This window comes from Symsagittifera roscoffensis, chromosome 4, assembly GCF_963678635.1.
Source record: "Symsagittifera roscoffensis chromosome 4, txSymRosc1.1, whole genome shotgun sequence".
Classification (NCBI taxonomy): Eukaryota; Metazoa; Xenacoelomorpha; order Acoela; family Convolutidae; genus Symsagittifera; species Symsagittifera roscoffensis.
In genome coordinates, this window is record NC_087065.1 from 73,718,869 (window position 1) to 74,215,761 (window position 496,893).

At 37.8% G+C, this 496,893-nt stretch overlaps 13 protein-coding genes across 14 annotated transcripts; 3 read left to right on the forward strand and 10 right to left on the reverse strand.

Annotated features, from left to right (window-relative positions):
* Positions 1-38,025: 38,025 nt before the first annotated feature.
* On the reverse strand, positions 38,026-60,248 carry LOC134844536 (gamma-interferon-inducible lysosomal thiol reductase-like). Its single transcript, XM_063861261.1, has 6 exons — positions 60,096-60,248; positions 59,683-59,874; positions 58,990-59,070; positions 40,092-40,343; positions 39,095-39,175; positions 38,026-38,305 (listed from the first exon to the last, which is right to left on the reverse strand). Exons 1-6 carry the CDS (start codon positions 60,138-60,140, stop codon positions 38,276-38,278), a joined length of 681 nt encoding a protein of 226 aa, XP_063717331.1. The 5' UTR covers positions 60,141-60,248; the 3' UTR covers positions 38,026-38,275.
* Positions 60,249-69,081: 8,833 nt separating this feature from the next.
* On the reverse strand, positions 69,082-76,626 carry LOC134843676 (uncharacterized). Its single transcript, XM_063859887.1, has 5 exons — positions 76,353-76,626; positions 72,686-72,893; positions 71,671-71,772; positions 70,465-70,568; positions 69,082-69,464 (listed from the first exon to the last, which is right to left on the reverse strand). Exons 1-5 carry the CDS (start codon positions 76,375-76,377, stop codon positions 69,262-69,264), a joined length of 642 nt encoding a protein of 213 aa, XP_063715957.1. The 5' UTR covers positions 76,378-76,626; the 3' UTR covers positions 69,082-69,261.
* A 59,791-nt stretch (positions 76,627-136,417) lies between these two features.
* LOC134844167 (protein ENL-like) lies at positions 136,418-142,281 on the reverse strand. Its single transcript, XM_063860719.1, has 7 exons — positions 141,589-142,281; positions 140,999-141,048; positions 140,766-140,912; positions 140,433-140,506; positions 138,830-138,914; positions 137,061-137,257; positions 136,418-136,604 (listed from the first exon to the last, which is right to left on the reverse strand). Exons 1-7 carry the CDS (start codon positions 142,277-142,279, stop codon positions 136,508-136,510), a joined length of 1,341 nt encoding a protein of 446 aa, XP_063716789.1. The 5' UTR covers positions 142,280-142,281; the 3' UTR covers positions 136,418-136,507.
* Positions 142,282-147,329: 5,048 nt separating this feature from the next.
* Positions 147,330-148,303, reverse strand: LOC134844168 (triosephosphate isomerase A-like). Its single transcript, XM_063860720.1, has one exon. The coding sequence runs from the start codon at positions 148,296-148,298 to the stop codon at positions 147,555-147,557; it is 744 nt and encodes a 247-aa protein (XP_063716790.1). The 5' UTR covers positions 148,299-148,303; the 3' UTR covers positions 147,330-147,554.
* Positions 148,304-148,895: 592 nt separating this feature from the next.
* On the reverse strand, positions 148,896-158,798 carry LOC134843710 (dynein axonemal assembly factor 10-like). The gene is made up of 6 exons (XM_063859949.1): positions 158,577-158,798; positions 158,166-158,266; positions 153,635-153,870; positions 153,127-153,242; positions 152,550-152,782; positions 148,896-149,692 (listed from the first exon to the last, which is right to left on the reverse strand). The coding sequence occupies exons 1-6, from the start codon at positions 158,793-158,795 to the stop codon at positions 149,485-149,487; spliced, it is 1,113 nt and encodes a 370-aa protein (XP_063716019.1). The 5' UTR covers positions 158,796-158,798; the 3' UTR covers positions 148,896-149,484.
* A 34,620-nt stretch (positions 158,799-193,418) lies between these two features.
* Positions 193,419-194,568, reverse strand: LOC134844232 (U3 small nucleolar ribonucleoprotein protein IMP4-like). The gene has a single exon (XM_063860817.1). It carries the CDS (start codon positions 194,403-194,405, stop codon positions 193,497-193,499), a length of 909 nt encoding a protein of 302 aa, XP_063716887.1. The 5' UTR covers positions 194,406-194,568; the 3' UTR covers positions 193,419-193,496.
* A 12,634-nt stretch (positions 194,569-207,202) lies between these two features.
* Positions 207,203-209,133, reverse strand: LOC134844467 (androgen-dependent TFPI-regulating protein-like). The gene is made up of 2 exons (XM_063861164.1): positions 208,773-209,133; positions 207,203-208,369 (listed from the first exon to the last, which is right to left on the reverse strand). Exons 1-2 carry the CDS (start codon positions 209,091-209,093, stop codon positions 208,007-208,009), a joined length of 684 nt encoding a protein of 227 aa, XP_063717234.1. The 5' UTR covers positions 209,094-209,133; the 3' UTR covers positions 207,203-208,006.
* An 8,652-nt stretch (positions 209,134-217,785) lies between these two features.
* Positions 217,786-378,189, reverse strand: LOC134843687 (calnexin-like). Its single transcript, XM_063859910.1, has 9 exons — positions 378,186-378,189; positions 252,321-252,458; positions 247,726-248,045; positions 223,162-223,518; positions 222,895-223,005; positions 222,512-222,666; positions 221,885-222,345; positions 221,439-221,738; positions 217,786-218,753 (listed from the first exon to the last, which is right to left on the reverse strand). Exons 2-9 carry the CDS (start codon positions 252,447-252,449, stop codon positions 218,688-218,690), a joined length of 1,899 nt encoding a protein of 632 aa, XP_063715980.1. The 5' UTR covers positions 252,450-252,458; positions 378,186-378,189; the 3' UTR covers positions 217,786-218,687.
* LOC134843688 (deoxyhypusine hydroxylase-like) lies at positions 217,821-451,524 on the forward strand. Its single transcript, XM_063859912.1, has 4 exons — positions 217,821-217,831; positions 449,652-449,717; positions 450,101-450,689; positions 451,225-451,524. Exons 2-4 carry the CDS (start codon positions 449,676-449,678, stop codon positions 451,488-451,490), a joined length of 897 nt encoding a protein of 298 aa, XP_063715982.1. The 5' UTR covers positions 217,821-217,831; positions 449,652-449,675; the 3' UTR covers positions 451,491-451,524.
* LOC134844012 (probable ubiquitin-conjugating enzyme E2 W-B) lies at positions 253,228-258,573 on the reverse strand. The gene is made up of 2 exons (XM_063860457.1): positions 258,193-258,573; positions 253,228-253,703 (listed from the first exon to the last, which is right to left on the reverse strand). Exons 1-2 carry the CDS (start codon positions 258,444-258,446, stop codon positions 253,505-253,507), a joined length of 453 nt encoding a protein of 150 aa, XP_063716527.1. The 5' UTR covers positions 258,447-258,573; the 3' UTR covers positions 253,228-253,504.
* Positions 261,943-279,120, reverse strand: LOC134843834 (uncharacterized). 2 transcript variants are annotated; one of them, XM_063860126.1, is made up of 14 exons: positions 278,194-279,120; positions 277,573-277,593; positions 276,661-277,318; positions 275,226-275,739; positions 271,568-271,846; positions 270,895-270,961; positions 270,418-270,617; positions 269,692-270,104; positions 267,871-267,966; positions 266,958-267,106; positions 266,263-266,721; positions 265,705-265,813; positions 263,863-264,132; positions 261,943-263,386 (listed from the first exon to the last, which is right to left on the reverse strand). In XM_063860126.1, the coding sequence occupies exons 1-14, from the start codon at positions 278,421-278,423 to the stop codon at positions 262,847-262,849; spliced, it is 4,005 nt and encodes a 1,334-aa protein (XP_063716196.1). In that variant the 5' UTR covers positions 278,424-279,120; the 3' UTR covers positions 261,943-262,846. The 2 variants fall into 2 exon arrangements, with proteins under 2 accessions (XP_063716196.1, XP_063716197.1); XM_063860127.1 differs by lacking the exon at positions 277,573-277,593 and having other exon boundaries at positions 278,194-279,119.
* Positions 409,168-411,576, forward strand: LOC134844314 (uncharacterized). Its single transcript, XM_063860946.1, has 2 exons — positions 409,168-409,795; positions 410,457-411,576. The coding sequence occupies exons 1-2, from the start codon at positions 409,300-409,302 to the stop codon at positions 411,437-411,439; spliced, it is 1,479 nt and encodes a 492-aa protein (XP_063717016.1). The 5' UTR covers positions 409,168-409,299; the 3' UTR covers positions 411,440-411,576.
* A 22,616-nt stretch (positions 451,525-474,140) lies between the features above and the next one.
* On the forward strand, positions 474,141-482,063 carry LOC134843879 (MFS-type transporter SLC18B1-like). Its single transcript, XM_063860201.1, has 5 exons — positions 474,141-474,685; positions 475,265-475,613; positions 476,364-476,683; positions 481,067-481,327; positions 481,657-482,063. Exons 1-5 carry the CDS (start codon positions 474,379-474,381, stop codon positions 481,860-481,862), a joined length of 1,443 nt encoding a protein of 480 aa, XP_063716271.1. The 5' UTR covers positions 474,141-474,378; the 3' UTR covers positions 481,863-482,063.
* Positions 482,064-496,893: the final 14,830 nt, after the last annotated feature.

Consider the following 496,893-nt stretch of genomic DNA (forward strand, 5'->3'; position numbering starts at 1 on the left):
TTCAAGTCACTTGTAAGACTTCGTCCAGAATAGAAAAATTCAGTGAAATGACTTCAACAGAACCAAAGGTTTTTTTGGTTATTTTGGCAAACTATTTTCATCTGCTTAAAATGTTTTTTGAATTTTCTTACCATGTTGTTCAGATTTGATGGCTTTTTTAGCCAATCAGATTCAACCACAATAATTTAAGTTCAAGATGTAGAAGTACTGTTTTTTGTACCTTGGTCGTTAAGGAAGAGTCGGAACGTTTCAGGCTTTGACTCGAACGATACGAGCAGTCTTGTTTTCATATCTTATGAAATGTTTGTTTCAGAGATATTCTATTAGCTTAGCAACTATATTTGTTCAAAATTTCTGTTGGATTTTTTTTGGACAGAAATTATTTTCTGAACAACATCAAATAAAGCAGACTGATTGCAGTGGGCTAGGAAAGAAGGTTATTACTTTAAGTTTAAATGTGTGAATTAAATATTTTTTGATTACTAAAAAAAGTAGCTCATTTAAAAAATGCAAATCTTTTTGTGAATTGCAAACTTTGTTGAAAGATTTGTATGGTTTAAAACTTCAAATCGCCGCTAGGAAGGAAGAAGAAAATCTGGAAAAATTGGTCTTATTCCATTCCGTAACTATGACAAGAAAAAGCGACCATGTACAAGATGAAAATTGTTACTTTTTCTGTTACATTCAGTCAAAGTCATTTATGAAAGGAGCGATGTATTTTTCCGTAGAATTGCAAATGCAGAATTTTCCGTAGGTTTCCTTTTTTTGTAGAATTGGAAATGCGCTTTTTTTGGGAAAATTTATCCGAAAAGTTTGCAGGGTCGTTTTCTGAAATATTGTATAATTTCAAAAAAAACTGCGAATTAAAACTAAAAGGAAATGAATACTTCCAATATTGAGTTTTGGTTGAAGGAAACTAATACGCAGAAAAAAAATGGGAAACTTGAAAAGACGAAACCGCCGAGTAGATTTAATTTGATGCGTCCAAAGTAAGAAACAAACTTATAGGTAAATTGGCTTCAATTGCGCTTGAAGTATCAGATTTTAAAAATGTTATCTAAGCCGCACGAGGGTGCGTAAGATATTTTTATTGTTTTGGATAGATAAACTTTGTCATAAAATGACTTGCTGGTTGCTTACTTTTTTAAGTACTTAAAACGCATAGTTAAATGTACTGACCGTATGACCGCATTAGCTAAAATAGAACTTAATGTTTTTGATTGAGGAAAATAAAGAAGCATTACCAATCGATTCAACTTGAATCAAAAAATAAAAAAAAGAAAAATCTATTATGCTACAAGTTAAGTAAATCTTTTTTTTCAAACTCATTCCATTTTTATGCATAAATTTTTGGTCCGACTTTTTTTATCATTCGGTTAAACTCTAAAAACTAGTTTTTGTTTGAGCAGCGTGGGTTAAAAAAATCTCGATGTTTTGAGTTTTGCTACTAAGCTTGGCCTTAAAAACGATGATTAGCAGCATATTCAGAGAGAACTTCTCAACTTTTATGCTATAGAGTTGGGAGACCTCCGTAAAAACACTATTAGAATGGGAGTCAGGCTTATTCAAAAACAATTTTCATGCTCCTGTGGAGTTTTCCGAAGGTGAAATACCTATTTCATAGTTCATTTTCAAGCCTCGATAAAATGGGTGTCATGGTTTTTTAACGACAATTTTTTGCTCCCAACTGAAAATGCTTGAGAACTTTCTGAAGTTGAAACACTAGTTTCTTTTTGACAATTAAGCTAGCATAAAATGGGTGTCATGTTTTTCAGGGGCAGTTTTTATACTCTTATTTCAAATGGTTCAAGAATTTTTTGAAGGTGAAATACTAGTTTCATTGTCCAGCTTCATGTTACCATAAGTGGGTGTCAGACTTCTTAGTTTTCATGATCTTATTTTTAAAATGCTCGTGACTATTTCTGCAGGTTAAATGATAAATTTCATCGTTCATACTCAAGCCACCATAGAACCTGAGTCAGGTGTTTTCAACAGCAGTTTTTGTGCTCCTAACTAAAAATCCTAGAAAAGTTTACTGAGGGTGAAATACTAATTTCATCGCAAAGATTAAGTTACCATAGAATGGGTGTCAGCTTTTTTAGCGGCAATTTTTATGATCCTATTTCAATACTTGGTAAAATACTTATTTCATAGATCATAATTAAAACACCATAGAACGGGAGTCAGATGTGTACAACGGCAGTTTTTGTGCTCCTAACTTAAAATGTTTGTGTGAGTTTTTCCGAAGGTGTTTTTGCTTTAAGCTGTTTTTTCAACAGCTGTATTCATGCTCCTTTTTTGTAGATGAATTTTTATTCCTGTCGAAATTGAGAAAAAACTAACCTGAGGTATACTAGCTCAGTGTGATGCACGAATTGTAGAGGAATTCATTGAAACAGGTGGTCGACCAGCTTAAGTTGCTAGTCGCCTTCAATCAGAACGCAGTAAGTGCATGAAAGATGAAATTTTGTGGAAAAACTCTTACGAAGTGTTGACGGATGCCTCTAAAAAACTCGGTAGTCAACTCAAAATTGATCAAGAAAACTACGGTTGATACATACTTGTGTATATACGGACAGCAACATTGAAAAGTAAAACTGTTCTCACCGATGATCCGAAAGGTTTTTCTGCGGCTTATTGCAAATGATGCTCGTGATCTTTCAATAATTCGTAAAATCAGTGACGCTTCGCAATTGTTTTTGATGCTGGGACCTGTTAAGTTCAATAACTCTGACTGCGAACCCAACTGTGAGTACAAATTCTCGAGTTTGGATACTTTTGTCGTACGAATCCAAGTCTTAAAGCCTATACGAACCAATGAAAAAATTTTTGTTAAATATGGTCTTGAATTTTTGACGTTTCCGAATGTAAATGTCCAACATGCGTAGAGACTAACAGAAGACGCTCCATTTGAAGCGAGTTTGATTAACTTGTCTCCATCTGCCTCAAAATATGACACTGACTGTCAAACCCAACAAGTAGAAAAAAAAGAATTTTCTCAAAAAGCTATAGAGCCTGAGATTGAAATAAATGCAGAAACACTCAAACTTAATAGTGGCAAAAAATGCCGGAGGCTTACAATTAAAAAAAAACTCAAGCAGTATAACGAGTTGGTTGGATCTTTTGTCATGTACAGTGCGTTACGTAGCATTAGTTCCACATCAGTTCCTGTCTAGGAAGGCCCAAATAAAGAGCTGTTTCATTCTCGCGATTGCGGAAACAAGCTGGGGGAGCCCGAAAAAAACCAAAACAAAAAGAAATTTTGGAGTCGGAGTTTTCGATTTCAGACGAACTCAGTTTCCTCCAAGTTTTCGACGTCAAGTCACCAGTTCTCCGCTTCCCCAAGCTGAAATACTTTGTCTTCCGTCAAACGAATTAGATTTTTGAAAATTCTTATATTGTACCTAACGAAAAAATCGTGTTCCAATGGAGCATTCCTTTTAATACGAACTCAACTTGTAGCAAAAACAACGTTGCAATTTGAATTCGATCATATGCAAGTTTTTTTTAAACTGTCAGATACCGCAATATATGATCTCTGTCAGTTATTGAACTATGTTCTGCCTCAGCCAAAAATGCTCAATTCTGGTTACAATTTGATAAGCAATGCGAAGAAGCACTTAGAAGATCTTACATCTAAGTCAGACCTTGATAAGTCGTGCAATAACTTTTATATTCTGAAATTAGACTTTCTGTTGAAGGAAATTGTCTCGAGAAAAACCAAATGAAACTTAAAATGTAAATCAAGAAATGTAAATGTCTACTGTGATTTTCCAGTTAGTAAGTTATCAGAAAACGAAACAGAAAAGTTTTGAAGTTAAGAGTTGTTCTTTTAGTGGCCGATCTCCTGGCTAAGCCAGATATTTTGAACATGTACCACCATAATGGCTTCTATGGTTTACTTATTGTACCCATCCGGGTTTTACTATGGGGCGCAGTCACTGCTACTACCCAACCAAAATTAAAACTAGAGGAGATGTTCGTAAAATGGAATTCAGAATCCATGAAACGGAATTGAACGAAATCTATGTGCAAGAAGCTGAACATCAGGCGAGAATCCGGAATTCAAAATTAAATGTCGTTGGCTGCAAAAGAAGGAGTGCTTTTTCCGTTCTAATTGAAAGTAACTATTGTTTTGTGGGCTCTCAGTTTTTCTTAACTAGTAATTGTTATGAATATATCGATTTTCAAAATCTTTCAATTCATACTGATTTGTTCAGTTTAAATTAGATCGTTTTGCTAGCTGTTCATTAGAAGACTGTTTTGTCTGAAACGTTTTTTTTCTTCGGTTTTTAGGTCTGCCGTTGGATGCAACAGTGGATAATATGCACTGTGTTTTGTTGGGTGTCTTTACTGGTCTCCTGTCACGACTCTACAAAGAAATTTCGAAAAAGAACCAAAAAAGGTCGATCAAATGTGTGACTCTTGTCAGCTCAGAGAGAGTTAGTTGTACCAAGTTCGCTTCAAAGCAAACAAGTATTTTAAATTTCTTTTCTTTTTTTCACCAATCCTTTTTCATGAAAAACTTCCGTCCGACCCTTTGGTGTGTGAAAATTAGCTAAAGTTTTCTTTCGGAGTTTGACTTCTGCTCAAATCCAGTGGAGGTGATCATGTTGATCTTGCTGAGACGCTGCTTTAAAGTTTTTCTGACAAAACAGTGAACGTTCTTAATTCCGTTAAGTGCGAGGCTATCAACATGGACAGCTTGCGTCATTTAGGTGATCATTTAGAAGTTTTGGTGCTTTGTTTGTTTACTCTGCGATGGCGTTAGGAAAAATGGCTTCTGATAGCCATGACTTCAATCAATTAATTTGCCGTAGATATCTAGAACTTCGATATTTGCTAAACGCTGAATTAGAATCAGACAGCATTGTTTTTTTTGTACACAGAAATGGTCAGTAAAAAATCTGAAATGGATCGAGAAGTTATTTAATAGAGATGTAATTGAATCAAAATTAGTCCAAGCAGCAAGTATTCTATACAAAAATTGCAAAATTTTCTCAATCTGCTTCGAGGTAGCTATGCTCTTCGACTCAACTTGCTGTGCGAGAAATTCTGCGGTGCCAAATATTTACGCTTCGCTAATGGATTGCGGGGTAAAAACGAATGAACAGATTCAGTACTTCGTGGCGTTCAGTGATAGCGAATTGAAATTTCCTTTCAAAAAAATTTTTGATGTCATATCAGAATATCTGTGATACTCCCGAGCTAAGGTTGAAGTAATTCCTCCAGGTGGAAACAGCATCAAAAACTGAATTAATAGACATCAGTATCTTCAAAAAACAAGCATGCATAAAAATGTCTACTGAAAGTTGTCTTGCCGTTCTTCCTCGTTTTCTTGATGCATAAAGAAAACGAGGAAAAACGAGGAAACGAGGAAGATCTCTAGTAGCTTGGTGAAACAATTTAATTTTCTAATCTACTATAATGATTTTCATCTTAATTAAATCTAATTTGATTGAGCATGTTGCTTCGGAAGCAGTAACTATTTGCAAAAAAATCTTTCAATTGACTCCATTCTTTTCATTTGAGTTGAGTGTTTCCATGAAAGTTGACTGTTCTCATTTTAAACTTTTTAAAAATGTGATATGGTTTTTGACCTAATTGAAACAACTTTAAATTTTATGATTTTTAAATTCTTGAAGTAATACTTCAAGCTCTTGTTTGAAAAGAAAAGAGATCTTCTTTAAGTCGACCTTCTAATTTAAACCTATTTAAAATTATGCTGCTGTTTATCCCTTCAAATTGTGTTTTTGAATCTTTTGCAATCAAAAATTCCAGATTCATTGCTGAATCAATTGTTAAATTTGAGTTCCCTTCAATGCTGAAAAATTTTTCGTAACAATTTTTCCCTCTCCGCATTTTCTTGGAACAAAAAAAAAAAACTCAATATGATTATACCACAACAAGTCTTTCTCTTTTTTGAACTTAAACTCCCCTACCAGTCGAAGTGTAACATAGTTTTTTGACTAACACAAACACCATGTGCAGGATCTATAAGAATTTGATTATTTTTTACTGTCACATCTAATATATTTGTTGCAGCCTTGAAGTACTGACTTCAGCGGTTTTTTGAAAAAAAACACCTTTTAAGGTAAAGATTCAATTATAAAACTTTTTTAAAGCCAAGCGTCATTACAAACCTAATTATAATTATGCTGTCGTTCATCGCCCCAAGTTATTTTTTGAAAATCTTTTGCAATCAATGAAATTTGAGGTTAATTGCTAAATCAATTGACAATTTTGAGTTAATTTTCAATGCTAAAAGTTTACTTCATCATAGTTTTTCCCTCTCTGCTTCTTTTGGAGGAAACAATAAAATTGAATATGATTAAATTACAACAAGGCTTTCATTTTTTGAAGTCAAACAACTCCACCAGTCGAAGTATAACATAGTTTGCTAACTAACACAAATGACAAGTGCAGGATGTATAAGGTTTTGACTACGTTTTATTTTCCCATCAAATATAAATTTTTTAGCCTTGAAAAACTAACTTCAGCGCTCCTTTGAAAAAGGACTTTTTAAAGTCAAGCTTCAAGTCTAAACCTCTTCGTATTACGCTGCCGTTATCTCTCAAAGTTTTTTTTCGAAATTTTTGCATTAAGTGAATAACTAGTTTCATTGCCAAATCAATTCACATATTTGAGTTACTTTTAAATGCTGAAAAGCTTGCTTCATTGCAGCTTTTCCTTCTCTGCATTTTGTTTTGAAATTATAAGATTTTACCAGTCGAAATGTAGGATAGTCTGTTAACTGACACAAACGCCAAGTGAGGGATGTATAAGGTTTTGAATATGTTTTACTGTCCAATCATTTGTATTTTTTTCAATTTTTCTAAGAAAACTTGAAGCTTCACTACTACTAAACTAACATGGTTTGTTGACTACCACCAACACCAAAGGCAGGTTGTATCCTTTTTTCTCACTTGTTTTTTGCATGAAATGCTTTTAACATTATTTTTAGCCTTGAATTACTAATTTTGGCGATGCTTCGAACAAATCAGATGTTCAAATAGCGCTAAAAAAAGGATACCTTACAGATTGTGATTTAAATTTATAAAAGTAATCATATCTTTTTTTTTACAGTTGAATATCTTGTTCATTGGGAACAGTAATTTGCGGAATGCAAAAAAAGTTCTGGATACAAATCGATGATTAATTCCTTTCATTTAAGTTGCCATTTGATTCAAATTGATTGGTTTACATTTTATATTAATGTTTACATATTAATTGACAGGCAAGTCGGAGGAGGGGATTGCTCCCAACTTAAAATCCTAGAAAAGTTTACTGAGGGTGAAATACTAATTTCATCGTTCAAGATTAAGTTACCATAGAATGGGTGTCGGATTTTTTAGCGGCAATTTTTATGATCCTATTTCAAAATACTTGTGAAGTTTTCTGATGGTAAAATACTTATTTCATAGATCATAATCAAAAAACCATAGAATGGGAGTCAGATGTATACAACGGCAGTTTTTGTGCTCCTGACTTAAAATGTTTGTGTGAGTTTTTCCGAAGGTGTTTTTGCTTTAAGCTGTTTTTTCAACAGCTGTATTTATGCTCCTTTTTTGTAGATGAATTGTAATGACTGTCGAAATTGAGAAAAAAAGTAACCTGAGGTATATTAGCTCAGTGTGATGCACGAATTGTAAAGGAATTTATTGAAACAGGTGGTCGACCAGCTTAAGTTGCTAGTCGCCTTCAATCAGAACGCAGTAAGCGCATTAAAGATGAAATTTTGTGGAAAAACTGTTACGAAGTTTTGACGGATGCCTCTAAAAAACTCGGTAGTCAACTCAAAATCGATCAAGATAACTACGGTTGATACAGACTTGCGTATATACGGACAGCAACATTGAAAAACAAAAATGTTCTCACCGATGATCCGAAAGGTGTTCTGTGGCCTATTGAAAATGATGCTAGTGATCTTTCAATAATTCGTAAAATTAGTGACGCTTCGCAATTGTTTTTGATGCTGGGAATTGTTCAATAACTCTGACTGCGAACCCAACTGTGAGTACAAATTCTCGAGTTTGGATACTTTTGTCGTTCGAATCCAAGTCTTAAAGCCTATACGAACCAATGAAAAAAATTTTGTTAAATATGGTCTTGAATTTTTGACGTTTCCGAATGTAAATGTCCAACATGCGTAGAGACTAACAGAAGACGCTCCATTTGAAGCGAGTTTGATTAACTTGTCTCCATCTGCCCCAAAATATGACACTGACTGGCAAACCCAACAAGTAGAAAAAAAGAATTTTCTCAAAAAGCTATAGAGCCTGAGATTGAAATAAATGCAGAAACACTCAAACTTAATAGTGGCAAAAAAATGCCGGAGGCTTACAATTAAATAAAAACTCAAGCAGTATAACGAGTTAGTTGGATCTTTTGTCATGTACAGTGCGTTACGTAGCATTAGTTCCACATCAGTTCCTGTCTAGGAAGGTCCAAATAAAGAGCTGTTTCTATCTCGCGATTGCGGAAACAAGCTGGGGGAGCCCGAAAGAACCAAAACGAAAAGAAATATTGGAGTCGGAGTTTTCGATTTCAGACGAACTCAGTTTCCTCCAAGATTTCGACGTCAAGTCACCAGTTCTCCGCTTCCCCAAGCTGAAATACTTTGTCTTCCGACAAACGAATTAGATTTTTATATTGTACCTAACGAAAAAACCTTGTTCCAATGGAGCATTCCTTTTAATACGAACTCAACTTGTAGCAAAAACAACGTTGCAATTTTAATTCGATCATATGCATTTTTTTATAAACTGTCAGATAACGCAATATATGATCTCTGTCAGTTATTGAACTATGTTCTGCCTCAGCCAAAAATGCTCAATTCTGGTTACATTTTGATAAGCAATGCGAAGAAGTACTTAGAAGATCTTACATCTAAGTCAGACCTTGATAAGTCATGCAATAACTTTTATATTCTGAAATTAGACTTTCTGTTGAAGGAAATTGTCTCGAGAAATATCAAACGAAACTTAAAATATAAATCAAGAAATGTAAATGGTTACTATGATTTTCCAGTATGTAAGTTATCAGAATCAAGTGGCTCCGATGAAATAATTTTAGATCTAGTTCTTTCAACAGATGGAGCAACTTTTGTAAACTCAAACCCCGGCCACCAAATGTACCCAATTTGGCTCGGGGTACTACAGTTGCCTCCAAGGTTACCAATGGTGAAGAAAAATATTGCACTAGCTGGTTTGTTGTTAGGAAAAAGAAATATTCTGTGGCATAAAAATTTGGCAAGGTTGAAGTAGTATGTGATCGCAAAGTGTTTGAGAGTTTGCCAAACGAAACAGAAAAGTTTTGAACTTAAGAGTTGTTCTTTTAGTGGCCGATCTCATGGCTAAGCCAGATATTTTGAACATGTACCACCATAATGGCTTCTATGATTTACTTATTGTACCCATCCGGGTTTTACTATAGGGCGCAGTCACTGCTACTACCCAACCAAAATTAAAGCCAGAGGAGTTGTTCGTTAATTGGAATTCAGAATCCATGAAACGGAATTGAACGAAATCTATGTGCAAGAAGTTGAACATCAGGCGAGAATCCGGAATTCAAAATTAAATGTCGTTGGCTGCAAAAGAAGAAGTGCTTTTTCCGTTCTCATTGAAAGTAATTATTATAGTGGGCTCTCAGTTTTTCCTAACTAGTAATTGTTATGAATATATCGATTTACAAAATCTTTCAATTCATACTCATTTGTTCAGTTTAAATTAGATCGTTTTGCTAGCTGTTCATTAGAAGACTGTTTTGTCTGAAACGTTTTTTTTTTCATGGTTTTTTAGGTCTGCCGTTGGCTGCAACAGTGGATAATATGCACTTTGTTTTGTTGGGTGTCTTTGCTGGTCTCCTGTCACGACTCTACAAAGTAATTTCGAAAAAGAACCAAAAAAGGTCAATCAAATGTGTGACTCTTTTCAGCTCAGAGAGAGTTAGTTGTACCAAGTTTGCTTCAAAGCAAACGAGTATTTTAAATATCTTTTCTTTTTTTCACCAATCCTTTTTCATGAAAAACTTCCGTCCGACCCTTTGGTGTGTGAAAATTAGCTAAAGCTTTCTTTCGGAGTTTGACTTCTGCTCAAATCCAGTGGAGGTGATCATGTTGATCTTGCTGAGAAGCTGCTTTAAAGTTTTTCTGACAATGCAGTGAACGGTCTTAATTCCGTTAAGTGCGAGGCTATCAACATCCACAGTTTGCGTCATTTAGGTGATCATATTAGAAGTTTTGGTGCATTGTTTGTTTACTCTGCGATGGCGTTTGAATCAGCGCACTCATTTTTAGGAAAAATGGCTTCCTATAGCCATGACTTCAATCAATTAATTTGCCATAGATTTCTACAACTTCGATATTTGCTAAACGCTGAACTAGAATCAGACAGCATTGTTTTTTTGTACATAGAAATGGTCAGTAAAAAATCTGAAATGGATCGAGAAGTTATTTAATGGAGATGTAATTGAATCAACATTAGTCCAAGCAGCAAGTATTCTATACAAAAATTGCAAAATTTTCTCAATATGCTTCGAGGCAGCTATGCTCTTCGACTCAGCTTGCTGTGCGAGAAATTCTGCGGTGCCAAATATTTACGCTTCGCTTATGGATTGCGGGGTAAAAACGAATGAACAGATTCAGTACTTCGTGGCGTTCAGTGATAGCGAATTGAAATTTCCTTTCAATAAAATTTTTGATGTCATATCAGAATATCTGTGATACTCCCGAGCTAAGGTTGAAGTATTTCCTCCAGGTGGAAACAGCATCAAAAACTGAATTAGTAGACATCAGTATCTTCAAAAAACAAGCATGCATAAAAATGTCTACTGAAAGTTGTCTTGCCGTTCTTCCTCGTTTTCTTGATGCATAAAGAAAACGAGGAAAAACGAGGAAACGAGGAAGATCTCTAGTAGCTTGGTGAAACAATATAATCTCCTAATCTACTATAATGATTTTCATCTTAATTAAATCTAATTTGATTGAGTTTGTTGCTTCGGAAGCAGTAACTATTTGCAAAAAAAATCTTTCAATTGTTTCCATTCTTTTCATTTGTGTTGAGTGTTTCCATGAAAGTTGACTGTTCTCATTTTAAACTTTTTAAAAAGGTGATATGGTTTTTGTCCTAATTGAAACAACTTTAAATTGTAAGATTTTTAAATTCTTGAAGTAATACTTCAAGTTCTTGTTTGAAAAAAAAGAGATCTGTTTTAGGTCGACCTTCTAATTTAAACCTATTTATAATTATGCTGCTTTTTATTCCTTGAAGTTGTGTTTTTGAATCTTTTGCAATCGAAAATTCCAGATTCATTGCTGAATCAATTGTTAAATTTGAGTTCTCTTCAATGCTGAAAAATTGTTCGTAACAATTTCTCCCTCTCCGCATTTTCTTGGAACAAACAAAAAACTCAATATGATTTTAGCACAACAAGTCTTTCTATTTTTTGAACACTTAAACTCCTCTACCAGTCGAAGTGTAACATAGTTTTTTGACTAACACAAACACCATGTGCAGGATCTATAAGAATTTCATTATTTTTTACTGTCACATCTAATATATTTGTTGCAGCCTCGAAGTACTGACTTCAGCGGTTTTTTGGAAAAAAAAACATCTTTTTAGGTAAAGATTCAATTATAAACCTTTTTTAAAGCCAAGCGTCATTACAAACCTAATTATAATTATGCTGTCGTTCATCACTCCAAGTTAATTTTTAAAAGTCTTTTGCAATCAATGAAATTTGAGGTTAATTGCTAAATCAATTGACAATTTTGAGTTACTTTTCAATGCTAAAAGTTTACTTCATCATAGTTTTTCCCTCTCTGCTTCTTTTGGAAGAAACAATAAAATTGAATATGATTAAATTACAACAAGGCTTTCATTTTTGAAGTCAAACACCTCCACCAGTCGAAGTATAACATAGTTTGCTAAATAACAGAAATGACAAGTGCAGGTTGTATAAGGTTTTGACTACGTTTTATTTTCCCATCAAATATGCATTTTTAGCCTTGAAAAACTAACTTCAGCGCTCCTTTGAAAAAAGGACTTTTTAAAGTCAAGCTTCAAGTCTAAACCTCTTCGTATTACGCTGCCGTTATCTCTCCAAGTTTTTTTTCAAAATTTTTGCATTTAGTGAATAACTAGTTTCATTGCCAAATCAGTTCACATATTTGAGTTACTTTTAAATGCTGAAAAGCTTGCTTCATTGCAGCTTTTCCCTCTCTGCATTTTTTTTTTGAAATTATAAGATTTTACCAGTCAAAGTGTAAGATAGTCTGTTAACTAACACAAACGCCAAGTGAGGGATGTATAAGGTTTTGAATATGTTTTACTGTCCCATCAACTATATTTTTTTCAATTTTTCTAAGAAATCTTGAAGTTTCACTACTACTAAACTAACATGGTTTGTTGACTACCACTAACACCAGAGGCAAATTGTATCCTTTTTTCTCACTTGTTTTTTGCATGAAATGCTTTTAACATTATTTTTAGCCTTGAATTACTAATTTTGGCGATGCTTTGAACAAATCAGATGTTCAAAAAAGCGCTAAAAAAGGATACCTTACAGATTGTTGTTTAAATTTATAAAAGTAATCATATCTTTTTTTTTACAGTTGAATATCTTTTTCATTGGGAACAGTACTTTGCGGAATGCAAAAAAAAGTTCTGGATACAAATCGATGATTAATTCCTTTCTTTTAAGTTGCCATTTGATTCAAATTGATTGGTTAGGCAATCGTGAAACAAATTTTTTGCTTAGTCCAACCTACGATGGCGTTGGAGGCCGAGGGATTTGGCATCTAAGATTTATAGTATCAGTTGCGAACAATTATAGTCACGTCTTCGTAAGGTGCGGAAGTTATTACCTAAAGGGATCCAATCGTCAACAAATCCTACTCTATTATCAGCAGATTGTTGATACACTGAACGGAAATATTGTTGTCCGGCTTGTTCCTTGCTTAGACTATAACGTCGAAAAAGTTTTATAAATGAGCCCGCACATTCTGCTGCCGAGAGGCATTGAGCATTTAGCCAGGCTTTGCCTGAGTCTGTGTGCTGAGTATTTTGGCAATCTTTATTTGATTAAATTTATTTGTTAAACAGAATTCAAATTTTTCACAGACCTCTTTTCTTTTTTTGAACTAAGTTAGATAAAGACTTTTTAAGAACTCGTTGTTGAGTTATACAAACTGGCGCCTTACTCAAAAGTTATGCCTGAGTTTTCATAATAAGTAGCTTTAGGAGACTGGGGAGTCAGCTGGGGTTAGGGGTGGAGCGGTTTTTGGGTTTGGGGAGTGTTACTGTGACGTGGGAGTCGGTTGGGGTGTGCTGTTAGTTGTGGATTCTTACTGTGACAGGGGGTCGGTTGGAGGGCGGAGGGGATGTTACTGTGACGGAGACGTTGGTAGAGGGAAGCGTGTTTTTGGTTAGGTGAGTTTGGTTTTTTATCCGTTATTTTTTTCCATCCCAAGCCCCAATCGAAAGTAAACCTCACCCATAGCCGAATCCCCGTCACAGTAGCGTTATTAGGCCCGGGGAGTTGCTGGGGGCGTGGTGTCGCCGCACCCCCAACCGACTTCCACCCCGTCACTGTATAGCCCTCCCCTAACTGACACCCCCAGCCGACTCACCGTCACAGTAGCGTTACTGAAACAGAGAAAAAAGTGGAGGGGAATGGGGTGTCGTTTTGGTTGGGGGAGGTGCGTAACTTTACCGGGGGTCAGTTGAGGGGGCATTAATTAGAAATGGGACAATGGGCCGTTTGATGGGGGGGGGGCTGGGGCGTTACTATAGGAGGTCAGTTGGTTGTCACCCCGTCTCTAACCGACTCGAACCCCGTCACAGTATCCTGCTCCCCAACCGAACCCTCCGTAACAGTAGCGTCACTGAGACCGGGGAGTTGTTGGCGGGGAGGCGGTGGTGTTATCGCGCCGCCCTCCCCAACCGACACCTCCCCGTCATTGTATAGCCATCAACTAACTGACCCCACCAGCGGACTCCCCTGTCACAGTAGCGTTACCGAGACAGGCGAGTCGGAGGTGGGGATCGTGATGTCGGTTTGGTTGGGGGAGGAGCGTAACTGGACCAGGGATCGGTTGGGGCTTCGTGAAGGTAACAACGGGTCGTTTTTTTTGGGGGGGGGGGGGGCGTCAAGGTAACAATGGGTCGTTTTCGGGGGGGGGGGGGGGGGCGCGTTTTTGTGGTTGTCGCCCCCATCCCCAACCGACTCCAACCCCGTCACAGTATACCCTCCCCCCAACCTACAACACCGTCACAGTTGCGTTACTGAGACCGGAGAATTGCTGGGGAGGGGACCTGTTGTCTTTCCCCTCCCCCTTTCCAACCGACTCCCACCCCGTCATTCTATAGCCATCGCTATACTGAACCCCCCAGCCGACGACTCCCCTGTCATAGTAGCGTTACTGAGACAGGGTAGTCGATGGAGGGAAGCGTGAAGTCGGTTTGGTAGGGGAAGTTGGGTAACCGACTCAAACCCCGTCACATTATACCTCCCTCCAGCCGACACCTCCGTCACAGTAGCGTTACTGAGACAGGGGAGTCGGTCGGTGGAGGAGAGCGTGATGTCGGTTGGGGGGGGAGGCGTTTGATCGGGGGAGTTTTGTTGTCGGTTTGGGGGTTTCGTGTGGGTGGGATAACTGACAGGAGGTACGTTGGGGGCGTGTTTGGTTTGGGGGGGGGGGGGGGGGTAATTCTGTGTATCAATTTGTTTTGTTATGTTTATGTTGCAGTTTTCCTTCTTCGTCTGCACCAACATCCTGCTCCAAGCACCCAACTCTCCGTTCACCCTCTTCACCTGCTCACAACTACTGCTCAAGTCACCCATCTCTTCGGTCATCCTCTTCACCTGCACGAAACTACTCCTCTTCGGTCACCCTCTTCACCTGCACCAAACTTCTGCCCGAGGCACAGAACAAGAGACGGATCAGGAGAGCATTATAGAACAACAGAACAACGTTGAACAACATTTGAGTGGTTACTGGTTAATTGAACAACATTGAACAACATATGAGTCGTTAATGATAAAAATTACTTAATGACTATTGATTAAGTCTTCAACTCGCTTTAAATGTAACTATATTGAATATGCTATCATTAGATTCTTTGATTATTGATTTTTATAATTAATTTTTTCACCAACTTTTTTGAAAGAGTCAGGAATTCTAACGCCCTCTAATCGATTATAAATGGTTTTCTGCATGATCTATAATCAATTATAATAGATTATAAGAGGTTATATCTCTTGGAAATTATCACGATTATTTTCAATTATAATAGATTATAATCTCTTGGAAAATATCACGATTATAATCGATTATAAATCCTTCAAAGACCTTATTTTGGTAATTAGAATCAATTTTAATTCTGAAAAAATCATCACAATATTCTGTTATAATCGATTACTTACGCCTAAACTTGGTTGCGGGCACCGAAATTTAACTGTTGTCTGCAAACAATTTTAATCTCTCTCACTTTCGTCTATTTTCGTATAATTGCAGTTTTGCAAAATCGTCCAATTTTGTTTTAAGTGGCTCCGTCTAATTTGCTTGTCGTCTAATTTCTCAACCCCCGCCAAATATTGATATCCTACCAGACAACGTGGCTCAAGGTAGTGAAAGGACACGAGAACGGGGAAACTTTTTCTAACAGCAATTGACTCAAGATAAACTTACAGCCAACCACTCCAATACTGAACGACGAAAACAGGAAACAACGCAACTTCAACATGATAGGCGGCACAACAACAGAGACATATCAATTTCAAACCGGATCCTATTGTGTGATAAAAAAATGACTGCCGGGTATTGAAACACAAAAGATCTGGTTTCAATAGGATGCAAAATACATTCGTGTATCTACACAACATTTGGAAAACAAAAAATTCAAGAAACAAAATCATAGCAAAAAAATCTAAAGTATTAGGAGAAGAAATTTCAAAAAACTGTCAAAAGTACAGCAATTTCGTTACACAAATCCAACTTTGGATGCAGAGCTGTATAATAGCTAGGATTCGTTGTTAATTTTACGCAGACCAAACCGGAAAAAAAAAGAAAAAAGAGGCAAAAAAACTGGACATCGCAAAATTGTATAAAAATTTAAAACCATTCATTGGTTCAAATAACCACTTAGAAAAATTATCTCGAATGTGGCCGCACTGATAATTCCTTTTACGCCAAAACCAAACGCAGAAAATGAACGTTTAGACAGTTGGTCAAAACCAGCAAGAAGTTTCTGAAAAAATAGAAGAAGATAACCTGCTCAAAAACTAGAAATAATTGTAGTTAAATGGGTGATAGACGATAGAACACTTCATTTAATACATTATAGAACGGTTTTCCTAATTATCGCCAAGCACCATGCTTTCATCAGCGCAATAAAGAAGGGTGCAAGACAAAAAGGGATTCAATAGCACTTGACACAGTGTATATCTAGATTATTGCCAATCATCTTTAAAAAAAATAATTTCCGGGGAGCAAAATGGGGTTATGAAGGACAATTTAAAAATCTTTTTAATTGAAAAACCAATAACCCCGCAGCGGGGACGATGATTTTGCTTTCGTGGCATTCGGAAACTTCTTTCAGTCCTGGAAGTTTTGAATTGCCTTAAATTGTACTAATTAGCCAATCGTTCGATTAGCTCACACGTTCGATTAGGTCATATGCTCTCAAAAAAACATCAAAAAGAAAATCCAATAACGATTGCGAAATAAAACGCACAAAAACCAATCTTGCAGTAAGTTCTTTCATTGCAACAGCAGCACTGCTATGAAGTCAGCCAAAACAAACAAAACGGCCACACGTAGAAATACTCATTGTCTCTTAGCATCAGATTAGAAAAAAATATCTCAAATAAATACGAAACAAGAAAAAACATATCTTAATTAGAGGGAAAAGACAGTACATTGAATGTCTACAAGAAACAGGAGAATTTGGTAAACAAAAAAAAAGAAGTAGCAAAAGCGAGCAAAGCAGACAAATACAGTGAATCTCATTGCAACAGATCAAGAAAGGGCACGTATCTTAAGAGCACATAAATAAAAACAAGATTGCTCGTATCAGGGCGAAGCCCTGAATGTTCCGACTGCCTTTTAAGTTGAGCAGCAGTAATAACATTAAAGAAATTAAATGAAATAAAACAAAATGAAAATTTTTTTTTCTAAAATTTAAAGTTTTTTTGAAATCATCCCCCACACGCTATATAAAGTACAAAAGGATAGATTTCGCTCCTTGTAACAAACCAAGTATGGCAATTAAGCTTCGTTCAACCAATTTGGAACGATTTATAAGACGGATTAAATGTCCGCTTACGCGCTATTAGCGCGAATTATATCGCGCTTTAATTGTCCCAAATTGGTCAAAATGGCCAAAATGGCAATCTTTTAACCCTCATAACTTTACGACAGGTGAAATATCTTTTCAAATTTAAGCTCAAGACAACAATACCTTTTGAATGATATAAAAAAATTCCGTCAAAATGGCTAGTTAAAAAGTCGAAATTTGTCTGAAGAAAAAAAAACCCACCCCGAGCACAAATATTCCGTTACTTTCGTATCGAAAACCGGAACAATAAATCCAAAACCAAAGATCAAAAAATAAGTTTTTGTTTGCTAAGGATCTCCATTTTTATGAACTAGTGAAAACTGTGTCTAAAATTCTCAGATGTGGAAGCCCTATTCAAATTATGGACGCGTAATGAAGTGAACTAATGCGCAGTACAGCAAGAAGACTACCAACAAGAGTACACAAAAATTCGATTGTTGATAGACTGAGAATCTTATTGACATTATCCTATATTATCATCCCAATTTTCTTAAAACATAAAAATATGCTCCTCCCACAAATTAAGTTTATTCAATCATAAATTTTTAGACTGCTACATCCTGGGTAACAAAGACCCTTCGAGAAATATTTTCTATTAGATAAGTAAGATCCACACATTTTGTTTTTTTTTAGTAAAATTTTCTTTTCTCGTTTTTTGGCAAAAACCAATATAAATTGAAATCTAAGAAGTCACATGATATAAAATCAAATATTGAGAATTTATCTTTCACCCAGAATCGAAAACTTACCAAAAGATTTTCCTCTCTGAGACACCTGCAATTGGACCTGTAGGTCAAATGGTGATCTCCTAGGCAGTAAAAATGTTGGCGTGGTTGGTGAATCTATTAACTACCCACAAGGAAATTGCCTGAAAACTATTTTTTTTATTAAAGTGCAGAGATTTACACACGCTTTAATTACTCTTCCAACATGACAATTGAAGCAAATCAAATTGTTGTCCCAAATATAACTTCAACTTAACACATGGACGCAGGGTAAAAAAAACTGAGAGTATGACGACAAAGTGATCATTCCAACGAGGATGAGGTAGAACGCACTGCACGCAGTACAAGTAATACATTCTGGACAAACGGGCATGCTAGATAAACCGGATCTGGTTTCCAAGAATCCATGAGAAAAATTATCTCAGAGGAGTGCAGAGAAAAAGTGAAAACATTATCAACTGAAAAACCAACTAAGATTGAGAACCGCTGCTATGCTACGGTTCCTATGGTCGAAACAAATGAGGAAAACAATAGCTTCAAACTTTTGTTCGCTCTATTAGACGAACATCAAGCAACTGATTTAGAAAAGCGAATTATCCAAGTCACAAAAAAGAAACTAACGTTTTTAAAAATCGGCCCAAAAACACATCATACAAACTAGCATCCGACGTTGCAGATTTGATAAAAATCACTTGGAACCAAACCGCAAGCAAAAAAAAACTTACACAATTCCAATCGCGTACGAAGACACACCACTAGTAAAGATAGCAATGACTAGTAGAACCAAAAACTTGCCAAGGGATAACTTGAACCTAGCAAGTTTAGATCAAGAAAATACTAAAAATCATCACTCAAACCAGAGCAGATTAGCGAAACTCGATAAGATACGAAAAGATGCAAAAAGTTGAGACAACAACTGTAAATAAGTTCAGAAGATGAATATTAGGTTTCTGGGAGACGCTAAAACAATAACGACTAAACAAGTACAAAAACTTGAACAAGTAACTCGAAAAACAATAAAAAACAGCAAGAAAACAAACGGATCTTAGAACGTGCATACTTAAATTTTCAAAGAGTCATCACATACGTCGTGGATAGAAAGCGAAAATATACAGGCTAGACAAATCCGAAAAAGAAAAAATGGCTTCGCATTTGTAACGTAAAATTTTTAAAAAATAAGTGGACGCACTTCCGCTAAATCATTGACGAGTCGCAAGATAACAGTGTAAGCCCAAAACATATACAACAGGAAAGAAAAACATTCCACCAAACTAATAAACTACAACCAAAAAAATTATCCAAAAGCAGGATTGTGAAAAAAGGAAATCTAGTGAAAGCGATTCAACCGAGTCAGAACCAGACAAACGAAAACCAAAACATGCGTAGCTGTCATGCAAGAGATATAGGGAGATGGAGCAAGGACAACAGCGATGTGGCAGACTTGGTCACGCCAGCAGCATCCAAGACACAAATGAGAAAAGCATTGTTGAAAACTTTCTAAGAGCAATTGGAACCAGTTCAAAACAACTATTTATTATATACTTTGATATTATCACTGTAAAATATTTATAGCTAACCGCAATCATGATCCATTAGTAAAACTAACGATAAACTGTAAATCTGAAATTTTATTCGGCCGAAAGTAAGATAGCGTGACGAACAGACGTTGTACCTTATCCGAAGTGACTATATGAGAAGGCCACCTCGGATCCTAAATCACGAGGACGAAAGTGCAGGCCAACCAATAGAAAACGACTAAGATGAAGGCGAAGAGAAAACAAAAGCAAAAACAAAGTGAGGGTAATTTAAAAAAATATGACAATTTTGAGTGTCATACCTAAGGTTGTGCAGTTACTAGAAATTAAAATTCGTTTACTAGTAAGTTACTAGTAAGTTACCACTTTTTTACTAGTAAGTTACTTTTACTTACTAGTAAGTTTCAAAAACTCAGAATCTGCTTGAAACTACCGAAATTGAAGACTATTCATTTTACACAAACTCAAAATCCGCTAAAAAATCATTATGATCAATATTATCAAGTGAAGCAGCGTTGCTTTATATGAAAACATGTTTATCTGCTCTTTCGACTGATAATTGAGCCTCATTTTTTTTTCAAAAATTTCATTTTGGTTCAACTTACTAGTAATAAGCCTTATTTTGCTTACTAGTAAGTTACTATTACTTTTACTAGCAACTTACCTACTAGTAAGTAAGTCCGCACAACCCTAGTCATACCTTAAGTTTAAATTTTTGACTGTCAGCGCCCTAAATATTTTGATATGAGCATTTTTTTTTTTTTGCAGTGAGTTATAAAGTATGTCGATGTACTGAACTCCGTGTCGAAACTGGACTTTGTTACAAATGTAGAAACCTAATTTAAGTTGACCTGTACAGTTTATGTTCACGCAGCTAGCGAACAAAGAAGCTAGCAGAGAAATTGGTAGTTTTGATCAAAAACTGTATTCTTATTATAGTTACGGTTACGTTCAAGATTCATACGTTTTCTTGTTAGAGCATGATTTCTCACATGTTAACACGCAGAGCTGGCCTTGTACTTTCTTCGCTATTGAGTACGGATCTACAACATGGCACCTAAAACTAACTAAACCAACGAAGTATTAATAAATTTAGCACCATGTAACTAATCCCCCTTCGCCATCGTTAAATAGTGGGAAACAGTTATCAAGGTCCATAAAGTCTTTCAAACAAAGCCTGCATAACAGAGTTTCATGGAGAACAGTCCATCACGAATATACGTGTTCTGTAATGAAAATTTCGCTCAACAAACTCCTCTTTTTTAGCATTTTTGTGGTTTTTTTTTCTGAAACTAATGCAGTCCATAATCAAGGTCCATAAAGTCTTTCAAACAAAGCATGCATAACAGAGTTTCATGGAGAACAATCCATCACGAATATGCGTGTTCTCTAATGAAAATTTCGCTCAACAAACTCCGCTTTTTTAGCTTTTTTGGGGGGGTTTTTTTCTGAAACTAATGCAGTCCATAATCAAGGTCCATAAAGTTTTTCAAACAAAGCATGCATAACAGAGTTTCATGGAGAACAATCCATCACGAATACAGTGCTGATTTAAATTAACCGGACAAAACGCAATAAACTTGAAATTTAAAATCCGTTTTTCTCAAATTGCGTTCAGTTTAGGTGAAAATTTATGAAGACAAAACTTGCTTAAAATTTTAGCAGAATTAATATGGTGTAATTTATTTTGCGAAATTCGGGCCCGAAATTTTCCCCCAAAAATGGGTCATTTTGGCTTTTTTTAGTTGATCAAATATTACGCCGAAAATACCCAGTCGATCACAGACATAATTATATCAAAGTGAGCCCCTTACGTAGCCCAACAAACTTTAAAAAGGGTATAATCTCCAAAATATTGCATAGGTTAATTTATTTTTGTTTGAAAATGAAATTACTACTCATCGGAATTTACTTATTGATTGAGTCACGCTTGGAAAATTGTTTTACGTTGACATAATTCAATTAAACTTGGCATTTTGAACTAGCTAACTGTTATCTGTTATCAACAATCAGCATTCATAGAAACATTAATATGTATGAATGCACTTCTGTAAAATGTTAGAGCATTTCAAAATTTTTCCTGAAAAAAATACAAAAAAACCATCACGACCTGAACTACATTTATCGACTCTTAGAAAAAATTCTTACCCCATTGAAATTGACCCAGGCGTTCCTTCGTAATCACTATTTGCAAGTGTTTTATTCTGCATCTGAATAAACGCAGTCTCTCCATCCTTTCCCGCCAAACACTCCATTATGGCGTCATAATCTGCCTCTGAAAAGGTGGAACAGAAGTTCCATGCATAGTATGCTCCCCCAGTGAAGTCAGAATAGCCCATAGTGCATAAGATGAGGTCCACTAATTGGTCAAAGTTAGTAGATGTGGTCACAGCGCACGCCTAGCGCGAACAAAAAACAAAGAATCTAACCTCGAATCTATTCCCATTTGATACGGCGGGGGTGAGGGGGGGGGGGGGTGTATTTGAATCCTTCAAGGCAGAGAACCGAATTCGCGAAAATTAGCCCTTTTGAAATATGATGGATACGTCGCTTTGATTGTCCTTACAAGTCAAATAATGTGCGCTCTTGTTCACATTCCGCACATCATTTGAAATTTTCTAAATTAATAGTTATTTTGCGTGTTATATTGGTATACATATGATCTTACGATGCCAAGTATGGCAAAACATCTGTTGATAACAGATAACAGTTAGCTAGTTCAAAATGCCAAGTTTAATTGAATTATGTCAACGTAAAACAATTTTCCAAGCGTGACTCAATCAATAAGTAAATTCCGATGAGTAGTAATTTCATTTTCAAACAAAAATAAATTAACTTACGCAATATTTTGGAGATTATACCCTCTTTAAAGTTTGTTGGGCTACGTAAGGGGCTCACTTTGATATAATTATGTCTGTGATCGACTGGGTATTTTCGGCGTAATATTTGATCAACTAAAAAAAGCCAAAATGACCCATTTTTGGCGGAAAATTTCGGGCCCGAATTTCGCAAAATAAATTACACCATATTAATTCTGCTAAAATTTTAAGCAAGTTTTGTCTTCATTAGTTTTCACCTAAACTCAACCCAATTTGAGAAAAACGGATTTTAAATTTCAAGTTTAACGCGTTTTGTCCGGTTAATTTAAATCAGCACTGTATACGTGTTCTCTAATGATTTTTTCTCTGAAACTAATGCAGTTGTAAAAAAATCTGCTTTTCTACGTCTGCAAGAACTAACACGACGGCTCTGCTGCTCACCAGCCAAAATTAGAAATTTCTTGAAATCTGGACTAAAAAAAGTTAAAGTTAAATTACTTTAAATGATTTAGGGTATATTAAAATTAAGGTAAAAAATACCCTAACATTATCTTAACTTTACCTGAAAAAAATTGTTAAAGTAAACTTTACCCTAACTGAATTGAGGTAAATTAAGTAAAATGCAAAAATTAACTTAGCTGAAAAGTTTAAGATTGATTTTAACTAAACAGGAAAAAGGGAAAGAAAGATAAAAATTAAATTATCTCCCCAAAAGAATAAAAAGGACAAAAACAGTTTGTTTTTAACTTTAGATGCAAGCAACTTACATCAGACAAAACAACAAAAAACCAGAAGTTCATTTATGCGCTCAAAAACAAGTCAAAAAAATTACCTTAAAGCACCTTAGAACTTCAGGCAAATTTACCTTTAAACAAATTAAGCTGAAAACAATTTTACCTTTACAAATTAACGTTAAGGTATATTTGCCTTAGTTTTTACCACTAAAAATAAAAAAAGTTAAGATAAATTAACCTGAATTGTTAAGGTAAAATAACTTTAATTCTCTTCATTTTTAAGGTGTTTTTACCGTAACACTTCAGATTAAATTACTTTAAGTTTTATACTTTTTAGGTAATATTTTCAGGTAAATTAATTTTAATGTTAAAATAAATATAAGTAAAATATTTACTTTAAAATATTTACTTTAATTTTTAAGGTAATTTTTTTTTCAAATAGCTGTAAGGTATTTTCAAGGCTGATTTATTATAACTTTTAAGGTAGTTTAAATTGTTTTTAAGGTAAATTTGCTTAAAGGGTTTATGGGTGCAAGAAATATTTCCGATATTCTCGAAGATTCTTCAAAGATTCTTTTTTCGAAGGCTCTTCAAGATATTAAGAAATCAAAGAAATTTACTAGTTTTTTTTTTTTAAAAATTGATACTAAATTTTTAGATAGACACACTAATTAGCACATAGGAACCACCAGCAACAACATATGAACCAAAGACCACAGAATTTTTTAAAAACTAGTTTTTTTACACTATTTGTGCTATACATTTCTTCGATATTTTTTTGTTCCATCCTTTCCAGATTGTAAGCTCTTACTTTCTCCTAATTTTTTATTTTTGTAAGATTGAAATAACACACACTAAAATGGTTTTTTAACGAAATGTGTTTTAAACTAATTCAATTTTTTCAAAGCTTCAGGTATAACAACTCAACAACACGTCCTGTTGGAAATTTCTGTCTCTAAACAACGTTAGCAATCACAATTTTTCGCTGAAGTTATTGTCAGGTTTTTCAAACTGATTGAAGGTAGCTAAATATCGAACTAATCTCGGCAGTTGTTTGATGATTGTTATTATTTAGAAGTTTTAGTAGTTTTGTGAGCTGAAACATTTCTTGGTATATTTTGAAGGGATTCTATGGCAGTTTATATTTGTTGGTGCTATAATTGTGATAGTTTCTGTAGGTTTTTGAGATTTTGTGATACAGATTAATTTTTTCTAATAGTTCCTAGTCGCAAAACTTCATCTTTGTTGCTCATGCTTTTAGATTCGATTGTTTTTAATGCTTCATTGTCTTCAAGATTTTTGAATTTTTTTTAATGATTTTTACAAATTTTCCAAAAATTCTTGGTCAATCTTGCCAAAGTAGAAAAAAAATTTCCTTCATTTTTTGAAAGTTCTTCAAGATTAGACGAGGATCGCAAAGATTGTTGGGCATGGCGATCATTCCACTCAGGAGCGGATTTAGGGGGGCACGGGGAGAGGAAGCGGATTCCTTTAGCCCACCCCCTAAGGGATTTGAACCCCTGCCGACCCAAAGGGTCCCCGTTTTCTGCTATTTTGGGATATCATATTTTCCAATTACGATAACAACCGCGTGCTATAACTAAAAATAATTTTGTTTTCATACATCCGGGTGAGAATTTTTTTTAATTCAAGTTTTCAATTGGTTCAATCATTTTAAACTTTGAAAAAGCCAAGAACGGTAACTTATACAAAAACATTAAAATATGATTTTTTTTCCAAATTCAAACTGTGCATTCTGTGCATTGTAAGTGGATTCCGCAACAAGCCAAAATCAGATTTGTCGTGGAATCCGCAACTTTGCTACTTTTCTTTGATCTTCTTCGTTGTTTTGGATTCCACAAACAAATACCCAAAACACTCTACCGCTCAAAATTGCTCCAAAAATAGGCGATTTTGCGGAATCCGCAACCGTACTTGCGGAATTTAGAACAGTTTGTGGAATCCACAAACAAATAATAAGACATTTGTATACTTAAACTGAGCTGTTGCGGATTCCGCAACTGTAAGCGGAATCCGCAACGTGTAAGTGGAATCCGCAAATTGTAAGTGAAATCCGCATTTTGTTTGCGAATTCCGTTTACATATATGTTTATGTGTAATATTGCGATTAAAGTTATATCTTTTAATTACTAATCACCAGTTGAAATACCAAACGTTTGGTCTCAATTCCCGCTCTAGCTTTTAATTGTTCATATGCAAGTTCAGTAATGAATAAAATTCTGAATCTACTTACAGTTTGCGGAATCCGCTTACATTTGCAGATTCCGCTTACATTTTGTGGAATCCGCTTACAGTTGGGGAATCCAGAACAACTAGCTATATTCGCTTTTTGCGGAATCCGCGGCACAACAAATGTGCCGACAAAATTTACGTTACAGGTATTTGTACGTGGAATCCACGGAAGTTTTGTAAGTGGAATCCACTGACATTTTGGAACATGTTTAAAGGTTTGTCTATGGATTCCAGGATCATACAGACACAAAATTGTGCGATTATTCAGTGCACAGTTTGGCCTCGTAATGTTGATTTTTTTGTTTTTGCAATTTGCTCTCATCTTGTGGAAAAATTGCTACAAAATCATTTGAAGTTTCCATCAACTGGTTTGCAAAAAAATTTGAAAAAATATCATTATGGCAAAAATGCTTCTCATGCAATTTTCATAGATGGAAATTGTCTAATAATTAATAATTATTTCCAAAAAAATTTATTTCATTTTTTTTTGTCACCAGCCTGTTCAACTGTTCTCAAAAATCCGCAGAAATAGTTAAACTTTTTTCCTTTTGTTTTTCGAAAATGTATGAAAATTGTATGACAAGCATTTTCTCCATACACTTGATGTATGGAATAGTATCATAAGGATTTTTGTTATATGGAATAGTATGATAAGCATTTTAGGTGTAAGAAGGTCAACCCGGGCACGAGTAATTTGAAAACCAGATTATTGTTCTGACTTTTTAACAATATATTTCCAGTATTTACTTATTTCATGTTCGACATTTCTCAAAATTCCTGCTTTATACGCTAACTTGTTCACAATATCATAATAAACAATAACCTGCAAAAGATTTCAATCTGATCCTCTTTTATTGATCAGGCAAATCATCTGACCTTACTTTTATTGCATTTATTGTAAGGGCCCCTTAAGGTAACATAGAGTTACCTCATTTTTTAGGCTTGGTTAAGACAGACAATAAAACTTTAATTTAAACTATCATTACCCATGCAGCTCTAGTGCGGTTATTGAAAGTACATCAATATGTCAAATACAAATTTAGACAAAAATAATGCAGTTATTGAAACCATTCTCCATCAATACTAACATAGGAGAGCTTAGTCTTAGTTAAATCAAATAAGTTATAGTTACAGGACCTCAGTGGTCCACAATTGGCGATTTGCTTTCAAAAAGCTAGATCACTTTAGATAGTAACAAGGTTAGCAACTTGCTGATCAAAAAACACAGAAATTCTCACTGAAAAAATTAAAAATTGAAAAAATTGAATTTTTTTCCCGAAATTTTTTCATAATTTTCCAATTTTCTTGTTTTTTTTAAAGTAAATAACGTTAAAAGTACTACTGCTAGTGTGATCAAAGCCCTGAAAATTGGAAAAATTCAGACCAATTTTCCCGAGTTGGAGGGCCACCTTTTTTGGAATTCAAGTCATGACCATTACAGGTTTTCCTTCACGTTGTCAAACTCGGGGAAAACACACTCTACGCCATAGACACTTCGGCCATAGACACTTCGGCCACAGACACTTCGCTTCACATCGTGGATCGTCGGAACAATGATGCGCAATTTTATATCTTCTGAAAAATCTCTCAGCCGGATGAATTGGCAATGAATTTATCATGTTCTATATGAAATACTTCCAATGAATTTTGATCGCGCAATTCAAATGAAGCATACATTAGGTAGCATTAATTTTGCCACCATAAATTGAATATTCTTTCAATATCCTTAGTCGATTTAGGGGGGGGGGTTAGAGTTTTTATAAACTAACTTTTAATATAGCCAAGTTAGTATAGCCAATAAGTTCGTTCAAAATAACCGTATTACTAAAGAGAATTGGATTAAAGTAATAATACCTAGATAGTAATTAATACATAGATAGTAATTAATAGCATACAAATGCAATCCCACTTTGTTCTTTTTTGGTTCTTTTGGTTTCTTTGATCGTTTCAACAAAATTTTAACCTGATTAAAAACTTTTTTTGGGCTACAGAAACCTACACACACCAAATTGTGTGCCTATCCCTTGCACAGTTTGTCCTTGTAATGGCGCGTGCTGTCTCTGATCATTAGTGAAATTTCAGACCAACAATATTCTGGCAATTTTGGGTCATCATAATAACAAGCTTTTTTAAATTACTTTTTAACTAAAATCAAAGTCTGGGCTGATCGTGCATCAAAACTCATCCCTGATTCAGCATTACTACATAATAGCTTAATTTGAAATTTTGAATAATAAAAAAAGTCTTTGCAAATTAAGCACTGCATCTTTCTTAGCTCAGGGAATTTTGTCAAAAATTCGTAAGCAATCTGTTTAAAGCTTGTCAAATTCAATTTTGAGCAACAATTTTTTGTAAACGTTTCGTAAATCGAGCATAAACAATTCTAGAGAATTTCTCTCGTTTTTAATTTTTTTTAAAATGTACGTTTTTATTTTAAAAAACAAACAAGAACCCTGAAGTTTCCGGCAGCCTTTTAAGACTTATGTAGCAGTAATAACATTAAAAAAAATAAATGTAATTAAAAAAAAAATTAAAAAAAATCTAAAATTTGAATTTTTTTTGAAAATCATCCCCCACGGGCCATATAAAGTACAAAAGAATAGAATTCGCGCCTTGTAACAAATCAATTATGGCAAATAAGCTTCTTTTTATCAATTTGGAACGATTTCTAAGACGGATTAAATCTCAGCTTACGCGTTAATAGCGCGAAATTTATCGCGCGTTTATTGTTCCAAATTGGCCGAATTGGCAGTCTTTAAACGCCATAACTTTACGGAAAACAATCACAGGTGAAATATTTTTTCAAATTTAAGCTCAAAACAAGAATATTTTTTGAAAGATATTTAAAAAATGTGTCAAAAATGGTTAGTTCAAAGTCGAAAATTGTCTGAAGAAAAAAAAACCAACCCCGAGCAGAATTATTCCGTTACTTTCGTATCGAAAGTCGGAACACTAAATAATAGTTAACGGACCTCAGTGGTCCACAATTGGCGATTGGCTTTCAAAAAGCTAGATCACTTTAGATATAGCAAGGTTAGCCGCTCGCTGATCAAAAACACAAAATTTCTGACTTCAATGGTCTTCTTAAAAAATCGAAAATAAGGGAAGAAAATTTGAAATTGAAAAATTAAAACCTGTTTTTAAAAAATTTTGTTTTTTTTCCATATTGCTTGTTAATTTTTAAAGAAAATAACGTTCAAAGTACTGTTAACATGAGCTGAATGTCATCAAAACTGAGACTATTGCAAGCTTTCTTTTGTCTTAGCGTTTTCAAACTAGGGGAAAACACACTTACGCCATGGACACTTCGGTCATAGACAGTTCGGCTATAGACACTTTGGCCATAGACACTTCGCTTCACGTTCGCTTCTCGGAACAATAATGCACATTTTTATATCCACTGAAAAATCTCTCAGCCGGATTATTTGGCAGTGAATGTATCATATTCTATATGAAATACTTGCAATGCATTTTGAACGCGCAATTCAGTTGAAGCATACATTAGGTATAATTTATTTTACCACAGAAAATTAACCATTCTTTCAAATCCCTAATCGATTTAGGAGGGGGCGGGGGTAAAGTTTTTATAAACTAACTTTTAGTATAGCCTAGGTTTGTTCAAAATTAACCGTATCACTAAAAAAAATGAATTTAACTAATAATCTAGGTAATTAGTAGCATAAAAATGCGATTCCACTTTGTTCTTTTTTTGTTTTTTTGGTTTCTTTGATTGTTTCGACAAAATTTTAACATGATTAAAAACGTTATCTGGGCTACAGAAACCTGCGCACACCAACATGTGCGCCTATCCATCGTACAGTTTGCCCTTGTAATGGTGCGTGCTTGTAATGGTACGTGCTATATTCTGCATGCTGTAATGGTGCGAACTATATTCTGATGATTTTGGGTTATAATAACCAGATTTTTAACGAAATTCGAAGTCTGGACTAGTCTTGCATCAAAATTCATCTCTGATTCAGCATTACTACATGATAGCTTCATTTGAAGTGTTGAATGATATATAAGTCCTTGCTAATTAAGCACTGCATCTTTCTTAGCACAGTGAATTTCGTCAAAAATTCGTGAAAAATTTGTTTAAAGCTTGTCAAATTCAATTCTATGCAACAATTTTTGTAAATTTTCGGTTAGCCGAGCAGAAACTATTTTAGAGAATTTTTTCATCTTTTTTTTAGTTTTTTAAAAATGTATGTTTTTATTTTAAAAAACAAAAAACAATTTTTTTTCATCAGACGAGCTATAGACGTTCTCGCAAGAAGCTAGGAAAATTTCAATTCAGTGGAAGTATGTCTCCTTCTTTTGTCTGAAAGCATGTCTGCCAGTGAAAGTATGTCTGAGGTACAATTAACATGTTCGTAATTATTGTTCCAACTACAGAAAATGGACATCAAAGTGTGGGGACCGATCGTTCAGCAGACCAATCTTTTAGCATAAAAAAAGAAAACTGAGTCTTTTAGCAGACTTTGATTGACAGGCAATTAGCTGGGGGCTGGGGCGCCAGTAAGTCTGGGTTGAGCATCATTATTTCACGCTTTGTAAACAAAACTTGAATTCAATTTAGCAACTTCCAAACTTAATCTCAGTTAATTCTAAATGAACTTCTCAAAAATTCAAGGCAAAAATTTGGGAGAAAACCTATTAAGCAATGATTTTCTGTTCAAAAAAAACCGGAAAAAAGGATTTGGTCAATATTACAAATTTATTGAGTTGGATCTACACTTTCGTTTGATTTACAGAAAAACATTATTATAAATTTGCCTTCTAGCCATAATCATTTACCGCCCCAAGATGAATTAGCTGATCAAAAATTTTGCAAAAAAAATTAAGAAAAAGCTTGAAACCGATCCTACCACGAACCTGAAAAACCTGTATCAAAACGAATTGCAAGATTTTTCTAACGAATTGCTGAACGAGGACGAAAAAGAAAATTTTTCGCCCTCAATTTACAAAAAGTCTGTCAAGTTATGACCCAGAATAAAAATTTTGCCTAAATCTCCTAAACTTTTCGCGGATATCAGAATTGATCCACCATCGTCTATGACATTGAGTAAAAGACTATTCTTATTATATCAAGAAAGCAAAAATTTGATTTTTGCGACCAACTTTGATCTAAAATTTTTGGCTTTACCAAAAAACTGTCTTGCTGATGGAACTTTTAAGACGGCTCCACCTCCATTTCACCAAATTTACACCATATTTGGGTCATTTTATGTTCAACTTGTTACTTCCGTTTATTTTTGTCTTATATGCCTTGATAAATATGCTGTGAATTCATAAAACTCAAAAACCTGCCTTTTTGAGCTTTTTTTATCTGAATAAACAATGAGGCTTTTTGATTGGTCGATTTTAAAGAGTGCTAAAAAACCGGTCTTCTAAAAAACCGGTCTGCTAAGATCCCTAGCACCTTAAAGTGTGTTTCAGTTTGTTTCCCCACGCAAAATCAGAAACCACAAATAATTGTTAGATTGAGATGAATTAATTTTGGTATAAAATAGTAGTTTTTCCAGTTTTTTCAGTCGTTATTTGAATAAAAGTTCAAAAATTTTTTGGCAAATTCTCAGTGTATAAGATGAATGTTTCGAAGCTTTTGCCTTTTATGTAATTTTGAGCAAGTAAAAAACCTTGTAAGTAGTAAAAAACTTGATTCTCTTCCATAAAAAATTCGAAGCTTTAATTAGCACATCCTTGCAATATAAATTTTCATTTAGAAAAACTGCTTTTTTGAAGAAAAAAAATTATTTTGTTATGAATGTTTTTTTAAATTCATTTTAGTGTTTTCTCATCACACCAAACAATTACAAAACAAGTAAAAGATATGTTATTTTAGGTCAGAACTTTCTATAGACGTTCTCGCAAGAAGCTAGGAAAATTTCAATTCAATGGAAGTATGTCTGCTTCTTTTGTCTGAAAGCATGTCTGCCAGTGAAAGTGTGTCTGAGGTACAATCAACATGTTCGTAATTATTGTTCCAACTACATAAAATGGACATCAAAGTGTGGGGACCGATCGTTCAGCAGACCAATCTTTTAGCATAAAAAATGAAAACTGAGTCTTTTAGCAGACTTTGATTGACAGGCAATTCGCTGGGGGCTGGGGCGCCAGTAAGTCTGGGTTGAGCATCATTATTTCACGCTTTGTAAACAAAACTTGAATTCAATTTAGCAACTTCCAAACTTAATCTCAGTTAATTCTAAATGAACTTCTCAAAAATTCAAGGCAAAAATTTGGGAGAAAACCTATTAAGCAATGATTTTCAAAAATTTTCAAAAAAAATCGGAAAAAAGGATTTGGTCAATATTACAAATTTATTGAGTTGGATCTACACTTTCGTTTGATTTACAGAAAAACATTATTATAATTTTGCTTTCTAGCCATAATCATTTACCGCCCCAAGATGAATTAGCTGATCAAAAATTTTGCAAAAAAATTAAGAAAAAGCTTGAAACCGATCCTACCACGAACCTGAAAAACCTGTATCAAAACGAATTGCAAGATTTTTCTAACGAATTGTTGAACGAGGACGAAAAAGAAAATTTTTCGCCCTCAATTTACAAAAAGTCTGTCAAGTTATGACCCAGAATAAAAATTTTGCCAAAATCTCCTAAACTTTTCGCGGATATCAGAATTGATCCACCATCGTCTATGACATTGAGTAAAAGACTATTCTTATTATATCAAGAAAGCAAAAATTTGATTTTTGCGACCAACTTTGATCTAAAATTTTTGGCTTTACCAAAAAACTGTCTTGCTGATGGAACTTTTAAGACGGCTCCACCTCCATTTCACCAAATTTACACCATATTTGGGTCATTTTATGTTCAACTTGTTACTTCCGTTTATTTTTGTCTTATATGCCTTGATAAATATGCTGTGAATTCATAAAACTCAAAAACCTGCCTTTTTGAGCTTTTTTTATCTGAATAAATAATGAGGCTTTTTGATTGGTCGATTTTAAAGAGTGCTAAAAAACCGGTCTTCTAAAAAACCGGTCTGCTAAGATCCCTAGCACCTTAAAGTGTGTTTCAGTTTGTTTCCCCACGCAAAATCAAAAACCACAAATAATTGTTAGATTGAGATGAATTAATTTTGGTATAAAATAGTAGTTTTTCCAGTTTTTTCAGTCGTTATTTGAATGAAAGTTCAAAAGTTTTTTGGCAAATTCTCAGTGTATAAGATGAATGTTTCGAAGCTTTTGCCTTTTATGTAATTTTGAGCAAGTAAAAAACCTTGTAAGTAGTAAAAAACTTGATTCTCTTCCATAAAAAATTCGAAGCTTTAATTAGCACATCCTTGCAATATAAATTTCCATTTAGAAAAACTGCTTTTTTGAAGAAAAAAAATTATTTTGTTATGAATGTTTTTTTAAATTCATTTTAGTGTTTTCTCATTACACCAAACAATTACAAAACAAGTAAAAGATATGTTATATTAGGTCGGAACTTTCTATAGACGTTCTCGCAAGAAGCTAGGAAAATTTCAATTCAATGGAAGTATGTCTGCTTCTTTTGTCTGAAAGCATGTCTGCCAGTGAAAGTATGTCTGAGGTACAATCAACATGTTCGTAATTATTGTTCCAACTACAGAAAATGGACATCAAAGTGTGGGGACCGATCGTTCAGCAGACCAATCTTTTAGCATAAAAAATGAAAACTGAGTCTTTTAGCAGACTTTGATTGACAGGCAATTAGCTGGGGGCTGGGGCGCCAGTAAGTCTGGGTTGAGCATCATTATTTCACGCTTTGTAAACAAAACTTGAATTCAATTTAGCAACTTCCAAACTTAATCTCAGTTAATTCTAAATGAGCTTCTCAACAATTCAAGGCAAAAATTTGGGAGAAAACCTATTAAGCAATGATTTTCTGTTCAAAAAAAATCGGAAAAAAGGATTTGGTCAATATTACAAATTTATTGAGTTGGATCTACACTTTCGTTTGATTTACAGAAAAACATTATTATAATTTTGCCTTCTAGCCATAATCATTTACCGCCCCAAGATGAATTAGCTGATCAAAAATTTTGCAAAAAAATTAAGAAAAAGCTTGAAACCGATCCTACCACGAACCTGAAAAACCTGTATCAAAACGAATTGCAAGATTTTTCTAACGAATTGCTGAACGAGGACGAAAAAGAAAATTTTTCGCCCTCAATTTACAAAAAGTCTGTCAAGTTATGACCCAGAATAAAAATTTTGCCAAAATCTCCTAAACTTTTCGCGGATATCAGAATTGATCCACCATCGTCTATGACATTGAGTAAAAGACTATTCTTATTATATCAAGAAAGCAAAAATTTGATTTTTGCGACCAACTTTGATCTAAAATTTTTGGCTTTACCAAAAAACTGTCTTGCTGATGGAACTTTTAAGACGGCTCCACCTCCATTTCACCAAATTTACACCATATTTGGGTCATTTTATGTTCAACTTGTTACTTCCGTTTATTTTTGTCTTATATGCCTTGATAAAACTCATAATACATAAAACTCAAAAACCTGCCTTTTTGAGCTTTTTTTATCTGAATAAATAATGAGGCTTTTTGATTGGTCGATTTTAAAGAGTGCTAAAAAACCGGTCTTCTAAAAAACCGGTCTGCTAAGATCCCTAGCACCTTAAAGTGTGTTTCAGTTTGTTTCCCCACGCAAAATCAGAAACCACAAATAATTGTTAGATTGAGATGAATTAATTTTGGTATAAAATAGTAGTTTTTTCAGTTTTTTCAGTCGTTATTTGAATGAAAGTTCAAAAGTTTTTTGGCAAATTCTCAGTGTATAAGGTGAATGTTTCGAAGCTTTTGCCTTTTATGTAATTTTGAGCAAGTAAAAAACCTTGTAAGTAGTAAAAAACTTGATTCTCTTCCATAAAAAATTCGAAGTTTTAATTAGCACATCCTTGCAATATAAATTTCCATTTGGAAAAACTGCTTTTTTGAAGAAAAAAAATTATTTTGTTATGAATGTTTTTTTAAATTCATTTTAGTGTTTTCTCATCACACACCAAACAATTACAAAACAAGTAAAAGATTTGTTATTTTAGGTCGGAACTTTTTGTGTTACGAGCAGAACAACCATTTACTCTTGTTTATTAATGTTTAATTGATGAACTCTAATAATTTAATATGAGTGAAGACTAAAAAGATTCTTAATTAAGAATGAAGACCAAAAAAGTTTCTAGAAAAATTTAAAAATTGCATTTGAGTGAAGACTAAAAAGATTCTTGTTTAAGAATGAAGACTAAAAAAGTTTCTAAAAAAATTTAAAAAATGCATATGAGTGAGACTAAAAAGATTCTTGTTTAAGAATGAAGACTAAAAAAGTTTCTAAAAAAATTTAAAAATGCAGTTTCGGTACAAACAAGGGCAAGCAAAGAAGTGATTCAAAAACCCGTTTTTTTTAGTAGCTAAAAAAACTTAGAGTGCATTTTATCAGGAAAAGCGTCAGGAGTAAATTAGCGTTTTTTTCTAAAAAGAAAGAATTAGCTGAAGCTCAGAAAATGATGAGGTGTAAGTTGTTAGTTAAAAACTCGATTCAGAAAAGTCTAAGAATTCGAGCCATAAAAGATAAGTTCATATAAAACAAAGGTTTCGCACCTGTAAAATTTGATCAGGGATGATTTCGAACACACATTAGTAGCTTCAAGTAACATTACTTAATTTTTGCTAAATTAGTTAGCACTGTATCAATTTGATTTTCAAGTTTCTGTTTTTTTGGTCAATTTGTATACCAAGATAATCATAAAACAGATGCGCTTTTGAGAGCACATTTATGTTATCAGACATAAATTTAGCCAAACTTGCATGCACGACTTTTCGGTTCATTTATTGTTCCGACCAGTGAAAATGGGGACGAACTTTGTACTCGGGTGTGTTTTAGTTTTTTTCCTTTTGGTTTTCCACGCAAAACCAGCTACCATGAATAATTATCAGACTCAGTTGAATGGTATATCAGATTAAAGCCCTTTCAGTCGTGATTTGAACGAGTAATTTTGAAGAAGTTTTGCCAGTGATGAGAATAACCGGTTTGAAATTTTTGATTTTTTGTCTTAATTCGAGCAAATAAAGCAAGCGAGCAGGCTTACAACAAATTAATTTAAAAAAATTGAAATTTAAGCCGTAAAAATTTAACTTTGAGAAAATTATATTAATTTTGGAGTTCTGTAGCTCCAATGCGAGAACCAAAAAAAATTGCATTAAACGAAAAAAAATTGAAATCCTTTGAATTTTTTATTTTTGTTTTTTGTCAATTTTCTGAAAAAAATTGTGGCTTGTTTGCTTATTTACTCAGAATATCAATTTGTCTGAAATACAGTTTCATATCAGACTTTTTATATCACCCCACGCAGAAAAACTGATTTAAAAAAAAAAGCTTTATACTGTACTTTTTATAACGATCATGGTCGGAACATTCTGTGCTACTTGCACAGAACCGGCTATCCTTGTTAGCTATTTTATTTTATCTCACTAAATTTAAAAATTATCTATTTCTATTGTATCGTCTACAAACAAAAGAAAACATTTTTGTGGATGATATCAAATCATTAAAAGAACATTTAAATAAAGCAGGAAAAAAACAGGACAGCCAAGTTTTAAGGTAAGCCCTTAATAGATTAGAAAAGTTTTGGATTTTTTTCCTGAGAGCACAAGTTGCTGCTTTGGGCAAGAAACGATACTGCAGAAATATATGATTATTTAATTGGTAGACTAAAACTTAATTGCTAACAAATGATTCAAAAAGTCGTACAAGAAGTTTGGCTGAGTTTTTGTGGAATACTCACATTTCCAATTTGTTTTGATAATATACTGCAGTCCGCTGATTCAAAAAATTTTCCCAACTGAAAGACGTGAACATTCAAACTGTTATTCTTCTTCAGTCATTCTTACGAAATACAAACTGTTTCTTGTCAAAACGGTTGTTTTTACGAGCAAATTTTGACAAAAGTTTAAATATAATATTCTCACAATGTTGCCTAATGCTGATATCAGTTTGGTTGGTTCAAATTGATTTTCAGGGTTCGGCTTTGTTTTTTTTTATATGCAATGAATATTTTTCTGCTTTTTTCAAAAAAGACTGGCAAAATTTCACGCCTGAATCACTGGCTTAAAAATAAGCCCAATGATTAGTCAAAACTGATGCAGCATTTTGCCATTTTTTGAGATTTCAACCATTACTACTTTGTTACTCAGATATGTAATGTTTTGTAACACTTTAAAAGAGCCTAAACATGTGCTTTTCTTTGATTGTTCCGACTTTCGAAGAAAGTGAAAAATCTATAAGCTCGAGGTAGCTTTTTTCTTCAGACCACTTTTACAGAACTCTGGTCTTTCGGGGTATCGCTCTCTTAATCTGCAAATGGCCAGCCGAGTGTGCACACCATTAAAGTAATCTGCTTATTTTATCAGCCCGCTCTACAAAATTGTTCCAAAACGAATTGAGGCAGCTATTTGGTTTTATTGACTCCATGCGCGACTCAAATTGAAATACTTAATTTTTGATATTATCAGTCTAAAAATCATAGCTTTGCCAATATTTAATTTGCTAAACACAATCCGAGACCAATTAAAAGGCAGTCGGTTAAGTGCATCAATTATAGACTTTACGTTGCCTGATGCGCACTTACTCATTGACCAAAGTAGTTTTGGTTGATTTCGATATTTGTTAATTTTCCGTAATTGGGCGTTCAATCAGAAGCTCATTGTGAAAGTTTTGATTGTAGGAGTCAAAGAGCAGTATTGGTTTTTCAATTGTTTTCAGCAATACGTCGTCTTTGTCTCAGCAAAACGTCGCAAAAATTACAATAAGCAATGGGTAAAATTTTTATCACTCAGACAGTTAAGTTTTTGATTTAGGCTGCAAAATAACTCAGAGTTTTTTAATCATTGAAACATTGCTGAAAAATTGCTGAAACAGCTGATATCCTTTCGAAAAAGTTAGTTAAAAGGGTTCAATAGTTGGAACAAAATATATGAACCATTTTGTCAATATATTATACCGAGGCGAAAAAAAAGTGTATGCGACCTGGTTCCACTCCTCACAAAAACTCCTTATACAACAGTTTTTTTACACTGACAATATAAAAAAAGCTTGTCAAGCATTTTTCAAACCATTCGTCAAAAAATTTCTAAAAATGTTTAAAACATTTTTTTTCTGTTCAGCGGTTTTGAAGCTGTCTGATCATTGGAAATTTTCAAAATTTTTGGATGAAAAAAAGTTTGTTGCATAAACATCGTATGATACGCACTTTTCATTAAAAATCTTAAATTGAGGTAAAAACTTGTTTCTTTCTTTTTTGGTCGCAAACAGGCTACTGTGCTCTGGAAGAAAGTGTTTTTGTATCGCCACCATTATTTTTTTTTTGCTTTAATATGCTAAGATTAACTAGATTTATAGAAAAACAGAACACCAAGAGTTCTGTACGTAATTCTGGGCAAAAAGGATAAATTATTTTAAATGGCAAATCACCAAATCAAATGCAGCTGAACTTTGTGATTGTTGCTTTATCTTTGGATTTTCTTGTATAAAAAAATCTGGTTTTTGAGTTTTAGGACGAAACACATTATTTTATAGCTGAACGCAGAACATTTGCAAACTTTTCTTTATGAAAAATTGAGTCATGCAAAATTCATGTATAGCAAACTACTTATCTAACAATTTTCATACATGAAAAATGGGCATCATAGTGGTTTCAAACAAATTTCTGTTCATATGAATTTGTACGAAGATGTAGGATATAAAATTTTTTTTAAATGAAAAATTATGATTAGAATTTTTGTTTTCATCGACCAAATAGAGTATATTGGAGATTTCCTGCGCGAGATTTGTATACGGTTCATTTTGTATCATCAGCTTCTGTGTGCTCCTTCATTGAGTGCAAACTGTGGGCCAGTAGCTCTAGCAAATAAAATTGACTGTACTATATTTTGAGATACAATTTTTGCTTTTAGGAAGTGCGGTCAGATTCTGGCGAGAGGTTCTCTTGTAAAAATAGGATATTTATTTGCTATGTGAAAAGGTTTTGAGTACCAGTTACTTAATTTGACAGTACTTCTGCTAAGGACAGTATAACTAAATCTACTTTTTCAACTATATAAGAGCACGGGATCTCTTGAAGTGCTTAAAGACTCCCCTCTATTAACAACTTTCTTACATTTTAAAGCTACTGCTTACCTGTTTCAGATATGCTGGGGCTAGATTGCTGATTTATTTTGAAAAAAAATCCCTAATTGTAGTACTAAATACTAATCAGTAGCGAATTTAGGGGTGACCCCCTGACTACCCAAAGGGTCCCCCCTTGGTACTACTTTTAGACCTCCATTTTTGGCTGGCTGACCCTTAAATTTTTCAAAGGGGGCCTATATACTATTTTTGAAGGGGAAGCGCGCGCCCAAAAAAAAACAATTTTTTGGTCGAAACTGACCTAAAAAAATTCCTAAAAACTGTTCAAAAAGTGCATAAAACTGGCCTGCTTTTTCAAAATTTTACCTGCGGCGGAAAAAAATTGGCCAAAATAAGTTCTTTTCAGTAATTTGGGAGAACTCGAAAATCGATTCGGTCGACCTAAAAAAAGTTGACAAATCTTTAGAAAGCCCGCCCCCATTTCCCTCAAGATAATCCTAGATCTGCCCCTGTTATGAAGTTAGGTCGATAAAATCAATCCAAGTAATTTGAATAATGATTTACCTGATCGACAGAGTGGCAGACAGTCTTGATAAAGGTGGCTTTGTCTTTTGTTATTGAAGACTGAACACCACTCGAACTGTCCTGCAAATAATAATGGTAATTAAATTTTCTTCCTACCAATTTTTCTAATTAATAAAATAGTTTGTGGATACATTTGGCAACAAAACTAAGCGAAGCGACGACAAGTGATTGGGATATCAATCAGAACTTCAAACACTGGCTGACTCTAATGATACCAATTTTTTTTCTCCAACTTTTGCGAGAAAACAGGGGAGGAATCATATTTTAGAAAAGACAGCCGCAATATTTTTAAAGCATTTTATTAGATACTTCAATGTTTAAAATACAGACGTTGATTAAAGCAAAAAAATTTGCGCAAGCAAGCAATTTTAAAAATTGATTTCAAGAAAATGAAAAAAAAAACAACACTGTTTTGACGACATTTAGAAAGTACTTTCGATTTTCCAAGAAAGCTCTTACAAGACTGAAATTGACTCCGTTATATTAATTCAGTCGAGATCATCAAAAGAATCTAATCTATCATCATGAAGTGATTGGAACAAAAAGTGTTAAGTGCATTAAGATAGATAATCATTATGTGTTTTTATAAATATTTTGAAGGAATTTTTTAAATACCAAATATAGCCAGCAGACAGTTGGAAAAAAGTCAATGAACGCAAAGAAACGGAAAAAAAAATTGAACGTTTGAACTTCAAACAAAAAAATGAATGGCCTTACAAATGCTTTTAAATTAACCCAATTTGAGCAAACTAATTAGTAGGAAAATTTTCATTCAGCTGGGAAATATATAAATTAAATTCCACTTTCGAAACTAGTAATCGATCACGTTTTTTCACGAAGCATTCATAGAAACATTAATATGTATGAATGCACTTCTGTAAAATGTTAGAGCATTTCAAAATTTTTCCTGAAAAAAAATACAAAAAAACCATCACGACCTGAACTACATTTATCGACTCTTAGAAAAACTTCTTACCCCATTGAAATTGACCCAAGGCGTTCCTTCGTAATCACTATTTGCAAGTGTTTTATTCTGCATCTGGATAAACGCAGTCTCTCCATCCTTTCCCGCCAAACACTCCATTATGGCGTCATAATCTGCCCCTGAAAAGGTGGAACAGAAGTTCCATGCATAGTATGCTCCCCCAGTGAAGTCAGAATAGCCCATAGTGCATAAGATGAGGTCCACTAATTGGTCATAGTTAGTAGATGTGGTCACAGCGCACGCCTAGCGCGAACAAAAAACAAAGAATCTAACCTCGAATCTGTTCCCCATTTGATACGGCGGGGGTGAGGGAGGGGGGGGGGGGGTGGTGGTGTATTTGAATCCTTCAAGGCAAAGAACCGAATTCGCGAAAATTAGCCCTTTTGAAATAAGATAGATACGTCGCTTTGATTGTCCTTACAAGTCAAATAATGTGCGCTCTTGTTCACATTTCGCACATCATTTGAAATTTTCTAACTTAATAGTTATTTTGCGTGTTATATTGGTATACATATGATCTTACGATGCCAAGTATGGCAAAACATCTGTTGATAACAGATAACAGTTAGCTAGTTCAAAATGCCAAGTTTCATTGAATTATGTCAACGTAAAACAATTTTCCAAGCGTGACTCAATCAATAAGTAAATTCCGATGAGTAGTAATTTAATCTCACAAAGTTATTTCTAAGAGTGACGATAGAGGTCAACCAAGAGTGACAGACAATACCAAGTTCAGCACCTGCCAATAGATTAATTAGCACCATATTTGACAACTGATTGACGGATAGAACTTAGAATCTCATGAACTGAATTAGCACTGTACGACACTCCCCCTTCAATAATGAAAACTATAAATGACTGAAAAATACTGTATGCTGTTGATTGTAAAGTTAATGAAAAATGACGAAATTACTGACTGATGATTTTTTTAAAGATTAATGAACTAGTGTAATATAACATTGGTTTTAACAACTAATAGATCACCAAGCGGCGATAAAACAAATTGAGTTTTGGGCCAATGCTGGTCAACCCTCTCCCTGGGCTCAGGGTAAGTTTTTTTTCGATTATTTTCCCTCCGCTCGATCATGTTTCGTTGTAATGCAATCGATCATTACGCCGCCCATTTTAGTCACTGTTGTTCTTTTTCGTCCGCTTTTCCTCGACTCCGTGTCCTCCTGACTATCCTCTTTGCTGCTGTAGGAAACTAGTCTTGCTTTCCGTGGTGCTCTTTTCTTCTTATCCGTGGGTGCCGGCATTTTCTGTTCCCGTGGAGTTGGTATATCTGTTTCGCCGCCTAGTGCGGGGATCGTGTCCTCATCGCTTCCCGTGTCTGGTACTGTGATATTAGTTTTGTCGCTCGGTTTAGATCTCGATTCTAGTTGTGCCTGTTCGCCTGTTGCCGCTGGTTCTGTCGAAGTTTTCTGTGGCTGTGACGGTCCCGCTTGAGTGACCACTGTTGTGGGTTTCTTTACCGATATGATTGGTAAGTAGTCGCTTTTCCCCGAATCCGACCCGCTGTTTTCAAATTGTCGTCCGATTTGTCTCCGTTGCTGCTGTTTCCCGGCGTTGGTTTTCCCCTTGGCTCGCTCCTTCCTTTCTTTCAGGGTCGGTGGCGCTTGGTATGATACAAAAGTCTTTGGCTTTTTCTTTATTGCCACACCCGATTTCCTAAGCACAACCCCGTTTTTTACTCTTAACGTATGCGCACTCCGGGATTTTATTTTAGAATAGATTTTTCTATACCTTTTCAAGTTTTGGCTTCCGGTCCGCTGGTACAAAGTTTCAGAGTTCCTGCTTGCTTTGAGTGTCCCGCCGCTTTAATGATGGATGGTTCATCATCCTGGTTTCCGGCCTGCTCATCCGTTAAGCGATGCGCATGGCTCCGGTGCTTTATATCGAATGCCAAATCAGACCTTACCTCCCAGTTCGTCTGAGTAGGATGCGGCATGACCCCCACAGTCGGGTCAACTTCATCTAAACAAGCATTCTTTGTTTTTAGTACTCGATACCAATCCAGGTTTTGAAGAGAGATTTTTTTGAAAGATTTCTTAGCACCGTATTTGCCTCTCGACCGTGATGTGCCTCGAATGGCGAATTTTTATTACCGCTCGAATGGCGGTGATTTTATTATTTCGATCCCTTCCACATTGCTGAAAGCCCTGACTTCATTCGACATAAAACTTGTTCCTTGCTGCACGTGGATCTTCCGGGGTACGCCATGGTTCACTATATATGTTTTTCAAAATTTCATGATCTTATCTGACCGGTTGTTTCCACAGACCATCGCTGATGGTCACCGTGAAATACGATCAAATGCCCCTAACACAAACTTTTGAGACTCGTTTAAATAGATAATAGGGCCCCAGAAATCAAACTAGACCAATTCGTTTGGTTCTTTTGGTTCAGAAACGCTTCCAAGTTGGTTTTTATTTAAGAGGGGTTTCAAGTTCTTACCGGCGGCAGTACATTCTGGACAATTTTCCGCACTTCAGGCGATTGAACGGTAAATCTAGGGTTACCAGACGTCTTTGGCGGCGTCAAACATGTTTGATTTTCCGTGATGAAATGCGTGAATCCTGTTATTGATCGCGGTTTGGAGGTTCATCGGTATAACCAGCTTTTCGTTCATCCACACAACATTTTTCTTCACGTAGAAATTAATCTTGAATTGAGAGTAATAGCGGTTCATGGCTGACACTTTTTCGTGATTTTTGGGGTCCCTTGTTATGATTAATTCTCTAATTGCACTAAGTTGAGGATCGGAAACATAATTTGACTCTGTGAATTGTAAATTAAATAACTCAGGAAGTGAAGTGATCTTGCTAACTATCTTGTAACCGCGGGGTACAATTGACATACACACTGTATTCGGATCCACCGGTGGGATTGTTTCGCCTTTAAATGCTGATGGTAACGATAAAGTAGTGTTTGTTTTAATTGATCTAGTTTTTTTGTAATGGCTTCTAAATGTAAACTCGATGGTAATTCTTCTTTTTCGTCACTGCTATTGCCTAAACTTGGATGTTATTTTTAAAATTTTTCCCATTTTTTCATACTTCGGTTCATTTTGAGGTGAATGTTTGAATGTGAATATAGATTTAAACGATTTTCTTCCAATTGAATAATAGCACCGACTAAATTCTCGCGTATATTGCGTAGCCGTTAGTTTGAGCCATGTGTTTCATTTTAATTGGTTAATTATCGTTCGCATGCTTTCACGCCCTCTACTGGCTGAAAGCGTGACAAATTTCCAATCTATTTAATGATTGTTGGTTATGTGCTTTGATCTTTCGTTCCTGGGATGTATGATTGTATACTTCGTGTCCCCTGGATGCGTTACTTTGAACAAACCCGAGATTAGTACGTATTGAAATTCTCTTTGCAACTCTGAATATGTTATCGTACGTACTAATTGGTGTAGCTTCTTTACTTGGATGATGTGATAAGTAGTCCGCCAGTCCTACTTTTGCTCCTGGTTTATGTTCCACGTTAAAATCGAATGGAATGAGTCGGTCCAACCAACGCGTTACCATGGTCTTGTTTTTCTTATTATTGCCATTTAAGATGGAAATTAACGCTTTATGGTCTGTTACTACCACAAATTTCCTTCCCAGTATGTAATTTAAGAAATACTCAGCCCTCACACTACTGCCAACCTTTTTAATTCATTCGTCGAATATTTTTATCAGCGTCGTTCAGATATCTTGAGGCAAATGAAATCGGTCTCCACCCCTTCGGTCCGAATTGTTTGGGTACCGCGCCTAAACCGTTATGACTCGCGTCGCACACAAATCGTATATCTTTGTGAATGTCGAAACGCCGCAATTCCACAATATTGGAAACTTGTTTCTTTAAAATTTCAAATGCGCATTGACATTCCGGCGTCCAAATGTAATCATTCCTTTTACTTAATAGCGGCCGTAATGGCGCAGAAGATTCGGCCAACGCTGGCAAATACTTGTGGAGACTGTGTATTGACCCCATAAACGACTTCAATTGCGTTAGGGTCCGCAGCGATTTCAGCGCTTCTATTGGTTCCGTTTTCCGCACTGATGGTGTAATTTCTGTTGGTGTTTTTTTGTGGCCTAGCCAGTCACATTCACGTTCTGCGAATTTGCATTTTGTTAGTTTTAACGACATACTCTCCTTGTCCAGTTTTTTTCAGGATTTTCTCAAGCGTTGCTATGTGATCGACCTCGGTTCCCCTGGTTACTACCAAAACGTCGTCAATGAAAACATGCGCTTGCGGAAATTCGGACAGGATACAATCCATTGCGCGCTGGAATTCGGCCGGCATCCTGGTAAGACTATAGAATCCGGTCTTGAACCTGTACGTACCCGTTGACCGACCTCCGATAAGAGAAAAATAACATTGTACACTTGTCTCCGCATTTAAGGGTAACTGATCATATGCGTACGTTAGATCCATTGTTGTACAAAATATATCCCCCGGTTTCTTCTCGCTTTTCCCCACGGTGTCCATTAATTCTTCGATATTTGGCATTTTGTATTTAGTTTTATGCACTTGTTTATTTAGCTCCCTCGACTCGAGCGCTAGTTTTACCGAACCGTCTTTTTTCACTGTTATTACGATTGGCGACACAAAGTATTTATCCGAACATTCTTCCAGTTTCTCAATATGACTTTGTTTCAGTAGTTTGTCAATTTCCGGATCCATTTTTCATGCAATGTAATTGGGACCTGTCGACCCTTCTGGTGTTAGATTCTCAAAAATTTCTGCTTGCACTTTATAATTTCTTATCTTCCCTAATTGAAAACTGCTTACTGAAGTAAGTTTGCCATGAGTCCAATTCCTCATCTTGCCGCGATTCCTCCGTTGGCTCCTCGTCAATTGACATGATCTGGTCCCCTGTCGTTTGTTGCACCAACTGTAGTCCCAACTGAGGCATCAAGTCTCTTTCTATTATAGATGGGCGGTTTTCTCCGATGACCCTTATCCTCGCGTTTATTCTCCATCGATTTGATTCCAAAGTGACAGCTATTGTTACAATCAGTTTTAACGGGTTATTTCCATTATCCCGAAATGCATTATCCTCGTTCGACAGCGCATCTAGTTTTAGTCCCGAATCTCCAAGAGTTCATCGTGATTCCCTGATGGTGAAGATAGATATTGCGGACCTACTGTTGATCCAAACTTGACTAGTTTTCCTGTTTATCCGAATCGGCAGTTGTGCCCCAGCAACTTTTAGCTCGGTGAATCTTTGATGCTTTACGGCCATCACCATGTAGTCCCCATCCGAACTGCTCGAGTCCCACGAATGTACCACTGGTTTATTCCTTCTCACCCATCCGATAGAACTTGCGTGCTGGGATTCTTCCTCGTCTTCCAGATCCCCTGGATGTGGGTTGTCGTCATTTTCACGAATCTTTCCCACTGCTCCTCGTCCTCGCCGATTTACACGCTTCTACCTGCAGTTACGTTCAAAATGTCCTAATTCACGGCAAAAATTGCAGGTGGCTCCTTTCGCTGGACATTTGTCCATATGTTCTCGCGTAAAATTCGGTTGGTCGCAGTTATAGCATCAATTGTTTTGGGTCATATCCCCCCCCCGGTTCGAACCTCGTCCATGGTACGTGCCTCTGCCCCGTTGACGACCATTTCGGAATCCTCCTCGTATAATTCCGACCGGTTCGGACTTGGTTTATATCGCTATGATATTTGTTCTGATTCCAATCGATTCATTCCGTCGACTTCCCCTGGCAAAGCGGTGATTTGGGTTTCAGTAGGGCTTGCTGCGAAGTAGTAGTTTTTCGGGTTGATTGTGTGTTTTGCCACCATTCCCCATTGAAATCTGTTCATCAAGAACTCCCATAACATTGGCGGTTCAATGCATTTCGATGGCCAGAATCCGGTGATACCAAGTAGATTTTTCCCCAACTTGAGACTGCTGGCTGCGACATGTTGAAAACGTGGTTCAATCAAAAAAAATTTCCGATGAGTAGTAACTTAATCTCACAAAGTTATAGCTAAGAGTGACGACAGAGGTCAACCAAGAGTGACAGACAATGCCAAGTTCAGCACCTGCCAATAGACTAATTAGCACCATATTTGACAACTGATTGACGGATAGAACTTAGACTCCCATGAATTGAATTAGCACTGTACGACACGTGTTAAATTGGTATACATATGATCTTACGATGCCAAATATGACAAAACATATGTTGATAACAGATAACAGCTAGCTTGTTGAAAATGCCAAGTTTCATTGAATTATGTCTACGTAAAACAGTTTTCCAAGCTTGAAAATCAAACTTGGGGAAAAATTTGAGATGTTGACGTACAAAATAAAGAAAAACTCAAATGTCAACGTCCTACATACCGCACAAACAATATTCCCCACTACCACCGGCGAAACTTAACAAGTGTATTTTTGTTCACATGGCCTGATTGCTTCAAAAATTGTCATGCAGTTTGTTAAAGCCAAGTCAAACATACTTGGTCACCAGAATTAACCTTCCAAAGCCCCTCGTTACACCTTAAAATGCCTGTTATTTTTTTGTGATAAAATAAAAAAACAATAAAATTTACTTAAAAAATTTTGTATGTTATACTGGGTAAACACATGATCTCACGATATCACGTATGAGAAAAAATCTGTCCAAAGTAGCTAGGTTTTTCAATATGCCAAGTCTCGTTAAGTTATGTAAACGTAAAACAGTTTCCCCAAACTGATGAAATTCAAATGCAGGGGAAACTTTGAGACGTCAACAAAAAACATAAAACTGAACCCTTTAAAGTTCAACGTCCTATATGTTGCACTAACTCTTTTTTCCCCATGGCCACCTGCCAAATTGTTCAAGTAATTTTTGCTCACATGGTCTGATTGCTTCAAAAATTGCGCTGCGGATTGTTAAAGCCAAGAAAACTGTGAAAAATGCACGTTCAATACCTTAAATTCACTGAATCTAGATTGACTGTTTTAGTCGTAACGGTTAGCAACAATAACTCAAAACATCAAAACATACACCGACTTAACTAAGATTAGCAGGTACTTAATCAATTGTTAGCCGCACCAAACACATGGCCAAAACCAATGGCGCCAAACAACATAATATAGTTAAGGACTAGTAATAAAATATATATGACATTCCCTCAACGATCATTTTTTAAACAAACGTTTTAAAAATTATCTGAGGGATAAATGTTTGAGTTTTAGACCCGCAGTGGTCCACCCTCTCCCTGGGCATAAAATTTAAGTTTAAATAGTTTTGTTTTCATTTCCCTTCACCCCATCTTCCAAATCTTGTCCTCCTGCTTAGATTGTGTCCCGCTCTCTGTCTTCCTCTCCTTTGGTTGTTCTCACTTTGAATATGCTGTCTATCATAACACCGCCGAATTTGGATACCGCCGTTCGCTTTCTGGTACTTTTCCTTGATCCTGTCCCATCTTGGATTCTGATTCCTGGCTAGAATACGATACAAGCCGTAGACGTCGCCCTCGCTCCCCTTTCTTCTTTGCTTGTTCTTCCGGCTGTCCTTTGTTTCTCACATTCAGCCCACTTCTCCCTTGTTCAGTGTTCATGGTTTGGACTTCAGTGTCCACTCCCTTGGACGTTGGCACGCCGCTTCCTTCGGATAAATTTGGATTTTCCGCTAAGCCCTCTGCATCTTTCGACACCTTTGGTGCACTCAATTCCACGGCCCGATCGGATGCAACTGTTGTTTGCCCTGCGTATCGTGAAATCGTTATTGGCTCGTACTCCGAATCCGAGTCTGCTTCCTCCGCAGAATCCCGAGTTTGTGATATTTCTCGCGTTCTAATTTCGGCTGTACTTTGTGTACTTGTCCCCGCCGCCTGTTCGTTTTGAGGTTGTTTTAATTCCGCCCGACGTTTCAGTGCACTCATAGCGGGAGGTGGTAGTGTGATTTGGATCGCACTTTTCTGCGCGTTGGGCTTGAGGCCTTTCACAGCAACTCCACTTTTCCTAAGTACAGAGCCATTTGCTAAGGTTAGAGTATGCTTAGATTCGCTAACTCCTTTCTGATTTATGGGTCTATACCTTTTATTACTGTCCTTTAGTCGTTGGAGCAATAGCTCCGTCCGCTTGCTTGGCTGCTTGGGCTTGCCCCCCATAGTTTGTTTCACGTCAACCATTGGTGTTCCATCCGCCGCTGAAACTAGTTGCTCTTGTGCCAGTCGTCTAGGGTGGCTCATGTGTTCGACGTCATACTCAACGTCAGACCGTTCTTCCCAATCAGTTGCCATAGGTTGGGGAATCTTCTGATTTCGTGGGTTCGTCGAATCTAAATAGGCAAATTTTTGTTTCAACACTCTGTCCCAATTGAGATTTTGCAAGGTCGGCTTTTTCGTGAGATTTCGAAGGACCGTATTTGCGTCCCTGCCGTGATGAGCTTCAAACGGCGATATCTTAAGTGTAGCATTCGGAGCAAATCTCAGGGCACTCAACGCTCGTTCTATCATTGATTCTAAATTTCCGCTATCTTTTTCTTTTGCGTAAGTTAAAACAAAATTTTTCAGGCTGCCAATTGTACGCTCGACACATCCGGTAGCACGGTGGTCATTCACGGGTGAATATATTATTTCTATTCCTTCGGAATTGCAAAATGATTTAACCGCCTTCGATGTAAAACTCGATCCTTGGTCCATAAAAATTTTCCTAGGGACACCATGTTGAGATATGTATTGCTTAATAAACCTAAGGACCTTCTCGCTTTTATTATTCCCGCAGATCATTGCGGAGGGCCAGCGTGAGAATCGATCAACCGCTACCAAAACGTATTTACTCGATTCATTTAGATATCTAATCGGGCCCCAAAAATCTAGCTGTAGGCATTCATTTGGCTCCCGTGGTTCATAGACTTTCCCAATGTCACTTTTAGCGCATAATGGTTTAAGGCTTTAACCTGCATCCGTGCATTCCTTGCATCCATCCGCAGCTGCAACTAAACTCCGGTGGAGATAGGGGAACCAGACGTGCCTTGCTGCATCGAACATGTTCGAGCGCCCGTGGTGAAAAAAATGGATTCGGTTAACCACTGCATTCCTGAGTGGTATGGGGATGACGAGTCGTTAGTCTATCCACAGGCAATTCTCCCGCACATGGAAATCGTGTGCGTGCTGTCCGAGGTAGGCACTCATTACTCTGACCTTCTTCTCCAACTCCGGGTCCTTACTTTCCACCCATTCTTTTATCGCCCGCATCTGAGGGTCCCCTTTATAATTCGCCTCGATTAGTTTAAGGTTGAACAATTCCGGCAATGCACTGCTTTTTCGGGCGATCTTACAGTCCCGGGGAATCACCGACATAATCACATTTCCTCCCGCTGGATATGCCGCTGGAAATAATTCGCCTCCGAATGCCGAAAGAATGGAAATTACCGTGTTGCATCGGATGTCCCTAGTATTTTTTGTCTCCGCCTCCAGTCGTGCATCTACTATCTCCACCTCACTTCTACGGCCGCTCGTAATCTCTGGGTGTTTTAACAATAATTTATTTAACTTCTTTAAGTTTATTGATGTCATTGTAGAAGTATTTGTTTGAGTAAAAAGAGAATTACTGTTTACAGTGGAATTAATATCAGACTCACGTAGTTTGCATTCCGTAATTGATTTCACAATTTTCGCGCCTTCACGGTCATTGCACTTAGCTATACGTTTTACTGGCTTCTGATTGGTTGGCCGACGGTCACGCGTTTTGACGCCCTCTTCTGATGGAGATTTAATTCGATTATTTCAAACTTGTATATCTTTAGCTGAAACAATTGATTCCTTTGGTGCTTTGATAATCCCTTTATTGGTATTAATGTAACCGAGTGAATTGGTAATTGAATGCAGTTTAGTAACCGTGAAAGTGTTATCATAGAGACTAACTCTTGTTGCTTCCCCCACCGGATGCCTTGATAGATAATCCGCCAGGCCAATTTTAGCCCCCGGCATATGTTCAATGACAAAATCAAAGGGTATAACTCGATCAATCCAACGAGTCAACCGACTGAACATAGTTTTGTTTTTCTTATTATTTCCATTCAATAATGATACTAAAGCCTTGTGATCTGTCACTACAGTAAATTTCCGCCCGAAAATGTAATTTCTGAAATATTCGGAGCCCCAAACTACGGCCAGCATTTCTAGCTCATTTGTCGAATATTTCTTTTCGGCCGCATTTAGAAAACGAGACGCAAATGATATAGGGCGCCAACCCTCGGCGCCTAATTGTTCGAGTACAGACCCCAACCCAATATGGCTCGCGTTGCACACGATTCGAATGTCTTTATGCACATCGAAATGCTTAAATTCGACTATGTTCGCAACTTACTTTTTAAGCGATTCAAACGCTGTTTGGCAGTCAGTTGTCCATACGAATTCGTTTTTCTTACTAAGTAATGGACGTAAGGGCGCCGAAGTTTCAGCCAACGCAGGTAAAATTTGTGAAGGCTATGGATTGACCCCATGAACGACTTCAATTGTGAGAGCGTCCTCGGGGCGGCTAATTTGTCAATCGGATCTGTTTTCCGCACCATTGGTGTAATCCTTGATTTTGTAATTCGGTGGCCTAACCATTCGCAAGTATTTTTCGCAAATTGACATTTTTCTAGTTTCAAAGCCATATTTTCTTTATCTAGTTTCGCTAAAATCTTCTCCACAAGGGCAATATGTTCAATCTTGGTACCTTTTGAAATTACTAAGATATCATCAATGAAAGCATGTGCACAAGGAAGTTCAGCCAAAATAGCATCCATGACACGTTGAAATTCCGCCGGCATGGTTGTCAATCCATAGAATCCTGTCTTGAAGCGATATGTACCGGTGGAACTGCCTCCCACCAAAGAAAAATCACAATGTTTGCTAGTATTTTCATTCAAAGGAAATTGTCCGTATGCGTACGTGAGATCCATCGTTGTAAAAAAAACATCCCCTTGTTTACGTTCGCTGATCGATTGTCCTACAATGTCCATTAGTTCTTCAATATTGGGCATTTGATATTTATTTTTATGTACTTGCTTGTTCAATTCTCTCGATTCTAGTGCAAGTTTTACCGAACCATCCTTTTTCACTGTGATGACGATCGGTGAGACAAAATATTTATCTGAACATTCTTCCAATTTTTGAATGTGACCCTGTCCCAAAAGTTTGTCAATTTCCTTATCAACTTTTTCTTGTAATGTTATGGGCACTCGCCTACCCTTTTGTTGACTTGGAGTTAAATTATTGAAGAATTCGGCCTGCACTTTGTAATTACGGATACGCCCTACCCTGCGAAAAAGATGGTGAAATTGCTTACGAAAATGTTTCTGTCAATCGTCCAAGTCATTGTCCGTCTCCACAGTTCCTTCCTGTGAATGTATGCTGTTTACCCCTTTTCGTCGGTGGTGCTTGGACCAACATCAGTCCTAGTGCTGGCATTAAATCCCTGCCGATAGTAGACGGTCTGCACCCTCCGATGACGTTGATATCCGCCGAGCTAGTCCATCCGTTGGAAGGAAGCGTGACTTGCATCTTCCCCAGGAATTTCAACGGGTTGTTGCCGTAGTCGCAAAACTGGTCGTCTTTCGGATCCAGCGGTTTCAAATGTACGTTAGCTATACCCAGGGTACGTTACCCAATGGTAAAGATAGATATTGGCGAGCCACTATCAATCCAGGCTTGAGTTGCCGTACCATTGATCTTTAATGCTAGCTTTGCCCCCGCGACTCTCAATTCTTCTTCCTCCTTCCGCCGGATTGACATAACTACATACTACGTTGAACTATCCGAATCCCAACCATGTGCCGGTGCCTTTGAATCGGTTACCCATCCAACGGAACTTCCGTAGTTGGATACACTCTCCTCCGGATAATCTTGCTCAATCCCGCCATCGGTGCCGTCCTCATTTATCATGCCCACTCGACCCCTATTCGTTGATCGACGTCCTCTACAAGTGCGCTCGTAATGCCCATTTTTCTTGCAAAAATTGCAGGTTGCATTTCTTGCTGGACACTTTGGAATGTGATCCGGGGTAAAACCACTCTGGTCACAATTATAGCACTTGCGATCTGCTCCTCCACGACCCCTTGTGCCTCCTCTGCCAAATCCACGTCCACCTCTTTGAAATGGTCGGCGATAACCTCCTCTGATTGCGCTTATTGGCTCCGCTTTAATTTGTAATGACCCCACTGGTGCTGCGGTAAGTCCCCCACCGAATGCTTTATACAATTTGGCGTACTTGTCACCCCGCTCGTATGACAAAGCAATTCGAAAGACCTCATCTGGCGTCTTAGTTGAACGACATAGTTCCGTTTGGGCCTCCTTATTGGACATATTAACTATAAATACGTCACGTAACACGCGTCGTTCCAGTGCCCCCAAGGAGCATCTAGCGGCTAGTCCACACAACACGGAATGAAACTCTTCCAACGTTTCCCCGTCACGTTGTTTTCGAGAGAGTAGCTGGTACGTTTCGAACGTTTCGTTTCTTTCCTTCCTGAAGACACTCTCAAATTCATCCAAAACCCGAGGATATCGGGTAGTCGCCAGGTCCAAATGGGGTTTTCGGTTATGTAATTCGTCCTTTCCACGTTCCCCCAAGCACAAGTAAAGGTTAGAGATTAATGTCTGCTCCGCTTCCAAACGATTTTTCCCACTCACCTCCTCTGGCAGGTCTGTAATTTGCGCCGCGGTTAGCGTCCGATCAAAATAGAATGCCGTCGGATTGAATGAGTGTTTTGCTATTACACCCCATGTAAAACGTGTAATCCAATGCTCCCACAGCATCGGTGCTTCCGTACATTTACTCGGCCAAAATGCCGTAATTCCCACTGGATTTTTTCCTGATCCCGCGCTTTGTCCTGCTTGCTGCGCCATGTGAAAAATGCACGTTCAATATCTTAATTTCACTGAATCTAGACTGACTGTTTTAGTCGTAACGGTTAGCAACAATAACTCAAAACATACACCGACTTAACTAAGATTAGCAGGTACTTAATCAATTGTTAGCCGCACCAAACACATGGCCAAAACCAATGGCGCCAAACAACATAATATAGTTAAGGACTAGTAATAATATATATATGACAAAACTTTACATAGTCTTCATAATTTATAATAAAACACGGTTTTTTTAAGCAAACTCAGAAATCAATCGAAAATAATTTTCGGCGAATGAGTTGTCGGCGAATGAGGAAAGAAAGACTGAACCGCTTTTGTTGAGTAAGAAAAATTTGTAGCGTATGGAGAAAAAAAATTAGGACTCGAAATGGTTTTGGGTAAAAAAAAATCAAACTTGCTTTGAACTTTGTATTAAATCTTTAATTGCAGCAATTACCCCGACCAGCCATTTCAAACTGGATCAGCTAGCTCGTATTGGTTTCAACGTTTAACATCGATAAAAAAATAGTTTTTAAAAAAATGCGAGCTAAAAAAAATGCTAAAAACGTAGTACATTAACATTTGAAGAGCACCAGTTCGAGCGAATACCGAAGGCAATTCAGTGTGTTCAGAATGCCGCTAACAATTAACTAAACAGATTTTTTCATCCATTTCGAAATTTTAAATTTATGGGGCTTATAATTTAGAAGATTGTGCTATCTGTGACAAACTTTTGCAAGGTTGAGAAGAACCATAAAATCAAGTTTCTCGAAAATAGAAAAGATTATTCCATATTTATCCATATGTCTTCCATCTTTCAGCATCGGCGGTTAATTCATAGTGATCAATCACTACTGAAATGAAATTGCCTCTTTCTGCTTAGTTGGTTAAATGGATTACAAATTTTTCAAATGCAATTTTTCTTCTTCGGGTTTTTTGCAATTGGTAACTTTAAGTATAGTGTTCAACTTTCAGTGTTCAACTTTCACATAAATTGCTCCTGCATGAGTCCTAACATAAACTGCGTACCATTCAGCAATTGTTCAAATTGGTTGCTTAGTGTACCATACAATAAAACCCGATGTCATGGCAGAAAAGTATCTCAGGAAAATTTTTGTTAAAAATATGTTTTGTTTAGAAGAAAGTATTGGAATAAAGATGTTTTCGAGAGAAATTACTTTCAGAGAGACCAGTTTAAGCCAACCAAATAGTGGTTTCAAACAAAATCTTTTTATAGCCAGCGGCTTCTTTTTTCAAATATTGAAACTTATTGTTCCGACTTTCGATACGAAAGTAACGGAATATTTGTGCTCGGGTGGGTTTTTTTTTCTTCAGACAAATTTCGACTTTTTAACTAGCCATTTTTGACAAAAATTTTTTGAATCATTCAAAAACTATTGTTGTCCTGAGCTTAAATTTGAGAAGATATTTCACCTGTGACCATTTTTTGTAAAGTTATGGGGGTTTAAAGATTGCCATTTTGGCCAATTTGTGACAATTAACGCGCGATATATTTCGCGCTATTAACGCGTAAGCCGAGATTTAATCCGTCTAAGAAATCGTTTCAAATTGGTTTAACGAAGCTTATTTACCATAATTGATTTGTTACAAGGAGCGAAATCTATCCTATTGTACTTTATATGGCGTGTGGGAGGATGTTTTTAATTTAAAAAACTTCAAATTTTAGAGAAAAAAAATTTCCATTTTATTTTATTACATTTAATTTTTTTTTTGTCTTATTACTGCTCCATAAACCTCAAAAGGCAGTCGGAACATTCAGGGCTTCGCCCTGATACGAGTAGTCTTGTTGTTCCGACTTTCGATACGAAAGTAACGGAATATTTGTGCTCGGGGTGGGTTTTTTTTCTTCAGACAAATTTCGACTTTTTAACTAGCCAAATTTGACGGAATTTTTCTTTTATATCATTCGAAAGGTATTGTTGTCCGAGCTCAAATTTGAAAAGATATTTCACCTGTGATCTTTTTTCGTAAAGTTATGGGGATTTAAAGATTGCCATTTTGGCCAATTTGGGACAATTAACGCCTAAGCGGAGATTTAATCGGTCTTAGAAATCGTTCCAAATTGGTTTAACGAAGCTTATTTGCCATAATTGAATTGTTACAAGTAGCGAAATCTATCCTTTTGTACTTTATAAGGCGTGTGGGGGGATAGTTTTTATTTTAAAAATTTCAAATTTAAAAAAAAATTTCATTTTGTTTTATTACTTTGAACTTTTTAATGTTATTACTGCTCCATAAACCTTAATAGGCAGTCGGAACATTCAGGGCTTCGCCCTGATACGAGCAGTCTTGTTTAATTTATGATCATTTTCAGTAAAACTTAAGGGCTAGAAAGTTAACCAATTCGACCAAACTTTGAAAAAGTTTACGCGCTTTTCAAACATATATATATATATATATATATATATATATATATATATATATATATATATATATGAGATTGTAAGACCGAACTATCATTACGTGCCGTACTATCCTCATAACAAAGTTTTTCGAAATTGATCTGAGGGTGGAAACCCAGATAAAATCGTCTAAAAATCCTGCGAAATACAATTAAAAAATCAAACAAAAGTCTAGTATAATTAAATTTTTTGGGCGTTGTTAGTTAAAAATTTCAATCGGTATGTGAGTAACAGTCTGACTATGGAAACCAACAACCCGCGATTGATTATTGAATAGTGTACGTTTGATGATAAAATATATTAGGTGTGGTTGAGAAGATATTTTCTGCTGTGTCAGGTAAAAATGCATTTGTTCTGTAATGATTTGAACAATGTTTTCGAAAATCCCTGAAATTGTTTAGTTTTTTAAATTAGGTCGTCTCATATATCTTGCCTTCTAGAATCAGCAATTTTTATTTTTTTATTTTTCAGCGAAATAATGGGTTTGAGAAAACAATAATCATATATAAGCGTCATATATAAGCGCGTTTACCTTAAAAAAGGGTTATTTTGGCTTTTTAATCGATCAAAAATTACGCTGAAACTACCAAGTTAATTTATGAGAAAATTGTGCCAAAAGAAGCCTCTTACACAGGCCAGCAATATTCTAGAGAAATTAAATTTTCAAAAATTTACGTAACATGTTTTAAATTTGTTTTTAGCAACAGATTTTGTTTTTATATTGTAAAAATGAATCTTACACGCACAGGCCAATAGAATCTTAGAAGGGTCAAAATCCCAAAAACTTATATACGAGAATATATTTTTGGTTCATAACCAAAAAAAGGTCATTTTAAACAAAATTTCAAACTTTGTTCATTTTGTCCAGATAATTTAAATCAGCACTATACTTGTTTTCAAAATTTATAATTTGTGTATGAATATTTGAAGGGCTCTCTGAACATTCAAGACGTTGTCCTGATACGAGCAGAAGTTCAATGTTAATTACGAGATGACGTAATTGAATGAAAGCCCAAGGCTACATAATTGATTATTTTAATGTTCACTTCATTTCATTGTTTCAACAGAAAAAAAAATAAATTATAGTTTTTAAATTTCAATTGTAAAAGTATAAAGCTAAGACTTTCATCATCCTAGCCCACCAAATAGACTAAACTAAATTCTACGGGTCTATTGTTTATTTTATTGGATTTGAACGTTGATAAATTCTCAGGACAATATAACGAGATAGCCAAGTTTTTGACTGATGCATTTTCTTTTAAGTTCAAAGATTGCAAATTAGAGGTTGTTAATCACTTATTGTTTTTTTAATCTGTTCCCTAAAAATATGGCCGCATAAATCTAAAACATGAGCGCATAATCTATAAACTATCAATGGACATTAATTTGGCATATTAAAGTTGAACCCATATTGAAAATAACTTCAAAGATTGTCGACAAATTATAGCAGTTTTTAATCAAATTTCAAAGTAACCAACTTTTTTGGTGTTCTCATAGAATTTAATCATCGTTCTTTTTTGACGCGCTTACAAACAGATTGAAAAAATAAGACTTTTCGCAGTACGAAATTACGTTTTTAATTTCATTCACTTAATGCAAAAACTGCAAAAACAAACGTAACAGTCACTGACTTTCATGTTCACACTTCCTTCCATTTTTTCACAAAAAAAGTGACCAATTTGTGACTAATTTTTAGACCGTGCTATGTTCACGACATCTTTTCAGGATCAAGCTAAAATCTTCCAACCCTTGATTTAATTTGTATTTTGCTGCGTTGAAACTGCTCGTTTCTGGTTGGCTTCGTGTCTCTTTTTCCTGCCCCCCCCCCCCCACCTCGCGTGATCATCGATTTTATGGTGTAACTAGTGGGTTTACAAGTTAAAATATGAAGAACAAATATGTTTGTCATAGATAGCTAAGTTATTCTGCATGACAATTTTCAAATTAATCGGATAACGCAAAAAAAATATATTTTTTTTTAGAAAATCTCAGGCGGTGGAAAAGGAAAAAGAGCCGGCTTCGTTTCTGGTTACTACTTAGAGTTAGGCCCCACTTCGAACCAAGTTGACAAGTTTGCAAAAAAACGATAAAGTTGTAGGTATATGTGATAGGTGGTAGGTGGGCCAAAAAACCGAAAAATAAATTATCATTTCAACAAGCCAAAATTCAAAATTGTTACGGACCATAACAGATTAACCATGTTCCGACCATTTGAAAAACGGGGAGAATCTTATATTCGGATGTGTATTAGTTTTTTTGTTTTTACACAAAATCAGCTATCACAAATAATCATCAGTGAACGTTGAGTGATATATCAAATTAAAACTTTTGAGTCATGATTAGAACGACAAAAAAAATTCCGATAAAACCTTCCCAGTGTCGAGAAAAACCGGTCTGAAATTTTTGATTTTTCCATTAAATTCGATCGAATAAATCGAGCGAGCAGGCTTGCAATAGCTTATTTTGATGGCTTAAAAGCTTATAATAGCTTATATAAAGCCGTGAAATTTTAGTTTTAGTTAGTTTTTATAGTAAAGTTAGTTTTTATAGTATTTTAGTGCCTTTTTGGAATCAAACAATTCAAAAAACACTAAAAAACACCAATAAAGTTAGTTTTTATAGTATTTTAGTGCCTTTTTGGAATCAAACAATTCAAAAAACACTAAAAAATCAAAATTTTTTTTGATTTTCTTGTGTAACACTACAAAAATTTGCGCATTTTACAATGACTGTCCAGTATGCTTACGTTCTAGTTTTTTTGCTCAGATTCTTTCATCATACCACACCAAACAAACGACACTCAGTTGAAAAAAAATGCATTTTTTTAAGACTGTGATCGGACGACTCTGTGTTTTTTGCTCACTAACCGGCTACCCTTGTTGTTGTTATGCAATTGTTACGTCATTCTGATGTAATATCCGTAATTCTGATTTACCATCGGGTTTAAGGTGTGGTGGTTAGTAGATATGGCTGCTTGTGGAATATCCGCCGTGTGATAATTGATAATTTGGAAAAAATCTTCAGCTGGATATCAGATTGATAAGAGAAACGACATGAAATGATTGATATAATTGTGACTTCATTAATCACCGAGACATAAAATTTTTGTGCTGAATTGGAGAAAATTGTGCTGAAATATTTGTACCAAGTTTCTTATGAGGCCAAACTGTTCACTGGATAGGCGCATAAATTGGTGTTTATATGTCTCTGGAATCAAGAGAAATCTTTAAACATGTTGAAACTTTGTCGGAACAATCAAAGAAATCGAAAGAACAAATGACGAACAAATAGAGCGTCCTTGTTGTTGAATACGCTTACAATTCACAAATTACACAGTTTGGCCGTGTACTAATTTTTAGAATTTTTCATGAATTTTTTTTGTTCGTATTTATTTTTCGAAAAAAAATTTTGTCGGTTATGCCTAACTCATTAATGTACAACGTTCTATTACAATTTTCCTCTCAAAGCGCAAATATTAGTGCAAAAAACGACACTGATTTGAAGAAAAAAGGAAACATTTTTTTCCTGTTTTTTATGGATGTGGCCGGAACATTCTATGACACTTGCACAGCAAATGGCACTTCTTGTCGCCAGTTAGAGAACGCGTTTTTAATAAATTTAGACACCGAGTACACACCATGAATATACCGGAAGCACACTCCTCGATTCCATGCTGACAAGAGAACCCATATCTGTCGTACTCGGCCCAATACTCACTCTAAAACAGATTTGATTAATTGCAGGAAAAACTTGGTTGAAAAACATGAAAAACTTTAAAAAAAACCTGATTGAAAAAGTTTCAAATATTCGAAACAGTTTTAACTTTTGGCGCGCCCAGAACTTTTTTTTACAAGCGATAAAATAAAGTGCATTTTGGTTATTTTCTTTTTTTTATAGGTCAGTCACTTTAACTCAGTGGTCTGAGCTAAACGACCCCATTCTACCACGATATTTTGAGTCCATGTCAACCTTTTGAGTGATTTGACGTTTTAGAGAATTTTTCGAATTTTAAACCCATAAAATTGTAACCTCTTTGGAAATTAGTATTTTCTGTCGACGTTAGATACGCGCTTTATTCTGATTTTAATTGCTAAAAATATAACCATACTGATGAATATATATGACGCCCCCCCCCCCCATCTCAGGGATTTCATCCGTGATTACAAAATTTGATCAAAAATACGGTATTTTTAGTGACTTAGGAGAGCTCAGAGCTCAGAAATACAATTTGGTCATCAACACGAATAAAAAAATTTGCAAAAAGTTAACTGAGACGCAGAAAATTGTAGAAAGATAGGGTCGTCCAAGCAAGCATGAAAAAGAAAGAAACCTTTGCGTTTCCGAAGGGCACAAACTCCAACTTCAGAATATTCTGCACTTCGTAGTAAGCTGGTCTAAGAACTTCTGAGAAAAAATGGTCACAGGGGGGACACCCTGCCTCAAAGTAGATTATCAGGGAAGAGGAGTTACTGCTGTCAGTTGACGATGATGTGACTCTGAGTTCAGGAGTTGCGCCGACATCCTAGAAGCAACAATCCGGAATCGAACAAACCCGAAATGAAAATGGAACCTTAAGCTAATGCTCAAAGTGTTAATTTGAAGCTAATTACATTATCATCAAAACCATTTAAAATCAGACTATAGGCTTCTTTTTCAACCGGCATGAATCTTCAGAAAAACTAAGTAATGGTTAACACTTATCAAAAAACTCATTATGAAACGAAACTCATCATAAAAGCATACCTGATGAAAGATCGAAATACTAAAGAACAAAATCGCAAAAATCATGGCAAGCAGTTGATTTAAGAAATCAGAAAAGTAGAGAAATGTACTAAATACTGCATAGATTTATTTGTAGATTGATCGATATCAAAATTGACAAACGAATCCTTTGAGATAACGTAAGTACAAAAGCAGTCAACTGCTTTAAGAAAGCTCCTACCATAAGTTAAAACATGGTCATAAGGTCGTAAAGCTCGTTTAGATTTCATGCGTCGGGTCCAATAACTAGCCTTTCGTTAAAAGAAAAGACTGTCCATGAACACGATAACTCCATGGCATCCTTAAGTTTTATTAAACCTTTTGCAAGCGTTCAATTAGGGGCGGGCTTAGAACCACCCTGAGAGTCCCCTTTGGTAATATTTTATGACATCCATTTTAAGTCAAGCAAACCTGAAAGTCAATCAAACCTAACTTTGAAGGCAGTTCGCGCTGAAAGACGCAATTTTTTGGTCAACACTTTCCAAAAAAAAGGAAACGTGGCGCAGAAAGTTAAAATCATAGTTAAAATCATTATCGTCAAAATCATAATCGTCAAAAATTTTATAATTGATTAAAAATTTCAGAAAGCGGTATAACATTGATAGGGAAAAAAGAACTTCGCAAATTTTTAGTGAGAATGGCATAAATAGGGAAAATGGAACTTCGCAATTTTAAAGGAAGAAAAAAACTTCGGAATTGAAATGAAAAGAATAATTAGTCATAGTTTTTTAAAATCAGAAAGTGAAATCTGGGCTTACCCGTTCCCCTCTCTCCCATTCACATGTTCAGTAGTAACTTGATTGTACATATAAGTGTAACCCGAACTTGTTAACTTTTTGATGTTTTTCAATTCACCGGGGAAAAATTTGTTAAAGTTGTTATTCCCGAATTCCTCAACGAACAAACCAGAAACGTCCTTGGTAGATCATTATATATCGATATTAAAGCTTTTCCCGGGTCTCGGTCCGCGACTTATTTTTTGACTTTGTCGGTCGTGCCGAATGTTAATTCTGCGACCAAAAATTCATTGCCTGGAGAGGGTCTTAAGTCGCGGAAGAAGTCTAAAAATAATAAAAATACAGAATCTTGGTCGCAATGGTCGAAAAATTAGTCGAAGCATGGTCAAAAAATTAGCATCCTTCGGAATTTGAGGATCCGACCTCGTGTCGACGGGGTCTGAACCTACCATGCTAGACATTATCCATTCTCGCACTGAACGTTTGTAATTTGAACTCTATTTAGATCAAGCTGTTACTTTCGCGCAGTCACAATTGGGTTCAAATATGTGCCCGCATTGTAGAAAAATTAGTCGTGTGAGTCAGTAAAACATCACATGGACTAATTAAAGCAAAGCAGACACAAAGCTGGCCTCTCTTTTCTCGTTTTTTTTCTTTGTGATTTTTTTAACCAAAGATTTGATTTTCTAACCAGTATGTTTGACGGGAGTTTTCTTACATCATCTCAAAGCTACTGATGTCTGGAGATTCAAACTAAAAATTTTCCTCTGTGATCAATTTAATGAAATTCTGGGGGTTTGAATTTAGCTAATGTATAATGATTGATTCCGATACATTCACTAAATAAAAATGCAGGCGGCGAAATCATCCTGCTTAGAAATCGCTGCAAATTAAATTGAGGCAAGCTATTTGGTTTAATTAAAAAGTGGCTTTATGTAACATATTCAGTTTGTACTTTCAATAATCAGTTCGTACTTTCAAAACCAAAAAAAAATCGGAAACCAAAATTTAAACTGTTTTCATTTCTTTCTTGATTGCACTATTTTTTTCAATCAAAACCTACTCCATAGATAATTAAAAAGTCTCTGTAACATTTAAGGCGTAGCTCTGATATGATCAGGTTCTTACTCATTAGGCTGCACTTAATTACTTTCACCGCATTTTATTTGCTTAGTCAATCTTAGAGAAGAATTTAAATGTTGCAGAATTATTTCATTAAAGACAAAAAACATTTTGTAATTAGAAATTGTAAATTCCAATACATTTTTTGATGAAAAAATTCAATTTATTTATTGCAAAAATGCAAAAGAGATTTAATGTTAGGAAGCCCTGGGTATCTCAAGAGACCTCAAGCTTGTTAATTTAATTGAATACAGGAGGTTAAAAACATTCAAAAAAGTTCGGTTACGAATAAAAAAAAACTAATTTTCAGTTGAAAGCAACTTTGATCTGTTTTTCAAAACTGACAAAACCAATATAATCAAAAAAAATAAAGTTTTGCTCAGGATCAATAAATTAGTCAGCTGCCTTTTGCGCCAAGTTTTTGCCTTTAAAATTTTTTTTATCATGAAAAATGGCCTCTAATCCCGAGAAAATTTATCGTGCTTAAGCATTCTGCTTTATACACGGTTGCTATTCGTATTTTTTTGATCTCAGGTGGTAACTACTCGCGACAGAAACATTCTAATGGTTGAACACACGCTAAATAGAAATTATGTTAAGAAAAGCAAAATCAATCTTGCTTTAAGTTTTGAGGAAAAAGTTTCGACTATTCTATCCCAATTTGCCCATTCAGCTAAAATAGGACGCCTATTTTAGCATAATCCCACCAAAACTAACTTTTTTTTACTACTAGATCAATCTAAACATATTTCTACAACTGATATAATTATTTGAAGTTTATTTGTTTTTTTTTGTGAGATTTAGCATCTAATGAAAGCATTTATTGCATGCTAGTATGAACTTAAAGAAATTTCCCGAACAAAACTATTTCTGCGAAGAAAAGTTTTTGCGCAAATAAAGCACTTAATCAACTAAGCAAAGGCGACTTGATCTTTTCCTAGATTTCTTCTGCAATCCAATAGAGCCAACTTGGCGTTCATAAGCCAGTTGATAATCTAAATGAGACGGAAATATCAAACTAATCGAAACAGAAGCTTGTATTTTCGATTACGTTCTTTACCGTTCCTTGGAAACCTCTCTCATAATATTAATGCATAACTACTTGTTATTATATTAATGATTCCAGTTTGTTATATGATCTTTCCCGATTGAGTTGCTCGTATTATACTTCGACTTTGAAAGTCGAGCAAGTGCAGTTTTGTGACTGAGATTCTGTGTCGAGAAGCAGTTTTGAGTCAAGCAGATAGTCGAAACGTAACCGATTGTGCCCGAAAATTTCAAAACATATCAAGCATAGTCAAAAAATTTTGACTAAATCGAGCATAGTCAAAACGTAGGCCGAGCATGCCTTAAATTTTCAAAATTGTTAGTTTTGTCAATCATAAGAACAAAATTATGTACCAATAATCGAAAATACGGACGGATATCTACTTGAATTGTGTTTACTGATTTACCAGTTTCTTAGTCACGCCGGTTGAAGCGAATTTGAGGTGGATAGAATAACTTTTTTCTGTTTAACGAAAAAAACGAGACGGTCGAAACAAAATTGTTTCTGGTCGAGAACGTTGAAACACATCAATGAGGGCCGAGCAAATAAACTTTCCAAAAGTTTCGGACGAGAGAGTTGAGAAAGCCGAAATATATCGAAGTTTGGTCCAGACCTTCGAAACATATTTGAAGTGGGTCGAAAAAAGTCCAAACATACCGAGTCGAGACGGTCGAATTATATAGATTTTTGGTCGAGAAAGTCGAAACGTACGTCGAGGACTTCGGCCCGGGGTGAATTTTTGAAGCCTCGGTAATTCATAGATGTTCCAAAAAAGCGCGGGTCTAGTAGTTTTCAAAAGGCTGGCCGCTTCATTCTAAATTGAATCCAAAGTCAAAATCTATTGGCTATTGTTATCACATTAGACCTGAGAAGACGTTCGAAAAGTGTTGGCGTCAAATTCTGTCTTTTTTCATGAGTTAAAGCCCTGCAAGGTAGGCGAACGAGTAATATTTTCACACTTATTCGAAAACGAGAACTATATTTTGTCGCGACTTCATTTAATTGCCCTAATAGGACTAAGAAACTGAAAAAGAGTAAGCAACCAGCATAAGCAAAAGTCAAACTACATTTATAAATTGTTCATTTGCTCAAAAATTTCAACAAACCAGTTCTTTCATTTTTAAATTTTGAGTCAGCGGAATTTTAGTTTTTTGTTTATTATTGTTTCCATGCACTTGGGCTAGTTAACACCGCGCAAAAAAAAACAATCAGTAGAAAAAAACAGTAAAAGTAAAAAAAGGTTCTGACCTAGGGGTATTTATTATCACGGGATTGTGTTTGGAAACACACTCACACACTCAACTTATTAGAAAATCAAATAGGACGCCAAAATGTCTGAATTTCGATAATTTTATGGAAAATGTTTTTCATACTGTTCCTATGAATAAAAATACCGTTCGAAAAAAAACTTGATTATAACTTTTTGTACTAGATTGTGTGGCTATAAAGTGTAATTAACCTTGAAGCCACACAATTGAGTACAATTGAATATAATCTAGTTTTTCCTTGAAAAATAAACCAATCGTATTCAATTTAAAACCAATTCTAATTGTTTTTAACCAAAAAATACTCGGTAATGTTGGATTGTAAAATTGCGAAAAACAGTCAAGTTAAATTCCAATTTTATTCACTTGTAATCGAATATAGTTAAAATCTATAGAGCCCGACCTTTGTAGTCATTAATTGTTGGTTATTATTCATAGTTAATCCATTATAATGGCAAAAAATTCACCGTAGAAGCGAAAAAGCTTACGTGACGGAAAAACTTGACTTTCCAGAAAAAAAGGCTCGCCAAAACTTTTTTATATCAGCCAAAGGCTATTGTTGGCCTGAGTTTAAAAAAATTCTACATTAACCAATTTTGTAGAAAAAGGGGGTTCAAAGATAGCCAAATTGGCCAATTTAGGTAAATTACCGCGTGATATACCTCTTGCTATTAACGTGTAAGCTGAGATTTAGTCCGTCTTAGAAGTTGTTCTATTTATTTGATCTAATTAATACTTAGCTATATCATAAATGAGTTACTTTGTACTTGGTAAAGCGTGTGCGAGGATGCTTTTTGAAATTCATATTAGAAAATTTCATCAATTTTTCTAAAACAAACACTACTCCATAGGATTTAAAAGGCATGCTCGCAACATTCAGGACTGCACCCGAAAATAAGTAGTCTTGTTTCGTTTATGGAATCGATACGTAAATTTACGACCTCAATTCTCTCGACACCTCCATTTCCTAAACTTTCCAAAGAAACAATTAGCGTTTGTAACGCATTTATTAATACAAAAAGAATTTAGACTCATATAGACTCATTTAGACTAGAATCATATGGAAAACAGGTAGTCACTTTTATTTCAGAAAACAAAAACTTGAATCGACAATTAGAAAGAAAATTCTGTAACGTCTCCGAAGCTGTGTTAAGTTCATCAATGAAAAACCTAACAATAGCACCTATAGCGTTCGCGTTATCACTTTGGAACTCTTAAACATAAAAACACTACATAAATGACTTGGACTGCTTGATTGCTTTGCGCAGTCGAATATTTAAAACAATAATCATACAAATAAAGTTTCAAATTGAAAAATTGAACGTCATGTTTCAGTTAAAGCTGTACAAGAATGTTTGAAACCCAAATCAGTACAGTCTAATCGACAGATTACTAATATCAAATTTGATATTTAACAGTCAAAACTAAACTGCAACAAAACTGCTCGTATCAAGGCGAAGCCCTGAATGTTCCGACTGCCTTTTAAGGTCTATGAAGCAGAAATATGATGAAAAAATTAAATATAAAAAAATGAAAAAAAAATTGAGATTTTTTGTGAAAATCATCTCCCCACACGCCATATAAAGTACAAAGTGATAAATTTAACTTCTAGTAACAAATCAATTATGGCAATTAAGCTTCTTTCAACCAATTTGAAACGATTTCTAAGACGGATTAAATCTACGCTTACGCGTTAATTGTCCCGAATTGTCCAAAATGCCAATCTTAAACCCCCATAACTTTACGAAAAATGATCACAGGTGAAAAATCTTTTCTAACTAAAGCTTGGGACAACAATACTTTTCGAATTATGTTGAAAAATTCCGTCAAAAATGGCTAGTTAAAAAGTCGAAATTTGTCGGAAGAAAAAAAAACCCACCCCGAGCACAAATATTCCGTTACTTTCCTATCAAAAGTCGGAACAAAAATGAAAGTTCGACTATTTTTATACACAGCAAGCAACAAGCTCGGAAGCCCTGCATACTTCGACTGCCTTTCAAGGTTTATGGAACAGTGTTTGCTTTAACAAAATTGATGGAATTTTCAAAACAAGTCGAAAAAAAATCTAAGAAGTTTTGAAGGGTTTTTAAGATTTTTTTTCTAAAAATCATCCACTGCACGCCATAAAGAGTATAAAGTGACAAATTTCACTCCTACTAACGTAGTATTTATGACAAATAGCCTGCTTCAACCATTTCGGAACGATTTCTAAGACAGATTAAATCTCCGATCGCGCATTAATTTTCCCAAATTGGCCAAATTAGCAGTCTTCAAATTCCAAGCCAATTAACAATCCCCATAATTTTACGAAAAGTGATCACTGGTTAAATATCTTTTTCAATATTAGTTCAAGACAAAAATGCATTTTGTTTGTTGTAAAAAGAATTCTTTCAAATACTGCAAATCATCGCGAACACAACTGTTCCGTCATTTTTTTTCGAAAGTCGTAACAAAAATGATCACAGTTGAAAAATATTGTTAACTTTGAGCTCAAAACCGCAAGAAATTTTGAATGATGTACAATAATTCTGTCAAAATTTGCTTGTTAAATATCGAAATTTGTTTGGACAAAAAAACTACCCCAAACACAAATCTTCTGTCACTGTCTTCGAAAGTGGGAACAGTAAGTTCGAATCATTAGTAGAAACAATTAGCGTTTGTAACGCATTTATTAATACAAAAAGAATTTAGACTCATATAGACTCATATAGACTAGAATCATATGGAAAACAGGTAATCACTTTTATTTCAGAAAACAAAAACTTGAATCGACAATTAGAAAGAAATTTCTGTAACGTCTCCGAAGCTGTGTTAAGTTCATCAATGAAAAACCTAACAATAGCACCTATAGCGTTCGCGTTATCACTTTGGAACTCTTAAACATAAAAACACTTCATAAATTACTTAGACTGCTTGATTGCTTTGCGCAGTCGAATATTTAAAACAATAATCATTCAAATAAAGTTTCAAATTGAAAAATTGAACGTCATGTTTCAGTTAAAGCTGTACAAGAATGTTTGAAACCCAAATCAGTACAGTCTAATCGACAGATTACTAATATCAAATTTGATATTTAACAGTCAAAACTAAACTGCAACAAGACTGCTCGTATCAAGGCGAAGCCCTGAATGTTCCGACTGCCTTTTAAGGTCTATGAAGCAGAAATATGATGAAAAAATTAAATATAAAAAAATGAAAAAAAAAAATTGAGATTTTTTGTGAAAATCATCTCCCCACACGCCATATAAAGTACAAAGTGATAAACTTAGCTTCTAGTAACAAATCAATTATGGCAATTAAGCTTCTTTCAACCAATTTGAAACGATTTCTAAGACGGAATAAATCTACGCTTACGCGTTAATAGCGCGAAATATATCGCGCGTTAATTGTCCCGAATTGTCCAAAATGCCAATCTTTAAACCCCCATAACTTTACGAAAAATGATCACAGGTGAAAAATCTTTTCTAACTAAAGCTTGGGACAACAATACTTTTCGAATTATGTTAAAAAATTCCGTCAAAAATGGCTAGTTAAAAAGTCGAAATTTGTCGGAAAAAAAAACCCACCCCGAGCACAAATATTCCGTTACTTTCCTATCAAAAGTCGGAACAAAAATGAAAGTTCGACTATTTTTTATACACAGCAAGCAACAAGCTCGGAAGCCCTGCATACTTCGACTGCCTTTCAAGGTTTATGGAACAGTGTTTGCTTTAACAAAATTGATGGAATTTTCAAAACAAATCGAAAAAAAATCTAAGAAGTTTTGAAGGGTTTTTAAGATTTTTTTTCTAAAAATCATCCACTGCACGCCATAAAGAGTATAAAGTGACAAATTTCACTCCTACTAACGTAGTATTTATGACAAATAGCCTGCTTCAACCATTTCGGAACGATTTCTAAGACAGATTAAATCTCCGATCGCGCATTAATTTTCCCAAATTGGCCAAATTAGCAGTCTTCAAATTCCAAGCCAATTAACAATCCCCATAATTTTACGAAAAGTGATCACTGGTTAAATATCTTTTTCAATATTAGTTCAAGACAAAAATGCATTTTGTTTGTTGTAAAAAGAATTCTTTCAAATACTGCAAATCATCGCGAACACAACTGTTCCGTCATTTTTTTTCGAAAGTCGTAACAAAAATGATCACAGTTGAAAAATATTGTTAACTTTGAGCTCAAAACCGCAAGAAATTTTGAATGATGTACAATAATTCTGTCAAAATTTGCTTGTTAAATATCGAAATTTGTTTGGACAAAAAAACTACCCCAAACACAAATCTTCTGTCACTGTCTTCGAAAGTGGGAACAATAAGTTCGAATCATTAACTGAATTTTTTAAAATATAAGTCTTAATATTCAATTCTATTTACAGAACTTTCTTCGGCACATCAGCAATAAATTTGTGCCAGTTTATTCAAAATCATTACACTCATCTTGTGTAGTTTTTTGAGGCAATTGATAACAATTTACTCACGGGTGAAAAGGTAAAAAGTTCAATTTTTTTAAGATAATAGGATTGCCTGGCTAAGCTGTTAAACCAAAAAAGAACCATAAAGTTGGTGCAAGTCTGGAGAGGTCTCGGTAAAAACCAAGTGTAAGAGAGGGATCCCAAATCACTCTAATTTTAAGCGAATACGGTAATTATTTATTCAATATCAGCCTGTTGGTCGTTTTAAAACTTTCTCCCAAGAGTAATTAACCTGCATGACTTGCGCATACTTATTCGATACTCTTTAATTGACATCATCAAAGCACTAAATTGAACAATTTTAAGGCACTCTTATTACATTTGAGAACCGGTTATTTTCATGGGACCTCCCTATGATTTTTTTTACCATGACATCATTTTAAAAAATGCAGGACTAAATGTGAGTAATTTGTTGCCAATGAAGCCTAAGTATATGGTTATCGTTTGCCAATTTGCTCTCAATAAATTGAACCATCCAAGCTGTTTGCTGACACTTTCATTACATTTAGGCTCTCAAATCCACCATGCCCATTGTATTTTCTTCATCAGATGATTTAGTCGTCCTCATCTGACCGCTGTATCCAGGGGGAGCTGGCTGTCCGTACCCTACAGCGGTTTGAGGGTAAGCGGCGTTATATGGAAGATATCTGGCCATAGCCCCACCGACACCTCCCTGCCATTGCGCCAGTGCATCTTGCGTCTTCTTGTCTGAATATGTAAAATAACTCAACTTTTATTCAGCCTAATTATAATGATGTATCACTGCTATAACTTAATTTAGGGGGAGTATCGGAAAAATTTAAGCAAGACAGCTCTCGCACCCAGGGGTGTTCAGTTATCGATATAGATTATATTGCAGTTTCAAAATAGATTATCGATATTTTTGAGCTGACAAAATAAATAATCTAAATAATCTTTGGAATATTTCGAACAAAAATAGATTATTGTTGAAAATTTTATTTTTCAAACCAAATCGGATACAACTTTAATATCCCAGAGTTGCTTGTTTACAAAAAGGAACAATTGAGCTTCAAGGTTGACAGGCTCGAGTTTTTTACGGTAGTCGTCAAAAATCATGAACTGGCAGCACTTGATGCACTCGTTAGTTATGCAAACAATCTGAAACGACGTTATTTTGGTTGAATGTGTCACTCCTTTCCGTAAATAGGCCCACATTCATTGGCTACGAATCCCAAGACAATAATCGAGGCAACAAGTCACAATTATTGTTAGTCAACAATAGATTATTGTAATGTTTAGCTCCAAAAAATAGATTATCGATATATATTTATTGACAATAATCTTGTATACAATAATCTTTTGAACACCCCTGCTCGCACCAAGGTGACTGCTTTTTAAAACCCTGGATGTTTCTTCTGAATTTGACTTATTCTTTTTTTGAAGTAAGTTTGAAATGTAATTTAACAAATAGTCTTTTTTCAAATGTTATTAGTTTTTATAAATTGAGTTCAGAGAGAATTTGTTGATATCACTTAATTTGCCACAAATTGGACTGAGTATTTCAGCGCAAACGGTTTTACTAGTACTACATGACTGAAGCAACGCATTAAAATGCGCACATTTTCGCTCAATTTTTTTCCATGTCAACTTTTTTAGACCAAACCGTAGAAGAGTTAAAAAAAGTGTTAGTTGAAAATTATTCGATGTCATCCTTGCAATTGTCTAAGAATGGATTGCAGTATCTAACTTTGCTTCCTGACGCAGCAGAAGACGACAGCTGCAGTAGCGACAATGGCGCCGCAGCACACGCATGGAAGGATGATCACAATCAGGAAGAACCAGAACACATCCCTGCAATAAAAATTCAACCCAGCATTTTGTTTTTCAGGGCAAAACCCCAATTGTTCCATTCAACTGTCTTTAAATGAATCCAATTTTGCTTTTTGACTCAAATTATTCGATACATTGTTTTGATTTTGCTCCCTACCAATCCCATGAAGCTCCATTGGAAGTTTTAACCCCCCCCCCCATCATTAAGGAAAGTAATCACAGGTGAATTATCTGAATAAGTATGTAGTGCAAGTCAATGATATCTTTCAATTGGTTGACAATTGAAAAAATATCAGCCAAAAGCTACAACATAAAAAATATGAAAATGGCACGAATGAAAAACAGCGCCGCGAAGGAAAAAATTATAATGTGAGATCCTTTGCTTTCCAATACATTCTTCGTTGTCGGAATGAAAAAAAAAACACTGCGCTAAAACTATTTAGAATTATAGCTTTTTAACAATTCTTCACCCCAAATTAAATTTTCAGATGATAACCTAGAAAAACTTAAATTAATTGTTTGCGTCAAAAAATTTATCTGGCCGTTTTTCGTTTCTCAATTTTAAATAATCCTTAGATAACTGAAGGCGTTTTTTTAAAAAGTTTTCATGAGTTTTTTATGAGGATTTTTTTTACGATCAAAGAATATTTTGCGTCCATTATCAAATGTCCATAATTAAAAGAGAATGATTCCAAACAAAAGAGGCTCCAGCAAAGCATTGAGTACAAAAACTCCACATCCACTACCCGAGTTGATACGGTCAAAACATTTATCAACCGTATGGCTCAACCAAACTCGACCAGTGTCGGCAGCGGACATTGTTTGGTTCAGAAATTCGATAGTGGGCATATTTTGATTCGAAAAGTCGAGATAGGAAAAACAGTCGGACCAAAGCGTCAATACATAATTTGACCACCTCAACTCGAGCAAGTTAGATTACCGGCCAAAAACGTAATAGAAAATGATTTTATGATTTAGGCTTAATTTGATAGCAAGGAAATGTCTCACTAGTGTTTTTGAACGTTGTTTCGATCGCTTCGGTGGTTTTGAGCGCCGCCAGCAGGTGGAAAAAAATTCAAGCAAAACTGATACGGAAAAAAAAGATCGTAGAGGCCATACTAACATCGAGCAAAACTGGGCGCAGTTGTTGTTGCTGCAGCAAACATGTTCTTTGCTATGAAAGCGACAATCCCAGTCCTTATCGCACCATGATTGTCCATTACGCCTAAATAAAAAACTTTGCAAAAGTTTTCACCTGAAATTTAAAATTAAGAACTGTTTCTTTTGAAGAAAGAATTGGTGTTAATACCCTACACCAGCCCATAAGAAAAGCGCTGAGCAAAAAAATATTCTAGAGATTTTTTTAATCAAAATGAACGGAACTTGGTTGGCTCTGCATATTTAAAAAAATAGGTAGTTAGATGTGGTAAGGTACCATAAAACAAAAAACAGAAAAAAAACGAAAAAAAAACTCTTTTTTACCTCACACTATGTAATAATGTTAGCTAATTGTCGTATTTTACCCTAAGCTCCAAAAAACCAAAATGACAATTACAAAAAAATCAGATTAATTTTCAGCTAAAGACATTCAATTTTTTAAATGATCAATTTTTTTTAAAGTTTTGTTCAAAATGGCTCATTAAATAGGAACTCTGCCAGGAAGTTTTAGATAAAAAATCTTTGAAAACCAGGCCTAGATGCCTGCTAAATACCCTTTCAGCAAATCCAAAAAAAAAATTACGAAGTTTTCTGATAATTGTTTAGTCGCCACAAAGTTATTTTCAGACTCAATTTACCAGTGAGCCTCTTCGACATTTCAATGATTGTGTTTTGATTTTTTTTGCACCTCAAATCAACACGCAACTTATATCAATTATCAATATATCACAAAAATTGAAAGAAGCCCAATCACAACATCTACGAACTGGAAAAATATATTTTTTGAAGAAATATCAAATCAAGTTTTGCATAACAGACAAATAATTTTTTATTTGCAATATAATGAAAAAAATATTGCATAGCAGACATAGCAAACTTTTTTGAAAAAAAAATATATATATATATTACATAACAGACATACATTTTTTCTCACACTACATTGTTTTATCTCACAATTTTCAAAGATATTGTAAAAGTACCCGCTGCCATAGCCCCGACGACCATAGTCTCTGTCCCAGTTGTCAAAGCGCCGACGACCATAGTCTCTGTTCAAGTTGTAGTAGTCCCAAGGACCGTAGTCGCCCTCCCAGTAGTCGTAGTCCCATTCTTCCCGGAAAGGACCACCAGCGCCAACCAAACTGAGATGCACAATCAACGCAAAGGCCACAAAGCTCAAAACTCGCAGAGCTAGGACATGAAAATATCAAATTTAGTTCGAAATTTCAAAAACTGGAGAGAAAGTTTTCAGCTAATTTGTCTTTGAAATTTCAAAAAATGGAGAGAACGTTATCAGCTAATTTGTCTTTGAAAAGCGTGAAAATTTTAATAGAGATTTGGCAAGATCAATGCTAACAGCCAGGGGTGGATTTAGGGGGGGAGCAGACACTTTTTTTTCAGGGATTCGACCTCTTGACGACCCAAAGGGTCCCCTTTTTGTACTATTTTGAAATATTCATTTTTGATGACGGACCCTAAAAGTTTTCTAAAGTCCCTTTCAGCTCCAATATATACTATTTTTGAGAAGGGAGCGCCTGTTTTTGGCCTGTTTTTTTTCAAAATTTTGCACAGAAAAGTTATTCAGAACAGGACTTTTTAGTGCTTTAGGAGAGTTCAAAAAATAAATTTGTTCGACCTAAAAAGTTCGTCAAAACTATCAAAAATTTCTTGAAAATCCACCCCCCTCGAGAAAATCCTAGATCCGCCCCTACTAACAGCTACTAAGCTGTAAAAATGGATAAGATCTTTTAATTTGATTTTTATATTGTTGTATATTAGCTGTTTCGATTTTTTTTAAAAACCCAAAACTTAATAGACGAAGATCGGGATGAAAAAAAAAACCTTTTTTTTCGGGTTTTGATTGCAGTCGGACAATTCTTTGGCCACGTTTTCTCGGCCGAAAAACAAAAAAGGGCTTAAGTGCTATTTTACGACAATAAATTTTTTCAAGCGATTTATAAACAATTATATTGTTTTTTTAGTTTTTTGCTTAATAGCTTTTCTTTGTCAAAATATGATTTTGCCACAATTTTGACATGAAGCCATCAGATTGAATGATTATATTTGTTTTATAAGATTATGTTGCGTTGGAATAGATTTCTTACGTTTGGTCTTCGTGGATTTTCTTTTTTTCAGAAACTGTTCAATTATTCTATAAAAAAATACAAAAAAATTCTTTTTAAATTGTTTCTACCGATAAATCAGCGTGAGCTCTCGATTAAAAATCTATAAAATACTGGCTCATTCATGTGTTTTTTTCAAAAATCCATCTAAAACACGCTGGCAATCGACTCAGAAACACTTGATATTTTAAATGATTTTACACAGGATTTTGACCAAAAAACACGTGAGCAATCGAATGAAAAGTTTTTTATACAAAAAATATAAATCATGCTTTTTTATACGAAGATTCAACAAAAATTACGCTAACAATTGACTGAAGAATCTCAGTTTAAAAAAACGTTTTGAAGTTTTACTCAGAAACTCATGCAATTTAACATGTATACTCATAATAAAATACGTGAACATATGTTCTCGTAAGTACAACTAAACAAAATGTCATAAAATCTATAATAAAAAAAATCAAGCAAAACTAACTAAACAATTCAAGTAAAAACACAAGTAATGCAACATTTTACTCGTGGTTTTGAATGAATAGAATACTTGAGAGCTCAGTGTTCTTCTTGAAAATTTGACTAGCTCTCAAGCTATTTTTTCACGAGACATTTTTTCAAGTGATAATACGCGAAACTTTTTGAGAGTATAGATTTCTTTTTTGGAATACTTTAATTTTGGTCTTTGATCCATATTTGGTGTTTTCAAATTTTTGCTTCCTTACAGAAATTATTTTTTCTTCACCCAAACGTTTCAAACTTCAAAAAAGGAACTAGTTCTTTCATCAGCTGTGGTGTTTTCTCAAGGTCAATTGATGTACAAAATTCAAAATTGTGGACCAATTGTTGTCCCCAAAAATTGGGTGACAAAAGTTTTCCAACAAAAAAGAGTCTAGAGTTTTCAAACATTGATACGAGTAACCTTGTTTTGTTAAAGTACTAATTAAATAGTTTTGAATATTTTGAAACAAAACTAATTATTTTTATTTGCGATTAGTTTATGCAAAATTATGAGCGTCCGCTGGCTGCCAAAAAAGTTGTCAATTTTAAACTTTTCAAAAGCGCGTTTACCAGATTTTTTTTACACCTCTCGAATGCCAAAAAATGTTGCCACTCGACTGGAGTCTAGCTAATTTATTCAAAAAACGCGTTTTTTATTATTTAGTATTTTACATTGTTTTTGGGAGATTTAAACGCCTAAAGAAAGTCACATTGTTTTTTCAACTAATTTTCTGGAAATCTCATGAAAAACTTCACACGAAGGAAAGCTTGAAACCTTTATAACACGCTGAAGGGCATTCTGGAGTATTGTTTTGGATCGGTGCTAGGTAGAAAGTTTTTTCTGAAGATTTTGTTGAGATCGATGTTAATGATAACTTACCTAAAAATTGGTAGTATTTGTAGTTGTTACCAGTGAGAAAAATATGCAAAAAACAAGATATGTAATTAGGGATAAATACTTTTTTTTGTTCACGTGTTCCCATTTTGGTAACTTTACCAAAAAAACACGCGACATATATAGCATCGTAATCATGGTTAAACTCATATGATAATCAAGAGACAGCAATAAATATAGAATTAGTTCTGAACCAATTTATTACGCGTCAACAGATCGGATAAATTTATACATTTATTTTTTTAAAGTTTCATACAAAGAAATTTAACTTTGATGATTTCTCAGATCATCACAAGTAACCAATCCTTTCAACACAAGACTTTTGTTGATATTTGAATGAAAGAATGAATTTGGAAAATCTCCTGCTCTCATAAAAATCTAATTTAAACCCATGTTATACCAGTGATGACAATTGGAAGCGCAAATTCAACTGAGAACAACTTTTGATTGTAAGCACACAAATTGCAGCGTGTTCAAAATCTGAAGTAATTTTGGAGAACGCTAGTAGTTGAAACTTGTCACGGCTCCTTCGTTTAAAAATCGCTGATGATTTTGGCATTGTATTGCTTATTTGTTCCTTTATCAGTTTATAAAACAAATTTAAACTGTTCCCAAAAAAGTTTTATATTCATGCAATCTGGGAAATCAACCAAACTTTTTTCATTAAATGAAAAAATAAACTTTAAACTTATAACATGCTTTTTGGGTATCTTTTTTGGTAATTTTTCTCTCTCTGGGGGGGGGGGGGGGTGTTGGCAGATGGCAGAAGAAGATATGAGTTCAAGATTGCATGATTGATTAATTTTTAAATCCACCTTGCTAATATTTAAAAAGCCAATAACTAAAGAGAACCAAGGCCTATAATTTGCTACAAATCATCAGAAACAGTTGTTAATTTATATTTGTAAATATGAATATTTGGTGTAAACAAAAAATATTTGCCGATATGTTTTTGCATAGTAAAAACTGGCTTTTGGACACAATATTAAAACAGAAACCCTAATCTCTTCTTTGCAAGTTTTAAAAGTGGCATACTATTTGTTTTTGTACATAGAGAAATAGAGTTGTTTTTATTCTATAATTCATTAGGCGTAAATTTACCGTTGTATTTTCGAAATATTGAAATTATGAAAAAAATACCTGCTCTCCAAGACATTTGAATCATTTTGAGAGGAAAATAAATCAATAAAAGGCTTAATCAGAGAAACTAATTTCTGATTAAACTAACTTCCTAGTTTTTAGAAAACTTGTTCGGTTTCTGCCGCACGAATATTTTTCATCAAGTTAAACTAAGTTTTGTTTCTGGACGCAAAATTATGAAAGTGGTTTTCAGCATTTGCCAACAAATTACGGCTTTAATTTGTTCAGTTTTTTAAATGGTATTAAATATTTTTTCACATACAATTGATAATGTATGTTTTTCTTGGTCACAGTTTGATACACCTGCTTGATTTAAATAGACGAAGCTCAACATTCTTTTGTAAAGTACTTTTCAAAGTTTATTCATAAGAACTTGACAACACTGCTAAAATAACTGTTTTGGTATGCATAAAAGTATTTGATAATGTAAAAAAAACAACACAATGAGAGCTCACAATTGATTCATGATTTTTTAAAAGTATTTTGAAGATTCGTTTCGGTTCAATCATATCAGAGGTGGTTTTTAAAAAATGTTCCTACAAATTTTCTAAATTACACTAAATTTTCTAAATTAATATTTTAAATATTTGCGAGATTCTGTTTTTTCTCTGGTCTATATTTCATATAAACTCCAAAAACCAAAACAATCAAAAATAAATAATGCATCCGAATTTTGTTAATTTTTGTAGTTTTTGTGAAAAGTTTATTTAGAATCTTCTGGTTTTAACCGCTAAAGTTGAAAATTGCAGTAAATGGTCCGATTTGATCAGAGAACAACAATGCTTGTATAAGGTCGAAGCTATAAAAATTCTGGCTGCATTTCAAGCTATTCAGGTAACTGATGTTGTTATAGCAAAAAAATAATTAATATACATTTTTTTGAAAATCGGCCCTCCGCTGGCTTTAAATTCTACGGCAATAACTTACAAATGTTCACTCCAAATTTGACCTAAATTACTATTGATGATATAGCCACCTTACCAAAAGCATGTTATTCAAAAATTAGCAAGTTGCACAGCAGCGTAAGTCAAAAATCCATACTTTTGTTAAAATCAAATTTTTAGTTTACTGCTTCTCAAATTCTAGAGCCCAATTTGAACATGATGAAAATCACAGGGCTGTTACATTTAGATTTTAACATGTTTGGCTACTTCAGTTTTTTGAAAATTCACCAGTTGAAACTACAAAGCAAAGGCCCCCAACTTCTGGTCTTGCCATCAAAAGAGTGGTAAGCTACAAAACTTTTTTATCCGAAGACATGTTAAGGCTATTAAATATTGTTCGATGGTTTTCAACACTGATAAAAGCTTTATTGCGTAAATAATAGAAGATTGAGCAGGGGCGGATCTAGGATTTTCTCGAGGGGGGGGGGGCGGATTTTCAAAAAAAAATCGAAAATTTTGACGACCTTTTTTTTTTAGGTCGACCAAATTGATTTTTCGAGCTCTCCCAAAGCACTGTTTTGCCCCTATTTCGGCTAAATTTTGTGCGCCGCAGGCAAATTTTTGAAAAAAAAAACAGTCAAAAAAGCCGTTTTTGGGCACTTTTTGAAAAATTTTGACAAAAAATCGCGTTTTTTTTTTGGCGCGCGCTCCCCCTCAAAGTTAGTATATATTGGCGCCCAAGGCGCCTTTAGAAAAATTTTAGGTTCGGTCGGCCAAAAATGGATTTCTGAAAAAGTGTCAAAGGGGGGACCCTTTGGGTCGGCAGGGGGTCGAATCCCTGAGGGGGGGGGGGCGTCCGCCCCCCCGCCCCTTCCCTAAATCCGCCCCTGAGATTGAGTATATTGAATTTCATCAGAACTCATTTGTTCGAGAGCTGGCTAGCGACTAAAGCCCAATCGTTAGCTGTTACATTTCTTTCGGTCTATATATGGTGCCCGGATAACATTCTGGGCAAGCAGTACTGAAATAATACGATCAACCAAATCGCTGTTAGTCGAACATATGGGTCATTCTACTTGTTGCTAAGACTTTCCTATTCTTACTCAAAATATATTTAATTTTTGATCCACTCGTAAATATCTTCATTATTTCTAATGTACAAATTTGTAGGCACAAAAAATATCATCATTTTAAGATTATTATATATTGACAAAAAATTAAGAACAGTATGATTTTTAACAGGTTGGATTTTATTTTTTCAGCTGAAGTATTATTGACAATGATGAGATTTGTTCAAGTCCAATTAGTTGGTAATGGCCTGAGGGCTAGGAGGAGCTGAGATTTGAGATTTAAAAGGCTCGTATAAGCGAAAGAGAGAGAGAGAGCGCGCTGAGCAAGTTGTGACTGTTGTTTTGATAAAAAGAGAAAGACGACAAGCGAATGAATTTGGTACGTTTTTGCTTCTCTTTTTTAATTTGAGGTTTCATATTAACCAGATTCCAACTGTTTGTTAATTCGCATAATCTTGTTTAATAACTCTTGCTTTTTGCATTTTTGATGATATTTTGGTTAAGTAACATTGGTTAAGTAACTTTATCAATTTCTTTCATATTCGCATTAAAAATTTATGGTAATATAACCAAATGATTGCTTGTTGACGTAATCTGTCTGCATTCATGCTGATATTTTACAAAAATAAGTAACTTTATCAATTTCTTTCATATTCGCATGAAAAATTTATGGTAATATAACCAAATGATTGCTTGTTGACGTAATCTGTCTGCATTCATGCTGATATTTTACAAAAATATGCCAAAGTTGGAAAAAAAAGAGTTTCTGAACTTGATTCAGAACCATAATACCACGGGGAGGCGACTGTTTGACCTAATTTAACCAACGGTGTCTAGTTACACGTCCTTTAGACAACATAGCCTGCTTCATTTCATATTTGATTGAGTTTTGAGCAAACTTTATTTGCCGCGGAAACAAATTTCAAAAAAAAAGAAAAAGTGTTAATTTGAATAATGCCTGCACTGATAAAGATGGATTGAGATCCTTTTAGTATGAAAAAATAGGTGGATTAAATTGAAATTGATTTTGAAATCGTTTTTAAAAAGTGCATTGATCAAACTATAAAATTAAGATCAGTTTTATATCAATATAAAATTCAACTGAAATCGAGTCGAAACCATTTTTGTCATTGCGGGTAACTATGATTAAAAATCGGTTGCTTGCAAATTTTTTCTGTCAAATTGGGTTGGCTTCAAAAAATAACCTATGATGTAACAAATAAGAAAATTTTACGCCCCACTTCCAGATAAATTTTCCACACCAGCGTTTAGTTTTGGTTTAATTTGCTAAATGCTGCGTTCAAAAAGCTCAATTTTGGTTGGCTGAAACTCCTACGTGGAACCAATTTACTTTCCGTCCACCTAAATTGCTTTGGATGGAAAAAGGATGTCAGTTTGGTACCAAAGAGTTATGTGTGAAATAACTTGCATCCGATTGGGTCTGATTTGGGTCCCATCAAACTGCCTTAACACTTTGAATTTTTTATGTGCAGGTTAAATTTTCATTTTACAGGTTGGACATTTGGCAAAAACTAAATAAAAATGCTATGATTGGTAGCTTCTTTCTTCATATACGCCCACAATAATAAAATATCGCGCTGAAAATAATTTTAGTTTAGAACACAGAAGGTCACCATTATTTTGAATGAGGCCAAAAGTTATCATTTTTAATTTCGATCACTCAAATTTGTTCCGAGAAAGAAGAATAGCATATTTTAAAAAATTGCCAACCTTGTTTGAAAAAGATCTACGAATTTTAGAGCCAAATTTATTGAGGACAGATTTTAAAAAAAAAATTGATCTAGATTCAGATTTATATGGCACTTCGAGATGATCCTACATTCAACCCATAGCACTTTTTTCTGCTTTCAAGGCAGCTGATTTTACGAGAAAAAAGACTATCAAAGTTTTTATTTTTGGCAATAACACAATAACACAGGGTGACCGGAAAAAAACTCTAGGCATACAACCAAGGTGCGAATTTAAGGGAGTGGGCAGGTGATGGACGTATGCGCTCGTTTTCCCCTTACCAGTCCCCTCCTCAGGTGTTCGACCCACCCACCATCCAGACAAACCCCTTTTGGTACCATTTTTTCTGAATTCCATCTAATGCTGGCCAGCTCAAAATTCGTTTATTGACGCATTAGGCTCCAATACATGGTAAAATTGGGATGGGAATACTGACCGAAAAAAAAATTGTCAAAAATTCGGCCACTTAAAGTTTCGAATGAAACCCTTGATCCGTTCCTGATACAGTGCAAAACATCTATAAAAATTTTTGAAACTTACGAGATGCGCTCGTGCTTATATCAAAACTCTCGCGTCAAAAATTAGCGTGCGGTAGTTGAGAACCAAAAAGACGTCTCATAATAGTAGCTCGTATCACTGCAAAGCTTTTGGTCTCGAATAGCTTTTGTTAAACTAAAAATTGACAAAACATTAATTTTCGGCTGTTAGCATCAAATTGTAAATTTTAAAAATTGGTGGTGTCCCTGGTGATGGAGGGGCTGAATGTTTGAAATTTACTTTCACTTATTTTCAGCCAATCAGAACTGAGTTTTCAAAAATCTCGAAGAAATTGCAAAGGTCTCAAAGAAGAAGAATAAATACAGGCAATTAATTATAAATTAAGAAGATGAATGAGTTTTCAAGCATTGCGAAAATATATCGAAGCGTAGCATTAGAAAAACCAGAAACCGATTTTTGAAAAAAATATATATTTAAAAAATTATTCTTTATCCGCAGAAATTGTGCCGCTACAGATAATTCTTTGTTAATAAAAACCTCGGATGTGTGCAAAACTTGATTAGCAAATCGGACCGTGTAACGATTCTGATTAGTTGAAAGTTTGCGCTCATGATGCGTTTCCTCCATCATGAGAACACTGCCTTAAAGTTTGAGTCGTGCATGGGATTAATTTGACCACTTAGCTTATTGCCTCAATTCAATTTGGAACACTTTTCAGCCACAACTTTAATTTGGAACAATTTGTAGTGCGGAATAATTAGCCACAAGTATGATATAAAACGATCAGTCTACACTGACTTGTTGCAGGATACCATAAAGGTGTGCACAACCGTCTGGGAGCATGCAGACGCGAAGAAGGTTTCGGTCTGAAATTGGTCTGGGTGAAAAAACCACCCCGAGTTTATTTATTCTTCACTTTCTTAAAAAATCGGAACAATAATCGTTTTGTCATCTTTTTATGAAGGTTTTTCGTTCGTCGCCGTCAATTAGGAGTTAAATTAGGCGAAGCAATCTGAGATAAATGAGTTTTTTTTTCGGAAAAGTTTGAGCAATTGGTTTGCGTTATAGACAAACAAAAATTGAACTTTACTTGCATTGGGCTTATAAACTATAAAACAAATCGAACACGAAAGACTTCAAAAGAAGCTAGATTTAAACCATTATACTAGCTATCATTACAGTTTTGACATTCAACACCTAACGCGCAATTATTGACTTTTTTCAAACAATTCATCAGAAAAAATCATCGTTACCTTATTTATAAATGGTTTTTCCCGCCAGTTCTGAAAACTTATCTGCAAAGATTTAGCCAATCAAGATAAAATATAGATCTACTTAACAATTAGTCCTCCTCTCAAGAAAGGGGAAAAATGTTAAGCTGATTAAGTTGAATTTCCATTACAACGCTCCTGTGCTAATTTACTACTTTTATTTATAGGAGTAGCGATTTTTTAGTAGATACCAGAAGGGGGTAGTAATTTTTAAGTAGATCTTAAAATATAAGTTGGAAAACGTAATATGCCAAGAAAATTAAAACAAATCGAGCAACAATTGAAGATAATTGAACAAACCATTCCCCGGGTCGAGATGTTCGATTTATACTTCGGTTTTCTCGATCAAAAATTGGTATGTTTCGACCGTCTAGACCAAGTTTTGTATGTCTCGACTTCTCGACCAACTTTTCTCGACCTGTAAAATACAAAATTCCTACCTCAAATATGTCTTAACCTGAATCTCTCCATTTTACTTTTTTCTTCAGAAATCTGGACTGAAACTGTTGCTGTAAAAACTGATATTTGAAAATTTTTGGTAAGTTAATTTTTTCTTACCGCAAGAATCCTTAGATTTCCAAAACTCAAAGAGTTCCCCCTAAAAATTCTAGTTTTGCGGCTAGCAAATTTCCTCAATTGATTGTTGCGGGTTGCAACTTTCTGAAGTCTTTTCTTAGCAATTTTTTTTCTCGATTTCTAATTTAAATTTGACTGAATTCTTGAAATTTAAACAAAACAAAATAGGTTGTGCTTGACCTGTGTTTCTCGACCAAAATCGGTTATGTTTTGGCTTTTTGATCGAATTACAATTGCTTCTCGTCCGCGGAATTTCAGTCGCAAAACTGCACTTGCTCGATTTTCAAACTCGAAGCATACGTCGAGCACCTCCACCCGGTTCAGCATCAACTGAAAAAATTTTCGGTCCAAAGCAAACTCATCGAGCCCTGACGAGGACGCTCTACAATAAAAAACCGTCAACTACACGCAAATGACAGAACAATCAGTCGCCACTAGGGACCAGAAATTCAAACTGGGCAAAAAAAACAGCCCAAAAGGGTAAAACAGTCGCGTAAATTAACTGATAACTCAACGGGTAGTAGACATACCATCAGACAGAACACGAGCGCTCTTGCCTCTGCATTCGGGAAGCCAGTTCGTCATTTTATCAAGAATACGCAGCACTTTTTCAATCGCAGCTTCCACGATGCAATAAAAAAAACTTATAAGCAAACCCAAAGGGACCCAAAAGGTAGCCAAATAGAAGGTACGTATGGCATTACTAAAACAATATAAGTGTCACCGAACCAGGGAAAGAAAGTTCAACGCGGTTCCAGAGTAATCCCAACATGGCGGAAAGCGATGTCCTTGACTTGGTACATCTCACAAATCAGCCAGCAGTGGAGAAAAAGAAAACCAGAAGACGAAGAAAAGACTAGAAGAGGGATAATAAAGATAGATTGCTCGCTTGCCGATTATGTAATAGATTTCAGTTGGCACAAGCGGATAGCACACAGTATAAAGACTTGTGAGACAAAAGACGTATTAAGTTTGAGAAAAAGAAGTCGAGAAGTTGCAGAAAACAATGAGTTTTTCTGCAACTTCCCGAAGGTCAACAAAGCGAGGTCGCATAAGCCGCATGATGAATGATTCCAACAAAATAACAGCGAGTGTCCTTTCGGACCCGACTTAAAGAAAGAAAATCGTTCAAGCTAGAAATAACAGCGCGGGCAAGAGAAACAGTAAACCTCAATCCAGGGCCGTGCGTGAGGGTAAAAACAGAACGATAAAGGAAAACTAAGAAAACGGAGGAATAGGCGACAATTGAAACGAAATGAGCAAAACAATACAAAAGCAGAAGAGAGTACAGTTTTATCATTATTGGAGAACCTCAAAAAGATTTCCAAGAAAGAAAAACAGAGCTCGACAAAGAAATCAGAGAAATCTCAATGATACCCGAAAAACGAACAAGACAAAAAAAGAGTAATTTGAAAGGGTGAAGAACACAATTAAACAGCCACAATTCATTCCGAAAACTCTGGAATCATCCCTAAGAAAAGAAATCAAATATAATTCAAACAGCGAGCTATAGATGTCCAAATATGAACAAATATATAGTATCGGTGAATCAACCGGTCGGCAAACATGACTCGACAGCCTTTGGGGGAATAAAAAAAGGATATATGAACAACTTATGGCAAGAATTTCAAATTGTGACATCCTGATAAAAGGAGGCGAACAAACTTCAAGTTTTGGAATTGAGGCGCACGGAAGTAATGAATATGTGTTTCAAACGACTTTCGCACTCCCACGAACAAGCAATGTACCGACCGTCTATTCAGTTTTCAACTTCAATTGGATAACTTTTCCTCCAGTTCAATATTAGAGGAACTTGGTTCAATCAATCAGTAAAAAGCTACCAATTATTTGAACTCATTGTGAACATAAAACAATGACACAGACACGCTAAAAAAGTATCAAATCCGAGAATGAGTGGAGCATATCAGATCACAAAACAGTGAAAATAAAAATTAAAACAAGCATCCGATACTAATCATAATAAAAATTGTAGTTCCTGCGAATCGCAGAGGAGCTATCAGTAGGCCTTAACAGTCCTGTCGAGGATAGTCCAAGTGTATTATCTCCCCACATTCCAGACAGTGTTGTTTTGCTGAGCGAAGCTGTTTTTTGCGACTCAAGGCCGTTTTTTTGCGTCCAGAACTTTTACGTGGTACCACTATTGCAGCCAAATTTGGTCAGGTTGTGGTAGACCTGAAGCTAGAGTTCCAGTGAGAGCTTGTCCTCACACACTATCATTGCCATGGCATGGGATCGAACACACGATCTGACGATTTCAAAGTGAACGCCTTACCACTGTGCTAAGTGCCTCATTAATACTCTAGAAAAACAGAAAAACCCAAGCCTTAAGGTAACAGAAAAAGAACACGTTTTTTATCTTAAGAAAAGATTTGCGGAACTTACTGACAACTAACACAAAAACAGCCAAATTCACACGAGCAGTCGAAATAATATGCGAAGCAACTGATAACAGTCGAAAACTAGGGGCAGGCGCCACGCAAAGTCAGGGTTCTTGGATGTTTATTGTTTGCACATAATAAGTGACTGTGATATAATTAGTGTTGAAAAAAAAGGTTTTAACTAATTGTCTCACAGCGGGGTTCGAACACCAGACATATCGGTCCTGAGTCTAACGCTCTAACTAACTGCGCAACGTTGCTTTTTGTTTAGGCGGAAGCGAAAATATTGTTTAATAAACGATTTCAGTCATATGTTTAGTAAAACTGAGAAGATTATATGACATTTTTTGATTTATTTTCACTTTCCAGTCCATTGACTGGAACACACTGAAACATCAACTTTATTTTAACATGTTAAGCATTTCAGTACGCTTAATTTTTCACAACACATTTTAACCGGAATGATAGTAAGGCTAAGACCTGGAAACGAACCTTCAACCAACGGAGACCAAACAGTGGACAGAACCGCTAGACCACAAACGACGAAATTGATGTTGAATTTCGACGTTATCAGTGAAATTGAACGACAAATGTGATGTCTTATCAGTGTCATTGGGCGTATGTATGTAAGCATGTGTGTATTTATGTATACTTGTATGTACGTATGTGTGTATGTATGTATGTATGTTTGTATGTATGTATGGATTAAAGTAAGTTTGTATGTATGTGTGTATGTAGGCATAAAAATATGTTTGTCTGTGTACTTATGTAGGTACGTTTGTATGTTGTGTGTATGTATGTATGTATGTATGTATGAATGTATGTATTTATGTCTTTTTTTGCATATTGTATGAATCTGTGTATGTATGTGAAATGTATGTCTTGATTGATGTATCTATGGACGTATATAAAATATAGCTAACAATGAAGATTTTCTTTTCTGTTTCTTCAAAAAACTATAACGATTTATGTTGATATATGACAATGACGAATGTTTAATAGTGATTTTATTACCATGGCCTCATCAGCTTCCATTTTATGAAACTTTTCTACATTTTAAGAAAACTTTCTTGTTTCGATTGTTTCTGAGAATATTCAATTCGGGTAGACAAAAAAGCAGAAACGTTCGAGGTTTTTCTTTGAAAAAGAAATTAATTGAACGATTTGAGTCGGGATATGAATGTTTGATGAAGTAATGATTTCAATTCGATAGTTTCAACTGAACATACTCATTAACTTTGACAGCTATGAACGGGAATGTGTTCGAAAAAAAATTATTTAATAGACCAGTTATGACCCACTAAACTATCGTCTCGTGATAAATGCTACAAGCTGCGTTTGGCAGTGAATGAAACTGAAGAAACAATTGCTGTGGTTTAGCGAGATGCTATTTGAAGTAATTCTTTCTTATAGGATAGCTTTGAGGAACCGGAGTCAACCCGGCCTCTCTTCTGTCGTCCCACTATGGGATATTAAACTTTTTATCTGGGTTTATTGGAAGGATAGGAAAAACATTTAATGATACGAAGGAACGGTCTGGGAATCGAACTAGGGCTACCTGCTTCCAAGTCCTGTGCAGATTCGCTTGTGGTAACACAGATATCTAATAGACACTACTTTTTGCCAACCAATCATCTGAGGTCTTAGAAAGCATGGATGGAAAAAGACAAGAGTTGAAATCTGAGTGTTTTCTGTAATGTTCATAGATTTTGTGCGTTGAGTTAAAAGTATTTTTTCATGAGGGAATTGAAACAAAGAGAAACAAAAATTTTGATCTATTGGAGTCACTGCCTTGGCGGTGGCCAACGGGTCATTCCTCTGTCTCTCAGTGTATATGACGGATTGTGTCAGATCCGTATGAACCTCCTCCGCTAGTCGGTCAGGGGGACGTGTCTGGCAAGCCAGATTGGGAACCCCAAACCCAAAGACCTTCTCGCCATGTCTTTACATGATCCCAGAGTGTCGGACTTTTCACTTTTGATCAACTAGCTCCAGAGACCAGCTTCAGATGCCCCGCCAAAGACATCATCGACTAGTATCGTATTTGGTTTCGGTGATGTTGAGAATGCGTTGGAAGGTAGCGAAACAATGACAGAAAAAAACCGGCTAATAGTTAAAACGTCCAAAATATTATGCATTGGATTAAATGCATACGTTAGATGAAAAAATTGACATCTCAATGAGGGATAAACATGAAATTTATTAAGTTAATTGTACTGATTTAACTATCGCTATGAGTAAATGAAATGCTTATTCTCTTGTGTTAATTCAACAGCTGTTTAGTGCAGTGGTAGTGGAGTGCGCTGGCAATCCTGGGGTTATAGGATTAATCCTCGACCTGAGCCAAAAAATAAAAAGTTTTTAATCTCCTTTCAAATCTATAGGCCCTTAAAAATCGAAGCCACAACCGCTTACGTTCGAACACTAGTTTTCATTTGAATTATTTTCGTCAAGTTTGAATGTGCCTGTGCTTTTTCTTTTTTACTTTGTCCTTCATTTTTTGCCTTTTTTCATCTTTATGCATGTGTTTGCAATAACTTTGAATATTAGCGTTTCGAAAATTATCGAAAAAAAAATGTCCGATTAAGGAGCAGTTAGTGTAATGGTAACACAAAAAACTTCCAACACGATGAAGTGAAAAACAATCCTTGGGAGGCTTTAGAATAGATTGATTAATTGTTCATACAATTCTCTTCAGAAGCACAAAATGCAAGAATAAACACAAGAGAAAAACAATTGCCGAAAATGTTGTAAAAATTTTTCCTTGCCCAATGATTTGGTAGCAATATCGCTCCTAAACGAGATCAAATAATTCGTTATTGGTTTTTCAAAACATAATTTGTCTGTTCAATGCAGCCTTGCCTTCAAAGGGTGTGGGGCTGATTTGATGAAAATGATTTGATTTCCGACTTTTCAATGCGTATTAAATAGTAATGAATTCGGCTGGTAGGGTTTTTTGAGTTAGACAGTTGTAGTGGCTGTTTTGCTCGAGCCCCTGCGGGGACGCAAAACAGCCGTGATGACTTTGAGCAAAAAGCGGTGAGCTTGTCAATGATTGTTCCTTTATGGTGGAAAGCGGATATGTATTGTAAAAACAAGTTCACCGAACACTTTAAATTGTCAAAAAGTGCGGTGATGACGATTTTTATAGCTGACACAGAAAAATTAGTGAGAGAGATAACATAAAGCCTAATCACTACACATGATAAACTTCAAATCACTTTTCAACAAAGTACTGCATTATTACAAAGGTCGATGGCTTCTTTTTTTTATGGAGAATAAAACATAAACGAGCATTGATACACATAAACACAAAAGTCGATGGGTAGAAGTTTCATGACGAGCAACCATATACGGAAGAAGTTGAGGAGTGAAGAGGTTTTGACAGTGAGAAGAGAATTAGAGGAACCTGACAACACAAACCTTTTTACTTCCCTCAACTATCTTTTACCAGAGAGGTACATATTAGTGAATTTCAAATAGACTACCTTCTAAAAGTCAAGGGCTCCACGAGTGCCGCTTGGAACTGCTGATCCTTGACGAGGATTTGGCTGGGAGACTGCTGGGACAGTACTTCCTTCCTGAGGTCTCTCTTGTTGTACATTTCCATCAGCGTTAAGGGCAACATGTGCTGCATATTTTCTCACATCCGTTTCGTTGCCGTTCACCTTCAATTGAACGACGTGGATGGAGTGTGCCTCTGTGCACATGTCTCCCTCGTTCTTTGATGGCTTGTACCATCCCAGCAGTCTGAAGCCCGGGGCTTCGTTATACTCAGTAATTTTAGCGTTGACAGATGCTTTGAAATTAAAGGCATTGTAAACAGCCGAATTTGACTCTATTTTTTGAGGCTCAGTGGCAAATATGGCAAGAGCACGAACGCTCTGCATTTCAATGACTTGCTTGGATGTCCGCTGTCCACCTGCTTCTTGCCAAGAGACTCTTGCTCGCAAGGCATTGGAGCCTAGCCCACTTTTTTCCAGGCAAAGGCAGGTTCTCTCTTTACCCGGCGTCGATAAATTTCCATCACACAAGTTACCACAGCAAGCACTCGGTGCAATGGCAACCCGTGTGAGTTTGAGGTCATTCGTTGTAACCGCAAACCACTTCATTGCAGTTTCGTGCTCCACGTCAAAACTGAGTGGGGTTTCAATGAAGTGGCTTTCGGCAGTTGGCACAAGCGGCTCCTCAGTATCTAGCAGCAAGTTCTCACTCTGCAGTGTCCCTTTGAGATCGACATTCAACATGTGCAGAGTGGTTCCAGGCCTGATATTGTTGAAATATCGCAGAAGAATTCTCGACTGCTCAGGCGTAGCAGTAAAGAGGGCGCAGACTGTGGAGGATCCAGGGACCCCAAAAGTAAAAACCGATCGTATTTGTCCTGCTGCTGCAGGGACGATTTGGCAGAAGGGCCAATGCCTCTCCATTGCTTAAAGCGAACAGGCTCGCCACTTCGTCGTCCGTGTAGAAATGTCAGCAGAAGTTTTTTCTCGTCCGCGTCATCCCCTTGCGCAATATCTGTGAGGGTCACGACCTCGAAATGATTTCCAAAGGCTTGCTGAGCCTCAGTAAGGTTTAGTCGTGGTGTCAGTACAGGCATAATTTGAACTGAAATAAATCAGACAACTTTTAAAACAACCAAAAAATGAACTAAATGAGCTGAGGCAAGAGTTCAAAGAAAAATGGAAAAAAAAATTGGGCGACTGAAAGGAAGGAGTGCACTTCACAGTTGATCTTTAGGAGAGAACAAACACGTTTTATCTAGTCTACGATCAGTTTAAAGAAGACAACAACAATATTTCAATTTCAAGATTGTTGAATTAGTGAACCGCATTAAATGGCGCGGATACCAGTAAACACATAACAACAAAATAATAATTGAAGTATGATGAATTAATGAACCACATTGAATGGCGCGGATACCATTAAACAAATAACAACAAAATAATATTTAAGGTTTGATGAATTAATGAACCGCATTGAATGGCGCGGATACCAGTAAACAAATAACAACATTTTAAAAATGTTTGTTTTTTTGAATTATTGAACCGCATTGAATGGCGCGGATACCAGTAAACACATAACAACAAAATAATAATTTAAGTTTGACGAATTAATGAACCGCATTGAATGGCGCGGATACCAGTAAACAAATAGCAACATTATAAAAATGTTTGTTTGTTGAATTAATGAACCGCATTGAATGGCGCGGATACCAGTAAACAAATAAGAACAATAAAATAATTTAAGTTTGCTGAATTAATGAACCGCATTGAATGGCGCGGATACCATTGACGACTGAAGCGAATTTCTGTACTTCCCGATTGAAAATGAGGCAAAATTGATGTACTAAGTCAATGTCGTTCATTTCTCTGTTTGCTGTTGTTAGAGAGTTTTGCACCGCCTCAAGAAGGGCTAGTCGTTCGCATTTGTTCGTTTCGGGGTTGTCAGAGAAACCAGTGGCAAATTGAAGGACACCCCACGGTTGAAGCTGAGGGAGGGCTGTTTCGGCAGAACCTTTACCAGTGTTGTGGTCGTACAAACTTTGCCGAAGATTTTCTGACTGGTCAGTAAATATGAGGGGTGGCTGCCTCGTGCTGATCAACAGAAACACGTAACCGTTGGCTGTTGAAGGCAGCTGGATCCGTCTTGCTCGAAACGGCGACAACTGAAACGCAGGCAGCTCTACATGTTCCCTGTTGGCGGACGTTTCGGTCAGTCGTTGTATGTACTCGTCCCAGGGACTCTTTTGTTTCAACAGGGACTCTATTGCGTTAACAGTTGTCTCAGCATCGCCGATGAAAGTTATATCGCCCAGTTTCTTAACTCTGCTGAACAGCACATATATTTGTGGTCGCTCCCATAACGCATACTCATTCTCGAGCAAGGAAATTTTAGTTAGAAGTTGAGGAAGCTCACCGCCCATAGACTTATGTATCGTCATTGCCACAAAGTTTTTCACAGGATATTGCTTTCTGTGACATGGCGTGCCGAAAAATGAGTGGTTAAAGCCATCACTTTGACTGAGTCGTAAGCATCTCCAACCTTGCGTCAAATAGTCACTGTGCGAAGTATCTATCGGTGGCAGTTGATTAGTACCGGGAGGAGCCAGCAGCACATTGATTGTATTGTCGTCATTTGCGGAAGAGAAAACAGCCAATTGCCCCTGGCTAAACTGATCATCAGCATTATTGGACGTCATTCGTAGGAGAGCGCCGGGAAATAAAAAGAGAGTGCTGGGCTCCCAACAGTGCTGATCGAGGAACTTGGAGACTTTTGCACTGGCCCTGTCCCACAAACCGGCATTGCTACGGCGAACTTCATCTAGTGCAGATACTTCATCAACGAGTGTGCCAGAAGCCCTTATCAGAGACACTTTGTTGAGAACAGCTTTACGTTCTGCGGAACGTTTACCGCAAACTCGTATTACAGTAGATGGCACATTCGTCTCATCACACACATATTGGCAGGAGTTTCGGATTTTGTCCTTAATGTAGCGCATATCTTCAGTGCTGATGTCTGTAGCTGTAATTAACTTAAGGAAGTGGCGATCTTCATCGTTGTTCATTCGTATGCACTGACAAAAGTGATACAATTTTACTTCTGTTAGCATCCGGGGCGATATCCAAACCGAAGATCCTGAGGGTGGTGCACACTGATTTGGATCTCCGCTGGGCACGACAATAACTCCGCCAAAAGGGTAGCTGTTTTTTTTTACATGTTGCAAGATTGCATCGATGATTGCAATGTTTTCCGCTGAGATGAGTCCAACCTCGTCAAAGTTCATAAAATCGAGGCTCTCCAGAAAGGCCACTTTGTGTGGATTTTTATACAGTTTTTCCAGGCTCATAGCTACTAGAGTGCCCAATGGTTTCGAATCAACTGGAAGTGCAAAAACCTCATGAATATGGGTACCTCCCAAAATTTGAGCCCTCTCATTGGCAAGACAGGTCACAAGGATGCTTAAACCACGACAAGCAGCATATAAGGTAGCGTGAGAAGCTATCGTTGTTTTTCCGGAACCAGGAAAGCCGACATAGAAACGATTTTTCTCATTATAGGGACAGTTACTTGCGTATCTGTCGACAACAGAAACAATATCCCTCACTGCTGTCTTTTGCTCTTGTGTGTAATAAGTAAGATGATTCAAAGGCGTCCACGAAACAGGGTCATCTATGGAGGCATTAGCTATTTCGTCAATTGTAGGCAATTGAAGATTGCGTGCTGTGGAAAATAGTTCTTCAAAGAGTCTTGACCGTGCATTATAATGACGTAGCTCCATTTCTTGTGTCCTTTCATTCTGCAGATTGGTGTACAAACAGTGAGGAACGGAGATGGGTTGTACGTCTGTTTGCAAAATATTAAAGGCTTCAAAGCTGGCGAGAAAATTTCGGTCATGCGAGAGGTGTGATCCAGGCACAAACATCCCAAGTTCCACAATGTACTGCTTCGTTAAACGCAAGATATCCTCATCCGTGGGAGTAGGTGAACTCAGAAGAGCTGCCGCACGGTATGCTTCAACAAGGGAATTGCAACTGAACAAATCGAGCTCAGTGATGTAGGATCCCTTAATCAGAAGAAAATTGACCAGGAACCGTGTGGCATGCGGTGGTGGAACATTCGGGAAAACAACCACAGCTTCTGATTTGATGTTATCATCTACGTATCGCTGGCGACGAAATGTGACTTGCCGAAGACACATGCTTATCTTATCTCGCACATATGGCAGAACTTCTACATCTCGGCAATCGTAGCACAAAGTAATAAACGATTCAACAGCACAGGAACGTAGCATGACCTTTTGACCTACTGCGTTGTACCAGTGCTGGGTAAAGGGAACAGACTGTGTCGGATGACACGTAACCTTGAAGTGAAGAAAGAATGTGAAGTACGTTTCGATCGAAACAATCCACGTCAACTCGGGCGGCCGCACACCAAAAAGGCTAACTTTGTCGATGGAGAAAACACTCTGAAGACATTGTTCAGCGACAATTATTTGATTTTCAGTGAACTTGTAGTAGACTGATAAGTCACTGTTTTGTCTTGATGTAATAAAAGCAGTCACAGTGGCATTGCTGTTCCTGAATCGGCTGCTCTGTGTCTTTATGATCCCACCGCGGTGCTCTAAGGGAAGCGCGCATACGTGAATTGAGTCATACGACGTATGGACGTAGGGGAGCTCGAGAATTGTCCACAAACACTCATTGGCAGCAACAAGTCGAAAATTTTCCGAGGCCTCCGCGTCCTTCCCAGCAGCGAGTCGTGCTCCCGAGATCTTGATATTGGCCATTTTCTTAACACTGACATTAACGGTGGAATCAGTTGACCCGGCTACAGTCACAGTTGCTCGCTCCTCCACTCCTGCTGCATATTTAGCGAGATATGCTGCTGACATGACTCTGTCACAAAGCAGACAATTCATATTCCCCCTGACCATTGCAAAAATTTTTGCGTTAACGGGAGAAAACAATTCGCCGCCGTCAGCGTCATAATTGAATGAGCCAGCAGAGGCTTCATTCATGGCTCGAAAGACAGTCTGATGGCCCTGGATTTTTTCTGCGAGGTCAAGTTTTTCCAACAGACGCCAGTACTCTTGTGAGTGAGGACGATCCACTTCTTTAAAATATGTTTCCTCACAGGCTCGATAGACTTTGAAACGGCATATTGAGTCGCCTGTGGCTGCACGCTTCTTGTGACATCGGAAGTTACTTGATGAACAACTATGCGTTAGTAAATGGGAAGCTTCCTTCAAAAGATGCTCGAAATCTTTAAGATCTGCGACAACTGAATGGGAACTATTCAGCTCTACCTTGAGCTCATAAAAAAGCCGTGTTGAAGAACCGCATATCTTTGTTTTCATTTCGATTGCGTGATTGCTTTCCTCTGTCCACAGCACAATGTGCAGATGAGGTGCATTTCCTTTGGTTGTTTGGAATTCATATCTTGCAAACATCCTTGTAACGGTTCCCAAAGGTTTTTCGGGAGAGAACTGAATGTACTGCAACAAAAAGTTGCTGCTTCGCTCCCACATCTGCAAGTAAAGTGACATGGCGCCTTCTTTAACGTTTCTCATCTCGTCAGCCGGCATATGCTTTGTATGCTCCTGGATGATGTCAAATAATGGCTTCACTCCAAACATGGCCGACTGGTTCAAAGTAAAAGTGAGCAGAATGGAGCTGTTTTAAGTTCGGAAAGCCGCACTGAGCTCATTAACAAGCCGTCGCCCATCTTCTTCTTCCAGCTTCATGCGCACTCTGTCATGGGAGAAATCTCCAACATTGGCCAACTCCGGCAGTCCTCGACTAATAACGAATCGCACGTCTTGATGATTCAGCTGGTGGTTGAGGTAGGTGTCAAAATAAAGAAGCAACATATGAGGATCGACGGATGTAAGCAGTGATCCATTGACCAATCTTGTTTGAATATGATCAATGATTCCCGCGAAGTTGAAGGAGCTGTTGAATTTGTTGTCGCCAAGAAGTATCGATGGAACAGCGCCAATTAGTGCATTACCCATGAACTTCGAGAACACGGAAGGACGAACCATGGCCTCTGGGTATCGAAGTACATTAGACGTTTGTGGCACAGACGCAACATATTTTTGGATACGACGCCACTGACCGTTTGCAAAAGTAATAGGACAGCGACTGCGGTGCAAGATGTTGCCGACACTATTAAGCAACACACATGAACCAATTGCACTCGATGATTTGCCCTTTGAAGACCACACAGGTTTTGCTCCACTATCGGTGTTGTCATTATACTCATTAATCTCTATTCCTGCAGCAGTTGGACCCTCGAAGTATGGGTTTTGTTCATCAAAAGGGCAAATGTCATCTGACGGGAAAGTTGTGATTGTAGTTTGAGCTGTTATGTTTGACGATATATCTGCTGTATTTTGACGGGAAGTAGGCAACCGTTTACCAGGAATGGCTGACAAGGAGATTGGGTTGACTATAGTTCGAAAGTGTTTTCGGCAAACAGCAGTTTGACACTCGGGAAAGTGACATCGCCATGCTGATTTGTTTTTACACGCGACGTCGAATTGACATATGAAATCATTTCCAGGACTATCTAGACAGAGAATGCGATTGTGATCAGAACAAGAGATCAAGTTTTGACCATTTATGGATTTAATGAGATCGCTATTGGCAGATTGTACGATGTCAGTTTGAATACGTTCATAAAGAAGTATTCGCCAGTCGTTATTCATCTGTTCAAATTGACTTTCAATGAAGCCGACAGGGGAAGAAGAGAAACTTTCAAATGAAATTCAGGACCATATATTGCAGAACTTGCTGCAAAAAAAATTTGAGTTCCTTATTTGAACGAAAATTAAACGGAAATGAACTCCTCCAATAGACAGAATGAGCTGTGGTTGAGAACGCGCTGTAAACAAGTTATCGGAAGCAGTTACATGAATGAAGTTGATGAAGGGCAAGTTCTGAGAAGGCACATCAATTTCAGAAGAATGGCGGACGTTGCTGATTTGAAATCCACGAAAAGACATGCACATTTCCGTGAAATTATGAAACGTAAGGTGAGATTGCACATTTGACAACTCTTGATGGGATCTCTTCTCCTTCACAGTAGGAAGCACTATGTGGCGTCGGAAGCACTTCAAAAGTCTGGTGAGCAGGTCATGCGTGAGAGAAGGTGTTGTTAACAAGCTGTACATGAACATGACGTTGTTGCAACAGAAAAAAAATAAATAAGATGTTGCCAAATTAGGCGTTTTGACAAAAATGAGATGTTCAGGTTCGTTTCGTGACATCGGCTTAACACAAGGTAAAAATAGTCGACTTGACTCATTAATTAAATTTTGCTGAAGCAAATTATTTTCATTGCTTTCATGTTGTAGATCAGCATGGCGTCTCATGGTCTCCATTAACTGCAAGAAGCATACGCTTTCCAAAGGAATTGCATTTCCACCCCACTGCATGTCATTGTTCTCATCCATTGTAGGCGATTTATTGACACGCTCCATGATTTGGTGAACGTATTCTTGTGACACCTTGCCCTCCAATGCCAAGTTGTTCAGCGTAGCAACGGCGTCTGGTCGATGTTGCAGATAGTGATTTTCATGGGAACATTGGATGGCATTGTAATTATCAAACCGTCGCTCTTCTGTCAGAAAACATGTAGAGGCTCCTTGATATGATCCTGAGAGTGGATACATCTTGTAAGAAGATGTTGATGAGTTCTCCGAGAAAGGTAGACAATGGTGAGATGCAAGGACAGCAGGTGCAAATTTATCGGATCCGGAAGAAAACATTCGACCAAACGGACTTCGTGGGGGATGGATAATGTTCAAATGTAGTTTATCTTTGTGACGATGGCAGACAAGAACGGTCAGTTCAAACTGTTGGACAGCAACCGATGCTTGAATAGACAGAGAGAAAAAGGTGTCGGGGATTTCGTAATCACTTCGTTTGGCGACGAAATGTCGTTGGGCATCAGCGTCAAATGATTTGAAAGTTGGATATAAAAGTTGCAAGTAATGCTTGAATGAAATTAATGAACACTTTTCAGGAAAGCTCCAACATCCAACAGGGCATTTCACACAAGGGAAGAAATGTTGATTCAACTTCTTCATCATGTCATCTCCCCGCCAAAAGAGTTGGAACGATTGAATATCGTCGATTGCTGCTGTGGCATCTGCAAAAACTGAGGGAACTACTAAAGTCGCCGCCAACATAAAGCATCGATTTTGAAGCGCTGCTAAATGATACCAGGATAGACGTAAGGTATCTGGTAAATGGTTCCAAATAGTAGCCGAGTCCTGTTCGTCCATACTGAGAAAATACCATATAACACTGGGCCAGGCGTATTTGAATAGAGGTTTCGAAAGTTGAAACAAGTCGTGCTGTTTATTTCGAAACACGTTACAATGCATGCAGAGCAAAATGCTGATGCTATTGACTGTTTTTGACCCATAACGTCGGCGCTGAACAAACTGCGTTGACACGGACGTCAACAAAATTGGAAATTGATGTGTAGAGCAACGGAAACAGCTGTGGCAGTATTCATCGGTGGCTTTGACGTGGTGGAGGTAGGTTGTATCTTCAGTAATGATGCCAGTTGCAACATTTTCAAGAAGCGATGATCGTCCATCATTCATTTGCACTTCATTGTTGGCAACATGAACGATTGTTCGTCTTGTAAACCTTCCGTTGACACGAGGCATGTCAGCGCACAGTCTACGCTTCCTTCGCGGAGGCATTGGTGTTTGACAAAAAAGCACCTGAAAAAGGAAATGAAAGTCAACATTGTATAATAAAGAAAAACGAAGATCATTTTCTGATTGAGGGGTATAGAGTAGAGCAATGAATTGACTTAGGTGTACAACTACTGAGATGGATGGCCGAAACACATTGGTTGTTCGTAATCCAAAACAAGGAATGGAAAGTGAGTGCAAACCGAAGTTGACACCCAAAAATGTAACAAAATTAGTTTGTATGCTGATTTGAACAGCCGCAGTGTGAGTATTTGCCATAATTCCAACAGGCCATTGAACTGTAAGATAAGAAAAAGTAAAAACTTCAAAAGTGAGCTTCCGCATTACTAGAACGAACACGGATATCGAAGTATTTGGAACTAAATGAACGTTGAAAACAGATGAAAACAAAAACAGGAAAAAAATCCTTACTGACAGTCATTGGAGAAACTAAGTTGCGCTGACGAGGAAGGCTATTAATGTTTGTGAGTATTGCAGAAGTAAAAAGTATTAAACAGTACGTTACAAAAACTCATATGAAAAGGAATTGTTATGGAATTGTTATGGAGGTTCAAATTTTTAAAGAGAATACCGAACAGGACAGAGTGATCATAGTAAACCTGCTAAAAAAATGTATGCTTTCCGGGAGCTGCAGATTTCGTCAAATGTCTGAACTTTATGGGCTGAACATGACGCCTCCCGTGAATAATAAATATTTCGACCCTCATGTCTTCAGTATCCTCTCCTGCAGCCTCGTCTTGAAACTTGATGTCAATGAAGTCTGCATGAACAGCTGCGTGAACTTGCTCATATTTGAGTCGCGGACATAGTAAAGGAAAATTGAATGTTGAAAACATGTGTAATATTTGGTTAAAGTGGGAAGCTAGTTAAGTAGTGAGCAAAAACAGTCAAGTTTTACATACAATTTATTTTTAAATCCTGTAGGTATATGATGTTCGGCAAGTTTCCTCGATTGAGGAGTGAGAAAAAGCAGCCACATACAGTAGTGAGGCTATCTATGTGTTACAAACAAGAATTAAAAAAAAATTGGCGACGTTTCATATGAAATTTTAAACAAATCGAAATGGAGCGGAGTTTGTATGTTAAACAATACAGTTAACGGTTATTTCAAGATCATTTCCTTCACTATCCAACGAAAATCATTTTTTGGTCTTCGATATCTGCTGCCGTCCCGCTCGAAACAATTTGGTGAAATGAATTGAGTACAATGAAAGACACAGAACAAACAAAAAAATAAGAGAAACGAAAAGTTAACGTATAATCCAATAAACATAGTTTCTGGCATTAAACATGATGACGCCATCTAGCGGCAGTTAAGTTTGAACAGCATAACAACTGAGACTGGTGAAAGTAGTTTGTTCTTTTTCTCTCACGTCAAGTTGCAATAACTTAGACAATGATGCTTGCAATCAACAAAGATATGATGGTGCAATTGGTAAGGCAGTAGCCTCCTGAACTGCAGTTCAACAGTTCGAATCCCGCAGTCGCCGGAATATAGAAAATTTTTATAAAACCAAATAATAACCTGGAGAATAGACAAATAAGTATCCTGTATTTCTTTTAGAAAGGTTCGCAAAATGAATGATAATTTTATGATTCATTCCTGTTCATTAGCACCTTGTCCTCTACCATGACTGTTCTTTCAAAGATAGTCCTTGCATTTGAAAAGTAGTTCTCACATTTTTCTGAAGAGAATAAAAAAGTGTCCAATGAGTCGAAGCTTAAACTGTACGATCCTACCATAGTCTCGAACTGCCGACTGTTGGTGTTCTGGTCAGTTGTTTTATCACTGAGCTACGATTGGAACCTTTACACTGACAATTTGCTACAAAAAGGAAAACTATTTGAAATGTAATCAACACACTCATGAACATGATGAAAGGCAGAAATTTGTTAAAATTTTGTTGTCCTGAACCATCAGCTATCACCCTCATGTTTTGCTAAAGGCACTGTAATTCTCTTGTCTTTATCTTTTCAACTTCAATTGGTTTGAACATTTTCTTCCTCAATAAATTATTTTATCACTAGGGGCCCTCATCCAGACTGTTTTCACTATCTTGTCACTGTCGGAAACCTGGGAAGTATTTGAGCTATTACATTTGGAAACATTTTTTGAAAAAGTAAAACCGAGGAGTAAATGAAAAAAAAAACTATCTTTTTTTCATAGAACGACTTTCCTGATACTTTCCTGCTACCTGGCAGTTGCCATTTCTAATTGCTAGCACCCAAAAATAATTGAATTGTTTTTAAACGAGATTTTAAAAAAAATTTCAAATCGATCATAGCAAAAAAATGAAAAAATCAGTTTTATACCTCAATCCGAGGCTCCATTTGCAAACTGTGGTTTATTAACCAAATTTTTTTCCCTCCACTATGGTTGCTGCCTATCCATTGACCGTTTGGTACAAAATTCAAGGCAACAATGTTGAACTGTTTTGACACAGAAGCGAAAAAGGGACAGATGGGAAAAAATAGGAAAAAAATAATTTTCCTCTAATCGTTATCTACCGTCCAAATTTTGTACTCACAGCCTTCAGCTTGTAAAATAAGCGATCCCAGCGAAGACCGCATGTCTTTATCTTTTTTATTTCAAAAGATATGACGTTTTTAGTTTTTCTTTTCATATCACATGAAAAAAATCAATAAAATTTTTTCGTCTCCGCAGGGGCTCGAACGAGGAACCCCACGCTTGGAAGTGCTGTGCACATCCTCCAGACCATCAGACCGTTCATGCAATCGAAAATAAAATTTTCATGTTTTAACTTAATTAATTCCATTTTTCCCAGAAAAAAGTGGGATTTCTCCCAGGGAAGTGAATGGAAAAAGAATTGGAAAAATATCGTCTGCTCTACTTCCCGAGCAAGTCACAATGGAAAAAACCCGAGGAAAAAATAGCGGTATGTTTGCGAGATCGCATTTTTTATCCGTCAAATGCATAACGTTAAACGCTCGCGGCTGCTCGCTATGGGCTGTTGGAACTCGCGCGCTAGCGCGCGCTCGTATGGAGGGGTGGCGGAAAAACGCCGACCACCCAGTCGGTTGTTGAAAAGAGGCTGACCTTAGAGAGCTAGCTTCAAAAATGATCAATAAAGAAGCAAAAAATATCACAATCTTCGATTGATTGCTGGACGCCAGCTTTGGCATCTAAAAAGAATTCAAACGCTCAGGAACCTCAAAAAAACCATCAAAAATTCCCAATTTTTTAACTTCAAACAAAATAATAGGATACAATTTCAATGAAAAGAATTGTTATTTCGGATTTTTAATGAAAAGAAAACTTACTTCACTCCCTACTTTTTGTTGCCTCAGCATTTTAAAACCACTACATTCTGAAATTATTTCTATAACTTAAAAGGTTTTAATCAAAAAAAGAAAAAAAGAACTTTCTTCAAAGAGGACTTCGTTAATTATCAAAGAAAAAAGCGAGAAAGATTTTTGCCATTTAAAGCCAGACAACTTCGCGCTACTAAATTAGCGTAAATTACAGAAATGACCCTGCCAACAATTCGGAATGTTAAAATGATTCAAACCAGAAACAAGCAATCTTTCAATGAACAAGAAAAAATAAATTTTTGTAAGCTGCCCACTACTTTCCACATAGTAGACTGGTCTCCGCTCAAATAATATTAGTTTCATCTTTTGACAGCATTTGTTGTCCTAGCATTCCTATCTCGCTGGTTCCATAAAAATTCACAATTTGGCGACATAATTTCTAATTACGTAGAGCCAAAGAGTTAGACACAACTCGTCTTTGTTCATTTTTTTTTGGTTTTTAAACAGCTTTTCTCGCATACATTCCAAAATTGAAAAAAAAGACATGGGAAGGCAGCATTTTTCAGGCCAACGCCAAATCGTGATTTCTTTTGTAGTTCACTTTGCGGCCCATTTCTTTGATTTTTCTCATGTAACACAGTGGGAGATGGAATACACCACCCGATAAATGCGCTCCGGGGAACTGTTTTTGGAAAAACTGAAAAGCAGCTTGCTCAAAATCAAACAATTGCTTGAATATAGCTGATAGAGCATTTTGGGAGTAATTTTAAATGTTTCATCGGCTAGCCAGAAAAATGATTTTTCCAAACGCTCTCTGTCTGCATTTCGAGGTCAACGCACAAAATGATTCTTTCGTGACCACGTGACTCACTGTCAACCCAAAAATTTTTTTAAAACAATTCAGTACTCCCGAAACTTTTTGAAACGGAAAAAATCAATTTTTATTGGTAAAAAAAGCACTGGCAACTGCGACAGTTGGCGTGAATTTCTCGCTGAGTTTTAAAAAATGCTGATAACGTTTTGAGCTTCTGTTTTTCCCGCTGAACTGTCATGGTTGTGCCCTCCACGCGTCTCAATCAAGTCGTTGTTTTTTAAAATCCTGTTTCTGGTTAATTTATTTTTCGCTCGAAATAAAATTCGTTGCGCGTCGCTATAAGAACTGGCTCGTTTTTAGATGAACTTGCGCAGACTCCATCATATTTTGCGTTGACTTCAGTATCAACTTTGGTGTGATAAAAGTTGAGATGAAGGGTTCATACATCATCATTTTTGGTGTCAAATTTTAAAATAGGAGTTAGTTTGTTGTGGATTTAAATTGTTTGGTAGTGAAATGACTAAGTAGTAAAACGTACGGTGTTAAATTGGCTGGTATTTAATTGTAGGACACTTTTTGAAATTGATTTTTTTTTACTCGGCAACAAGATTCTGAATGAATGAGGGAGAAGTCAGGAGAATGCAACAATGGTTTGACAAACGGTTTAGATGCGTATAGTACAAGACGCTTTCTTAAAATAATAGAAGAAAATTTCGTAAAAATGCCGGTTATACAAAACAAACCAGCAATTAATACGTTCCAAACAGAACATAGTCCCTCAAAAGTATAAGAGAGATTGTTAGAATGGAACATACACGACCTACTAAAATTGCCATACATACTAGATTGGATACTTCTTCTAGAAACATCAAAGAATCAGAGTATAAGCAGCCTGACGAAACTGCAGTTATGGAGGAAAACTTTTAGCGTAGCATGTATGTTCCCGTCAAAATTGATCACCAAAAGCATTGCGTTACAAGAAAGAGAATCAGAAAAGAAAAAAATGTATTTTTTTCAAAAACTATATGTTGAAAAGCAATTTGAAAAAATAACCTGAAAAATTTCGATTTCGATTAAGGGGTGGCAATTATATCAAAAAGTTCCGGTTCATTACCCATTGAGCGGAAAATAAACTGAATTATATAAAATTTTGTGCTGAAAATTTCACTTTTTTATTAAATGTCTCATTTCATAACTAAAAATTAAATAAATAAGAGAATCATAATCATAATCATAATCATACTAATAACAAGGATAGCCGGTTACTGTGAAATTAGCACAGAATGTTCAGACCATAGTCTTTAGAAAACTACGATTTAGAAAACTTTTTCTTCAAATTTGTGTAGTTTTTTCTGCTTGGTGTGATAAAAAGATCTGACGTAAAATACAGTTTAGGCATATTAGACAGTCATAGTAATATAGATGAACTGGACAAAAAGTGTTCTGAAAAAATCAAAAGAAAATGTTTGATTTTTCTACCTTTTCGGTGGTAAAAAAAATTTGAAAACTAATATTACCAGAACTTTAAGGCCTTGAATTGAAAATTCATAGATTATCCTTCTATAAAAAGACTGTTTGCTTGCTTTTTTCGTTCGAATTAAGACAAAAATCAAAAATTTCAACCGATTTTTCTTTCTCGAGACTGGAAAAAAATTTTGGATATTTTTAAATGTTTTTCGAATCACGACTGAAAGGGCTTTAATATGATATATAACTCAACCCAGTCCGATGATTACTTTTGTTACTTGATTTTGCGGGGAAAACCAAAAGAAAAAAGAAATTAAAACACACCCGAATAAAAAGTTCCTCCTCATTTTCAGCGGTCGGAACAATAATAATAATAAACTGTTTCTAAGCGAATATCTACTGAAAAAGGTAAGACGCGTTTGTGTTGAGGAAATCTTTTTTCTGTTCTTTTAAATGGGGTTAAAATCAGATTTGGCGGGGTAGTTTAAAAAAAGCGGGAAAATTTCCAGAAAAAAAGAAGACCAAGTTCGGAAAATGGGTTTTTCCTAAACCAAACCTGCTTTTCTACGAAAAATAGGCAGTAACTGTTTAAACAAGGAAGGTCTCACAACCATGTTCTCTCTTTTGAATCGTTAACCTCAGAATTGGCAAGGCAGTATTTGAGAAAAATTAAATGTTTCCAAATAACCATCGAAATATCAAAGACTTGACTTTTCCTACGAAAAAGTTGACGCAGCTGCTTTTGCAGGATAATTTTTCACAGGTTGTTGTTTACCAGAGGGTTTCTTATACACGAAGATTTCCATCTTCATTTTTTTTCGCTCGAACTTTAAATCTCAGATTTGGCAGGGTAGTTTTCGAGAAAAGTGAAATTTACGAAAATTGCAAAAACGGTGTAAATTTCAAAAAAAAGGATATTACAATGTTCATATAAAATTTAATGAGCTGCAGCTTCTGCTTAAAAAATTTCGCATCTTTTTCCTTCATTTGAATCATCAATCTTAGAGATGGTGCGGTAGTTTTTGAGAAAACAAAAATAAGGTTCCAAAACGGTCCCAAACATAAACAAACATGACTTTTGCGAATGCAAGAGTTTTTTCTGCATAAATAAGAGCGTAGGTGTTTATGCAGCTAAGAATCCTAAAATTTATGATTTTGAGTGAACCATTATTCTTGATATTGGCCCGGTAATTTTTGCCAACAGTCAACAAGCTTCCAAAAAACCATCAGCAGTTCGAAATTTGACTTTTCTGAGGTTCCATATTTTTTCACTCTAAAAATTTCGATTGACAATTTGAAACCTAACTTGGATTTACAGTTTTTGAGAAAACTTGGAACAGTTCCAAAAATCAACAAACTTTCAAACTTTCAGCTGAGTTCTCACACAAAACTATATGTGAGATCTCAGCTACCTGTTCGTTTCCCTGAAAATTCAACCTCAAGTTTGGCGTGGTAGTCTGAGCAAAAAATCCATGAAAATGATTGAAACAACCCCCACCTTTGAAACTTTAAAGGCCAATGAAAAGGCAGCAAGGTAAAAAAGAGACAAGAAAAATATCTAGACATAATGTAGTTGCCTGTCTTTTCTTTGGGGGAAAGATTGTAAAAATGGGTGGTTATTTGCTGAGAATTTCAAAAAAAAATTGTAACAAAAAAATTCTAACAAAAACACTTCCAAAGAAGCTCAAAAATAACAAAAATAAAAAATAACCAAAAAACTTCCAAAGCGTCTCAACAATAACAAAAATAAAAAATGAACTTACTTACATTTTCATAATTGCTAATTTTGTCAAGAAGACCTTAATTTTTACCCTGGAACTACGCAATATGAGTTGACTCAGCCTCATATGAAACCTTAACCAAAACCGTTTAATAAAAAAACGTACTTTTAAAAATAAACAGTTGTCAAAATTGTACTTGGTAAATTGACAATTTCCAGAACTTTCATTTTTGATGCAAAAATTTTAAATACAAATAAAACCCATACATTGCGAAGTAAGCCGATAAAAAAAACAGTACCATATAATAAAAACTCCCAGTGGCAGATTTCGGGGGGCTCTTCAGGGATTCGACCCCCTTACCAACCAAAGGATCCCCCTTTGGTTTTAAATTTTGAAGCCCATTATCTGCAGACAAATCTTAAAATTTTATTAAGGCGCCGTCGGCTTACTAAGTATACTTATTTTGAAGGGGAACGCGCGCCAAAAAAAAACGCGAAAACCAATTTTGTCGGCCTAGGAAAAAAAGGTCGACAACATTTTCGAATTTTTTTTTGAAAATCCGCACCCGCCCTCAAGAAAATCCATGATCCGCCAGTGGTTTATTTGAAAAAACTAATTACAGTCGGAAACGGTGAACACCCATTCAGAATCTAAATAGAAATAAATGTAAATGAATTTTCAAGAAATTGAGCAAATGTCTTGAAAATTACTATTTTAATATTTTGATCATTCTCTAAACAAAAGATTTACCGGAAAAAAGGCCAAGATTCCAATTACAAAACCCTTGCTTATAGTTAGGGTAACCGAACGGAAGTTTTGAGACAGGCAGAAACTATTTCAAGCCCGAAGAAAGCATCGAATCCCCTCATGAGATGACAGGAAACTACGCAAGCAATTTTTTCTATGCCAAAAACTCGGGAAAAAAATTTAGCCGCAAACAGCCAGACAAACACAAAATTGTTTTCGAAAAATAACCTGGACAGTAAGCGCACAAAAACTGAGATAAAAATAAACTTAGAAAATGCAATTTTGAAAACGTTTTCAGACGGGTTTTATTCAAGGTTAATTTTTTTTGTGGAAATGTTACTTTGTTTGTAAAAGCTTTGTAAACTAGAATACCTTGCTTAATAAAATAGTCTTTCAGTCTAGCCTTGAATAATTTTGGTCAATCCACTTAAGGAACTATTTCAGCCTTAAAATCAGTAAGTTCTAGTTGAAAGTAGTCAGGATAGTAGTTTAATGCCTATTGAGTTAGGACCGATGTGGTTAACTCATAGAGTAATTTCGGATAGGGTACACCGTCTGCTCGTCACGCTATCTTATTTTCGGCCGGATAGATTCGTGCAACTTCTTAGTCTAATACCGATCCTAATCTTACTCTTATACTATCTAGTCTCAGGTTGTTTAACTAGTCTCTGCTAGGCTCAATAGATCTAGGGTATACTGGTTTATTGCGGCTGCTGAAGTTCTTTTGGAGAGGCAACTAAATTCTAAGTTAAATTCAAATCTCTCTGGTGCTGAAATTACAAGTTTTTTCAGCACTTACAAATAAGTGGGTTGTTAGTTAGATGGATCATGATTGGTTAATATTAAATACTTTACAGTGGTAAAATATCTAATTTATCCAATCATAAAATGTAGTTTAAATCAGGTTCCACCCATCCGGGTTTTACAGAGTTTTTTAGAATAGTCTTTCTGCAATTCAAAGGATGGATGATGGACGTTGGTATTTGGCGAACATCATATTTCTTCTGGGTTCTCTTGTTAGAGAAGTTCCAGGTTCAATCGCTGTGTCTTCTCATGACAACGACTGGGTTTTCGCAACAAACTCAAATCTGATTTCAGAATGGTTGGCTATGACAGGTTTTTCTGTTCCATGTTGAGAACTTCTTTTGGGTTGACCTTGTCTGGGAATGGCGTGGAGATTGTGCGTGGAGGGGATGCCTGGTTACTCGGATCTGTGCGTATACTTGAACATCGAGGTGGTCATTGTTCTAGTTCAATGAAGTCCTTTTCTGCGAGGTCAAGTCGTACTCTAAATCCTTTGAGTTGTGATTGTGGGCGGCATATTGATTGTGGTTGGCCATTCTTTTTCGAGTGTAGTGGGTTCATTTTGTCTTTGGATGTTCGTCTTTGGTGTTGTATGCTAATCTATATACTGCAAGGTGTAATTTACATTTTATAAAATTTTTATTAGTTTGGTGTTTTAATTATGATTTTGGTTAGTTGTTTTCACAAAAGCTTTTTGTTTTAGTTCGGTTATTTTGAAGAGTTACTCACCCTTGAGTACCTCTTATTAAAAATAGAAGTGTGGTCACAAAGCGTGGATGTAGCGCGGTGGGTTGGGCCGGCTATAGAGCATGCTCAGGACGTCCTCTCTGGTGGGTTAGGCCAGGAGTGGGAGTATGATTTCGTGCGGTTTCTGTGAGAGGTCCTGTTATGTGATAACTTTTTATGTTGGGTTTATTGTGGTTTTTCTTATGTTTCGTTGGTTGTGTCCTTTTTTCAAAAATCAAATTGTTTTTGGTATGGGTTTGTCTTTTGACTTTTTTGTGTTTTATTATTTCTTTCTTAGACTTTATAATAGTCTTCAAAAGAATAAATTATCCAGTTTTAAACTGGGTTAATCCGGTTTGGGTACCGTTGGTTTCCTTTTCTTAGTCATGCTGTTATTCTCTGTGTTGTAGTGTTTAGTAAGCTGCATTGGTTAGTTTTGTTTAGTATATAATTCCTTTCCAACCGGGTTAAAGGAAAGATTGAAACTTGTTATCGTGTGTTAGAGTTGTTGAGTGTGAAAGCTTGAAACTTAAATTCATTATTTAAACAATTCTTCGTGGGCGACCTGTGCGAGTTTGGATAGAATTCTTGTGCGAGTGAATGGAAATATTAAAAGGTTAGTACTGCATTTTCGTCTTATCAATTTACTACATAGAATTTCAATTTTACTGCTAGTTTTGGGGAAAAATTAAGTTACAAATTTTCATCATTATTAGAATTATTGCTTTTAGGGAAATAATTTATAAATTAATTTTCTACATTTGTATGAACTTTATTTAATTTAGCTGGTGCAAAAGATTATTAGAGTTTTGAACAATTTGAAGAAGTTTTCTATTTTTTATTTTTCTTTTGTGTATTTTGCAGATAATCGTGAGATGAAGACTAAAAATCGAAATGATACATGGATAAAGAATGGTTAGTGTTTAAATTGAATTTATTAGTAAAGAATATATAGAATTTATACTTACCTGTTAGTCGTCGGGGAAAAAACCGTGGGGGAAGATGTCGTGTATTATGTCGGAGTTAGTTAGTAATTTTGCTAGTATGCGAATGATGTTTTTAGTTTGAAGCAGTGGCCAAAGCAATTGAAGTGCTTTAATGGTTTTTAGTTCTTCAGTGCCAACTGCAAAATCATAAGGTGTGTTTTGGATGAGATTATATAATTTGTGATTGTATTTAGTGTTGTGGATGAATTCTTATATTGGGATTTCTATAGGTTGAACAAATTCATGTGGGATAAGGAAGGGTCTGGATTCTTCTGCGTTGAAGGTCTTTGTGATGGGACAAAAAATATACATTTGGGTTATGGGATCATAATTGCGAAGAATACCGTGAAGGTTAGTATCTTTGATGCAATATGTGAAGTTAAGAAAAAATGGTGAAGTGTATTTAGAGTTAATAAATTGAAAACGGTGGTGTGGTTGTCTTGATGGAGTGTGTAGATCAAAGTGATATTGTATGAATCGATAATATGTATATGTGTGGGTTTGTTTAGTGCGTAACATAATATCGTGTGAGCAGTGCAAATCTCGTTCGTGTGGTGCAAGGAAATGAAAGGTTAGTGAAAATAATTGAAATTTTTCTTTAAAACTTTCGTAAGCTTGTGTGTCGGTTAGTGCTTCAGAAATGATGTGATCGAATTTGCGATCAAATATGTTGAGTGTAAATACATATGGTGTTTTTATAAAGAATTTTTCTGTGATTTGTGGGTAAGCAAAACGGTCATCATCTAAAAATTGGTCTTGGTTAGCTCGGATGATGTTGTGATCGTAATATTCTAGCGTATATTCGTTAGCTCGGGGTGCAGTGTATGTTTTTAGTGACTTTTTGTATCCTATATAAGTAAATGTCTATGTGTTAGTGGTGTAGTGAGTCGATATAGCATATCTTTATTTCTTTCTATATCGATGTGAGTATTAGATAAAGGTAGGCAAAGGGGGTTAGTAAAATGATAATATGATGTCCAATGAAGTGTAGGCATTAAAACTTGTTCATCTACAAAACTACGTGTGTCGTTAGTGTTGTTAGGAGTGTTCAAAGTATATTGTGGAAATGAAGGTAGGGTAATTGCTAAAAAATCTTTCGTGTTAGTGTGATTTGGATGATTAATATATTCACGGGCTGTTCCTGGTTTTGTTGGAAATGGATGGTTCGGGAATTTTCTTTTGAAAGTGCGATAAGCTCTATTAGTGCTATTTGACGATTCGGTGGATGTGGATGATGGTGCCAATGATGCGGTATAAGCTGAAGAGGGTGTAGGGGTAGGTGGGTTTGATGATTCTATTGTGGATGAAATCTTATTTATAGTGGGGTTTTCAAGGTGGAAGGGTTGTTGTTGTAGGGTGATGAAATTATCTAGTTCCTGGGAGATTTGGGGAGTATCTGGAGAATTGGATGATCGGTCTCAATGAAATGAAGAGTAGGTTGGGGTGACTTGTGAAGCATAAGAGGGTGTAGAAATGGATGGAAGTGGGTTATTTGACGGGATTGGTTGAAAAGGGGGTTTTGAAAAAACTGAGGAGTTGGTTTGAAAATTATTGGATAGAGATGGTTCAGAGTCTGCAAATTCATCAGGGGTTTCAATATTTGGGTTATTAAGTTGTGAAATGGAGTATAAAACTGAGATATATGAGTTAGTGTCTGAATTCATGCCTGATGTTACATTATTGGCTGGGAAATCGGGTGGCGGGAAAGCAAAAAGTGGAATTATTGTAATTGGAGTGTTGAGGTTGGTTGGTTGGGTGGGAATTTGAGCGGTGTAGGGATCCAAGTTGTCGGCTCATCGTGGGCTAAAAAAATTACTATTTTGAGACTGAAAAGCGGTGGTATGGGGTTGTTCTATAATTTGTTCATATGTATTTTCATCTAGTGGATGGTGTGTCATTATATGTTGAATGGGACTTTGTGATATGGTTGGTCGAAAATTTGGATTATGTGTTATTGCTAAATTTCGAAAATTTCGTGAGACTAGTGATAATGGATGGTTATGTGGTAGGGGTGGTAACTGTGGTGCTGTAGGCGATATTTCTACATTGTTATGTTCTTCGTCGTATGTGTTTTGTCTTGTTGCTATTTTTGTGTTGTATTCTTTTATTTGTGCGTCTAAAAGAATTTTGTTTATTGATGATGAAAAAATTCCAAAAAATCCTGCAAATAGTATGCGTGCTACACTTGCTTGTCTATTTACTTGTGTGTGTATAGCGCATGTATTATAGATTCCTTTTAAAAGTGAAAAAAGAAATCCTATAAAGTTAAACATTGCGTATAAAATAGTCAATTTTTCTAAGATGTAGTAGGGCCATCCTAGAAAATCGAGAATTTCATTTTTTAGTGTAACAAAGCTAAAAATATTTATAGGTGAAATATCTTGTGGTCTATATTTTTCAACGTTTAGATATATATAGTCTTTAATGTCTTTAAAATATCCGCTATAATCTTGTGTATAAATGTCTGCGAATCCTGCGGTTTCGGCAAGTTTGCGTAAGTTCTGGTCAATTGATTGTCTTTGTATAGTGTCCATTTGTGTTAATAATTCTTGGAATTGTTGTGTTCTAATGTGATGTTGTATATCGGATTTTGAGTATATTCCAATTGACTGTAGGTCAATATTTGGGTTTCGAGCAATAGCTCGAATGCTTTCAGGTGAAAATTTTTTGAGTGATTGCATTAATGTGGGATATGGGGTAAGAAGGTAATATTTATCTTCATCAGGGTTTAGTTGAACTATATTGTGGCTATTTTCTGATCCACATGGGACTGCGGTATCCCAGAAATAGGTTCGTCTTGAAAGTGTGTCAACGAAATGTACTTTATTCTTATAAAAGATAGGGATTCTTTTATAGCATCGTTTATCTTCAAAAACATATAGTGGTGATACTTTTTTGGTACAGGTATAAAACCATAAAATGTTTCCTTCGTAGTCTAAAAAATTTGATCTATTGCCTGATAGTAAATATCCTGCGTAGGGTATTTTTAATACTGCTAGTGCAAGTGATTGTAGGATTTGTGTCCTTTCTAATTCGCATAGTTGGTGAAGTGTTTCTAATTCAGAGAGTGACATTTCTTGAAAAATTCGGCTAATTGTGTAGTCTAATTTCATATCTAGGTGAATATCATAATGGATATTACCGAAATATGTACTATTCATTAGTGATAGTTCTTGTAAACGTGTGCTTCTAGTGTCATGTGGTTTTAGATGTCCACCAGGTTGACTTTTACTTTTTTGAAAATCAACTGGTATATATGATGTTCCTTCGTTTATAGGGTGACTTGTGGCGTATGGGTCGAATTTTACTTTTCCGGTGATCATGTCGAATCTTTTTTCGTATTCAACTAATATCTCGGAGTATTGTGTTTTGTGAAGTGGATTTCTGTATTTACATGCAAGTTCTGTTTCTTGATATATTTGAAAACGTGTCAATTTGTTTTCTATATTGTGTATATTTCTAAAATTAGAACTTTGTTTTCGTGATGGATGGACTTGTTCATATGGAATTGATTGTATAAAATAATTTTCGTGAAATTTTATCATACGAGCGTGTATTTTTGCTACTTGAAATGTTGTACATGTGTCTTCGGGGAACCAAACAATTGTTGCTTGTGTTCGTGTTGTAGGGTCACAATAGCCTTGATCGTTTTTACAGGGTAATCTAATTCCTTGATAGATCATTGTGTTGTCAGATAAATCGCGTGTGAGTTGTATTTTTTCGAGTTGTATTTTCCAATCGAAAAACATGATTTCTTGATATCCTTTGTTTTTCGTGTCTGCTTTGCAGTTTGATGGGTCATTTATACCAATGTGTGGTATCCAGTGTTTATCGTGTATGTCATAAGTTAATCTTCCGTGTGCGCCGTTGTATGGGTATTTTTCATCTAATTTTATATGTCCTTGATATCTTTCAAGTTCTGCTTGATGTACAGAATCTGCAAAAACTTGGAAATATACTAATTTTCTATCTGTGTTTTTATTTCTTGTGATGTTTAGTCTTAGTAACTCGTTTTTACAATCTTCGGGATTGAGATGTAAAAGTCGTTCGATATTACTCTGGTAGAATGATTCGTGGTCAAGTCGGTTTTTATTTCCATTTGAGACTTGTGAACAATGTACTTTCTTTTCAGAAAATGTTGCTGTGAATTTATATCCTGTGACTGTTGTTGCTCGGGCTTTTGAATAAAGTGTCGCTATTACATTTGTTGTTTCTATAGCTTGTGGTTCTGTTTCGCATTGTGATACTTGATTTATTGCATACTTGTGTAGTGTTTTTTGTTCAATTTCTTCACAATCGTAATGTGTTACTAATAAATCTTGGGGTCCTGTGCGGGGGGAAGGGTTTACATTCTGATTGGAGATTACTAGAAAAAAGAGTTGGAGAAAGATTAATATTTTTAGAATATACATGTGTATGATAATCCTGAGTATGGGTTATAAAATGTGATGTAACCAATTGTCTTTTTGGTATATCTGTCGTATTTGTATATTACTTCAGTTGCTATAAATGGTGGTGGTAGTGATTGAGCTGTTATATTTGGTGGGTTTAATGGGTAGGGATGTTGAGTAATGTTGTTTAGTTTAACCGTGATTTCAAATTTTAATTGCAGACTATTTTGTTGGAGTATTTGGATGTTGTGATCACGAATGTCTTCGTGAATGTCTTGTCTATATTGTAGTCTATTTAGTGCCCAGTTGTGGAGTCGGTTACTTTCTGGGTGTTGTCCAAATAATGGTGGAGGTGCTGTGAATGTATTCCAGTCTAGTCTTAAAGGAATATTTGTTGATGATTGTTCTCGGTACCTAGCGTCGAGGTTATTTGGGAAATTTAAGTTAAAAGGTGGTGGTGAAATATTGCTTATTGATGGTGTTGATGGTAGTGATAATGTTTCTGGTAGTGATGAGGATGTTGTTGTATCCGTAGGAATATCTATTGGATCATTGATTAAATTTGGTTCACCTTGTGTGAATGAATGTGTTGTCCAATATGGTAGTCGTGATGTTTGGTTTGTGGGGTTAAAGGGGTTTTCACGAATTTGTTCAGATGTTGGTGTTGAACCTAAGTAATCTGAGGGTAGGCTTGAGGTGCTACGTTGTGAAAGAAGCGTAGGGGTTTCTGGTAATATACCAATGGGGTTTTCTGGAGTACTTTGGGAGGGGATTGAGGTATATCAAAATGAACTCGGGGAGTTTGAAAATTTCTGTTTCGTCGAGGATGTATAATTTGTCTATTTATTTCGACTGTATTTTGGTTTTGACTAGGATTTCGTATTCTACTTAATTCTTGTGGTAGTGTTGGGTATAAGTTATATGTTGGTTCGCTTAGAGGTGCTTGTCGTTGAACTGGTTCTAGTGGTTCAGATAAGCGAGCGTGTCGTTCTTCAAAAGTATATGGGTTATCTTGAAAGGAAATTCGTGTGGATGTTTGGGGGTTTTGGGTAGTTGAAGATGGTGTTGGGTTATCTTGGAATGATGTCGGTGAAGACTGACTGAGTGATTGTTGGTTAGCAATTTTTGATGGTCTTTTATTTATTCTTTTAGTGGAAAAATTTATATTTATTATAGTATTCTTCTAGAAAAAGAACTAGGGCGAATGTGATGATTGCTTTCTTTATACATTTGCATATTGTCAAGATGAGGGATGATAGAAATGTTATAAAAATTACAAACAGTAAAAAAATATCTGTTCTACTAAAAATGGTTCGTATCATTTAGATAAGTTTTGTGAATCGTACCTGTGGATATAGTCAATAGCTTTTGAAAGCTGGAGGTATAGTTCAAATATGGAATAGAAAATTAAAAAAATATTGCAAAAAATGATTAAGATTATTACAAAAGCTTCAAAGGTATCAAAAAAAAATATGAATAAAAGTTTAAATATTGTTAAAAAGTTTATGAAAATGTTGAGTATTAAGTTGACTGGTCGAGAGAAGAGCATTTAAGAAATGGCTTCTCGATCGAATATTTTTTGTTGTTTGAGGCAATTTTCAAGTGTGGTCGGATTATTTATTGGTTTTTTGACAAGTGGGTTGAGTTTTGTGAAAAATTGTTGGGGCGAATTTTATGGTAATCGGGAGGTCTTCTTTGTCTTTATTTTTATTTGTCAAGTGATCTGGGGTATTTTTGAGATTTTTATACTTTAGGCTAATTAAAATGGTCATTCTTTTACTTTAGGCTAAATTAACATATTTGTTTGGGGGGTATTTGAGATCGGATTTGGGGAAATATTGTTGATCTTTGGGTTATTAGATAAGGGAAGGTTATGATATTATGGTGATATTTATTTTAGTTGTCAAGTTGGAGTGGTTTGCTTATTTTTGACCTGGAGGTCGCAAAGTTATAGTTATAGATATGCCTGGAGTTTATTATCGTTCGTCTAGTTGGTTCGTGTTAGAGTTAGAGAAGGTGACGGATTGGATGAATCCTATTGGCTAATTTTGAACTAGAATCGTTGCTTGTTTGTCAGCATGTTATTTTGAAAAATGAAAGTTCAAAATATTTCAGAGGTGCAAAGATTATGAAATATAAAATTAAAGCTGTTTTTGAAATTCGACTTTCTTTAATATTTTAGATTGTGGGATGAATGTTTTATAGTTTTTACGTGGTTGATTTCTAAGTCGTGATGACTCTCTATGTTCTGATTTGTCGATTTGTTCTTGGGGTATTATTTTTTCTGTCGATTTTCTATTTTTTCTTTCTTTTTGAGGTTTATTTTGATCTAGCTTTTTTGTATTGTTTTTTGTTGTGGTTGATTTTTTATTTTGATTTTCGAGATGAATGTCATGTTGTTCCTTTGTTTTATTCTCCGTATGTGGGTTATTTTGAATAACTTTTAAATCTGTGAAAGAATATAATTGAGTTAGTTCGCGTAGTGCGTATTCTTTTGGGTAATAAGGTAATAGATTGTTTCGATGTTGAACAAATTCTTTTTTGTCTGAGTCGGTGATTTTATATGTGACATCAGTGGGTTTGGCAATTATTTGGTATGGTCCTTTACGAAGGGTTTGTAATTTTTTAGAAATTCCTTTGTGAGTGTTAAAATTGGGTATTAAAACAAATGTTCCAATTTTTAAATCGGAGGCTGGTGTAAAGCGTGAATTTATTTGTTCATTAATGTTTTGCCTTTGTAACAACTTTTTTGTTACTTTTTGGTAAATTTTATTGTGTTTTTTATCTCTGTTTAAAATCCATTCGGTGTGTGTACCGGAGGCTAATTTAAGAATTTGTGGGTGATGAAAATGATCTTCATCGTGTGTATGTAAAGGTAAGTTATAACAAATTGAGTCTTTATTCGGTTGACAATAACTTTGTGCATTTTTATGAGAGTTTGCTGTAAACATAATTGGTTTGCGTGGCTTTTGATTAAAAACCATTTCATATGGTGACATTCCTAGAGTTGTCGTGATTTGTGAATTATATGCTAAGGGAAATAGTTTTACATCTGCTGACCATTCGGTGTATTTTGTATCATTTCCATTGATGATACATCTAAGATATTCTTGTAGTGAACGGTTCATACCTTCGACTAAGCCGTTTGTCCAAGGTGCGTGAGATGTACGTGGTTTGTGTTCGATGTTATATAAATGGCATAGTGTGATGATTTCATTATTTATGAATTCTGTACCGTTATCTGTAACTAAAATTTCTGGTAGTCCGAATTTGGCTATCCAGTGTTCATAGAGTGTTGTGTAAGCGTAATAAGCGTTACAATGTGGTACTGGGTTAAGTGCTACATAATGTGTAAACGCGTCAACAATTACCATAATGTAGGAGTTTCCTTCGTATGAGGGTGAAATTGGTCCTTTTGTATCAAATGAAATACGGTGGTTAAATTACAAACTTTGTCCTTTAAAATCTTGTTTTTGTGCTATTTGTTTTTGATTTGGATAAGGTTTATTTAGCTGACATACTATACAATCATTGCATAGTACTTTTATCCAAATTGGTGCATTTGGAAAATAAAGTTTTGTATGAAATTTGAATATGTTTTCTCTGATCCAGAGTGTCCTTTAATGTTTTGTGTATGTGAAATATTAAAAGCTATAAGAATCATACTTAGAGGGAGACAGGGAGCTGTAGATTCATTTAATTGGTATTCTAGAAGGTCTGTGTTTTCGTTAATTGTTGTATTATTGAATTTTCGAAAATATCGGAGGAGTGTTTTATTTCCTAAAATAGTTGTATCTGCCTTGACGGGTTTAGTTTTATATTTGTGCCATGATTTTAGTTGTCTAATTACTGGGTCAAGATTTTGATATTGTTTCAGAGTATTAATTGTAATTTTATCTGTTGGGGGGAGAAAAATGTTTTCTATTTCTAATTTAGATAAAGGAATTGTATCAAGTGGGTCATGGAGGTCAAAAACTTGATTTATTGTGTATTTTGAATCGTTTGTTTGTGGTCCTGATAAATTTATTTTATCAGTTAGATTTTCTTTTTCAATTAATGGAAAAAGGTCTTTTTTATGCGGGTGTTGTTTTACTCTTTTTTGTTGGGTGTTATTTTTTATCCATTGTGAGTATGGAATTGGTTTGAAAGTTGATGTTCCTAGTAGATCAACTTCGTAGTGGTTATTTTGGCAATCTAAATAAAGTGGGAAGTGTTGTAGATTGTTTATCTGTGATTGTTCAACGTCAGTTTTTATTGCATATTTGCATTCTAGTCGGGGTGATGTTTCGTTTTCTGCAAGGTAGAATTTTATATTTTTGGGTATTTCTACTGTAGTTTTACGTGTAAGTAATTCAGGTGGTGTATTTCGACTTAAAGTGTCTGGTAATGCAAGATTCTTTCCTGCTGTCCAAACTATATGTAAGTTTGGGAATTTCATTAGAATTAGTTGAAATCTATAAACTCGGTGATTTGGATTAGATTTTTGTGTAAAGAGAAAAATGATTGGTTTGTGATCTGTGAATAGAACTGTTGGATGTTTTGATCCAAGTATCAGAAATTCATATTCTGTAAGTGTATATATTATGGCTGTACATTCTCTCATTAGAGTTGAGAGTCGTAGCTCTGCTTGAGTGAATAATCGAGAATTTGCTGATATAAGATTCATTTTGTTTGTGCCATTGTGTGATTGTAATAATGCTGCGCCGATGCCAAAATTTGAAGCATCGCACATTGCATAGAATGGTTGATTTGGATCTGGAATTGTATTCGAAATTTCTTCAGTTAGGAGTTTTTTAATTTCTTCAAATCGTGCTTGATGTTCTGTGTTCCATTCAAAATTATTTTGTTGTCTAAGTATATTATAGAATGGTCTTAGGTATAATTGCATTTTATAGACATATTTGCTTAAAAAATTTAACATTCCAAGGAATTCTTGGATTTTCTTTTTGTTTGTTGGTGGTTGGAGCTTTTGAATAGCATCAATGCGTGATTTTAATGGAGTGATTGTTTTTCTTTCTATATTATGTCCTAAGAATTTAACTCGTGTTAAAAAGAAGTGTGATTTATCGGGGGCGGCCTTCAGATTTTCGTTCTGAAGTATTTTGTGATAGTGTTCTAAAACATTGAACATTTCTTCTTTTGTCTGTGATTGCATAAAAACATCGTCTAAATAGGTGATTGCGTTTTTCTTGAGTATAAGTGGTCGAAAAATTTTGCTCATAAAAGCTGAAAATGCTGCTGGTCCTATGGATATTCCATAGAATAGGCGGTTGAATTCATATTGCTGATTTCCAATAACAAATTGTGTTAAGCGTCGCGATTGTTCATCTAGTGGCATTTGATTGTATGCACTATTCATATCTGCGGTTGTGAAGTATTTTCCATTTATTTTTGTTAAAATAACTTGTATTGGTTCAATAGGCCAATTGCATTTTGATTCGTCTATTAGTGAATTAAGGTATCTGGCGTCTAGAACTATTTTTAATGATTCTCCTTTTGCTAGGATTATAACAGGGTTGATAAATGTGTTACCTTTTGGTTGTTCTTCTTTGTTTACCGGTGAGATAATATTGTATTGTTCTAAAATATCGAGAAATCTGTTTACTTTATCATGTAAGTGAATTGGTACTTTACTTGCTCTTTGTTTTTTGAAAACTGCGTCAGGTTTTAATGGGAGATGTAGTGATGAGCTGATTTTGCCAACATCAAATTTAGATGTTGCATAGACTGATGAGTATTTTATTAGCTGTTTGGCTAATTTTTGAAATTCGTCTTGTGTTATTTGTGAATGTTGGAAGTTAAACATCGTTAAAAATTTCTGTTGATTCTCTGTATAGTTATTTATGTTGAATGTAGGTTTGAAATATGGGGTTTTTGTGAAATAATCTGTATTTCTTTTTTCATTACTTATTATATTATTTATGGATAATTCTTCATTAAGAATTGTGGATGGACAAATATCTAATAATTGGAGTATATTATTTACGCGGTATGCTTTTTCGTGTATTGGTGATATCGTAGCGTTGGTTTCGGAATAGCCTAAAAGTCCTAAAGGTAATGTTACTTGATAGGGTGTATTGTTGTATACATGTAGAGAAATAATATCTGAATTCGAGTTTTTCAAATATTTTATGGATGAAATTGTGATTTTGAAAAACTTATGGATAGGTTTGAATTCAAAATCTGACATATAGAGTTGCTGTTTATTTTGTTTTTTATCATATTGGTGAACTTGCTTTATTGAAAAATTATATATGTTTCCTGATAGTGGTTTCAGGTGTTTTCTTTGTTGATTATATATCGGAAAAGTTTTGAAAAGAATGGTGGTTGTTTATTTAATCTTTGAAAAAATGTTAGGGATGTGTCTTTTGTTTTTGTGTATTTATCTTTGATTAGTATTTTACTATTTAAAATGTTGATTGTTGGTATATATTTAGAGATAAATGGTATTCCAATAATATTGTGTTTAATATCCGTGATATGGAATATTTGTTTAAATGGTTTATTTAAAATTTTATTTTGCTCTATTGTTCTTGTGGGGAGAAGAAATAATTGGATTTTTCCATAGTTTACCAATGTTGATCCTTGTGCTGTTGCTAGTTTACTAGATGTTTCAAGAGGCGTTATTTTTGGGTGTAATGATTTTATCTCATTCCATGTGGGAATGTTTATTATGTTTGATTCTGCTCCTGAATCAATTAAAAAATCAACTTCAAGATCTGGTGGTTGAAATTCTTTGTTTCTTGGACTTTCTAAAAGAAATGGTATTGTCCAAATTTTTTCTTTGGGTTGTATATTTTCTTTGGGTTTTCTTTTTGTATATTTTGGTAGATGTGATTTGTATTCAAGCATTTTGTTTTGTCATTTTCATTGGATTGATTTGTAGTGTTGATTTCGTTAGTTTCTTGTGCTGTTTGTGTGGAATGGATGGGTTCAATATAATAATTGTGAAGGAGTTCTAATTGATTTTCATATATATGTGATGAAAAAGGTTGTTCATATATAATAGGTTCGTAGTCATTTTCGACTGCTATCATATTTATGGAGATAGTGTTTTCTCTATCACTTTCTGAATCTGATGATTCACAGTTTATTTGATTTAGTTGTAGCTCGTTATTTCCTGTGTTATCAATACCTGGGGGGTCTGATGTCGTTTCTGGATTTGATTGTACTTGATTAATATTTCTTTGATGTTTAGGTGTACTACTTCTGTGGCGATTATTATAATTATTATAATGGTTATTATTCCTGTGTGGTGATTGGGAATAATTTCTATAACGATTATTATAACTTGAATGTCGATTTTGTGAATTATTTCGTGATCTGTTTTGATAATTATCGTTTGATCTGTTATAGTTTGATCTGTTATAGTTTGATCTGTTATATGAGATATTCCTTGATCGATTGTTCGGATAATTCTGATTTCGGTTGTTTGAATAACTTCTATTTCTATTATTGGAGTAGTTTCTATTTCTATTGTATGAGGAGTTTCGTGACTGATTGTTTGGATAGTAATTATTTCTTGGTTGGGAATTAGATCTAGAAACAAATTGTGTTGTATTCGAATTTGATCTGGAGTAGTGATTTCGACTATTTGGTCTATTATAATGATTTTGTGACGAATTTTGTGTATTTCTTCGTTCTGGTGATCTTCCTCTATAACTTGAGTTATATTGTGATTGAGTTCTCGTGTAATTGGTATTGTTCGGAAGTGGTTTTCCTGAACTGTTGTTGCTGTATACACTTTTGTTCGGTAGATTTTGATCTTTTTTCATGTACTGATAGAATGATTTATTCGGTTCTTTATATTTTTGAGGTTTGTTTTGATTGTCCTGTTGTTTTTGTCTAAATTCAGAAATACTATGTCCGTATCGTCGGCAATAATTACACCATTTTTTGAAAGGTGGTTTGCCTTTAAAGTTTGGGTGTTTTTCATAAATATTGAGTATTTCAGTGATTTTTTCAACGAGGTCTGTATCTGAATCCTGTATGTTATTGATATTTGTGGTATTTGTTTCAATTTGGTTAACATATTGTAATTTCAGATTTTCTGTTTCTTCAAGTTTTATTGTGATTTCCGCTTGCTCTAGTTTGTCTACTAGTTTTCGAAAATCTAAATCGCGCTCTCGAATTGAGGAGGGATGGGATGCTCTCTTTTTTATTGCTATTTTCCTTAATTGAGGTGTTAAGGTCATCATTAAGATTTCTGTCATTTTTGTGTTTTTATAGTCGTGTGTATTTAACGAATATGCTTTTCGGACTAGTGTTTCGATACGTACTGCTAATAAAACTCTTTGTTGTTGTTTGTTTCTTTCGGAGTCAAACATTTTTGAAAATTCTTGTGTAAATCTTTTCCAATTTGATTTTATTTCTATAGGCAATACTGAAAACCATTTTTGGGCTGCGCCGTCTAAAGTTGTCTGTATCAACGCTGTGCGTCGATGTATCCAATTTTGATGTAGTGGCGTATTAATTGGTTCAGGTCCTATATTTAAAATTAAATTTGCTGTTACTGCATTTAAATAATCTTCTACAGAATATTCAGGGTCTGTTCCTGTGAATACCATTAGTGGTTTGTTTGATGTTATTGATGATCCACCCATAAGGTATGGATTCATTGTCATTTGTAATGATTCTGCGGCATTTGGCATTTGTGAGAAATTTGAGAGTTGATTCTTTGTTATTTCGTGTTGTTGAAGGTAATATGGAAGTGGTATTTCATTTTGCATTTGTGTTGGTTGATACGAGTGTGTAATCATTGGGTTTTGTGGCTGAATTGGTTGAAAAGATTGTGTATTAATTGGGTTTTGCATTTGTATTGGTTGTTGATTTTGTGTATCTGTTGGGTGTGGGGAAAAAATTCTATGATATGTATACGGTTTCTGCACTCCTTGTCCACGATATTCTTGAGTGTATGGTGCAAATATATCTGGTTGTAAATAATCATCATCAGAGGATAAATAATCCGTTTGATGAGATGCTTGCTTTTTATTTTTATTCTGTTGAAAGAATGGGTAATTTTCACTACGATCCTGTGGAGGATGTGAATTAGTTTGAAAATTTACTGAATTGGTTGTTGCCATTGGGTTGTCCCAATATCGAGATCTTACCTGATTATTATTTTTTTTTCGGGGGGGATAGTTTGTTTTTGATGAATGTGTGTAATTATAATTGTGTTCTGCAAAGTTGTTTCTTGTGAACGTTCTGCGTGTTTTTGACGGTATTGTCATGGGTCTATATGTTTGATAATCCATTTGTGAATATTTTGGAGCAACCGAAGGTTTAACGGTTGATTGTAAGGTTACCTGTGCTAGTGAAGTGTTTGTATTTCTTGGTGTTGTTAAATTTGGACGTATTGGTGAAATACTTTGTTGTGTAGTTGTTGTTTCGACAATTTCTTCATTTATGAAGTGTGATGGTGTTTGAATATCTTGTTGAGTGAGATTCCTAGTTCCATTAAGGTTTTCATTGTGTATGACGGTCGAATTTAAACTGTTGTTTCGCGTATCAGGTAAAAATGTATTGTAGTTTAATGGTGTTGCATCAATGGATAATGGTATTACTCTTACATAATCTCTTGTATAAGATATAGTACTTATTGCTTGACTTGTATTGATTGTGGGATATTTATAAAAGCATAATGAGACCATTCGGGGTCCCAAACGTAGTCTGACTGTTCTGTGATGGCGGTATCATCGTTTGAATTTTGAGGTCTGAAATTTTTTCTTGCTTGTGAAATTAAATCTATATTATGTGTGAAATAATCTATTATAAACCATGCCAAAATTTTTTGTAAGTCATGTTTTGTATGTTGTGAAACATCGTCTTTAGTGAAATTTTCTTTAATTATATGTAGAAAAGTTGAAAATAGTGTGATTTCATGTCGTACCCTTATATGTTTAGATGTCTCTGTCGGTGAGACACTTGGGATTGGAATTTCGTTTTCTAATATTGAGATATAACTATATATTATGGCAAAAACTTCATTAGTGAATATGGAGTTTGCTCTTTGTGAGTTATGATATTGTATGCTTTTTATGTATTCTGAGAATACTTTTGAAAATTCTAAATCAAGGTCGTCTGTTTGAATTACATATTTGCGGTGATTCGGGTTTGGTGAGCTGAATTCTATGGTGTAGATTCCGTATTGTTGTGTCAAATTACATATATCTTTCAGATAGTGATCAATAATTTGTCTTTTGATCTTTAAATCTGGGAACTCTGCTTTACATGGGCTGATTCCGGGTTCAAATAAATTTAGTAGTAAATTCTTGCAAAGTATATGCTGTCCTCTATCATTGAGTGCATCTACGAGGAAGGGGAAGATATCGTCATCATCTGGACTATCTTCACTTGGAGTGTGTGTTTGGCTCATTTTTTCGTTTAATGACTGTTAATAGGTAATTATCAATGTGTCTAATTGGTTGATTCCAGTTATATAAGTGTACTGGTTTGTGTTTATATTGCTTTTTTAATCGTCTTTTTCCTCTTTTTGATGAATTCGAAGTTGTTTCTGAGTCGGAAAAATATAATTGATCGTGAATGGGGCAATTTTTATCTATAGATTCTTTTAATTTATAAAGTTCGTCTAAATTGCTGGCTTCTGATTCTGAAAATGCGTTTCTATTTTTGGAAAATCTTTTTCGTGTTATTTGTCTTTGTTTGTTTATTATTTTTCTTTTTAGTGTTTGTCGTTTTGTTCTAATATATCCAACTGTTTGTGTATGAGGTGTGATTACAAGGTCGTATTTTTTGTTGTCTATTTCACAGTTGTGTAAAACGATTGTTTGTTTGTTTCCTAGATTTTTAAATGACATAAGGTTTAGGATGACGGATGCAAAAAGTTGTTAGATGATTTCTATTTTCTTAAATTGTTAGTCCTTACGATTTTTTGGTTAGCTTAACCTGGGTCTATTTGTTCAGGGTTGGAGAGAAAAGTATATCGATTCCGAAGAATGATTTTTACTTTCTCGTGGCTAGTATAAGTTAAGGTGTTAACTTACTTAATCTTACTTAAGGGTAGTGATTGTGTTCAAGGGTTGGAGAATAGTAAATCGATCCACAAGGTTCAGGTATAATTAGAACGCGAGTAGTTCGTTAGATACTATTTTAAACTTACTAAGTCTAAGATTTATCCTGGGTCTTGATAAGAGGAGGGTTCAAGTGAAGGATGAATATCCGAAGTTCTTCACTGTTTATCCTAATTTGAATGATTAGTTTTGTTCAAAAAATTTCTATTAGTCTTGGGTTTTTTGAAAGGGTTGGATAGCGAATCGACGCTAAGTGGGTGGGGGAGAACAAAATTATTCTTTTTGATCCAAGGATAGGCCTTGATGATCAGGTTTTGTAAATTTAATTATATAGAAAATTAATTAAGATCCAAGGATAAGCCTTGATGATCTGATTTTAAGATTAAGTGAGTTTAAGTTTAAAATGGTTTAAATTTATTTAAGAAAATATTTAGTGTTTTTATGATGTTAGTGAGCTTATGATTGCTGTTATGTTTTAGGTGATGAAGCTGGGACAACTGATGATTTTATGATTACTAACAGTTTATTGTCATGCTACTAATTTTTATTTTGATTTTCAATAAATATTTTCCAAACATAGTTTATATAATACTGCAGAATTTTAGGAAAACGATCTGAGATCTTTTTATCAATCGTTATTGTATATTAATAGTTTTGTTTAGCGCCTGTGATGATTATGAAGATTGACTTCAAGATTTTATGTTTGCAAATGAAAATCTAAATTCATTGCTAATAAAATTCTAAATATAAAAGTATGTGTTGGCTTTTGCCGTACTATCATATAACTATTTGGTAAGTTTCTACTTTGTCGTATGTCGTCTCTGGTTCGAGGTCTTCTTCCAATTCCGGGTAGTTCTCTTATCGTTCGGAATATTGGCTTTGATCTATTGAGTCTTAGAGACATTTCGATTAAATTATCGTCGTGTAACATTTTAAAAATGTTTTGTCTAAATTCTAATCTATATTTGGTTAATTCTAAGCTATTAAGGTCTTGTTCGAGAATTATGGTCGCACCAGATGAGTTAGGACCGATGTGGTTAACTCATAGAGTAATTTCGGATAGGGTACACCGTCTGCTCGTCACGCTATCTTATTTTCGGCCGGATAGATTCGTGCAACTTCTTAGTCTAATACCGATCCTAATCTTACTCTTATACTATCTAGTCTCAGGTTGTTTAACTAGTCTCTGCTAGGCTCAATAGATCTAGGGTATACTGGTTTATTGCGGCTGCTGAAGTTCTTTTGGAGAGGCAACTAAATTCTAAGTTAAATTCAAATCTCTCTGGTGCTGAAATTACAAGTAATTTCAGCACTTACAAATAAGTGGGTTGTTAGTTAGATGGATCATGATTGGTTAATATTAAATACTTTACAGTGGTAAAATATCTAATTTATCCAATCATAAAATGTAGTTTAAATCAGGTTCCACTATCGCCAATCGAGATTATTCTCTTTATAAATTAACCTAAAAAAACGTGTCTTGCAATTTAATGAGGTTGAATTTCCTAATTATAATTTAGCTTTCAATTTCTGACTTTTCACCCGTTTGATTTAATTGATTGTCCTACTGATTATCTGTCTTTTACTTTTACTATTCTAGAAATGAAACAAAACTCGAAAAAGAAAAAGTCTCAACTTCATACTTGACTAACTCATTTAAAAACTAGGTACCAAATATTGTATCATCAAGATTATATCATTACAAGGCCAAGCTGTGAACTGGTAGGCTAGCCCGCACCGGAATTTCATGGATAAAAATTGATTAAAATGGAAAAATGTTGTCTGATATATTGTCAGTATAATCCATTATTGTTGCAAATTGGACCATAAAAATTATTACTTCCATGAAAACACTTCCATGATAATTGGTTTAGGGAGAGTAAATAAAGATCAGCAAAAAAACGAGAAAGGAAAAAAATGTATTGAAGAACAAAGTAAAAGCATGAAATTGAAAACAAGATAAGTATTTTTCATGCCAAATCAAATCTAGTTTCATCTATAATGTGCATCAAACCAAAAGCAACTTTTAAGTTTTGAATATGCTGCATTGTGTTTGAAAATTTTAGTAAAAATTGAAGAAAAAAAAAATAGAATTATTATTATTCATTATAACTGATTATAATCAATTAAATTGGATTTTTTTATTGAAAAAAAAAACAAAAAACAAAATTTAATCAATTTTAAACTGATAATAATCAGTTACTTTGAAAATTGTAGAGATTGACAACAAAAACCTAATATAATCGATTATTATTCAAAAAACTCCAGTATGGACGGAAGGGATTTTAGCAGACCGGTTTTTTAGCAGACCGGTTTTCAGCAAACTTGAAATTTCATTGAGAATGAACTGAGAAACAGTTTGAAAATTGTTACAATGAGTGCAAATTTTGTTGACAAAGCGTGAGATAATTGATGCCTTAACCCCAGACTATTTGTATAAAATTGATGGCCCAGCCCCAGACTACGTGCATGTCAATTAAAGTCTGCTAAGAGCCACATCTTTCAGCTTTTTTGCTAAAAATTTGGTCTGCTAAGCGATCAGTCCCGTTTACTGAATAGGTAAAAAATTTGGTTGATAAACGAAAAAAGTGTAGATTTCTGGAATCCAGAGACAAGTGATCAAACATTGTAAAATTTTGTCCAAACGATGAAAGAAAAGTAAAAAAAAAACAAGAAGAAAGAGGGCGTCCTTGATGCAGACCCGTACCCAACAAAAGCTTCTAATCTCAAAGCTTCAAAAGCAATTCGCAAAACACACAATTAGGCCTCGTAATGTTTCTAAACAAAAAATTTTAGAATTGATGAAATTTAAATAGAATAGACTCGCAAGTTCAAACTATAGTATCTTTTCGCTCTTCAATTTTTGCTATTTTCTTCTGGCTGTAATCAGATGTTGACGCAAGCGCAGAAAGTTTCATAGACGCTATTGATTGTACTAAAATACTGACACAAATTAAAACTGAGCCAACTGAAGAAAGTAGCGAAGGATCCTTTTCCAGCCAAACCACTTGCAAGATATAACATATGGCGATGCTGAAAAACACCGATCAAATACCATAAGCAACTCTACCAGAATTAATTGATTGTTTTCTCTTTTTACTGAGTATCGTATAACCATTTATTTTGCTGTTACTTCATCACCATCCGTTTTAAACTTTTGTTGTTCCGAGATTCATAACGAAAGTAACGGACTATTTGTGCTCGAGAGGTTAAAAAAAATTTTTAGATACCTTTCGAAAAGAATTGTTGTCTTGAGCTTAAATTGCAAAACTTATTTCACCTGTAATCTTTTTTTGTAACTTATGGAGGTTTAAAAGTGGCCATTTCGGCCAATTTGGGACAATTAACGCGCGATATACTTCGCACTATTTACGCGTAAGCGAAGACTTAATCCGTCTTAGAAATCGTTCCAAATTGGCTGAAAGAAGCTTATTTGCCAAAATTGATTTGTTACAAAAAGCATAATCTATCATTTTGTACTTTATATGGCGTGTGGCAATAATTTTCACAAAAAATTTCAAATACAAAAATCCTTTTATTTTATCATGATTACATTTAATTTTTTCAAATTATTACTGCTCTATAGACCTTAAAAGGTAGTCGGAACAATCAGGGCTTCACAGGTGAAATATCTTTTTAAATTTAAACTCAGGACAACAATAGTTTTCGATACGAGCAGTCTTTTTGTTCCGACTTTCGTAACGAAAGTAACGGAATGTTTGTGCTCGGGTGGGTTTTTTTTTTCTTCAGACAAATTTCGACTTTTTAACTAGCCATTTTTGACGGAATTTTTTGATATCATTCGAAAGCTATTGTGGTCTTGAGCTTAAATTGGAAAAAATATTTCACCTGTGATAATTTTTTGTAAAGTTATGAGGGTTTAAAGACTGCCATTTTGACCCATTTGGGACAATTAACGCGCGATACAATTCGCGCTATTAACACGTAAGCTGAGAATTAATCCGTCTTGAAAAGCGCTCCAATTGGTTCAAGGAAGCTTTTTGCCTTGATTTATTGGTTACTAGGAGCAAAATCTATCATGTTGTACTTAATAAGGCGTGTGGGTGGATGTTTTTTTACGAAAAAACCCAATTTTTTAAAAATTTTATATTATTTTATTACATTTAAGTTTTTCATGTTATTACTACTCCATCGACCTTAAAAGGCAGTCCGAACATTCAGGGCTTCGCCCTGATACGAGCAGTCTTGTTTTTCTTTTAAAACGGCAGTTTTTATGTCTTGTTCATCAACAATTCACTGTTTTAAAAACCGATGTCGCTTGCTGAAAAAATGCCATTTTTGGCCGGAGTACAACGAAAAAACAAAATTTTTTGTGAGAGTCCGCCCCCTCTGTTTTGAAAAATAGTTTTGATTTGATCTAATCCCACCAAAAACTTGATTTTAGAAGTGGTCACATATTGTATTCAATCGGCACCTGAGTGTTTTCCACAAGCAGCTAAGAGCCGGCGAAATGAGTTTGGACGCAAATACACTCAAGTAAGAAGGAGCAACGTAAAAACAACTTCCACAAAGCACAAGGATCCAGTCTAGTATCGAAAAACAGACCGTTGGCTTTTCCCAGTCTTGAAATATTCCGGGTAGGGGATAAATGCAACAACCCACGTAATATGACGAAATCTGGGTATAACAGTTAGACTCTGGATATTTTCTGACCAAAACGTAAAATAGACCTATGAACGATCCGGAAAGTGTTGAAAGTCCTATTCCGACAATTTGCATGTAGTAGCCAAATCCTCGGTTAATTTCACTTTCGGCTAAGCTAACTAGTATTAAGCCTAGTAAGCCGATAGCAGCTGATACAAGACTGCAATAGTGAGGGCATACTTTTAGCAGAACGGCTTCCCAGAATAATCCGGCGAGGAATGATGAAAAATATGCACAGGCTGTTGCGTCCCCTGCTGCGACAAAATCCAGGGCTAAAATGAAGAGAACATTGCTAACTCCTCCACATATAAGCCCCTTAGTTATAGTTATGACAAGAGATGACAAATTTGTTGCCGCTTTTTGGGTTGTATCGATAGATAAGCCGACAAATCCGGATAAGAAGCCGACAAATCCGGTGGTTAATATTCAGAACTGGCTACCTATTCTGGACTGTTGGAAAAACGGTCCACAAAGTGCAATGAAAAAGGCGGCAACCAGCGAAAGGCTAACACCAATTAATTGATCACGCTGGTTAAAGCAGATCATTTTTTAAAATCACAGTTCAAGTATATCGAAATGAATAAAAGTGAAAAATAGTGGAGTGCGGTCAAAAAGTAGACAACCTTTATTTCGTACCAGTCAAAATTTAGACAAATACTATATTGGCCAATCAGAATTGAGAAAAGAAAGCAAACTCGGGAAATAATTAATTAATAATTTTTGTTCCGACATTCGAAGAAAGTGAGGATTTTTTTTAAGTTTGCTTCTTGTTCTTGATTCTGATTGGTTAATGAAATAGTTGTCTATTTTACGACTAGTCTACTTTCTGGCTTGTCTACTTTTTGCTAACAAACCAAAAATAGTTTAGTGACAATAATGGAATGGAAGGCTGAAGTTCTTTGTTTTATCGAAAGTTTTCAAGTTTTGAAGTTGCACAAGGGTAACTTTTGAACGCTATACCAATTTCACCTCATAAAAGTCACGCAGCGGAGATAAAAATATCAAACGTGGTCACAAACACTGTAGATCAAAGTCAGCATCAACAGCAGGAGTGAGTTCAGCGAATTCAAGTTTCTTTTATTCAACAGATCAAATAAAAGTACATAAAGTGAACAATCTCCCTCTTAATCAAATTTAGGAGATATCGTTGCCCGGGTTGATGTTTGCGATTTATGTTTCATATTTTGACCGAAAATCCATAGTCGAGAAGGCCATATATTCGATGGCCATATGTTCCCTGAATGTTCCGACTGTGCCTTTAATCCATGACTGTCCCTTAATTCATATCGAATAGGTTTTGGGAAAAAACTTAGAAGTAACTAGGAAAATTAAACAAATTAATATGAACTAAATTAACTATCCATCGAACTATGGTGGTAACAAATTTCCGAACTGTAGATATGAACAAAACACTGCTCGTATCAGGGCGAAGCCCTGAAAGTTCCGACTGCCTTTTGAGGTCTACGGAGCAGTAATAACATTTAAAAAATAAATATAATAAAATAAAATGAAAATTTTTTCCCTAAAATTTGAAATTTTTTGTGAAAATCATTCCTCTATTTGCCATATAAAGGATAGATTTCGATCCTTTCATACAAATAAGTTAAGGGATATAAGCTTCTTTCAACCAATTTCGAACGATTTCTAAGACGGATTAAATCTCCGCTAACGCGTTGATAGCGCGAAATTTATCGCGCGTGAATTGTCCCAAATTGGCCAAAATGGCAATCTTTAAACCCCCATAACTTTACAAAAAATGATCACAGGTGAAATATCTTTTCAAATTTAAGCTCTCTTTTCAATTTAAATGTGTCGCCATTTAAGCTCTTTTTCAAATTTAAAGTGTTGCCATCAGAGTGTATGATTCCAAACCAAAATCAGAGCCATTTAGTGGCGCGAAATGGCGACGCGTGCGTAATGCGCCCACTTTTATATGAACCAATCTAAATGCTCCGCATCTCTCACCTGAATAGTTACAACAGTGCTTGTTTTTCAGGGTAAAAACCTGAATATTTCGTCTGCCTCTCAACTAGTCTCAAACTGTTTCAGATGAATGAAATTTTGACACAGAAGCCAAGCGGAGCTTCGCATCACTTTCGATACAAAAACGTATGCGTATGATTACCAGCAAATGGAAAGACAAACAGAAAATTGAAAAAAAAACTTAAAGTTTTTCTGTCAAATTTTTTTTATAAAACTTGCAAGGGACAAAAATGCCTTAAACAAAAATTATTTGCACCATTAAAAGCTTTACAAAGAACATTCAAAATGCTTAAAAAACCGAACTTTTCTGCGGGGCCTAAGCCGACAAAAATTATCATACACGAAAGTATAGATTATTTGATCATTTCACTTTCGACAAAAAACGTCTCACGCATGGGTATCACCACTGCTCTAAATGCAGAAAACAATTTTCAAATTTTTTTAACGAACAGGATAAAAATCGAAAAAAGAGGCAACACATCTTGGAGCTCAATTACTTGTCCAAAACCGGAATACGCTTTATCGTATATTATGGCAATATGATTCGTACGAAATTCATACGACCAGTTAGCCTCAATTCATTTTGGAACAATTTTTTTGAGCGGGATAATTCGCCACGCATAAATAATTCGCGTTAGGTTTTCAGGATTATGGATGAAAGCTTCAAAGTTCTCGTAAATTAGTCCAAAGGATGACCAAATTTTCAACTTTCAAACTCCCATAACTTTACAAAAAAAGATGGGAGAGGTAAAATTTGATGTGAGTCAACATAAAAATTGAGGCTAAAAAAATGTTAAAACCCGATTTTAACGCCGAAAATTGACTGAATAAAAAACCACACCAAGCACAAACGTTCCATTTTCTTCGTAAGTCGGAAAAATAACAAACTTAAATTGTTAAAAATTGAGTAATATACGAAGTATATATTGACTAATTACGAGTTTTCCAAATGCTGCCAAAAAGACTATAAATAGAGGCGAATAGTCTTGATTTTGGCGGAAAAGGTTTAATCTAAGACAGGCAAAATTTTAGATACTGAAGAAATTTAAAAAAGCGTGCCAGACGGAAAGCAAATACGGTTAGAAAATTTGTCTAGAAATGGATGAGTGACAGGATGAAATGATCAAGTTATCCAAATGATTAAAAAGTTAACCACAACCTCACAATTCTTACAGTTCTTATGCAGCATCCAATCACAATTTTTTTCCCAAGTATAATTACCTGTTGCGAGTAGATTGTGGCCAATATGAGCGTAAGTTGAATTTTACGAAATCAGAGTGTTCAATCAGAAGTTTTTCTGCCAGAACTGACAGGTAAAATGCTCCTAGTGACCTTAAAAGATGCAACATAAGCTGTCAAGCTCTACCATTGGGTTTCTAGCGCTACGAAAAAAATGAAGAAAGAAACATCACTGCGCAGCTCTTGGCAAATGTTTCTACAAATATTGAGATTTGGCTCAATTAAAACCATAGAGTGGCTAATAAGACCTACCATTTAGAACAGCAGTGTAGGATCGGTGATCCTAACACTTTTCTACAAACTCTAATTTCGTCTGGGAGTTTACCTTGAGAAATGCATGCAGTGTAGTGACGAATCAATAAGATCAATAAGATGAGTAGTGAAGTTAACAAACAGTGAAGTCCAAAATAGTTGAATCTTCAAAGATATAGTCCCTCCTATGGCAGAAAATGCAGGGGAAGTAAAATCTGCAAACACCCCCCCCCCCAAATGCGAACTACAGTGGCTAGGCTTATGAAACTCATAGGACGGATACTAGAGATGATATGACCCAGGCATGCAAAAACCCAGACCATTCGGACCCCCCGGCCCTAAGTGATAACGGTTCCCGGAAGTGCAAATGGCCCTATTAGAACTTGGTAACTAGCGGTTGGAATGGAGCCAAAATATAGTATGTTATAGACCTAATTAAGGGAAGCTTAAGTTTAGAAACCCAGACCCCTTGGATCCCTACTTCCGGTTTTATGCCCTATGCAAATAGACCTCACCCCGAATTCAGGGAGTCGTTTCTCGGACCCCACTGAACGCAGGAAGCTAAAACTTTGAGATGGCATAGGTAGCAACGAAGTACATCTTGTGTTATAATTTGAACCAAATCCAGCGGCTGAACCGGAATTTATTAACACTTTGGAAAACCACCCCTTAAACCGGAAGTAGGCAATTTACGCAAAATAATGAGCGAGGGCAGATTGATTTTATGGCGGCATACTACAACTCACCCCCGGAAAAAGACCCCTCGTGATTAAAACCCCTCTGGCGACTCTTTCCGGTGTTAATAGCCTCTCCCCGGGAAAAGTAATTATGGACCTTAGAAATGGGATAACTTGGAAAGTATTAACGGGATATTGATTAAACTTGAAGGTAGGACCCCTATGGGATTTTAAACCCGAATATGGAAGATTGACCCCGGGTGACCCCGAGATGACCTCAAATTGACCTTTAGGCGTTTATGACCAAATTTGTATGGAAAACCTCGGGATTAACACCGGAAAGAGGCGTATTCAATCGACCCCAACCCTTGGGAAGGAGAATCGGTCACCTTACTAATTTTTGGGAGTGAACTTACCTATTGGGGAATAATTGAGAAGCCGAAAAAGGTATAGCTTAGACTTTGCATAATTGAATTAGTGGAATCATTTGTAGTGAACTTGGCAAACATCGGGTTCAACTTAGTTTGGCGAGTGCGCTATTAATAGAGTAGCAATACGGGTAAAAGAAAAGTAGTCCCAGGGGGAATTGACAGAACTGAAGCATAGCATGAGAAGTAGGAGTCCTAAATAACATGAATGAACGGGACATTTACTTAGCTCCCCGGAGGTGACTTTTTGGCACAATTCGACCCCTAATAAGTGAATTACGTTCCCCTGATAGCTAGAAGGTCGGGATTAGAATAGAGTATAGATCGGAATTTTAGATGCTTAGGATGAGTTAGCGACCCATAAAAAGGGTCTTCCCCTACGCCTGGGAAGTTGGAACGTTAATGGGATAATTAAATAAAAACCTTGGGAAGATTGGTTAATCAAACATAACTCGGTTTGGAGGTGAAAGTGGACTTGATATTTGCACAACTTAGTTAGAGATTCCTATAATGAACTTGGAACTTAATACTAGTGGCATCAGGGGAAGAATTCAGTCAAGACCTTGCGAAATGGGTACCAAAGTAAATGTCAGGACTTGTAGGGACGACATAACTCTAACTATAACTAAAGCTCAAATAGACAAATATAATAGAGAATAACAAGCAGCCTACCCTTAGGCAGAACAGTGATAACTACTATTGAGAGCAGTTGGTTCTCGGTCAGAGTTAGAGAATACTGTGAATTACTAGAGAGAGTAGTCGGTTCTCGTTAGCTAAAGAAGAACAATTGTGCTGTGAGAGCGAACGTTTGGTTCTCAGTTAGTTAGAGAATCAGGAATTGCGAGGTAAAGAGATCAGTCAAAGTACTTCAAAGGAATAGTGATCCTTAGCGACACTATTAATTTTAGTAGGTCGGACTGAGTGATTGAGCGGAATTACTGTGGGTAATTCAATAATTAAGAGTTTCTAGAAAAGAGACAATTGTTGGCTAAGTTATTTGGAACGCAAATTGCAATTAGGCAATTGTACCGATTGATCGCGGACCCTTTCCTTTTGATTAGATTACTAGATTATATTTGGGCCGCCTAGACCCTTCTGTATTTGGGCCAATACTTATTTGAATTTAATTACTACTGAAAATTCGTGTGATTGGCGAGAGTGAACGAGACAGCCGCAAGAGAAGTATAGAGAGGGGCAAGTAACAGAATACAGGACAGAGTAGTTGCCACCAACTTAACCCTTTCGGGATTGTGGATAGTGGTGAATGTCGGTCGCCCCGCTCAATTCACTACCAAAGAGACCACTTTGCGGTGCCGTTAAGTTAGAAAGTGAGAACGGACCTAGAGAAGCAATCCCTGAAAGCTACAAGCAGTAAGAAAATAAATAGCAAGATTGGATATTTCAGCAAATGGCGTGATTGGTGATTGGAGGCCTTCAGCAAATGGCGATCTGGTCCTAGTCTCAAATATCTTTTTTCATAGCAACGTTTTTAGAGAATTCTTTAAATGCAGTGAATGACTTGCACAGGTTTTTCTGCTTTTCGAAAAATGTTTGTTGGCAATTTTTCAATATTGTTAAAAGAAAACATCAAAAATATGGATCAATAGTCCCCCACCACAGGTTTTTTTGAAGGCTGTAGATAACGAATTAGGTAAAAGAGGCTAGGAAACTATACAAGCACACAAGAGAGTAGGCGGTCTTCCCATCCGTACTCTTTTTTGAAAATCGGTTAAAAAACTAAATTTTATTAAAACTTTTGCAAAGAGACTCAAACAAAATGGAAACAAAAACACTTTCATTTTCATAATGCATAGTTTTTTATCAAATAAGAATTCTGATCAAGCATGTCACGCAGGAAATTTGAATTTTAAATCAGTAACGGAGCAAAACTTCCGATGAGGAAACAAGCCGGCAATCTTTGAGCAGACACCAAATGAGCCGAAAATTAAAAAAAAAAATACTTTTTTAAATAAGAACCATTAAAAGTTCCAACTGCCTCCTGAATCAACAATCAAGATGATGACATGATCATTGCTTTGAGTACAAAAAACCGTGATGTGGCAACTAAGTCGACCAAATTTGAGCAGAAAAATGGAAGACCGACAAATAATTTTTACCTGAAAATTTTTTTTCAATTGCATAAGTTCTGAAAAAAATAGGTTTTGTTGGGATTCGAACCCAGAAAAGGATGAAAACGCCCCAGCGTTGCTTCTACGCCAAATACAACGGAATGTGGAAATGTTTAAGATTCAATAAAAAAAGCAAGTTGAAATTTTGTAAAAGTTTGTTACAGGAAAAAAAGTCTAAAGTCTAGTTCCCGATTACAAGACACTTGCTTTCGCAAATGTACAAAAATCAATTCACTGACAAAACTTAGAAAATAAATTTTAAATTTTTTTTCCTGATTTTTGAATGGGATCATTGGTGGTGTTAGTAGACCATGCTTCTAAGCGAGTACAAATTTTTTGCTGAAGGTGCGCAGTACTGACATGAAAGACCACTATTTTTTCTTGACTCATAGTAATTTTTTCCTTTTTGACTCATCCAGATTTCAGATTCGATAAGAAAGTGTTATTTTAATTTCAATTGTCATTGATTATTTTTAAAACACATTGTCGTCTTAATCTGGCAATTCAAATTTTGAAATCCCACGCAACAAATCAAAATCTCTGCAAAAATTAATCAAAACCACTTATCGAAGAGATAAAGGATAATCAATCAAGCTGATTAGCTCTTTAAAGGAGGTCGATTGCTGTTCAGTTGTCTAAAACTACGTTTAAAAAAAACGATAAGAAAACTAAGAAAACTTACAATGAAGAAACTTAGAATTTGATTTTGTTAATTTTTCATGCAAATCCTAGTCAATTTGGTTAAAATAGTTGGGGAACTTTAATTTTAATTTCCACTACCACTTCAACAGATAAACGAGTATCGCTGCAAAATATCTGTTGGTTTTAAGGGGTTTCGGTCTGACAGCAAGTGAGCCTATTGCCATGCATATGTAAAAGACCGCAGTTGGCGCGATCGCTCGTTCAAATTTTGTTTACTCAAATTATGTCTCCAATTAGCGTTCAGTTTTTCATATCTTCAATTACGCGAAGGAAATTGTCAATTCCCTCAAATTAAATGATTTTTAAAAATTAATTGAAAACTTGTACTTTAGTTATATTTCGACAAAGAACACCTATTTAAAACAGTTATCACATGCTATTTGGCCCACATGCTTGTCGATACTGACAGAATTTCTTTTTTTGTTCCGACCATTTGGAAAATGTGGGAAAATTTTGTTTTCGTGCGTTCAAATTTTTTTCTACGCAAAATCAGGTATCACAAAGAATCACCTGAATGCGTCGAGTGATATACCAATTTCAAGCCCTCTCAGTCGTGATTCGAACGACATTTCAAAACGTGTTCCCAGTATCGAGAAACACTGATTCAAAAGTTTTAATTTCTATTTCAGTTTCGAGCGAATAAAGCGAGCGAACAGGGTTAAGATTTTTTACCGCCATTTTGGGAACCAAAAACTTTAAAAAAAAACTGAAATTATTTGTATTTCAAGCCATTTTTTTTACAAAAGTTTTTTTCCATTTTGCCTATATTACTATGACTGTCAAGTATGCCTGAATTATAGATTAACACCACATCCTTTTACCACACCACGCAGAAAAAAAACTTAATTTGAAAAAAAAATTCTAGTTTTTTTTCAGACAATGGTCGGAACATTCTGGGATACTTGCACAGTAACCGGCTATCCTTGTTTGTTTTTGTAAATGTCTTTTCAACATTTGTTCGCGCTGATAGTATGAATTGTGTAAATCATTGTTAAATAAATACTTATACCTCTTGAGAAATAAATCTTCTTCAGGGGCTAGATCTCTTATGAAGTTGCTGTATAAATTTCGGTGCGTATTTGATCGAAACATGCTCGGTTAACCGAAAGCAAAACTGAGATGTGCCATTAGGTCTCATTTCCACAATTAAAACCGTTCACTTCAATTATCACTGTTTAGATCCAAATCATTTGTGATTTTAGACCCGGTTTTCAATAAGTCGCCGTTAATTCCGAAAAAACTGACTAGATTCAGTGACACTTTTAAAATCTATTTTACAAAATATTATATTAGCAAGGAAAAATCAGAAATGAATATTTAAATAGGAAACTCAATTTCTAATTAAGCGATCAAAAATTATTAAAAAATTAAAAAACATCACATGACTTTTAAAAATTAGCACCAATCACGATAATTGAGTTTCTTCAGTTTTTTTCTCACTGAGGGGGTAACTGTTCCTCCTCTGAGAACTTATGCATGGAGGCGACTACTGCAGACATTTGGCGTAATTTTTCAATGCCGGCCAGCATGTTTCTGAAACACACACATCCACTTTCAATATACTGGAATAAATATGGGTGGTTTCATTATATTGGGATGACGAAGAGACTTCCAACCTTCTCCCAACTTGAGAAAAATGGATCAACAAGTATAGTTTTTGTTTCTCTGGAAATTTAAAAGACAAATTCCACTTTCGAAACTAAAAATCCGTTCACGTTTTTTCGCGCCATTTGCAGGTTCGTATTTGGAGAATGCTATTTACGTCACTTTCAGCAGATGAATTTCAATTGAACTCAGAAAGTGCATATATACCTAAGTGCATTCATAAATGCATGAATATGTATGAAAGCACATCTGTAGTTATTAGACCATTTTAAGACTTTTTCCTGAAAAAAAAACAAAAAAATTAGCAAGACCTATATAAGAGTGTTCACTGCGTTCATTACTCTTAAAAAGTACTATAGTAGTTCTAAAATGAAAACGGCTGACTTCATTTGTGTTTCTCCCTCGGCGGCGATGAGATTGAGGTGCTGCGACACTGCCTGTCCTCTTTCTACCATCTCTTGGGGCACCTCCACCACCACCGGTCCACTTCGCCTCACCCTGCTACTCTTCTCCTCCAACCTGAACACCTCAGTCTCCAACTCCTTAACGCGCTGCACTGCACTTGTGTAGTTCTTCTCCACCTGAAACAAAAAAAAATTGGGATCTTGTTAACTATTCCCCCCCCCCCCCCCCCCCTATTTCGATTTTCAGAAATTCAACTCTTTAGCTGTCACATTTTCAATAGCTCAAGACAATTTTCAGAAAATATATTTTATAAAAATTTTTTATGTAGGTACTATATAAATAGTCCCTAATACAAATACGAATACATAATACGAATAATACATGCATAGGGGAAAATAGTTCAAAAAAGGGCCAAAAATTGTCATAGATGGTCGGGGAAAGTGTCGATCAACTCGAGGTACATCAGAAAACGACTGATATTTTGCTAACATTTTCAGTTTCGAAGAAAACATATATCGCCTTAATTAAAACTACGTGAATTTTAGAGTCTGGTGTGATTGACATTTTGATTTTAAAAAGAAGTCAATTTGTTGCACTTAGCAAAAAAAAAAAAAAAACGGCAGAATGGAGCTTCAAAATGCAGGAAACAATAAAACTGAAACAGGCTTTGAAAATAAGCGTTGAGAAAAAGACTAGGCCGACACCATGATTCGATCACTTGCTAGAATACGCGACCATTACCATTGCTTTGGCTATTGCTCCATAGGCACTGGCCTATTAGCACGTGTGTCGATTAGCATGTACATGCAAAAGATTGCTAACGAATTCGAGACTTTTTTTATACTCAGATGTGCAATTTTGAACAGCATGGCGCTTCCCCGAATATATGTTGGGCGAACATTTCCTGTTGTAATTTTTGTAATTCACAGAAAAGTTGGAAGGCATATTTTCTACTTAATCTGAGTCAACAATAATTAAATCAATTACTCAATATCTTCTTGCCGTCTTATGTAGTTAACACAAATTCGCATTGATTGAAAACGCATTCAATCAAACTGGCAAAAAGAATTTGAGCAGTATATATATTGAAATTGAAAGGACAAGTTTTGAGAAAAAATGATCTCGTAATACAACAATCGTTTGCTGCGTAAAACTGCTGGGTCAACAAGAAAATTCAGCTGGGAAACCAAAAAATTTTTCCGGGAACTTGGAAGTGAAAAAATTTTCCACCATTTGCACTAATGATATTGGAGAACGTAACCTCCCTTCCTTTGTTAAATGAATGAGAAAGAGAAAAAAATCGAAAATCAAATATCTAAAACTTAAATTCGAGCGGGAACAACCTTTTCTCCTCAGCACACATGAAAGAACTCGCTTAGTTCTATAACAATTGATTTAAAAAATCATATGCCATCCATTAAAGGTTCAAAAATGATGCAGAAAGAGTTCTAAAAATCGTGAAATGAATAAGTCTATCTAATATATTTAAAAATAGTCAAATTTCGCATCAATTTGTAGAACAAGTGCCTGGTTTTTTTAATTCGGCTAAAAAGACTGTCGGCTTGATGTTCGGAAACCTAAACCTAATCAGAGTAATCAAAAGATCAAAAAGTGCAGCAAGAGTGGCACTGTTTCTCAATTGAGCCTTAAATCAGATCAGATCAACTCAAATAAACTTAACGATACTAAAACATACGAACACCGTAACACGTAAGAGGACATTGAATCAAAAGACGTAAGCGAAGTACCTGACGCAAGTGTTTGTCCAGTGCTCCTGACTCCTCCTTTTCACGAACTCGAATCAGTTTCAACTCGCTTTCTAATTCGGTTATTCTAAACCAACAAATTAAAAGTCATTCAGCAGAAGAGGTAACTGAAGGTACCATAAACAAGACAGGTATTATGGCATTATTTGCTTTTTTCATCCCAGTTTAAATTACAACAAAGCTCCTGAAAGGGTCAAGTGTGGCACCATATTAAAACTGTTACAGCTATGATTTTGATTTAAAAAAAAAATTGACTCGGTTTTGAGGAAAACTGGCTCGAATTTTCCTGTATTTCAGACTAACTGACTCGACATTGCGATATGACAAAACGAGAGATTGCTTTTTCGAATTTCATTTCATCAAACTTTGTGGTTGGATCATTATGCGCTTGATTTTTTTCTATTTCTGAACCTTTTGGATTTTTTATTAAATTTCCTTTATTCAATCGTTGTGACCGGAACATTAAGAGCTTGTGATAAAAGACTTGCCATACAACACAAACATAGCATTGCAAGATAGTCGATTGAAAATGAATCGGAGCCAATGAGTCAGAAAAAAATACTGGAGATACCAAAAAAAATTCATACGTTCGTCCAATGATACTCAGTTTGAGAAAATTAATAAGCATTCGGAATCATTTACTGAGCCGAAAATAAGCCAAAAATACTTGTGTAAACGCCGGTCAAACCGACAACAAAATCGATGTCATCGAGCTTTTTGAGCCACTAAGTTTTGAAACTTTATAATGTTTTTACATCCAAAACAGTAAAATCTGTCTTTTTTAAACGCTGCAATAAAGAGTGACTAATCCCGCCGACGTAAATTTGCAATTGAGTTTTTGAATTTACAACAAGCACAATTTTCAATTACAGTTACAATTTCTTAAATCCGAAGAAAAATCGATGCTTTAGAAGGTACGCCGACAAAAACAATCAGACAAACAATATACCGACAATTAAGTTTTTTTTAGAAAAAAAATCAATTTCCACGCATATCAATAAAAAAATTCCGACCGAGAATCGAGCCCCAGTTCGAGTGCAACCCATGCTTAAAAACTGAACCAATGGGGAATTGGCCTGGTAGTGATTGAAACTTCAAAAACATAGCCAACAAACAGTTCGGAAGGTGTCAATGAACGCAAGCAAAAAATGAAAGAAATGTTTTTTTTTTTTGAGAAAAAGTTCAGCTTTCACTTTTCGATGACAAACGTACAGAGACCGAAACGCTTTTTGAAAATCAACAGCAATTTTAGAAAACACGATCAATATGTGACTTTTCCAGAGAATTAGTTAACGTTATTCGCCCCATTTTTGCTTTCATAATTAGACTGCATTATTTGCCTTGCTTTTACAAATAAACTTGAAAAAAATCAGAAGTCAAACGGCAAAAAAAAATCAAATTTGGTGGGAACTTTATGACTTTTTCCTGAAAAAAAAGCTAAATTAAATCAGGACAACCTATATAAGTGTAGGTACTACGTTCATTGGCACTTGATAAAGCAAAACTAATTTCTTATCAGCACGTCGACATTTTGAAATCTGCGCGTATCAAACAGATTTGTATGAAAAAAATTTGATTAGATTACCGTCTGTTCCGGTTCGTGAGCAGATGTTCCTTGTGATCAATCTCATCTCGAAGCCGAGTGTTTTCTCTCACTAACTACAACAGGCAAATAGACAACTAGATCATTGGACTACACGAAGATCAACAAAATCGCAGGCAACAGTTCTCAGATAACATAGTTAGCATCTATATCATGATTTAGAACTTGTACGAAGAGAGGCGGTTTCAGGCCATTGCCGGACTACAGTCTCATATCCATTTACCACAACTAAGCGCACGGTTTGCCCACTGTTCTTAAGATTACAACATTGTGAAGGAATTCAAACATCTGCTTAAAAGATCGATGAGTCAGTACCTGTTTGACGTCAATTGAGCTCAAGTCCAGCGAATCCAGTGATGACTCACTACTCGCACGTAGCTGATCTAATTGTCTCTGCATTCCACTGTCGGCATGTGAGTCCTTTGGCACACTGACCGTTGAAGAGGTTTGTTCAAGCGGATCCTACAGCAAACCAGGAATTGAAAAACCTTAAAATGTTAGATTTTTAGCTATTAGAAGGGCTTGAAGTTCAATTAGAAGAAACTTACCTTTGCTACTTTGGCAACGTAGTTCTTGAATGAGAAGGGATTTTCAGCAGCTGAAATAATGAAAAAAATCAACACTTCAGGAAGTGGATCTCTAACTATTTCTCCAACTTTGGTACCTAGAAAAAGAATCCGCCCTCCGAAGAGTAATTTAACGATTCAGTATATGCGAATGGTTTACCAAGTAACGAGTATCACCTTTTTCCAAAAATGAAAGATGGCAGATAGCTGAAAAGCTCTCAGGTCATTCCGTTTTTTCAGGAGAGCGTTACCGAAGTTCCCGATTGCCTGTGGTCAAAACTTTTTGGTTCCTTCTAGTCTAAATTAACCAAATAATTTTAAAAAGTTCTGTGTTGATGAAAGAACGGTTGAAATTTTTCGCGTCTTATAGTAAAGTCATTGTCAAAATTCAAGCTAGCCCCTTAACCCAGCCAAACATTCAAAGACGCGCGCACCCACGCAAACAAGAAAAAACGACAAACAAAATATAATGTTCTTTTTTTTGAAAAGAACATTCTATGCTACTCACACATCAACCTGATACTCTTGATAAAGATTCAAAATGTAACCTTTTCTCCTTCATCCAAGCGTACCTTGTTTCTGAAGACGACGCTTTTCCTTTTCCTTAACATTTTCATCTTCACTGCTTTCACTGAGATCCAAATCATTCGAAGTACGAGCAGTTTTAGGTTTAGTACTAACTACAAATGTCCCATCCATCGCTAACGATGAACTACCTTTCTCATTATTGCACTCTTTTTGATTTTTTGAAGTACCGCCGGCAAAAGGAACTTCCTCTGGGGGTTGAAAAGACACTGTTTGTTCACGAGGCGGGGGAGGCAGCGGAGGTGGAGAGGGAAGAGAAGGCAGAGGAATTTCGATCTCCACTTTCTTCTTTCGAGTAGCACCACGTTTAGCCTTCGAAGACTCTTTCGGTTTATATTCAGCTTCAACTGGCACCGCGTCTTCATTAAATATATCAGCTTCATTGTTTTCGAGGTCGGTTATCTGGGATAAGACTTCGCTACTTTTCGGATCCTTTTCAGCTAACTTGTTCGCACGTTTTCGGACAGGAACCTTACTCTTTTTGAGGGGCTGCTTCTTAGAAGTTTCATCATTTTCCTCCTCGTCGTCAGCGTATTTGGGAACTTGCTTGGGCTTTCTTCTGGTCCTAGTTGAATCTACGGACACGTTTTCATTGCTGTTGTGACTCGAAGGTGTTTCACTGTCTTCAGGCTCCAACTCTTTTTTGGCTGCGCGTCTGGAACTAGTCTTTGTGGGCATCACAATCTGAATAAACACAAAAAAATTTGAAAAGTAGTTTTAAAACTACTGAAGATACAGAAATAATTATTTTTAAAGAATTATTTTAAGAATACATATCACATAAAATACCGCATAGAAGCAATGCTATTTGAAAATGAAAACAAATAAAAACTAACGGATTTGGTGATTTATGATCTAATAAGCATCTTTCAAACTAAAAATTTACTTAAAGGATTAGATGTTTAAAGCGTTTCTATATTTGAGCTGAGTGTCGGTATCTTCGAACAATATTTAAAAATTTCGGTCAACGAAAAAATGAATGATTTCAAAGCTCTTTAAAATTCAACACAGAGGCGAAACTCCACTTCGCATACACAAGCAAAAGTATGACCGATAACACTACTGGGAATGAGTAAACCTTTGAGTCTACAAAATTTATTAAATGACGCACGCCAATTATGAGTCTACATAATTGCTAAGTGGCGCAAGCCAATTATGAGACATTAGCAGTACCTGTCAATTTAAAAAAAAAAGAATTTACCAACAAACGCTTCAATTTATAGAGCGGACGCATTTTAACTAGTATATGAAAAAGTTCATTAAAATAATCCGACCCTGCCCAGGTTCGAACCCTCTTATTTTGTTGCGGGCCTCCTTCCCTCCCTCTACGCTACAGATCCATGATACCTTGAAGCTAAAGTGCTATTTGTAATATAATAGTCTGTTAATATCATTGGCATTGGCTGTACTTAATAGATGGTTTTTGATCAAAATGAACACTTTCAAAATGAACACATTTTGTCGCAACAATATTTGCGACTTAAGTTGGAAAAAAAGCTTTGCTTCTGTAATAATCATTTATGGTTGACAATTTTACCTTTATGTTTTCATAAAATTGACGCAATTTTAACTAGCTTGAACGATAGTTTAACATTCCAAACCGATTGGAAAGCTAAGAAATCCATCCATCGTTGAAACTAAAAAATGGTTGATCCGATCATTTAATGAAGTTACACGATAAAACGTAGTTCAGCTGACTCATTGGGTTCTGAACTGAAACATCTGATGGGGTCAGGTCGAGTGTCGTATTTTATTTGCAGTGAAATACAGACAATTTGTAATCCAAACTGACTTAAATTGTAATCCAAAACATAGCCAATCGAAGATTGAAAAAGGGTAATGAGCTTTCAAAGAAAAAAATAGATGGCCTATAAGCTCTTTGAATTTCTTGAACGATTTATGATTAACGCTTTTTTAATATCATCAACACAACTTGAGAAAACTGGATCAACAGGCAAAGTTTATACTCCGGTGGAAATCTAAAAATTAAATTCCACTTTCGAAACTAGAAATTGTTCATGTTTTTTCGCGCCATTTCCACGTTCTTATAAACACATTAATATAAATTCACATCTGTAGTTATTAGAGCACTTTAAGACTTTTTGCAGAAACAAAAAATCACCAAGACGTATATAAAAGTCTTCACTACGCTGATTACTCTTAATTAAGATAACAACTCAAGTCACTTTGCCTAACAAATTATGTCTGCATGTCACTACAAAATGATATGACACTCGACCCCATTAAAGGTTTCAGTTCGGAACCCAACGAATCAGCTGCACAATTGTTTATCTTGTAACTTTATTCCATGTTCGGATTGAAATTGACAGCAAAATTTATGGTAAGCTTTATTCATTAAAAAAATATATATTCGTTAAATTGACATATTTCAGAAAGAAATGCAGCAAAATTTAGTATTTACTCGACTTCAGGCCAACAATAGCGATCTTAACTTGAATGGTCACGTAACCATAAGAGACTAATTTGAGTTAACAGGTGATATAATTTAACGATAACTTTCACATCCTTAAAAATTTTCAAAAAAATGCCACGTTTTTCAACAAAGGCGAAACGAAGCTTCGCAACACTTGCAGAAAATATATACCACAACAAACAATTCAAAATCAAGTACTTGTCCGTTAACAAATAACATGATTGTGAAAATTTTAGTTGTAGTTACGTGCAGAACTAATCTGAAAAACTAAAAAAGATAAGTTTTCCAATTGAGGTTTTTGAGTTTTCAAGAAGCTAGGGTTTTCCGGTTTGCATAAAAGTACAGGTGCTATGGAAACTAACCGACAAAAATAGGCAGAAACATTGTTTTCTGCAGCTGAAAACTTTTAAATTTGCACAAAGAAAGAGATCCTTCCTGGATCCAAATCCTAGACTTTTGTAGATCCAGGAATCTTCATTGGCTTCAGGCTAAACATGCATCATAGAACTTTCGTTGAACTGCTTATGAACCAAGCTATCCAATGATAAGTGATTCTACTAAGCAAGCTAATCACGAGGAAAAACGTTTGTGCTCCAATTTGATAACGCTTGCTACTTGCAACAAAAAATCTATTTCCAACTCAACTCGGGAAGTCTAGTTTAAACATAAGGAGTCAAATTTAGAAAACTTTTACTTAAAAACACCAAATTAAAAAATTAGAATTAAAAAAACGAAAATGAGCGTGAGCCTATCATATGCTCCAAGTTCCAGGCAATCGTTGACACTATTAATTATTAGAAAAAAAAAACTTAAAACGAAACTAAGTCGACAAACTCTGAAAAGAGGAACACAAAACCAAAATGAAATGTGATTTTATTGCAACACTATCAATTTCTGGATAGCACACTTAATGTATTAGAAGTAAAATAGCATTAATCAAATAAAACCGGAAATTTAGCAAACGAAAACCCCAAAAACATAACTAACAGACTTTTCAACTGTCTGTTAGCTATGTTTTTGGATTTAGGGTTAGCTTTAGCATGAGATAAAAATGAAAGAAAAATGAAAAACCAAATTTCAAAAAATGAATGCAAAAATTACAAACAACTGCCACAAAAAAGAATATACAGAAAATCTGAAAAAAAACACTGACAGTATGAACATAGCCAACTGACAGTTGGAAAAGAGTAATGAACGAAAGGAAACTGAAAAAAAATCCGATTGGTTTTAAAAAAATCTTCAACTTTTGAATTTTGAAGAAAAAAAATAGATGGCCTTTAAGCTCTTTGAATTTGTAGAACAATTTATGATGAAAACTTTTTTTGCTAAAATTAACCCAATTTGATAAGACTGGATCAATAAGTGAAACTTTTTTAGCTGGGAAATCTAACTGTTAACTTCCATTTTCGAAATTAGAAGTCGATAACGTTTTTCGTGACCTTTACACTTTTGCTGTTCGATAGTGGGGTTTGCTTTCCTTTTAACAATGGAAATACACTGAACTTAAAAAGAAATCACAGGTCATCTTAACTGAGCGTGAACAAATTTTAAGACTTTTTCCTCAAAAAAAAACCAAAAAAAACAGCAAGACCGAGCGTACTCACTACGTTCATTACTATTAAAAATAACCCAAATATTTCAAGTTTCATAAAACATGAAACTTATACCCAACGGTAAGATAGCTGGATCATGACAAAAAGGAAACATTTTAAAAGTACGCCCGTAAAGAACCACATTCCTGGATCTCGGGCAAAACTTGCCGCCACATTCCTTTGAAGACAAAACAGTAGAGACGAATATACCAAAAAAAATCTGGATATTTATCAACATTTTTTGGCATATTGAGACAATACGATTAACCATCATCGTGAATCAAAATTGCTCAATACAAAAACAGACCGAACTAATTAAAAGTAATATTAGTTCCCCGAACTTTTAGGACAAAAAAATCAGAAAATATGCATCCGAAAAAACTGAAAATTTCAGAAATCATGCATCCGAAATGCAAAAAAAAAAACTTCTGACAGAATATTTCAAAAAATCTCCTTTTTATAACAGCATTTTGGCGCCTATGAAAACCAGAGAACCATGAATTGTATTAACCCTCATGAAAATGAAGAAAAAATAATCAAATCTAGCAAAAAATTTGAAATAAAATACCCGGCAAGTAGCCGACAAATTTTGGGTCAAAATCAACGTCGACAAAAAAAATTATATCTTAAAATTCTTCAGCTGTACCACAATTATCACTTCAGTAGTTCCAAGCCAGCTCTTGAACTACAGCTGTTAGACGTGAAAAAAATTTAGTACCCGATTGCAATACCCTTACTTGACGCAAGGGTTAACGACGACGAAAAAAAATGAACAGACATTTGTTCACGATCTTTGCATTTACAGAAAGACCAGCCTTGGAAAAAAAATTGCATCAAATTCTTAACCAGGACAACAACATTGCTTCTCCGTAAAGAGCTGCACAGCTCGTATGTTCGTCCTTTCACTCCTGGATAAACTGCAAATCACGGCAACTGCACTACGCTGTTGATTAATCTGCTAGATTGTATTTTTTCAACAGACAGGCAGCTAAGCCGACGGAAATCTTAAGTAAAGTCATGGCGCCGCAAAATTTTTACTAAGAAAGGTAGCCAGTTGCTGTCCAAGTTGCGAAAAAGCTCCACCCAACCAAAAGTCAAACAGCGAAAAAAAATTAATTTTAGCTTGGACAAACTTTAAGACTTTTCCTAAAAACACGAAATAAAAATTATCACGACCTATAAAAGAGTCTGAAGTACGTTTTTCTACTCTTGAGCAAAAAGAAGTAATTTTTCTCACAGTAAGCCAAAAACTGTTTTGTCACATTCACTATCCTTCTTTCCGCGGGTAAACGTGATCAAAAAGCGCTATAAAAATCAGTCTTAAGAAATTATCTTATCAAAACTACAAGACCTATAAGGTGATTACACTGCGATCAGAATCAGTTCAAATCAAATAAACAGATAGCCACCGGAAATTTGAATAACCGGTAAGGAACATGAAAACTTATCTAAATTTATTTTTTCCCAATTTTCATATAGAAGTCACGCCTTTTACCCGCCATTTGCGCTAAATGAAGGAACACTTTCTTAAGGTTTACATATGATTCACGGCTGAGAACTCAAAGGGCATGCCCTAAATCAGTGAAAATTAGCTTCTATCAGTACCAAATTATATATGTTTTTATTGAGTTCGAAGGCATCTATTTTCTGTGGCTTTTCTGTCATCTAAAACTTCCCGTAGATCCGAGAATTGAAAGTCAAAGAGTCTTTGATATAGTTATATTTTTCAAACATCTAGTTCAGCAAATATTAGTTAACAATTTCAGATTTATCTCATCTAAAGAAATGATTTCAGCAAGTCAAGTCAATTATAGCCTAAGTCGATCAAGTTGTGTACGAATTAGTTACATTCAGCTTTGTTGTGCAAAGTCATGAGACGAAAACATACATCTCATCAAGTTATTCGTGAGCTAATCAGTCCGATTATTTAATTTCGTGCGTTAATAATTTCGACAAATTCTGGTTTCAAGGAGGCGCCTCCGACTAAAAACCCGTCAATGTCTGGCTTCTTTGCCAGATCCTTGCAATTTCCTCCCGACACCGAGCCTCCGTAGATTATCCGGATAGAGTCCGCGACCTCTTTTGAAACTTCAGCTGCCATCCATGCTCTCAACTGCTGGTGAACTTCTTGCGCTTGATCCGGTGATGCTGTTTTGCCAGTTCCGATAGCCCAAACTGGCTCATAAGCGATTACCACTTTAGACCAATCAGAGATTGCCTTTTTAATGGCAGTTAGTTGACGCACATTCACTGCTTCAGTTTGGCCAGCCTCTCGCTCCTCTAGTTTCTCTCCAATACACGCGATAACAGTCAGACCGTTCTCCAAAGCATGCGCACATTTCTCCGCGATCAACTCGTCTGTTTCTCCGAATACATGACGACGCTCACTGTGCCCCAAAATGACATGAGTCACACCTAGATCCTTGAGCATTGCGGGGCTAATGTCACCAGTGAACGCGCCCTTTTCCACCTTGTAGCAGTTCTGGGCTGATACGAAGACGGCAGCATCTAGCTTGGATCTGGTGTACTCCAGGTAGCATTGAGGAGGAGCGCAAACTGTTTCCACGCTCTCGTTTTTATTGCTGTTGAGACGCTCAATGATGGTATCAATGGCGGCCTTGTTGCCGTTCATTTTCCAGTTTCCACCAACGAAGAACTTTCGAGAAGACATTTTAGCTCACTGAAATTGGAGGTAAAATTTAGATAGCTACATCCACGTGTCACAAAATCAAGATGCAAAAAATATCGGCAACAATCAGTTGAAAAAGAGTCAACGAACGCAAGTTAACAAAACAAAAATACGACTTGTTTTTTTTGAAAAAATCTCAGCTTTCGAATTTCAAAGAAAAAAATTAATGACCTCAAAGCTCTTTGACAGTAGAAATGACCCAAATTGAAAAATTCAAATTTAAAAAAAAACGAAACTAGAAGTCGATCACGTTTTTCGTGACCTTTTACACTTTGCTTATCAATAGTGGGGTTAGCCTTCGTTTGAACAAAGTAAATGATCTCAAAAAAAGAAATCCAAGTCATACCGCGGAAAAGCAAATTTGAGCGTTAACAATTTTGAAGACTTTTCCTGAAAAAATAATGAAAAAAATCATTACGCCCTATAAAAGAGTCTGATAATTAAAAAAATTCGCACATAATTGGTATTTTTCAACGGATATTAGATCGAAAATCACTTTCAATTTCAAAACAATGAAAGGACTGAAAAAACTTTCGACTCGGAACGACAAATCTTCAGAATTAATTTTTAAATATCTATCATATTTACAAATGAACAACGCGTTTATTTACATCTGCAAAAAGACGAAGTACAATTGATATGATAAACATGAAAATGAACAATAAGACGTGGCAGACATTAAATTGCAAATTAAGTTAAGCAAAATGTCAAGTCTGCAGTAATCAATATTAAATTTTTTTATACAGACTATCTAACAGCTTACAAATCAGCGCTAAGACAATTTTCACAATGATATGGTAGAATCGACTAAAAATGTTCTAGCAAACTGTCAATGGTTCCAAAAGCTGAAACAGACACACCACCACGAACAAGTCCAATGATACAAGTTCAATGATACAAAGCTTCATCCAATAATGTCAACAAGACATCACTTCACTTATTTCAACATCCACATACTTTGCGTCCATTCAACTCGAAGGGTCGTCACTCTTTTCAGACACGTGCCATAATAAATTGCAACGAAGTCGGATTGACTGAATTAATTAACATTTCGAGACAAACAAACTTCTTTAAAACCAAAATAAAAAAACTTTTCTGAATTATGTAATGCGATCTAAATTCTTAATTAATTCTGTCTATCCAAACGTTTTGCAATTATGTCTGTAGTTTAGAGCGTGTTGAGTTTCGTGCAAATGATGACTCTGAATGTCTGGTCGAATGCAGTGCACACTGCCAGTCCAGTCTTGTCTGGACTCCAGTCGAAGGAGGAGATGGGCTGGGTGGACATGATCACATTCTGCACACTCTCCACTGTCCCCACCACTCCCTCCTTCACCCCCTCGCTGCTCTCCTTCACTCGCGAGGAGGGGTAGGAGCTGAAATAAAAATTATATAATATAAGTTGCAAAAAAAGTTGGAACAGACAATTCAAAAGAGTAATCTTCCAATTTTAGCATGCAAGTTAGAATTTAAGGTAACCTTGATACATACTATCTGTCTGAACTATTAGCTTTTTGCATGCAAAAGTTGTATCTGAAATAGGACATTTGCTCTTTTTAATTTATTTGGCCTGTTCTAATTTTTGGCAACTCTATATTGTTTTTGCCAAATATCGTCGCCAATATCGGCGACCTTGAACTTAATCGGTGGTTTACATATAGAGAGTTGCAAAAAGTTCGGACAGACAGAATTAATTAAAAAGAACAACTGTCTAGACATCAACTGAAATTAAAACTGAAATAAACATAACATCGAAAGTTCATAAAGCAGAGCCACGGGATCTACTTAACAATCCCCACTTTCAAGAAAGGGGAGGAGATTGTTAATTAGATTACTGGCAGCGAACTTTCGACCCATCAGAATGCAGCAAAATTCGAATTTACATACAATGCTCTAGTGCGAATTTACTGTTTTTATTTACAGGGATGGAGATTCTTCAGTAGATACAATAGGTGGGGGGGGGGGGGGGGGGAGATTGTTAAGTAGATCCGAGTTTCGCTCAATCTATAACCACGGCGGGCAATTGCATCCAAAGCGTCGAGCTGTTTTATAGTAAAATCTGGATGTTCATCGCAGTATTTAAAAATTAGGCTAGCGTAATCATCGGATAACCGACAATCTCGCTTTTGAATTTGGTCTGACAAAAAATTCAAGGTTGTTCGGCTTCAGATTTTGCATGCAAAAAAGCGTCGAAAAGCACTGATTGCTCATTTTAATTAATTCTGTCTGTCCGAACTTTTTGCTACTAATTATAGCTAAGTTGGAACAGACAGAAATAATTTAGAAGAGCAATCTGCCAATTTTTTGCAATTTTTGCATAAAAATTTGAGTTTTTAGATAACCTTGAGTCATATTTTTTGTTTGAAAAGCTAGCTTTTGCATGCTAAAATTTTCTGAACGAGGTCATTTGCTCTTTTAATTAAATCTGTCTGTTGCAACTTTTTGCAAATCTCAATGAAGGTAGTTACAAAAAACTTGACGACAATTCTTTAATTCAAAAGAGCAAATAAATTCATTCAGAAATTTTTACTAGCGAAAGTTATTTTTTATATTTCAAGGTTGCCTAAAAAGTCAAATGTTGTTCTCATTCATTTAATTCTGTCTGTCCGAACTTTTGCATAGGCTTAATTCTTCTGCCACATCGCCTACGAGTTAAATTAAATTGGTTTCTGACTTCAAACTGAGCAGTTTCAGGCTATGTATAATAAAAATTTTAAAAAATCGGACAGAAAAATTTAATCATTGTTTTAGCCAAATTTAGTTGGCAATATCTTTTAGGTCAAAGAATCTGAACGAAAATTCATTAACCTAAAACTGCACATTTTGACAACCGATTTCTGTTTTTATCATTGATTTCCACACGTAAAATAGTGTCCAAAAACAACTCAACCTAAAAAGCAAATTTTTGACCATTTAAATTGCTCAAGGTCACCGATAGTGCCAACAATTTGGTATTAACTTTAACAGAGGCAAAACTTTGCTTCGCAAACTTTAGCGAGAACGCGACAAAAAGCAGCTCTATAAAGTGCGATAGCAAAAAAAAATAAGCTTCGAATTACTAAAAATGCGTCTACGTCTCGGATTCAATATGCCACCTAATGCTGCAACCTAGAGATTAGGAGTCTCATGCACTAACCACTCAGCCACGCACGCTTTATACATCGCAAATAGTAGCCACAAATAAAGCAGAAAAGATACTATGAAATTTCCAATGCTAGATCGTGATTATAGCAAAAGTGCCACCAAATAAGTGCACACTTTCCATTTTTAATGAACACTTTTTTGCGAGCTGGGTTAGAAAAAAACAAGGGTTCGTATTAATACACTAGCTGCTCGCACTTAGTGTAAATAAAGCAATTGCAATCGTCCTACTTCGCAAAAATGTTGCATGCAAAAACCACTGTCTCAGACAGAATTCAGATCTCAAGGTAGTCTGAAACATCGACATAAAATTGCAATAGAAATATGTCAATATAGGGAGATAGCTTATTACTTAATTCTGTCTGTCCGACGTTTTTGCAACTCTTTACAACTATAACAAACAACACAGAATTTCCGACCATAGTCTTGAAGTTCGTGTCGTTTGTTCTGCGTGCTGCGATAAAAGGATCTGAACGAAAAAAAGAACTTAGGCATATTTGACAGACATAGTAAAATAAGCAGAGTGGACAACAATTTTTGTTTAAAAAAAACTAGGGAAACAAAAAGAAATCATTTGAAAAGTAAACAAAAAAATCAAATATTTGTTTCAAATTTAATATCTTTTTTTCAATTTGAAGTTAATGATTGCCCAAATCGCTCTAAAAAACACCAAAAAGGTGAGTAAAACTAAGTTCTCACGGCTAAAAATATGCTACTGTAAGCTATTAAAAGAAGCTATTGCAAGCCTGCTTGCTCGCCAATTAAAATGAAAGCGCTTTAATTTGATACATCACTCGACCCATTCCGATGATTATTTGTGGTACCTGATTTTGTGTGAAAACAAAAAAAACTAAAACACGCCCGAATACAAAGTTCTTCCCCATTTTCAATGAGGATAAAAAAGCAAGTAAGTATGTCAGAAAAGTTGTTTACGGGAAAAAAAGTCTAGTTCCCGATTAAAACAAACGCCAAACTGCTAAAACATAATTTGAGCCGACTAAGAATTTTTCTCGAAAAAGAAACCATAAAACCGCACGAGTTAGAGTTCAAACCCATTTACACTTTTAAAAAAAAGAATCATAGCATACTCACTACTTCCATAAATTAATTCCGCCGCTTCCTCCGCAAGTCACAAACACGTCTCTGTTCTGGGGCAGATGACGCACCGCCCAAATTGTGCTTTTGTGCGCCTTCTCCGTCAGCATGTCGAAGCCCTTGGTGGGATGTTGAGTTCGCATGTCAAACAGATAGAACTTGGCCTCCAAAGTAGTGGCCACTAGCTTGTTCATCAATATGTCTTTGCGGTCAAATTCCAGGCCACAGATCTATGAAGAGGAACCATTATCAAGTGACATTTGTACTGAAGTCGAATGTTATTTTCCTTGGGTAGCCAAAATTCTATTGTTTTTCTTTACATCAGGTATTTATTAAGTCAAGCTTACTGAAACGGATCAACTGGACAACTTCCTTCCTCACCGAAAGAGGTGAAAACTTTTCAGTGAGTCACTTCAGACTTATCTCAAAACAAAATTCTACCATTTCAAAAACAAACACTAATCGAAAATTGCATAAGATTTGAAGTGAATATTTTTGCGATTTTCCTGTGCATTTTTAAAGTAAATGACCTTTATCTGATAAATAATAGGTACTAATAACAAGTCACACTTACTCCATTGCCGACATTCTTTTCCCACCTGACTGCCATTTTGCGCAGATCGAATAACTTCAAATCTCCATTGTCGTATCCAGCTCCTACTGTTCTGTCTTCCGCATTGTGTGAGTCACCTGATAAAGAAATCAATAATTGCGAGGTTCAAGTTAACATTCTTTTAAAACAGTTTTTGGTGGCGCGGGATGTTAATTTTTTGGCGGAAATCATAACCGAGCCTTTTACATTCCGCGTTTAGCAAATTTAATCCAAATTACATGCTCAACTTGGTCTACTGGGGGTTTAACAATATAAAAATTTAGAAGCTTTATTTAGATTTAAAAAGATGTCATAAAAGAATCATTTCAAACCTAAATCTGTCATAACCTAGATTTTCTACATATATCTGTCATAAAATAACTATTGATGTTGATCACTAAACAAAACATGGGGTTCTTTTTTTGTACTATTCATGTCACTAAACAAGACTCCTGGGTTCTATGTCGTACTAATTTTCGAAACCACTAACCAAAAGCGACAGCCCAACAATCGCGTTTTGCCTCTCCTTCTACGGGCTCCATTCTGGCGACCGGATACTCAGTCTGCCTCGTATCCCACACTCTTACTGCGCCATCTCTTCCCCCAGTCACCAGTTCAGGGGAGCCCTCCTGTGCCAGACCACCGGCGCCATCGATAGTGTTGATGATTTCAGAATGAGCACTTTCGTGTGAAAACACTGGCGACTTCCCAAGATTCTCGATGTCCCTGCAATACAAAAATTGAATTAAAATGTGCTTGTTCATGTCCAGAAAAATATGTCAGGGCAAATAATTGAAACTTTCAGGGCTCTCAACAACTAAAGTTGCTTCTGCACAAAATAAAAATTTTATTAACTATACAAACAATTGAGTCCTTAAAAAACACGAAGATCTGCATTAACTGCATATCCGGAACTTCCATATTTCGGTCAAAGAAAAAACTTATCTTAAAACTAAAACCACCAAAATCTACTTTAAATTTTATGAACTGTGGCATAGCGTACACAGGAGTTTTCCTAATAGAAATCTACGTGATTTTCTGTGCAGAATTATAAGAAAAATTGTTAACGGGAACACAGCCGATTTCCAATTACAATTCACTTGCTCTGCCAAGTAAAATAACAAAAACTCAAGCTTTCGGAAAACGATTGCTTCGCATCATTTCCCATACAACACAAACATGCATCACTTCCGATACAACACAAACATAAAAAAACTTAAGTAAAAAAAAACTAGAACTAACAAACTTTAAAATTTCTCAAGTCTCAATACAAGTTCATTTTGGGCAAAGAAGCCAGAAATTTGCATCTAAAATTAGCAACAGAACGAAACTTACCAAGAGTAAACAAAGCTGACAATCTTTAAGCAGACAAGTGGAGCCGAAAAACAATTAACTAAATTTTGAAGTCCCCCTGAAAGTACATTGAACACTACTTGCACTTGCTATTTCAATGAGAGTTGCTTACAGAAAAAAAATCCGGGATGCAGCTGAGCCAAATAAATCAAGGATTAGAAAATAAAAACTATCAAAACCCCATGAAAATACATTCAACAATACTTGCACTTATAAGTACAACGAAGGTTGCTTACAGCGCAAGCAAAATCCGCGATAAAGCAATTAAGCCGACAAAACTTGAGCAGACAAACAAAAGTCCGACAATTCAACTTTTACCCAAATAAAAATCAATTGAAAACATACTGAAAAAAACAAGGTCCTGCCAAGACTCGAACCCCTGATGATCTTAAGGTGCAGAGGCGATGGCAAATGAGCTAAAAAAAACTATTTAAAAATCATGGAACCTAGAGAATCGAACCTGTAGAACAAAAGGAGCTGCTTACAAAATGAGAACAATCCGTAATGTAGCAGAGCCAAAAATCATTGATTAACAAAAATTAAAACTTTCAAGTCCCCCATGAAACTACATTGAAAAACACTTGCTTTTATAACTACAGCGAAAGCTACTTACCGCGCAAGCCAAAATCCTTAATAAGGTAACTGAGCAGACAAACGAAAGCCCGACTATTCAACTAGGGGCCCAGCTGAAAGCTGGAGAGACCTGTTTGATTATTTTAATATTGATTATTTTAAAATTGTTTTAAAATTTCAGGTTTCTCAAGTCGATAGCGCTCTTCCTACGCAAAAAAAAGTGAAAGAGAAGCTTATGCATTCATTGGTAACGCTTTGGTAAAAAATTAAACGACTAGTTCGTTCAAAAATGTTCGTACTAAAATTAAACGAGCCTTTCACAGTGCGACAAGGCAACCGTAATGTGAATTAAGCGGGCCTTTTACAGTGCGACAACGCAAACCGTATCAATCATGGTTACATGCTAAATATATTTAAAATAAAATCATATGCACAATGCTTCAACAATGTGAATAATTATTCACTAGAATTAAGTGAAATGTGTGTTTCACAAACCAGCTAACATTAATGAAATAAAGTATTTTTCATTTTTCTAACGACTCTTTAATTTTCGAATTTTTTAAATTTTGTCCAAGCATTGCAAATATGACTATAATATGTTGACTATAACTGACATCACAAAAACGTTCTGGAACAAACCGACCTGATTAAAGAGAACTAGCGTAACTCGTGCAACTTCTCGTTGGACTTCTTCGAACCATACAAAAAAACTCAACACAAAGCCAATAGCACCAAGCAAAAGCGAGAAAACGTAAGCATAGAGGATTCCATTGTCTAAAAAATACACAAAATAAGTATATTGAATATTTGTTCCAATGCCAAAAAACTTTAAAAAAAACTTTTCCTAAGTGTACAGCTCTTCCCCGAGACAAATTAAGGACCAGCCGCTTGGGCAGGGGAGTTTCCTACAACCTGGTCTATCGATTAAACCCTTAAACCCAAATCTGGATGGGTAGTTTTTGAAGAAATCGAAAAAGTTTGAAAAAATGGCCTAAAAACCGAAAAATTGACTATTCCTAAGTGTAAAGCTCTTCCCCTAGACAAATTAGGGACAAGCCATTTGTGTAGGGGGGGTTCCTACAACCTGGTCTATCGATTAAACCCTTAATCCCAAATCTGGACGGGTAGTTTTTGAGGAAATCGGAAAGATTTGAAAAAAGGCCAAAAAAGTCAAAAAAAGTGACTTTTCCTAAGTCTATAGCTCTTCCCCTAGGCAAGTTAAGGACCAGCCGCTTGTGCGGGGGAGTTTCCTACAACCTGGTCTATCGATTAAACTCTTAATTCCAAATCTGGATGGGTAGTTTTTGAGGAAATCGATAATTTCCGAAAAAAATAGGCAAAAAAATCAAAAAAGTGACTTTTCCTAAGTCTATAGCTCTTCCCCTAAGCAAATTAGGGACCAGCCGCTTGTGCATGGGAGTTTCCTACAACCTGGTCTATCGATTAAACCCTTAATCCCAAATCTGGACGGGTAGTTTTTGAGGAAATCGAAAATTTCCGAAAAAATGGGGAAAAAGTGAAAAAGTACCGAGTTGTGAAGCTTTTCTAAGACCGTAGGGGGTGGGGTAGGGTAAAAATTGCCCTAAATTTCATGCAGGCAGGTAGGTGAAACGCTACTGAATCCAATTGTACCACTTTTATGAGAATCTGACGGGTAGTTTTTTGGGAAAGCGAATTTTTCGAAAAAGCGTCTCAAAAAAAAAAAAAAATAAAAAAAAAAAAAAACAAAAAACAGATCTCATCTGGAAAAAAAAAAACGTTTTCATAATACCTGTTTAATAAATCAAACAGGAACTTTTACCCAAAAAAAATTCAATTGAAAACATACTGAAAAAAAAACAAGGTCCTGCCAAGACTCGAACCCCTGATGATCTTAAGGTGCAGAAGCGATGGCAAATGAGCAAAAAAAACTTTTAAAAATCATGGAACCTAGAGAATCGAACCTGTAGAACAAAAGGAGCTGCTTACAAAATGAGAACAATCCGTAATGTAGCAGAGCCAAAAATCATTGATTAACAAAAATTAAAACTTTCAAGTCCCCCATGAAACTACATTGAACAACACTTGCTTTTATAACTACAGCGAAGGCTACTTACCGCGCAAGCCAAAATCCTTAATAAGGCAACTGAGCAGACAAACGAAAGCCCGACGATTCAACTTTTACCAACATAAAAAAATCAATTGCATACATACTGAAGTAAAAAAACAACGAGAACCCCTGATCTTAAGGGGATCAAAGTTAATGAAAAAAAGTCTAGCGTGTAAAGTTGAAAAGGATTAGGGATACTTATAATGGCAATCTTAACACAGAGGGGAAGCAAGGATTCGCATTAATTGTGATACCAAGCAATCATAACGTAACAAACATACCAATTGGATGAACGCCCGTTGTGCCAAAAACCAAAAAATGTCATAAAAAACTTTTGAGCTATATTGAATTTGTTCTGAAATTACATATTTTACACCCTTTCCCCTCCAAAAACCTACAAATGCATAAAGACACAAAAATTTGGCCGAATGAAACTTCCAAGCCAACAAAATTATGCAACGCCAGTTCGTAAATTTTCAATTTAAAGAAATGAATCAAAAATGCTATCATTTACAAACATAGCCAACAGACGGTTAGAAAATAGTCATAAAACAGAAAAAATATATTTTATACAAAAAACTTCCAACTTTCGAATTTCAATTTATATGCCCTTGAAGCAAATTGAATTTCAAGAAACAATTATAATTGACTTTTTTGTATTAAAATGAACTATATTTGAGAAAACTAGATCCATAGTTAAAGTTTTTATTCCGCTGGGAAAGCTTTTAAGTAAAATTCACTTCCGAAATTAGAAGTTGATAAAGTTTTTCGTGACATATACACTTTTACTGATGGATGGTGGACTTTGCCTTCTTTTTAATAAAGGAAATGAACTGCACTTAAAAATAAAGAAACCAAAAGTCAAACCCTAATAAAAATCATCACGACTAAAAAAGTCTTCACTACGTTCATTGACTCTTAATAAAAAGAAAATGGCTTTAGTAAATAGAAAATTTGCCTCCAGAAAAACTATCTGAACACCTATTCAACTTCTATTACCACGAACCATATTTGAAGATTTCCTTTAAAATCTCCCGTTGCGATTTGTCTGTGCTGAAGAGAGGAGGCACCAAAAGTTGCACATTTGAAAGAATTCGTCTTCTCAACCTGAAAAAAATTCAACAGTAGCCGGTTTTTACCCGTTAAGATCGACTAAAAAACTGAAGTGGCCTCTCAGTGAATTTCGTCTGAAAATTGAAAACATTCAGACCATTTTTTCTCGACAGAAACTTCTTTGAAACTTTTTTGATGAATCCGAAGCACGACCAATAAGGCTTTAGTATGGTACCCCACTTGAACTTCAGCAGGCTTTACTTGAGCTAGTCAGAAGAGGCTGGGAAAAAATTAAAAAGGAACTTCGCCTACGCCATAGTTCCTGTCCACTTATCGAGACAAAATAAAAAAATATATAACTAACGTCGGTTAATTTTTTTACTTCTCCGGCACCTGATGTCAGCTCATAAATTTGTAGAGTTCCAGTTCCGCGTGGCCTCGATCCTAAGACAATGAATCTGGCACTTCTAGGTATCCACTTAGCGTCATACAAGGTGAAATCAAGACTCTTTTCCACGTGCGCTATGATCTGAGGTTTGGTGAACGTTTGGGCAACACCGGAACTCTCGGCTGCGGGTGACATTTACTTCCTGAAAGATTCTTCTAATCTGTTATCAAGAATAACCGGTTGCGTTTCAGGTAGCACAGAAATTCCCGACAAGTTTTTACTTTTTACCTTTTTTGGTTTTTTCTTTTAGTTTTTGTAATATGAATATGTTGAAAAACTTTACGAAATGAAGGTTAAAACATGAGGCACAAAATTTCTCATTACAAAAGTTTTCGCCTTTTTTTTGTAATTAACATTTTTCAAGATCTTATAAAAAAAAACACTTTATTTGCACATCGAAATCTATTTCAACACATAAGTGTATGTCAAATATTTTCTATCAATTTATAAAAATATTATAACATCATTAGATACGCATAGTTACAATAAACAAAACAAAATTTATTACAATTATCGATGATTACTTTTCACCTGAGAGCTTCAAGGTGGTTTATATATAAATGTTATTATATAAACTTGAAGCTTTTCCTAAAACTTTACCATGAGTTGCCACAGAGGGGTCTTCTTTAAATAATAATTCTTGAATTTTATATTTGCTTTTTTGTATGATAGTATGTTTTTAAAGTTGACTTTATCATCTGTTAGTTTGTTCAAGATTATGACGGACTTTTAAAGAAGGAATTTTCTATGTATTGCCCATTGTATCTGTCGCATTGTTCTATGTATTGCCTATTTTTTTTATTCTCCCCCTCTACCAGGACAACCCCGCCGAATTAAACTGAACTGAATTACCATAGTAGCCGGCCTTAATGATAACTAATGTACAGATTCAGACTTTGCTCTTGATTTTTAAAAAAGGTCAATTAAAATGGGCCCTTCCGTCATGCGACGGTACGTGCACAGGTTGGATAGGGCCGTACCAACGCTATATAAACACATCGGCAAAATTTTTTAGCGATAGTGTGAAAATTTTACATGGTTGTGAATTTTGGGGTGTAGATTAACTTAAGTCTGCTGCAAACTTCTGTAAATGACCACTGGCACTGTATCTTGAGTAACACTCGGGTTCCTGGGGATTCACTGACAGACGGCAGCACGCAATGAGGACATCGATCTTGAGTCCGGGAAGTATGTGCCAGTCGGTCATATCTGGAAGTTTGACCTTGAGGAACACAAAAATACGTGGTTTTGGAATGGAGTTTTCTTTTTCAAAAATTCGAATGGAGCCTGTCATGCTCAGTTTTCTCGCGACAACTGAAAACATAAAATATAAAAGGAGAACGACCAAATTGACAATGGCGGGAAAGTGACAGAAAAACAGCGGGAAACTGCTATTCGCAATTTCCGAGATAATAATAAAAACCACGAGAGTAGAGCTGTCCTATCTTGATATAGGAGACAGTGATTAAAAAAGAAGATCGGAATCTAGCTGAACCAGAGTGAGCCTTCGGTGGAAAGGTGGATAACCGAAGTGTCCCAATGGTCCAGAACCAAAACTCCATTCTTGAGATAAAACATGTTCGATTAGAACTTATTGAATCAAACTTAATTCCCCGATCATTCTCAAGTTGCTTACTAATTTAGTTACCTCTAGTTCTCGAGTGTGCTGCTATGTAAGTACCTAATTTAGTTTTCCCGAGTGTGTTTTATGATTGTTATGTTGAGGTAAGGCGAGTTTTAGGTTGATCCATCTGAAATGGATCAAAGTTCTACTGTCTAATAAAGAGTAACTTAACGGATTGTTCCGACCCTGTTTTTGGGGACGTTAGTATGGGGACGTTCTTATTTTCTAGAGTGGGGGGATATTTTGGTAGTGGCCTTTAAGCTGTAACGGGTCTTAAGCGAACCGAATTGGCTCCGACCGTTTTGAGGTAGAAAAACACAAGAGATAGTGTCCCTGACTCTTGAGCCAATGGTTATAGGGCCTATTTTTCTTAAGCCTCATATGTGACCGAAGTAGGCGACTGTTACAGCATCAAGATATTGTCAATTAAAATTTACCCTCTTCGATTATAGCGCAGATAGAATTGTCTATGTTGGATGTATTTTTAATACTTTTGCACCCCCTAAGGCAGAGGATTGCAGTCCTCAGAAGTGCAAAACTTATTTTTGTTCTTATAATGTTTATTGTGTCCGAGTATGATTCGTTCCGTTTCTCGCTTAGTTTCTCTGCTAGTTTCTGAATGGTTTTTGTAGAGCCTGGTGCTGCTCCCCCAGTACACGCAAAAAATAGTGGAACAAAGCTGCTGTGTTCCACATCCAGAATTCTTTGTTGGTATTTTAATGTTTTGACACTCTCATAATAGTTGTAGGCGTCAGATATAATTTTAGGGCAGGATTTAGCATGGGGATTGGAAACTTTTACATCGAAAACGGTTCGGCTGAATCGGCCTCCCCAGAGTCCATTTGCTTTGATGTCAAGTCGAGGGTCATCTTCAGTAGTGGTTGTTTTGTTGTGAAAGCTTACGGCTCTATTTCAACATCATGGCATACTTCGTCCAGGAGTGTCGCAAAGGTATCGGGAATTTCATTATGTCTTAGGTGAGTGTATCCATCTTTGGGACAGTGTAGAGAGTAGGTCAGTGTGAACGCTTGTCCACATGGGCATGTAAGTGGATTGTTTGGTGGTTCCCATCCATATCTCTGTAATCAATCTTTAAACTCTGATTTGTTGAGAGAAACATTGTATTTTTTCAGGGTAGCACGCTTAGCCAATTCGTTGCTCCTTTCTGTGACGCTAGACTTTTTTTTTCTGATGAGCAATTTCCGATTTGAGAGTGTGACGTTCTGTCTCTCAGTTCTTATATTTCTATTTATCAGAGTTTGTTCCGTTTCAGCTAATTCTGGATCATTGTTTTCTAACGGATCACAAATGGTTTGTGACCACTCATAATTTCTTGAAAAACCGTGTTGATGAGGAGGTCTAATTCTCCCATTCTAAGTATTAGTGCAAAAAGGTTTCAATTTTCATCGGTTATATGGTCTTTACCAGTAATACTAGGAAGTAGCTGCTGTCTTACGTTTTTCTCAATTTCATCCATTTTCTTGAATGCTTCCGGAGTTGTTCTGGTTAGAAAGCTTAATTCACTTTGAACTTCCTTCGTGTGATTACGCATTTTGTGGTGATGTTTTGGCTATTTTGGAAAACTTTTCAGTTAGGGTAGCTGTCTTTTCATTTTCGCTTTCCATGTATTTATCGCCTGCTTCGATTTATCATGCATTTATCAACAGTGTTATTGACATACAGATTCGAGGGATATCTATTTGAGTTGCCCAGCGCATGATGTAGTGCCAGACAAAGGATAACTACTTTTTTTAAAGCAAATTCTCTTTGAGCGAGTTGAAGGCATTTTCTGCATCAATAAGTAGTATGGCGTCCGTTTCCGGTTTCTCAAACTCGTTCCTCAAGCTATGGATAGCTTATTCGATTCCACTTTTCTGGCCTAGGCAGATTTGGAATTTTTTTCCGAAAATTTTAAGGTCTGATTTTATACATTGGTTGATTTTTTTGCCAATTAATCTTCTCAGAGCCTCGCCTATACCAATGGCCCATACCCCTGGATTTTTGCAGGCGTTAGGTTGTACGCCGTTAGGTTTTCATGGGGGAGAACTCCACTTGCTATTGTATAGGATAGCTTAGCAATGGTTTTGCAAAGCTCAATGGATGCCTGGTTGAAGTGAGTTATTATCTTTCTCCATTCGCACGCATCAAGACCTGAAGGATCGTGGTTTCCCTGCGTTTTCAGGGTTGATTTTCGAAGTGTCTTAGCGTTTATTTGTTCGAATGTAGAGGGGTGGGATGGCATTGTGTCTTCACTTATTTCATTTGTATAGTTAGTGTTTGCTGTTTTGGCTTGGGGCGTTTTTTTTTTTCAGGATACTAAGGACTGTTTTTCCTTCAATGACTCGGTTTAGGGGAAGTAATCCTTTTATTTTCTCGTCTGAAATGTAGCCAATGGCAGTAGATAATTTGCCTGTACTCATTAGTTTAACTTCCTAGTTTACCTTGGAGTTCTTTTGTTTGGGATGTCTATTTTGGAGAGCTTTCGCTTCAGTAAAAAGATCTTCTAATAGGCCTTGCTTCCATAAAATTATGAGGCGGCTTAGTGTTTTAGAATTTGGTCCGTTTGTTTCGGATTTAGTTTTGGGGAGCAGCAGATGTGGGAGAATCATTGCCGCTTTCATTGCCACTTTAGAATTTGGTGTTTCTTCTACTAATGACAACAGCTGCTGGTTCAGTAATTCTATGAATTGGAAGTCGGGCTTGTTTTTGCTTAGAATTATGAAGCGCGGTTTCCAGTTAACGACATTTTTATGTATGTCGTTTATTTTAATTTCAAGTTCTTGGTCGATTAGTTTCCAGGGGTCGAAGGGGGCTGTAGTCATTGCTGGGGTCGATGGATAAGATTGTGTTGCATTGGGCAGTACGTTTGTTTCAGGTGTTGCCGGTGATGTTTCTTTTTGAGTTGTTGTGATTGGGACTGTGCTTGTTGGTTTGTTGGGGGAGTTGGGCTCTTTTGCAAAGTTCTCGAGGGTGCATTGTATGCAGGAGAACCCATCGTAATAAAATTATAAAATTTGCTGCTCTGTAGCCCGCTACATGAGACATGGATGTAAGCTTTGCAAATGACACATCATATGCCTCTTTTACGGAGGTGGCGTTTGCACATATGGCAGTGCGTTTGATGGGCCCTAATTTGGCAGCGAGGAGGTAAAATTATAATGAATATATATAAGTTAGTTGAACAAGCAATAAATTGAAAATTTTCTTACCATAAAAAGAAAAATTAATAACATCTTTACAAAAATTATTAGGACCAAAAATAACGTTTAGATTGGGGGAAATAATTTGGATTCTTCAACGCTAAAGTGTATTAAAAAGGTGAAACAAAGAGTTATTTAGAGCACCAAGTTTTCTGTTTATGAAGTGCTTATTTGCAGAGAGGATGGTTTTGGGGTTAATTAGCACATTTGGGTTGAACTTATGAATTATCAAATTCCTTAAAAATCTCCAATCATTAGCAAAGTCGGAAACCGTAGATGAATTATCATCAAATCCGGTTAATTTAGTAACACAGTTCAGTTTCTGCGAGGGGTAGCGCGAGGCAGTAGCGGCAAGGTCGGCTAGCTTTGCACCTCTGTACGAGTGAACCGTGGCTCCGACATCTTTGGAGCTGCACTACTTGATCCTTGAGGTTCCTATTACCAATTTCCTGCTCCACTTGGGTAGCCACTTCGGCCTGTACTTTGGCACGGACATTCACTAAACAGGGTACAGAAGAAGCAAAACAAGAGAAAAAAAAAGATTGTAAAATGGATTGTAGAGAAATGGTTTTAAAAACAAAACAAAAAAGAAATGAAAACCGATAACAACCCGGTTTTTCACGGGTGGAGGTTCCGGTGGGGATGGCCGGATAGAAGAGAGTATCGCGGCTTGATGAGCCTGTTTCTAAAATCCCGTACCGGGCCTTCTTCTCACAAGCGTACCATTATGAGCGTATCATATCACATGAAACTATTTAAAAAGCTTATCACAACAATTAGGCTAAATTGGAGATTTTTAATGAATTTACTTATTCCTAAGTTTGAATAAAATAAACTTATTATCCCCAAAACCATCCTTTCTGCAAATAATCACTTCATAAATAGAAAATCTGGTGCTCTTAATAATTTTTTGATTACCCTTATCGATACATTTCATTACTCAAAAGCCTGAGCCTTTTCCCCCAATCTAATTGGTAAGTTCAGTGCAAATATGTTTTGCAAAGATGATATTCTTTTTTCTATCTGTGGTAATAAGATTATCAGCTATTGCTCGCTCAGCTAACTTGTATATACTCACCAAAAATTTACCCTCCTCAATGCCAAATTATGGCCGATCGATTGCGTTGCCTGATTTGCAATTGGCACCTCCAAAAAGGAGGTATTTGGTGTTTCAATTGCAACGCATACATCCACGTATCATGTATCGAGCTGCAGAACAGCAAGTTTAATTACATTGGGTTACCTGCATACAATATAACCCCAAGTACTTTGCAGACGGGACTAACTCTACCAACAGACCACCAACCACAGCCCCCATCAAAACTCAAGACAAAACATCACCGGCAACATCCGAAAAAAGTAATGCCCAACGCAACACAATCTAACTTATCGCCCCCAGTAATAAATACAGTCCCCTCTGACCCCTAAAAACTTATCGACCAAGATCTTGAAATTCGATTAAACGACATATAAAAAAATCGGAAACCGCACTTCAAAGTTCTAAGCAAGAACAAGTCCAGTTACGAATTCTCAGTATTACTGCAACAGCAGCTGTGGTCATTAGTAGAAAAAAAACAGTGTCTAACGTCACAAGGAAAACAGCAATGATTCTCCCTCATCTGCTGTTCCCAGAACTAAATCAGAAACAAATGACCCACTTCCAAAATTGTGAGCCGCCGCATAATTTTTTTGGAAACCAGGCTTTTTAGACAAATATTTCATTGAAACGAAAGCTCCTCAAACAAATTAGACATCCAAAGCGGAAGAAATTTGAAGAAAACGAGGAAGTTAAACAGTTTGATAAACTAATGAGTTCAGGAAAAATATCTGCCGCCATTCGCTGCCTTTCAGACAGGAAAACAAAAAGAGTATAGCTTATTAGTATAGGCGAGGTCCTTAGGCAAAAAATTAGCAGAACAATCAGCAGATGTATAAAAAAACAGTCTTTAAAAAGGTCGGAAAACAAATTCCAATTCTGTATGCCAGAAATGTGGAATCAAATACTGTATCCACAGCTTGAGGATCGAGTTTGAGAAACTGGAAACGGAAGCCATTCTATTTATTGTTGCAGAAAATGCCTTCAACTCGCTCAATAGAGAACTTGCTTTAAAAAAATGAAGAAGTCTTTTGTCTGGCACTACAACATGAGCTGGTCAGTTCATATAAACATCCCTCAAAATATATGCCGACAACACGGTTTTGACATCTATCGAAGTCACAACGCAAGGCGATCCCCTCGCAATGGCTATGTTCGGAATAGGAATAATTCTACTGATCGAGTTTTTGCAAAAATCAAATTCACCCAAAATCGGCACGCAGACGACGGAAGCGCTGCAAGTGATCTTAAGTGTCTCCGTGCAATACTCGACAACCTGGATGTGCACGGAAAGGCATTCGACTACAATGTGAAGCCTTCTAGGTGTCAACCCAAAACAAAGGAAAACCGTCGGGAATGCGCCTTAAAGACATTCGAGGAACAAATACTAAAATGACAGCTGGTTTTAGAGTCCTTGAATCGGTTATGAGAACACCATGAGCATGCGATAAATAAATGGAAAGCGAAGTTGAAAAGACAACTAGTCTAGCAAAAAATTATTTCAAAATTGCTTAAAAAATACCACAAGTTGTGTTTTCCTGCTACACAAAGGGATTTCAAAGTAAATTAGGCCTCCGAACCGGAATCGGAACAACTCCGGAAGCATTTTAAAAAATGAACGAAATTGAGAAAAACGCAAGACAGCAGCTACTTCCGAGTATTACTGGTGAAAACCATATAGCCAAAAAAGCCAAAGTTATGATAAATTATTCATCAGAAAAAAGCTAACGATAGTTCTAGCAACACAGAAAGAAGCATCAAACTGAACTGGGTACGCGTGCTACACTTAAAGTACAATTTTCTCTCAACAAATCAGAGTTCAAAGAAGGTTTACATCAGAGATATGGATGGAACTACCAAACAATCCGCATACATACCCATATGGATAACCGTTTACACTGGCTTAATCTCTATCCTGGCCCCAAAGATACACTCACTTAAGACATGATGGAACTTATGATATCTTTGCGGCACTCCTGGATGAAGCATGCCATGATGTTGAGATAGAGCCGAAACTCAATCGTCAATCGATGGAAGGCGAAAGCTTTCACAACAAAACAATCACTAATGAAGATGACGCTCTACTTGACATCAAGGTGAATGGACTATGGAGAGGTCGGTTCAGTCAAACAATTGTCGATGCAAAAACTTTCAACATCCATGCTAAATCATGCCCTGAAACTATATCTGACGCCAATAAATATTGTGAGTGTCGAGACATAAAAATACCAACAAAGATTTCTGGATGTGGAACACAGCAGTTTTGTTCCACTAATTTTTGGGTTTACTGGAGCCGTTCAGAAAATATCAGAGATAGATATTCAGCAAAAAGGGGAACGAATCATACACTGACACAACAAAGTTTGTAGGAAACAAAATATGTTTGGCACTTCTGAGGAGTGAAACCTTCTGCCTCAGGGGGTGCAAAAAACATAACAACACATACAACATAGACAACTCCATCAGTGCTATAATCAAAGAGGACAGATTTTATTTGACGATTCTCTGGATGCTTTAAAAATAATTTGATTTATTCACAAAATTTTGCCAATGTGATTAAATAGCGTTGATATTGACCTATCCAACCTGTGCACGGAATGTCGTATGACGGAAAGAGTCATTTTAATTGACTCCTTTTTTATTTCAACGCATCACACAAATAATTTTACAAAGAAAATGGTTTTAGAAAAAAAATTACACGTCGAATTAATTTTTGGATTGTTACGACAATGATTAGGCCTTTGCTTTCAGGAAAACTATAGGAACACTTAGCGAAGGAAACTGTCTGAATACCTAGGTGTTGGATTTTACTTAGAATTTGTTCCGGTATACTACGTATTCGTACACCGCGTTGCTTTTGATCTGAAAGTACACTGGATAAAACACGGAAGTCCACGCGAGCAAATGCGAGCTGATTTACTTACCGTTAAAAACGTTCTAAATTTTCCGTAAATCGCAGATATATATCAAAGCAAAGTCCATTTCCTAAGGATTTTTAATCGCATTAAAGGAAGGTCTCGTACCTTTCTAATCTCTGCAAAGATAATTTAAGAATGTCAATTCAGACGTTTTTGCCCATTTCATGCATCCTCATTAACTTATATGAAAGTATTAGAAAATGATTAATGCAGAAAATCAAAATATTTGAATTATCACATCAACAAATTTCACCGAACAAAGTCAAACAACTATTAATTCGTGATAAATGTCATCATTATGTTTAACATTTCTTTCTCATTACTTTTTAATTTTTTATTTTAACTTTCCATTTTGCGAATTTTTTTTAGCGAAAAAGTCAGTTTACATTACGAGGCAAAACACTTCGAACTGGATAGGCGCACAGTTGTGTGTCTGTATGTTCCTCAATTTCATAGACAAGACTTCAAACATGCAAAAACTGTTGTCGGAACAATCAAAGGAAATGAAAATTCGAAAAACGAACAAAAGAATCGTCCATCTTGCGGTCTCCACTTAAAATTGACAAAAAGCCGTTTTCTTTTATTTTAAAGTTTTTTCTTAGCTATGTTAATTCAAAGACCACAGTTTTAGGGTCAACTCTCTGCTCCAAAATTTCTCGCAGGTGTTTAATTTAGGTCTTTCCTGTCATACGTGAAAAGTTTCTAGCGTAAATAAATTTTGGGTATTGCCTGTTTGACCTATAGTTTCTGATTTTAACCCAGGCCTACCACCATCTGTATCACACCTTGCAGTTGCTGTCTCACCGGTTTATGCTCCGTACAGTGTTCCACGGTCCTCTTTGTAAATTGTCTTCCCGTTAAGCTACTATAGGTGGAGTTATATCCATAACGGTTAAGCTCATAAACCACTCAAGACCTCAGCTTACGTTCAAAGGGCTTTGGGGTTTTTCAGGAAAGGCAAACGTAAGTTCAACTTTATTTATTTTTGAAAATAGTTTGAGCTCCAGTCTTTTGCCGTAATTTGGATGCCTGTAATTGCCATGGGTTTTCTGGATACTGTAACTTTAGAATGTGAGGTGCCTCTTTCCGCGATGTCTCTTCTTTCTGATTCTGTGCAAAAATAATCTTTCAATAAAAGTAGTAGAAGAGTGAGCAGAAGCGGTGGTGAGGAATGGGTGGTGACCCTTATGTATTAAGAGCATCCGGTCACCAACCTATGTATTAAGATAAGGAACGGTTTTCCTATATATTAAGATAGGGAATACGTTTGCTAATTAAGATGTTTGCGTTTCTTAGCTATTTTATACAATTTGTGATATGTAAGGGCTAGCTTGTCTTACAAAACTTCGGTATGGTAAGTTTTAGATGGTAAGTTTTGGAAAATTTTTTGAAAAATTGTGAAGTTTTTAAATTTTAAATTTTATTTGCAAATATTTTTTCAGCCTGAAAAAACCTTTTATCACTTTGTCTTGAAGCTTTCAAATTTTTTTTAAAAGTTTTTGAAATTTTCCGAAAATTATCCTCCAAATTTGTTAATTGCTGTACACCGGTAAAATATTGCACTGAAAAAGATCTAGTATATTATTCTTTTTGTGTCTGATTTTTTTGTAGGAAAATTTTCTATCTTTCTCAGAGTAAACTTTCAGGAAGATTTACCAAATTACTAGAAGTTGGTTACAATTTTCGTAAATTTATCTACTCTATCGTTAATTTTTTCAATTGGAGGACTACAACACCCATATTCCAATATCTTTATCTTTGTTTTTCACCAAAAGGTTAGTTGCTGAAAAGCTTTTTGTAAAAACAAACTAAGGAATTTAAAGAGTTAAATTACATAAATAAGTAAAACATTTCACTACATCGTATAGTAAATTTACTGCAAAAATATTCATACTTTTTCGAGAAATGGTTTTTCTTGTCCTACGCTTGGGTTTCTTTTTTCCACCTGCCAACTGTTTTTGTTCCAACACCTTTTGCAACTGTTTTGACTTTTTTTCGTCCACTGAAAACTTCTCCAATCTGTAGAGCAGCAATTTCAAATGAATCTGCTCCAGTTTTTTTTGCAGCTGGGACTATATATATGTTAATAAAGGGAATTGCAGTTCTCCCAAGAGTTTGTGCAAGAGCACCAAAACTTCTTCAACGCTGTCTTGCGTGTCCACAAAAAATAGGAAAATTAGCTGAACTTTGAGCAACCATTTCGTATGAAGCTTAAATCAAAAATGATTATCCGAAATTTTGCCAAACAAGAGAACAGCTAGTGTACTTCCCACGGACACAAAAGGAATTTTTCACCTGTAGTATCCCTTAGTTCTATTTTTATGCTGTGGAAAGAGTTTTTCAATAAATTTTTAAATTGTAGATTAGTAAAGGATTGATAATTCATTACTGTCCTGAAAATATAATGTCTCCATTTTTTACTTTCGAAATGAAAGGAATACACGAAATAAAGGAACTTTTGTAACACCTACTATATTTTATTCTTTAATACCACTATAAACTATTAGGGAATGTATCCTTATAATGCCGTAGGAAGACTGAAGATAATGTGGACCCTTTCCTTTCATTTTAACCCATGTCTGATTTTTTTCTGAATCACAGCCAATAATGTGACTCAAATCAGCACTTTGAATTATAAACACTGATTGATCCTCAGGTACATGAATGGCAGTTTTTTGTGTAATTTTATCTACTGATACATAAATTCCGTTATATTCATATTTTTGTGCGCCTATACGTTTTCGAGCGTTGTCATTCATGGCTAAAACTATATCACGAATACTTGGATACAATCCAGGTTCATTATGCATCGGTCGAATCTTTCTTTTTTGCTCAGGACTTTTTTGCCCATCTATGAATGTAAATTTTCCCTCAGTAACGTTTTGGTACAATGATGGATACGATATTTCTGAAATAGCAACCTCCCATTCTCCTATAAGATGTAATTGTTCCGGTAGTAAATTTGTAAAAGAAATAAGACTATTTTTCGGATAACAATTAAAAAAAGCATAAGAAACTCGCTCAATAGTAAAAGAATCTGTGACAACTGATCGATAGATTCGATTTAAAAAATGATTTACCTTTAATTTGAACTTTTTCTCAGCTCTTTTTCATGAAATTTTCCCAGAATTTCTTCTTTTTTGAGATCTTTGATGATGTACGTAGGAGGATTTTTTGTAGATATATATATTTCAAACATTTTATCTGTAAACTGTGGCTTGTATCCTTTCCGGAACGGAATATCGTTTTTCGAAATTCTAACTCTACCAACAATTTTGAATTTTGGTTCAGTATATTTCATGACCGATTTGCTATACAAGATTGATAAAAAATCACTATTTTTCACGTCGCTCGGAGATTTTCCAATTGATCAATTTTTGCGACAGTTCAATTTAGAAACAAATTTCTGCAATTTGGGAACAAATTTTTCACCATGATCTTTAATGTAAGGATATAATATATGTTTTAAAGACTGAATTGCTCTCTCTCTCTGCAAATGCAGCTTTTGTTTCACTCATTGTTGAGTAAACTTCAACATTTTTCTCCTTGCAAAATTTTTTAAAATTCCCCCGTGTTCTGTTCCTTTATCATTCCAAAATTTTTCAGGTTTTTCAGGAGTGTTTTTTCGAGAAATCATTTTTTTCAAAGCTAGTAAAGAGTATTTGGCACACTTTGTTTTCATTATTTGAATTCTGACAAATGTCGAAGAAATAGCTACAGCATTTAATAAATACTTGACACTATTGTTTAGACAAGCTAACTTGTCTACAAAAGCCAAGTCCATACACCAAATTTCAATATTTAGAAAAAGCCTGAAGTCTTCGGAAACGCCTGATTGGTGAACCAAATTTTGTTTACGATGTCTTGGTTTGTAGAAATTGTTCTACTTTCTTCTTTGAAAATCACTCGCTTTACTCAAGTTTTGAAGAGAACCGTACGCAGCTCTACCCCTAGAATACAATTTGTTTTGTCTTACCTTTTCAGATTTTGAAAGTGATCCAAGTTCCTCTGTCTTTTGCTTTGAAATTCTTGTTAAAAACAAGGTTAGGAGGATGTTGAGTTGATTCGAAAATAGTAAAGTAAATATCTGGAAAATCGGTGTTTGTTCGCTTTAGTGCACAAACAAAGTCTACAATAGATTCTTTTGTATCTCGATTATCTAATATGATATTGTCTGACTGACTGAGTTTAATTCTAGGAGAATTCAAAATTGAGTCGATAACGTGCTTACTGTTACTCTTTTTCAACCTCGCATTTACAGCACAGTAAATAATATCAAAACTTTTGGTACAATCTTCTTTTTTTCTTGTTTATGTAACAATTTTTGTTTTCTTGGAAGTGTACTTTTTGATTGATAAACTGAGTACGGAATTAAAACAAACTGTTCCATACTATGTCAATCTTTTAATGACAAAACAGGTGATGATTGATATCAACTGTAACCCTTTAGTTGAACTTAAAATAATTCTTCTTTTGTGTAGAGGAGTTCGTTTTTGTGTTAGTTCTGAAATTTCTTTTCGATATTTTACTACGTCTTCTTTCCGAAGTTCTCGAAGCTCTCCTCTTGATAGGTTTACTAAACACTCGCTCAGAAACTGAATGAAATCCTTTGGACAATTGAGAATGAATTGTTTTTGAAGTCTTAGGTAAAAGTTTTGAAATAGTGGGAGAATAGAGACGTATTGTGTACTCATTGTCCAAAAATTTTGTCTCTTTTCCAGCTGGTAAGTAAAATTTTGTTGAAACTGAGCCACTATTGGAGCAATACCTAAATGAATCAACTATTTTTGGGGTTAAATCCATAAGTAAATGACCACAAGGAACTGATGTTGCGTCTTGATACCACTCTTTCAATTGAGATCCTGGACCTTATTATTGAGCTAATCTAATGATTTGTAAAACATCTCTCGGTGACTTGGACAAGACTATGTGTGTATTTTGCAATTCTACATCTCTTCCCAATGTTCTTTGATGAAACAAATTGTGTTTGATTTTTATTGTGTTCAGACACCTGTGACTTCCAGCCGTGGCAGTTTTTACAATTAGTTTGGAGGTTGAAATTTCTTCACAAAAGTCATCAAATATAAGGAAATACTTAGTTCCGTTTTTGGAAAGACATTCAATTAAATCAAAATCTACTTCTTGGACAAATCTAAGGTTTCTTCTTTGCATTTGACTACAAAGAGGTTGATAATGTTGATTAAGGTAAAAATTTTGTCGAATGCTGGTTGAAAAGTACCACTTTTCAACCAATCAAAACAAAAATAAGATTTTCCAGATCCACTTGGTCCAACTAAGAAAATAAAAGTTCGTTCTCTGGTAGATTTTAACTTATTCATAGCTTTGGGGAAGGTAGAATATAACCGACTGTATTTGATAGGATAGCTACACAAACGGTCGTTTCTGCACATGTTGTTGATAACCTAGTTCGAACAATTGCACATAGTAGCATCAAAACTATAACAAAAAATTGGCACAGAAAAACTTAAAGAGATCTATTACAAGTACGTTCAAACAATTTCCATGACTTTCATTCATGATTTTCTTCATCAAAAACAAAACTTCCTAAGTTTACGGGCTTGTCACATTGATTGATTATCCTAACTCTAGAAAGAAAAAACTGACAATGACATTTAATCAACGTTTAAAAAAGGTAGTACAATAAAATTATTATAATTCACAGTTTGTTAAAAAAAATTGAATCCATTTTCTGTATGCAATTGCTTTTCTTTCTGCACAGTGAAGTGTTTTTGCATGTCGAAATGGGTAGTTGCCACACCTCCAATAATATTCTTCATCTTTAAATATCAAAAACTGAGTTTTTGGCAAGCGTATTCATCCAGATTAATAATCTTTGTTTCCAAAAACTCTGACAGAATCTTACATTTTTCATAACTTATCGCAACTAAAATCGATTTGTGTTGCTTCTAGATTTGTAATATATTTTTTTTTCAAATTCAGTATGTTTCTCGTAACCGCTGCTCCAACTGATTCCGTGAAGATGTTTTGTACACCAACATGATTGGGATGTTGATTTGAATTTTTCGGGAGGAAGAAAGGAATATCTTACAGTTTGTCCATCTTTATAAACTCCTAACTCTTTCACTATTTTGTTTTCAGTATATTCAATATCCAAAACAACCAGATTAATTCTGTTAACTGTTTTCTCTGGAGCTATTTTTTTTAAATGATTAACATTCGAACAATGCATATACTGATGAAGCAAATAATTTAACAGATAAACAGAAAATTATTCCAGTCACGTGACCAAGAAAGCATGAACTGGGGAGACTAGATGCAACATAACAATACCCAGGTCTTTTTTTGTAGTAGATTTCACAGATTCAGCAGAGTCATGTAGAATTGCATGTAAACTAAAGATTTTGGAGTTCGCAAAAAAATAATTTATACAGCAATTTCCGTATCCAAAAGGAAATTTCCGGTCCATTGCTTTCAAATTTATGTCTGGGTCCAAAAAACAATGGAGGTACAAACAAATTTTTTTTTTCTTATTTGACGAAAAATCTTGCTTTTTAATCTCAAAAATTCTTCAAATTTTATTCAATTTCTGTACGTTCATTTTCTACAGTGCATTTGCCAATAATGATGCAATAATTTTTTGAATGTCTCTACATACCCTTGTAATGCAAGAAATATATCGAGTAACTTATCATATTCTTCTCTTTGTAGTTGTAAAGATTGATTGTTTTTTCCATTTATTTCCTTTTCTACGACATTCTATAAGTTCAATTTTTTTAATCGGATCTGTATTCTATGTAAATGTTTCTACTGCCATTATGCAGAGTCCACTCAAAATGAGATATTTATAAGTCTACGTGCAAACTCGGCGAGTTTGGTAAATTTGAAGATTCTATAATCATTAGTGAAATTTTTTGGGAGTTTTCTTGTAAAACAATATGAAAAAATCCCAAATTACTGTGAAGTTTTTAGGTTAAATTTCTTGAAAAACTAATGCTACAACTCATACTTCTCAACGCGAATACTAAACGAAATATGATTTTGAGGATAAATATTCAAATTATAAGACAGAAAACATAAAACCCAATTTATTGTACATTACAGTTCTCAACAAAGATAAAGTCTCTAAAAAATTTGGGACAGTTCTTTGAATTCGTTCAAAGTATAGTTGACATAGGCAACTTGTTTCCTTGCTGTGTTCTTTTTGGCAGCGAAGCGACGAATCTGAATTCAGGGAGGTTTGTTAACATTGTACTTTTTGATCGTCACACAAACTTGTCTTCTATTGTAAAAAGCTATGTCATACACTTTGTTGCAGTTCGCAAGCTCCTGATCCATAGTTGACTCATTGTCAGAAGTGAGTTCCAATATAGGAAAGAGTCCAAGGTTTTTAGCATCGTGAATAACAGTATTTCAAGTTGCTGCCGAGATTGATTCTCCTTCTTTTTCACCAAGATAGACTTGCTATCTTTTTTTCGAGTTGTCCCAACTGATTTTTCTTGAGTAGTTGAAAGCAGGGTTCAAAACTTTTTTTCACCCTGTAGGATTTTTGGGATCAAGCAAATCTCCCAATTCTTGTTCGATTTTTTGAGAAATCAATTTAATTGGGAATAGTGTCTTTTCTTGAGAACATTTTTCAACATGAGAACAGACTGATCAGATGAAGAGAAATGAGAGAAATGATTTTGAGATTAAATGAAAATGGAGGCAAACAATATAAGTCATTCAAATAACCATAAAAGGAATGGAACTATAATTGGAATTTTTGAGTGAAGTTTCCAAATATGGAATTGTGTAGGTGCTAGTGTTCCTATATAAATCCATAATTCTCAGCATACAATGAACCGCGCTGTTTGAAAAGGAAAGGAGCAGAAAAAATGCCAAGGGTTGCAAAGAAAAGACTGTAACGCAAAAAAAATCAAACATCATTATTTATGTACTAACCATAAACTATCTTCCACACAAACGATCGGTTCAGCTTTTCTGGAAAAAGTTCGTAAAGTACAAAAATCAAATTAGCAACATGATTTGTTAAAAAAATTGACACTTTCATTGTTGGTTATGGATTTTTAAATAGTGATCATGACAACTTTTCAATAAAAAACTTTGATTTTCCATCTAATTTCTCTCATACGCTTACAAAAAAATTCACTGTTGCTAAGGAATTTGCAAAATATCATCAAACTTGTAAGCAAAACGTAATGTTTCTTCTGATTTTCAAGAATCTGCAAAAAAAAACATTTCCAATTTTTCAGCTAATTGCAAAAAAAAATTCTCAGTTTTTTTAACAAGATGCGAAAAAAGTTTCACTTCTTCGACAATATGCGAAAAATATTTCATTTTTTTGACAAAACGCGAAAAAACGTTTCAAATTTTTTGACACGATGCAGGTATCATCAGGTGTTTTTTACTTGTGTAAAATTTTTCTAGTGTTTTTCCTAATTTGTGTTCGAAAATTAATCAAGTTTTTTAACATCTGTGCAAGTTCGGAACACTAAATTAAGTTCTAATTATTTTTCAATGATGTAACCTGAACACCTCATCTGTATTCATAATTAAAATGAAATTGAAGAGATTAATTAATTACAAAGAACAAAGTTAATACCAAACAACATTTAATTACAAAAAGATTTAGTCAAAGAGCTGTCGAGCAGCAGAAGAGTTTTGGAGGTTCTCTAAAGAACGCAGAACTGGACGAGGTTCCATCGCTGGTGGTTGTTGTGAAGGGGTGTTTTGAGGCGTCACTGTTTCTGAGAAACCCTCATATTCAAATATTGTGATGGGGTTTTCGGCTCTTCCTGCTTCCTCCCAAGGAAAGAAGAAGTCGTCGAATGGTTGAGCCACATATCTAGAGTCAGGAGTGTCGTGGTAGTTCATTCCCACGTGCCCAGCCACTTGCTCCATCATTTGCATTTCTCCAAGTTGGTTATCTGTCATGGGCACTTGCATCATATGATGTTCGTTGAAATCCCTTCGCATCACTTCCACCTTGTGCCAGACTTGGATTGGTATGTCCATTCCTGCCAGAAAAAGTCCAGAGAATGTTTCTCGCACTTGAGTTTCTACTAGATCAGGCAAAAATTCTACAGGTTACATGAGGTTGCTGTTTTGCACTGAGAAGATCATTTTGAGCAATAGGTTGAGTGAATGAGTAAAAACATGAATGATTTACAGCTGAGAGGGTAAAGCGGACGGAAAATAAGTTGATATTAGGGTGTTTAGAGCTGAGAGATAAGGTAGTTGACGGTAGTTTAGTTGAAAATAAAATGATTTTTAGTTAGACGTGAGGGTCACCTTCAACTCGAATGTGTAGGTTTAACCAATCAGAAATGATATTCCTTGTTTGGAATGTAGTCGTGTCCAATCAGATATCAGCTTTATGCTTTTATGGAATTCTTGAATAAATGTCGTTATCAATCGGAAACAAAGTTCCGTTTTAGGTACTTTTCACACATTGTCGTTTCCAATCAAAAAATGTTAATTTTTGTTCTAGTTGTCGTATCCAATCAGAGGACCCTTTTAAGGGCTTAAATCTTCCAAAAGAGTGAAAATATACACAAAGAAAATTGCAAAATTAAATGACCAAAAGTTGTTTGCTGTAAAAATAAGAAATGTCGCCGATATAAGTAACAAAGAAAAAAAATTAGAACAAGTAGCATTTCCGCATTCTTTTCATCAAGTTACTTGAATTTTTTGTATGTAATCATTGAAAAGTTGCTGATTTTTGAGTAGTTAGTTAAGTTCTTTAATTTTAAAGTAAATTTGGGAGGATATCTCAAAGTTGATGAATTTTTCGAAGCAAATCTCAGAAAATCTGATTCAGGGTTTTGAGCTTTGAAAATCTTTAGAGAAATGAAGGAATAAAAAATTTTGCTGCGGAGTTTTTACAAATTTGGGTATCGGGTAGGGGATAAAAAGAGTTTTTGATATTTTATCATACAACTTTTTGATGAATTTCAAATTCTCGAGAAAAATTTCCTTCTTTGTGAGGTGTAATTCAGCCGTAAGCTTAAAGCTTTGATACGCAATATGTGAATCAAAACTAAACTATTTAATTGTGTAAGGTTTCTTGAACAGACTTTTACCTAGTCGGAGAACTCTATTTTGTACAATAAAAACGTCCAAAAAACTATGAAAAAGTAAGAGTCAACATGTAATTAATCAATAAGAAAATCAACTGGGATTTTTTCTTTTTTCTTGGAGAGTAACTCAAAAAAATTCAAATGTTTTTTGATGAACCTTATTCAAATACTGATAAAATCTGTTTAAAAAATAATTAACAGTACACTTTTAAAAAATACTGGGATCTGATTGGTTGATATCGAACAAACAGTGATACTCAATCATAACTCAATTCTAATTGGTTGATTTTGCCTAATCAACAGTAAATAAAAAACTTAAATCATTCCTATTTTTTTATAAGTTAAAAGCAATGCTCTAGATTTTGTATCACTGCTTGAAAATATTTTCATATTTTTTCAAAAATTCAAAGTAAGTATAACTAAACAATCAATTTTTTGGGACATTTTGAATCTCCCAATTTGATATGTACCAAGTACTAACTGCTTTATATTGATACTTAATAATTTTCTCATTTTAGGATGCCTTCGCTGATTAAAAACGAGAAAGTGCAATGTGGGGACTAAGGAAAAATGCATATTGGAGCACCTGCAACTCGACACCGCAAAAATTGTCAAGCAGGGATTACTTCTTGTCCTGATTGTAAATATTTCACCTTCATTAAGCAAGAAAAGAATTATCACGTGTCCAAGAAACATGCTCGATCAACTTCCAAGCAATCAACGGTTTGCCTGTTTTCAGAGAAGGAGTTTCCGAATTACTACTCTCTCCAACAACATCGGAGAAAAGAACATGGAGCGAAACAATGGAAACCAAGTGATAGGGTGGCAGACTTGAACAAGATTGTGGAGGAGGAAGGGGAAGATGGAGAGAAACTCAAGGAGGAGTTGAGTGCTTGTCAGCACTTCCTCGTCGATGCTGAGATGGAGAATGGGAGACTGCAGGTGTTTAACTTTCAAATGTCAAAGTTAGATACCAAGATCATCAACGAGAAGCTTGAAGAAGTATTCAATAAGTTGGATTCCGCTGCAAAAATCAATATCGCTCTTGGATTTGTTCTTCGTAATGTCAAAACGGGAGAAAATCGGTATTACTATGCACACAAAAACAACACTTTGTTCAAAAAATTGCATTTACTGGGTACGAAAGCGGATTTGATTACAATCCAAAAAAAGTTAAAAAATTTGATATTGCGGAGCAATGCACTCAAGAACGTCAGAAAACCAAATGGAGGTTCAAATCTGTTCACAAATGGCACTATTGTCGCTGGATTACTAAAAAACAGCCCGATGGGTTGTCCGGACTCTGTCTTGCCTGAGCCTTTACTACGACATACGCAAGTAAACTGTCTTTTTATCGTATAATATAAACAACCATACAAAGATCATCTTTGCCTTTTCCGTGCGTTAACAATTTATTTGCATGGTCATATTAACCTCGATGCTCATACATTTCAGCTGTTTCCAGAGTTTATATCAAAATCTGGATAGGATCCGAAGAACTTTCGCGGAGTTGGCATTGATGATTTATCTGTTGTCGAAGAAGTAGTTGATCGAAACATATTCAACTATGATTTTGACATTCAGGAAGGGAAATATGTTGGAAAATTGGCCAGTCGAAGTATTGGAAAATTTGATAAATACGTGGAAGTGTTAGGGTTCAACAATTATATGATTCACACGAATGATTTTGATTCTTTCTTCAAGTGTTTCCAATGCCCTAGCTGTGATTGTTTCTTCAACAAGTCTAGCAATTTCATCAGACATCTTATGTCTTGTAAAGGTCGAGTGCGACAAATTTATCTAAAGCATGTATTTACACTTCGAGAAACGCTGTTTGAAAAGTTGGAAGGTTTCAATATCCCAGTTTCGAAAAACAAAACACTATTCAACAACCTTTAGCCATTTTTGATTTTTGTATTGTGTTCCATCAGATGAACTGAAAGCTAGCCAAACAACAACCTGGATTGGAAAACACGTTCTAATTTCTGTATCAATACCCTCGAACCTGATAGATGAACCAATTTTTCTTTATAACAAGAATCCGCAAAAACTTTTTATCGATTTTGTAATCAAACTCGAACTTTTGGCTGAAAAAGTGAGCTCAAAATGAGAACTAAATTTCAAGATTTTTAAAGTGTAGTAAATTAGCGGATGTCGAAAATTTTCCAAAAGTTGAATGAAAGATGTCGAAATCATCCAGCTGAAAAAATTTGAATATGAAGACAAATGTATAGAGGACACAGAGGAAACTGAGATGTCAACTCAGTTTTTGAGAATGCAGAAAAATCAGCTGATTGATTTGAAACAAAATCTGGGAGGTATGTTAACAGGTTACCTGTACTTGGGTTTAACAGTGGAAGATATGATCTGAACTTGATCAATAGCTATCTGATTCCCTACTTAATCAATGATAAAGAAGTTGAACTAATGGTTATCAAAAAGGCTGCAAAAAAGTTTTTCCCTTATGAGTTGTTTGACAGTGCGGACAAGCTCGAGAATGAAGAATTAGCTCCATACGAAGCTTTTTTTTAGTAAACTGAGAAACAACAACCCAATGGATAAAGATATTAAGGATTATCCGAACTTGAGATGAAGTGGACTTGATGACCAGCAAGCACTAAAGAAACTTCAAATCAAGTCAGAACCAGCATCTGGATGGGATAATTAAAAATAATTACAAAAGATTTGGCAGAAACATGGAATGACTACATTTAAAAGTTTTTTACAGTGGTACAGCAACAAAAATGTTGTTCCAACCCTTGATGCAATGCAAAAAAAGGTTCAATTTTATCATCAGAAAAAAATTGATATGTTAAAACTTTGATGTAGTCTTCCAAATCTGGCAAATATTTGTTTGCACAAAACAACCGATGAAAAGTTCTACCCATTTTGCGAAAAAGATAGAGATTTGTTCGAGAAAATTAGAGAGGATATGACGGGTGGTCCATCAATTGTGATTACGCGAAAAACTGTTGTGGACAAAACCTTTATCAGGGATTCATCAAATCTCTGCATATCAATCGTTAGAAATGATGCGAGCCAGCTCTATCCCTATTCAATTTGTCAAGACATACCAACAGGGTTGTACACAAGATGGAAATTTGGTTCTGATATGCAAAAATTTAAGGCTAGACATAACCAACTTCGCAATTTTAAGAACATGGTGATGTCTTACTACCAAGAAACAAGACCAAAATGCAGAATTGAGAGCTTCCACACATCTGAAAATCAAAAGAAAAATCACTGTTTCAATGTAGATGGATATTGCGATCACTGCAAAACAGTGTTTGGAGATATGGGATGTAATTACCACTTCTGTCCCTGTCAGGAGACTCCTCCCTCACTGAGCGATGAAGATATTGAGAGAGGAAACAAAAGGAGGGAGATGGACTTGAGACGTGAGTATATTCGCAAAAAAGTGTACAAAATCGAAGAGATGTGTGAACGTGAGTGGTGGCAAAACTTCAAAACAAACGAAAAAATTAAGAATCATTTCCGATCCCATTTTCCCCACAAAAAACCTCTCTCTACTGATTCTTTATTGGAAAAAATAAACAGATGGATCCCTTTATGGCTATATTCAGTGTGACCTAATTGTTGCAGATGAATTGAAAGCTAAATTTGCTAATTTTTTCTCCAATTTTCAAAAACACTGAAGTTGGATGAAATGATATTGGGGAATATATGCAAAACTATGCCATTGAAAGTGATCTTCTTAAGCATCCCCAGAAAATGGCTCCACCTACTCCTCTCTTCAATTTCTATATGGACCTTGGTTTACAGTGTACAAATGTTTACCGCTTTGTTAAAAATCTCACTCGAAAATGCTTCAACAAGTTTGTTCAGTCAGTTGTTGATGCTAGAAGGGAAAGAGATGAGAAGCCTTTCTCCGGTGTTGTTGCAGAGACTATGAAGCTTTTAGGTAATTCATCCTACGGTTACCAGATAATGGATAGATCGAGACATACTATAACAAAGCATTCTAAAGATGAGAAAACTCACAGGGCAATTAATGCTCCACTCTTCAAACGATTAAACACTGTTCAGAAAGACTTGTACGAGATTGAGTTATTAAAGTCAACAATTGAGCACAAAGAACCCATAATTTTCGGGTTTCTCATTCTGCAGTATGCAAAGCGGAGAATGCTTGAGCTTTACTAGAAGTTTTGTGATGTATATAAATTCGAGGAATCAGAAATGGACACGAATTCGCTGTATTCAGCTCTTGCTGAGGAAAATCCGTATGATTGTATTTGTCCGGAGGAAAAACATGACTGGCAAAAATTGAGAAAATGATTGCAGAGATTCCTTTAGAGCAAACTTTAAAACATTTTTTCCCACAAACATGTTGTAGCGTTCACAAGAAACACGATAAACGAGAGTCTGGATGCTTAGAGAAGAGTTTAGGTGCACAGAGAAACTATGTTTATGTAGCAAGACTTATTGTTGCTATGACAACAAATCAGACCAGATGCAATTTAGCAGCAAAGGATTGAATAAAAGAATTCTAGAGGAATCCGGCGATGGCCCTGTGGAAAAATACAGGAAAGTACTCGACGAAGCAATCAACTTGATTTCAACAATCTGAGGATTTAGAACCATTAATCATATGGTTGCTACATACGAGCAAACAAAGAAGGGATTCAGTTACTTTTACAAAAAAAAAGACAAGTTCAGGACGACGGAATACACGCAAAACCTTTCAGTTTGTATATAACTGATAGTGTAATAGCATTTAATTCAGTTTGGTTAACTAACTGTAATTTGTCGTAAAATGATTATACGAAGCAGTGATTTATTTACTTCTTCTTTTGATTTTAACTTTTTTTTTTCAAAAAAACATAATTTTTTTCTCGAAGTTTCGTTAGGTTTCAGTACAGCTTTAGATAACTTTCTCATAGTTTCAAACATATAACAACATTAATCAAAATTTTTAAATCGTAGCAGTTAGCTAAAAAACGCAAGCGTCGGCAAAATCGAGCTCCAAAAAATTCGGGCGCCAAAAATGTTTTCTGAAACTTACCATCTGAAACCTTACCATCTTAATTAGGAAACCTATTCCTTATCTTAATACATAGGAAATCTATTCCTATCTTAATACATGCGGGTCACCGACCCCCCACTTCTGCTCACTCTTCTACTTTAAAAAATCTTAGCTAATTAACTTATCAATATTCCATCTGACCAATTTCAGGATTTAGATTTTCCAACTATTGATTTTTCTGGCACCCAATGCTTCTTTGAACTTCTCCCATTTCGAGTTACTCCAACACATTCGAGGAACTGCTCCGTCAATTACGTTCATTTTGTAATGCTAGGAGCATATTTTTTGAAATTCAGTTTTGTACCAGTCTCATTGGGTTTCTGATTCCAGCCGCATGTGGCCTTTTTAATAAGTCCACTTTTGAATTCAAATCCAAGAAGGCCAAGTTCCGCGATTATCTCCTTTTTCAAGACTGAAATGTAAATTTGGATGCAATGAAATTGTTGCCTGTAAAACATCCCCTGGGTCACGACGCAGAGTTCTCATAGTATCATCAAAATACCTTGGAAAAACATTCAGTCTCATTTTAAACTGGTTCGTGTTTTGTTGTTCTATACATGCCAGACTGTGTCAGAATGTTTGCGTAATCGGCTATTGATATAGTTGCACAGTTCAAGTGATACCAAATCATGCAAGCTTCGCATTCAACTCCTTTTGTTCTATAGGTCACTCTTTTTAGAAGTTGAGGGCAGACGCCATTTTATTTTTTCACTGGATTGCCTAAATGTGATACTACCCTTTTTAACTCTGGCTTTTATTCGTTTAGTAACAAATTGGCTGAAATTACAGCATGGGAAGCTACCACAGCAAGAACTTTTCTTTAATATACCACAATTTCTGTCATTTAAAGTGTATTTATTTTACTGCCACATTTAACAATTTTTCAATGTCTTGCGTGTCAATTCTGGAAGAAAGGCGCGTTTGTTCACTTTTTTGGAACTATTTCATTATCTTTCTTATCCTCGACTTTCAAGGACAAAATTTTCAGATTGAGGGGAAAAAATTCTCATGCGAGTTCGAAACAGTTTTTCTCGTGACTTCCCTAGTCATCTGCGTGTTTGTGTCAACGTTTTCTTCTTCTATTTTTTAAAACTTCTCGCCATTAAATTATTGAGAGATGGTTCAATGAGCTGCCAGCAGGGAAACAACCCGTCGAAGAGATGTCCCCTTTTTGTTGACCTTCCATAAACCTTACAAATTCGTAGGCTACTCCCGGTTGACTTCAATTTAGTGTAGAAGGCATCACTGATCCGCTCCTTTATTTATGGCGAGCAGTTTTTTCTGGACGTCTTTTTCAGTTTTCATGACAACATTATCCGTGAGACTTTTTTGGTTACTTGATTGTTGTGACTGCAAAAGCTCGGGTTGTTTCGCCTCGTAATTTAGTTTTTTTCCTGACACAAAATTCTACACCCTTATGAAACGACGCAGCTAGAAAACCATTCTCCTTCAAATCAATTTTGGTTTCATTTTTCGTTTGAATTATCTGAATTTGTCAGCTTCAATTTTTAGCTTAGAGTTATCCGCCGTTTCGATCAGAGACTGACTTGAATTTTCCAATGAGGTTAATGAATTAAAATCAGAGGCTGAATCAAAATTTGCACAATCACAACATGTTTTATTTGCCCATCTGATTTATTTTTGCGATTGGAAAAAGTATTCTTTATTTAATTTTGTCACAATTAGAGCATATATTCCGAATTCTTTCGGAAAAAATTAAAGGCTGAATCGGAAAAGCAACTCAGAATCGGAAAAGCAACTGTTGAGCAATTAAAACAATTTTTTTTTGAACAATTCGATTCAGCCTCTGATCTTAAATCAGAGGCTGAATCGAAATTTACACGACACAAGTTTTTTTCCCATATGAGTTGTTTTTCCGATTCAGCTTCTGATATTTTCCTATTTCCTGAAGAACTCAGAGTATATTCTAGAAGTTCGACAGTATCAGTTTAGGAATCTATTTCTAATAGATGATAAATCAAATAGGTAATATTGGGTATCTAAGTCTCCAAAATTGGCAAAATATTTTATAATTGTGTTGTAATTTAAGATAAGTGATTGAATCGAATTGGAATCGATACTTTAAGGTCAATGATAACTTAATGATGGATTTTTTTAAAAAAATTGGAGTCTGAACCCAATTTTTCTCGATCAGAACATGTTTTAATTGCCCATTTAGGGGAGCGGTGGTGAATTGGTTACGTCTCCGCCTCTCAATCGAAAGGTCGGATGTTCGAGGCCCACCATGAGCCGTGCTCGTTGCTTGAGGGTGAAGCAATACTACCCAGCCCAGAAAAATAACCAAAAAAAATGCATGCAGTTCCTAAACAGGGGCACAACAGCGGTTGCCGTGATGAGCTGTACAGCTCGTATGTTGGTCCTTTCCCCCGTGGATAAATGATTTTAAATTAGTCTGAAAAGCACAAATAAAAAAATCTAAGCTGTTTTCCGATTCAAACTCTGATCTGTTCCAATACAACCCAGAGTACATTCTTGCAATTTGACAAAATCATTTTAATTCTCGGAATATAGCACTTTGAATTTCCCTGTGAGTACTCTCGCAGTCCAGATTTGTCAAATTAATTTCAGAGACTACCAAAAATTTATGTCACCTTTACACGATCTTAAAATTAAAATTGTTCAAAATTTTGTGGCGTTGAAATTGAAAAATGAACGTGAACTTTTTTTGCGATGACAAAATGAGCTAGAAAATGAACTACCAAATCATAGAAAACGTCGGGGAACCTGCAGCTGAAGTATTAAACAAACTCTCAAAAATGGGTGCAAATTCACCCATGGTTTGTACGTGAAATCTTTCCATTTATGAGTGTTTCATTGGCATGAGCAAAACAATTTTTAGACTAAATCTAAGTTTTCGAAATATTTTCAGACAAAAAAGTAGTCGTTTGCTGTGCTGGTTAAATTTAAGTTTTGGCCTGAAGTCCCTTTGGATTGAAGTCCAGTCGGCATATTGTCTTAAACCTAATGAACTGTTAACCCACAAGGCTGCCGATGATATGCATTTTCTATGGAAATTCTTCTTTTTCCAGAAAGAGGTTTTTTCATGAATGTTATGCCCTCAAGAACAGGGGCGGATTTTCGGCGCTGAAAATTTGACCAAAACAGAGTTTAGTGCCTTGGGAGAACTCGGAAAATCAATTTAGTCGACCTAAAAAAAAGATCGACAAAAAATTTTCGACAACCTCCCGAGCCTCGAGAAAATCCTAAATCCACTCCTGCTCAAGAACTTTTAATCAACAAATTTAAGTTTGGAAAATTTTCAGCTTTTGTTTTGTAATTAAAAAATGTTCATGTGGGAGTTCCGATAGGTATAATGTTGTTCCCATTCTTGCTCCATCTGCGTTTCCATGAAATTGTGCACTCGAATTTCCCCTGCAGCATCGCAGGTTTCGCAGAATTCAGGTAAATTGCAGAAACTTCTGTTTAACGAATGCATCCAGTTATACCGTGTATATTCCAAAATGTTGTACTCGGTTTGTTTTGAATGTAGCTAATTCTACACATGATAGTGTTGATAGCAAATTGAACTTATTTTGAAATATGTAAAATTGATTTAGTGCCTTCTGCATAACATTTTGCCTAAAAATACGTTTACCTTTTAGTTCACTTTTATTCACTGATTGGCATTTTTTCTTTTTCAGTTTGTGTCGTTGTTTCGACAACTTCAAAAGAGTGACACCGAGTGACATTTGGTACAATTTTAAGACAGCCAATTTTTACAGAACGGCCTTTAATTTTTTCTGCACTACTTTGGCGCCAATATACTTTAATTTGAGGGTGTTGGTGTTTTCAAAACTTTGAAAGTGCCCAAGACGGCGCAGCAAATTATGGTAAAATAGAGTGTTGTCATAGTATCTAAATTTAGTTCATGTTCCATTTCTAGTTGTGCTATTTAATTCATTTATCTGTCTGGCGCTAACTGGTATTTAACCTTCGGAGTTTGTCTGTCACCTTCGGATGACAGCTATTTTATTGTCTCCGACTAACTTTCTGAACTAGGGTTACTTATTAAAAGGATTAAATTAACACCTCGAAACCGTCTTTTCACATGGCGCAGCCAACAGGCCAAAGTGGGGGGAAAAACCCGCTGGGGATTACATCGTTTTGGCCCTCGACGTTTGCAGAGCCACCAATGCTATGGGAGTTTTGGTTCAATCGTTTTCAATGGGGGATGGTGGCCAAACATAGTATGAACCCAAAGAATTTCTATTATGCCAGTACGTTAACCGCAGCGCAGGTTACAGATTTACCAGAGGAGGTAGACGGGAAAAATCGCCTGGCGTCGGAGCAAACGCTTATCTCAAACTTGTATGTGTGTCTGGGGGAGAAAGGACAGGATGAGCTACATAAGAGGAAACCACACCTGGATTTATCTACAAGGTACTCTAGAGTTTTTGATACTATTGAAACAGAATTCAGGAAGGAACGGAACGAAACTTACGAGACATTCCAACTATTGGCACGGAAGCAACAAATAGGAGAATCGCTGGAACAGTTCCACTCAGTGTTAAGTGGGCTGGCCGCCCGATGTAATTTTGGAGCATTGGAGACCAGGATTTTGCGGGATGTGTTCATTGTGGACATGAACAATAGGGAGGCCCAAAATGAGTTATGTCGCTCGACGAAGACACCAGAGGAGGTGTACCGTATTGCACTTTCATATGAACGTGGATACAAATATGCTAAGTCATACGGATCAGTAACCGGGGGAGGAACTAGTGGCACTGCCGGCAGAGCTGGAGCGTTCCAAATCAAGACGGAACCGGTGGGAGCCATCCGAGGAGGATACAGAAACAATAGACAGCGGGGCCGTGGATCGTTTAGAGGGCGAGCAGAAATGAGAGGGGGTGGTTCTAGAAGATGCTATAATTGTGATCAACCCAATTTTACCCCGGAACACCTCACAACTTGTCCAGCCAAAAATGCAACGTGTAACTTCTGCCGGAAAACGGGGCATTACGAGAGGACTTGTAGGGGAAAGCGAAACAATCGGGGAAGACCGGCAGTGGGACTAATCTAAAATCAGGAGGATATGGAAGCTAGTGAAATAGGCGACGCGGAGGATACTTACACGCAGCATGAGAATTCCGTTGGCTGGGTTAATACGCCGATCGTGGGATTCGGATAGCTCAGGAGATTATGTTGTCATGGCTATCAAATCCCGGAGAGAAACAAAAATAAAAGTGGCCGGCGCCCGACTACCAATTAAGGTAAATGGAAAGCAAACAAACGTTTGGATAGATAGTGGATCACCGATTTCAATATTCACCATTGGGGAATTGAAACGGACGTTGGGCACCGCAGGCGTCAAGGTGAAGGCACCGGCACCGGCGGACGATGAGTTCAGGGACTACGGAAACAACCCCTTACGACTACTAGGAACGATGGACGTATTGTTGGAAACGAACGGATGGGTGACCAACGCGAATATCAGAGTGATTGCAGGAAGCAGACCATCAATTATTGGGAGAGACCTAATGCCAAATCTTGGATTACAGATAGTGCAGAAGGCACCGGAGGAGAATGTGATGTCGGTACAGAGCGATCAATCTGCGGCCGAGGCAACAGAGGTGGTGGATTCACTAGACCACTGGCAGACCTATTTCAGTAAGCAATTTGAAAACCTTTTTAACAGAGTCGGAAAAATTAAGAATTATAGGGTACACGCGGATTTTTTCGAAACGTTAACGCCAATTCAACAAAAAGGACGTAGAGTGCCAATCACATTGCAGGATAAGGTCGATAAGGAAATTGATAAACTTTTACGACAAGGACACATTGAAAAGCTGAATGAATGTTCGGATAAGTATTTTGTTTCTCCGATTGTAATAACAGTGAAAAAGGATGGATCAGTAAAATTAGCGTTAGGATCCCGGGTGTTCAAAGAGTGATGGATACGATCCTTTCGGAATTTCCACAGGCGCATGCTTTTATTGATGACATTTTGGTGGTCACCAAAGGCACGGAGATTGAGCATATCTCGACAGTTGAGAGAATTTTGCGGAAGTTGGATCGGGAGAATATGTCACTTAAGCTCACCAAATGCCAATTTGCGCGGAGAGAGTGTGAATGGTTGGGGCACAAAATAACTCGTACCGGAATAACACCGCTCGTCCGAAAAACGGAACCGATCGAATCGCTTAAAGCACCAAAAACGGTGTCACAACTTAAATCCTTTATGGGCTCCATTCACAGCCTGCACAAATATCTTCCGGCGCTTGCGGAATCATCAGCGTCATTGCGCCCACTATTAAGCCGGAAAAACGATTATATTTGGAGCGACGAATGTCAAATATCATTCGAAAACCTGAAAAAGCAGGTGGCTAACATAGAACTTCGGCATTTTGATATACACCGAGACACAAGAATTGTGTGTGACGCTAGTCATAACCGGCTCGGAGCGGTCCTTGAGCAACTAAATTCCGACGGCTGGCGGCCGATATCGTTCGCATCCCGGTATTTAAACGAGGCAGAGAAAAATTATTCAACGAATGAATTAGAAATGCTGGCAGTTGTGTGGGGGGCGGAAAATTTCCGCAACTATGTGCTTGAAAGAAAATTTTTAATAGTTACGGATCATAAGGCACTAGTATCATTGCTAAATGGGAACAACAAAAAGAACAAAACAATGTTTAGCAGATTAACAAGATGGTTAGATCGTCTTATACCGTTCGATTTTCAAGTAGAGCATAAACCCGGAGCAAAAATTGGACTCGCTGACTATCTATCAAGGCATCCCAGTTTGGAGCCTCAACCGGTTAGCACCTACGACAGTATGTTTACGGTGGCGAAAATTAGTAGAATTAGATCCGCCCTCGGATTTGAAAAGGAACCTTTCTCCAAAAATAGACTCGAGTATCCACCGGTTACTAATAATAGACGCGTTTGTAATATATCGAATAGAAAACGACCGGTAGAGGGCGAACGATCATGCGATGGATATTGGACCAATCACAGAGCGACGAATTGCATTTCCGGCAGGTCAATTAAGTCTAGTAATACTTTAGTTGGGACTATTATTGAAGCTGACTTTAGTTACTTAAATTCTTCAAAAACACTCAAAATTTCTCCAAATTCTTCAACAAACACTCAAAATTTAAAACACAATTTAATCATGGAAAAAAAAATCAGAAAATTGTTGGAACGACACCCTAGCATTAGTAGTAGCGATGAAATAGAGGAGATTGATGTGGATATGCAGGCGGTTACAACTGAAGTAAAACAAATACTATTATTTCCATTCCGTCGGTTTACCCTGGCGAAAGTTATCCACCGGTTAATCCGGAAAATAGGGTTATGTCTAACATTCCGAGAAATTGCAAAATCGTCAGTAAACAAACCGCTCTTCCCGAATTGTTTAATCTTCGATTCATAGAATCAGAATATAATTCAGATCCACAATTACAAGCCATTATCGAATTAATTAAATGTAAAGACCCTCAGTTACACTCAAAAATTGAAGCGATGAGTAAGTACTTTGCGCAGTATACTCAGGACTTTCACGTAAGAGACGGATGGCTGTGGATGGACGAGAGGCTATTGATCCCTAACACCTTGCAAGCGGCGGTGGCCAATAGGCTACATTATTATCACCACGGGAAATCAAGTATGTACGACGCGGCTAAAGACATCTGGTACCCGTACATGTTCCGTAACTTAGCAACTATCGCCGGGAATTGTCAGGAATGCACATTAGCGGGTAAGAACTTGAAAAACATGTGTTCGAAGAATGATATAGGGAAAATACCTGAGCCAAAAGAACCGAATGAATCGGTACAACTGGATTTTTGGGGGCCCATTAACTACTTGAAGGAGTCTAAAAAGTATGTTTTGGTGGCGGTGGATCGGTTCTCACGTTGGCCATCGGCTATGGTCTGTAATTCGAACCGATCGGATAAAATTACTAAATTGTTGAAAGCATACATAATTGCCCATGGAGTTCCGCGCCAAATTCGAGTTGATCAAGGAACAAACTTTATGTCTAAGGAGGTTAGGGCATTTTGTCATGAACAAGGAATTGAAATCCTCATCTCGCCAGTGAACGATCATAGGGCAACAGGATGTGTCGAACGCACGATTGGCAGCATCAAGAATTCAGTACTGACGTATGCGCGGGAGGATAAACCGGAACCCTTGGATCGAATGGTCGAAAGAGCCCTCGGAGCTTTAAGATTTGTTAAAAACGCCACCCTCAACATAACACCGTTCGAAGCGCACCACGGCCGGGAAGCTAACACGGTACTCAGAAATTTGACTAAAAAGCCTACTTTACGGAACTTAAATTGGGATAAGGTAATACGATCAAAATCTGCATGTTTAGATGAACGAGACCCAATCGCCCAAGCAATGCCGGAGCCTATGGATACCAACTGGGGAATCCGATCGGACACTGAGTACGACCTGAAAAATAGGCGAAGACCACTGAAATTGGCCGATGACCAAGCCGCTAACCAGGATGACGAGCCTGGAATTGTGCGGGCACCAAGTGACCCAGTAGAAATACCACCGGCAGTGGTGATGCAGAGGACCGGGGAGCGGAATATAAATAGGTATAGACCATTAAATTTTGACATAGTTAATCAAAGTAAGCACACTATTGAAATGAGTAATGGTGCTGTGCTTAGAAAATTGGGAGTAGCACTAAAGAAGGCAAAAGTTCAGAAGAAACGGGCGCCGGGACAAATCGCGGCACCACCAACGCCATGGGACCTAAAAAGAAAGTTACTAACGTGTGGTAACCAGCCAAGCAGCTCAAAAGGCACCAGGGGAACTTTCCATAGCACCGTGGGAAAGAAGTCACGATTCCAAAATTTGGAAATCGCGGAGGACTCAGACTCGGACGCGGAAGACCATTTGCCGCTAATTACATCGAAGCAAGCCAAACCGACAAGTGGTGGAACAAACGTTAGGGAAGAGGGACAAGGAACGTCTAGTGGGGGACAGGACCAAATACAACCTGAAATCATAACGACTCGACCTAGTAATTACGAGACAGCGACGGACTACACAATTGCACGCGAGCAGGAAATCGCAGAGAACCAAAGGGAGGGAGATACCGGAGGAATCACACCACAGGAGACGGAACGCGAGGCGGAACAAATTCCAGAAATCAAAGAGAAAAAGCGGGGTCGGAAACAACGACTTGTTTCCTACTCAAGTCAAGATTCAGCTAGTTCACTGGATGAAACTAGCTCTAGACGGTCTGGAAGAAAACGAACCGCAGTGACTAAGATAGGGGCAGTCATGATCGATAACATCCAAAAGACGAATAAGTCGGGAGCAAAATGAAAAGGAGGAGAAAAAGAAGTATGAGTAACAAACTTATATAAACAACTTACAAAACTGTTATCATATGGAGGTCCAGGGAGAGGGCATGCTGTGAAACGGCAAAAACTCAAAAGTTTGTGTTTTAAAGGTGTTGTAGTTGATTGACAAAACTTGTTATTAACCCTATTGATTACTGTTAACATCGATGCATTGGATACGTTGATTAGAGTCATTAATTCTTACAAGGAGGGAAATGTCATAGTATCTAAATTTAGTTCATGTTCCATTTCTAGTTGTGCTATTTAATTCATTTATCTGTCTGGCACTAACTGGTATTTAACCTTCGGAGTTTGTCTGTCACCTTCGGATGACAGCTATTTTATTGTCTCCGACTAACTTTCTGAACTACGGTTACTTATTAAAAGGATTAAATTAACACCTCGAAACAGTCTTTTCACAGTGTTCTTACTCTCATGGAAGAACGCGGAAAATTTACTCCACCCAGAAAAAAAATCGACTATATTTTCAATTTTCTTGAAAATCCCCTCTCGAGAAAATCCTGGATCCGCCCTGGTTACATTTATTGATAATTTTTGCGAAATCCTCCAAAAAAGCTATCTCATCTGTATAATTGATTTCCCGCAATTGACTTTCGAGCTTCTTTCTTTTCTGATTGCAGCATCTGAGCTCGTTTCAAAGACAGAAATCTAATTTACGGTATGTATTTGATTATTTTCCTACCTCATTTGTTTGCTGTCTTTTTTCAGACCCAGACTTTTCTTACATGTACTCTTCTGGGCCTCAGGATGGCTGTAGCATCAACTGCAGAAGAGATTGAAAAAATATAAGCCCACCTGGGTATGAAATTAGAATGAAAAACCTAAGATGAATGCATCCCTCTGGGACTTCTTCAAGCAACCCCGTCTACTTTTGGATTAGTTTGGATTCTTTTCACGCGTGTCGAATCAGCCACTTGCATTCCAGCAATCGGTGGCTCTTTTTTTCTCATTAGACCGGCAGCACTGTTTTGTCTTCTTTTATTTTCAACCCAAGGCCGCCTTTGGACTGGTAGATATTGCAACTAGAAAACATTGCTCGGTTTTGTAAAATAAGCTAAAATTTTGATACCGAAGGAAAAGTGATATATAAAGAGTAGCTAGCTGCTGTTGAAGTAGCACAGAGGGATGCAAGGTAATAATGCTAACTGTTTTAGGAACTGTTTTCTATAGCTTAAATAATGAAAGTTATCTTCTTTACATTTCTTATTCGCTGAAAATGATCACTTAACGACAAAAAAAACCACTGAAAGTCTTAAAAGCAGAAAATTCAGAACTTTTCAGAAAAATCAGCAGGAAAAAATCAGACACAAAAATTTTCCTTGCAGCTCGACTAAAAACACGACTGAAGGCTTTTTTGTGTTAGCTGAATTTGTATGAAAAAGCAGTCGCAAAAACAATAGCCCATAAAACGCTAATTAAAAAGATTCGAGCAACCGCATAGCCTATACATGAAACAATTTTAAAATAATTAACAAGAGAACACTTGATTTTTTAAGTTTCCAAAATCAACTTCAAAACGAAAAACAAAACAACCAAATTTAGAATTTTAGTTTCCTGTTTTATCATTTTCATCATCGTCAGGATTTGTCAAAAGTTTTCGCTTGTTTGCAGTCCGCAAGAAGTTATGCAGCCTCCATTCAGTTTCCGCAATGTTTTCTTGGTCAATTGTTCCTAAAATGATTTTGTAAACCTGCATTTCGAAACGAGGTCCAATTTCTGTCAACACCGGGTCGTCTCCCTTACTCTCTCCCTTATCCCACGTGTGCTGTCGAAACGAGATGAAATCATTGTCGTTGAAAAAAGTCGTCACTCTTTGAGACGATTCTTTTGGAACAGGGTACAAAAACTTTAAAATATTTCTAACTCGGCTTCCTAATTTTGACGTGAAATTATGAAACACGAGGTGTGGAAATATTTCCGACATGGGTCCGACATCTGGTATGTCGTGACGCATCACAACATTAGACAGGGAGAAAAATGCTGTAGGCCCATAAGGTAAATGACAAATGTCGATTCCGTTCGGAACTCCCCTATGCTCGTGAACAACTATTAAATCAGTCTTATTATTCCTACATAATTCAACCAGCTGTTTGATTCCAGTTTTTCCTCTATTCACACGTTGCGAGTTCGGAAACACGAGTCTAAGCTCTTTGACGAACTCTTTTAATTTCGAACTCGGCTCGTGGCCTGTTGTTACAAAAATGTTCGGGTCTTCAACTCCCGACCATTTGTATTCGTCATCTTCGTGACTTTCGAGGGGATCAATTCCAGGCGTATCTGCATCCAGCAATTTCTGGATGTCTAATGCATCCTTTTTCACATCAGTGGGTAACGGGGCATTGGTTTCAAGGGCAGTTCTGACTTTCTTTTTTCTATCTTCAGTGGCTCTTTGTTTTTCCTCTTGCGCCTTGCGGTATAAGTACTCTTTTCTTTCTCTTATTTGACGTCTTAACATTTTTCTGAAAATTGAAGTCTTATCTGATTATAACTAGCCGTATCTCCAACTATATTTTTCACATTTCAAAACCGATTCCTCATCCGCTGTTTTTGTTTACAAAACAAAGTTTCAAAACCGATCCCTTATCCGCTGTTTCGGTTAACAAAGCACATTTTCAAAACTTAATTTAACAGTGAACTCGCTATAATCGATTTTAAATATAAATGAAAAAAAAACGCGTGCGATCTGGAGAATTTTTTGAGCTTCAAAATGACGTTCAATCTGGACCAAATATTTGATCGTGTTTTGCATTATGGTGTCACGTGTTTGAGATATACCAGGAAAGCATAGCTTGAATGCCATGTTAGTTCAAGCGAATCGAGTTTTCAATATTGCAACAGATGGCTTATAAATTTGTGGACATTTTCAAATCAGTTTCTTTACTGCGAATGCAATTGTTTTTGCAAGTAAGATTTTTCTAAAATCTAATTCGATTCTTCTCACGTATCACTTCAATATACTGATGTAGCTTTTTTAAAAAGAAAAACTCGATTGAAAGAAAATAATCTTTTTATATACAAAAATAAACTTGAGGTAAAAAACTTCGTTGCACTTGGAATTGTTGCAGTTAGCTTTGTACAATGAATTAAGTACACAAATAGTGACCCAAGCAATTATTTGCATTCAGTTTCTTTTCATTCGTTCGGTTCTATTGCAGCTGCTTCGTTCTCCTTCTTTTCTGAAATGGCATCAGAAAATTGAAGGCAGCGAAGATAAAGGGTCCAAAATGTCGTCCACTTTTTGTTCCTCGTGTGAACGTATCTCATTGGCCGTGTAATTTTCATCATAGTAGTAATAGTATGGGCCGCCGCTACTGGACGAAAACGCCGAGAGCGATTTCTCGCCATAAGCTTGGGATAATCTGGACCTAAAGTAAGCAGGCGATTGCACTCTCACTATAACTAGGAAAACTGTAATCAAAACTATTATCAAGCAGAGAAAAATCAAAATCTTAGTGATGTTGCTTAGTCCCTCCTCCTGCTCTCTGAGTCGAGGTCTGTTTGCACCTCGGAACCGTCGCTGATCGCGAGACATCCTTGCGGCAACTGTGTCTGGAAATGGGGTGCCGAACAAGTCTAGCCCGGGTCGGACACGAGCGTTGACGCGTCTTGTGCCGAACAGAGGGTACCCAAAGAGAGTTAGGTTAAAAGAAAGGAAGGACGACGCGGAGTTGTTCGAACTGTAGTGACCTCTGGTCTCATCTGAGTTCGCAAATGAGTCAAGTTCATAGGCCATGTCAGCTATCTCGTTGTCATTTAGCACCATTGATAAGGTCATGTCACGAGTTACACTGGACTGAAACATTACAACAATTAGCTACACATCTGATATTAGGGTTAAAGCTCTAATGCTCTCATATTAGGGTTAAAATAAGGATAAGTTATTTAAAATTTAGGGTCTTTGAAGTTTAGATTGCTCCCCGGGCAAAAAAAAATATACATGTTATTATTGAATTTCTACATTTACTAATATTAGTACAATATTTCAGTCCTTAAAAAGTTTTTTTTTTACAAGAAAAAAAAACATGTTTAACGGCTAGCTTTTGTATGATTGAAAAATAAAACAATAATTGTAAGATTAATCTTACATTTCCAATAGGATTCCGGCAGTTCGGACAGACGGTAGACCGTCGCGTCCAGTTTTTGAGGCAAGGTCTCTCGCAGAACACGTGGTTGCACTTCAGCCTCTGCGGTTTCCTTGGAACTCGCAGACAGATTGTGCAAAGTTCTTTCTCGCCATCCGGCACACTCATTCCAGAACATTCTTGTGACGTCAGACATGACGTCAAGAATCCTGAACATTCTTCAGGTGTCACACAAGTTGTGAAAGAGTCATCGGCGTCAACTGCTTCGTCGTATTGAGTCGGAGTCGCGACAACTTCTTCCGGTTGGGATTCCGATTGGGTGACATCGTACGTGGAGTCGGCGAAGAGAAGACCCCAAATTGGAATAGAACTCAGGGTGTTGAGCCAACTGTAAGCAAAAGAGCTTTGAGAAATAGAATCTTGCGATTGGTTCGTTTCATCATTTACCATTACAACACTGGCACACAAACCTCTACTGCTTCCAACCGTACTACTACCTATTAAGGATTCTTCCTTGGTGTCTTCTTGTTGATGACTGCCCTGTGAAGCGCCTCGACAGTCAATCTTTTGGTATTTAGTCTCACGTGAAATTAGTTCAGGCCTTGACTCCTCCTGTTCCAGGACGCTCGGCAGATCAAAAACGAAATCTGAAGAGAAAACAGAATAATCTTCATTTTTGTCCATTACAATTTAAATCAAAAGTCGAGAAATTAAGTTCCAATTTTGACAAATACCAGCGATAGAGGAGGCGACTAAATAATCCGAGGATAAAGATGTCCAAAAATAAGTATACCAATTTAACTCCACATAAACGTCTGATTTCTAAGCAACTGTTGTAAGTCGGCTACGCGACCGATATCAGCTGAACAGCCGATGAATACCGACTTAAAGCTGACAATAAACAGACTATATTTTATATATAAATTTGCTCTTTTTGAAGATTAATGATGTAAAATAACCGATTCTGGCTTAAGTTTTCAAAAAATTAGCCTCAAATTTTGCAGGTCAATTTGGAACTTTTTGCTTCAAAATCAACGATTATTGTCGACGAACAAAAGATAAAATGCAAATCTTTCTAGTTATATGAGAGTCAGTAAAGTAATTCAGAAAACAGAAGCTATAAAAGGATCGTCCGCGAGCAAAAATTTTGATCTGATTCTTCAAACAAAAATCAGTAACACCACCAGCAGCTAAATATTATATAATTCATTCGGCAACACAAAATGGTCGCTTCAAAATACTATTCGTCAGAAGTTACATAAGACGAAGACAAATAAGAGAATGGAAACGTCCCAAGGATACCCGAGAGTCCTGGCGATAGAAATATTATATAATACCATAGTAAGTTATGCAATTCCCCACTACGATTATGCAACTTTTATGACTGTTATGCTGTAGTATAATACATTCACTTGTTCTTTTTTGCACCACGATTCATTACATTTAAAAAACGAGTCGACGTTACACGTTGCAGACGTAATAAAATATTTAAAACGGTGTAAAAACGGTGCATTTTTTATATTACAGGAAAAAAAGACAAACAACGAACGCTCATTGACTATTAAAATTTAAACGAACGAATTTATTTATTTTGGTTTAGCTTTTTGGTTGCAGTTCGTTTTGCAGATAGATTCAACGATAGTAGTTTTTTTATTACCATTTTGGATTTTCAAATGCGGAGATGATGGATTTTCAAAAGCGAGGTGTCTGATTAAGAGGTGTAAAAGATTCGAATATGACAATAATTGAATTTAAAAATAGAACTTCGTGAAGCACGGAGCCTTTGTTTCAAAAAAATCATCAACGAATAAGTAGAATTTTTTCGGCATACAGTTCGGTCGGCGTGCTGGCCTCTCATACCATTTGATTTTATACCAACTGCACTCATTACTGAACTGAATTGTCTTTTCCTTCTACTTAGCGACTTCTTCTCGGCCGTATGAAGAATGCGTTCTAATATTCGCTTCCCTCTATAAAGCACGAAGACCACAATACAATAGTTTCAATATTACTAACCATTCGTGTTATGTTCCCAATGAAACGAATTTCTGCTGCAAAAAGACATTATCAACTAAACAGGAACCATGGAATCGCGACTTTGCAATGCTATTGTCGCACTCACTAAAATAATCCAAAGCAGTCGAGCTTAAATGCCTGTTGATATAGACGCACAGCACAGTACAAAAGAACTACAGCAGGAAAGCAAGGGAAATTTAAGAGGGAACGATTTTTTAAAATAGAAACATTTCCACTCTTATTTAGGTTAAACAAGTGTACGGCGGCTTTTATGTCTGATTAGAAGGATTACATTCCAGTATTTCCTCCCCTGAGCACAACTATTGTAAGAGGAAATCTGGTTTTAAAGGTGAGGTCATCGAGAGTGATTGGCAATGATTAGCAACCATTCTGACAGCCTTAGATTTCGGACAAGACAAGCGATATTTTATCTCGCAGAAGCAAAATTGAATAAATGATTGATTTTAAGGACTTCACACCAGAACTGCTTTTAGCGGCGCACTTACAACACTCCAAGATAATTATCTTCAATAACAAAATAAGCAACCCAGACTGATCGGATGAAAGTTACCAAGCCAGCAAGACTGCTCGTATCAGGGCGAAGCCCTGAATGTTCCGACTGCCTTTTTAGGCCTATGGAGCAGTGAAGTGTTCGCTCAAAAAAATTAGAAAAATTATTTGGAAAATGTTCAGATTTTTGTATCATCCCCCACACGCCATGTAGCCATGGGCCGCTCGCAGAAAGTCGCGTTGTTTTATTTTGCAGCTTCAAAAACTGAAAGGTTACTTTATATGTCGAAAATGCCCTAGTGTTAAACGAAAGCAGGCACCTTGCAGCGGCTCCGCAAGTGTAGCTGGTCATGTTACCGATAAACACCCTGAATATGAAAAGAAAAGTTGAAAAATTCTTCAAATATGCTTGATCTGAGATTTCGTATTTCTGATTTTTCAAGAAAAAACATTTGTTTGGATGGAATGGATTATAATCAATGATTTTCCAATTTCTTTCCCGAAAGACACTCTGAACTTGAAAAATACCAACTTACAAAAACTTTGTACACCAACTTTCTTGAAGTATATGCAACTTCTTAAAAAAAACGTTGAAGTACAAATTACCTGATAAAAGCGGACTTATTCTTGCTTAAAAAAATAACAACTTTGAAATTGGAATGAGTACCCGGAACGTCCAATCTAGCTGAAAGACTGTTCAGCAGAGCAAAAAATGTGCTTGGTGACAAGCGAAAGAAAAATTTGCCTGTAAATTTCGAGAGTCAGCTATTTTTGTTTTATAACAAAACATTTTGAGATGTCAATAGTTGCTAAATTTTCGTTAACTCAATTTTTGCAATGCATTTTTCAGGGGTGTGAATTTTAAGGCAATATTCAGGGGTGTGAAGAATCGTATCGACGATAGATATTTTAGTGTCGATAGATTATCGCGATACATTGAACCCTCTCGATTGATTATCCGAAAATCATAAATAATCAAAAACTATATACAATTATATGGTACCCTAATGCAAACTAGAGATTGTAGCATTGTACAAAGTCGCGGATCTTAATCGAAGTTGGGACAATCAGCAGCCATATATCGCTAAACAGAGATAAGAAACGTGGGGACCGATCGTTTAGCAGACCAATCTTTTAGCATAATAAATGAAAAATGAGTCTTTTAGCAGACCAACGTAATAAAGTGATGGATGATTGATTGACAGACTCAAAAATACGCTCAGTCTGGGGCCAAGCTTCCCCAATCAAGATAATTATCTCACAAATTGTCAACAAAACTATCAACTTTAGAAACTCAACAGTCTAAATTAGCAGCAAAACAAAGATTTACGCGCACAATAACACTGGTTGTGAATTGAAGTGCAGCGGAGCAAGCGATCGCTAATCGCCAATGCCGCGCTTAAAGTTAGCTATCACACTTTATAATTGTTCTGAGTCTGCTAAAATCCCTAGCACCAAGAAACGTATAATTGGATACAGAGTAAAATATCGAGCTTCCAGTCGATAATTTATCGCGATTAGCGATACTTAAAAGCTTAACGATAGATAATTCGATATATTCTATCGCGAAATATCGGATATGCAATTATCGATTTCCCACAACTGGCAATAAATGCAATTATTTATTGTAGAAAATACAAAACAAAATATTTATTTTTCGGCACAATAGTATTATAATATATTAATTTACACCACTGCTTGTAACTTAGCGATTAAGAAAAATCGCCTGCTTCAACCAATTTGGAACGACTTCCGAGACAGATTAAAACGCCGCTTACGCGTTAATAGCGCGAAATAGATCACGCGTTAATTGTTCCAATTTGGCAATCATCAAAATCCCGTAACTCACCAAAAAATGATCCAGGTGAAATAACTTTTAAAGTTGAGCTCAAGACAACAATACCTTTCAGTTGATTTAACATACATTCGTCAAAAATGGCTAGTTGAAAAATCGAAAATTGTCTGAAGAAAAAACCATCCGAGCACAAATATTCCGTCACTTTCTTCGAAAGCCGGAACAAAAACCCATAACAAAAGACACCATGCCAATGCCAAGCGATACCATATATCAAAGTAACCTCTGCTATGAGATCCCCTTAAAAACATTAAAAAGATTTGACCATTATGAATCCCAAGAAAGCTCATACCAGAGTTTCCACAAATGTCAAATCATACCGCACTTGTCAGTAACATAATGAACGGCAAATTGATTGCTATTGCATGATGGAACTGCAAGAGAAAGTGTGGCCGTAGTTCAATTCCGACTGTTGCTCATACCAATCCATCGTATGGGGGATCTAGACGACGCCGCCTTCCAGTGGTGGATCCGACATCTTGGGCCCCACCAAGATGCAAATGGCGTCAAGCCCCCCCTCCCATTGGGTCGGGAGAAGCTCAGAAGTCTCCGGGTTTTCGGTTACGGAGCGTCTGAAGCCGGCCAGGCTGCTCCGTCTGCTCATCCTTATACTACTACTCCGCTCCGGCATTAATCCAAACCCTGGTCCAGGGCCTTACTTTTGCTCCCCTTGCTCTTTCCGCATCAAACGCACCCAGCCCAGTGTCTGGTGCCACATCTGTGGTTACATTCACCTTAAATGTAGTGGTCTTACCCACCTTAACCAACACCACCCTGACTACTATTGCCCTAGCTGTACCTCTACCTACATTTTACCTCCCCCAGGCACCAGGTCCTCTAACTTGACCACCCCCAACTCCCAAACTTGTTCAACTTCCCTAACCGCCCCCCAACCCCACCTCCCTAACCCCCCTCCCCCTCCCACCCTTCCCACCTCCTCGAATAATAATTCCTCCTGCCAAAATCGCGCAAATCGTAATCGTGTAAATAGTGTAAATAACTCAAGTTCAAACAACCATTTTAATCATACTGCTGTTAATAATGTAAATAGTTCACCACACCCCGCCAAAGGCCTTTTAAAAATCCTTCAATTTAATTGCAACGGTATCTCCGGAAAAGCACCCGAAATTGCTGCTTTCTTATCTCAAAATCAAATTCATATTGCTGTCTTCCAAGAAACTAAATTAAGAAAGAAATCTCGAAACCCCTCACTTGGCTCACACTACACTTTAATTAGAAAAGATCGAGAAAAAGAAGGGGGCGGTCTTCTCATAGCCATACATGAGTCGATACAATACGAAGAAATAAATATTAACAACGATGGAACACTAGAGGCTATGGGCATATCAGTGGTAGCCAGTTCATCCAAGCTTCGTATTTATAATTTCTACATCCCCCCTCGCTCGAGCTGTCCCCCTGGTTACTCTGCGTCCCTTGCCAAACTACTTGAACCTGGGGACGCCTTAGTACTCGGGGATGCCAACGCACATTCACAACTATGGAACTCCAACATCGAGGAAGATCAACGCGGCTCTGTACTTAGCAATGAAATAACCGAATCCACCTTTGCACCATTAAATGATGACACACAAACCAGAGTCCCTTTTAACTCAGAAAACCAACTCTCGTCACCAGATATTTCCCTCGCATCCCAATCGCTCTTACTCTCCACATCATGGACCCCAATTAAATCTCTAGGATCAGATCACCTACCCATTCTCCTAGAACTACCCTTGGATGATTTTATAAATTTTTCACCTAAAAGGACTTTTATAAATTTTTTAAAAGCAGATTGGATCAAATTCACAGAGGAAATTGAGGAGGGTTTCTTTTCAGCGGTTCCACCTTCCGGAGTTGCCGCCGGAGAGAAATTCTTGAGGGACCTGGTGCTCAGGGCAGCACGCCACCACATCCCCGCTGGCCGTATTCGCCACTTCACTCCCTCTCTTTCCCCCGAGTCCACTGCCCTTGCCGCCGAAAGAGATTTAAGCCGACAACAAAATCTCCCCCCAGAAGTCATATCCCAACTGAACTGTAGACTCATGAAACAGACAGCAAAGGACAAAGAAAATAAATGGCGAGAATTCCTCCGGACTTGCGACTACCGCACTGGTGCCAGAAAGTTCTGGAAAGTGGTACGCTCCTTAAATGGATCTAAGCCCGTGGCAGGAAGACACCCCATTACTTTTGGTTCTAAACCCATACACTCACCTCGTGATATTACCAGCTCTTTTAACAAACAACTCACCAATGCCAGACCCCACGCCTCTGACAAACTCCTTCGTATAACGAGAAGAAAAATTGCCAAACTACCGCTGTCAGACAGCCCAATTTTTACCCCTGAAAATACTAAACAAGCCATTGCAGACAGCAAACCATCGCGAGCGCTAGGTCCCGATGGCCTTTGTAATATACATTTTAAACATCTCGGCCCACTTGCTACTCAATACATAACATACCTTTTTAATATCTCTTTGTCCGAAAACATTATCCCCCAAATTTGGAAAAATTCAAAAATTGCACCGCTTCCAAAGCCCAATAAGGATCTTAAACAATCAACATCTTACAGACCTATATCCTTACTCTGCCCAGCAGTTAAAATTCTGGAGAGGCTCGTTCACCCCATCTTTACCAAACATCTCCCCAACGCCAAACACCAACACGGCTTCCGCCCTTTTCACTCCACCACCACAGCTCTCTCCACTCTCGAACTTTACATTTCAGACGGTTTTAACCAAAATCGCCCCCCTAAACGTACGGTACTGGCCACACTTGACTTATCTAAGGCTTTCGACATGGTGTGTCATCGCTCACTTGTGGAACTCGTTCATGACACTCCCCTCCCAAGAAGTATAGTCCGCTGGCTAAGTAATTACCTTAATGGTCGACAGGCTGCCACCTCATTCCGTGAACACACATCCCCCCATCGAATAATCCACTGTGGCGTACCCCAAGGTTCTGTTTTATCACCCACACTCTTCAATTTTTATGTCCATGATGCACCGCCACCTCCCGATAATGTAAACCTTGTTTCGTATGCAGACGATTTCCACTCCTTCGCAAGCAGTTCCAATATTGATATCGCCTCAAACTCCATCAATAGCTACCTAAAAAGGCTCTACGATTTTTTCACCTCACGCAAACTAAGTTTCGCGTCCTCTAAAGGATCAGTTACACTTTTCTCCTCTTAACAAAGAATTTAATAAAACACCAAGTGTTCTTTTAAATAACGAGGCGCTACCCCTAAACAAAAATCTAACAATCTTAGGGGTGACATTTGATCCAACACTTTGTTTTGCCACTCACTGCAAACAATCCGCTGAAAAGGCCAGACGCAGGATCGGAATCCTGAAGGCATTAGCAGGATCAACCTGGGGTCACTCCAAAGAAACCCTCCTCCTAACTTTTAAAGCTTTAATTCGCCCCATACTTGACTATGCAGCCCCCGCATGGTCCCACGCATCAAGTAACACCTCCATAAATTGCCTGCAGGTTGCCCAAAACCAATCCCTTCGCGTTGTTACTGGATCAAATCTAATGAGTTCCACTGCCCACCTTGCACAGTGAATCTGAAATCCTAACGGTCAAAGACCACCATACCCTTCAGTCATCTCAATTTTTTATCTCTACCTATCGTTCCCACCATCCCATTAATTTTATACATTCACATCCCCCTCCTCCCCGTCTACTTCGCCCCTCATTTATAAGCTGCTTCAAAGAAGACACCCAGAAAATTTTAACCGACTTTTCAGTCTACGCAAACCACCCTCTAGTTCTGGACGACCGAGACGAAGTCTCCACTTTTATTTTTAACTACTACAAACCAATTTTAAAAGACAACCATACCTCCCTTGTAACCAAGTTCCTAGCCGAAACCCCTCCGTGTAAAGTTATTTGTATCCCTCCCCCAAAGATTGACCCCTCTGAAAAATCTCTCCCACATCCCACGCGCTGTAAGCTCTCCCAACTCCGGTCTGGCTACAGCCGGCTCCTTAACACTTACCTATCCCGCCTCGACAGCTCCATCTCCCACCTTTGCCCAACCTGTTCCTTTGCCCCCCACACAACATGTCACCTTTTCAACTGCTCCCAAAACCCCTCCCCACTCACCCCAGCAGACCTGTGGCTTCGGCCGGTAGAGGTTGCTAAGTTCCTTGACCTGGAGACAGAAGAGCCCAACCCGACCCGCGTGGGCTAACAACAACAACAACATACCAATCCATCTGGCGTTTAATTCTGGCGCCAATTTTGCAAAGATAAACTTTCGAATTCAAAATATTTCCCGACATTCTTTTAGATAATAGAGGCGGCGGGGTAGCACAAAAATTGTACAGTGGCTAAAATACAGCCCCTATTGGATGAGAATCATTCGGAAACCATTTTCCACAAAAAAAGGAGAGCTGAAACAACAATTAAATTGCACTTTTCACCCCAGAGGCAAAGCAAAGCCTCGCACCACTAGTTATACGTCAAAAATCTAGCATGGGAAGCTAGCCGACAAAACAAGGAAATAATACTCCAAATAAAAAAATGTCGAAAGATTTTAAAGATGTTTGTCTCAGATAAATTTTTAAAGATGTTAGTCTCAGATAAAAATCATTTTAGAGATAAAATTCCGGGAAGACAATAAGAAGCGTTGAATTAGGTTTGAACTAAATTTACAAAGCGACAAAAAATTGATGCTAGGAAAAATTCGATTCTTAAAAACAATTTTAATTCCCCAAACCGAAGCACAAATGCATGAATAACTTATTTCAACTACTCAAAAAACGCAATGTAAGGCAATTAAGTCAATCCAAATCTTTCGAAATTCACTAAAAATATCATAAACTATGTAAGTGAAAACTCATTTCGTTCATAAACATCTTTAAAAAGCAGATTTCAACCCCAGCTATGATCTTCGGGTGAATGAATCAACAGTGTTGTCAGCGTTTCAAAAAAACTTGATTTGAACTCAGAAACCTAATTTAAAAACTTTTACATTCAGCGAACGAAACAAATTGACTTTTGTTCTGACCCACAAAAAATAAAGAACTGAATGAATACGTGTGCTTTTTTCGGCAAATCCATGTACCAAATTGAACAAACAGAGGCGAAGCTAAGCTTTTTACCACTTGCGATACAATGACTCTGATTAAAATCAAATCAAAAGAAGCAATTGAAAAAAACCTTCATTACCTCGCTTATAAAAAGTACAATAATAGCCCGGAACAAAATTACCCGCACCATTAGCTTAACTAGGAGAATTGAGAAGACTAGAGAGAAACTGATTTTTCAAAAAAAGTCTTTCTGTGGAACTAAGACACAATAATCTAAACTAGCCAAAATTTTTCAGTTTGCAAAAAAAAAAACAAGTCTTGACTGGAACCGAGCTTGATCGTTTCAAAAGTTGGTGTTACAGAAACTTTCAAAAAAGCTGAACCACCATAAAAAGTCAAGCTATGTGAACTAAGACGATAAAAATGAATAGACGAACGACAGTTGGAAAAAGCACAAAAAGTCTATAGTTTGCAAAAAAAAAATGTGATCCAGGCCGAGTTCGAGCCACAAACCTTTGCCGTCTCAATGAGTTGTGTTGCCTCTACGCCAGGTGCTCCGAATGGTTAATTTAATTATCAAGCCATACGAAAGCCCAAAATTCCTGAGCAGAAACCCTCATGACGAAAAGCAATTCGAAAAAATTCCAAGCTAATAAATTTTTTTTGAAGTCTACCTTTCCCTCAGAGCACAAACACACAAAAACGCAACAAATTTTTTCGGTCATCAAACGACACAATAAGAGAAAAAGAAGGCGATATAAGATAAGACGAAACCTATTAAGCCAAAAACAGACAAAAAATTAGAAAAAGTTTGCAAGAAATTGAGTTAATAAAACTGCAACCAATATAAAAACAAATTTCGATAAAACCGGCTATTTAAATGCTAACATGCTGAAAATATGCCTGTTGCAACATTAGATGAATGAGTCCAGGAGATTTACGGGAAAAAAGTTTGCTTATCGCAAGGGTAATCAAGCTCGAATGGGAACCGAAATTTAAAAAAAACGGTTCAGAGTACGCGGTGATTTTGACTACGCGGTGCTTTTGACGCTGATATCTACCATATCGTGCATAACAAGATATCTAACACAGAGGCGAAGTTTCGCTTTGCAAACACTTGCGAGAGCACGACCACAAAGCAGCTCTATCAAGTGACATAAGTACTTCGAACCTGCAAAAACTCAATTGAGTCTCACGCACTAACCATTCAACCACGGATGCTTAAAAATCCCAAAAACTAGCCACCAATATTGCACCTACATATGCTAATAAATTGCAATTCGATGCGGCAAAAGTAGCATTAAATACAAAAGATCCAATTTTGCAAGTAAAAAACGCAAATTATAAAGCCACATTATGTATAAATTATGCATTTCAAAAAATTGGGAGATAATTTGAGTTAGAAAATTTCTGAAATCTGAAATCGAGATTTTATTATTGTTATGTTGTTCGGTTCACTTGATAAATTAAAAATGCATCAACTGAGTAAACTTATAATCATTCGAATGTCAAGGCACATGTTGTCAATAAGCTGTAAAGGTGCAACTAAATATCAAAGGTGCAACAAAATGTCTTATTGCCAAGTCGATGCAGCACATTCGACGCAGCAAATATTGTTGCTTCAAGTCGCAATAATAATTGCGACTTAGTCGCAACAATATTTGCGACTTAGGTCGGAAAAAAGAAAGTTCGTACCACAACACATTGCTTCGCAAGTGTAAACAGAGAAGAGCGGATATTGGCTAACATTTTTAGAATCTTCATGACATCGGAGTACAAAACACAATTAAAAAATTTTCAGCGATATATTAAATCTAACAAGACTTCTCGTATCAGGGAACATTTCTGATTGTTCCGAATGCACTTTAAATGCGATGGAGTAAACTTCACTTTTAAAAATGGATTAAAATTTAAGAAATTTTTTTAAAGATTTTTTGAAAATCATCTGTCCACACGCTATCCAAATTACAAAGTGATAAATTTTGCATACAGCAAAGTATTGAATACACAAATAGCATGCCTCAATTCAATTTGCAACGATGTCTAAGAGGGATTAAATCACTGCTTACACGTTAAGAGCACGAAATATATCGCGCGTCAGTTGTCCAAAATTGACAATATTTCAACCCCCATAATTTAAGGATCACAGTTGAAATATCATTTGCTTTTGAGCACAGGACAACACTACTAATCAAATGATACATAAAAATCTCGTCAAAAGATGCTAGTTAAAAAGTCGAAATTTGTCTGGAGAAACAAACATCGAGCACAAATATTACGTAACTTTCTTCGAAAGTCGAAAACATATCTTGATTAATGAGGATTTGAAAGTAGCTTGTATTTTTAAACTTGAATTTTTGAAATAATAAGCTATTTGAATTATTTAAGTATTTATAGAAAGCAGTATAAAAATTGAGAGTTTGATATCATCGGTATTTTTTACTTCACAAGTTACTAATTAAAGTGGGACTTTCTTACAGTTTGACTCTAACAATTGAAATTTTTAAAGTAAAACTACTCACGAGAATTATCATCAAATGCACTGAAAATAGTGTTAGTGTGATTTCACGTGCTTATTACCCTGCAGTTTATAAATTATATTTTTGAGCAGATAGCTTGATATGCACGCCACTGGAATCCCTGTCAGCATGAAGGTACAATTCAGTCCAAGACGTTCCCAAAACGACAGCCCCAAATACATGGGGTACGGGGCTATATTGTAATTCACAATCGTGTACTCGATGAAACCTGCATATGCAATTGCAAAGAGAAGACAATACTTTGCTGATTTAGACAGAGGAGAGTGACTTCTTGGAAGGAATGCAAATTCAGTGATGGGCAGGAAAATAATGTATAGATGGACGTTGAAATTGAACCAGACTGGGAGGTCCTGCTTTTTGTGTCGTAAAAGATCGGGCTGAAAAAAGTTGATTTCAACTAAATTTTAGTGAAAGATGTTTGATAATTGCAGCTTTAATGTAATTGTTTATGCGTACACAAAAAACCTCGCTGTTGAACGAACTAATTTATTTTACATACGATCAACATTTCCCGATTTCCTTTTGTAATGTCATTTCAGCAATTCTACAGAAGTCATTTAGTGGCTACGATGATATGAAGTTCGCTTAACCATCGACTCATTAAGCTCCGATGTGCAAATACATGCACACACGCAGATGTTCATGCACAAAAACCTTGCCAGGTCAATTACGATTCTCGGCAAGTATTATCGGCTTAAATACCGCTTCGTTAATTCTGTTTCAAAGCTAACTTAACGCTGGTAGTTCTCTTCCATGGAATAATTCCTCAAAACTACTTACATTTGAGAGGAATAGAACCCAAAATGCGATCACGATGAATGACGTCAGAGGCGATATTAGATTTGTAGTTAGTTTCTGCAGTGACCTCTTAGTCAGAATGACCTCTTTCCTCGCCACCAGGTCAATGACCCCTGTGAAGAAGGCAATGACTGTGTACACTGTTTGCAAGTAGAAGTTCCACATGGTGGCAAAATGGTACCACTCAAATCCCCCTCTCTGCTCTTTGCTCAGTTTTAGCACGAAGAAAGACCACGTGTGCACGTACATAACCAGAAGAATAAATAGTACGCATAACCGCACAAAGGCAGCTAACATGGCCATTCTGAAAACAGACAACCTTTTTTGTAGTTCTTTATATCGAACTAACTTCGACCAGCAATCTTAAAGTAAAACCTTAAACATCATAAAAAAATATCAACACCATGACCTAAGAGCAACTAGCATCGGGATTCTAAACGTTTTTCGTTCATTTCAATATGACAATGGCGCAACTTTATTGTTTTCATGGTGTGATTGAATAATCAAATCCGACCACGTGTGCACGTACATAACCAGAAGAATAAATAGTACGCATAACCGCACAAAGGCAGCTAACATGCCCATTCTGAAAACAGACAACCTTTTTTGTAGTTCTTTATATCGAACTAACTTCGACCAGCAATCTCGCGAGTATTTGGTGCAAATAGACATTTTTAAGCTAGAAGTTTCACCACGAGCATAATAAGGTTTTCTTAAAGAAAACATCAATTTAATTAATTTTGATTTAACTATTCTATTTCGTTTCTTATGACGAAGGATAGCCGTTCATATGGTAATTTCCGACGTTTTGCTTTTTAAGTCTTCTGAATCTGAACTTGAGTACAATTTGAACTTGAGTTACTCGAAGACACACATTGTTTATCTAGACTACCGGTCAATCCAACAATCAGAAGCAGCACCAATGCCAGACATGCGGCGACGATGAAAGAGTACCAAAACCTATTCGGGTTATCAGAGGAGAGAAGGTAGCAGAACCAGCAGAGACACTTCCACAAGTCACGGTCCCGAAAACTAGCATCGGCATTCTAAACGTTTTTCGTTCATTTCAATATGACAATGGCGCAACTTTATTGTTTTCATGGTGTGATTGAATAATCAAATCCGAAAATGACCTAAGAGCAACAGGCAAAACGATGGCAGCTTTCCAAAAAAAGTAAGCATGGTTCTCATAAAAAAAATAGAAACATCAATTCTAAAAAGAGCCCTAACTCGCCATTTTTGGCCTGTTTTTTTAACATTCGCTTGCTAAAAAGAAATATTTGACAAAATAGGGTTCTTATAGGGCCTCCCCTCGAGAAAACCCTAGATGCATCAGCATGACCCTATCAACACCATGCGCATAAGGGCGCTCATCTTTATGCAAACCATCTCTAAAATAAAATTTCAGAACACTGCTTGGAATGACGGCTTCAAATTGTGATCAGTTGACAAAAACAAGTGATTTCAGGTCGCTTAAGGTAATTTTTCCACAAGGGAAAGGATCGCCTCAACACCCAAGATGTTCTCCTCTTCACGGAGAACCGCTGCAGCTAAGAATCACATGCATTTTGCATACTATTTTTCCGGCCTGGGTAATGTAGCCTCACCCTCAAGCATCAATCACGGATAATTTTGGGCCTCGACTTTTGAGACGCAACTACTTCGTTCTCGCTTGAATAGTTGCGTTTATTGACTGAATTTTTACGAGACGCTTATTAGAAAAAAAAAGCAGGTCAAATAAATTACGTGTAATCTCATCTGCTCGACTACTCGAAAGCATCCAGATGTGATTTAAGTTGTTCGTCAATGAAGCCCATTATAACCAATGTTTCAAAATTGGTTTTTACCAGAAATTCACTCGGTCGTTGACTAGCGCTTTTTCTAGTTTTTAGTTATAATAAACAGTTTAAGCTAGGCGTGAAAGGTTTTATAGTTTGTCTTTGTCATTGTTAAAAATAAAACAGCTCAAACGAATTTGGTCAAAAATATTTTGATTGATCATTGGGTATAAAACTGGTTCAATTTTTTATCGGTCAACAGGAATTCCTGAAATGAATTTCACTTTTTGAAAAAAAAAGATAGCATATAGTATTTAACTCTCAAGGATTGCACAAGTTCTGAAAAATCATTTTGATTGGACATCACTGTAGTTTGTCGAACAAATACATATTTGGAGAGTAGCTTACCAATTGGCTTCTACACACTGGACACGAGAGTAGTCGTTTTTTGGCCCTCCCCAAACATTGTTTGCAGAATCTATGACCACACTGAGTCGTGACTTCCTTTTTGAACGAATCAAAACATACCGGACACGTGTCTTCAAATTCTTTCTCGCTACCATCCATGCATGATTTCTCCATAACGAAATTTAACCTTTCTTTTCATCAAATTTTTTAGTCAATTCAAGTATAATTTGGAGCTTAGGTCAGATACGTTTAAAATACGCTTGAGTTTGAAGTTCTATAGGTACCTAATTGGAGCTATGATGTTAGTATTGTACTTTCGATACACTAGACATTGATATTGGTTGTCTCAATATTACCAAGCACCCAAACACGATCGAGCAAATATGCTTTCAATTCGTTCTACGAACTCCTGTTTGACCGTTACATGAATGAAACTAATTAGGGTTCAGTTGCGCATTGCAACGGAAAAGAAATGTTTGAATATTAAATTTATAACAAAGCCCGGAGATTCGATGGTTAAAACTTTTCTCTGCGTTGCCGGAAATTCTAATATAAGCACAAAACCCCTCCCTCTTTCAAAAGGAAAACTGCGACCGGGAGATCAGGAAGAGCACTGCGTGTTCCGATCAACAATTTTGTAGTAAGTCCTCTTTTGCAAAAAAAAATCTATAAAAATTGATGCACAAAATGTAAAATTTCTACAAACTGAAATAAAGATTTTTCAACTTGACTTATGATGAAAGATTGAAATGCAAGTCCAACTAGACACTCTATGACAACACTCAAATAGGCGATCTATAATTGCCAAGAAGCCTTCCTTCCACAACTGTACTGTTTCCTGATGTCCGATCGAGGGGCTTGCGATAGAGTCGATCGAACACGATTATCACAATCATGATTAGGGTCAGAATGGCGACTCCAATTAGGCAGTATGAAGAAGTTTTCGGCCGCTGTTCGGCAGATGAGATCCTGTACAAGACACTTTGAACCGAAGAAGTCCCTTCGGCGCTCTGGAAAACAAAAAAAGAAACTTGCAGCAATAGCAAGAGTTTTTGACATTAAGGAGAAAAGAGATCAGTTGATAAGAAAAGACCGAAAAAGAACGGGCGTGGCTTTAATTAATTAAGAATTTTTGTTCTTGCGGCCCGATTGTAAAGAACAATTGTCATAACAACCTAATATCTAAATCCAAACTTATTTCGCTTTCACTCGTGTAATTGTAAATTTCGTATGTTACTCTGATACTTTTTAATTCTCCGTCAAAAGGCGTTTTCATTGGTAGGTGGTTCAAACTTATTAAGTTCCTGGTAACTTAATAGCAGAGATACATAACTAAGTATCCTGTTTAAAATTATCAGTTGTGTACACTAACTAAGAACAGCCCACAAAAACTAATAAAGATAGCCAGCTTCTGTGCAAGCAGCACAGACTGTTCGCCGACCATTCGTAAAATAAAAATTAACTGTTTTTTTTCAAATTGACAATTTTTTTTTCGTGCGTGTTGTGATGAAGAAAAAATGAACGCGTAGATATTAGTGAGTTAGACATAATCGACTAGTCATCGAGAAACAAATAACAAAAATTATTCCCAACAAAGCGCTTCAATAGCTTCAAAACTAGTTTTCCCGGAGTGAAATTAGCTTTTCAATACTTGCAGAACACATTTTCTGTCAAATCACCTACTCGCTCGCTCGTAAATTTTTAATAATTTTCTAATATTGTTCATATCGCAACTGAAAAGGTTTTAAAACGATATACCACTCGAACCATTTCGATAATTTTTTTGTGTTACCTGATTTTGCATGGAAAAAAAAAGAAAGAAAAAATGAAAATACACCCGAATACAAAAGAAACCTTGCTCGCTTTTTAATCCCCGGTCCTACTCAATGCAGGACCAGCCGTGGGGAAGGGGGAAGTCATCCATTTCGCCGTAACCGGTCTCACCTTGAGGAGGCTGATGACATGGGGACTCCTCCATCCATGACCAAAACACGCCCTAAGTATATAACTCGTCGCTTGAAAAAATTAAAGAATTAAAAACCCAACTCACCAAAGGCCCTCTGCACAGTGGACACGTGAGCTGATTCTGCTTGGCCTGAAAGAGACACTTCCTGCAGAACACGTGGTTACACTCTGTGCTCACAGGCTTCTTCAGTCTCCCGAAACAAATCGGACAGCTATCCGACTGATCCGAACAGGGCGAAGACGACACCGACGATTGGGCACTTTTCTTCCTCGCAGAGAAGAACTTCATTGTAGCAAAATGTGATGATGACCTCAAGACAACACCACACTTATGAACGTACACCGCTTCACTTCGCCAGTGAAGAAAAACTCAAAGAAAGCACAGAAACTTCGTACGAATACGTTTTAGAGAGCCATAAAAATTAGTCCAATGATCGTAATGCAAATCGGGTACTTAATTCAAGACAACAAAGCAGAGGACAAAGGCACCAAATGATCTATTTGACAATACTTTGCGTTCAAGTGTTGTCTAACAGCTGAAGATGAAGTGAAAGCACTGCCAACTAGAATGCAGCTGGTGTGAACCCATTACTAAAGAGTATCAACAAATACAGACACCAGAACTCCACCGATTTGAATGTGTCGACCCTTGAGAGAACGTGATCCTGTTTATGGTCGCTTAATGAGATCTTCGAACGAAAACAAGAAACCTCAACTGAATTAGTTGAGTACCTATGACGTTGACAACGCTTGACCTAAAACAAATACCTAGCAGACCTAAGACAGAATAAAAATAGTGCGGGATATAAATAGCACGATAACTAACTGCTGTCTACACGTTTTCTAGCCAAATCGTGCAAAATCACCATCAAAAGATGAATTTTAAGAATACATTTTTTAACAAAAAGCGGATAATAACTATCAGGACAGAATAATTTTTTAATGCGCTCAAAATTGGATCATTTTGGACAAGAGTGAGTAAAAATGGCCAACAGTCGAGGAAGGCGAAAAAAGAACAATTAATTTTTTTAAATTTTGAACCAGGGAATTTCATAGATTAATTTAATCGTCGAAAAGATTGATAATCTGTTCAGAAAACTAACCCAACTTACGACTAACTTTTGGACATCCCAAACAAGCAAAAGCGTGCTGCAAAAAAAAGAAAGTACCGAAATGAATTCAAAAAAATCATATTCAGAATATGAAACAGAACTTACCTCAGAACGAACCACTTAGCCATTTTAATCTTTGATGCTAGGCAGCTAAAAAGGCACTTCAATGTAGCTAGATCATGATGTTTAATAAACGCACAATGTACACTCAAATGTGAGGCTCGGGATCGAAAAAAAAACAGACTGACCTTGACACTACGCTCGCTTGCGAAAAAAATTTTCGCCTTCATAATAAATATTATTTTCCGCCATTCTCATTTCTGTTTCCTTAATCGCGCAATTTTTCATGTTACGCTTTAATCTACTACCGTTTTATAAATGAATGCTGAAACTTACTTTGTAACTCTGAAAACGATAAAATCGAAAATTACGCTAAAACTACCATCATTTTCATAGCGATGGGTATATCAATAACCATGCTCTACTTGACTGGTTTTAAAATATCACCCATGCGAAGCTGCACTCAACACGAGGGTCGTGCGTTCGAATCCCGCTTCGTTCACGGCTGGAGGGGTCCCAGTGTCATCCGCCTCCTCGGGGTGGGACCAAATGCGGCAAAATGGATGATATCTCCCCGTCCCCCACGGTTGGCCCAGCACTTAGCAGGCCGAGGTCTATCAAAAAAAGAAGAAAAAAAAGCTGCACTTCGCAAACAAGCGACAGGAAAAAATGAGCATTGAAAATAAAACTTTCGTCATTAGCCAGAATCGATACCCCAACCATCGGTTTCCAAACACATTAGCCAGCAATGACGCGTATATACTAATTCTATTTCTAATACTATGCAGCAAAAGTGCCACTAAAACTAGCCCTTTTAGTTGCGAGTTGGACTGATTAAAATCAGGACTCGTATTATAACACTGCCCGCAAGCTCGTTTATGTACAAACATCGTCTGGTTTACAGCTTAAATAGTTTGAAAAACGTTCGAAACATCTAGAAATTAATATATAACTGATAAAAAATTCCATTTTTAGTCCACTGGGATTCTTGAATGATTTCAACTATTGATCTCTTTGACGAGACCGTAACTCTCCGTTTACTTGGAAAAATTGAGTTTAAAAAATCAAAAAACAAGGGCCAAAATACAAAACTGAGCATAAACAAAATTTTGAATATTTTCAGGAGAAAAATTAAGACCCAAAAGTGAAAATTTATTTTGTTCATTAACCTTATAAAGTGAATAAACTTTTGGCATGGACTTCCAGTAAAAAAATGCATACATACTACACAGACTCCATTCCGTTACTAAATGGTGTATAGCTTGTCTTTTTTTTCAACCAATCATAATATAGAAAACTACTTTTCTCAGAAAAATTGCATTTTTCAACACAGTGGCGAAGCAGCACTTCGAAAGCACAAGAGATATTGGCGAAAAGTAACACTAGAAGACTTAAAAAAACGAAATCAATAAAAAGCTTAAAAATAAAGAACATAACCAACATAGTTGGAAGTGTCAACCAACAAAAGAAAAAAATGATCATTTTTTTCGAATTTCAAAGAAAAAAATAGGGGCTTTGAGTTTCACTAATATTTTATGATGAGTTTTTTTGGATAAAATTAACCCAAACAACTGGATCATTAGGTTTTTTTGATACTCCGCTGGGGAATACAGAAAATTACAGTCCGTTTTTGAAACAAGAATACATGCAAGTTTTTAGTGACCTTCACTGTTCGATAGATGAGTTTGTTTTCCATCTATCAAAAGGTAAAAAAATTGAACTTAAACAGATATCAAAAAGCAAATTGCATAAAATCAAACTTGAGCGGTGAACAAAATTATGTTTTTTCCTGAAAAATCAACATGACCTATATAAACATCTTCACTGCGTCCATTGACTTTTGAAAAACTTTCAACTCGGGCTCAGGAATCGAACCCACAACCTGGAGATTAAGAGTCTCCCGGCGCCGCATCTGCGCCATGCTTACTTTACAATTGTCAAACAATATCCACCCATAAAACAAATGCTATTTAACTGCCGATGCTTGACCAGCGAAATTGCCACCAAACGAACACTTTTTAGCGAGATGGGCTGGAAAAAAGTGAACTTTGTAATATGACACTACTCTCTCTAGCTCCCACATGCGTACACAGCTTCAAAGCTGCACTTCGCAAACACTACCGGGAAAACGACAAAAAAAGTAGCTCAAATTGAAATAAGAAAAAAGGTAAAAATTAGCCTTGAAAAATAAAACTTTTGCTGACTCGATTGTGCAGATACGACCAGGAGATTTAGAATCCCCTGTCATCGCATCTGCACCGCGAGCCCTTGACAATTTGCTAATAATAGCCGCAAATAAAACAGCTACACGTGCTAATAAATTGCTGAACAAAATTCTGAAATCGAGTTTTTATTATTGAACTGATGTTTGAAACAAAAAGCTTTTTTTTTTGTTCATTTGATGAATGAAAAATACTCGCTAAAGTAAACCAAAATGATGAATTTTTTCAAACAAAACACAGCTTGTATCTGGGGGAGGGGGATCGTACAAATGGTCCGAAAATGTAGTTTGGAGAGTAGATTCGAAAGCGCTTCCAATGAAATGATCTTAATAAAAATTACCTCATCAAAACTATGCTTTTCCACTAATAATAATGAAAAACATTCATCGCGCTTTATTTGAAAATCAAAACACCTGTATAAAAAATTAATTTTGAGCTAAGTAATAAAATCACATCTTAATTTACAATTTCATTTACTCTTTGTTCCCCTCGGCTCGTTCGTTAAGAATCTTCTTGGCTAAATACCATAAAAATACCAAGACAGCAACAATCATTGTTGAGCAGAGAAGGGTGAGCAGTCGGTCGGGTTGCTTGTCGGTCAACCAGGCGTTACAGCTGCCGAGCCAGCCACTGGTGAAACAGGTCAGCTCCGGTTTCTGGAAACGAAACGGCTCGCTACCATTTAAAAAAGGTAAAACTTAAAACTTCCGCTTAATTTTCACAACCCAACAAAAAAGCCGAATCACCATAAAAAATATATTAGCCTTGATCAGATTTTTCCAGAAAAACTGAAGCATTTAAAGGATTCAAAATCACGCTAACACTAACTTCAGTCATTTTAAACCGATTCTAGGCTTATTTAAGCTCAGATGATTGTGACAATAATTGTGCTTAAGCGATTTAAACCAGTATGTCAACGAAAAGTTTCTATGCTCCAATTCATCAACAATTTTCCCGTCAAACCACATTTGTTTATTGGGAAAAGGTTGCTTCTCAAAGAAAGCGTGCTTCGCTTGTTAAACTGAGCGCTTCTACCTGCACTTAGTAAATCCAATCATATCACGGTGAAAATAACGAGCCTTAACTTCCAGCTTACCAATTGACTTCTGCAAACAGGACATGCCAGATGGGTTTTCTTCGCCTTCAGCAGACACCGCTTGCAGAAGATGTGTCCACAGTCCGTGATTAAAGGATTGTTCACGCCGTCTCTGCAAATAGGACAGACAACAGAGTCTTCTTGCTTCTCAAGGTCCGCTCGCATTGGAACATCGACAAGAACGATCTTCACGTCCATTCAAGCAACTCCACGATGCCGTCACAAAACTTCAGACCGGTACAACTAGGAGAACTAGATCACAATACTAATATGAGACTAACTTATCGCAAGACGCAATTTCGGAACTTTCTCGTCAATAATCTTAGTCACTGACAACAAATGTTTAAAAAATAATGAGATCTAGAAGATTTAAATTCAATGTTTGCGCCAACTTATTAAATTACTTCAAAATTACAAAATTTATCAGAACGAATTTTGAAAACTATTTGGTAAATTTACGTCGAAGCGCAAGAACTTGTTTTGAATAACTTGAACAACAAATTCAAATATAAAGAATAAAAACATGAATCGTGGAAAACTTACAACAATTAAACAAAATTAGCTCAAGTAGGGTTCTCGTCTCATGTTTGCAGATGATGCAACAATATATCGAGCTTTAAACACATTTTCCAATAGATAAGATCCGAGGACAAACACGATTTTCAAACCAAAATCTAGTGTCAAATTGTCTAATTCTATCTGACATATACACAGAAGCTCAGATAATTGCAGTAGATTGAATCACGTGACTTTATCTTGAAGAGCACATTGATGGTAAGATGCTGCCAAAATTTCGTATCACTTACCAATCGATTAAGATTGTTCAGTTACAGCCGACGTACGCTGCCATGGGAATGAAAACCATTCAAACTATATCTGCTTGAATTCAAAATCTCCCAAAATTTCACTCATCTAGCAGAAATTCCAACCATCTATATTTTCAGCAGATCTCACTACGGATATCTGATTCGTATTTTTTTTTTCAAATAACCAGTCAGGAAGTAATTACCGGAATCATTTTAACAACCTTGCACAACTTTGGTGCACACAAATTTTACCAAATTATAGCAATGTCCCCATGTACAAGCTAGTGGGCATCACCCCCGTCGATGATTGGATTGAGACAAATATAATCAATACAGAGCTTAAAATTAGCAATTTAAATATATAGTTGGAATACTGTAATAGCGTAATTTCAAATATAGCGAGCGGGGATCAGTCGAACAGTGATTGGCAGCGAGGAGGAAAGGGTCCTGTCAGTCTTTCCGACTTCTCCGTTTTCGGGGCTGAGAAGCCTCTTCCACTGAAGTCCCACCTTGGCCCTAAAATAGGATAACCATATGGTCGACAAAGAAGCCAAGTCACTTATCGAAGCACGAAATGATTTTTAAAAAATGAGACCAGGAAAATCAAACGTTGGCAAAAACTAGAGCAGGTAGCTTTTAACGCGACCAAAGAATAAAATAATTTCAAAAAAATAGCTAAAAAAACTGACAAAAAACTAATTGTTTCTCAATTCAAACAGTTTTTTTATCAAACGAATTACCAAAACACAAATTATTTTCTTAATATAATTTTGTATAAGATTTTGTTTTTTATTAGTCATTTTGCATCTCGTTAACGTACATTTAATTGACAAAGGAACAAAAACAACTGTTTTTGAGAAAAAATATCATGAAGCAAATTTAGAGAGACCAACAAACGAAATGAAAAAATAGCCCAAAAACTGACAACAAACAAATTATTTACTTAATTCCAACTGATTTTTTGATGCTCGACAAAAACAAAATAGAGTAAACTATTGACTTGCCAATGTTCGAGTTAACGCTATATTTTAACAAGTTCTAGACTTTCCAAGATTTCGAATTCTTTTGCCGAAATCAGATAACATTGAAAATGAATTTTGCAATATATTTCTGTTAAAATCAGTTCTATGAAGACGTGTCAACAGAAGTGAAATCTGAAAATTGAAATCCACTGTCGAAACTAGAATTCAATCACGTTTTTCGTGACTTTACACTTTTGCTGTTCTACAGCGGAGCATGTCTTCAATTCAACAAAGGAAATGAAATGCGTGATTTTATCATTAAGAGCACGTGGAATTTCGAATAAGGAATTTACATTTCTATTAAAAAAATCGAATTTAAGACCGCAAAAAAAAACAATTTTAAGCGTGAAGGCTTTCCTGAAAAAAGTTATCACGACCTATGTAAAAGTATTCACTATGTTCATTGACACTAAATGAGCAAATTCACAATTTTCAGCGCGAGTTCTGCGCGACAGGAAATCTGAAAACTGAAAAGCGTTTTCGAAACTAGAATTTGAACATGTTTTTCATGACATCTACACTTTTGTTGTTCTTTAGGTTGCCTTCATTTTAACAAAGGAAATGAACTGCACTTACTAAGAAACCAAATGTCAAACCACCGCTAAAAATCAAACCTCAGCCTGCACAAATTTTCTTGAAAAAAAAAACTAAAAAAGTAGCCGCAAAAAAAAACTAAAAACTGAAAAAAAAACTAAAAAAAAACTAAAAAAAAAACTAAAAAAATTTTCTTGAAAAAAAAACTGACAAAAAACTAATTGTTTCTCAATTCAAACAGTTTTTTTATCAAACGAATTACCAAAACACAAATTATTTTCTTAATATAATTTTGTATAAGATTTTGCTTTTTATTAGTCATTTTGCATCTCGTTAACGTACATTTATAATTGACAAAGGAACAAAAACAACTGTTTTTGAGGAAAAATATCATGAAGCAAATTTAGAGAGACCAACAAACAAAATGAAAAAATAGCCCAAAAACTGACAACAAACAAATTATTTACTTAATTCCAACTGATTTTTTGATGCTCGACAAAAACAAAATAGAGTAAACTATTGACTTGCCAATGTTCGAGTTAACGCTATATTTTAACAAGTTCTAGACTTTCCAAGATTTCGAATTCTTTTGCCGAAATCAGATAACATTGAAAATGAATTTTGCAATATATTTCTGTTAAAATCAGTTCTATGAAGACGTGTCAACAGAAGTGAAATCTGAAAATTGAAATCCACTGTCGAAACTAGAATTCAATCACGTTTTTCGTGACTTTACACTTTTGCTGTTCTACAGCGGAGCATGTCTTCAATTCAACAAAGGAAATGAAATGCGTGATTTTATCATTAAGAGCACGTGGAATTTCGAATAAGGAATTTATATTTCTATTAAAAAAATCGAATTTAAGACCGCAAAAAAAAACAATTTTAAGCGTGAAGGCTTTCCTGAAAAAAGTTATCACGACCTATGTAAAAGTATTCACTATGTTCATTGACACTAAATGAGCAAGTTCACAATTTTCAGCGCGAGTTCTGCGCGACAGGAAATCTGAAAACTGAAAAGCGTTTTCGAAACTAGAATTTGAACATGTTTTTCATGACATCTACACTTTTGTTGTTCTTTAGGTTGCCTTCATTTTAACAAAGGAAATGAACTGCACTTACTAAGAAACCAAATGTCAAACCACCGCTAAAAATCAAACCTCAGCCTGCACAAATTTTCTTGAAAAAAAACTTTAAAAAAAAACATATTTACTACGTTCATCGACTCTTAAAAGTATAGCCATAAAAAAACAAATTAACTCAAGATAACCAAAAAGGACACACTTTCAGCTTTCGAAGAAAAATACATCACATTAAGGCTCGTTAAATTACAAAAACATTTCATCATTGACAAATTTTACATATGAAGAACTCAATAAGAAAAAAGTGATCAATAGATATTTTTTTGTTTTCCACTGAGGAACCTTGAATGTAAATCCTTTTCAAATCATCGCAAAAAATTACAGCTTGATTATAAACGTCAAGCAAACAAAAACCTTACGCTGAATTTGAACCGGGACAAAGAAACTTTAAACTGTGATCACGCAAGCACCTCAAGAACTTTTAACAGGAAAAAAGGTAGTACCCAATACTACACACTAGCAAATGCAATTAACTTACACCACTTCTGATATTTAAAACTTACATTTTGTGGCTCTGTATCGTTCTCGTCCAATTCGCTTCCCTCCTCGGCCGACCCCTCGTCATCTCCGTCCGCCTCCTCCTCCTCCTCTTCTTCGGCTGTTTCCAAGTCACCCCTGCCCGATTTTGAGTTGCCGTCACCCTGGCTACTTACTTCTTTCTCTGGCTCTTCTTCTTCTTTGGCAGCGTCGTCTTCGGAGGCTTCCAGTTGGTCTCTGGACGAAGTAGCCGCAACTGGCTCGTCGTCATCTTTCTTGTGTTCGGCAGAACTGGGTTTAGGAGCGGGAGTTTTCTTCTTTCGCGACTAAATATACCATTCTCATGCAACCATTTCAACAAACTTATGAGCATACATACAGTTTACTCACAAATAGTGAACTTGATTTCGTATTCAAACTTTCACAACCGCAATTATTTTTATATATGAGTTTTTGCTGTATTTATCCTTACTTTGGGCTTTGACAAAAAGTAACTGACGCAACACGTGATAGGCAGCACTACGGCCAGAGCGTACACAATCCACAGCCAGGGGTTCTGATTGGCCGACTTGTACAAGTAGTCGATGACAGAATCACTATTAGAGAATGCCATTCGCTCCTTTGTTTTCTTTTTTGCCCATGTTTCGGACGCGTAATGGCTCGCCATTTCAGAGTCAGAAGTGATCAGAAAATTGTCAAAGAGAATGTTATTAGACATTGACCACAGTTCCAGGCCTATAGCGCTGATAGGGGCCAGGTTTTGGAATGGGTTCGGGTCATCGAAGTGATCTGGGTTTGGGATCTTTTTGGGTTTCCAGATGCCTTTGAAGTTGGGGTTGTCAATCATCGGTGCATGCCATTTACCCTTGAACTTCGGGTTAGCAATCATCGCTGGCCTCCATTCACCACAACCTGGCTTGCATTTGGGGTTTTCTAAATTCAATCCACAATGAAAAAATAAACGGACTCAATTGGACTCGAACTACCTCAAAATTGTTCATTATAAATAGTAGTAAAAATGGTTTCAAAATCAGCAGCTATCTTTTTCTAGAGCCTTAAAATATAATTTGGACAAGTGTAAAAATGAAACATTTCTGACCAATGAGCGGGGCCTCCCACTCTCCATCCAAGTCAGTATCCCAGTCTCCCGGCTTCTCCGCCTGCGGGTCTGGAACGTAGGTGGGCTCATCGTCCAGCCACTCAGTTGGCTTCACATCCGCCGGGTCAGCAATCTTCTCAGGCTCACTCTCATCCCTTATCATAAAACATTAACTTCGTCATAGTTATCTATTTTTTGCTTTAATAAAACTTCGAATTGAATTTCAGGCTTAAATAAAAAGTTCTTTATTTTTATATTTTACATAAGTAATTCACGCCGTAGCAGTGGAAAAACCAGTATCAAAATAAGCTGTACGATTAGGACTAAGATATTTGCGTTGGCCTATAAACTTGATGATTTCAAGTCTCAAAAGGGATGCCTACCAATCATCGGGCTTCGTGGCTTCTGGGTCGGGGATCTTGGCTCTATCATCCCAGTCCTCAGGTTTCTTATCCTCTGGGTCGTTTATCTCCGCCTCTGGGATGACAGATGGTCTAAAATTGGGACACTTGAACTCAGTTGAGATCATCAAGAGCGTTTACATCAGTGCTTATGAAGGCTATTTGAGCTCCCATGATGATAGTTCAATTAAAATTACAACTATTCGATAGCCATTTTCAGCTAAAAAATATAAAAAACACTGCACTTACTTGAAGTCGTTGAGAAGACTTCCGCTTTTGATGACAGTCTGATCAACTGACAATTCAAACTTACTTTCTGCTTCAATAGACAGTGTGAGCAAATGGGAAAACTTGTCCGTGAAGATACTTTTGAACCCCTCTGAACTGTCCAGAGTCATGTGTTTCTCCTCAGTTTTCTTAGTTTTAGGACTCTCATATCGGAATATGAAATGCATTTTCATATCGTTGCCACATTTATCGGGACCAAACATTATTGTGTAGGGTGTTTTGTCGTGAAAACTGTTCAAATCGAGCGACTCAGCTTCAGAGAGGAGTTTAATGTATGCACCGCCACATTCCATTCCCTCTTGAAAACGAACGTCATATCTAGAGAAAAACAACACAAAAAATTACAAATTTTTCAAATAGGAGTATGCAAAAAAGGTCAGCACATCATAAGAGCCCAATATGTGCCCTGATATACAATTTTACCATAATATTTTTAAAATTACGGACATTTAAAGGTATGGCAATTTGCATGACCCCAACTATGACATCGATCTGAATAATGGTCAACCAATTTAAGGACGTAGAAATGGTCAAAATTTTAAACCAGATCGAGTGTTTCATTTTTCTATATCAACTATGCAAAAGCTAAAAAGATAGTTTTCAGGTGTATGACCATTCGCAAGAATCAACTATAACATTGGATCTGAAAAAAAAGTCAATCAATCTAGGGCGTAGAAATGGTCAACAGTTTAACCCAGACCGAGTGTTTGGCCTATAACACAACAATTATGCAGAATCAAAACAGAAAATTTTGAAAGTATGACCATTCGAAAAAACCAAATATTACATAGGATCTGAAAAGTCAATCAATTTAAGGCCGTAGAAATTGTCAAAAATTTAACCCAGACCGAGTGTTTGGCCGATTACACATCAATTATGCTAAAACAAAACTAATAATTGTTGAATGTAAGACCATTCGCAAGAACCAAATATTACATTGGACCTGAAAAAAAGTCAATCAATTTAAGGCCGTAGAAATGGTCAAAAGATAAACCCAGACCGTGTGTTTGACCTACTACACATCAATTATGCAAAAACAAAACAGATAATTTTTGAATGTATGACCATGCGCAAGAACCAACTATTACATTGGATCTGAAAAAAGTCAATCAATAAGGCCGTTGAAATGGTCAAAACATTAACGCAGACCGAGTGTTTGACCTACTACATATCAATTAGGCAAAAATAAAACAGATAATTTTTGAATGTATGACCATTCGCAAGAATCAACTATAACATTGGATCTGAATAACAGTCAATCAATCTAAGGGCGTAGAAATGGTCAACAGTTTAACCCAGACCTAGCGTTTACCCTATTGTAAAATAACTATTTAAAAACAAATTGCATAATTTTCATATGAATGGCCATTTGCAATAATCAACTTTAACGTTATCTCTGAAGAAAGTCGATCATTTTGAGGACGTAGAAATGGTCAAAAGTTTAACCCAGACCGAGTGTTTGGCCTATTACACATCAATTAAGCAAAAACAAAACATAAATTTTGAAAGTATGAATATTCGCAAGAACCAACTATTACATTGGATCTGAAAAATATTCAATCAACTTAAGGCCATAGAAATGGTCAAAAGTTCAACCCAGACCGAGTTTTTGCCCTATTACACAGTTATGCAAAGAAAACAGATAATTATTGAATAAATGACTATTTGCAAGCACTAACTAGATAATTGGATCTAAAAAACAGGTCAATCAATTTAAAGCCGTAGAAATGATCAAGAGTGTAACCCTGGCTGAGTGTTTGCCCTAATGCACATCAATTATGCAAAAAAGATGATTTTTAAATGTATGACTATTCGCAAGAACCATCTATTAGACTGGATCTGAAAAAGAAGTCAATCAATTAACGCCGTAGAAATGGTCAAAAAATTAACCCAGAACTAAAGTTTGTACTATTAAGTCGTTAAATTTAAGGCCCTAGAAATGGTCAAAAAAATAACTTAGAAAGAGCGTTTGGCCTTTTAAGCATCAATTATGCAAAAACAAAACAGATAATTTTTGAATGTATGACCATTCGCAAGAACCAACTATTACATTGGATCTGAAAAAAATTCAATCAACTTAAGGCCATAGAAAAGGTCAAAAGTTCAAAACAGACCGAGTGTTTGGCCTATTAATTATGCAAAAACAAAACTAATAATTTTTGAATGTATGACCATTCGCAAGAACCAAATATTACATTGGACCTGAAAAAAAGTCAATCAATTTAAGGCCGTAGAAATGGTCAAAAGTTCAAAACAGACCGAGTGTTTGGCCTATTACACATCAATTATGCAAAAACAGAACAATTAATTTTTGAATGTATGACTATTCGCAACAACCAACTATTACATTGGATCTGAAAAAAGTCAATCAATTCAAGGCCGTAGAAATGGTCAAAAGTTTAGCCCAGACCGAGTGTTTGGCTATTACACATCAGTTATGGAAAAACAGAACAGATAATTTTTAAATGTAAGACCATTCGCAAGAAACAACTTTTACATTGGATCTGAAAAAAAATCAATTTAAGGACGTAGAAAAGGTCAAAAACTTGACACAGAAGAGTGGTTGCCCCATTACACATCAATTATGCAAACAAAACAGATAAGTTCAGAATGTATGAGCATTTGCAAGAACTAACCATTACATTGGATCTGAATAAAAAATCTATCAGAATAAGGCAGTAGAAATGGTCATAAGTTTAATCCAGACGGAGTGTTGGCCCTATTACACATCAATTATGCAAACAAAACAGATATTTTTTGAACGTATGACCATTCGTAAGAAACAACCATTAAAATGGATCTGTAAAAAAGTCAATCAAAATAATGACCTAAAAACGGTCAAAAGTAAAACCCAGACCGATTGTTTGCCCTATTACACATCAATTATGCAAAAACAAAACATTATTTTTAAATGCATGACCAATCGCAAAAACCAACTATTAAATTGGATCTGAAAAAAGCCATTCGATTCAAGGTCGTAGAAATGGTCAAAAAATTAACCCAGACCGAGTGTTTGGCCTATAACACAACAATTATGCAGAATCAAAACAGAAAATTTTGAAAGTATGACCATTCGAAAAAAACCAAATATTACATAGGATCTGAAAAATCAATCAATTTAAGGCCGTAGAAATTGTCAAAAATTAAACCCAGACCGAGTGTTTGGCCTATTACACATCAATTATGCAAAAACAAAACATAATTTTTAAATGCATGACCAATCGCAAGAAACAACTTTTACATTGGATCTGAAAAAAAATATCAATTTAGAGACGTAGAAAAGGTCAAAAATTTAACACAGAAGAGTGGTTGCCCTATTACACATCAATTATGCCAACAAAACAGATAAGTTTAGAATGTATGAGCATTTGTAAGAACTAAACATTACATTGGATCTGAATTTAAAAAATCTATCAAAATAAGGCAGTAGAAATGGCCAAAAATTTTAATCCAGACGGAGTGTTGGCCCTATTACACATCAATTATGCAAACAAAACAGATATTTTTTGAACGTATGACCATTCGCAAGAAACAACCATTACAATGGATCTGTAAAAAAGTCAATCAAAATAATGACCTAGAAACGGTCAAAAGTAAAACCCAGACCGATTGTTTGCCCTATTACACATCAATTATGCGAAAACAAAACATAATTTTTAAAAGCATGACCAATCGCAAGAACCAACTATAAAACTTGGATCTGAAAAAAGTCATTCGATTCAAGGTCGTAGAAATGGTCAAAAAGTTAACCCAGACCGAGTTTTTGGCCTATTACACATCAATTATGCAAAAACAAAACAGATAACTTTTGAGTGTATGACCATTCGCAAGAACCAACTATTACATTGGATCTGAAAATTAAAAATCAATTTAGGGCCGTTGAAATGGTCAAAAATTTAACCCAGACCGAGTGTTTGGCCTATTACACAACAATTATGCAAAATCAAAACAGAAATTTTTTGAATGTATGACCATTCGCAAGAACCAACTATTACATTGGATCTGAAAAAAAATCATTCAATTTAAGGCCATAGAAATGGTCAAAAAAACAACTTAGTCAGAGTGTTTGGCCTTTTACACATCAATCATGCAAAACCAAACAGATAATTTTTGAATATACGACCATTCGCAAAATCCAACTATTACATTGGATCTGATTAAAAAGTTATTCAATTTTAGGCCATAGAAAAGGTCAGAAATCTAACTAAGACCGAGTGTTTGGCATATTACACATCAATTATGCAAAAACAAAACAGATAATTTTTGAATGTATGACCATTCGCAAGAACCAACTATTACATTGGATCTGAATAACAGTCAATCAATCTAAGGGCGTAGAAATGGTCAAGTTTAACCCAGACCTAGCGTTTACCCTATTGTAAAATAACTATTTAAAAACAAATTGCATAATTTTCATATGAATGGCCATTTGCAATAATCAACTTTAACGTTATCTCTGAAGAAAGTCGATCATTTTGAGGACGTAGAAATGGTCAAAAGTTTAACCCAGACCGAGTGTTTGGCCTATTACACATCAATTAAGCAAAAACAAAACATAAATTTTGAAAGTATGAATATTCGCAAGAACCAACTATTACATTGGATCTGAAAAATATTCAATCAACTTAAGGCCATAGAAATGGTCAAAAGTTCAACCCAGACCGAGTTTTTGCCCTATTACACAGTTATGCAAAGAAAACAGATAATTATTGAATAAATGACTATTTGCAAGCACTAACTAGATAATTGGATCTAAAAAACAGGTCAATCAATTTAAAGCCGTAGAAATGATCAAGAGTGTAACCCTGGCTGAGTGTTTGCCCTAATGCACATCAATTATGCAAAAAAAGATGATTTTTAAATGTATGACTATTCGCAAGAACCACCTATTAGACTGGATCTGAAAAAGAAGTCAATCAATTAACGCCGTAGAAATGGTCAAAAAATTAACCCAGAACTAAAGTTTGTACTATTAAGTCGTTAAATTTAAGGCCCTAGAAATGGTCAAAAAAATAACTTAGAACGAGCGTTTGGCCTTTTAAGCATCAATTATGCAAAAACAAAACAGATAATTTCTGAATGTATGACCATTCGCAAGAACCAACTATTACATTGGATCTGAAAAAAATTCAATCAACTTAAGGCCATAGAAAAGGTCAAAAGTTCAAAACAGACCGAGTGTTTGGCCTATTAATTATGCAAAAACAAAAACTAATAATTTTTGAATGTATGACCATTCGCAAGAACCAAATATTACATTGGACCTGAAAAAAAGTCAATCAATTTAAGGCCGTAGAAATGGTCAAAAGTTCAAAACAGACCGAGTGTTTGGCCTATTACACATCAATTATGCAAAAACAGAACAATTAATTTTTGAATGTATGACTATTCGCAACAACCAACTATAACATTGGATCTGAAAAAAGTCAATCAATTCAAGGCCGTAGAAATGGTCAAAAGTTTAGCCCAGACCGAGTGTTTGGCTATTACACATCAGTTATGGAAAAACAGAATAGATAATTTTTAAATGTAAGACCATTCGCAAGAAACAACTTTTACATTGGATCTGAAAAAAAAAATCAATTTAAGGACGTAGAAAAGATCAAAAACTTGACACAGAAGAGTGGTTGCCCCATTACACATCAATTATGCAAACAAAACAGATAAGTTCAGAATGTATGAGCATTTGCAAGAACTAACCATTACATTGGATCTGAATAAAAAGTCTATCAGAATAAGGCAGTAGAAATGGTCATAAGTTTAATCCAGACGGAGTGTTGGCCCTATTACACATCAATTATGCAAACAAAACAGATATTTTTTGAACGTATGACCATTCGTAAGAAACAACCATTACAATGGATCTGTAAAAAAGTCAATCAAAATAATGACCTAAAAACGGTCAAAAGTAAAACCCAGACCGATTGTTTGCCCTATTACACATCAATTATGCAAAAACAAAACATTATTTTTAAATGCATGACCAATCGCAAAAACCAACTATTAAATTGGATCTGAAAAAAGCCATTCGATTCAAGGTCTTAGAAATGGTCAAAAAATTAACCCAGACCGAGTGTTTGGCCTATAACACAACAATTATGCAGAATCAAAACAGAAAATTTTGAAAGTATGACCATTCGAAAAAACCAAATATTACATAGGATCTGAAAAATCAATCAATTTAAGGCCGTAGAAATTGTCAAAAATTAAACCCAGACCGAGTGTTTGGCCTATTACACATCAATTATGCAAAAACAAAACATAATTTTTAAATGCATGACCAATCGCAAGAAACAACTTTTACATTGGATCTGAAAAAAAATATCAATTTAGAGACGTAGAAAAGGTCAAAAATTTAACACAGAAGAGTGGTTGCCCTATTACACATCAATTATGCCAACAAAACAGATAAGTTTAGAATGTATGAGCATTTGTAAGAACTAAACATTACATTGGAACTGAATTTAAAAAATCTATCAAAATAAGGCAGTAGAAATGGCCAAAAGTTTAATCCAGACGGAGTGTTGGCCCTATTACACATCAATTATGCAAACAAAACAGATATTTTTTGAACGTATGACCATTCGCAAGAAACAACCACTACAATGGATCTGTAAAAAAGTCAATCAAAATAATGACCTAGAAACGGTCAAAAGTAAAACCCAGACCGATTGTTTGCCCTATTACACATCAATTATGCGAAAACAAAACATAATTTTTAAAAGCATGACCAATCGCAAGAACCAACTATAAAACTTGGATCTGAAAAAAGTCATTCGATTCAAGGTCGTAGAAATGGTCAAAAAGTTAACCCAGACCGAGTTTTTGGCCTATTACACATCAATTATGCAAAAACAAAACAGATAACTTTTGAGTGTATGACCATTCGCAAGAACCAACTATTACATTGGATCTGAACAAAATCAATCAATAAGGCCGTTGAAATAGTAAAAAAATTAACGCAGACAGTGTTTGACCTATTACATATCAATTAGGCAAAAACAAAACGGATAATTTTTGAATGTATGACCATTCGCAAGAACCAACTATTACATTAGATCTGAAAATTAAAAATCAATTTAGGGCCGTTGAAATGGTCAAAAATTTAACCCAGACCGAGTGTTTGGCCTATTACACAACAATTATGCAAAATCAAAACAGAAATTTTTTGAATGTATGACCATTCGCAAGAACCAACTATTACATTGGATCTGAAAAAAAATCATTCAATTTAAGGCCATAGAAATGGTCAAATACAACTTAGTCAGAGTGTTTGGCCTTTTACACATCAATCATGCAAAACCAAACAGATAATTTTTGAATATATGACCATTCGCAAAATCCAACTATTACATTGGATCTGATTAAAAAGTTATTCAATTTTAGGCCATAGAAAAGGTCAGAAATCTAACAAAGACCGAGTGTTTGGCATATTACACATCAATTATGCAAAAACAAAACAGATAATTTTTGAATGTATGACCATTCGCAAGAACCAACTATTACATTGGATCTGAAAAAAAATCATTCAATTTAAGGCCATAGAAATGGTCAAAAAACAACTTAGTCAGAGTGTTTGGCCTTTTACACATCAATCATGCAAAACCAAACAGATAATTTTTGAATATATGACCATTCGCAAAATCCAACTATTACATTGGATCTGATTAAAAAGTTATTCAATTTTAGGCCATAGAAAAGGTCAGAAATCTAACTAAGACCGAGTGTTTGCCCTATTACACATCAATTATGCAAAAACAAAACATTATTTTTAAATGCATAACCAATCGCAAAAACCAACTATTAAATTGGATCTGAAAAAAGCCATTCGATTCAAGGTCGTAGAAATGGTCAAAAAATTAACCCAGACCGAGTGTTTGGCCTATAACACAACAATTATGCAGAATCAAAACAGAAAATTTTGAAAGTATGACCATTCGAAAAAACCAAATATTACATAGGATCTGAAAAATCAATCAATTTAAGGCCGTAGAAATTGTCAAAAATTAAACCCAGACCGAGTGTTCGGCCTATTACACATCAATTATGCAAAAACAAAACATAATTTTTAAATGCATGACCAATCGCAAGAAACAACTTTTACATTGGATCTGAAAAAAAAATATCAATTTAGAGACGTAGAAAAGGTCAAAAATTTAACACAGAAGAGTGGTTGCCCTATTACACATCAATTATGCCAACAAAACAGATAAGTTTAGAATGTATGAGCATTTGTAAGAACTAAACATTACATTGGATCTGAATTTAAAAAATCTATCAAAATAAGGCAGTAGAAATGGCCAAAAGTTTAATCCAGACGGAGTGTTGGCCCTATTACACATCAATTATGCAAACAAAACAGATATTTTTTGAACGTATGACCATTCGCAAGAAACAACCATTACAATGGATCTGTAAAAAAGTCAATCAAAATAATGACCTAGAAACGGTCAAAAGTAAAACCCAGACCGATTGTTTGCCCTATTACACATCAATTATGCGAAAACAAAACATAATTTTTAAAAGCATGACCAATCGCAAGAACCAACTTTAAAACTTGGATCTGAAAAAAGTCATTCGATTCAAGGTCGTAGAAATGGTCAAAAAGTTAAACCAGACCGAGTTTTTGGCCTATTACACATCAATTATGCAAAAACAAAACAGATAACTTTTGAGTGTATGACCATTCGCAAGAACCAACTATTACATTGGATCTGAACAAAATCAATCAATAAGGCCGTTGAAATAGTCAAAAAATTAACGCAGACAGTGTTTGACCTATTACATATCAATTAGGCAAAAACAAAACGGATAATTTTTGAATGTATGACCATTCGCAAGAACCAACTATTACATTGGATCTGAAAATTAAAAATCATTCAATTTAAGGCCATAGAAATGGTCAAATACAACTTAGTCAGAGTGTTTGGCCTTTTACACATCAATCATGCAAAACCAAACAGATAATTTTTGAATATATGACCATTCGCAAAATCCAACTATTACATTGGATCTGATTAAAAAGTTATTCAATTTTAGGCCATAGAAAAGGTCAGAAATCTAACTAAGACCGAGTGTTTGGCATATTACACATCAATTATGCAAAAACAAAACAGATAATTTTTGAATGTATGACCATTCGCAAGAACCAACTATTACATTGGATCTGAAAAAAAATCATTCAATTTAAGGCCATAGAAATGGTCAAAAAACAACTTAGTCAGAGTGTTTGGCCTTTTACACATCAATCATGCAAAACCAAACAGATAATTTTTGAATATATGACCATTCGCAAAATCCAACTATTACATTGGATCTGATTAATAAGTTATTCAATTTTAGGCCATAGAAAAGGTCAGAAATCTAACTAAGACCGAGTGTTTGCCCTATTACACATCAATTATGCAAAAACAAAACATTATTTTTAAATGCATAACCAATCGCAAAAACCAACTATTAAATTGGATCTGAAAAAAGCCATTCGATTCAAGGTCGTAGAAATGGTCAAAAAATTAACCCAGACCGAGTGTTTGGCTTATAACACAACAATTATGCAGAATCAAAACAGAAAATTTTGAAAGTATGACCATTCGAAAAAACCAAATATTACATAGGATCTGAAAAATCAATCAATTTAAGGCCGTAGAAATTGTCAAAAATTAAACCCAGACCGAGTGTTTGGCCTATTACACATCAATTATGCAAAAACAAAACATAATTTTTAAATGCATGACCAATCGCAAGAAACAACTTTTACATTGGATCTGAAAAAAAATATCAATTTAGAGACGTAGAAAAGGTCAAAAATTTAACACAGAAGAGTGGTTGCCCTATTACACATCAATTATGCCAACAAAACAGATAAGTTTAGAATGTATGAGCATTTGTAAGAACTAAACATTACATTGGATCTGAATTTAAAAAATCTATCAAAATAAGGCAGTAGAAATGGCCAAAAGTTTAATCCAGACGGAGTGTTGGCCCTATTACACATCAATTATGCAAACAAAACAGATATTTTTTGAACGTATGACCATTCGCAAGAAACAACCATTACAATGGATCTGTAAAAAAGTCAATCAAAATAATGACCTAGAAACGGTCAAAAGTAAAACCCAGACCGATTGTTTGCCCTATTACACATCAATTATGCGAAAACAAAACATAATTTTTAAAAGCATGACCAATCGCAAGAACCAACTATAAATTTTGGATCTGAAAAAAGTCATTCGATTCAAGGTCGTAGAAATGGTCAAAAAGTTAACCCAGACCGAGTTTTTGGCCTATTACACGTCAATTATGCAAAAACAAAACAGATAACTTTTGATTGTATGACCATTCGCAAGAACCAACTATTACATTGGATCTGAACAAAATCAATCAATAAGGCCGTTGAAATAGTCAAAAAATTAACGCAGACAGTGTTTGACCTATTACATATCAATTAGGCAAAAACAAAACGGATAATTTTTGAATGTATGACCATTCGCAAGAACCAACTATTACATTGGATCTGAAAATTAAAAATCAATTTAGGGCCGTTGAAATGGTCAAAAACTTAACCCAGACCGAGTGTTTGGCCTATTACACAACAATTATGCAAAATCAAAACAGAAATTTTTTGAATGAATGTATGACCATTCGCAAGAACCAACTATTACATTGGATCTGAAAAAAAATCATTCAATTTAAGGCCATAGAAATGGTCAAAAAAACAACTTAGTCAGAGTGTTTGGCCTTTTACACATCAATCATGCAAAACCAAACAGATAATTTTTGAATATATGACCATTCGCAAAATCCAACTATTACATTGGATCTGATTAAAAAGTTATTCAATTTTAGGCCATAGAAAAGGTCAGAAATCTAACTAAGACCGAGTGTTTGGCATATTACACATCAATTATGCAAAAACAAAACAGATAATTTTTGAATGTATGACCATTCGCAAGAAACAACTATTACATTGGATCTGAAAAAAGTAAATCAAAAAGGCCGTTGAAATGGTCAAAAAATTAACGCAGACCGAGTGTTTGACCTACTACATATCAATTAGGCAAAATCAAAACGGATAATTTTTGAATGTATGACTTTTCGCAAGAACCAGCTATTACATTGGATCTGAAAAAAAAGTCACTCAATTTAAGGCCGTAGAAAAGGTCAAAAAATAACTTGGACTGAGGATTTGGCCTTTTACACATCAATTATGCAAGAACAAAACAGATAATTTCTGAATGTATGACCATTCGCAAGAACCAACTATTACATTGGATCTGAAAAAAATTCAATCAATTTAAGGCCGTAGAAATGGTCAAAAGTTCAAAACAGACCGAGTGTTTGGCCTATTACACATCAATTATGCAAAAACAAAACAAATAATTTTTGAATGTATGACCATTCGCAAGAACCAAATACTACATTTGATCTGAAAAAAGTCACTCAATTTAAGGCCGTAGAATTGGTCAAAAATTCAACCCAGACCGAGTGTGTGGCCTATTACACGACAATTATGCAAAATCAAAACAAAATTTTGAAAGTATGACTTTTCGCAAAAACCAATTATTACATTGGATCTGAAAAAAAAGTCACTCAATTTAAGGGCGTAGAAATGGTCAAAAAATTAATCCAGACCGAGTGTTTGGCCTATTACACATCAACTATGCAAAAACAGAAAAATAATTTTTGAATGAATGACCATTCGCAAGAACCAAATATTACATTGGATCTGGAAAAAGTCATTCAATTTAAGGCCGTAGAAATGGTCAAAAAAATAACTTAGAACGAGCGTTTGGCCTTTTAAACATCAATTATGCAAAAACAAAACAGATAATTTCTGAATGTATGACCATTCGCAAGAACCAACTATTACATTGAATCTGAAAAAAATTCAATCAACTTAAGGCCAAAGAAATGGTCAAAAGTTCAAAACAGACCGAGTGTTTGGCCTATTACACATCAATTATGCAAAAACAAAACAAATAACTGTTGAATGTATGACCATTCGCAAGAACCAACTATTACATTGGATCTGAAAAAAGTAAATCAAAAAGGCCGTTGAAATGGTCAAAAAATTAACGCAGACCGAGTGTTTGACCTACTACATATCAATTAGGCAAAATCAAAACGGATAATTTTTGAATGTATGACTTTTCGCAAGAACCAGCTATTACATTGGATCTGAAAAAAAATTCACTCAATTTAAGGCCGTAGAAAAGGTCAAAAAGAACTTAGACTGAGGATTTGGCCTTTTACACATCAATTATGCAAGAACAAAACAGATAATTTCTGAATGTATGACCATTCGCAAGAACCAACTATTACATTGGATCTGAAAAAAAGTCAATCAATTTAAGGCCGTAGAAATGGTCAAAAGTTCAAAACAGACCGAGTGTTTGGCCTATTACACATCAATTATGCAAAAACAAAACAAATAATTTTTGAATGTATGACCATTCGCAAGAACCAACTATTACATTGGATCTGAACAAAATCAATCAATAAGGCCGTTGAAATAGTCAAAAAATTAACGCAGACAGTGTTTGGCCTATTACACATCAACTATGCAAAAACAGAACAAATAATTTTTGAATGAATGACCATTCGCAAGAACCAAATATTACATTGGATCTGGAAAAAGTCATTCAATTTAAGGCCGTAGAAATGGTCAAAAAAATAACTTAGAACGAGCGTTTGGCCTTTTAAACATCAATTATGCAAAAACAAAACAGATAATTTCTGAATGTATGACCATTCGCAAGAACCAACTATTACATTGAATCTGAAAAAAATTCAATCAACTTAAGGCCAAAGAAATGGTCAAAAGTTCAAAACAGACCGAGTGTTTGGCCTATTACACATCAATTATGCAAAAACAAAACAAATAACTTTTGAATGTATGACCATTCGCAAGAACCAACTATTACATTGGATCTGAAAAAAGTAAATCAAAAAGGCCGTTGAAATGGTCAAAAAATTAACGCAGACCGAGTGTTTGACCTACTACATATCAATTAGGCAAAATCAAAACGGATAATTTTTGAATGTATGACTTTTCGCAAGAACCAGCTATTACATTGGATCTGAAAAAAAAGTCACTCAATTTAAGGCCGTAGAAAAGGTCAAAAAGAACTTAGACTGAGGATTTGGCCTTTTACACATCAATTATGCAAGAACAAAACAGATAATTTCTGAATGTATGACCATTCGCAAGAACCAACTATTACATTGGATCTGAAAAAAAGTCAATCAATTTAAGGCCGTAGAAATGGTCAAAAGTTCAAAACAGACCGAGTGTTTGGCCTATTACACATCAATTATGCAAAAACAAAACAAATAATTTTTGAATGTATGACCATTCGCAAGAACCAACTATTACATTGGATCTGAACAAAATCAATCAATAAGGCCGTTGAAATAGTCAAAAAATTAACGCAGACAGTGTTTGGCCTATTACACATCAACTATGCAAAAACAGAACAAATAATTTTTGAATGAATGACCATTCGCAAGAACCAAATATTACATTGGATCTGGAAAAAGTCATTCAATTTAAGGCCGTAGAAATGGTCAAAAAAATAACTTAGAACGAGCGTTTGGCCTTTTAAACATCAATTATGCAAAAACAAAACAGATAATTTCTGAATGTATGACCATTCGCAAGAACCAACTATTACATTGAATCTGAAAAAAATTCAATCAACTTAAGGCCAAAGAAATGGTCAAAAGTTCAAAACAGACCGAGTGTTTGGCCTATTACACATCAATTATGCAAAAACAAAACAAATAATTTCTGAATGTATGACCATTCGCAAGAACCAACTATTACATTGGATCTGAAAAAAATTCAATCAATTTAAGGCCGTAGAAATGGTCAAAAGTTCAAAACAGACCGAGTGTTTGGCCTATTACACATCAATTATGCAAAAACAAAACAAATAATTTTTGAATGTATGACCATTCGCAAGAACCAAATACTACATTTGATCTGAAAAAAGTCACTCAATTTAAGGCCGTAGAATTGGTCAAAAATTCAACCCAGACCGAGTGTGTGGCCTATTACACGACAATTATGCAAAATCAAAACAAAATTTTGAAAGTATGACTTTTCGCAAAAACCAATAATTACATTGGATCTGAAAAAAAAGTCACTCAATTTAAGGGCGTAGAAATGGTCAAAAAATTAATCCAGACCGAGTGTTTGGCCTATTACACATCAACTATGCAAAAACAGAACAAATAATTTTTGAATGAATGACCATTCGCAAGAACCAAATATTACATTGGATCTGGAAAAAGACATTCAATTTAAGGCCGTAGAAATGGTCAAAAAAATAACTTAGAACGAGCGTTTGGCCTTTTAAACATCAATTATGCAAAAACAAAACAGATAATTTCTGAATGTATGACCATTCGCAAGAACCAACTATTACATTGAATCTGAAAAAAATTCAATCAACTTAAGGCCAAAGAAATGGTCAAAAGTTCAAAACAGACCGAGTGTTTGGCCTATTGCACATCAATTATGCAAAAACAAAACAAATAAATTTTGAATGTATGACCATTCGCAAGAACCAAATATTACATTTGATCTGAAAAAAAGTCACTCAATTTAAGGCCGTAGAAATGTTCAAAAGTTTAACCCACACCGAGTGTGGGGCCTATTACACAACAATTATGCAAAATCAAAACAAAATTTTGAAAGTATGACTTTTCGCAAAAACCAAATAATACATTGGGTCTGAAAAAACTCAATCAATTTAAGACCGTAGAAATGGTCAAAAAATTAATCCAGACCGTGTGTTTGGCGTATTACACAACAATTATGCAAAAAACAAAACAAATAACTTTTGAATAAATGACCATTCGCAAGAACCAAATAATACATTGGGTCTGAAAAAACTCAATCTATTTAAGACCGTAGAAATGGTCAAAAAATTAATCCAGACCGTGTGTTTGGCGTATTACACAACAATTATGCAAAAAACAAAACAAATAACTTTTGAATGTATGACCATTCGCAAGAACCAAATATTACATTTGATCTGAAAAAAAGTCACTCAATTTAAGGCCGTAGAAATGTTCAAAAGTTTAACCCACACCGAGTGTGGGGCCTATTACACAACAATTATGCAAAATCAAAACAAAATTTTGAAAGTATGACTTTTCGCAAAAACCAAATAATACATTGGGTCTGAAAAAACTCAATCAATTTCAGACCGTAGAAATGGTCAAAAAATTAATCCAGACCGTGTGTTTGGCGTATTACACAACAATTATGCAAAAAACAAAACAAATAATTTTTGAATATATAACCATTCGCAAGAACCAAAAATTACATTGGATCTGAAAAAAAGTCAATCAATTTAAGGCCGTAGAAATGGTCAAAAGTTTGACCCAGACCGAGTGTGGGGCCTATTACACAACAATTATGCAAAATCAAAACAAAATTTTGAAAGTATGACTTTTCGCAAAAACCAAATAATACATTGGGTCTGAAAAAACTCAATCAATTTAAGACCGTAGAAATGGTCAAAAAATTAATCCAGACCGTGTGTTTGGCGTATTACACAACAATTATGCAAAAAACAAAACAAATAATTTTTGAATATATAACCATTCGCAAGAACCAAAAATTACATTGGATCTGAAAAAAAGTCAATCAATTTAAGGCCGTAGAAATGGTCAAAAGTTTGACCCAGACCGAGTGTTTGGCCTATTACACATCAATTATGCAAAAACAGAACAAACAATTTTTGAATGTATGACCATTCGCAAGAACCAAATATTACATTGGATGTGAAAAAAGCCATTCAATTTAAGGCCGTAGAAATGGTCAAAAAAATAACTTAGAACGAGCGTTTGGCCTTTTACACATGTTTATGCAAAAACAAAACAGATAATTTCTGAATGTATGACCATTCGCAAGAACCAACTATTACATTGGATCTGAAAAAAATTCAATCAACTTAAGGCCATAGAAATGGTCAAAAGTTCAAAACAGACCGAGTGTTTGGCCTATTACACATCAATTATGCAAAAACATAACAAATAACTTTTGAATGTATGACCATTCGCAAAAACCAAATATTACATTGGATCTGAAAAAAGCCATTCAATTTAAGGCCGTAGAAATGGTCAAAAAAATAACTTAGAACGAGCGTTTGGCCTTTTACACATCAATTATGCAAAAACAAAACAGATAATTTCTGAATGTATGACCATTCGCAAGAACCAACTATTACATTGGATCTGAAAAAAATTCAATCAACTTAAGGCCATAGAAATGGTCAAAAGTTCAAAACAGACCGAGTGTTTGGCCTATTACACATCAATTATGCAAAAACATAACAAATAACTTTTGAATGTATGACCATTCGCAAGAACCAAATATTACATTTGATCTGAAAAAAAGTCACTCAATTTAAGGCCGTAGAAATGGTCAAAAGTTTAACCCAGACCGAGTGTGGGGCCTATTACACAACAATTATGCAAAATCAAAACAAAATTTTGAAAACATGACTTTTCGCAAAAACCAAATAATACATTGGGTCTGAAAAAACTCAATCAATTTAAGGCCGTAGAAATGGTCAAAAGTTTAATCCAGACCGTGTGTTTGGCCTATTACACATCAATTATGCAAAAAACAAAACAAATAATTTTTGAATATATAACCATTCGCAAGAACCAAATATTACATTGGATCTGAAAAAAAGTCAATCAGTTTAAGGCCATAGAAATGGTCAAAAGTTTGACCCAGACCGAGTGTTTGGCCTATTACACATCAAATATGCAAAAACAGAACAAACAATTTTTGAATGTATGACCATTCGCAAGAACCAAATATTACATTGGATCTGAAAAAAGCCATTCAATTTAAAGCCGTAGAAATGGTCAAAAAATTACTTAGAACGAGCGTTTGGCCTTTTACACATCAATTATGCAAAAATAAAACAGATAATTTCTGAATGTATGACCATTCGCAAGAACCAACTATTACATTGGATCTGAAAAAAATTCAATCAACTTAAGGCCATAGAAATGGTCAAAAGTTCAAAACAGACCGAGTGTTTGGCCTATTACACATCAATTATGCAAAAAAAAAACAAATAACTTTTGAATGTATGACCATTCGCAAGAACCAAATATTACATTTGATCTGAAAAAAAAGTCACTCAATTTAAGGCCGTAGAAATGTTCAAAAGTTTAACCCACACCGAGTGTGGGGCCTATTACACAACAATTATGCAAAATCAAAACAAAATTTTGAAAGTATGACTTTTCGCAAAAACCAAATAATACATTGGGTCTGAAAAAACTCAATCAATTTAAGACCGTAGAAATGGTCAAAAGTTTAATCCAGACCGTGTGTTTGGCGTATTACACAACAATTATGCAAAAAACAAAACAAATAATTTTTGAATATATGACCATTCGCAAGAACCAAATATTACATTGGATCTGAAAAAAAGTCAATCAGTTTAAGGCCATAGAAATGGTCAAAAGTTTGACCCAGACCGAGTGTTTGGCCTATTACACATCAAATATGCAAAAACAGAACAAACAATTTTTGAATGTATGACCATTCGCAAGAACCAAATATTACATTGGATCTGAAAAAAGCCATTCAATTTAAAGCCGTAGAAATGGTCAAAAAATTACTTAGAACGAGCGTTTGGCCTTTTACACATCAATTATGCAAAAACAAAACAGATAATTTCTGAATGTATGACCATTCGCAAGAACCAACTATTACATTGGATCTGAAAAAAATTCAATCAACTTAAGGCCATAGAAATGGTCAAAAGTTCAAAACAGACCGAGTGTTTGGCCTATTACACATCAATTATGCAAAAACATAACAAATAACTTTTGAATGTATGACCATTCGCAAGAACCAAATATTACATTTGATCTGAAAAAAAGTCACTCAATTTAAGGCCGTAGAAATGGTCAAAAGTTTAACCCAGACCGAGTGTGGGGCCTATTACACAACAATTATGCAAAATCAAAACAAAATTTTGAAAACATGACTTTTCGCAAAAACCAAATAATACATTGGGTCTGAAAAAACTCAATCAATTTAAGGCCGTAGAAATGGTCAAAAGTTTAATCCAGACCGTGTGTTTGGCCTATTACACATCAATTATGCAAAAAACAAAACAAATAATTTTTGAATATATGACCATTCGCAAGAACCAAATATTACATTGGATCTGAAAAAAAGTCAATCAGTTTAAGGCCATAGAAATGGTCAAAAGTTTGACCCAGACCGAGTGTTTGGCCTATTACACATCAAATATGCAAAAACAGAACAAACAATTTTTGAATGTATGACCATTCGCAAGAACCAAATATTACATTGGATCTGAAAAAAGCCATTCAATTTAAAGCCGTAGAAATGGTCAAAAAATTACTTAGAACGAGCGTTTGGCCTTTTACACATCAATTATGCAAAAACAAAACAGATAATTTCTGAATGTATGACCATTCGCAAGAACCAACTATTACATTGGATCTGAAAAAAATTCAATCAACTTAAGGCCATAGAAATGGTCAAAAGTTCAAAACAGACCGAGTGTTTGGCCTATTACACATCAATTATGCAAAAAAAAAACAAATAACTTTTGAATGTATGACCATTCGCAAGAACCAAATATTACATTTGATCTGAAAAAAAAGTCACTCAATTTAAGGCCGTAGAAATGTTCAAAAGTTTAACCCACACCGAGTGTGGGGCCTATTACACAACAATTATGCAAAATCAAAACAAAATTTTGAAAGTATGACTTTTCGCAAAAACCAAATAATACATTGGGTCTGAAAAAACTCAATCAATTTAAGACCGTAGAAATGGTCAAAAGTTTAATCCAGACCGTGTGTTTGGCGTATTACACAACAATTATGCAAAAAACAAAACAAATAATTTTTGAATATATGACCATTCGCAAGAACCAAAAATTACATTGGATCTGAAAAAAAAGCCAATCAATTTAAGGCCGTAGAAATGGTCAAAAGTTTGACCCAGACCGAGTGTTTGGCCTATTACACATCAATTATGCAAAATCAGAACAAACAATTTTTGAATGTATGACCATTCGCAAGAACCAAATATTACATTGGATCTGAAAAAAGCCATTCAATTTAAGGCCGTAGAAATGGTCAAAAAAATAACTTAGAACGAGCGTTTGGCCTTTTACACATCAATTATGCAAAAACAAAACAGATAATTTCTGAATGTATGACCATTCGCAAGAACCAACTATTACATTGGATCTGAAAAAATTTCAATCAACTTAAGGCCATAGAAATGGTCAAAAGTTCAAAACAGACCGAGTGTTTGGCCTATTACACATCAATTATGCAAAAACATAACAAATAACTTTTGAATGTATGACCATTCGCAAGAACCAAATATTACATTTGATCTGAACAAAGTCACTCAATTTAAGGCCGTAGAAATGGTCAAAAGTTTAACCCAGACCGAGTGTTTGGCCTATTACACATCAAATATGCAAAAACAGAACAAACAATTTTTGAATGTATGACTATTCGCAAGAACCAAATATTACATTGGATCTGAAAAAAGCCATTCAATTTAAAGCCGTAGAAATGGTCAAAAAAATTACTTAGAACGAGCGTTTAGCCTTTTACACATCAATTATGCAAAAACAAAACAGATAATTTCTGAATATATGACCATTCGCAAGAACCAAATATTACATTGGATCTGAAAAAAAGTCACTCAATTTAAGGCCGTAGAAATGTTCAAAAGTTTAACCCACACCGAGTGTGGGGCCTATTACACAACAATTATGCAAAAACAAAACAAATAACTTTTGAATGTATGACCATTCGCAAGAACCAAATATTATATTTGATCTGAAAAAAAAGTCACTCAATTTAAGGCCGTAGAAATGTTCAAAAGTTTAACCCACACCGAGTGTGGGGCCTATTACACAACAATTATGCAAAATCAAAACAAAATTTTGAAAGTATGACTTTTCGCAAAAACCAAATAATACATTGGGTCTGAAAAAACTCAATCAATTTAAGACCGTAGAAATGGTCAAAAGTTTAATCCAGACCGTGTGTTTGGCGTATTACACAACAATTATGCAAAAAACAAAACAAATAATTTTTGAATATATGACCATTCGCAAGAACCAAAAATTACATTGGATCTGAAAAAAAGTCAATCAATTTAAGGCCGTAGAAATGGTCAAAAGTTTGACCCAGACCGAGTGTTTGGCCTATTACACATCAATTATGCAAAATCAGAACAAACAATTTTTGAATGTATGACCATTCGCAAGAACCAAATATTACATTGGATCTGAAAAAAGCCATTCAATTTAAGGCCGTAGAAATGGTCAAAAAAATAACTTAGAACGAGCGTTTGGCCTTCTACACATCAATTATGCAAAAACAAAACAGATAATTTCTGAATGTATGACCATTCGCAAGAACCAACTATTACATTGGATCTGAAAAAATTTCAATCATCTTAAGGCCATAGAAATGGTCAAAAGTTCAAAACAGACCGAGTGTTTGGCCTATTACACATCAATTATGCAAAAACATAACAAATAACTTTTGAATGTATGACCATTCGCAAGAACCAAATATTACATTTGATCTGAAAAAAGTCACTCAATTTAAGGCCGTAGAAATGGTCAAAAGTTTAACCCAGACCGAGTGTTTGGCCTATTACACATCAAATATGCCAAAACAGAACAAACAATTTTTGAAGGTATGACTATTCGCAAGAACCAAATATTACATTGGATCTGAAAAAAGCCATTCAATTTAAGGCCGTAGAAATGGTCAAAAAAATTACTTAGAACGAGCGTTTAGCCTTTTACACATCAATTATGCAAAAACAAAACAGATAATTTCTGAATATATGACCATTCGCAAGAACCAAATATTACATTGGATCTGAAAAAAAGTCAATCAGTTTAAGGCCGTAGAAATGGTCAAAAGTTTGACCCAGACCGAGTGTTTGGCCGATTACATATCAATTATGCAAAAAACAAAACAAAATTTTGAAAACATGACTTTTCGCAAAAACCAAATAATACATTGGGTCTGAAAAAACTCAATCAATTTAAGGCCGTAGAAATGGTCAAAAGTTTAATCCAGACCGTGTGTTTGGCCTATTACACATCAATTATGCAAAAAACAAAACAAATAATTTTTGAATATATGACCATTCGCAAGAACCAAATATTACATTGGATCTGAAAAAAAGTCGATCAGTTTAAGGCCGTAGAAATGGTCAAAAGTTTGACCCAGACCGAGTGTTTGGCCTATTACACATCAAATATGCAAAAACAGAACAAACAATTTTTGAATGTATGACCATTCGCAAGAACCAAATATTACATTGGATCTGAAAAAAGCCATTCAATTTAAAGCCGTAGAAATGGTCAAAAAAATTACTTAGAACGAGCGTTTGGCCTTTTACACATCAATTATGCAAAACAAAACAGATAATTTCTGAATAAATGACCATTCGCAAGAACCAACTATTACATTGGATCGGAAAAAAATTCAATCAATTTAAGGCCATAGAAATGGTCAAAAGTTCAAAACAGACCGAGTGTTTGGCCTATTACACATCAATTATGCAAAAACAAAACAAATAACTTTTGAGTGTATGATTATTCGCAAAAACCAACTATTACATTGGATCTGAAAAAAAGTCACTCAATTTAAGGCCGTAGAAATGGTCAAAAGTTTAACCCAGACTGAGTGTGGGGCCTATTACACAACAATTATGCAAAATCAAAACAAAATTTTGAAAGTATGACTTTTCGCAAAAACCAAATCTTACATTGGGTCTGAAAAAACTCAATCAATTTAAGGCCGTAGAAATGGTCAAAAGTTTAATCCAAACCGTGTGTTTGGCCTATTACACATCAATTATGCAAAAAACAAAACAAATAATTTTTGAATATATGACCATTCGCAAGAACCAAATATTACATTGGATCTGAAAAAAAGTCAATCAGTTTAAGGCCGTAGAAATGGTCAAAAGTTTGACCCAGACCGAGTGTTTGGCCTATTACACATCAAATATGCAAAAACAGAACAAACAATTTTTGAATGTATGACCATTCGCAAGAACCAAATATTACATTGGATCTGAAAAAAACCATTCAATTTAAAGCCGTAGAAATGGTCAAAAAAATTACTTAGAACGAGCGTTTGGCCTTCTACACATCAATTATGCAAAAACAAAACAGATAATTTCTGAATAAATGACCATTCGCAAGAACCAACTATTACATTGGATCGGAAAAAAATTCAATCAATTTAAGGCCATAGAAATGGTCAAAAGTTCAAAACAGACCGAGTGTTTGGCCTATTACACATCAATTATGCAAAAACAAAACAAATAACTTTTGAGTGTATGACCATTCGCAAGAACCAAATATTACATTTGATCTGAAAAAAAGTCACTCAATTTAAGGCCGTAGAAATGGTCAAAAGTTTAACCCAGACCGAGTGTGGGGCCTATTACACAACAATTATGCAAAATCAAAACAAATAACTTTTGAGTGTATGATTATTCGCAAAAACCAACTATTACATTGGATCTGAAAAAAAGTCACTCAATTTAAGGCCGTAGAAATGGTCAAAAGTTTAACCCAGACTGAGTGTGGGGCCTATTACACAACAATTATGCAAAATCAAAACAAAATTTTGAAAGTATGACTTTTCGCAAAAACCAAATCTTACATTGGGTCTGAAAAAACTCAATCAATTTAAGGCCGTAGAAATGGTCAAAAGTTTAATCCAAACCGTGTGTTTGGCCTATTACACATCAATTATGCAAAAAACAAAACAAATAATTTTTGAATATATGACCATTCGCAAGAACCAAATATTACATTGGATCTGAAAAAAAGTCAATCAGTTTAAGGCCGTAGAAATGGTCAAAAGTTTGACCCAGACCGAGTGTTTGGCCTATTACACATCAAATATGCAAAAACAGAACAAACAATTTTTGAATGTATGACCATTCGCAAGAACCAAATATTACATTGGATCTGAAAAAAACCATTCAATTTAAAGCCGTAGAAATGGTCAAAAAAATTACTTAGAACGAGCGTTTGGCCTTCTACACATCAATTATGCAAAAACAAAACAGATAATTTCTGAATAAATGACCATTCGCAAGAACCAACTATTACATTGGATCGGAAAAAAATTCAATCAATTTAAGGCCATAGAAATGGTCAAAAGTTCAAAACAGACCGAGTGTTTGGCCTATTACACATCAATTATGCAAAAACAAAACAAATAACTTTTGAGTGTATGACCATTCGCAAGAACCAAATATTACATTTGATCTGAAAAAAAGTCACTCAATTTAAGGCCGTAGAAATGGTCAAAAGTTTAACCCAGACCGAGTGTGGGGCCTATTACACAACAATTATGCAAAATAAAAACAAAATTTTGAAAGTATGACTTTTCGCAAAAACCAAATCTTACATTGGGTCTGAAAAAACTCAATCAATTTAAGGCCATAGAAATGGTCAAAAGTTCAAAACAGACCGAGTGTTTGGCCTATTACACATCAATTATGCAAAAACAAAACAAATAATTTTTGAATGTAGGACCATTCGCAAGAACCAAATATTACATTGGATCTGAAAAAAAGTCAATCAATTTAAGGCCGTAGAAATGGTCAAAAATTTAACCCAGACCGAGTGTTTGGCCTATAACAAAACAATTATGCAGAATCAAAACAGAAAATTTTGAAAGTATGACCATTCGAAAAAACCAAATATTACATAGGATCTGAAAAGATAATCAATTTAAGGCCTAGAAATTGTCAAAATTTTAACCCAGACCGAGTGTTTGGCCTATTACACATCATTTATGTAAAAACAAAACAAATAATTTTTGAATGTATGACCATTCGCAAGAACCAAATATTACATTGGACCTGAAAAAAAGTCAATCAATTTAAGGCCGTAGAAATGGTCAAAAGATAAACCCAGACCGAGTGTTTGGCCGATTACATATCAATTATGCAAAAACAAAACTAATAATTTTTGAATGTGTGACCATTCGCAAGAACCAAATATTACATTGGACCTGAAAAAAAGTCAATCAATTTAAGGCCGTAGAAATGGTCAAAAGTTAAACCTAGACCGAGTGTATGGCCTATTACACATCAATTATGGAAAAACAAAACAGATAATTTTTGAATGTATGATTATTCGCAAAAACCAACTATTACATTGGATTTGAAAAAGTCAATCAATTTAAGGACGTAGAAATGGTCAAAAGCTTAACACAGACGGAGAGTTTGCCCTTTTGTACAAGGGTTAACTGGCAGCCAGCCGATGTTATCTGCAGCCATTGATTTGAACGAGGCCGGAATACAATTTTGCGTTTGAATAATTGCCCGTCAACTCGAGATCAATCAACCAACGCTTTGACATATTTTTTCTCAAGCTAATATAAAAAAGACAATGACAATTGCATTATCAGGCATAACCACTGACTTACTGGATAATCAATTGAGACTTGCCAGTGAAGCGAAATGGTCTGTCTAGAAATGCGGACACTGCATGGTGCTTAGCTTTGGATTTCAAAGCCAGAGCTAAGTCTCCATTCAAAGGGTTCTCTGTAGCAGCCTCAATACTCCACTCGCCGTCGTACTTCGCGATTTCTTCGTCGACCTCTTCCTTTTTGGCTTCGCTTTTTACCCATCTGGACTTGAACACATTGATGCTACCCGAGTCGAAGTTTTCAGCCAGATAGCACACATCACTGTTCACTTGAGGGGACACGTATACATTTCCAGGGTCTGGTTCCACTGCAGTGTCCTTTAAAATTAAATAGATGACTACTCAATAGCAGTTCCAGAGTAGTAAAAAATGAAATGAAGTTTTGTCTGATGAACAAACACATTAACTAATCTGATCTCTTTTCTTTTCTATTCAAACCTCATTACAGATATAGGCTCTTTTCAACTTTCAGCCCCACGTTTTTTATCGATTTAAAAAATATTTTTTAAAGTTGTCAAAATATAATGAAATGGAGAAAAACTAACTGCAGTGAACACATTTGTTATTCATACTTGAGGTTGTAAAACCCCGCGTTTAGCCATAATAACACGTAAAGCAACTATTAAAATAGAATATTTGGAAGATTTTACATTAAGCCCAAAAAAAATAATCCAAAAAAGCCATAAAACCAATAAAAAACATTATTTTTCAGAACGGTTTATGTATAAAACTTGCAGATATTTCTCACTGAACGTGTAGATCATGATATCTTGCTTTCAAAGTGTAACGCCTGTGGCGTGAGAGGTACTATGCTGCAATTGATTGAGTCTTATTCTCAGCAACCGCAAGCAGTTTCTGGTAAGCAATCAAGTAAAATCTGATTTGAGATGTATTTCATTACTTGTCCCACAAGACTAGGTTCTCGGACAGCTTTTATTTTTAAACATTATTAACTATATAGCAGACAATTTAGAAAATTCAAAAACTGTTTTATATGCAGATGCTACTTCAATAAGTGCAACTACTAAAAAAACTGCGTAAAAAAATTCAATTTAACAATTCAAAAAATTTTTTTAGGCATTATTCCAACTTTTATATTTGAAGGGCTTAATTTGCTTTCCTTAAGGCAAATGAATATGAGCTGAACGTGAGCACAAATCGATAGGCAAACTGCAAAAATTCTCAGCGAAATCAAATGTTGGGAAATTTTCCTATAAAGAACAAGAAACCCATTCAATGAAAATTTTGAACTAATGGACTTGATTTCCACGCTATAAAAACTCACAGATCAAAGAGGAGAAGCGGTATTTAGATTTAGATTCTGGCCATTTTAACGTTTTCTTTTCCCAAAAACCTACCAAAATAAAAAACTAGCACACGCTACAAAGCAAACTTAGCGGGGAATAACTAGAAGAAATGATAATAACTGTTTTACAAAATGTATCGCAAATTTTTTTTAAAATAAAGGCGAAGCTTGAAGCTTCGCAAACACTAGCGAGAACACGACAAAAAATAGCTCTAGAAAGTGCATTAAAAATAGAAATAAGCCTCGAATTAGTAAAAATTCAGCTAGGTCTACGAATCCATCTGCGACCTACTGCAATATAGAGACTTTGAGTCTCACGCACAAACCACTCAGCCACACTTCGTCATCGACAAACACTAGTCACGAATAATGCAGCTAGATATGCTTATCAATTGCCAATGCCATTCAGCAAAAGTGGCACCAAAAACAAATAGACACAAAACTGCAACTAATAAATTGTAATATAACAAACTGAAGGCATCCACACTAACTTTGCATGTAACAAATCGCAAAGCATAAAGCCACATTAAGTATAAATTAAGCAAGAGATATATTGAGCTAGAAAATTTCTGAAATCGAGTTTTCATTATTGTGATGTTGATGGAAACAAATAGCTTTTTTCGGTTCATTTGATGAATTAAAAATGCTTCAAATGTGTCAATTTATTACTAGTCGAATGTAAAAGCACATTCTATCAAATGGCTGTAAAGGTGCCCCACCATTATTGAGGTACCGCACGATAAAAGTGCCGCACCAAAGTTTGCGACTTAGGTTGGGAAAAAAAATAAGGTTCGTACTAATACACTAGCTTCGCAATTGTAAACAGCAAATCAAAAAATAGCAAACAGACAGCTGGAAAAAATCAATGAGCCTAAGAAGACCAAAACTTTTTAAAAAACTCAAGGAGACCAAAACTTTTTCAAGTTTCAATGAAATAAAAATATATAACATTACGTCTCTTTGAATTTCAAATTTAATAATTAAAAATTTTTGATAACAGTCCAATTTGAGAAAACTGGAGCGGTATATATATATATATGTATATTAATTGTGGTAGGAAACTTAAACGGTAAAGACCCTTCTAGAAACTAGAAGCTATTCGCGTTATTGCACCATTTGAACTTTTATTATTCAAGAGCGGAATTAAATTTGAAATTTACTTAGAAAAATCAAAGTCAAACCATGAAAAACTGAGCGAGATTTATTAAGCGAGAAAAGCTTTAAAAAAACCTGAGGGTTTATTTAAGTGTTTCAGCTGTGTGGGTTCAAATTATTTTTCGTGCAAGCAATTTCATTATTTGAACTAAAATTCAGGGTTATTATAAATTTTAATATGCTAACATATTGTATTATTGCAAAGGCAGGCAAAAGGGGTTGTACTTGATGAGTCAATCTATAATCTCTAGAATTAAGGCAACAAATTATCTGCAAACGTATCTTGAAATTGTATTTGATGACCAAATAAACTTCAAGGATCATGAAGAAAAAATTCGAACGGAAGCGAACTTGAAAGCGCTTATCAATCGTATATTAGCGACGATTCTGCTTCAAGCAAAAGCAATTGCTGCAGGTATATCAATCGGACAGAAAATACTTAAGACCAAAAATGGGTCAACAATTAAAATATTCCTTAAGTCCACTGGCACCGTAGTTTACGAGAAACTCCAAAAAATTCTAAGCAAATCAGGTTTTGTGAAGACCGACATTGCTTTTTTCAAAAATCAAGGTGTAGTCGCTTCGGAGATGAAAATTCCCAGCGGACGCTTTTTTCGCTTGAACTCTTCATCTCAAATGTGACAGGGTAAATTTAAACAAGTATTCGAAAAAAAAACTTTTTAAAGTTTTTTTTAGAAAAAAAAAGACTTTTCTAAGCCCTAAATTAATTTTCTAGAAAAATGTAGGGCGTAGCTGTTTATGTAGTGAAAAAATCCTATTCCTTTTTTCCGATTAAACATTTTAGCTCAGATTTAGCTCGGTAGTTTCGCGAAAAGTTTCCGAATTAAGCAAAATTTCAAAAACTACAACTTTTAACGCGATAACTTTTTCATCATAAAATTAGGACGACACCAACTATGCAACGAAGATTCACAAAAACTGTTCTTTCGATTAAACCCATATAATAAATCTCGATTTGTCATGGTAGTTTTTGATGAAAATAAAGAAATTCGGAAAATATTCCCCCACTGAACCCTTTCGATTACACCGCAGATTTGTCATAGTCTCTTAAATTGAAAAAAGGAACAAAAAATTTGAAACAAGTTGGAATTAATTTATGTTTTTTCATGGAAGCTCCACTGGACAGGCAGTAAATTATGAAGATATGATTCTTTGGTTAATGAATTTTTTGATGTCGATTGTAAAAAAATTAAAACATGTTAAAAATTAAAAATGTTAAAACTATTTATAATTAAAACATAGCCAACCGATAGTTGGAACGCACGTAAACCGAACGCACGTAAACCGAAAAAGATGAATTAGTAAAGAAAAAAACTTCCACATTTCAAATTTCAATGAAAAAATTATTTGCCCTTGAAACTTTTTAGATTTCAAGAAACATTCATATTCACATTTTTTTGATAAAATTAAACTATATTTCAGAAAACTGGATCAACACGTAAAAATTTGATCAAACTAGAAGTCGATCACGTTTTTCGTGAACTTTCACTTATGATGCTTGCCTTCTTTTTAAAAAAAGGAAATGAGCTCAGTTCAAAAGTCAAACCGCGAAAAATAAATTTGAGCCAGAACAAAATTTAAGACTTGAAAAAAAGTGAAAAAAGAGCACAAAAAATCACCAAGACCTTTATAAGAGTATTTGCCACGTACACTTTCGACAAACGGAATGAACTGAACTTAGAAAAAATCAAAATTCAAATCACGAAAAATCATATTTCCTGAAACAAAAAGAAAAAATCATCACGGCCTACATAAGAGTCCGAACTACGTTCATCGACTCTTAATAAAAACTTATTGGACGAAATCCTGCAATAGCAGACGTCTTTTTTCCTTCCCTCACTTCGCATGGGCATCAATTTTATGGCGCAACGAGTGGTTTTACACGGTCCAGTATGACAACCAAGTTTGTGTGTAAAGGCCTTATTTGTCTAAATGCTAATTTTTGGAGTTCAAAGGTGGGAAAAAAGAAGAGCACAGTAAAACTCCGAATCATAACATGTGAGTCGTATCGAGGTTAAAAATTATTACCTCCATATGGGACGGCTATTCAATTGTTCAATTTCTCCCAAAAACGTACATACAATGACAAACGTAAAATGTACATGACTTACTTGAGGCATAGCCGGCTCATCTTCGGGCGCTTGTGCGAGCACCGACAAGGACATTATTAAGGCTGCAATTGCAAGAGAGACCAGTCGCCCCATCTGTGACGACTTATCCCCGTGTAACTGCAAAATCATTTCGTATCTGAAAGTTACAGAAATCAGGACTGCTTTGAGACCTAATAATTATCGACGTTTTTACTGCATATTCCAACCGTTCCAACAGACAACCCCGACAATTGGATAAGAGTCCATGATCGCAAGGAAAAAGAAAAAAAACACTGGATTATTATTTTAAAAAAAAAAACTCCACTGGAATTTCAAAGAAAAAATAATAGCCTTGAAGCTCTTTCAATTTCTAGAACAAAATTTTTTTGATAAAATTAACCCAATTTGAAAAACTGGATCAAGAAATATTTTTTTATTTGGCAGGGAAATCTGAAAATTAAATTTCACTGTCGAAACTAGAAGTTAATCAGGTTTTTCCTGAACCCTACACTTTTGCTGTTCGAAATTCAAGCTTGCCTTCCTTTTGACAAAGCAAGAAAACTGAATTTTAAAAAAATTAATCAAATTTCACTAATCAAACTTTAGCGAGAACCAAAAATCATAACGAACAATACCATCACCAAAAAAAAATCATTACGAACCATATAAGAGTCCTCACTACGTTCATCGACTCTTAAAAAACACTGAGTTGCAAAAAATAGCGAACAATATACGTGACAATATAGCGAAGTTCTATAAAAATCGTCATGCAAAACTTTGGGACAAAAATGCAACTATCTGAGTTGCCATGTTTTTTCTCAAGACGTTGTTATAATAGAGATATCATAACCATTCAGCCTTATCCACCCAAATTAACTACAATTAGCTACATCTAATTTTAATTTCTAGTTAGAAACGCAGAACAACGTGAAAACAAAATTATATTTACGGAACTATTATAACTAACAATATTATGCCGTATAAAGCTTGATATTTTGTTTTTGTCAAATGTTGACCAGTTCTGATAAATTCTAAATTGAAGTGATGCATGGCAAAAAGTGAACTTCATAAAATGAAGATCCGGAACCTCAGCAAGCCTACGATAGAAAAGAAAGACACATGATAAGCACTAAAATGTTTCGTGTCCAAAAATGTGATTTCAAATAAAATAATTATCAATATTTTTCCAATGATTCGATGTGTTGCTATACTGTGTCATCGTGGAACCACCAGCGAGTCTTTTTAGGATCCTTGCTGCAAGTTTTCACATATCTGTCATTGTCAGGGGGGAGTTCTTTACGAGGACATGAGTTAAGCATGCTGACTATGGACACGCAGACACTTTCCACAGTCATGGCCGGAGACCAGTCTTCAGCCAGTATCGAGAGACAGATATGTCCATTGCTAAAATATACGCTGAATATTTGAAGCCATTGAGTAACTTGACACAGAAGCGCACTTCGCTTAAGAAAGCTAACAAAAGCACAGACACCGCTAGAGGAAACCAAGACTTAGTTTGCTTTCACAATTTACTTGAAATATTTTTACATATCTCCGAACTAATCAGTTAGATCATTGAAATAAAACCCTAAAATGGCTGACAGCATCACTTTTCACAACTAACTTTTCATGTATTTGAAAAAAACACAAAATCGTCAAATAGAAGTTTTTGACTAATCATATTTCGAAGCCAAAATCTCAATTCCTGGGAGAAAACTGACAGCTCCCACCGTAGGGTTGCTAATTTGTGAAAGGACTCTAAAAGGAAATTTGAAAATTAACGTTGTGAATAAAGGAAAAATTGCTGTTCCAAATTCGTGATGCAACAGATTTATGGTGGAAAAGTATGATGACCTTGAATATTCAAGGTATGATCATCTTGAAACTTGGTGAAAAAGTATGATGACCTTCAAACCTCGTTTAGAATTTTTTAAAACAAAGCTAAGAGAACGTTGGAAAAGAGTTAATGCCTTAAAAATTCTAAGATTTAAATTCTAAGATTTAAAATCTGGAAATTCTAAGATTTAAAATCTAAAGCCTTAAAAATCTTAGAATTTCCAAAAAAAAATTAATGATTGACATTTTTTTGATAAAATTAAATCAGTTTGAGAAAACTGGATGAATAGATAAATTTTCTATTTCGCTGGGAAATGTGAAACTTACAATCTACGTTCGAATCCAAAAAGGGTCAACATCAAGCCGCAAAAAGTAAAGTTGAGACTGAACAAGTTTACTTTACCTGAAAACAAAAAATCATCACGACCTACGTTCATCGACTATTATACATCGACTTTGAAAAAAGTATCAAGTGAAAAGCTAGCTAAATATTGTATAGCTAGATTATAATAACATCATAAAAAACATAATTACCAAAAAAAAACTTTTCGTGACGGAACAAGTACATGAGCTATGCAGAAATTATCGAATGATATCATAGCTCCAATTGCAGTGTTCGCCATAAGGTCATCGCCCTGTTTAAAGGCGCCGCGAGAGAAAAAATTAGAAGTCATTGACCCGCTAAGCTGAGAAAATCAAATTTATGGAAACGAACAAGAAAAAGTTTGGATACAAAATAAGGATAATCTTCGCAAATAACTACAGAGAAAAACGAAGGACAGGAAACACGCTCTTTTATGCAAGTAGTTCGTTGCTCAAGCAATTAAAAATATTTAAAATAAAAATTAAATGGACAAAGTGGTAACAGTTTCTAGTTCGTTAAACACATCGGTCAGCCGGGGCCACAGGTCAATTGGGGTTATAGTAGTGGCGTTCTTGGAACATTTAAAGAGGTCTAAAGTGGTGTTGGGGGCATGCATAATCCGAAAATTGTCTGAATTAAGCCTTGTCGGTAACCTGTTGCGTCTCTTTAGATTGACCACAATTTGTACCTCATAAGGCCTACAGTATCGTTATCCTGCGCGAAAATTTTGCCGAAATTCGCTTGCAGTTTTCTGCGAAGTTAAGGGATGGGCCAAACAAGACGAGTTAAGGGATCGTGTATTTTGGGGTGCATTCCTAATGGAGGGGGTATTTACCATTGTCACTACGGGTAGTATTGAACACCTTATTGAACAAAAAAAAGGCTGGCGGAGCCTTTTGATGAGGAAAAAATAAGCGAATTGGACTTCAAAAATTGGTTTAACTTGCTGAGTAGTTTCATAAAAACAGTTAAGCTTATTGAAAATTGCTCGACTGAAAAAAAGGGGAGAAAGTTGTCTGCGTATGATTTTAATTTATTTTCGGGTGATGATAATGGCGCATAATGAGCTTAAAAATTGAACAAAGTAGGTGATAGTACAGCCTTGTGGGACATCTATGCGAACGCTGGTGTCATGACACGGTACGCTGGTCTCATGAATGAGATCCAAGAAACTTCGATCACAGACCATTGCGAAAGCTTCAGATAATGCAAGCGTAGCTAAAACTGTTTTAGTGGGTAGCATTTCTTGTCTAAAACCATCATTGACTAAAAACTCAAGCCAGATGGTTGATAGAATTTGAAATTATAATACAGAGGCGAAGCTGTGATTCGCAGACATTCGCTAGAACGACCAAAAAGCAGTTCTATCAAGTGAAATAACCAGAAGTAGAAATAAGGCCGGAATAAGCATAAACTCCGCTAGTGTCGGATTCGAATCTGCGACCTAGCAAAGTTGAGTCTCGCGCACAAATCACTGAGCCACGGATGCATAAAATCCCAATAACTAGCCATCAAAAACTCAGCTACATCTGCTAAAAAAATTTCCAATTCGATGCAGGAAAACTAGCACCGAATACAAAAAGACACAGTTTTGCATGTAACGTATAGGAAAGCATAGAGCCGAATTATGTTCAAATTATGCATTTCAAAAAAATGCGAGATAAAATGAGTTGCAAAATTTCTGAAATCGAGTTTGAAACAAATAACTTTTTCGGTTCATTTGATGAATTAAAAATGCATCAGCTCTGTTAACTTTTTACTTTTCAAACGTCACAGCATATATGATGTTATACTGCTAAGGCAGCTTACCCATTCAAAAGCGCCCCCAAAAGTAGCACTTTTAATTGCAACTAAAAATGAAAAAAAAGAGAAAGTTCGTACTACACTTTGAAAGTTCGTACTAATTCCGAAAAAGTCTAAGCTAATGAAAAATAATTCCCTTTTCCCCCTAAAACACACGAATGGAGACAAAATTTTTTTTTGATCCTCAAACGACGCAAGAAGAGGTCACTAAGTCGATATAAATTAATCCGAAACTTATTAAGCCGATAAAACAAAATTTTAAATCGACAAACAAAAAATCACAACCAATGTAAGAAACAAATTTCAATTCGACCGTTTCTAAAATGCTAAAACACTTAAAGTAACTACAGTGAGACTTATTTGAAATTTAAAAAATCGATTCTTAGATGTGGACAAAACAAGCATACAAATAATAGGGCGAAATTGTTTGAACCAGAGCATTTACCGTTTGACAAACAATAGTTTCTAGTCAGATTCGAACCCATGACCTTTATGGTCCCAGTCGTCTTCGATGCCTCCAGGCTAGGTGTGCAAGAGAAATTTGAATTCCTTATAAACCATGGTACCACCAGGAGTCTCGATGCGTCCTGTGAACAAAGTTGATTACGGGAAAAAAGGCTAATACCCGATTTTAATACCCCTGCTTATCGCAAGGGTCAACAAAGATAGTCGGTTGCTGTCCAAGAAGAATAGAATGTTCCGAATATATTCATATAACACAATACATTTTTAAAAAAATTCTTTTTTTTTCAAACTAGTGCTGATTTTTTTGTGGTGTGATGAAAGGATCTGAAGAAAACCTGAAATTTAGGTATATTCGAAGGTCACCGTAAGATAGGAAAATCGAGCAACGGTTTTTGTCAATAAAGGACAAAAAAAACAAAAGCGCAAAAAATTTTTTTTTCTAATTATTGAGATCAATTGTTTTGAACTTTTGAAGCTTTTCTTACAAAAAAGAAGACTAAAAAAATTCAAAGAAAAATTTGCTTAAATTTCATGGCGTATCCTTCTCTAATAAGCCTGCTCGCTTGCTTTTATCGCTCGAAACAAGACCTTGAAACAAAATTTCAAACCGGTTTTTCTCGACTGAGAAAATTATAAATGACGTTCGGATCACGACTGAAAGGACTGTAATATGATATATCGCCTTAAATATTAATATGATATACTCGACCTATTCCGATGATTATTTGCAGTACCTGATTTTGCGTGATAAAAAAAACGCCCGAAAACAAGGTTGCTCCCCATTTTTCAAATGATCGGAACAAAAATCAAATCAAAAGACGCAATTATAACCGTTTTTAGTTATTCCAGCTATTGAAACTAGTCGGGACCAATAGCATCAGCTGCAACTCCTTGCTTTATCAATTTATTACTATGTGCACATTAGTGATGCTTAGCCACTGCATCTTTTTGCACCCATAACAGTGTTACCTAAATGATGTGTAATGTAATCAAATACATGCGCAATCAGGGGCTGATTAAGGGGGGGGGGGTGGGTGGCGCTTTTGCTTTTTCTCAGAGATTCGACCCACTGCCGACCCAAAGGGTCCCTTGTTTGTTCTGATTTGAGATATCCGATTTTGGCTGACTGACCCTAAAATACGTCTGAAGGCTCCCTCCTTTGGCGCCAAAATGTACTAATTTTGATGGGGGAGCGCGCGCCGAAAAAAAGTTATTTTTTGGTGAAAATTTGTCAAAAAAGGCCTAAGAGTGCCTGTTTTTTTTTCAAAAATTTGCATGCGGCGTAAAAAAAATTTGACCAAAATAGGGTCTTCATAGTGATTCGATTTTTTTTGAAATTCCGCCCTACCCCTTCGAAAAAATCTAAGATCCGCCCATGTGCGTAGCAAAGATTATTTCTTTAAACATCGTTATCGAACTACCAACCTGTAAACATGAGGGTGCTCGGGGATGTTATCTCCTGTGAACGTTACTCCAGGTGAATCGAACGGGTATTGCTCTGTGAACTTGAAACACAGCAGGAACTCCTCCCCACTGTAGATGCTCTCCCCGTGAGGTATCAATTTCACTTGCCATTCGTCAAACTTGTCTGTTATAGTCACAAACTCAAGGTTTAAATTTTGACTGTTTTTAACCTCTTTAATTTCATTTTGAAGACGTTTAGCTAATCTTTGACTCATGGGTCGCCAAGTCGGTGTATAATTTTAAGACAAATTAGATTTGGTTACGTAGTTTCAACCTGGTTCTACTTTCGCTTTCACTATCATCAAGATGCATTGACCACAGCTTCTGGAAATCTAACCATTGAAATCTGAAAACACGGAGCATTTAGGGGCCACCTACAACACAGGGCTTGCCAGTCACATAATTCTACGCACAGCCGCCAAAGCTGCACTTCGCCAACTCAAGCAACACGCATAACAAACAGACAGTTCAAAAAAAATTACGAACCACTGGAACAAAAAAAAATCACTTTTTTTTAAACAAATTTTCAATTTTCGAAGAAAAATGCGCATCACATTACAGCTCTTCGATTTCAAAAAATCTTTTATGATTGACTTTTTTTCAATACATAACCCAATAATAAAAAAATCAATAAGCAAATAATTTTTATTCTGCTGGGAATTGATTTACACTTTCGAAACGAAGTCATTTAAATTTTTCGCGACATTTGCAGTTTTTGAACTTGCAAACCGAAAAAAAAAAATTAAAGTATAGCAAAAAAATACTGAGGACAGCAAATTCCATGCTGTGGCAAACAGGCCGGCAAAAACTATACGGGAAAAAGAATTCCCAGAAAAAAATATACTTTTTGTCGAGCGTAAAATTTCCGTTTACAAAAAAAACAAGTCCTGGCCAAATTCGAACAACGAACCCTTGTCTCAGCAGGAAGGTCCGTTAAATCTATGTCCCATTTGTGGATTGACGCCTTGATTTTATTTTACGACGAATCGAGGTGTCAAAAGATTGTGTAACTAATTATAACACTGAAAAAAACTCTATTTCGATTTGATAACGCCTGCTAATCGCAAGCGTGAACAAATCAAGGGTAAAACCGCACGAAATCTTTTTTGAGCATTATTTGACCGTAAGACTTTTACCTGGACATAAAAAACACGAACTCAGTAAGTGTCTTGACTCCGTTCATTGACACTTAAAACGGCTAAGAGTCAGTTGCATTCGATGCTTATCTACTGCTTCTTGGAGTAAACTACTTTAGAAAAACTCGTAGTAACAAGACTGCTCTGCAAGGTACAACCTTGAATGCCCCGATCATTCTTTAACGCTCCTTAAATAATTTTTGGTTTAAATCGACGAAATTCTGAAAAAAAATTCCAGCTAATGCTAATTGCAGTAAGTAAAAAAGGCCGAAGCCAAAATCATCAAAAACACTAAGGAATTTTAAACTGGGATCAACAAAATCATCAGTTTTGGAGATCTCTGCTTCAGTAAAATCCTTCTTTAGCCACACACCAACTGTGTCTAAATTAATTGAACTCTTCCAACACGAACACAAGAACGAAGGCAACAGCTTTAAAAAATGTTCAGCCGAATGAAATCAATGCTTTTTATCATTAAAACTGTTTCAACTCAAAATGCGTCAAAATTTATTATCCACCAAATAAGCATAGCTGACAGCAAGTTGGAAAAAGTCAATGACGCAAGGAAACAGAAAAAAAACTGATTTGATTTTTGAAAAAACTTCCGAAATCCAAAAGAAAAACATTGCCAACAGACAAAAAAAAACAAAAAAATAGACATGTTTTTCAAAAACTCAAATTTCAAGAAAAATAGATAGCCATAAAACTCTTCAACTTTCTAAAACAAAAAATGAGCTGAACTAACCCAATTTAAGAAAACTAACCCAATTTAGATGAACTAACTCAATTTAAGAAAACTAAATCAATAAAAAAACTTTATATTGCTGGAAAGCCTGATAAATGAAATCCATTTTCAATATAAGATGTCATCACGTTTTTTGTTACCTTTATATATCCTCTGTTCGATAGCAGAGTTTGCCTTCCTTTTAAAAAAGACATGAATTGAACTTGAAAGCTAAAATCAAAAATAAAACCGCGAAAAACCAAATTTGAGGGTGAGTCTTCACTACGTTGGTTGAGTCAAAATAAAACTATTTCAAAAATATTTCAATGTGCACGAATTGAACCTGCGCCATGGTCCCTTGAAAATCAACAAAACTACAGATGATATCAAATTGTTTGTGCATAGAAATATAACAAAAATGCAACCAAATGAGCCCTTTTATATGCAACTAGATCGTAAAACAATGTGCTTTGTAGTTTTACACAACGCTCTAACTTGTTTTAAATTAGAAAGAAAGACAATTTCAACCAACGACCTGGCCCTGTTGAATGAAGGTACATCAAAATGGTAAATTAAGAGTCGAATAAGCCTATTCTGGCTTAGCGGGAAAAAATTTACAATGGAAAAAACCAAAAAGCAATAAAACACCATGATATCGCAAAATTGTTCCGAGAGAAAAAAGTTTCTAACCACTGGACATAGATTTCTGACATAGATTTTGTCAGAGTAACATATCACAGACACCTCGTTGGCAGTAAATTTAACTGGATTACGCAACAAGAGGCTGTCAAGTCGATATATTGTGACCAGGTAATTGAAAAGATTTCTCTCGTTTCATATCTTTATTTTCAATCAGAATTGGAATACTTTTCCAAAGCAACCAACCTGTCAAAAAAGGTACTGCTAGTTCGCTGGGAAATCTGATATTTATTTTCTTTTTCGAAATAAGTCATTTACATTTTTGCTGTTCGATAGTGAAGTTTGCCTTCCTTTTTACAAAAGAAATGAAGGGAACTGAAAAAGAACTCAAAAGTCAAACCGCGAAAATTCAAAAAATCACCAGGACCTATATAAGAGTATTCACTACAATCATTACTCTTAGACGCAAGCAAAAAATGCAAAAGGGAGCTTCTCAAGGCAAAAAAAATACATTGGCAAGAAAATAAGATTTCAAAGAAAAAGAATTCGTCCTATATTCCATTTCAATGGCAGAACTCCCAATTATGAGTCATTTGCCTTCTCCACAGAAACATCCTGCCTTAAGAACCTTTTACACTCTAAATATCAGGCATCAATCTATGGGCGTTCGTAAAGCGGATAAAACAAGCTACTATATTGAAGTAACACAAAAATAATGGGACTTCGTTTAGAAAAAGTTACATCACATAATAACAGAAGCATTTGCTGGAGATAAATAAGCGCAGTCTAAAAATTAGTATGAGAAACGGAAATAATAAGAAGAGTTTTCTCGACACTGAGTCAATTTTATCGATTCTTTTCAAATCAAAGCCATGACTAAAAATGTTTTATGATACCATACTCAATTCTCTGCTGGCGTTCTTTACAGGATGAAGGATTCTGTATGACATGACAAACACGCTAGTTCCTCCTTCTCACTTCATGAATGCGAGAAAATTAATTTTTCAATTTTTAGATTCAAAGAAATTTCAATAAATTTTTTAGAAAAGACTTGGCTGGAGAAAAGTCTATAGCATGAATAACTTTCTTCAGTGCGTTCAGTAAAACAAAAATTATCTCGTATTCTTTCAGTTCACTAAAATTTCTTGTCAAGATTTGAATTTATCTCGAAAAATTAATGATTAAAAAATATATTTTTTATTAGAAAACAAATTCCATTTTAATTTAAATTATGACATTTTCAGCCGAATTAGCAAGTATCTGATTAATAAATTCGATATAACTTCAAGAGCTATCAAAGCCATCGAGTCATCTCTCCAAGATCTGGAGTCAAAAAGAAATAATTTAAATAGGTTACCATCTAATATGAAGGAATACAAGCAGCTCGCTCTCATAACGTTTTATCCAATTTATCTAACTTTTTATTGGGAGGTAGCCAAGACATCATAAAGAAATTGCACTTTTAGAATCTACCTTTAAAAACACTCCGATTTCACAAAATTAAATGACCCCAGATGAATAATTTGAGCACAGATGCGGCACATAGAAGCTAGAAACATGAGGCGTTAGTTTTAGCAGACTCCAAAATGGCAGATAACGGAGGTTTTCTATTCCAATCATTTCAAAAAGCCAAGAATAGTTAAGCATGTAGAAAATTTATGAGAGTGAAAAACAAACAGACCTCCGTCAAATGTTTAAAGCGCATGTTAAGAATTTCCGTTTTACCTGAAATAGCTTTAGGCTGTAGAACAAAAAAATGGATAAGTTTATGACCAAATAAATTTGAAATCAAATCTCTAACAACAAATTCTGCGTCTAATTCTAAAACCAGGAGCCGACGCGACTTCTGCTTCCCATCACGCACGAATTTGACCTTTTCCACCAGAAGGCTTCCTTTTCTTTACTATTAAAGTACACCCTACTTAGCTACCCAACGTACTTACCCACAAACTATTTGCCCAATTTAGTTTCAAAAATAATCAGAATTAGCCCTAAAATATCCTTTCGCAAAATTATTTCATTATAACATCAGCCCCTGGAGGTGGAGGGTGGTCAAAAAGGCGAAGACACATTGTTTTTACAATGTTTTTTTAGCAAAAACATCAGAGCTATGAAATCATTTACTTCCAGCTTGATGTAGCGAATCTGATATGCTAATATTGAGCTTAATTTCCTGGTGAGCGACTAAGGCTGTATCATTTCTTTCGAGCAGTAACTGAGAACTGTCCACTTGTTCACACGACTCTGTTTTACCTCCACGAATGTCCAAACTTCGGCGATTTGATCTTTTTTCTTCACAACTAACTTGTCGATTTTCAGAGCAAAATTTATCTGCATCTGTATCGTGGTTTGAGCGACAAGAGTTACTACAAGTTTGATGTGACACTATTGCGTTTTTTCTATCATTTCGGTCTTCAGAAAAAGAAGGCAGCACTTGAAATGGGAAACTACTGGACTGCTGATGAAATGAGTTAGTAATCACAGGAGCTGTATCAGCTATTGGCAAAGATGTTGACGGTATCGTTTCTTCCTCGTGAAATGAAAGACTTTGTTCAGCATTTAGACCATCACTTTGTTCTCTTTGATGTTGAATGACAAGATCTTTATATTTTTCACGTGCCGATTCGGTTAGTTCCATCAAACGATTGAAGCTTTCCTAAGAAAAAAATATCACATAATTTTTCAGCAACAAAGGCAACCGAAATTCAGAGGCAAGAGAAGAAGACAAAGCGAAGATCAACATGTGCGTCTTCTTCAGTTTACATTTAACTCCTGTCAAAAGTCACATAAGTCGCCTAAGATATTTTTCAAAGGATCATTTAGGTCTAAAAGAAACTAACGTCATTAGATCTCATATGCATTTTCAAATGTAGTCAAAACCGCTGTTAAAATTAGCTTGCCAGCTTGAAAATTTCTCTCAAATTTTCTTTCAGATGGAAAATGACAAACAGAAGCGGCACGCCGCATACAAATGCAGAAGAAAAAGATGAAAAAAGACACTGAAATTCAAGCTAATACAATCCCTATGTTGAATCGAGACGTTGCCTTTGCTTCTCTAGTGCAGTCAACGGTTATGTCTCTGGCTTCAAAATAACCTTTAAATTGAAATCTATAAATTTGAACTCATCTCACCTCGGCGCCCTGATAATTGAACACTCCCACGACCGAAACAGGAACATGTTTCTTCATAGTAATTCCCAGCTGCCTTCTACTCAAAGCAAACACAAACGGTATGTCCTTCTCGCGAGCCAATGCTATGAGCTCATCCATTACGTCATCCAGACCTCCCTTGGCTGCCACTTTCTCCATATTGGGTGAAAATATGACCAGTTTTAGCTTCTCCAATCCCAGGTGTTTTTTCACTTCACGCAAGCCCATCACCAAGCGTCTTTTAAGTTTCACCTAAGACAAGTGTAACCCATAAACATAGCTAACAGACAGTTGGAAACGAGTCAACAAACGCATTGAAACAAAAAAATACTGCCTTGTTTTTTGAATAAATTCAAGAAAGAACATATGGCCTAAAGCTCTTTGAATTTCAACAATTTTGGTTGACAATTTTTTGATAAAATCAACCTAATTTAAGACAAAGAGGCTAAGCTGTGACTTCTGAAAAACTTCAAGAGAGCGGCAAAAGAATCAGGAGCTTAAAAATGCACAAAAACAAAAATTTTGCATGAAATAATTTGGAATTTAAAAAACTAAAGGCAACCACACTAACTTTGCATGCAATCAATTGGAAAGTGTAAGTGTGAAACCAAATTGTGTAAAAATTATGCATTTCAAAAATCTAGCAAAAATACAGAGTTAGAAGTTTTCTGAAATTGAATTTTAGTTTTTAAACTGTTATATAAAACAATTATTTTTTTTTCGAATCATTGAATTAAAAAAGTACCATTTGTGTTAAGTTATTACTCATCCAATTTCAAACCGCATGGTATTGTACTGCCAATGCTGCCTCAAAAAATAGCACTTTCACATTGGCAAAAAACATCAAAAATGGCACTTTTATTTGCGATTTAGGATGGGGGAAAAACTTGAATCGTACTATCACAAGGCAGTTCTGATTTAAATTATCCCAAAAAAATAGTTCAATTGCTGACAAAATTATATCACAGCAAGCTTCTTATGTAGCCCAACAATGCTCAACAAGGATACAATTTCCAAAAATGGGCACAAACTGTTTTAAAAAATTTTGTAAGTAAAAACATTGGTGTTTTATTTTGTGAAAATGACATTTTTTGGCCTTCAAACAAAAATAAATTTGTTTACAACATTGATACGATTATTTACTTCTTTAACTTTGTTGGACTACATGAGACGCTTGCTGTTATATAGTTGTCAGCAATTAAACAAATAGTTTTGGCGTAATTTTGAATGACTAGAAAAAGCCAAAAATGATTGCTTTTGTGGAAAACTGTGAGCCCGATTTTCGCAAAAACAATTGCACCATAATAATTCTGTTACAAATCGAAGCAAGATTGGTCTCATCATTTTTGTCAAAATCAGCCCAATTTGAGAAAAAACGCGTTTTAAACTTAAATTCATTAGTTTCGCCCGAACAACTTAAATTAGCACTGTTCGCTCGGCTTGCGTAAGAACTGGATTAAAGGTAACTATTTTATTCCGATTCGAAATCCAAAAATAAAAATAAACTTTCGAACTCGACGCTTAATTTAAAACAAACAAGCACTAACCACCAATAAGCAGAGAACAGGTCCACCAATGAAGCAGAGAACAAAGTTAGGTTAGAAAAAAGAAGGTTCGTACTAATACACAAACGCTCGCAAGCTTGCTAGTGTAAAAACATTTATTATAAAGAAACTGATTCAATATTTTTTTTCTGGCATATTTAATATTCATTTTGTTCAAGAAAATCAAATTTCTGCCTGACTATATCAGGAGAAACTGGCTAATAACCAATTAGCTCATTTTCAAGTAGATACTATGGGCTGATTAGAGTGAAAGACGCACCTTTGCGGGGTCCAGTTTGACGAATGACTTGCACTGAAATTCAAATAATTTCTGAAGAAGGTCAATCGCAGCATCATTGATTGGCTTCGAAACAACATGATTGCAGTATCTGTCAAAAAATACCATGAAAGAACTCAATACTCAATATGTATAATATAATTAAGTACAAGCGCGTTACCCAACCACACCGAGCACCAAAAAATGCTTACAACTTTAAATACTTGAAAATTACATTATTAGCGAGTGAAAATACTTGAAGGAATTATATTCTGAAATCCTTAAACAGACTGAATTAAAAGCTTTTGCTGCCTAACAATGTTAATATTTTGCTGTTAGTTCTGCTTAGAGATCATAATGAAATCCGGAATATGTCTATACTCACGCAACTAATAATCTGAAAATATGTTTTAAATTGAATAATAATAGTGGGCTGCTTCGCGACTCGGATCACTAGGCATTTCTGTTAAAACCACACATTCTTAAAACCACGATGTATTTTAAATTTTAAATCACGCATTAAATTTTAATATTTTTCTTAGAATATCCTTAACTACTTACTCCCTGAATTTCCTGCTGTGAATTTTCGGCAATATTTCAATTTTCACCCTAGTCAAGTTTGTAGTTTCGGAACGAGCAGGGCAATCCGAGTCACTCGTATTAAGGGCAGAAGGTAATTCGGGCAGAGAAAACAGGGTAATTGCCGAGTCTGATCGTGATGGAACTGTTGACGCCGGTAGAATACTACTAGCTCGGCTTTCTGACGAGAACCCGCTATGACTGAACCTGTCGTCGGCACTGGGCAAAAGGATGCCGGTGTCGTCACAAAACGACTCATCAGCGAAGTTGGATCTTTCGGCTCCCTTATCATCGTCATTGTCAGTGGTCGCAATTTGTTCATAGTTCGAAGTATTTAGTAATGAAGTACCACAACACGAGTCCGAAACGTCGGATAAGGAATGATAGATTTCTCCAAGGTTATTGTCCAGAGTTTGCTGCATTGTTGGAGCAGAATCGGAGCTGTAAACAACTAACCGCAATCAAACCGACAAATCAAAATTCACCCAGAGAAACGAGCCGTATACGGTAAAAACTTAAGCCCACTATAGATGGTAACAGTTTTTTTCAACCCATTTTCTTGTTCTTTTACCAGTAAACTTTACCCAATTTTGAACACTAAACACACAATAAATTAGCACAAATATTTAGATTTTTTTAGATTTTGAACCTTAAACCAAAATGAACGTGTGTATTACTTTAGTTGGTTATTTGGCTCCTGGCCGTCGCTCAGCCCATTCTCTCTCAGACTTTTGCGATCCTTCCTGTCTTGCAGAATGACTTTTTTCAATGGAGTTGGTCTCTTTGATTTTGGCACCTCTCGCTGCTTCCCTTTTTTCGCAGGTCTCTGAAACAATAAAATTATTACCTCAGGTTAAAAAACAGCCTAATTAACATTCTTATTCCAATATTGTTTTGATCGTTTCAACTATGATTTTTTGTTCGTGAAGTCCGGTTGTAAATTTTTTGCATTTTTCAAGAAGTTCGCGTTACTCGTGGTTGACATCACTTGTTTTACTGATTCATGAAAAAAGAGCTGCAAATCATAGAAAAAGAATAAAGCTAGACAAATGTGTAGAAAATAAGTATTAGAGACGCTGTAACAAAATCAACATAGCCATCAGACAGTTCAATGAACGCAAAATCAATGAACGCAAGTAAACAGAAAAAAGTACTGACTTGTTTTTGAAAAAAATAGAAAGTCATAAGCTCTTTGAACTTCCAGAACAATTTATGATTGACACCAATCTGAGAAATTTAGAGCAATAAGTTTTTTTATATCGCTGGGAAATCTGATAATGAATTTTTTTTTAGAAATTATGAGACAATCCCGTTTTTCGTGACCTTCACACTTTCGCTGTTCGATAGTGGAGTTTGCCTTCCTTTTAACAAAGGAAATGAACCGAATTCACAAAAATCAAACCGCGAAAAAGTACATTTGAGCTTGAACAAATTTAAGGATTTTTTCCTGAACGACATTCATCGACTCTTAAACAATGAAAAGGATTAACAGAATCGAGTGGATAGGAAAACAGGCTTTCGAAATAGCGAAATTTAAAAGTCAGACCATTGAAACTTTATCGCAAAATGATTAGCATCTGTGAGCCTTACCAAAATTTCGGAAGCTTGATTTTGCTTGGTAGGAGAAGCTGCAGACACTTTCAGAGATTGTTTGGTAACTAACTCGCTGTCACTCACAGCATGCACCTAAACAGTATACAAGTGTTAATTAACAAGCCGAAATTATGCTAGCCAAAACTTTCATATAAGTATATGCCAGCCAAAACTTACATATAACTCAAAACTATTATTAAGTATAAACCTACCAAAGTTACGACGTTATTTAAACGAAACATGCATGAATTTCGTAATTGCTACTTAACTTTCATGTAACAGCTACGTATGTGCATCTGGTTTATATAATAGCTGGTTTATACTTCGGCTGCTTCACATACCGACGCAAAAAAAAAAACAGTCATTTGACAGTTGGAAAAGAGTAATGAACGCAAGGAAACTGAAATAAAAAACTTTTATTTCGCTGGGAAATCTGTAATAACGGAAAATCAAATTGAGTGTGAACAGATTTTAGGACTTTTTCCTAAAAAAAAACAAAAAGAAATCAGCAAGACCTATATCAGAGTACTCACTACGTTCATTGCTCTTAATAAAATCAACACAGGCAAAGCATAGCTTCGTACCATTTCCGATAGAATGACTGTCACTACTTGCCGATGAATTTTGCAAAAAAAAATCCGAAATCTTGGGACTGAATTACCTGTGTCTAGAAATTTTACAAAGAGAGTGACTAATAAACTATAAACAAGTGACTAAGCAAAAATATAGAAGTCGAAACCATTTAAGCCAAATAAACCTTGAAGCAAAAAAAAATAATCATAAAAAAAGAAACTATACAATTTCAGGGCTGATACATGACAGGAATAAATCAAAATAACTTTTAACACAGAGGCAAAGCTGCATCTTGCAAACAAAAGCGAGAAAACGACAAAGTAACCCAACTAAAGTTGAAAAAATTGAAAAGGGCAAAAAACTTTTTTAAAAAAGCCTAGAAAAAAATAATATCGAGCCCCCACCTCCAGATGAGGCGTCTCACGACCTGGCATCTACGTCATGTATGCAAGAAGATACGTAAACATTAGTCACCAATGAAGCAATTATAATAAATGCTATTAAATTGCCAATGCTATGCAGCAAAAATGCCATCAAAGGAGCACTTTTATTTGCGAGTTAGGTTTGAAAAAATTGGATAGGAAATATAGCACTACGCTCGCAAGTTGTTTGCTATTGTGTAGCAAACCCTATTACTTCTCTAAAAAATCAGGGCTGTGGAAACTAAGCCGAGGGATATTAAATACACAAACGATAGATTAGGACTTCACATTTTTCACAAAAAATTTAAAACCAAACAAACCTTAAAAAAAGTCTTTAAGAAAAAAACGACCAAAATAAGTAGGATCCTTTCGTTCTTTGGCATGTAATTACAGCCCACATTCTAAGCAGAGATGTTTTTTGCATTTAGAGGGGGTCTAAAACTTGCTACAGGGATATAATGGAATAGAACGACAATGATAATTTTATCAAAAAAGCGGCGATCAGTAACTTGAGTTTGACTTGATCTGCCATTAAGCGTTAATATTTATAGACTAATTTAATACAAATTTATCATAAGAATAATTTCAGACATTTTATGTTCAACGTTTTTTTCTTTCTTTGAGGCTTAACGAAAAACTAGGTAATATATAAATTTTCAGTACAAAGTACAATGATGCCTTTTCGCACCATTAATGTTGCGTTACTTGCAAAAATAGTTTGACTTTTGATTAGCCTTTATTTGAAAAAAAAAGCTTAAGAAAAGCAACGAGGTTTTCGTGAGAAAATTGAACAAAAAAATGCCGAATTCATTTAATATCTAACTTTGTCAGATTTCTTTGAACCCTTTTCTGCTTTATTAGCTTTTGCGTCGCCCTTTGTCCCACTGGAGGCTGGCACTTTCTCATTGACTGACTTCAGGAAGGCTGTCAGAGGTAGGTCCACCATAGGTTTCGAAGAGTTCAACCCTTTGGCTTTTACAGTTTGTGTAACAGTAGTTGAAACAGCTATAGGCGTCCTTTGCACACCCTCGTCGTTAGTATTTGATCCATCTCTTAAGCTCGGATCAATTGTGGAGGTGTCTTCGTGTGTTAGGAGCTGAGCCTGGTGCTTTTCGGATGACTGTGTTTGTTTCCAACTGGTAGCCGACTGCTGTTTAATCGTAGTTGTGACCTGGAGTGCCGCAGCTAGCGTTACGTTGGCAGGATTGACCAAAGGTTTCGTATTGCTTACCAGCGCTAAAACAAAGAACAAATGTTTCCAGAAAGTAAACTAACCATAACTAACAGCCAATTGAAAACAATTCCAAGAAAAAGGAAACCGTTTAAAAAATGATTTGTTTTCGGAGCCTTTTTTCGAGTTTTAATACACTTAAGATGCCTCTTAGCGCAAACAAATGTTCACTTTTCCCTTTAAAAAGACACGGCCTAAATCAGTCCTTTTTAGGGCCACTTCTTTTTAGGGCATTAAATATAATTCTTGAAATATTTGAAAGAAAAACTACGCATTATTCATTTTTTTACAGTTTTTGTTCAATGAAGTTAGGTTTACCTGGAAAGTTGTCGTCCATCTGGGAAAAGAGATCCAAGTCGTCGTCCTCTTTGCCCGAAGTGGTACAAATGTCCGTAGGCTGGTTGTTCATGTTTGCATTGTCGTTGGTAAGTGTGCCTCTTTTCTTCCGATTTGCAGCTCCTTTCTTCTTTTTTCTACTTTGTTGTACGGGTGCATTAGTTGCGTTACTCGACTGCGCACTGAATTAATTGATCAAATATAGCAAATAAAATGGTCGGCTATTTTAAAAAAAAAAACGGCTTTTTCCATCCCCTCACCTGCAAAACTTTCTTAAATTTTTGTTCGTAGTCCGACCTACAAAAGTTGGCATGCATGCGGAATAATTAGGCCATCAGAAACATATTTGGTTTTCATAGTTAAACTGTAAAGCCCCTCGCTACACCATAAAATTGGTGTTTAAGTGAGGTGGCGGGGGGGGGGGAGGAAAAAGAGTCAAACAAAAGTTACAATTCAGACCTTTTGAGTAAAACTGCGCCGTGAAGTTGCGGATTTGTCTGCTGCGAGGCCGGAATGGGTGGAGCAACTAAAATTGAACAAAGCAAAATAATGAATTTATGCTTCGGAACTTAACGAAAAACTTTTCCAAGCATATCCACAAATAGAACAAAGATAGCCGGTTACTGTGCAAGTAGCACAGAATATTGTTCCAATCATAGTCTTAAAAAATCTTGTAAACTTTACTCGAGTAAAATAAAGTTTTCACGCCTTAAACTGGGCATAAATAGGCCATAACAAGCCTGCTCGCTCACCTTATTCGCTCGAAATTAGACCAAAAACTTCCAACAGGTTTTTCTCGACACTGCGTTTTCAAAATATCACTCGAAATGTTCCAATGTTTATTTGTGGCACCTGATTTTGCGTGAAAAAAAAAAACTAAAACCCGAATACAAAGTTCCTCCCCATTTTCAATGGTCAGAACAATTACGTTTATCTTTAACACACACTTGTTTTTTTCCGCTCAATCCATGGAGTCATACAATCTCTTTTCCCTTCAAGAGAAATAAAACTTCTCTGAATAATTGCTTTGAACTAGGAATAAACACAGGTGTGTCTGAACGTAACAGTGCTCTATAAATGCCCATCATACTTAGTTATTAGTGATTCTTCACTATTGATGAGATGAACTAACCAGCCACAGCGATTGACCGCTGATTGCTCTTGAGTAAGATGTCATGTTGGCACTCATTCCCTTTCTCGGTTGCACCCGATTGAACTCCCTGCCTGTTTTTAGGCGAACTGTACCCTGAGTCATTATCTGCGGAGGAAACTATTAAAAAGTTGTTCGCTGATGCTGCCGATTCTTGCGAAGTGATCCCATCTTTCTGAGTATTGCTACTAGGTGTTAGGTCTCGTTTAAACATAGGAGAAAACTGAATCAGCGTAAGGAACGCAAGTCTGGATCCAAAATCTAAACAGAAATACCATCACTTGTTTAACTTTAGCCTTTAAAAATTTTTTCACAGCGCTGGTATCGGTCGAAATAAAAAAGACGCCCCCCTGGTTCATTCTCAAATCTCAAAATGGTCGGTATAACAACAACTTTTTGAACACGATGTGCAGTGGATACAATTCTATATTCTAATTTCGAACGATATTTCGATAGAACAATTATTTGACTTTAAAAAACGGTTCAAACATGGATGACAGGCTACTGGTAACAGCACGTGGCCAATTGAGTTTTCAAACGATGTCATACAATCTAGAATTTAAAAAAGTCAAAAGCGGTTAATAAAAACTTCACAGACTGAGACTATTAAAAAAAAAACAATTAGGCTTAAAAATCAATATAATAATTTTGACACCACTTAATTTATTTAATTTCCTGAATATACCTAGTAAAATCCTAAAGAGTCTCCACCCCTCTGAATAAAAACAATATTTATTGCCGTCCGAGCACAATGTCAGTGTTTGCTTTTTAAAATTAATCTCATTTTTAAAACGTAACAGCTGTTGGAGTTTTAGAGCTTTTAAGTTTTTAATATTTCAAATATCCTGAATTCCAATTGGTCAAAGCATTAACTTATTTTAATTAAATATCTACTACCCTTTCTTGAAGAGGTCAGAATGTTAAATGGCTCAAATTTCTTGCTTCAGAACTAACCAAAAAAAACACGAGCAAGAAAATAGTTTCGAGACAAGATTCGCCTCGCTATTCAAACTTTTCAACTTGAAAAGCATTTTGCTTCAATATTGCATCATTATTCGCAATCATCAGCTACTTGGTTCAATAGCATAACCAACGGGTACGCAAAACTAGACGGTCATTTTACGAATACCGCAAATTTAACTAAGAGGCGAAGCTGATCTTCACATCACTAGCAACACAGAAAAAATATGTGCCTCAAAAAGACAACCCATTTTTACAAAACGAAACAAATTTAGCGTTTTTTTCAACGAATTTAGGCATATTCGACAGTTATAATTAAACTAGGTAAATTGGAAAACAGTTTTTGCCCAAAAATGAATAGAAAAACGAAAAAAAAAATCTTATAAAATTTTTTAAAAAATTCAAATTAGTGTCGTTTTTTTTGTGCGTGGTGAGTTAAAAAGATCTGACGAAAGCCCAGAACTTAGGCATATACGATAATCACAGTATGACAGGCAAATTGGGCACCAATTGTGTTCGAAAAATGCTACTTTGCAACTTTTCAGCACAATTTTTGAAATTTTAATTCCCAAAACGCATTAAGAAAACTTTTTGAAATAGTTAAATTAAGAGTAAAACTAAAACTTCCTGGGCTATCCTTCGACAAAATGTCTGCTTGCTTGCTTTACTCGCTCGAAATTGAACTAAAGCTAAAAAAAATTCAAGCAGCATACTGAGACAACTTTTCAGTGTCGTTAGAATTGCTACTGAAAGGGCTTTAATAAGATGTATTTGGAATAACATACAACCCATTCCGATCAAGATTTCTGGTACCTGATTTTGCGTGGAAAACAAAAATAAAAAACTTGAACAAACCCGAATACAACGTTCCTCTCCACTTTTTAAATGCTCGGAAAAAATTCCATTATTCGCAAAAAAAAAAACTTTTGAAACGGAACAAGTCTCACGTTACTGAATTGTTATCAAATGTATTATGGGATTTGGAGTCTCAAGCATGCGTGTTACCACTGCATCAAATGCATAAAAACACTCCTTAAATTATAAAGAAAACAACTTTCAAAAAATTTTCAAGAACAGCAAGAAAAAAACCATCAAATAGCAAAAAAAAATAGGCGAAACTTCTTGGAACTCGGTTAGTTGCCCAAAAACCAAAATACGCTTCAAAATTTTTTAATTTGAGCAAAAAATCCCCATATTTAAGTTAGATTTGGTGCTGCGGCCACAAAGGCGATAAAAAGCAGACAAAGAATCTTATGCAGCGAAGTCGAAAAAAAAACATAAGAAAAATATGGAAAAAACATGATATGACAAATAAATGGGATGACAAATCCATGGCCAAATCTAACTTTTTATGTTTGCATTAAAATTTTCAAGCTCTCAGGCTGTCTGGAATCCTAAACAATTCGATCGCTCGATGAGCTTGAGAGTTGAAAAAATCGGAAAGTGCCGAATACTATAGGATAAAAAAATTTAGTTAAAACTAAAAAATAAATCAAATATTAAACAAATAAAAATCAGGCAAACTCCAAACATTCTGTTTTTATTGATCTGAAAAAAATATTTAGGACAACGGAAAATAGTGAAAAAATAGGCGAAAACTGGAAACTTATTATAATTTTCCAAGTAGCTGTACTAAAACAAATAATTTTTCTCATCCTTTGCATTCACCCATACCTTTTTAAATTCTTCCATCTTCATAATCTTAATGTTGAAATACTATTTTTGAAACTGAAATTCAAATGTTGGGCTCTAATAATTTAATTCAAAAACTCAGTAATACGAAGAAAAAACATATCACGAGAAAGATAAATGAATTTATTTTTGATGTTTGACAGTGAAGTTTGCCTTCCCCTTTTACAAAAGGAAATGAAATGCACTTAAAAGAAACGTTTTTTGACACTTAAGTAAAAATTGCGGCAATTAGGTAAGTTTCCGTCCAAGCAAAAAACTGAAAAAAAAACAAGATAGTAGGTAGTATATAGCTTGAAAAATGTACGCTAAACCTAAATATAGAATTGCCAGCAGGAAAAAAGTCTTGTGACCCATAATAAAAACCTTCTTTGTCGTTAATTTATTCATTAACCTTCAGTGAAGGCAATATTAAATAAAAACCAGCATCAAAATTAAATATTGGGCCTCTGTTAATTAAAATCGCAGTTGTAAGCTTTTAAACACACAGAGCAAAAGTATGACCGAAAACGCATCTGCAAAAAACTGGATAAGAAAAACTTTGAGTCAACAAAATTTCTTAAGTGACGCACTCCAATTATGAGTCTACATAACTGCTAAGTGACGCACGCCCATTATGACCCATTAGCAGTACCAGTCAATTTGAAAAACAAAATTACCAACTAACATGCCTGTTTATAGAGCGGGCGCATTTTAACTAGCAAACAAAAAAGTTCATTAAAAACATCCGACCCAGTCCAGGTTCGAACCCTCTTATTCTCTTGCGGGTCTCCTTCCATACCTCTACGCTACAGATCCATGATACCTTGAAGCTAAAGTGCTATTTGCGATATAATAGTCTGTGTTAATATCCTTAGCATTGGCTGTACTTAATAGCTGGCTAATGATCAAAACGAACACTTTCAAAATGAACACTTATATTTGCGACTTAAAAAGAGAATTCATACTATCACACAAGCTTTGCTTGTGTCAATATCAAATAATGTCTAACCAGTTTGAGCAGCTACGTTGACTGCACGATTGTACGGCGTCTGCAGTACAGCAGCCCCTGATTTCGTCCACCCAGGCGCAGCCGCTCCCACGGGACTATTTATATTTGACGCACTCTCGCGTTCTTTTGTACTTCCATTGCTCGGTGTAATTTTTGGCGCAAGCTCTAAAGCTCTTCTGGCTAGCGTTGGAGTTCCTTTTCTTCTAGATACTTTCCTATTATTCACAGCCAAATTATCATAAAATCTTTCATTTGCATCATCCGGTGCAGCAATGTTTAGATTGGTTGAAGTGTCTTTTAAACTAGTTTTGGTCCCGTTCGACGAAGATGGAAGTTCCGGGAAATCTTCTGAATCTAGGTCCAGCTCAAGTCCCCGGTGTATTGCCAGAGGTATTAAGCCGGGTGTGTTTTTAGCACGCTGCTTTTGGTCCGATTTTGAGGTTTCTCTAGAAGCACCTTGGTTCAATGACTCAGAGGAACTCATAGTGTTCATGCCGTCTCCTGATTTTCGACGCTAGAAAAAAAAACAATTAGCATAAAACCATTTATTCCGCAAAGCCAAAATACTATCAGAACATTAAAATGTTTTGGAGTAATGGCGTTTTATAATAAGAAATTGCGCTTAATGAATATGGCCATTAAGTCGCATAGGTGCGGCGAGTACATCGAAGTTTAATGAACTTAACAGATCAATTAATCAAACTATTCAGAAAAAAACTTTAGAAATTTATAGAAATAATCATGCCGGAGCACAAGTAATAAATATCACCATGTTGGAAAAATCAGAAACGGTAACTAGGACTGAGTCTTCAGATCAAATATTCTGTCAAAAATATAAAAATTTGACAAATTGATAGTTTGTTTATTTGACATTATTTTGTTTTCGTAGACTATCCACGAAACTTTTCCATCATGTGATTTTAAGAATTAATGGATGATTAAAAATTAACATTGATTACTCGGATTGCAACATTGTTCATATCATTTCAAAACAACTTCATTTCATTTCAAATGAAAGAGCATGTTATCTTTCATCAAACATTAAAGTTGAATGATGGTAAAGTCAAATTAGCCGACTTCAAACAATTTCTCGAGATAATCCCATCAATTCAACATTCAAAAGGCAGTCCATTACTCTTGAAAATTCCTCTGCTTAAGGTTCTCTCCCTACTGAAAGCCCCAATTTTTTATCAAAATATATTTAAACAGAAAGATTGTACAGAAACTTCATAAATTACCAATTAGCCAACAGATCGTTGAAAAAGTGTTCGTGAGCTCAATCAAACATAAATGTATTATGGACTTTTTCTAACATTTGACAGCAAAAACTAAACTTGAAAAACTTTTCCATTACAGAAAAAAAATCACACGCACTAAGTGAGTTCGTTTATCTAAATTAAAATTCAAGTACATCACCACATAATGCTCAACTTACAGCAGCGCGTCTTCTGTTTTTCCTACTATTGCTTCTGTGACTACAACGACACTCCTGGCAACTCTCGGCCCCTGATGTCGTGAACTCGTCCATTGACGACCCATGAGGTGTATTGCAGCAACTAACTGACGAATGGTACCCTCTCGCATTGTACAGTGTACGAGGGGGTCCATTCGAATGACAAGGGTGATGGTTTGGACTAAACGAAAAGTTTCTGGCGTTTCTGAAACCAGGACTTCTTTGCGAACTTGCCGCTACTTCGTAGCTACATGAAGAAACCTGAGATTTCTCAGCGAAGGCATGTGAATTGTGACAATGATTAGAAGTGTTTTGCACTGATTGACCGTTACAGCAGCAAGATTTCTCGACCTTGATTTCCTGGCTGGAGCATCCAGGCACCTGAAGGGTTGTCTCTGTAACGTACTGCACTTGCCCCGTCGGTTGAGGAGGCAAGTTGTTGTTTATTGGTAGATATGTGACAGCAGAAGGCATATTTGAGGGAACCAGGTGATTGTTGTTTGTTGGGATCTGTGAGTGGTTAGCACCAATAGGAGACTGCTGAATGTAGGTGGGTCCCATGGGAGGGGAAAGGAGGGTGGTTGGGACCATCTCGACAGATGCGTCTCCTGAGTATGGATAGTAGTATGGCTGATATGAGCTAAAACAACACATACGCAGTCTAAACAAACCAATGATCGGAACTTACGCTCTATCTTGAAACTAACACACCTCCAGGCTCAACTACAACATTGCTAATTTGTGAAATTTATCACTAAGTTGGTGACTTATCGATAAACCTTCCTAGAGGTATGATGTGTACGAAATTTGCACTCAAAACGACAATTTGAGGGATGACTGAAAAGACACAGAAGGATAAATAAGGTAATCATGAATCCGGAAAAAATGACTTACTTCCAGTAGTGCCAATGGTGACTAAAGCGAAACCAAGATAAAGTTATTGCTTCAAATTGCAATTAAAATAACTGTGAGACAACTTCAAGAAATACCCCGCTTCCTTGGGATCTTCAACACCTGTTGGGGTTTGCGCTTAAATTTAGGACCTCTTTTGTAGTCTTAAGAACCAAAAAGCGCCACAAAGAAAAATTTCGGCGCTAAATACAGACAAGCATGAAGCGCGTGCCAAAAAACTGTTGTTTTGTGAAGGACAAATCTTCCGCAATGGCCCAAAACACTAACTTTTGCCCTTTGTCTCAGAAAATTAGCTATGGCACAGAAAAAATGACATGCGTCCTGCTTTAAAAAAATATCGTAGAATTACATTTGATTGTGAAAAGGGACGTCAATATTTCCGAAAATCCGCCAAGCGCCAACCACTGCAAAAATCCTAGGTCCACCGATATCGTCTATAAAAATTAAGATACGATTTTAGTTTTAATGTGCGAGTCATATTCCTGATATGGATCAAACTAGCCGACTTAGCATTTATGGCGACTTCAACTGCTCGCTTAAGCTGGCAACAACCTACCTCAAATAACGACGTATACGCAATACATATCTTAAAAATGAACTTACTACATTGTCGCGGGTGATGTTGAAATATAAATGGCGGTTGGGTCACTGTTGAAAGCCTGCATTGTCGGCATTTGACCTGTCCCGTAGAAGTCAATTGGGACTGGGTTTGAAGGCACGAAAGAGCTCATGTTTCCTCTTGATTCCATGACTAACTGTGTCTGTATCGATTCAACTGTGCTTTCTGGATTTACTGAAGTTGTTTCTTGAGTTGTTTCAAGTGTCACATTCATGAGTTGCTGTTTCGTATGTTTTCTAATTTCAAATCCGCCGCCAGACAAAACTTGTTTACGTGCAGATTAGCTGGGTACGCAAGATCTCTACCACCACTTTGCGTGTAACATTTCTACCGCAATGATTATTCATTGAGCCATAATTTCCAGTCCAATTTTGAGCAAGTAGAAGGAACTGTTACGATTACCCGCGGCAGAAGAAAGAACAAACTGAAGGCTGGAAATTCGTTTTCATTTTCGTTACAATGTCTTCCGAATCCGAACAAAAATATCCCAAGGCCATTTCAACAAAACCGTCAGCCCATATTTTTTCCACGAGCAATAGAGTTCATACGGCTAAATATAGTCGATAAATGGAAAACCAATTTGAGATCTGGAAATGTTTAGGAAACAATAAATTTATGTCAGGATAAAATCATTAAAAATTAAAGCAAACTAAATTCATGTCTGCGCAGCATTTTTTCCACAAAAGCAAACATGAAACATTTGCCAGCCATTACTTAAATGAAACTTTAGTGGACAAATTGAAATGCCGTATAGTAATTATTCACTAGCGGCCACTATGATATTTAACGTAAGCTAGCTCAGTTATGTCAGATAAGTTCGAAAATAAAAGACGTTTTGTATTTGACTAACGCAACACGAAATCAATTCTCTTCAGCAAAATTAATTAAATTGAGTGGTACCATTTTGATACTTAAAATGGATCTCTTTACGCCAACAGCAGATTTGAAGGAGGGGTCAAATCCCCCTTTAAATTTTTCCAATGCTACAGCGGCTCTTAATTGCAAGATCCAGCCTAAGCCGATGTTAGAATCAGAATCACGATTTGACCCTCTCGCTCAAAGGTGTTGGACTTTTAGCCCGTTGAACTTTTTTTTACTTATTATGAGGATAGTACGCACAAAAAAAACTTTCAAAAGAGACGAAGTGAAAGTTCGCACCACTAGTGATTCAATACAAAATAGGACGAAAGGCACTGAGCCGAAAAAATGTCGGAAAGAATTTTTTTACTTCTTTTGCGGGTCCGGCTTTTGTTCTTGGATCGATGACCGTTGAGCCAAAAAAATCAGAAGTTTCATGCCTCCGGTGCTTCTACAACTTAAAGTTTCTTTGAAAATCGAAACGGTCAAATCTCCAAAACTACAGGGTTTCATATCGTCGTATTTTCAAATCAGAAACGAAACATTAAGAACAACTGGACTTTACATATTTAATGATTTGATTGCGAAATTACTGAATTCATAAAGGAGACTCTTTTTTAACGTAGTGCTTTCTTTTCATTAGCCCGTACGTATATCCAATCCATCGACAACTTCAAAATTCGAGAAACATTTTTCATTGAAATCTAGCAATCATAAAAAAAATCATATCTAGGAAAGTGAAATACAATGAGCAGTCACATTTTGAGCTCATATCTATAAGCGCTTCCTGCGAAAAGCTTGACAGCACCCCACCATAAGGTTGAAAATTTCAATCTTTGTAAGTTTTTTTGGATTAAGTTTTTTTTGATTTTTTTTTATAGAAATATTGAGAAACGTTTTCTCGGAAATTTAACGCATTTGAGCAGCCACAATTGGAGGCAACAATCGTATTCCCTGAAGTTTTGTAAATCTAAATTTTCTAAATCTACATCTAAAAAAAACGTTATCTCGGAAACTTAAAGCATTACCCGCGGCGGAAGAAAGCAAGTCCATTTAAACAAAACTATCAGCCCATATTTTTTCCGCATAGCCCGAGTTTTGGCTATGCGGATGATTACAATCTGTTTTCATCGAACCTTTCAGAGTAACAAACGGATATAAATTTCCTCAACAAATATAGCGAAGATAAAAACATGATTCTGATCTCACAAAATGTCTTGACGTGGTCTTCAAAATGTCTTTTGATGAACGCAAATTAACTCAATCGATCGGGAATTTTTACAGGATCGTAAAAAAGATTTTGAAAAATTGGTCTGCAGAAATTTTTCATGGAGAGCCAATTTTGAGCAAGGAGTTTCTTCAAGGAAAAGTCATCTGAGCTTTCTATCAAATCAAATTAATCATTGTCGGCATCATCAAAGCTAAGTGCCCACTGCGGCTACATTGTACCAATTATATCGTACGGGATTGAAGTCTGGAAAACTAAAAAAAAACAGAGCTCAAAATAATTAAAGACGTTTAAAAGGAAGCGTGCAGCTGGTTCCTCAATTACATAAAATATCTCCTAGAAACAAAGAATCAAAAAACTCAGATTACGGCCGCTCTCAATGCTGAATGATCATAAAATAAACGACCTCTATTGTCCTAACTGGTTGCGAATAACAATCACGACTGAATTATCTACAGCCCTGTGACGTCGTGCTCCGAAATCTACGTTACAATTCGTCAAATGTCAAGAAAAGCGTTTCTTTTCCCAAGGTAAAACGAAAAAAAAAACAATTTTGGAATAGAGTGTCTGTCCCCTTTCAACAAACAGGTAGCAGTTCTTTGATATGACAGTACTGTTGGACTACACAATTTTACAGCAAAACTCATGGAAAATTTAAAATTTCAGAAAGACAATTTTGCTTGTAAATCCTGCATAAACTCAAAAACTTAGAAATCAGCTGATAATTGTTTAAAACGCATCATTGATTATGGTTACTTTTATAAAAGTTCGGAGGAATAATTGAAAAACGTTATTTAAATTAAACATTCCTTGCGAAATGGCAGTCAGAGGAAAGCAATCAGGGTTACGGGTAACACTTAGTTCAGATCACAAACCTTCAAAATCACCAGAAAACTGACCTTTTGCTGAATTTTTTTCATATGAAACCTAGAACTAGCAAAAAGTTATGAAACAATGAATTTCGATGAATTGTTCATTTCAGCATCGCAGAAGTGACATCATTCGAGTGATTCTGTGGACGACACGTTCAAGAATTTATTGTTCATTCATCAAACATTGTGCATTTAAGCCAATTTCTCAATGTAACAACACTAAAACCAAATTTTCTGGCAATTAAAACGTCAAATTTATCGAATTCTGACTTTTTCTGACTACGGGCCAAAAAGCTAACCAAATCTGACCATTTCTGATTGGTCAGAAAAATCTGACCAAGTGGTAACCCTGGAAGCAATAAAGTTACCCAAAATCGTTTTCCAAGAATTTGTAATTAGTTAGTGTCACTTTTCAAATAGTTTTATCTGTTTTTATGCTTGATAGTTTCCTCATTTCTGTGTCTCATTCATGTTTTTTATTCATAGCTAAATACTTCAAAAGAGTTCTTATGTAAATTTCATTTATGTCCAATTTTAATTTTGATTACAAGAGCGTTGCTTTATTAGGAGCAGTTATGGCAGCGTTTGAGATTCTTGAATGCTTTATTGTTAACAAACGATTTCCAAACTCAGGGTTCATCAACAAAATTCAAGAGAAAACGAATGCTTAGCTGTTTGAATCTTTCAAACCAGTTATATGAGCCAGAAAAAGGATTTCCACCGAGGCTGGTACCCAGAAAAACTCCCGATGTTCGCAGTGATGTAACAAACTAAAAACAACGGAACGCCACTGCTAGAGAAAAAATGACTAAATAATCAGCTTAACTGAACCTTTTACTTTTTTAATCTCAATGAGCTGGCAGGCAACTTTCAATCAATTTCCTGTAAGATTCAGCTTTCTCAATGCAAACTACCCATTTTTGAGGAATTAATGCCCTTATCTATGACAATTATGAGAATGCATTTCGTGCTAGGTATAAAGTTTTCGTTGAATTTTGTTCGTTTTCCTTGTAAAATGAGAGAAGTTGTCACGCGGAGAAAATGTCAGAGAGAAATTGTCTTGAACTAGAGAAATGTTCATTATTTGTATCGCGTGGGCTAAATGATAGCACGTTGAAATTGAGAACAATTACCACCATTGTGATCAGCAAGGGTAGTACACGTCCGCTGCGTACGTTATATGCACAGGTTATTTGCATGCAATATGTGCGTCCTTTAACTGCTCGTTAGTCCATTAATCCTTTTAGTGGGCTGACTCCAATGGTATCTCAGAAAGACTAGATGTTCTGAGTTAGCTGTTAGGTCCCTTGCTCTTTTTGATCTTCATAAATGATTTGCCTGGCTCTCTATTCTACAGTACAATATACCTCTTCGCAGATGACTTGAAACTTTTGTGACATTCGACCAGAATGAACGAAAATGCAGATTCGGCGATTTCGAATTGTTAGCAGCTAACCTTCCGAATTGAGTTTTAAGAGATTAGTGACGTTATTGGGACGATTAGTCAAACGGTGAATTTCAAGATATTCTGGTATTTTGAAATTTTAAAAATTCGAATTGAGAAGTCGCACTTCCGAGAAACGGCAAAAACCGCCATTTTGGAAGAAAACCAGAAAAAAATCAGAACAACAATAGTTGCGACGAAGATAACTACGAGAAAATAGAATATCGGAATCGAAGAAAAAGCAGAGTTACCAGAGACCGTTCCGAGTTGCAACGATTGTGTCGCTATGTAACATTCGCCCAAATACTACACAGCGACGGAGCGTAGAAAAAGTACCTATTAACGACTGGCAGGCGTCAGTTACCTTAATCCTACTCGCTTTTCACCGTCTCGACCTTGCCAGTTGATTTTCTGGTCTGTCTAGGGCAAAGTAAAAAATTACCATTATTAGGCCATCAGTCAAACGACTTTTGATCAGCTTTCGTTTACATGCGAACACAACCACATAGCTGAGTCTCGGATCCTCAGACTACGTGATTGTCATTAAAAACACGGCTCGAACAACCTATTTTAATATGTTTTTGTGTGACTGTTCTATATTAAATCCATTGGAGATGGATTGACCCTTTCCTCTTTCTAGCTACTCATATTCTAAAATATCAAGTTACACCGGTGTTAAATTAAAGTTTCACGACATCCAAGTAGCTATATAGTTAGTTTTATACAGTCCCTTCACATAAACAGTCTCTGGGAGACCAAGCCTCCGCTCCCGTAATATTCCAGCGATAACGCTCTTATCTCTCCTAATTTGCGTCCCGCGAGGGTTCCGTGGAATACTCCTTCCCCACTGAAGCTTCCTTCTCCACTAGTATCCGCTGACAAGTGTCTTATCGTGCGTTGTTGCCAAGATAAGAGGCTTCGTATTTCCCGTCTCTTGTACGACTGTTTTTCACAATATCTGTCGTTGTTCTGATTTTCTCAGCTTTTTTGGTCAAAATGGCCGTTTTTCGTATTTCTGAGAAATATCAACTTGAAAATCGAAATTTTAAAAATAGAAAATTTCAGAATACTTCGACCCTCCTTTCAAGCACTTTTTTGCTGTTAAGGCCTTTTCTCTCTGATTCGTGCTTCGTCGGAAGGTTGCGCTGTGCCATCTGGCAGAATGGCACATACTCCCCGGACAGTCCCCATCAATGTCCCTATTGATCGCATAACACCGGGTTATCGTCAAGTAGTTATCCAGTTTTCTGTAATCAATCTTACAAATCGCATAAGAAAATGAAATTTATCTACCCCACCTCAACTCACTACGTGTTCACAAATGGCATCGTACTACATCTCACTGCCTTTCAACATTTTCACAAAATTTGCACCATGAGGAGTGTCCTAGATAAAATTTCTTTTCTGACTACTTACGTCGTCTTGCCATAAAATTTCTTTTCACTCTTTGTGATTAAAAAGTGGGACGTGGCACGGCCACGCACCCGTTAAAATTAACTTAACGTCACTCACCAAGTATAATCAGTTATTTATGCGGTCCTTTCAATATTAAAACTAAGAAACTATGTGGCTAGGAAAGTTATTGAGTTACCCACCCTTCTCGAGCGAGTTTACTCAAACTTACCATGTCGCCACACAGTGAAATTGTGTCTTACACAGGTTAAAAACTTCAATCGTGTTTAAATAGGTAAATATACTCACCTATGTTCTATATATACATAAATAGTATAACTAAAATTTCTTTTTCAACAATTTAGGAATTGTAACAATTTTCAAAGTTTGGTTTGACCAAACTAAATCAAAATAAAAAGTTTAACAAGTTGAATAATCAAAACTTGGTTGATTGGTTCAAGTTTTAGCACACAAAGACAATCAAGTTTTTTCTCCTTCTCTTCTCTTCTTTGTTCATCTTCATTCCATCACTTCTCCATCTTGATCTTCAGCTTCGCTGTCTTCCAATACTTTCTCCAGCATGTCCATGGAGTTGCGGGCCGTGCCCCAACTCTCCTGTTCCAACAGCCTCGGTTTGCAACAAGGTAGCAAGTCAACATTAACCTTTTGCTCCCGGTTCCTGCAAAAGCTGTTGTGAAGACACAGGCTCACGTTTCGTTCTAGGTCAGCTCTTAAGACCTCTTTCTTCTCATCTTCAGTTACACAAGGCGCTCCAGCTACTCGCTTCACCGCCGTGGTGACCGCGTTTCTGTGCGTCAGGAATGCTCTCTTATAGGCTCCTGGTCCTATATCTAGCTGGAAAGATTGATAGGCTTCCGTGTTCCTCGACATGTGACGCTTCGCGCGTTCATACATCTATGATGTCATCACTGCACGGAACCAAGGCATCAATCTTTGCCTTGACCATATTCTTTCAATGGCTTTAGGTATTCTCAGAACCTTGCAGGTGGTTCTGAAAATATCCAATTCATGACTCATCTTCACGTTGCTCAGCTGTTCAGGAGTCGGCACGGCCATCTCCTGTTCACTTGTGTCCGCTTTAGCCTCCAGCTATCTCACTGCCAGCATGGCACTAACCACCACGATTGACACCTGTTGATTCTGATCGGGCAACCCCGTAGAGTATAACTCCTCCACGTCCCATACTAGCATCAGATTCCCGCGTTTGGGGTACCACAACGTCTGCGCCAAGCAGTGGCAAGGATACTCCCCATGGGTTCTCACTATGTTCCTTCGGGTCCGATACCCTGAGGCTCCCAGCAACGGTTCCACCTCCATCAGAATTCTGTGTAAGTCGTCTTTCTCTTCTATGGTGGGGAATTTAGTGGGTAACGCTCCACTCGCTTTCTGCTTCTGGAACTCACTCACATTGCCTTCGTTTAATCTCAGAAACTCTTCACCCACTACGTCTTGCAACTCGCCTTCAGATCTCTTCGGGACTGCCCGAAAGATCTTCGCCAATAAATCATATGACCTCTCCGACATTCTGGCCTACCTTACGCACTTTGGCACAGAGAAAAGTTGGTCAATCAACACCTGCTGTGTCCTTGCATCCATCACCACCATGTGTGTGGGATATCTACTACTGCAATATGGTGCGGAGCTTGAACCCACCAGATATTTTGAACCAGTCGGTTTATGATAGGCCTCACTATTTTTCAGATTCATCTCGTTCTCCAGAGCTTCTCTCCAGCCTCCGATCTTCTGCTCCGTTTGCAATGCTCCAGGGAATACTTCCACGCTGAGGGACGTCACTAGCTCATGGGCACGCTTCAGGCGCTCAAGCGATTCAATCGAACTCGTCATGCTACAAAATCCCAAGGCTGCGATCAAATTTACATCCGTCACCCCATGACAGTCCGCGACCAACTCCATACCACTCTTATCTGACATGCTCAATCTTCCGTACAATCGTGCCAGTTGCCGATGCTGCTCGCTCAGCGTAACTAGGCAGTGTCCCAGGTTACAAACATGTCCTTCCATCCCTCTATGTTGAGCCAAGCATGTGCCTTGCTTCAACCAATTGCTCGATGGACCTTCCTCGGACAGCTCCGTGGATGGGTTGCTCTTCCGCTTCGTCAGCCTCATGACCAGCAGATGATGTATCATGGCCAGATCATGCAAACTCGCGTCATCATCTAGGTCTAACGTGATATCCGCCCTCATGTCCCAGATTAAACCGGCGTTAGGATGAGGACACCAAGAAGGCTTCATGAGTTCCCACATCGTCACTAGACTGGTTTTCAAGGGACCGTCCCAAGAACCACAATCAAAACTCACTTGCCCCTTTAGCTCGGGAACCGAGGGTTCGACCACTCGTCCTTCCAAGATATTTCCAGATTGGGTTGTTCCACCATCAGCATCCCAGTCTCTTTAATACGTTCAACCCAGAAATTGAGTACTATGACTTGCTCATAGTCGAAGTACGCTTCCCTGGCTTCTTCATTCACGAAGGGATTATACGCCATCCCCGGTATGCCAGACACATATTGGAACGACTTCAGTTTCCCTTGTGTTGCAAACTCTTTTTGTCCTTTGACTGCTTCAATCAACTCCCGGCTCACTTTCAATTCTTTGTTGAAATATCTTCTCACCTCTTCCAACTTGCGATAGCTCTCCATGTCATTCGACTCCTTGTTTGGTACAGTCAACGGCTTTCCTGATACAGTTCCAGGAGTGCCCTAAGGAAGTTCCTTTCGCAATCAACTCCCTTTTGCCGAATGATCTTTATACATTCTCCCAAAACAGGAGTGGGGATACGATCCACCACGAACCTGACAAAGCAAAGGGCATCCTTACGCTTAGCCCATGCTATCGCAGAATCGTCTTTTGAAATCAACGCTCGCAGAGCTTCCATCAACTCCAGCTCCTGTTCTCGTGATTTCGAATCATTACTGTCTTCATACTCCGCCTTCTTGATGCCCATCAGCCACCAAGCCAACCGTACTTGCAGATCAGTTCTCATGCAAGGATGAGCCAGGTATGCTGCCACCGTAGCAGGTGCATGCATCGATTCGTCGAAGTATCTCTGGAGGGCCGCCCTCCAGGAGATTTCTAGTAGCCTTTCCAATCCAATTTCGTTCGCTTCAGAGGACATTACCGTGCCGTATTCTTGACGATTTAAGTTTGAATTCTCCGTGAGCTCTTTCAGATATTCCTGCATGGCTCGCTTCTCGCTCCAAGCCATCAGGTGCCCTCTCGCTGAGTTCCTCGCTTTCAACATCTCCACATAACCCCCTGCCGGATCTCCCATGTGGACCGATTCCGGCACAGTTATTCGACTGTACTCGACCACGTCGAGTTGTCCTTCCAGCTTCAGCTTGGCTATGTTGGTCCGCGAGGGCCTGTAATCTTCAAGTCCTCCAGATCCACATTGACTGATGATCTCCATCTCTAATTTAGTGTCTGCCAGGGTTCGTGCTGTTTTCTTTGCTCTTACGGCAGTCGTGGTCAGACCTGCCAAGAGCATAGGGGGTATCAGATTCTCTTTTTCTCCCCCTGTCAGCGTTGCACTATCTCCTTGCCCGCTCTCGCCTGAACGACCTGCGCTCGTTAGAGAGGTCACCACTGCGCTGGCTCTCGACTTCACCACTCTCGGGTTCATGGCTCGACTTCCTGTTTTCCCTTTTAGTCGCTTCAGCCCCTTCCTGGCTCGTCTGACAGGTAATTTCTTTGCAACCTGCTGATCATCGGCACTGTCTTCTGTTACTGACTCGGTCAGAACATCCGACTCCATGGAGTTCACTATTTTCTCCAAGACCTCACGCATGATGGGTTGGTTCAATCCCACAATCATTATGGACTGCGTCCCATATCGTCGTATCACGTCCCATGATCTTTCCATGAAATTCACTCGGCTCCAGGTTGTCCCTGTCTTGCCTTCTAACTCACTTTGATATCTCTCCCATTCCTCTTCCGGCAGCGTGCTCAGGAAGGATACCCTCATTGATTCTTCGATTTTTCTCCTCCTTGGTGACTCATGGAGCAATTTCTGCGGATCCCTGCTTCGGCATTCTCTCGCCTGGCTTATTGGGTCTATCGGGGATAAGTCGGCCGACGCCTCCTTTGTAGGGGACATGAAAGACGATGGCGTCATTAGCAATAGACTCCCATCGACTTCCCCATCGTCGTCTTCACTAAACCGGTATTCTAGCAAGTCTCTCTCTAACGCTCCCAGATCCGTCTCACCCGGTTTTCCCGTCTTTCCCTCGGTATCGTTATCGTCATCGTCCTGATCCATCAATTCATCGTCACCTGCATCAGGTTTTGGCCTGGGTCCTGAAGGTCCTTGCCGTGAGTCTATGCCCGAGTCCGGCCGAGCCGGTACGGTCATGTCTCCTGCATGATAAAACAACTCATCATTCACAAGGAATTCTACAGACTCCTCGCCATGTGGTGCCAGGTCCTCTATTGTTATATATGAGCCTCCTCTGCTCTCCTTTGCCACTTCCATCATCACTACTTTCACTTCTCCTGGCCACTTCAGTCTTGACCAATCATCTGTGGGAGAATACACTTCGTTCCACATTTCGGCTGAGACCTCTGGTCTCCTAGAAGGTAGTGCCTTGATCTTTTTCCTGCTCCAAGCATCAGGAAATGAGAAGTCAAACGTGTGCGCGGCTGCAACATTCCAGCCGATGAAGCGCGGCTCCATCCCTTCACTCCACTTCAACATTCTCTTCTCTGCGTCACGAGCTGCTCCGATGCGAGGGGCAATGATGGGAGATGTGACTCCCAACAACATCCTCCTTATCGGTGGATATCGAGGGCATTGGTCCGGCAGCGGCCTGGACCCAGAAAGCCACGCTTGCTGGTTCTCTTTAGCGTGTGCATAGGCCTCTGGTAGGAGTGGCACTCTCATAGCCGCTCCCGTGTCCTTCACTACTGGTCTTAAGTTCCAAAGCTTCGGGTTGAACTGGATGTGAGAAAGTTCCTCATGGCCCATTCGGCACTTGAAGTGATTGTTGAAATCCATCAACATCCAACCTGGCTCCGCTATTCTCCCGAACAGCCTATCGTCACTGGCCAGCCCTCTCAACTCCCTCTGTTCTACCCAGTTCAGCACGGAACAGTCCACGGCTGAGACCAGGTTGACGTATAACACCGAATTCCTGTATGCCTTGACTTGCAAATCCGGGAACACGAAAGACATTACTGGTCCATACACCACCGTGACGAATTCCCGCAGTCCGTGAATCAGAGCCAACGGATCGATCCGCATCATGACTGCCAAACCTGTCAGCAAGGGCATGCCACAATATTGCTTGCACTCACTCGCATCCGTCGCCACCTTATCTTCTCCCGTGACGCTTCTGTTCTGCTGTAAGAGATATTGGAGCAGGAGAGTCCTCCAGTCTTTCATCTTCTTGAGCGAGGCGGTTTCCAACTGTGCATTGAACTCACGACTGGGTCCCTGTAGTTGTTCGGGGTAACGTAACAGCACAAGCAAATCACCCAGTCGACCGTAGGTCATGGCAATCAGGGTCAGGAGTCCATCCAATCTCAAATCTGCCAACGCTTGGGTGAATAGATTCGCCGGCCCCTTCACGAAATTTTCGTGACCAAATGTCACGTATAAGGCTAACACCAGGCCAATCGATAACTTCCTGATGTCTCTGACAAAACTCGCGATCAAGTTCCTGGATGCCCTAGGATAGCACGTCGACAGGAAGGATGGCGTCCATCCCACTCCCATTCCACCCAAGATAGCATCCGATCGTTCGTACTGTGCCCTCGTGGCTAGCACGTCAGCTTGGAACTTGTCCAGTGACATCGTGTTTACGTCCTGCATCAGCTTCAACATCATGCCCCCAGCTAACTCCCGGGCATCAAACAAATTTTTCAGATACACATGTATCTCCTTTATCACTGCCGGCGCATGCTCGAACGCGTCCTCACCCAAGGTGCACAGCCTTGGTGACAAGTACAACCATACGTTATTGTGCGGCTTCGTGCGCAAAGCCATTGCCATGAGATCTTCTTCAGCTGATATCATGTTCTTCCTGACTATCCTGCCCTGCTCATTCTCGGCATGATCCATCTGTCTGAACCAGAGATCATCAGCCACCTGTTGTACTAACAAATGATCGTCGTCCACCCCTGGTCTTAGTTTCAGCTATCTGGCAAAGTTGGACAGCTCCAACCCCAGAACTTCATCTAGCACCAACCGAGTTGTGCTACAATCTCTGAGCCCTTGTATGGCATTCGAAATGTCAGCCCATACGGCGGGAAGCTCAGATCGGGACGAGTAGTAATTGTCTGGGTCTACTACTCTGTTCGGGGCAGGAATTATCACGTTGAACCTCCCCTCTGCTATCGTCGTGACCATTGTGTATACAAACTGAAGGGGTTCTGGCAATGCAGCGTACCCTGGTGACAACACAAAGACCACCTTCACCACATTATGGGTGAAACGTTGTTTTGCTGCTGCTTCTACCTCAGCCATCGCCGAGAGCAATGTCATTATCGCCTCCCCTATGACCTCGTTGCTCGGGATCGAACCATCCGTCAGACGTGACAATAAGCCCCTGCTTTGCAGATGATCATTTGAGCCTGCAACCACTATCACCTGCGGCTCCATACTGACCACCCTTCGTACACTTATCATCATGCCGATTGCCTGTCCCCAATCCAATTTAGGTGCCGTGAAGAAAATCACGTCGGGCCAAAAGAGAGAACGGGGCGTGTAGAGATAATCGGAACTGGCTACGATCAGATACTTTGCAGCTTTCATCTCTAAGGTATCGTAAGCTGCGAACAGGCCGTCGCCTATTGGGGCCTTCAGTTTCCCATATCTCTGGTCATCTCCATCTACCGTGGTTGTTCGGGGGTAGTCCCTTGAATACTCACCAGGCGTCTGACCAGGTGGTTTAGCGAACTGCCTGTACATCTTATGATGCTTGTTGTTGGGCTTGTTCTCTACCTGAAACAATCCCCTTCGAGCAGGTGGCGTCAATTCCCGGGCTCTCTGTCGGACGTCCGTAAGGGACCGCGTGTTCAAGGGTCCAAAGGCAACCCGTTCAAGCCTGCATGTCGGAGCATAGTCGTAGAGCTGAACTGCTCCTGCTCTGCTAGCAGCCAATCCACGCCTGATATCCGATATAATCGCGACACCGTGGGACTCTCTCCGCCAATCATTCTCATCGCGTCCTCCCGACACGTCAGGGTATTCATGTTCAATTTCGTGGACATGTCTGTCTTGTACTGTCCCCAATGACTCGGGTCTGATCGGTTCCAAAGCAGCAGGCTGCCTGGTTCAACTCCCTCCGCAGGCACGGCGCTCGTAGACGGTCCTGCTGCTGAAGCAGGGTTTGCCGTGGCGGGCGGATCGTTCCTCCTAGACACGGTCTGGGAGTTATTTCTGTTCTGAACCACTGATCTGCCGAGTCGGTTTTCAAGCGGTTGTGTTCTGGGAGGAGGAGCAGTCCCTAGCCTCTCTCTCACGTTTGAGCTCGGAGCGGTGGGTGCGGCTACAGCCGTCTCCATCGCCAAGGGCCCTAGGCGGTTGACGAGGGACTCGGGCATTCTTGCCCTTATTCTACTTCCTCCAGTCGTTGAGCTGGTCCGAGCCAGAGAACTGGTCGCCCTCGACTCCTGCTCCATTTCCCTCAACTGCGTCTGAAATACATCATTCATGCAGTGTCTCCCTCGTTGGGTGTTGAAATGTATTCCATCTCTGGTAAGCGCGATGTGATCAATCATGCGCAGCGTGTTTTCAAGATCCAGAAGTCGCAACTCGCCAGGGTTGTTTCTCACCAGGTTACGGATCATTTCGTTCCACCGTGTCACGTTGCCATTCATGAAATCTGCCACTGTGGTGCCCACCAGCGGGTTTTGTGGTATCGTGCACAGCACCACAAACCTGGGCCTGTACTTCTCCTTCAGTTCATTCAGGAGGCATACCAGCAGAGGCTCCCACTTGCACTCGGGAGTCACTGGGGCTCTCGAGACGTCGTTAGTTCCTAGCATTATCACCAACGTATCCAGGTGATCCTCGCTTTGGAATTCCATCATCTTGATGACCTGAGCCACTGAAGCATAGACGAAGATCTCATTCAGATCCCTCACCAAACTGTCTCCTACGATCAAGTGGCGACTCCCTGGGGGAATTACCTGGTCGCTCGTAGCGGGGTTCCAGCTCATGTCATTCAGGCAGGCTCGAGGATGCTCCGCAGCTACTTGCGTGAACTGGTGACGTGTCATCAGATTCTTCCTAATATCTACCACGCGGGACTTTTGATAGGTTCTGCCATGCGCAGTCCCCGAGGGCACTATCGTGTGGGGTGCTCGCTCCGAGCTATTAGATGACTGATCACGACGCTGGGAAGGAACGATCCTACCCAATTTCCGTCCAGTGGTTCGGCTGATCTCATCCATCGTTGCTCTGGCCACTTGGTTGAACAATTCATGGAACTGAGGAGCGAGGTAAGTGTCAGAAGGGTCTGGTATCGTGAACCTTTGACTAGAAGCAGACAGTCGTGTCTGCTGAGGAGCCTCGGGCTCTCTCGGTGCACGTAAATCCAGAACCTCGGGCCCTCTCGATACACACAGCTCCTGGGCTGTTGTCCCGGGGCGTGTGTCTTTGGATCCCTCCGAGGATCTCATGCTCGCCAGAACTTCCGGTGACACTTGGCTCACCTTCGCCATATACAGCTCCTTCAGGTGCTTTATTTCATCCTCCTTATAAGCCACCTGTAGATCTTCGTATTTCTTCTTCCATTCGTCTCTTTCTCGAGCTATTGCCCTATACTCCTGGAGTTTGGCACACAGCTCGCTCTGATCTTTCTCCTTCTTCTCCAGCGTCTCGATCGTCTCCGACGTCTGGATCTCTATTTCACTCACCCTCACTTTCTTCGAAGGAGGAGCAGCTGTAGGGGAGTCGACCGAATGTGACGGGCCTGGCCCATCACGTTGTCTCTTCGCTCCGATGAGTGGCTGCGCCGGTTGGACTGGTAAGGGCATCTCACCTAGCCGGTGGTCCCTCTGTTCGCCTAGTCCTGGCTCACGAGCCAGGTCGTGGCCAGACATTTCTCCACGCCTCCATCTCATCAGTCGATTTCGGCCTCTCTCGGCGGTCCCGGACTCACCGAAGGCCAACATCAACACGACTTCCGTAGGGCAATTCCCTCGAGTCTCTCGTCCTAGTGCATTAATGTGCGCGACCACAAACATCGCCAACCCCGGGTCTTCTCGTGTAAAATCACAATCAATCAGCCGCTGATAGATCTCGTCTAGAGTCGCTCCTAGACTCGCTGAGAGGAATTCCATGAGTTCGTTCGTGTCACCCATTTCTTCTCGTTTTGATTCTTGTTGTCGTGTCGTGTAATTTCTTTCTGTTTCGTCTGATTCAGTTTATTCAGTAAACAATTTCCGATCAATCAAGATCTAAAAAAGAAGTCGCGACTTAAAACCATCATTTTTGGATACAACATCATTCAACTCTTTGAAACTCTCCATTGAAATTCTCTTCTTAGTTCTGATTTAAAAATCTAGCACCAAGGTGGATCGTCCACCTTTAACTTTGTCAGAGTAGCACGAATGAGCGCTGTCACCTTGATGACCTGGAGTACCCCAGGTCTTTTATGACACAAAACATAAAACATATCATAACGATAACATAACACATAAACACAAGAACATCACACGCCTATACTATCACATAAAAACATAATCCCTAATACTGTACCTAAAACCTAACCTAATCTAAAACTTGACTCTAATTCTTATCGAGTAACTTAACAAAAACCACGTATCGCCGAGCGCAATTCTTAGCATATGCTCAGATAGTATTTTTTATGTAAGTAAACTTCTATGTCAGTCTCTGAAAATATCACATGTACAAGTGCGTACAACTCTCTCGGATGTAGCTTTCCCATATTAGGATCGTATACTGGCAACGAGAGAGAGGTCACTCCTCTCTCAACCAAAAAATCCCTAAGTCGAGTCAAGGCCAATACCAAGCTCTTTGGATCTACGTGTTGCCTATCAGTGGCCTTGGTAACCAGGAAACACAAATATTTCCCTGGTATCTGTGATGCAACAGGGGGCAGCGTTATCATCCCTCTCACACCAGGCCTCTGTTTTCATAAAAACTCGATATTCTTATACTCTCTTTTGAAGCCAGCCGCTAGTGCTGTTTTGAAGCTTACGTCCGCGGTTATCGCTATGGCGCACGTGCGTTCCGTGAGTATGAAATCGCTGTCCGTTATGACGATATTGTTCGAATAATGGTTCGGTAGATCAAAATACGATTCAAAGATTCGTCCAAAAGGTGGTTTTTTAGCATTCTCGCCCTCTGTCTCTAGTTCTCCGGTTTCTCTTGCCGATTTCAATTTTTTTATTATCAGATTTTCGGTGTGGGTGAGTCCTACCCCCACTCCCCGGACAAAAATATCCATCGACGTCCCCGTCGATCGCCCAAAGTCTAGGAGATCGAGGTTGGACTGTGGAACACGTAGAGGACCATCTGGGGCGACCCAGTTGGACTCGGTATTGTCATGACTGATGTATTTGATGCCGTCTTTATCGACGTCCTGAATCGTCAGGATCGTCTCTTTTGGATCTGTCGGCAGATCATGGAGCCACTCGAGTACGCGCAAATTCGTTAGTTCTTGCTCATCAGTCTGTTCCCCTTCTGGTTCGAACTCCACTTCCGGTTCTGATCGATCGTCGGTAGACTCTCAGCATGGATACCAGTGTGCGGTTTTGCCTCTCGACTAGGCCATTCGTTTGCGGGTGATAAGTGGTCGAGTGGGCCTGCGCTACCTGCGACCTTTTCATCAACTCCTTCGTGAGATCACCCACGAATGCTTTGCCATTGTCCGATTGGAACGTGATGGGGCAGCCATGCCTCGCTATCCACACATTTATCAAATGATCACATGTTTCTTCCGCCGATGCTGTCATGCAGGGTGCTGCTTCCGCATACTTCGTAAAATGGTCGATCATTACCAGCACCTGATTATAGCCCGTTGCTGTCATGCAGATTTTCTGATGATCAATTTGCACCACTTCGTTGAAACCTGACGACTCTTTTGACTGTAGGGGGAACCTTAATTTCCTGGGATCCTTCGCCTGTTGTAATGACAGGCATGCGGCGATCCACTTCTCACAAGCTTTTTTCAATCCCGGCCATGCGAATCGTTTCTGTATCCTGTTATACACTTTGTCCACGCCTTGATGGCCCATCTGATCATGTGAGCGAAAGAGCAATTCGGTCTGGTACAACTGTGGTAACACTATTGAATTGTATTTATAGAGGACCTTGTCCTCCTCTTTTCGCTTGCAGGCAACGATTCCATCCTTATTCAGGTACAACAAGTCGTTTCGCTTCAGGTAGAATTGCTTCAAGAGCTTGTAGCTGTCTTCTTCCAAGTCTCCCTTGTCAGGTGCTCCATTCTCGATCCATCTCTTCAGACTGCTCGTCAATCTATCATTTCGTTGAGCCCTTAGGAGATCCGACAGCCTGTATCTGGCTTTCAAATACGTCTTTACCACGTTCATTTGCCCACTCATTATCTCCGGAGCATGAGCATCGTCCATCAACTTGACACACCATATCTTTTTCAAAGGCGTCGCTTCCTGCACAGATGGTTCCAGATTGGTACGGACGACCGTACCATGTTGCAGCAATCTGGTTGGGCGTTTCGAAACTGCTATCAGCTCGAGCTCGTCTGCGGCATTATCCACCACAGTGCCCTCTTCATCTGAGGTGTATCTGTCCCTGTCTGGATCCTGATGTGTTTCTCGGTCCAGCCCACGCTGCTTCCAGTCTACCAATAAGGAGTGGATTGCGATCTCTGACATATCGGAATTGGAAGTTGTTTCAGACGTGTTGTCCCAGGACTGGGGCCTCGAGTCAACACTTGAGTCGACTGATTTCCCAACATCATATTCCAAGTTGTCTGAGATGTTTCTCGACTCCCCGGACAAAACTCTGTCCATCGGTCGCTTCAAACCCGACTCCCCGGACAAAATTCTGCCCCTAGGTGGTCTCGTCAACCTCTCCCCGGACAAGTCGTCCTGCACGGGCTCAAAGGTGTCTGACTCCTCAGACGAGTCGTCTTTGACTGGCTCGAAGGTATCAGACTCCCCGGACATTGTCTCGTCCACGGACGAACAATCTGGGCTCGGCTCGTATTCTGCTTTTGCATCCGTGAAATGCACTCTCCTCGTGAAGCTAGATTTCGACCTGATCCTGACTTCCTCAGTACTTTGGTTCTGATTCAGTGTTCCATATTCAGTGAACGAAGTTCTCAACAAGACCTCCTTCGGCATCGAGCTCACCAGCTGGTTGACAATCGACCTGCAATCCGTTCAACGCCTCGGCTGCGAATGGACACTGGCCTCTTCTCTGTTCTCTCGGTGACAGTCAACCGCTGCATGGTCTCCATCCATTCACGATCATGCCTATCCACTTCCCTGTCCAACAAGTCACGGAGCTTTCCCATGACGTCCGGCGCCACGTTCACCGTCCTGTTCAATAGAGCCATGCTGTTTATACCTAATCTGGTAAAATCTTGCTGCACCAAGTTGGATCGAACTAGCAGATCCAACGGAACGGGCTCGCCTCTGGCTTAAAGCTTTATCTCCGCGGCCGTCTCCACTGGAAGGTCAGGGTGTCCGGGTATAGGATGCCCTGACTTGTCTAACCGCCTAGTAAGTGGCAGTTTGTCGTAGGTTTCTTTGTCCAGAAAGGAAAACCCGTCTTTGATCTCTGATTGGTTAGCCTGTTTATCCTCGAGGCGCTCATAAAATTCTGTCTTTTTACTGAGGATATCTGCGTTCTGATGCTTGTCACGGGTACGGTGCTCTATGATTATGTGGTATCCATCCAGGCGCACGATCTAACGACCAATATAACTTTTGTCCATCGAATAGGTTTTCAGCCAGGCAAGGGCACGATTATCCTCACGTAACTTGAAGGGAGCACTCCCCAAGTAGGCCCTGTATTTTTCCACAAAAGTGATCACCGCAAACATCTCCGCTTTTGGTGCACCGTACGTCATTTCAGTATCACTCAGGACTTTACTCCCGTAGGATATCGGACGAAGAACCGTTCTCCCGTTCCACTCCTGCTCCTGGTGAAGTATGTCCGATATCACAACCACTGATGCATCCGTGTCCAGCACGAACATCCCCTTCTCTGTTGGCATGCCGAGGACTGGTGCCTCGCAAAGTTCACGTTTGATGTTTTCAAATGAAACTTGCGCCTCATCAGTCCAGGTGAACTTTTTGCCCTTGTTTCTCATCAACCTCTGCATGGTGTATATTTTGTCAGCATACCCCTTGATGAACTCTCGATAATAATTAGCGAATCCCAAAAAACTCGTCAGCTGTGTATCTGTCTTAGGTGCCTTCCAGGTCAGCACCGCTTCAACCGCTTCGGGATCTGGTCTCACTCCATGTTTGTCAACCAGGCGGCCCAGATACTTTATGGAATCCCTGAGGATTTCACACTTAGAGGGTTTACATTTCAGACCCGCCTGCTTCATGCAAGAAAACACCTCCTCCAACCTCTCTATGTGGTCTTCTAAGGTTGGTGTTGCAATCACGACATCATCGACATAACACATGATGAGATTCCCGTATTTCTTAGTGACGCTCGTGAGTGCCTGAGCCATCAGTCGCTGGAATGTGGCCGTCGCATTGCACAATCCGAATGGCATCCTCTTCCACTGGAACAATCCTAGCTAACACGCGAAGCCTGTTTTCTCTCGATCTTGCTTTCTGAGTGGCACTTGCCAGAACGCAGAGCCCAAATCCAACGTCGTGAAGAACTTCGTGTCTCCCAGCTTGGATAGGCTCTCATCGATGCGGGGAATCGGGTATGCGTCCTTTATAGTCACTGCGTTCAGATAACGGAAATCACAAAAAAATCTGAGTTGTCCCCCTTTCTTTTTCGCCATGACCACGCCACAAGCCCATGGCGACTTCGACGGCTCGATCATGTCGTACTCCATTAACATCTCGATCTCCTTCCTACACGCTTCTGACTTGTTTGGGGTCATTCTTCTCGCCCCTTCCCTATGAGGTACCGAGCCCTCTTCTATCTCAATCTCGTGTTCTACAAAATTACAACAACCTATGTCGGCCTTATGCTTCGAAAAAACGTCTGCGTTCCAATTTAGCACCGCTCTGAGCGAATCTAGTTCTTTGTCTGATATTTTACCCTTCAGATGTTCTATCTCAGGTAAGACAGGTTTATTCGCTGCTAACTCTGCTTCCGTCGGCCTCTCAGGAAAGTTGGAACAACTAGACAGCCCATCATCTGTTTCCGACTTCATTGAAAACAATTTCCTAGAAGATTTCAATTCATTCACTCTCCTCATTATACATTCTTGGTTCGCATGCAATGGACATTTAGTTACATCAAATTTTTTCAAGTTCTCCACACTCTGAAAGTCTGTGTTCAGAGGCAAAGCGTAGCCAAGTTTCTTTCCCCTCTGTATTGTCACTGTTGTTGCTTCTGTGTTCAATAACACACTCACACATAGTCCGCTCTGGTGAGTGAGAAGCTTCTTCCTAAAATAGCCAAGCTTTTACTGTTTGGATTTGGTACCAGACACACCTGTCTGTCATTGCTGAGTTCATTCAAGTTCCTCACCCTAAACGTCGCTAGTTTTAATCTAACATTTCGATCCAAAAAAATCGGCACCTTGGCCTGGTTAATTAAGATCTTATTAAGGGGTCTCTTTTCATACTTTCTCTCAGGATCCTTGATCCTAATCAACCCGTCATTGAGATCGATCGTGACGTCAAAATTGCGAACGAAATCCCTTCCTAAGATGAACTGATCGGATTCGTCCAAATTCTCCACTACTAGGAAGCTCATCCAAAGATGTCTTCCTCCGAGCTGCAGTGAAATGATCGGGGTTCGTCCACTCACATAGATCGCTCCCTGATTGGCCGCTGCCAACCTGATGTTTGTCGGTATGAGATCCGACCTCTCGAAACCCATGTCGGTCCAAGTTTTGACTGGCATGACACTAACCACTGTTCCCGTGTCTAGCAGTCCCTTTACTGAAAGTTGTCTGCCTTGCACGTCCAGAACGTGTGCGGCCAGATCGGCCTCGCAACCTATGTGCACCGCATCTTGTTCGAGCATCGCGTTGTGTCCGATCCGACTAACCTTCAGCTCCTCTTGACCAATGTATATCCAGCCAATCTGATCGTTCGCATCAGTTATGTGAGCTTTCGTGTAGATATTGATGCCATCCACATTCATTAGGATCGGGTAAGGGCCATGGACATCGATATAATGTCCGTCCACTTTCATCAGCCTCGGACCTCCCGTTGTGAGCAGCGCTCGCACTGCCCTGGAGTGCAGTTTGGGATCTTTCTCCTTCAGGTAGTCGGCATAGATGTCCAGGTGGACTAGTGTAATCTCGGATGGTTCACTCAAGTTCTTGACCACCTGGTGCCCGGCGACTGAGATGATGGACATTATTTTGGTCCCCTCCTTCGTCATGCCGAAAGTCTTACCAGATATAACGTTCAGTTTTAGTCCCTGTTTCCTGGGTTCCCCTTTGTCTTCTACTTTTGTCGTTTTACCCAGATTATTAAAACTTTCCCGAAGATCTGTGCCTTCCAGCTCCGACCTTACCCATTGCTCCACTTCTTTCGTGGCTAGGTCCTGTTTGACATTCTGCAGCGCTGTCCTTGCCGCCAGGCCGTAATCCACCTTGAGTGGGCTAGACGACTCTGCTTCGAGGTTCGAGGCTACCACCTCGTCAGGCCATGTCTTAACCTTTTTGGTCGTGAAGGTGCTCGGTGTCGTCTCCTTTCTCCGAGATTCAGCCTCGTTCATCAGACGTGCTCGACTGGCCTTGACACCCGAAAGCGCCTCTTCATGGCGGGGATGTTTCGCGTCCGCTACTGCATCCTCAAATTGAGTACAATCCGACTTGAAGTGTCCCTCCAAAGTACAGAAGAAACACCTCGGACCATATTTCATGATGAGCCCTCTGACGTACTCTTCATGATCCTCGTCGGTCGCGTCGGCGTCCTCGAGAAGTAGCCTATGGCCTTCATGTTCTGTTTGTATGCAGAACACGCGGAAACGTGATGATCCATCGAACCACAATTCGCACACAACCTCCTCTTATCCATGTCATCGCGAGGTTTGTACCAACTGGAATTCGCACCAGTGTTTGTCCCGCTATAGTTGCCATAATTGCTGTAACGGTTTTGCGCCCTCGGTTTTATGAGTAAATACTCGCGTGACTTCATACGCAAGTCGTCGGGCGTGGGTACCTGGTCAAGCGACAGGGTGAAGTGAGTGGCCAACATCGTCTTCAACTCCTCACTCCTTACTCCGTCCATGAACTTCAAAGCAATCGCCAAGTTTCGCTCGGATATTTTCTCATCTGGGTTGCTTCTCCTCCTAAGCAATTCAAGGTCGTCCAAAAATTTATCTATGGATTCGTCCTCTCTTTGACGCCTCTTCTCGAACTTCACCATAGCCTGGTGCCCTTGTACTCCAGAGCCGAAACGATTCAGCCGGATGTCGAATATCTTGCGAGCGCTGTCTCTCTCATTGGCTCTTTTCGCCATAAAACAACTTAATGCAGTACCCTCCAAATTGCTCGTCAGCGCGCTGCACTCTTGTTTCTTGGAGAGATTCTCTTCCTCAAAGTGTAACTTCATCACCTCTATCCAAGTATCAATGCAGCCGTCTGACTCGTCTTTATATGACTTCGGCTTTTTCAGTGTCCTTCTTGACCTCTCTCCTCTCTCGGTTGACTTCGAGAGCTTGGTGATGAATGTTTCGAGAGATCTGTTCAGAGGCTCAAACATCGAGGCATACATCGTTGTGTCCTGTGAGACCGTAGTCAGATCTGGTACTGAACTGACTTGTGGCACAGTTGGCAACCTTGTCTCCGGGGTGGCATCTGCCTCCGGCGGAACTGGATTCGTCCAGCCAGGCCTCGACGGGGCTGCCCTTGGCCGCTCCTTGTTCCTGGGTTCGTAGTTCGTTCTCGAGCCTTGCTGGGCTCTGGCATTGCTGCCAGTACCATCTCCTTCATTTGCATGGCGTGAGCGCTCCCTTGGGTTGGAACGCTCCTGCCAATTGCTCCCATTCAGGATCGCGTCAAGCTTCCGCAATCATTAAGTCAGACTTTGCATCTAACCTTTTCTCCAGGCTAGTCATCGTGTGGGCGTAGGTACTATCATGATCGTTCAACAATCGTTCGATCTCCCTGGTCATCCTAGCCTCTCTTTCGTATGACTCCTTGTTTGCCTGTGCCAGGCTCTCCGCCAGGCATTGATCGGTGTTGCGAATCAACTGAGCCTGATCAACCCTCGCCTGCGACTTCAAATGCGTTAGTTTGTCTCTCAGATTCTCTTGACCTTTGTGAGCTCTCTCATCAACCTGATCTATTCTTTTAGTCATGTCCCGCCTCAGTTCATCTAGACCATTCATTACGCCAGCGAACATGTCACTTATGTCGCCAGTGGCCCCAAATGACGGGGTTAGTCCCAGAGAAGATGAGGTCAACTGCGGCTGCCGCCTGGTGCTTGATGACGCACCGCCTTTTTGCTTGCTCATCGACGTCATTAATCTGTCGAATGTTGATGACGCTCCCATCGTTATCCCATCCGACATGGGCCTGGTCGGCGAGGTTGACGACGCCTTCCTGCTCATATCGTTCCTTGGGCACGGTGTGAAGTTCACATCCGGATGGGTTATCTCCGGGTAGTCATCACTGGAAGTCAAACCTACAGTTGGTAGTGACGCCATGCGTTCGTCGTACAAAGACTTCCAACTCTTCTTGGCCTTCGAACCCGTTTGTTCTTCACTCGGGCTTATACTCGACATCATCGCGTTGTTGCTCTGCTTGGCCAGAGATGAGTGGGTACTAGCCGAATGTGAGTATTCTCCCCTCCACCTCTGACTTTTGGTCTCCGATTTGGACATCCCCTTGAATAATACTTCCTCTCGCGGCTCGACCTCGGAACGCTCCGAGGTCTCCTCTGTCCTCTCGACTTCCTCCCGCTCGAGGTCCTCGCTCGGCTCAAAGTCGGGTCGAATGAGCGTCTGTTTTTCCTCGTCAAAGGGGTCCACAAGCGTTTCGCTCGCGGTTCCGGCTTCGGCGCTCCGCCTTTGATCGCCATCGAGGTTTTTCTCGCTCCTCAATCTCATTCCGCTCACTGAAAGATCAGGTTGACCTTTAGTCGATTCGTTTTCAGCAAACACGTCGGAGGCGCTGATAAACGAGGACTGGCTATGCCTAGTTTTAAATTTTCGCGTGCTGCCCTTGCTCAGCCTGGGAATCTTAGTAGTCGATCCTAACGAGTCCCTGCGCTGCATACTTTAGGACACAAAAAAAAACAATATTCGTATGTCGAAAAGTCAGTATCAATCTCTTAGGTTTTTCAATGACAATCTTAGTGACTCAGCTAGAGTTACACACACACACACACAGGGCCTGCTCAGTATTGATATAATGCTAACTCAACCCTGTCGTATAGTATAACAGTATCACAAGATTTTCACAAGATATAATCAACACACAAAACACAATAGATAATCAGATAAGAATATCCTACAGGTGACAGCGACTTTTTGTCAGTATCAATTTATTGCTACACAATTTATCAAGTCACTGCTTTGTTAAAATTAAACAATCTTTGATAAAAAGCAAAGATGATTCACAAACAGATCAATAAAACTTAGTCTTAAAGAAAAAGACTTCCCCCAATCGGACTGATCCGAAAGAACAAAGCCCAGGACACAGTCTTCTCAAGTGGGTGTGTATTTGCCTAATACACCCACCGAGGTCTTCTTTTAGGTGCCCCGCGATTGCCTGAGCTGTCCTATCAAGTGGCTCAAGGCAACCTCTGATCGAAAACTTCTAAAGTCTATGAAAAAGCTCCCCCACACCCGGAACGCTCCAAGTGCACGAGAGCAGGGAACAACTTTTCTTCTCAAGTGAGTGTGTATTTGCCTAATACACTCACCGAGGTCTTCTTTTATTTGTTCCCGGATTGCCCGAACTTTCCTATTAATTAGCTCAAGGCAACCGCACAACCAAAATCACAATCAAAAAAATTTCTTTGTTCGGGTACTTCTGATACACCCGATCTAGAATCCAAAGTTGATCACAAATTTCCGGGTCAAAATGGGCTCTTATGATCCTAATAAGCGCCTAATATCCTAATATGATTTTGATTAAATGGATATTTTCCGTTTCCCAAATCGCCACGGAAGATTTCCTCAAGTTTCTAACAAGGAAGGTTGTTTAGAAGGTTTAAGACACTCCGGAGGGTTACTTCGGAGGGTTGTTAAGACACTTAGCCTACTTCGGAGGGTACCTTAATCACCCAAGTCACTTCGGAGGGTCCCCCTAAATTTACTAAGGAGGGTCAATAAGATGCTTAATATGCTCCGGAGGGTTACTTCGGAGGGTACCTCCAAAATTTTCAAATTTCTGAGCCTCACTCAGAGGGGCCTCCAATTAACTTCAGGAAGCGTCAAAACAAGCTTAATTCTCTATGGGAGGGCTGTCTCAACTTCTTTGGATAACCTCGTGGAAATTTTCCACTAAGGAGGGTTGCTAAGGACCTTAGCTGACTCCAGAGGGTTACCTCGGAGGGTTCCCCAAAAATCAAGAAAAAAGGTTATGTTACCGCAATAAAGTCTCCAAAAGCGGTCTACCTGACTTAAAACTAGGTTGGATGACACGGTCAACCTTCCCAGTTGGATAAAAAAGTGTTTTGATAAAATTTTCCGCCGCTCGGAGGGTTACCTGTAATTTGGACCCTCCGAACCAACAAATTCTAAACAATTTTTCTTTTCCGAGATTATCAACCCAAAAACGGTTGCGGTCCGGAAAATTGGTCCAAAACGTCGACTTATGGTACCAAAATTACCCCGATCGGATGACTAGTCTTTGAGAAATTGCCAAAAACGTGTTTGTCCAAATGGCCTTTTTTTACCACCTATATAGGTTCTGAGAAACTTTTTCCGCAATTCCTGCAATTACTGCCTAAAAATAATTGAAACGAGCGTAGTAGCCCTGTACGGCACTGGAATAGTGCAAAAAACCGGATCAAAATTGGTTTGGAGACAAAAATTTGGCCAATAACTATCAAATTTGGACCCTCCGGTTCCTTCCTTTTCCAATCCTTAAGTCGTTAGCTCTATCCAAGGAGCCAATCGGAGGGTTACTCAAGAATTTCTCTAGTAACCGAGCACGTTATGCTAGAACGCTCCTAATGCAAAAAATTTTATTGCTCTAACTCTGAAAACTCAAAAACTCGATCCCCAAAACAGATTGACAAAATTCAGAAAATTATCGAAATTTTGACCGAAAAATTTTGGTTTTTTCCAACTTCTACTGAGTCTTTTCTCACGCGGTTTCTTTAGTTAGGGGGATCGAACTACGTAGCTACTCCCTATATAAAAGCTTTTTGTTGTTCGGAAAAGCTCGGATACCCAAAAATTTGGGGGTCTATAGTTTGATCGAAAATGGATGATTTTCGACAAAATTGGGTGTTTTTTGGGTCTAATTGAGGAGATAAGTAATATGTAATAAGGATAATAACCTATTAGTAGTCGTTAATGAATAATACTATACCCTCCTTTGCACCAAAATACCCGAATTAAGACCCTTAACTCGGAAATTTGTAATCGATGGAGGGTACAATCGGACCGCGCCAATCGTGCCCCCCACCACTTAAGTTTTAATGAAATAGTACCCAAACGATAGTAAAATTGCTTCAACGATACCCAACAGTCGTTGCGGATGTTGTCCCTGATGTCCCTGTTGAGTGTGGAACACGTTGATCAGCTTGCCACTCTACCCTCCGGTCACCGGCAAAATCACCATTAACGTGCTTAAACACTCAAATTACACTCGAGGGAGGGTATCCAACCCTTCACCAAAACACACAATCTTTCTATCAGAAACGATATAAATCAATCTGAAACAAAAACAAATAGGAAGGTCAGATCACATCTCGTCCGGAAATAACATATAAACTGTCACTTTATGTTTTTTACTGTTTTTGGTCTTTTTTGGATTTTTACTGTTTTTTGTACTTTTTTGTTTTCAAATAAATTTAGTTGAGCGTTGCTTTATTAGGAGCAGTTATGGTAGCGTTTGAGATTCTTGAATGCTTTATTGTTAACAAACGATTTCCAAACTCATCAACAAAATTCATCAACAAAATTCAAGAGGTTCATCAACAAAATTCAAGAGAAAACGAATGCTTAGCTTGTTGAATCTTTCAAACCAGTTATATGAGCCAGAAAAAAGATTTCCACCGAGGCTGGTACCCAGAAAAACTCCCGATGTTCGCAGTGATGTAACAAACTAAAAACAACGGAACGCCACTGCTAGAGAAAAAATGACTAAATAATCAGCTTAACTGAACCTTTTACTTTTTTAATCTCAATGAGCTGGCAGGCAACTTTCAATCAATTTCCTGTAAGATTCAGCTTTCTCAATGCAAACTACCCATTTTTGAGGAATTAATGCCCTTATCTATGACAATTATGAGAATGCATTTCGTGCTAGGTATAAAGTTTTCGTTGAATTTTGTTCGTTTTCCTTGTAAAATGAGAGAAGTTGTCACGCGGAGAAAATGTCAGAGAGAAATTGTCTTGAACTAGAGAAATGTTCATTATTTGTATCGCGTGGGCTAAATGATAGCACGTTGAAATTGAGAATAATTACCACCATTGTGATCAGCAAGGGTAGTACACGTCCGCTGCGTACGTTATATGCACAGGTTATTTGCATGCAATATGTGCGTCCTTTAACTGCTCGTTAGTCCATTAATCCTTTTAGTGGGCTGACTCCAATGGTATCTCAGAAAGACTAGATGTTCTGAGTTAGCTGTTAGGTCCCTTGCTCTTTTTGATCTTCATAAATGATTTGCCTGGCTCTCTATTCTACAGTACAATATACCTCTTCGCAGATGACTTGAAACTTTTGTGACATTCGACCAGAATGAACGAAAATGCAGATTCGGCGATTTCGAATTGTTAGCAGCTAACCTTCCGAATTGAGTTTTAAGAGATTAGTGACGTTATTGGGACGATTAGTCAAACGGTGAATTTCAAGATATTCTGGTATTTTGAAATTTTAAAAATTCGAATTGAGAAGTCGCACTTCCGAGAAACGGCAAAAACCGCCATTTTGGAAGAAAACCAGAAAAAAATCAGAACAACAATAGTTGCGACGAAGATAACTACGAGAAAATAGAATATCGGAATCGAAGAAAAAGCAGAGTTAGCAGAGACCGTTCCGAGTTGCAACGATTGTGTCGCTATGTAACATTCGCCCAAATACTACACAGCGACGGAGCGTAGAAAAAGTACCTATTAACGACTGGCAGGCGTCAGTTACCTTAATCCTACTCGCTTTTCACCGTCTCGACCTTGCCAGTTGATTTTCTAGTCTGTCTAGGGCAAAGTAAAAAATTACCATTATTAGGCCATCAGTCAAACGACTTTTGATCAGCTTTCGTTTACATGCGAACACAACCACATAGCTGAGTCTCGGATCCTCAGACTACGTGATTGTCATTAAAACACGGCTCGAACAACCTATTTTAATATGTTTTTGTGTGACTGTTCTATATTAAATCCATTGGAGATGGATTGACCCTTTCCTCTTTCTAGCTACTCATATTCTAAAATATCAAGTTACACCGGTGTTAAAATAAAGTTTAACGACATCCAAGTAGCTATATAGTTAGTTTTATACAGTCCCTTCACATAAACAGTCTCTGGGGGACCAAGCCTCCGCTCCCGTAATATTCCAGCGATAACGCTCTAATCTCTCCTAATTTGCGTCCCGGGAGGGTTCCGTGGAATACTCCTTCCCCACTGAAGCTTCCTTCTCCACTAGTATCCTCTGACAAGTGTCTTATCGTGCGTTGTTGCCACGATAAGAGGCTTCGTATTTCCCGTCTCTTGTACGACTGTTTTTCACAATATCTGTCGTTGTTCTGATTTTCTCAGCTTTTTTGGTCAAAATGGCCGTTTTTCGTATTTCTGAGAAATATCAACTTGAAAATCGAAATTTTAAAAATAGAAAAGTTCAGAATACTTCGACCCTCCTTTCAAGCACTTTTTTGCTGTTAAGGCCTTTTCTCTCTGATTCGTGCTTCGTCGGAAAGTTGCGCTGTGCCATCTGGCAGAATGGCACACTACAACCGTTGCAAGGCCGTTCACAACAACGGTGAAGGGTAGAAGAACAGCCTTCCGGAAGGAAGATAAGGTTGTTATTTCCCCGGATTCGAGAATCTGGAGGGGTCTAGAGATTTGAACTAAAACTGTTTTTTATATTAACTTTTAGCTTCCCGTTTATGTCTTGAATTGAAATTATTTAACATCTGATTTCATTTTACGACGATGAGAAGCTAGGAGTTGGGTTGAAGGGTTGATCCATCTTCAATGGAGATGATGATTATTATCTACTGAACAAAAACAAAAGTAATATAGTAAATAGTAGTAGCCCTGTTTTTAGGAGTGACGTCGTGGTCTGGGGATACTTAGACCCAGCCATGAGCTCACTAATTTTGCATGTAAGTAAGTTAATTTGAGTGTTTTGACCGAAGCCGAAAGCAGTAACGTTTTTGTCGACCCGATGTTAGAAAAACCACCAAGAAAACTGGCTTTGGTAGAGACGGTGAAAAGCATGTAGAGCTCTGTTCAGACGTTGGCCAGTCGTCTTAGAACCTAGCTTTATTTTCCGTCGATATGTACTTCCGGGCGAATGTTACATAGATATTCTTATGGCGCTCCGGGGTGTTATTCTTTTTTTCTTTTTTAACATCATGAACGGCAGAACCGCCCACCGTTAGCGAGCACTCCGCGCCGAGCGGATGCTCATAAAACCGCCCTTAATAGGCTCGAACCGCCGGGGCGGAAGGGTAGTTCGGAACCCGAAAGCCTTCCGGATTACCGTGAATAGCTATTTAACCTAGTTAAGACCGAAAGTTCACGTTCCAGGAAGGGTGGTGGGATTGGCCGTCCCCTCGTTCCCTGAGAGGTTTGTGACCAAAAACACTTAAAAATATAACCAAACAAAAAGTAGTATAGTACACAAAAAAAACACAAAAAATAACCGAAAAAACCAAAAACAGTAAAAAACCAAAAAAATCAGTTGAAATCATCCCCCCAGACAAGATGTGATCCGACCCTCCCGTTTGTTGTTGATAGATATATTGTTGTTACAGGCAATTATATCGATCAGGATCGTTACAATCATTTTTGTAGCCCATTTGTGAGGCTTGTACTTGACTTGTATTTGAGTATTTAAGCACGTTAATGCTAATTTGCGCTCAATCCGGAAGGGTCTGGTTATTTGCGCTCAATCCGGAGAATCCTTGGGAGAGGACTGATCCGGCAAGCAGTACAAGGAGCAACAAGAAGGGGCTCAACGACAACAACAATCGACTGTTGGGTATTCTTAACAAATTTTGTATCCCTTTTGGTACAAAAAATAAGATAGTAATCTGTGGGGCGCTCGACAGTGCTGCACTGTAGTGACCCTTCACCGAACTGCGAAAATGCGAGTTAAGCACTTTAATTCGGATATTGAACAAACCCGGAGGGGTATAGTATTGCTAATAATATTACTTATATAGCCTATATTAATACTCCTATATCGTTTTTCAGTGAAAAACACAGTAAGCGGATTAGGGTTTTTAGGGTCAAAATAGCGATATTTTGATCCCCCCACAAATCGCGATTTTTGAGACATCGATAATTTTTGAAACAGAAAAAATCGCTAAGTAAGTGAGTTACATTGTAACTGTGCTAGTATAATAGGTAGATCCGGTTGAGCTTAGTTCAGAAGTGGTTGGAACTATTTTGGTACCAAAAACCGAATTTTCGCGATTTTTGAGAAAACGGAACACTATAAAATCAGAAACATTTTTGAAATTTTCGAGTTACGACAGTAAACATAGTTGTTCGGACAACGTCCACTAGTGAATCTACAGGTTTTAAGACCCGTTTCCCGAAAGCCTTCCGGATTACAGAGAAATCGAACTTAACGTGTTTGATTCAGTGGATTCATCAATCCGGAGGGGTCCAAATAGCATAGTTTCTCGCAAATTTTTTCAACTAAAGCGTTTCAGATCGGGTTTTTTTGCATTGAACTAAAAAAATATATGTCTTTTGAGCTCGGATCAAAAAATTTTAGGTCGAAAAGAACAGAATTGCGGAAAAAGTTAGGCGGAACCTATAAGAGGGAAATTTTTTGACTTTTGAAAAAAGACGTTTTGGTTAATAACTTTGGAACTATTGGACAAATTCAGTTGTTCTTTGTACCAATAGATCAGAAGTTAGCTGAGCTTACTAGTAGGAACAAATTGTTCAAAAAAGTAAGCGTGAAAATTTTTTGAGATTGTTTTTAGCAGATTCACCAATTCGGGAGGGTAGACCCTTCACGTTTTATAAAAAAAAATTTTGGAAAGCCCTTACACCCCTACTAAAGGGTAGAAACGGTTGAATAAGGCAATTTTACGCTGTTCTAGAAGAATAGGGAAGGCTAAAGGCACCAGAAAACCTTGATCGAGCCGAAATTAGGCTAGCGATAAGACCCTTCACCGTTAGCGTGAATTGTCAAATAAGAGGCTTAACTTCAATCCGGAAGGGTCAAGAGAAGGACTACATACCCTTCCTAGTTGATAAAAACAGCACAATAGCATCGGAGAACGTATCCGGAGGGGTATAGGTTGAAAATCAAAGAAGTCTCAGAAAAGCTATTTTTACAAAACCGGAGGGGTTCCAATTAGGAGGGGTCCAAGTTTTTCCTAATTTAGAGGGGTCCCAATCCGGAGGGGTCTTAATTTTGCTAACCCGGAGGGGTTCCAATCCGAAGGGGTCTAATTTTTGCCAATTCGGAGGGGTCCTATTTTTGCCAATCCGGAGGGGTACTGTTTTTTGTCAACCCGGAGGGGTATTATTTTTGTTTAAGGACTTAGGTAAACAGAAGAAAAGATAATAGTGAGAGGTATTAAGTTATTAAGAAACAAGCTAGGAACCAGTGACTGCACTGGTAACTTGCGTTCCAAAAAAATCAAAAAAAAAAGACCAGACCAAAACAAAACAGGTCCAAACTCGGATATTCGCGACACTAAGTCTAAATTAAAAAATAGTGTGTAACTCATTGGTGTGGATTGAAATCCAAAACGTTTTTGAGAAAAGTGACTGCCCTGAGGATTTTAGTAGGTCTAGCTCGGGCAGTCCGAAGGCAGATAGGTAAAAGGAGACTCGGTGGATGCAATAGACGCCCACTTGAGATAATTACTGCCTTCAAGTTTTGTCTGTTTGGTGCAGCACCAAGCAGGGAAAGCTCTTTCTTTAAAAATACAAATTCGACTATTATACTGCGACTGACTAAAAGTACAAAACACATTCGTTTTTCATAAAAATATTCTTATTTTGTTATTTCTGGTTTTAAATCAATAATATTTGTGTTTGATTGGGTAGTGAGTACACTATCTTTTAAATTGACTGATATCATCATACTGTGCTAGTTCTCAAATCTTACGACTAATAATCGAATATTGTGGATAAATTGTATATACGCTGTACCTTGATAACATACAAGGATTCGTGGTCACCATTTAATAGAAACTTTTGGAACTTATTGTGTTGTGTTATTATTATCAGTAGTCAGATCAAAAGGACACTAGCAATCGAATTGTGTGTATAGGTAGTAAGAAGTGGTAAATTGAATATGAGTCTAGACAAGTCAAGGATACCTAAACTAGGTGATGGCTCCAGGAAATTCATACCTGAGAAACAGAGAAGAGCAATGACCGACCCTTTTGTGGAAAGGATCACACGAACCCGGACCGACAAAGGGGAAACGGTTTCAGGCAGAATGGTTGAAACCAGGAGTCAAAATTCCTCAGAAGAGCGAAAAACTATGCTAGAAGTGGAGGTCCATCCGGACCAGGCCATGAATGAGAACCAGGAAATACATGGACCGGAGGGGAGAGACAGAAGGCTGGCGAGTGAATCTACTTAGATAGAACAAGGCCAAGATTTTTGCCACTACCAACGGGACACTGGACCGAGAGGAGATGTCGGAACTGTCCGACATCTCTACTGAAGTTGTGACAACTAGAAGATCTCCCACAGACAACACCATGATGGCAGGCGTGACGGAGAAACAGGCAACGTCCTCATCGTTTTCAGAAAGAGTGAAGAACACTTTCGGAAACATCTTTCCATTCACCATGGGAGTGGGTACAGGAAATGAAGGTGAATCCCAGGAGGAAGAAGAGGACTATGATGAGCAAGTTGACTTTGAATCTCGTGTCAGCCTCAATAGTTCGACCCAGGAGAATGAGGCATACACCGACAGAGAGACTGGAACCATGGACAAATTTGGTGTGGTGAGAACGATAAGCAAAGACACAAACACATTAGGCCAGTCAAGAGACTTTGTGAGTATGAAAAATTCGGAGACGCGAACTGGGGAGAATATAAACATAGGGCTAGGCGGATCCAGAGGTGGATAATGAAAAGACGTCGAGGCAGAGAATCAAACCCCGAATCTCGACCAGCACAAAGCTACCTGGGATCGACAGGGCGACACAGCCACTAGTTACGCCACTAGTGGATAACGGAGCATCAATTGAGGAAGCCTTGAACAACATAGTGGGGAGTATAGGAGAACAAAATGAACATATGTCCATAAATATGAGTGAACTAGAGAGCAGTCCACATTGAAAGGGAAAGTCTGCGGGAAGAAATGAACCGCAATAGACAAGAAGTTGGTAGAAGCGAAAAACACTTGAAGGAAAGAACGGATGATCACATAGCGAAGAACTTGTCGCGAATGACGAGAGAAGCGGAACAGAGAGAGTTACGCTTAAGAGACGACATGGAGAAGTTAAGAATACAGCAAGAGCAGTCTCTTGGGACTCTTGACACAAAGATAGATGCGACGATGGAGAGGCAAACTCAGGCTATCATGGATAGGTTGGACGGGCTACTAGGCAGCAAGAGTGGACCAAAAGAAGTGGAACCGAACTCGGGAGGTCCCAGCAGGGAGCCGAGGGTGAACTTCAATGACCATCAAAGGAGGAGGACATATGGATCCACAAGAGGTAGGGCAGTTCATCAGGCTATGCCACAAGGGATAAAAGAACATGGGGCCTAAACAGTAGAGAAAGTTCAACAGGGAGCAGACAGACATCAAACGAACGACCGACGCAAGGCACACATGCGACTGGGAGAGGTGATTCCGGTAACAGGAGACATGCGAGCCCAGGGAGGAGTCATGTGGGCCAAGGGGGAAACAGTCACGGCGATTCGGATTGTAGGGATGCACCGAATACAGAGCCCTTAAAAGGGAGCGATGATACTCAGGCGGGGCACTCAAGGGATGCTATGGCAATGGCCACAGCCTTTGAACCCCTAAACAGGTCTTTCGAGACATTCCTGACGAGGTTATCTAGAACCAATGAACGCAGTGAAAAGTCCAGAAGAGTCTTTAAGAAACCAAGATGCTACAAAGACGAATATGACGGCTGCATTGACACCTGGATAGAGGCGATGAAACTGCATTTTGAGGAAGAAGATCTGTCAGAAAGGCTAGAGTGCAGTGCGCTCACCAGTAACTTGGAAGGGACATTCCTAAACTGTGTGATGGCCAAAAAGCAATATCAGCGGGATACTGCTGAGAAAATCTTTAAAATCTTGTTAAATTGTTTTGGCTCAGGGACGCAGGGACACCAAGCAAGGATGCGCTTCGAGAAAAGGAGGCAACGAGAAGATGAGACGATAGAAAAGTTTCTAGACGATTTGGAGATGCTTAGAAGGCGTAGTCAACCGGACCATTCGAACAGGAGGATGAACCTGGCGGTAGCCTCAAAAATCATCAATGGTGTGAAGAATGATGAAATTCGTACAATGTTAGCAACACATTACACACCACTATCAACCAATGCGCCAACACCAACACCAGAGGAGTTGAGGCTCAAGTCAAAAGAATATGTTTTCATGAACCCTCCATCGCGATCTGGATATTACAAGAACAGTTATGGCAATTTAAGAACGGTCCAGCAAACCAGGGGAACAACTGGTAGAAACCGAGGTACGATATGGACAAGAGACGCTCTTGTGCAAATTGCAGTTTGACGGACCATCACGTGTCAGCGTGCCCAACTTATAAATAGGGCATGAAAGCAATAGGCTTTAGCCTCGAGGACGAAGATGCGTCAGAATTCAATCATGAAAATTTCATGAGAAGAGTAATTGCGAAATTCGGCCCGAGGTGTTTCTTTTGCTACTTGGAAGGTCATTTTAAATCGGATTGTCCGCAATTCTGGGATGCTGTAGCAGAGATCAAGCATCCAAGGCACGAGGAAGGTTTATCGGGAGTGAAAGCCAGCAAGGCCCGCCTATTGAGTGAAACGGAGGCGCGCAGAAAAGAAAAACAGCAAGAGCTGGTAACGAAGAAAATGCGAGCGATAACAGAAGAGACACGTGAACCGGAACCGGTGACCGCGGCGGATGAATTCAAGATTGATTATAGGGCAGCCGCGAGGGATGCTCTAAATAGAGTGCAGCAGGAACTAGTAACGAAAGACATCGAGCAAAAAACGAAGCTGGAACTGGAAAATGAAAAACTACAGGAGAAGCTGAATACCTTCGAGGCAACAGAGATCGAAGAAACGAAGGCACCAAGTAGTTTGAGCATAAAACTTAATATGATCTCTGGGCAGAGGTTCGGTATCGTGCCACAAGGAAGCAAAATACAGTCAAAAATCTCGGTAGCGGGACACCAGGTAATCAGAAATCTGAGTGAACCGTCAGAGTTCACTTTGATGCATTTGGATACATATGCAGATTATCTAAGGCAGGTGGAGCCACGCATTGAATCGAGAGTAGTGCGAGCACTACTAACAACGGTTGGCCCTCGCATAAAGAAGGTTCATGGGCGCTACGTGGAAGTCTATGGACCGTATCAGGTGATGCTGAACGTAGATTGAATTAGTATCTACACTAGGACATATGTGACAACAGACAGTGACCAAATAGGGCAGATCTATCTGGGCGAAGAAGAACTCAAAGTCCGCAGGATAGGCCATGACGACATGATGGAGCAAGACGCAGTACACATTGGATACAAAGCAGATGTGACTGCACATCTGCTCGACACCAACGGAAAGAAAATCGGAGTCACAGGGCTTCTGGACACTGGAGTGGTAGTGAGTGTGATGCCGATATAGACTTGGGAAAAAATGGGCTTCACGAGTGAAGATCTAATTCCGACGAATCTCAAACTGGCTGCAGCCAATCGAGGAGCAATTTACGTAGCCGGAAGAACACCAAAAACGGTCCTCCACATGGGAGGACGGGATCTTTGGATGAGCTTCCTGGTGGTAGAGAATTTGGGCGACGCCGACCAATTCATCTTGGGCAGAGATATCGTCAGGAATTTTGACGTGATGATTGACTTGAACAACGGTCTAATAAGGATTAGGAACCCGGATCGGAAGTATGTTAAAAAACCAATTATCAGAATAATAACAGACGAAAACATGGTACCAATTTTTTTAGACAGAAAAGTAAAACTACAGCCGGGACCAGCAGTAGTAGCAATTTTTAGAATGAGAAATTTGAATTTGTTAAGCGATAATAAACAGGCTTGTTTGGTACCGAATCCAAATAGTCAAAGCTCAGTGTTTTTAGGCAGGAGCTTCTCGGTAACGCGAAACGGACTGTGTGTCAGGGTGTTATTGAACACACTGGACACCACGGTTTCAATCCAGCATGGAAAGAAGCTTGGTTTTGCTTTGCCGATGAGGACCGACTATGAAGAGACACAAAACTTGAAGAAATTTAGTGTGAAAGACTGTCCTTATCATGCCAATAAAGATAAAATTTTAAAAAGGATTAATGAATTAAAATCTATTCATAAATTGTTTTCAATAAAGTCCGACACGAACGACGGCTAATCGAGCTGCTCGAATTTTCCGGAACGCCCCTCATCATATGAACTAGAGTCTGACAAACCGGTTTTGCCAGAGATAGAACACTTAAAAGGGAAAATAGGCAAGAGAGATTTCGAGCTACTACGGGAGGTTTTAAATCGGAACGCGAAATCGAACTTGAGGAAGGCGCCGTTCCCCATAGGGAAGGCGCAGGACGAATTACGCCACATAAATCGGAAGCGTGCCGAGCGGAAATAGAAATGTTGCTCGAATACGACATGATACAACCCTCGAAATTGCCATGGGCTTGCGGGGTAGTAATGGCGAAAAAAAAGGGGCAGCTTAGATTTTTTTGCGACTTTCGCTACTTGAACGCGGTAACGATAAAAGATGCGTGCCCGATACCGCGAATAGACGTGAGCCTCTGTAAATTTGGTGATGCCAAGTTCACCGCATTGGAATTGGGTTCTGCCTTCTGTCAGGTCTCTCTGCGGAAGAAGGATAGAGAAAAGACAGGATTCGCGCGTGAGTTGGGGTTGTACCAGTGGAAGAGGACGCCCTTCGTCTTGTGCAACGCAACGGCCACTTTTCAAAGTCTGATGGCTCAAGCTTTGACCAGAGTGACAAAGAAGTACGGGAATCTTAATATGTGTTAAGTGGATGACGTATTCATAGCAACACCGACCCTGGAAGACCACATTGATCGGCTCGATGAGGTCTTTGGATGCATGAAAAGAGCAGGCTTGAAATGCAAACCATCGAAATGTGAAACCCTGAGGGATTCGATCAAGTACCTAGGAAGAATGGTGGACAGGGATGGTGTGAGGCCGGACCCGGAAGCAGTGGAAGCGGTGTTGACTTGCAAGGCTCCCAGAACGGACACACAGCTCATGAGCTTCCTAGGGTTTGCCAACTACTACCGTGAGATTATAAAAGGATATGCAGACAAGGCGTATCCGATGCAGAAGCTGATGCGCAACAAAGGGAAAAAGTTCGAATGGAGCGATGAAGCTCAAACGGCCTTTGAGAACATAAAGCGGGAACTGTGCGAAGCGCCAGTGCTAGGCATGCCCACTGAAAAGGGCATGTATGCTCTTGACACAGACGCATCAGTAGTAGCCATCTCGGGAATACTGCATCAGGAGAAAGAATGGAATGGGAGAACCGTTCTCCGTCCCATAGCATATGGCAGTAAGGTGTTAAGTGACACTGAGATGAAATATGGTGCACCAAAAGCAGAAATGTTTGCAGTAGTCAGATTTGTGGAAAAGTACCGCATATACTTGGGGAGCGCTCCCTTTAAGTTACGCGTGGACAACAGGGCGTTATCCTGGTTGAAGACATACTCGATGGATCAGAGTTATATTGGTAGGTGGATAGTAAGATTAGATGGCTACCACATGATAATCGAGCACAGGATGCGTGACAAATACCAGAATGCTGACAACCTCAGCAAGAAAACCGAGTTCTATGAAAGACTGGAACAGAAGCAGGCCAATCAGGCAAAAATAAAGGAAGGATTCTCGTTTCTGGACAAAGAAACTTTTGAAGCGCTTCCCTTGACGAGATGGTTGGACAAGTCTGGACATCCAATTCCAGGACATCCTGAGTTACCTGTAAAGAAAGCAGCCGAGATAAAGATCCTATCCAAGAAGGACCCGGTGCCCTTGGATCTGTTGCTGCGCTCAAACCTGGTCCAGCGGGAACTCTCTCGCATGAACATTAACAGCCTCTCATTATTGGATAAAATGGTGCAGGTCACACCGCAAGTGATGCGGATGCTGGGTGGATTGTTAGAAAGAGAAGTGACCAGATAAGAATCCGAGTGGGCAGCAGCAGTGGCATCACTGACAGTCAGTGAGAAGGTGAATGAAGATCATGCCGTCCAGACGACATTACAAGGAGAACGAGAGGGATTGTAGGACAGCAACTAGTATCCTCAATACCACACGAGATTTTAACCAGTAGATCTTACGGACGGAAACAACAGGGGAATGATACGCGAAAGAAAACCTTTACCTTTGTGGACCAGGATAAAGAAGGTGAAAAGGTTGAACGAAACCTGGTGCAAGATTGTTTGTCCGGGGAGACGAACGGTGAGAAGAGCCGGCGATTTCAAGATCAACACTTGGGACAAGGCAGTTTGTCCGGGGAGTCTGACGTAGATGAGAAAGTTCCTGATGAGCAGCAGCAGGACCTGGAGAACAAAGTTTTGTCCGGAGAGTTCAGATGGATGCAAAGAAAGCACGGAACTGACCCAGGAGATGGTGCAGACTCCGTCGCAGACTCTTCAACAGATGACAATTCCCGAAACTCAGGAATTGACACCTACTCAGACAGGAACTCGAGCTCAGGATCGGAACTGTCAGAAATAGCGATCCACATACTACTAGTGGAAACTCGAGCAAGGGATCTGGATAGAGAGGTAACCCTGGACACTGACAGTGATCGCTACCTCATACCAGGTGAAAGAGTCTTTGATAACGCAGCGGCTGATATGGAAACAATAGCGGTATCGAAACGTTCGATGAGTCTGTTGCCACAAAAAGAGGTAGTCAGGACTGATCTTCAGCCATTCGAACAGGAATTACAGCCATTGGCAAAGATTTGGTGCGTTAAGATGGAAGAAGATACGCATCAGCCCAATGAGCTGAACAGTCAGATGAGGGTCATGAAGACGTACTTGAAGGCGAGATACAGACTCTCGAATCTTCTAAGAGCGCAAAGAAATGACCGCATGACAAGCAACCTGAAAAGGTGGATCGAAAATGGTTCTCCGGAAAAAGGAGACCGCGAGGAAGATAGTTACCGCATTCTGAGACAGTCTGATGGCTCAAGCTTTGACCAGAGTGACAAAGAAGTACGGGAATCTTAAGATGTGTTAAGTGGATGACGTATTCATAGCAACACCGACCCTGGAAGACCACATTGATCGGCTCGATGAGGTCGTTGGATGCATGAAAAGAGCAGGCTTGAAATGCAAACCATCGAAATGTGAAATCCTGAGGGATTCGATCAAGTACCTAGGAAGAATGGTGAACAGAGATGGTGTGAGGCCGGACCCGGAAGCAGTGGAAGCGGTGTTGACTTGCAAGGCTCCCAGAACGGACACACAGCTCATGAGCTTCCTAGGGTTTGCCAACTACTACCGTGAGTTCATAAAAAGATATGCAGACAAGGTGTATCCGATGCAGAAGCTGATGCGCAACAAAGGGAAAAAGTTCGAATGGAGCGATGAAGCTCAAACGGCCTTTGAGAACATAACGCGGGAACTGTGCGAAGCGCCAGTGCTAGGCATGCCCACTGAAAAGGGCATGTATGTTCTTGACACAGACGCATCAGTAGTAGCCATCTCGGGAATACTGCATCAGGAGAAAGAATGGAATGGGAGAACCGTTCTCCGTCCCATAGCATATGGCAGTAAGGTGTTAAGTGACACTGAGATGAAATATGGTGCACCAAAAGCAGAAATGTTTGCAGTAGTCACATTTGTGGAAAAGTACCGCACATACTTGGGGAGCGCTCCCTTTAAGTTACGCGTGGACAACAGGGCGTTATCCTGGTTGAAGACATACTCGAGGGATCAGAGTTATATTGGTAGGTGGATTGTATGATTAGATGGCTACCACATGATAATCGAGCACAGGATGCGTGACAAACACCAGAATGCTTACAACCTCAGCAAGAAAACCGAGTTCTATGAAAGACTGGAACAGAAGCAGGCCAATCAGGCAAAAATAAAGGAAGGATTCTCGTTTCTGGACAAAGAAACTTTTGAAGCGCTTCCCTTGACGAGATGGTTGGACAAGTCTGGACATCCAATTCCAGGACATCCTGAGTTACCTGTAAAGAAAGCAGCCGAGATAAAGATCCTATCCAAGAAGGACCCGGTGCCCTTGGATCTGTTGCTGCGCTCAAACCTGGTCCAGCGGGAACTCTCTCGCATGAACATTAACAGCCTCTCATTATTGGATAAAATGGTGCAGGTCACACCGCAAGTGATGCGGATGCTGGGTGGATTGTTAGAAAGAGAAGTGACCAGATAAGAATCCGAGTGGGCAGCAGCAGTGGCATCACTGACAGTCAGTGAGAAGGTGAATGAAGATCATGCCGTCCAGACGACATTACAAGGAGAACGAGAGGGATTGTAGGACAGCAACTAGTATCCTCAATACCACACGAGATTTTAACCAGTAGATCTTACGGACGGAAACAACAGGGGAACGATACGCGAAAGAAAACCTTTACCTTTGTGGACCAGGATAAAGAAGGTGAAAAGGTTGAACGAAACCTGGTGCAAGATTGTTTGTCCGGGGAGACGAACGGTGAGAAGAGCCGGCGATTTCAAGATCAACACTTGGGACAAGGCAGTTTGTCCGGGGAGTCTGACGTAGATGAGAAAGTTCCTGATGAGCAGCAGCAGGACCTGGAGAACAAAGTTTTGTCCGGAGAGTTCAGATGGATGCAAAGAAAGCACGGAACTGACCCAGGAGATGGTGCAGACTCCGTCGCAGACTCTTCAACAGATGACAATTCCCGAAACTCAGGAATTGACACCTACTCAGACAGGAACTCGAGCTCAGGATCGGAACTGTCAGAAATAGCGATCCACACACTACTAGTGGAAACTCGAGCAAGGGATCTGGATAGAGAGGTATACCTGGACCGTGACAGTGATCGCTACCTCATACCAGGTGAAAGAGTCTTTGATAACGCAGCGGCTGATATGGAAACAATAGCGGTATCGAAACGTTCGATGAGTCTGTTGCCACAAAAAGAGGTAGTCAGGACTGATCTTCAGCCATTCGAACAGGAATTACAGCCATTGGCAAAGATTTGGTGCGTTAAGATGGAAGAAGATACGCATCAGCCCAATGAGCTGAACAGTCAGATGAGGGTCATGAAGACGTACTCGAAGGCGAGATACAGACTCTCGAATCTTCTAAGAGCGCAGAGAAATGACCGCATGACAAGCAACCTGAAAAGGTGGATCGAAAATTGTTCTCCAGAAAAAGGAGACCGCGAGGAAGACAATTACCGCATTCTGAGACAGTATTTTATGCAGAAAGAGGGAAGTTTATACTTGAATAAGGACGGGATTGTGGCTTGCAAGAGAAGAGATGAAGACAAAGTCCTATACAAGTATAACGCGATAGTGTTGCCGCAACTCTATCAGACAGAACTCTTATTCAGGTCGCATGATCAGATGGGCCATCAGGGGATCGACAAAGTGTATCAGAGGATCCTGAAGCGCTTTGAGCGGCCTGGAATGAAAAAAGCATGCGAGAAGTGGGTAACAGCATGCATGTCATGCCAACAGGTCAAGGATCCAAGGAAATTGCAATTTCCCTTACAATCGATCGAGTCGTCTGGTTTCAATGAGGTGGTGCAGATAGATCACCAAAAGATATGCATGACAGACAATGGTTATAATCAGGTGCTGGTCATGATAGATCATTTTACGAAGTATGCAGAGGCCGTGCCCATAACTGTCTCGGCGGAAGAGACATGCGACCACCTGATCAATACGTGGATAGCGAGACATGGTTTCCGATGACGTTTCAATGGGATAACGGAACAGCTTTCGTGGGAGAAATTACAAAAGAGCTAATGCGACGTTCGCAGGTGGCTCAGGCTCACTCCACAACATACCATCCTCAGACGAATGGCTTAGTGGAAAGGCAAAATAGAACGTTAGTGTCGATGCTGAGGGTATATTGTTCCCGGTACATGACCGATTGGGACAGATATCGTCCACAGGTGATGGGAGCTTACAATAGCACGCAACAGTCCACCACCAGAGTTAGTCCATATATGATGCTAACCGGGCACGAGAAGTCTTTGCCCTTGATTTTCTTCTACCCAGAGTATGAGGGTAAGAAGACGTCACCACAGGTCTATGGAAGGGATGTAATAAGACGTCAGCAGTAGTTAAACGACTTATGGAGACAAAATACTCAGCAGGCACAGGCAAAGCAGAGAAAAAGATTTGACAAGAAAGCAGCTGGTGCAAAAGCTTATTCGGTAGGGGACTACGTATGGGTATTTCAGAACGTCATACCACCGAAAAGAACAAAAAAGCTCCTTAAAAAGTGGAGGGGACCCTTCATGATTACGGAGGTGCACCAGGAGGGACGCTTCTATAGACTGAGTACTGGCCGAGCCGCTCATTACGAAAACTTTAAGCCACACAATCCATCGACAGAAGACTGGTGAGGGGGATTATCTAATGATGGACCCTGCTTGTGAGGTCAACGAGAAGCGCATCAGGGAAAAGAACGATGGAAATGAAGTCATAGAGGAAGGAACAAGTACACCCCTGGACCTGGATCCAAATGAGGTGATTGAAGCAGACGATGAAACTTTACCCTATGCAGAAGAGGGCTGGCAAGACCCTGAACAAAGGGAGGTTCCCAAGAACTTGGAACCGGATCTTCCGTATACGATACAGACTCGACAGAATGACAAGACAAGACCCAGAAAAAGATATAACCCTTGCGGCGACGATTTTTTAGCGGACAGGATAGACTTAAAGACGACAGGGGAAGAACTAGTGGGTCTAGAAGAAATAACTGTGTCATAGGACATTGACATAATCGATGATCACGACGAGGAGTGGGTCGATGACCGGTCCAAGCCCGAGGTAGAATTCGACGACGAGCAACAGCAGTCATATGAACAAGACTTGAAGAATTTACGTGTCTTGGAATGGCTGAACCAAATGACGTCGGACCCAAAGGAGACCAGTGTTACGATTCAAGATGTAGATCGTGGAAGCATGAAATACATGAAGACCGAAAGAGATGATCCTTCCTGGGCTGACCAGGATGGGCAACTACTCATTCCGGCTTCCAACCTCGACTTGATAACCGGTGTGCGATCGACAGGGACGTCGATGGATATGTTTGCCCAAGGAGTGGGGGTAGCACTTACCCACACTGAAAATTTATTAATAAAAAAATTAAGAATAGCAAGAGAGACAGGGGATTTAGAAGCAGAAACAAGCGAAGAACCAAAGAAACCTGACATAGGGAGGGTAGTTGAGCCATATTTTAACTTACCAAATGAATATTCTAGTAGCATAGTACTAACAGACAGCGATTTCATACTCACAAATAGAACATGTGCGATAGCAATCACAGCAGACATAAGTTTTAGGACAGCGTTAGCAGCGGATTTTAAGAGAGATTATAAAAACATAGAATTCCTTTGGAAGCAAAGACCAGGAATAGGGGGCGTAGCAGCCTTGCCTCCGGCGGCGTCACAGATAACGGAAAAATACCTATGTTTCTTAGTGACACGGGCGACGGAGAAGCGGCACGTAGACCCGGAAAACCTAGTCTTGTCCTTGACAAGATTGAGAGATTTCCTCGTGGAAAGGGATGTGAAGGAGCTTTCGCTTCCAGTGTACGATCCGAACAGAGGACGACTGCATCCTCAGGAATTGTACGCGCTCATACACGTAATCTTCTCTGATACAAGTATACTTACATAAGAAATATTACTTAAGTATAGGCTGAGTTAAGGTGACATGCAAGAGGGTGTCAGACTAAAATATTTATTGTGTTTTATGTTATGTTATGTGTTATGTTATTAAGATCCTGGGTAAGAAGGAGTTGGTGACCACGAACAACTGAATAACGTTCTTAGGAATAGATCCAAAGTTTGGACTGTCCAATCTTAGGTCGAATTCCAAAATTTTAGAAAACGATTGATTTTAATAAATTTTAGGATCAAAATCTTTTTAGCTGACTGTTTTAAATAAATTTTAACGAGAAGTTAAGGTGAACTGAACAAGTGTGATATTCGTGACCTCTTTTCCAGATCCTGATTGATCATTTAGTTACTCACTTTTGTCAAATCATTGAATCAAATCGAATCGAACCTGAAAAGGGAATGGATAACTTCAACTTGGATGAACCGATGGACCTGGCAGAAGCATATGTAGGACTGATGGTAGATGCGATCTATCGTCGGCTAATGGATCGAGACTTCGCTCTGGAGGACCCAGAGGTTGTCATGTTGCTGACCGCCCTGATAAACATCTTGCGGCATGACAACCGTGGGGACCACCCCACGGAAGTCCTATTGATGGAAGCATACGGAGAGAGGGGAGTACTAGACCGCCCGAACATGAGAGTGATGAGGTGGAGAAATGGGGCTCTCTCAGGGAGTGACTTGGCGAACGAGCCTGTATTGGGAAGTTCTAGGACTTACCAAACAGGTGAGATGCCTTTGCCCTCCAAGCCCAAGCCGGGGCTGAGGAGAATGCATCAAGAGATGAATAGCGAGGCTGCCTCGTCTAGTTCACCACTGAGAATAGCTGTGCCACCAAAGAGGGCGAGAGTAGAACTGGGGGTTCAAACGAACCAAACCATGCAAGATCTAGATGGGATGAAAGATGAGCTGGAGAGGACCAGAAAGGAGCTGGATGAAATGACTGAGACCATGCTCATTACGGAGGACGACATAGACATGTGGAACAGATTGTTTGAAGACTGCAACAAAAACGGGGTGAAGAAATTGAACGCTTGAGGCGGGACTACAAGGAGCTTTCAAGCGAGCTTTCGTGACTCATCGGAATGCAGTGACCACTGCTGTAAAGAGAATTTCCAGGACAAGTGAACGTAATGGAAGAGAGAAGGAAGAGATGTTGAAGGAAGATTTGGAGAGAAACGTGACGTTGTGTCTCCACAACAGCTTCTGCACGAACAGAGAATCTAACGTGGATCCCCTACCTTGTTGTAAACGAAGGGTAGAAGAGCAGAAGTGTTGGAGGACTGCTTACAATAGCGTCAGAATAGCTAACGATGTGTTGCAAGACACAGAAACTGAAAGTGCAGAGTCAATGTCGCAGGAGGAGGAGATGGAGCATTGACAAATGGCCGAAAAACAAGATGCGAAAAGAAAGAAAATTAAAAGAATTTAGAAGTTTTAGAACTTGTAAACGACGAAAAAAGAAGAAACAAAGAAGTGGCAAGAGAGAAGACGTTAAAACTCAGAATTGTTTTTATGTGTGTGACAAAAACTGAAGTGAGAAACTAAGCAACCAAGTTGTATTTGAAAACTGAAAGAAAACATTTAGTTAAGTTTTGAGCATTAAAGAATTTTTTGCATTTATAAATTTGTATTTTGATTTTAGTTAGTGGCTTTAGAGACACTTACTATTTATTTAGAAAGGCTTGAGTAAAGACTATATTTGAATATTCTAGCCTGCATGATTGTTTTTAATCAACTAGGAAAACTGATCACTTTGTGGTGACATAAAAGGCTTGGGTAATTTCTCGAAGATGGAGATTGTTTCATTGTTCTTTCTAACCACAGAGTTCTTTAGTTTTAATATTCAGGACAATAACAACTAAAATTTCTGAAGGGAAGAAGCATAGTAGGATAATTTTAGCTTGTTGGTTAGCAGGACTGTCCTGCAAACTAACACCTTTTAAAACCTAGGAGAAAAATTTTAAATCAGGGCATTGACGTTGGAAGTCAGAAAAGATGTTTTATCTTGAGCCATATCCTCAGGGTGCAGATTAGTGAACAAATTTGGAAGGCTATAGTAGTGTAGTATGATGTCATTTGTATGCTGCAGTGAGTCGATATGACGTGGATAAGAGTAATTTTGGGCATTTTGTAAATTCTGTTCGATGACACTGTACCAATTTTATGAATATTGCGAGTTTCAATGGGGAAATTGACCGGGCTGTCCGGGGAGTATGTGACGTTCGACCAAAATGAACGAAAATGCAGATTCGGCGAGTTCGAATTGTTAGCAGCTAACCTTCCGAATTGACAGTTTTAAGAGATTAATGACAATATTGGGACGATTAGTGAAACTGTGAAGGTCAATATATTCTGGTATTTTGAAATTTTAAAAACTCGAATTGAGAAGTCGCACTTCCGAGAAACGGCAAAAACCGCCATTTTGGAAGAAAACTAGAAAAAATCAGAACAACAATAGTTGCGACGAAGATAACTACGAGAAAAAAGAATATCGGAATCGAAGAAAAGGCAGAGTTAGCAGAGACCGTTTCGAGTTGCAACGATTGTGTCGCTACAATCGTTGCAAGGCCGTTCACAACAACGGTGAAGGGTAGAAGAACAGCCTTCCGGAAGGAAGATTAGGTTGTTATTTCCCCGGATTCGAGAATCTGGAGGAGTCTAGGAATTTGAACTGAAACTGTTTATATAAACGTTTAGCTTCCCGGTTATGCCTTGAATTGAATTTATTTAACATCTAAATCCATTTTACGACGATGAGAACCTAGGAGTTGGGGGGAAGGGTTGATCCATCTTCAATGGAGATGATGATTTTTATCTACTGAACAAAAACAATAGTAATATAGTAAATAGTAGTAGCCCTGTTTTTAGGATACTGAGTGTTCTGAGATACTGAGACCCAGCCATGAGCTCACTAATTTTGCATGTAATTAAGTTAATTTGAGCGTTCTGGTCGAAGCGGGAGAACAGTCACGTTTTTGTCGACCCGATGTTAGAAAGACCCCCAGAAGAACTGGCTTTGGTAGAGACGGTGAAAAGCATGTAGAGCTCTGTTTAGACGTTGGCCAATCGTCTTAGAACCTAGCTTTATTTTCCGTCGATTTGTTTTTCCGGGCGAATGTTACACTTTGCAGACAAGAAAATCTTCTATCACAGATGTCAACGTACTCCAAACCAAAATTATTAGCCTTCATTTGTGGGCTGACTCCAATGGTATGCAGTTTCCCGTTGATAAATGTCATAATGTACTTTTTCGAGGAACATGTTTCAAATACTCGCAAGGGGACACTCCACTAGAGCCGGCGAACCAGTTCAAAGATCTTGGCATTATCATATCTTGGAACCAACAGGTTTCATTAAGAATATGCAAAGCAAACCTTATCTTTGGCATGGTTCGGAGAAACATTCCTAATGGTACGACAATGATAGTCAAACTTGCACTTTACAAAAGTATGATACTACCTGTCGTAATGTTTGGTTCTTCTTACTGGGCATCCTATTGCACTGAAATGAGAAAAATTGGGTGTGTTCAACGAGGGACAACCAATTGAATACTTAGTTATCCAGAACGAACTACAAACTCAAGACGATTAATTTCACTCAATCTTCTTCCGTTGTCACTCTAAATGGAAGTAGTAGAGTTGTTGACTTTCGCAAAAATTATCAACAAGAGAAGCCATATCAGCTGGAACAACTTTGTGCAGCTGGTTACCGATCCGAACACCAGGAACTCGAACTACCTGCGTTTTCATTGTCCGCCCCATAAATTGAAGTAAAATATTTGCCTCTTATGGAGAAGGTGCCAGCGCCTAGTGAACCGCCTTCCCGTAGAACTCGATTTTTTCAGTGTTGTCGGACTTAAACCAAGCCTCCTTTCCTTTGCCTGGCAGTATTTCCACAGCGTGTACAACGAAGCAAGAAGCTGCACCTGGACAATGCACTGTGACTGTCTATCGTGTGTTGCTAATCACTTATAACTTGCGGGAGAAATCCCATTAATTCTTTTGAGTTGTGAAGTCATAACAATCATAATTATAATAGTCTTTTCAATGTGCCAGTCGGTAATATTTGGAAGTTTGACCTTGAGCAACGCAAGAAACATGATTTTGGGCTGAAAAAATTTTTTCCAAAAATTCGAATTGGACATGTCTTGCTCGAGTTTCTCACGACAACTGAAAATTTCGGAAATATAATATCAAAAGAACCGAATTACAATCACGGGAAAGTAGTCGAAAAAAGCAGAGTGAAATTGCTATTCACAATTTTCAGACATAAGAATACACGACAGTAGAGCTGTCTGATTCGAAACAGAGGACAGAGCGATCGCAAAAAAAGAATAAATCAATTAGAAGTGAACCAGAGTGAACCTTCGGTGGAAAGGTGGACAACCAAAGTCTGCCAATGGTCCAGCCCCATAACTCATTTCTCAAATTGGAATTTATTAAATTAAAACTACTCGAGTGAAACTTAATTCTTCAGTTATTCTAGAGTTACTGGTTAATTTAGTTACTCCGATTCTAGAGTGTGCCGGTATGTGAGTACCCAATTTAATTTTCATGAGTGTGTTTTATATTGTTATGTTGAGGTAAGGAGAGTTTTAGGTGGATTCATCTGAAATGAACTAATTTTCCACCAACTAATCAAAAGTAACCATACAGATTGTTCGTGTTTTAGGTGTTCGCGTTAAAACGGCGTTCGCGTGTTTTAGATATTTTGAATTTTGATACCTAAGTATGGGGACATTCTTATTTTCTAGAGAGGGGCGTATTTTGGTAGTGGCCTCTAAGCTGTAACAAATGTTTTAGTCTCATGTCGCAAGTGAACCAAATTGGCTCCGACCATTTGAGGTAGAAAAACACAAGATATAAATGTCCCTGACTTTTGAGCCAATAGTTATAGGGCCTATTTTTCTTTAACCTCAACTGTGACTTAAGTAGGCGACTGTTACATAGTGTTTTTATGGCGCTCCTGGGTGTTTTTACGACATCAAGACTACGGAATCAAACCCACTTGTTAAAGCTCCGGGCTGGATGCCCATTATAGAGTACCGGTGGTACGGTTCAGCGGGAACGTGTTAACCTTCCGGTTGTACCATGATAGCTTTTTAAGAAAACTCGAGAAAATTTCCTGGTATGCTCTACGAACGAGGCCTAGCTAACCGAGTAAGTAAGGAGGGTAACTAGGGGGACAAAAAACGAAAAAAAGACAAAAAGCTAAACAAAAAAACCAAAAAAGAATAGAAAAAGGAACAAAAAACCATAAAACACAAAAAAAGACAGTGATTTTGACTTCCAGATTGGGTGGATCAAACCTTTATGTTAATTCAAATAGTGTACACCATACTGTTTTCCAATAAGACCGATCGTTTCGATCAAATCAGAAATTTTATACAGGTGCCCGAGTGTGGGGCGTTGTTAAGGGTTTTCATATAGCTTGCAACTTCACCGGACCACTAGGAGACTTGACTGGATCGGTGACCAGCCAAGTGAGAAAGTGGTTCTCAGAAAGGGGACCCGAGAAGTTCTGGAAACGCTCAAGAGACATGCAGCACGGACAAGAACAAACAGAGAAAGGCACAAAGGGTTGTTCTGTTTGGTCAATCGACGGACCACCAGGAGACTTGACTGGAACAGATGTCCAGCCAAGTGGGAAAGTGGTGCTGGAGAGTGGTGCTGGACACGCCAAGGAGACAACCAACACGAAATCAGAACAAACAGAGAAGGACTCACTGGGGTGTTCAGTCTGGTCAATCGGGTATCGTTGAAATCCACATTACGTTATAGGAAAAAATTGTAAAATTGGATAAGCGGATACCCACTGTTTTGATGATACGTTTTTACTTGAGCAGAGCTTGGAAACAGGTTCTACAGTTTTCTCTCAAGAGGTTTAGCACCCATCGCGCTTAAGGTAATTTTCTGCTTAAGAGGGGGGCTAAATAGGGGGGAGGTTAGAAGGGGGACTGGTTAAGTTAGAGGTTGGCGGTTGCAAATTGTAAAAAGGAGTATACACACGATATCGTCGATTTAGTTACATTACTATAACCAGAGTCTGGGAAGATTCATCTCTAGACCCAAAACAAGAGTTGCAACGCAAGGATATCCAAGTTTAAGATCGAATTAAGGTAGGTAACCTGGTAGGATTGGGTGGGGGGATAGGAAATAGATCGTTTTTGAAACCCAAAAGGAGAATACCCCATAAGTTCGTTAGTAGAGGGGAGGAAAACCCGTAACAATCAAGTACCAGACATTTTTTTTTGAAAGGACGACATTGGTCAACTTTGAATTTTAGGCAGGTTCATTTTTCTGTTTTTCATCATTTTTGTCGCTCAAAGTTTTACGTTTTTGGAAGTAATTTTATCGGTTTTTGAAGAACAGGTGATCACCAGACACTTGCCAACAAGTCATGTTTCGACTTGCATCGGATTAATAATGGGAGGTAATTATAGGGGGGCTAATAGGTAAAACTTTTGGTCAGTAAGATTCGGTTTTGGGGGATTTTGAACACTGAAGCTCAAGTGGTGGTAACGGGAATAGTGATCTAAAAGTCCCAACACCGAAGAAGAAGAGATCCGTCTGTACCAACACTGGAACGAAGAGGTCTTGGGACAGTACGAAGAGACTAAACACTTGCGCAGGCAGTCTTGGGACAGTGCGAGGTGTCCCAACACTTGAGTGGGAGGTCTTGGGACAGTACGAGGTGTCCCAACACTTGAGCAGGTAGTCTTGTGACAGTGTGAAGTGTCCCAACACTTGAGTGGGAGGTCTTGGGACAGTAGGAGGTGTCCCAATACTTGAGCAGGTAGTCTTGGGACAGTGCGAAGCGTCCCAACACTTGAGTGGGAGGTCTTGGGACAGTACGAGGTGTCCCAATACCTGAGCGGGTAGTCTTGGGAGGTGCGATGTGTCCCAACAATAGGTCTTGGGACAGTGTGAAGTGTCCCAACACTAAGACGAAAGGTGCTGGGAGAATACGAAGTGTCCCAACACTTGGACGAAGGGTCTTGGGACAATGCGAAGTGTCCAAACACTTGAGTGAGAGGTCTTGGGACAGTGTGAACTGTCCCAACACTAGAACGAAGGGTCTTGGGACAGTGCGAAGTGTCCCAATACTAGCACAAAGAGGTCTTGGGACAGTGCGGGGTGTACCAACACTTGAGTGAAAGCACCAAGAACCAGTCAGAACAAACAAAAACAGCTAAAATTCCACACTATTAAGATTACAAATCGAATGATTTTTTATTAAGAGAATTGGGAAAATTTTTTAGATTTTATTTTTAAATTTTAGAATAGAAACTTCTAAATATTATTATTGTAAATAAAGAAAACTGTAAATAAAAATCATGAGGCGAAGTAGGGTACCGATAGAAGATAAGAGAGATCAAGAATCAAAGAAAAATTGTAACTCGTCGCAACGAAGAACAACACTGTCGGATCCGAAAGTAATGTGAAAGAATTTTTCAGTGAACATGGTCAACACAAGAAGCTCAAAAGAACACAAGACGAAAGAAAGCGCTGTGGAAGGACCAACTGTACCTGCTATAGAAACTGATCTTGAGACACCAGATCAGAGTGTTGACGAGGTGGAAAGGAAAACGCCGGAATCAACACCAATGCCGAATGCGGAAGAACAAGAGAAGAATACGATAGAGTTGTCATCAATTGTTACTGTAGACGACACAACGAGTAACACGCCGGAAACGATAAAAGAGGACTCTCAAGCAAAAAGAATGTCGTTCACGGAGAGGATTGCAGCGACGGTGGGAATGAAACCAAGAGAGAAGGAGGAGATGGTACAAACGACCGAGAAAAGCAAAACATTTGGAACAGTTTCTGCAATAACAACAGAGGCCAAACAAGACGATGAGCAGATCAAAAGTGGGGCAACAGCTAACCATGAAAAAAAAACTTCTCTTGGGCTGGGTGACTTGATGGCAAAGTTGGAGCAAATTGAAGTGCAGCGAAGAAGATCGACAAATGCTAAAAAGGAAATACGACACAACAAGAACGAGAACATGGACAATTTCTTTAACCTGACAAGGGCGACAGAAGAAAAGTTACAGCAGATGTCGGACAAAGTAGAGTCCACCAACAAAGAGCGTGAGAAACATATCAAAAAGGACATACAGGAAATGAAGCATCGGTACGGCACCGTGAACGAAAAGTTGTGGAATGTATAGACGAGAATGGACACAATGAATAGAGACCAAGCAGAAAGTTCATGTGCCACACAGTCCAAACTGGATGCTCTCTTGAGAAACTCTACAGCGCAAGACAAGCTGGTAGCAGATAGACCGCAAGGCACCAGAGTTGACTTCATAGAACCGCAACGGAACAAACGGGAGTCTTCATCGTTACCCCGGATTGCAACGGGCACAGGGGAAGGGGGGTCCAAGACCATCATGAAGTGATGAAGTGTGGAACCTCAAACACGAATGCACGAGAGGACTCAAGTACGAACAATAATGTAGCACCTGACGCCATGACATGGGCAAGCACCTGGGAGATGATGAACAAGACACTGGAAGCGTTCGCGACGAGGAACACTGACTCGAGTGAAAGAGGAAGTAGCAAACCCAGGAAGACCTTCAAGAAACCCAAAAAGTTCAAAGATGACTTAGATGGCCGCATTGACACAAGGGTGGAAGTCATGAGACTACACTTAGAACAGGACAACTTGTATGACGAAAGGCAGGCCTGCCCAGCAATCTAGAGGGCACAGCGTTGAAATGCGTATTTGCGAAGAAGGAAGAGGAATGTGATACGGCAGACGAGATATTTGAAATACTGTTGAATAGATTCGGATCAGGGATGAAGGGCCACCAAGCGATGATGAGATTTGAAAAAGAAGACAGAGGGACGACGAGTCAATCGATCGGTTCCTGGGAAATCTTGAGAGTCTGAGAAGAAGGAAAGATCCGGAAGAATCGACAAACAGGAGAAATTTCAGCATCGCCTCGAAGTTCATCGACTGGTTAAAAAAAGATGACTTGAGAACGATGTTCGCAACGTATTATACACTTTCAAAAGATTATGCACCAACCCCGGAAGAGATGAGACAAAAGTCAAGGGAGTACATGTTGATGAAATCGAAGAAGTACTCGTACCCAGAGGGCAGGAATATGCAAGGAGGAGGCCATTCAAGAGGCCCATTTCATGATGGGCTGTCCGTTTTTTTTGAGAGGCTGTGAAGAACCTAAATCATCCCAAACACAAATTAGCACTGGCTGCGGTACAGAATACGAGGAACAGACAAGCCGAAATCGATTTGAAGAACACGGAGGTAGGAAGTGGAGAGTTACCAACAAAGACGGTGAAAGCAGTAACGCAAGTCAAGAATGCCATGGTGTCCGAGATTGGGAATTCACTGGAGATAAACTACGAGAAAGCTGCTACAGAGGCAATCAACAAAGTGAAGCAAGACTTGGCTACAAAAGAGATCGAGCAACGATTGAGGCAGGAGATAGAAAGGCAGAAATTGAATGAGACACTCTGCAGAACAATCCCAGTGCCGGAGGCCACGGAGAATACAACAAACGGTGGTAATTGCAACACTCTAAAGATGGTGACGGAAAAACTATTTGGCATAACGAAAGTTGGAGCGATATTAATGTCGATAATCAAAGTGGTGGGTCACGAAGTAACAAGAAACCTGAGTGAACCGAGCGATCAGACGATAATGCACATCGATGTGTACAAAGATTACTTGAGTGCAATAAGCCCGCAGACAACTTCTAGAGCCATGAAGGCGCTACTCACAAGGGGTAGCAGCAAATCAGTTCGCGTCGACAATAGGTACATGGAAGCATAAGGTCCACATGAGGTGATGCTAAACACGGAATAAACATCTACACGAAGACAATGATAACATGTGATAAATACCTAGCCGGACAAATCTCCGTGGGTAGAGAAGAACTAAAAGTGAAATCGATTAGCGACTGTGCCATGTTGGAAGAAGATGCGATGCATATAGGGACGGTAGCGGACGTATCTGGGTATGTACTAGACATAAATGGAAAGAAGACTCAACTGCGTGGATTAATGGACACAGGAGCAGTCTCGAGCGTCATACCAATCGAAACATGGAACAGGATGGGTCGATGTAACAGTCGCCTACTTAAGTCACATTTGAGGTTAAAGAAAAATAGGGCCTATGTCCATTGGCTCAAGAGTCAGGGACACTATCTCTTGTGTTTTTTTTTTACCTCGAACGGTCGTAGCCGATTCGGTTCACTTGCGACATTAGACTAAAACCCTCGTTACAGCTTAAAGGCCACTGCCAAAACACCCCCACTCAAGAAAATAAGAACGTCCCCATACTTAGGTCTCAAAATACCCAAAAAACGCGAACGCCGTTGAAAATAGGGTCGGAACATTCCGTTTTAGTTGTTTTTTATTAGACAGTGGAACTTTGATCCATTTCAGATGGATCAACCTAAAACTCTCCCTACCTCATCATAACAACTATAAAACACACTCAAGAAAATTAAATTGGGTACTCACATACCAGCGCACTCGAGAATTGGAGTAACTAAATTAACTAGCGACTCTAAAATAACTGAGGAATTAAGTCTTGACTCTAGGATTTTTAAATTAACAAGTCCCAGCTTGGGAATCGAGTTTTAACTTGAGATATAAGTTTTTGTCGCTGGACTATTGGGAGACTTCGATTGTCTACCTTTCCACCGAAGGTTCACTTTGGTCCACTTCTAATTCGCTTCTTTGTTGTTTGTAATCACTCTGCCTTCTTTTTCGAACAAGACAGCTCTACTCTGGTATATTTCTATGTCTGGAAATTGCGACTAGCAATTTCCCGCTGCTTTTTTAACCACTTTTCCGCGATTGTAAATCGGTCTTTCTGATCTTATTTCCTGAGATTTTCAGTTGTCGCGAGAAAGTTGAGCATGACTTGCCCAATTCGAATTTTTGAAAAAATCTATTTAACCCCAAAAGCATGTTTCTCGCGTTTTTCAAAGTCAAACTCCCAAATACGACCGACTGGCACACGAGAATACGGCTGCCAGCAGCAAACAAAGGTGCGCTGCGGGAATTAGGCAGAACACCAATAATAGCCCTAAACTTGGGGAACGCAATTTGTGGATGAGCTTCCTCGTGTGGAGAATCTAGATGAATCTGACCAATTCATTTTAGGCAGAGACTTTATCAGGAATTTCGATGTAACAATTGATCTAAACAATGCGATGTTCAGGATTCAGAACCCGGAGAGGAATTACGTAATTATACCGCTAAATGATAATGGCGAATGAGAATAAAGCACCGGTTTTCTTGAGTAGGAGGATAAAGCTGAAAGCAAACGAAGCGGCAATTGTAGGCCTACGGATGAAAAATTATAATGAATTAAGTGATAACAAGCAAGTATGCATAGTCCCAAATCCAAACAGTCAAAGTGCCTCTATTTTACGGAGATCCTTCTCGATAACCAAGAGTGGCGTCTGCGTCAGTGTAATGTTGAATACTCTTGATATACCTATCACAATCCAGTCCAGAGGAGAAGGAAATTGGGATACGCTCTTTCTGTGAAAACTCGATATAAAATGACTGATAATGTAAAAGAAAAGGAAGTTCTTGATTGCCCGAATAATGGGGATAAGGTTTATACCTTGAGAAGATTTAAGAAAAAAATATATTCGTCAAGTCTTGTGAAATCGCTTAAGTCAGAGACAGACGACGGACTTTCGAGCTCTTCGAATTTTAAGGAAAGACCAACACTGGAGGAATTAGAAGCGGATAAACCGGTTTTACTAGAGATAGAGCACTTGAGGGGTAAGGTGACGGACGAACAGCTTGAAGCCATCAACGACGTACTAGATCGAAACGCGACGCTTTTTCGAAACATAAGTCAGACATTGGATGTTGTAAATTTGTTGAGCATGAAATAGAGCTTGTGGAGTCAGCGATACCACACAGGGAGGGGGCGAGGCGTATGGCCCCTAACAAATCGGATGGATGCATGTAGAAAAGAAATTGAAAACTTACTGGAGTATGATATGATAGAACGATCCAAATAACCGTGGGCGTGTGGAGTAGTGATGGCTAAGAAGAAAGGCGACCAACAAAGGTTTTGTTGTGACTTTCGATATCTGAACTCCTTCACGATGAAGGATACCTATCCCATGCCTAGGATTGATCAAAGCCTCTCAAAAATAGGGGATGCAAAATTTGTTACATCTCTTGATTTAGGATCGGCTTTTTGGCAGGTCCCACTGAGGAAGCAGGACAGGGACAAAACAGGGTTTGCTTGCGAGCTGGGGCTGTTTCAATGGAAGAGGATGCCCTTTGGCCTTTGCAATGCCACGGCCACATTTCAACGATTGATGGCACACGCATTGACAAATGTAACGAAGAAAAATGGCAACCTGGTGATGGTCTACGTGGACGACGTGGTAATAGCGATACCTACATTAGAGACCACATCGAGCGACTAGATGATGTGTTCGCTTGCATGAAAAGAGCAGGACTAAAATGCAAGTCATCGAAGTGCGACATACCCAAGGACTCAATTAAATACCTGGGGAGGATGGTGGATAAACATGGCATCAGATCAGACCCAGACGCAGTAGAAGCGAAGCTGACTTGGAAATCACCAAAAACGGAGCATCAACTGGTGAGTTTCTTGGGTTTTGCGAACTATTACAGGGAATTCATTAAGGGCTATGCGGACAAAGTGTACCCGATGCAACAACTCATGAGGCACAAAGGCAAGAATTTCACGTGGAACAACGCAGTGGAAGAGTCATTCCAGAGGATAAAGAAGGAGTTGTGTGAAGCACCTGTGCTAGGTATGCCGACCGAAAAAGGGATGTACGTGCTGGATACGGATGCATCGGTGGTTGCGATCTCGGGCATACTCTATCAAGAGCAGGAATGGAACGGTAAGACAGTCTTGAGACCGATAGCGTACGGGAGCAAAGTCTTGAGTTATACAGAAACAAAGTACGGCGCGCCCAAGGCAGAAATGTTTACAGTTGTCACCTTTGTTGAGAAATACAGGGCATACCTATGTAGCAAACCTTTCAAGTTACAGGTCGACAGTAGAGCACTATGCTGGTTGAAAATGTACTCAATGGATCATAGCTACATTGGGAGATGGATAGTTCGCTTGGGTGGCTACAACATGATCATTGTACACAGAACAAGGGACAAACATCAAAATGCCGATAACTTGAGTAACAAGACGGATTTCTACGAAAGACAGGAACAAAGTGAGGCGGACAAGCCAGAAATCAAAGATGGCTTCTCTTTTGTGGACAAAGAAACATACGACAGCCTTCCACTAACGAGATGGCTCGACAAGTCAGTTAAACCAATAGAGGATCATCCCGAAGTGCCAGAAGAGCGTCCAGAGAGAACAAACTTGAACAAAAACAGAGGAATGCCAAAGGAAGTAATGCTCAAGTCAAAAATAGTGAGGGAAACACTAAAGGCGAAAGGTTACGATTTCAAACAAGTAGAGGCCGGAAGTGCGAAGATAGGCGATGACTTGAAGGAATTACTTGAGAATCTAGCAGACGATATACCCATTATCCGGACCAATGATAAAGACGAACCAGAAGTCTCAATACTGAGACGAGATGAGGCAGCGTATGGCGAGGACTCGTAGAAAGAAAAGCAACTCTATGGTAAGGATGTCGTGCAGTCACTGGTAGAGAAGATACCGGAAGAGATACTAAGGCGGACTATGGTTCGAAAGAAAAAAGTGACCTTAACGAGGAGGCCAAACATCTTGGATTGGGTCAAGAGTCCGGGGAGGGGCCACATCAGAAGAAGATGCTGAAGAAGCGAAATTGTCCGGGGAGTCCGACGAATGGGATGAAGACTCAGAGAAGAGCAGCAATGATCAGGATAGTCTATGCATGATATTGGCAGAAAAAAAATGAGGCACCGCGACAGGGAACTACAAACTGACCATTCCTCAGGGACGTACAATTTGGATCAGCAAGAGGTGTGCGGAGGAGAAGAACTTGAAAAAATTGCAGTATCAGGAAACCGTTCACGGAGCTATCGTGCAATTCAAATGTCAGAACAAATCTGGTGCCTGATGATGACAGGAAGGTCTTGAGAAGGATAGTTTGTGTCAACTGAAGGACGACATCTACAGTCCCGGAGAAATGAATGGTCGGATAATGGCATTGAAGGAACACGTCAAGGCGAGATATAGGCTGTCAGACCTGATACGAGCCCAGACGAATGACAAGATGACCAGCAACCTCTCAAAATGGATTCAGACTGGGTTCAAAGAGAAAAGGGGATCTGGAGGAAGATAGTTAAAAAATCTTGAGCCAGTTCTACAAGGAGAGAAAAGATTAACTCTATCACACAGCTGATGGTGTGGTAGCTTAAAGAAGAAGATATGAGTAGAAGATACTACACAAGCACAACCTTATCATACTACCACAATTGTATGGGACGAAAAAATTATTCAGATCGCACGACCAAATGGCACATCAGGGGAAAGACAAAGTACAACAAAGAATATTACACAAGTTTGATTGGCCAGGGTTAAGAAAAGCTTGAGAGAGGTGGGTGAACAAAGGAAAGGTCCAAGAAAAATGAAGTTCCCACTCAAGTCCGTAGAGAGCTCGGAGTTTAACGAAATCGTGCAGATAACCATCAGAAGATCTGCATGACAGACTCGTGATATAATCAAATACTGGTCATAATAGATCACTCTACGAAGTTGGTAGAAGCGGTGCCATGTCAAACAGCCTCATCGGAGGAGAATTGTGACCATTTGATAACACATTGGATATCACCATATGGTTGTCCGATGGCATTCCAGTCGGACAACGGGAAATCCTTCATTGGGGACTTAACAAAAGAGTTGATGAGGAGATCGCACATTGCTCAAGCATACTCAACTACTTACCATCCTCAGACTAACCGACTAGTTGAGAGACAAAACAGAACGCTGGTGAACATGCTCAGGGTGTATTGCTCGAGATAAATGACAGACTGGGACAATTATCTGCCGCAAGTGGTAGGGGCGTATAAAAGCACGCAACACTCGTTAACAGGAATCAGTCCCTTCATGATGTTGACAGGCAGGGAGAGAGCGATGCCCCTAACATTCTTTTACCCAGAATACGAAGGGAAAAAGACGTCGCCTCAAACTTATGTGAAAGAAGCGGTCAAGAGACAACAGGAACTGAACGAGCTCTGCAGGAGGAACACGGCGCAAGCACAAATGAGGCAGCGGAAGAAGTACGATGAGAAGATACTTCAAGCAAAACCGTATGCAGTGGGACAATATGTCTGGGTCTTCCAGAACATCATACCTCCGAAGGGGACGAAAAAGCTACTAAAGAAATGGCGACGACCGTTCATGATAACGGTGGTACATCAGCAGGGACGGTTCTACCGCTTGAGTACAAGGCGTGCAGCGCGCTATGAAAATCTGAAACCTCATGTCCCATCTCCGGAGGACTGGTGTGTACCGCAGAAAATGGAAGGACTTGAGTACCTATTGGTAGAACCAGCACGCGAAGTGAACGAGAAAGGCACCAGAGAGAAGAATGATGGCAACGAGGACGTGAGCATGGATGATAATGAGAAAATAGATGCAGACTCAGATGCGGGATCCTTTGCGGAAGAAGATTGGAATGATCCAGAGCAGAATGAGGTCCCGAAGTGGACAGAACCAGACTTGCCGAAGAAAGCAGGAATAAGGAATGTCAATCGTAAGCGGACAGGCATGAAATACAACCGGTACGGGATGACTTCTTGATTGTCAAGATAAAACCTGATGAGATACGCGAAGAGTTAGTGAGTGTGGGCGACCTGGTACCTGATGATGAATGGCAGATCATCAACGACAGGAAAACTTTTTTACGGGAGGATTACTCGTTACCTGTTTCAAGAACAAGGGAGATGAAGAGCAAAGTATCCAGCAGGTCAACGTATCAGCGGAAAAACATGTGAAAACAAAAGACCCACTCTTCGGTTGGACAGCAACCGACCGGCCACTTGAGATACCACCAGATAATTTAGACTCGGCATCATCGACGGGGACGTCGATATATATTTTTGTCCGGCAGTGGGGGTAGGACTTACCCACACCAAAAATTTGAAGAATAAAGAAGCTCAGGGAAGTGAGAGAGACCAACGGGTTGGAGTTGGATCAGGAGAAGAATGACCCTACCATAGGGCAAAATTTCAAGACAAAATTTGAAATACCCAATGAATATTCAGAGAACATCCTGATCACGGACAGCGACTTCATCTTGTCAGACAGGACAAGCGCGATCTGCATAACGGCAGATATGAGCTTCAAATCGAGACTAGAGGCCGACTTCAAGAGAGAGTATCAGAACGTGGAGTTTCTATTTAGGCAGAGACAGGGGCTGGGAGGAATGGCTGCGCTTCCTCCCTGAGTTTCACAAGTTCCGGGCAAACACCTGTGATTTTTGGTAACAAGGGTCAATGAAAGGAACACGATAGACCCCGATCACGTGATGGTCTCGATGCCGGACTATGACCCAAACAGGGGCAAGTTGAACCCTAGGGAACTGTACGCCATCCTACACGTGGTCTTTGCAGAAACGGAGATAACAGTACACATACACAAGAGGTACTACTTGAGTATCGCCTGAGCTTCGAGCGGACATGGAGGTCTCGAGTTGAGTTGAAGGGGAGCACGAGTTAGGTATACGGTTGCGCGAGTCAGGTAGACGGATTTTAATGTAATTGGCATGACAATTAAATCTTAGAGATTTAATGGTGCTAAAACATGAAAGGAATCTGCATGCTCTTAAAATCACTAATTGAATTATTTTAGCAAGCAATTGGTGGGATAATGTTTTAGATACAATATTGAGGGGGCTTAGGTTAGGTACAGAAATTCTCGGTCTAAAAACTGGCTTTTATTTTGGGATTGATTTGCAAAATTGAGTTGACGACCTAGCCACACTCATTTAAAAAAAAGAAAGAAGAACTTGAGCAAGTTCACTATCAGCAGCATCGAAGGGAAACATTTTTCAAGCATCAAGTGGGTGAAAGTTATTTCTCAAAATTTAACTGGTAAGGTATTTCTCAAGTTGGTTGACACGTGAGATCATCTGAAGAGAGTGACGATGGCGGATCGTTTCTAGAAATCTATGCCTGCAGCGCTCAAGAGACCTACGCTCGACGAAGTATACAAACGCTTGAGAGATCTTGACTATACCCAAGTCGATGAGGGGTCGGCGGTGACGTTGAACGTCATTCTACAGTTAGAGGCGCAGGGTGAATGTAGGAAATCAGCGACAGAAGCCGTCTTGATGGTGGCTACACTTCGGAGGGGATATCCAATCAAGAGCAGACCAGATGGTTATCCTGGAACATGGATAGAGGCGTGAGGGGATTTGACTTGGCAAGAAATCCGGGCTTGACCAATAACACGGAATATGGCGCGGGAGAGTTACCACTCCCCACCAGACCGCCAGCGGGATTCGCTGCCAAATCCACGAGCAGGCCATTGTCTATGTTACGGTCTCATCAGACAGAGGATACGTAGCCGGACCTCAGTAGCTTAGAAAGGGAACTAGAGAGGGCACAGAGGGAACGAGACAAGGCGAACCTTGACAGGGATGGTGCGAAGCTCGAGAGGGACCAGGCAAGCCTGGAAAGTGATCAAGTGATCCTCGAGAGGGATCAGGCGAGGCGTGATCTCAACATGATCAGGGCGGAATACCAGCTGGAGCAGAAGGTCCGCGAGAACGAGGCGAACTGTGAGCAGCTGAAGTCAGAGATGGAGAAGATTCAGAGGAGACAACGAGAGTTCGCTAGGCAGAAAGAAAAGAGGACGAGGACGACGGAACCAGCCGCCACAGGATCGAGACCAGAGTCACGAATGGAGATGGATGAGGTTGCTCGGCCCAGTAGTCGATTCAATTTAGACCGAGCAGCCCAGGAGCACATAAACGAGGGACTAGAGGTGTCAATACCACACGAGCCGGTGCCCTCTGACACATTCTAGATACGCAACCAATACGGCCATTGAGGGAGGTCACGCTCCCGGGATATACTCCTAGTTCAACCCCAAGCAGTAGCCAAATTGGCTCGAGTTCATCACGTCTCAGGGAGCTACATGATAGGTTACAGTCGAGAACCCGTGACGATTTGATGAGAGAAGAGCGACCTCCTACTTGGAGGGACCATCCAGTCAGGAGTGTGATAATCGCGAGCTACAAGAAGAATACGGATGGCGCATATCACAGGAACAACCGAATGGACTGGACGACAGCACAACGGGCAAGGAGGGACTGCTTCTATGACCGGGCCTGTGCTGAGTACTTCACTCAGCCAAGAACACCGGAGGGTGCGGTTCACCTGATCATAGGGGACAGCTTAATACGGGTACTGATGCGAATCCAGTCACACTGGCAGGTTGGAGTCTTGAGTTTTTCTGGAGCTGCGACGCCGCAGATTTGGCGTCCTTGGAGATGTTGGACATGGTGAAGATGTACACGCTCACTTTGATGATGGGGACCAATGACGTTCCAGGGAAGAGTCAAGGAAGGTGATAAGGATGCACGAGAAAATGAGTTGCATTCTTGAGGAGCTGAGAATTTATCTAGATCCCGCGATACTCATCATATGTACCTATCCGTACAACATGAAGTTTGACCATCACGCGAGAGAGATGAATGAGAAGGTGCGCAATATTAACGAAGTAATCAGACAGATTCATCAAAGAAGCGTGCTCCCCGTGAGATTACTAGATGTGGCCGACCTGATGGAACGCTCCCTTCCGGACGATGCATCCATTTTGATAGGCCCAGGGGCCCAGAGTGGCTGAATGGTGTCTTCCAGAGGCACAGAAACTTGCTAGAATCGGACATGCTGGAAACGGCCCAGTTTACCTTTGGTCCAACCCGATACCTCATTTCTTTGCCACTAGACCACTATCTAGCCGCCTAGGAGCGAGAGTCGACTCCAAAGACAGCTCAAGGAGCAGCCGGACCAGACAACCGGGATTCACATCGATGGAAGCCGAAGAGGCGGAGTCATCCACGCCCTAAAGTTTGGTGGTGGATGTGGACAACAAGAGGGTGGAGAAACCGGCAGAGGCGAGCAAAAAAATATCTAGAGAGGGTAAAAGAATTGGATTTGGAGGATTTGGAATGCAGGCAGGAATTGGCAGAGGTCCTGGGACTCAAGAACGTGTCACACGAGGACTTGAGTCGACAACACTCTGTGGACTGGTTGAAGGCTCACGAGGCGCATTTCTCAAGAGCGAGGACAATGGAGACAGCAGACTTGACTGGGATCCCTCTGAAGGAAGTCGATAATGGGACCAATCAACTATAAGCCACTTAAGCAATTGGGGAGTCCGGGACTCATAGTGGAACCTCCCAAACATCAAACAAGCATAGACCGCTTCAGGGTGGCAACTCCCGCACAGTTGAGAGTGGTGGAGAAGCTGCTTGAGCTGAAAGACATGGGGCTCCCAGATGCCGCATACGAGGGTTCGAAGCTAGCCGATGATCCGAGATATGGTAAACCCTGCAGAAGCTCACAGTTGGCCAAGATGTTTGCAGTATATGATCGATCGGTTTCAGGAGCTGCAAGGGTAATCATTGTGGCGGGTTCGGATTTCGAGGGGACAACCCCGAAGCTATTTTGGCCAGAAACCTTAGTGTATTTGCTGTCCGGTGCGGAGTTGAATCAGATGCAGTCCCTGGTGGTGGCGATCAAGTCGGAGATGCCTTGCGAGCCAAAACTGCTGCTATTTACAGGAATGAACGACCACTTGCATGCGGCAGGGCTTCTGGAGCACCTGGAGGGCGAGGCACAAACGCCCAAGAAGATCTGGGAAGCGATCCAGACATTGTTCGCCGCGATGATTGAGGTTCAGGAATCTGTGGTTTCTCGATTCGTACCCACGACAAGAGTGGCATTTACGACGTCACCGGGCTACGCGAGTATGTCGCCTGCTTTGCAGTTAGTGTTGCTATATTGATCTTGATAGCGAAAGCGAACGCGTGGCGGGTACCGATGGAAGCCCCCAATCGCAGGCTGCAGTCAAACAGCTTAAGACTTCTCAAGTTGGAGTTGGCAGCGGCATGGGCGGATGTGTCTCATGCCTTAAGAGGATTCTACGAATTGGCGGACGTTCTCATTGTACTGGATGAGGTTCTCTTACTTGAAATTTCGAATCTCGCTCGGCAATTGAAATTCAATCCGGAGATAAGGGACAATCACTCGATAAAAATCCAGCCTGTGGTTTCGAAGCATGGATCTGGCGATCACGAGTTCCACCAGCAAGGCGAGGGGACCGAGTAATGAAAAGGAGAACGTGGCTGCGGCCGAAACAGTTGGAACCGATGGAAAACCGTCTAACGCAAGAGAGAGGCAGGTGGCCGTTTCTGACCCCAAGGCTTGAGGATGCCACGGATAAGACGCGGGAGAATGCCCCACCTCTCTTCAAGCAGATATGGAAACTTCTTGAGGGGCAGCTAGAAGTGGCAGAAAGCAAAGATATGACGGTGGGAAGATTTGTCACAGCGGCAAATGAAGTCATGGTTGGGGGATTGTGTAGGGAACACGGGAAGGGTGAACTGAAGACTAGGAAGAATCACGAGATCTTGAGATTCTTGAGCCGTTGTTGGGAGAAGAGGTACATGGCCAGAGTGTTCTATGCGAAGGATGCAATCTTCGAAGCGTTCGTGCAGGAATTGTTGAACATGCCCATAAATTTTTTGCTGGCCCTGTACTTGGTCTACCCCAGGAATCTGTTCAACATGGGTCCGGCCTACATGTTCACTACGGGTGTGGAGACACTCCGAATTGATGGATATTTAACGCTAGTGCTCTTGACCCATGGGGAACTGACGGCGTTTCGTCGATTGATGAAATATGGAGAACTTCTGTCGATGGGGAAGTCTCACCCAAGCGCGGAAACTTACTCGTATAAGTGCACGCCAGGGCTGAAGACGTTGTTGGTGGAGTATCTCTTGATGCAAAGTTGATACTTGACAGGCGAAGAAAGGAATTCCAATACGAAAGAAGAGTTGAAGGAGGCGAATGGAGGCATGACTCTCTTGACTGATCTGTGTCTGGCCATGAGATCTGAAACACTAGGGATGATCAGGGGGCTTGGCGAGGCCTTGACCTGCATCTATGGACCGGCGGTAACATACACTTTTCGTGATCCGCTCGTGGCGGCATACCGGAACTCAGTGGTGCACGTGAGCTTGATAAGTGTGCTAGATGGGACAGCGCTGAGCTGGTGCAGACAGGAAGAACTGAGGGCACGGATAAGCGACACGGTGCTCTTCGGGAAGGTGAAGGATCCAGAGTTAATGGTGTTCAACATCCGGGGACAATTGCAGTGCAGAATGGGGGGAAACGTCAGGGTCCCAATGAGGCCTACTCCAAGTTCTGGAATTTGAATCCCCTAGCAGCGGACAAGCAAGAAATTTTGAGAATCCCGGCGTGGAAGGGGAGTTTTGACCTGGTAAAGAAAGAGTTGGAGCTGATACTTGAGCGAGAAGTTTTGCCCACCACTGTCCCTGAGTTCCCGATGATCAGAAGAATGATCCTGGGGATGAATAGCTCGCTGGTGGTCCCATCCCTACACGCGAGAGCCACGGTGGAGAAACAGCAGAAGGAGTTCACGGACGGTTGGGATCCCTTGTTTAATGGATACTCGGCCGTAGTTTATTTCCACACGTGTGACATCAAAATAAATTCGTGGACGACACAAGCAAAAAAGATGAGAGGCTCAATACCCTCGAAGTTCGAGGTTCGGGATCCCTTGAGGACGCTCGATCAGGCTAGGCTGGAGAATATGCTGCCGATTTGGGATGATGGAAGAATGATTGTGGAGGAGGGACACATTGCTCTCAAAGATGAGATGAAGTTCGCCACGAGGAAATATCAAGCGCCCTACGGATTGGAGCAGCTAGAAATGAAGCAAGAGGAGAAGGAGCTTGATGCGGCAGGCCCCTTATATGTAGCCCTCACGGAACACAAGAAGCTGGACCCAGCAACACCTTCACCCCTATCGGTGAGCACCCCTGGAGACAAGAGAAGAGGTCCCGTGGAGAATAGGTTCAGAGATTCACTTGAGAAAGAACGAGCTGAATCAGAAGAAGGGGAGAGTATGGATGAGACTCTCAGTGAAGCGGGAGAAGAAATGGAGGTGGGGAATACGCCAGAGCAGAACCCAGCTGAAAAGGATTTCACCACACAGGAGCTGCTGCAGGACTTGAGTGGAAATGACTGGGCGAACAAGGCCACACTACCCCTGAGGTCACCTCGCAAAAATCTGGAATTACCTTTGACGAGTGAGACTTCGTACATGGGAATGAAGCTCTAGAGCGCTGAAGAAAGCAAGAGCAACGCTTTTGAAGGCAACAAATGGATGTTCCTGAACACTCTAGATGAGAAAGCGTGGCGAGAGTTCTTGAGCGAGTTTAACCAAAAAGTGAAGAGCGAGACTACGCTGGAGGACTTCAAAGAGGAGTTGTGAGACATGGTGGTGAAGTTCGGGGAACCTGTCTCTATGGGTACCGGACTGGACGAAAAAGCGAGAGAGGAGCTACTGAGCAAAATGATCAAGCTGAGGGAAAATTACCAAAGATGACGCATGTAAAGACAGCTCTACTGTGAACAAAAAAAACTGATGATAAAGTGATTAAGGTTGAAAGGGATGATAAGAATAGGACTAGTAATATGATTAAAGATATTAATATTCTTAAGACTCGAGAAGGGGGAGGCAAGATTTGGAAAGGCTGGACCGGAACAAAGAAGTCGAATCAGTGATGATACTGGCAACGCCCCCAAGTAAAGGGATAAGGTCTCGGAAGAGGAGAAGAGATACAGAAGAGTAGAGTAGTCCCTCGGCGGACGCAGTCTCTGAAAAGAATCTGAAGGAGACGACTCCCATGATTTTAGCGCGATGGAAGACAGTGGCTTACAAGGGCAGCTCCGCACCAAGGAAGCTGGCCGAGTTGATGAAAGGAATTGAAGTCTGGACGAGCTCGGCAACTGAGGAAGACTACCAACCTCAGAAGGCAAACACTAAAAGGGGTTTGATGAGTGGACAAACGTGGGAAGTGGACGTTGGCAAAGAATGGCTCTCGACCGAATACCAGGCTACTGGGAAGCAAGTAGCTAGCGATCCTCTCGAGAGAATTGCGACGAGGAATACCGCTCAACCTTGGTGGGTGGCTCTGGGGACCATGTAGGAACTGGAAGATTGCCTGAAGAAACTCGATCGTGGAGTGTCCCGCAAGCGTCGTAATTGTTCTACCCAACAACAAGCCGAGATTAACAAGTTAGAGTTGGGGAACCAGCTGAAACGAACTTGGCAAAATCTGCAGCGGGAATACTTCGAAGAGCCGATGAGAACACCCTCGTCCGCGTTGCCATTGATAGCAAATCCTTTCGTCAGGATGGCAGGACAACTGATGTTCGCATGGAGCCTGGTGGGAATAGAACTAGAGGTGTTGACTTCACACGATAATTTAAAGCTGGGCAGCAGTAGTCTAGAGGTTTATCAAATGCTGGTGCAGCATATAGCCAGAGATAATTACGGTTTGAGTCTAGCGAGGAGAAAAGATGCCACTTGTTTCTTGAGGTGGATAATGTCGGTGATGAGCGACAGCACCGTCTGAACGTGTCATCAAAGGCGACGGAAGAAAAACTATGGAAAGGAGAATCTCCACGGTCATCCTGAATGTGTACCAAAGTACTGGAATCGAAATGGAAGATGGCTCCAGGCAGTTTCTAGAGAGTCACGGGAAACTTGGCGAAATACGGAGATTTTACAGCAAGAAGTTCGAAGAGGGGCATGACATGCATCGTAAATTAGCCCTAGCTGGAGACTATTCGAAACCCAACAAACGGGGGCAATATCAAAATATGTCTGGAGTAATGGGGATAGTATACAACCCTTTCGTGGATTCAGAGGCCGGGAATACCTACACGAATTTTGAAGTTTTGGACAGAGAAGATAATTGAAATTGACCCTGTGGAAAGGGAAAGGCCGAGCCTAGGCCTGACACTTGAGAAGATGCCAGAACAAGAGGGTAGAACTGATGATGGGAAATGGAAACGGCATGCTGATCACGAATCTGGGGACGGTTTGGAAGTTGCTGAGGCCTTCTTGGTGCCCACATCCCCATGCGAGCCTGATAGAAGAAGTCACGGAGCGAGTGAGACTGTCGCCGACGAAGGATGGAGACTCGGGAACTCTGAATGTGATACACAAGCTGATCCTACCCCATAGTAAGGAGTCGGAAGAAACCATGAACAAGCTAGAGAGGTCAACGAAGAAGATGGAACCCGGTAGTTGTCTCTATCTGACGTCTGGAAGTGGAGAACATTCTTGCGATGGACGGTCATGTGACAGGATACAGTCTTATCAGAAAGAAGATCTAGCCACTTGGTTTGGCGACATCACAGAGAAAGAGAAGGGTGAAGTAACGATAGTGGCTGAGTGTTACACGAACACTACTCTAAATATAGCAATTGCGTTGGGGTTCTAATCAAGGATGTGCAGTTTGCAGTCGTTGGAGATGCTGGAGTCCGAGCACCACTTGGTGACAGCGTTGAGGGTGGAGTCATGGCCTTGAGCGCTGCAAATAACCCGGAAGCACATCAGAGGGTGGAAGATTGGTCTGGAGGCGGAAATGGGGTTTCCCGTGAGTGAAGCTTACAGTTTGCCAGTGAACGCGAAGTCCCTAGTGGGATCAGTCATGGCCAACCTGTGTGGAAGCTACTATCCACTACTATCCACTACACTGGCTCGAATGTCGCATCACTCGCACAGACTGTTGATGAAGATCCTGGGGACTGTACCGGGGGAGCAAAGAGATAACTTGAGTGAGATCTGGGGAGAAGAACTTTTGAGTCTGGAAGTGAGAACACGAGTGACTTCGAGAGACAGAGCAGGATCGGGAAGCCGATGAACAGTACTCCAGCCCTGGAGGAGAATGATGTGATGCACGAAAAAATGATTGAGCTGGAACCTCTGCTTGAAGCTTCGAGAGAACGCAACCTTCGGAGTATAAACCTCACACATGGGGAAAGCCCGTGCCACTGTCTGGCACAAACGGTTTGGTATCTGGAGCATTCAAATCTCTGCTTGATATGGGACGTGGAAGAAGTTAGGTCAATCGGATTACCCGATCATCGGCAGAAGGTGACCCTACTGGTAGTGAGTTCAATGCTGGCGTTGCGATGGATTGAAGAAAATGTGACGAAATATCGAGAATCGAAGGCACCGACAGCGGAATCGATTCACGCCATTGATTACAACAGGAGGCTTGAGTTGATTGAGACTGCGTGCAAATTATTCGCTATACCAATGGATGTCAGCACGTCTGGTGCCGCATAAGATTCTTCCCGTGGTTTCGAGCGACATTGACGTCTTGGTTATACGCGGTGACGAAGGATCACATGAAGAAGCATCAGAAAGAATATTGACCGTTCCTGGCTGAGATAGGGCCGGAAGCCTTCAAAAGACCCTTGCTGACCCATCGTAATGCAATCACAACGGGTTGGAAAAGAGTTGGTAGGGTGTCTTGAGATAACACCAAGGCGAGGGAGTCAAAATTGGAAAAGGACTTAGCGAATAACGTGAGTTTGAGCCTATACTCTTTTTGCCTGAACAGGGAATCTAAAGTGAAGGGTTTACCGAACCAGGCAAAGAGATTGCAAGAGCATTGGGAGTGGATGCGATCCTACGAACAACTGAAGGCTTGGGAAGAGATCGTGATCAGCTCCGACGATGAGGAAGCGCTGCTGAGGCAGATCACAATGTCGAATGCATCAGGGCCTAGCACCTCAAGGGCGAGGGGCATGAAGTGAGCAGGAAGCTCAGTGTCGGTTTCTTGAATCTTAAGAGGGAAAGAAAAGGGGGCTTGAGTGTGAACTCGGATAAAACCTGAGGTCACAGAAAAGAAAATTTAATGAACCTAAGTATTGTTATTAATATGCTATTTCTATTATATGAATCAAAAGGCTGCATGACTTTTTTTTGATTGGTTAAGACAAAGTAAATTTTAATCATTTGCTTGAAAAGCGGAAATTTAGAGTGCAGGTTTATGCATATTTTGATTGCTGTTTAGCGATAATGTGACAATTCTGCATGGTTGTGAATTTTGGGGTGTAGATAAAGTTAAATCTGCTGCAAACTTCTGTAAATGAGCACTGGCACTGTATCTTGAGCAACACTCAACATTGTGGTGGCTCACTGGCAGACGGCGAAACGCGATGAGGACATCGATCTTGAGTCCGGGGAGTATGTGCCAGTTGGTCCTATTTGGAAGTTTGACCATGAGCAACGCAAGAAACATGATTTTGGGGTGAAATGAAATTTTTCAAAAATTCGAATTGGACATGTCATGCTCGAGTTTCTCGCGACAACTGAAAATATCAGAAATATAATATCAGAAGAAGCGATTTACAATCGCGGAAAAGTAGTCAAAAAAAGCAGCGGGAAATTGCTATTCGCAATTTCAAGACATAAGAATAGACGAGAGTAGAGCTGTCTTATTCGAAACAGAGGACAGAACGATCGCAAGTAAAGAAGAAATCAATTAGAAGTGGACCAGAGTGAACCTTCGGTGCAAAGGTGGACTACCGAAATCTGCCAATGGCCCAGCCCCAAATCTCATTTCTCAAGCTGGAATTTTTTAAATTAAAATTACTCGAGTGAAACGTAATTCCTCAGTTATTCTAGAGTTACTGGTTAATTTAGTTACTCCGTTTCTAGAGTGTGCCGGTATGTGAGTACCCAATTTAAATTTCTTGAGTGTGCTTTATATTGTTATGTTGAGGTAAGGAGAGTTTTAGGTGGATCCATCTGAAATGGATCAATGTTCCACTGTCTAATAGAAAGTAACTATACAGATTGTAACGACCCTGTTTTTAACGGCGTTCGCTTGTTTTAGGTATTTTGAGACTTAAGTATGGGGAAGTTTTTATTTTCTAGAGTGGGGGATTATTTTGGTAGTGGCCTCTAAGCTGTAACAAAAGTTTTAGTCTCATGTCGCAAGTGAACCAAAATGGCTCCAACCGTTTGAAGTAGAAAAACACAAGAGACAGTGTCCCTGACTCTTGAGCCAATGGTTAAGTAGGCGACTGCTACACAACAATTTTGCAGCCAAACAATTTCACAGAAAGTGCTCACGTATTTTTTCCAATTGTGAATTTAATTGCACCGTGGCAGCATATACTGACTTCGAGAAGGCTTTTAACAATAGGAAGCATTTTTTGCTGATCAAGAAAATATCATTGTTTGTTATGGTTGGAAATTTCAGAAAATGAATATTTGCAAAACTGTTACCAAAATCGCAATCAATGAGTGCGTAACAGAGGCCAATTTATCGACTGGGTACTTGAGTTTCTCTTGGATCAAAATAGGTCCCACTATCTTTTCTCTACTTCAAGCCACATTTCACTCGTACAGAGGTGCAAAACTAGCCGACCTTGCCGCTACTGTCTCGCGCTACCACTCGCAGAAACTGAATTGTGTTACTATAGTAGCCGCCTTTAAATTTTAACTCATCTACGGTTTCAGACTTTGCTAATGATTGGAGATTTTTGATAAAAATGATAATTCATAAGTTTAACCCAAATATGCTTATTTTCCCCTCTGCAAAACCATCCGCTCTGCAAATACTCACTTCATAATCACTTCTTGGTGCTCTAAATAATTTTTTGATTCGCCTTTTAATTATATTTTACCACTCAACAATCCGAATTGTTTCCCCCTATCTAACGTTATTTTTAGTGGTAATATATTTTTTACAGATGGTATGCATTTTTTAATGATAATAAAACTTTCAGCTTGCTTCGCGCTCAGCTAACTTGTATATATTCACCATAAATTTAACCTCCCCGCAGCCAAATTATGGCCGAGCAAACGCACTGCCATTTTTGCAAACGCCACCTTAGAAAAGGAGGGATTTGGTGTGTCATTTGCAAAACATACATCCATGTCTCATGTAGGGGGCTACAGAGCAGCAAACTTTATTACGATAGGTTCTCCTGCATACAATGCACCCCCGAGAACTTCGCAAAAGGTTTCAACTCCACCAACAGACTAACAAGCACAGCCCTCATCACAACGCAAAAAGAAACATCACCGGCAACACCCGAAACAAACGTACTGCCCAACGCAACGCAATAACACAATCTAATCCATCGCCCCTAGCAGTCACTACAACCACCTTCGACCACTGGAAAATTATCGACCAAGAAGTTGAAATTAAAACTAACGACATATGTAAAAATATCGTTAACTGGAAACCGCGCTTCATAGTTCAAGCGAGAACAAGCCCGGTTTCCAATTCATAGAATTACTGAACCAGCAGCTATTGTTATTAGTAGAAGAAACATCAAATTCTAAGGCAGCACAAGAAGCTGGACCCAGCAACACCTTCACCCCTATCGGTGAGCACCCCTGGAGACAAGAGAAGAGGTCCCGTGGAGAATAGGTTCAGAGATGCACTTGAGAAAGAACGAGCTGAATCAGAAGAAGGGGAGAGTATGGATGAGACTCTCAGTGAAGCGGGAGAAGAAATGGAGGTGGGGAATACGCCAGAGCAGAACCCAGCTGAAAAGGATTTCACCACACAGGAGCTGCTGCAGGACTTGAGTGGAAATGACTGGGCGAACAAGGCCACACTACCCCTGGGGTCACCTCGCAAAAATCTGGAATTACCTTTGACGAGTGAGACTTCGTACATGGGAATGAAGCTCTAGAGCGCTGAAAAAAGCAAGAGCAACGCTTTTGAAGGCAACAAATGGATGTTCCTGAACACTCTAGATGAGAAAGCGTGGCCAGAGTTCTTGAGCGAGTTTAACCAAAAATTTAAATTTCTTGAGTGTGCTTTATATTGTTATGTTGAGGTAAGGAGAGTCTTAGGTGGATCCATCTGAAATGGATCAATGTTCCACTGTCTAATAGAAAGTAACTATACAGATTGTAACGACCCTGTTTTTAACGGCGTTCGCTTGTTTTAGGTATTTTGAGACTTAAGTATGGGGACGTTTTTATTTTCTAGAGTGGGGGATTATTTTGGTAGTGGCCTCTAAGCTGTAACAAAAGTTTTAGTCTCATGTCGCAAGTGAACCAAAATGGCTCCAACCGTTTGAAGTAGAAAAACACAAGAGACAGTGTCCCTGACTCTTGAGCCAATGGTTAAGTAGGCGACTGCTACACAACAATTTTGCAGCCAAACAATTTCACAGAAAGTGCTCACGTATTTTTTCCAATTGTGAATTTAATTGCACCGTGGCAGCATATACTGACTTCGAGAAGGCTTTTAACAATAGGAAGCATTTTTTGCTGATCAAGAAAATATCATTGTTTGTTATGGTTGGAAATTTCAGAAAATGAATATTTGCAAAATCACAAAACTGTTACCAAAATCGCAATCAATGAGTGCGTAACAGAGGCCAATTTATCGACTGGGTACTTGAGTTTCTCTTGGATCAAAATAGGTCCCACTATCTTTTCTCTACTTCAAGCCACATTTCACTCGTACAGAGGTGCAAAACTAGCCGACCTTGCCGCTACTGTCTCGCGCTACCACTCGCAGAAACTGAATTGTGTTACTATAGTAGCCGCCTTTAAATTTTAACTCATCTACGGTTTCAGACTTTGCTAATGATTGGAGATTTTTGATAAAAATGATAATTCATAAGTTTAACCCAAATATGCTTATTTTCCCCTCTGCAAAACCATCCGCTCTGCAAATACTCACTTCATAATCACTTCTTGGTGCTCTAAATAATTTTTTGATTCGCCTTTTAATTATATTTTACCACTCAACAATCCGAATTGTTTCCCCCTATCTAACGTTATTTTTAGTGGTAATATGTTTTTTACAGATAGTATGCATGTTTTTTATGATAATAAAACTTTCAGCTTGCTTCGCGCTCAGCTAACTTGTATATATTCACCATAAATTTAACATCCCCGCAGCCAAATTATGGCCGAGCAAACGCACTGCCATTTTTGCAAACGCCACCTTAGAAAAGGAGGGATTTGGTGTGTCATTTGCAAAACATACATCCATGTCTCATGTAGGGGGCTACAGAGCAGCAAACTTTATTACGATAGGTTCTCCTGCATACAATGCACCCCCGAGAACTTCGCAAAAGGTTTCAACTCCACCAACAGACTAACAAGCACAGCCCTCATCACAACGCAAAAAGAAACATCACCGGCAACACCCGAAACAAACGTACTGCCCAACGCAACACAATAACACAATCTAATCCATCGCCCCTAGCAGTCACTACAACCACCTTCGACCACTGGAAAATTATCGACCAAGGAGTTGAAATTAAAACTAACGACATATGTAAAAATATCGTTAACTGGAAACCGCGCTTCATAGTTCAAGCGAGAACAAGCCCGGTTTCCGATTCATAGAATTACTGAACCAGCAGCTATTGTTATTAGTAGATCTGAGCATAATTTTATAGAAGCAAGGCCTACTAGACGACTTTTTCACTGAAGCCAAAGCTCTCCAATTTAGAAATCCAAAACAAGAATTGCGAAGTAAACGAGGAAAATAAGCAATTTGATAAATTAATGAGTACAGGCAAAATATCTACCGCCATTGGCTGCCTCTCAGGCAAGAAAAAAAAAGGATTACTTCCCCTAAACGATGTCATTGAAGGAAAAACAGTCCTTAGTATCCTGAAAAAAAAGCAACCCCAAGCCAAAACAGCAAACACTAACTATATAACTGAAAAAAAGTGAAGACACAAGGCCATACGACCCCTCTACATTCGAACAAAAAAACGCCAAGACAGTTGGAAAAACAACCCTGAAAACGCACGGAAGCCACGGTCCCTCGGGTCTAGATGCGTGCGAATGGAGAAAGATATTCAATCACTTTCACTAGACATCTATTGAGCTTTGCAAAACAATTGCTAAGCAATCCTTTACAATAGCAAGTGAAGTTCTCCAACATGAAAACCTATTGGCGTACAACTCGTATCGCCTGATACCCCTGACAAAAATCCAGGGGTATGGCCCTTTGGTATAGGCGAGGCTCAGAGAAGAATAATTGGCAAAAAAATCCACCCAATTAAAAAAAAAATCAGACCCTAAAAATCTCGGAAAAAAATTCCAACTCTGCTTAGGCCAGAAGTGTGGAATCGAATATGCTATCCACATCTTGAGGAACGATTTTGAGAAACCGGAAACGGACGCCTACTACTTATTGATGCAGAAATTGCCTTCAACTCGCTAAATTGAGAACTTGCTCTAAAAATGTAGAAATCGTTTGTCCTGCACTACATCATGCGCTGGCCAGCTCATATAAATTTTCCTCATATTTATATGTCAAAACACGGTTTTGACCTCTACCGAAGGCACAACGCAATGTGATCCCCTAGAAATAGCTATGTACGGAATTGGGATAATCCCACTGATTGAGCTCCTGCAAAAACCAAATGTCACCCAAAAATGGTACGCAGATTACGGAAGCGCTGCAGATGATCTTAAGAGTCTCCGCGCCTTACTGGACAACCTGGATGTGCACGGAAAGGCTTTCGGATACAATGTGAAGCCTTCCAAGTGTCAACTCATAGTAAAAAAAACCGTCGGGAAAGTGCCATAAAAGTATTTGAAGGCTCAAATTTTACATCGGTAGACGGTTTTAGAGTCCTCGGAATGGTTTTAGGAACACCATCAGCATGCGATAAACACATGGAAATCAAAATTGAAAAAAGAACTACCCTAACTGAAAAGCTTTCCAAAATAGCTACAACATCACCTCAAAATGCATACTCCTGCTACACAAAGGGAATTCAAAGTAAATTAAGCTTTGTAACCAGAACAACTCCGAAAGCATTTAAGAAAATGGATGAATTTAAGAAAAAAGTAAGACAGCATCTACTTCCAAGGATTACTGGTAAAAACCATATAACCGATGAAGAACGCAGCCTTTTTGCACTACCACTAAGAATGCGAAGATTAGACCGTCTCAGCAACACGGTTTTTTTTTCCAGAAATTATGAGTTGTCACGAGCCATTTGTGATCTGTTAGAAAACAGTGATCCAGAAATAGCTGAAGCTGAACAAACTCTAAATAAACAGAAACATCAAATATGAGAGGCAAAAAATCACACTCTCAAAAAAGACTAAAATTATGAAAAATTGCTGAACAGAAAAAAAACTGACAAAAATCTAGCGCCACAGAAGGAGCATCGAATTGGCTAAGCGTGCTACCCCTAAAAAATACATTTTTCCATTCGACAAATCAGAGTTTAAAGATAGATTACAATTGAGATATGGATGGAAACCACCAAACACTCCACATACATGCCCATGTGGACATCTGATCACACTGACCTACTCTCTACACCGTCCCAAAGGTGGATACACTCACCTACGTCATAATAAAATTAGCGATACCTTTGCCACACTCCTGGACAAGTATGGCATGATGTTGAAATAGAGCCGAAAACCAAAGCTTTCACAACATCACAACCACCACTGAAGATGACGCTCGACTTGACATCAAGGCAAATGGACCATGGGGAGGCCGGTTCAGCCTAACATTTTTTGATGAAAGAACTTTCAACTCCCATGCTAAATCCTGCCCTAAGACTTTATCTGGCGCCTAGAAAAATCATGAGTGTCAAAAAATGAAAATACCAACAAAAAATTCTGATTGTGGAACACAGCAGCGTTAACCCACTAACTTTTGGGTGTACCGGAGGAGCAGCACCAGGCTCTACAGAAACTAGCAGAGAAACTAAGCGAAAAACGGAACGAATCATACTCGGACACAATAAAGTTTCTAAGAACAAAAATAAGTTTTGCACTTCTGAGAAGTGCAATTTTCTACCTAAGGGGGTGCAAAAAAACTTAAGATTACATCCAATATAGACAACTTTATCTGTTCTATAATCGAGGAGGTTAGATTATAATGGTCAATTCTCTGGATGCATTAAAATAGAAGTGTCAAGATGCATGACGTCAACAAAATTTATCGTTGGCAGTCGAGTGAGAAAATTGGCAATTTCGATGAGTTAACAGTATTAATCATGCAATTTAACAAACTGGGACCGGTCAATTTGGAATGACGAAGCAATTTTTAACACTTCGATTTGGGCGTGCATGACACGTACCAATTTTAATTTTCGCGATCACTGAAACCGCGAAAATCAGAGCGACGATTTCTGTAAAACAGACAAGACGTACAACAAATTATAGCGAACGACAAAATCATAGTTGACGATATTTAAGCAACGATGTTTCAAAACTAGATCCTAATTTAGCTAATGAAAAACTGGATCAAGTCTTCGAAAAGTTTGATTGTGCAGCAAAAATCAACCTTGCCTTGGGATTTGTGTTACGTAACATAGAAACTGGCAAACATCGTTATTTCTACGCTCATGAAATTAACACACTCTTCGATAATTCTATGCTGCTTTGTACTAAAGCAGACTTGACGACTATACAGATCAAGGTCAATCAGCAAGATATCTTTGAAGTTTGTACACAAGGGAGACAAAATACAAAATTGCAAATCAAGTTGAACATTTTTGTGAACATTTTTGCTGCCTTAGGAAAAAGTGTACCCATGGGATGTCCAGATTCAGTGATTCTTGAATCACTTTTGAGAAATCATCAAGTAAACTTTTTGATTTTGTATCAAAACACAAAAAAACCTCACAAAATGACAATAAATGTTTTTTTCGAGCGCTTGCAGTTCATTTGCATGGATTAACTAGTCGTGTAACATCCACATCCAAGATCTTTTATGAATTTCTCGAAAAATCATAATGTGATCCGAAAGATTTTTTTGGAGTTTCGATGGATAATCTACCAATAGTTGAAGATGTAGTAGAAAAAAACATCTTTATCTACGATGTCGACATTGAAGATGGAGACTTTGTGGGTTAATTAGCTCCGAGAAGTATCGGTTAAAACGAGAATACAGTAAAACTTCTACGATGCAACAACCACATACTTCACGTCAATAAAATCGACACCCTCTTCAAATGCTTTCAGTGCTCAACTTGCGATACATTTTTCAAAAAGGTCTCATAACTACAACCGTCATCAAATTTGTTTTAAAAATATTCGAAAAATTTTCCTCAAAAATTTATTCACTGGATGGGTTCATTATTGAGTATACCAAAGAACAAACTTTATTCAGAAAAATTGCCATTTTTGTCTTTGAAACAATTTGCTTGCCAGCCGAAGAACTAAAACCAACAGAAACAATAACTTGGATCGGGAAACATGAACCCATATTAGTGTCAATTTCATCCAATTTACTTGAAAAAACCCATATTTTTGCGTGAAAAAGATCCACAATTCTTTATTATTGACCTTGTGACAAACTTGGAGTTTTTGAAGAAAAAAATAATACCGAAATGAGATCAAAGTTTCCGGAGATTAAAAATAACCTCAAAAAGCGGCTACACACAATTTTTAGCATCCTTAGTGAATGAGGCAGTTTCAATAAGAGTGAAGCAAAGGAAAACGAAGACGAATGTATCGAGGATGAGGAAGAAGCAGACGCATCTACTCACTTTCTCAGGATTCAAAAAAAATCAATTGATTGATTTGATGCAAAATCTAGAGAGATACACCAATACTCTACCAGTTTTTCGATTCAACAGTGTCCGGTATGGTATAAACTTCAGTAAGTCATACCTCATTACCTACCTTATAATTGAAAAAGAAATTGAACCTTCGGTTATCAAGAAATTAAACGATTTTTTTTCCTTCAAATTTGGAGACGTTCAGCTTCTGTACAATATGAAGTTTTTGGATGGAGCTACTACTTTAGACACTTTTCTAAAAGCGTAAAAAGCCGGTGAGATAAAAGAATACTTCCATAGGAGTGGTTTGATACTCCCAACAAGCTTGCTGAACAACAACTACCCTCGTGCGATGACTGCTACAGCAAACTGAACAAAAGCAACCCTCTCGAGGATTATCAAAAACTTCTTAACTCTGGAATAACTGAGGAGCAAGCCTTGAAAGAACTCGGGCTTAAAACCAAACAACCTACGGGATTGAAAAACTACAACTACTTGAAATTCATCTGGGAACAGGAACAAATATCAACATTTCGCGATTTTCTACAGTGATATAACAACGAAGATGTTTTTCCTACCCTTGAAGCTATGTAGAATATAATTGAATTTTATCATGACAACTGGAAAAACATGTTGAAGCTCGACTGCACACTACCGAATTTAACAAATATCTGTCTACACAAGTCAACTGACTATAAGTTTTATCCATTCATTTCGACTAACAATGACTTGCTTGAAAAAACACGGGCAGATAAGAACGGTGGTCCCTCAATTGTTTTCACAAGGAAAGCAGTAACAAAGAGACATTTATTCCAAAGTCAAACAACTTGTGTAAAGCAATCGTTGCTATTGATGCTAGTCAACTCTATCCTTATTCTATGTGTATTCTATGGCTTGTATACGAGATCGGACTACAATGAAGAAACACAAAACTTCAAGGCAATGCAAAATCGAGTTCGAACGTTTGAAATATGGTCATGTCTTACTTTCAAGCAGCGATATCTTAATGCAAAATTGAGAGTTACTACAGTACAGAAAGACAAAAAAATACTGTTTTAGTGTTTATGGTTATTGCAACGATTAGAAGACTATTTTTGAAACAATGGTTTGTTATTTCCATTTTTGCCCTACTCACAAAGCTAGACCAAACCTAACTGATGATGATATCAAGCAAGGATCCAAGAAAAGGGAAAATGATGAGCGTCGAAAATTTTACATTCGAGATAAAGAGGCTATGTAGAAGAAAAGTGGGAGTGTTGTTGGTGGGATCACTACGGCAAAAATTAGAAATGAAACAATGTTGGCTTACCTGCAATGCGATCAGAAAGTTACAGATGAGCTAAAAGCAAAATTTTTACAATTTCCCACTTATTTTGAAATTTATTGATGTTACCAGAAACGATATTGGGTAATATATGAAGACAATTGCGAAAGAAAACGATTTGTTAAAACAACCTCAAAGAATGTTGATATCGAGCTCCAAGTTGACCAACGGATCACTTATCACACCACTTTTACTTGATTTTTGGAGTACAGTGTACTAAAGATTGTCGATTTGTACAATACACACCGCCTAAGGTATTCAACAGTTTTTTCAGTCAGTTGTTGAATTCTAGGCGAGCCGGTGATGAAAATCCATTATCTGGTGTAGTAGCCGAAACAATGAAACTTCTAAGAATTAGTTCCCATGGCTATCAAATACTGGATAGATCAAAACAAACAATGACAAAATTACTTGGAGATTAAAAAACTAAAATGCATACTAAATCTCTAAAATTATAAGAGATTATGTGGTAAAATAGTATACGATGCTGTAAATTAAACTTTTTCACTGTTGTTAACCTTTCAATGAACATTTTTTTTCGAACATTGCGTTGGGTTAAAAAAAATTTTATTAAGAAAACGTTTAGAATCTTAAACATTGGCAAAGTCGGACACCAAAAAGTTTTTTTTCTCGAAATTTATCATCTCACTATCTGAAACTCTGAAATCTATTATCAATCTTAATACAATGGAATATCTATTCCCACGTAAAAGACCAATGATAATTACCAATAAGGTAAAGTGCCCGAAAACTAGACATTTCCACACAAAATTCAAAAAAATACCGTTTTTCTTACCATTCTCGTACCATCACTCAAACCATGAAGCCTTACCAACTCTATTCTCTATCTTAATACATTGTGAAATCTATTCCCTATAATAATATAAAGGGCGCTGACCGGATACTCTATAGCCTATGTCCATGGAAGTCAGTAACCCCCACCCCTTCCCCCGGCTGAGTTGCTCCAACACATACTACTCATAATCGACCCTGCTATAATCGTGATCCTGCTATAAACGAGTTGTCCTTCAAACTTCATTCGCGCTATATTATTCCACGAGGTTTTGTAGATCCGCACTGGCTGATGACCCCTATCTCAAGTCTTGTATACGCTAAGGTCCTCTTATTCTTCCTCAATTTTGAAGCTGTCGATATCAGTCTAGCAAACAGCATCGGTGGGATCTGATTTTCTTTTTTTCGCACCCATTATTCGTGGCAGTGTCACTTCAATTGGACGGGATTTTTTACCAATGACGTCACAACCACAACCGCTCGCTTTTGAGTTCATTACTTTGGGTTTTGTCAATAGTCAATGACTTTGCCCGTAAGTTTGCCCTCACCGTGGACTTAAATTTTCGTGTCGCTTTCTTGGCTCTCTTCACAGGTTGTCTATCACGAATGTACTTTCCTCGGCATTATCTTCCGTGACTGACTCGGTCAGACGGTCAGACTCAGTGGGTTTCAATAATTTTTCAAAAACCTCGCGCATGATGAGTTGATTCAGTCCCAACTTCATAACAGGCTGAGTGCCGTATGACTCTGGTACTTTCCATGAAAACTACTCGAGACAACACGTCTCCAATCTTTCTTCAAAGCTCCCCTTGATATCGTTACCACTCTTTTTCTGGCAACGTGCTCCGGAATGCAACTCTCATCGTTTCAATTTCAGACCTCGGCTCTTGGGTGCTTCCTTTTCTCCTATTTTTCCAGTCTTTTCCAAGGTTTCTAATTTCTCAAGCAATTTTGTGTTCGCTCTTTCTGACCACACCAATTGCTCAAGTTTTGGTTGCCCCCAGCCGCGATCCCAGCCGCCGTCTGACAAACTTTCTGCCAGGATATGATCAGTTCTCCGAGCCAGCAGAGCCTGGTCATATTTAACCTGCGAATTTGCATTAGCTAGCTCGTTCCTTAGTTTTATTGGCAGTAGCAGAAGAGTGAGGGAGAGTGAGGGGTGGGGGGGGGGGGGGTGGTTGGTGACCCCAATGTATTAAGATAGGCTATAGAGTATCCGGTCACCAACCTATGTATTAAGATAGGGAATAGATTTCCTATGTTTTAAGATAGGTAATAGGTTTCCTATGTATTAAGATAGCAGGTTTCAGATGGTAAGATGGTAAGTTTCAGAAAAATTTTTGGCGCCCGAATTTTTTGAGGTCAATTTTGTCGATACTTGCGTTTCTTAGCTAGCTTCTATGGTTTAGATGTTTTGATTATTGTTTTACAGGTTTGATTCAACGAGAAAACTATCTAAAGCTATACTGAAACCTAACAAAACTTCGCGAAAAAAATCATGTTTTTTGAAAAAAAAAATTTGGTTTTTGTGAGGAAATGTCTAATTTTTTCGCAAAAATTTTGGCTCGCGTTATCTAATTGTTAACTAATACTGGTTAATTACGTGTAGGTTGTGAAATTAACGTTATGTATTCAGTTTTATTGTACATGGTAAGTCAATGGTAAGAGTTTTTGGGCAAAAACTTGGAGTTTTTGTCACAAAAATTGTAATTCGATCTAATTTTTTGAATAATCTTAATTTCTATCTACCTGAATTTATGCCGAAACGTACTGAAACTTCGAAAAATGTCAAATTTTTGGAAAAAATTGCAAAAATTTCAAAGTTTTCGGAAAAAATTGCAAAAATTTCAAAATTTTTGGAACAAACTGCAAATTTTTGGAAAGAACTGCAAAAATCTCAAAGTTTTGGCTAGTTTTTTGTTGCTTCCGATCTAACTTAAAAAAATATGGATATGTTCAGAAATTAAAATTAAGCTCAAATTGTATTTCAGTTGGCATCATGTTGAGACACTGATACAAAACTTTGAATAGAAAAATGGATTTTTCCAAATTTTTCACACAAAAAATTGAAATACGATAAATTTTAGCTTTATTTGAGTAGGAAAGCGGGTTATATAACGCTCTCAACATTAACAAGAAAGCTCATAAAAGCTGAATAGAAATTGAAACTTGCGGAAGATAGTGAAAATAACCGTAATTTTCAAGAAAGTAAAATAAAAATTATACAAATTTGTCAAAAATTTTCCATTTTCAACCTTTTAATTGGATAATTAACTGATTTTTTGTCCAATTCAGTGAGATTTGAAATAAGACTCTCAATACAAATGAACATTAAGAGCAATAATCCATAAAACTTCTAGATTTTTGCTCAATGATTAACCCAAATTTGTGCAAAAATTACAAATTCAGAGAAATTGTTCACCTTAATAGTGCAGAAATTCAGATCAATGATAAAAAAAGAACAATTAATTGCTAAAACTGACTAAAAATGAGATAATTTTTCTTAAAAATTTATTCGATATTGGCTCAAATTCAACAAAATCTTCTTCATAACTGATGATTATCTCTCTATTGCTTCTGAAACATAGTTTTCACAATTTTCCGTAGAAATGTTCTATTCTTAAAGGTTATTCTTACTTTCTGCTTAAAACATGGTTTCGCTATTGAACACACTTTGCAAGAAAATTTAGTCAGAACTGGAGACTTTAGGGGGAAAATATTATCAATCGAACGAACAATTTGCTAACAGAGATGAAATTAGAACTGATACCGTCTGATTATTACAAAAAAAATTGTAAATATTTTCCTCAAGTTTCCCTTGTTAGGTGCTACAGTAAACTATTTAAGCAAAAATACAACTTGTGGGATAAATAACTATCACTTTTTTGGAAAACATAGTCGTTTTTTCATGTTTTTCTGTAGAAATGCTCTATGTTTTACGGTTATTCCTGCTTTCTGCTTAATGCTTGTTTTCGCTATTGAATATACTTTGCAAGAAAATTTAACCAGAACTGGAGAATTTAGGAGGAAAATAGTATCAATTGAACAAACAATTTGCTGTCAGAGATGAAATTAGAACTGATACCGTCTGATTATTAAGATAAAAATTGTAAATGTATTCCTCAAGTTTCCCTTGTTAGGTGCTACAGTAAACTATTTAAGCAACAATACAACTTTTGGGATAGATAACTATCACTTTTCTGGAAAAATAGTCATTTTTCCATGATTTTCTGTAGAAATGCTCTATGTTTTAAGGTTATTCCTGCTTTCTGCTTAATGCTTGTTTTCGCTATTGAATATACTTTGCAAGAAAATTTAACCAGAACTGGAGAATTTAGGAGGAAAATAGTATCAATTGAACAAACAATTTGCTAACAGAGATGAAATTAGAACTAATACCGTCTGATTATTAAGATAAAAGTTGTAAATGTATTCCTCAAGTTTCCCTTGTTAGGTGCTACAGTAAACTATTTAAGCAACAACACAACTTTTGGGATAAATAACTATCACTTTTCTGGAAAAATAGTCATTTTTCCATGATTTTCTGTAGAAATGCTCTATGTTTTAAGGTTATTCCTGCTTTCTGCTTAATGCTTGTTTTCGCTATTGAATATACTTTGCAAGAAAATTTAACCAGAACTGGAGATTTTAGGAGGAAAATAGTATCAATTGAACAAACAATTTGCTGTCAGAGATGAAATTAGAACTGATACCGTCTGAATATTACGATAAAAAAGGTAAATGTCTTCCTCAACGTTCCCTTGTTCAGTTGCTACCGTGAACTACTTAAGCAAAAACACGAACGTTCAACAATCCGAGGCTGAATTAATACCATGAATCTTTTGCTAAACGTCTTTAAATGATTTTCTCTACTTGATAATTTTATATTGCTGTTTCAACTCTGAATTTCTACTTTGAAGTAAATTTTGGGTTGAGAATGATGTATATTATTATCTTGAAGTTTTCAAATGTCAGCAAAACATACAATTTCCAGGTCAGTTATCAATTCCTTTTCTGAAACGTAGAAAAAAAGCAAAAAAAAAACCATAATTCTTAGTAAATTAATCCCCAATATCTGCTACGCACTACTCTATGGTAACTTTTACAACCACTAAGCAAGGAAAACTTTAAATTGGTTACTAGGCAAAACCTTTCAATTAGTCGATGTTTCATAAATATCCAGTTTTTTATAGTATTTCAACAAATTCTTAAGCACTCATTAGCGTATGTGATTCGCTTTTACTACAAATTTATCGCAACAAAATCTACGCAAGCTTGCAACCATTGGAGTTTTTACTGTAGATTAAAGAGTTTCGGATTGATTTCCGTTGAAAGTTTTACGACAATTTGAACTCGATTGTTGCTGGTTTTATCATCAATCAGAACCTCTGAAGATGACAGAACAAGAATAATGACAAAAAACTGTAATTTTTTACCAAAAATTTTTCAAATATAATGTATAGACTTTTCAGATTCAGTAAAAAATTATTATTCAAAATATTTTCTACTATGTTTTTCTTAAAAATATATCAATTTTACCTTCTCTTGGAGTGTTTTTTGAGACTGCCGAGCACATACTTTAACATTATGTTGACACTGCTTCTTCTTGATATGATTAGTATGTCCCTCGCTGCTATATGTATAAAAGTTACAATGGAACATTTTAAAACGTCACAGTGCTTTCGATGTCTTGACGCATCTTTACGTGTGTATTCTCTTCCACATTTAAGACATGCAATTCAAGTAACGGCATTACAATAGGAAGAAAAAGAAAAAAAATGGGAGATTTAGAATGTCCCAAATTTTTACGAAAGAAAAGTTGAATAGGCTCAAAAAATGAATAAAAGTGAATAAAAACAGCAAATTTCTTATTCAATTGCTTTTAACGTGAAAGAAAATCAGAATGGATTTACTATTTAGCCTAGCTGAAATAAAATTTATCCAATCTATCCAATCTTTTCAAAAATTTTGCTATCAACCAATCAGAATCGAGCATTAATTATAATGAAATTTTTATCTTTTCTGATATCAACCAATCAGAATCGACTTTCTATGGTCATGGAATTTTCAATAAATTTTATTCCCACCACTGAAAAATGAGTTATAGTTCTCATGGGTTTTTCAACAATTTCAATATCAAACGATCAGAATTGAATATTTTTTAAGGAACACTGTTTGTTGAAAATCATCCTATTCTAAAAATGAACTATTTATTATTTTTTAAAAACCTTTATCATTATTTGAAAAATGTTTCACAAAAAACATTTGAGCTTCCTCGAGTTTTCTTTACAAGAAAAAGGTACAAATTCTGATTGATTTTCTTTTTGATGAAATAGATGTTGACTCTTACTTTTTTCATAATTTTTTGGACGTTCGTATTGTACAAAATAGAGTAATCCGACTAAGTAAAGGTCTCTTCAGAGAAACTTACTCAATCAAAGAGTTTAATTTTGATCCACATATTGCGTATCAAAGTTTTAAACTTACGGCTGAATTACACCTCACAAGGGAAGAAATTTTGTTTGTTCTCGAAAATTTGAATTTAATCAAAAAGTCGTACGATAATATATCAAAAACTCTTTTTATTCCCTATCCAATACCCAAATTTGTAAAAACTCCCCTTCATTCTTTATTCCTTCATTTCTTTAAGGATTTTCGAAGTTCAAAATCCTGCTTGATTCGGTTTGGAATCAGATTTCCAGAGATTTGCTTTGAAAAATTCATCAAATATGAGTTATCCTCCCAAATTTACATCAAAATCAAAGAACTTGACTATCTACTCAAAAATTAGCATGTTCTCATTGATTACATACAAAAAATTCAATTAACTTGATGAAAACAATTGTAGGGATGCTACGTTTATTATTTTCTTCCTTTTGTTACTTACATCAGCAATATTTCTTGTTTTTACATCAAACAACTTTTGGTCATTTACTTTTGCAATTGCTTTTGTGTATTTTTTTACTTATTTGAAAGATTTAAGTCCTAAAAAGTTTCTCTGATTGGATACGACAACTAGAACAAAAATGAATATTTTTGTGATTGGAAACGACAATACTCAAAATGGAGCTTTGTTTCCAATTGGACACGACTTTTATCAAAGAATCCCATAAGAGGAAGCTGAAATCTGATTGGACACGACTGCAATCCAAATCAGGAAAATCAATTCTGATTGGTCAAACCCACACATTCGAGTTGAAGGTACCCCTAACTCCTAACTAAAAATCATTTTATTTTCAATTTAACTACCGTCAACTAATTCCTCTCTCCGCTCTAAATATCTTAATATCAACTTATTTTACTCTTTTACTCAATTGATTGCTCAGTGCAAAACAGCAATCTCATGTACTCTGTAGAATTTTTGCCTGATCTAGTGCAAATTCAAGTGCGAGAAACAGTCTCTGGATTTTTCTGGCACGAATGGACATCCCAATCCAAGTTTCGCACATGGTGGAAGTGATGCGAAGGGACTTCAACGAACATCATATGACACAAGTACCCATGAGAGAGAACCAACTTGAAGAAATGCAAATGATGAAGGAAGTTTCTGATCATGTGGGAATGAACTACCCGGAGATTCCTGACTCAAGATTTGTAGCTCAACCAGTCGACGACTTCCTCTTTCCTTGGGAGGAGGAAGGATCAGCCGAAAACCCCATCCCAATAGATGAAGTTGAGGGTTTCTCAGAAACAATGACAACTTCAGCTCCACAACAACCACCAGCAATGGAACCTCGTCTAGCTCTGCGTTCTATAGAGAACCTCCAGAACTCTTCTGCTGCTCGACAGTTCTTTGATAAAATGTTTTTGTAAATAAATGTTGTTTGGTTTTGACTTCGTTTTCTGTAATTAATTATTTTCTTCAATTTCTTTTAATTATGAGAATAGATGAGAGATTCAAGATAAACCATTAAAAAGCAATTAGAACTTAATTTAATGCTCCGAACTTGCACATATGTTAAGAAACTCGATTAGTTTTTACACACGTATTCGAAAAAACACTAAAAAAATTGTACACAAGTAAAAAGTTACCTAATGGTTTTTGCATCTTGTCAAAAAACTTCCACACTTTTAGCATTTTTTAGAAACACTTTTCGCATTTCATCAAAAAAAAAATGAAACATTTTTCACATATGATTAAAAATATTGAAACACTTTTTTGCATTTTGTCGAAAAAATTGAAACATTTTTCGCTTTTGTAGGAAAAAGTGAAACACTTTTTGAATCTTGTCAAAAAAAGTGAAACAATTTTCGCATCTTGTCAAAAAAATTGAAACATTTTTCGCATTTTGTCAAAAAAAATTTAAAAACTTTTCGCATTTCGCCAAAAAAATTGAAACAATTGCCGCATTTGTACCAAAAAAGTGAAACAATTTTCGCATACGTTTCAAAAAATTGAAACAATTTTCCCATGTTGCAGAAATAAATCATTACAATTTTTCTTGCACAGTTAATTTTAATCTTTTTGAAATTTTTATTCAAAATTTAATCCTTCAGAAAACTAATTTTTGCATGTCTTTTAACCAAGGTATTAACATAGGTAATAGCGATGAAAGTCATCAATATAGAAGTTTTCTAAGCAATAAGTCAACATGCTTTTTACACTAAATTTTTGCGTTTTTTGCCTTATCATTTAAGAAATAAAAATAAAATTTAACATAACTTTTGAAAAAACAAAGAAAAAACGTGCATTTTACCAAAAAAATTCTTAGATTATTTTTGCATTTTGCAAAAACTCTTGAGAGAAATTTTGGTACTGGTAAAAAAACTTATTTATATTTATACGTTAAAAACTGTTCAGGCTAGAAAAAATTATTTTTGACAAAATCCTTGTAACAAATACTCAATTATCTTAAGAAAAACTATTTGAAAAAGCTATTCAGAGGGTCTGACATGATTCCTCTACAGAGTTAGGAAGGTGTCTTTTGAATTATTTAGGTAAAAAAAAAGTAATTCCACCTGAGAAAATGACGTCATTACACTTTAACTTTTATAGAACAGTAAAAATTACATTTTAACTTTTATAGAACAGTAAAAGACACATTAACATCTAGTTTTTTCAATCTTCTAAATTGTAGAATAAATCACTAAAATTTAACCAATCAGAATTCCAGAACTAACTCTAAGGTGGTGACGTTGATAAAAAAAATTGTTGATTTTAGTTATTTTGCTAGTTTTTCAAATTTAAATAAAGATACGCAACCAGGGTTGTAAAAAATAGGAATAATTTTCAATGAAATTCTTCCCTTTTGAAAAACCTTAGTCAATCAAAAATTCTTATTTTACAAAAGCCTTTATAAACAATTAAAGTCAATCAAGTGTTGCAAAAATTTTAGAGTTCAGTTTTTTTATAAGAAATTCAGCAAAATCTACAGCTGAAAAAATAAATAATTCATTTCATTTGAAAATCTCCCACAGTTCAGTTCATTTTACTGATATGAGAAGAATTTTTTAGAACAAACGGAAATCTATCTCAAACTTTGAAACCAATCATAATAGAACGGGCGAGTTACTGAATCCAGTTTGAAATTGGCACCGAAACTGTCAAGATTCTCAAATTTAATAAAATGTCCCAAGCTAGTGAGCAAATTACATAGATCTTTCGGAATGGAGAGAACTCGAGAGTAGAAGAGTTAGAGAATTTGGAAAAGAATTTGTCTAAGTCACCTTCGAGAAAAAAGTAAGGAACTCAAAAGTTAACTCATTTTTTGATTTTTTACACATTTTTTCAAGTTTCCCATTTAATTGTAATTGGTTTTTTTAATACTTGAATAAAGTGTTCCTGAACCAAAACTTAGTTTTTAAAAAATTTATCAGTGTAAACTTTTAAGAGCACATTTGAAAACAATTGATTATTTTATCACAAAGCTTACATAATCACTATGCACAGAACCATGACAATCAATAAAGCAATCATTAATCTTGAACAAATCAGATTCATATTTTGAGTTTTGAATTTTTCGAATTCTATCCAGAAACGCTGAACCAAGAGTTTGTGTGGAAACTAATTTCTGGTTGGAACATAAATAATGTCTCTTGAATTTTTTTTGAATTAGTCGTTTCTTTGCAATACTAGGCATCTTTTTGGCTCCTTTCCATCATAAGTTATGTTGAACAGCTCGTCTAAGTTGATTGAACATTTCTCCGCTTGACGTAACAATACTTGATTAGAAGCTGTGTTTGAACAAAGTGTAAAGACAGTCAATTTCTTGATATATGTATACATATTTATCTAATCTCTGAAAAATTTGGCTAAAAGATATTCCTATTAAAACCAAATGGAACTTACAATTTCCCAAAGAATTTTAGGAGTTGTGGGTAGAGACACAATAATCATGTGTTACTATGTATTTTTCGTAAAAATCACTGGAAACGGAAATAAATAGCGATTTTTACAACAATCTGAATAAAAGCTGGGAAGAGCTTGACACATAGCAGCAGCCATTGGGAAGAATGATTTTTGCTGAGATTTGTTGATTTATATAGGAGAAGTAACGCCTACGCAATTTCGGTATATGCAAAATTCATATAAAACATTCCATATTTGGTATTACTTCCATATATGGAAATCACGATGAGTCATACTTCTTACTTCCATTTTCATTAAAACTCAAAATCATTTTTCTCATTTCTCTTCATCTGATCAGTCTGTTCTTCAAAAATGTACTCAAGAAAAGACAATAGTCCCACTTATATTGAGTTCTCAAAAAATCAAACAAGAATTGGGAGATTTGTTTGGTTCCAAAAATCCTACAAAGGGAAATTTTATTTTGAGCCCTGCTTTCAACTATTAAAAATTAACGATTTGGGACAATTTGAAAGTTCCCAACAAGTCTATCTTAGTGAAAAAGAAGGTGAAGCATTATCGACAATCCGGAATAATGTTGGACCCGTACCTATATATGAAGCCAAACCTGGCAAAGAATCAACTATGGATCAGGAGCTGGAGATCTGTAATAGAGTATATGAAAAAGCAACATACAACATGAGGAGGGTGTGGGTCACAATCAAGAAGTACAGTGTGAACAAGCAACCCTATATCCAGATTCGACTCTTTACTGTAAAAGAGAATGAAGCAATGAAACAAGTTGCCTATGTTAACTATACTTTGAACGAATTCAAAGAACTGTCCCAATGTTTGGGAGACTTTTTATTTGTTGATAATTGTAAGCGTCAGTAATGCTTTGCTATGTTTTGAATGTTAGTTCATTGAAATATTAATGGTTCAAAACTATCTTTTGTCACTGAAGTGCACATTTAGAGCTGGAATATCTGAGGAAAAAACAGACAAAACATGAAAATTTAATCAAAATTGACATAAAGCACTATCCAATTATCAATAGATTTTCCAGTATTTGTTTATGAAATTACAGAAAAACTTAATTAATTACTGCTTTTATCTAAATTTAAGTAAAACTTGTCTTAATTGAACAACATTACAAACAAATTGTGTAGTTAGTTGTAACATTATTATTATTTTTCGAAACTCTGAATTTCATTGGTTGTTTTCAATTGCCTTAATTTGAGGTTTTGATTGGCTACATGATCTAACTTAAAACTAATCAGTCTCTAAATAAGCGAAAAACATTTTATGTTGATTACAAAATAAGTAAAAATGGTTCAACAATTCGAGTTTTTTCAAATTTTTTTGTTAATTTCAGTAAAAAATATGTTTCTATCAAAAGCGTTTTCAAGGTCTGAAATGAAAATTTATCAGATTTTAAGGCTGAACTACTACAAAAAATAAAAAGAGTGGCGGACAGATGACGTCGATGGAGATTGTATTAATTTTAACTTGTATAGAAACACAGAAAGTTCAATAATTCTGTTAAAAAGATGGAGAGGAGATTTCAGAAAAGACGACTACTGCCAGATATATCAACAATGTTTTTATTCAGAAGAACTAACTCAAATTGAGTGGTCAATCAGTAAAAAAACAAAAAAATGGAAGATTCTAAGAAACAAATATTGAAGATAAGGAACATCATTTCGATTACTGTTTTGAATTTGATACAAATGCAAAATCTAGAGTTGTCAGATTATTTTTTAATCGACTATCCAAATTTTAAAAACTTCTGGTTGTTTATATTACAATATACCAGAAAGAAAACAACGAAAATGTATGTTTTGGTTATTTCTCTTTTCACTGGTTACAAATAGAACAAAACGAAAAAAATTTTGATTGAAATTTCAAAATTTGAATTCAGCATCGAAAAAACAATATAAACCAGACAAGAAATCTCATTTTTCTCACTTTGGTGTCAACTGTATATGTTAGTTAGGACAATTCAATTAAATTGATTGATTGGGAAGTTTCATAAACATAGTTTGGTTTTAATCTACAAAGTAATTTACAGTCTGTGAATACTTCATTCTGATTAGTTATTACCACAAATACTACCTGTGAAGAAATCCTTGATATCTACAAACGATATCAAAATTGTTGAAAAACCCATGAGAAGTAGAACTCATTTTTGATTGGCATAAAATTTATTGACAATTCCATGACCATTGAAAGTCGATTCTGATTGGTTGATGTCAGAAAAGATAAAAATTTCTTTATCTGATTGGTTGTAGCAAAACACTGTACCATGGTTAGATTGGATAAATTTTACTTCAGCTAGGTTAAAAAGTAAATCCATTCTAATTTTCTTTCTTGTTTAAAGCAATTGCTTAAGAAATTTGCTTTTTTATTCATTTTTATTCAATTTTTGAGGTTATTCAACTTTTCGTTTCTGAAAATTTAGGACATTCTAAATCTCCCATTTTTTTCTTTTTTTCCTATTGAGATGCCGTTAATTAATAGAAATGAAAGAATTGCATGTCTTGAATGTGGAAGAGAATACACACGTAAAGATGCTTCAAGACATCGAAAGCACTGTGACGTTTTAAAGTGTTCCAATTGTAACTTTTATACATATAGCAGCGAGGGACATACTAATAATATCAAGAAGAAGCAGTGTCAACATAATGTTAAAGTATGTGCTCGGCAGTCTCAAAAAACACTCCAAGAGAAGGTAAAATTGATATATTTTTTTAAAAAAACATAGTAGAAAATACTTTGCATAATAATTTTTTACTGAATCTGAAAAGTCTATACACTATATTTGAAAAAATTTTAGTAAAATTTTACAGTTTTTTGTCATTATTCTTGTTCTGTCATATTCAAAGGTTCTGATTGATGATAAAACCAGCAACAATCGGGTTCAAATTGTCGTGAAACTTTCAACGGAAATCAATCCGAAACTCTTTAATCTACAGTAAAAACTCCAATGGTTGCAAGCTTGCGGAGATTTTGTTGCAATAAATTTGTAGTAAAAGCGAATCACATACGCTAATGAGTGCTTAAGAATTTGTTGAAATACTATAAAAAAGTGGATATTTATGAAACATCGACAAAAATTGAAAGGTTTTGCATAGTAACCAATTTAAAGTTTTCCTTGCTTAGGGGTTGTAAAAGTAACCATAGAGTAGTGCGTAACAGATATTGGGAATTGATTTACTGAGAATTATGTTTTTTTTTTTCGCTTTTTTTTCAAGGTTTTAGAAAAGGAATTGATAACTGACCTGGAAACTGTATGTTTTGCTGGCATTTGAAAACTTAAAGATAAAATTATACATCATTCACAACCCAAAATTTACTTCAAAGTAGAAATTCAGAGTTGAAACAGCAATATAAAATTATCAAGTAGAGAAAATCATTTAAAGACGTTTAGCAAAAGATTCATGGTATTAATTCAGCCTCGGATTGTTGAACGTTCCTTGAAACGATACATTTTTTCATCAAAAGTTCATTTTTCAAGTAAATTTTGTTCAAATTGGATTAATTTGATAGATAGAAGATGAAGCAGAAACTGAGAAAATGAGATAGAAACTCATTTTTATTTCATTAGGAGTTTTGAGATAATTTTACTAAAATTTAGCTTATAAACCATATTTTGAGAAAAAATCCGACAAAAAAAAAATTCTCAACGATTTATATTAGCAGCGAGGTTTGTTATCATAATAAAAAAGTTTGTTATCATTTGAAATATTAGGTACTTTATATGAAAAATGAGATGTTTTGAGGATAATTTTTGTAAAGTAAACTCAATCCGACATCTTTTGGAAGAAGATACATGAAGCATATCTCAGAAACAGCTTTCAAGATCTACATTTCATTAATTTGTTTTTAACTATATAGAGTTTTCTTTTGCTTAATAAAAATCCGAAAATTACACAATTGTTCCAGTTTGCACCTTGATTTCCTTTGCTAAATCAATTTTTTGAGACGCGCTCTTTTAGAAGTTTTGAGATATTGTAGATGTTAGGATCTAGGTTCCCTTGCGTATTTCCGGAGGTTTTCAGAATATAACTAATAGAGCTGCTCCTAAATTGTTCTTAAATTGTAAAAACACAATTATATTCTCATTATTTACGTATTTTTTTAATGTTTCAACCAGCTCCGATTTTTTCCCACTTGGATATTTTTGAAAAAATTTCCCTCATAAATAAGAAACAAAAAGCAATTTAATAACTATTTTGCAAGAAAAGTGATAGTTATTGATCCCAAAAGTCGTGTTTTTGCTTAAGTAGTTCACGGTAGCAACTGAACAAGGGAACGTTAAGGAAGACATTTACAATTTTCATCGTAAAATTCAGACGGTATCAGTTCTCATTTCGTCTTTACCAGCGAATTGTTTTTTCAATTGATACTATTTTTCTCCTAAATTCTCCACTTTTGACTAAATTTTCTTGCAAAGTGTCTTCAATAGCGAAAACATGCATTAAGCAGAAAGCAGGAATAACCGTAAAACATAGAGCATTTCTACAAAAAAACATGAAAAAACGACTATGTTTTCCAAAAAAGTGATAGTTATTTATCCCACAAGTTGTATTTTTGCTTAAATAGTTTACTGTAGCACCTAACAAGGGAAACTTGAGGAAAACATTCACAATTTTTTTCGTAATAATCAGACGGTATCAGTTCTAATTTCATCTCTGCTAGCAAATTGTTGGTTCGATTGATACTATTTTCCCCCTAAATTCTCCAGTTTTGACTAAATTTTCTTGCAAAGTGTGGTCAATAGCGAAACCATGTTTTAAGCAGAAAGTAAGAATAACCTTTAAGAATAGAACATTTCTACGGAAAATTGTGAAAATTATGTTTCAGAAGCAATAGAGAGATAATCATCAGTTATGAAGAAAATTTTGTTGAATTTGAGCCAATATCGAATAAATTTTTTAAAAAAATTATCTCATTTTTAGTCAGTTTTAGCAATTAATTGTTCATTTTTTATCATTGATCTGAATTTCTGTACTATTAAGGTGAACAATTTCTCTGAATTTGTAATTTTTGCACAAATTTGGGTTAATCATTGAGCAAAAATCTAGAAGTTTTATGGATTATTGCTCTTAATGTTCATTTTTATTGAGAGTCCTATTTCAAATCTCACTGAATTGGACAAAAAATCAGTTTTTTATCCAATTAAAAGGTTGAAAATGGAAAATTTTTGACAAATTTGTATAATTTTTATTTTACTTTCTTGAAAATTACGGTTATTTTCACTATCTTCCGCAAGTTTCAATTTCTATTCAGCTTTTATGAGCTTTCCTGTTAATGTTGAGAGCGTTATACAACCCGCTTTGTTTCTCAAATAAAGCTAAAATTTATCGTATTTCAATTTTTTGTGTGAAAAATTTGGAAAAATTTATTTTTCTATTAAAGTTTTGTAACAGTGTCTCAACATGATGCCAATTGAATTACAATTTGAGCTTAATTTTAAACTCTAAACATATCCATATTTTTTAAACTTAGATCGAAAGCAACAAAAAACTAGCCAAAACCTTGAGATTTTTGCAGTTCTTTCCAAAAATTTGCAGTTTGTTCCAAAAATTTTGAAATTTTTGCAATTTTTTCCGAAAACTTTGAAATTTTTGCAATTTTTTCCAAAAAGTTGACTTTTCGAAGTTTCAATAGCTTTCGGCATAATTCAGGTAGATATAAAGTAAGATTATCCAATAAATTAGATCGAATTACAACAAAACTTATTGTGTTTTAAAGTTTTTATGAAAAATTTTCAATTTTTGTGACAAAAACTCCAAGTTTTTGCCCAAAAACTCTTACCAGTTTTGTTGTAATTACCAATAAAACTGAACACATAACCTTAATTTTACAACCTACACGTAATTAACCAGTATTATCTAACAATTAGATAATGCGAGCCAAAATTTTGCGAAAAAACTAAACATTTCCACACAAAAACCAAAATTTTTTTCAAAAAACATGATTTTTTTCTCGAAGTTTTGTTAGATTTCAGTATAGCTTTAGATAGTTTTCTCGTTGAATCAAACCTGTAAAATAATAATCAAAACATCTAAACCGTAGAAGCTAGCTAAGAAACGCAAGTATTGGCAAAATCGGGCTCAAAAAATTCGGGCGCCGAAATTTTTTCTGAAACTTACCATCTTACCATCTGAAACCTGCTATCTTAATACATAGGAAACCTATTACCTATCTGAATACATAGGAAATCTATTCCCTATCTTAAAACATAGGTTGGTGACCGGATACTCTATAGCCTATCTTAATACATGGGGGTCACCAACCACCCCCCCCCCCCACCACTCTCCCTCACTCTTCTACTACTATGGGCCAAATTGAGCTCTTTCATCCACTCTGTCTATTCTCTTCGTCATGTCTTTTCGCAGTTTTTTGAGACATGTCATAAAATCGGCAAAAATGCCATTCATTTCACCAGTCGAACCCTGCACTGTCTTCCCATTGTCCCATCCCACTGTCTTCCCATCAAAATCTTTCATCTATCAAATGTCGAGGAAGCTCTCATCGTAATGCCATCCGATACTGGTCTCAGTAATGAAGTGGACACCGGTTTTTTCTCTTCTCATGCTTCGGGCTTGGAGTAAGTTTAGTGTCCGAGTGCGTTGGTTCCAAAGGAGCGAAGCCAGATGACAATCCGCTAGCTTGAGTAGCTGTCATGCGTTCATCGTACAGGGTTTTAAAGCTCTTTCTTGAATTTGAGCTAGCACCTTTTTCCCTATGGTTCATGCTCGAAATCAACGCATTCTTGCTTTGTTTAGCCTGTGAGGATTTCTCTTTTCTCCGAGTATCGCTCTTGGTCTTTGACTTAGTCGAGTCTTTAGGCAACAGCTCCTCTCTTGCCTTAGTCTCGGAACGCTTTGAGGTCCCTCCCTATCTTTTTTCAATTCTATCTTAATCAGAGTCGTCGCCGGATCCTTCAAGATCCCTGTGATGGTGTTGGTCGGGTTGGTTTAATGTTTCTTCCCCCTCCGCGAACTTGTTTCTTCCTCACGTTTTTTTCGCTACCTGGTTTCATCCCGATCACTAAAAGGTCATTGCACCTTTCGCTCGTTGCGTCATGAACAAAACCATCAGAGGTACTGCTCGCAGAGGACTGGCTACGTCGCAGCTTAAACTTTCGCCTACTACCTAGGCCTAAGTATCTTAGTAAGTTTCACCTGATGAGTTCCTTCGTTCCATTTTCTAAGATGAGTGACGCAATACTCAATTTTTCCAATTTTTTTAGGAATGCAATTCTGTTCAAGATTAAACACCGGGTCTGTCCAGTAATGAGACAAACTTGATTCTGCTCAAATCAGTGAGGATGACGTAAGATCTAACCCTAAAGAAAATTATTTCCCTCAATTGGAACACTCTTAATGAACAAAACCTAGGACCTTGATCGTTTCAGGTGAAAGCCTTTTTGCTATCGCACTCACTGAGGTTTTCTTCTATATAACTTGCGAATGCCCAAGCTGTCCTAGGAAGTCGCTCAAGGCAACCTCTGATCAAAAATGTGTATTTAAGATCTGATTTTAAAAAAATCCCCCAGACTCGAACAGTCCAAGTGCATGAGAGTAAGAAACAATTGATTCTCTTCTCAAGTGAGTGTTTCGGACCTAGCACACTCACCGAGGTCTTCTTCATTTGTACCATGATTGCCGGAGCTGTCCTTCTTAGAAGCTCAAGGCAACCACACAACCATAATAATGATAGAAAAAATATTCAAAATCTATTTCGGTTCCAAAGAGGTATTTGATGCACCTAATTTACTTCGGAGGGTTCCTTTGGTCTTCACTAAGGAGGATTGTTAGGGGCTTAACTTAATTCCGAGGACATCTAGGGCACCTAAATTCCTTCGGAGGTTGCCCCAAAACTTTACTAAGGAGGGTTGTTGAGGGGCTTAACTCACTCCGGAAGGTTCCCCGAAATCCACAAAACGTTCCTTGTAGGATAAATTGAAACTTTATACAGATTACTTCCGCTCGAGGGTTCCTTAAATTTGAACCCTCCCAATTGACAATTTCAAAAATTTCTCCTCCAAACCCATTAACTTAAAAACAGTTATGGATCAAAAAAATGAGCAAAAACTTCGACTCATGGTACGAAAAATAATTCCAATTGGTTCATTTGTCTTTAAAAATCAACGAAGGCGTTTGCTCTAAACTGGCTTTTTTGCACTACCTATGTCAGTTTTTAAAAACACTATTCTCAATTCTTGTTGGAAGTGTTTAAAAGTAATTGAAACTTTCGAGCATGTTTTTGAATTTGTCAAAAAAATTTTCGATCAAATTTTTAAGTTTTCTGAAATAAAGTGACAAAAACTTTTGCAATACGTGGTTTCTTTTTTCGGATAACCTTCGGATAATCAAAACTTTGGGGGAAATTAGTTGGGTCAAAAGCTTGTATTTTTTGAGAAAAGTAGGGTCTTACATGTCTGCTATGGGATGTACCTAATATTACACGTTAAAGGGCAAACTTATGCCTTTATTGACTTCAGAATATTCGAAATAAGATCTTTAACCCGGAAATTTGCGACCGATGGAGGGTGCAAAAGGAGCGGTCCACTCTTGTCCCCTACCACCCACTTTTATTGAAATAGTACCCTAACGATACTAAAAAAGGGATTAAGATACCCAACAGTAGTTCTGGATGTTTTCCCGTTAGTCACCGGCAAAATTATCATTAACATTCTCAAATGCTCAAACACCACACAAGGGAGGGTACCTAAACAACAGACAAAACATTTGATCTTTCGATCAGGAATGATAAATATCAACCTGAAAAATCAACAAATAAAACGGTCGACTAACATCTTAATCAAAAACAAACTATAAACTGTCGTTTTTTTGTTATTTTTAATCTTACTGATCTTTCCTGTTTTTTTAGTATTTTTTGTTCGTTTGAAATAAATTGTGTTTTGTTTTTCTTAGTGATACACTTGTGTCAGTCAGTAATATTTTGAAGTTTGACCTTGAGAAAACGTTTAGTCATGATTTTGGGGTGAAATGCAATTTTTCAAAAAATCGAATTGAGCATGTCATGCTCAAGTTTCTCGCGACAACTAAAAATTTCAGAAAACTAAGATCAGAAGATTCGAACTACAATCGCGGCAAAGTAGTCAAAAATAGCAGCGGGAAATTGCTATTCGCAATTTCCATTACTTAATTCGAACGAGAGTAGAGCTGTCGTATTCTTGGCAGAAGACAGAAAGTGATCGCGAGTGGAAAGGAAGTAGACTAGAGTGGACCAGAGTGAACCTTCGGTGGAAAGGTGGACCAGGTGGAACTGGTTTTTTGAGTTAAAACTTACTTATTTAAAACTTCTCGAGTTAAACCTAATTACCCAATCAATTCTAGAGTTGCTTTATAGTTTAGTTACTCAATTTTAGAGGTCGTGTCGGTATGTGAGTACCTAATTTAATTCAAAAAATCGAATTGAGCATGTAATGCTCAAGTTTCTCGCGACAACTAATAACTTCTAGTCAAACTAGAAAGGGCGAGAGGCGCAGTACAGAGGGGTGTAGATGAGAAGTTTTGGCCTTCGGTAATTAAATATTTAAGTCTTAGGGGATAAAGACAAACAGCAACAGTCAAAGAGACCCATCAGAAGAAGCTAATGAAACTATCAGAAAGGCAAGACCGACCTCTAGGGAAGCAAGGTGAGGGTTCGGTAAGAGCTCTTGATGATGTTGAATTACCAAATTGGGTACAACAAGTGTTGGCATTAGGGCCAAAGCATCCCGTCAGGGATAAATTTAATAAGATGCTTTTTCTCGCCGACATTGACATCTTTCTATCGGATCTCAAAAATCGTAAAGTCCCCGGGGAGGCCCTTTGTGAGATCGAAGCTGTGGCAAAAGCCTATGCTAAAAGGGTGAAACAAACACCATCTGACAAAGGCGTTGAGAAGGCCCGAAAGTATCTGAAGAGTAATAGATTAGTTGCGGTACCGTATGACAAAGGCGTGGGTTTTTGTGTAATGAGAAAGGACACCTACGAGAACAAGTTGTCGGATAGAATAGATTCAAATCAATTCAGCAAAATTAAAGGAACAAGTGATGCGATTGTTTTGAAGATAGAAAGAGACATCAAAAAGGAGTTGTTGGCTATGAGGAAAAAAGATGAAATAAGTGAGAGTCTCTACACAAGGATGAGGTCTACTGGGGGGCAGCCCGCCAGGCTTTATGGGTTGGCGAAAGTGCATAAAGTGAATACCCCTTTAAGACCGGTCCTCTCCTTGCCTGGTAGCTCTTATTATAACTTGAACAAGGTTCTTGCAAAATTATTGAGAAAATTGAGGGCGCAAACATCGAAACCAACTCACTAGATGCGAGAGAAATCTTAGAGAGCACTAATCTTGAGCCCAATGAAAACTTGAGATCTCTAGATGTGAAGAGTTTGTACACAAATGTTCCACTGAAAGACGCGATAGACATAGCTCTGAGAATACTGTATGAGCAAGATGAACCACCATCAAATGCTAGGAAAGCCATGAAGAGACTGTTGAACATGGCAGTTAGTCAAGTCCATTTCAAGTGCAATGAAACATGGTACGTTCAGAAAGATGGTTTGGCAATGGGGGCATCTCTTGCCGTTATTTTAGCAAATCTTTGGCTGAAGCAGTACAAAACTGCACTATCGAGGGATATTCCCGAAATGTTTTTGCCCGAGAAAGATCTTCACGGAATATGTCCCGAGTGCAATAAGCAAAGTCACGTACAGGTCAAAAGGTGTAGAATGTGAATGCTGTTTGAGCTGGTATGACGTAAAATGCGGTGATATTTCAGATGATGAGTATCGAAATATAAGTGAAACCGTCTGGTACTGCAGAAAATGCATCGCAATAAGAGAGAAAAATAATTCAGGGCAACAAGCCAAGTTATTTCTCCGTTACGTTGATGATATAGTGAGATACAGGTGAGATAGTGAGATATCTGTCAAAAACCAACAGATACAGGTACCATACTAAATTTTAGAAGCTGCGCCCCCTTCAGTACAAGAGAAGTGTGATTGAAGGAACTGTTCACCGGATTTTCCGCAGTACGTCAACATGGGAAGAATATGATAAAGCCATGAAAATCAATGAACACCGAAAAGAGGATACCCCAGTTGGACAGCATATAAGGCAGTGTGGTAGTGAGAGTGGTAAGTCTGAGTTTAATTAGAAAATAATCGACCAGGCGTCCAGCAGCATCAAGTTACTTACATTAGAGGCGCTGCACATTAGGAAAGAGAGACCGGCAATTAACACCCGCGACGAGTTTAGAAGTAGGGAGCTGATACTAAGGCTATAGTTCCAGAATCGAAAAATTCTGGCTAAAACAACAAAATTTTGAAACAACTTACATGTTAGCATTAAAATTAGCCACAAAAAGAAAATGTGAAAATTAAAATGAAGAAAACTCTCAGAAATTTGTGACAAAATGTTTTAAAATGTGTAACATTCGTCTACTACAGTCACACATGAGGCTTAAGAAAAATAGGCCCTATAACTATTGGCTCAGGAGTCAGGGACACTATCTCTTGTGTTTTTCCGCCTCAAATCAGTCGGAGCCAATTCGGTTCGCTTGTGACATGAGACTACGACCCGTTACAGCTTAAAGGCTACTACTAAAAACGTCCCCATATTAGAAACGTCCCCATACTTAGGTCTCTAGATACCCAAAATACATGAACGCCGTTAAAAACCGGGTCGGAACAATCCGTTAAGTTGCTTTTTTATTAGACAGTGGAACTTTGATCCATTTCAGATGGATCAACCTAAAACTCGCCTTACCTCAGCATAACAATCATAAAACACACTCTAGAAATTTAAATTAAGGACTCACATGTTGATGCGCTCAAGCACAGGAAGTAATTAAATGGGTGAGCAACTCTAGAATTAACTAAAGTAACTAGATAAGTTCAATGTTTATCAGTTTGAATGGTAAGGGTAAGTTTGAACTCAAGAACGAAGTTTTATGTGGACCATTGGGACACTCAAGCTGTCCACCTTTCCGTCGAAGGTTCACTCTGGTCCAGTTCGAATGATTACTCTCTCGGGAATACTCTGTCTTCTATTTCAGATAGGACAGCTCTACTCTTGTTCACTATGATGGAAATTGCGAATAGCAATTTCCCACTCGTTTTTATCTGACAACTTTCCCGCAATTGTTCTAAAATTGTTCTCTTTTCTTTTTCTGATTTTCAGTTATCGCGAGAAAATCGTGCATGACATGTTCCATTCGAAATTTTGAAAAATTAAATTTCACTACAAAATCAAGTGTTTTCTGCTCTTCTCAAGGTCAAACTTCCAATTATGACCGACTGGCACATACTCCCCGGACTCGAGATCGATGTCCTCATCGCGTGCTGTCTTCTGCCAGTGAGTCCCAGAAAACCGAGTGTTGCTCAAGATACAGTGCCAGTGGTCATTTACAGAAGTTTGCAGCAGACTTAAGCTTATCTACACCCCAAAATTCACAGCCATGTAAAATTTTCACACTATTGCTAAACAGCAATCAAAATCTGCACACACCTGCACCCTTGAATTTTCGCTTTTCAAGCCAATCATTTTAAAATCTCTTTTGTCCTATTCAATCAGGAAATTGTCATGCAGCATTTCGATTTATATAATAGATATAGTATATTAGTAACAATATTTGCTTTGTTAAAATTTCTTTTTCGTGAATCCAAGTTTCACTCGGATTCACACTCAAGCCCCCTTTCCCTCTCAAGACTCAAGATCCATCCGATTTGCCCATTCATCTCGTACTCTTCGCCTTGGAGGTACTGCATCCTGAAGTGCTAGATGCGGCAAACTGTCTCAACAGTTCCTCTTCATCATCGGAACTAATCACAATCTCCTCCCAAGCCTTCAGCTGTTCATAGGATCGCATCCATTCTCTCTGCTCCTGCAATCTCTTTGCTTGGTTGGGTAGTGCCTTCACCCTAGCTTCTCGGTTCAAGCAAAAGGAGTTGTGCAGGCTCAAGCTCACGTTCTTCGCCAGGTCTTCCTCTAGTATCGACTCCCTCGCTTTGGTATTGTCTCTAGACATCTTACCCACTCTCTTCCATCCCGTCGTGATCGCATTACGATGGGTTAGCAGGGGTCTCTTGAAAGCTTCCGGCCCAATCTCGGCCTGGAACTGTCGATACTCCTTTTGATGTTTTCTCATGTGATCTTTCGTTGCCCTGTACAACCAAGACGTCAGTGTCGCCCGAAACCATGGAAAGTACCTCAAGCGACTCCATACGTGCCTGACTTCCGTCGGTATGGCGAATACTTTGCACGCAGTCTCAAACAACTCGAGTCTCCTGCTGTAGTCTATCGCGTATATTGACTCAGCCGTTGGCGTCGTCGCCTCCCGATACTTCGTTATATTCTCTTCTATCCATCTCAGAGCTAACATCGTACTCACTACTAAGAGCGTCACCTTCTGCCGGTGATCCGGTAGTCCGATCGACCGAATCTCTTCCACATCCCACACCAGGCAAAGGTTCTTGTGATCTGGATACCACACCGTTTGTGCCAAACAGTGGCATGGGCATTCCCCATGAGAGATCTCAATGCTCCTGAGATTACGCTCCCCTGAGGCTTCCAAGAGAGGCTCAAGCTCCATCATTTTCTCGTGCATCGTGTCGTTGTCTTCCAGGTTCGGAGTACTTCCCACAGGTTTCCCGATCACGTTTTGTCTCTCGTGATCGCTTGTGTTTTCTCTTTCCAACTTCAGAAGATCTTCTCCCCAGATTTCGCTTAAGTCATCTCTCAATTCTTTTGGTACTGTCCCTTTGATTTTTCTCAACAACTTGTGCGAGTGATGCGACATCCGAGCCAACCTCACGCACTTGGGCACTGAGAAGGCCTTGTCCACCAGTATTCTCTGGCTGGACACTTCCACCATCGCCATGTGTAGCGGGTAGTGACTTCCGCACAAGTTGGCCATCATTGACCCTATCAGCGATTTCGCGTTCAATGGCAAGCCATAAGCTTCGCTCAGGGGAAATCCCATCTCCGCCTCAAGACCAACTTTCCAGCTCCGGATGTGTTTTTGAGTCACCTGCAACACCCCGGGCCATGATTCTACGCTCAACGCCGTCACTAAATGATGTTCAGACTCCAGTCTCTCCAGTGCCTGCAGACCACACATTCTCGAGAAGAATCCTAGAGCTGTCGCTATATTCACCGTGGTTCTCGCGTAACATTCCGCTATTATTTGCACTTCACTTTTCTCCCTTTCTGTGATGTCTTCGAACCAAGTGACCAGGTCTTCTTTTTGAAACGACAGTATTCTGACGCATGACCGTCCATCGCAGATGTGCTCTCCGTTCCCACACGTCGAATCCAGACAGCTACCCGGCTCCAATTTCTTTGCTGACCCGGGGTCGCTCGTCCTTTCGCTTGGCTCTTGCATCTGGGGTGTGATTAGCTTATGTAGCACACTCAACTTCGCCAGATCTTCATCTTCCGTTGGTGCTAACCTCACTCGCTCGGTGGTTTCCTCGATTAGACTCGCATGGGGATGTGGACACCAGGAGGGTCTTAGTAGCTTCCATATCACTCCCAAGTTCGTGGTTAACAAGCCATCTCCACCGCCCATGTTCACTTCAACTCTCTTGTTTGAGCGCGGTATGCTTATCACCTCTGGTGTTTTCTCAAGAATCAGGCCCAGGCTCGGCCCCTCTTTCTCCACCGCGTCTATCTCCATTATTCTTTCTGTCCAAAACTTCAGTAGCTCCGCTACCTCATGGTTTCTGTGGGCTCCTCCAGCTTCCGAGTCTAAGAAGGGATTGTAGGCTATTCCCATCACTCCAGACACATATTGGTATTCCCCCTTCTCACTGAGTCTCGAGTACTGTTCTGACGAGGCCAGGTTACGGTGAACATCATGTTCTTCCTCGAACTTCTTATTAGAGAACCTCCGTACCTCGTCCAGCTTTCGATGGTTCTCTAAGGATAGTCTGGAACCATCTTCTTTCTCTATTCCTGTACTCTGATATACGTTCAAGATGATCGTTGAGACTCTTCTCTCCATGGTTTTACTTCCACTTGCTCTCTGGTGGCATGCCAGGATGGTGCTATCAGACATCATTGACATTGTCCATCTCAAAAAACATGTGGCATCTTTTCGCCTAGCCAGGCTCAAGCCTGAATTGTCCCTGGCCACGTGTTGCATCAGTGCCTGATACACCTCTAGCTTCTTGCTTCCCAACTTCAGCCTGTCATACGAGGTCAATGTCTCCAACTCTATTCCCACCAGACTCCAGGTGAACATTAATTGTCCCGCAGTTCTAACGAAGGGATTCGCCATTAGTGGCGGTGCTGATGAGGATGTTCTCATCGCCTCTTCAAAATGATCCTTCAACAAACTCTGCCAGGACCTCTTCAGATGACTTGCCATCTCTATCTTATTAACCTCGGCTTTTTGCTGGGTGGCCCAATTGCGTCGCCTGCGAGCTATTCCACTGTCCAACTTCTTCAAGCAGTCCTCCATTTCCTTCAATGTTTCGAGGGCCACCCACCACGTCCGGGAAGTGTTCCTCGTCTTGTTCCTCTCCAATGGATCACTCGTCACTTGTTTGCCCATGTCCTGATGTGCCTTCGAGATCCATTCTTTGCCGATCTCCACTTCCCCTACCTGTCCGTTCGTTGAACATCTCTTCACGTTTACCTTCTGAGGCTTGAAGTCTTCTTCTGACGTAGAACTGGTGGAAACCTCTATTTCCTTTTCTACTTCAAGTGGTTTCCTGAGCTCCGAGCTGTTCTTGTATGCCGCCGTCTTGCATCGGGCCAAAACGATGGGCGCCGTCTCTCTCAAGTTTCCTTCCGAAACAGCATCCACTGAAGGACTACCCCATCCTTCCACTTCTCTCTTCCTCTTGCGAGTCTTCACATCTCTGCTCGAGGGTGTTGTGGCTATCATCATTGATTCGACCTCTCCATCCACTCCTTCCAACTCTTGCCTCCCCCCTGCTCGAGCCTTAAGGATATTAGTACTTTTAATCATATTACTAGTCCCAACCTTATCCCTTTTTATATCATCAACCATTTTATCCACAGTTTTTTGTTTCAGAGTAGAGCTGTCCTCACATTTCTCTTTTCTAGTCTTCGATCGTGCGTTCCTCAGCTCCACTAGCTTGTTCAGCAGCTCTTTTCTTGCTTTCTCATCCAGGCCCGTTCCTATCAGGAGCGGTTCCCCGAATCTCACTACTGCGTCCCACAGTTCCTTCTTGAACTTGTCCAGCGTCGTCTCGCTGCCCACTTCTCGATTGAATTCCTCCAGGAACTCCTGCCAAGCGTCATCCTCGAGAGATCCCAAGAATATGTCCCTGTTCCCTTCGAACGTGTTCTTCTCCCTTTCCTCCGAGCTCAAGAGTAACATCCCCATATTGAAGGTCTCACCTGCCAATGGCAACTCTAGGTTCTTCCGCGGAGACGGAATCAGGGGTGGTGTGGCAGTATCTGCCCAATTCTCCTCGCTCAAATCTTTCAACAGCTCTTGAGTGGTGAGCTCCTCCCCTGATGGCCCTGGTCCAGGCGTATTCCCCACTTCCATGTCTTCACCAGCTTCACTGAGAGTTTCATCCATACTCTCTTCTTCTGACTCATGTCTCCTTCTCTCGAGAATTTTCTTAAATCGGTCCTCGACGGGTCCGCTCCTCTTGTCTCCAGGTGTGTCCACGGACAGTGGTGATGGTGTCGCAGGATCCAGCTTTTTGTATTCCGTCAGTGCTACGTGCATTTGACCTGCTGCATCTAGTTCTGTTCCTTCCTGTCTTATTTCCACCTGTTCCAAGCCATAGGGCGCCTTATATTTTCTCGTGGCAAATTTCATGTCGTCCACCAGTGCGACGTGTCCCTCCATCACGATCATCCTGCCATCATCCCATATGGGTAGCATATTCTCAAGTCCTTCCTTTTCAAGAGTCCTCAAGACTTTCCGCACCTCATATCCAGGGGGCTGCGAACCTCTTTTTCGCTTGCGTCGTCCACGAATTTACCTTCCTCTCGCTGATGTGGAAGTAGACTGCCGCCGTGTAGCCGATGAACAGGGGATCCCAGCCATCCGTGAAATGCCTCTGCGTTTCCTCCGTCATCATCTTCGCCATTACGGAGGGAACCACCAAGGGACTATTCATTCCCAAGGTCATCCTCCTGACTGTCGGGAACTCAGGCATGGTGACTGGTAGGATTTCTTTCTCCATTATGGCCTCCAGCTCCCTCTTGACTAGTGCAAAGCACTCCTTCCAGGCGGGGATTCTCAAGACTTCTCGTCCGTTGGCCGTCAATGGGTTTAGGTTCCAAAACTTTGGATACATTTCAATGGGGCCCTCTCGCTTGCCTCCCATTCTGCATTGCATTTGTCCCCTGAAGTTGCACACCATCATCTCAGCATCTTTCACTTTTCCGAAGAGTACCGTGTTGCTCATACGCGCCCTGAGCACCTCCTGCTGACACCAATTCAGCGCTGTACCATCCAGTACGCTGATGAGACTCAAGTGCGTCACCGAGTGACGATACGTTATCACCAGGGGATCTGGAAACGCGTACGTCACTGCTGGACCATAGATGCAGGTCACCACCTCCTCTAGACCCCGGATTATCCCCATTGGGTCCGACCTCATTGCCAGGCACAGGTCCGTCAACAGAGGCATCCCTCTGTTCGCCTTCTCCCATTCTTCTCTCGAGGTTGGGTTCTCATCTTCACCCGTCATGTATCGATTCTGCATCATGAGGTATTGCACCAGCAGTGTCTTCAACCCTGCGGCACACTTGTAGGAGCTGGTTTCAGTGCTCGTGTGGACTCTCCCCATAGACAGAGGTTCTCCATATTCCATTAACCGATGAAACGACACCAATTCCCCATGGGTCAAGAGTACTAGTGCCAGATACCCATCAACTCGAAGTGTCTCCACTCCTCGACTAAACATGTATGCTGGGCCCATGTTGAACAAGTATCTGGGGTAAACCAAATACAGGGCCAAGAGCAGGCTGATGGACATGCCCAGTATCTCCTGTACGAAGGCTCCGAAGATAGTCGCCGTGGTGCCGAACACTCCTGCCAAGAATTCTCTCTCCCAGCAAGGACTCAAGAACTTGAGAATCTCGTAATCTCTCCTAGTCTTCAATTCGCCGTTGGCGTGCTCTCTCCAAAATCCTCCAATCGTCACTTCATTGGCGGCCGAGACAAATCTAACCACCGTCATGTCTCTCGTTTCCGCTAGCTCCAGTTGCTTCTCTAGAAAACTCCAGATTTGTTTCACGAGGAGTGGTGCTTCCTCCCTCGTTTTATTCGTGACGTTCTCCAGCCTTGGTGTCAGGAATGGCCACCAGCCATTCCCTTGAGTCAAGCGATATTTCATCGATTCTAACTGTTTCTCCGTCTCGACCACATTTCTTCTCTCGTTGCTGGGACCTCTAGTCCTGCTGGTGGAATTTGCGACTTTCACATCCATACTCCGGAACCACAGGCTGGCCGTCAACTGGTTTATCGCCGGGTGGTCGTCCCCGATGACTGGGCTGAACTTGAGTTGTCTAGCAAAGTTCGATATCTCTAGCAAGAGTACCTCATCCAATACAATCAGGACGTCGGCCAGTCCGTAAAAGCCCCTCAGTGCATGAGATATGTCAGCCCATGCCGCCGGCAATTCTGATTTGTAAAGCCTCAAGTTCAATGGCTCCAGCTCTCGATTGGGGGCTGCCATCAGAATCCGCCATTCACTCCCTTCTGCTATCAGGATCAAGACCGCGTACACGAATTGTAGGGCGGGTGGCATACTTGCGTATCCCGGGGATGTGGTAAACACCACCTTCGTCTTGGACCCAAATCTCGAGGCTACGTTCTCTTGTACCTCATTCATCGCCGCAAATAACGCCTGAATAGCCTCCCATATCTTCTTTGATGTCGGAATTTCATCCCCCTTTAGTTGCTCAAGAAGTCCCATCGCGTGCAGGTGATCATTCATCCCTGCAAACAATAGCAGTTCAGGTTCACAGGGCATCTCCGACTTTATTGCTACCACTAGAGTCAACATCTGATTCAATTCGGCTCCTGGCAAGGAGTATACCAGAGTCTCCGGCCAGAACAACTTGGGAGACGTTCCTTCGAAGTCCGATCCCGCCACAATGACTACTCTTGCCGCAGCTGGATCTGTTCTATCGTAAACTGCCAGAGTTTTGGCCAGTTGGGTGCCACCACAGGGCTTCCCGTACCTGGGATCTTCCGCCAATTTTGAGCCTTCGTAAGCGGCGTCTGGCAATCCCGTTCCTCCCGGATTGAGTAGCTTGTCTACCACCTTCAACTGTGCCGGGGTTGCCAACCTGATTCTGGCGATGCTGGTTCGGTGCTTGGGAGGTTCTGCTATAAGTCCCGGACTCCCCAGCAGCTTGAGAGGTCTGTAATTAATGGGTCCCATGATCGTTTTTGTGGGAATTCCCGTCAGGTCTGTGGTCTCCATCAACTTCGCCCTCGAGAAGTGCGCCTCATGAGCCTTCAACCAGTCTATGCAATGATGTCTATTCAAATCCTCGTGCGACACTCGTTCGATCCCCAGGGTTTCCGCCAACTCTCGTCTGCATTCCAAACTCTCTAGATCCAGTTCCTTCACCTTCTCAGGATATCTCAAGCGGGCAGTCTCCATAGACTTCTTTTCTCTCCTGCCATCTGCCACCACCACAGAGGACATCGCCGAGCCCGGAGGTGTTGATGACTCTACCTCCTCCGACTCCATTGGCGTGGCACTCTGCAATCGGGTCTGATTGCTCCTTGAACTGTCTCTAGTATCAATTCTCGCTCCCAAGCGACCAGCCAAGGCCCTCGAGGCAAGGAATGGTGGGTTGGGAGGTGGTCCTAAAGTGAATTGGGCTGTCTCCAGCAGGTCCGCCTCTAGCGTGTTAATGTGTTCCTGGAAGACGTCGTTCAGCCACTCCGCTCCCCTTGGCCTATCGAAATGGATTCCATCTTTTGAGGTGTCTTCAGGGAATCCCTTTTTCTCCATACGTTCTGCTATGTCCAACAGCCTGAGAGGAAGCACACTCTTCCGGTGTATGTCTCGGATCATCTTGTTCAGGCTCCGCACCTTCTGGTTCATCTCTAGGGCGTGCTGATCAAACATCATGTTGTAGGGGACCGTGCATACCGTCAGCAGGATGGGGTCCATCTGGATCCTCAGTTCCTCAAGAAGGCAGCTCATCTTGTCGCACAGCCTCGCTACTTTCCTCGCTTCTCCCCTTGACACGTCGTTGGTCCCAACCATCAGGGTCACTGTGTAAACTTTGGTCATCCCTAGCATGTCCAGGGTTGCCAACATCTGTGGCGTGGCAGCTCCAGCGAAACTCAAGACTCCTGTTTGCCAATGGGACCGTATCTGGGTCAACACCCGCACCAGGCTATCCCCTATAATTAGGTGAACCGCACCCTCTGGCACACGAGGTGGCGCTAGATACTCCACCCAGGCTGCGTCATGGAAGCAGTCCCTCCTGGTTCCCTGTTCCGCACTCCAGTCCAGCCGATTGTGCCTGTGGTAGTTCCCTTCTGTATTCTTCTTATGGCTCGCGATCACGACGTTTCTGACCGGCTGTTCCCTCCAAGTTGGGGGAAGCTCTGGCCTTGTCGATCTTTCACGACTCTGCTGCTGCAATTTCTCGCCCAGCTCCTTCAGGCGCGATGAGGCGCCACTCACCTGGCTGCCACTCGAGGTCGAGGTTGGGGTATATCCGGGTAATACCACATCCATCAGAGGGCGTACAGGTTGGGTCTCTAGGTTGCGCAAGGAAGGCGTCACGTCATTCGGTATCCAGACCTCCAAGCCTTCACTCATGTGTTCCCTGGCCTCGCGGTCAAGGTTGAACCGTCCTCTAGCCCTGGGAGCTTCATCCACCTCCATGCGCGACTCCGGCCTCGAGCTTGTCACCACTCGTTCGTTAGACCTGGCTCCCTTTTGTGCGTCAAGCTCGCGTTGTCGCTGTTCTATCCTTTCCAACTCCGACTTTAGTTGATCACGATTCGCGACGTTCTCCCGCACCCTTAGCTCCTGCTGATGTTCAGCCCTCAGCATCTCAAGTAATTTCAACGTCTGATCTCGCTCGTCGACTGCCTGGTCCCTCTCCAGCTGAAGCTTCTCCCTATCCAGCTTCGCCTGATCCCGATCGAGGTTCGCTTTATTCTTTTCCTTCAGCGCCTTCTCAAGCTCTTTCTTTAGGACCCCCAGATCCTGATATGCCTCTGTCGTCTGTTGCGCTCGCGACATCGACGGCACCTTACTCGAGCTCTGGCCTGTGGATCTTGCTGTTGGTCTCGTCGGTAGCGGAAACTCTCCTGCGCCGTGTTCGGTGTTGTTACTCAGGCCAGGATTTCTTGCCAAGTCAAAGCCCCTTACTCCTCCATCCGCATTCCAAGATAACCATCTGGTCTGTTCTCGATTTGATATGCCCTCGGTGGTGTAGCCGACCATCAAGACAGCCTCCGTCGCAGACTCCCTGCACTCACCCTGGTCCTCCAACTGGAGGATCGCATTCAGCATCACCGCCATTCTCTCGTCTATCTGGGTGTAGTCCAGGTCCCTCAAGCGTCTGTACAGCTCGTCAAGAGTGGGCTTCTTCAGAGCCGCGGGCACGGAGTTCCAGAATCGGTCTGCCATTTTTGCAACTTCGGGATGTATATAGGTAGATGTTAACCAGCTCAAGAATTACCTTACCAACTCAAGAATTACCTTACCAACTCAAGAATTACCTTACCAACTCAAGTATTACCTTACCAACTCAAGTATTACCTTACCAACTCAAGTATTACCCAATTCAAGAATTCTCTAGAAATGTTCTCTTGCAACTACTTGCTGTAGATTCGGATTATCGCGTGTTCAATCAAGATTCTCTCTTTTTGTTTCTCGCTTGAGTGTAGTTGGATTTTCAACTTTGTTTTTCAAACTCGATCTGAAAACAGAAAGCTTATTAAAACTTAGCATGTCACGTTCCTAACCTAGAGACCCCCCTTCTACCCATATGGTTAAAATCTTATCATTCTCATATCACTTAAAGCAATTCGATTGGATTTTCCTTTAAGAACATGCAGATTCATTTTATGTTTTAGCACCATCAATTCTTTCTTTTAAAATTCAATTGTCATGCCAATCACATCTTAAGATCCTTTTACCTGCGCCGCACCCCAGTACCTAACTCAAGACTCCTCCCTCACACCCGACCTGATGCCTCCATGTACCCGACTCAGGCGATGCTCAAGTAGTACTTCTTGTGAAGATGCACCATTATCTCTGTTTCTGCAAAGACCACATGTAGGATAGCGTACAATTCCCTCGAGCTCATTTTGCCCCTGTTTGGGTCGTACACCGGCATCGAGACCTCCACTATTCCTCTTTCAATCATGAAGTCACGTAGTCTTGTCAGTGCCAATATCACGTGTTCGGGATCAATTGTGTTTCTGTCGTTGACTCTCGTTACTAGGAAGCAGAGGTATTTGCCCGGGACTTGTGCCACTGACGGTGGAAGCGCTGCTATGCCTCCCAGTCCTGGCCTCTGTCTGAACAGAAACTCTACGTTCTGGTACTCTCTTTTGAAGTCAGCCTCCAATCTTGATTTGAAACTCATGTCCGCCGTGATGCAGATCGCGCTGGTCCTGTTTGACAGGATGAAGTCGCTATCCGTTATCATGATCTTCTCTGAGTATTCATTGGGTATTTCGAATTTCGTTTTGAAATTCCTTCCTATGGTAGGCTCTGGTTCTTCTTCCTCCAGTTCCAATCCGCTTGTTTCCCTCACTTCCTTGAGCTTCTTTATCATCAAATTTTCGGTGTGGGTAAGTCCGACCCCCACTCCCCGGACAAAAATATTTATCGACGTCCCCGTCGATGTAGTCGGGTCTGAATTGTCCTTGGGGATGTCCAGTGGCCTGTCTGTTGCTGTCCATCCGAAAAGAGGATCCTCTGTCTTCATGTAATTTGCTGCTGATACATCGATTTGCTGAATGCTTTGTCCTTCGCGGCTCTCGTCTTTGACATCACGCATCCACTCTAGAATCCTCAAGTTCGTGTTCTCCCTCCTTTCTATTTCACTCTGCTCGAGATCCGTCTCCAATTCTGGCGTCGAGTAATCATCCTGCGGATAATGTCCACCATCGTCAATGACCTGCCATTCCTCTTCGGCTTCCAGTTCGCCTGCGCTTAGTAGTTCATCGCCCAACTTGTCTGGCTGTATCTTATCGATCAAGAAGTCATCCCCGTACCTATTGTACCTCATGCCTGTTCGTTTACGATTGCCAGTCCTGGTTTCCGGTGGTGTTGGTCGATCCGGCTCCATCCACTTCGGTACCTCGTTTTGCTCTGGGTCGTTCCAGTCTTCTTCTACAAATGAACCTGCATCCGACTCCACTTCTATCTTTTCGTTGTCGTCCAAACTCAAGTTCTCATTACCATCATTTTTCTCTCTAGTGCCTTTCTCATTCACCTCGCACGCTGGTTCCACCACCAGGTACTCAAGACCTTCCATGTCTTTTGGTAGGCACCAGTCCTCCGGGGACGGGACATGAGGCTTCAGATTTTCGTAATGTGCTGCTCGCCCTGTACTCAAGCGATAGAACCGTCCTTGTTGATGTACTTCCGTAATCATGAACGGTCCTCTCCATTTCTTGAGTAGTTTCTTTGTTCCCTTGGGCGGTATGACATTTTGGAAGACCCACACGTATTGGCCCACTTCGTATGGCTTTGCTCTTAGTATCTTTTCGTCATATTTCTTGCGTTGCCTCATTTGCGCTTGCGCCGTGTTTCTCCGACATAGCTCGTTTAGCTCTTGTTGTCTTTTGATCGCTTCCTTCACGTATGCTTGAGGTGACGTCCTCTTCCCCTCGTACTCCGGGTAGAAGAATGTTATAGGCATTGCCCTTTCCCTGCCTGTCAACATCATGAAAGGACTGATACCCGTCGTTGAGTGCTGAGTACTATTATAGGCTCCTACTACCTGTGGCAGGTATTTGTCCCAGTCCGTCATGTATCTCGAGCAGTACACCCTGAGCATGTTGACCAGTGTCCTGTTCTGTCTCTCTACCAACCCATTGGTCTGTGGATGATAGGTCGTCGAGTGCGCTTGAGCAATGTGTGATCTCTTCATCAATTCTTTTGTCAAGTCCCCCACAAAAGCCTTGCCGTTGTCCGACTGGAAAGTCATTGGACAACCATACCGCGATATCCAATGCGTTATCAGGTGATCACATGTCTCCTCTGCCGAGGCTGTCTGGCACGGAACCGCTTCCGCCAACTTGGTGAAGTGATCTATTATAACTAGTATTTGGTTATAACCCGACTCCGTCATGCAGATTTTCTGATGGTCTATCTGCACCACTTCATTGAATTCCGAACTCTCGACAGACTTGAGGGGAAACTTCATCTTCCTTGGGTCTTTTACTTGAAGGCATGCTAGGCAGGCATTCACCCATCTCTCGCAAGCTTTTCTCATTCCCGGCCAATCAAACCTGTGAAGTATCCTTTGTTGTACTTTATCTATCCCCTGGTGGCCCATCTGGTCGTGTGATCTGAAAAGCACCTCCGTTTGGTACAATTGTGGTAGTATGATGAGGTTGTGTTTGTGTAATATTTTTTCCTCATCTCTTCTCTTGCACGCTACCACCCCTTCAGCTGTGTGATAAAGTAAATCTCTCTTTTCTTTGTAGAACTGGCTCAAGATCTTGTAGCTGTCTTCCTCAAGTTCCCCCTTCTCCTTGACTCCCGAATGTATCCATTTGGAGAGGTTACTTGTCATTTTGTCATTCTTCTGGGCCCTTATTAGGTCAGACAGTCTGTATCTCGCCTTAACGTGCTCCTTTAGCGCCATGATCTGTCCATTCATTTCACCAGGGTTGTGGATGTCATCGCTCAGTTTCACACATATCATCCTTTTCACGATTTTCATGTCGTCTTCTGGTACCAGATTCGTTCTGACGTTTGAGTTGCACGATAGTTCTCTTAGTGGTTTTCTTGAAACTGCTATTTTCTCGAGCTCTTCACCACCTCGTACCTCTTGTATTTCCAGATTGTACGTCCCTGAAGATGGATCCGTCTGTAATTCCCTGTCGTGCTGTCTTATCTTCTCTTCCGCCAGTATCATGCATAGACTGTCTTGGTCTTCGCTGCTCTCATCCGAGTCTTCATCCCATTCTTCACGCTCCCCGGACAATTTCCCTTCTCCGGTTTCGTCTTCTTCCATGAATCTGGACCACTCCCCGGACTCTTGATCTAGTCCCAGGTGTTCAACTTCTTCTCTGAATGTTACTTTCTTATCCCTGACTTTTGTCTGCTCCAGAATTTTTTCGGGGATTTTTTCAACTAGTGATCGCACAACTTCCTTGCTATCAGTGATGCTTCCTTTTGAGACGTCAGTATTGTTCACTGTTTCTTCTCTCCGAAGTATGGTTAGTTCCGGTGCCTCCTGACCTTTCCCTTGGATCACGGGCTTGTCATCTGATAGTTTCTCAAGCAACCTCATTAAGTCTTCATCTATTCGGACCGTTCCCTCCTCTACCAGGATGAGATCATAACCTTTTGCCTTAAGTGTTTCCCTCACGATCTTGGACTTGAGCATTATTCCTATCGGAATCCCTCTGCTTTTCTTCAAGATGGTCTTTTCAAGAGGCTCTTTCGGCAATTCGGGATGATCTTCAATCGGTTTGCCTGATTTGTCCAGCCATCTCGTGAGTGGAAGACTGTCGTACATTTCTTTGTCCATGAAGGAGAAGCCGTCTTTGATCTCAGGTCTGTCCGCCTCTCTTTGTTCTTGCCTCTCGTAGAACTCCGTCTTCTTACTCAAGCTGTCAGCATTTTGATGTTTATCTCGTGTTCTGTGCTCAATTATCATGTTGTATCCATCCAAGCGAACTATCCACCTCCCAATATAGCTCTGGTCCATTGAGTACGTTTTCAGCCAGCTTAGTGCTCGGTTGTCGACTCGCAGCTTGAAGGGCTCACTGCCTAGGTATGCTCTGTATTTTTCGACAAAGGTGACCACCGCGAACATCTCTGCTTTTGGTGCTCCGTACTTCATTTCTGTGTCACTTAGGACCTTGCTCCCGTATGCTATTGGTCTCAAGACTGTCTTCCCATTCCATTCTTGTTCTTGATGGAGAATCCCAGAAATAGCGACTACTGACGCGTCCGTGTCTAGCACGTACATCCCCTTCTCTGTCGGCATACCCAGTACTGGTGCCTCACATAGCTCTTTCTTTATTCTCTGGAATGACTCTTCTGCCGCGTTGTTCCACGTGAACTTCTTGCCCTTATGTCTCATTAGTTGTTGCATCGGGTATACCTTGTCCGCATAGCCCTTGATGAATTCTCTATAATAGTTGGCGAAACCCAGGAAGCTCATCAGCTGGTGCTCCGTCTTCGGTGATTTCCAGGTTAGGACTGCTTCCACGGCGTCTGGATCAGGTCTGATGCCGTGCTTATCTACCATCCTTCCCAAGTATTTAATCGAGTCCTTGAGTATCTCGCACTTTGATGGTTTACACTTCAGCCCCGATCTTTTCATGCACGCGAACACCTCGTCAAGCCTCTCGATGTGGTCTTCTAGTGTCGGCGTTGCTATTACCACGTCGTCCACGTAGCACATTACCAGGTTGCCGTACTTCTTCGTCACGCCTATCAACGCGTGTGCCATCAGCCGCTGAAACGTGGCTGTTGCATTGCAGAGTCCAAACGGCATCCGTTTCCATTGAAACAGACCCAACTCGCAGGCGAACCCTGTCTTGTCCCTGTCTTGCTTCCTTAATGGTACCTGCCAAAAGGCCGAGCCTAAATCAAGAGTCGTAAAAAATTTCGCATCACCTAACTTCGAGAGGCTCTCATCAATTCTAGGTATGGGATAGGCATCCTTCACCGTGACGGAGTTCAGGTATCGAAAGTCACAACAAAACCTTAACTGGTCGCCTTTCTTTTTGGCCATCACTACTCCACACGCCCACGGTGACTTGGATGGTTCTATCATGTCATACTCTAGTAACGTTTCGATTTCTTTTCTACACGCGTCCGATTTGTGTGGGGTCATGCGCCTCGCCCCCTCCCTGTGTGGCACCGCGTTTTCCTCAAGTTCTATTTCATGTTCAACAAAATTACAACACCCGATATCCGCCTTATGCCTTGAAAAAACCTCCTCGTTCCGCTCTAGTACGTCCTTGATAGCTTCGAGCTGTTCATCTTTCAGTTTGCCCCTTAAATGTTCAATCTCCGGCAGAACCGGTTTATCAGTTTGCATTTCATCTAGTGTGGGTCGCTCTGGAAAGTTCGAACAGCTCGAAAGCCCATCGTCCGTTTCTGACTTAAGTGATTTGATAAGACTTGAAAAATCTTTTATTCTCTGCAATCGTCTCAAGATACAAATTTTGTCCCTGTGATTAGGACAATCAACAACTTCATTTTGTTTTGAGTTTTCAATTGTTTCGTATCGAGTTTTAACTGGTAAAGCATATCCCAGCTTCCTCCCTCTCTGTATCGTGATCGGTATATCAAGGGTATTCAACAAGACACTGACGCAGAGGCCGCTCTTCGTTATCGAAAATGATCTTCCTAAAACAGCAGCGCTTTGACTATTGGGATTCGGAACTATACACACTTGCTTGTTGTCACTTAGTTCATTATAATTTTTCATCCTCAAGCTTACGATTGCCGCTTCATTAGCTTTTAACCTCACTCTCCTACTCAAGAATACCGGTGCTTTGTTTTCATTCGCCATTATTAAATTTACCGGTTTGATTGCGTACCTCCTATCCGGGTTCCGTATCCTGAACATTGCATTATTTAGATCAATCGTTACGTCGAAATTCCTGATGAAGTCTCTGCCCAAAATGAATTGGTCAGATTCATCTAGGTTTTCTACCACGATGAAGCTCATCCACAGGTTACGTTCCCCCAAATTGAGGGCTATTATCGGCGTCCTGCCCAGCACCCGTAGGGCCCCTTTGTTTGCAGCTGACAGCCGTATTCTCGAGTCTATCAAGTCACCTTTGTCAAAGCCCATCTTTTCCCATGTTTCGATTGGTATGACGCTCAAGACTGCTCCCGTGTCAAGTAATCCACGCAACTGAGTCTTTTTGCCATTTATGTCTAGCACGTGCCCTGTCACGTCTGCTTCCGTCCCGATGTGCATTGCATCTTCTTCAAGCATGGCACAGTGTCCGATCGATCTTACTTTCAACTCTTCTTTCCCTACATAGATTTGTCCAATTAGGTCTTCGTCGCATGTTATCATCGTCTTGGTATAGATGTTGATTCCATCTATATTTAGCATGACCTCGTGTGGACCATAAGCTTCAGTGTACCTATTATCAACACGTACCGATTTGCTGCCCCCTCTCGTGAGTAGTGCCCTGAGCGCTCTAGAAGTCGTTTGTGGACTTATTCCACTCAAGTAGTCTGCATACACGTCAATGTGCATTATCGTCTGGTCGCTCGGCTCGCTCAAGTTTCTGGTTACCTCGTGTCCGCCCACTGTGATTATCGACATTATTCTTGCTCCGATTTTCGATATTCCAAAAGGTTTACCTGTCACCATTTTCACGGTGTTACAATTCCCGGTCTTCATTGAGCCCGTTCTAGCCTCTGGTATTGAGTTCGATCCGGTTAATGCTCCGTTAAAATTCTGTCTTTCGATCTCCAACTTTAGTCGTTGCTCTATTTCTTTCGCAGCCAGATCTTGTTTCACTTTGGCAATTGCTTCCGTCGCCGCTTTCTCATAATTTATCTCTAGAGAGCTTCCGGCCGCGGACTCTAACGCACCGCTAACATGTGTCACAGCTTTCACTGTCTTCGTCGGCAATTCGGTGTTTGGTGCCCCCAAGTTCCTAGATTCAAACTCGTTTTGCCTGTTCCGCTGATTCTGCACCGCCGCTAATGCCAACTTATGTTTGGGGTGATTCTGGTCCTTGACCGCTTCCCAGAACAAGGGACAATCCATTCTGAAGTGCCCCTCCTGGTTACAGAAGAAGCATCTGGCGCCTATCTTGATGATTAAGCCATTATAGTACTCGTGTTCCTCCATCTGGCTCATATCCTCTTCATCCGGTGCATAACCTAGGCTCTTCATGCCTTGTTTGTACGTTGTGCAGTCAGCCACATGATGATCCGCTGACCCGCAGTTCGCGCATGATCTGCGCTTGTCCATATCATCTCTAGGTTTGTACCATGATGACCTCTGGGGTTGGCTTCCCCCTTGCGTGTTCCTGTTTTCGGAATATGAGTACTTCTTAGGTTTCATCAGCATGTATTCTCTTGATTTCTGTCTCATTTCTTCTGGGGTGGGTGCGCTGTCCTTCGACAATGTGTAGTATGTCGCTAACATTGTCCTTAAGTCATCACTTTTCACCCCATCGATGAACTTCGAGGCAATGCTAAAGTTCCGTCTATTTGTCGACTCCTCTGGGTCACTCCTCCTTCTCAAGCTCTCGAGGTCATCTAGGAACCGATCTATTGACTCGTCGTCCCTCTGCCTTCTCTTTTCAAATCGCATCATCGCTTGGTGACCCTTCATGCCTGACCCGAATCGATTCAGCAATATCTCGAAGATCTTGTCCGCGGTGTCGCGTTCTTCCTCCTTCTTTGCGACCACGCATTTTAATGCCGTTCCTTCCAAGTTGCTCAGTATGGCTGTACATGCTTGTCTTTCGTCACTCAAGTTGTCTTGTTCTAGATGTAATCTCATCACTTCCACCCAAGTGTCAATGCATCCATCGGAGTCGTCCTTGAATTCTTTTGGCTTCTTGAATGTCTTTCTTGATTTTCCCTCTCTCCTGTCGCTCGAGTCAGTGTTCCTCGTGGCGAAGGCCTCTAGAGTCCTGTTCATCATCTCCCAAGTGCTGGCCCATGTCATAGCATCCGGTCCTGTGTTGCTGTTAGCTGTTGAATCTCCCGGAGCAGTCGTTGTATTCGACGTTCCATTCTTCATTATTGTTTTCGCAGCTGTTGGTGCTATGCTTATCGCATCCCTGGTTAAGGGCAACGGTGTCGATTGTCGTTTGTTCCTTTGTGGTTCTGCAAAGTCAACTCTGGTGCCTTGCGTACGATCCGCTGCCGGTCTTTCTTGTGGAGTAGAACCTCTCAAGATTGCATCCAACTTTGCCTGTATTTCACACGAACTCTCGGCTTGACTCCTGCTCATTGTGTCCATTCTCCTTTCCAGGCTCCCTAATTGGCTGTTGACATCATCATATCGGTTCTTCAACTGTTGCATGTCTGTTTTGATGTTCTTTTCTCGTTCTTCATTGGTGGCTTCTACCTTATCTGACATTTCCTTGAGTCTCTCATCTGTTGCCTTAGCTAGGTTAAAATAACTGTCTAGATACTCGTGCTTGTTGTATCTTATCTCCTTTTTTATCACCTCTCTGTCTTCTTCACTGTGCTTAAGTCTTTTGTCAATCTGATTTAATTTCGCCAACAAGTCACCCAGCTCAATGTTAGTCTCTTCATGGTCAGCTGTCGGTCTCTCTTCGGCCGTAGCCTCTGCTTTAGCTTGTTCCTCTCTTGGATTGGCTTCTGAGGTCTTCGTGCTCACTGTCCCAAACGTTCGTGCTCTTTCTGCTTTTGGTTCTTCAGTCACGTTTTCTTTTGTTTTTATTCCGAACATTATTCCCAATTTTTCCGTAAAAGATGTCCTCTTTACTTGAGAGTCTTCTTTCACCGTTTCTTCGGTGTTGCCTTTTGCATCTTCCGCGTCATCTATCGGTGAGAACTCTATGGGTTTCTGGTTCGGTTCCTCTGCATTGGGCATTGGAGTTGACTCTGTCGCCATCTTCCTTGTTTCATCCACACTTTGATCGGGTGTCTCTAGATCAATCTCGATGGTGGGTTCTACTCGCTCCCCTTCCGTGCCCTCTTTCGCCCTGTTCTCCGCTGTACTCCTTGTGCTGACCATGTTAACTGAAAAGTTCGTCTTCGTTATCTTTGGGCCCGTTGATGTCGTTCCGCGCAGCGATGAATTATATTTCGTGTTTGATCCACTTGACCTTTTTTCGAGCGCCGGTACCCTACTCCGCCTCATTATTTCTATTTACAACTGCTTCTATTTACAATTTTATTATATACACGATTCTATTCTGAGGGTAAAAAAAATATTTTTTGTGGTAACAAATTCTGTACAACGTGTTAAAAACCTTATCCAATTCTCTTTCTAAAACCTCCGAAAAATTTTCCTTAATTTGGTCTTAACCCTACCTATTTCGATTTGTCTTATTCTGTCTTAAAACGCACTTGTTGTAATTTGACTTCAATTTCTATACCGTCCCAAGACTATTCGTCACTATCACAGTACTCTCCGTTAGTGTCCTAAGACCCTTGTACCAAGACCACTGTTCCAAGACTACTGTCCCAAGACTAGTGTCCCAAGACTACTGTCCCAAGACCAGTGTCCCAAGGCTAGTGTCCCAAGACTACTGTCCCAAGGCTAGTGTCCCAAGGCTAGTGTCCCAAGACTACTGTCCCAAGGGTAGTGTCCCAAGACCAGTGTCCCAAGACTACTGTCCCAAGACTAGTGTCCCAAGGCTAGTGTCCCAAGACTACTGTCCCAAGACTAGTGTCCCAAGGGTAGTGTCCCAAGACCAGTGTCCCAAGGCTGGTGTCCCAAGACTAGTGTCCCAAGACTAGTGTCCCAGGGGTAGTGTCCCAAGACCAGTGTCCCAAGGCTGGTGTCCCAAGACTAGTGTCCCAAGACTAGTGTCCCAAGACCACTGTCCCAAGACTGTCCCAAGACCACTGTCCCAAGACCCTGTCCCAAGACCACTGTCCCAAGACCCCTGTCCCAAGACCCTGTCCCAAGACCACTGTCCCAAGACCCTGTCCCAAGACCCTGTCCCAAGACCCTGTCCCAAGACCACTGTCCCAAGACCACTGTCCCAAGACTTCTTCGGTCTTGTCCCAATACTCGTCACGGAGTGTCTTCCTCGTTGTAGGGTCTTCTTGAACCACCGTACCTTGTACCACCACTCAAGCTCTAGTAAAATTTTCCCAAAAACCCTCTCTTAAAAGCCAAATGCTGACCCCCCTCTTCTTTTTGGTTGTTTCTATTTCAATGTAGGTGCGCAGGTATCTTGTGATCACCTGTTCGTATAAAACCAAACACAAATCCTCAATAAAATGCAACAAAAATTTTAAGTAAGAAGAATAATAAAAACAGAAAAATGAGCCCACCTAAAATTTAAAGGTGACCAATGTCTACCTTTCGTCTAAAAAAAATGTCTGGTACCTAATTGCCACGCGTTTTCCTCCCCCCACTAGTGATCTTATGGGGTATCACAAAAGCTGTCTATATCCGGTCCCCCCTACCAAACCAACCAGCGTACCAGCCTTAACTCGAGTTGGATTTTGGATCTCGACCTAATATTACCAACGCGTGTTAATTTCTAATGTAACTAAGTCAACGATGTCGACTAATTAGTTACTCTAATTTCCCCCTTTTTGCAATTTACAACCGCCAACCTCTAGCCTAACCAGTCCCCCTTCTAACCTCCCCCCTTTCTAGCCCCCCTTCTTAAGCCTAAAAATTACTTTAAGCGCCGGGTGCTAAACCTCTCAAGAGAAAACCGTAGACCTGTTTCCAGGCCTGCTCAAGTAAAAACGTTCCTCAAAACTGGGGGATTTCGCTTATCCAATTTTACACTTATCTCCTATAATGTAATGTGGATTCTAACGATACCCGTTCTGCCCAACTTGAGAACTCGAGAATTCCCAAATCCTTCTTGGCTGCTTTCCCACTCGACTGGTCACCTGTTCCAGTCCAGTCTCCTATTGGTTCAACCAAGTGTCCCTGAACCACTTTCCCACTCGGCTGGTCACCTCTTCCAGTCAAGTCTCCTATTGGTTCAGCTCAAGTGTCCCTGAACCACTTTCCCACTCGGCTGGTCACCTCTTCCAGTCAAGTCTCCTATTGGTCCAGCTAAGTTCCAAGCTATCTGAAAACCCTTGACAACGCCCCACTTCGGGCACTTTATTCAGTTTACTGGTTTAAATTGCTAGGTTGATCGAAACGATCGAACTTGTAAAACAGTATGGGTATACTATTTAATTAATATAAAGGTTTGATCCAACTAATCTGGTGTCAAAGTCACTGTCTTTTTTCGTTTTATGGTTTTTGTTCCTTTTTCTATTCTTTTTTGGTTTTTGTTTTGCTTTTTGTCTTTTTGCTCGTGTTTTTGTCCCCCTAGTTGCCCCCCTTTACTCGGTTAGCTAAGCCTCGTTCGGAGAGCGTACCAGGAAATTTTCTCGAGTTTTCTTAAAAAGCTATCACGGTACAACCGGAAGGTTTGCACGTTCCTGTCGAACCGTACCGCCGGTACTCTAGAATGGGCATTCAGCCCGAAGCTGTCTCAAGTGGGTTCGACTCCGTAGTCTTGATGTCGTAAACACCCAGGAGCGCCATAAAAACACTATGTAACATTCGTCTACTACAGTCACACATGAGGCTTAAGAAAAATAGGCCCTATAACTATTGGCTCAGGAGTCAGGGACACTATCTCTTGTGTTTTTCCGCCTCAAATCAGTCGGAGCCAATTCGGTTCGCTTGTGACATGAGACTACGACCCGTTACAGCTTAAAGGCTACTACTAAAATACCCCCCCACTCTAGAATTAGAAACGTCCCCATACTTATGTCTCTAGATACCCAAAATACATGAACGCCGTTAAAAACCGGGTCGGAACAATCCGTTAAGTTGCTTTTTTATTAGACAGTGGAACTTTGATCCATTTCAGATGGATCAACCTAAAACTCGCCTTACCTCAGCATAACAATCATAAAACACACTCTAGAAATTTAAATTAAGGACTCACATGTTGATGCGCTCAAGCACAGGAAGTAATTAAATGGGTGAGCAACTCTAGAATTAACTAAAGTAACTAGATAAGTTCAATGTTTATCAGTTTGAATGGTAAGGGTAAGTTTGAACTCAAGAACGAAGTTTTATGTGGACCATTGGGACACTCAAGCTGTCCACCTTTCCGTCGAAGGTTCACTCTGGTCCAGTTCGAATGATTACTCTCTCGGGAATACTCTGTCTTCTATTTCAGATAGGACAGCTCTACTCTTGTTCACTATGATGGAAATTGCGAATAGCAATTTCCCACTCGTTTTTATCTGACAACTTTCCCGCAATTGTTCTAAAATTGTTCTCTTTTCTTTTTCTGATTTTCAGTTATCGCGAGAAAATCGTGCATGACATGTTCCATTCGAAATTTTGAAAAATTAAATTTCACTACAAAATCAAGTGTTTTCTGCTCTTCTCAAGGTCAAACTTCCAATTATGACCGACTGGCACAATGTTACATAATAGTTTTTACATAATTCAGTGATATTTGTAAAGTTTTGATTAGTTCAATTTTTAAAAATTTGAAGTAATTATGTGTGTGACACTTTTTATGATCTCTGATCATTTTGTCTAGATAGTTTAGAAATTTTAAAACCTGTAGATGCACAAAATGTGCGAAAACGTTTGTTTGAATTTGCAATTTTAACGCATTCTCAAAATAATTTTATTCACTTGAGTGTGTTTTACATTGTTATATTGAGTTAGGGAGAGTTTTTAGGTTGATCCATGTGAATTGGATCAAAGTCCACTGTCTAATAAAAAGTAACTATACATAAGGTTCCGACCCTGTTTTCGACGGTGTTCGTATTTTAGGTATTTCGAGACCTAAGTATGGGGGCGTTTTCATTTTCTAGAGTGGGGGAGGGGGTATTTTGGTAGTGGCCTTTAAGCTGTAACGCGGTTTTTAGTCTCATGTCGCAAGTGAACCGAATTGGCTCCGACCGCTTGAGGTAGAGAAACGCAAGAGATAGTGTCCCTTACTCTTGAGCCAATTGTTATAGGGCCTCTTTTTCTTTAACCTCATATATGACTTAATTAGGCGACTGTTACAACTCTTTTTGTTTAGTTTTATGCTTTTCCTTAAACTGTTTTTTGTCAGAGCGGAAGGTTCAGAGCGAAATTTTTTTGCTGAAACGTTTGCTGATTATGTTGGTCTACTGCCTTAAACAGGCCCACCCACGAGCTCCAAAAAAGTCTTTTGTTGTTGTAATATTCATTAGAGATGGATTGACTTCTTGTGTTTGATAATTCAAGTCTGAGATGAAAAATTCAACTGAAAGAACCGGTTGCGATAATGGCTCCTGCTGAAGCGGCGGCTTCTTTATTTTTCTGTAAGATAAATGCTCTTCCTGTGGGAAAATTGATTATCTCTAAATTTTTTCTCTTCCCACTTATTTTAGTAGAGAAACAACTAAGGTTTTGGGCAAAGTCGAATTTTGAAAATCACATTTTTTGTGTTGCATCAGTATAGATAGCAATATCATTCAATATCAAACTCATACCTCCAGCTTTAACTGGGCTCCTAATTGTTTTTATCTAGACTTACGAAATTGTTGATTCACCTAGTGTTTTTCAACATCCTATTTTTTTCGATTTATGTTTGATATATCTCTATGTTTGATATATCTCATTCAAGCGAAAATATAGGACAGTTGTAGGGAGGCGATAGAAAATACCACAAATAGTTTTCTAAGGTTCTGTTTGTTTAGTGTCATCTTCCAGTGTTTTTTCTGTGTTCATCCTTAATGGCTTCCTCTACTCTGTGTCTCTCATGCTTAAGAGTAATGAACGTAGCAAAGACTCTTATATAGGTCTTGCTGATTTTTTTTTTGTTTCAGGAAAAAGTCTTAAAATATTGATGCACTTTTTGAGTTCAATTGAAATTTATCTGCTGAAAGTGACGTAAATAGCACTCTCCAAATACGAACGTGGAAATTGCGCGAAAAAACGTGAACGATTTTTAGTTTTGCAAATTGAATAAAAACTTTACCTATCGATCCAGTTTTCTCAAGTTGGGTTCATATTATCAAAAAAGCGTCAATCATAAATTGTTCTAGAAATTCAAAGAGCTTACAGGGCATCTATTTTTTTCTTTGAAATTCAAAAGTTGAGACTTTTTCAAGAAAGTCATTGTTTTTTGATGTTCACTTGCGTTCATTACTCTTTTGCAATCTTCGATTGGCTATGTTTTTTTTTATTCGTAACTAAATTTTTCAGATACCTTGCATTGTAAATTGAAACTTCATTTATGTCCGAATTAAGTCTTGATTGCAAGAACGTTGCTTTATTGGGAGCAGTTATGGCAGCGTCTGGAACGCTTGGGTACTTTGTTGCTATGAAACGATTTTCAAGCTCTGGGCTCATTAACAAAGTTCACCAGAAAACGAAGGCTAAGGTTGTTGATTCTTTCAAAACCAGTGATATGAGCCAGAAAATGGTTTTCTGTCGATGCTGGCAGTCGAAGAAATTCCCGATGTGCGATGGTGCTCACAATGAACATAACAAAGCTACAGGGGACAATGTAGCGCCACTGATAATTGAGAAGGACTGATTAACCCATCAGCTTAACTGAAGCTTGTACTGGAAAAAACTCAGACATTTTATGAGTAATGAGAATTCTTTGTTCTGTTTCCAATCTCTAGAAATTATTTAACACAGCATTTTTGGATTTGCTCATCTTAGATAAAATATTGAAATTAATTGTAGAAACCGAACAGAATTTTCTTATATTTGAACTTTATACTAATAACTTAGAAAAAAATCAATTTACATTCAAACGATATAACCCTGGAAATATAAACTAATTTTGAAAATTTAGCAGCAGCACTTACTGTAAAAAGGATGTTAATTTTTGTTTTTTAAAGAGTGTTGGTGCTCGTTTAGAAGTTTGGCCTCGTCGTTTTTGATGAGCCCCATTCAAAAGCTCGTTTAGAAGTGTGGTCCCGCCGGACCACCTGAAATCTACTTGGAGTATTTCAAGCGGATGAAAACAAAAGGAAACTTGGGAATTTTTCTTCGTTAGATTTGCAACTACAGTTTTAAAAATGAAATTATCAAAAGTATCAATTCACTGGCCAAGATTAGAAATTACTTTACATATCTTTTCTGTCAGACTTGTATATGGGACCATCGGTAGTTATTCAGAACCATGCTTCTAAACGAGGTTTTAAACGGGACCATTGTTGTTAACGAGTACTAGAGTTCGTAGCACTGTGTCGCAAAGGAAAGGTTAAATGACTTAGGTTTGGAACTTGACGAAAAGTAAAGTTTTGTTCGCACCGACGAAAAGTAAATTTTGTTCAAGATGGTGAATCGTTTTCTGGTTTTAATACACGCCAACATTTTCGGCTAGTAAATTTCAAACATGAAGTATTTTTTTTTTGCATTAAAGTTCCTTTTTTTGAGATGCATGGTTTCTGGTTTATTATATAAATATTAACACAGTGAAATTATTTGAAGTTTTAGTTCTTCGGGTGTTTTTAAGGCTTGTGCATTTTAATTTGAAATCAATTCAAGATGATGGTGAAGCGTTTTGTTTCTATGTCAAAAATTTTGACTTGACTCTGATGTCGACGAAAGATTGTGGCGCGTGTCGCACGAGATTTGAGAGTATGGTTTTTTCCGGCTGACATTTTAGGGGAACAAATTCAATTTCGTGTTTTTTTTCGAAACCGGCCTTTCTTTTTTTGTTTTGATCCAGCTCTGTGCCTTGTGTATCGACTTCATAATTGATTAGTTTGATGCTATAGGGTTATTTTTATAGGCTTTCGGAGTTTTTTCAGATTTTCTTCAAATTGTTTTTTGTGGAAATTGTTTGAAACTTTTACGTTCATTTGTGTTTCAAAATGTCGCTTTTCAATTGTTCTTTCATTTCGATTTAAGTTTATAGCAAGCAATGGATGAAGCCTTTTCGTATCCCCAAGTTTTCCTGTAGGACATCCAGTTTGTTTTCTTGGTTGCACAATTTCAAGTATAGTGTTTGAGCTAATTTCAGACTAATTTTGATTTTCTTGACCTAAATCTTCTTTCGTTTTCGAATTCTTTTCTAAATGATTTCTATAGGAAATGTTATGAGATTCTTCTTTAAGCCCACTTTTTTTTAAAGCAGAAATCAATTTTTTTTTTCGTGAGACGCATCATCTTTTGAACTTTTTTCGTATCAGCTTTTTTCGTATCGCAAGTGGCGTGAGGCTCAGCTCGCCTCTGTGTAATTTTTATTACTAAGTACAGATCTGAAATTGAGTGACTTATAGTTTTTCAATTCAATTTTCAGCTGCTGAATTATAATTCTTATAATTCACGTTTTTACCTTTGCGAGAAGCAAGAATATTGCCTCTTGAATAACTTTGTTCACAGGACTCATCTTTACTACTGGTGGTACCATGATTCATCGTGAAATCCATTTTCTTATGAACACTTAGGCTGGAGTTAACGAATACGCCTGGGACGGCAACGGTCCCAGGTTTGAATGTGACCAGGAGCTGTTTTTTTTTCAAACTGGAAATATTCAGTTTCAAACAAAATAGTCGGCCTAACATTTGTCTGCTTTGGTTTTGTCGGCTTAGTTGCCACATCTAAGAATCGATCATTTTTAATAAAACATTTGTTGTATTTTCTTTTAGTGTTTAAACTTTCTCAAAATGATCGATTTGAAATTTAATTTTTACATTTACATACTTTTGCCCACTCAATTTGTTAAAACGTCTTTTTAAAGTTTTTTGTCTTTTTTTCATAGCTTGCATAGAAAAAACTTTTCGCGAATGGATTCGCAGTTCATGAAATAACTTGAAAAATATCGAGCTTTCAGAGCTGGAATAACTTGGTTAGAAAAACTTAAATTTTTCGTGAAATGATTCAGTCTACGAAATAAATCGGAAAATTTTAAAGTTTTTTAGGTTGAATAGCTTGATTAGAACTACTTAAACTTCGCGCAGACCGTTTCAGTTTATGAAGTAATCTGAAATATTTTAAAAGTTTCATCGCTTGATTATTTTGCTTAAGAAAAACCTGTACCTTTTGCGACCCAAATCGCTTTATGCAATAACTTGAAGTATTCCTTAGCTTGAATAGCTTGCTTAAGAGAAACCGAGTTTTTTGTGAACCGATTTGCTTCATGAGACAACTTTAAGTGTCGCTAGCTTGAATAGCTTGCGTAAGAAAATTTCAATTTTTTTGAACTGATTCCTTCTATAAAAACAAATTGAAAAATTTCAAAAACTTGATTGAATAGCTTGCATAGAAAACTTTAGCACTTGCAAAGCGTTTGGCTCTATGAAATAATTTGAAGTTTCGTCGCTTGAATAGCTTCCATTAAAATTTTTTGAAGTTTTCGCAAAAATAATTGCTTTAAACTGGAAATATTCTTCAAACTGGAAATAATCACAAATTAGAGTATTTTCAAGTGTATAGCTCGATTAGTTCCCTCAGAAAAAAATTCTGTGAAACGGTGTGGTCTTACAACCAACTTGAAATATTTCAAAGATTGATCGCTTGAATGGCTTCAATTGAAAATTTTCAACATTTCGCCATCCGGTTTCCTTCATGAAATAACTTGAAATGTTTTAAAGTTTTATTGCTTGAATAGCTTGCGCGGGAACATTTCAACTTCTCGGAAAACGTATAATTTTGTTCTAGAATACAACTTGAAATGTTTTAAAATTCCATCGCTTGATTAGCTTATTATCAAAAATTTGTTTGCCAACCGATTCACTTCATGAAATATTTTGAAATAATCAAAGTTTTGATAGCTTAAATAGTTTGCATAAGAAAAACATTTTTTTTGAACTGATTTTCTCTAAGTCTCATAGGTTGCTAAGAAAAACTTGAAATTTTCGCGATTCGATACCATCTACTAGTTTACTTGAACTAGTTCATAGCTTGAACAGCTTGTTCGAATTTGATTCGGTCTATGAATTTGCATGAAAGTTTGCATTTTTAAGCTCGAATAGCTTGCTTAAAAAAACTTGAATAGCTCGATCAGGACAACTGTCAACATTTTGCGAGTCATTTTTGCGAGCCAACATTTTGCCAGTCATAGTGATTGGGGTTAACGTTCCCAAACGCCCTTTGCTGCATTTGCGGTTGTTTCAATTATTATAGTTGCGTGTCCTTGTCAGCGTTGTAAATCAACTGATGACTATAAGATTGTTCGCTCGTTTGATTTTTCCTCGAGAGCTCCATGTTATTTTTTTCGGATGATTTTATTCATGATTTGTTGACGTTCAGTTCCTTTCCTAATATATTCGGTTTTAGTGTATTGCGTAACTCAGCAATTCGCTCAAAAAATTTAATTATCAAGATTTTGGATGACTTAAAAATAGTATGGGCAGCCATGTGCGTGTGGAGGTAAGGCAAGCGTGCGTCTCTCAGCACGAGGGTTCTGCGTTCGAATCCCATTTTGGTCGCGGTTGGAGCGGTCCCAGTGACATCCGCCTCCACAAATAGTCAGCCAAAAGGGAATCAGATCAAAAAGTCGGATTTTTCTTTGGTGACGCACTGTGAAAGGTTTCTTAAAGCAGTAACGGAAAGTTTTTTTTACCACGAACGATGGGTCTGTAATTGTTTGTTCATAAGACTTATCGCTTGTCTTCTGGACTGCTCGAAATCATCAATTTGCTGTATAATGTAAGCAGTTTAAACAACTGATTCTGCTCATTTAGTGCTCATGTATAACGTCCATGTTTGAGACAAGGATGAATGCTTAGAGTCGGCATGATTCAAAAAATGTTTATACGCTTAAATTTCTGAAGTTCCCTTTAGAACAATCGCAGCCGCTGTATGTTATTTTTTGCGCAAGGACTTAAAAAGGTTTCTATCCCAAGAAGGTTTCCATCCCTTTTGTGTTTTCGTGTCTTTAATACTAAAGCTCTCTGTGAACAGAAGGTGATGCCCAACAATGGTTGTGTCATCTATTCTAGATTGCATCGAGAACTTTTACTCGGCGATCAATTGTTTGCTCAATTTGTCTAAGCTAAAGAGTTAGTTTGATGTTATGCAGTAGATCTCAACTTTGTCGCTTAAGTGTCTTAACTGTAATAAACAATGCGTCGGAGCTACACCTGTTTGTTTCACGAAATCCGTCATGTGGAACGAAAGCAGACTGCCCTGATTGGTCGACAGTTGTCGGAATGCAGAACGACCGAAGTTACACGTCTAAACGAAGTGCTTCACGCCGCACAGGTTGCATACGTTGAAGCTACGAATCAAGGAAGCAAGTCCGGTCGAGGAGTTAATTCAAGTGGGACAACCCAAAAGTTTCCCAAAATCGGATCGGTTCTTTTGAACAACTTAACTGACGATGAGCGTAACGTAGCGCCTCAGTTTGGATGCTCGGTTTGTGGATCAAAGTTACCTCCTAAGGCACTGAGGTGTCTCTTCTGTAATTACAGAGTGTGTACGAAGTGTTTCAACGAAGACTTGTTGGTGTATTCTCCTTCCAGCAAGGAGTTGGCTGCCGGGGATTTCTGGCCGAACCAGTTGAAGAAGATGAAGGAAACCGACGGAGGTCCTGTCAGATGGGCGATTTCTGGGGCAACAGGCTAGTGGTTTTAAATAGCTAGTGCTCAGGAGAGTATGTTTTTGCTCTTTCACACATTTTCTTTCACGACATGAATGAAAAATGAAATATTAGAACGCATGAATGAAAAAAGAACGCATGAATGAAAAAATGATAGTTTCGCGCACTTTTGCGGCATCTTTCCCTCAGAAAGAGCAAAACATGCTCCTCAAAAGTTGGAACATAGTTAAAGATGGCCTCGGGCAAAAGAGCCGCAACCGGGCTTTCCGTGCCCTCAGGCCAGGCTCTTTCCCTCGGGAATCTTCCAACTATTTTCTAACTTATGAAGTTTCTCAGAAATACAATAATTCTCAGGCAATAATATTTTCACGCGGTCTATTTTCGAACAACATAATAATAAATTAGTTTTCAGGAGTAAGGAAACAGACTCGGTTATTATTTACACAACTTTACACAATTTATCACAATAAGAAAACTCTATTTTGGAAGCACACCAAAAAGGAATCATTTTGGTGCTCGTATAAAAGTTTTCCCATACCCCATTGGTAGTTTATAACCTTGTGCAGAAGCCTTCAATTTTATCTCAATGTTACATGTTATGAACAAGGTAAATCGATGGGTAGGGATAGAAATTAGGATACAAATTTCTACAGATTGAACATCACACTCGTTTCTTGCTTAGGATATCCAGAATGGGATCCTGAGTTCTTCGAGTACTTCCCGCTTTGTACATTGTGCAAAATAAAACTAGTGTCTGTAAAACGGGAAGAGTTTAATGATTTCCAACGTCGAAAGTTTTCTCAGGAGTGCGAGAAGTCTTACATATCTTTGGCGAAAGCGAAGCTCAGCGTGACAATGTGCATGGAAGAGCTTAGTAGGGTGTTCAAAAGTCAAAGCGCTTCCAATGGGTCAATTCTGAAACTTCAGGAAGAGAGTGAAACAAAAATAACCTTGTTCAAGAAACTACTTGCTGCTGCTAATGAACTGAATCCGCAGAAACCTTCCCAGAAAGTGTTGGTCAAAAACTTGACAAACGGTAGCCAAGAGTGGTACCGGATGACGAAGGAATCTCTAGACAATCTGCTTCAGGATATCTACAACACGATTCCTCTGAAGTCGCTCACAGAAATGCAGACGGTTGTCGAGAAAATTGCTATTTGCTCTGCGATTACTGTTGTGAAAGAAATCTTTGAAGAAATTATGAAGCTTTGTAAAGACTACCAGCTCTCTTTCTCAATTCTCAACGAAATCTCGTTGGTTGAAAGTCGTATGTGGCATAATTTGAACAATCTTGATGGCCTAGATGCAGAAGAGTTCATTTATCTGAAGCAGAATCTCGAAGCGCATGTTACGACAATGATTGCTCAAGAAAAGTCAGTCAAGTTTGTGGTTTCGATTATGCAGTACGAGAAGGAGGGCAAAAGTTACGTTCTAAGGGTAATTTTTGAAACGGCTGCGCGTCACTTGTCGCGAGTAATGAAAGATCTGACAGCGAAATGTCGCAAACGATTCATCGAGGAAAGTTTGGACGCTATTTCTAATTTGGTGACCTCGCACCATGCTCAAATGTTTGCTAAACTGGCCAAACCAAGAAGTCTTCAATCTTCAGTGTCCACTTCGAGTTTGAGCGTAAATGCGCACAGAGAAAAACTTTCAACAATTTGACAGAAGGCTCACATGGTAGTTTAAAGCAATTAATATCTCTCATTCACGGGACTAGTTTTTTAGCACATCGGTTTTACGTTTTAAAATATTGAGTTTCTTTAAGTGTTCAAATGCGAATTACTTGAAATAAGCATACGACGGCCAAAACAGCTTTAGTAAAAAAAGAAAACACTTTTGTTGCAGCTCACAGTAAAATAGACCCACAACTTGAAATGGTTTCTTTGCACGTTTTTGTGGTTTGATTGCCCGAAATAATTTCCGCAAGTCAGAATGAGATCAAAAAGCAGAATAAGAGTACATAATAATTTTTTTTGCTCGTCACAAATGCATTTGGGCCCCTCCACCTTTTTATCAGTCTTTTTAGCCTACTAGAAGATTTAGCAATGAGTTTTTGAAATAGAATCAATAATTGAAATTGAAATAACAATTTTCATAGGGTTTTTTCGTTCTTTTTATTTCTGATGCGTTATGTATTTCAAATTCAATGACATTTTGTACAAAGATTCGTCAATAATCTTTCCAGGTTCTTATCACTGCCGCCTATTTTGAAATTGGTACGTTATAAGAGTTGATCATGACTTTTCATTTTTGAACAAATTTGATTTTTTTCGGATGAACTTGTTTTGACTTTGTGGCTTTGACCTTGTAAAAGATTCACCCACAAAAATTGCATATAAAGTGAATTGCTCGGTACTTTACTCGGTACCATAGGATTTGTGGCGACTGAATTTTATGTTAAAAACTTTCTCTTCCGTGAGAAACTTGTTAAATGAGGGGTCACGTTTTTTTAAGAATACTAACTTTTTAGTTAGCTTTGAATAAAAATCAATTAAATTATTGCAGTTTTCTGGATCATTTAAAAACTTAATTAGGAATGAAAAGACATTATATAAGAGATAAATCTTTTCTGATTTTATCATAATGCACAAATGATGGACGACAAATGAAGGCTTGATGTTGAGACACATCCGAAATGTTTAAGACAACAAGACATGAGTCTCGGTAAAAGCTAGACTTTAACTTTCGGCAAACTAATATGGTGCTTTTTGCAGTCTGTTGTAGAGCATGGTGCTTTTTGCAGTCTGTTGTAGAGCATGGTGCTTTTTGCAGTCTGTTGTAGAGCAGTTAAAATCATCAAATTGTAGATACAAAACAATCAAAAGATTCCATTGTTTCGACGGCCTCATGATCAAATGAGGCAAAGTTATTTTTGTGAACAGGTAAGTTTTATTAAGATCAAATTATTAGTGTTACATTTTTCCTTGTATTAGTTGTACCGTATTTCATTTTATAACCATTTGGATGAAATTACTAGTCGTTTAATATAGAAGTGGGTATTGGATTTTATTTGTGAAAAAATCTTCAAGTAATTAGAATAGTTTGATGTGAAAAAATCTTCATTCGAAGACTTCGATGTGAATAAAAGTAAAAAGATACATTATTAATTCGCGAGGAAGAGTAATCAGGTTATTTTCATGTAATAATACTAGTTCGAACTCTTCGACGGGCTAACCTAGCACAAGATTTTACTGGCTAACTTGTGGTAGTCTATGAAATATCGAAAAACTCGGTAAAGAAAGAATTAACCTGGTCTGAGGTAGAGAAGTTTGGAGGCTGCGCTAAGCAGTTGTTTTGTGGGCTGATTTTAAGATGCAGCTCATGTCTTGATAGTTGGGTATTGTTAAAGAAAGCAACAGAATGTTTTTTTTGCGAGGGGTAGTTTTTTGTTCAGACAAAGTTCCGGCGATGGAACGGATATTTTTCAAATGGTAACTATTTTTACTCTGAAGATATCGACTACCACATTTAAAGTTTGAGAAGATATTTCTGGCCAATATTGGTTTAGTTTCAGGAGTTTAAAAAATAAAAATTCGGCCAAATTGTCGGACTAGTTCATTCGCGCTTTTAAAACTTTGTAATAGATTATCAACAGCTACAAATTGCATCGAGAGTTTTTTATGACACAAATCGAGACACGAGCTGTCGAGATGTGCATGTATTTCGAGATGCAATATAAGTTGTAGCTTACCTGGTTTAAAACACCTTTGAAAAATATGCATATTTAATCGAAACAGGTGGCACAGAATGTTCTGACTTGTCTTTAAAACGTTTCGTAAAAAAAGAATCTGATGGAATAACTAGAGCTTGGGCATATTCGACATTCATAGTAAATTAAACAAATTGGACAACAGTTTTTCTAAAATGTCTAGAAAAACAAAAAAATCGGAACATTTTTCAACCTGCAGTTTTTTGAAATTTTGAAGTTTTTGATTCCTTAAAGATGCTGAAAAAGTCCTCAACTAACTTTCTTCGAGTAAAGTTCAGTTTTCACGGCTTAAATAACTTTTTGGAGGCTAATAAACTAGTAGAATAATCTATTGTAAGCCTGATCGCTCACTTCATTCGCTCGAATGAGAGCGTCAAACAAAAGCAAAAATTCCAAACCGTTTTTTCGCTTCGTTAAATTTTTAGTAAATTTTTAAAAGTTCGAATCACGAAATTCCGATGATTGTTCGGGGTGTCTGATTTTGCTGAGAACGAAAAACTGAAACACGCGAATACCATTTTCAAATAGTCGGAATTAAAAGTTTCACAACAAATTCGTAGTTTTAATTTTCCTTTTTGATTGTTCAAGTACAGCACGAAAACATACTGAAATCATGTTATATTCAAAAAAATTTTAAAAGGTAAGCGCGAATTATATATGCTAAAGTTTTTTCCAATAAATTTTTATTTCACTTAGCAAAAACATTTGTTCGGCTGACAAGATTTTCTATACACACATCCATGACAAACCGTAAAGATGGGCAATTAGGGTTGGTGTTGAATTTTCAGACTGCCAACTATCTTGAAGTAATTCGACTTCGGCTCTTAAAAACCTGATTAATCATATTTAGGAAGAAATTACCAAAATAAAAAGTAAAAATTTACGTCGGTAATTTTGGGGAATCTAATCTCCGAGCGTTGTTTTTCTCGGTTTTCATCTAAACAAAATCTGTTTTGGATTTTCGACTTGGGGTGACAGTCACGCCCATTGGGATTTCTGATTGAATCAGTTTCATAAGCTCATCGCACTTTTCAGCTGAAGCAAAATTCAGACAACAATTTCATAAATTTTGATTAGAAGGACCGTGCAAAAGATTGATTTGCTAAACTTTCAAGAAGTTATTCTTCAGTCTTAGAATTTTGAAGAGCAAAAACGTCTGAAGGTTAGAGCTCTGAAATTTCAAGAAAATTTTGTTATTGACACTTGTTTCACAAATATAAACAAATATGAGAAAAATGGATTAATTAGAAAAACTTTATTCAGCTGGAAAACCTGTTAATAAAGTTCCTCTTCCGAAATCAAAAATCATTCTTCATGGTTTTTGCCATTTCTGATTTTTAATTATTTTCAATTAAGCAAACAAATATTTTATAGGGACGCAGCGGGGTCGTGCAACATTTGCCCTACAACACAACAGTGGCGATATATGAGATGAAAGCGTCTGCGTCAAAAATGTTTGGAAAATGCCTTAAAAAAATAAAGCAGTATATGATCTTTTTTCTTTCTCGAATGGGTTCACCAGCAAAAATTAAACATTCAAAACTTTTTCTGGGTAGCATCTAATACGAAAATAATTAGTAAACGCCACTTGAGCCGAAAGCCAAGTGTTATAGTAAAAAACAATGAGCTTGATTGTTTTGGTATTTAGTTTGTTAACGCTCCTTCAGTCATGAAACACCAAAAACGGGTGCCGGTCAAAAATCGCTAAATGCTCCGAAAAGATTTGGCAATTTTTTTTGGGAATTTTTAGTTTTGAGCGATTAGAGCAAAAAACATTCCTTCAAAGAATATGCAACAAATATGCCTATGTGCTAGGGAAATAATTAAAAACTATGTATAAAAAATTTGATGACAATGAGAAAAACTTACAAGTTTTTTTTCGAAATCTGAAACTGACGGCTAGGGCTTAATATAATTTAAAACTGAAAACTGTTTCGCACACTCTTCTGACATTACAATACAATCAAGCAGCACTTTGCATGCAAGAAAACTCGCAAAAGTTGATTTATGGCTAAATACTTCAAGTAACGATAGGTACTATGAGGATTAAAGTGTTTGTAATTTTGAGTTTGCTCAATGGCATGCTTCTTTTTTATTATGATGGCGCTAAAGTAATTTTGAAAATATGCCCAGAAAACCAATCACTGGCATTAAATAAATAATAACGAGCCGCAAAAAATAGGTAATTTCAAAATTGCTACCATGAGGAAGTTTTGTAAGATCTGAAAATCTAATTGTGTTTTTGCACCTTCTCTGGAAAGACAAAAAAAATCATATTTTTCCAAACCAAACGAGGTCGATTTTTTTTAAAAAATGTTTAAATATCAGATAAAAACAGAAGCACTAACGAAAAATTTTCTGTAAAAACAAAACTTTCTTACTTCATGAGAAAAATCCATCTTGTGGCCATAAAGCCGACAGCACAAACAGAAAAAAAATAGGTCGAAAATTTTTTCAAACAATGTTTTTTGTCTGAAAAAAAAAACAGTTTGGCGGCACCTTCGAATCTAGGAATTTTGGCGTCACAGCCTCGCTTGCTGTCTCTCGAACAAATGCGTTGGAGAAGCTACGAAGTTTTATTAGGTTATAAACCAATACATTGAATATTTCAACTGACTTGGTTAAACAAGCTGTGGAGTTAAAAAAAACCTTTAATCTTTTCTAGAATTGACAGTCCTTGCTAATTGCAATGCAAGCGTAAAAAACAATTTTGAATATAGCTAAGATGAGCAGGTCTGTTGTTTTGTCGGGATTTGAAGACAGTTAAATCTTTACCCACAAGAATTTTTCAAAGGAAAATTTGTTTGTAGCCGGTTTTAGTGAGCACGCTATTGCAAGTGCAATATAAACTTTCCTAGTTTTCCTGATACCGTTTTCACAGAAAACCAAAACTTTGAAACAGTTGAAAAGTTTGAAAGCTGGAACTTTTTATACTAACACACATTTTTCCATGCTTTCAGCACGCCAATAGCTGAAAACAAACTATTTAAAAAAAAAATTTTTTGAGCTGTTTCTGATCCATTAACAATTTGTGTGTCTTAAATGATTTGCCATTTACGCAACCATACTTACTCCTCATAAAGATCAAAAACACTTTGCTTCTTTTTTTAAACTTTTTTTATTCATTGCCTACTTCAAATCTTGAATCTTTTAAAATTTTTATTGAAACAAAAATTTTAAAAAAATCCAAGTTTACTGACAGACCATGTGCTCCCGGTCATTAATGAATAAATTACTTTATTGAATGTCTCATTAATGAATCAATTAACTAAAACAAGTCTCTATCCAAAAAACGTCTTTGAGATTTCTTGATCTGAGATCAATTTTGAGGTGTCTTCACTTTCTATTATGTACAGTAAAACAAACAAATATATCGAATAGATAAGAGAAGCGCAATGCTATTCTAGTGAAAGCACTGCTTATCCCCAGAAAACTAAAAGTAAAACATGAAAAAAAAATCTTGCATGCTCCCTAGCAACAATTTCACGTTACCCAGGAGTTTGTTTCACGTTACCTAATCAAGGAGTTAATCAAACCGGTCCATGGATTGCCAAAAGTAGTAATCCTGACATTGTTCTTCAAGTTTGGAACTGAAACCTTTAAGAAAAGAACTGATGTGCTTCTAACTTAGGGAGTACAGGGAGTCACGCTCGACAGCCTCCTGACATTGATAGCCATGACCTACGGCAAACTGGGTGAACCATTACACTGACTCGGTACCCGAGCAAATGTAAGAGTTCGTCAAGAAATTTGACTTGCCAAAAGCTACGGCGTCAAAAACAAAAACCCTAGACCTTAAACAATGTTGTTGCAATACCTGCTACAACAGAACCACTTTGGACATGTAGAAGATCATCTGTAGAACGCCATCATAAAAGATGGGGATGTGAGACCCACTGGAATTGGTATGCCGCTACTAACTACTTTGTGCCGGGCCATGAGGGTTAACCCTATGGTACTTATTAGGAGAGTCAGCGAGCTCAAGACTGTAGATTATGATCTAGCCGTAACTTTTGTTTTCCCTGACACAAAATTGAAGACTTACAGGAGGTTAGTGCAGCACGTTGGTTGACAATTCAACACTCAACTGATGTGTTCAGAGTGTTTCGGTGAACCCATGAGCAAATATTTACTGTTTGGAAAGATCGCAGAACCAGAATTGATAGTGATAAACTTTAACGATCCTTTATTCGCTAGAATGAATGATGTGAACAGAGGACAAGAGGAAGTGCGCACGCCAAAATCGAGAACTTTAGACCCCACTACAAAACAAATGGGAAATTGACAAGACGAGAATCCCAAGGTTGCTAGCGGCATAACAGAGTTTGAGAAGAGAAACTGAAGACTGGAATCACTTCAAAGAACTCCCTGAAAAGTTTCTCGAGGTCCTTTTGATCAAGCGAGTGTTACTCGGAGCTAATATATGCACTACAACAAACAGCTTTCGAGACGAATGAGAGAAAAGTGACAGGCTTTGACGACACAATTGACCCATGCTTAAAAAGCACGATTGCTGCTGTTCTGCCGTGCACGCAATCCGCTTACTCTGAAAAATCGACCGAAAAAATGAGCAAGTTGGGCACTCCCAAGACCGGAAGACTCGAGGAGGAGTGGGCAAAACTGGATAAAACAACGCTTGCTGCCAGGGGAAAATAAACTTAGGAGAGGAAGCTGTGATTGTCCTCTATATGAGGAAAAATTTTTTGTTAATGGGAAGATTGTTAATTTAAGACGCTCTAGCACCCTTCGGATGTGAAATTTATTTAGTGGTCAACAATGGCCATGAAAACAAGGCCGCAGGTGAGCTGGTTAAAACGATTCTGCGGGTGGGTCAAATCAACGACCGATAGCGAGAACCCTCAAGTCAAGAACTACTAGGGGCCATGGACTTAATTACCATAAGAGGTATTGGAGGTATTGAAAATACAGAGGAACCAACGGATTAAATCCAACTGAAAAAAACGACAGGGATAAGGCTTCGATATACGGTGCGTCAAGTTAAGATTTAGACTTGATTCTCTATAAAGAAGACCGGATAGAAGCAGCGACGAGAAAGGATAAAGAGGTAAAAGACAACTCTTCCACGCTGGAACCTACCGCAGACTTCATAAACTCAATCGAACAAGTGCCGAAAAAGAGCTCTGTTGGCACTTTTGCTCTTGCATTAAATGAATCAAGGAAACTGTTAACGAAACCACTCAGAAGAAATAAAAAAGAGAATGCAGCTAGAATACTTTCTGGTTGATTTTACCTGACAAAAAAGGGAGTTGCATAATCGTTATCTTGAGAGCAAGACTGCCTGTAGGATGATTAAAGTGGCATTTATGAATGAGGTCAGATCGGTTATTTAGCGCTAACGGACGAAATCATGGTTGAAAACAGGTCTGAATTGACCCTTAAGGCACAAAATTCAGCAGAATTTGGATGAATTTGTGGGGAAAATGAGTGAACTGATCATTGATTCTGCCACGGTTGGGAGTGAAGCAAACTCTTCTAACAAACTCTTTTATCAAGAAAACAGTGACAAGATGGTATATTCGTCCGGAGCAAAAAAGACAATGCGATCGAAATTTTTGCTAGAAAATGTCGATTACAAAAAAAATGAATTAAGCAGCATAGATGTGGTTAGAAAAGTCGAAAAGGCGAAGTTCATTCCAGATTTTTTTGTCAAAAGTGCTAAGCTAGCAGAAAGAAGAAGCGAACAAAAGATACGGATGATCTGAGATAGTACGACGACAGATCGTAAGGTACCTCAAAAATGCCCGAGATAACCATGGTCACGCCTGTTCTTCTGACAGCTCTGAACTATGAAACGAAAACTGTGACTGGTATTTCGTTAGAATTAAGAATCACAGACCAGCATGGGGATAACAGCTCAATTTACTTCAAGCCGTCAAAAATAAATCACAGAAAAGAACGTGTGTCTGGACAGCCTACGCCCATTACCTACAAAAGACGTAACATTCGACCGGAAAGAACAAATTGTTATCATATCTTTGCTGTTTTTTTAATTAGAGAAAAAACGTCCCATCCATCGGAAATGATTCGATATTTTCCTCACTCTTAGATCTTCATATCCTGGTAAATAAATCTCTTGTTACTCAAATAAATTTTAAGACATGTACAGAGAAGTAAAAGTGGTTATTAAATTGCACTTTTTCAGTTCAAGGACAGACTCTTCCTTTCTCTTGGTCTTCCATGAAAACGCGTCTTTTTCATCACTATAAAAGGTTGTTTTTCTTGTTCTCAAACAAACTGATTGGTCAAAGTTAGCTCGGTAACGGTTGTAATAGTACATTTTTTACTGCTCAGAAAGCTTCTTTTCTTCCGCAATCAAACAATTGCAAATCGTGGTTGTCGTCTCTCTAGTTCAATTTTTCGTCTGTAATCCGTCATTGAGTTTTTGTTTCTAATTTTGCGGTTTTAAATTTTCGCTTAAATCTTACTTTTTTCTACCCTGTATTTTTTGTTTCTTCTTGCAAATAAAAATCTTATTTGCTGTTTTCGACTTATCCTGCTCTCCTTTTTTCCGAATAAAAATGCAACGCATTCTGGTCAATTAGCGCATGACAAAAAGTTCCAGACACCGTTATCATAGATGAAGCTGAAGGTGGATACACATAAAAGTTAGAACTCCGGAACTCAAAGAGAAGGTATCTAGTGGCTTCCGAAACAAAAAGTGACATGAGATTTACTGGAAAACCTTAATCGCGACACAACAAAGAAAAAGAACTTGTATGGAGCGTTGGCATCCTCAAACACGCTTGTAGAAATTTTAAGGCAGCTCGCCAATTTAACCTAAAAGACAGTGTTGTTGCGTTACTTCGAGAAAAAAATAAGAACGATGCCAAATCTTAGGCCGTTATAGCAGTATCCGTTAAGTGAACTTATTTTCAGCTTGGACTCATTTGATGTCTAGCTAGTTTGACCACGGACGTCATGACTCAGATGGACGGAAGATATTCTAGGATGTACAAAATGCTCCTGATAAGGGCTCGGAGAGACTTGATTTTAAGTGATTAAGCGGCCGTTGCATGTTCAAAACTGGGAGACGCTCTCTGTTTAATGAAGCTTGAAAACGAGGTTCAGTATCAGCAACTCTCACGTGCGCAAAATTGCCTATGAGAGACAAGCCTCCGCAAACTTTGTTCTTGCAAGCCCTAATAGACCTTCACCAAAGCAAGCCAAAAAGATTGATTATGAAAAATCTGCGAAATTGGAAACTTTAAGGAAAATAAACAAAACAAGAAAAATTTCTCACCAAGAGCTCAAATAACGAAGGACCTGATGAAAAAGTTAGCAAATTCTGGTGACCACCGTGACGTGATGAATTAGAAGCAATACCTGAGTCTTTCCAGGATGATCGGAATGGCATACAATTCATTCTAAACCAAGATATGCAGGAATTTAGTTAGTCTATGAGCAACAGTTTTGCTGAGATTGTGGGAGTCCCGAATATTTTTTATGAGGGACACTGCGAGCCAGCAAGCAGGCTAGGACTAATAGTGAAGATGAGTTTGCTGTGAAGATGACAAAATTCGATTGTAGAGCAGAATTTGTTTTGGGTTTTTTGGATGAGCCAACTTCTGTGAACGGGTGTGAAGGTTGTGTGGGTTTTGCTAAACCGTCACAGTAAGTGTCCAAGTCCTACTGCAGACATGATTTTGCGAGTGACACAAAGCGTAGAAAAGAACATTATAGCGATTGTAACCTGCGTGACCTATACACCATGCACAAGCCTAGAACTCAGATGTATACCGCATTTAGATGACGGCACTAGATGTTTACAACATGTACAGCTCTCTAGAATTACTATTGAATCTAGAACCAAGATAGCCGCGTAGAAGTCTTCACCGTTGTGTTGCAAACCCAACAGAAGTTTATTGGAAGACCGATTGAAGCGGTTGAGTTGGAAATGAAACTTAAGCGAAATGAGGCTTATCTCAAGTCAGTTGGGGTACAACATCTAGTGGGTTCATGCGTGGCTCTGCCCTGTAAGGGTTGCTAATCAGTGGGCTTTAGGAGTGGATGCGAAAAGCTAGCGCTTTTTGATTGATCAACCCCTTTCTATCCGAATGTGTGAGGCTGGCAAGAAAGTTAGAATTAAATGTAAGATATCAAAAAATATCAATATCAAGAAAGAGCTGGACTGGATACATGGTAATAAATTCATTGGATTGAAGGAAAAATTAGTGATTTCGAAAGACATAAGCCAAAAAGATTGGTAGCAACAGATTACAGCGCTGTTAAAAAGTTTGACGAAATCTTCCGTGTAATAATAGAAATGCTGGAAGCGTCATTACGTCTAACTCGAGCTGAATAATTTTGACGCACGGTGAGTTCACTTGCCATTCTCAGTTGTAGACATGGTGGTATCCGCGCAAAAAATTCGTGTACTAATCTTGGATGCTGGAGGGCAGCTATCCATGTGTCTACCCGTTTTATCGGAACCTGTGGCAATCAAACTAATAGAAGTAATGACGGCAATTAGATGGCAGGAGGTTCCTACAACGGGGGATTTTTAGGCCAGAAGAGCCAACAAAAGAACAAAAGGAAGTATTTAAAAGACTAAAGGATTTCACCATCATTTTAGATCTGTTTGAGACATCGCTCAGGATAATGAGTTTATCTCGATGGAACTGCAGGAATAAATTGGAAGGAAAACTGGTGCCATGAAGTCTGAGACATTACGGCTGTTTGGTTGCATCTTTATGCCGAGAAGCACATGACACATTACAGCATGATGTACAGCCCGTTTCAGCTGGATTTTGGCTGTGAAGCCTTCATGCGAGTTCTCAACAGAAGGCAGTATGCAGTGAAACGTTCATCGATGATATTTGATAGTGACGAAAGAGGAAAACTGAAGTACTGAAAAGACGTATAACCCATTGATTTTAAAACAAAATGTTTTTTCAATTTTATGATTCAATTATTCAGGACAAACAATAATTGAAGTAAATCCGGAGAGGATGGCTGAACCTGGGATAATTTTAGCGCAATGGTTAGCACAATTGTCCTGCGTTCTTTTTCACTTGGAACGTAAAAAAAAAATTGAATCGAGATTGACACTAGAAGATAGAACGGAGATTTCATCCTAATTCATATCGTCATAGTACAACTTAGTGAAAATTATATGAGGCTCTAGCGATGAGATATCATGCCTTTTTTTGCAGGAAGTGAGTTAATTGACGTGATGCAGATATTTTTCCTCTATGGTTTGTTTTTTGTACATGACAGAAAGTTCCAGACACTGTTGTGATAGATGAATCTGAAGGTGGATACACAGAAAAATTAGAACTCTGGAATTCAGCGAGAAGAGTGGCTTCCGATCAAAAGGCGACTTACCTGGAAAACCTTATTCGTGACACGACAAATAAAGCAAACTTGTATGGAGCGTTGGCATCCTCGGAAACGCTAGAAGAAAATTTGAGGTATCTTGCCATTTTAGCTTGAAGGGGAGTTTTGGTGCGTTACTTTGAGAAAAAAAAGTGAATGACGCAAAAGCTTTGGCCGTTATAGCAGTAACATTTATGTGAGATTGATTACAGCTTCAACTCTTTTTTTTGTGTACTTGGTTTGACCACGGACGATCATGACTCAGATGGAAGTAAGATATCCTAGGATGTACAAAATGCTCCTGATGAGGGCTCGGAGAGACTTGATGACAAGTGATGAAGCGACCGTGGCGTGTGCAAAACGGAGAGACCATCTCTGTTTATTGAGGCTCATGTTAGATCAATCATCAGTAACAATAATTATCACGTGCTTAAAATTGCTAAAACAAAAATAGTCTCGGCAAACTTTCTTCCTGCAAGCCCTATAAAACTTTCAACAATAAAATTGAAAATGAGAATTTTGTGCAAAAAGAAATTTTGAGGAAAATAGACGAAACAAGATGTTTTTCTAGCCAAGAGTTGACGGAAGACTCATTAAGAAAACTGGCAAAATCCAGTGACTACTGTAGGCTGATGAGAAACAATTATACCAGTGCGTCATGTGTGATCGGAACGACGTACAATCCATTAGGTAAAGATATACGCGGTTTTGAGTTAATTTATGAACAAACAGTGTTGCTGAGTATCTGTGAGTCCAGAATATCAATTATAAAGGACTCTGCGAGCTAGCAGGTGAAGCTATGACTAATACTGTAGAACAATTGACTGCACCATCAATGACAAAATTGGATTGCTAGCAGAGTTTCGAAAACGAACTTCTGAGAACGGGCCTGGCGGTTGTGTGGGTTTTGCTAAATTGTCACGGTGAGTCTCCAAGTCCTACTGCGGACTTGATTTTGCGAGAGACACCATACGTAGAAAAAAAATAATAGCGACCTTAACCTGCGTGACCTATAAACCATGCACTACACACCAGCACAAACCTAGAACTCAGATACTTACAGCATGTAGATGACAGCACTAGAGGCTGTTGTCATCACGTTATAGATGATATTCAGATCACGCAGATTACAGTCTGAATTTAGTTCCCTCTGTACATCTTGTGTTGCATGTAGTATCGAATCAGCATTGGGACTAGGACGCCATGAGGTTCTCATCAGTTCCCATACCATCATCAAGCTCGTTCTCAGTAATTCATCTGAGAATCCCAATCCAAACTCTACTCGTTTGTCGGATTCTGGCACGGAAGGTGCAGTCACCTTTTCCTCCAAGACTAGTCCCAGCCTGGTCTGCTGATTAGCTGTTTCTGCTGAAATAAAGAGTCCAGAGTGGATCTTTTGCCCTGTTGTAAGCTTAGGGTGTCAAAAAAAAGGTTTATAGAACTGACTCTAACAGCGATCGGATTACCATGACGTGCTATAGAACACAGAAACCGAGAGAGCAGAGTCGATGTCGCAGAGTCAAGAATTTGAGTATTGAAACAGCCGAAGAACATGATGCAACAACGACAAGAATTTTAAAGTTTTAGGTCTGTAAACAAGGAAAAAACAAAGAAAGAAGCAATGAAGTTGCAAACAAGACGAGAACAACTCAAAATGTGATTTGAATGACAAAAACGCAATATAGCAACAGAACTAACAGAGCTGAAACTTAAAAAAAAATAGCTTTTTAGTTTTTTTTTTAATTTTGAGTTGACAGTTGCTGCAAATATAAATACTTATGATTATTTTAACCTGATTGTTTGTGCTGTTCGAAAAAACCTATTAATTTTTTTACAGCAGCTTACCAGACCTATTTTTCACCAGATCACAATGCAATAGATTATTTATTATAGTTTTAATTTCGGGGGCAATTTTCATGGGCAAGGCCAAATATTAAGTTGAATCTTTTGCGCGTTTTGCAGTTAAAAGAACTAAATGATTTACTCTTGTGCCTCTATCATAACAACATCCTTGAAATATAAAAAGTGTTCCAAAACGACCGCTGTCAGTGACAAATCGAACGTTTTTTTTAGGACAGTGTAAGCTATGTTTTCTAGGACAGACTAAAAGTACGCATAACAATACATTTATAGGTCAACTTCAAAAATTATGTCCGAAAAAATCAAATTCAAGAGTGAACTTCCAATATCTCGGGCTCTGCTATAGGCGAATTTTGTCAAAAAAAATTGCTTTCTGAAAAAAAATCTGAGCTGGAAAAAGTTTCGGAGCTCATTGATAAACTAGATATACATTATGGCTTTTACTTCCAAAAGATTTGCTTTAACATGTAGAAAATCCTATAGTTTTTGCGTACAAGTCTTTGTTTTTTGCAGTGACTTTTTTGGAAAAGTACGATCGAATTTAATGAAACTCTCTACGTAAGCTAACAAATGTAAAAACAAATGACAGTAATCCCGGCAGCCAAAACTGGCTTGGGTACGTGTTCCGCTCGCGTATCAGCTTTACTCGCTTTTTTAGCCTCAGCAGAAGGAGTGAAAACTACCTTAAGTGAGATTTTTGGTTTGGAGCACGAGGATGCATTACAACTTTGGTTTGATTCAGTAAAATGTGAAGTAGCTCCGGAAAACTAAATCCAAAAAGTTGGACGTAGCCCATTTTTGATAAAGAGCTTTCTCAAATGAATTTGAAACTAGAACTTACTGATGTAAAAAGATTCATTGCTTATCAGGATAAGTTTGGATCGCAATGGTTGAAGGTCATACCCTGTAAAAACATAAAATTGTAATTGTCGAACTATCAGCTTTAAGTTGCAATTGGACTCCGCCTAGGTTCAAAAATTTGTGAAAAACATGCGTTTAGGGAAAAGATGTAACTGAAGAGGAATGGCATGGCCTATCGTGTCTCATAAGCGCAGGGAGATTCTCTAAGCATTCAAATTTGAATGCCCTTATGAAATAAAGTCTCGTCTCTACTCACATTCCTTCTCTTTTACAGCCCCGACACATACACAGGACAGATCAGAAGCGACCAGACGGTTTGACGCTCCTCGCATAGGCTGTTGGTAGTTGTAGTGGTAGTTGACTTGGTGCGCATTCATAGGCACCTAAATGATAATCAGTCTCAAGAGTCCAAAACAAAAAGGCAGTCGCATAAGTCCCATATCGTTCAATTGGTCAAATGACTAAATTAGCCATGTCTCGGTTTAAGTCCGCCGGTTTAGCCATGTCTCGGTTTAAGTCCGCTTTGCGGCGACAACCGGCTCTAAATTTTGTATATAATCCTACCCTACAGTCCTACCTTATTCTGCAGTTTGATTTTATGCTGCTTGAACAGTAAACAATCAATCCAGATTCCGTTGGCTCAAATTTCAATCAATCAGAATTCAATAAGTTAAATTTTGGGACTTATGCGACTGATTTTCATTTTGGGAGCTATGAATATTGGAACCTATGGTAATTCACCGTTGAGTCCCTAGCACCTAGTAGAATAAGCGCAGTCTCGGTTTTTCAGAAATCTGACATTATAGAGATAAAATGAATGACGGATAGTTTTTTTCTACTAATTGCATTTGACGTTCAGGGTGCGGCCGGCCCTAGCACAGATGTTTCTGAATAAGCTTTGTAAGAACTCGTGCACGTGTACCGAGGAACTCAGGGCAGGTAGTTTTCTTAAGCAGAGAAACTCTTCCCAATACAGGTTGAGAACGCTGCCTGTGTACTCGGCACTATAAATAATAAAACTACTTACGAAGAAATTTTTTAATTATAGAGCCAAGGGAACAAAAGCGCAGCTTTATATAATCATATGATAGACCCGTAGCCTCATATTAGGTTAGTCTTTTTGAGTCACTTTCAAGTTCGGTTTGTTCTGTGCAGGTGTTAGTTTTCTCAATCTGTTTGGCTTGATTCCCAACCATCTGACTCTCTTTATCTCTATTCACATCTTTTCTTTATCTAAAAAGTTCCGAGGATTTTAACTGGATAGTGTGATGAAGGGACTTCTGACTGTAATCTCGGTTACTATGATACTTTCGACCTGATTATATTTTTACAAAAAAAATACATATCTCTTTTTTAGGAAGAATTTAATGTGAAAACCTATCTTAAGTTGTCAACGAAATACTTTAAATTTAGATATTTTTTTCTCTGACTTCCTTGGCTATGAATAAGTATGTGTAGTGTAAAAAGGTGTATCATTAAGTTGACTTACATTTGCCTCCTAATCAAGTAACTTTATGAGGAGGTAGGAAATGGTCGATCCATCTTCGACGAAGAGGCTATTTTTTTACTGAACAAAAGAAATAATAATTGTAATAACCTCGTGGTCTTGGGATACTGAGACTCAGCCATGAATTCACTGTTTCTGCATTTAACTTGTTACTTTGCATATTGTAACATTCGCCCGGAAGTACATATCGACTGAAAATAGAGCTAAGCTATAAAACGAGTGGCCAGCGTCTAAACAGAGCTCTACATGCTTTTCACCGTCTCTACCAAAGCCAGTTCTTTTGATAGTCTTTTCAACATCGGGTCGACAAAAACGTTACTGTTCTCCGGCCTCGACCAGAAAGCTCAAATTAACTTACTTACATGCAAAATTAGTGCGCTCATGGCTGGGTCTCAGTATCCCCAGACCACGAGGTCACTCCTAAAAACAAGGCTACTACTTTTTGTTATATTACTATTGTTTTTGTTCAGTAGATAAAAATCATCATCTCCATCGAAAATGGATCAACCCTTTCCCTTAACTCCTAGCTTCTCATTGTCAGAAAAGGAATTCAGATGTTAAATAAATTCAATTTAGGACAAAATCGGGAAGCTAAAAGTTTGTATTAAATGGTTTAAGGTCAAGTCCCAAGACCCCTCCGGATTCCTGAATCCGGGGAAATAACACCCTTATTTCCACTCCGGAAGGCTTGTTCCCACCCTTCACAGTTAGCGTGAATGGCCTTGCAACGATTGTAGCGACACAATCGTTGCAACTCGGAGCGGTCTCTGCTAACACTCTGTCGTTTTTTCGTTTTTCTCTCAATTATCGAAGTTGTTTTCGCAACTTCTGTCGTTGTTCTGTTTTTATTTTGGACTTCTTCCAAAATGGCCGTTTTTGACGTTTCTCAGAAGTGTGACGTCACAATTCGAGTTTTTAAAATTTAAGAATTTCCGAATCCTTCAGCCTTCACGATTTGTCCAATCGTCTGAATAACACTGTTAATCCTCTAAAACTGCTAATTCGGAAGGTTAGCTGCTAGCCCTTCGTAACTGTCTTTTCGTCAATTCTGGTCGATTGTCACTTACTCCCCGGACAGCCCGGTCAATGTCCCCATTGAATCTCGCAGTCTTTGTAAAATTGGTACAGTGCCATTGAACAGAAATTACAAAATTTAAGAAATCACTTTTATCCACGTCATATCGACTCACCGCAGAACATAAATGGCATCATACTACATCACTATAGCCTTCCAAATTCTTTCATGAATCTGCACTTTCGAGGACATGAGTTAAGATAAAACATTTCTTATGACTTCCAGTGTCAATGCTCTGACTTGAAATTTTGTCTCCTAGGTTTTAAAAGTGTTAGTCTGCAGGACAGTCCTGCCAGCCAACAAGCTAAAATTATCCTACTATGCTCCTTCCCTTCGGAAATTTTAGTTGTTATTGGTCCTGAATATTAAAATTAGGGAACTCTGTGGTTAGAAAGAACAATGAAACAATCTCCCTCTTCAGGAGATTTCCCAAGCTTTTCATGTCACCACAAAGTAATCAGTCGTCCTAGTTGATTAAAAACAATCATGCAGGCTGGAATATTTAAATATACTCTTCACTCAAGCCTTTCGAATTAAATAGTGAGTGTCTCTAAAGCCACTAATTAAAATCAAAATGCAAATTTGTAAATGCAACAAATTCTTTAATGTTCAAAACTCAACTAAATGTTTTCTTTCAGTTTCAATTACAACTTGGTTGCTTAGTTTCTCCCTTGAGTTTTTTGTCACACACAAAGTCACTGAAGTCTTTCAAAGTCACTGAAGTTCCCACTGACGTATCCCATGAACTTCTTTCCCAGTATCGATTCCAACTCCTCCTTAGTTCTTTCTGGAACTGCTGAGAACATTTTGCACAGTAACTCATAAGACTTTTCCGACTTTCTCGCTAGTCTTTTACACTTTGGCACTGAGAAGGCCTGAACCACGATCGTTCTCGTACTTTTTACAACCACAGCTACGAAATCGAAATGCACTGGGTATCTGCTCTTGCACATTGGAGCTAATGTCGATCCCACCAAATATCGCGCTTCCGATGGTCTGCGATAAATTTCACCGTGTCGGATGTTCATTTCCGCCTCGATCATTTCCCTCCATTTTCCTATGTGCTTTTGCTCAGTCTGCAAAACTCCTGGGGACATTTCTACACTGATGGCCGTGACCATCTCTTGTTTCTGTTCTAGGTTCAATAGTGACTCTTAAGAACTAAACATGCTGTAGAATCCTAGTGCATTCACTAGATTCACAGTTCCTCCATGGCAATCTGCGATCAGCTCCGCTTCCGTTTTCGCTTTCATCACAATGTTCCCAAACAATATTGTCAACTGCTTGTGTTGTTTCTCCAGGGTTTTCACGCAATCTAGGCCTCAACAAACGTGACCTTCCAGTCCACAGACTTCTGCCAGACAGCTACCAGGTTTAACCCAGTCCTCTGGTCCCCAGCCAGGCAACTCTACTTTGTCTTTTCCGTTGCTCCTAGAGGCTGTTGTCATCACGTTATAGATGATATTCAGATCACGCAGATTACAGTCTGAATTTAGTTCCCTCTGTACATCTTGTGTTGCATGTAGTATCGAATCAGCATTGGGACTAGGACGCCATGAGGGTCTCATCAGTTCCCATACCATCATCAAGCTCGTTCTCAGTAATTCATCTGAGAATCCCAATCCAAACTCTACTCGTTTGTCGGATTCTGGCACGGAAGGTGCAGTCACCTTTTCCTCCAAGACTAGTCCCAGCCTGGTCTGCTGATTAGCTGTTTCTGCTGAAATAAAGAGTCCAGAGTGGATCTTTTGCCCTGTTGTAAGCTTAGGGTGTCACAAAACAAGGTTTATAGAACTGACTCTAACAGCGTTCGGATTACCATGACGTGCTATAGGACACAGAAACCGAGAGAGCAGAGTCGATGTCGCAGAGTCAAGAATTTGAGTATTGAAACAGACGAATAACATGATGCAAGAACGACAAGAGTTTTAAAGTTTTAGGTCTGTAAACAATGAAAAAACAAAGAAAGAAGCAATGAAGATGCAAACAAGACAAGAACAACTCAAAATGTAATTTGAATGACAAAAACGCAATATAGCAACAGAACTAACAGAGCTGAAACTTTTTAAAAAATAGCTTTTTAGTTTTTTTTTATTTTGAGTTGACAGTTGCTGCAAATATAAATACTTATGATTATTTTAACCTGATTGTTTGTGCTGTTCGAAAAAACCTATAAATTTTTTTACAGCAGCTTACCAGACCTATTTTTCACCAGATCACAATGCAATAGATTATTTAGTTTAGTTTCATTTTCGGGGGCATTTTTCATGGGCAAGGCCAAATATTAAATTGAATCTTTTGCGCTTTGTGCAGTTAAAAGAACTAAATGATTTACTCTTGTGCCTCTATCATAACAAAATACTTGAAATATAAAAGTGTTCAAAAACGTCCGCTGTCAGTGACAAATCGAACGTTTTTTTTAGGACAGTGTGAGCTATGTTTTCTAGGACAGACTAAAAGTACGCATAACAATACATTTATAGGTCAACTTCAAAAATTATGTCCGAAAAAATCAAATTCAAGAGTGAACTTCCAATATCTCGGGCTCTGCTATAGGCGAATTTTGTCAAAAAAAATTGCTTACTGAAAAAAAATCTGAGCTGGAAAAAATTTCGGAGCTCATTGATAAACTAGATATACATTATGGCTTTTACTTCCTAAAGATTTGCTTTAACATGTAGAAAATCCTATAATTATTGCGTACAAGTCTTTGTTTTTTGCAGTGTTTTTTTTGGAAAAGTACGATCGAATTTAATGAAACTCTCTACGTAAGCTAACAAATGTAAAAACAAATGACAGTAATCCCGGCAGCCAAAACTGGCTTGGGTACGTGTTCCGCTCGCGTATCAGCTTTACTCGCTTTTTTAGCCTCAGCAGAAGGAGTGAAAACTACCTTAAGTGAGATTTTTGGTTTGGAGCACGAGGATGCATTACAACTTTGGTTTGATTCAGTAAAATGTGAAGTAGCTCCGGAAAACTAAATCCAAAAAGTTGGACGTAGCCCATTTTTGATAAAGAGCTTTCTCAAGTGAATTTGAAATTAGAACTTACTGATGTAAAAAGATTCATTGCTTATCAGGATAAGTTTGGATCGCATTGGTTGAAAGTCATACCCTGTTAAAACATAAAACTGAAATTGTCGAATTATCAGCTTAAAGTTGCAATTGGACTCCGCCAAGCCTAGGTTCACAAATTTGTGAAAAACATGCGTTTAGGGAAAAGATGTAACTGAAGAGGAATGGCATGGCCTATCGTGTCTCATAAGTGCAGGGAGATTCTCTAAGCATTCAAATTTGAATGCCCTTATGAAATTAAGTCTCGTCTCTACTCACATTCCTTCTCTTTTACAGCCCCGACACATACACAGGACAGATCAGAAGCGACCAGACGGTTTGACGCTCCTCGCATAGTCTGTTGGTAGTTGTAGTGGTAGTTGACTTGGTGCGTATTCATAGGCACCTAAATGATAATCAGTCTCAAGAGTCCAAAACAAAAAGGCAGTCGCATAAGTCCCATATCGTTCAATTGGCCAAATGACTAAATTATCCATGTCTCGGTTTAAGGTCGCCGGTTGTCGCCCTACGCGCGCATCGCCGCTTTGCGGCGACAACCTGCTCTAAATTTTGTATATAATCCTACCTTACAGTCCTACCCTATTCTGCAGCTTGATTTTATGCTGCTTGAACAGTAAACAATCAATCCAGTTTTTCGTTGGCTCAAATTTCAATCAATCAGAATTCAATAAGTTAAATTTTGGGACTTATGCGACTGATTTTCATTTTGGGAGCTATGAATATTGGAACCTATGGTAATTCACCGTTGACTCCCTAGCCCCTAGTAGAATAAGCGCAGTCTCGGTTTGTCATAATTCTGACATTATAGAGATAAAATGAATGACGGATAGTTTTTTTTCTACTAATTGCATTTGACGTTCAGGGTGCGGCCGGCCCTAGCACAGATGTTTCTGAATAAGCTTTGTAAGAACTTGTGCATGTGAACCGAGGAACTCAGGGCAGGGTAGTTTTCTTAAGCAGAGAAACTCTTCCCGATACAGGTTGAGAACGCTGCCTGTAAACTCGGCACTATAAATGATAAAACTACATACGAAGAATTTTTTTAATTATAGAGCCAAGGGAACAAAAAGGCAGCTTTATATAATTATATGATAGACCCGTAGCCTCATATCAGGTTAGTCTTTTCGAGTCACTTTCAAGTTCGGTTTATTCTGTGCAGGTGTTAGTTTTCTCAATCTATTTGGCTTGATTCCCAACCATCTGACTCTCTTTATCTCTATTCACATATTTTCTTTATCTAAAAAGTTCCGAGGATTTTGACTGGATAGTGTGATGAAGGGACTCCTGACTGTAACATCGGTTACTTTGATACTTTCGACCTGATTATATTTTTACAAAAAAATACATATCTCTTTTTTAGGAAGAATTTAATGTGAAAACCTATCTTAAGCTGTCAACCAAATACTTTAAATTTAGATGAGTTTTTCTCTGATTTCCTTGGCTATGAATAAGTATGTGTAGTGTAAAAAGGTGTATCATTAAGTTGACTTACATTTGCCTCCTAATCAAGTAATTTTATGAGGAGCTAGGAAATGGTCGATCCATCTTCGACGAATAGGCTATTTTTTTACTGAACAAAAGAAGTAATAATTGTAATAACCTCGTGGTCTTGGGATACTGAGACTCAGCCATGAGTTCACTGTTTCTGCATTTAACTTGTTAATTTGCATATTGTAACATTCTCCCGGAAGTACATAACGACGGAAAATAGAGCTAAGCTGTAAAACGAGTGGCCAGCGTCTAAACAGAGCTCTACATGCTTTTCACCGTCTCTACCAAAGCCAGTTCTTTTGGTGGTCTTTTCAACATCGGGTCGACAAAAACTTTACTGTTCTCCTGCTTCGACCAGAACGCTCAAATTAACTTACTTTCATGCAAAATTAGTGAACTCATGGCTGGGTCTCAGTATCCCCAGACCACGAGGTCACTCCTAAAAACAGGGCTACTACTATTTGTTATATTACTATTGTTTTTGTTCAGTAGATAAAAATCATCGTCTCCATCGAAGATGGATCAACCCTTTCCCTTAACGCCTAGCTTCTCATCAGCAGAATAGGAATTCAGATGTTAAATATATTCAATTTAGGACATAATCAGGAAGCTAAAAGTTTGCATAAAATGGTTTAAATTCAAGTCTCAAGACCCCTCCGGATTCTTAAATCCGGGGAAATAACACCCTTATTTCTTCTCCGGAAGGCTTGTTCCCGATAGCGTGAATGGCCTTGCAACGATTGTAGCGACACAATCGTTGCAACTCGGAGCGGTCTCTGCTAACACTCTGTCGTATTTTCGTTTTTCTCTCAATTATCGTAGTTGTTTTCGCAACTTCTGTCGTTGTTCCGTTTTTTTTGGATTTCTTCCATGATGGCCGTTTTTGACGTTTCTCGGAAGTAAGACGTCACAATTCGAATTTTTCAAATTTAAGAATTTCCGAATCCTTCAGCCTTCACGATTTGTCCAATCGTCTGAATAACACTGTTAATCCTCTAAAAATGCTAATTCGGAAGGTTAGCTGCTAGCCCTTCGTAACTGTCTTTTTGTCAATTCTGGTCGAATATCACATACTCCCCGGACAGCCCGTGCATCTTGATCTTCGGCCATTTGTTCCAAATCTTCCTTCAACATCTCTTCTTTCTCCCTTTCATCACGTTCACTCATCCTGGAGATTCTCTTTACGGCGGTGGTCACTGCATTCCGATGAGTTACAAAAGCTCGCTACCAATGTCCAGCTGATACGTACTGTACACTTTGCCATGCTTCGACATATGCTTCTTGGCATTTTCGTACAACCATGCAGTCATGTTGGCTCTAAACCATGGCATCAGTCGTCTTCTCGCCCATATCTTTTTCACTTCCATCGGAATGTTCAGAATTTTTTACCTTGTCTCAAAAAGATCTAAATCTTTTAGACAATCCAATTTCTCCAATTGTTCTCTCGTTGGTGCCTCCTGTCTATTGTTCTCCTTCACATGAGCTTCCAGCCATTTTATCGCCTTCATAACTCCCACTATCACTATCGTTATGGGCTGTGATGAGTCTGGTAAACCCATGGAGAGCAGCTCTCCGCAGTCCCAGATCAACACCAGATTACTACGCCCAGGGTACCACCATGTTTGCAGCAAGCAATGGCAGGGAAACTCATCATGTGTTAATATGATGCTTCTCCAATTCCGCTTTCCCGAAGCTTCCAGTAGTGGTTCCATTTCCATCATCACTCGGTGGACCTCATCATTCTCATCTACTGTGTTGTAATCCGTAACGGTTGATCCTCTCTGTTTGTGTCTTTCAAAGTCACTGAAGTTCCCACTGACGTATCCCATGAACTTCTTTCCCAGTATCGATTCCAACTCCTCCTTAGTTCTTTCTGGAACTGCTGAGAACATTTTGCACAGTAACTCATAAGACTTTTCCGACATTCTCGCTAGTCTTACACACTTTGGCACTGAGATGGCCTGATCCACGATCGTTCTCGTACTTTTTACAACCACAGCTACGAAATGCACTGGGTATCTGCTCTTGCACAATAGAGCTAATGTCGATCCCACCAAATATCGCGCTCCCGATGGTCTGCGATAAATTTCACTGTGTCGGATGCTCATTTCCGCCTCGATCGCTTCCCTCCATTTTCCTATGTGCTTTTGCTCTGTCTGCAAAACTCCTGGGAACATTTCTACACTGATGGCCGTGACCATCTCATGTTTCTGTTCTAGATTCAATAGTGACTCTAAAGAACTAAACATGCTGTAGAATCCTAGTGCAGTCACTAGATTCACCTCAGTTCCTCCATGGCAATCTGCGATCAGCTCCATTTCCGTTTTCGCTTTCATCACAATGATCCCAAACAATATTGTCAATTGCTTGTGTTGTTTCTCCAGGGTTTTCACGCAATCTAGGCCTCCACAAACGTGACCTTCCAGTCCACAGACTTCTGCCAGACAGCTACCAAGTTTAACCCAGTCCTCTGGTCCCCAGCCAGGCAACTCTACTTTGTCTTCTCCGTTGCTCCTAGAGGCTGTTGTCATCACGTTATAGATGATATTAAGATCACGCAGATTACAGTCTGGATTTAGTTCCCTCTGTACATCTTGTGTTGCATGTAGTATTGAATCAGCATTGGGACTAGGACGCCATGAGGGTCTCATCAGTTACCATACCATCATCAAGCTCACTCTCAGTAATTCATCTGAGAATCCCAATCCAAACTCTACTCGTTTGTCGGATTCTGGCACGGAAGGTGCAGTCACCTTTTCTTCCAAGACTAGTCCCAGCCTGGTCTGCTGATTAGCAGCGCTTCTTATTGTCGCAATTCTAGACGTCCAGAATCTTGACAAGACTGCTTGCTCGTAATCAAAGAAGTAATCACGTATGTCTTCATTTAGGAATGGATTGTACGCTATCCCTATAATCCCTGACACGTAACTGTAGGACTTCTTCCTACTCGGTCCACAGTATTCACTGGATTTTGGCGTTGCTCCCACAGGTTCCTTAGTGAGCCTCAGCTCTTTGTTTGAGAATCTCTTGATTTCGTCTATTTTCCTCTTGGGTTCTAGCTGCACGGGTTCTTTCATGTTCACCCTCATTCGTTTGCTTCGATGCATATCCAGCAGTGCTGGCAAGAGTAAGGCTTTCGCTCGTTCATCGCCCTCTCCCAGCATCTTGACTCAGGTGTTCAAGGCTGGCACCGAAATTTGATCTATCATGAACCGGATGAAACAGAGAGCGTCTCTCCGCTTCGCGCACGCTACTGCTGCTCCCTCTTGGGTTATCAGATCTCTCATGCTCGTCATCAGGAATACCTTGTCTTCCTTTGATCTTTTCCTTTCCTCTGAATCATATTCCCCGCGAGTCAGTCCGATCATGCAACAGGCGAACCGCAGCTGTAATTCAGTTCTCACATAAGGTACTGCTATCAGAGCGTGTATCTTCGGCGTGGTCCTCATTTCTTCCTCGAAGTACCTTGACACTACTGCTTTCCATGGAAGGCTCACCAACTGCTCAATCGTCTCTGCCTGCATCTCAGACGATGCTAGAGTCCCATATTCCTTCTGCTTGAGGGTGGTGCCTTGCATAATGGTCTCCAGATAACCTTTCATGGCACTTTTGTCTTCCAGAGCCATTAAGTGTCCTCTGGCCGAGTTTCTGTACTCCAATATCTCCATGTATCCACTGGCGGGTTCCTCTATTGATACATTCTCCGACAGTGTCAGTCGGTAATATTTCCGTGGTTCATGCGAGACGGTTTAAATTATTTCATGGTACTCTCCCCACATTGGCTGAGTATTTCCATTTCCAATGTTGCTCCAGTCAGAGTGCGGTCACTCCGTTTGGATTCATAACCTGTTGATTTTATCCCTGCCATGAGAATGGGTGGCACCATCGCTACATCAGTCAATATTCTGTCTGTGCCAGGCAATCGATCATCACCTTGGCCCAAATCCATAGCTTCGTCGACTCTATTTCTTTTCGCTGAGTTGACAGCTTTTATCGAGATTTCAGAATCCACCTTAGTCTTTCCCGCTTTCCTCAATACCACTCTGCTGCCCAGCTTCATCTTCATTTCATTGATCTCATCAATTACCAATTTAGATTGCAACGTTCCTTTCCTGGTTCTCGACAGATATACCACTTCTCCTTTATCTTCTTGTGGCGTCATCTTGATAGGAGAGTTTGCCTCACTATCGTCAGTCGCTGAGTCGATCAACAACTCACTCAATCTCCCTTCTTACTCGTCGTGTTTGTCAAGGACTTCGCGCATTAGTGGTCGGCTGATACCTACTTTCAAAATGGACTGGGTTCCGTAGCTCTGAACTACTGTCCAGACTTCTTCCATGAAGGCCACTCTGTCCAATCTACATCCCGTCCTTTTTTCATGGTCTCGGTGATGCACCTCCCACTCTTCTTCGGGTAGCGTTCCCAAGAAGGGTACTCTGGCAGCGCCTTCTATCCTTCTTCTCCTTGGTGATTCCATAAGGAGTCTTTGTTCTCCGTATTTAGAATTTCCCGGAGAGCTGCTCTCCGGCAAATCGCGGTTCATTTCCACAAAAGCCGACGGAGATTCCAGTGTCGAAGTACCTTCGTTTGCGGGTTCATTCGTTTCCAACGCGTCTGCAGTGTTTTCAAAGTCACTGAGGAAATTGAAATCTAGGCTGGATAATCCTCCTGTCGATGCCTTATCGTCCTCCTTCTCAGCTTGATCGGGATCCTGTTGCATAGGTTCTTCCGATCGACGGTTTCCTCCCTGCCCATCATCTCCTTCTGATCTATCTTTCGAATGTGAGGGCACTTGCTCTTCAGCTCCGGTCCCTTCCGGAAATTTCGGAATGATTAGCCTGCCGGCTGACTGATCTTCCTCCTCTCCATAGACTATTTTGATCTCCTCATAGCCGAAGAGTGCTAGGAAGATTCTCGTCCGTAGCGTTCCTCCCACTGTTAACTCTGGTTTCACACTCGTCAAAATCAGGGAGGCCTCAGGTATTTCAGCTCTGCCTCTCATCCTCATAGGCGCCAAATTCAGTTCTGCCCATTCCTTGTCAAATGCTCCAGGCTTCGGAGTCGCGGCATTGCTTATTCGCCTTCTCGTCGCTTGATCCGAGTAAGCAAATCGCGTGTACTGTAACACTGCGGCATTTCTGCCCACAAAACACGGATCCATCATTTCCGAGAACTTCGCTACCCTCCTTTCATTGGTCTCAAACACTCTCAGCCTAGGAGTTTGCACTACGGAGACTGCTCCGAGCAACATCCTTCTTATCAGAGGGAATTCAGGGATTTCCTCTGGCAGCTTCTTGTAATCACCCCAGCCTTTTGTCTCTTCTCTCACCTTATGGTATGCTGTAATGAGACGAGGAATTCTTGTTATCTCACCATTTGTCTTGTCATAGGGCCTTAGATTCTAGAGCTTCGGAAATACTTCAGTGTGCCCTCTCTCCACTTCTCCCATACAATCACGAAAGTGATCTTCGAAGTTGACGACCGTCATTTCTGGCTCCGATGTCTTTCCAAACAACAGATCTTCGCTCATGAGTTCTCTCAATACGTGCTGCTCACACCAGTTCAGCACACTCAGTTCAGCTGATATGAGGTTCAGGTGCAGCACCGACCTCCTGTATGCTTCCACCTTAATATCAGGGAACACAAACGTGACTGCTGGTCCATAGATTACCGTCACAAACTCCGTGGCTCCTCTGATCAACGCTAAGGGATCGTTCCTCATAGCCAAGCTTAGATCAGTTAGCAGGGGCATGCCCCCGACATGTCGTCTCACGTCTTCCTCCCTCTCAATAGTCTCATCCTCTTCTGTTCCAAAGCAATTGTGCTGCAGGAGATACTGGATAGGAGTATGCCTCAAATCTCTTATCTTGTTCCAAGAATCCGTGGCTTTCTTCACTACAAATTTCCTCACGTTCTCTCTCATCTGTTCTGGATAGCGCGTCAAATTCATCAGCCCTCCAAAGTTTTCATGCATTATTGCAATCAACCTTAGAAGTCCATCTAATCGCAGGTTTTGAATTCCTTCGGTGAGCAGCACGACCGGTCCTTTTATGAATTTTTCTGCTCCAAGCGTCACGAACAAGGCTAGTATTTCAACGATTGATACTTCCACTACTGCTTGGAGGAATTCTTTTATCAAATATCGAGAGAGTTTTGGATAGACTTTCGCCATGAAGGACGCGGTCCAACCGGCTCCCAGCCCTTCCAGCATGCTATCAGTCTGTTCAAAGCCTTCTTCCCCCCTCACCTTCTGAGTCCAGAAAGTTTCCAGGGTAACTTGGCACACTCTGTTTACAAACTCGGCTGCCTTTTCCTCAGCATTTTTGGCCAGGTTCACCTCCTTCACTAAGTAGGCATGGATCTTCCTGATCATCACTGGGCCTTGCTCAAAAGCATCCGCACCCAATGCCGCTACTCGAGGAGTTAGGTGTAGCCACTGGTTAGACTCTGGTTTGGTTCTCAAAACCATCGCTTCCAAGTGAGCTCTGGTATCCTTGGAGTTCTTTCTTCTCTCTCCTTCCTCCTTCATGTCCACTCCTCGGAACCATAAATCATTCGTCATCGCCACAATTACTCGATGGTCGTCATCTATTCCTGGCTTCAACTTGACCTGTCGACTGAAGTTGGACAGTTCCAACCCCAGCAATTCGTCCAACACTAGCATGTGTAGTGAATGGTCCTTGAATCCTCTCATCGCATTCGAGATATCCGACGACACCGCAGGTAGTTCAGCCCTGAGTGGTCTCAGATTCTCCATTTCTATCTCGCGATTTGGGGCTGATTTGATCATATCATATATCCCTTCCGAGAGCAAAGCCACAATCGCATACACGAACTTTAGTCCATCCGGGAGACGTGCATACCCCGGAGACAGCGTGAACACGGCTCTCGGTGTTATCTTGGTGACGAAACTTCACTCAGGGTATCCACTACTTCATCCAATGACTCGAGGATATCTTTTATCGCTGGCCACACAGCGGCTTCGGCTGTCGTAGACTCTCTGAGTCTGCTCAGGAAACCTCTTCTATGTAGATGGTCATTGATGCCAGCGAACACAATTGTGATTGGGTTCATATCTGTCTGCCTTTGCACTCCGATCGCCATCGACACGGATTGTGTTAGGTCCAGGTCGACCGCTGCCAACATTATTATGTCAGGCCAAAACAGAGACTTGGAGGTATATACGAAGTCTGAATTCGCGACTATCATGATCTTAGCCTTCCTCATTTCTGCCTTGTCATATGCAAAAAAGATGGTCTCATCTTTCTGTATCGCCTGCAACCCACCGTATCTCTGAACATCACCGTCCTGATTCACTTGTTTCGGGTACGCTCTTTCTTTCACATGGCCTGGGGGGGACTTTCACCTGCTTGAACATTTTCACATGTTGTCCAATTGGCGCCCTCGTTATCAGGAATCTTCCAGGTCTCTCTTCTCGATTTCCTTCATCGTGATTCAGTTTCACGTCTTGTAACGGTCTTGCATTAAATGGACCCATTGTTTTGTTTGAGGGCAGTCCCTCTAGGTCGGCAAACCTCCAGGCAGTTGTAGAGCTGAAGTTTATGCCAGCAGCTATCAACCAGTCCACTCCTGATATCGAGTACAGTCCGCTGACAGAGACCTCGCTCCATTCAGCATCCTCATGGCATCAGCTGCAGAACTCACCGTCTGAAGATTCAGTTTCATCAGATCATCCTTATATATGTGCCAGGGAGAAGGTATGGGCTTCGACCACATCAGAGAGCTCCTGTTTGAGCATCGCTCCTCTCGACTGGTGCTCGTCGTGTCTGATCTCGTATCCGATCTAGAGGTGCTGGTCGTCCCCGCTGTCGGGTTGACAGGCCCTAGTCTTCGTCTAGGATTGATGGTTCTTCTCATGGGCGCTTCCCCCAATCGATCTTGAACGTCCGTTCTTTGCCCGCGTTCGCTAGAGCTTTGTGGCCTATAGATAGTCAAGGCTGGGGCGCTCCCAGACGTGTTTCTAAGTTGGGAGGCACAAATGTTGAAATTGCTGGTTTATTCGATGTCTCTTCCTTCTTCAGCACTCCCGTGTCAAAGAGTTCTACTTCCATTTCATCTAGTCGCTCTTGGAAGACTTGTTCAACCAAGCTTGTCCCTCGATGCTGTCAAAGTGGATGCCGTCAGTAGTCAGTCTGGCCTGATCCATAGCTCTCAGCTCATGCTCAATATCCATAAGGATCATCCTTCCGGCATTCCGACTTGCAAAATTCCTCAGGATGTTGTTCCACCTGATTACTCATTCATTATGTCTCCTCCCTGCCGCTCTCAACATCTTGGTGCTCATTGGTGCAGTGCAGACGGTCAGTACCGCGCAGTTGAACTTCTGCCAGAGAGTAGTAAATAGGCACACCATCATCGATTCCCATAGTGCCTCTTCCTCATCTGAGCTTCTCGATATGTTGTTTGTCCCTACTAGGATCATCACGTGAGGAATTCTCCCTGGGTTCATCAGCTCCACCATCCGAAATAACTGGACTACCGTCGCGCCTCCAAACGCCATCACCGTGGTGATCCAGGAAGTCCTCAAAATTTGGAGCACTCTGACCAAGCTGTCCCCCAGTATCAGATGTAATGTCCCAAGTGGCGGTTGCTGCAGGTTTACTGCTGGGTTCCAGGTCGCTCGATTGAAGCAGGCTCTCGGATCCGCATCCGGGCTCCTGTGAAGTTATACTTCAACTGATTGTTCTTCTGTACATCAATCACTCGGGAAACTTTCTTCGCCGGCATCCCTCGGATTTTCCTATCTGGGATCTTAGAGATCCTTGTTTGTAACGTTGCATCGATAACTCCCTCTTTGGTCATCGCGTGTTGGGAGAGTTGTACTCTGCCCGTGTCGTCGATTGTTCCATAGGGTGCAGTCACCACGGAACCTGGCGCATGCCTGTTGGCCACTAGTCGTCCAGCTGTCTCTATCAGCTTTCTCATCGTCTGTTCCACGACTGGGTCACCTAAGGTATCACTCGGTTCCGGGATTGTCAGTCGACCAGTTGCAGCCGGGAGCCGCGTTTCTGTAGTCTGACTCATTTCTCGAGGCGTCAAGAGTTCTATCGGGGATTGCCCACGAGGAATAACCATTGCAGGTATCACTTTTTCTACGGCTGCCGTTAACGACAGACGCTCCGATCGCTGCTTGTATTCTCGCCTCAAGCGTTCTATCTTTTCACCCTGCTTCTTGTTGCAGTCTTCAAACAACTTCCTCCACATATCCCTATCTTTTTTTTTATAGTGAGCACGGTCTTGGTCATCTCGTCCAGCTCCTTTCTTGTCGTCTCCAGCTCGTCTTTCATCCCATCTAGATCTCGCATGGTTTCGTTCGTTTGAACCTCCTCTTCCACTCTCGCCCTCTTTGGTGGTACAGCTAATCTCAGTGGTGAACTAGGCGAGGCAGCCTGCTGTTCATTTCCTGATGCATTCTTCTCAGTCCAGGCTTAGGCTTGGTGGGCAAGGGCATCTCACCTGGTTGGTAGGTCCTCGAACTTCCCAATCCAGGCTCGTTCGCCAAGTCACTCCCTGAGAGAGCCCCGTTTCTCCACCTCATCACTCTCATGTTCGGGCGGTCTAGCACTCCTCTTTCTCCGTGTGCTGCCATCAAAAGGACTTCCGTGGGGCGGTCCCCACGGTTTTTATGCCCCAAGATGTTTATCAAGGCGGTCAGCAACATGACTACCTCTGGGTCCTCCAGAGCAAAGTCTCGATCCATCAGCCGACGATAGATCGCATCTATCATCGGTCCTACATATGCCTCTGCCAGGTCCAACAATTCATCCAAGTTGAAATTATCCGTTCTCTTTCGGGTTTGACTTGATTATTGATTCAACGGTTTGAACTCATGTGAGTGATTAAATGATCAATCAGGATCTAGAAAAGAGGTCACGAATCTCACACTTGTCAACTTTGCACTAGTTTTGTATTAAATTTATTTAAAACAGTCAGATAAAAGGATTTTGATCCTAAAATGGGATACGACCTAAGATTGGACAGTCCAAACTTTGGATCTATTCCTAAGACTGTCATTCAGTTTTTCATGGTCACTTTTTCTTCTTACCCTTCTGTGTTAATAACATAACACATAACATAACATAACACATATCACACACAACACACATTTAGTAAAACGCCCCTCTATATGCCACCTAAACTCAGCCTATACTTAAGTAATATTTCTTATGCAAGTATACTTGTATATCAGTATCAGAGAAGATTACGTGTATCAGCGCGTATAGTTACCGTGGATGCAGTCGTCCTCTGTTCGGATCGTACGCTGGAAGCGAAAGCTCCTTCACTTCCCTTTCCACGAGGAAGTTTCTCAATCTCGTCAAGGACAAGACTAGGTTTCCGGGTCCACGTGCCGCTTTTCCGTCACCCTCGTCACCAAGAAGCATAAAAACTTTCCCGGTATCTGTGATGCCGCCGGAGGCAAGGCTGCTACGCCCCCTATTCCTGGTCTTTGCTTCCAAAGGAATTCTATGTTTTATATTCTCTCTTAAAATCTGCTGCTATCGCTGTCCTAAAACTCATGTCTGCTGTGATTGCTATCGCACATGTTCTATTTGTGAGTATGAAATCGCTGTCTGTTAGTATTATGCTACTTGAATATTCATTTGGTAAGTTAAAATATGACTCAACTACCCTCCCTATGTCCTGTTTCTTAGGGTCCTCGCCTGTTTCCGCTTCTAAATCTCCTGTCTCTCTTGCTATTCTTATTTTTTTTATTAATAATTTTTCAGTGTGCGTAAGTCCTACCCCAAATCTCCGGTCAAAAACGTCCATCGACGTCCCCGTCGATCGCATACCGGAGATCAAGTCGAGTTTGGAAGCCGAAATGAGTAGTCGCTCTTCCTGGGCAGCCCAGGAAGGATCTTCTCGTTCGGTTTTCCTCTATTTCATGCTTTCACGATCTACATCTTGAATCGTGACACTGGTCTCCTTTGCGTCCGACGTCATTTCGCTCAACCACTCCAAGACACGCAGATTCGTCAACTCTTGTTCGTAGGATTGCTGTTGCTCGTCGTCGAATTCTACCTCGGGTTTCGACCGGTCCTCGATCCATTCCTCAACGTGATCATCGACTATGTCAATGTCCTGTGACACAGTTAAATCTTCTAGACCTACTACTTCTTCCACTATCTTCTTTAGATCTATCCTGTTCACTACAAAGTCGTCGCCGTAAGGGTTATAATTCTTCTTGGATCTTGTCCTGTCATTCTGTCGAGTCTGTATCGTGAACGGAAGATCCGGTTCCAAGTTCTTGGGAACCTCCCTTTGTTCAGGGTCTTGCCAGTCCTCTTCTGCGTAGGGTAAGGTTTCCTCATCCGCTTCAATCACCTCGTTTGGATCCAGGTCCAATGGTGGACTTGTTCCTTCCTCTACGACTTTCTTTTCCCTGGTGCCCTTCTCGTTGACCTCACAGGCAGGGTCCATCATCAAGTAATCACCCTCCTCCATGTCTGCAGGTATACACCAACCTTCTGTCGATGGGTTGTGTGGCTTAATGTTTTCGTAATGAGCGGCTCGGCCAGTACTCAGTCTATAAAAGCGTCCCTCCTGGTGCACTTCCGTAATCATGAAGGGTCCCCTCCACTTTTTTAGGAGTTTTTTTCGTTCCGTTCGGTGGTATAACGTTCTGAAATACCCATACGTAGTCTCCTACTGAGTAAGCTTTTGCACCAGCTGCTCTCTTGTCGAATCTTGTCCTCTGCCTTGCCTGTGCTTGCTGAGTATTTCGTCTACACAAGTGTTCTACGTAAAATGTTTCCAAAAGTGTTCTTCACTCTTTCTGAAAACGATGAGGACGTTGCCTGTTTCTCCGTCACGCCTGCTATCATGGTGTTGTCTGTGGGAGATCTTCTAGCTGCCACAACTTCAGTAGAGATGTCGGACAGTTCCGACATCTTCTCTCGGTCCAGTGTCCCGGTAGGAGTGGCAAAATCTTGGCCTTGATCTACCGGAGTAGATTCACTCGCCAGCCCTCTTTTTCCTCTCCCCGCCGGTCCATGTATTTCCTGATTCTCATCCATGGCCTGGTCCAGATGGACCTCCATTTCTTGCATTGCTTTTTGCTCTTCTGAAGACTTTTGACTCCTGGTCTCAACCATTCTGCCTGAAACAGTCTCCCCATTGTCGGTTAGAGTTTGTATGATCCTTTCCACAAACGGGTCGATCATTGCTTTTCTCTGTTTCTCAGGAATGAATTTCCTGGAGCTATCACTCTGTTTAGGTATCCTTGACTTGTCTAGACTCAATCTTAATTTAACACTTCTTACTGCCTATACACTCAATTCAATTGCTAGTGTCCTTTTGATCTGACTTCTGATAATAATAATACAACGCAATAAATTTCAAACGTTTCTATTAAATAGTGACCACGAATCTTGTATGTTATCACAGTACAACATGAATACAATTTATTCACAATGATTGATTATTAGTTTCAAAATGTGAAGCTAGCACAGTATGATAATATCAGTCTATTTAAAAGACAGAGTTCTCACTACCCAATCAAGCACAAAAATTATTGTTTTTAAACCAAAATTGAAAAAAAAACCTTAAATAATTTCTCTGAAAAACGTATGTGTTTTGTACTTTTAGTCAGTCGCAAAACAATAGTCGATTTTGTTTTTATAAAAAGAGCTTTCCCTGCTTGGTGCTGCACCGAACAGACAAAAGTTGAAGGCAGTTATTTTCTCAAGTGGACGTCTATTGCACCCACCGAGTCCTGTGTTACCTATCTGCCTTCAGACTGCCCGAGCTAGACCTACTAAAATCGTCAGGGCAATCTTTTCTCAAAAACGTTTTGAATTCCAGTCCACACTAATGAGTTACACACTCTTGATCAATTTAGACTTAGTGTCGCGAATGTCCGAGCTTAAACCTGCTTTGTTTTGATTCTGTTTTTTACAAAAGGCAAGTTACCAGTGCAGTCACTGGTTCCCAGCCTATCTCTTAGTAACCTAATAACTTTAATTACTTTCTTTTCTGTTGTCTTCTTAAGTTTTGACAAAATAATACCCCTCCGGATTGGCAAGATTGGGATCCCTCCGGATTGACGAAAATCGGACCCCACCGGATTGGTAAAATTTCGACCCTTCCGGATTGGGACTCCTCCTGTTTTGTAAAAATTTAGACTCCTCCGGATTGGGACCTCTCCGGATTTGTAAAGTTTTAGATCCCTCCGGATTGGGACCCCTCCGGATTGGGACCCCTCCGGATTTGTAATACCCTTCCGGATACGTTCTCCGATGATATTATGCTGTTTGAACCAACTAGGAAGTGTGTGTCGTCCTTCCCAAGACCCTTCCGGATTGAAGATAAGCCTCTTATTCGACGATTCACCCTAACGGTGAAGGGTCTTATCGCTAGCCTAATTTCGGCTCGACTAAGGTTTTCTCGTGCCTTTAGCCTTCCCTTTTCTTCTAGAACAGCTTAAAAATGCCTTATCTGACCGTCACTACCTTTTGGTAGGGGTGTAAGGGCTTTCCAAAATTTTTTTTATAAAACGTGAAGGGTCTACCTTCCCGAATTGGTGAGTTTGCCAAAAACAACCCTAAAAAATTTTCACGCTTAATTTTTTGAATAATTGATGTTTTTATTAGTAAGCTCGAGTAATTTCTGATCTAATGGTACCAAGATCAACTGAATTTGTCCAGTAGTTCCAAAGTTATTAACCAAAACGTCTTTTTTATAAAGTCCAAAAAAAAAATTTTCTCTTACAGGTTCCGCCTAACTTTTTTTGCAATTCTGTTCTTTTCGACCTAAAAATTATTGATCCGAGCTCAAAAGGCCTATACTCTTCTTGTTCAATGCAAAAAATCCGATCTAAAACACTCTAGTTGAAAAACTTTGCGAAAAACTATGCTATTTGGAACCCTCCGGATTGATGAATCCACTAAATCAAACACGTTAAGTTCGATTTCTCTGTAACCCGGAAGGTTATCGGCAAACGGGTTTTAAAACCTGTCGATTCACTAGTGGACGTTGTCCGATCAACTATTTTTTACTGTCCTAACTCAAAAATTTCCAAAAAAATTTCCTATTTTATAGTGTTCTGTTTTTCCAAAATAGTTCCAACCACTTCTGAACTAAACTCAACCGGTTATACCTATTATACTAGCACAATTACGATGTAACTCACTAATTCAGCGCTTTTTTCCGTTTAAAAAAATATCGATATCTCAAAAATCGCGATTTGTGGGGGGATTAAAATATCGCTATTTTGACCCTAAAAACCGGTCCGCTTACTGTGTTTTTCACTGAAAAATGATATAACAGTATTAATATAGGCTGTATAAGTAATAATACTAGTAATACTATACCCCTCCGCGTTTGTTCAATATCCGAATTAATGTGCTCAACTCGGAAATTCACAAATCGGTGAAGGGTCACTACAGTGCAGCACTGTCGAGACCCCCACAGATTACTATCTTATTTTTTGTACCAAAAGGGATACAAAACTTGTTAACGATACCAAACAGTCGACTGTTGTTGTCGTTGAGCCCCCTCTTGTCACTTCTTGTACTGCTTGCCGGATCAGTCTTCTTCACTAATCCCGAGACCCTTCCGGATTGAGCGAAAATCAGCAGACCCTTCCGGATTGAGCGCAATTAGCATTAACGTGCTTAAATACTCAAATAATCCTACAGTACAAGCCTCACAAACGGGCCACAAAAATGATCGTAACGATCCTGAGAGATATAAATGCCTGTAACAACAATATATCTATCAACAACAAACGGGAGGGTCGGATCACATCTTGTCTGGAGGGTCGGATCACATCTTGTCTGGGGGGATGATTTCTACTGATTTTTTAAACTTTTTTACTGTTTTTGGTTTTTTCGGTTTTTTTAATGTTTTTGTTTTTCTTGGGTACTATACTAGTTTTTGTTTGGTTTCTTATATATCTTTAAGTGTTTTTGGTCACAAACCTCTCAGGGAACGAGAGGACGGCCGATCCCCCCACCCTTCGTGGAACGTGAATTTTTGGTCTTAACTAGGTTAAAAAGTTATTCACGGTAATTCGGAAGGCTTCCATGTTCCGAACTACCCTTCCGCCCCTGCGGTTAGGGTCTGTTGAGGGCGTTATTATGAGCATCCGCTCGGCGCGGAGTGCTCTTTAACGGCTCTGCCGGTCATGATGTTAAGAAAGAAAAACACCCAGGAGCGCCATAAAAACATCCATGTATCACTCGCCCGGAAGTACATATCGACGGAAAATAGAGCTAAGCTATAAAACGAGTGGCCAGCGTCTAAACAGAGCTCTACATGCTTTTCACCGTCTCTACCAAAGCCAGTTCTTTTGATAGTCTTTTCAACATCGGGTCGACAAAAACGTTACTGTTCTCCGGCCTCGACCAGAAAGCTCAAATTAACTTACTTACATGCAAAATTTGTTATATTACGATTGTTTTTGTTCAGTAGATTAAAATCATCATCTCCATCGAAGATGGATCAACCCTTTCCCTTAACTCCTAGCTTCTCATCGTCAGAAAAGGAATTCAGATGTTAAATAAATTCAATTTAGGACTTAATTGGGAAGCTAAAATTTTGTATAAAATGGTTTAAGTTCAAGTCGCAAGTACCCTCCGGATTCCTGAATCCGGGGAAATAACACCCTTATTTCCTCTCCGGAAGGCTTGTTCCCATCCTTCACATTTAGCGTGAATGGCCTTGCAACGATTGTAGCAACACAATCGTTGCAACTCGGAGAGGTCTCTGCTAACACTCTGTCGTATTTTCGTGTTTCTCTCAATTATCGTAGTTGTTTTCGCAACTTCTGTCGTTGTTCTGTTTTTATTTTGGATTTCTTCCAAAGTGGCCGTTTTTGACGTTTCTCAGAAGTGTGACGTCACAATTCGAATTTTTAAAATTTAAGAATTTCCGAATCCTTCAGCCTTCACGATTTGTCCAATCGTCTGAATAACACTGTTAATCGTCTAAAACTGCTAATTCGGAAGGTTAGCTGCTAGCCCTTCGTAACTGTCTTTTCGTCAATTCTGGTCGAATGGCACATATTTCGACGTTTAGCTCGCCGAAACATTGTGTATGAAATGCACGTCGTTATGTACTCAGCGGTATAAGAATAAGCGTTACTGTATAAGAAGTTTCCAGAAGTTAGAACAGGCAGAAAAACTAAAACTAGAGATCGGGCCAATTTTTGGCGTTTTTCGCTGGCAGATTTGAATGTTTAGTTGACCTTTAGATATTTTTATTTGAAAACAACTTTTTTACATCTATCTACAATCAAAAACATCTGTCAACCTCAACAGCAGAGATATTTCATAATGGCCATCTGATCGAGCCTAAAAATTTCACCGATTGGGCTTTCTGGGGTGTTGATTTGGAACCCTAAAAGTCCAAATTGTTAAGTAGCTAGGTACATAATTTTTTTTAAAGAGGCCCTTTCGTTTAGTTACGGTAATTGCACTAGCTGGATAGGGCCATACCAGCGTTATAAAAATGCATATATATCAGCAAACTTTATCATTTTATCAATGAAGTCATAAATCAGCATTAAATGCATCATCGTAATGTTAATTCATTTTAGCCGTCCTTCTACAATAGCGCTAATGGAGTTGTCGATAAATTGAACTTGGCGCAGCGATCTGCACCCCCTGATACAAAGTATAGAGCTCCTCAAGAGCGCGAAGCTTATTTTAGTTCTTATGTAGTTTATAGATTCTGGATAGCTTTCTTGTCTTTTTTCACTTAGTTTTGCGGCTAATCGCTGCATCGTCCGCGTGGCTGTTGGAGCACTGCCACCGGTGCATCCGAAAATTAGCGGAAAGAAGTTACTCTGCTCTACGTTTAAAATTCTTTGCTGATATTTGGAGTTCTTCAGCGGTTCGTGATATTTGTATGCGTCTTTATGCAGTTTTCGCAATGTTTTGGCATGGGGGTTGGGTACATACGTAAAATCGAATATTTATTGTGATTAAAGTTTATTTTAGGTTGATGTGTGGGTGTTGAGAATGGGGTTTGAAAAGGAGCCCAGTATATGCAGATTGTCAGAAGTAAGTGTGATTCGAATAGTAAATAGTTTTCTAGTGGCGAATTCTTTAAGTCTAACTATTGTCGCTACCGAAATGGCTTAGAACCAAGCTTTCAAGGTTTATAGATTGTCGGGTTTGTGACCTCATTACAGAAAAAGCTACATGTGTCATTATATTGACTAATTGCGCATTTCCGGAGGTTTTTCAAGCGCTTGAATTGTTTTTAGCTTTGTAATGAAGGAATGCGTTTTTTGCTGCATTGAGAATTGCTGTTATGATAAAAAAAACCTGTCGAGCATAATGATATTTTTTATAACGGCTAGTTGCGCACGTCACCATAGGGTTTTCAGGTAGTTGTAAGAAATTGATCATTTTGTACCTTTCTAACAAACTTTTGTTTTTAGAAATTGAGTGACTCTACTTTACCCTTGGGCGATCGATTTGATGCTTTATTTCAACTCAGGACAAATGGCACTGTCGCTGCTATGCAATGTATTGCTGGCCGTCTTTTAGACCCAAAGGAGGACTCTGCCTTGTTGAAGCATGAGCTTGCCTACTGCATCGGGCAAATGCAACTTAAAGAAGCAATTCCATCGTTGTCACAAGTTCTTGAAAATGAAAATGAGAACACTATGGTTCGACATGAGGCCGGAGAGGCTCTCGGAGCAATAGGTTCAGCTGAAGCAATAGATGTGCTATCTAAGTTCGTGTCACACAGTGAAGCGGCAATCAGCGAAACCTGTCAACTGGCAATTGAACGAATAAACAATGTTTCCGAAAACTCGAACCAAAATAAACCAACTGGAGGCTTCGGATCAATCGATCCAGCTGTTTTTGAAGAAAGTTTAACACCCAGTGGAGATACATGCGAAGACATCGATCCCTTGCAAGAGCGTCTCCTTAACGAGAGTATTCCATTGTATGAGAGATATGTGGCAATGTTTAAATTGAGAAACATAAGTTCAAAACTGTCAACAAGGGCGCTTTGCGAAGGTTCGTGAAATTGACTTTTTATAGCGATAGTTACGTGAGCGCAACAAAAAAAATAATGCTGATAAGTGAGATCAAAACAAATCAAATACACGGTAGCATTTTTATTGATGCACTTAGGTATAATGCACTTTCTGAGTTCAAATGAAATTCATCCGCTGAAAGTGACGTAAATAGCACTCTCCAAATACGAACGTGGAAATGGCGCAATAAACCTGAACGATTTCTAGTTTCGAAAGTGGAATTTATTTTTAGATTTCCTAGCGGAATAAAAACTACCTATTGATCCAGTTTTCTCTAGTTGGGTTCATGTAATCAAAAAAGCTCCAATCATAAATTGTTCTAGAAACTCAAAGAGCCTAAAGGGCATCTATTTTTGTTCGATTGTTGAGATTTTTTCGAAAGTTCAGATTTCGAAAGTTAAGATTTTTTCAAGAAAGTCAGTGTTTTTTTTGTTTACTTGCGTTCATTACTCTTTTCCTATCTTCGATTGGCTATGTTTTTCAATTTTAGGTAAAGTCGAGTTGTTTGGTTTCAGGTTTCGGATCAAAAAGCGCTTTATTTCGACATGAGATTGCATATGTATTGGGACAGATGCAGAATAAAGAAGCCGTTTCATCTCTTGCCGAGGTTCTTGCGAATCAAAGCGAAGATCCAATGGTGCGTCACGAGTGCGCTGAGGCCCTGGGGTCAATAGCCTCAAAGCACAGTGGAGTCACTGATACACTTAAGCGTTTTCTCAGCGATCCCGAAAGAGTAGTGAGAGAGAGTTGTGAAGTTGCTCTTGAAATTTCTAATCATTGAATTATTGCCATTTTGTTGAGAAATTGTCTTGTAACATGGTTTTTTAAAGCAAGAAATCTTTGACTGAGGGAATAGCAGATTTTTTGATAGGAAATCCTAGGGAGCAGGTGCTGGTGTCAGAAATTTTTGACTAAATTGATTTTCAGAGCTCTCCAAAATTGTTGCAAAAACCCCATTTTCAAAAATTTTTGTGCCGCTGGCGAATTTTAAAAAAATCCGGCCAAAACCATTTTAAGGCGTTTTTGGAAGGTATGTTGCAAATAAGTGATGTTTTGGCTCGCGATGATCTCCCGTATTTTTTGGCACGTGAACATGGCATCAATAAAAACGTCTGCGCTGAAGGGCTTCGTTTTTTTCCCATGGCACATGGTTGTATTAGGTTACTTTACCTTCTTGGTGCGTTGGACGGAAAGCTATGTTTCAGGTTTATGACATTTTTAGTAGTTTTTGTTAAGTTCATTTCAAAACAAAGATCTGTGATCGTCTTTTTGTGCTCGACAGAGTCTAGCTCAATGAAGACATTGTCAGTGGACTAAGCGTTAAATTGAACAAAATGCGTTTCGATTTGTTGAATTTGAGCTCGTTAGCAGCCGACCATCCTTTCAGGTCGCCCACAGCCTGTAGTAGTTTTCTAAAATTGAACTCTCACGATCGAAGCCTTTTTGTATATTGAAAGCAAAAAGCTTTTAAAAGCAGCTCGAAAAACAATAGCATAAAAAATTATCAACAATTTATAACGTAACCAGTAGACTTCCATTAAGTAATGAACGTTTATCACTTGAAGGATCTGAGAGAACATCGATACTTTTTGCTCGCAGAACTCGTGTCACTAAGTTAAGATTGAATAAATAAGTTGCACTTAGTGGAAATCAAAGACTAGAGTTAAAATTTTAGATGAAAAGATATTCAGTCCACAGCTTTCAAAATCTAGATAAAGAGCAATTTTCTTTCATGCCATTGTTGAACTGCATTCAGACAAAAGTTTATTCATGTTTTTACACTAGAGTGCTTGCGAGCGTTAGTGTATTAGTACGAACGTTTTTTTTTTTCAGCCAAACTCGCAAATAAAAGTGTTCACTTATTTGGTGGCTCTGTTGCTATAATCACGATCTGTAGCATTGGGAATATCATAGCATCTGTTCTCTGCTTTATTTCTGGCTAGTGTTTGTGGTTTATTAAGCGTCCGTGGCTGAGTGGTTAGAGCGTGAGACTCATAAGCTCTTAGTCGCAGATCGAATCCGAGTGTTCTGGATAGTGTTTACGAAATGCAGCTTTGCCTCCGTGTGCTTATACTGAACCAAGCACTGCATAGGCGAAGAGCAGGTTCCTTCCTTGTTTTTTAAAAATAATTCATTAAAAATCCTTGCGGTGTTTTCGCATTTAGAGATTGTAAGAGCAAAATGGAAATGTTGGTAAAGAGCAACGGAAACAACTAGTAAGAGTCGATGAACGTAATTCATACTCTCATATAGTTAGCTAGGATTTTTTGGTTTTTATTTTTCAGGAAAAGTCTTGAAATTTGTTTTGGCTCAAACTATCTTTTTCGCGGTTTGACTTTTGGTTTCTTTTTAAATAGAGTTAATTTTTTAGCAGGAAAGCAAACTCCACAATCGAACAGCGAAAGTGTAAAGGTCGTGAACAATTCGATTGACTTCTATTTTCGAAAGTGGAATTTGATTTTCAGACTTCCCAGCGAAATAGAAAATTTTTGTTTATTGATTCACATTTCTCAAATTGGAGTAATTTTAACAAAAAAGTTTCAATCATAATTTGTTCTGGAATTTCAAAGAGCTTTAAGGGCATCGTTGTAATCTTTGGAGTTGAAAAGTTGAGGTGCTTTCAAAAACCTAGCATCCTCAAGGTCACGCGCTGAATTTTACTTTCTGGACATTTGATGACCCATAGACGAGTCCCGAAATTCACTTGGTTAACCTTCCAACACAAAATTAGTACGTCTTCACCATTGTTTTTGGTCTTTTCTTGGACCCACAGCAGAGTTACGTAGATTTTATGTATGTCTCAGTACAGAATTCTTTAACCTGTGAAAATGCAGCCACAATGCAATTTAATTAACAGAGCTGATTCCATTAAAGCAAGGATTTGGTTTACGCCATGCAACTTTCGTAAAAGAAAATACAAAAATTGATAGTTGTTTCTTCCACTGGAAATCATTTTTCAACCCCTAATGCCGGAAAAAGTATCAAAAAGTGACCATAGCAGTCAATCACAATTTTTTCTTACAAAAAAAGCTTCATTTGCAGAAGTGATACAAACGCACTCAGCATTTGATCAGAAACAAAATTTGATATTGTTTGTTTGCATTTCAAAAGACAGATAACTGCAAATAAGTTCAATGACGGACCAATCACATAAAATTTTGTCAGTTAAAACCCAAGATAAAACACTTTTCAGATTTTCCTTCCGGAGAAAATTTAGAGGCGCAAAAATGTGTTTTATATAATTGGGCACAATTAATTAGAATTGATTCATTGAGGTTGAAAAAAGAAGCTGTCAGTCGGATTGGAACCTGCGTCACTGGTGCTAAAGGAATCGTAAATTTTTTTTTATTGGTTTCAGGTCATAAAATACTTTGAAAAAATCAAAAAGTGAGTCTAAACAAAATGAGAAACATCATTGAGTAATTACTCAGAGTAAATTTAGTTGTACTAATTTTAGCTGGAAACGGATATGGAAGCTGCATTGTGGTTTACAAGTCATTATATGCAGAGGAACTATATGTAAAGTTCCAACTATGAAACGGCCACAAATAGCAAAATTCAAACATTTTCAATATAATAATATGACTAAAGGTTGTCAAAAAAAATCTACTTCATTACCAAATAAATTTAAATCTCAAAACGCACAACAAAACATCATGAGTTTCGTTCAAGCATTCACAGTTCAATAAGTGCTTCACTGATTTTGTATAGATTCCTACACTATTACCCAACCAATATGCGCCGTCAATAATAAAATCACGACTGATGCCTAAAAACCAGCGAGAGCGCATTAATGAATTCAATGAGAACAAGATGCATTGAAAATGTCAAGCAAAGTTTATCATAAAGGATCTGCAAAAAAGGCAAGTGGAATGGAAAACTGCGATAATAAATCTGGACTGCACCATATTGCTTAATCGAAGTCCACTGGATAAAAAAGAATGGCTGCGATTCGAACAAACTATGCTGGACTGCCAGTGTTACGCTCATACACTGCGCCATGCCAGCCGTGAATTCGACTTGGGCGACACAACTTGAACCAAAGAAAAATCATTAATGGTGTGTTTTCAATAAACTAATTTGTTCATAGACGCTGAGCCAGCACGAATCAAAGAAAAGTAAGAAAAAAAAAGAGATGTAACCAGCCCTGTGGCACAGGTGGTAGTGCCGCAAGTCAGTATGATCATTGTTAGATATGGATTGTGTTTCTAGTCTCAGTGGGACGCTATCATCGTTTGATTTCAATTTGGAGATGAGTAATTATAATTTTCGAAAAATTGCTATTAACGGAGGAGAGTATCGGAACAAAGGACAACTGAAGACCATACTAGATGCCCTCATTGCTAGACTGAAGAAGAGACAGGGGCTTACGACGTTACAATATGGCCGTGAGGTGATACACGTGAGGATTTCTCAATTCCGCAGAATCCCTGGAAAGTGTCCTGGGGCGAAAGGTGTAATCGAATGCGATTACACTGTTCATGCGAGAGGTATACTGGAAATCACTCGTGAGCATATGGCTCTGTTCGCTCCAGGAACACAGTTCGTACCTTGCGACTACATTGAGAACAGAGAAAGAGTTTGAGCCCCGATTTGAGCAATCTGAAGTCCCAACGACGCGTAGAGAGAGGCGCCCAATGTGGAATCAGAAGAGCAAGGCACCAATGAATGAAAAACATAAGAATGTCAGAAACAACAATTTGAACTGAATATGATGTACTGTAGTTGTGAATGAATTTTTTTTTTCAGTAGTGATGGAAGAAGAAACGCATCTGTGAGAGCGCAACATTTCTTAAACAGGTTGAAAATAAAGGTAGCCTAAATAACTAGTTTCTACGTCTTCTGCAAGAATTGGTCTTTGTTCCATCAATCTTAACAACACTTGTCCGTTAGGGTCCTCCATTCGAACAAACTGCTGGAGGAAATTAATATTAAAACCAAACATGACCGACGTTGAGGTGAAGACATTAGTGCCAGACACGTTCGGCAACTAACTACTATCTCCATTAGCTAGAATGTAAACGCCACCAAACTCCTCGTCATTTTCCTTCAACCTTTTAAGTATTAAATTAACAGCTGACAGTATTTCTGCGTTCAGCAGGCTCTTTTCCTCAATCAACATAAACTGCAGTCGCTCCAAAAAGTTCTTCCTTTTCAAATCTCGGGACAAATTGACGAGCGCTTTCTCGGCTAGATCTTTGGCAGGGAAAGGGGCACATGTAACACGGAATAGTCTGTGAATATGCTCGCCTCCTAGTTGCTGGGAGCGTCGGGCAGCCAAACTAGTGATCATGCATTTGAAGCCGTTGAACCACGCATACGACAACACCACTCTGGAGAGATAATTTTTACCGGAACCAGGTGGACTGAGCATCAGATCGTTTTTAGCCAGCCGACTGTCACTTACAGCCATCAACTTTGCGCGTACCGATGCGCAAAGGTGATTTAACAGAAGCCGTTGCTCGTTCTTTGATGCTTTTTGGTTTTCAGCAAAATTAACCTGTGGTAGCCATTCAGCACAGAGAAATTGTGCGTCGATGTTCGTCGGACAGTTGTCAAGCTGCAACAATTGGGCTCGATTCAGCATCCTGTGCTGAGTTTCATCTACAAAGGCTGAAACTTCTGATTAAATTTCATGCATTCTACCAATCAGCACAGTAGGTGTTGGCAATGCGTCTTCACCTTGTAATTCCAGAAGCTGCGCAAATGCGGCTTGTGCCCCAAGAAGCTTTGCAGGCCAGTCAAGGCTCCTCCAGGAAAATAGCGCAGTTCATCGTAAGCGTACATACGTAGCAAGGCTGGTATGTGATGTTCGGTGTATCGGTCACATTGTTGTAACAATCCAGCTTTCACGTATGATTCGCGCAGAACAAGGCTTCGAAAAAGGTCCAATTCAGTCAAAACGCAAAACAAACGAAACAAGGAGCTTGATAGGGTTGCGAGGAGACACGCTCTTGAAAACAATTTCAGGCAAAAGTGCGTTCTCACATTCGTAGAGCCAAACTTCAAACATGTTTCCTCTTTCCCTACACTTCTCCAATATATTACAAATATATTTAGATTTAACTGTTGCAGGTTTGCGCAAAACGAAATCGGTGACTGTATCAACTGCTTGTGCACGCACTTTTTCAATTTTCCCACAACAATTAATCCAGGGAACATTTGTGCAGTTCATAAAGTGTCTTTTAACTTGGTTCTCTGTTTCCTTACACGACTCCAGAGCGAAACATCGAAAATACACTTCTATTTTGTCTACGCAGAGCAGTTCTGGCGAACGTAGTCCAAACTCGGTTAGGCGATCAATTGCTTCTTCGCTTTTGTAAATGTCTTCTTGCAGAGTTTGTTGCGATATAGTGGGGCGCAAATAGTTGGGCACCAATTCGATTGTTTCTGACATTCCATAGTCCCCAGCATTTTCTACTCGGCAAAACACGAACAAATCGATCTTCAGATGGAACATTTTGAAAATGGATGAAAGACATGTTAGTTATCACATATGGCAAACCCATGGCCCAGTGAACACACTCGGTGATAGACAAAAGAGTGCAATCGACCTTTTCAGCCGATCGATCTTTTTTGCTCTCCAAATTCATGAAGTGTTTTTTTTATATCGATTCTGGACGCCGTCGTTTCGCAACCGAAAACTTTTCCCATCGGAACCAGACGTCAGCTGAGCAGATCCGTGCTCTTCCATTTTGGCTGCGTAGTAGGTCAGGTAAGAACATGCAAAGTCATCAGATACGGCTGAAAGATTTGTACTCGATTTAGTTAGGCAAAACAAATGGCAACTTGTTGGCACCATGTGTTCACTACTGGCGGCAGCGTGCATGAATTTTTCGCAGGACATGACACCGTCTGCGACTAACCAATCTTCATAACCTTCAACTTTTGAGGCCATTCCTATTTTCATCATGACTTTTAGGGCATCGTATGGAAATTGCTTGTTGATTCGAAGCTTCCAGTGGCAATTACTCGGAGGAAACGGAGGTGTCCGACAAATTTTGTTCCATGCTTAATCTTGCCGCTTGAAACATCTGAAATTTGATTTTGGACAGAGGTGAGAATGAACCTGTACACAGTTCAACCAATTCTTCCAAATGTTTCAGATCGTCAATTTTTTTCAAGGACGACATCATCAATTTTCCTAGTTTTACTCGGATAGACTTTTGTGAGCACTGGATTAGGTCATCTAAATCGGCTGAGTTAGATGTAGCCAAATTAGAACATGGTAGTGAGGTAGGTTTCCTTGTGTTGTTTGGAATTCAGCCCGAGCCCACAGTTTTCGAACGGGGCCTATAATGTTTTCCTTACTGTGCATTATGAGTTGCAGGACGGACATGAATGAATTCAGTAGCCCATGAAGTGGAATAACTTTCATATCATTGGAAACAGTAGTTTCTAAAGGTACCGCTGTGATGCCTGCATCAGTGTCCACGTGATTGCCACAAAATTGGGCCGAAGGGATGGGAAGATCAGGAACTTCTATTTCGCACAATTCATTGTCAATTTCATCTTGCGGCGAACTTGAAAGGTCCTCCTTTTCATTTCGATCGAAGACATCATCATTTATAGCTAGATTTACAACTCTGAAAGGATTGTGCTTGAATATTTCGAAACACTTTTTGCAAAGAGCGAACCTGCAACCACTAGCAGGACACCGCCACTTGCTTTTCCGTACACATGATGTTTTAACGACGCACCTATAACCACTTCTCATGAAATCGATACAGATCGCCATTCCATGCTCAGTACATCGCACCTCACTTTGGCCAGAAACATAATGAGTAAGCGAAGCTGGTGCAATATTACGCTTAGCGAACACAGCAAGACGACAATTGCTGAGTCGACAGTCATTGCTCTTCAAGCACTAATGTATTGAGATTCAAATTCCACTTCGTCTCCAAGTTGGAACTGCTGAGTAACACATTATTTTCCTTAGCGACTGGGAGTCTCTCTAAAAGCATACGTTTTAGGCCAATTTGATGCATTTTGTTCCAAATGAGAGAGAAATCACTTCGACGTGAGCCAATCTACACTATTGCGTTTTTATTCTCGATGCTACATTTTCCATCCACCAGTTGCACATCCTCCTGTAGTTGCTTCAACAGATACTGAACGTCTTTCATTTGTGAACCTCCCGGTAGTATGGTCTTGATGTAGTTAACATCTGCAGAAGAGGCATATTTTCTTCTGTGACATATGAGGTTATTTAACGCAGTGAGTAGCTTTGTTTTGTGGAGTTTTCCAACCAAAATCTCATTAAGTTGCTCAATGTTGCAAAACATGAAATAAAGTAAAGAAATTATTTAACTTTGCCGTGCCAACCATCTTGGCGGCAGATCAGGGATTTTTTCATTTCCGGATTGTAGAAAGGGAGGTCTTTCTCATCACTCATGCTGTCAATACAGCTTTTTATATTTCTTATTATTTGATGACCAACAAAAGTGGCTGGTTCCAAGCAAGCATCGTAATTTGCTGGTGTTTTCCAGCTGCGTTGATAGAAACGGTCAACTACGCTATCATCCAGGTGATACTTGTCTGCCACATTGGACAAGTTCTCAAACATATCTTTTCTATTCCTGCAGAACAAGAATTCTTTGTGGGGCAATAAGAAATCACTCTTGATATTTAGTTTCCGTTCACTGTGCAGAATGGTGGAGGCAACGCCCTGAAAACCACCCGTAGACTTCGACATGGTCCAAGTATGTGAGAATTGGCCCACTCTAACCGGTTTCGCCCCACGTAATGCCGGCGGCAGAGGAGCCAATCTATTATCGTCCGGGTGGCTCAAATTGTGACAAATTGGATGCCTCGGCACATGAATCATACTTAGTTTCGTTCCTCCGTCATGCATTTTACATGTCAATAATTGCAAACCCAATTCATTGATCATCAACGCTGGTCTCATTTGAAAAGGCAGGTTGTCGTCAACGGCAGTTAGATAATCGCTCCTTATGCAGCCAAGTTTGAGGGAAGAGACGGCATTGAATAATAGGAATGAACTATCAACAAAATGAAACAGGTGTTTAAAACCGACGGTACCAACTGAATGAATGAAAGTTGAGGCACTTCAAAAACACCGAACAAATGGGAATGCAAATTTTTCCATAGCATTGAGAAAGTTTTCAGCGGTGTACGAATTAATGGGACTCCAAAACATGTTGACGCATTTGGTAACATCGTTGAATAAATGACGTTTTTCATCTTCACCTATTTTTTTCATCGGGGCATGCCTCCAGGAAGCCAATAACTCAGCGGGAAGCAGTTGCCACAGTTTCGTTGACTTGAACTTTCTTATAGCAACCGGCCAACCATTTTCCCAAGTACTTCCCTTTGAATGACAACACAATGCATAGCATTGAGGACACAACAATTTTCCGGTTGCAATTTTCTTGGTGTAAGCCCTCCTAAACATCTTCACATCACACCCAACAACCGCCATTTCAAAAGGGTACCATTTTGTTGAAGTTCGCTCGCATAAACTGCAGTTTGCTCGTTAATCAGCCAATTTCGGCTATTTTATGTAGCAAACTTCACCTCGTTAGCACCAATGAAGAGTTATTTCGGCCAACTACATGAACATCTCTGTTTCAATCCCGTAGCTGTAACCTCGACCAGCGTCATGGTCATCTCTTTGGCTGTTGCTGAAGTCTCGCCCCCCCCCCTGATCATCCTCATTTTGAGTACCATCGTCATACTGATCTTGTGTGGCTGCGGGACCAGCATTGTTATCGTCTTCGTGATTGTGATAATGGTATTCCGTTCTTTCAGGTGTATAAACAAAACTCCTTGGCGGAATTGGGCTGCCGGTATTATCCGACAGAGGAGCTGTAACAAAAAAATGACATGCTCGAGAATCGATCAGAGAACCAACGGAGTACAATTGATGTGTGCTACCGTTAGGCTAAAGAGACGTTAAGAACAAACTCATCTGTTTTGATCGTAGAGCATAAACACTGTACAGGTTCATAGGGCTGCCAGTAATGAGTGGTTTGCTTTTAATGTGACATGTTTCTTGAGCACTACAAAAGCAAATTATTAGATATATGAAAAGTAAACCTGATTCACGTCCATGGACGAGATGGGATTGTGCAGATGTGAGTGGAGACCTTGGCATCAAGTAGCAGATATGGAAGCTGTACGATTCCGCCGTTGTTTCGTTCACATTGATACTGGGCTTGAATCAGCCCTTTACTCTAAACCCCTGTCCAACAAAAAGCAGGAAAAAACCATTGGAACAATTTTACGCCATTTACAACCTTTAGAAAAGAAAAAAATGGTTCTATTTGGTCAACAAATTGCCATGGCATGGGTAACGTGAAAAATGTTCAAAGCTAAATCAATATAACACTTGGATTGACAAGTTAACATTTTACGTCGGCAAATATTTCGAACGGATCATCACGAGCATCAGTGGCAGGCCAGCTCCGCACATTAGTGTCTATGAGGAGACGAGTCAGCCTATTTGAGATAATGTTGAGTTCATCATTGGCAAACTCGTCAATCTCGGGAAAAGAAAACGCTTCCAATGGCGCTTCGCCGGATCTTTCGTACATCCACAAGTTCCTGTCCCGAATTGCCCGTCACACAAAATGCCACTGCATGTATGATCAAGTGGGGAGGCTTGATTGACGCTGATTCTATGTGAAATAAAATCGAAAAAGACGTAGGAACCATGCAGCACATTTGAGGGCGGCATAACGTCCTCTACGAAGGATAAAATGGTTTCCACTGGCACAGCGGGTTCTTCAAAGCGAAGAATAGGGTTCTGCTGGACATTTCCATCAGATTTTGGGAGAATCAGCCACACTTCGTCCCCTGCCGTGAAATGATTACTGTATCGGAGGAAATCCGACGACTGCATTTCGGACTTCCCAAACACTAAGACCACATGAGGGGACTGAGGTATTCCGAACGCGTGAAACCTGTCGAACTTGACGGGCTCCGGCAGACGACTCGCACTGGAGCCCCGTCCTGGCTGCCAGGTTTTTGTAAAAGACTTCTTGGCTCTTTTGCAACACTGGGGTAGAGGTAAACTGCTCGCATTTTGAACGGTCCCGTCACCAGTTGGTCTGGGTTAATCAAATTCGTGTACTGCACCTCTCTAAACCGAAAAAGTTGTTCCTGAGCAGCTTGAACGGAGAACGTTGCTTTCAAGAACATAATGCAGTCTAAAAACCATTGAAAAATTGTGATCTTAAAGTTCAAAATGCGTCATTCTAGTGAATCGAACTGATCATCTTCGAATTTAGAGTGAATTGCACAACCACGAAGCTAGCGAGACTATAATTATTACGAATCAAAGCCCGATTTCATTCAATGTGACATGGTAACAGCGGCGTCAAATTGATCGACGAAAAACGGAGAGATGAGTTTAAGATGAAAAAAAAAATACTCGAAAAGCGACTTAAGAGTCGTTCATACAAGTGATTGCTTCAACAAAAAAAAACACATTAAACATTGTCATTATCCTTTGAAAAACTGCAGCCTATTATATACAGTGGGTCAGAGTAAAAAAAGCAATAAACAGCTGAGTGTCCAACTCTGGTTGAGATGTACTGAAAATGCTTCAGTACCCAAAATAACTACACTGGTAGTTAATAAACAAAACGGTTACAAAAAAACAGAGATTACAGTTAGATAAGATTTGAAAAAAAAACATAACCTAATTATAATATCAGTAAGCAATTTAAGATAAAAACGAAACGGTTACACTGTTGGGAATTTTGAAAAACGGTTCTCCAATTAAAGTTTTAATTCTCTGCAAATATTAAATTAAAAAGATCACAACTGAGTCCCACACAAGTATGCAAAAAACATTCATTGGTTTCAAAGCCATCAAGAAAACGTAGTAATTGTACCAAAAAGCGAAAATCTTCAGATTAGCGTGGGACTCGAACCAGTGCCACGCGCAGCTCAGCCATATATGTTACTTATTGAACTAAATCGGCACAAAAAGCACTGTCAACAAATTAACTTTAGTTCAAGCAATTTTATGAAACAACTTTAAAAATCCTATATACGTTCCTAAACTTAGTTGGCCGAGATCGCGAGTGACACACATTCCCGTCCCCCCATCTTATGTGCAAATTATAGATTGGCTTTACCATTTTCAAAGGAAATGTGTATCGAGTCTCTCAGTACCGGTGGGTGGGGGGTTAATTTACTGTTTTTAATCTATCTAAAACTAAATCAAACGGCGATCTAATTATGAAAAGAAATCGTCATAGTTTGAAAAACTAAATTAGGCTACCTAATTAATCTACGATTTTTTAAATATCAATAGCAGATACAACAATTAGTTCACAACATTGATGAACTAATGCAACAAGACAATCGTAAAATTTGGATTCTGAAGTCAACGTGTCTTTACACTTCTGGCATTGTTACGTGTCTTCATTATCAGATGCCATAAAGTCAGTAGACATAATTGGCATTGATTTCAGTTTAAAAAAAGTTGGCTTCGGAGCCGTACGAGTAGAATACGTCTCCACGATGCCATGTGTGCTAACAATTTCTGATATAACCAGCAGTGTCTGATCGCCAATTGATGATATTTTGCAGAAGATCCACAAAACAACAATTGCTCATAAAAAAAGAAACCACATTTTGTCTAAAGTTACTACCTGCTCGGGATCGAACCGGCAGTTTCAGGTTGATGGCGCATTCTGTATACGCTCAGCCATAATCGTTTTAACTCCTTGGGGAAATTTGCACACAAGATGCAAGACGCTTTACGTAGGACAAGACAACGTACACGATAAACATTTTGTAAAGAATCAATTAGTGCATCTTATACCTTAAAAATAACGTAAATAAGAACAGAATTAAGAATAGAACTTGAATTAGCTTTTGATAAACACGAAAAAGTGTAATTTGATACTTGAAAGCTTTTTAACAAAGACGTTTTTTTATTCAGAATTGAATCCCTTGCAAAACCCATCAGAACTCTTAGCTTCTCCAAACAAAAAAAAAATACAAAAAAATGCCAATAAACGGAATGAAGAGCTATTGATGTTTTTAAGTGTCGTAAATACGAGGTTCAACAAATAGCAAAATTTAAAAAAAAATTTTCCTTGCACCACCAACTTTTCTCAAGTAATGAAGATTCCTGTTCAGCCGTTTATAGCACTTTGGCAGAAAAAACATCAATATGCTGTAAAATGTTTTAAAAAAGAGAACACTTTTTAAAAAGTTTTTTTTTTGAAAAAATCAAAAATTAGTAATTTTCAAAAAAAAAAAAAAAAGAGAAAAACAATTGCATATTATGAGTCAGCGTACCCAATTTAGTGGGACTATCATTTCAAATTATCAAAAATTGTTGAAAATTGTAGATTTTATGAAGTTTTCATTTAGGCTTTTTTTCCTTGTCGCCTCCACTTAAGGCACCTTTGAGCCATCTTGAGAAACTGGTACCTAAACAAGCTATAAAGATAGTCTGAATGAGCCATTTTTAGCATACTAACAAACCTCAGCATATTAGCAAATCTCAAGAAAAAACCTCAGAAAATAAATAATTTTCAATTTTAACCTTTTTTCTTCTTCAAATGGCGGTACTTAAAATAATTTTTCAGCTGAAAAGTCCAAAAAAAACATCAAAAAAATTCATTTTTCGAAAAAACTTCAATAAATCTCATCAGTCTTTTTGTTTGAGTCTTCGAGGTTTTGGGAGACCTTATCTGGCGGCTAACAAGAAGTGGATCATTCATTTTAAAATTTTGAGAAAGGTCAAAAAACATGTTTTTTCGATTTTTTTGACAGAATTCTGAAAGCTATATCTTGGCTAAAAACAAAAATGAGGGCCTAAAATTAGTACAAACAGTACTCCCACATAAGGTACATTAGGTTGGAAACAAATAACTGACTCTAACTCAAAAATCGTTTTTTTTTACTTTATTTCTGAACAAAAAGTTGAAAAAAATCGAAAATTTGGAATTTTTTTGAAAAAAATGGTTGTTTTGAATAAGTGCCAAGTTTCAGCTGAAACTTTTCATATTAGCTTCTCAATTTTCTCAGATTCAAAAAACTTCACCACCATGATGATTAGTTTGTTAGATAGAACTGCTCAGATCAGTTTAGACTTATTTTCATAAGTATATCAAAATTTTTACTTATTTTTGAGAACTAAGCAAAATAAAATTTTTCCCAATTTGGGCAAAATGCCCTAATTAGTCCAAACACCTGTTCAAAATTTTTGGGTCAAAAAGTCACAAGAGGAAACCACTATTCATTTGACATTCTAGAGCCGCATGCAAAAAATTAGAAAAAGTTACAGGAGGGTTTTTGAGAACGTGAAAGTTTTGGTCGAAAAGCTAGAGATATCTTTATGAAAATTTTTTGTGCCAGGATCAGGCGGGGCCCCTTCCCCGCCCTCACAGATTTTTGTGCGAATTGTCGCGACCACCAAGTCTGTACTTTTTTCTGATTACTTGCTTTAATTTGAGTTTTTTCCAACTGTCTGTTGGCCATCTTCTTAAAATTGCGCCTTGAAAATCTTAACCAGTCTTTTCAGCTACATACAAAGCTATTTATTTTTATTAAACCCAAATTCTTCATTGGTACAAAACGATTTCTTTTGTTTTGCGAACAAAATTCTTGTGTCAATCATAGTTTTTACTTCCTGGGATCAGGTCTAATTTTGGTCATGTCGATTGTTATCGAGGTATACTTAGTTAAGAAAACGCACAAATTGTTTTGCTAGTTAGGAGAAAGAATTTTATCGAGTTTTAGAAAGGCTAAGTAATTGATTTTTTTAAAGAATTGCAAAAGTTTGGTGCTTTTATGACACCTTTTAGGCGGCCGTTTTTTCTGTTTTCTTTGTATGAGAAACAAATTAATGATTTTTTTGTAAATGAACAAAACATTTGATTTGTTCGATTTTGTAGGATTCAGACGTATTCCTGCAAACTTCTTAAATACTTTGGCGTTTTAAAGAATTGGAGTTGATTTAGTTTTTGAGAGTATGGCTTTTCAAAGAAACTTTTTCGTTTGAGTTATGGCATAGATTTTTGTATTGCAAAAGCAGTGAAGCTCGGCCTAACCTCTGTCTAAATCAGGTTTATAAAACTATTCACGATTTTGTTGAACAACTAGCTTTTTAAGTATCCGTTGCATTCAATGTATTGTTTTTTGCTCTAAAGGGCTTTTGTCGGCCGAGTCACTACTTTTTGCGTCGTCTTCTTTTGAAGACTCAATTTTTTATTGCGAGCGTTTGCATCGATGGGACTTAGAAACATGTTATGGTTCAAAGTTTTTCAGACAACCTTTTTTGCTGAAAGGGTGTCGTCTGCCCTAGTATTGTCGGCTTACTTGCAACTTTGTACATTTTGTTTCAATGCTTTCTGAACACGTATTTTGTCCTTTTTGGCATGTTGTTCCAGAAATGAATTCCAATACATCAACAATAATTTCTAGTGTTTAATCTTTCATTTTTTTGAAATTTTTCCTTTTTCGATTATTAATGCATCATTAATAATTTCTAGTGTTTAATCTTTCATTTTTTTCCGAAAATTTTCCTTTTTATTCGATTATTAATCCCATTTTCGGCTTTTTTTCTTGCCTTGCTATGTTGTTGATGTATCGCAATTGGAACGATGGCCCACTATACTTTTTTGTATTTTTGCAAGGAAGAGATAAGTGGCTGGGTTTTTGTTCCGACCATTGAAAAATGGGGAGGAACTTTGTATTCGGATGTTTTAGTTTTTCTGTTTGTTTTCCGGACTAGGCTGACTGATATATCATATTAGAGTCCTTTCATTCGTGATTCGAACCACATTAAAAATATCTCAAAAATTTTCCCAGTGTCGAGAAAAACCGGTTTGAAATTTTTGATTTTTCGTCTTAATTTGAGCGAATAAAGCAGCGGGCAAGCTTCATCAGCTGGATTATGCCTTATTTAAGACCTTAAAACTTAGTTTTTAGTAAGTAAAATTAGTGTTTGGAGTTTTTTTAGCTTCATTTTTAGTTTTTCTAGTCATTTGTTTAGAAAAATTTTTGACCAATTTGCCGATTACTATGACTGTCTAATATGCCTTATTTTTTTTAACGTCAGATCCTTTTATCACACCAAGCAGAAAAAACTACACTAATTTGAAAAACAACTTTCTTAACTTTAATTTTCTAAAGACCTTGGTCGGAACATTCTGTGCTACTTGCACAGTAACCGGCTATCCTTATATTCGTTGTGCATTTTGTTTTCAATGTCTGTCTAATTTCGCTTGCTTCTAAAAATGGGCAAATATTTTTCTTCGTAAATTCTGGCATGGTACGCATATTCTTGTTCGGATCAGTTTCTTTCTCATAATTGAAAATTTGATTTTGCACGGTTTGGATTTTGCTTAAAAGTAAAAAAATGTTCTTTGATGTCATTTTGCTGTCTGTTTTTCTGCTTTGTTTTGTTTAGCTCATTGTGCTTAAGGGATAAATCATCTGTTTAAGTGCAGGAGCAGTTCATTTTGATAAAGACATTTTTGAATGAAACTGTCGAAAAAGTATTTGATAATAATTTAGCTCTATGGCGAAGTCAAATTCTGAATTTATGGAGCTTATTTTGCCCTTTCCAGCAGCTGAGATTCTTGCAAGTGTCAACAACTATTCATAGAAAGCCAGCGAGGTTTTTTATTCTGGTTGGAAATCTGTAAAAAACGAAATCTTACATATAATATACTGAGAGTTTATTTACTGATTCGAGTTGATTTTTAGATTTTGTTTTTGATTTTTTGCTCGCTTTGTCTGCTTCTTTGGTCTCTTTTATCGCAATTGGTGCATAGCTCCGCTTCGCTTTGCTGAGAATAATGTTGTTCTCTCCAGATTTGTCTTCTGAAATTTTCGGGTCCTGTTTTTCTAATCGTTTAGAGATAACATCGCTGCAACAACTGAAAGCTTGCCAAACTATTTACCTGACTGGTTTTGATTTATTGGATAAACTAGCCGATATTACCAGCAAACCAAATATGATTTTTTTTAAAAAAAGGGACATCAATTCAGTAGTTACAATATTTGAGCCAGCTTTTCTAATCAATGTTTTCTGGCCCATGAATCAAATAGCGCGCAGTTCTGCTTCGCCTTTGAGACCTAGCCGGTTTTCTCAATTTTTCGCAAAGGAGCTCGAGGAGATTTTTGTGGAGAAAAGTTCTGTTACTACATAATTACCAGCAGTAATGTTATGAAGATGTCTAAAGAAGATAGTTTATGCTATCTTAAATTAATGGTTTAGTCTAGTGGTAGAATGATATTTAGAGAATTAGTTAGATAACTTTATTAATCACTTTCAGAAAAATGACGACCTCAGAAAGCTTCAAATTGTGACTTTTGTGGAACAGGGTGCTGTCGCAGAAACAGGGAATTGCACAACCACGAAGCTAGCGAGACTATAATTATTACGAATCAGAGCCCGATTTCTTTTTGTAACTTTAGACAAAAAAGAAACCACATTTTGTCTAAAGTTACTACCTGCTCGGGATCGAACCGGCAGTTTCAGGTTGATGGCGCATTCTGTATACGCTCAGCCATAATCGTTTTAACTCCTTGGGGAAATTTGCACACAAGATGCAAGACGGTTTTCTTGATGGCCGTCTTGCATCTTGTGTGCAAATTTCCCCAAGGAGTTAAAACGATTATGGCTGAGCGTATACAGAATGCGCCATCAACCTGAAACTGCCGGTTCGATCCCGAGCAGGTAGTAACTTTAGACAAAATGTGGTTTCTTTTTTTATGAGCAATTGTTGTTTTGTGGATCTTCTGCAAAATATCATCAATTGGCGATCAGACACTGCTGGTTATATCAGAAATTGTTAGCACACATGGCATCGTGGAGACGTATTCTACTCGTACGGCTCCGAAGCCAACTTTTTTTAAAACTGAAATCAATGCCAATTATGTCTACTGACTTTATGGCATCTGATAATGAAGACACGTAACAATGCCAGAAGTGTAAAGACACGTTGACTTCAGAATCCAAATTTTACGATTGTCTTGTTGCATTAGTTCATCAATGTTGTGAACTAATTGTTGTATCTGCTATTGATATTTAAAAAATCGTAGATTAATTAGGTAGCCTAATTTAGTTTTTCAAACTATGACGATTTCTTTTCATAATCAGATCGCCGTTTGATTTAGTTTTAGATAGATTAAAAACAGTAAATTAACCCCCCACCCACCGGTACTGAGAGACTCGATACACATTTCCTTTGAAAATGGTAAAGCCAATCTATAATTTGCACATAAGATGGGGGGACGGGAATGTGTGTCACTCGCGATCTCGGCCAACTAAGTTTAGGAACGTATATAGGATTTTAAAAGTTGTTTCATAAAATTGCTTGAACTAAAGTTAATTTGTTGACAGTGCTTTTTGTGCCGATTTAGTTCAATAAGTAACATATATGGCTGAGCTGCGCGTGGCACTGGTTCGAGTCCCACGCTAATCTGAAGATTTTCGCTTTTTGGTACAATTACTACGTTTTCTTGATGGCTTTGAAACCAATGAATGTTTTTTGCATACTTGTGTGGGACTCAGTTGTGATCTTTTTAATTTAATATTTGCAGAGAATTAAAACTTTAATTGGAGAACCGTTTTTCAAAATTCCCAACAGTGTAACCGTTTCGTTTTTATCTTAAATTGCTTACTGATATTATAATTAGGTTATGTTTTTTTTTCAAATCTTATCTAACTGTAATCTCTGTTTTTTTGTAACCGTTTTGTTTATTAACTACCAGTGTAGTTATTTTGGGTACTGAAGCATTTTCAGTACATCTCAACCAGAGTTGGACACTCAGCTGTTTATTGCTTTTTTTACTCTGACCCACTGTATATAATAGGCTGCAGTTTTTCAAAGGATAATGACAATGTTTAATGTGTTTTTTTTTGTTGAAGCAATCACTTGTATGAACGACTCTTAAGTCGCTTTTCGAGTATTTTTTTTTTCATCTTAAACTCATCTCTCCGTTTTTCGTCGATCAATACAAGTTAGCACACAAGATGCAAGACGCTTTACGTAGGACAAGACAACGTACACGATAAACATTTTGTAAAGAATCAATTAGTGCATCTTTTACGTTAAAAATAATGTAAATAAGAACAGAATTAAGAATAGAACTTGAATTAGCTTTTGATAAACACGAAAAAGTGTAATTTGATACTTGAAAGCTTTTTAACAAAGACGTTTTTTTATTCAGAATTGAATCCCTTGCAATACCCATCAGAACTCTTAGCTTCTCCAAACAAAAAATTAATGCCAAAAAACGGAATGAAGAGCTATTGATGTTTTTAAGTGTCGTAAATACGAGGTTCAACAAATAGCAAAATTAAAAAAAAAAATTTTTCCTTGCACCACCAACTTTTCTCAAGTAATGAAGATTCCTGTTCAGCCGTTTATAGCACTTTGGCAGAAAAAACATCAATATGCTGTAAAATGTTTTAAAATAGAGAAAAATTTTTAAAAAGTTTTTTTTTGAAAAAATCAAAAATTAGTAATTTTCAAAAATAAAAAAAAGAGAAAAACAATTGCATATTATGAGCCAGCGTACCCAATTTAGTGGGACTATTATTTCAATTTATCAAAAAATGTTGAAAATTGTAGATTTTATGAAGTTTTCATTTAGGCTCTTTTTCCTTGTCGCCTCCACTTAAGGCACCTTTGAGCCATCTTGAGAAACTTGTACCTAAACAAGCTATAAAGATAGTCTGAATGAGCCATTTTTAGCATACTAACAAACCTCAGCATATTAACAAATCTCAAGAAAAAACCTCAGAAAATAGGTAATTTTCAATTTTAACCTTTTTTCTTCTTCAAATGGCGGTACTTAGAATAATTTTTCAGCTGAAAAGTCCAAAAAAAAACATCAAAAAAAATCATTTTTCGAAAAAACTTCAAAAAATCTCATCAGTCTTTTTGTTTGAGTCTTCGAGGTTTTGGGAGACCTTATCTGGCGGCTAACAAGAAGTGGATCACTTATTTTAAAATTTTGAGAAAGGTCAAAAAAACATGTTTTTTCGATTTTTTTGACAGAATTCTGAAAGCTATATCTAACTGACTCTAACTCAAAATCGTTTTTTTTTACTTTATTTCTGAACAAAAAGTTTAAAAAATCGAAAATTTGGAATTTTTTTGAAAAAAATGGTTCTTTTGAAGAAGTGCCAAGTTTCAGCTGAAACTTTTCATATTAGCTTCTCAATTTTCTCAGATTCAAAAAACTCCACCACCATGATGATTAGTTTGTTAGATAGAACTGCTCAGATCAGTTTAGACTTATTTTCATAAGTATATCAAAATTTTTACTTATTTTTGAGAACTAAGCAAAATAAAAATTTTTCCCAATTTGGGCAAAATGCCCTAATTAGTCCAAACACCTGTTCAAAATTTTTGGGTCAAAAAGTCACAAGAGGAAACCACTATTCATTTGACATTCTAGAGCCGCATGCAAAAAATTAGAAAAAGTTACAGGAGGGTTTTTGAGAACGTGAAAGTTTTGGTCGAAAAGCTAGAGATATCTTTATGAAAATTTTTTGTGCCAGGATCAGGCGGGGCGCCTTCCCCGCCCTCAAAGATTTTTGTGCGAATTGTCGCGACCACCAAGTCTGTACTTTTTTCTGATTACTTGCTTTCATTTGTGTTTTTTCCAACTGTCTGTTGGCCATATTCTTAAAATTGCGCCTTGAAAATCATAACCAGTCTTTTCAGCTACATGCAAAGCTATTTATTTTTATTAAACCCAAATTCTTCATTGGTACAAAACGATTTCTTTTGTTTTGCGAACAAAATTCTTGTGTCAATCATAGTTTTTACATCCTGGGATCAGGTCTAATTTTGGTCATGTCGATTGTTATCGAGGTATACTTAGTTAAGAAAACGCACAAATTGTTTTGCTAGTTAGGAGAGAATTTTATCGAGTTTTAGAAAGGCTAAGTAATTGATTTTTTTAAAGAATTGCAAAAGTTTGGTGCTTTTATGACACCTTTTAGGCGGCCGTTTTTTCTGTTTTCTTTGTATGAGAAACAAATTAATGATTTTTTGTAAATGAACAAAACATTTGATTTGTTCGATTTTGTAGGATTCAGACGTATTCCTGCAAACTTCTTAAATACTTTGGCGTTGAAAGAATTGGAGTTGATTTAGTTTTTGAGAGTATGGCTTTTCAAAGAAACTTTTTCGTTTGAGTTATGGCATAGATTTTTGTATTGCAAAAGCAGTGAAGCTCTGCCTAACCTCTGTCTAAATCAGGTTTATAAAACTATTCACGATTTTGTTGAACAACTAGCTTTTTAAGTATCCGTTGCATTCAATGTATTGTTTTTTTTTTGCTTTAAAGGGCTTTTGTCGGCCGAGTCACTACTTTTTGCGTCGTCTTCTTTTGAAGACTCAATTTTTTATTGCGAGCGTTTGCATCGATGGGACTTAGAAACATGTTATGGTTCAAAGTTTTTCAGACAACCTTTTTTTGCTGAAAGGGTGTCATCTGCCCTAGTATTGTCGGCTTACTTGCAACTTTGTACATTTTGTTTCAATGCTTTCTGAACACGTGTTTTGTCCTTTTTGGCATGTTGTTCCAGAAATGAATTCCAATACATCAACAATAATTTCTAGTGTTTAATCTTTCATTTTTTTTGAAATTTTTCCTTTTTCGATTATTAATGCATCATTGATAATTTCTAGTGTTTAAACTTTCGTTTTTTTCCGAAAATTTTCCTTTTTCTTCGATTATTAATCCCATTTTCGGCTTTTTTCTTGCCTTGCTATGTTGTTGATGTATCGCAATTGGAACGATGGCCCACTATACTTTTTTGTATTTTTGCAAGGAAGAGATAAGTGGCTGGGTTTTTGTTCCGACCATTGAAAAATGGGGAGGAACTTTGTATTCGGATGTTTTAGTTTTTCTGTTTGTTTTCCGGACTAGGCTGACTGATATATCATATTAGAGTCCTTTCATTCGTGATTCGAACCACATTAAAAATATCTCAAAAATTTTCCCAGTGTCGAGAAAAACCGGTTTGAAATTTTTGATTTTTCGTCTTAATTTGAGCGAATAAAGCAGCGGGCAAGCTTCATCAGCTGGATTATGCCTTATTTAAGACCTTAAAACTTAGTTTTTAGTAAGTAAAATTAGTGTTTGGAGTTTTTTTAGCTTCATTTTTAGTTTTTCTAGTAATTTGTTTAGAAAAATTTTTGACCAATTTGCCGATTACTATGACTGTCTAATATGCCTTATTTTTTTTAACGTCAGATCCTTTTATCACACCAAGCAGAAAAAACTACACTAATTTGAAAAACAACTTTCTTAACTTTAATTTTCTAAAGACCTTGGTCGGACTTGCACAGTAACCGGCTATCCTTATATTCGTTGTGCATTTTGTTTTCAATGTCTGTCTAATTTGGCTTGCTTCTAAAAATGGGCAAATATTTTTCTTCATAAATTCTGGCATGGTACGCATATTCTTGTTCAGATCAGTTTCTTTTTCATAATTGAAAATTTGATTTTGCACGGTTTGGATTTTGCTTAAAAGTAAAAAAATGTTCTTTGATGTCATTTTGCTGTCTGTTTTTCTGCTTTGTTTTGTTTAGCTCATTGTGCTTAAGGGATAAATCATCTGTTTAAGTGCAGGAGCAGTTCATTTTGATAAAGACATTTTTGAATGAAACTGTCGAAAAAGTATTTGATAATAATTTAGCTCTATGGCGAAGTCAAATTCTGAATTTATGGAGCTTATTTTGCCCTTTCCAGCAGCTGAGATTCTTGCAAGTGTCAACAACTATTCATAGAAAGCCAGCGAGGTTTTTTATTCTGGTTGGAAATCTGTAAAAAACGAAATCTTACATATAATATACTGAGAGTTTATTTACTGATTCGAGTTGATTTTTAGATTTTGTTTTTGATTTTTTGCTCGCTTTGTCTGCTTCTTTGGTCTCTTTTATCGCAATTGGTGCATAGCTCCGCTTCGCTTTGCTGAGAATAATGTTGTTTTCTCCAGATTTGTCTTCTGAAATTTTCGGGTCCTGTTTTTCTAAGCGTTTAGAGATAACATCGCTGCAACAACTGAAAGCTTGCCAAACTATTTACCTGACTGGTTTTGATTTATTGGATAAACTAGCCGATATTACCAGCAAACCAAATATGATTTTTTTTAAAAAAAGGGACATCAATTCAGTAGTTTCAATATTTGAGCCAGCTTTTCTAATCAATGTTTTCTTGCCCATGAATCAAATAGCGCGCAGTTCTGCTTCGCCTTTGAGACCTAGCCGGTTTTCTCAATTTTTCGCAAAGGAGCTCGAGGAGATTTTTGTGGAGAAAAGTTCTGTTACTACATAATTACCAGCAGTAATGTTATGAAGATGTCTAAAGAAGATAGTTTATGCTATCTTAAATTAATGGTTTAGTCTAGTGGTAGAATGATATTTAGAGAATTAGTTAGATAACTTTATTAATCACTTTCAGAAAAATGACGACCTCAGAACGCTTCAAAATGTGACTTTTGTGGAACAGGGTGCTGTCGCAGAGATACGCCTGTGAATTGTAGTATTTAAATCACGCAAAAGTGCAATTATTAACTACCATTCAAGCAATCACAAATCTAGTGCAATATATATACTTAGTGAAGAATCTTCAATCGGTCGATTTGAAGTTAGAAATATCAAATTGTACATATGTGCAAACAAGCTAGCTGCTAATTTTGTGCAATGTCGTCGGCCGAACTTACAACTAAAGTGATTGTAGCTTTGGTCATTTCTGTGCTGCTTTTTGTGGCCGAAGGAATAAACTACTCCCAGCTGGCGCCCTTTTTCCCAAACGAAGCGGAACTGTACAAGGGGCTGAGCGAGTTTCTTGTGGGTGCAATTACTAGTTGTTTCGATTTTTCAACTCTCATCTTCAGTGCTTTCTTACCCCTATTTGCCAAACCGGAGTTGAACAAATTCTTCTTCATATGGGGCACAACTATGGGTGCAGTTGCTAACATTTGTTTTGGAATCCTTGGAAACGGACCAGGTTTGCAATTCCTAATTTTACTTATGTTTCTTTTTACAATCCCATGTTTAAACATATGTACACAATTTCAAAAAGGAACAAAATACACCCATAGTAAAACGTGTTGCTTGCCGAAAAAATTTATTTAAGGGTAATGAACGTGATGAGTCCTCTTATATAGGTCTTCACGAAAAAATTTCCAAAAATTTGTTCAGGCTCAAATTTACTTTTTCGCGATTTGAATTTTGATTTTTTTTTTTAAATTTTCTCAAATTGGGTGAAACATAAGTTGTTCGTGAAATTCAAAGAGATTTAAGGGCATATATTTTTTCTTTAAAATTCTTCAAAAAACAAGAAGTTAGTTTTTCTGTTTCCTTGCGTTCATTACTCTTTTTCAGCAGTCAGTTGGTTTGTCTTCAACTGTCTTTTTATCTATTCCCCCCGTACGTTACACAGTAAAGGCTATCCACCCCTATAAAGGAACAATTCAACCTTTAAGCATATGCGAATTTTATACCTTGTAATAATTTCACCCTCCCCTCTCTGCAAGTGTGAAAAAGCTAGTTATGTAACATCATCGGATCTTTTTTGTCTGTACAGGCGGATGGTGGTTTGCATCAATGTGTTTCTTCTCTCGCATCGTCATGGGCATCGGAGCTGGCATGCTATGGTCAGTTGGAGTGCCACTTCTGACATCTATGGCCCCATCTTACGCTGGAAGAATCACGTCCCTCATCGAGTCAGGAGTGGGAGTTGGGATCGCAATCGGACCCCCAATTGGAAGCGGGGTGTACAGTCTAGGGGGGTATATGTATCCCTTTCTGGTGGCTGGAATTATTGAGATGCTGTTCGTGTTAGTTGCAATGGTTACTATTCCTAGTGCGAACAGTGTTTCTAACTCGCGTGCAGCAAGTGTTGCAGCTGACAGTGGAATAAACAGTGACGACAGGTAGCTAGTTTTACGTTCAAATGATATTTGTTGGACTGTTTCAAATTTTTTTCCATCGAACTGAATTTTCAAAATTGGACATTTTGCTATATAATCAATAAATTGAATTTCTTTAATAATGTTTTTTTTCTAAATTGAAAATTAAGTTCATTCTATAGTCCCTATTTTCCATTGGAATTTTAGTTTTGAAAAACGAAGTTTTTGTGGTCAAAAAGTTTTTTTGTTGTTGAGTAATAAATAGTTTTGAAAAAAATGTTCTCCATATCTTACGTCTAGCATTTAGCCATAAACATTTGTAAAATTACTATGAAAAGGTAAAACTTGCCATGATGGGACGGGGAATGGAAAAGAGTCATTAACCGAAACACGCCAAGATAATAAGGAAAGAATCAAAACCAGATCTGCTTAGGATTGACTTCAAAATCGAATTGCTTTGCCTACAGAGTTCGATTGTTTTTTTTTTGAAAATCATCTCTCGAAAAGCTTTTAAATCCGTTACTTTAGTTTAACACGAATGAATTTTAAAGAATGTAGCAAAAGTTTTATATATTTCAAATGAACTGAACAAATCTTCAGTAATGCTTTCAAGTAAACTGTTGCGTGCCTGTTTTTATCAACAGTTGTTTTTAGTTTCAGCGGAACATCAATTATGATAATAAAATTTTTCGGCAGTTACTGTGGGCATATTTGATTCATTTTTGGGCTTCAAAGCGAAGAATGTTTTGTAATTATTGCAATATTATCTTCCAGCACGATGGTTGACATATCAGAAAGCGACCAGAACTCAGACGTAAATCTTCTGACAGCCAAAGACCCCCCGCTTCAAAACAATACTCTGCCAGACAACACTAGCGAAGCATTGGCAGCTTTTCTTGCCTACCCAGGGGTGTGGCTAGTCAGCATGTTCTTCATTCTGGGCTCTGTCCCTTTTGGACTCTATGACGTCTCTCTTTCGCCGTATCTATTGCAGACATTCGGTGTAGATGGCGACACAGCTGGCTTGTATTTCCTGGCAATGGGTGCACTCTATGCAATTTGTACGCAGTTTGTGGGCTTATTAGTCGATAAAGGTACGCTGTTTTTTTTAAAATTGTTAAGTGTCACAACGAAGTGTTTAATTTTTAACAAAAATAATTTTTCAAGTTTTCTATTTTGATTTCTTTTCAAGTTCAATTCAATAGCATTTGCTGAAAGGAAGGAAATTTATGGTCCAATTACGAAAGTGCAAACGGAGCTCGGGGACCTGTTTTTTGTAAACTAGAGTTTTTGTGCTTTTTCGGACTATCGTCCGTATCTTTATTTTGTCGGCTTAGTTACCATAACCCGAACTTGCTGTAGCACCCATGTTGGATACGAAAACGCCCGGAAATTGGAAACTGAAAGTTTTCCGCTGATATAGACTATTGTCTGTCTGCTTATTTTTGTCGGCTTAAGTCTATGCATATTTCTGCATTTTTCTGATGGCTATGTTTATCCCTGTAATTACCAGCAAAATAAAAAAGTAATGATCTAGTTTTATCAAATCGGGTTAGTATTTTACACTTATCCAATTTTATCAGAGCGGTTTAGTATTTTACATAAGCGAGCATAGAGTATGAATCTACTTTTTTTTCACATAAGGCGCAATAAAAAGTGCTCATTTGGTAGCATTTTTGCTATGATTACTATCTAGAATTTTCATGGAATCTGTTATCTGCTTTATTGGTGGCTATTGTTTGCCGATTGTCAAGCCACCCTTAATGAAGAAAACCGTTAACTTACTTAATGTTTCAGTTAAACCAAAGATGAGGTGAACCAGTAAGCAATTCAGACATATTCAGAGCTGATTCATTTGAATTATTGATAAATTTTGATAAATGGTAATCATTCTGACTAGTATTAGGCAAAATTTTGGTTGCAGCTTGAGTTAATTAGCAGCTAAATAGTTTTATTTATAACCTTTTCTTCTTGGCAATTTTTTTTAGCACATGTGATGGCTTTATTGTTGGGTAGTGTTATCATTTTTAAAGGGCCAGTGGTACAGATTCGAGAACATGGCTTTCTAAATCTCCTGACCGGAGGATCCAATCCGACAAATTGTAAAAGTTTTTTTATTCAAAGTTCATTTTTTACGTTTTTCTTATCTCACTTTATAGAGCTCAGTTTTGTCATTTCTATCACTTCTCTTAGCAAAGTGCAGCTTCGCCTCTGTACATAAAATTGGTTTCAATCATAGAAGTTTTGGTTTTCTTTTATATTTAAACTTGCGAAGCGAGTACATTAGTACGAAATTTCTTTTTTGCCTAACCTAGGTCGATAATAAAAATGCTACTTTTGGTGGCATTTTGAGCAGTAGGCTGCTGTAGCAGTATAATATCATATTTGCTTTAACATTTGATTGGATTTGAAGTTAACACAGTTGATGCATTATTAATTCATCTAATGAACCGAAAAAATTATTTGTTTCAAACAGCAGTACAATGATTACGCTTAAGATTAGCAAGCGTTATCAAACTGGAATACAGACTTTTTTCGAATTAACAACTTGTTCAACAGAATCACTTGAATCAATTGGTATCTTGGTTCATTATGAATTCAAATTTCTAAGCGTCTCCGGCACACTTTGTCTGGAGGTAAACAATACGCCTGGGACGTCAAAGGTCCTGGGTTCGAAACTAATCTGACCTGTTTTTTTTTTTCAAACGGGAAATAGTCCGTTTTAAAAAAAAATTGTCGACCTATTATTGTCTGCTTAGGTTTTTTCGGCTTAGTTGCCATGTTGTAGATTTTTTTTAAAGTTTTTTTTCATTATAGTTGCTTTTAGTGTTCTGATTAACGTCTGCTGTTTGTAATTTACTTAAATTGATTTCGTTTAAAAACTTTATTCTGCCCAAATGATTTCGGCATTTTCTTTATCGGCGTAGTGACCTTATTTCGAACCGTTTTTTATGCTCACCTCTGTATAGCCCAAAAATGCTAAATTTCTTGATAGAAAAATAGAAATAGAGTTAAGTTTTTTCCTGATGCGGCGTATACTGTATCGGCTTATTGGACTCATATTGCGTGTTTCGACAATGTTAGTCTTAATGTTTTTTTTTAAATTTTTTTTCGGTTTTTTTATTTTCATTTTTGGAGTTTAATAGGTTTCGGCCTATTCTATATCGGCTTAGTGTCCTCATATTGTTTCTTTGACAAGCAAATGAAGTTTTTTGACGTTGAGGTGGATGTATTAACTTTTCAGATGTCTGAAGTCTTATCGATATTTTTTCGGCTTAAAGGGTTTCTGGCAAGGTGTTTTCGGCTTTATCACCGCTGGGTACGTTATCTTCCGATGCTTATTACACATTCTATTGTCTTGTCATGTTTTTGTTTCAAAACTAGTCTTATTCTTTTAAATAGATCTAGTTTTTCGACCTTTTTGATTTTTTTTTTTCGTTTCTGTTTTGTATTGCAAGTGATGCGAAGCTCAGCTTTGCTCCTGTGTAAAAAGTTCAATTTCAGAAGTTTTCCAACTCAATGTGTTTCGCAGTTTTTTTTTGAAATGCATAATTTATACATAATTTGGCTTTATGCATTCCAAATTATTAAATGCAAAATTCTCTTTTGATGCATCGAATTGGCAATTTTTTAGCTGCGTTATTGGTGGCTAGTTTTTGGTGATATAAAGCATTCGTGGTCAGTGCGTGAGACTCGAATTTGCTATGTCGCAGATTCGAAGCCTTTACGTAGCCGAGTTTTTGCTAATTCGAGGTTTTTTTCTACTTTTTCTTATTTCACTTGATAGAGCTGCTTTTTGGTCGTGTTCTCGCAAGTGTTTGCGAAGGGCAGCTTCCCCTCTATGTACGAAAATTGATTTCACGGCTTAGTTAAAAAATTGCTGACTTGTTGATGTCAGCAATTTTCCTCGTAATTGAAAAGCGTTAAATTTTTTTTTTTGTAAATTACTTTTTTGTTATTTTTGGTGAAAAATTTTGATGGCCTCAATTGTTTTGGCTTATGTTTTGGCTAGCTTTCATTGGAAAATGATTTTTTATCGTTTTGTGTTTCCGGAGGGTGGGATGGTCTTAAAGTAACCCAAGGGAGTTTACCCAACTTTTGTCGACTGAGTGGCTGCTAGGTAAATTTTTCTGAAAACTTATTTAATGCCAACGATTGTGTTTATGGATGTGTATTCCGCAAAAAGAACATCATCTATCTCGATTTTTTTTCAGTACCTTGCAAGACTTGGTAGCTAAGTGTCACAAAGTATCAATCATAAAAATTCTTTAAATTTTAAGAGCTTCAGTGCCAGATAATTTTTTCTTTGATGAGCTTTAAAGTGATGAAGTTAAAAAAAATGTTCCGTGAAAGTTTGTTTTCAGTTTCCTTGTGCATCGAGTTTTTTCCAACTTTCTGGTTGCTGTGTTTAGTTTTCAGCAGGAAAGTAAAATAATATAATGATCCAGTTGTCTCAAAATGGTTTAGCCTTATTAAAATAGTGTCAATCGTAAAAGGGTCTGGAAATTGAAATAGTTTTACTTTCTTCAAGGTTGTTGTGGTTTGAGGAAAGCTAATTCCACTGCATAAGTTTAGAATAGCATAAGTTTAGAAGACTCGAAAAAACGTGAATGATTTCTGAAGTAGATTTTAAGTTTTCTACTAGCAGAATAAAAAATCTACCGGTTGATCAGTTTTCCAATTTGGGTTAAATTTAATCCTGAAGCCATCTTTCACAAAAATTTCTTTAAAATCAAAGAGCTTTAACGCCATTTATATTTTTAGAAAATCAATTAAAAATTTTATTGGTCTCCTTGAGTTCGTTGTGTCTGTTGGCTACTTTTTTAAGGTTTACTTGAAAATTTTGTGCCTGTTAAAACGAATAAATAAGACTGATCTAATCATTTGACGACTATTGGTATAGATTTACATATGATCAGGAAGAAAATCAATTTTCATTGAATTTTGATGCAGTCCTGAAAATAGCGTTTTAAAATAAGTGTCTCAAAATGAATTTTGAAATGTCGTTTTTTCTTTGTGTGATAGAGGATCTGAACGAAAGCCTACAACGTTGGTATATTCGATAGTGATAGTAAATTAGGAATATTCAACAACAATTTTCTCCGAAAGTTGAAAAAAAAGTATATATAAATCAAATTTTCTGATTTAACTTTCCTCTGATATAACTGTTCCCAAATTGCTGAAACAAATTTCATGGGAGTGAAATTTAAGTTCACGGCTTAAATAATAACTTATTGCCCTAGTATCGTAATTAGGCTAAACATAGAAGTTTTGATCCGATAGATCACTCGACTCATTACAATGATTGTTTGTGATACCTGATTTGCGTGGAATTAAAACACACCCAAAGTAAAAAATCCTTCCTTCTTTCAGTGGTTGGAACAACAATTGAAGTTTTGAGTTTGAAATGTATATTACCAAGGCTCTTTTTTTATATAGTTTTTATCATTGGAGTAAAGTGTTTTGTTTGTTTATAGGCTATGCGGTGCACGTGTTCTTCTGGAGCTGTATCTTCGAAGTTGTGATATCATTTCTCTTCAGTGCTCCTTACGTTTGGCCAATGTTGGAGACCAAGTTCTTCATTGGTACCATCTTGGCCTTAGACGGAGTGGCTCTGTCCGGTACATTTGTGCCAGTGTATCTTATCCTTGAACATATAGTACTGGCCAATGGCTACATGCACAGTGAGCAGAGCTTGAAACTGGTCATTGGAATATGGATCAATTTCACTATGGCCGGTAATTGTTCAGCCAAAGCATAGTTATTATTAAATTTTTCACATGCCCTGAATGTCAACATACTGTGAAGCAAATTGAGTTTATGGTAAAAAACTTTGTACAATTTTGCATCAATCAGAGGGCGGGTCTGGGTCTTGATTTTGCGAGCTCTAGCAATAAATAATGTTTTAGACGTTTTATTATGGAAGAATTGTACCAACGACTGCGTTATTTTCCGGGAACTACCTCAAATTTTTTGTATTTTGGCGTCTTTTAGAGACAATTTTTATTTTCACACATCTGCACCTGTTTAGAATAAATACTGATTAGAACATGGACACTTGTTTTAGCTGGTCGTATTATGGGCTCAGTCGTGTTTGGGGGCGTGATATACCCGAAGCTGGGCTTCTACCTGACAAGTGTCCTCACCTCCATTCTCTTTTTAATCAGCACCCTTCTCAGCAACGGCTACTTAGTCTATTCGAAGAACTACCGGAAGGTCTTCTACACGCAAAGTACACTGCATTTAACAGATGAAATTACAAACTCTATATGATTTATTTATCGAAGCAGAGCTCGTTAAAACTGGAAACTTTGTAAACTACCATCAAGTTTCCATTAAAATAACGCAAAAAAGTATTTTCTTTTCACAAATAGTAGCTTAATTTCACTCTGTAGATTTTTAGTTGTGTTATTAGAAACGAGACTAGGAGTCATAGATTGGCTATGGGATATCAGTTTGGATCTAATTTTGGATATAAAGATTATGATCATTTGTTTTTGGATGACTGATACGAGACGTTATAAATTATTGTCCTTACTTCGTAGCATCGCCTCTAAGCAAACAGTCGATTAAAGATGAGCAGACTCAATTGAAATGAGTTGAGCTCGCTGTTTTAGTTAAACGAATAATTGGCTTCGAATAGAAACTGCGGGGTTTGGTAGTTAAGAATGGCCCATTTAAGTAACAACTTAAGCTACTAGTTTCTCTGATAGTTTGGTTAATTTAGTTGAACTAGTTTCTAAGACAAAATCTTAATTGAAAATCTCGACTTTTGTTTTCAATTTGAAAAGTGGTGTGAAATTAAGTATTATGTGAAGCATATATTTGAAAAGGGGACACTTAAATTTCATGCCACTTTTTCAAATTGAAAACAAAAATTGAGATTTTCTATTAAAAAGTTATCTTTGCAACTGGTGAAGTATATATGAAGCATATATTCAAAGACTATCCTCACTGAATACAACGGCATGCAGTTTCTAAGTGTAAAAGAAGGAAAGCAGTTTCAGTTGTATTGGTCGTGATGATTTTTTTAGGAAAAAGTCAATTTGATTGGAAAAAATTGGACAGAGTTTTTGTGGCTTGACTCAAATTCAGATTTTTTCAAGATCAGTTAATAGTTTCAACTCAGTTAATAGTTTCTTGCTTGAACGCCAAAAAGGTCATTTTTATTATATATAACTCAAAATCTGTGGTTAAGCACTAATTACAAATGTTTTCCTCAATTTTTTTAGCTATTGGGCTATGTATGAAGTTTCTTTTGATATAAGTAGTTCGTTAAGTTCACCGTAACCCTTGATTAAGTAAAAACAGCCAGAATAATCGATTTGGAGTTAAACTTTGCTTGCAAGTTTTGTAAAGAAATAGCATCATGTTTTTGATGAATTTTAACTAGCTTCTCTTCAATTTTTGTCGAACTAACCCAATTTGAGAAACTACGTTTGATTTTTTTGTTCGTTTGTAGCTTTGTTTGTTTGGTCTAGACAATTTGAATCAGCACTGTTCAAATTGTCAATGATTGTTCTAAAGAGCTTGAATGATTGTTTTTAATGTGAAAATAAATTACGCTCTTAAATAGAGTTCAACAAACACAAAAAGAAACTTGATTAATTTCTTGTTTTAAAAGTGGATTTTATTTTTTTTTTCAGCGGAGTTTGTGGCATCAAAAAATCATTCAAAGCGTTGTTTTAACTTCAAAGAGGTTTGACCTGATTTTTTTGTGAATCTACGTTTTTTAAATTTTTTCAAGTTCAGTGATTCCTTCAAAAAATCTCTTCGCTAATTTCTCTGGTGGGTCGTGTAATTGTTTTCACGTCATTTCAGGTCCGTTCAAAACAATTTTTGGTAGAGTGCGTTATGATCCTCAAGACCATTCAGTCGTAACATAGATTCGAAAAACGTATTTTAAAATAATTTTGTGCAAAAAACATCAGGATTTTTTTCATTTTGTCGTTTTGAGTGTAGCTAAAATACTGTTTCAGAATGGCTATTTTCACATTTGGGCAAGCAAGAGTATTGCCATCGTGTACTAGACTTTTTTCCACCCAGAATGGTCATTTTAGTATGAATGGTAAATATCACTTTCGACATGCTCAAATTCTAGAACTTCAAATAAACCTACCATCATTTAAGTAGTAATTAGGTAAAAAGAATTTCAGATTGTAGTTAATTTTTCAAAAAAAATCAATATTTTTATCCTGTAAGGTTGTTAGTGGCTTACTTTTTGAAGCATGGTTTTTTCTAAATTGAGCAGTTTCTTACTATAACTGAAAATTCACTAATTGTAAATTTACCAAGACTGATATAGCGTTTTTTAAAATTCTTTTTCGTTATAGAAAATATTACGGTATAGGAACATAAAATTTTTTAAAAAAACTTGACATTTTTTATGACTAATTTTGTTTTCGGCTCAACAAATTTCGTCCCAAAATTTGTCGCTTTTGTTGCCGCTCAGTGAATGATTTCCACTTGGTTTTGAGGCTGTTTATAAACGTCTATCAAAGCAGTCATGAAAATTTTGGAGCTGTAACTTTTCCAATTTTTTTTTAAAATTTCAACTTTTGTAGCGCAATTCGAATTTTTTCAATACTGGTTGTTGTGTCCAACCACAGATTTTCAATAAAATGAGTTTCAGTGTGAAAAAAAATTGAAAATTTTGGGTGTTTTTTTTGGCATTTGTGTATCGCAACTGATGTGAAGCTCAGCATTGCCTCTGTGTTAAAAGTATACTTTTTAAAATGGCAAGATTACAAAAATTTTTGGCCCGTATGTTGAACTAGTGAAATTTCTCACACAATTTTTTTACTTTTCTGATCAGTTTCATCTACTGTTGCATATTTTCAAATTTTCAGTGGTATTTGAATTAGAAAGCGAACTATGTCGTGGGGCACCGGGTTGATTTTCAACTGAACAATGATGAAAAGTGAAATAAGCTAAAAAAAAACTGAAGATAACTTGTTTTGTTTATAGAAGTAAAAGATTGTGGAAGTAAGATAATGCAGAAATGATTACGCGTTGAGAAAAGAAATGATTGAAATTCGAAATTGAATTCTTATCTCAAGTTCACAGCCTAGAATAAAAAAACTGAAAAACACATATACCGGTTATAAAGAAGGAAAAATTGCCGGAGTAGTATGTTACATCGTCAGAATTGAGGACGTGTTTTGAAAAAAAAACAGGCTCTTTCCCAGATATTCCTCCATTAGGAAACTACAAATGAAAGTCGTTGAAAAAATTTTTAAACGGCATTTTCCATGTAAGAAAAAGTATATTGATGTATTCACATGTTTTTGCTGAAACATTTTAGCGCAGCTTACAACATCGAAAGTCATTGCAAATAGGTTTTGGTAAATTGAGTTTCAGAAAACAGAGTGAGTTTCAGGTGAACAGAGTTAGGCCATTTTAAACATTCAAATGGTGGTTGGAGCCAAAATCTTAAATACGTGTTTTTTGTTTTTTGAAGTAAGAAATTGGTTACGCTTGCGATTGACAAGCGTTATCAAACTGGAAAATAGAATTTTTTCCGTAATGCCAACGTGTTTAACAGAATCATTTGAATCACTTGTATCTTGGTTAATGATGAATTGAAATTTCTTTGCGTTCCCAGCCACTTTAGCCTGGAGGTAACTATTTTGCTTTGGATGGCAAAGGTCCTGGGTGAATCTGAGTAGGTCCTGTTTTTTTCTCAAGCGGTAAATATTCTGTTTTGAGTAAAATTGTCGGCCAAGTTTTTGTCTGCTTTTTGTTGTATGCTTATTTGTCATATCTTGGGATCGTTTTTTTTTGTTGCATTTTTCTTTACTGTTGCGTTTAGTGTTTGCTTTACTCCTACAATATGCACTTTTATCTACCTTGACTTCGTATTCTTTTCTTTGTTTTTTTTTGTTTCGCTAAAAAATATTCCTCGGCACAAATTATTTTGGCCTATTTTTAATCAGCCTAACGACCTAATTTTAAATCAATTCAAGGGAAACACAGTTTTACTACTTCCCTCCGATTTTTTCAAGTTGGTTATTTGTTTTCCAATCGGTTTGTTGAAATTTGTTTTTTCGTTTTGAAAAATGTTTTCACATTCTGCAAAAAAAATTGTTTTTCTCATACACTTCTACTGAGTTTTGTAAAAAAAGTATCAATAAGAACCACCACCTTACCTATGTGTCTGAATGCTCCCCTAGAGTCTTTTTCTTTTTGACCCCTCTGCTTACCGCCTTCGAAAAAATGTGGGGAATTATCTCGAAATAGTCCCTTTTTGATTTTTGACGGTTTTGTGATTCTCTTTGACTTTTCTCAAAAATTAAAATTTTAATACTGATTTTGTGGGTTCAAGGGAGTTAACTGGCACTGGGAAGCTACCCTGCGTTAGCGGCCTCCCACAATGTTTTTATACACAAAAATTTATCGCCCTCGGAAAAGTCAAAGTTTGACTTTTTGACCGCTTTTAGTATTTTGATTATTCTTGAAAACTTTCCTGGCACATCTGAGATGTGCGTTGAAATCAAAGAAGGGGTTGTGGGAAGCTCATTTGCTTATTTGTTCATACGACCACGCCCAATTTTTTCTGACACGAAAATCCTTTGGCAAAGTCCGGACAAATTTGGGAAAACACGGACAAATTTGGAGAGTCCAAATCATATTTTTCGTGCCGCATGAGTATAGAAAGTTCATTCAGTATCATACCTCCAGTTTAAGCTAGGCTCCTTGTAGTTTTTTTTACCGAGACACGAAACCTTTGATTCACTTGGTTTTCCAACTTTTTTTCCGACTCTTTATGTTTGTGCCGTATCTGGGGGACTGAAAAAGTGTAGGTACTACTATGATAGACATTTCCGTTTAAAGCGCTGCTGTGGTGCTCAAGTCCCGTATAGGCAATGACTTGTTTCACAATTGTTTCATGCTTTCTTAAAGCTACTCTTCTATAAACCAATTCAATTAATTCGAAGATAATTCATGCTTTCATAAAGCTACTCTTCTATAAACCAATTCAATTAATTCGAAGAAAATTAAATCAATTCGAAGATCATTGATGTTTTTGAAACTTTTTAAAAGTTAAAAATGATTTTTTTTGATAAATTTTGTAACGATTGAGGTCAGGGGCGCGGATTAAGGGGGGGGGGGGCCGGGGTCTGCGGACGCCCCCCCCCCCCCCCCCCCCCTCAGGGATTCGACCCCCTGCCGACCCAAAGGGTCCCCCCTTTGATACTTTTTCAGAAATCCATTTTTGGCCGACCGACCCTAAAATTTTTCTAAAGGCGCCTTTGGCGCCAATTTATACTAACTTTGAGGGGGAGCGCGCGCCAAAAAAACGCGATTTTTTTGTAAAATTTTTTCAAAAAGTGCCCAAAAACGGCCTTTTTGATTGTTTTTTTAAAAATTTGCCTGCGGCGCAGAAAATCTAGCCAAAATAGGGGCAAAACAGAGCTTTGGGAGAGCTCGAAAAATCAATTTGGTTGACCTAAAAAAAAAGGTCGTCAAAATTTTGGAAAATTTTTTGAAAATCCGCCCCCCCTCGAGAAAATCCTAGATCCGCCCCTGATTGAGGTGATTGAACCTCGGGCTACTTGCACAGCCACTATCCCTTCATACTAGCTACAAGCACGATACGTTTTTTAGAAAATTTTCTCTGGCTATTTTTGTACAATAAGCTGGTGGAGGATTGCAGGCTCTGATTTTTTATCATAAGGTTCTTGTTTGATGTTAGCTTAAACTTTTTTGGGTCGCAAGATGATCCGGGTTTAATTACTACAAGAAAAAGTGCGAGAGAATAAACACTTAGTAACATTTTAATGCAACTTATGCTCAACGCAATTTTCATACTTTTAAGCGTGTTTTTTGCTTAAATTTGTTGCAGTGAGCAAATAAACCATTTTTTCAAAATTATTTATGGTTGTTAAATGCGATAAATGTTTCTTCATTCTAGAACTGTAATTTTTGATTTAAAAAATGAACACATATTAAATTAACAATTCTTGTTTTTTGTTTTTGCATTTGCATCCTGTCAGATTTTATGTGAAAATGAATAGAGTGAAAAATTTATTCAGGGAGTGGTGATTTTTTGTCAATAAAATTTGATCTTTCTCTAGTTTGATTTTTACCGATTTCAATTTTCCTTTTTTTTTCTGAAGTTTCTTCAAATACATTTGGCAACAAAGTTAGGCTCGAGAATGCAGAAATGGCTCGGAAAAACGTGATCAGGTTCAAAAATGAATTTAAAAGTTTAGGTTTCGCAGCGCAATGAAAACTTTCCTTTCAATTCAGATTTCTTTAATTTGGCTTGTTTTATAAAAAAAAGTGTTTGTAAAACTCTCTTGAATCATAGAACGGGTCAACTTGGTATGTGTTTTTCTCTGAATTTCCAAGTTATCAAAAAACTATTGCTGTTTCAGTTTTCTTGAGATGATTGACACTATTATTATTATTAATATTATCATTATTATTTGATTTATAATGGATGAAGTTCAGTTTTCAAATTTATTGACCAATTAGAGAAGAGTAACGTTTTCTTCTGAAATCCAAATTCCTTGCGCCCAAAAATGATGCCTGAAACTATACTGCAAATGTCTGTTTACACCTTTGACAACAAACGTTTTGTCTAAAAAGCAACGACCTTTTTCCTGCTTACAGTCTTACAAGTTCACTTAGTCTTTTTTGATTGAACGTCTTACTCGACTGTTTTCTTTAAGGTAATTTACATCAATTAATCTTACGGTGAGCTGGCCACTCAATTGCACCGTTTTGTAGTTTTTTTTTCGTCAAAATTATCCGTTTTTTATTTTTTGATGTTCTGAACAGTCTCAAGCAATTTTGTATGGCAAGTATTTTGAAGCTTCGCCAGGGTCCAAATTTGTACCGAAAGCATCTGTTTATTATACAACAAAAAAAACTTAATATGTTGTAAGTTTTGCAATACATCTGGTACAATTGCTTAAATTTGTGTGCACTTGGGCTTAATTGGTTGTAAGATTCTTACTGCAAAATTTTTTTTTCGTTTCCTCGAAATTCACTTTGTTTGAAAAATAAGGAGTACTTTTCAAACATACCTAGAAAATAAGGGACATACAGCAAAATCTGTAAAGATTGTTGGTGTTTTGTAAATACTAGTGGTATTGCTTTTACGAGTTCTATTTTTAAACTTATCTGATTTTAAGTTTTAAGTGCCATATCAACCTGTGCAGAAAACTTGAAGCCAATTTGCTAGTTTTTTTCAAAAATAATCATAATATTCGGATATAGATCTGAGTGTTTCAAACGATCTTTCAATTTGTTTTTAGTTGTTTCTATGAGTATATTTATTAAATTAAACTGAAAATCAACCTACAGATAGACAAACTTTATAAACAAAAAATTAATTTTAATTCAAAATAAATCACAAAGTTGGAAGAAAAAAACTAATCTAAGGCTAAGTTTTTGATTAAACCAAAAAAAACCATAACACAAACAAATTAACAGAATATTTTAATGGGTAAATATTTTGAAACGGATTTACAAAAACGTTTTATTTTTTGAATTTTGCTAAACAAAGAGAGTCTGTAAGTTTTTGTTCTGGCTTTTAAAGAAAAAATTCAACTAATGAATTGGTTAAAAAAGTCAGCGAACAGCTTAAGTTTTCTTTGCAAATGAGTGAAAGAAGCCAATGTTTCACTATGTTTCATTAAATGTTCTGTTCATACAGACAAGCTAGCGAGCTCGTGTGTCATTTTATGAAATCAACTTTTTTCGCAACCCAACTCAGAAATCAAAGTGATCAGTTGATGGCATTTTTGCTAACATAGTATATAATATAATTCGAAGATAATTCATGCTTTCATAAAGCTACTCTTCTATAAACCAATTCAATTAATTCGAAGAAAATTAAATCAATTCGAAGATCATTGATGTTTTTGAAACTTTTTAAAAGTTAAAAATGATTTTTTTTGATAAATTTTGTAACGATTGAGGTCAGGGGCGCGGATTAAGGGGGGGGGGGGGGGCGGGGTCTGCAGACGCCCCCCCCCTCAGGGATTCGACCCCCTGCCGACCCAAAGGGTCCCCCCTTTGATACTTTTTCAGAAATCCATTTTTGGCCGACCGACCCTAAAATTTTTCTAAAGGCGCCTTTGGCGCCAATTTATACTAACTTTGAGGAGCACGCGCCAAAAAAACGCGATTTTTTTGTAAAATTTTTTCAAAAAGTGCCCAAAAACGGCTTTTTTGATTGTTTTTTTAATAATTTGCCTGCGGCGCAGAAAATTTAGCCAAAATCAACCTACGGATAGACAAACTTTATAAACAAAAAATTAATTTTAATTCAAAATAAATCACAAAGTTGGAAGAAAAAAACTAATCTAGGCTAAGTTTTTGATTAAACCAAAAAAACCCATAACACAAACAAATTAACAGAATATTTTAATGGGTAAATATTTTGAAACGGATTTACAAAAACGTTTTATTTTTCGAATTTTGCTAAACAAAGAGAGTCTGTAAGTTTTTGTTCTGGCGTTTAAAGAAAAAATTCAACTAATGAATTGATTAAAAAAGTCAGCGAGCAGCTTAAGTTTTCTTTGCAAATGAGTGAAAGAAGCCAATGTTTCACTATGTTTCATTAAATGTTCTGTTCATACAGACAAGCTAGCGAGCTCGTGTGTCATTTTATGAAATCAACTTTTATCGCAACCCAACTCAGAAATCAAAGTGATCAGTTGATGGCATTTTTGCTAACATAGTATTGATTTTTTGGAGCTTGTTCTTTGATGATTGTCAAACGACCATGATGCTGATGTGCGGACGTGAGACCCTTTAAATCAGGTCGGGTTGCAGCTCCGGCTTATATGAAAAGTTTTATTTCTTAAAGTTGGCAATTAATTAGCATTTTTTGTAACTGAATTTATAGTTCAAAGTTTTTCATGGCAACTATTTGTGTTCGGTTCTACGGAAAATTGTTCAAGTTTCGTCGGGTCAGTTGCAGCTGGTTAGTTAGGATTTTTGACCGTTTCTTAGAAGTTTTATAAATTTTCTTTAAAATTACCCAATTGAATCTGAGAAGAAAATGTCAATTGAAAAAATTGCTTGTAATAATTGTTCCTTCAGAAGCGGCGACTCCTTTATTTCTTAAGCGAATTTTTTTTTTTTTGGGAAAATTGATTATCTCAAAATTATTAGAGAAACAACTAAGGTGTTTTGGCGATAACACATTATAAAATTCATTGTTTCGGTAGTAGCACGCTTTTTACTAAATGCCAACTAAGCATTGAGTTATGTGGCTTTTTATACTGAAGTTTTTAGGTGGCCTTCCATTCAATCAGAGGACGTTCATTCATCAAGATGTTTTCTGGGTCTAGAAGTTTATTGTACTTGTTCGTCAATTCTTATTTCTTATGATTTATTTTGGTTTGCGTAATAAAGTCTTTTAACTTTAATTACGCTTGCGATTAGCAAGCGTTATCAAACTAGAACATAGACTTTTTTGGGGCTAACAACTTGTTTAACAGAATCACTTCAATCTTTTGCATTTTGGCTCATGATAATTTCGAAATTCGTAGCGTGTCCTGCACAGTTAGCCTGGTGGTAACGAATACGCCTGGGACGTCACAGGTCGTGGTTTTGAATCTGACGAGGAACTGTTTTTTTTTTTCAAACTGAAAATCTTACTTTCCAAAAAAATATAGGCCTATAGTTTGTCCGCTTTTGCTTTGTCGGCTTAGTTGCCCCATCGTTGAAATTTTTTTGTACGCAATTTTCAATATAGTTGCTTCAAGTGTTTTGAATTACTCCTGCAATTTTTGATTTTACTAGCCTTGACTTCGTATATTTAGCTGTTTATGGCTTTTTTCGCTTAAAAACCTTCGGCTTATTTTACTTTAAATGATTACGGCGTATATTTTATCGTTTTAGTGACCTAATTTGGGTTGATTTCAAAAGAAGCATTAGTTTTAGGTTTTATCTCGGATCGCACAAAATTTTAAAATTCTTAGTATAGATTTTATACTTCAAAGTTTTTCATGACCATAATTTTGTGTTCAGTTCTACGGAAAATTATTGAGTTGCTATTTTTGAGTTGTATCGCAAGTAATGCGAAACTCCGCTTCGCCTCCATGTAATAATAATAATAAGGTCCTATAACTTCTTATGCGAATGAACTCTACTAAGGGTTTCGAGCTTAGTGGTTTTTAACACGACATTTTCGTACAAATTTTCTCTCGGATTGACTAAGACAACTAGAAGGACAGGCAAATATTTGTTTGATTTACTAAATCCAAACAGTTTTTCTCTCAGAACGTTAACGACCTTCTGTTTGGAATCATGAATGTCTTAAAACTAATTTGCAAAGTTACTTAAAGCCTAGAATTTAATTTTCTAGCCAAAAACCTAATTTCTAGAAGTGAAACGAAATGATGCGAAATTAATGGCCAGTAGTAAAATCATCCGCTTTCGATTTCGATTTTTTCAGCCCCTGTGGCAAGGATTACTGTAACTTTTGCAAAAGTTTTCTGGCGAGTTCTCTGCTGCTTCTTTTAGTCAAAATTTTCGTTGCTTGTAGGATAGTAGCGTTTGAGAATTTGCGGTTGGGGGAGCACCACATCCAACTGATGGGCATATTTAATATTTTTGGTTTGATGCTTTAAAAGAAAACGCCTTTAAAGAAAATGTTCTAAAAAGTATATATTTTCACATTATTTCTTTAAATATGGTCTATGGAATTATTTCGAAAAAGCAAGGTTTGGAAAACCACATTTAGTTTGACAAATATAGATCGTCATGTTACGTTTCCCAAAAATTTAATACAGTTTTTAATTCCCGAGATTCGAAAAGAACTTTTTTTCTTCCAACAGTTTCGATTTTTTTAAGAAATCGGTTGTGCGGAATTATTTTATACAATCCAAAAAAGAAAGAGAAGTATCACATCATCAGCTCAAAAACAAAATGATATTTCACTCGCCACCGGCCCATAGTTCATCAGGATCGTAAATCAGGATCCCAAAATCATCAGGATCTCAAAATAAAATTGTCAAAAATCTAATCATCCGTAAAAAAAACGAAAATACTATCAAAATAAATTAATGCTTGAGTCTAATTGTAAAACATTTAAGAAAGTGAGTGGTAAAGGGAAAAATTCCAAATAATTTAATCTATCTAACGGGGACGCTGAGCATTTTAACGAATACTTCGCAAATATTGGCGCCAGACTTACACAAAGCAAACCAAACTGCATGGAAAATAATGTTATACGTCAGCAGCAATCGATGTTTTTGAAAAAAAAATTGGTTTAATTGAAGTCATTGAAGTCATCGAAAGTCTAAAAATTAAATATAGTACAGATTGCTATGATATCAGCACTGTTCTCGTCAAGCATTTAAAAACTATACTAGCAGGCCCTTTGACTGAAATTTTTAATGACTGCCTAACCTCAGGAATCTATCCAAATTGTTTTAAAATTGCAAAAATTTTACCAATTTTCAAGGAGGGAGACATCGATGACCCCTCAGACTATAGACCAATTTCGCTTCTTCCAATTCTGGGCAAAATTTTTGAGCGCATAATTTTTAAACGAGCCCAATCATATGTAGACAAGTTTAATATCATCCGAATTACTCAGTTTGGCTTCAGATCAAATAGAAGCACTGTTGACGCCATCCTTACATTGTTGGAAGAAGTTTCAACATCGCTATCGAACAAAAAACGAACTGTTCAGAATATGTTTTTAGACCTAAGAAAGGCTTTTGACACAGTTGATCACTCTAATCTGTTAATAAAATTGGAACAAATGGGATTCAGAGGGCATGTCTTAAATCTTTTGGAATCTTACCTTGGCAATCGCTATCAGTACATTGAAACTAACTCTTTTAAGATCCAACTTAAACTGGTATCTTTTGGTGTACCTCAAGGGTCTATCCTTGGGCCACTTTTGTTCATAATATACATAAACGATCTACAAATAGCCACAAAAAACACAGGGGTACTTTTGTATGCTGATGACACTGTTCTGAAATCCACAAACAACAAAGACTATATTGTTTTCGCACATAGAATAGCTTTGCTTGAAGTAAATGATTGGTTAGACAAGAACAAATTGACACTGAATGTCAAAAAAACCAAGACCATGAGATACTGTCGGAGCACGAAAACCGAAGAACGACCAGTAATTTGTTTTCTAAATGACACCCAAATAGAAGATGTAGAATGAATGTTTCAAATATCTTGGAATTCTCCTTGACTGTAAATTGAATTTTCATCAGCATATTGATAAGGTAAAGAACAAAATTTTGCAATTCTGTGGAGTGTTTTTTCAATTGAGAAAGTTTCTAACTGGACGGCAACTAATATTTGCGTTTAAAAGTTACGTGCAACCAATTGTCCAATATGTAGTTTTAGTTAATGCAAATACCGACAAAACCAAACTGTTAGAACTGGAAATGAAAATCAGAAGGCTAATCAGAATAATTTTTTATAAACACAGGATGGATTCAATCACTGAAATAATGCATGATAACAAAATATATACCGTAAGAGAATTTTTTGCTTTCGAAGTTCTGAAATTAACCGGAAAAATTATTCGAAAAGAGTGCCAAGTTTAAGCCTTGAGATATTCGATTACTGAACAAGAATTGAACGCGATATTTTCAAAGCGAAAAACAAATCAAAAGTTAGCTATAAACAGAAATAAACTCAACAGAGGGTCGATTAGACCTAAAATTTAAAAAAATGTTCAACTTTGTAATTAATTTTTTCCCACCTGGGTCAATTTCTTGAAAGGGGCTTCTCGGTTTCAATTAAATAGTTTTAATTATAAATTTTTGGATAATTACATTCTAGGAAATACGATTTCACTGGGCATGCTTTGAGATTTTTTTTGATGAATAAGTATAACTTGTTTCTGTTGGTTTCTAGGTTATGGGTACCAAAGATTACCTGAAAAAAAACTAAATTAGTTTTTTTTTTATTTAGAGAATGGTTTAAAGGTGCGAATAAAGAAGCTTTACGTTTAATAAATGGTTACCGGTAGGAGGTCCATTGCATTGGATCAAAGAATTTAAGTACTTTTTTTGTTCTCTGCATAATGAGACACCTGAAAACGGGCCTTGTTGGCTTAATGGTGTTCTCCCAAACAATTCTAATTTGTATTTATAATTTTTTATAAAAAACTTTGTAACTAGATATCGTTTGGAAACAATTTATTATTATTATAAATCATTCAATGTGAGTTGAACTAATTGGTGACGCCCCTACCCTCAATGACATAAATATTAAAAAATCAAAAATAGCCAATCAAATTTTCAGATTTCAATAATACTAAAAAAACTGCGCAAATCTCAATAGGATAAAGCAATCAAGAAAGATTAAAAAAGTCAATGTTACCCCAACAACAACCTAGTAAAAATCTATATTCTATTAATTGTGCTCGCGGTTAATTTTTAATGAAAATCTAGAAGGAATATCACTCGTTACAATTTTAGACGATTCCGATTGCTTGTTAGAAAAATTTTCAAAAAAATTGACAGTGTGTGCCACCGTCAGATCTCTGGGATGTAGTATTGACCTATATTTGTTAGTTTGACTTTCGGTTTTCGGCACAAGTTTTTCAGCAAATAGAAACTTGTTACAATTGTAGATACTGCTGATTGGTTCACGACGGGGTTGACAGAAATTTTTGAAAAAAATTGAAAAAAGGCCAATTTTTTTACTTTCTAACCCTTGCGATTAGCAGGGGTGTTGTAATCGGGTACTAGAATTGTTTCCAGCAATCAACTTTGCTGACAAACAAATTTGCGCGCGCTTTTTTGTGCTTATTTTGTGTATTTAATTGCTTAGGGCGATAAATACTTACGTGTTTGGGACGACAAAGGTGAGTGGTTATATTCCGGTCAAGATCCAATGTTTCAAAATGAAAATTATTTTTTTGGATAAACTTAATTGCCTAACTATTGTTTGTCTGCTGCTTCATTTCATTGGTTTAATGGCTAATTATCTGTTTTTTAGAGAATAAAACATAATTTCATGCGTGTATTATTCGAGATTGAGATGTTAAACTTGAAGTTTCGAAGAAGCTTTACATAGTTCAAAATTTTTCATGATACTTTTTTGACTCAATGCTTGTTTCTACAAGTATCGTCTGCTTAACTACCGCTTGATAAACTAAACTCATGAATAATTTGACACTGACAATTTATTTATTTGACATATTTTCTTAAAACTGAAGTTTATCGAGATACATAGATTTTGATTGATGCTTTTTAAAATTTTTTCTTCATTTTTTGTCGACTCACTGGTTTTTGTCTATTTTTCGTCGGCTAGCTCCCGCGCTTTTTTATTGTTTCACAAATAGTGCGAAACTTCATTCTGCCTCAAAATGAAAATGTTTTTTTTTTTCATCTAAAAATTAGATCAAACATTCGAAAGGGCGATGGAACATTGAAGATGTAATTGTGGTTATTAATGCTGTAGGATGTTAAGATGTATAAAGATACGACGTAACCCCTCAAATATGGTACAATTTACACTCATTATGTAACCATTGTACAACAACAACGAATAGTTTAAAGAGTGAACTATTAGCAAAGATTGGCAGATTACAAATACTGGTGACATTTGGGTTCTTTTTGGACAACATCGACAAATATCAAGCACCGGTAAGTAATCTTTTCACCTCAAACAACTCCTCCCACCTGGTTGACTCACTCATTCGTAATTTTGTTTTGAAATCATTTCAAAATAATCCAACCTCAAAGTAAGTAGCTCGGATTCTTACCAAACCAAACGGATTGCAAATTATATTTCCAATTTGATTTATCATTGATAAAATTTTAAAAATTGGAACATACAAGGCAATTATTTACCAATCATAAAATTTTTTGAGGAAAAAACTATGATTTTACCTAAATTCGGCAGCTCTAATCGGTGATGTTTGTGATAGAATGCGAGCGTAGTAAAATTAAACTAAAAAGCTGAGTCAAATTGTTATTTTTCCAAAAAAACATTTTGTGGTTACAAATTATTTTAATCTTTTTTTTTAAAAATAATATTTCGTTTTTGTTAGATGAATTTGCTCCTGTTGGCTGTTTTGTTGCCGGCTGTCTGCTTCGCCGCAGTGCCTCTTAGCATGGAACAAGACCCCCACGCGAAACTGTTCGTAGCATGGAAACACAAGTTCGGCAAGGACTACAACCGAGCCACCGAGGAAGTGGCCAGATTCAAAATATGGAAAGACAACATGCAGAAGGTGTGTTCATTTTTTATTCTTAATTAGATCTTTTTCGACATTTTGAAGTATATTTTAATTTTTTTTTTCCAATAATTAAGCATTTTTGATGCTTTTTGCAAAAAAAACTTTTAATTT

Excerpts from the sequence above, each read along its gene's own strand:
- LOC134844536 (XM_063861261.1), bottom strand. The coding sequence starts at position 60,140 with ATGATTTTTGCGATTTTGTTCTTTAGTATTTCGATCTTTCATCAG. Across the intron at positions 39,176-40,091 it reads CTTGGGTCAATTTCAATGGG|GACAGTTCGAGTGGTGTTCA; the intron begins GTAAGAAGTTTT and ends TATTATTTGCAG. Across the intron at positions 38,306-39,094 it reads TCTGCCACTCTGTCGATCAG|AGCTACTGGCCCACAGTTTG; the intron begins GTAAATCATTAT and ends TTTATTTGCTAG.
- LOC134843676 (XM_063859887.1), bottom strand. The coding sequence starts at position 76,377 with ATGATTCAAATGTCTTGGAGAGCAG. Across the intron at positions 72,894-76,352 it reads TCAAATGTCTTGGAGAGCAG|CTCTGCGAGTTTTGAGCTTT; the intron begins GTATTTTTTTCA and ends TTCATGTCCTAG. Across the intron at positions 70,569-71,670 it reads TGCGCCCAGTTTTGCTCGAT|GGATGTGTTCTGGTTCTTCC; the intron begins GTTAGTATGGCC and ends TTTTTATTGCAG.
- LOC134844167 (XM_063860719.1), bottom strand. The coding sequence starts at position 142,279 with ATGCCCACAAAGACTAGTTCCAGACGCGCAGCCAAAAAAGAGTTGGAG. Across the intron at positions 140,507-140,765 it reads GCTCAATTGACGTCAAACAG|TTAGTGAGAGAAAACACTCG; the intron begins GTACTGACTCAT and ends TGCCTGTTGTAG. Across the intron at positions 138,915-140,432 it reads CTCACGAACCGGAACAGACG|AATAACCGAATTAGAAAGCG; the intron begins GTAATCTAATCA and ends TTGTTGGTTTAG.
- LOC134844168 (XM_063860720.1), bottom strand. The coding sequence starts at position 148,298 with ATGTCTTCTCGAAAGTTCTTCGTTGGTGGAAACTGGAAAATGAACGGC.
- LOC134843710 (XM_063859949.1), bottom strand. The coding sequence starts at position 158,795 with ATGTCACCCGCAGCCGAGAGTTCCGGTGTTGCCCAAACGTTCACCAAA. Across the intron at positions 158,267-158,576 it reads AAGTAAAAAAATTAACCGAC|GTTGAGAAGACGAATTCTTT; the intron begins GTTAGTTATATA and ends AATTTTTTTCAG. Across the intron at positions 149,693-152,549 it reads GGAATTAATTTATGGAAGTA|CTCCTACCCCTCCTCGCGAG; the intron begins GTGAGTATGCTA and ends TTTTTATTTCAG.
- LOC134844232 (XM_063860817.1), bottom strand. The coding sequence starts at position 194,405 with ATGTTAAGACGTCAAATAAGAGAAAGAAAAGAGTACTTATACCGCAAG.
- LOC134844467 (XM_063861164.1), bottom strand. The coding sequence starts at position 209,093 with ATGGCCATGTTAGCTGCCTTTGTGCGGTTATGCGTACTATTTATTCTT. Across the intron at positions 208,370-208,772 it reads GGGTTCTATTCCTCTCAAAT|CCCGATCTTTTACGACACAA; the intron begins GTAAGTAGTTTT and ends AACTTTTTTCAG.
- LOC134843687 (XM_063859910.1), bottom strand. The coding sequence starts at position 252,449 with ATGATTTTGCAGTTACACGGGGATAAGTCGTCACAGATGGGGCGACTG. Across the intron at positions 248,046-252,320 it reads ATGAGCCGGCTATGCCTCAA|GACACTGCAGTGGAACCAGA; the intron begins GTAAGTCATGTA and ends TTAATTTTAAAG. Across the intron at positions 223,006-223,161 it reads AGTCTTCTCAACGACTTCAA|ACCATCTGTCATCCCAGAGG; the intron begins GTAAGTGCAGTG and ends TCCCAATTTTAG.
- LOC134844012 (XM_063860457.1), bottom strand. The coding sequence starts at position 258,446 with ATGAGTCAAAGATTAGCTAAACGTCTTCAAAATGAAATTAAAGAGGTT. Across the intron at positions 253,704-258,192 it reads GAGCACCCTCATGTTTACAG|CAATGGACATATCTGTCTCT; the intron begins GTTGGTAGTTCG and ends CGTATATTTTAG.
- LOC134843834 (XM_063860126.1), bottom strand. The coding sequence starts at position 278,423 with ATGAATGTGACACTTGAAACAACTCAAGAAACAACTTCAGTAAATCCA. Across the intron at positions 265,814-266,262 it reads CACAGCAGGAAATTCAGGGA|ATACTGCAATCATGTTGTTT; the intron begins GTAAGTAGTTAA and ends ATTTTTTGACAG. Across the intron at positions 264,133-265,704 it reads TCAAACTGGACCCCGCAAAG|GTGAAACTTAAAAGACGCTT; the intron begins GTGCGTCTTTCA and ends CACTTGTCTTAG.
- LOC134844314 (XM_063860946.1), top strand. The coding sequence starts at position 409,300 with ATGCGTCGGAGCTACACCTGTTTGTTTCACGAAATCCGTCATGTGGAA. Across the intron at positions 409,796-410,456 it reads GGCGATTTCTGGGGCAACAG|GATATCCAGAATGGGATCCT; the intron begins GCTAGTGGTTTT and ends TTTCTTGCTTAG.
- LOC134843688 (XM_063859912.1), top strand. The coding sequence starts at position 449,676 with ATGGGGTTTGAAAAGGAGCCCAGTATATGCAGATTGTCAGAA. Across the intron at positions 449,718-450,100 it reads GTATATGCAGATTGTCAGAA|AAATTGAGTGACTCTACTTT; the intron begins GTAAGTGTGATT and ends TTTTGTTTTTAG. Across the intron at positions 450,690-451,224 it reads AACAAGGGCGCTTTGCGAAG|GTTTCGGATCAAAAAGCGCT; the intron begins GTTCGTGAAATT and ends GTTTGGTTTCAG.
- LOC134843879 (XM_063860201.1), top strand. The coding sequence starts at position 474,379 with ATGTCGTCGGCCGAACTTACAACTAAAGTGATTGTAGCTTTGGTCATT. Across the intron at positions 474,686-475,264 it reads AATCCTTGGAAACGGACCAG|GCGGATGGTGGTTTGCATCA; the intron begins GTTTGCAATTCC and ends TTGTCTGTACAG. Across the intron at positions 475,614-476,363 it reads GGAATAAACAGTGACGACAG|CACGATGGTTGACATATCAG; the intron begins GTAGCTAGTTTT and ends ATTATCTTCCAG.